Source organism: Daucus carota, chromosome 2 (assembly GCF_001625215.2).
Source record: "Daucus carota subsp. sativus chromosome 2, DH1 v3.0, whole genome shotgun sequence".
NCBI classification, from domain to species: domain Eukaryota; kingdom Viridiplantae; phylum Streptophyta; class Magnoliopsida; order Apiales; family Apiaceae; genus Daucus; species Daucus carota.
In genome coordinates, this window is record NC_030382.2 from 38,669,015 (window position 1) to 39,239,143 (window position 570,129).

Genomic DNA, 570,129 nt, shown 5'->3' on the forward strand with positions numbered 1-570,129 from the left:
TGCAATGTTGATCGTGGAATTGGATGAAAAATCAATTGTTTGTTTTTGTGTTTTCAGCTCAATTGGCAGAAAGTGATTTGTAACATCCTAACGTTGTTCATATTTTTCTTTGGTGATCCACGGTTGGCATAATATATGTGAAAATTAACATGATATTTCCTCCTTTCTTCCGGTGAGTGTTGGGCCACAATTAATCTTTATTAATTTATGGTGACCATGGGTAGGAATATGTTTGTTCCACTTTCTACGTGTTTTCTTCCCTTAGTTAAATTTATTTGGGGCTTAGAGTTAGGTTTGTGTTGAATATGTTTCTAAATTATACCATGAAAATCAGTATGCATTGCTCACTTAATATCAACTTCGTAGCTTGTAATAGGTTTATAAGCTAAAAGGTTTCTATGGATTAATATATGCTCTCTTTCATGAATCGTGCCATTTACACTCGAACGATTCTTTTCAAATAATCAGGTGAAGAAGTACCTGAAAAAGGAATGACCCAAAGATAGAAACCGTGAGTCATAGTTTTATTGGTCTATTATTCTTTTAAAATGTGTATTCTTGTCTCTGGATTTTTTGCAATGATAATTGTAGATCTTTTCTTATATAGTTGTTTGCCTTTACCATTTGCAGCCTAAGAAGTGATGGAGAGGAAAACGAATGTGTAAACTTTACTTTTTTAGAATGTGAGGTAAAAAGATTTTACAACTCGGTCTTTCAATAGAAACAAAACATTACCTTGTGTTTTTGCTAAATAATTCTTTTATTTTTGAAACATAAAAGTGAGTGCTAAATCATTTCTTTTGTTTTCCTGATTGTAAAACTGAGCTTGCTTCAAATGGGCTTGGATTCAAGGATGTCATTAGTATAGCAAAAAAATTTGTTCCTCTTATATGTGATTACGAACATGTTATAAATAAATATTATAAAATACAAATTTTAAAAATTTTATTGAGCAAATGTCATTACTCGTCCAGTAGTCGAATTATCATTTGTTTAGATATATTAATTATTTAGAAACTGCATCTGATTTGGATTTACAAATGACCCCTTGATAATTGTCATTCATGTAACTGAGCGTGTAATTTATTTAAACCATATGTCAATGTATTTATATGTTACTACCAATAAAGTGCGTGCATGAACATGTCCTAAATAAGTTATATCTTATGTGTTATCTTTTATATATATAGTAATTTTGAAACCCGTAAGTTTAAACGTTTTTCTGATTTGGTCTTAAACAAAATTTTTCCTGTCAATACACACCCTTATATTTAAAAAGCACTTGGATATACACCTTTTTGACCAAGTTAAAATTAAGGGTCGTAGGGGAAAACAATAATTTTGTATGAAAAGAATCAGTATAGAAGGAAGTCTACAAAATTACTATCTAACCCCTGCAGCCATTAGTTTTAACAGTCTAACTTGACGGAAAATGGTCAAAGAGGTGCATATCGAAGCGCTTTTTAAACATTATGGTGTGTATTGATAAGAAATTTTGTTTGAGACCAAATCGAAAAAACGTTTAAACTTATGGGGTGCAGAGTGTAAATTACTCATATATATATATATATAAGCATTTCCACCAATGAAAAATCATTATTTAAACAGCATAAGTTTTTTTTAAACTTAATTCAATATTTGGAGAATGCAATTGTAATTGTTAGGGTGTTGATATCGGGTAGGAAAAAACCTATGAGGCCGTAAATGTTGAAAAATCGTTGCCACACGTCTGAATAGGAAGCCACGGTCTCAAGATACATTCAAGCTAGATAGTTTGATGATAAAATACTTGCTGAGTAAAAACGCCAAGAAAATAAAATACTTATTTATCCAAATAAGTACCCCTCGTAACATATTTGATAAATCTGGATTCCCCTTTGTCTTTCTACTCCTTGTGTGTAGGTCTTGAACATGATAATTAAGTTTGATGGAAGGGGGTTCGGGTCGGATGAACCTATGTTTAAAATGAGATTTTGTTTGGACAAGAATGTGGTTCCTTGCCAAGATCACATAAGTTCCTGAGGTGTCAATCTCACCAATTAAGATAACGACTATTTGGTATATTCCTAGAAAGTGGAACAAGTGGGAACAATCTACAAGCTAACATTTGTGTAATGATTATTATGTACCAAATCAGTTTACAGGGATTTTGATGGCGACTATAGGGGCTAAACATTTTAGTCGGATCCTGATATCCATGCTAACACTTTGAAAAGCATGCAATAATCTCTCTTTGTCATCGTTGTTTGCCCTCAATTCATGTTATATTTGGGCTTGAAATAGCATAGTCTACCGATGTAGAGTAGATAATGTTTTGATTTCATGGCCCTTTTATACCCCTCCATTCCTTGATGCATGTAACATATTTGGTTTTTTGGATATTGATATTGTGACTATATAATAAATATTTCTACTTATAATTTTTCGTGAAATAAAATCCAAATGATATATTTTTAATTTAACACGGATTAAATAATACTTTAAATGATATGATTAGAACTATGTATAAACATACGTCGCTGAGAGGCCGTAAAAATCCTAAACTCTCTTACGCATCCGCTCTTTCGTTCACAGCCGCAGGGGCTTCCACTTGATCTCTACCGGTGGAAAGCCCCAAACAGTATTTATTTTTTTGTTTTCTCCCTTCTTTTAATAGATTTTGTTATTTTTTTAAAGATCTTTCTTGTTAGGTAAGATTGATCCAATTTTTCTTAAACTTTGGCATTAGTTTATTTTTCGGATCTAAGGATTCAAAGCCTTTTCCAATTTGACCTTCTTTTTTTTAGATCTCAATTCCACAGAACTGCGGATTTCTCGTTCTTCCAGGTGATTTTATTATATAAAGTGGTTCGAGTTATTCTGCTTTGTGGTTTTGTTTCCCCAGATGTAGGGATTGTTTTGGTTTAGTTAATATTATATTTAAGTATTTGCAGATCCAAAGTTGTTAGTTTATCACGTTTAGTTAGTGTTTGATCTTGGTTTTTTATGTTGTCTCGCCGTTTGTGTGAGTTTTATTATTTTCTCACCATTTGTGTGAGTATGATGCTTGATTAAGTAATGAAAGTTGTTAGGCGATTGCATTCTTAGTCGATAGCGCGGAAGCGAATGTGGCGAAGTATGTGCACATATCATCTTCAACAAATCATGTGATTTTATCTCCAAGAAGAATGGATTGATCCGTGATTGTTTCTGTGTTTTGTTTGTTCAACGCGATTGTTTATAGATACTGTATGGCTTTTTATTATTGAATCAACTCATTTATCAAAAAAAAGAACTATGTATAAACATATTAGAAATTTGGACGGTTTTTTTTTACTATATAATATTGATTCTATGTCAATTTTAAATTCTAATTTCGTACAAAAATTAGTAAATATCAATATATTTTTGAAACTATAATAACTACTAATATATATATATATATATATATATATATATATATATATATATATATATATATATATATATATATATATCAACTGTATGCATCAACTCTATGCGAACAAAACCTAATTATAAAATTTGATTAACGGGATTTTATTAATTTTTATTAAATTATATATAATATTATAAAACACACACACACACACACATATATATTAATATTAATTTTCATTATGTTTAATATAAAAATTAGTTTCTAAAAGATATAATCTTCAAAGATTATATTTATGATGTTAAATTATAGAATATGGTGTAATATTAATAATAATCTTCAAAATGAGATACCAAAAGTGATTCTTAAAAATATATATAAGAAAATTCCAATTTTGAAAAAAGAACAAATAAATACCATATTCCCAACAAACCCCCTAATACAAAATTTACTACTCCCCCTTCCTTTTTACAGTTGTTTAAAAAATATTAAGCATCTTAACATAAAAATTAGTTGAGTATTTGTTTTTATGTGTATATGGGTGGTGGTCAAACATTGAAACTTGTATTCAAATAGTATTCTTTGGAAAATATTTTTTTCTTTAAAAAGAGAAATGAGACAAGTATTTTCAAATAATTTTTTTTCCAAAAGCAAGGGAGTATCATATATCCTACATGCCTACAGCTGTATATCAGACAATTTTTTTTTCCAAAAGCACATTTAAAAGGGGACGAAGGAAGTATCATATATCCTACATGCCTACAGTAGAGCTGAACAAAAATACTGGGCCTAAAAAGCGGGTCTGGATAGGCCCAATAAAAAGCCCGGATAAAGCCCGGACCGGTCCAAGACTGGCCCTGCAAGTCCTTAGAAGGCCTTAATTTTACAAAAAAAACAATCCATTTAGCAGTCACCACCACTAGAGAAAATTTACCCTACAATAGTCCAGCTAGCCGTCACCACAACTCCACAACAATTTACCCTAAAATAATCCAACTAGCAGGCACCACCACTCTAGACCAATTTAATCTACACATATACTTTGTATTTGATTCCTAAATGGATTTTCCCGTGTCTGCAGATGATTCCTACTACAATTACTTAAAATCAATCGAGGATGACCAGCTCTCAGTTGACTGCCCGAAATACTTTTATGCTGACCCAGATGAAGCTGCAATGTACGGAAAAATTTGGGTGGCTGATGGGGTTCAGTTATCCAACACCGTGTTTGAACCTGAACCCATATCAAAGTTCAGCACCATCCAGGAGGAAGTTGTGGCAGGTGGCAGATTCAATTCTCTTGAGGTATCTGAATCAGACCCAGTGAAGGTGAGTTTAAAGGGGAAGCGCACAAAGCGTCCAAGAGGTAGCTGGGGTGAGAGTTGCAAGTCCAACAAATTTTATGATTCTGCTTTCAGGCAGTATCCAATTGCTAATAATTTTCAAAGGCTTCACACTGAACCTTCTGAAGTTGATAGAGGTTCCATGCATCAAGTATCAAAAAGGTGTTCGACACGAGGAGATAAAAGACCCAGTGGGTTGCCAGAGGACTGGATAATGATCTCAAAGACAAGGCAAAATGGTGCTAGTGCTGGAGTAGTGGATAAGGTAAAAAATTAATTATTGATTTAATTGATTGAGTAATTGATATATGTGTTGTTTCATATTTGCAGATGTTGTGGTGTTTTAATTGAACTCGTGTTATTAAATCCTTTCTTGTTATGATGGAGTTTGATTGTTGTTTCACTTGATTAAAGTTTTATTTATAGGAGACTAGATTGTGTTATTAAAAATATGTCACTCCTGAAAGATTAATCAGAGAAAGGATGTAAATTTAATCAAATAAATGTTTTTAATATAGTTGAAAGATGAATTGTGGATTTTGCAATATTGATAGTGGAATTGGATGAAAAATCATTGTTTGTTTTTTTGTTTTTAGTTCAAAGGGCAGAAAGTGTTTTATAACATCCTACCATTGTTCATATTTTTCTTCAGTGATCCACAGTTGGCATAATATATGTGGAAATTAACATGATATTTTCTCCTTTCTTACCCTCACTGTTGGGCCACTATTAATCCTTATTAATTTGTTATGTCCACGGGTAGGAATATGTATGTTCCACTTCCAACGTGTTTTCTTCTCTTAGTTAAATTTATTTGGGGCTTAGAGTTAATTAGGTGTGTCTAAGCTATAAAATTTATGTTGAATATTAAGTTAAAGGGTTTCTATGGATTAGTTTATGCTCTATTTCATGAATCGGGTCTTTTACAGTATTATATTGAGCCATCTACACTCAAACGATTCCGTTCAATGATTGAGGTGGAGGCGTACCTAAAAAGGGGAATGAAACCCAAAGATAGAAACGGTGAGTCAAAGTTTTTTTGAGTCTATTATTCTTTTAAAATGTGTATTAATCCCGTGTCAGGATTTTTTGCAATGATAATTGTATATCTTTTTTTATATAGTTGATTGCCTTTACCATTTGCAGCTAAGAAGATGAAGAGGAAAAAGAATGTCTGAACGGTTACTTTTTTTTAACATATACTTTAGATGAGGTAAAAAGACTTTACAACTCCGTCTTATAATAGAAACAAAATATTACCTTGTTTTTTTTTTGCTGAAATAATTTCTTTTATTTTTGAAAAAGTGAGTGCTAGATCATTCCTTTTGTTTTCTGAATTGTAAAACTAAGCTGGCTTCAAATGGGCTTGGATTGAAGGATGTCATTAGTATAGCAAAAGATTTTGTTCCTCTTAATTATATGTGAGTACGGACATGTTATAAATAAATATTATAATTCACAAATTTTAGAAATTTTATTAAGCAAATGTCATTACTCGTCCGATAGTCGAATTATCATTTGTTTAGATATATTAATTATTTAAAAATTGTGATTCGGATTTACAAATGACCCCTTGATAATTGTCATTCATGTAACAGAGCTTGTAATTTATTTAAACCATAGGTCAAGGTATTTATTTGTAACTACCAATATGTGTTATGTGGTCAGTAAGATGGTGTCGAATCACTTAATAAAGGACTTGGAGATCTATTTGTAATTCCCAATACAGTGCGTGCAAGAACATGCATGCCCTAACTATTTTATATATTATGTGTTATGTGGTCAGTAAGATGGCGTCGAATCACTCAATAGAAGACTTGGTGATCTATGTCTTGGTGATGGAATTAATACATATATTTATGTATTCCTTTTGCCGTATTAATTGTTATACTAGGTGTTATATGCAAACTCTATAAAGATAATTTTATGTTTCAGCGGGTCGAATTAGTGTTTTTTATCACAAATGTTTCATTCTTTCTTTGACATATCATGGTGGCTGCACATATCTATTTGTACTTTCATATATGTGTTGGCTATTTTTTTTAGGCAAATAAACGGGTAGCTTGTATTTGTGTAATGGTTCACTACAACAAATCAGCCTATTTACGATGGAAATTTAGCCTACATTCCGTCACATTCCGTCGTAAGTACTTCGAAATTTATAACGGAAAGAACTCATTCCGTCGTAAATTCTTACACCAAAACGGCGCCTTTTGAATTAATGGAATATTCTCGATTACTTTCAAATCAAAAAAAATTATATATGTGAATTTACGACGGAAAGTGTTGCCGTCGTAAAGTAATACGACGGACAACAACTATCCTTAGTAAGTTTAAGAGCTCAGCAAATCCGTAATAAATACCCTGTTTGTTGCCGTGGTTATGTTCCCAATCCGGCTATAAGATCCTCATTGTGATGATTCTAGAAACTTTGGGAAACGTGAATGATCTTCTCTCTTTGTCATCTTTGTTTGCGCTTAAATTGTGTCATATTTGGCCTTCAAATATCATCATGTATCAATGTAAAATTTGATAATGTTTTGATTTTATAGTGTCTTTATTACATATGCTTCTCCATTTGTTGACGTGTTTTATTGGATGATAGATGTTTTGATTATATAATAAATAATTCTACTCTCAGCTTTTTATGAAATAAAATCTTTATGATATATGTTTAATTCAACCAAAATTAAATAATAAATTAAATGACACGATTAGAACAACTTATAAAAATATCGTAAATTTGGACGACAAGTGTTGTTCCACAATTTCAAGTCAATTTTTGTTCGAACTTTTGGGATTTAAATTTTTTTCTTTGACATATAACTTTGATATTATAAGTTAATTGTAAATTCTAATTTTGGAAAAAGAATAAATAAACACCACAATATATTTCAAACTATATATTGACGGATAAAGATATCTATATCAACTTTATACAACAAAAGCCAATTATAAAAATTTCTAATTTAATTTTTTATTTTTAATACATTATATATATATTTATATATTAGTTTGCATTATTTTTAATATTAAAAAAATGTTCTAAGAGAGATAATATATAGAGCGCATATTTCTAATGTTAAATTAAAAAAAATATGATTTGATATTAATTATAATCTTCAAAATGAGATACCAAAATTGATTCTTCAAAATATATAGGAAAATTCCAATTTTGGAAAAAAAACAAATAAACACCCCATTACCAACAAAATTAGAATATTAAATTTACTCCACATAGGCTACATGCCTACGTATGTGTATATCTTGGACGCCAATAATCCAACTAGCAGTCACCACCACTCCACGACTATTTACGACCATACACATTTACATTGTATTTGATTCTTAAATGGGTTGTCTGCTATGTGCAGATGATTCCTACTACTACTTTTAATCAATGGAGGACGACCAGCTCTTAGTTGACTGCCTCAAGTACTTTTTATGATGACCCAGATGAAGCTGCAATGGACGGCGACGCGAAGTTGGGGGGGGGGGGGGGGGGGTGATGGGGTTGATTTATCTGACACCGTGCTTGAACCTGAACCAATTTGTGGCAGGTGGCAGATTCAATTCTGTTGAGGTACCTGAATCGGACTCAGTGAAGGTAAGTTTTAAGGGTCCAAGAGGTAGCTGGGGTGAGGGTTGCAGGTCCAATGCATTCAATGATTCTGCTTTCAGGCAGCATCCAATTGTTATTTTTTTTCTTCCGAGGGTTGACACTGAACCTTTTAAAGTAGATATATAGAGCTTCCGTGCATCAAATGTCAAAAAGATGTTGGACACCAGGAGATGAAAGACCCAGTTGGTTGCCAGAAGGCTAGACAGTGATCTCCAAGACTAGGCACAACAGGGATACTGCTCGAGTAGTTGATAAGGTTGAAAATAATTGTTTTTTTAACGGATTGAGTAACTGATATATGTGTTGTTTATTCTTTGAACATATGCTATTAAATTCTTTTTTTGTTATGATGGAGTTCAATTGTTGTTTCACTTTATAAGAGTTTTATTTTTCGGAGACTAGATTGTGTTATGAAAAATATGTCTCTCTTGAAAGATTAAAGATGAAAATGATGAAAATTTAATTGTATACATTCCATTATATTTGAAAGGTGAAGCGTGGATTTGGCCATGTTGATGGTGGAATTGGATGAAAATCCATTGTTTTGTTTTTGTTGTCAGCTCAATGAAGTGTTTTATAACATCCGAATATAACATGCAAAAATTGCTAAAATTATTTGTATTTGTCTTTGGTGATCCACGGTTTGCATAATGTGTGTGGAAATTAACATGGTATTTCCTTTTTTTTACCCTGAGTGTTTGGGTCACAATTAATCTTTATTAATATGTCATTACCATTGGTAGGAATATGCTCCACTTTCTACATGTTTTCTTATGTTAGTTAAATTTATTTGGGACTTAGAGTTAAGCGTGGCTAAGTTATAAATTTCATGTTGAATATGTTTCTAAATTATATAATGAAAATAAGTATGCATTGCTCACTTAATATCAACCGGGTAACTTGTAGTAGGTTATAAGTTGAAAGGTTTCTATGGATTAATTTACGCTCTATTTCATAAATCATGTCTTTTGCAATATTACCATTGAAAGATTGAGGTGAAGGTTTACCTAAAAAAGAGAATGAAACTTGAGATAGGAACGGTGAGTCAAAGTTTTTGGGTCCATTATTTTTTTAAAATTTGTATTATGTGTAAGTTTTTTTGTCGATGATAATCAAATAAAAGTTTTCAACATATTTGAAAGATGAATGATGAATTTTGCAATGTTGATTGTGAAATTTGATAAAAGAACCATTGCTTGTCTTTTGTTTTCAGCTCAATGGGCATAAAGTGTGCATAATGTGTGTCTTTCATTTAACACGGATTAAGTAATAACTTAAATGATACGATTAGAACTACTTATAAAAAAATAAAAATTTGGACGGTGATTTTTGTTCCACAATTTTCTAAGTCAATTTTTTTTTTAAACTTTTAATATTTCAATTTTTTTAATTAATATATAATATTGATACAATATGTTTGAAACTATAATATCGGTTGAAAAATATATCTATATTAACTTTATGCGAACAAAAGCCAATTATAAAAATTAATGACACGGTTTTTTAATTAATTTTATTAATATATACATATATATATATATATATATATATATATATATATATAAATGTATATATTTATAATAATTTACATTGTGTTTAATATAAAAATTATGTTCTGAAAGATATAATCTTCAAAGATTATATTTATATTGTTAAATTAAAGAATATGATGTAATGTTAATTATAATCTTCAAAATGAGATATCAAAATTGATTCTTAGAAATGTAAAGGAGGCAAATTCCAACAAATAAATACCATATTCACCACAAAACCACGATACAAAAATTTACTATCATATATCCTACATGTCCTATAGATGTATAGCAAGCACTCCACACCACCCAGAAAATAATAATATAATTAGCAGTCACCATCACCAGATAAAAATTTGTCCTAAAATAGTCCAACTAGCCGCCATTCCCACTCCAAAACAATTTACCCTACAATCCAACTAGCAAGCACCACCACTCCAGAACAATTTACCCTACACATATACTTTGTATTTGATTCTTACATGGAGTTTCCCCTGTCTGCTGACGATTGGTACTACAATTACTTAAAATCAATTAAGGAGGACCAGCTCTCACCGAAATACTTTTATGCTAACGCAGATGAAGCTGCAATGGACGGCAAAATTTGGGTGGCTGATGGGGTTCTGTTATCCGACACCGCGTTCGAACCTGAACCCATATCAAAGTCCAGCAGTGAAGGTAAGTTTAAAGGGGAAGCGCACAAAGCGTCCAAGAGGTGGCTGGGGTGAGGGTTGACGGTTGCAGGTCCAACGATTCTGAATTGCTAATTATTTTCAAATGCTTGACACTGAACCTTTTGAAGTTGATAGAGCTTCCGTGCATCAAGTATCAAAAAGGTGTTCGACACCGGGAGATAAAAGACCCAGTTGGTTGACAGACAAGGCACAATGGTGCTAGTGCTGGAGTAGTTGATATGGTAGAAAATTGATTGTTGATTTGATTGATTGAGTAATTGAAATATGTGTTGTTTCTTATTTTTAGATGTTGTGGTGTTTTAATTGAACCCGTGTTATTAAATCCTTTCTTAGTATGATGGATTTTTTATTGTTGTTTCACTTGATTTTTTTTTTTTTGGAGACTAGGTTGTGTTATTAAAAATAGGTCACTCTGAAAGATTAATATGAGAAAGGATGAAAATTAACCAAATAAATGTTTCCAATATGTTTGAAAGATGAATCGTGGATTTTGCAATGTTGATCGTGGAATTGGATGAAAAATCAATTGTTTGTTTTTGTGTTTTCAGCTCAATTGGCAGAAAGTGATTTGTAACATCCTAACGTTGTTCATATTTTTCTTTGGTGATCCACGGTTGGCATAATATATGTGAAAATTAACATGATATTTCCTCCTTTCTTCCGGTGAGTGTTGGGCCACAATTAATCTTTATTAATTTATGGTGACCATGGGTAGGAATATGTTTGTTCCACTTTCTACGTGTTTTCTTCCCTTAGTTAAATTTATTTGGGGCTTAGAGTTAGGTTTGTGTTGAATATGTTTCTAAATTATACCATGAAAATCAGTATGCATTGCTCACTTAATATCAACTTCGTAGCTTGTAATAGGTTTATAAGCTAAAAGGTTTCTATGGATTAATATATGCTCTCTTTCATGAATCGTGCCATTTACACTCGAACGATTCTTTTCAAATAATCAGGTGAAGAAGTACCTGAAAAAGGAATGACCCAAAGATAGAAACCGTGAGTCATAGTTTTATTGGTCTATTATTCTTTTAAAATGTGTATTCTTGTCTCTGGATTTTTTGCAATGATAATTGTAGATCTTTTCTTATATAGTTGTTTGCCTTTACCATTTGCAGCCTAAGAAGTGATGGAGAGGAAAACGAATGTGTAAACTTTACTTTTTTAGAATGTGAGGTAAAAAGATTTTACAACTCGGTCTTTCAATAGAAACAAAACATTACCTTGTGTTTTTGCTAAATAATTCTTTTATTTTTGAAACATAAAAGTGAGTGCTAAATCATTTCTTTTGTTTTCCTGATTGTAAAACTGAGCTTGCTTCAAATGGGCTTGGATTCAAGGATGTCATTAGTATAGCAAAAAAATTTGTTCCTCTTATATGTGATTACGAACATGTTATAAATAAATATTATAAAATACAAATTTTAAAAATTTTATTGAGCAAATGTCATTACTCGTCCAATAGTCGAATTATCATTTGTTTAGATATATTAATTATTTAGAAACTGCATCTGATTTTGATTTACAAATGACCCCTTGATAATTGTCATTCATGTAACTGAGCGTGTAATTTATTTAAACCATATGTCAATGTATTTATATGTTACTACCAATAAAGTGCGTGCATGAACATGTCCTAAATAAGTTATATCTTATGTGTTATCTTTTATATATATAGTAATTTTGAAACCCGTAAGTTTAAACGTTTTTCTGATTTGGTCTTAAACAAAATTTTTCCTCTCAATACACACCCTTATATTTAAAAAGCATTTCGATATACACCTTTTTGACCAAGTTAAAATTAAGGGTCGTAGGGGAAAACAATAATTTTGTATGAAAAGAATCAGTATAGAAGGAAGTCTACAAAATTACTATCTAACCCCTGCAGCCATTAGTTTTAACAGTCTAACTTGACGGAAAATGGTCAAAGAGGTGCATATCGAAGCGCTTTTTAAACATTATGGTGTGTATTGATAAGAAATTTTGTTTGAGACCAAATCGAAAAAACGTTTAAACTTATGGGGTGCAGAGTGTAAATTACTCATATATATATATAAGCATTTCCACCAATGAAAAATCATTATTTAAACAGCATAAGTTTATTTTAAACTTAATTCAATATTTGGAGAATGCAATTGTAATTGTTAGGGTGTTGATATCGGGTAGGAAAAAACCTATGAGGCCGTAAATGTTGAAAAATCGTTTCCACACGTCTGAATAGGAAGCCACGGTCTCAAGATACATTCAAGCTAGATAGTTTGATGATAAAATACTTGCTGAGTAAAAACGCCAAGAAAATAAAATACTTATTTATCCAAATAAGTACCCCTCGTAACATATTTGATAAATCTGGATTCCCCTTTGTCTTTCTACTCCTTGTGTGCAGGTCTTGAACATGATAATTAAGTTTGATGGAAGGGGGTTCGGGTCGGATGAACCTATGTTTAAAATGAGATTTTGTTTGGACAAGAATGTGGTTCCTTGCCAAGATCACATAAGTTCATGAGGTGTCAATCTCACCAATTAAGATAACGACTATTTGGTATATTCCTAGAAAGTGGAACAAGTGGGAACAATCTACAAGCTAACATTTGTGTAATGATTATTATGTACCAAATCAGTTTACAGGGATTTTGATGGCGACTATAGGGGCTAAACATTTTAGTCGGATCCTGATATCCATGCTAACACTTTGAAAAACATGCAATAATCTCTCTTTGTCATCGTTGTTTGCCCTCAATTCATGTTATATTTGGGCTTGAAATAGCATAGTCTACCGATGTAGAGTAGATAATGTTTTGATTTCATGGCCCTTTTATACCCCTCCATTCCTTGATGCATGTAACATATTTGGTTTTTTGGATATTGATATTGTGACTATATAATAAATATTTCTACTTATAATTTTTCGTGAAATAAAATCCAAATGATATATTTTTAATTTAACACGGATTAAATAATACTTTAAATGATATGATTAGAACTATGTATAAACATACGTCGCTGAGAGGCCGTAAAAATCCTAAACTCTCTTACGCAGCCGCTCTTTCGTTCACAGCCGCAGGGGCTTCCACTTGATCTCTACCGGTGGAAAGCCCCAAACAGTATTTATTTTTTTGTTTTCTCCCTTCTTTTAATAAATTTTGTTATTTTTTTTAAAGATCTTTCTTGTTAGGTAAGATTGATCCAATTTTTCTTAAACTTTGGCATTAGTTTATTTTTCGGATCTAAGGATTCAAAGCCTTTTCCGATTTGACCTTCTTTTTTTTAGATCTCAATTCCACAGAACTGCGGATTTCTCGTTCTTCCAGTTGATTTTATTATATAAAGTGGTTCGAGTTATTCTGCTTTGTGGTTTTGTTTCCCCAGATTTAGGGATTGTTTTGGTTTAGTTAATATTTTATTTAAGTATTTGCAGATCCAAAGTTGTTAGTTTATCACGTTTAGTTAGTGTTTGATCTTGGTTTTTTATGTTGTCTCACTGTTTGTGTGAGTTTTATTATTTTCTCACCATTTGTGTGAGTATGATGCTTGATTAAGTAATGAAAGTTGTTAGGCGATTGCATTCTTAGTCGATAGGGCGGAAGCGAATGTGGCGAAGTATGTGTACATATCATCTTCAACAAATCATGTGATTTTATCTCCAAGAAGAATGGATTGATCCGTGATTGTTTCTGTGTTTTGTTTGTTCAACGCGATTGTTTATGTAGATACCGTATGGATTTTTATTATTGAATTAACTCATTTATCAAAAAAAGAACTATGTATAAACATATTAGAAATTTGGACGGTAATTGTTGTTCCACAATTTTTGAAGTCATTCTTTATTTAAACTTTTGATATTGAATTTTTTTTTACTATTTAATATTGATTCTATGTCAATTTTAAATTCTAATTACGGACAAAAATTAGTAAATATCAATATATTTTTGAAACTATAATAACTACTAATATCTATATATATATATATATATATATATATATATATATATATATATATATATATATATCAACTGTATGCATCAACTGTATGCGAACAAAACCTAATTATAAAATTTGATTAACGTGATTTTATTAATTATTATTAAATTATATATAATATTATAAAACACACACACACACACACATATATATTAATATTAATTTTCATTATGTTTAATATAAAAATCAGTTTCTAAAAGATATAATCTTCAAAGATTATATTTATGATGTTAAATTATAGAATATGGTGTAATATTAATTATAATCTTCAAAATGAGATACCAAAAGTGATTCTTAAAAATATATATAAGAAAATTCCAATTTTGAAAAAAGAACAAATAAATACCATATTCCCAACAAACCCCCTAATACAAAATTTACTACTCCCCCGTCCTTTTTACAGTTGTTTAAAAAAAATTAAGCATCTTAACAAAAAAATTAGTTGAGTATCTGTTTTTATGTGTATATGGGTGGTGGTCAAACATTGAAACTTGTATTCAAATAGTATTCTTTGGAAAATATTTTTTTCTTTAAAAAGAGAAATGAGACAAATATTTTCAAATAATTTTTTTCCAAAAGCAGGGAGGAAGGGAGTATCATATATCCTACATGCCTACAGGTGTATATCAGATAAAAAACCGGTCTGGATAGGCCCGATAAAAAGCCCGGATAAAGCCCGGATCGGTCTAAGACTGGCCCTGCAAGGTCTTAATTTTACAAAAAAAAAAAATCCATTTAGCAGTCACCACCACTAGAGAAAATTTACCCTACAATAGTCCAACTAGCCGTCACCACAACTCCACAACAATTTACCCTAAAATAATCCAACTAGCAGGCACCACCACTCTAGACCAATTTAATCTACACATATACTTTGTATTTGATTCCTAAATGGATTTTCCCGTGTCTGCAGATGATTCCTACTACAATTACTTAAAATCAATCGAGGATGACCAGCTCTCAGTTGACTGCCCGAAATACTTTTATGCTGACCCAGATGAAGCTGCAATGTACGGAAAAATTTGGGTGGCTGATGGGGTTCAGTTATCCAACACCGTGTTTGAACCTGAACCCATATCAAAGTTCAGCACCATCCAGGAGGAAGTTGTGGCAGGTGGCAGATTCAATTCTCTTGAGGTATCTGAATCAGACCCAGTGAAGGTGAGTTTAAAGGGGAAGCGCACAAAGCGTCCAAGAGGTAGCTGGGGTGAGAGTTGCAAGTCCAACAAATTTTATGATTCTGCTTTCAGGCAGTATCCAATTGCTAATAATTTTCAAAGGCTTCACACTGAACCTTCTGAAGTTGATAGAGGTTCCATGCATCAAGTATCAAAAAGGTGTTCGACACCAGGAGATAAAAGACCCAGTGGGTTGCCAGAGGACTGGATAATGATCTCAAAGACAAGGCAAAATGGTGCTAGTGCTGGAGTAGTGGATAAGGTAAAAAATTAATTATTGATTTAATTGATTGAGTAATTGATATATGTGTTGTTTCATATTTGCAGATGTTGTGGTGTTTTAACTGAACTCGTGTTATTAAATCCTTTCCTGTTATGATGGAGTTTGATTGTTGTTTCACTTGATTAAAGTTTTATTTTTAGGAGACTAGATTGTGTTATTAAAAATATGTCACTCCTGAAAGATTAATCAGAGAAAGGATGTAAATTTAATCAAATAAATGTTTTTAATATATTTGAAAGATGAATTGTGGATTTTGCAATATTGATAGTGGAATTGGATGAAAAATCATTGTTTGTTTTTTTGTTTTTAGTTCAAAGGGCAGAAAGTGTTTTATAACATCCTACCATTGTTCATATTTTTCTTCAGTGATCCACAGTTGGCATAATATATGTGGAAATTAACATGATATTTTCTCCTTTCTTACCCTCACTGTTGGGCCACTATTAATCCTTATTAATTTGTTATGACCACGGGTAGGAATATGTATGTTCCACTTCCAACGTGTTTTCTTCTCTTAGTTAAATTTATTTGGGGCTTAGAGTTAATTAGGTGTGTCTAAGCTATAATATTAATGTTGAATATTAAGTTAAAGGGTTTCTATGGATTAGTTTATGCTCTATTTCATGAATCGGGTCTTTTACAGTATTATATTGAGCCATCTACACTCAAACGATTCCGTTCAATGATTGAGGTGGAGGCGTACCTAAAAAGGGGAATGAAACCCAAAGATAGAAACGGTGAGTCAAAGTTTTTTTTGAGTCTATTATTCTTTTAAAATGTGTATTAATCCCGTTATCTTTTTTTATATAGTTGATTGCCTTTACCATTTGCAGCTAAGAAGATGAAGAGGAAAAAGAATGTCTGAACGGTTACTTTTTTTAACATATACTTTAGATGAGGTAAAAAGACTTTACAACTCCGTCTTATAATAGAAACAAAATATTACCTTGTTTTTTTTTTTGCTGAAATAATTTCTTTTATTTTTGAAAAAGTGAGTGCTAGATCATTCCTTTTGTTTTCTGAATTGTAAAACTAAGCTTGCTTCAAATGGGCTTGGATTCAAGGATGTCATTAGTATAGCAAAAGATTTTGTTCCTCTTAATTATATGTGAGTACGGACATGTTATAAATAAATATTATAATTCACAAATTTTAGAAATTTTATTAAGCAAATGTCATTACTCTTCCGATAGTCGAATTATCATTTGTTTAGATATATTAATTATTTAAAAATTGTGATTCGGATTTACAAATGACCCCTTGATAATTGTCATTCATGTAACAGAGCTTGTAATTTATTTAAACCATAGGTCAAGGTATTTATTTCTAACTACCCATATGTGTTATGTGGTCAGTAGGATGGTGTCGAATCACTTAATAAAAAAAGACTTGGAGATCTATTTGTAATTACCAATACAGTGCGTGCAAGAACATGCATGTCCTAACTATTTTATATATTATGTGTTATGTGGTCAGTAAGATGGTGTCGAATCACTCAATAGAAGACTTGGTGATCTATGTCTTGGTGATGGAATTAATACATATTTATGTATTCCTTTTGCCGTATTAATTGTTATACTAGGTGTTATATGCAAACTCTATAAAGATAATTTTATGTTTCAGCGGGTTGAATTAGTGTTTTTTTATCACAAATGTTTCATTCTTTCTTTGACATATCATGGTGGCTACACATATCTATTTGTACTTTCATATATGTGTTGGCTATTTTTTTAGGCAAATAGACGGGTAGCTTGTATTTGTGTAATGGTTCACTACAACAAATCAGCCTATTTACGATGGAAATTTAGCCTACATTCCGTCACATTCCGTCGTAAGTACTTCGAAATTTATAATGGAAAGAACTCATTCCGTCGTAAATTCTTACACCAAAACGGCACCTTTTGAATTAATGGAATATTCTCGATTACTTTCTCAAAAAAAATTATATATGTGAATTTACGACGGAAAGTGTTGCCATCGTAAAGTAATACGACGGACAACAACTATCCTTAGTAAGTTTAAGAGCTCAGCAAATCCGTAGTAAATACCCCTGTTTGTTGCCGTGGTTATGTTCCCAATCCGGCTATAGGATCCTCATTGTGATGATTCTAGTTAAAACTTTTAGTCCGGATCCTGATCATGAAACTTTGGGAAACGTGAATGATCTTCTCTCTTTGTCATCTTTGTTTGCGCTTAAATTGTGTCATATTTGGCCTTCAAATATCATCATGTATCAATGTAAAATTTGATAATGTTTTGATTTTATAGTGTCTTTATTACATATGCTTCTCCATTTGTTGACGTGTTTTATTGGATGATAGATGTTTTGATTATATAATAAATAATTCTACTCTCAGTTTTTAAGAAATAAAATCTTTATGATATATGTTTAATTCAACCAAAATTAAATAATAAATTAAATGACACGATTAGAACAACTTATAAAAATATCGTAAATTTGGACGACAAGTGTTGTTCCACAATTTCAAGTCAATTTTTGTTTGAACTTTTGGGAATTAAATTTTTTTCTTTGACATATAACTTTGATATTATAAGTTAATTGTAAATTCTAATTTTGGAAAAAGAATAAATAATCACCACAATATATTTCAAACTATATATTCTCCAAAACTAGGCACAACAGGGATACTGCTCGAGTAGTTGATAAGGTTGAAAATAATTGTTTTTTTAACGGATTGAGTAACTGATATATGTGTTGTTTATTCTTTGAACATATGCTATTAAATTCTTTTTTTGTTATGATGGAGTTTAATTGTTGTTTCACTTTATAAGAGTTTTATTTTTCGGAGACTAGATTGTGTTATGAAAAATATGTCTCTCTTGAAAGATTAAATATGAAAATTTAATTGTATACATTCCATTATATTTGAAAGGTGAAGCGTGGATTTGGCCATGTTGATGGTGGAATTGGATGAAAATCCATTGTTTTGTTTTTGTTGTCAGCTCAATGAAGTGTTTTATAACATCCGAATATAACATGCAAAAATTGCTAAAAGTATTCGTATTTGTCTTTGGTGATCCACGGTTTGCATAATGTGTGTGGAAATTAACATGGTATTTCCTTTTTATTACCCTGAGTGTTTAGGTCACAATTAATCTTTATTAATATGTCATTACCATTGGTAGGAATATGCTCCACTTTCTACATGTTTTCTTATGTTAGTTAAATATATTTGGGACTTAGAGTTAAGTGTGGCTAAGTTATAAATTTCATGTTGAATATGTTTCTAAATTATATAATGAAAATAAGTATGCATTGCTCACTTAATATCAACCGGGTAACTTGTAGTAGGTTATAAGTTGAAAGGTTTCTATGGATTAATTTACGCTCTATTTCATAAATCATGTCTTTTGCAATATTACCATTGAAAGATTGAGGTGAAGGTTTACCTAAAAAAGAGAATGAAACTTGAGATAGGAACGGTGAGTCAAAGTTTTTGGGTCCATTATTTTTTTAAAATTTGTATTATGTGTAAGGTTTTTTTGTCGATGATAATCAAATAAATGTTTTCAACATATTTGAAAGATGAATGATGAATTTTGCAATGTTGATTGTGAAATTTGATAAAAGAACCATTGCTTGTCTCTTGTTTTCAGCTCAATGGGCATAAAGTGTGCATAATGTGTGTCTTTCATTTAACACGGATTAAGTAATAACTTAAATGATACGATTAGAACTACTTATAAAAAAATAAAAATTTGGACGGTGATTTTTGTTCCACAATTTTCTAAGTCAATTTGTATTTAAACTTTTAATATTAGAATTTTTTTTAATTAATATATAATATTGATACAATATGTTTGAAACTATAATATTGGTTGAAAAATATATCTATATTAACTTTATGCGAACAAAAGCCAATTATAAAAATTAATGACACGGTTTTTTAATTAATTTTATTAATATATACATATATATATTTATATATATATATATAAATGTATATATTTATAATAATTTACATTGTGTTTAATATAAAAATTATGTTCTGAAAGATATAATCTTCAAAGATTATATTTATATTGTTAAATTAAAGAATATGATGTAACGTTAATTATAATCTTCAAAATGAGATATCAAAATTGATTCTTAGAAATGTAAAGGAGGCAAATTCCAACAAATAAATACCATATTCACCACAAAACCACGATACAAAAATTTACTATCATATATCCTACATGTCCTATAGATGTATAGCAAGCACTCCACACCACCCAAATAATAATAATCTAATTAGCAGTCACCACCACCAGATAAAAATTTGTCCTAAAATAGTCCAACTAGCCGTCATTCCCACTCCAAAACAATTTACCCTACAATCCAACTAGCAAGCACCACCACTCCAGAACAATTTACCCTACACATATACTTTGTATTTGATTCTTACATGGAGTTTCCCCTGTCTGCTGACGATTCGTACTACAATTACTTAAAATCAATTAAGGAGGACCAGCTCTCACCGAAATACTTTTATGCTAACGCAGATGAAGCTGCAATGGACGGCAAAATTTGGGTGACTGATGGGGTTCTGTTATCCGACACCGCGTTCGAACCTGAACCCATATCAAAGTCCAGCAGTGAAGGTAAGTTTAAAGGGGAAGCGCACAAAGCGTCCAAGAGGTGGCTGGGGTGAGGGTTGAGGGTTGCAGGTCCAACGATTCTGAATTGCTAATTATTTTCAAATGCTTGACACTGAACCTTTTGAAGTTGATAGAGCTTCCGTGCATCAAGTATCAAAAAGGTGTTCGACACCGGGAGATAAAAGACCCAGTTGGTTGACAGACAAGGCACAATGGTGCTAGTGCTGGAGTAGTTGATAAGGTAGAAAATTGATTGTTGATTTAATTGATTGAGTAATTGAAATATGTGTTGTTTCTTATTTTTAGATGTTGTGGTGTTTTAATTGAACCCGTGTTATTAAATCCTTTCTTAGTATGATGGATTTTTTATTGTTGTTTCACTTGATTTTTTTTTTTTTTTTGGAGACTAGGTTGTGTTATTAAAAATAGGTCACTCTGAAAGATTAATATGAGAAAGGATGAAAATTAACCAAATAAATATTTCCAATATGTTTGAAAGATGAATCGTGGATTTTGCAATGTTGATCGTGGAATTGATGAAAAATCAATTGTTTGTTTTTGTGTTTTCAGCTCAATTGGCAGAAAGTGATTTGTAACATCCTAACGTTGTTCATATTTTTCTTTGGTGATCCACGGTTGGCATAATATATGTGAAAATTAACATGATATTTCCTCCTTTCTTGCGGTGAGTGTTGGGCCACAATTAATCTTTATTAATTTATGGTGACCATGGGTAGGAATATGTTTGTTCCACTTTCTACGTGTTTTCTTCCCTTAGTTAAATTTATTTGGGGCTTAGAGTTAGGTTTGTGTTGAATATGTTTCTAAATTATACCATGAAAATCGGTATGCATTGCTCACTTAATATCAACTTCGTAGCTTGTAATAGGTTTATAAGCTAAAAGGTTTCTATGGATTAATTTATGCTCTCTTTCATGAATCGTGCCATTTACACTCGAATGATTCTTTTCAAATAATCAGGTGAAGAAGTACCTGAAAAAGGAATGACCCAAAGATAGAAACGGTGAGTCATAGTTTTTTTGGTCTATTATTCTTTCAAAATGTGTATTCTTGTCTCTGATTTTTTGCAATGATAATTGTAGATCTTTTCTTATATAGTTGTTTGCCTTTACCATTTGCAGCCTAAGAAGTGATGGAGAGGAAAACGAATGTGTAAACTTTACTTTTTTAGAATGTGAGGTAAAAAGATTTTACAACTCGGTCTTTCAATAGAAACAAAACATTACCTTGTGTTTTTGCTAAATAATTCTTTTATTTTTGAAACATAAAAGTGAGTGCTAAATCATTCCTTTTGTTTTCCTGATTGTAAAACTGAGCTTGCTTCAAATGGGCTTGGATTCAAGGATGTCATTAGTATAGCAAAAAAATTTGTTCCTCTTATATGTGATTACGAACATGTTATAAATAAATATTATAAAATACAAATTTTAAAAATTTTATTGAGCAAATGTCATTACTCGTCCAGTAGTTGAATTATCATTTGTTTAGATATATTAATTATTTAGAAACTGCATCTGATTTGGATTTACAAATGACCCCTTGATAATTGTCATTCATGTAACTGAGCGTGTAATTTATTTAAACCATATGTCAATGTATTTATATGTAACTACCAATAAAGTGCGTGCATGAACATGTCCTAAATAAGTTATATCTTATGTGTTATCTTTTATATATATAGTAATTTTGAAACCCGTAAGTTTAAACGTTTTTCTGATTTGGTCTTAAACAAAAAATTTCCTGTCAATACACACCCTTATATTTAAAAATCACTTCGATATACACCTTTTTGACCAAGTTAAAATTAACGGTCGTAGGGGAAAACAATAATTTTGTATGAAAAGAATCAGTATAGAAGGAAGTCTACAAAATTACTATCCAACCCCTGCAGCCATTAGTTTTAACAGTCTAACTTGACGGAAAATGGTCAAAGAGGTGCATATCGAAGCGCTTTTTAAACATTAGGGTGTGTATTGATAAGAAATTTTGTTTGAGACCAAATCGAAAAAACGTTTAAACTTATGGGGTGCAGAGTTTAAATTACTCATATATATATATATATAAGCATTTCCACCAATGAAAAATCATTATTTAAACAGCATAAGTTTTTTGTAATCTTAATTCAATATTTGGAGAATGCAATTGTAATTGTTAGGGTGTTGATATCGGGTAGGAAAAAACCTATGAGGCCCTAAATGTTGAAAAATCGTTTCCACACGTCTGAATAGGAAGCCACAGTCTCAAGATACATTCAAGCTAGATAGTTTGATGAGAAAATACTTGCTGAGTAAAAACGCCTAGAAAATAAAATACTTATTTATCCAAATAAGTACCCCTCGTAACATATTTGATAAATCTGGATTCCCCTTTGTCTTTCTACTCCTTGTGTGTAGGTCTTGAACATGATAATTAAGTTTGATGGAAGGGGGTTCGGGTCGGATGAACCTATGTTTAAAATGAGATTTTGTTTGGACAAGAATGTGGTTCCTTGCCAAGATCACATAAGTTCCTGAGGTGTCAATCTCACCAATTAAGATAACGACTATTTGGTATATTCCTAGAAAGTGGAACAAGTGGGAACAATCTACAAGCTAACATTTGTGTAATGATTATTATGTACCAAATCAGTTTACAGGGATTTCGATGGCGACTATAGGGGCTAAACATTTTAGTCGGATCCTGCTATCCATGCTAACACTTTGAAAAACATGCAATAATCTCTCTTTGTCATCGTTGTTTGCCCTCAATTCATGTTATATTTGGGCTTGAAATAGCATAGTCTACCGATGTAGAGTAGATAATGTTTTGATTTCATGGCCCTTTTTATACCCCTCCATTCCATGATGCATGTAACATATTTGGTTTTTTAGATATTGATGTTTTGACTATATAGTAAATATTTCTACTTATAATTTTTCGTGAAATAAAATCCAAATGATATATTTTTAATTTAACACGGATTAAATAATACTTTAAATGATATGATTAGAACTATGTATAAACATACGTCGCTGAGAGGCCGTAAAAATCCTAAACTCTCTTACGCAGCCGCTCTTTCGCTTTTTCGGATCTAAGGATTCAAAGCCTTTTCCGATTTGACCTTCTTTTTTTTAGATCTCAATTCCACAGAACTGCGGATTTCTCGTTCTTCCAGGTGATTTTATTATATAAAGTGGTTCGAGTTATTCTGCTTTGTGGTTTTGTTTCCCCAGATTTAGGGATTGTTTTGGTTTAGTTAATTTTTATTTAAGTATTTGCAGATCCAAAGTTGTTAGTTTATCACGTTTAGTTAGTGTTTGATCTTGGTTTTTTATGTTGTCTCACCGTTTGTGTGAGTTTTATTATTCTCACCATTTGTGTGAGTATGATGCTTGATTAAGTAATAAAAGTTGTTAGGCGATTGCATTCTTAGTCGATAGGGCGGAAGCGAATGTGGCGAAGTATGTGTACATATCATCTTCAACAAATCATGTGATTTTATCTCCAAGAAGAATGGATTGATCCGTGATTGTTTCTGTATTTTGTTTGTTCAACGCGATTGTTTATGTAGATACCGTATGGCTTTTTATTATTGAATTAACTCATTTATCAAAAAAAGAACTATGTATAAACATATTAGAAATTTGGACGGTAATTGTTGTTCCACAATTTTTGAAGTCATTCTTTATTTAAACTTTTGATATTGAATTTTTTTTACTATATAATATTGATTCTATGTCAATTTTAAATTCTAATTTCGGACAAAAATTAGTAAATATCAATATATTTTTGAAACTATAATAACTACTAATAGATATATATATATATATATATATATATATATATATATATATATATATATATATATATATATATATATATATCAACTGTATGCATCAACTGTATGCGAACAAAACCTAATTATAAAATTTGATTAACGTGATTTTATTAATTTTTATTAAATTATATATAATATTATAAAACACACACACACACATATATATTAATATTAATTTTCATTATGTTTAATATAAAAATCAGTTTCTAAAAGATATAATCTTCAAAGATTATATTTATGATGTTAAATTATAGAATATGGTGTAATATTAATTATAATCTTCAAAATGAGATACCAAAAGTGATTCTTAAAAATATATATAAGAAAATTCCAATTTTGAAAAAAGAACAAATAAATACCATATTCCCAACAAACCCCCTAATACAAAATTTACTACTCCCCCGTCCTTTTTACAGTTGTTTAAAAAAAATTAAGCATCTTAACAAAAAAATTAGTTGAGTATCTGTTTTTATGTGTATATGGGTGGTGGTCAAACATTGAAACTTGTATTCAAATAGTATTCTTTGGAAAATATTTTTTTCTTTAAAAAGAGAAATGAGACAAATATTTTCAAATAATTTTTTTTCCAAAAGCAGGGAGGAAGGGAGTATCATATATCCTACATGCCTACAGGTGTATATCAGACAATTTTTTTTTCCAAAAGCACATTTAAAAGGGGACGAAGGAAGTATCATATATCCTACATGCCTACAGTAGAGCTGAACAAAAAGACTGGGCATAAAAAACCGGTCTGGATAGGCCCGATAAAAAGCCCGGATAAAGCCCGGATCGGTCCAAGACTGGCCTGCAAGTCCTTACAAGGTCTTAATTTTACAAAAAAAAAAATCCATTTAGCAGTCACCACCACTAGAGAAAATTTACCCTACAATAGTCCAACTAGCCGTCACCACAACTCCACAACAATTTACCCTAAAATAATCCAACTAGCAGGCACCACCACTCTAGACCAATTTAATCTACACATATACTTTGTATTTGATTCCTAAATGGATTTTCCCGTGTCTGCAGATGATTCCTACTACAATTACTTAAAATCAATCGAGGATGACCAGCTCTCAGTTGACTGCCCGAAATACTTTTATGCTGACCCAGATGAAGCTGCAATGTACGGAAAAATTTGGGTGGCTGATGGGGTTCAGTTATCCAACACCGTGTTTGAACCTGAACCCATATCAAAGTTCAGCACCATCCAGGAGGAAGTTGTGGCAGGTGGCAGATTCAATTCTCTTGAGGTATCTGAATCAGACCCAGTGAAGAAGGTGAGTTTAAAGGGGAAGCGCACAAAGCGTCCAAGAGGTAGCTGGGGTGAGAGTTGCAAGTCCAACAAATTTTATGATTCTGCTTTCAGGCAGTATCCAATTGCTAATAATTTTCAAAGGCTTCACACTGAACCTTCTGAAGTTGATAGAGGTTCCATGCATCAAGTATCAAAAAGGTGTTCGACACGAGGAGATAAAAGACCCAGTGGGTTGCCAGAGGACTGGATATTGATCTCAAAGACAAGGCAAAATGGTGCTAGTGCTGGAGTAGTGGATAAGGTAAAAAATTAATTATTGATTTAATTGATTGAGTAATTGATATATGTGTTGTTTCATATTTGCAGATGTTGTGGTGTTTTAACTGAACTCGTGTTATTAAATCCTTTCTTGTTATGATGGAGTTTGATTGTTGTTTCACTTGATTAAAGTTTTATTTTTAGGAGACTAGATTGTGTTATTAAAAATATGTCACTCCTGAAAGATTAATCAGAGAAAGGATGTAAATTTAATCAAATAAATGTTTTTAATATATTTGAAAGATGAATTGTGGATTTTGCAATATTGATAGTGGAATTGGATGAAAAATCATTGTTTGTTTTTTTGTTTTTAGTTCAAAGGGCAGAAAGTGTTTTATAACATCCTACCATTGTTCATATTTTTCTTCAGTGATCCACAGTTGGCATAATATATGTGGAAATTAACATGATATTTTCTCCTTTCTTACCCTCACTGTTGGGCCACTATTAATCCTTATTAATTTGTTATGACCACGGGTAGGAATATGTATGTTCCACTTCCAACGTGTTTTCTTCTCTTAGTTAAATTTATTTGGGGCTTAGAGTTAATTAGGTGGGTCTAAGCTATAAAATTTATGTTGAATATTAAGTTAAAGGGTTTCTATGGATTAGTTTATGCTCTATTTCATGAATAGGGTCTTTTACAGTATTATATTGAGCCATCTACACTCAAACGATTCCGTTCAATGATTGAGGTGGAGGCGTATCTAAAAAGGGGAATGAAACCCAAAGATAGAAACGGTGAGTCAAAGTTTTTTTGAGTCTATTATTCTTTTAAAATGTGTATTAATCCCGTGTCAGGATTTTTTGCAATGATAATTGTATATCTTTTTTTATATAGTTGATTGCCTTTACCATTTGCAGCTAAGAAGATGAAGAGGAAAAAGAATGTCTGAACGGTTACTTTTTTTAACATATACTTTAGATGAGGTAAAAAGACTTTACAACTCGGTCTTATAATAGAAACAAAATATTACCTTGTTTTTTTTTTTTGCTGAAATAATTTCTTTTATTTTTGAAAAAGTGAGTGCTAGATCATTCCTTTTGTTTTCTGAATTGTAAAACTAAGCTTGCTTCAAATGGGCTTGGATTCAAGGATGTCATTAGTATAGCAAAAGATTTTGTTCCTCTTAATTATATGTGAGTACAGACATGTTATAAATAAATATTATAATTCACAAATTTTAGAAATTTTATTAAGCAAATGTCATTACTCGTCCGATAGTCGAATTATCATTTGTTTAGATATATTAATTATTTAAAAATTGTGATTCGGATTTACAAATGACCCCTTGATAATTGTCATTCATGTAACAGAGCTTGTAATTTATTTAAACCATAGGTCAAGGTATTTATTTGTAACTACCAATATGTGTTATGTGGTCAGTAAGATGGTGTCGAATCACTTAATAAAAGACTTGGAGATCTATTTGTAATTACCAATACAGTGCGTGCAAGAACATACATGTCCTAACTATTTTATATATTATGTGTTATGTGGTTAGTAAGATGGTGTCGAATCACTCAATAGAAGACTTGGTGATCTATGTCTTGGTGATGGAATTAATACATATTTATGTATTCCTTTTGCCGTATTAATTGTTATACTAGGTGTTATATGCAAACTCTATAGAGATAATTTTATGTTTCCGCTGGTTGAATTAGTGTTTTTTTATCACAAATGTTTCATTCTTTCTTTGACATATCATGGTGGCTACACATATCTATTTGTACTTTCATATATGTGTTGGCTATTTTTTTAGGCAAATAGACGGGTAGCTTGTATAAAATAATATGTTAAATCTAGTAGGGTTGTGTATCATTCTCCTATCTAAGAATATTTTGTTATTAAAATTTTGCTAAACTAGGTCACATTCTTTGGAGTTGGGGACGGAGGAAGGGGGGTATGGGGTGGTCTCCCCCCCCCCCAACCTTCCCCAAGTTCTTATATATAATCAATTTATATGATTGAAATTCATAATTTGTAGTATTTGGTCCCTCCAAAACTCATAATTTTGTAGTATTTTGTCCTTAAAATTTTTTTAGTAAAATTTCGTGCCCCGAAAAATATTTCTAGTTCCGTCCCTGTTTGGAGCATTTATAATCAAACTTTTAGTTGACTCATTGATCACCCAAATCTTAATATTCAACTTGGACATGATTGCAACTTTTCAATCTGCAGGTGCAGAGCCAAATTTGGTGACTGATCCCACATGAGAAATCCGGGGGAGATACCATGGAGCTCATTTTGCATCAAAGAATGGTTATAATGACGGGTTGACTGCTTATCTATCACAAAAAGGATTAGTGGGACGTTTTAATTGAGGCAACATGATGCTATGACTGAATCCCTACTTTTACTTTTTTCATGCCTTTAACTTATTATCTAGGAGTGATTTGTCAAAAACTTAAACTAATTATAGGGTTAAGATCAGTTAGGTGAATGTTTTAGGTGGATGGTTAAAATTCTCATGGCCACACAATAAAATCCATTGGACCACAGCTCTCAAAAAGGTAGGCCGAGCTAGCTCTCTCATGAATTTATTTATTATGTTATTATTGACTATTTTTTGAAGTCAGTCAGAATTTTTAACACGAAATAACTATAAGTTAGATATATTATATATTGGTTTGTAATATGATGTACTGTATTGAATATATATATATATATATATATATATATATGCACTTGCTCAAATGAGAACTTTCTTAAAATGAGAACCGTGAGAACTTTTTTAATTTATCAATATCTCATTCATTTGAAGGGCCCGCCAGGGCACCTTCACAAAAAATGTATATAATTAAGGTCTCCACCTAGCTAGTCGAAAAAAAAAATCACTGATGACGTGGCAGTGGACTTTTTTTTTAATTTTTTTTTTACTAGCTAGGAAGAGACTAGTTTTATATACATTTATTATATTGGGTACCCACTAGTTTGATGTTTAGATTAGCCAAAATATGATAAATTAAGGAAGTTCTCACGGTTCTCATTTTAAGAACTTCTCACTGGAGTAACCCTATATATATATATATATATATATATATATATATATATATATATATATATAATGTAGATAAGAACATTAAAATGCGTGTTAAAAAGTAACGTAAAGAATCCGTTGGACGGGGAGTATATTCCTTGAAAGTGGGACACATGGGAATCGGACTGTCCACAAGCTTGTATTTGTGTAATAATTGTTATGTTTTGAATGGGGTTATAGGTAGGGCTGTTCACGAACAGAGCCGAGCTGAGTTTTGACCGAGCCGAGCAGAGCTTTAAATTTTTTTCTATCGAACCGAGCTGAGCCGAGCCGAGCTTTCTTATCGAACAAAAAATTGTGTTCGAGCTCGTTAACTAACAAGCTGAACACGAACTTGTTCACGAACAAATACGAGCCGAGCCAGAAAAAAATAAGGTCAAACCACTACTTGACTCTTAAAATAGCAAGCCAAATAAAATTTTTAGTGTGTTTTGGTGGTACCATATTATAGTTAATATTCTCTTGATCGATTTGATATATTATATGTTGAATTCGGCGTTCAATAACATGTATATATTGCGAAATTATCTTAAAAATATTGCATTTTTCGAGTTTTAACGAGCCGAGCTCGAGCCGAAAGAGTTCGAGCCGAGCTCAAGACGAACACACTAAAAGCTCGGCTCGAGCTCGTTCTTAACGAACACATTTATGTGTTCGAGCTCGATCTCGAGTTCTTAACGAACCGAGCCGAACCGAGTTTTTATGGAGCCGAACTCGAACTTGTTCGCGAACAGCTATGTTCGTGAAAGCCCTAGTTACAGGGATCTTGTTGTAGCTAAACATTTTAGTCCGGATCCTACCATTCCTGCTAACACTTTGAAAAACGTACAATCTCATCTTTGTTTGCCCTAAATTCATGTCATATTTGTGCTTGAAATAGCATAATCTATCAATGTAAATTAGATAATGGTTTAATTTTATAACTCTTTTATACTCCTCCATTTTGTTGTTGAATTAAAATCTTAATGATATATTTTTAATTCAACACAAATCAAATAGTAACTTAAAGGATACTATTAGAGCAACTTATAAAAATATTATAAAGTTAGACGGTAACTGTAGTTCCATAGTTTTCGAAGTCAATTTTTATTTAAACTTTTGAGATTTAAATTTATTTACTTTTTTTTAAACAATTTTTTTTTGTCAGGTTGAAACAAAATTATTTACTTAATATATAATATTGATATTATATATCAGTTTTATATTCTAGTTTTGGAAAAGATATAAATATATACAAATATAAATTAAAAACAACAATATTTGCTCAAAAAGATATCATTATCAAATTTATACCAATAAAAGTCAACATGATCTTAAAAATGTGATTTTTCATCTTTAATAATATATATATATATATATATATAATTATACATTATGTTTAATATAAAAGTTATTTTCTAAAAAATGTAATCAATAGAGAGTGTATTTTTAATGAATTAAATAATATGATGTAAAATTAATTATAATCTTCAGAATGAGATATTAAAAGTGATTCTTAAAATTATAAATGCAAATTTCAATTTTGGAAAAAGAATAAATAATTACCACATTCCCAACAAAATTTAAATAAAATTTTTTACAAACCATATATGCTATGCCTACAACTATATATAAAGGACTCCACACCACCTAAAAAATAATAATCCAACTAGTAGTCATCACCATCCAGAACAATTTATACCTACACATATACTTTTGTATATTATTCTTAAATGGATCTTTTTTTTTTTTTTTGCTAAATATCTTAAATGGATCTTCCCCCTCTGCAGATGTTCCCTACTAGGTTTACTTGAAATCAACAGAGGACGACCAGCTCTCAGCTGACCCAGATGAAGCTACAATGGAGGGCAAAATTGGGGTGGCTGATGGGGTTCAGTTATTCCACACAGTGCTCAGTGCTCGAACCTGAACCGATATCAAAGTTCAGCACCATCCAGGAGAAAGTTGTGGCAGGTGACAGATTCAATTCTGTTGAGGTACAATGGTGCTAGTGCTGGACTAGTTGATAAGGTAGATAAATAATTGTTGTTTTAATTGATTGAGTAATTGATATATGTATTGTTTGTTATTTGAAGATGTTGTGTTGTTTTAATTGAAACGGTACATGTTATTTAATCCTTTCTTGTTACGAGGGAGTTTGATTGTTGTTTCGCTTGATTAGACTTAGACTAGAGTTTTATTTTTTGGAGACTAGATTGTGTTATTAAAAATATGTCTCTCGTGAAAGATTAATGAGAGAAAAATTGAAAATTTAATCAAATAATTTTTTAAAATATATTTCAAAGATGAAGCATGGATTTGGCAGTGTTGATTGTGGAATTGGATGGAAAACAATTTTGTTTTTTTTTGTTTTTTGATCTCAATGCACAGAATTTTTTTATAGCATCCTAACATTGTTCATATTTTTTGGTGATGTGTATGAAAATTAACATGATGTTTCTTCTGTTTTGCCATGAGTACGGTTGGGCCACAATTAAATTTTTATTAATTTGTCATTACAATTGGTAGGAATATGTTTCTTCCACTTTCTACATGTTTTCTTATTTTAGTTAAATTTATTTGGGGCTTAGAGTTAGGTGTGTGTAAGTCATAAATTTATGTTGAATATGTTTCGAAGTTATATCATGAAAATTTGTATGCATTGCTCACTTAATATCAACCTGGTAATTTGGAGTATGTTTAGAAGTTTGAAAGGTTTCTATGGGTTATAAATACAAAGACAAGTAAGAATATACATTAGAGATAGATACAAGGCCGATCCATAAGATATGAAGGTCTAGGGCGAAAATAAAATTTTGGGCCCTCACAGAATATTTTTTTTATACTAATGAAATCAAGGTAAGAAACGTACCTAGTAGCCCTTCAATTTTTGAATCTTGAGAAATGGATTAGCCGAAGATGTCATGGGCCTAATTTTGTGAAATTTAATTGAAAAGCAATATAATACACAATAACACACAAACTCATGAGTAGTCGGACAAAACCTATATTAAACGTTAATGTATGGGATCGCCCTGCTCGCCCTCTCTCTCGGCCGGGCTTGGCTAGATACAGTTTGACGAGAAAATATTTGAGTAGAAACACTAAGAAAATAAAACTCTTATTTGTCCTAATAAGTGCCCTTGTATGATTTATAATAGCTCTAAATTCTGCCTTTACCCCTAACCTCCTCGGGTAGGTCTCAAACATGATAAGTTTATAGTTTGGCTCCAAGATGCATCCTACAAAATAATGGTAGAATGGGGTCCGGGTCCAGGTCCGGGTCCGACAGCACCTATGGTATGAGATTGAGACTTTACTTAGTCAAGAATGTAATTTAAGGAAGAACTCAATTATTCTATAATGGGTGTGTGATGATAGTGATGAGAACAGTAAAAAGTGTGTAACCACAAATCATCGCATGCTCAAGATTGAAGCTTTAGGATTGTACTTGAAATCCAGAACATTGGTTAGGGTTAGTCTTTGCAACTTGTGCCTAGGATTTAGGGCACATTCCTGCGAGGCTCGAGTGTACAACACCGTTAGGATAGCATATTATTCATGTGTTGGTGAGTGCCATGCATACTATTGCATGGGATTTCCTTACCATGACCGCTTGGAATTGGTGATATGTCATTATAACCTAGATAATAATTATTGGATATATTTTAGAATTGTATTTGTGTGTTGGTTGTTATGTTTCGAATTCAAATTTGGATGTACAGATAAACCCTAATCGTGAAGATCGGGCTAAACATTTTGGTTGGGATCCTAGCTCATGACCACGTGGGTGCTAACACTTTGAAAAACGTGCATTCTCCTCTCTTTTTCATCTTTGCTGGTCCTGAATTCATGTCATATTTGGACTTCAAATATCAAATCGCATAACTTTTAATTTATTACACTTTCAAACTCCTCCATATATTGATGTAACACATTTGGATATCAAGATAAAAGATGTTTTTATAACTATAAAATAAATATTTCTAATTTAAGTTTTAATGAATCAAAATCTTGATAATATATTTTTAATTGAACACAAACTAAATAATACCTTAAATGATACTATCCGAAAAACTTATAAAAATATTATAAATTTGGAATGAATGTGTCGTTCCACAAAATCAAGTTAATTTTGTTTGAACTTTTGATATTAAAGTTTTATTCTATAATATATAATGGAAAGTTGTTGCTAAAACTCCGATTGCAATTTTACTAACTTCTGAAAATAATTGCGAATATATAATGCACTTTCATGTAATTTTAGTATTTTTACAAATATATAACTTTCTCGATCTTCTCTCTCCCTTTTTCCTCTTTAGTCCTTTTAACAATTGTAGGTGATAGGTCGCCAACGGCAACGGTTGCGATTGAGACTGTAGCTGGGGCTGTGAACGATTATGGAGGGTTGTCTAAGCAGGGTCATAGATGAGCACTCATAATTGTTTGGAGACCGGAGGTTTGGGTTTAGTGGAATGGTGGAGTGGTGCAGTGGTGCTAGACGAAAGTGGGAGTATGAACGGGGGAGGAGGCTGAGTAGGGAGGAATGTTTTCATTGGTTTTGACCTTGGTCTTGGCATTTCAAATGGTGATTCAAGTGTACTAGATGAAGAGAGAACTCTCAATGTAGAAATCTAAGATAAGAAAATGCATATAAATGACTCTTGCATCACAATTGTTAAAATAAGTTGGTTTGCTTTTAACTGATTTTGTCGTTATTTTTAGTTTGATTTTCGTGTTATTTTTGTCATATTCACTACAACAAAACAGGCTTTTTACGACGGAATTTTTACACCAGTTCCGTCGTTAATACATGCAATTACGACGGATAATTTCTGTCGTTTTTATAGCCGTCTAAAGTCATTTTTTGGTCACATGTATAAAATTCGTCATAAGTTAAAATTTTCGTCATAAGTAAATGTCAGTGGGCTCCACAAACTTACGACAAAAAAACGTCGTACTTTAGTGGTGGGTCCTACATGCAGATTTCTTCTTGTTAACTTACGAGGTGTTCGTCGTAAATGGGAAACCTTACGACGGAAATGCATATAAAAGACTCTTGCACCACAATTGTTAAAATAAGTTGGTTTGCTTTTAGTTGATTTTGTGAATTAGTTGATTTTCGGGTTATTTTGTCATATTAGTACTGGCCCGCACGATCATCCATTTTTCGACTTTTGTAACCACTTGCAACTTATTATGCAATTATTTTTTAACAAATATTTTTAAAGTTGCATTTGTGGTAGCATGGAAAGGATATGGTTGCAAATGCAACCACCGTTATTTTGCAAAAACAATCAGAAAAATAGTATTTAACTTTTTTTATTTGGAAGATAGTATTTTGTGCTGATATTTTTAAAAATTTATAGTATTTTTGCAAAGAATTTCTTCGCTTGGTATTTATGAAAAAAAAGATAATCTCTTTTATATAATTTTTAAATATAAAAATTAATGTTCTAATAGATATAATATAAGACAGTATATTTATGACATTATGCTAAAAAATGATATAATATTAATTAATTTAAAAAGAGATACCAAAAGTGATTCATAAAATATAAAAACAAATCGTAATTTTGGAAAAATAAAATACCACATTATTACTAATAAAAGCATAATATAAAATTTTACTATTCTACATTAACGACTCCACACTGCCAAAAACCAATAATCCAAGGTGCAGTCACCACGTCACCACCACTCAAGAACTATTTACCCATACACCTATAGTACTAGTTTATTCTTAAATGGCTTTTCCGCTGTTTGCAGATGATCCCACTACTTTGACTTAAAATCAATCAACGACCATGAGCTCTCAGTTGACTGCTCGAAACACTTTTATGCTGACCCATATGAAGCTGCAATGGACGGCAAAAATGAGGTGGCTGATGGGGTTCATTAATTTATCCGACACCGTGCTCACCTGACCCGATTTCAGAGTTCAGAACCATCCAGGAGGAAGTTGAGGTATACCTGAATATATAGGTGCTCTAATCTGTAGACTGTAGTTTGTTATTTTCAGTTGTGTTGTTTTAATTGAATATGTGTTAATAAATACTTTCTTGGTTACTGGAATTATATATCTCATGCAACATTAATTAGAATCGGATGAAATTTTATTTGACTATTATTTTTTCAATAAATTTTAAAAGTGAAGCGTGTATTCGGCGACGTTGATCCGGAATATGATGAAAAATATTTTTTGTTGTTCGCGCAATAAAAAAAAAGTGTGTGGTTTATAACAGTCAAGCGTTGCTCATATTTTCTTTTGGTGATTCGTGATTGCAGTATGCATGAGAAAAATAATTTCTTAACACGATGTTCTCTTTCCAAGCTATAAAATTTATATGTTAAATATATTTCTTAATAATTATATCGTGAAAATCGTTATGCATTGCTCACTTAAAAAAATGTGGTGACTTGCTGTAGGTTTTTAAGTTGAAAGGATTCAACTCATTGATATATATATATATATATATATATATATATATATATATATATATATATATATGTTTTACTTTTTAAAGAGTGGCATTTGCACTGCTATGGAATTTTTGGGTTTATTGTTCTTTTAAAATGTGTAATCTGTGAAAGAAATTTTTGTGCATGATAATTATAATTTTTTATTATTATATAGTTGATTAAATTTACTATTTTCAACCTATGAAGATGGACACGAAGAAGAAGGAATCTTTTGTGAACCAACTTTTTATCATGTATTGTGGAGAGAGTACAAAGACTTTACAACTACATCTTACAAAAGACAAATCATTTCTTTCCTTTTTGGTTTTACTCCCTCCGTCCCATAATAGTTGTCACATTTCTATTTTGTTAGTCAAATTGACTAAATTTTGACCAAAGATTATAAGTCAATCATTTATTATTTTAAAAAATTGAAAAGTACATTTTAAAGTAGATTAAAAGTTATTTCCGTTGACATATTTTTTTTTTGTCAATTGATAAAATATTAATAAATTTCAATCAAATTTTAGTCAATTTGACCGGCACAAAACCAAATGTGACAACTATTTTGGGACGGAGGGAGTATTGTTTATTTTGTATTTAAATTACAGAAGTGGGTTGCTAAATCTTTTTCTTTTGGTTTCCAAATTGTGAAGCAGAGCTTTCTTTTGGTTTCCAAATTTCTTGTCAATACACACCCTAACATTTAAAAAGCATTTCGATATACATATTTTGGACCATATTTCATCAAGTTGACTGTTAAAATTAACGGTCGTAGGGGTAAAACAGTAATTTTGTACGAAAACTCGAAAAGAAATAGTAGACGGAAGTCTACAAAATTATTATTTAACCCCGGCCGCCATTAATTTCAACAGTCAACTTGACTGAAAATGATCAAAGGGGTGCATATCGAGGTGCTTTTTAAACATTAGAATGCGTATTGATAAAAAAATTTGTTTGAAACCAAATCGAAAAAGAGTTTAAACTTATGGGGTGCAGAGTGTAAATTACTCATATATATATATATATATATATATATATATATATATATATATATATATATATATATATATATATATATAAGCATTTCCACCCATGAAAAATCATTATATAAATAGCATAATTTATTTCCAGCTTAATTCAATATTTCGAGAATACAATTGTAATTGTTAGAATGTTGATATGGGGTAGGTAAAAACCTATGAGGCCGTAAATGTTAAAAAATGGTTTCCACACGTCTAAATAAGAAGCCAAGGTCTAAAGATACATTCAAGCTAGATAATTTGATGAGAAAATACTTGCTGAGTAGAAACGCCAAGAAAATAAAAAACTTATTTATCCAAATAAGTACGTGCCCTTGTATCATATTTAATAAATCTCGTTTTCTTCGGGTAGGATGACACCTATGTTAAAATGAGATTTTGTTTTGGACAACAATGTGGTCCCTTGCCAAGATCACATGAGTTCCTGAGGTGTCAATCTCACCAATTAAGATAATGACTATTTGTATATTCCTAGAAAGTGGAACAAGTGGGAACAATGTACAAGCCAATATTTGTGTTATGATTATTATGTACCAAATCAGTTTACAGGATTTTGATGGCGACTATAGGGGCTAAACATTTTAGTCGGATCCTGCTATCTATGCTAACACTTTGAAAAACATGCAATAATCTTTCTTCGTCATCTTTGTTTGCCCTCAATTCATGTTATATTTGGGCTTATAATAGCATAGTCTACCGATGGAGATTAGATAATGTTTTGATGTTATGGCCCTTTTATACCCCGCCCTTCCTTGATGTAACATATTTGGTTTTTTGGATATTGATGTTTTGACTATATAATAAATATTTCTACTTATAATTTTTCGTGAAATAAAATCCAAATGATATATTTTTAAATTAACACGAATTAAATAATGATTTAAATTATGATATGATTAGAACTATGTATAAACATATTAGAAATTTGGACGGTAATTGTTGTTCCACCATTTTTGAAGTCATTTTTTATTTAAACTTTTGATATTGATTTTTTTTAATATATAATGTTGATTCTATATGTCAATTTTAAATTCTAATTTCGGACAAAAAATAGTAAATATCAATATATTTTTGAAACTATAATAACTACTGAAAAATATATCTATATCAACTGTATGCGAACAAAACCCAATTATAAAATTTAATTAACGTGATTTTATTAATTTTTATAAATTATATATAATATTATAAAAATACACGCGCGCGCGCGCACACACACATATATATATATTAATATGAATTTCATTATGTTTAATATAAAAATTTGTTTCTAAAAGATATAATCTTCAAAGATTATATTTATGATGTTAAATTATAGAATATGATGTAATATTAATTATAATCCTCAAAATGAGATAACAAAAGTGATTCTTAAAAATATAAGCAAATTCCAATTTTTAAAAAAGAACAAATAAATACCATATTCCTAACACCCCTAATACAAAAATTTACTACTCCCTCCCTCCCCTTTTACACGCCCGTTTAAAAAAATTTAAGCATCTTAACAAATAATTTAGTTGAGTATTTGTTTTTATGTGTATATGAGTGGTAGTCAAATATTGAAACTTGTATTCAAAGGGTATTCTTTGGAAAATATTTTTTCTTTAAAAAGAGAAATGAGAGACAAGTATTTTCTAACAATTTTTTTTCCAAAAGAAGGGAGCTAGTATCATATATCCTACATGCCTACAGTTGTATATTTGGACAATTTTTTTTTTCCAAAAGCACATTTAAAAGGGGACAAAGGGAGTATCATATATCGTACATGCCTCCAGCTGTATATCAGACAATCTTTTTTTGCAAAAGCACATTTAAAAAGGGACAAAGGGAGTATCATATATCTCACATGCCTACAGCTGTATATCAAGGACTCCACGCCACCTAAAAAATAATAATCCATCTAGCAGTCACCACCACTAGAGAAAATTTACCCTACAATAGTCCAACTAGCCGTCACCACAACTCCAGAACAATTTACCTTAAAATAATCCAACTAGAAGGCACCACCACTCTAGAACAATTTAATCTACACATATACTTTGTATTTGATTCTTAAATGGATTTTCCCGTGTCTGCAGATGATTCCTACTACAATTACTTAAAATCAATCGAGGACGACGAGATCTCATCAGTTGACTGCCCGAAATACTTTTATGCTGACCGAGATGAAGCTGCAATGGACGGCAAAATTTGGGTGGCTGATGGGGTTCAGTTATCCAACACCGTGTTTGAACCTGAATCCATATCAAAGTTCAGCACCATCCAGGAGGAAGTTGTGGCTGCAGGTGGCAGATTCAATTCTGTTGAGGTATCTGAATCGGACCCAGTACTGAAGGTAAGTTTAAAGGGGAAGCGCACAAAGCGTCCAAGAGGTAGTTGGGGCGAGGGTTGCAGGTCCAACGCATTATATGATTCTGCTTTCAGGCAGTATCCAATTGCTAATAATTTTCAAAGGCTTGACACTGAACCTTCTGAAGTTGATAGAGCTTCCATGCATCAAGTATTAAAAAGGTGTTCGACACCAGGAGATAAAAGACCCAGTTGGTTGCTAGAGGGCTGGACAGTGATCTCAAAGACAAGGCAGAATGGTGCTAGTGCTGGAGCAGTTGATAAGGTAAAAAATTAATCGTTGATTTAATTGATTGAGTGATTGATATATGTTTTGTTTCTTATTTGCAGATGTTGTGGTGTTTTAATTGAACCCATGTTATTAAATCCTTTCTTGGTATGATGGAGTTTGATTGTTGTTTCACTTGATTAAAATTTTATTTTTAGGAGACTAGATTGTGTTATTAAAAATATGTCAGTCGTGAAAGATTAATCAGAGAAAATAGATGTATTCAATATATTTGAAAGATTGAATTGTGGATTTTGCAATGTTGATCGTGGAATTGGATGAAAAATCATTGTTTTTTTTTTGTTTTTAGTTCAAATGGCAGAATGTGTTTTATAACATCCTACCATTATTCATATTTTTCTTTGGTGATCCACGGTTGATGTTTCCTCCTTTTTTACCCTGACTGTTGGGCCACGATTGATCCTTAATAATTTGTCATGATCACTAGTAGGAATATGTTTGTTCCACTTTTCTTCGTATTTTCTTCTATTAGTTAATTAGGTGTGTCTAAGCTATAAAATTTATGTTGAATATTTTTATAAATTATATCATGAAGATCGGTATGCATTGTTCACCTAATATCAACCTGGTAACTTGTAGTAGGTAATTAATTAAGTTAGAGGATTTTTATGGATTAGTTTATACTCTATTTCATGAATCGTGTCTTTTGCAGTATTATATTGAGCCATTTACACTCAAACCATTCCGTTCAATGATTAAGGTGAAGAAGTACCTAAAAAAGGGAATGAAACCCAAAGATAGAAGAGGTGAGTCAAAAAATTTGTAGTCTATTATTCATTTAAAATGTGTATTAATCTTGTGTTAGGATTTTTTGCAATGATAATTGTATGTCTTTTCTTATATAGTTGATTGCCTTTACCATTTGCAGCTAAGAAGATGAAGAGGAAAAAGAATATCTGAACGTTTATTTTTTTAACATATACTTCAGATGAGGTAAAAAGACTTTACAACTCCGTCTTATAATAGAAACAAAACATTTTACCTTGTTTTTTAGCTAAATTAATTTCTTTTATTTTTGAAAACATAAAAGTGAGTGCTAAATCATTCCTTTTGTTTTCTGAATTGTAAAACTAAGCTTGCTTCAAATGGGTTTGGATTCAAGGATGTCATTAGTTTAGCGCAAAAGATTTTGTTCCTCTTATATGTGATTACAGACAAGTTATAAATAAATATTATAATTCAAAAATTTTAGAAATTTTATTAAGCAAATGTCATTACTTGTCTGGTAGTCGAATTATCATTTGTTTAGATATATTAATTATTTGAAAATTGTGATTTGGATTTGAAAATGACCCCTTGATAATTGTCATTCATGTAACTGAGCTTGTAATTTGTTTAAACCATAGGTAAAGGTATTTATTTGTAACTACCAATATAGTGCGTGCAAGAACATGTCCTAACTATTTTATATATTATGTGTTATGTGGTGAGTAAGATGGTGACCAATCATTCAATAGAAGACTTGGAGATCTATGTCTTGGTGATGGAATTAATACATATTTCTGTATTTCTTTTGTTGTATTAATTGTTATACTAGGTGTTCTATGCAAACACTATAAAAATAATTTTATGTTTCACAGCTAATTGAATTAGTTTTTTTATCACAAATGTTTCATTCTTTCTTTGACATATCAAGGAGGCTACACATATCTATTTGTACTTTCACCCTTTTATTTTAGTTTTCATATATGTGTTGGCTATTTTTTGTTTAGGCAAATAGACGGGTAGCTTGTATAATATAATATGTTAAGTGCTGTAGGGTTGTGTATCATTCTCCTGTCTAACAATATTTTGTTATTAAAATTTGGCTAAACTATGTCACATTCTTTTGGAGCATTTATAATCAAACTTTTAGTTGACTCATTGATCACCCAAATCTTAATATTCATTATTCAACTTGGACATGATTGCAACTTTTCAATCTGCAGGTGCAGAGCCAAATTTGGTGATTGATCCCACATAAGAAATCCGGGGGAGATACCTGCATATGGAGCTCATTTTGCATCAAAGAATGGTTATAATGACGGGTTGGCTGCTTATCCATCACAAAAAGGATTAGGGGGAGATTTTAATTGAGTTAACATGATGCTCCGTACTTTAACTTTTTTCATGCCTTTAACTTATTATCTAGGAGTGATTTGTCAAAAACTTAAACTAATTATGGGGTTAAGATCATTTAGATGATTGTTTTAGGTGGACCGTTAAAATTCTCATGGCCACACAATAAAATCCATTGGACCACAACTTTCAAAAAGGTAGGCCGAGCTAACTCTCATGAATTTATTTATTATGTAATTGACTATTTTTCAAGTCAGTCATAATTTTTAACTAAATATAAGTTAGATATATTTATATATTGGTTTGTAATATGATGTACTGAAAGTTAAAATACCATATATATATATATATATATATATATATATATATATATATATTGTGTGTGTGTGTATTAATGCATAAATTGTGATCCGGGTTTAATAGAAGACCCGTTTATATCTATAATTTGTGTAATGGGAAAGTTTGTGTATTTTTGCTTATAATTCATGTAACCAACTAGAAAAATTATTAATTTGTCACTTGTTTCGTAGCACTTTAACCCACAAACACCAAGAAAATAAAATACTTATTATCCTAATAACTAATAATTGTATTTATATGATATTTGATAATTAGAAAGTGTTGTTGGTTGGTGGATTTCTACTTTGCAAATTTGTTGGTTTGGTTTGTGTTGGGATGTAATATGTACAAGTCAATTTTTTATTCCATCCTTCATAAATAGACAACAGTGATTATGAGAATGTGTAGAACTGTCTTCTGAACAGGGTATTCATACATCTATCAACTTTCAGAACTTTCATCCTGATAATGGTATTTAGAAATTATAGTTTGATAATTAATCAAACAACACTACCACTATACGCTTGTCTGACTTACATAACACAAATGGCTACAACCTTTGTGTCATGATGAAATTAATTTTACATACAATGTTTATACACCCTTGTGTTAAAAGATTCTAAACAATAGCATCTGCAAGACTTGTTGTCTATGTTGATCAAAGAACGCCCCTTAGACAACACGATGAAATATAACCTATAATCATTGTCATATAAACATCGAGACAATTGTTTTGTAAGAACAACAATTGTTAATTTGGCACAACAGAATATTTTTTGACCGTTGTTTAATAACAGTTGTGTGAATTCTATTTTCTTGTAGTGCTTAGTCCTCATCCTCGTGCATGTCTCGAACATTATAAGTTTGATGGAAGGGGGTTCGGGTGCGACGACATCTATGTTGCTAAAATGAGATTTTGCTTAGTCGAGAGTGTAATTTAAGGAATAATAGTATTAAGGTTTGTCTAGTGTGTGCCAATGAGGACATGCTAAGCGTGGAAATTTTTGTATTTGGATCATTTTGATTGGTGTGGTTGATGTATATGCAGGGGATCCACTATTATTAAGAAATTTTTTGTATTTGGATCATTTTCATTGGTGTGGTTGGTATATATGCAGGGGGTCCACCATTATTAAGAAGTAGGAGCCAATCAAAATGATCTAAATACAAAAATTTTCGCCCTTAGCATGCATGTATCGATCAGCACACCATAGAAAAACTGATACTCCCTCCGTTTCAATTTACATGTCCACTTTCAAGAATTTTTTTTGTTTCAAATTACTTGTCCAATTCAACTTTCAATGCAAAATTATATTTCCAAAGTCAATTCTACTCCACATATATCTTATTTATATTTCCTCGATCAATCTCACTCCACATATTTTGATCATTTAATGCAATTAATTTGTGAACAACCACTTTTCTTAAACTGTGTAATTTTTCTAGGGTTTGTCTAGTGTGTGCCCATGGGCACATGCTAAGTCCTAAAATCTATGGATTTGGAGGTGTTTGATTGGTGTGGTTGTTGTAAAAGCAGGGGGGTCCACCATTATTAGATGGTGTAAGCCAATCAAAAGCTTCCAAATCCATATATTTTAGCACTTAATATGTGCCCATGGGCACACCATAGAAAAACCGATTTTTCTAAAGTGGACATCTAATTTGAAACGGAGGGAGTAGTATTATACTACAATGAACATGTGGAGACGGTGGCCGAGAAAAGTAAAAAGCTCACTGACCTAATTATAGGACAATGACTGTATTCTTCCGGTTGTACTTGAAATCTACAACATAGGGTTAGTCTTGCCAACCTGTGCCTAGGGTTTAGGATACATGTCTGGTAGGCCCGAGTGTATATACTCTTAGGATAGCGAATGTGGTTTCCTTGCCATGATAACATGAGTTGGTGAGCTGTCACTATCAACTATTGGGTGAAGTGGGACACGTGGGGACTGTCCACAAGCTTGTATTGGTGTAATTATTGTTGTTCTGAATGGGGTTATAGGGATCTTGTTGGTGACAACTGGGGCGCTAAACATTTTAGTCCGGATCTGACCATTCCTGCTAACACTTTGAAAAACGTACAATCTCATCTTTGTTTGCCCTCAATTCTTGTCACATTTACGCTTGAAATAGCAAAGTCTATCAATGTAAATTAGATAATGGTTTAATTTTATAACTCTTTTATACTCCTTCCTTTGTTGATGAATTTAAATCTTTATGATATATTTTTAATTCAACACAAATCAAATAATAACTTATAAAATAATATTATTAGAACAACTTATAAAAATATAATCAAATTTATATCAACAGAAGCCAATTATGAAATTAAAATTGTGATTTTTTAATCTTTAATAAATTATATATATATAGAGATAATATATATATATATATATATATATATATATATATATTACATTATGTTTAATATAAAAGTTATTCTCTAAAAAATATAATCTATAGAGTATGTATTTTTAATGTTAAATTAAAGAATATTAAATAAAATTAATTATAATCTTCAAAATGAGATATTAAAAGTGATCGTTAAAAATATAAATGCAAATTTCAATTTTGGAAAAAGAATAAATAATTACCACATTCCCAACAAAATATAAAAAAAAAAATTTACTACCATATATGCTATGCCTACAACTATATATCAAGGACTCCGCACCACCTAAAAAATAATAATCCAACTAGAGTAGTCTGAACAATTTACCCTACACATATACTTTGTATTTGATTCTTAAATGGATTTCCCCCCTCTGTAGATGTTTCCTACTAGGTTTACTTGAAATCAATATTGGGGTGGCTGATGGCCGGTTCAGTTATCCCACACCGTGCTGGAACCTGAACCCATATCAAAGTTCAGCACCATCCATACGAGGAAGTTGTGGCAGGTGACAAATTCAATTCTGTTGAGGTATCTGAATCGGACCCAGTGAAGGTAAGTGTTGGGCCTCAGCCCAGGAGGCCTCAAGCCCAGCACAAGAAGCCCACTTATAGAAGCCCATTGGTTGAAGTCCTATATATAGCTGAAAGAAATACTTGTATAGGGATTGGAAAATAGAAGAGTAAAAAGAACATATATAGAGATTGGTTGTAAGTATCAACATTTGGCGCTAGAAGGAGGGGACTCCACTATTTTCCAACGAGAAATCACCTTTCCGACCATAAGATGGCAGGAACAGAGGAGCGAAAGCGAAACACGCGGTCTATAGTCAAATCTAAGCTAACGAGGACCATCAGTTCTCCAGAAATTGATCTCGGCAGTGGCTTGCTGCCTAAAAAGCTACTGTTCGGGGATGCTTCACCTGAAGGATCGATAGCCGCTCCGGCGCGCTCCGACCTTACGGGAGGAGGACGAAAACGTGGCCCTAGGCAGACCGTACTCACTCCACAGGGGCGTCACGTCCTAACCAGTGATGCTCGTCTACATCTCGAGAGAATCAAGGCGTTGAGGCAGCACGAGGAACGAGTAAAGGCACACGAGACGGTGAACCTCGAAGATGAGCTCCAAGCCCTCGATACTAAGAGGCGTTTACTCGCCGCCAAGGTGAGACAACAGAGGGAAATCGTCCGTCTCGAGGCAGAAATAGGCAATGCTTCACAAGAATACCAAACCAGGGATGATGAGGAAGTCTCATGGAGGCCTTCGGCCAACAGTGAGTACTCCACTAGAGCGGATTCGGCAGGCTCCTATAGCTCCCGCCGCCATAAGAAGAAATCGGGTCGTGGCGACGATGAGGAAGAGGAGGAAACTGGATCTAAAGCTAAGACAAGCTCCGAAATCACAAAAATCAAGGGCGAGCTCGTGAGGTTGAGGACTCAAATCAAAACAGGCTCCGGGGGCACAGATGCTCCGTCTGAATGCCCTCTCTCCGAGGAAATCGAAAACTACCAGTTGGATAAACACCAAAAAATCCCATCAATAGGTCAGTTTGATGGATCCACGGCTCCATCGGATTTCATCAGCCAATTCGATGGGAGAATGAGCTACTACGGGCACTCAGAGATATCACGTTGCCGCTTTTTCTGCACTTGCCTCAGCGGTACAGCCTTGGAATGGTTCGAAAATCTGCCTCCCCGGTCCATAGATTCGTGGAGCGCGTTAAAAAACAAATTTCGAACTAGGTTCTCAAGCAACAAAAGAGGCGGAAAGATCACAGCCTCTCTAATGACGGTTCGTCAAAAATCTTCTAAGTCTCTCAGAGACTTCTTAGCCAGGTTCAGAAACGAGGTTGCAGTGATACCTAACTTGATCGACGAATTGGCCATCAACTACTTGGCCGCAGGAGTGGACAAAAATAGACATGGTAGAATTTTGGAGGAATTCTTCGAAAAAAACCCCAAGACGCTCCAAGCGGCCATGGAAATCTTCGAGCATAGGCTCACAATCCAGGAGGCTGTGGGCAGCATCCAGATGACTTCCCCCCAAAACAAAAGATGGGACAAGGGCTCAGGAACGGGTAACAGATGGGAACCGAGGAGGCTGGAAGGCCGCATGTCCCAAGGAACCGAAAAGCCAGATTCTACACAAAATGCCTCTGCGCCTCAACAATCCCAGAGCGCCCCCGCGCCTCAACGGTCCAGGGGTTCATGGCCTCCACGACCCCCCAGGGAAGAAAAAGACTTCACCAAGCTAAACACTGAAATCACCTCCATCTTGGCAATAATGAAAACGGACCCGAACTACCGCCCTCCAAGGCCGATGAACCCTAACAGACCCCCAAGTTCCAAGTACTGTGACTACCACGAAGACACAGGGCACACGACCGAAAGATGCTACCAGCTATGCAATCTGGTCGAAAACAAGATACAAAGCGGCGAACTATCACACTTCGCGTTACGCGAGGACCCTAACCAGCCTAACCCGGTTGGCTCAGATAGGATCATCGACGTCATATCAGGAGGCTTAGCCTCAGGAGGGCCATCAAACAACGCAAAGAAGCTATACGCCAGGGAGGGGTGCAGAATTGATTCCAAGCGCCCTAGACAAAACCCCTCGCTGGTCATCTCATTCTCGGACGAAGACTACCCGGAAGGAATAATCAGAACACATCAGGATGCGATGGTCATTACAACAAAAATTGGCACGACCACGGTTAAAAAAATCTTAGTTGATGATGGCAGCTCAGTAAATATCCTATACCACGTCGCATTCTCCAGGATGGAACTAGGCGACAGGAAGCTCGATGACGCCAGAAACGCCCCCTTGTACGGGTTTACAGGCAATGAGGTCAGGGTCCTTGGCACCATTGACCTACCAGTGCTGTTCGGCTCTCCACCCGCCCAGATATGGCATGTGGTTAAATTCCATGTAATAAATGCAACTAACACATATAACGCAATACTGGGACGGACCACGACAACAGCACTCAGGGCAATAACATCGATCCCGCATTTGAAAATGAAATTCCCCACTGAGTTTGGAGTGGGAGAGGTCCGAGGTGACCAGCAAATGTCGAGACAATGTTACATTGGCAATGTTATTCCCAAAAGGAAACCGTTAAGCTCCTCCGCACCTACGATAAATCACGTGGACGGCCTCCCTCAAGAGCAACAGGCCATGGAGGCTGAGGACCCCTTGAGACCCTCAACCATCGGGGCAGAGAGACCCCCCAACTGTCAACCCACGGAAGCCCTGGAGCAGATAAGCTTAGACCCGACAAACCCGGAATGAACCGTGAGCATTGGGACCAATTTACCTCCGCAGGTCCGCCAGTCCATAGCCTCGTTGCTCCAAGAGTTCGCAGACATATTTGCGTGGACCCCGAGCGATATGCCCGGGATTCCTGAAACAATTGCTCTCCACAGACTAAACATCAAACCAGGCTCCAAATGCGTTAAGCAAAAAATGAGAACATTCTCCCAAGAAAAGCAGGAGGCCATTGAGGCCAAGGTTGACCGCCTTCTTTCGGCAGGTTTTTTCAAAGAAGTCTAGTTCCCTAAATGGATAGCTAACACTGTCCTGGTCAAAAAGAGCAACAGTAAATGGAGGATGTGCATAGACTATTCCGACCTCAATAGGGCATGCCCTAAGGACTTCTATCCTCTACTTAACATTGACCAACTCATTGATTCCACAGCGGGACATGAATTGATATCGTTCATGGACGCCTTTTCTGGCTATAATCAAATTAAGATGGCCAAAGAGGATCAAGAGGACACTGCATTCAACACTCACAAGGGGGTGTTCGCCTACACGGTGGTTCCCTTCGGCCTTCTCAACGCCGGGGCAACGTTCCAAAGGACTATGGACATCATTTTCGCCCCACAAATCGGCAGAAACATGCAAGTATATGTGGACGACATGATTGTCAAATCAATCAAATCAGCCCAACATCATGAGGACCTACGAGAAACCTTCGCACGCATCAGGGATAATCAAGTTCGATTAAACCCGGCCAAATGCTCGTTCGGCTTAACTGGAGGCAAGTTTCTGGGCTATCTTTTGACTCAGCGAGGCATTGAGGCTGATCCTTTGCAAATGAAGGCCATCAAGGAAATGGAACCTCCTAAAACCCTAAAAGATCTGCAGGTCCTCACAGGTTGCATCGCCGCCTTACGACGTTTTATCCCACAGTCATCTAAAAGAAGCCTTCCCCTATATGAAGCCATCCGACAGGCAGCTAAAGCTAACAAGTTCGAATGGACAAAAGAATGTGAAACTTGTCTTTCTAACATAAAAGCCTTCCTATCAACTCCACCAGTACTCACAAAGGCTATACCTGGGGAGCCCCTGAAGGTTTATTTGTCCGCCTCTGATTCAACAACGGCTGCTGTACTTGTGAAGGACGTCAATGGCGAACAAGCACCGGTTTATTACGCCAGCCACCTGTTAAAAGACACAGAGACCAGATACAGCAGAATAGAAAAGTTAGTATTAGCCTTGGTCATGGCAAGCCGAAAGCTGAAGCACTATTTCCAAGGAAGGGACATCACCATCCTAACGAACCAACCACTCCGGCGGGTCCTACACCGCCCAGACATGACCGGAAGGCTCGCAGCGTGGATAGTAGAGTTAAGCCAGTTCAGCCTGGAGTTCGTGCCAAGGACCGCGGTCAAATCCCAGGTGCTATCCGACTTTATCGCAGAATGCAATTTCTCAGAACCAACGACAATCAACCCGGGCCAGTCCTTAAGCGATAAGGCATGGACCCTATTCACCGATGGGTCATCAACATCGGAAGCAGGAGGAGCAGGGGTGCTCCTCATAAGCCCAGAGGGATTCAAAGTGCAGCAAGCAATTCGCTTCAACTTCTCAGCTACAAACAACGAGGCCGAATATGAGGCGCTGATAGCGGGTCTCAACCTGGCAAAGCACCTAGAAGTAAAAATAATTGACATTTTCTGCGACTCCTAACTAGTTGTCAAGCAGGTCTCAGGTGACTTTAAAACTTCCAACGAAAGAATGGCTGCATACCAAAAAATCGTGTTAAACATACTGGGCACTTTGACCTCATGGTCCATCAAGAACATAGCTAGGTCAGCGAACCACTGGGCTGATGCTCTATCTAGGCTCGCAACCTCCACGGCAACACAGTCCCAAGACCCGATCTACATTAAAGAGTTGGCCCAGGCCTCTACCACACGGGAGGAAGTCAACCTCACTAGCACCACTCCCGACTGGAGGAGTCCCTTTATCGACTTCATCAAAGGCACCTTGGAAACCCAAGACAAAAATGAGAAAAGAAAGATCGAATTCAAGGCACGAAATTTCTGCCTTATAAATGATATGCTGTACCGTCGTGCCTTAACAGAGCCTCTCCTAAAATGCGTAGGACCCGAGGAGGCACTCACCGCCATGATAGAGATACATTCGGGCATATGTGGGGAACACGCCTCAGGGAAAAACATGGCCCTGAAATAATTGAAGCACGGAGTCTTCTAGACAACACTAAGAACCGATTGTGAAGAATTCACCAAAAAATGTAAGCCGTGCCAGCTCTACGGGGCGATGAATCACCGACCAGCAACGGGCTTCTCTGCCTCGCAGGCCCCCTGCCCATTCTTTATGTGGGGAATGGACCTCGTCGGTCCACTACCCAAATGCTCAGGACAAAAACAGTTCCTCATAGTAGCAATAGACTACTTTACCAAATGGGTGGAGGCCAAGCCGCTAGCAAGGATACGAGAAGTAGAAGTGATCCACTTCTTCATGGAGTCCATAGTCTTTCGCTTCGGGGTCCCACGCATCATAGTGACCGACAACGGCTCTCAATTCACAGGAAAAGACTTTGAAGAGGCCTTGGCCCAGTTGAAGATTAGCCACATAAAATCGTTAGTGGCGTATCCCCAGGCTAATGGTCAGGTGGAAATCACCAACAAAGCAATTATGCAGGGCATAAAAAAGAGACTCTTATAGACAGCAACCAACTGGGTAGACGAGCTCCCCAACGTTCTTTGGGGCCACAGAACCACTCCCAGAGCAACCACAGGACTATCCCCATTCAGGATGGCATACGGGACAAAGCCGTTCTCCCAGTGAAAATTAGTATGGGATCACCAAGAGTGGAGGCCTTCTCACCCGAAAAATCCGAAGAAAATTTAAGGATGGAGAACAATCTAATCGAAGAATCAAGGGACAAAGCTCAACTCAAAGTGGCCCAGTACCAAAAGAGGGTAGCCCAGTACTACAATTCCAAAGTCAAAATCAGGCATTTTGTTGAAGGTGACCTCGTGCTCCGTGAAGCGGCCGCCTCAATGCCTACAAAGCAAAGCAAGCTATCAGCCCCATGGGAAGGTCCCTATTTGGTCATCAAGGTCGTCAGGCCAGGGACATATCGCCTCGCCAACCTGAATGGCTCACCAATACCCAACACATGGAATGCCATCCATCTCAAAAAGTTCTATCAGTAAAAACCGCATCTCCGGTCAAAGAAAGAGACACTCCCAACCATAATCAAGGCGTAGGAGCCAACCACCAATCCCCCTCAGGGAGAAGATTATCTATGTCATTTTTATATATTTCGTAGTATATTTTATCATGCTGTTTAAAGACCATTTCCAGTATCATTTAGGCGTTATGCCACTAAACCTTTTGCTATGAAGTCATTTTAAATGTTGCATCTAAGATCTTTTGCTATAAAATCTGTTTTTCGATGAAAGGTCAAGTCGTTTTAGCAAAATTCCAACTTGCATATCTTATCTTTCGATTTAGTCTTAAGTCTTACCTTTCCCTTCATTTCACAATTCACACACGGGCACCACTCAACGAAACAAGAGAAAGAAAAAAAATACAGAAGGCACCAACGCCAACAAAAACAAAAGGCACCAACGCCACTACAAGGCAAATCGCCAATCAAGATCGAAAAATATTAGCGCCACTTCAAGGAAGACGCTCAAGAAAGCTCTAGGAACAACAGACATAAAATGCGGTAAGAAAAAAAAAATAAAGCAGATACGCCATAGTATAATAAAAGTCAGCAAATGACACGGGACATAACATCCAAAACCACAAACATTTAAGTTTACACCTTACTTCTGGGGCATACCCCAGGAATCCAAAACAAATCCAGAAAATCCAAATATTCAAAAGTTCAGCAGACCAAAAGAAATTCAAATTACATACTTCCCGTAAAGGGCATTCCCAAGGGTTACGACAAAAAGAAAATGCTTCTCAAAGCGTCAAGCGTCCGCACCATCCGGAGAAGAAGAATTTGCACCTTCGCCTTGAGCACGGACTACATCCTCACAATGGTGGACAAAGGTATGAGACCCCATATCATATCCAGCTTTAACAGCACGGTCCCAGCAAAGAGCATACCCATTCTCCAAAGCAGCAAAAGCATCATCCTAGCTCTTCTTCAAGGCTTCTTCAAGTTCAGCAAGTCTTTTCTCCAATTGCATTTTGTGCTTCCCAAGCTCGGCGATGACCAAGCTGCTATCAACACGCATCTGTGTCACTTCTCCAGTCAACTCCGACTGAATGTTTTGGTAGGAGGCCACCAAGGCATTCAAAGCCTCCTTGTCAGTTGTCAACGCCTCGACCCTTTTTTCCAAACCAACAACAACCCCAGCAACGTCCCGGTTCTTACGAGCAAGAGCAGCAACCCTCTTCTCAACATCAGCCTTACCTTTCTGCATTTCTAACATGTCGCCACGGAGACGACGAAGCTCCGCCTCCTGATTACCACGAATTCCCTAAGCCACAACACGATCAAATTCCACAGTAAACTACAAGAACACACGAACCCACCATTCAAAGGATATACACACATACATAACACTCAAAAGATTCAACACGTGACAAATTACCAAAAGGGAAATGATCAATAGGAAAAAGCAAGGACAAACCTGGTCAAGAAGAGCCTTAGCCGATGAGGCAGCTCGGGCGGCAGAAAAAGCCTCATCACCACTTGGCTTCCTAGCCCCAACCTCAAGAGGTTTCACAACCTTGTTACCAGGAGATTCCATCTCCTCGGCCCCAAGGCCACGAAGCTTAATCACAGACTTTGTCTTCTTCAAAGGGGGCTTCGAACTCTCTTCCTCAGCCTTCCGCATACGCTTGCGATCAAAGGCCCGAGTAGCCACGGAGTCAGGACGCACCCCAGTCGCTTCCCCCAGCACCTCCAACGATCCACTAGCTTCGGCTGCCTCGACCTGAAGCTTAGAGGTCTCCTCAAAATCTTTCTCTCCAGAAAATTCGATGCCCTTCCCAACCATGGAGGAAGCACCCCTCTTAGCAATCATTGACAGCATCGCAGCACTCAACATCTTTCGGGGAGACTTTAGCAACGCTCACAACGGCTCTCCAGTCACTGCAATAAACAAAACAAAACAAAAAAAAATTAGAATCAGGAAAAGAAAGCTCAAGACACCAGACAAATACAACGCCTTACAACAATGAGAAATCAAAAAGTCATTTTTAGTAAAATCCTCAGAAGAGAACATCTTCTCCCTCTCTAAGAAAGCAGTCAAAACGATGTCAAGTAAGCCGGGAAAATGGTTCAGTTCATAGAGCCAGTCCTTCGAAACGTCACTCCAAGGACTAACCAACTCCAACTCCCCTCCAGCATAGTAAGCCCACCGGCCGTGTGTTCGGTGAAATCTACACGCAAGCGCACGTGATCACAAGTAATATATTAAGTTCGTTCCCACAGAGACTGGTGAATTAAGAATACGCACCTATGCAACAATGTATGATCAATTATCACTGCTAAGACAATTAACAAGGATTGGTTTCTTTTTATACTAATAATTAAATTTACTAATCAAATTCAGAATAGGAAAACACATGGGATTCTACTTTCATTATCGAATTCATCTAGAATTGAAATTACTGATTAACATGCGACTGTTGATCCTAATCAGACAACACGAAAGTAATACATGCCAACTCTCGTTGCACACATATCATACCAATCAAAATCCGCAATTAAGACAGAAATCTCATGGACACCAACAAAGCTCAGACCCTATATCTCTATAGCGGTAGTGTAAGCAGAGAGGTTTAATAACAAGTCATCTATCGTGATTACACAGGGTGATAAAAATAGTTCAAGTCTATCACAAATTATGTTTCATTCACATAATCCTATGTTTACATGGCATAGTTCTAAATTCAATCATCCACTCTCGCTTCAGAAGGAATTAACAAACAACTTAGAAGTTAGCTACGCTCCTAAGAAGAATAAGCACGGCTCATGCAAAGAAATCAACGTACGTCACAAAATCACGTAATTAATATTCGTTACCAGATTACATCGATAAATCCATTAGAATCCCATGAAGGCGGTTAGTTCATAATCGAACTAATCGACATCATGGGTTCTAATGAAAGCATGATAAAGAAAAGACGAGAATTAAATAGAATAAAAATGCTTGAATTAATAATAATAAGGATCACACGTTACAGATTTGATGTTCACGATCTTGCTCGAAACTGTCACTTCCTCGCAAAGAACGATCTAATACAAACTGATAATGTGCTTGAATAATTAACTGAAAAACTACGATATTGTTCTCTCTCTAAACTACGACTATGAGGCTAGGGTTTTTACACACGAGAAATAAAAATTACATTGACTAAGTCAACCGGGCCTCGACCGCTGCGAAAATCCATCAGAAAAGCTGTAAAAATCGGCCCAGGGAGTTTCTGCGGAGCGCGGCCGCGCTAGGTATAGCGCAGGCGCGCTAGTCATCATGTAGCGCGGGCGCGCTTGGCACTAGCGCGGGCGCGCTAGTGTCTGTGACTGTGGCCTCGTTTCTTCGTTTCTCGCTCGTTCTCGCATGCATGTCCTTCCTCGCTTCTAGTACCACTTCCGTAGGTGATCACGGTTGCATTTAGCATATGCAACAAGCCCTTTAAACCCCTAGATAGCTCTAGTGGACGAGTGTGCTCTCGTGAGGGTTTGTAGAAGATATACCCACAAAATCCCAAGTCGCGGTGAATCCATAATTCTCTATTCTTGCAAATAATGCACCAAAACCAACCTAAAATGATAGAAATTCACTTCATCACCTCAACTCGTGACCTGCACAGAAAAACAATAAAAACACATCAAAAGACACTAAACACTTAAGTACAACCCACCAATTTAAGTGGAAATGAAGGCCTATAAGTGTGTATAAATACCACTTATCACACCCCCAAACTTAAACTGATGCTTGTCCTCAAGCGTCAACGACACTATACAATAATCCAATGCAATGCATGAATGCAACTACGTGATGAATGAGTGAACTATGAAGTAATTGCCTTGCCAATTTTTATACCTCAGACTGTGCTAATGTTCTCGAATTTCATCTCTCTTGCTACCAAGTCAATTACTCTTCTATTTACAAGTGTGGAGTGCCAGTGTGTGCAAGCATGCTCTTTTATTGAGACAAGACAAAAACTACTACTCCCATAGAATCCCCATCAAGAATCGTAAAAGTTTAAAACTAACACCCCGTCACTCAAGTCCAACTAAAATCCAAGGTCCCAAAGAATGTCCACACCCTTCTATTTTATTCACTATATTTTTTTATTTTTTTTTATTGGTGATTAATTGCTTGGTCTAAGGTCAGAGCGCTTCGCAGTGTAAATGCGTTACGAACACCACAAGACTTCACACACCAATTATTCACTTTATTCTAGTGGTTTATTTAACCGTGCAATGGTTGAGATCCCTAAAGATTTATGCACTAGTACCCATGTAGCGAGCGTTGGGTCAACAATCCCAAACCACGAAGGGCTTTAGGTTGTTAGGCACAAAGTCCCCTCAGACTTAATTACTCGAGTACTAATGAGCTCAACCTAGTTAATTCTACCACTTATTTTTTTTTAGTGAATTTATTACTACTATATTTTTTTATTTTTTATTTTTCTTCTTTTTTTTTTTAGAAAGGCATATCTACTCCTCAGTTCCCCCAAACTTAAGATTTACAGACCTAAGCTGAAGGGTGTTCAATTCAATCCTAGAATTCATGGAATTTCGTCTAAATCCTATCTCAAGAACATATGTGAATTACAATTTCCAACACAAGCAAGTTCCAAGTACTAACCTAGCATTGCAATTGAAACTACTAATCAAGAACTACGCACATAACTCATCATAGGCAATTAACTTGGCTTAACTTCATAATTCATGCAAATGCTCGTGATACTAACTACGACAATTACCACTAAACATGTAAAATAAAAAAAATGAGAAAAATAAAAAAATGTGAGAAATAATCAAAGCAAAATAAAATAAACGTGAACTACATGAACTAACTAACACATGCAATAATAAACTACATTATAATAATACGCTCTTCCTTAGATTACCACCCCCAAACTTAAAATTTTCAATGTCCTCATTGAAGGTGATAAAAAGGATCGAATGTACCTAGAAGTCGGGAGGATCACCCTCCTCGGGTGGAGGATCAGGTGGCGAATATACCATGCCCTCTCCAAACACTGGCCAATCAACCTCAACACAAATGGCACGAAAAGCACTCCCAAGAGCTTGAGTCAAATCCTTTGCAAAACGGCAGTGAATGTCATGCATGTCATCTATACGCCGAGTCAACCTCCTCAACTGCACATCACTTAAGTGATCAGGTGGTAGTTTGAGTTCGAAATTTGGAGCTTCTTCAATAGATGGTTTAAGATGCTCCTGAACATTTTTAAGCTCTGTTACTCCTTGAGACTCGAATGGAATATCAACCTTCCTCTTCCATGGAGATGCATTCAAGAACTGAAGTTGCTCTACTTCCTCTTCACCTCCGAATTCAGCTTCACCTGTTGGAACCCTTTCCAAGATGTCAGTTTTCAGCCTTGGGTCAATTTCTGGATGAGCTGCAGCTTCTATTGGCTCCACCTTAAAGCATTCTTCTTCGTCAGTTGGAAATTTCATTGCGTTGAACACTTTAAAAGTGACACTCTGATCTTGAACTCTCATTGTAAGCTCTCCCTTTTGCACATCGATCAAAGTTTGGCCTGTAGCTAAAAACGGCCTTCCCAAGATAATGGGAATCCTCTCATCCTCCTCAAAGTCTAGAATGACAAAATCAGCAGGGAAGATGAGCTTATCCACTTTAACCAAGACGTCTTCCACTATACCTCTCGGGTATGTGATGGACCGATCAGCCAGTTGTAAGTACATGTTTGTAGGTTTCGGCTCTGGCAGACCAAGTTTCTTGAAGACAGATAACGGCATCAGATTGATGCTAGCTCCCAAGTCACACAAGCACTTGTCGAAAGATATCTTTCCAATAGTACACGGGATTGTGAAACTTCCCGGATCCTTCAGCTTCGGAGGCAATTTCTGCTGCAACACCGCACTACACTCCTCGGTCAAAGCCACAGTCTCCAAGTCCTCAAGTTTGAGTTTCCGAGATAGAATACCTTTCATGAACTTAGCATAACTCGGCATTTGTTCTAGAGCCTCCGCGAACGGTATGTTGATTTGTAATTTCTTGAAAACCTCTAGAAATTTAGCGAATTGTTTGTCGAGCTTATACTTCTGAAGTCTTTTCGGAAAAGGGGGAGGTGGATATACTTGCTTGACCCCATTATCAGATTTAGGACTAGACTTCTCAGCTGATTCCTTGCTTCCCTCCTCGTTGATTTCTTTCTTGTCAGCGTCAACAACAGTTTTTCCACTACCAGACTTAGATGAGAGCACGGGTGTTTCAACCTGTTGATCACTCTCTTCCTTGTTTTGCTCTGTTGCTGATTCTTTTTCCTTCGTAACCTTTCCGGACCTTAAGGTGACAGCCTGTACCTGTTCCTTCATCTCTTTCTTACCCGGATTGGCCTCGGTATCACTAGGAAGCGTTCCTTGTGGTCTGTTTATCAATGCGTTAGCAATCTGCCCAATCTGATTCTCCAAAGTTTTGATTGACACCGCTTGGCTTTTAATCATTAATTTCATCTCTTCCCATTCAGATCTTTCGTTGGAAGACTGTCCAGCCACCCCATGATTTTGTTGCTGGAATCCGGGTGGATGGAATTGCTGCTTCGGTGCAAACTGTTGTTGAAAACCAGAAGGGTTGAAAGGTCTAGCTCCTTGCTGCTGAAACTGTTGTTGCTGTTGTGGCATGAAGTTCTGATTATTGCTCCAGCTGAAATTCGGATGATTCCGATTATTGGGATGATAAGTGGCCGGAGCTGGCTGTTGAGATTGCTGAAAATTGCTCACAAACTGAGCTGACTCGCTAGATATGGCACACTGATCAGTGGGATGTGTACCCGCACAAAGCTCGCAAACAATAGGCGGTGGCTGAATCCCCAAGTTAGCTAAGGAATCCACCTTCATAGTAAGAGCCTTAAGTTGAGCAATCAAGGCTGTAGACGTGTCAATATCAAGAACTCCGGCTACCTTCCCTTGAGTAAGTCTTTGAGTAGGGTTCTGATATTCATTAGCAGCCATCATTTCAATAAGATCATAAGCTTCTTCATAACTTTTAGCCCATAGCGCACCTCCAGAAGCAGCATCAAGCATAGGTCTGGATTGAGGTCCAAGACCATTATAGAAACAGTTTATTTGCATCCAATCCGGCATGCCATGATGGGGACACTTCCTTAGCATCTCCTTATATCGCTCCCAGGCTTCACAGAATGTTTCTCCTGATTGTTGAGAGAATTGAGATAGAGCATTTCGTAATGCAGCAGTCTTTGCCATGGGGAAGAATTTAGTGAGAAATTTCTGAGCTAGATCTTCCCATGTAGTAATCGAACCAGATGGTAAAGAATGTAACCATCCCTTAGCCTTATCTCTCAGTGAAAATGGAAAAAGCCTTAGCTTCACAGCATCATCAGAGACTTCATTAAATTTGAAAGTGTCACAGATCTCTATAAAATTACGTATATGCATATTAGGGTCTTCAGTAGGAGAACCCCCATACTGTACCGAGTTCTGGACCATTTGAATAGTTCCTGGTTTGATTTCAAAGGCTTTGGCTGCGATTGCAGGCCTGACAATGCTTGACTGGATATCATCGATCTTTGGCATAGAGAAATCCTTCAATGCCTTATTGTCTGGTTGTGCTTCAGGTTCCGTCATTGTTTCAGAATCAGAAGAAGAAGAAGAAGATGAATCAATTGCTTCCTTACGAGCTTTAGAACGTGTTAGCATAAACGCGACCCAAGTACCTGAAATAAAGAAAAAGAAAGAAAAGTGAGAAGAGAATAGAATCCTAGTCAGTGAATTTTAATGCACACTGATGACAAGTACATAAACTAATTAACACCGAGTCCCCGGCAGCGGCGCCAAAAACTTGTTCGGTGAAATCTACACGCAAGCGCACGTGATCACAAGTAATATATTAAGTTCGTTCCCACAGAGACTGGTGAATTAAGAATACGCACCTATGCAACAATGTATGATCAATTATCACTGCTAAGACAATTAACAAGGATTGGTTTCTTTTTATACTAATAATTAAATTTACTAATCAAATTCAGAATAGGAAAACACATGGGATTCTACTTTCATTATCGAATTCATCTAGAATTGAAATTACTGATTAACATGCGACTGTTGATCCTAATCAGACAACACGAAAGTAATACATGCCAACTCTCGTTGCACACATATCATACCAATCAAAATCCGCAATTAAGACAGAAATCTCATGGACACCAACAAAGCTCAGACCCTATATCTCTATAGCGGTAGTGTAAGCAGAGAGGTTTAATAACAAGTCATCTATCGTGATTACACAGGGTGATAAAAATAGTTCAAGTCTATCACAAATTATGTTTCATTCACATAATCCTATGTTTACATGGCATAGTTCTAAATTCAATCATCCACTCTCGCTTCAGAAGGAATTAACAAACAACTTAGAAGTTAGCTACGCTCCTAAGAAGAATAAGCACGGCTCATGCAAAGAAATCAACGTACGTCACAAAATCACGTAATTAATATTCGTTACCAGATTACATCGATAAATCCATTAGAATCCCATGAAGGCGGTTAGTTCATAATCGAACTAATCGACATCATGGGTTCTAATGAAAGCATGATAAAGAAAAGACGAGAATTAAATAGAATAAAAATGCTTGAATTAATAATAATAAGGATCACACGTTACAGATTTGATGTTCACGATCTTGCTCGAAACTGTCACTTCCTCGCAAAGAACGATCTAATACAAACTGATAATGTGCTTGAATAATTAACTGAAAAACTACGATATTGTTCTCTCTCTAAACTACGACTATGAGGCTAGGGTTTTTACACACGAGAAATAAAAATTACATTGACTAAGTCAACCGGGCCTCGACCGCTGCGAAAATCCATCAGAAAAGCTGTAAAAATCGGCCCAGGGAGTTTCTGCGGAGCGCGGCCGCGCTAGGTATAGCGCAGGCGCGCTAGTCATCATGTAGCGCGGGCGCGCTTGGCACTAGCGCGGGCGCGCTAGTGTCTGTGACTGTGGCCTCGTTTCTTCGTTTCTCGCTCGTTCTCGCATGCATGTCCTTCCTCGCTTCTAGTACCACTTCCGTAGGTGATCACGGTTGCATTTAGCATATGCAACAAGCCCTTTAAACCCCTAGATAGCTCTAGTGGACGAGTGTGCTCTCGTGAGGGTTTGTAGAAGATATACCCACAAAATCCCAAGTCGCGGTGAATCCATAATTCTCTATTCTTGCAAATAATGCACCAAAACCAACCTAAAATGATAGAAATTCACTTCATCACCTCAACTCGTGACCTGCACAGAAAAACAATAAAAACACATCAAAAGACACTAAACACTTAAGTACAACCCACCAATTTAAGTGGAAATGAAGGCCTATAAGTGTGTATAAATACCACTTATAATATATTTTTTTATTATCTATTAAACCAAAACATTTAGGTTAGTATGATGGGTCGATATTTGGTTTTAACTTAATATGTTCCCTATTATATTATTAGTTATCAATAATGAAATATTAAAAGATTAATTTGTTGATTTATATCTATTTGTATAGATCTCCTTAAATTATAACATGAAAGAAAAACGTATTTTAACATTCTCAGTAAACTTGTCTATAGCTTGACATTGACATCTTACTTAGAAGATTTTTAACTCCATAACTTTTTTTTAATTTTAGCTTTATTTTTCAATCATCTAGACATGATCAGATTTATCTTCTTTTAAAAATATTTTATTGTAAATGAATTCTTGATGTTAAGAGAAAAATAACCTATTAGTGTCCTTACATGTTTTAGTATAAATTTTACTACATAATTTTTAATTACAAGTTATGGAAACAAAAAAAATATTAAAATTTCAATCTTGTTAATACTTTATATCTTGTTTAGTAATTTTATACCTAGTTGCTCTCAATATTTACATTTACGATTAAAAATATACAAGTACAATTGTATGGATGAATATATAACATAAAATTTGTTTTGTATATGAAACAATTTTATTATAATACAAAATCTGAACCATTACATAACTATTTCACAACATATATATATATATATATATATATATATATATATATATATATATATAAATTATAATATTAAAATTATTATATTTCTAACATGTAAATATTAAGAAATTATATTTCATCCATATAATTCAATGTGCGAATTATCCTCTTGAATTTCATAATTCAAAGGTCCAAAATTATAGAAATGGTATTAGAAATTATATCAATGAATATCTCGAGTAGGTAACAGATGCACAATAATTACCTACAAAGTAGAAACTATTAAAAAAATTTAACCTATATCAATATCATGTGTTAAAAAAGTCCAAAAAGTAGTTGAACTATTAAAATGTTAAAGCGCTACCAATATTGTGTGCGAGAAAAGTTCAAAAGGTAGTTCAACTATCAAAACTTAAATCACTATCCATACTTTGTGCCAGAAAAGTACAAATAGTAGTTGAACTATATATTGAAATATTAAATTGCTACTAGTTTCCTATGCTAATAAAATTCTAAAAATGAATTAGCTATTAAAAAAATTAAAACAACATAAAGTTAAAGAACTATTTTAATGTGCGCCGAACATATGCGAAAAAAAATAATTGAATTATGAAAATTAAATTACTCCAGATGTCGTGTAGAAAAACAACAAATATCTTTGTATTATTAAAAAATTAAAGCGCTTACCAATACCTTGTGTTAGAAAAATTAAGAGAAAGTTGTGGTGTCGAAAAATTAAATTACTATTAATATTCGCAAATAAATTTAAATTTATAAAAATAAATGAAATCTGAAACCGAAATCCATAAATAAAACCCACTATATATCTCTTGCAACCCTTCTATTTGCACTGTTAAGTGTTGTACCACATATATATGCATACAAAACCATAACACATATTGAAAAACATCCTTCGTCAAGTGTATTTTCATTGTGTATAAAAAATGACTGACTCATTTCAACCTAACCTGAATCTTATCTTTAAACCCGATTTGTGACCTGCCGGCGAAGGATCCGACCCCAAACCCGTCTCCGGGTTCGACTTGAATATATCATAATAGAAACTATTAAAAAAATTTAACCGCTATCAATATCATGTGCTAGAAAAGTCCAAAAATAGTTGAAGTATTAACCTATTAAATCGCTATTAATACTGTGTGCCGTACCAATATCGTTTGCTAGAAAAGTTCAAAAGATAGTTGAATTGTCAAAAATTAAACCACTATCGACACTGTGCGCTAGAAAAGTTTTTGAGATATTAAACAGCTACCAATACCGTAGGCTAATAAAATTCAAAAAATGTTTAAACTATCAAAATTTAAAACAATATTAGTTAAAGAACTATTCTAGTGTGTTTGAAACATATCCCAAAACTAGTTGAGTTATTAAATAAACAAATTACTCCAGCTACTGTGAATTAGAAAAATAACAAAAATAATTGATTATTAAAAAAATTGAAGAGCTTACTAATACCTTATGTTAGAAAATTTAAGAGAAAGTTGTAGTGTGAAAAAATTAAATTATTATTAATATCGTGTGGTATAAAATTTAAATAAAAATTAAATTTAATAAATATTGAAAAATAATCACGTGATCATAAAAAATCGATATTAAAGAAGTGTATTCAACTGGTATTTTAATAAATTACTTTTATTCTATGGATTTTAATGGATTGTATCTGATTTTAATTTTGTGCAGAATTTTTAATAAAATGTCGTAGAGTTGATATAGATTATTTATCTGATGGATTTTAGTGGGATTTCAATAGGGTTGGCTATAATCGTTGGCTAAATTAGACAAGTAAGACATTATATAAAATTTGTTTAACCTTCAAGACATCGTACTTGTATGGGCTATATTGGTTGGTTATAATTTAAAAATAGTATGTTATTAATATTTAGATCGATAAATTGAATATATCAGTTTAATATGATAATAAATAATGTATAATCTTCCTATAGATTTCTTACAGCCATGTAGAGTTTCGACAAATTTAGCCATTCATATGAGGTGGGCTCAAATTATAGACAAGGGATCGAGATGGTTGGAGTGCAATATTTTGAAGAGGTTGACTCTATTTTTCAATTTTGGTATGCCAACTTAATTTTTAGCCAAGAGGTCCTCATGGTTGGAGATGCTGTTATGAAGTCTAAAAAAATTCATCTTTTAAGCCTAATTTAAAATTCTAATTAAATACTATCAGCAAAAGAAGTCTAAAAAAATTCATCTTTTAAGCTTAATTTAAAATTCTAATTAAATACTATCAGCTTTTGCAGCATATTTGAAATCTCAATTGAATGTCTCAAAATTCTGATACATTTTTTTGAGAAAAAGGAATCAATTCATTAATTAAAAGCCATACGGCATCTAAAAATACAATCAAAATTGGACAGACGCCGAAGAATATCTCTGTTGAATCCTTCTTTTTGGAGAGGCAACTGAGCGATTTGAAGATGATGAATATCTACACTTGTTTCATTGTTTCCATCTGATTGGTTTTCACCTGATTGTTCTGAACAATCGACCATAAATGCGATTCTATAATAACCTTCAAACCTGAATCAAACCCATAAAAATCATATCGATCTATAACCTCGGGCATGAAGAACATCAAAACACACCAGAACAAAACAAATCAACTCTCACAGTAAGGAGAGACTAACCAAACCCAAATAAATTGGGAACTTATTGAATGGATAAGATTTCAAAACAGGAAAATAGACAAAAAAAAAAATCGGGACTTTCCACCGGTGAAAACCGATGAAAGCTCCTCAAAGATCTTTAACATTTTTTAAAATTCAAATTAAATAACATCAAATTTTCATAAATATAAAAAATCATTTAAAATCTTAAATAAATACACTCCTAATAACCAGAATCCAAAACAACATTTACAAAAATTAAATGAAATCCGGAACTGAAATCCGCGAACTGAAATCCACTGTATATCTTCTCCAGCCCCTCAATTTGCATTGTTACGAGTTGCACCACCTACATATATACTTACAAAACCATAATACATACTGCAAAACATATTTCGTCAACTGAATTCTCATTGTGAATCGAAAATGGCCGACTCTTTTCAACCCGACCCGAATCTTATCTCCGAACCCGATTTCGGTGCTGCTCCTGATGCCCCGGTCGGCGAAGGATCCGACCCCAAACCCGTATCCGGGTCCGACCCGCTTTTGGGTTCCGGAGATTTCATTGCAGCTGAAGGCGGCTCTGCTGAAACTCCTGCGGGGAAAAGCTCAGAGACGAAGAGGGCGAAGCGTCCTCGAAAAGGAGCTGAAGATGGGGAAGCTTCGGACGGGGTGCCGCCGGATTGGCAAGTGATTACCAGGACCAGGAGTAATGGGCAAACTAAAGGAACTGTTGATAGGGTAAAATTTATCGATTTGATGCCTTTTACTGACTTGTTAAATCTGATGTTATTTGAATTTGATGCGTTGTTGTTTTGATTGAGGTGTGGTTAATAAAGCTATCGGTGTTGTTTAATTGTTGTTATAGGTATTAATTTGTTGTAGTTAAAGTGTGTATGCAAAGACCGGATTGTGTTTTAGAATTATGGATCATAATTCTGACGGTGGATGAGAAGTATTGAAACAAATTTGGTCAACACAATTGAATTAATAGGAGAAGTGTGTTTTTGGTAATGCTGATTAAGGAATCGGACTGAATGCTTTTCTTTCCTTTTTCTTTTGTAGTTCACGCATTGCGCGTTCAGAGTTTTCTTTTAGAAATTGTTTTGTGTTTGTCAAATAACTTTGTTGACGGGTATTTTTACAGTTCCAACATGTGTTAATTATACATAGTTACAGTTGTGTACTGATCTAATGAATTTGTTTGACAAAATCAAATTAATAAGAGATTTGCTGATTTGGTGTTGTTGGAAAATATTGTTTCTTTTTCCTTTTGTAGTGTTCACGCATTGCGTGTTGAGTGTTTTTAAAAATTGTGGGCGTTATTAAATAACTTTATTGACAGGTCTTCAACTTTCGACACGAATTAACTATATATGTATGTAGATATGGATGAATCTGGTGATTTTGGGTTAAGTAAAAGAGAAATTAACATTTAGAGGTTTGTGCTTCTAAAAGAACACACACTAGTGTGGATGTTAACTTGGGGGATCTTAGACTCGTTTAAATTGCTTGTTGTGATTCAATTGCTTGGTGTTCCTAGGATTAAAGCATTCTTATATATGCATTAGAAGTTCAAACTCAATAAACAAGCACTTTTTTTTTTCTGAAGTGAAGTCAATGCATCTATATAATCGTTTCTTTAAATGTTGTTACCGTCATTAACACATCCCGTGTGCTAGAGAGGGCCAACTTTGGAGATGTGTTAATTTTTTATTCTACATCAAATTGTGCCAAAATGGGCCAACAGCCCTTTAAGAACCACATCCAATTATAAATCCACCTCAATAGCCCTCACAACACCTATATTTTCATTTACACTCACAGCTTCAATTTGCAATTACCAAGCTTTCTTTTCATCTTTAAATGGCGAATCCAATTGATTCAAGCCAAGATGACTCCTTCCAAATTGACCCTCTTATAGGCCCCGACTCTTTTTTCTTCACCGGCACCAATCAAACCCTCCTACCAATTCAACCATCAGAGCAGGCTGACCAAAAACCAGTGGTGTTGAATCAGATTCCTTCATCTGAACTCGATCCGATTTGTGATGACGTTGAAGCACTGGTATTGAATCCGATTCCTTCATCCGAACTCGGTCCTATTTGTGATGAAGTTGAAGCACTGGTATTGAATCCGATTCCTTCATCTGAAGCTGATCTGATATCTGGCCAAGAACCGCTGGTGTTGAATCCGATTTCTTCATCTGAACCCAATCCGATTTGTGGCGAAGTTGTTCAGGCGACCGAACAGCCTCTTAAATTGTACCCCATACCCAAAACACTTTTACGATCTACAGGCTTGAACAATTGGACAATGACTAGTGAGACTCAGAATTCCGGTGCTAGTGCTACAAATATAGATAGGGTACTTTTTCTGACATATATGCCGCTTTTTAAATTATTAAATTAAAGTTAAAGATTTTGTTGATGATCTAATTTGATTGTTTCTTTTATCTGATAAAATATCAATTTGTCAAGGTTTAGGAATTGAATGGTTCCTGCAGAATTGATGTGCGATATACTGATCTTAACCTGTGTTTTTGCAGTATTACATAGATCCAAAAACAGGCCAACGGTTTCGTTCAAAGGCCGAGGTCATACGTTACCTAGAAACAGGGAGTAAGAGTAAGCCGCAGTCTGGTGCTAATGCAACGGTGAGGCAGTGATATATTTAGTGTATTGTTTTCACAAATCTGTATGCTGAGGAAGGAATTTTTGTTTAAAATAATTGTATCTTTTAAATCTTACACAGTTAATTGCTTTTACGATTTGCAGCCTTCTGAGACGAGCGGAAAACAAAAGGAGAAATCAAGGGGCAAACAAAAGGAGAAGTCCAGTAGCAAGAAGACCGGCACTGGGAAGAAGGAAAAGCAAACTGGGTGGAACTTTGACTTTGAGAATCCACCAGAAGAGACTACCTGGTCTCTTGTGGATGGCACTTGGAAACCTTCCATCGGAGGAGACCCAGTGCCAGAAGAAACTGTCCAGCAGTGGGCAGAAACTTTCGAGCTTGTATGTACGATGGAGTGAAGACTTCATTACTCCATCTAACGATACACAGAACATTTTCTTTCTTTCTTTTTTCCTTTTTTCTTTGTTGTGTAAAACTAAGAATGTTGTTGAATATTTCCGTAATTACCATCCCTTGGATGATACAGATGGGATTGGATCTTATTCTGTCATTAGCATGATACCGACGGGATTGGATCTAATTCCATCGTTAGCATAGGTAGGTGCAGAACCATTCCTGTGATTTCTATGAATGCCATAGCGGAGGGGTGGGGGTTTTAGTACTCCATTAAACTTTACACACATTTTGCTTTCTCTGTTGATTATCAGGGTACTAATTTTCAATACAAAATTGTCATGTTTTATGGCTGAAAGATCTCGCAGCCTTGCATTTTTATGCACCTAGCATTATCCAGATTAAGCAGTTCTGACCTCTGGCTTTTGTGTCCTTCGAAGGGACGAAATATATTAATATATTAATATTCCTCGTAGTAGTCTACGAGGCATGGACAAGTACATCTGTAGATGTAAATATGTTGACAAATGTAACTTAGGCTTGTTGACACGTCTCGGCCAAACTGACTCTTGTATTTTACAAGGTTATGTCAAGCTCTCTTCGTACGTGTCCCTTCTTTGTGAAATTTCTAGTAACATATTTGCTATGACATTAAGGAGTTGAAGTTGCATATTTTTTCTGTATAAGCTCAAAAGTTTACAGGCTGGTTGGGTTTTCTTGCGATGGAGATGGGCAAAGATTGCATAAGATATCCGGGGTTCAAATTTTCGCCAGACAGAGGAAGAACTGATACTATATTACCTGAGAAGGAAGCTTGACGGGTTTCAGAAGTGTGTTCAAGTTATTGCGGAGATCGATATTAATCAGCATGAACCCTGGGATCTACCAGGTTAATAGTATAACAGTCATTCTACTTCTTTTTGTACTTAGCATAAGCTTTGTTTGCATAAATATTACATGATATGATCGTTTCAAGATGCGAGTTAGCGTAACTAGCTGATACCTGGAGTCGAATCCAACGGTATGAACTACAGAATGCATGGAGTAGTACAGAATGCATGATATAATGAGGGCAGTAATGAAGATAAATGTTATAAAATAGTTTTTCACATACTGACATATATAAACATAATTACACACTTTTCGAATTGAAAACTAAAAATTACATAAAGAAACAGGATTATTATACTGTTTAATTTGCTTTAGAATTGAGACTGGTACCATGGTTTTGATTTATTAGTATGAATTATTTTTTTCCATTTTATAAAACAAACAAGGCAAGTCACCAGTTGTCGCTTGGAAGGATGGGATATTAATGCTCGCAAAATAGAGCTGCAAATGTGTTACTCTCGTTTTAAACAGATGCTATGTTCATCACTTCGATATGATGCTTAGTTTTGGTTTTCAAAGAACTAATGATGTGAAAATTATACATGAACAGAGAAATCTGTTATTTGGTCAGATAATGAGTGGTTCTTCTTTTCTACTCGTAGAAAGAAGTACCCGCAAGGGTTTCAAAGTAGAAGAACAACTGAATCTGGCTATTGGAAAGCAACTGGAAGAGAAAGGAATGTGAAATCAGGTGCTCGTGTTGTTGGCACAAAGAGAACTCTAGTTTTCTACAAAGGCCGCCCCCCCGAAAGGGGAAAGAACCGAATGGATAATGCATGAGTATTGCATGGTCGGAGTTCCTCAGGTAATTTTTTTTAACACTTCTCTGTATATGTTGTTATTTCTTGGGAATCAAACAAGACTTATTCTGCTTTTGTGTAAGAACACTGCCACTACTAGTTAACTCTTTTATCTGAAGAAGTACAGAACATTTGGTTTTCAAATCAGTTTTAATAACATTTTATTGTTACTTTATATGCTAATATCATTTATTATTAACATTAACAGAGAAGAATATCGGCTACTATAATGAATGTAAGGACCAAGACCACTTGTTATTCTGAATTCATAATGTAATTGATATCTTAAAAAATCGTAGTAGCAAAATTTTGGTTCCTTGAATTCAAGGTTCAGCTCCTTAAAGCAACTCCAATGGTTGGCATCCCTTGCCAACTTTGCCACATAATGAAAAATATCATATTTTTATAGGGTTAAATGGCTTAAACATAATTCAACTCGTAGCTAACTTGCAAGTGGATCACTGAACTGAAAAAGCTTGGAGTCAACTAACAGTTCTATTTAAATCTTGCAATCGAGTGATCGCCGTTAACTTTTTTAACGGAACTGACGGAATTCTTAATTAGTGCGTGCTGACCTGTTTAAAATCGGACACGCTAGCTACTGACTCGGCCAATCATCGACTTCATCTTTACAAACAGCTAGTAAAATAAAATAAAGATCAAATCTTTTTCACAAAACAAGAAAACAAAATCAGATCTTTTTATAATACAAACTCAAACACAACCACCCACTAACACCACCATCTACTCCCTATCGGCCACCGTCATCTTCTCTCTCCTCTTCATTCTCCATCTCTCTACATTCTCTCCCTCCCATTACCTCTCCTCTTACCCTTTTCTCTTTCCACACCACCCCACCAATTCTTCAACCCCATCAATAGCTTACCTCATTTATAGGTCAAAAGGTAATTCGGGTCGGGTCATCCGGGTCTTGCTCTCAGCTTACCACCCAAAAAACCAGTACTTGTTTCACCTTGATCTTACCGCCTCTAATGCCGAGAGGGAAAATCGGCCCTTGAAGTTGAGCAAGTTGCGATTTTTAAGGCTGCCAAGAATATTAATGTGATTGGTAAGGCTGATTTTAGTGACCCAAATGGTTGTACTTCTGTTTCAGCTACTTTACATGGTGCTTCGATGCTCCTCGTCTTTTGGAGAATTGGAATTGATTTAACCCGGTTATGGTTAGATTGGTTCAGATTGGATATATCGGTGGGTCAGGTTTTAAACAATGGATTATATCGGTGGGTCGGGTTAGAGTTATTAGTAATTTGGGTCAATTTTAACACGTGGAAGTACAGGTGGCACAAACTAACGGGGCTCCGTTAAAAGTCAACCATACTTAACAGACATGCAAATAAAATTTAGTGTAGTCACGGGAAATCAAGTTCTAGTGACTTGTCTTAGTCGAATGCAAGCTTTTTCAGTTCAGTGACCCACTTGCAAGTTAGCTACGAGTTCAATTATGTTTAAGCCATTTAACCCTATTTTTATATTTTCGCACTTCTACATCATTTTTAGCATTCATTTTACACAAAACACTCCAATGATTGGCACCCTAAATGTCAACTTTTATTCGTGATTGGGACCATAAAAAATATATATTATTCATGATTAGGACCACACATGAAGGTAGACACCCATAAAGATGTTAGCCAACTTTTGACACCCCAAGTCTGATATATCATTTTTTCTTTGGCAGGATTCCTTGATTGTTTGTCGCGTTCGCAAGATAGGCGAGTTCAAAGATGATATTATTCCTCAACAATTGGATCAGGCAGGAGAGAGTAATGATCTTCAACAAAAGGACACATTTGATGGGCCTATCTCCAACGATAGTAAATATAGGGACAAGTTTCAAGGGTTCAAAAAAGGGTATTCTAATCCTCATTCAGTTGAATGCCACTCTGAATCTGAATATGGTCAAAAACCAGAAAATCTTATATTTTATGATGAATCTTGCAGTTCGTCAAAGGTCAGTTGTAGTAATTTTGAAGAAGAATCAAAAGCTAGTGATTGCAAAGTGATCTCTACTTTGTCGAGTAGCTTTTGTGAAATGAATCATGTCTCTTTGCATTCTGTTACGTATTGTAAACTAACAATTTGTTGATTTCATTTAATATGCAGTTTCAGGGTTATGACGGTATTACATATGATTGCTTCGCTAGTATATTAGATGATGACATCATCAAACTTCATGGGTCTTCCTTATCATCATCATGTGCAGATCTTCCGGGAAAAGATATGGTAAAAGATAATTTTAGTGATTATAAGTTGGAGCAACCAACCGAGGGTGTTCCACTTGCTACACTATCTTCTAATGAAATAGAAAACCTAGAAATTAGGATAAAACAGAAACAACGACCTCCTGAAGCTATTCCACCAGCTACGCTACCTTTTCAAGGAACAGCAAACCGAAGAATTAGACTCAACTGGCAGCACAAAAAGAAACCTATAACTCCAGTGGTAGTATCTAGGTTTGGAGATAACATGTACTGTACTGTAGCAGACTCAGAGGAGTTGCCACATGACTTGACAACTGATCCGGTGTTGGATCTGGCATTGAATCATTGTCGCATCATGGTTTTTCTACTGGTGCTTCTACTGGTTTCGTGTTTCTGGATGCTCATTTGACATGATATTTGCCATGACAAAGTTGGGCCTAATACTCACGGAGTTGAAGTCTGGTAAGTGAGACTTGCTAATTCTAGAGTTCTTTTTACCGTAGAATAATTTTTTTAGATATACGATCTATGCTTTTCTATAATATTTGATTGTGATCTTCTTAGTCTCACAACCTTCAGCAAATTTTTGAAACAATATGGTTATAGTAATATGGTAATTAACTGTTTCTTCTTACAGATATCTGATGTTGTTAATTTTTCCAGATATTTGTTGTTGGAAATCCAAGTTTTAAAACAAGTCGTTCACCTGTTGGAAGAAGTCAAGCTGCTGCTAATTGTGAAGGATTACCAGTTTGGTACATGAGACATGTGTGTTTTATGTAATGTATTGTGTTAATTATTTGACCCTTTAGAATTTGGACTAATCTTGTATAATAGTAGTGACTGAATGTTTTACATGTCTAACTGGTGTTTATAAATATAAAGAACATCATACATGTAAAAACATATACATACATAATGTTTTTTTTCTAGTTTTTTTCTAGTGAAGTTCATTCTCAAATGAAGTGTTTGAAATTATGGGAATGTATGAGGAGATCAAATTGGGAGGCTAAACTTTATATATATTGTAATGGCAGTGTTTTTTTGTTTTTTTTACGGAAAAGTTACATTTATGAGTATTATTTGTAAATTATTATACACACTCCTTTCCACATATTTTTATACTTTTTTTTTCATTACTTAATATGTATTTTAAATTTTTTATAAAGTACAATTCTGTAAAAAATCTTGAAAATTTTTATTGCTGATTAAATATTTGAACACTAAATTTTAATTTAGAAATTATATTTTATAAGAAACTTAAACTAGGTAACTTGTTCACACTTCATATAACAGTCTATGGATAGGCGTAGGCTGATTTCTTGTAAACTTTGTACACAATTGACGACAAATTACCAGAATAGAAGGCCACATAACCAGCCGTTATGACACGTTTGTATGTGCTACATATAAACAAGTACCATTAAGCTTAGTTTAAAAGACATCATAGCCAAGTCTTGGTGCTAAGCTTCAGCATTCATCAGCTACTTTTATCGAAATGGCCAGTGATTCCTGCATTATCCCGGTGATCGATCTTCAAGATTTTCCGGCACAGCTGTCGAAACTCGTGCAGGTGTGTGAGGAATGGGGGTGTTTTAGGCTGGTCAACTATCAATACATCCTCCCTGATTCGCTCATGTCTGAGATGAAGTCTGTAGTGAAGTCGCTGTTTGATCTTCCTCTGGAGATTAAGCGCCGGAATTCTGATGTTATAGCGGGAAGTGGCTACTGGGCACCTTCGGAGATGAACCCTCTTTATGAGGCGTTTGGTCTTTATGTTTCTTCGCAGCAAGATGTTGATGCCTTTTGCTCTCAGTTGAATGCTACTCCTGATCAAAGGTAACATTGTTTGTATCACTTGAAAAGAACACAAAGACGCATATTAAATTGAATTGATCTTCGAGTGAGACTTTTATTTGGGTCCTGGGCGTGGATTGTGGTCGCAAACGTGTCAAATCTCTCTCTCTCTCTCTCTCTGTCCCCTTTCCCTCCCTCCCTCCCTCTCTCTCTCTCTCTCCCCCCAGTAGCTTAATAATGAGTGGGCCAATTATTATGATTTTGATGGTTAAAGTTACAGTTTTGAATTTGTATTGAATTGGATTGTTGAGGATTGATTTGAGTTGAAATTTTCTGAACAGAGAGACTCTTACTAAGTATGCCAAAGCAGTACATGAGCTGTTTGAAGAGATTAGTGGCAAATTGGCTGATGGATTGGGAATATCCAGTTTTGCAATTGATGGATGGCCTTTTCAGTTTAGGATAAATAAATACAGATTTGCGCAAGAGACTGTTGGCTCCTCTGGAGTACAAATTCACACCGATTCGGGGTTTCTTACCATACTTCAGGATGATGAAAGTGTTGGGGGGCTAGAGGTCATGGACAGGTCCGGAGCTTTCGTGCCCGTGGATCCCTGGCCTAGTACACTTCTTGTCAATCTTGGAGATGTTGCCACGGTGAGTGACTCTTTTATGAAAAATGTTACTGAATTGTAAACTTTTTTGGGAAATTACCATGCTTTGATGCTATATGATGTGAACCAATTGCTTATTTCTTACTGGTCACCGCTCTCCTTAGGAACATTCTTGTAACAACTTAGACACAAAAAAGTTTGATGATATATATGCTATGCACTCTTGTGCTGTTGTGCACTGAATAAAGATTTATCTATTTTAAGTCTGTTAAATCATTGTATTACAAATTAATAAATCTATATGTGTTATTCTACAAAATAATGACTACTTCTGATTGCTAACAGTTGGTTTACTTGAATATACATCACTTCTTTGTGGGAAGAATATGTGAAATTCATGATCAAGTTGTTCCCTAGAAATATAGGATATCTGGACTCAATTGAGATCTATCATACAGGAAATCATATTTTAACAGCATGTGAGTACAGAAAAAGGATCTTGTACTCCACTAATTTTACAATTATGTGCAAGATTTTTGTGAAGTTATTTCAGTTATATATTGTTATTTTCGTAGTTGATATGACGCAATAATGTAATTGCTGATTGTGTTAAGGCTTGGAGTAACGGAAGACTACACACTGTAAAGCATCGAGTGCAATGCAAAGAAGCAAATCTGAGGTATTCAATTGCTGCATTTCTGTTAGGACCCAAGGAGGAAGTGGAAGCTCCAGCAGAATTAGTAGATGCTGCACATCCTCGTTTGTATGCACCCTTTACTTTTGAAGATTACAGAAAACTTCGATTCTCAACAAAGCTGCATGCTGGTGAAGCCCTTGATCTTTTACTCATCAAACCATGAGAATTTGCGGAGGAAAGTAATGGTTAGACGTGGAAGTAACTTTACTTATTTCTATCATATGTATTTTACTAATAAGTGTAAGTTGCACATTTGAAATAATTACCGCAGCTCTGCAATATTTGTTCTACTCCATTGTCTCTATCAATCTTCAAGCTATAGGAAGATTTAAACAATCATACACAAATGCTGCTTAGTATACACTCGCTAATATATAATTTCTCCGTCTGGGTCCATTTCAGTTTTCAGAGTGAAATTGACCAATTTTTAACTGAACATTACAAATTATCTGTTCATTATTTTTAAAATCTGAAAGTTGCATATTCAAATAGACTATATATATTTTTTAATATTATAATTTTTTATTATTTTTCAGTTATATAGTACATGTAAATTTCAGTTAAAATATAGTCAATTTTATTGGTCAAAAATCAAAATTAACATATATTTAAAACCCTACAAAATTATTTATTATATATAATAATTTGGTGGCGTGGTCAAACAAGACGGAGTGGCAAAATATCACAAACGGGGATTGAGATTGGAGAGCCAAATAATTATTCTTGAAGACGGGAATGTGATAGACATGAATTTGAACCGGGATTGAGATTGGAGAGTCAAATAATTATCCTTGAAGACGGGAATGTGAAGGACATGAATCTGATCCCCGTCCGGAACCAGCTCCTGTTGGCGATGTCTGCCTGGCCGGGTGCAGTCTGTCGGCTGTCAATTAACAAAGGATAAAAACAAAGTTCATATGTTTTATTAACAAAAAAACACGCATCAACTTTACCTAAACTTGAACATAAAATGACGGTCCATGAATTGGTTTAGTCTGATTCTTTGTAAACCTTGTCCACAAGTGACGACAAATTACAATAAAAGAAGGCCACATAACCAGCCGTTACGACAAGTTTGTCTGTACACTACTACATGCAAACAAGTACATACAAACAATTACCATTAAGCTTTTGGGTGGATTGATTTGGGATTTATGAAATTCGTGGTTTTTCGATTGAGTTATTTTAAATTTATTAAAATTTTGAATTATTTAATTGAGATTTTAAATTATACAACAAAATCTGATAATATTCAATTAAGATTTTAAATTATGTTTTAAAATTTGATGGTATTCAATTAAAAAAATTAGAATTGTTTCAAATCCATTAAAATCATAATGGATTTTTTTAGATTTCTCAAAATGATTGATATTATGATATTATATATTTTGAAGTATTGTGCTTAAATTCTAAAAAATCTATATCAAACTCTCAAACATTTGATAAAATTCGGACAAAATCAAAATCATGCAATCCATTAAAATTTATAAATTAAAAACAATTCATACTCACTCCCGTTTAAAAAACATCATAATTCATAACCAAGTCTCCGTGCCAAGCTCCAGCATTCAACAACAAAACTGATCAGCATGGCAAGTCATTCCTGCAATATACCGGTGATCGATCTTCAAGATTTTCCGGCACAGCGGTCGAAACTCGTGCAGGTATGTGAGGAATGGGGGTGTTTTAGGCTGGTCAACTATCAACATATCCTCTCCGACACTCTCATGTCTGAGATGAAATCTGTAGTGAAGTCCCTTTTTGACCTTCCGCTGGAGATTAAGCGTCGGAATTCTGATGCTATAGCGGGAAGTGGCTACTGGGCACCTTCGGAGAAGAACCCTCTTTATGAGGCGTTTGGTCTTTATGTTTCTTCGCAACAAGATGTTGATGCCTTTTGCTCTCAGTTGAATGCTTCTTCTGATCAAAGGTAACATTGTTTGTATCACTTGAAACCAACACACAGAAGCATAATTAAATTGAATATATCTTCGAGTGAGACTTTTATTTGGGTCCTGGGTGTGGATTGTGGTCGCAAACGTGTCAACTCTCTCTCTCACTCTCACTCTCTCTCTCCCCCCTACCCCTCTCTCTCCCCCTACCCCCCCCCCCCCCCCCCTCTCTCCCTCTCTCTCTCTCTCTCCCTACCCCCTCTCTCCCCCTACCCCCCCCCCCCCCCCCCTCTCTCTCTCTCCCTCCTCTCCCTCCAGTAGCTTAATAATGAAGTGAGCCTATTATTATGATTTTGGTAATTGAAGTTACTGTTTTGAATTTGTATTGAATTGGATTGTTCACGATTGATTTGAGTTGAAATTTTCTGAACAGAGAGACACTTACCAAGTATGCCAAAGCAGTACATGAGCTGTTTGTAGAGATTAGTGGGAAATTGGCTGATGGATTGGGAATATCCAGTTTTGCAATTGATGGATGGCCTTTTCAGTTTAGGATAAATAAATACAGATTTGCACAAGAGACTGTTGGCTCTTCTGGAGTACAAATTCACACCGATTCGGGGTTTCTTACCATACTTCAGGATGATGAAAGTGTTGGGGGGCTAGAGGTCATGGACAAGTCCGGAGCTTTCGTGCCTGTGGATCCCTGGCCTAGTACACTTCTTGTCAATCTTGGAGATGTTGCTACGGTGAGTGACTCTTTTATGCAAAATGTTACTGAATCATACACATTTTTGTGAAATTATCATGCTTTGATGCTATATGATGTGAACCAATTGCTTATTGCTTACTGGTTACTACTTATTCCTTAGGAACGTTCTTGTAACAACTTACAGTAACGAAATAGTTTCATGATGTGCTATGGAGTCTTCTGCTGTTGTGCATTGTTTGAAGAATTTATCTGTTTTAAGTCTGTTGAATCATTGTATTTTCATGATGTGCTATGGAGTCTTGTGCTGTTGTGCATTGTATGGAAATTTATCTCTTTAAGTCTGTCAAATCATTGTATCACAAATTAATAAATCTATATGTGTGATTCTACAAAATAATGACTACTTCTGATTGCTAACAGTTGGTTTACTTGAATATACATCACTTCGAATTTGAGGGAAGAATATGTGAAATTCATGATCAAGTTGTTCCATAGAAATATAGGATATATGTACTTGGTTGAGATCTGTCATACAGGAAATCACATACTCTATGATATAAACAGCATGTGCATAAAGAAAAAGGATCTTGTACCTCGTTAATATTACTGATTATGTGCAAGATTTGTGGGTGAAGTTATTTCAGTTATATTGTTATTTTCAAAGTTGATATGACGAAATTATGTAATTTCTTGTTGTGTTAAGGCTTGGAGTAATGGAAGACTACGCACTGTAAAGCATCGAGTGCAATGCAAGGAAGCAAATCTGAGGTATTCGATTGCTGCGTTTCTGTTAGGACCCAAGGAGGCAGTGGAAGCTCCAGCAGAACTAGTGGATGCTGCACATCCTCGTTTGTATGCACCCTTTACTTTTGAAGATTACAGAAAGCTTCGACTCTCAACAAAGCTGCAGGCTGGTGAAGCCCTTGATCTTTTACTCATCAAACCATGAGAATTTGCGGAGGAAAGTAATGGTTAGCGTGGAAGTAATTATACTTATTTCTATCATATGTATTACTAATAAGGTGTAAGTTGCACATGTGAAATAATTACTGCAGCTCTGCAATATTTGTTCTACTCCATTGTTTCTTACTATCTTGAAGCTATTGGAAGATCCAAATCATCATACACCAATGCTGCTTAATGTGGATATATATTCCATACCAACAGTTGCATAAGAGAAATAGAAACTATTTTATTATATTTTTGCTGTTAGAAATCTTTATCATTTTTTTTAGCTAATACCAAGCCATTTTTCATATGCTTGGTATCCAGTTCATTCGTGAAGAATATTGTGTGCCAGTGTGTAATTGTTCTTACATGGAGATAGAAATTTTCCACTTAAGACCGGAGAAAGGGAACGAACTTAATTTTGGTATCCTTGTAATTAGAATATTTCAACCTAATTCTGGTATTCTTGTAAGTAGAATAGGCCAGTGGTATGGGTTTAGCCTTTGTTCCGATATGCTCGGGTTTTGCTCTCTCGATAAGTATTAGAATTTCCACTTGACTAGAGAAAGAGACCGAACCTATTTGTGCTCTCCTTGTAAGTAGAATAGGCGAACCTAACTCGGGTATTCTTGTAAGTAGAATAGGCCAATGGTGTGGTTTTATCCTTTGTTATACTCGGGTTTTGCTCTTTCGAGAAGTATTATAATAGATATTTTACATGTAGTACAGATTTATAGATTTATAAATTCAAAATAACATAAATTTATATATCACAAAACTATTATCTAGGGAAATGACCTAACATAGTACATTTTTAAAAGTATTATAAAAAAATATTGTCTCTTTGAAATTTATTTCCAAAATTACTACTTTTTAAATTTTATTTTCAAGAACACGGTTTGCAACATTTGCAACCATATTTGCAACTTTAATTTATTTTTTGAAAAAAAATGATTTATAAGTTGATTTTAGTTGATTCAAGTTGTTTTCACCTGGAGATGGGCAACAGGAAGGAGGAGAGACATAAGGAGGCGGAGGATTAAGGACTGTCGGGCTCACCACCTCCGACCAAGACCCGAACGACGGAGAAAATGCCGATTTGTCTTGCATACATATGACTATTATTCTACAGCGTCCTTTTTATTTTTCCAATTGGCACGTAGAATATGTGAATATGTGAAGATATCTGCTAATTGATCTCGAATGATGAATATATGAATTTTGGCTATTGTTCGCGGCGGGAATGATATCTCCGGCCGCCTTGTAGCTATTGTGGAGGTCAATATAACAGATGAAGAGGTTGGATATGGTGGTGCAGGGAAGTTCGAAGGCGGGTTGCTGATTAGGATGTTAGGTATGGTGGCACATGATTGGGTAGGGGTAGTGTGGGGTTGATCGGAGGAAGGGTGGAGTGCAACAAATGGGGATTTTAATATACTTGTGTTATTTTGGTATTTAAGGACGTCAACACAACTTGTTATACAACACATTATGTAACTAAGAGAGGTGTATTGGATTGGGATTTTAAAGCATTTTTTTGCATTCATGAAATCCGAGGGTATTCGATTGGAATTGTTTGAAATCCATTAAAATCTTGAGGTATTCGATTGGGATTTCAAATTATGCTACAAAATCTGATGGTATTCAATTGAGATTTTAAATTATACTTTAAAATCCGATGGTATTCAATTGGGATTGTTTAAAATCCATTAAAATCTGATGGTATTCAAATGCTGATGGATTTTTTTTCATTTCATAAAATGATGGATTTTGTGGCATTCTTCAGTGTATTTTAAGTTTTTTGAAATCCCACCAAAATCAATGGGATTTTGAAGCATTGCACCTAAATCCTATCAACTCTGCGACATTTTATCAAGAATCCGCAAAAAATCAAAATCCCATGCAATCCATTAAAATCCATAGACTAAAAACAATCCATTGAAATCCCAATCGAATACACCCCCGTAAGTATGATTTTAAATATTAAATTTTTAAAGTCGCATTTGTGATTGATTTTGATTGATCAGTTACAAATATGGTTGCAACAGTTACAAACTGTATTTGTGAAAATATTTTCTAAAGGCGAAATTTTTGAAAATAATTTTTTCCTAACAGAATTTTTGAGAATATTTTTTAAATCTTGAATATTTTTTTTTTGGAAAAAGTCCTATTATTGATTATTTTGAGAGTACAAATATCATTAGCAATATTATATTTTTGAAAACGAGTAATCCTCATTAATCGTTCACTTTTAGAACACATATATATATTTATGTGATAATATAACTTTCTAATTTACATGTTGTATTATATCAATAGTGATGCTTCGCATTTTTTCAAAAAACTACATATATAAACACCGACGTGAAATTAATGGAGGTGTATTCGATTGAGATTTTAATGGATTGTTTTTAGTCCATGGATTTTAATGAATTATATGTGATTTTAATTTTGTGCGGATTCTTGATAAAATTTTGCAGAGTTAATAGGATTTAAGTATAATACTTTAAAGGGAAATTCTCGATGGTACACTCATAGAATTGGCTTTTCTCAATGGTACCATCGCATTTTTGACTTCTACCAGTGGTATCCTCGTACTTTTAATTTACTTTCTATGGTACACTTGTGTACTTTTGATCTACTCTCTATTGATTTCAGATTGTAAAACAAATTGTATACTTGAAATCCTTGCGAAAAGTTACATAATATAGACCCTTAAATCATGTAAAACAGAGTCAAAATGAGTGAGATATTAATGACAAAGTTTGGTTATGAAGTTTGAGTATATCTCACTCATTTTGACTCTGTTTTACATGATTTAAGACTCTATTTTATGTAACTTTTCGCAAGGATTTCAAATATACAATTTGTTTTACAGTTTGAAATCAATAGAGAGTAAATTAAAAGTACACGAGGGTACCATAAAGAGTAAATTAAAAGTACGAGGGTATCATAGAGAGAAGTCAAAAATGTGATGGTACCATTGAGAAAAGCCAATTCTATGAGTGTACCATCAAGAATTTCCCTACTTTAAAATCCTATTGATTTTGGTGGGATTTCAAAAAATTTAAAATACACTAAAGAATGTCACATCCATCATTTTATGAATTCCAAAAAAATCCATGAGTATTTGAATACCATCAGATTTTAATGGATTTTAAACAATCTCAATTGAATATCATCCGATTTTAAAGTATAATTTAAAATCCCAATTAAATAACATAAGTTCTGTAACATAATTTAAAATCTCAATTGAATACCTCAAGATTTTAATTAATTTTAAACAATTCCAATCAAATATCTTCCGATTTCATGAATGAAAAAAAAATATTTAAAATTCCAATCCAATACACCCCTTATTTTTCCGACATTATAAAAAATAAAAACACTTCATACCATTTTTTAATTAGAAATCACGCTACTGTCGGTTGACTCGGTTCACGGTTGATGTATTAGGCAGATAAAAGAAAAATTGGTACGGATCAAAACCATAAAATATAGCGCCCTCTCATTTCAGACAACATTCTCATCATCATCTTTTGCACTGCTGCTTAAGTTTTCAATTTTTATGACCAACTTGTGCACTGTTGCTCTAAAATTCTTAATAGCCCACTTTGCCCTGACCAACATTGGATTCATATATATTCAGTATTTTTGATGTTGAGGTGTTTGATTGAAGTCCTATGTGAAGTTTTTTCTTGCTAATCATTTAAAAAAATTTGTGCTGGTTGTGGTTGTTTACTTTGATGGATGAACAAAACCAAGCAAATGGGTGTTTATTGGGACATGTATCATGTACTACTTTTAACATTCTGGCCCCAATTTACAAGCGTTTGAGTGACAAGGTATATCCATTTATATACTCATTTGAGTGTTTTATGATGTGGGGTACTTCGTTTTGAATGATTTTGTAACTTTTTAGCACTTGTTTGAATTTTCAGAATTGTGAAAATGAGTTTCCCGAACTTTGGGTTAGCCGGAATGAGAGCATTTTGGATAAGTTACTGGAGATTAAGTCCTCGATTATATGTCTGCAGGTATGCGTACATACATTGCTGTTTTTTTTTTTCCTTTATACTATCTGTATGATTGAATATGTTTGTTTAGTGTTTTAATATGGTATTTATAGTATAACTGTTTGTTCACTTCAGGAATTTTGGGTGGGGAACGAAGAGCTAGTTAAAATGTATGAGAAGAGACTTGGAGAAGCTGGTTATAGAACGTACAAACTAGCTCGTACAAACAACCGTGGAGATGGTAACGATTCTGTAATTTCTGCTCTGGTAATTTGAAATTGTGCATCACATTTAGTTATAGCTATTCTTATATTAATTTTTGTGATGGTGAGCTTAATTTAGTCGATCAAGTGTTCAAATTATTCTGGAAGCATATATGTCTCTCGCAACATGATAGTTAAATACCAGGAACCTGGTATCACATCATTCTGTGCATTAGAATTGTAGTTTTCTTTTTATTAAAGAAAAAATTAGTGAATGATTTGCTTTCCCCGAATCCTTTTTAGTGATAAAGACTAGAACATTAAATCTGCATTATGTGTTTCATATTACAAACCTTGTACTGAATAATGCAAGTAAATTTAAGCACATATTTATTCAAATATTGCAATAAAAGAAATATCAACCAGCACTTTCTAAAGGGTCATCAATGAACTAAATACACAAAACTACCCTATGTTGCATTGTGTTTCATGTACTTTACTAGTTTTAGGATGTTATAATATTGACCTATGATGCTCAGACTCTTTTAAAAGGATCCGACACGGACACATATCAGGGTGTCAGACCTTTCAAACTACAAAATTAAAGACTCGGGGACACGTTTTATAAGGATCCGACACTTGGATTTGGACACTGCAATTATTATTTTTAATTAATATGATTGTTCTTATAAATAAATACCTATCATTATATTATACTGCATAACAAACAATTGCACAAATTAAGGCAAGAGTTGCTTCTTTTCTCCTTTTACATCCATTTCACCTCTGTTTCTTCATATATTTTCTTATTCCTATCTTCCTCTTAGAGATAGGTCACTGAAATTAAAGATAGGTTGTCTAAGATGGAGAGTCTGGTTTCTGGATGATGTTCGGATCCGGATCCCAGTGTCAGTGTCAGTGTCGTGTCCTGTGGACACGGTTACGGCTGGGTTTTCCGGAGAGTCCGAGCATCACCTGATCTAGTATTTGACATTCTACTCTGCTAAGCCATTTTATGATTTTTATTTTTTTTTTAAATGTATTTTCTAAAAGAAATCAGCCAAAAAGTATTAAATTTTGTCTTAAGTTATTGATTCTCCTAAAACCTCAAGGTGTTGGGAGTTGGACTTAATTGGATCTTATTATCTTTGACATCTTAAACCAGAGTGTTGTTTTAGCAAACAACATACAATTTCCCGACACTAATTTTAGTTTCTTTACAGGTTTTTCTTAATAACTGAAAGTAGAAGGAACGTATAAGTTTGCTACATAAATTAAAGTAATGAACAACCCAATCTAGACAATGATTTTCTGTATTAGAGGGATACAACTAGATGAGGAATCAATGTTTTATAAGTACCGGATACACTTCATTTTGGGTATTGTTACGGACTTTAGGTTAACTTGTATGCTTCATTTAGGTTAACTTATTATGAATATCAATTTTCCTGAGCGAAAAATTTTCAGTCATTTGCTTAGCAGATGAAAACTAGAAAATAATACTAACCAATTTAAAGTCGACCACTTGTCTAAACTTCGTTCGTAATTCTTAAAACTAAATACTTTCACACCTCTTGTAAATGTGATTTGTTTCTTCTTCCCTTGTTTTCAGATAGTAGTAAGATTTTCTTTTTTATAGAACTATTAATATTATGATTTTCTTACCTCTTTGTCGTATATTGAGTGCCTTTTTTTATTCTTATTTGTAAATTGACATTAAGTTACAGGTCTATGTATATATATGTGCTGATGAAAATAATTCACTCTGATCTTAGGTCTACTGGCAGCAGTGCACCAGAACTCTTTCCATGTTTTGGGTTACAAGGAATGTGTAATTAATGGTATCGGTGATCGTGTTGCTCAACTCTTAGATCTTGAACTTGTTCATCCTGAGGACCAAATTCACAAATTGGGGATGAGAATGATTTTAGTGAATACTCACCTAATTTTCCCACATGATTATAGATATTGCTTTGTCAGGCTAAAACAGGTATTGTGTTGATTATTATCACTACCAGACTGTGCATGTCTGCCAGTGCTAACATTGATCCACATTTAAGGTATACAAGATTTTACAGTTCATAGAATCATACTGCAAAGAATACAAGCTCCCAGCTGTTCCTATAATTTTATGTGGGTAAGTAAATGTAAGTTTAAGGTAACCAATAAAATTCCATAGAAGAATTTGCTTAATTGATACTTGGAAACAGTTCATGGTTTCTTTTCCTCTTCCCCTGAATTTTATTGTTCCTGTTATAGTTTGTATTACTAAAAAATTCTGTAGGGACTGGAATGGGAGCATGAAAGGAAATGTCTGTAGGTTTTTGTTGTCGCAAGGTTTTGTCTCAGCCTATGATATTGCTCATCCATATATGGGCCATAATGTTGGTAACTGCAAGGTTAACATATTTTCTTTGTAAAAAACAAAATATGTTTTCTCTCTCTATATATACATTTGTCTATGCGTGCGTATATTTCTCCAAAATAATCATTACTAAGGGATTGTAAATTTCATTACCTATTTAGTGGGTTAGTCACCATAACCATAGAGGAAATATATGTGCTGTGGATTTTGTTTGGCTCCGCAATCCCAACATTCTGCAGAAGCCACTAAAAAGGAGTTTCATGGAAGCACTTCTTAGAAATTTTTATGTATGTCAGGTATTTCTTGTAATATTTTCTTAATGGCCCATTAATGCCTTGGAGTCATTTGGGTGTAATTTCTTTTGTGTTCTTTGTCACAGCAACTGCAAAGTAAAGTGACTGAAGGTATCTATGCACCCCCTTCTCCTCAGACTGATTTGAGTTGTCTGACCTTTACTCAGTTTTCTGATGCCCTTGCCAAGGTATTTTTGGGTCCTCTTTGGACACAAAAAGCTTGCTTCAAAATTTTATATTTTTTAAAATGTGACAAATACTTCTGTATCTATGTTTCTACAGCTACAGTTGATTGGTCCTCCTCATAATGTCTTTACTGCTGAAGAAATAAAGGATTTTTGGGATCAAATAGACTGCAATGGAGATGGGATGATCGATATGTCACACTTCTCCGTATGTCCATGCACTTTTGTCTTGCCATTATAATTTTTCAACACGATCCTATCCTTTGAAATATGTGTGTGTGTGTGTGTGTGTGTGTGTGTGTGTGTGTGTGTGTGAGTGATATACAAGCTGCTTCATGAATTTTGAAGTTTTCGTTTGTGCATATCATTAAAGAACACATTTGATCATCAAACCTTTCAGCAACAGCAAGGCAAGTACATTGATGAAGCTGAAACTCAGTCAGAAGAATCAGCTGATGCACTCACCACAGTGTCTAAGGTTGGTTTTAATGTTGATAAAGCAATGCTCTTTCCTGTGGAAGTTGAACAAGGTACTTGGCCGGAGAGCTATTCTCTGTCTGATCACGCATTGTTGACAGTAGAGGTTTCTATGGTGCACATTCCCATGCTACACTAACATGTTGCTGGTTCAGTAAATCTCATGTAGTAAAATCATATTCAAGTTAGTAATTTTTGTTATATGGTGAGATTAATCGCAAAGTTATGTCTTTTATGCAAGTTCAGTTAAATTAACATTTGTACATACATTATACATACTCAGTATATATACATACATAAAGATGATCAAGAGAAAAAGAATATATCTTCCCTATGTCATTTAGCTGTATTACTGTGCATGTAGAGATTCTCAACTCTTGTAATACATTGGAATATTTGGCTTTCTTCAAAAAACTTGAACAAGTTTCTTCTCAGGAGTTCGTGGATTTAATGTTTTATGTAACATATCAGTATCTATCTTGTTGGTGTTGGCGCATTTTATCTCACATCACGTATGTTTGGGAACACTTTTTGTTTTTTGTTCTGGATCGGGCCAGGAGATTGCCCTTCCTATTTATGGCTCAATTTATCCAAAATAAAAGGCAATCTCTAATAAGTTTCAAACATGGGAAGAGCAAGAAATAAACTGTTTCCCCGACGAAAGGGCCTACAGTATATGTATGATTTTTTGCCCTGTAAAGTAGCCAGATACACATACTAGAGATGCTTGCAAACCTGAAGGTACCCACTTGTCATGATTTCTCTTGCTATTACCAATAACATACAAAGAACAAAATCGGAAAATTTGATGACCATTCTTTTACTCCTAAACGGGCATCATTAATATTACACTACTATACATCAAACAAGATGGCTCCTTACGTTTTACAGCTTACTACTGTGACTTACTACAGAGATACATTCAGATGATTATTGAGAGTTACAATGCCTTATGGTTTAACTAGTGGCTTTCTGGATGATCACTCGATTATTCTCCCAAATGCTTAATTATGTATTAACATATACACCAGGTCACTTTTCTGTGCTCTTAACAGAGGAAGGGGCTTCTGCACTGGAGAGAGGTCTGCTAAAGTTAGCAACTGTGTAGTCATCATAAAGTTGCCCAATCTCATTCCATTCAATTCCAGCTGTCGTACTAGTCATGGAATTCACTGCAAGTGAGAAACTTATGACTAGAAGAATGGCGGGGGGAGTGAATGTTGTGAACTAAATCAACAATGGTAAAAGGATACACCCTGTACTCCACATATCTGTAATGCTAATATCGCCCTCAGATATAAGCCAGTAATCTGCATCAATCTGCATAGGCGAACAAAAACTTGTTATTAGTTAACGTGTTCCCATTTATGCTTTTGCATCTACGGACTTCAGAAACATAATTCAACTTTAGTGTAAAGTTGCTCAGAAACCTGAACAGTGGTATAGACTGGCAGTATGATAAATTATAATAACTAGCTAACACTTACGTCCACATCTGGAACTATCTTCATGATCCCATTCACAAAGTCTTGAGATGTAATAGAGTCTGAGCATTTTGCATTGTCTTCCTTCACCTGCATTTCAGTCTCAGTTCCCCTGCTTTCTTCGGCTGTTACTGGAGCAAGGCTTTGGGGTGCCTCAGCACTTTTAAATTCTTCAAGCTTTTCCTCGAATTGACTAGGACAGGGATTCTTTTTTAGATAATTAGATGGTAAACTAGAAATCATATACACAAAAAATGGGGAAAGTAAAGTAAAGCTGGCCGGATTAGATTACCCGTTATCTTTATTAACATAATTAGCACAGAACAACATTTCTCTGTACAAGAAAATCGGAAAGGTCCATGGAACTGATATGAAAGTAAACTTACCTGACAAGATAAACATCTATGGGACCCATGGTACTTCTCAAGACAATTCGATATCTCCTCTGAGGATAGTCGACAGCCTGATAAGCAACAGGAACTTGTCTTAAAAATAACTTCTACACAAGATATGTATAATTTTTTAAGTTCAAGTTACCAACTTCGTCTGGATCAGGGACTTCAAGGGTAGTGCCATGTGGAGCTTTTATTGCTATTAGTGTTTCATTCTAGAGACACAATGGGCAGTAAACAACATATTTTAGTAACAATAATAAAATCTGGCAAAAAAAAAGAAAAAAAGTAACAATAATAAAAAAAAATGTTCATGTTGAATATTTTAAAGTGAAATGTGTAGTTTTTAGAAAAGATAAAGCTAATAAAATAACTAATTACATATTACTGGGAATATTACTACCTGAAAGCAGGGCAACAACTTGATATCTTCTTCAGTGACAAAAAGCCACCTAAAAAAAGACATTTAAAGACAGAATGAGTGAGATAGACCACTTAAATGCATAACATAACAAATAACTGCTATTTTTGTGATACATGTAAATGTATTACTTGATATTTCACCTTTGATTATTTTTATCCTCGCTTAGGTCTCTCAATTTGTCTTGTGCTTCTCTGCAGTAAGATAACAATTATGCAATATATAAGGCTAGAAGCATCAGCAGAGTGTATTCTTTATCAAATTTTATGGTTCTCTCACAGTCAAATAGAAATAACCTTATTTTTTCATCCAAACTGTGTTCCTCCATGGAAAGATGTTCAACATCTGCCTGCAAAGGGAGATGTATCAATTGAAACTAATGCTGCATTCTCTAAATTAACTTTCCAATTAGTAAGTTCTAATCACATTTTATAATCTGAAATAATGGAATGCACAAACATTTCTTGTACAGAATAATAATATGCAACTCAATTCATTACAGCCTTTTTAATATTCAAACCTTAACTTTGCATTATTAGACGAACAATGTTTTGCTCACAAGTAAGTTGACATAACTGAGCAGATACAACCTTAATTTTTACTGGATTGTGTTTTAAATTGGGTGCAGGGTGAAATAGATACTCAAAAGAATTGGATAGAAAAAGTGAACAGGTTCACATCACATTACTGAACCTCATTTTAGGTCTAATGGATGAGAATGAGAGAAAAAATATTATATGAGAAGATGATAATGGGTAACAAAAGGTTCGCATCACCCATATTGCCCATCAATTGGAAGCCACTCATAAAATTCAGGCAAATTTATCACCTCGAAGTATTCAGATAACAATTTTGGGTCTGTTCTTACAATTCATGTTATTTAATCTCAGCCCACGAACATGGTTTAAATTGTTATAAAGCCTTTATTAGTTATCCCTAGAACATTTAAATATGGAAGTTCAATCTGGTTAAACAGGAAATTAAGCGAAAAGCTTAGAACATACTGACAAATATTATTTAAGTTCACAACAGTTTTAAATAACCTTATCTGCATCTATTAAAGTTAATAGTTAAAGCCTTTATTAATTACTCATAGAACATTTAAATATGGAAGTTCAATCTGATTAAACAGGAAATAAAGCGAAAACCTTACAACTTACTGAAAAATAGTTTTTTAGGTTCATAACAGTTTTTAATCTCCTTATTTGCATCTATTAAAGCATATGCTATCACTCCTCCCTCTTCTGATACAGCACTTTTCTTATTGTGCTTGTGGACTGCACAGAAGACTACCATAGGACTCAATAACTTGACAGGGAACACATTATATAATACTAACCTAGAATATAAGATATTATAACTACAAAACAATGGCAATCATCTCTCAACCATTTGGAAGGGTGTTTGAATTGTGGAGTCTCAAAATGGGATTGGGATCTGTAAAGCAGCAAGTTATGACAGTGCACGAAGAGGACTTGAACCCAAAGGTGGTGGATGGAGAGTTTGCGCAGGAGGGAGTTGAAGACTATAAATCTTTTATCTTAGTTTGTGTTCGCATGAATGTTTCTAAAATCTGTCTTCAAATATTCTGCAGCTATTTTATTATGTCAAGAGAAAGTTGTTGACGTGTGCTGGTTTTTGTTTTGTTGGACCTCCTGAGTTGCTTCTTCTCATGTAAAGGCCTCACAGAATCATTTTGTAAGCCTTTTAGGTTTTGACCCATGGCCTTCAAAAAGATAAATTTCTTGAAAGGGAGTACATGTTAGAATTATATAATACTAACCTAGAATATAAGTTATTAAAATCTAATATTACGTGTAGATTACTAATCCTTGATTTTTCTATTTTATTAAAATTTCTATTACACTTCCCAATAGAGTTTGAACAAATACATAATAAAAAAAGGTAACATATACCATGAAAAACAATATGAAAAAAATATGGTATCCCTTGTGAAAATTACCATTGCGTTCTAACAAAGTGACAGATATGTTATCTCCTAGGAAGCATGAATGCGAGTGCAAGTGCGCGGTATGGGGATAAGAGAATTTGGCAAATTCAAAAATATAGGAATTTCGGTGCAGGGGGATTCGGAAATATTAATATATTAAAAATATATATTATGCATATATTTCAAGAGTTACATTCATATTTTTACCAAATAATCAAATAAATAAGTTTATTATACTTAGCAATTTACATAATAATTTGATAACATAATTGTTGCATTTTAAAGTAGTTAACTGATAAAGTAATCAACTAGTTACAGAATTAATTATTTAACAAGAATCCCCGAGTGCAAAGGAATAGAAAAGAATCAAGTGCGTGGTGCGGTGGGTGAGTGAAGACTGAAGAATCCCTGCTTTCTAGGTTATTCATCTTCATTATGTCCTAAATTAGATTTATATTTATTATCCATCTCCTTAGAAAGTAAAATCAATAACATTAAAGCTACAAGACGAACAAATTTTCCTTAAAGTTCTTTGCATTTTACGCTGGGAAATCAGATTAAAAATTACTGTATATTGTACCTGTAAGCTACCAACAGTCTCCTCAATATCCCTGGGCATTGCAGCATCAATTCCCCTAGTTAATTGATAGAGTGATTAGCATATTTGGTGTTAACTCAGAAAGGAATGGAACACAAGTCAGTATTGATCATTTCAATTTTAAACACTTTTCCTACTTCCACTGAATTCTGTTTTTGAGCTTCTTTTCTATGAGACCAGTTCCTTCTAGAACATTTGTAATATCATATATCCGCCTCTTCTGCACCTGTAACCAGCACAAAACTTTTGATACAAGAGCTAAACAAAGCACATGACCAATTGTCAAAGAATAGTCACCTCTAATGTATCAGCAGCTTTATTTAGATCAAGAATACCATCTTCTGCATGTTTGATTAGATTTATGAACTTCTTGGTTAACAGACCTAGGTTGGGACACAGATTAGTGTCTTAACATATAACTGATACAAAGACACAAAATGCAGAAAATAAAAAATAAAATAGGCTCCAATGTTGGCTAAGGAGAACAGCTAGAGATTACCTAGAGAGCTATCATAGCGACAGGGACCAGCTGGAGTAGGGTTGTTGGCTGAAGGGGAACCTGCATATTCAAGTATTTCATACTCAGGCTTTCAGATGCTGAGGGGTATCATTTTGGTCAGTAGAGAACTTTTAAGACGACTCACCAACACCTGATACAGGAGTAGATGCAGTCTGGTTGAACTTAGCAATCCTTGGTACTTTCTGTGGCTTCCCACCTTTTTTAGGCGCAGGTCTCTGAAAAGGACTGCTGACATCTTCAGTAAATCCAGAATTTGGGTTCTGCTTGTTAAAATCTCCTTCAAACTCGGGCCCTTCAAATTTGCGCTTCATTTGCTATTATACCATTTAACAAAACATAGTAAGCAACAAAACTACTTTGGTAAATATACTTATCACGAAAAGAGAGAAGTAACAAATCATATTTTGTAGTAAAACCAAGATCACCAGAAAAGGTATTATTTATAACTTCACCCATGAATTCTCATCAACGGTCTAGATAAATCCATAAACTATATATTCTTATATCCCGATTCTTTAAGTTTGTCAAATGTCTATCTTGACGCTGCCTTAAAAAATATCTGAGACATAATAGGTCTTTTGTTTCCACAAATTACCTGAGTAATAGACTGCACAACATATAAACTTCAACATCTTCCTCAGCATCTCAGTTTCTTGCCTCTCTCGATTAAATAGTCTTATTTCGCAAGCATCTACTACCTCATGACTCCCTCACTACCTCAAAGTCAGTACGAAGTTTAATTACAAGACAGAATCCGGAAAGAAAAATAACAAGTTTTGATATACGAGCTATTTAATCATCGAAAAATAGTGTGAACAAATTTCTACATTACTTATCCGCAACTTGAAGTTCCGGTTAACATAACAATCAAAATCAGCTCTAATTAACAAAACGGCAACAGTAAAAAATTGTAAGAAACTAATAACAGCATCATTTCAGCCACTATTTCGAACTCTTTAAAACATGAAAATCAATAGCTTGCACAACTGAATTAAGCTGAAAATTACTGACAGGAGATTGAAGTACGGCGGCGTCTGATGACGTGGCGGCGGAGGAGAAGCGGCGGTGATCAGAGAGCGGCGGCCGGAGAGAATTCCGATTGGGAGCCGACATGGTGAGCTGTGATCGGATGAATCAGGGCCGGGGAATTAGTGAAGCTTGGGGATTTATGTAGAGGGAGATGAATAGTTCAGCCAATTGAAGTGGATGAATGAGTAAGATCTGATTGGTAACAAGGTGCTGCTGAATTAAACAAGTAGAGAGAGAGAGAGAGAGATGGAGGAGGATGGGAGGGAATTTGGTTCGGATATAGATGTGGAGGGAAGCAGCGAACTCCCCTTTCTACTCTTTCGCTAAATTAATTAATATGTTTTGTACGATTTTAATTATTGTTTATGATATCGGTCGAGAGATGCTACAAAATTTAATTAATTAAAAAAATTCATCAATTTAATAATTAAAATCTAATTTAATTGAAATCTAGTTATTTGTTTCAAAAATTTCCGATAAATTTGAATTAATAGATCAACCAATCAGTACTGATTTCAACCGTCATAATATTTTTTGAAAAAAATTTAAAAGTATTAAACATAATTTTTGTATTTTTTGTAAATAAAGTATCGAAGCAAAGGCGGGGATTACTATTTACACAGAAAAGATAAAAGTTGCTTAATTGGATTCTCAAGTGTAACATTAAGGATTTTCATGAGTGAACTATGCACAATGAATAAAGTTCAACATAATATGTGCCGCATGCAGATTTGAGTTTTCTAAAGCTCAAATTTGTGATCAGAGCTCACACAGTATTAAAGCTTTCAACAAGAGACCAACTGGTCTATAACTTCATTTTCATCTCCAAAAGACAACTGAAAACACTAATCTTGGTTACAAGCTATTATCTTGCTCGACTTTCTCCCCTCCAGTGTCCTCTACCAGATTTCATCGATCCCCACGTGTTATTGTTTGTCGATTGATTGGACGTCGATGTCATTGCGGCTTTTCCTTCTCCTATACCAGATTGTCTTGCTTGCCATACATTGCTATTTGCCTGTTCATTGGATGATGATGTCCAGGCAGCTTGTGTTTCCCATCTAGCTGAACCCGTTGATCGCCACACATTACTATTTGCACGTTCATTTGATGACGATGTCCAGGCAGCTTGTGCTTCCCCTCTACCAAAACTCGTTGCTCGCCATACATTGTCATTAGCATGGTGATAGGGTTCTTGTGTCTCTCCTCGACTCAGATTCCTTGCTTGTCGCGCATATCTGGTGTCTTGTTGATTAAAACTTAATTTTTCTGCAATTCGAGTTTCCCCTCTTGCTAGCTGCACCTTATTAACTTGTGGTTGATAAGGCTTATATGTCTCTGTAACTTGTGTTCCTCTTCCAAAACTCGGCCTCCATTTCTCATTATGCTGCTGCAAAGGCGAGTTGAAATTATGCGGCCTATTATGTCCTGTCAAAGAGTTCCAACAAAAGTTTGAATTTGGAGTCATTTTTTCCATCTTTCCTGGGGCACCTGATGGTCTTGCAGATTCTGCAGCTATTGCCTTGCCTCTCCCACTGCCCCAACCTAAACCAGCACCTTTCACGATCACAGCTCCAGCTGGTGTCGAGTCTGTTACATTCTTGTTAGTCTTCCACTGCCTATGGGGATTTTGATTTCTAGGAGAAGGCCGGTGCCCCTGATTTTCATGCCACAGCTGAGTCTCGTGAACATCAGCTTCAGTAATTGTCTGCATACATAGAAACCAATTGACAAAGTTTAACAATTTTTCATGTCGAAATTGATTTTACACATATTCTGTTGCTAGTAAGTTGATCAGTCAAACTGGGGTAGTACCTCTTCCGGAACTACAACACCTTCTAGTTTACGTGGATAATGCATCCTATGCGGGGGCAACTTGTAAAATACGCATCTGCAGCGTAAAAGATGACTATTTATTCATGATCTATATTACCCGACTGACAAATAAAATAACATCCAATTGACGATAAGTTAGCCAAAAGAAAAATACTGTCTTCTCCTGGGATAGCATACTTACAGAATATCGTTGTCATATAAGGAAAGCTTGTCAGCTACATTTTCCTCCTTCAGAAGCACAGATCCATTAAGCCCATGGCTGAAATTATGCAAATTACATATACATATGTAAAATATCGACTACAAATGTACTAACAATTAAAATTTGACCACAAAGAAACATTTAAAGCTGTTTACCAAAATTCGTAATATGAGAAACATGCCTTACCTCAACTTCGCATCGATATTTCTTTCATGAAAATGCTCATTGGAGTCAACATTTTGGCGATCACAAATAATTTCTGAGCTTGTTCGTCCCAGAAACAACATATCAAGGCCTTCAGAGTTCCTGATAACTTCATCAGCCTACACACACGCGCACACACATATATATAGATGAATTGTCCTACTGGAATCAATATACAGTATACTGATACAGATTTGTTTAAAAATTTAATTTTTTGATTAATTAAATATCCTAAATCAGTATATAGTGAAGAAAGGAGCACTGTAGTCATTGAACCAATTAAAATCAGCAAAGGTTGCATTCACCTGGAGCTCACACTCCAGCTTTCGTGTCTCTGCTAGAAGACGACTTTCTTCTATGAAAGGAAGTTTGCATATGCCCTACATGAGGATATGTTACGTTAAACATCAAAACCATATCACAGAAACAAAACTATGCTACATATGCCATATATATGAAAACAAAGAAATCAGCAAACCTGCCACGTGTGGCGTGTACCATCAACATCGATCTGAAAATCTGCATATTGAGAAACACTGAATCAGCCCGATTTCAGAACAACAAAACTACTTTTATAGACTATAAGATGAACCCTGGCCTGTCTGATAAAAGTCAATGATACTGGAATCTTCATCTTTCATTAATTTCTGATAAGGTATAGGTAGTGCATGAGCGCTGCAGGAGAAAAAAACAAGTACTATACAAATTAGACAACTTTAAATTCAGATAATAACAAATGATCTCTAGATAATCTTTAGGCACCACCTCCTCGGAGGGAAAACACCCATAAGCTGTTCAAACGGTTTGAATGGTAAACCCTTCTGGAAATGTAGTTTTACTTGTGAAAGCCCCTTCATGTCTGACGCAAATGGACCATAATGATATGGATAATACCTAAAAATGTTAAGTTTTAATTAACAGTAGCAGTCTAACGTCATGTACACAAGTACCTTCTGATATACAAGTCAGCATAGGAAGACACAAAAGCACACTTCTTTTACAGTCTTACCATGTCCAAGAAGGTACTCCCGCAAAGTAATATAGAGTCACCCAACAAAGGCCTTCCGTGTACTTCTCAACCTATAAGAGAATTGTGGTTTATCAGGCTATTTTCTCAAAAATATTTCCAATTACAGTAGAAGGGGAGTCCCCTTCATTACTTTGTTACGTGTCAGATATATACTAAAAGGTTATTTTATATTCTTACACATACCACAGATCTTCTTATTTGTTCAATATCCACAGTACTAGTTAGCTCAAATTTTTCCATGTAGTATCTGTCTCTGTAGCCTGGTAAATTCAATTTTACCTGTGAAAACGAAATAGCTGTTGTCTTAACAATTCCAAATTAAGAGAGTGTTCTACTGTTCCTCTAGAAATGAAGGACAAAAGTCTTAATGTTACCTTGTCACTTCCAAGCCCGCCATTCTGAAAGCTGTCAGCAGCTTTCCAAATATATTCCCTAAGTTTGTCTTTCAATTCTTTTGTATTTCTCAAAATCTATATTATCACAGCAGTAAAAGCATAAATTCCTAGTTATCGTATAAGTAAGGAAACATACATGCGCATGTTAGAGAATTATTATCCAAAATTAGGACAAGTGGAACATAATTTCATGCACTACAGACAGCAATGTAATAGTCATTTGTATAGATCCAACAGCGAAAACAATCAAGTGTTACTCTATGCAACTGCATAATACAAAGAGGCAGTTTTGGTACCAGTTCTGGATCATTGACCCCATTTGCAGATGTATGCAAATCTTCTGAGAAATTTCCTGAAATTCTCAAAGTTGATAAATGCAATTCACTTGTTCCCACGTCTTGGTTTTCATCATCAAATCTCTGCGAAAATAAGAAAGTTTCTTTAGCATCACATGTGGAGCAACAAAACAATATATATTTATTTTTCACTGACTGAATCCTCATATTCTTTAAGGATCTTTCTGAGCATCCTCCCTCTCTGGTCTGCCCTTTTCCTGAATATATTTTCTTCATAATTGCCGACCAAGAGAATGAATTTCTCAACTCTTTTAAGCTTTATATATCCCGACTTCTTGTCATTCGCCTAGATAATGCAGAGCACCAAACGGAGTAGATACATAATAAATCTCGGTGAGAAGATAAATACTGAGAATGATAATAAGAAATATAAAAAACATACACGCTGCATGTCAACTAAGTAACCTCCAAAAACTTTAAACTCTTTTTTGTAGACATGCATCAAGAGATCAATACATCCCTGCCATTTCAATCCAAGTTTATTAGTATGTGCAAATAATAATGTGGCACAGAAAATCTTAGAAACTGGCTGCGAATGCATGTGGAGACTGAATTAGTTAATAGGTTACCTCATGGATGTACAGAGTAGGCATGTGTGGTAAGAAATCATTCCCACTAAAGAAACATATAAATATGAAATCATCAACGAGCCTTTCAAAATCAGGTTGAAATTTCTCAGGTGGATCATTGATTTCCATATCAAGTTTCAGATACTCTCTTAGAATCCACAAATGAAGAAACTGTTTAGAACATATAAACACACAGTACAACATTGTCAGCAATGCATATATTTCCTTACACTTAGGGAACCAAAATTAGAACTGATAAACAAAAAAAAATATCAAACCTGGTAATGTTTTGCGGATTTTTTGGCATTATATACTTTTTCTGACATTTCTTTCTCCCCACACTGAATAACATACCAATTACTATAAGCAAAACAACTTAAAACTCTTGCAAAAGCCATATACAATTTTTGCATTAAGACATAACTATAGAATCAGCATATAACTCCAGCCCAGTGATAAAAAGTTTGTTTTTTTTTTTTGCCAGAAGATAAAAAGTTTGTTTAATTCACTTTCAAAGTCTTAGAGAAAAAAAAATCACAGTGACATACCGATTATTATATCACATGGTCCATATGAACAATAAATTGAAAAAGCAAATTTGTTAACGAACAATCACGTACCTTTTCAGACCCTTCTGTTGACTTGGTCATATTTCTGGGTTCACCACTAGCTACAACTTGAGTTGTATGACCACTGGAATCCGGAAGTTGCACCAGGATATCCTAGATAAAAACTTGTTCAATTGTCTTATTTTGCTCAGATATTCATTGGACATTAAAAATATCATCTAATTAACAACATAATGATATTATAACGCACCTCTCTCAAAATCGAAAAATGAATTTCATGGGTAGCCAGGGCCAGCATAATAAGATCGGCATCCTGCAACACAAAAACACAATTATTTAAATGAGAGTGGTGACATCTTGAAACTAACAAATTTGATGGCCAATTATTTAAATGAATATGAATTGAACTTTCAGTAATTGCTGGTATATTACAAATATCATATGTAGTATATTATCATTCATACCAAGCCATAAACACAATGTTGTGTATTTGGATCATATTCAGTGAACGTACGCTGAAGCCTGATAAAGGAAAAAATCTTGTGTTCCCCCTCACCAGGAACACTGGAATCAGACAAAAGGACCTAAAAATAAAGACGAAATTTTTTAATCACATTTAGCAACTACAGACTCATAACGTGGTGTAGTTTACAGAATGGAGGTCCGAGTCATAGATCAACCTTAACATCTTTCCAACCAGGATCATTTTTCATCCGAAGCTGAATGTATCCTTGAAGCTCCTTCGATAACTTAAACATAAATTCTGTCCCTGGTGTTATGATGTTAGAGTCCGCAAGTTCAGTTTCTTGTTTTGGAAGAAGTTGTTTACCATCCAACATAAACTGCCTTCTCAGCCTCTCTTCTTCTTTTTCCTAAATTTTAGAGAAAGGTACTTCTAGTGAACAAATATATCAAACAAACATAACGAAGTAAATCAAACATGATAAAATGAGCTAGGGTTAGGCCTGAAAAGGCAAAAAAAAAACTAACAATTTGTTCTGCATCCTTTGCATTTCTGAACCTTCTGGTTCTCTGTTGATTCATTTTTGCTCGTGGAGCAACTCCATCTACAAAGAATATTATTTTTATGCGCAAACACGAGCTCGCTATGAAATAAAGAAAAAAATAATGGCATGCAAAATTACCTATTGCAAGATATAAAAGCCTCCGGGGCCTCACAATGTTGAAAAGCCTGTCGATATAACCGAATATATTTGTAAAAACTTGATCAAAAGTCTTCGGAGCACCGATCTGCAAAAGAAAACTAGATGCTAAAACAAAAAAAATGCATTTGTAAAATTTTGTTTCTTGAGTGAACTAAAGATGGAGGATATACAAGCACATCAGCGTTATCTTCGGGGTGGAAGCATGGATGGATAATCCCGTTCATGTCGAGATAGAGATTATCAAACTCCATTCCATTGGGATTGGGAAGGCTGGAATCAACACACTCTCCTTTTTCTTCCTTGGCGTCAACTACAATCGTCTCGTACTTTCTTGTGAGCCATCTATAAAACGAAGGCACGCCCATCCTTTTTTAACTTATATTAATTTTCTCTCCTTGTTGAAAACCCTGTAATGGGTACTTGCAGGGGTATATAGTACAAGTGAGTAGGTGAAGATGAAGGGACAGATTGTGTTATTTATATGTAGAGTAGGCTATGGTCTCAAAGTATATATGGATATGCGTGCGAAGATTAAATCATTCATTATTACTAGTAGTGCTGGTGTTAAGGAGGAGTGCTAGTGTACATGTGTAGTCTACGCGTACAGAGGAGAGTGGTGATTTGGTGACACTTGGCCTGCCTACGGGACTGCTGCCATATTGCATGCACGAATATCGGCAACGTTTTGAACCAGGAATATTAATGCTGCTGTTATCTTATCGACTCCCCCGTGAGACGGAAGATACTCGTATACTCTATATCATCATGATATCGTGTATACGCAGACGGCAAAATTATAGCACTCCTCCGAGTACCATTAAATATCGCGGGCACATGTTTTAATCAACACCTAAAACAAAATCATTTTTTTTTTTAGTTTTAAACGACAATACTGCTTTGGTAATTTTATTTTTAAAAAGGATAAAAAGTAAATTTTTGCAAATTTTATTACCATGTCAATAAATTTTAGAATATATTTTCCCCGTTTTTCTCGTTTTTTTACAAATTATTTTGCATTATTCGATATACATTTTAAGCTGTATATATGATATATTTTCATAACTTATTTTTAGAATTTTTCTTTTACTGTAAATATATAAATATTAATTTTTATTCAGAAAATAATTAAAATAATTTGTGAAGCTAAATTATAGTATAAGAATTTAAAATATGTGAAACTAAATATGTCTTTTTTTAATCAAATTTTACACATAAAATATGAAGAGAATTGTAATAAATTTATACCGCTAGAAAGTATATTTTATTTGTTTTAATATATAATTTTCAAATCTAATAAATTATCAAAAAAATAAAATGGAAATGATAGTCAAAACTCGACCATTTAATAACAACAAAATTAAATAAGACAATGGGTTAATTATCAAGTTGGTCACTGAAGTGGGCTTAATGTATTAAATTGGTCACTGAACTCAAAACGGTATCAAGACGGTCACTGAAGTGGCCATAAATATCAAACAAGTACCCTGAAATATAAGTTCAAGAAGTAAAAATATTATTTATAAAGTTTTACACATTATTTTTGAATATTACCAAAACCAAGTAAAATGTTATGATTTCTAATATTTATGATAATATAATTAGATTTTATCAAGTTTAAATATTATTTATTTTTAATTAAAACAAAGAAAATAACTAAATAATAATATATAAATAATAAATAAACTTAATAAAATATAAATATATTGTTTTAAATACTAGAAGTCATAACCTTTTAGTTAGGTTGGGGTAATATTTAAAAATAATGTGTAAAATTTTATAAATAATTTTTTTACTACTTGAACTCAGATTTCAAGGTCCTTATTTGATATTTATAGTGACTTTACTGACAATCTTGATACCGTTTTAAATTCAGTTACTAACTTGATACATTAAGCTCACTCCAACTTGATAATTAACCCATAAAACAATAGACTTGGGCATTTTAGTGTATCTCGATTTTATTATGACTAGAAGATGATTGGTTTAAAGCGCGGACAGGTACTCCGTTCTCAACATTCGTTTCTGCATTTATCTGCTTTTTATACTGCAGGAGTATAGTACCCTGTCTAAAAATTCTCAATAATCATGTTCTCCTAGTCAATAAAACAAAGAAAATTTTAGAAAATCGTCGATTAGTAATATTCAAAAGTCAGCCCGTTTAAAGCCGGAACATTTTCTCATGCTCTTTCTTCGCTCTAGCTGCTCGGTAAAGTTTACCGCTAACTGCTCTACGTGCCCCAAATCGCTTTCCTCTGTATCAGAGTCCAAATCTTGCCACACATTCTTATTTGCTCCACCAGACGTTGATATCCATGCATCTTGTGCTTCAATTCTAGCCGAACTCTTGGCTCGCCGCACATTCCCTGGACCGTGCCTTTTGCTGAAACTCATGTTGTCCCTTTGCGCATTGTACAATTGCTGTTCATTAGTCTTAATGGCCTCTGTAACTCGTGTCGTTCCTCTGTCCCAACTAGAGGTTCTCCGGTTTACATTGTAATTCTGATGCAAAGGCGAGTTAAAATTATGAGCCGTGCCACAGCTTGCCAAATCTGTTAATTTCTCATCAGTCTTCCACTGCCTATGGGAATTCTGGATTCTGGTATTAGGCCGAAACCCCTGGTATTCATGCCACAGCTGTGTCTCGTAAATGTAATCTTTATAGATTGTCTGCATTACATAGATATCTTTGAAAGGTTAGCAATTATCCATGTCAATTTTTTTTACGTGGATTGAATTGTCAGTAAGTTGATCAGCAGAATTTGAGTAGTACCTTGTTAGGAATAATAACGCCTTCTAGTAGACGTGTGTTATGCTTCCTCTTAGGAGGCCACTTGTAAGATACACATCTGCAGATTGAAAGATACATTAGATCCATTTAAATGACTAACAAATAAGATTAGCTAGTCTTTCAGAATTGATGTACTTACAGAATATCATTGTCATAATGGGCTGCCCCGACAGCCTTATTTCCGTCCCTCCTAAGAAGCACAAATCCATTAAGCCCTTCACTAAAATCAGGCAAATTACATACAACTTATGAATTACTTCAATATCTATGGTGTCGAATATAATTTGACCAAGAATCAGCGAAAGAATCTAGTAAAACTATCTGTCACAATATGCAAGAGAAGAAGCTTTCCTCACCTCAAATCAGCATCGATTTTAACATCATTATCATGCTTGTTGGAATCATTACTTAAATTCTTACGGATAATTTCAGAACTTCCAAGAAACAACAGATCTAGACCCTCAGAGTTCCTAATGGCTTCATCCACCTATACAAAATTAGATTAGTAATGCAGCTGGCATAGATAAATACTGATCGACGATTATTATAGAGAAGTTCTCTAATAATGTAAAAGTGATTAAATATCCTGACTTGTGCATTAGTTAAGTGAAGAGCGTAATGGTCTCTCAACCAAACAAAAACTCAATGCAAAAATTGTGCTTACCTTGAGCTCGGTTTCTAACTTTTGTGTCTCTGCTAAAAGACGATCTTCTTCTATAAAAGGCAGTTTGCACACACCCTTCACAAAATTGTATCCGTTGAGAAACTTCACAAAAATATTAAAGGTATATATGATACACATGCCACTTATAAATTAAAAAAAAAAATTGCACAACCTGCCACGTGAACCGCATTCCATCAACATCGATAGGAAAATCTGCATATCGAGTTGATTTATGTAAGCCTGATTTGCAAACAACTGTTCTTATAAACCATCAGATAAAGCCTTGCCTGTTGGGTAAAAATCAACAATACTGGAATTCTCATCAGTCATTAATCTCCGATAAGGCACAGGCAGCGCATGCGCACTGAAGGAGAAAATCAGTTCAGTTTAAAAAATCAATCTTAATGACAAGAGCGGATTTAAATTTCTTATAATTGAATTTAACCAAAAATAAATAAGAACATCTCAAGGTAATACCTCCTGGGAGGTAAAACACCCATAAGTTGCTCAAAAGGTTTAAATGGTGATCCTGTTTGGAATTTTGGTTTCACTTGTGATAGCCCTTTCATATCTGAAGCAAATGGACCATAGTAATATGGATAATACCTGAAAAAAATCTGTTATGACCAAAACTAACAGGCAAAGGCAATGCAAAGATCTATGTCATGGTCGATTCTGTGCTTGAGCAATATTTCAAATTGAAAAAAATATACCCAAGCACCTACAGACACTTTCATAGGAACGTCTTACCACGACCAAGATGGAACTCCAGAAAAGTAACAAAGTGTCACCCAGCACAGGCCTTCGGTATACTTTGCAACCTAAAATAAAGTTGCTCATCATGTATTTTCTCCTTGGAAAGTATATCCAGTACTTAATATAAAAATTAAAAAAAGTAAACCTAAAACTCACAACTCATGGGAGTTAATCTACTAGCCTTTCTTAACCTAAGTGTCAGATATAGTATAAAAACTGATGTAACATTCATAGACATACAACTGCTCTCCTTGTGCTCTCAATATCTGAAGAATTGGTCGCCCCAAATTTTTCCTTGTAGTATCTTTCTTTATAGCCTGGTAAATTTAATTTTACCTGCAGAAATATAAAAACAATTTAATGGTCATCTTCATACACTTCCAAATAATAAAAATTGTTTCTACAGAATGAAAGAGCAGAATTCACAAGTTACTTTGTCTGTTCCAGGATCGCCATTTTGAAAGCTGTCAGCTGCTTTCCGAATATATGCTTTTAGTTTTTCTCTCATTTCTTTTGTATTTTGAAAAATCTATAACATCAAAACAATGACAGCAGACATTTCTACTTAGCATATATACATCAGAAGTTCAGTACTATTTTACACAAGAGTCAAAGACTTTTAAATCGTATTAGAATTAAAATTAAGCACCTGGAACATAATTTAATTCACCAAAGGCATAGTTGTGAAATATCAGAAAATAAATAAACTATTCATCTGCAGGGTATAAAACTGCAGTTTCTCATACCACTTCTGGCCCATTTGAAGATCTATTTTTTTCTTCGGGACAAATTCCTGAAATTTTTAAAGTCAATACATCAATTTCATCTGTGCCCGAAACTTGGTCTTCAGCACATCTCTGCAGAAAAATAAAATAAATAATAAATAAATTCTTTCGCATCACATGTTCAGCAACAAAATGAAAGTGCAAAATTATTCACTAACTGAATCCTCAAATTCATTGAAATTCTTTCTGAGTTTTCTCTCCCTGAGGTCTGCCCTCTTTTTAAATATTTGCTCTTCATACTTTCCAACCAAGAGAATAAATTTCTCAACTCCATTAAGCTTTATATATCCAGATTTCTTATCCTCCACCTAAATAATTCAGCATTAAATGGGTCAACGCGTAAGGAAATTCTATTGACAGATTACTACCACCAAGTAATAGAAGAGATCTAAAGATGAATATCAGGGATATAAAGATCATACACGTTGCATGTCAAGCAAGTGACCTCCAAAATTTGTGAACTCTGTCCTGTAGACATGAATCAAGAGATCCATCCCACCCTGCACATTCAAGTTCATGATTTCAAGGATACATATAATTGAGTCACAACGGAAATCTTTGAAACCTTGAACGGAAGTAATTAAAAAGCTGACCTCGTTGATGTATAGTGAAGGCATGTGAGGAAGAAAATCATTCCCACTAAGAAAACATATGAAGATAAAGTCATCAACAAGTCTCTCAAAATCAGGTTCAAAGTTCTCAGGGCAATCACTGATATCCATATCAATTTCAAGATATTCCCGCAGAATCCAAGCATGAAGAAACTGTTCAGTATAAACACAGCAACAGCAGATTAAGGAATCCGAAAACCCCAACATATAACAAGTTAAAATAAGTGACAAGAAAATTTTAGAACCTGGTAAGGTCCTTTGGGTGGTATGGATGTTCTAATTGATGCCTCTGAACTTGATTTTTCTGAGGACCATGTCTCCACCCACTAAATGAAAAAGTACTATCAGCAAATTAGCATCACGGCCATTGGAACTATTATCAAGTTATTGAAGTATAACATATATAGCTAAAGATTAGGTGCAGATTTCCAGCCAGCACTAATAGAATTAAGTCGCTGTTATTATTTTGCGAGAGTTGTAAAAGGATCGACTCGACAAACAGTAGCTTAGAAAACATATATGCTCATGCAAAGTAGTATACCTTTTTAAACCATCCCCTTGACTTCACCATATATCTGGGATCAGTAATGGCAAATGCTTGTGTGGAATGACAGCTGAAAACCGGACGTTGTGCACCAATATCCTAAATAAAAACTTGTTCAGTTCTTATTTTATGCTCATATTTATGAGACATAGTAAATACTTTCAATTAGATTTAGAAATAACTCACATCTCTCAAAATTGAAAAATGAATTTCGTGTGTTGCTAGTGCCAGTAATATCAAGTCTGCATCCTGCATTAAAACAATAAGTAAATACCAAGGTAATTGATTGAATCAACTTGTGAAACTCATGGCCAATAGTTCACTTATGCATTGAACTTCCTGTTGCCAGACTTCATTTTTATGCAGTATAAAATATCACACATACCAGACCATAAACACAGTGGCGTGTATGTGGATCGTATTCAGGGAATGTACGTTGAAGCCTAATAAACGAAAAAATCTTGTGTTCCCCTTCACCTGGAACACTTGAGTCTGACAGAAGGACCTGACAACAAGTACACTATCTACTTAAATTTGGCAACAACCAAAAGGTTATTGGTACAGAACTGTAAGCTCAAAAAACAATTGACCTTGACATTTTTCCAACCCGGATGTTGTTTCATCCGAAGCCGAATGTAGCTCTGAAGCTCTTTAGATAGTCTAAACATAAACTCGGTCCCAGGAGTAATGATGTTGGAATCAGATACTTCAGTTTCCTGTTTTGGAAGAACTTGTTTACCTTCTAATTGAAACTGTATTCCTAGCCTTTCTTCCTCTTTTTCCTGACATTTGTGAATTGTGTTCTTAACATTACAATAAGTATATATATGCAAGAAATAGGAAATTCTTTATGCATTTAGTTATATTACCATTTGTTCTGCTTCTTTTGCCTTTCGAAACCTTCGGGCTCTTTGCTGATTCATCTTGGCTCTTGGAGCCACACCATCTACAATGCATAATACATTCATACACACACACACACACACAAAAAAAAAAAAAACTAGTCATTTAAGCAAAATTGAAATTATCTCCTCAATTATCATCATAGTGCATGCAATTGACTGCTTTCATTCAGAAAAAAATGGCTACTTTCATTTAGCAAAATGAAAAAAAATTGGCTTCTTTCTTGCCATAGTTACCTATAGCAAGATACAACAGCCTCCGGGGCCTCACAATGTTGAAGAGCCTATCAATATAACCGAATACATTGCTGAAAACTTCATCGAAAGTCTTTATAGTGCACATCTGCAGAAACATAGAAATTTAGCCAGAACAAGTAAAGTAAATGTTAAGGACAAAAGCTATTCGTAAAATTTATACCTTCACATGATCATAATCTTCCGGATGGAAACATGCATGGATAATCCCATTCATGTCCAAATAGAAATGATCAAACTCTATTCCATTTGGATTGGGAAGGCTTGAATCTATACATTCTCCTATTTCTTCCTTTGCATTGACTACAATAGACTTGTACTTGGTTGTTAACCATCTATAAAACGAAGGCACGCCCATCTTTTCACTCTTTGGTTTGAAATCCTTCCCTGTGTGGTCACTAGCTAGCAGGCTACATAGAGAATCAAGTGTATATATAAACAGTAGAGACTGAAGATGAAGGGTTTCTGAGTACTCTGTTTTACTGCATGCGGTTTCCAAACATCTAGGGGACGTGTGTGGTCAAATCATTGATTGTTAGTAGTGTGCGTGCCACTTCAGCTGCCAGTGTAACTGCTGCATTATCTGCATAGAAGCACATGCACGAAAGTTTACAATATTCCTCGATTAAATATTAAAAATGTGTTTGAAAATGCTTTAAAAATTATTCTGCTGTCATGGAAAGTACTCACAAAAAATGTTCTAGAAAACAGATAATTATTTGGTAATTCTTTTTGATATTTGCATGTTTGAGATATAATATTAAAAATAATGTTTTTTTATGAGATTTAATAGCTAATTATGTGAGGCAAAAGTCAAAAAACTGTTTTTGTAAATGTATGGGACTGTTTTTTCTAAAAGCACCATTTGAGCTAAAAATTATTATTCAAAAAAACTATTTTTAAATTTGTCAAATAATTTTTCGGTTGCTTCTCAAAAAAACTTGATATTAGTATCAAATAATCTTTGGATAAAAAATTATTTAATTTAATGATCAAAATTCGTAATTAAATTATTGAGATGGACGGAGGCAGGAAGAGTTTTTTTTTTTGAAATAAGGCAGGAAGAGTTTTATAATATTTTGGTACTGAACCACCTAATATTTAAGATTTTTTTTCTTTTTTTCACAATATGCCCAGGAGTCTGATTTAAGAATACGTAAACTGTGACCTGAGTAGAACACTGCGAACTATATTCCCCACAAATCAAAATTCAAGGATATATATGAACTCGACTCGTAGTTGTTGGTTCTATAGTGAAACAGAAAGATCAAATCTCCAACAATGGCCATCCATCCATTGTTGTAACATACGCAGACAAGTATCGTTCAAATTCTTAAAATTCATTTAATGTAGACTCCAACGATTATCCCAAGTGCTACATGAGGCCTTATTCGAGAAAGATATAAAACTACTCTGATCAAACCCTTATTCCACCCATATTGTCATAATTTATATGCATTTTCAGATCAATACTCCACATTACAGCTTTCGACCAGCTGATAATTATCAATTACTGGTGCAACAGAACCATTGTTATCTCTGCTTCCATATGTTATATCAAGAGGGCAATTCACATTTAGTTGAATACTCTTGCCAGACGCAGATGAGCCCACCTTCCATCTAATGTTTCCCTCGACCTCAATACTGATCGTTACAATGCCAGCCATCTGGTCTTGTGTCAATGAATTTTCGATATTCGGTGCAACTGCCATATTATCACCTATCAGCGAAAGTGGCCAAACAGAATCTTCGTTGTGGTGTAGGTATGTTGGAGGAAGTGGAGTTCGCAGTGTGATTTCCTGGCCTTGGTACGTAGCGAAGACTTGGAGATTATCGTAGTATATTCCGGCAAGGCTGTTGGGGTTCTTTGAGTAGAGAGTGATTTGGAAGCTGGAGGTCAGCGAGTCAGTGGACGAGGAGAAGTTGAAAGTCTCAACGCTGGCGTCTTGGAGAATAAACTGAGGTATTGAGGGACGGAGGAGGAGCCATATTAGGAAATATGTGAAGAGGACTATGACTGCCAGCTGGGTGAGGAAGAAACCTAATACGCAACAGCACAGCTTCTTAAGTTGTTCTGTTTCCATGGTTGCTGCAATCTCTTTCGGACATGCTAGGTTATGGGGAGCTTGGTGATAGGTTGGGAGATGAGCTTGGCTTGAATTTGAAAGGAAGCTTAGAACATCTTCAACAGATTACTAAACTATAATTTTGAGGAATTTGCTACAAAAATTCACTCCAACAAAGTCTTGGTCATTTCCTAGACGTTAGGCTCTGATAATAGTAGGGAACATTAATAGAGATTATTATTGGAATTATCATTCAATACAGAGTCCTCACATTTCAGAAATTAAATTATTATTACCGCATATATTTAGAGAATTTCACTAGTACACTAGTAAGACGAATGACTAATGTTTGTCAAATTTCAGTAAATTGTTATACAACACCTATATATACATATATTGAAGCTTTTCTGGATTTGTCTTGCCAGCCGAAAGTCTTGTTCACTTTGTATACCAACTGGGAAAACATTGATGTTTTCCTCATATGAAGTTAATTTTGGTACCACACGTTTAAGAGTTTCTAAAGTCGAGCTATCTTGCAAAATAGCAAGTTAAGTTGAATATGCAGGAGTGTATCAAATTGGTGGTGAACGATAAGGACATTGGCCGGTTTCGTTTGTGACGCAACCTTCTATTCTTGACAGTATAACAAATTGGAGGAACTTCTTAGTTAACTTGTTCTTCTTCTGGTAATATGTCTCAACATACATATCAATGTGATGCGATCTATTAATGCTGTATCGCTGTAATGCACGATGGATCATCTGTTTTCACCAGACCCAAGACTCTTACTACTAGTCTCTAGCAACAACATGGGCAGATCTAGGACTCAAATTTTAAACGACATCAAGCAAATTTTTAGAAAATACATATATATTCTTTACGTTTTTGGGACATTATAATTTTTCTAAAATTTTGAATGATGAAAAATATCAAAAAAAAATTTAGAGAGGCCAAGTATATTCGTGACCAGTGCCTTTACTAAATCCGTCTCTGCAAATAAACAGTACCACCTTTTCTAGCTACTGAGTCCGCACTGCAGGCACATCCTTGCATACAAATGGTGGCCAAAGGGGCGGGCCGGGCCGGGCCGAATTTTTATCGAGCCGGGTTACAGGAAAATGATTCGTAACCGGTCCGTTTGGTAAGGCGGACCGGTTCGGTTCCGGGCCGAATTCGATCGAATCAACTCGTGAACCGATTCGCGGGTTCACGAGTTGAAACGGTTCATTTTTCTATGTTTTTTTTTTTTCATATTTCAGTTGATTTAATCAAATATTTTTTAAAATAAATTCATTATTTTGTAAATAAAAGAATTCAAAAATAAAAAAAAAAAATCGAGACAAAACATACCACTCAGCCGGCCATAAACCGCGAATCATTCGCAATTCACGAATTGATTCATGATTCGCGAATCGCGAATCAATTCGCGAATCGCGAATGATTCGCGTCTTTTCTCGAAATTTAAGTTCGTGTTCGGTTATCTTAAATTACCATATTTATTAATTAAATTAAAATAAAAGCGGACGATACCCCGTATAAATTTTATTAAATAAAAAAATTATAATTCTCATCGACTCGTTAATTCGCGGGCCAGTTCCGGTTTCTAACATTAGAATTCGTATTCGCTTCGTAAAATATAACGAGCCAGTCCGGGCCGAATCAAGCCCGTTCCGAATCGAATTTTTTGTCAGGTCGGTTTCAAACGAATGGTTCAAAACCGCTCGATTGGCCACGGGATACAATCTTGAATCAGTCTCCTTTTGTTGCTAAGCTTAACAACAAGTCAATAAGTTACTGGCTGGCTTAGTTACTTGTGCATCTGCATGCACATGCATATCCCAAAAGAAAATCAGTACTCATGCAGAAACATATATATTTTATCCGCTCTAATTCTTTTTTTTTTTAAAGGTTATCCTCTATAATTCTAATCACGATATAATATAAGTTGTTGCTCATAATCATAATTCATACATATATATAGATCCACCTTCATGTCTAAAAAACTCCAAACATGAATTAATGGTAAAAAAAATCACTTCTATTTTATTATTTTTCTTCCCGTTATAAAAATAAGTATAAATCATTGTCCACATAAAAATTCATCAAAGTCATATATATTTCATATTTGAAGGATCGCAAGTCCTAAAGATATAATAAATTTTTGATGATGAAAGCAACTTGGTTCATGGTATATATAGAGGACGAAAAGAATTTAGGGCATCTAGTTGAAATATTGTTTGCGAAACAAAATTAATCATTGAGCAGGACGCGGAAAATTTTAAAAAAATTATTAACAAACAACAACCATCACTCAGATGTCAATATTACATGTTTATTCGGATAATCCACAAATTTTAGTCATTCGGAAGATGATTATCCATTTATCCTGATTTAAGAAATGATGCTTAAGTGTTCGTTTGATGGAAGCAAGAGCACGCTTGCTGGTTGGATTTAAGGATCGAGAGCCATGTAAATGTGTATGATAAGCGATTGCATTCTTATAAGTTAGCCGCAATAAAATTGAAAAAGAAGTTGCAAGTTATTAGCATCCATGCAATCTATATATTTTGACGATGAATCTTTATAATATACACTATTAATTAATGATATAAAAACTGTAACCTTTGATTGCAATTGAATTATTCTTCTTATTAATCAGTTGTTTACACTTATCCATCTTAATAATCAAAGATATATAGAAAAGTTTATGATCAACAACTAGTAAGCGAATTTTAGTTGGAAGGCTAATCTCACACCCTAATCTCTAAATTTTCTATTGTTTTCTGACCCACAAAAACATATTTGACCCAAGTTTTCAGGGTTTACGCATTGGAGAATTTTTGGTGCGGGCTGGTTTGCGTCACATGCGCATCGAGGACTTTCGGTTTTTTAATAAGTTGACCCGGGTTTAATTAAATATTTGTTTCTAAACTTCCACTGGATCTTTTTTTTTTTTGGTGTTGAAGCTATGATAATGTTAAGTGCAATTTGAAAAGCAGCCTGCAGTATCATTTCGTATTCATTGTACTAGTATATCCTACTTTAAGTAAACGATTAATCAATTCAATCTTCACATGCAAGTATGCTTTTCTAGCTAGCTTCTCATCTCAAAACTTATACTTAACAAAGAATACATAGCTAGGTCTCCTTTTCATATAGTTTCTTTGATAGTTGGATGGTCTCACTTTGCAAATTTATGCATGTTATTACTTATCAATAATTTGTGATTAACACTAGTTTAGTGAATAGGATTAAACTAACTCTGTCATAGTCTGAGCAGAGAATACAGGGGAGGATTAGGTAATCAAATAGAGAATTTTGTCAAACCAAGTTTTGGGGAGTATAGAAGGAGCAAGTTGTGTAGAATGATTCATTTCTTAATTATCTAATTAGTTGAACAACATTCTAGATATATTGATTACTTTATCTCTAGCTTCATTCATTCTTTTATGTTTTGCAAGCAAATTAAATAAAGCCAAAGACACTACATGCTAGTTGCAAGTTAAATCATTCATTCTCTGAATCTGCATGTTATAATATACAATAATGTCTTGTGCACCTATCTCACTCTTTATATATAGCTGTAGTGGTCTGTTTCAGAACCATAAATTCAGTTTCATCTCTTCATAGTATCTTGATTAATCAAGTTTGTTCAAATATTTCTTATATTCTTAATGGCTCTGTCTCTCTATCTTTTTCTTCTTGTAATATTGCTTCCTCTTGCAAGTAATGCACAGAGGCAACCACCTTCACCTGGTTATAAACCTTCTTCGAAATTCAGTTCAGTTAGTTTTGGTAAGGGATATAGTAATTTATGGAGTCCTCATCACCAGACTATCAATGGTAGCACTGTGACAATTTGGCTTGACAATAGCACAGGTACTCCATTAATACTTCATTACAAAATTAGTTCTGTTTATCCTATGCATGAGTAATTTGTTTAAGATTGTTCAGCCTTATTGATTTTTTTTTTTCTTGGGATAAATTAGGAAGCGGATTCAAATCGCTGAATTCTTATAGTTCAGGGTACTTTGGTGCTGCTATTAAGCTTCATCCAGGTTACACTGCAGGAGTCATTACTGCTTTTTATGTGAGTATTCGGTTTGGGAATCAAAAATTGACTTTTATCCTGCCAATGATTTTGAAGGATGACTTTTTTGCCATTAATGATTTTGTATACTCATAGAACTCCAATTTTGAGCTTACTTTAGATATTAATTTATGTAGCTTTCAAACAATCAAGTGCTGGAGAAGCATGATGAAATTGACATTGAGTTCCTGGGAACAACACCAGGAAAGCCTTATACACTACAAACAAATGTTTATGTCAATGGAACCGGAGATGGAACTCCCCTTATTGGAAGAGAGGTCAAATTTAACCTTTGGTTCGATCCCACGAAGGCTTTCCATAACTATGCTATCCTCTGGAACCCAAAGGAGATCATGTAAGCATCTCCCTTCAGCCTGCAGCTCTCATTATCACACAAATTTATTTTAGTCTTCCGAATTTTGCCATGCATGCACTTAAAATGTAGCGAAAAATGCTCCTTAAGTACGAACAAACGAATGACATGTTATATATATATTGAATGGTGCACAGATTCTTTGTGGATGATATACCTATAAGGAGATACCCGAAAAAGAGTGCAGCCACATTTCCATCAAGGCCAATGTGGGCATACGGATCGATATGGGATGCTTCGTCATGGGCAACTGAGGGCGGAAAATACAAGGCAGACTATCAGTACCAACCCTTCATTGCTAGGTACAAGAATTTCAAGATAGGAGGCTGCAGAGCTGGCGCTCGAGCTACATGCAGGCCAGCTTCAGGATCTTCAGCACTCACGGGCAGGCTAAGCAGAAAGCAAAATGTGGCCATGGCCTGGGCTCAGAGATATTACAAGGTTTATGATTACTGCGGAGATGAAACGAGAGACCTCACCAAAACATCTGAGTGCCTTTCGTAGTTTCTCAGTTGCTGTGAAATCTTTAAAGGGATTGCTTGAGATGGGTATTAGTACTGATGTTTGATTGCATAGTAATTAAGTATATATATATGATTGATCGTCCAAGCTCCCGAATTTGGAATAAATTTGATTTGTTGATTTCTGTTCGATTAGCGTAAGGTTTGCAGTGTGACAATAATGTAGCAATGGTTTCTCCGTCACTAAATACAAACAAATAAATTTTTTTGGCGAGATTATTTTATAGTAAATTTCAGGGATGAACACGCCCAAATCACATCACAATGTGATTTTTAATTTTCATGATGTGGTTGCGGGTCGAATTTTTCACAAACCATGCGGTGCGGGCTGTCGTTTACCACTAGCGCGGTTTGAACCGCACCGCACCACGATATAATAATAATATATGTAAATATATATATATATATATATATATATATATATTATGTATTTATATAATTTATAATTTATGTTATGTACATACTAATCAAACCTTTTCAAATAATAATTAATTATTATTTTACAAATCTAGCATTATTAATATACCAAATATTTATAAAATGATTATTTTATTATAATACGTCACTATTAGAATTTTCGAGTACTACAACGAAATTTGGCAACGGAAATATTTCCGCCGTTAAGTACCGACAGAATAATAATGACTTGTTGGACAAGTCTTGACAACGAAACTCACAACGTTTTCCTAACGGTTTACTGACGGAATAAAGCCGGCGCAAATGTTGGCGCGAAAACACTCGCGCAGCGGTTCCAACAAAATTGTGACGGATTTGGTGATCGATTTTGCAACGGAATGCACTCGTCGCTAAATTTCGCGGTAAAATTTTCCCGCTTATATGTACCGACGGAGTTAGCAATGGATTTTTATTGCAACGAAGTAGTGACGGAAATCCGTCGAAATTTAAAAGTCAATAATTTTTTCTTCCTTTGCAAAACCGTTGTTAGGTCGCCTTCCTATTCCGTTGCTAAACCGTCGTTGTTGTAGATCGATCGTCTTCTTATCCGTTGCTAAACCGTCGTTGTTGTAGATCGGTCGTTTTTTTATCCGTCGCTAATCTGTTGGTACTTTTGCATTCTGTTGCTAAACTGTCTCTTAGTAATCATTATTATTATATATACATTTTTGTTTATATCTTTTTAGTAGTTGTATTTCTGAAATGATAAATATCATATAAATTTATTATAAAAGATGTTTTATTATAATATATTTAAATTTTATTCATAATTTCAATTAAAAATATTTATTATTAAACGTACAAACCGCACAAATCGCATCGCACCGCATTTTTGTGGCGTAATTTACACGATTTGAATATTCAACCAAACCACACATATAATTTGATTTGTGATTTTAGAAATGAACCGCACCGTCCGCAACGTGATCAAACCTGATAACTTTTAGATGGACCATGAAAGTAATAATTATGAATATACATTTGGAGAAATTGCATTAACTCTATGGTTCGAGGTAGAGGATCAAATGGGTTAGAGTGGCCCATTGGGCTTTTCTTCTTTCAGATCCCGACGGGATTGTTTAAGCCACAGAGACAAGAGAGTTTTAAAGAACTTAAGATATGGATTTGTAGTATAAATTTGCAGAGAAAATATTTATAATTTTTTCAATATTATTTATTTTATGTTATTTAATTAAAAACTTTAATCCAATTTTATCACTTCTTTATTATGTTTTCTTATCATTTTCATTATAAAAAATTTTAAACTTACTTATATATAGCCGATATTGTCTCATGATTTCTTATTTTTCCTGTAAAATTTCTTTTTTTATTGTTCTATTCCATTGAAGCGAACGCAACTTTAATTCTCACTTTCAAATCTGTCGTGAAAAACTTCTAAGTTAAGAGAGATCTGAAGAACTAAATCATCAATGAAAACTTAGCCAGAAATTTTTTTAACTTTTTATTTGTGTCAGGAACTGAGAAGTATATTTGATACGAGAAAACAAAAAAGAACTGGGAGCTTTTATGTTTTATACAAAATTCCCATTCCTGCTTGAGCTACTCGTGGGCTTGTTAATTTCATCTTCTTAATCATATTTTAAGATTTATAAGTTGTTATTTTTTTATATAGTCATTTTCGGTGGCGGATCCAGCTCCGAAAATAAGGGGTGTTATATAATATTTTGTAACGATAATTAATCGATTTACGTTAACTCATTGAATCAGTTATGTTAAACTCAACTCTAAAATCGTTTTTCATATAATAACTTTTTCAATTTTCTCACTTATATAAGTATATTTTTCAAAATTCGATCTTTATTTATTCAACTTTTTGTATACAATAGTCTAACTGATTATATTAAATTTTATATATACAGTTTATCTTTTTCGAACATCTAAATCCTTCACTAACAAACAAGTCATGTCCATATTGATTATATTGTTCAATACTAAAATGATAACACAGAAAATAATGTCCAATACTTGTAAAATGATACCACGGAAAATAAAATTTTAATATTTATACTATGTGATTCTTTACCGCTTCACAACATTATCTACAATTAATACTATTAGTTCAATTTTTTTCTCGAAATCTAATACTTTTCTTTACTTAGAAAACAAGTGCACAAGACTGGTTATTATATACACTTCTTTCACTTAGAAAACTAGTGCACAAGACTAGTTATTATCTACTCTTCCTTTCGCTTAGAAAATTAAAGCAATACAGATTATTTTTGCCCCTAGTAGATTTTTGTCGCTACTTATTATATGTTTTCCTCTAGTTAGAAATATATTACTATAAAAATATAATTTTAAGAATATCAGTTTAAATATATGCATCCGGTGAGTATATATAAAACTAAGGACAAAAAAGTTCTTGCCCTTATGATCAGGATCCACGTTTACTCAATTTTTTTGTCAGGTATCAACAACTCTTTAAACATGCACACTTATTATTATATCCAGATACAAGCAATGTAGAAGAGTTACGTAGTACCATTACACAAACTTTTCCAATTCATAGTGATTTTAGACAACAAAGATCCATATAAGACTCATGTTTTAGAAAAAGTTCATTACAATAGATCACAATAATGCTAAAGACGTGCAACGTAAACAAGTTATTGTTATGTAACTACTTACCGAAATCTCTTACTTCATCTAGCCTTTTACCTGTCCCACACATTAGTGCTGTCTCAAAGATGGAACAATAGAACAACCAAAAGTATAGTAGGTGAAACATCAAGTTGCACATATATGAAGGTAAAACTAACCTGGAGTGCATGACAAAAATTTTCCATTTCTATGTCTTTATCTTTTAAGAAACTAGTTCCAACACTGCTGAATAAGACATCTCAAGAGGATTGCCACTAAATATAGGTATAGCAACTAATCCACGCACCGCATTTTCCATAGCATGTTGTAATTGAAGGTATTCCTTTTTACTGTAGTATCCAACATTTGAGGTTTCACTCAGATATCTTGGACGCATATACACGGTTAGGAAGCCCAAGAGATGATCCTAGTTCAACCTCTGCAGGGAAAGTGAATCGTCTAGATATTTCTCTATATCTTGCTAACATATGATCAAGTAAGTAGGGATGTTCACAAGTGCTCAGCTTCAATTGATCACGGTCCTTCACTAGAATCCACAGTTGTGCCAAAATTTCAACTCCTGACGATTCCATAAACAAAGATAATGCCTTAATCATCATATCTCTCCTCAAGTGGTAGTGGAAAGGGTTGAGTGATGATGCAGTTCTTAATTTCCATAGTGTTGTTTTGCTGACAAAAATGGCTATTATTTATAGCATGTCCGTCATCCTTATCATCAAAATCAAGCGGAAAATCAAACCCAGGATCAGTTTGATCGAACATCATTGTTTCACCAGCACGAACTAAACTTCTAACATCATTATCAATCACACAAAAGCTTTCAAAACTGTATGGGTGAGGTTCAACGGATCCGAGACCATACAGTCTTTAGCTGGAGGGAGGAGTGAGTGAATAAGACTCCGGTATCTTATATGAAGTCGAAGGGCTAATGCACCGGTCAACGTATGTATCATGCTAAAGTGAAATAAAAGACATAATTACTAAGACTCGTATGTGTTAATGTATCCGAACTTAATGACTTGATATTTATAATGGCAAAAGATAATCTTTGTAGCTAGCATGACATACAGATTTTATTTCAAATTTTAAATAAACAATGCCAAAGATATAAAAATGACACTAAAAAAATGACTTATTTTAAATAGTGAAATTGATGTATTTATAAAATATTACAAATTTAAAATAAACAATGCCAAAGATATGAAAATGACACTAAAAAAAATGACTTATTTTAAATAGTGAAATTGATGTATTTATAAAATAATATTTTAAATTTGAAAAATTTTATTTATAAATTTTTGGTATATACTTCTAGAGGGTGAAAGACTTTTTTTATTCTTTTTTTAGCATCCAGTGTCCAGAATATCATTAAGCCAAAAAACTGACTTAAATAACCAGTTAAACACGCATCTCACAAATCGTGTATACGAGTTACGCAAATGTAAGATGTGAGTAGCTTATAGGATGCATGATCCACCTCCCTTGATGCCAAGACATGCACATGACATATGCGTATTTCTTCAAACACTGTACCTACACGTATTTTACCATGCGTCTATCTACTTGATGGAAGGGAATATATACATAATTCTTTCTACTTCTTATCTTCTTCCTTGCATATTATTATCTTTTGATCTTCTTGTCGTCCTTTTTTTTCAGACTATACATAAATACTACGCTTTCATCTCAACTTCTCAGCGGCTCTGTCAATATTCGAGCGCGGAATAAACGTATGTCGGACATGGGTGTATCTTTCCTATAACTTTTTCGTTGGCAGCCGCTCTATTCGAGTATACGTCCTCCGGGAAGAGTGCTATGCATAGATTATATTGCTGTAAAAGGTGTTGCCTGATGAAACTTAGTTAATTAGCGTCAAAATTCTACCATCTCGAGAAAACACTGAGCGGAGGGCCTCCATGACAAACATGCTTGGACAAATAATAAAACTGCAGTTTGGTGCTTGCACAACTCCCTCACACCTGACCTTTTTTAATATACGCATGTTGTACATATTGCGAGTCCCTTTAATTAGGTATTTTGGATCCACAATATAAAATATGATATTTTAGACACTTATATTCAAAAAATGTGATATTTAGATCATTTTCTCACTTCTAGAACTTCTTTATTTTAAATTAAATATACAAATTCATAGCTGTTATGTAATAATATATGTAGAAAGAAAGTTGAGAGAGCTAGACAAGAGAAAAGAAGTAGACATGATTGTATTATTCATCTCATCACATTGCAAGCTCAACAAGTGGCTTTTATAGGTCCTTGGTAGATAAGTTACAAGACAAGTGAAAAGTCAAAAGTCACATACATTATTGATAGGTCAATCCAAGAGCCAAAAGTCATGAGGTCAATCCAAGAGCCAAAAGTCATCCACCTTTATATTTCATAACACTCCCCCTTGGATGACTTGTATCAACGTCATGCCTCGTTAAAACCTTACTAGGAAAAACCCAGTGGGAAAAACCCTAGTGAAGGAAAAAGAGTACATGAGTTGTACAAAATAAAAACATATCGTTTATGTCTCCCCCACGTCACGATATAACTATAAAAATCAGTAAATATGTCGAAGTATGCTCATCCCGTGTACTAATTTCTCGAAATGAGTGGTAGGAAGTGCCTTTGTGAAGAAATCTGTTGGATTCCTTTAATCATCATTCCTTGCATGTGATGCTGCCTGCAACAATTAAATTCATAGCAAAAGAAAATATCCACTATAATTTATTCAACTTTTGATCCCCTATTTCTTTACGCCTGCAAAATTAGCTTAAAACTTTATAGAATATGTTAGTGGAGATCGAATAAAATCACTTTGTAAGTTCAGGATTAACACGCTCTTAAAGCGAGCGATCCCTTAACAATGAACACTAACCGAAAGCGGAGACTTACTTTAAATAATTATGTCAAACCATGTATGATAAAACATGTCATAGTTTACTTAGATACGGTACCTCAGGACTGAGAATTTCTTTCAAGTGTTCAGAAAAGTCAGTGTACCATCGTGTATTTATAATCCTTCTGGGATTCCCATATAACAACATATCATTCATCTAAGAGTAATTCTTCTTTCAATATATACACCAAAAAAACACTTTATCACATAATATAACATCAGGTGCAACTCAATTCAATGTTAACTAGAAACACATTCTAGTTTCCATCTGCTCTGGCCAGAGACTTTATGAGTTGTCACCTATAGATATACAATGATAACACGTATTTGTCCAGAATCCCTTTTCCATTTGAGAGGGTATAGTTCTCGAGAGTTTATTATACTGCTTCTGGCAGTTAAGATCCTTCTAGGATGATTATTGTCAAGTGGGTCGTATAAAACTTAAATTGAACATTCACATATTGCGGGATTATTTCGCAATCAAATAATGATTTCCACCACAAATACTATTACTCTTCATAACCAACACAAGGTTATCATACAATTATTTGAGCTTTACATATCTATAATTTCATTTTATTTTCGCACAAATAATCATACATATCCCACTGACTTAACACCTTTGGGTGTGTGAACTGCAGTTTCAAAAATTTCTCTCTACTTTTTTTAGAGATAATGATTCATAGGGCGCACCACTTTCACAACTTCTGGTGTGAGAGGACTACTGGTCCAAATAATTTTTCTTTGTAATTGCCTCAATTATATCATTTATTCTTTGGCCAATGTTATCAATATTTTCTAACAAATTCTGCCTCATGATCCTCATTGTTATCAATAACCTCAAGTTTTATAAATATCATCGACGTCGATTCGATTTATGGTTCCACTTCATTCTGGACAAGGCATAATATATCGAAATCTCAATAGTTTTCATTACTTTTATTTTCTCTAATTTGTCATGTCTATAATCTCTTCTGGAGATCCTTCAATGCCATGTCTATAATCTCTTCCGGAGATCATTCAGAAATTATTGATTTCTCAATCTAGCCATCATCAATTATTGCTCCTTTTCAACCTTTTTTTTTGTATAAGATATGGAACCAACTTGCCTATCACGCTTCAGGCGTTCTTTAGACATAGTAGTATCTTGAGGTTGTCCTTCTGCGACATTTAAATCATAGGAGCATATGTAGCCGGTGTCCATGACATATATTTTCTGGTCATCAAAATGAATTATCTTATGAACTTCTGGTTCATATTCTTTGTTTTGAGGATCAAGATGAGGCAATGATAACTCATTCTCATATTTCTACTTTCACCGGCTATTTATTTTCTCCCCCTGATTTTGGGAAAACAAACTCATTAAATCAAGTCACAACAAATACATATTGATGATTCCAAATGCACTCATATGTAATATATATCCAATTGAGGAATCGATCTTACTAATGTGGTGGAAAATCTGTGATGACCAAATAATTTATTTAAATGGGGAGAGATTATGAAAATTTTGTTTATATGATGATGCGAATCGATAAATATGTGATACAAAATAATCACTAATTTGAGATAATACTCATTATGAGATGCACCAGCATTATAAATATATATTTTAAATAATGAATCTCGCATACGTCAGGCTGCGAGTTGATAATACTTTTGTATACAACCATATATTTCACAAAATATCTCACTGTTCAACAATATGATATTTTCATCTCATGTCATATCTTCATTAATTTATTCTCAAAGATGATAAATCACAATTATATCTTTGCTGGTGATCAATTTTCCTTTATAAGCAAATAATATATGTACCACTGAGAAGAAGAATCTACAGGTTCTTCAACAAAAGTGCATATAAAATTACTATTCGCATCTTTAACAAATTAAGGTGGCTTAGCTAGTCAGGCCAAACTGTAAACTTATAAGTAAACTTCTGGTTTACTTCAAAATCAATTTCAATTATGCTTATTATAAATTAGTGGAGAATCTTTATCCAAAATACTTTTAGTGTCATGAATTAGATTCACTATTTAAAGGCCTTAATATCTCAATGCGATAAATTATATAAAATTTATTCATCAATTTTCTTGGGAGAGAATAATTGCATCAATACTTTATATGCTCTTCTGGAGTAAAATGTACTTCTGAGAGTAGATAAAAATATACATGCTCTTCGAGAGCCTTATACATGCTCTTCCGGAGCCTTATACTTTCTCTTCCCGAATCTTATATTTAGAAAAACTATAATGAGGCATCCTATATAATCCTCCCCTTTGGATGACTCATTTTAGATATGAAATATTGATACTAGTCATCTTTATATCAATCAAGAGAAATATTCCTTATACACATAATAAGAATATGACTTAGAGAATTTGTAATGTCATGACCATTGCTACTATCATGGTTGATATCCTCTGATTTTCTAATACTGTCACATAATGGTACGATATTATTTGTTGCAATTCATAATCATTTCATCAATAATTCAAATTTAGTAAACCACATTTAGTCACGATATCAACTCATGCATTTAACACCCCAAATATTTCATCAATTGCATAATATTGTATCTGCGGGACATAATATAATATTTATTTAATCAAAATCTATTATATCCAAATATTATACTATTCTTTATATAGAACCATCCTTCAGGGATATTATATCATCTAGGATAAACTCATGATTTGAATATTATTCTACTATATCACTCTTCTGGAATGTAATCAAGTGTTTAAACACACAACATTGATTTTATAGACCTCGCTCAATATTATATTTATGAAAAATATGATCAATATCCATTAGAAATTTCACAAAAATTAAACACAACGTCAATGTGTGATGATAAAAGAATTTTATTATAGAGAGACAACTTCTAGTTGTTATTACGTGCAACTTCTGGGTGCAATTATATACAATCAATCTATTAAAAACAACGTCAAATAGGTGTTGTCGATAATACCAACATCATGTAGCTCAAGTGAGATAAAAAAAATCACTTTTACAAATGTTAAGTTTTAAATCAATTTTAAATTTAAAGACATGGAGTGATATTAACATTCTATCAACATCAAGAATATCACATAGAGATCACATAATATCACTTATCTGAAGCATGAATATGTAATATATTTAATATGTGAGCAAGACATAATGTGTGCCCATAAGCCATCTCTTCCAAACCATAATATATAAAGTTTTGACTATCTCAAAATTTAGGATGTCCTCTAAGAAGAAAGATTAAATATGGACAAGTAAGGATTCGTGTATCATATATTAATCCGAGATACATAGACAAAGACTAGAGGTAAGGTCATACATAATGTACATAGATAAGAATGATATAGAATTTTTATCTCTCTCATAGAAAAATTAGCCAAGTCATTAATAAAGCTTACTATCAATTTAAACTCATATGAAATAGATAATGACTTGAGAAAAATCAATTTTAGGATAAAGTGGAGCACATATGACTCATGACCTTTTAAAGATTAGGACGACTTACTATATATTAATCATGTACAATTTATGGATTAGAGAGACATTAATAAATTATGATTTCTTTTTTATGGATTCATAATAAATTGATCACATGTACACAAATATAAATTTTTCATATATCCTATTTGTCAAATTAAAAATAATGTAGTGTACGAGAAAGAGAACGCAAGTGAGAATCATCACATGAATTCTACACATATTTTGAGAGTGACATAATATATAAATCTATAGTAATCAACCGAAGGTAATCATCAAAATTATATATAATGATCACTGAAAATATAATATGGCAGAAAAAAATAGCAACATGGTTTTCATTAGTAAAAAAAAAAACAAGTATCTCACACATATTCAGATTCCAAGAGAGCCGAGAACAGAGATCCAAAATATTTCATCCAATTCCAAAAGAGTCCAAAATAGTTTATTGAAATCCAAAGAATTATTCGAATCCAAAAGAGTCAAAATAATTTACTCAAATCCAAAAATATCCAAATAATGTGTTTAAATCCATAAGAGACTAAAGCATATCCATATCAGTCTATACTAACTCCAAAAACTATAAACATCCACATCCAAAATCTATTATTTCAAAAGCTATTCCAAAAGCAAACTTAAAAACATGTAAACATCTAAAATGATTCCATTTATGTATACTTACTTACATGTATCATATCAAGAATACTAACTAGTTGAAGTTATAGAAAATTAAGGGACTATTTCAAAAATATCCAAAACTTCTCAATTTTAATGTACAACTAATTTAGTATAATTTTAGGAGAATATCAAAACTAGCATCACTCAAAAATATAAATTTAGTATAGTACCATAAAATGAAAAGAATGGTGAAGGGAGGCTTACCTTAAAATCTTATGATTTGATGATCAATTCATTTGAGTTCAAGATTCCTTACTTCAAGAATGTCGTCTTTGAAAGACCACTAATTCGGAAGAACAACAAACTTCTCGTAGCAAGAACAATCTTCATCGATCCTCTTAAAATATCAAGTACAAGAATTTGTGAACAAAGCAGGAGAGTAGTCTTACAAACAAAATTGAAGAGGGAGCCGTACAACATATAACAAAATGAAAAAGCATATCGTGCTGATAACGTGTTATGTAATAATATATGTAGAAAGAAAGTTGAGAGAGCTAGACAAGAGAAAAGAAGTAGACATGATTGTATTATTCATCTCATCACATTGCAAGCTCAACAAGTGGCTTTTATAGGTCCTTGGTAGATAAGTTACAAGACAAGTGAAAAGTCAAAAGTCACATACATTATTGATAGGTCAATCCAAGAGCCAAAAGTCATGAGGTCAATCCAAGAGCCAAAAGTCATCCACCTTTATATTTCATAACAATAGCAAATTGGATACGAACGCCCAATACATGATTGCTCTGCACTTCACATCTAACCACCACTACTTGTTTTAACGTTCTTACTTAAGCATAGACCTTGCATATAAAGAACTTAAAATGACAATTTAAATATTTAATCCAATTTAAAAGTGTAATATTTATTGTATTCTAAATCATGCCGGCTAAATTTTTATTTTTTTCACAAACAAATAATTTTACTAAAATATAATTACTTAGCGAAACAAGTATTGAAATTCAGCTGGGACAACTCTCGAAATGTAATTACAACTTGATTGTGAAAAAAGAAATTAAATAAATAATCATTTTGTTTTTAGATCGCTTAAAACACTGAATATCCAATTTCTTTAATCTAAAGAGTATTACAATCATATTTTGAATCCCGCAACTCGAGAAAACTACTTGTCATGGAGAGTCGACATCTTCTAGACTCCCGTCCTGTCGGAGATTTGATTTTATTGTTAAGTTCGATCTTTTCTTCAAGTACTCTGTTTCAGAATATTAATGAAAAAAATTAAACTTGTGGGTGCAAAGTGTAAACGCCACCTATGTTAACTTTACGATCAATTTAACGGAAGATGGTCAAAGAAGTACATATCGAAGCACTTTTTAAACATTCGGGTGCGTATAAAAAAAATGTTTGAGATCAAATCGAAAAAGTGCATAAATTTTTGCGGTAAAAATTGTAAATTACTCTAAAATCATTTTCAAGTATAAGTCAATTTAAAATAAATATAAGTTGAAATTTATTTAACCTCGGAAATTGGTAATATATATTTTTTAACAATTAATTAAATATTTATGATTTTTAAATAAAATCACATTACTTGAAGAAATAATTCATCAATCTTATTTTTATTATTATATTTCTAATAATTTATAAATTATTATTATAATTATCATTGTCATACATAAGTTATTATTATAATTTACTTAAAACGGGTAGCATATTATATTGAAGCAAATTATTAAAGCCCAACTACTACTACTAATAATAACGGCTAATGTGATGAATCATTTAAGTATAAATAATGATTCCACCGAACATCTGTAACATTAACATGGGTACATGGGGCTGCACACTCATATAAAATTGATAAGGCTGGCGGGTTATCATTCAAACTCTCTTAAACCTCTGCATATACAATAATATGATCGATAGCAACATCACAATAAGCAAATTTCAACACTTTGCTAACCTACTCGTCTCCATCGCTTTCATATGCTTGCAAAATAATGATAACAACTGATCATGTACCCTGTGAACGTGTACAAACCTGATGCAGAAGTTTTTGACTATGTTGATGCGTACAGTGAGCGATTATATGGTCTGGCTAGTTGTTTTATCGCCAGCACTAGCTGTAGTCGGTTCCGAGCTGTCGACAGTGTTGTCCGCGTTCATTATTATAAACTAATTTTGTCGGTTTATACCAAAAATAATACATAGTACTTTTGATAATATCGATTCTTTTACCGGATTAAGTAAAATCTTATTTTTTTATATTTTAAAATTATAATTATGAAAATCGTGGACCGGAACCAAGATCTATTGATCTAAAATTTATAAAAAAATTATTTAAAATCTTTTGATAAATTAAAAAGTATTGGCCTAATCAGAGTATAATCGATAAATTGATATTAAAATCTTGCATCCAGACAAACAAGTCAACTTCCAGGAAACAGGTCATAGAACGCACGAAAACGTGATCATTCACTTATTTGTCATAAAATTTGTTTTCCCGAGTCACTCTTCCCTACCTGCCCGTATGTATTTTACCTTCTATATATTCACTCGTATATGTCCATATCCGCAGTTTTGCATTAAGTAAATTCATAGATCTAAGCATCTTTTCTTTCATCTCATCTCATCTTCTTGAGCTAGCAATTTGCTAGCTTATATCAGAAAATATTAAATATCGCACCCTTGTCGAGTTCGTTTAGTTCTCGGCTGATTTTATCCGAAAATGACGAATATTGTAAATGAACAAAATTCAGGGCCAATTGGTCGTGCATGGTCCTGGCTCAAGGCCTTACCAGTAAATCTATGGTTAAGCATAGCTGATACAGGTTGCAAAGCGAAGAAACTCGGAGAAGATGATCCCAGAAGAATCATCCATGCCTGTAAAGTGGGATTGGCCATTACATTAGTTTCTCTGTTTTTCTATTTCAACACTCTGTATGATGGTTTCGGTGTTGCTGCAATGTGGGCTGTTTTGACTGTTGTTGTAGTTTTCGAATTCTCAGTAGGTATGTTTTTCGCTTCTTTCTTCGCAGATATGATTATATGAATACCTGGTTTAATCTCGTTATGTTAAGTGACTAATTCTCCTAAAACTTTAAATGCTGAGAGTTGTCTGAGCTTTGATATCATGTGAAGTGACCAATTTGGATTAATTACTTTTTCAGGAGCGACGCTTGGAAAAGGTGTGAATAGAGCAATTGCTACACTTTTGGCTGGATCACTTGGTGTTGGCGCTCATCATCTAGCTGTTTTATCTGGGGAAAAAGTTGAGCCCTTCGCGATTGGAACCACGGTCTTCTTGATAGGTACATATACTTGGATGAGAACTAGTTCTCCGGAGAATTAGTATGTTCTGTAATATAACATGTATTTAGACATTACTCACAGCTTTGAATAGTTTTGTAGAATATTTTGTTGGTACATACTATGTTACATCAATAACAAAAAAATTGTATGTGATGCAGCTGCTCTGATGACATTCATAAGATTCTTTCCGAAAATGAAAGCCAGATATGACTACGGCCTTGTCATATTTATCTTAACGTTCTGTTTGATATCTGTATCGGGCTATCGTGATGATGAGGTCATAGCTATGGCCCATAAAAGACTCTCTGCCGTCTTCACTGGTGGCGCTACAGCTATTCTTGTATGCATTTTAATTTTTCCGGCCTGGGCTGGTGATGATCTTCACAAACAACTTGCCACTAACATGGAAAAACTGGCAACTTTTCTTGAAGGTAATTGTTATAAAACACAAAACAGCGATATATTTATTGTTCTTGTTCTGTTTATATGATTTTATAAAATTATGAATTTCTTCTAAATAATTGGCAATTTGAAATATGTTTTACAGGATTCGGTGATGAGTACTTTAACATATCAGAGAGTGAAATTACAGAAGATAAAAAAGCATCACTGCAAGCCTATAAGAGCGTTCTGAATTCAAAAGGCACTGAAGAAACCTTGGTACGAGATGCAAAATGCAACCAAATAGAAATAAATTACATTCAACTCGACTGAGCTCTTATATCATTTTAAGTTACCAATCCGCTGAATTTAATTCGATAATACAGGCAAATTTTGCAAAATGGGAACCCCGGCACGGCCGTTTTAGGTATCGACATCCCTGGGACCAGTACCTGAAAGTTGGAGCTCTCGTTCGTCAATGTGCATACTCAATTGAAGCACTAAACGGATACCTGAACTTAGAAAACCAGGTACTAAACTCGTCACTTCTAATATGTAAGCTTTGCAATTCACATTGATTTCTTATTATTAAGATATTTGATTATTTTTTACAGATACCCTATGAAATCAGGGAGAAAGTGCAACAACATTGCACCAAGATGAGCACAGAGTCTAGTTTTGCTTTGACACAATTAGCATTGTCGATTCGGACCATGACAAGATCACCAGTGGCGGATTCTCACATTCTGAAAGCCAAAATTGCTGCGACGAGCATGAAATCGTCGCTAAAAACAGAGCTATGGCCCGATACAGACTTATTTCAAATAGTCCCGGCTGTTACAGTAGCTTCGCTACTAGCCGATGTTGTTGCTTGCAATGCGAATCTGGGAGAGGCTGTTAATGAGCTAGCGACTTTAGCACATTTTAAGGTTACGACTGGATCGAATAATCGCAAACCGAAAGTGATTCATCGGGGAACATCGAATTTATCTGCTCATCATGCTATCGCAATCGATGCATAATTTTTGTTAGAACAGCCGCAATGAGCGCATAGGCATGTGTCTAGATTAGAGTACTGAACTCTGCAAGTTGATGTACCACGAGGAGTTGTATATAGTTTCGTATAAAAACTCGTGTGCAGTTAGTTAAAAACGAATTCTGCATCTGGAAGTAATTATCTTACCTTCTTCCTATATGTGCACGTTTCATATTGGTTTCCATTAGAGTTGTTCGTGAACAAGCTCGAGCTAGGCTCGATAAAAACTCGGTTCGTTAAGAACTCAAGCTCGGACACATAAATGTGTTCGTTAAGAAAACGAGCTCGAGCCGAGCTTTTAGTGTTTTCGGCTCGAGCTCGGCTCGTTAAAATTCGAAAAAATGCAATATTTTTAGGATAATTTCGTAATATATACATGTTATTGAACGCCGAATTCAACATATAATATATCAAATCGATCAGGAGAATATTAACTATAATATGGTACCATCAAAACATACTTTGGCTTGTTATTTTAAGAGTCAAGTAACGGTTTGACTTTATTTTTTCTGGCTCGTCTCGGCTCGGATTACATTTTGCATTGGGCAAAGCTGTCTCGTTCAAAAGTTAGCATCCCTTCCAGGCTTGTCTATTGTATGGTTTCTGTTAGAATATGATCCGAATAAGTCCTCCTCTTTTAGGAGAATTGGTCACTTATCATAATAACAGAGCCTAGGTTCGCAGGAGAACTATCATTTTTACGTATTGCATACTCATACTTATTTTAGGAACATCACAAACGAGGCCATAACAAGTATAATACGGGTAGTAGATAACAAAGCATTTGGGTGTAGAGAAACAAACATAAATATTCTATTCATTGTTTCTCATTTTCTTCCTCTTCGGTGGCCCAGAGCCAATGGCCGGAGATAATAAAATAAGCGTACATAGAAAAATAATTATATTGGAGGTTTATGGAGGAAGGACTTAGAAGTAGGTGCAGGAAGCGACTGAGGAGTTTATTGAAACAGTAGTTCCAAATATTAGTGTCTGGCAGACTCGGCCCTAACGTGGTCTCGCGCTTCCATGATAATGCAGCGAATCTTCATGACAGTACAATAAACAAATTCCCATGCGCATCTGCTTAATTTCAAAAGCTTAGAATTTTACATCTTCAATAATCTTACGTTGAATTGAGATTAACAAGTTACGGTTCAAATTTCCAATGCAAATCGGTTATAATGAAATGAAGTGTGTGATTAGTTTAAAGAAGCTAAATATTTTCCATAAAGTATATGCTAACATTAATTAATATATTGAATATCATTATAGTAGACTATTCTCTATATTTTATTACTCCTTTCGTCCCACTTCTTTTGTCTTGTTTGACTTTTTGTGGTTAAATTGGCCAAACTTTGATCGGTAATAAGTAATTATTCTTACATGACTTTTAAAAATCGAAAAAAACATCTTAAAGTAGAACAAATATAGATTTTAGTAATATATTTTTATAACTTTTTTAAACTATTTAATACATGTAAATTTCAGTTAAAGTTGAGTCAATTTGACAACAAAAAATCAATCAAGACAAAAGAAGTTGGACGGAGGGAGTATTATTTACGACAAATACAACACCTACATGTGCTTCTTTTCCTTTTTTTGCCAAGTGATATCATATATCTTCTTGAACAGCATATTAGAATTTAGAACAGCTAACATGCAGATGTGCCTATGAACGAAGTATACTTAAAAGCAAAATAAGAACAAATGACATTGTTCAAGACCTTATTTACTCTTACATGTGATATACTATCACTTGTTAATTGTTTTGGATTTCCATAAGTGGATATACCAAAGCTCATAATTATACACTGGTCTTGAATCTAACCGAGAAATTGTAATTCACCTCAGACAAAGTTTATATCGAAGATCTGCTGCGCGGTAGGCGCATCTGCAGAACGTTTCACAACACTTATCTTCTGATTCTCCACTTCCAGAACATATTTGTTAACCGCATCAGAAATACTGCGGTCATGATTGAACAACCAGCGTTCAGCCTTACCTCCATCGCACAAATCATGAACCACAACTACTTCACCATCCGGAGAGGCTTTCGACTTGAGACAGTTTTTCTTCGACATAATTGGCCGGACAGTGCCATCAGGATAGAGGGCCCAATATTGCTCGAAAATTCGGTCCGTGCAGCTGCTGACCTGGACAGTGTTATTGCCAGATGCTTGCAGACACATACCCTTGTAGCCTCTGATCGGTGTCACAACTGGTTCGGTGCTGTTACTTAAACTCCAAGCCTGCTTTGACCAGTATGATATCCGCTTCATTCTCAATTGACTCCGGCTAACATCCCAGTACGCGGTTAAAGCTAAGTTGTTGTCTATGCTTATGATATTCCCGTTTTCCTCGATTTTCCACTTGATACTAGAAGACGCGAGCTCAGTGGTGCAGTTATAGATCACCGCAACTCCAATACCCAATGCAGTCAAGCACTTTCCTTGGGATCGAATTGTCCCGTCTTGCATCAGAGTCCATAGTTGATTGCTGTTATCGGTGGACTTACATGGCCCCATGATAATTGGTGATGTATCGTAGTACAATTTAGAATAGACTTCGACGCAAAGTCCGTTGCGGCCAATAATACTGACTGTGGGCTCTAGGATATTGGCACAGAAGTCGCATACGTAAAGAAGGAGAGCAATGTTTCGGCCCAGAGTTGGGGTGATTGAGGTTAATGTTACATATTTGTTTGACGCAGCAGGTAACTCGAATGCAGGGGAAATTACACCGGCGACTGATTGTTGGATTCTGGTGGAGAGTTGTTTCCAGTTTTCTTCGAAGGTGAACATGGCCGCGGTTGGGAGGTAGGCCTCATTGGTCTCGGTAATGTGTTCAACCACAAGGTTCTCCACATATCTATAACATTTGACAATGCAGTAAGAAAATATGTAAAGCAACGGTGAAAAAGTAAGGAAAGTGAGGATAGTGGTGGAGCTTATTAATATCTGTTGTAAAGAAAAAAAGTATAAGAGAGAAAAGTAGTTGGATAGTTGATTTTTATATCAAAAAATCTTACTATATTTAGTAAGTTTTGAAATGTAAAGAATTAAATAATACATCCAAACGTCGGGATAGAGGGAGCAATTAAAATGAGTACCTGTAGCGAATGGCCTCGGAAACCATCTGAATGGTAACCAGCATGCACCGAGCCAAAGAGGATTTATCGTCAAGATCGTCTAAATGCGTGATGCATTCGTACAATTCAAGAATCCCCAAATAAATATTCATCCTGGACCCTGCAATTACCTCCATACCCGAGTATCCACTACTGAACGGAAGCTGGTAACGCATCATGCCAGGAAAAACGCTGGATGTATCCGGGCCATTCGTATCCGTAAAGAAGCAGGCCTTACTTCTAGTTCGATAACCGACAATACCAGCAGTCGCTTTATCTATTGCCAGAATGACGACATCCTCGCTGGGATTAGAGAGTGCCACCTGAAGAAATCGGTTCGAACCTGTCAAAGTGGCTGGATTTTGGAGCCTGGGTATGCCATGGACCTCGTCTCCGCTCACAAGCTCCTCTCGAATATACTTGATAAACCTCATGTACCTTGTTTTGATGGCATCAGTAGAACTGGATGGATACAAGGGCTGAAATGTCAACTTTTCTGCAATCCTTTCTGTTGACATGAGCAGCACATTATCTCCAGCACTGCCGATGCTGCTACTTGTAAGCCATGCCACTGCAACTGTTAAAAACAATAGCCTTGATACCATACTTGACATCGCTATTTTCCTGCACAATAACAATTAGATACTTAATTTTAATTAAGTCAAGAGTAGCTAATGGAAGTAATTAAAGAATCATTCATCAACTTAATCTAATGTATGATCTGAGCATGAGAAAAACAGTACTACTTACACACAGAAGTTATCGAGTTGTTGTGAAGATATATGGATGGAACCTCAAGGACCATTTATAGATCTTTTGCATGGAAAATTACTGCTCAACACTTTTACCCTTCTTGCAGGTCATTTATAGATCGAGTCAAGTCATGCCTCGATGAATATGGGCACCAAGTCATATCTATCTTCAGTACTGTGTAGTCTGTATTCACAACTTAGGCCTATATTTGTCCATTTGTGCACATGGCCACGTCGGCAGTAAAAGCATCTCCAACGGAAGGTGCCAAGAGGGGTGACAATGCCATGTGGCATGACATGGACCGACACTCTCGTCAGCAACCCATTGAAGATGTTAGGGTGTTATTGGGATGCCAAGTGAGTTGGCATGGGTGCCACTTTGGTGTCAACTTCATTTGTGATCTCAATAATACATAAAATATTTGTGGTCCCAACAATACATAAAATATTATTTCCTTATTAATATATTTGGCATCATGGAGTGTCAACCATTAGAGTGTATTTTGAAAGAAGAGTGCTAAAAATAATTTGGAGAGTAAATTTCAAGGATGTGGCTACATTTTACACCAATTCGCATTTTTGTGGCTGAATTTTAAAAATAGCAAAAACGTGGCTCGAGTTCTCCTCCGCCTTTTAAAAATGTGGCTGCCGTCAAGTACACACTAACGGATCTAACGGAGGGAGGGGTATTTATGAGATTAAAAGAAACTTAGAATAAAAAAGAAAAGAAAAAAAATAAACCAACAGTGAGAAAAGTGCTACCTTATAAGTTAAACCTCTATAATAAACAATCTCAGGCCCGGAAAATTTAATTCATTCATCAAGGCCTAATACACAACCACAAACCCTCTATTAATTTGCTGAGAAAAGATGCGAAACAATTTATCAAGATCATTCATTTATCGAGATTCTATAATAATTAGGCCTCAATCACAACCTAATCAAATGAAGATGATAGTTTTACCAACCTACAAACCTATATACACACAGGAAAAGCACATAGTTGTATATACAGTTAATTAAAGTGAAATTAGAGGCCGAGAAAAGAAGAGAGTACAGAAGGTGCGAGAGGCTTAAAACAACGCCGTGCTGGCTGATTATCACCGCCGCCGAAACCACATTCGTAGGCCGACAGTTTGTCTGCGCTGTTCTCTTATAAATGGAAACTAAACTCAGTGTCTGCTGAGCGAAGCTGCGAGCCTACCCTTCTCGAGCTGCCGTGGTCGTATGTATTGTGTGTGTATAAACTCACCCAGAAAAATTGGGGTTCATTGTTTGTTCAGTGACTAACGTGCTTTGGTTGTTCACTGTTTGAGTCTACAAACTGATGACTAGTATTCTCTGATGATACTGTTCTGATCGTTGCAGAAAATTAAAAAAAACCACAAATACCCCTCCCTCCGTTAGATCCGTTAGTGTGGACTTGACGGCAGCCACATTTTTAAAAGACGGAGGTGAACTCGAGCCACAGTTTTGCTATTTTTAAAGTTCAGCCACAAAAATGCGAATTGGTGTAAAATGAAGCCACACTCTTGAAATTTACTCCAATTTGGAAGAGTATAAATAAAGAAAATAATATTTTGAGTTATGTGTCAAAATTGACACCCATTGGACGGCTAGTCTAAAAGTATCAATTAAGTTATGTTCTTCCTCGTATAGTTAAAAACAAAATAAGAACAAATGACATTGTTCAAGACCTTATTTACTCTTACATGTGATATACTATCACTTGTTAATTGTTTTGGATTTCCATAAGTGGATATACCAAAGCTTATAATTGCACTGGTCTTGAATCTAACCGAGAAATTGTAATTCAGCTCAGACAAAGTTTATATCGAAGATCTGTTGCGTGGTAGGCGCATCTGCAGAACGTTTCACAACACTTATCTTCCGATTCTCCACTTCCAGAACATATTGATTAACCGCATCAGAAATACTGCGGTCATGATTGAATAACCACCGTTCAGCCTTACCTCCGTCGCACAAATCATGAACCACAACTTCACCATCCGGAGAGGCTTTCGACTTGAGACACTTTGTAGTCGACATACTTGGCCGGACAGTGCCATCAGGATAGAGGGCCCATTGCTGGACACTTTGGTCCGTGCAGCTGCTGACCTGGACAGTGTTATTGCCAGATGCTTGCAGACACATACCCTTGTAGCCTCTGATCGGTGTCACAACTGGTTCGGTGCTGTTACTTAAACTCCAAGCTTGCTTCGACGAGTATGATACCAGCCTCATTCTCAATTGACTCCTAACACCCCCCCGTCCGCGTGTAAAGCTAACTTGTAATCTTTGTTTATGATATTCCCGTTATCCTCGATTTTCCAACTGATACTACTAGAAGCCGCGAGCTTAGTGGTGCAGTTATAGATCACCGCAGCTCCAATAACCAATGCAGTCAAGCACTTTCCTTGGGATCGAATTGTCCCGTCATTCATCAGAGTCCATAGTTGATTGCTGTTATTGGTGGACTTACATGGCCACATGATAATAGGTGATGTATCGTAGTACAAATTAGAATACACATCGACGCAAAGTCCGTTGCGGCCAATAATACTGACTGTGGGCTCTGGGATGTTGGTACATGAGTCGCATACGTAAAGAAGGAGAGCAATGTTTCGGCCCAGAGTTGGGGTGATTGAGGTTAATGTTACATTTTTGTTTGACGCAGCGGGTAACACAAATGCAGGGTAAATTACACCGCCGACTGATTCTTGGATTCTGGTGGAGAGTTGTTTCCAGTTTTCTTCGAAGGTGAACATGGCGGCGGTGGGGAGGTAGGCCTCATTGGTCTCGGTAATGTGTTCAACCAGAAGGTTCTCCACATATCTATAACATTTGACAATGCAGTAAGAAAATATTTAAAATAACGGTGAAAAAGTAAGAAAAGTGAGGATATTGGTGGAACTCATTAATATTTGTTGTAAAGAAAAAAAGTATTTGAGAGAAAAGTAGTTGCATAGTTGATTTTTATATCAAAAAATCTTACTATATTTAGTAAGTTTTGAAATGTAAAGAATTAAATAAGACATCCAAACGTCGGGATAGATGGAGCAATTAAAATGAGTACATGTAGCGAATGGCCTCGGAAACCATCTGAATGGTAACCAGCATGCACCGAGCCAAAGAGGATTTATCGTCAAGATCGTGTAAATGCGTGATGCATTCATCCAATTAAAGAATCCCCAAATAAATATTCCTCCTGGACCCTGCAATTACCTCCATACCCGAGTATCCACTACTGAACGGAAGCTGGTAACGCGTAATGCCAGGAAAAACGCTGGATGTATCGGGGCCAATAGTATCCGTAAAGAAGCAGGCCTTACTTCTAGTTCGATAACCGACAATATCAGCGGTCGCTTTATCTATTGCCAGAATGACGAGATCCTCGTTGGAATTAGAGAGTGCCACCTGAAGAAATCGATCTGAATCTTGCAAAGTGGCTGGATTTTGGAGCCTGGGTATGCCATGGACCTTGTCTCCGCTCACATGCTCCTCTCGAATATAGTTGATAAACCTCATGTACCTTGCTCTGATGGCATGAGGAGAAGGTAAAAAAAAAAAAAAAAAATTGATCTCAACACGTACGAAATCAAGGTACAGCCCGTACATGTGCATGAATTGTCGTTTACTGCCATAATTAGAGACATAAATATATATAAAAAAATTGAATAGCAAAAAAAGCTGTATGATAAGTATAACTTACATTTTAATAAGTTCATTTAATCACCAGCACGATGTAGCCGTGCATAAAATCAACATCGTTGATTTAGGGACAGTTTGATAAGCTTGTAAAAGTGTTTCTTGTTTAAATTAAAATTAAAGAAGTGGATTAAAAGTGAGAAGTAAATTAAGATTTATAGGTGATTAAAATATTTTGGAAAGAAATTGCATTCTCAATTTTTTATAAATGCTTCACTTTTCACGCAAACGGGTCAAGAAAAATAGAAACTAACTTCTTGCGGAAAAAAATGTCAGAAGTGCTGATAACCAAACATGTACTCTCTCTGTCCCAATGAATTGTATACGCTACTTTTTGGCACGCTTTTTAATGCTCTTTTAAGGTATAGTTTCACAATATTTTTTTAAATTTTTCTTTTTCTGAATAAAAATTTGATGTTTAAACTTTTATTCAAAAAAGGAAAATTTTGAAAAAACATTATATAACTATATTTTATTGGAGTTTCGAAATGCGTGCAAAAAGTGAGCGTATACAACCCATCGAGACGGAGGTACCATATAATTAAAATTACTTGGTTATTCTATCAAAATTGTGTTAATTTAATATTTTTTATTTAACTAATATATAATATATATATATATATATATATATATATATATATAGGGATAGGATCAAATAAAAAAAAATTTAAGTTACAAACTTACAAACTTTTTTTTATTCTTTCATCGTGTTAATCCTTAGTTATCGAAAGTATCCATGTTGAAAATTCTTCAAAAAACATCACAATTTTTAAAAATAACGCATAAATAAATCGTGATTTCAACATATTTATAACTGGGGTTCAACATCGGGTGTAGAACACTAATTATCATTGTGTTGAATATATCTATAAAGATGCTTAAACTATATCTCTGGGGTTTGGGTGAGGTCTAGAAACATAAATATCAGTTATATAATACGTTTAACTTAGTTCATACATTGAAAAATCAGTTTATGCACTTTTTCAACACAATTTTAATCGATGTTCAACAAAATATGTTAAAAAATGTTGAACTCAAATTATATATGTGTTGAACGTATAAAGTTTGTAAGTTTGTACCAGAACCCACCCCTATATATATATATATATATATATATATATATATATATATATATATATATATATATATATATATATTTGTGTGTGTGTGTCATTGCTCAAAACAAAACACTTTTAAAAAAAGAACAACACAGAACACTTTATAATCAAATGTAGAATCAAATGTATTAAGAAAAAACTATTTTTCTTAATACATATGACGATTTATCAATATTTAATAGCTCATGTCACTTATTTTTAAAATTTTCGAAGTTTTAATACATTTTCAAATATATTAGATTTATGAATATTAAAATAACTCAAACCGCATGAACTTCAAAGTACATGAATCTGAATACAATAAGCTTCAGAAATAAAAAAAATAATAGCGGACGTTTCGAACTCATCCAATTCCAGTTAGTATCACCGTTGTTTTGTTCGTACTGGTACTCCCCATGTAATCGTGATTCACGCCCTGATACATCTATATTCGTTGCGAGTCAAGTCATGCCTCGATCAATATATATATGCACCAACTCATATCAATCTTCAGTACTGTGTAGTCTGTATTCACAATTTTAGCCTATATTTGTCCATTTCTGCACATGGCCATGTCCTCAGCAGCAAATATAGCACTAGTAAACCATTAACATTGCGACGGGTCGTCTAAGAGTATCAACTAGATTGATATTTTATTAGTATTGGAGTTATTATATATTTTAAAATAATAAAAAATAATAAGAAATTAGAAATATTCGTCAAGCAACATTATCACGAGAATGAGTGAATGACCCCGAACTCATGAAGCAAATGCTTAAGGAGGGATGAGTGACTGTCTCTCGAAAACGTAAAATAGATTCCCTGAAATACAACCATTTAAATAAAACGTAAAGAGAATGGGCTTAGAAAAATTATTAAAAAAAGAAGAAGAAATGTATAAGACACAGAATCTCGATTCTTATGCTGAAAATTGAAGGGAATGAGAATGACAAAGAGTGCATGAATGATGGAACGTTGCTTTCAATAAATACGGGTTTGATTTAATATTAATATATAAATTTAAGTAATCACCATTATTTAATATTAATATATAAATTAGTTATGATAAATCTAATGTATCTTTTATTCTTTTTACATAAATAGTAATTATAATTGAATTTTAAAATATTAAATAACATAATATTATAAATTATGACTTACTATAATAATTTTTTTTTTTGACGAAAAGCGTAGAATTTAATACTCCCTCCATCTCATATTATGTGTCATGTTTTGACTATCGAGGGATCAATTTGACCAAACTTTGACCATTAATTAAAGAAAATTTATTAATTATTTTAAAAATCTGAAAAATGGATATCGAAGGGGATTAGATATACTTTCTAATAAAATAATTTTTTTAATCTTTTTAAATTGGATAGTATATGTAATTTGTGGTCAAAATTTAGTCAACTTGTCTTTTCAATAGTTAAAATAAGACACATAATATGATACGGAAGGAGTAAATAATTGAAACTCAGCCGAGACAAACTCTCTCGAACTGCCAATTACAATCCGATTAAGAAACAAAAAACGAGCTAAACATATAACCGCTTTGTTTTAGATCGCGAATATTTAAATTTTTTAAATCAAAAGGTATTACAATCAAATCTCGAACAATCCAACTTACATTAGTGTGAGCATAGTAGCATCACAATCGAACTTCACATAAGCAGCAACATATGCGGCCATGTTCAGAATTATCAGTTACATAACTGATATTGGATCAACAAATCATCTCAAAACATAAACAATTTTATATCATAAAAGATGAGATTTTGTGATATTAACCACCGTGCCATATTTGATACAAGTCTCACAGGTCCCCCAAAATATCTTGGGGGCAGAAGTGATTGTAATGGGCTCACTTTGGCTTTCAACAGTAGGTTGAATGGGAGGTGGTGGTTCAGCTGGGGCTATGCTCATAAGCCTAAATGGTCCTCAAATACGTTAAAAATGGGGCGGGTTCGAGGTGGGTACTTTATTTCCCAGCTCTGCCCCATATATATTTTTCCTGCTCCGTCTCCGCCGCATTTTCCGCGGGATTTATTTTTAATCCCCATTCCCGCCCCACCGGGGATTTAATATAATTTCGCTCCGCCCCGCTGCTATAATATTACACTTTAATTAATTACTTTAAAATTTAGTAATTTGTTCTTCAGAATTTAATAAAAATATACGAGACATGTATATTAAAAGAAAAAAAACTAAATATAATAGAAATCAAAGAAACATGTTATACATTGTAAAATTATAGTTTTGTGTATTATATTATTTAATAATAATATTAAATATAATAAATATATTATATTAAATATAGTTATTTATTTATATTAAATATATGCGGAGCGGCGGGGAATCCCCGCGGGATTCAACAAATCCCCATATTTTGGCGGGGCAGAAAATCATTCTCCGTCACTACCCCATTCCCCCTATTAGCGGGGCCGATCTGCCCCATTCGAGACGGGTTGGGGCGGGTTCCCCATTTTCCCCGCCCCATTTTTAACCCTATCAGCATCGTGGGGTTCACACTTGGCTCAATTTTTGTTTCCGGTTGAGATGGATTCAAGGGGGCTTGCTGAGGTCTTTGAGCTGCAACCGGAGGAGGAGGTGCTGGTGCAGATGAAATCATCCAAGGTAGACGGAAACGAAACATTGGCCTTTGTTCCCCCATTTGCTCAGCTTATGTGATAACAGAAAGATTTGATGATGTTGATATAAAACCAAACTGGGCTGAACATGATGATGTTGATGTGAACCATTTTAACCCGAATGGCTAATAAATATGATCGATTTTGATACCTAGCTTGACACTTGTCTTTGTGTAATTTTCTTATATTTTGGCACGCTTCTTTGAGTGAAATCTTGTCTTTGAGAAGCACAAATTCTCCTGTTGTTTATCCCCCTGGATGTCCAGAATCTGTTTATTACCTTTTCACGTTTCAGTTTATTCTGCCTTGGTTTAATTCTGTAATCCACGTAACATTCGTACATTACCCTGCATGATGGAAAATTTTCACCAAAGAGGTAAACCACAAGGACAGTTTAAAGTATTCCTAAGAAAAGTACAGATAGGCCATGCAAACAGAGGTCATAGGCTCGTAGCAGATTAGATTCTTATCGAACACGATACAGCAGAAATGCACAATACGTATCTTGAAAGGCAAGAAGAGCTGACATTTGCTCAATGCCTTCTCATTGGCATTACCCTAATACTCACACACATGCAATCAAAATGTGTCATACCCTAAAGAGGGATATCCACTGGATTACAATGCTCGAGATAAAAAATTTTTGTTCATATCTTGAATCAGCTTCATTAATTATCAAAACAGTTTGAACCAAAAATATACATCTTTTACGTTATTTTGCAATGCACTAGTAAACTTTAATCCTGGAAAGATTACTTGCTAGTTACAGCTACAGTTCAGAACTACTAGTAACTACTATTTCATCAGCTGTTCACAAAACAGGGGAACATGCATTACATAACATCAAGATAACCGTGAACCATTGTTACTTACTTCACATACTAATATTTGAAGAGCTCAATCTACTCCATTTACCGCTTTACCTGCAACATTGGTTTAGACCAAGTTGGTCTCTTGGTGTTGTTTAAAGTCTCAATCGCCATCAGATGCACTTTAAGTTGATCTGATGCAGTAAAACCCCTGGTTTCCATTAATCCTTGTACTCTCTTAGCATCTTGGGCAAATCCACCATTTATAAGTGATCTGATAACCCTCTCAAACTCTCCATGATTCAGTTGATCCTTCTTACTCTCTATAACTCCTAAGGCTTGAAGAGCCTTCTTCTCAATCCCGGCTTTCAAGTACATGTCACAAAGGCTTATGTGAAGCTTTAAAGGAGGAGCCTCACCCAGCTCAGTGATCTTACTCAACAAATCTTCGGCTTCCTCAACCAACTGTAATTGGCCAAACCAGTCCACCAGAACACTGTAAGTAGCAACACCAGGCTCAAAGCCATCCTTCTCAAGCTGCAGCAAAAGATCCAAGGCCTTGTCCAATAGATTTTTAGTCTCATAAGCCGCAATCATGCTAGCAGTAGACCTGTCATCTGCCTTGTGACCCATACTAAGCATGTGGTCAAATTGGTGCCTTGCTTGATCTGGATCTCCGGTTTGCCCATATGCCTCAACAAGCAACCGACAGAATTACTTGGTTGGATGGAACCCTGCAAGCTGCATAGTAGTAGCAATTCTCTGTGTTCCAATAATATCACAAGTCTGAACAAATGACCGAAGTAAGGCCATATATATTTCCCCTGTGGGTTTGATATCCCTAGTCTCCATCTCAGTTACAATTGACTCGGCCAATTTTGGTTTTCCAGCATTTACACAAGCCAGGATATAGGCATTGTAGACATTTACATCAGGAACGAAACCTTGGCTCCTTAAGCTATCAAATGCCTCTTATGTTCGATCAAGGTTGCCTGCTTTGCTGTACATGTGAACCAGAACATTTAATGTCAAAATATCTGGTATGATTCCAGCTTCATTCATTTTTTTCAGAATTCTCTCTGCATCTTCTAATCTATTCTCTTTTGCATGGGTATCAATAAGCTTTGAGTAATCACGAATATTTGTTTGGAAAGATTCTTCGAGTAGAAGCTCCGCAACCTAGAAAACAAATAGCCCAAATAATATTAGAGCATGCGGAAATTGTAACTGACAGTAGCAGCCCCAAGAGTTTCGGGAAGATGTAATTAACAATCTTGTCATTATCTGCAACTGATGCCAAATTAGCAACAGGACAATCAAAAGATGCTAAATACACTGTAGAGGGATTTATAGAAGTTCATATATAGCAGCATCTTCACAAATCCACCAGCAAGTTTTGGCCTTTTAGGCACTTGTACAGGACCTTGTGCAATCTCTTCATTTGCCTAATATTTAGGTTGCTGTATCCATTATATAAAAACATTTCTTCCAAACTACTGCACAACAATAGTGAACACGTATAAAAGATGGATGAAAGATTGAGTACTCTCCTTTCCATTCTCTCCCTCCTCTGCCACTCTCGACGCCGCCGAGAGTCTCCGTCGCCGACACGAGCTCCGGCCGTCCTCCTCCATTCCCCACTCACTATCAATTTCCACAGTCTCATCAAAACTCCTTCTACATGTGAGCCCAATTGTACAGTAGTGTGCAAACTCCCCAAATCCATTTACAACCCTGGCCTTGGTTTGATTTTGTATTATTTATTTATATATTGTTTTTGGTAGAGACGAAGACTTTGCTCACAGAAAACCTTGTATTCTGATTTCTCCGTTTAACTAAAATAGCCAGATTTGAACCATTTCATCCTCACCTACGATTTGATTCACAAAATCGATTAAAAACTCGAGGATTTCTAATCCATTTTTCAGAAATCCCATGGCTGCATGTTTGCTTTGTGTGTTTTTTTGTCTTTTTTCAGGGATATATAAAAACTAAAGAAAGCTACCGACGAGACTCAGCTAATGACTCCACGATCTCGTACGGGAGAGACATGATAGCGGTGGTAGCCGAAGAGGATGGTGGTGACGGCGGCAGTTCCGGGATCAGAATGAGATCCGTGTGTGGGTTTCAGAAAAGATGCATTAATTGTGCCTTAATTACGGCGTTAATGTTTTGTTAATTGTGCCTTAATTGAAGGCTTAATTGTCTCTTTTATGAGTTATGTTTGTGGAATATTTTGACCACAATTAAGTGTCATTTATTGACGTGTTTTTATTTTTAATTAATTACTATTTAATGTTGGTGTATATGAATTGTTTCCATACTATTTTATCTTTAGTGTTCGCTAACTATTTTTATTTAATGTTTATAATATCTTGCAGGTTCAATGTTAAATATTGCACTCTACGGAATTTTAGAGGTAGCAGATGAAAAAGGACATAAGTGTACAAATCATTTTAGCATCGGAGGATACGAGTTTTATCTTGTAATTTCTTTGTAAAGAATGTATATTTGCTTTGGAGGGTACTTTTTTTCCCCTTGAGTTTTTTTCCCATAGGGTTTTTACTCTTGCGGGGTTTTAACGAGTCCCAATTGGTAGGTTTTCTTTTCGGACATTAAAGGCCATATCGTCTAAGCATCCGGGAGTACTAGCTTACTCTTCGGTTAGATTGTATACTTTTGTGGATGAAAGAAACTCTGTTCCGTCGGACATTGTATATTTGATATTTAGTATCAATGGAAATTTATTTTCCTTTTCAAAAAAAAACAAAAAAAATAGTGAACACATATAATGACATAAGCAAAAAAATATTAAAATTTAGAAATAAAATGGTCTGTTTCTAATTAATTACATAAATGATATTAAAATTTTCATTTTGAATTTAAAAGATAATTTAGTTGAACTTTTTTAATTTATTAAACGACATGATGGTTTGTATATTTATTGTTTTGGGTAAATATTTATTAGTATATTTACTAGTTTAAATTCCGTAATTAATATTTTATATCGATTATTATATTACAATAATATGTAATTAACGAAATTTAAAATCAATTTTTTACTTGTAGTTGATGGGATTTGAACCTGAAATTTTTGATATCATATATTTTAGTATATAATAAGTAAAGGTAATTATGTAAAATTATATACCAAAAAACAGGTACCGTACCAAACTTTTAATGTTTCGTCTATTATAATATAATAACTAGCTTATAACCCGTGCAATGCACGGGCGGTTATAATATTTGTTATTTTATCGTATATATTTTAATTTAAACTAATATTATTGTGAGAATAAAATTATGATAGAATAATATAATTAAATAAATTTTTTATTTAACATATGATAAATTCTTATATATAATTTCGTCCAATGTCTAATTAAAAATTAGATCGAACATATATATTTTACCGAGAATGTTAAAATATATTTTTTTTTCATGTTATAATTTAAGGAGATCTATAAAATCAGATATAAATCAACCAATCAATCTTTTAATATTTCGTTATTGATAAATTAATAATATAGTATGTAACATATTAAGTTAAAAAAGACGCGTAAAACCAAATACCGACCCATCATACTAATCTAAATGTTTTGGTTTGATAGATATTAAAATATATTATAACATGTTATAAATTAAGAAGGTTCGTGGGTCGAATACCAACCGGCTCACCAAACTCGACTGACCTACCGACTAACTGAACTTTTTATGTTTGGAATTTAACAGTATAATAGTATATTATATATTTATAATATTACTTTTAAAGTGATTCCATTAGTGTATTTAAAAATAATGTTAATGTATTTTGGTTGAAAAATATCACAGGTTATTTATTAATAATGATATATAATAATATTATATTTTTATATATGTAGAAAATCCATTTTTTAGTTGAAAAATATAATAAAGATAATGTGTTTTAGTTAAAAAAGTAATTACTATGTTTCTCGATGTTATTTTAAATGATGGAGTTTTTTTAGTTAGAAAATATAAAAAAAAGATAACATATTTTAATTTAAAAGAATAATTGGTATATAGATAGGCTCGTATTTTGGCTCAAGTACCGACTGACCAAATTTTTAATGTTTCGGCTCTAATAGTATAATAATAATATAGATATATTTTATATGAATGTTGCATGTGTTATTTTAGGAAAATCGAATTTCTAGTTAGGATTTTGAAAAAAAATGTGTTTTAGTTATAAAAAAAAAAGTAGTTGCTATGTTGTCCAATATTATTTTTAGAAAATTGAGTTTTTTTAGTTTGAACATATAAAAAAAAAAGATAATGGATTTAGTTAGAAAGATAATTGATTATATAAGTAGACCCATAATTTGGCCCAAGTACCGACCGACCAAAAGTTTAATGTTTCGGCTTTAATAGTATGGTAAACTAATATTTTTGTGAGAATAAAATTATGATATATGTAGCCTGTGTTAATTGTAGAGTATCCGTTTTTTTGTTAGAATATATAAAAAAGATAATGTGTTTTAGTTAAAAAGGTAATTATTATGTTTTTCGATGTTATTTTAAATAATAGAGTTTTTTATTTAGAAAATATAAAAAAAAGATAACATATTTCAGTTAAAAAAAATAATTGGTATATAGATAGGCCCGTATTTTGGCCCAAGTACCGACTGACCAAATTTTCAATGTTTCGACTTTAATAGTATAGTATAGATAGATGCGTATATATTTTTAAAGGTTTGACTTTAGTTTTTGGTATAGTCAAATTGGTCTTATATTTGTTCTATGTTTTGATTTTATATTTGTTTTATGTTTTGGTTTGTTTATATTTTGTTTGAAGCCCGCTAATCATAAAAGTCTTTATAAAAGCCCGCGTACCGAGATCAAATTTTTAATGTTTCGGCTTTAATAGTATAATATTTTTTAAGGTTTGACTTTAGTTTTGGTATAGTCAAATAGATTTTATATTTGTTTTATGTTTTGATCTTATATTTGTTTTATGTTTTGATTTGTTTATATATTGTTTGAAGCCCGCTAATTATATTTTATGGTTTGATTTGTCTATATTTTGTTTGAAGCCCGCTAATTATAAAAGTCCACATAAAAGCCCGCGTACCGACCGACCAAACTTTTAATGTTTCGGCTTTAATAGTATAGAAGTATAGATATAGATATAGATAGTATAGATTTGAAAAATAATCAATTAGGTGAATTAAAAATGAGTACTTTTTTCTTGTGAAAAAAAGGTATTTTTTTATAATATCAATTTTTTCCCAAAAGTAATTAGGATATTTTTAAACCGGGTCGACACCTCGAGCTTGGCTTCTCCAAAAAAACGAGACTCGGGCCAAACCAGATTGAGTTAGATCGAGCTTCAATCGGTCTTTTTTGAAGTTTAAATAATAAACTTTTTTAATATTCCATATGCTTTTTGGATCTTTTGTTTAAGAAAAAACAAAACTAATTTCAAAATATTTTGTATTTAATCCATATTTTGATTAATTCGAATTTAAGAAAAGAAAATATTTGAATTTTATATAATTTTATTGACCGTGCACAATTTTTAACTTGGTATTGTTCGCTTTCGACTAGGCAAGCACGCATTTGTTATTAGGCATATTCCAAAAATCTTGCACTAACAAAGTTAATTCGCTGCTATACAAGATATTTTTTATTATCTAACTGATGTGGTATTTGGGTTGACACTACCCGATAGATATTTACGAAACTAGAAAATTTTCTAAAATTTTATTATTATGATGAAATTATAATTATTTTAAAATTTCCTAAAATTTTATAAATTTCTCAAATTTTATATTTTATAATATTTGTACTCAAAGTGATTAAATTACTAGTTTTATAATTATGATGAAAAATCATGTCACTCAACTTACCAAAAATAGTACTTGAAATTTTAATTATTTAATAATGAAAACTAAAGAAATTTAAATATTATCATCCATAATCCAGTTTTCACCTCACCGACTAGATACGATTTTTCTGACATGCTTCCATAGTAATAATAAAATCACAATAAAAACAAAATCACAGTAAAATATAAACTTATCAATTATCCAGACCGAATATTTACCAAAAAAATAAGAGAGTATACTGACTACTGTCACGAGTCTACTGCCAATTGAAACATGTTACTTTTATGGTTCTCTACCTTATGAATAAACCGACCAACTTTTTACATGTACTTCATACTATAAGAGATGCAATACAAGACAATCAAATTATAATGTTAGTGGCTAGCATTTGGATTTCTCCTGTTTGATAATTCTATTTGTTGTCTGCATGTTCTACTTAATTCAAGAAGAGGTATGTAACTATTAATGTAGATAACCTTTATTTCTGTTCTCGTTGTCTACCTAATCTGCATTTCATCTACCATATGTTGGATGGTTCCAAGTAATCATGTACATCACATGTATCTGGTTTTAACTTGAATGAATGTGATATTTGTTTTTCATATTTATATTGTTCACAACTGCAATTCCTTATGCACAAGATGCTATTAAGTTTGTCGAAAGACAGGTGTAGAATGTTGGGACCAATATAAAAAAAAAATTATACAAAGATGATCAAGATTTGGTTTCACAAGACTCTACAGATTCTGAAGAGCTACCTGTTATGGCCAGATTTGGCCCTGGTAATCTTATAGAGGGCGCGCCCTTTTCGGAGGTAATTCCGAGGGCGCGGCCTCCTGGCAGGGGGGAGCATGTCAGTGGAGTATCTTGAATAGCCATGGGAAGAAGACCAAGGGCGCGCCCTTGGCGGGGTGATCCCGTGGGCGCGGCCTTCGGATATTAGAAGACATGTCTGACCTGTTGAGACGACTCATGGGACAAGACATCGAAGATGAAGGGCGCGCCTTTAGGGGTCGCGCCCACATGTGGACGCATTGAATGAGAGGGCGTACCCCTTGGAGGTGTAACCTCTATGAGAGGGCGTAGCCCTCGGAAGGCTTGGCCTATGTGATAGGGCGCGGCCCTCGGAGGTGTGACCTCTTTGAGAGGGCGTACCCCTTGGAGGTGTAACCTCTGTGGGAGGTGTGACCTCTATGAGAGGCTTGAACTCAATGAGAGGGCGTAGCCTTTGGAGGTGTAACCTCTATGAGAGGCTTGACCATATTTGGCCACATTTGGTCACGTGAATTGGGAGAGGGCGCGCCCTCCGCGGGTAATCCGGGAGGCGCGGCCCTTTGTCTCAAGAGCACGATGTCACGTGTCTGAAGTGTGAAGAGAATGAGGAACAAGGATCAAGGGCGCGCCCTCCGTGGTCGCGCCCACAGGTGATGAATATGTGTGAGGTTGAGTGAGTCTCGACGACGACCCTTCCGAGGGATACGAAGACCTACCCTTCCGAGGGATATGAAGACTAGTGCCAGAGCTCATCTGGTAGTTATCAGGCTCATCTGGTAGTTCCCGGGTTACGTCCGGGCATGATCTATAATCCCCAGTCCTGCTATCTGCCGGGTTGTCCTCGTGCGGGGGCCTGGGGTGATCATGGTTGTAGAAGGCCCTCAGGGGTAACACGAAGGCCGATCATATGTCCGGGTCCTGTATTCTGGTGAGTTAGTCCTCATTGGGGGACTGGGACGATCGTGTAACTTGGCTCCTCAATTGTCTTATCTCTTAGTGAGAACCTTCACTAGGGGGTAAGGACGCGTCCCTACGCCTCATGGAAGTGGTCACGACTCTGTCCGATGTCTCCTCCATGTTACGAAGAGTAGCGGTTAGTGTCACCTCTCGTAGTGGAGGTGATGCCGTATCCGTGATGTACTTGGACTAGGATTCTAAGGTAGTTGTCTCAAGGCTTACTTCTAACTGGAGTAGAACTCTAAGTGATAAGTCTCCGACCAACGGTTGGTCTTATCCCCAAGAGGCCTAGTCCTGATCAAACTAGGAGTCTTGGTTCTATAGAACTACGTACGGCTTGATCCCCTATATAAAGGGGTACGTAGGCACATCAAGGGGATATATCGAGAGTTGTGAGAACGAGAGCAGAAATATATTCCCTTGATCTCAGCCACCCTCAAACAAACAACCACCACTCTCCGGCGACCAAAACCACCGTCACGGATCTTGATTCCGGCCATGAAACTCATCTTTGTTGATTACCAAATTCCTCTATCAACAAATTGGCGCTAGAAGGAGGGGCTATTCAAGATCATCATCTTAAGAGGAAGAGATGTCACACGACGGAGATTCGCACGTAGAGGAGGATCGTTTTCCGGCAGGGCGATGGCTAGAGCACAAGAGAAGATGAGACCTTCGTCGGGAGTTTGAAGGAGGACGATCATCAACGAAATTCTAGGAGGTAACCTAACATGCGAACAAGGTATTCTGGACCGGGGAGTCGGTGAAGGATGCGATTTTCGGAGACCTAACACCTACGAAGAGGGTACACCTCCCCCGAACAGGGTACGCCTCCCCCGGACAGAGTACACCTCCCCCCGACAGGGTACGCCTCCAGGTGATGTGGTGTCCGTCGACCACCGTTAGGAATGCATCCCTTGACACCTACGAAGAGGGTACGCCTCCCCCGGACAGAAGAGCCTAGGTGGAGGGAGTATGGACTTTTCCAAGCTTATACGGTGGGTTGGAAGTCGAGAAATGAAGCGAAAAGAAAGAAAATCACGAGCGCCCTAGAGCGCCCTGGTAGCGCCCGGGGTCTGCCCATGTGGCGCGCCCGCGCCCTGGAGCGGCGCGCCCGCGCCCTGGAAGCGCCCGCGCCCAGGAGCGGCGCGCCCTGTGAGCGCCCGCGCCCTGGAGCGGCGCGCCCGCGCCCTGGGTGCGCCCTGTGAGCGCCCGCGCCCTGGAGCGGCGCGCCCGCGCCCTGGGTGCGCCCTGGGAGCGCCCTGGGAGCGCCCGCGCCCTGGAGCGGCGCGCCCGCGCCCTGGGAGCGCCCTTGGAGCGCCCGTGTCTGTCATTGTGGCGCGCCTGCGCCCTGGAGCGGCGCGCCCGCGCCCTGGGAGCGCCCGCGCCCTGGAGCGGCGCGCCCGCGCCCTGGGAGCGCCCGCGCCCTGGAGCGGCGCGCCCGCGCCCTGGGTGCGCCCTGGTAGCGCGCCCGCGCTACCCCGATTGTGGAAAGTTTCGTTTTTTAGGTCCGTTTGGATTAGCTGCTGGCCCGGTCAACTTAGGGCACTTAAATATGAATTAAAGGAAGAAAAAGCCCTAAACACCTCCCCCGGATAGAGTACACCTCCCCTGGACAGGGTACACCTCCCCGTGACAGGGTACGCCTCCAAGTGATGTGGTGCTCAATTACCACCGTGAGGAACGAATTCCCTAACACCTTCGAAGAAGGCGCACCTCCGGGTAATACGGTGTTACCTTTATGAGGAGAACACCTCTTTGCCGTGAGGAGTAGTCGCATTTTCCTCCAACAAGACAAACATACTCAGGAAGGAGCTCACTAGTCTTGAAGAGGTCACGTCCCTCCCTAGGGCGCGCCCTCTCGGAAGTACTCATCACTTGAGGAAGCGCATGAGGGCGCGCCCCCAGGATAATAAGGTTGAGAAGGGAGATGCTTCAAAGACGCGCCTCCTTCTAGTTGGACGCACCCCGAGTTCCAAAGTCATGTTTCCAGGGTTGATAATTCGGGAGGACACGCCTTCCCCCTAACAGGGCACGTCATGAGGTAACACTGACCGCCATTATTAAGTGGTATACATGATTGAGTGCAGGTCAAGTCCGACATGCTAAAGGAGCTGTCCATCTTGATGAGAGCGCGTCCTCCGTTCATCATGAACGTAGCATGATACCTACAAGGTCTTTGACCATGATACACTTAAGGCCTTTCAAAAGTTGCCTAATTATCAATGACCAGCTCTGGGTGCTATGAATTTTAACCATCCATGATATTCTCTGGGTAACGCTTTATACTATTGATTCCCCATTGAGCTATGAGCTCTGGGACCCGTGCGATGCACCGGAGTTATATAAACCACGATAAGATTCGTGATGCCCCATATGGGATGATGTATGGACTGGGGAGTGGTCCTTTTGAATTTCTTAAGCAAGTGATTCACGCGTGAAAAAGTAAGGCTGCGCCAAAGGCTGCGCCCTCTACTTAATCCTTGGAAAAGATCAAAAGAGCCCACGTTACAAGTAAGGCTGCGCCGTAGGCTGCGCCCTCTGCTTATACAGTCCTTGAAAGAAAAGAAATATTGCAAGGCAGCGCCATCAGCCGCGCCCTCTGCTTAGGCAATTCTTTAGAAAAAGATAAAAAAGGGGTCATATTATAACAAGGCGGCGCCGTTTTGTAAGTCGCGCCTTATATGTACTGTTCCTAGGTACCATGGACACACTAAGGCTGAAAAACAGCCACCAACCTTCGCACCGCGAAGGCGCGCCCTTCTTTTGTTGAAGTTCATTGGCGCGAATGTTATGGTTGAATGTGTTCTTTGGAGGGAATAAGCGAAGCTGCGCCACTGTCAAACGACAGATAGGTCGCGTCCCCTGTTTTCTTTTATAAAGATTGCTCATTACTTATGAACACATCATAAAGATGCGCCAGCCTCATGTCTAGCCACTTTGCTAAAATAATCAAAGATACCGACATTATATACTTGCAAGGTCTGTGCACAACCTGCATCTTGGAATCTCGAGGAATAATAGTGGCTTATGTCGCGCCTCTATGCGCGGACGCGCTCTCGGAAGAGGATGTGTGGTATGGGGTAAAAATTTCCCTGATATCTCCAATATCAAGAAAATTTGGGGAGTACTTGTTATGGCCAGATTTGGCCCTGGTAATCTTATAGAGGGCGCGCCCTTTTCGGAGGTAATTCCGAGGGCGCGGCCTCCTGGCAGGGGGGAGCATGTCAGTGGAGTATCTTGAATAGCCATGGGAAGAAGACCAAGGGCGCGCCCTTGGCGGGGTGATCCCGTGGGCGCGGCCTTCGGATATTAGAAGACATGTCTGACCTGTTGAGACGACTCATGGGACAAGACATCGAAGATGAAGGGCGCGCCTTTAGGGGTCGCGCCCACATGTGGACGCATTGAATGAGAGGGCGTACCCCTTGGAGGTGTAACCTCTATGAGAGGGCGTAGCCCTCGGAAGGCTTGGCCTATGTGATAGGGCGCGGCCCTCGGAGGTGTGACCTCTTTGAGAGGGCGTACCCCTTGGAGGTGTAACCTCTGTGGGAGGTGTGACCTCTATGAGAGGCTTGAACTCAATGAGAGGGCGTAGCCTTTGGAGGTGTAACCTCTATGAGAGGCTTGACCATATTTGGCCACATTTGGTCACGTGAATTGGGAGAGGGCGCGCCCTCCGCGGGTAATCCGGGAGGCGCGGCCCTTTGTCTCAAGAGCACGATGTCACGTGTCTGAAGTGTGAAGAGAATGAGGAACAAGGATCAAGGGCGCGCCCTCCGTGGTCGCGCCCACAGGTGATGAATATGTGTGAGGTTGAGTGAGTCTCGACGACGACCCTTCCGAGGGATACGAAGACCTACCCTTCCGAGGGATATGAAGACTAGTGCCAGAGCTCATCTGGTAGTTATCAGGCTCATCTGGTAGTTCCCGGGTTACGTCCGGGCATGATCTATAATCCCCAGTCCTGCTATCTGCCGGGTTGTCCTCGTGCGGGGGCCTGGGGTGATCATGGTTGTAGAAGGCCCTCAGGGGTAACACGAAGGCCGATCATATGTCCGGGTCCTGTATTCTGGTGAGTTAGTCCTCATTGGGGGACTGGGACGATCGTGTAACTTGGCTCCTCAATTGTCTTATCTCTTAGTGAGAACCTTCACTAGGGGGTAAGGACGCGTCCCTACGCCTCATGGAAGTGGTCACGACTCTGTCCGATGTCTCCTCCATGTTACGAAGAGTAGCGGTTAGTGTCACCTCTCGTAGTGGAGGTGATGCCGTATCCGTGATGTACTTGGACTAGGATTCTAAGGTAGTTGTCTCAAGGCTTACTTCTAACTGGAGTAGAACTCTAAGTGATAAGTCTCCGACCCACGGTTGGTCTTATCCCCAAGAGGCCTAGTCCTGATCAAACTAGGAGTCTTGGTTCTATAGAACTACGTACGGCTTGATCCCCTATATAAAGGGGTACGTAGGCACATCAAGGGGATATATCGAGAGTTGTGAGAACGAGAGCAGAAATATATTCCCTTGATCTCAGCCACCCTCAAACAAACAACCACCACTCTCCGGCGACCAAAACCACCGTCACGGATCTTGATTCCGGCCATGAACCTCATCTTTGTTGATTACCAAATTCCTCTATCAACACTACCTATTGGAGAATTTCCTCGGGGTTCATACGATGATACTAAAGTTGATGAGAATAAAATTTCAAGCAGCAAAGGAGATGCTGAAAAGGTTCATATCCTAGTCAGTAATGATCTTAAAGTAGTTGACAAAGAGGATGGAGATCAGGTGTCATCTTCTGTTGAACAAGTCCAACAAAGTGTAAACTCATGCTCTAGAGGTTGCAGCGGAGGATCTTTCGGGAAGCAAGACATAAAAGGAAAACAGTATAATGAGAATGCAACTCTCTGTTGTGAGGAGGTTCCTAAAAAGGAAAACTGTGATAAATACAGGAAGAAAACCGCAGAGAATCTGGTGTCAAAGAACCTGGAAAGGGAATCATTGGTCTCTGAAATAGTACATAATGCGCAACTACAGAGCATAGAGTTTTAGCGTCACCACAAGATAATTCAGTTGTAGTAGGCCGGAAATGGGACTCTGAGGAAGATGAGAAAGAAATGGGTTGTTACGAGAAAAATGATGCAGAAGTCACAGTTAAAGGTCTCATATCTACTAATGTTCTGTCATGGTAGGTGAAGGGTAGGCGCATGATTCTATAGGTATTTATTTAAGGGCTATAATTTTTATATTCGTTGGTTTTGTAGCTACACTTTCGCTTTCTGTCTAAACTTACTTATTCAAAATGTAGGAACAAAGATTTCAATCAAAGCAAATGTATTAGGTGATTCAAAAACTTAGTCAACTGACTAGTGAGCCTGTTTCCTCCTCAGGTTCAGGTATGATGACAAGTTGACAATTACTCTTCATAATCTTAAAATTACCTCAATATCAAATTCAACTATTGCTAGAGTTGAAGTTGTTCCAGACTTTGATGCTACTCTTGTTTGACCTTCTTCATGAAGTTTTCTATTCATATTTTCTTCAATCGTGGCATGAAATTTTGTGCGACCATATCTTACTTGATAACGATTTTGCACCAAGCTTGGTTTATGGAAACACATATAAAATAGTAATTCATTGAAAAGTATGATTAAGCTATTTATAAGTAAATAGTTTATTGTCAATTTCACATATTGTTCAGTAAAATGTGAACTTCTGCATGATGTTTCGTTGAATGTGATAAAGATGTTTTGTGAATGTGATAAGGATATTCAGTAAACTGATTCATTAACAGATAAAGATACAGATAAACAGAATCAGCTGAAACAAAAGTGAAAAAGATTGAACATAGAAATGGTCTCGAACATTAGTATGCGGGCGCTCATAGATGACTGTAATTTGTAATTGATGATAAACTTCTAACTCGGGACTTTAGTTCTATTTGCTTATAGATGATTGTAATATAAGATACTAAGTATTCTATAGGAAAAGTTGACGTTTACAATGTCTACAAAGCATTTACATTCATTAACAGATAAAGAAACAGATAAACAGAATCAGCTGGTGAATGATTGTATAATGAAAGCTCGAGTTCATGCTTGTTCCACTTGATCTTCTTTAATCTGCAAAAACATAGTAACAAAGTTAGATTTTAATATTTTATTCTAATTTGAGTCTTGGAATCTGACAACATCATAGTCATTTATGTAGCTAGCTAGTTTCAGAGTTCGAAATCTGTATCAATTCATTTTCAACCAAATCAGTTACTATAGAATTATCCAAACCAATAGAGGAATAGTAATGAAGCGATGAATTTTTTTAAAATAAGGCTCTTTAAGAGTGTTATTTAATTACATAGTCTGCCAACTCAAGCAATACGTTTAGTCTTGTTGAAAGCTTCTCACAGAAACTTGATCTCAGTATATATTGTAAATATTGCAAGATATTTCTAATCCCCCCATATCTCTAACTGGCATATTAGGTTTTTAGAATAAAAACCTCACTAGCCCTTCCAAAACAGATTGCACAATACTCTAAATGTTACTCCCTCCGTTTCAAATTAGATGTCCACTTTAAAAAAATCACACAGTTTAAGGAAAGTGGATGTTCACAAATTAATTGCATTTAATGATCAAAATATGTGGAGTGAGATTGATTTAGGAAATTTAAATAAGAGATATGTGGAGTATAATTGACTTTGGAAATATGGTTTTGCATTGAAAGTTGAAGTGGACAAGTAATTTGAAACAAAAAATTCCTTAAAAGTGGACATGTAAATTGAAATGGAGGGAGTACATACATTCCCCTCTTATGAAACATGTAACAAACTTATCTTTTACTCCTGTCAAAGAAATCTAGAGAGCAATCATTTAGAAGTGTATAAGATATATTAGAAACTATACGGAGCTGGCTCCATTTCATTTGTTTTAGTACAATCTCTTTTGGTTTTCAGACAAACTGGTTCCGAAATTTTATTTTATTTTATGCTAGTGCTCCTAGTCACAAATTATATCATACCTAATATATTATTCATTCAATGTCCATTATCTCTTCAAGTTCATTTGATATTTTCTAAAGTCGCATAATATATCATTTTAATTGCACAATACTCAAGGGTCTAAATGAAAAAAAATTAACAGAAAACGCTTTAACTTATCATCTCAAGACTTCATTCAGTTTCCTTCATAAGCTCGATATTCATCCTATTAGCACAATTTCTGTAATTCTTTCGTGCGGTGTGAGACTTGCTTCTTTAGTAGCCTGAATTCTAGCTTTGTTGAGAAGTTCTGTCATCTCCTCAAGATTTGTTGAATTGATTGTTCCCTGATTTTCAAATTGAATTTAAAATCAGTTAGGTGAAATCTAAAATCGATGACTTTTATAAGTAAAATAAAATCTTACCAACTCAGTAAGGTAAGTTACAGCATGGTTTAGGCAGAGGCGGATCCTGATAGGGGCAAGAGGGGTCAGTCGACCCATTAAATTTTTATGCTTAGTTTTATATAATTACATAATGTCGTGCAACAGTAAAAAATCACATAATATAATTTTTGTTTATGAATATTAATTTTTTTTTATGTTCATCCGATTAATTATCGTTACAAAATAATTAATCGGATGAATATTAATTTTTTTTATGTTCATCTGATTAATTATCGTTACAAAATATTATATACGACCTTCCTTACTTTCAGGGCTGGATCCGCCACTGGATTTAGGTGTCCAGTTTAGCGTAACTTAATACACTCCCCAATGAGGTAGACGAGAGTCTTCAGTGTTTCTTCCTCCAATTTTTGAAATGGGTGCCAGCCTCCTTCGCTTTTCCTGTTGCGAAAAACGGCTCCAGTTCTGTGTTTCTGAATTCAAGGTTCTTACAAAAATAACGTGTCAAAACAGAGTAGAACTAACAATTGCAATAAAAATAAATCTGTCGATATGAATCATAAAGAACATATCAAGTTCAATCATCCTTTCAGTGCTTGTTGTCGGCTATCATCTTTGTTAAAGATCCACAATTGTTTCATCAAGCTGTTGAACACCAACATTGGATAGACGCTATGAATTTGGAACTAGAATCTTTAGAAGCCCTGGAAGCCAACGACACTTGGGACATTATTGAATTGCCTCCTCACAAAAAGGCAATTGGATGTTTATGGTTGAATAAAACAAAATTTAAAGCAGATGGAAGCATAGAAAGATTCAAGGCACGTAGTTGTTTTGGGATGCAAACAAGTGTATGGAGTGGATTATGAAAACACATTTGCTCCGGTTGCCAAAATGACAACCATTCAAGCAATTTTTGCTGTAAGTACTATAAATGATTGGATGGTCGTGCAAATGGACGTTACAAATGCCTTCTTACATGGAGACTTGGCAGAAATTGTATACATGAAACTTCCGCTGGGATATAATCACTTGGGATGTCGAATTTCAAAGACTAAGGGGGAGTTTGCAACTCACAGAACACCCATGTTAGTATGTAGACTTAAAAAGTCATTGTATGGTTTGAAACAAGCGCCAACAAATTGGTTCTCCAAGCTGTCAACTACTCTGGTGAGTCTTGGGTTTGTACAATCAAATCTGACTACAATTTGTTTACTCTTGCGGATGCAAATTCAATTATGTTAGTCCTCGCGTATTTTGATGATTTGTTGATAGCCGGAAACTGTGGTTCTCAAATTGATGATCTTAAACGAATGTTGTCTACAAAGTTTCATATGAATGATATTGGAAAACTTAGCTATTTTTTGGGCCTTGAGGTGGACAATAGGGTTTTTTGTGTCTCAACACAAATATCTTGTTGACATCTTGAAAGAGTTTAACATGGATGCTGCTACACCTCTGAAAATACCAGTGGATATTCATCTAAGGATTGTTAAAGACCTGATATTAGCGTCTCTTGGGAAAATTGATATACTTAACGGTCACTAGACCTGATATTGTCTTCACAATGCATATATTGACTCAATTTATGCAACATCCTTGTGATGCTCATATGCAAGTTGCATTGCACCTGCTTAAATATTTGATTGGAACTTCGACTCAAGGCATTCTATTGGCATCCACCTCATGTGTTGAGTTACATGCCTATAGTGACAGTGATTGGGCCACATGTCCAATGACTAGACGTTCAACTACAAGGTTTTGTGTATTATTAGGATCAAGTCCTATCTCCTGGAAAACAAAAAAACAAGCTGTAGTTGCTCGTTCATCTGTCGAGGCAGAGAATCATGCAATGGCACCGACTTCTTGTGAAATCACATGGTTACAGGCCCTCCTGAAAGATTTAAGAATCAAAAATTTACCTCCTGCAATGTTACATTGTGACAGCAAATCTGCCATAGCGATTGCTGCAAACCCGGTCCTACACGAACGAACCAAACACATTGAAGTGGACTGCCACTATGTTCGTGATAAAATTAATTCAGGAGCCATTACAATTGTCCACACTCCTCCTCATACTCAACTTGCAGATCACTTAACCAAGGGGCTCTCCACAAAGCAGCATTTCTACCTATTATCCAAGCTTGGAGTTCAGACTCAACCTCACACCAAGCTTGAGGGTGAGTAATAAAGGAATGAAGAAAACATCCTTTAATCAACATTTCTATATTTAGTATCTGTCCATCTTGTCTGGTTTAGTGGTCCTGATGTTAACCTTTTGTATCAGGTTCTTGTTAGTTTGCTAAGTGTCTATTTTGTATAGTTTGACCTCTGTCTTTTAGATGATCACATGTCTTAGTGCAGTTAGAATATATATGGTTAAGCTGGTTGTATGCTCAACCTTTGAAGGGGGGAAATTAAATGTACACAATTGTACAGCCCACTTTTACAACCAACAAATCGTGAACGTTGATTGGTTGAGATCTACGGTGCTGGTTGCGTACATCAGTGACTTAAAGTCACTGATCAGTGACTTTATATCACTGATGTACCCTCCATAATTCCTTTTCCTATCATACCCTTACCGCATTAATAACAACAATGAGTTCAAGTCCCTGATGGTGTATACATTAATAACAACAGTGAGTTCAAGTCCCTGATGTGTACAATGTTATTTACATTTTTACTAAATGATCCATAATTACGGATGTTAAGGTCTAAATGTATCAGTGATATTATATGAATTTCAGAAGAAAAAAATAACTCTATTTGTATTGAGATTTTAGCAGTCAAGTAGTGGTTTGTTTGGCTTGTACTATTATCGTGTACTTTATCATGTATTGCTCTTTACATTTTTTAAAAAATATTGATCAATGATCTAACCGTACGGATGTGAAGATGTATATATTTTGATGCTAATTAAGAAGAAGTTTCAGGAAAAAATAATTATATTTGGATTGAGATTTCAGCCGTCAACTAGTGTTTTGAGTTGTACTAGTATCTAGTGTTTTATCATGTATTACTGCTTACATTTTTTTAAAAATATTTCTGGATGATCCAACCGTACGGATGTGGAGATTTATATATTTTGATGATATTAAAAATGTTTCATAAAAAAATAAGTTTATTTGGTTGAAGAGATTAGCAGTCAACTATTGGTTTGACTTGTACTAGCATTTAGTGTTTTATCATGTATTACTGCTTACATTTTTAAAAAAATATTTCTGGATGATCCAACCGTACGGATGTGGAGATTTATATATTTTGATGGTATAAAAAACAATTCATAAAAAAATAATTTTATTTGGATGGAGAATTTAGCAGTCAACTAGTGGTTTGACTTATACTAGCATCTAGTGTTTTATCATGTATTACATCTTATATTTTTTAAAAAATATTTTTGGATGATCCAACTGTACGGATGTGAAAATTTATATATTTTGATGATATTAAAAAAGTTTCAGAAAAAAATAATTTTATTTGGATGGTGAGTTTAGCAGTCAACTAGTGGTTTGACTTGTAGAAGCATCTAGTGTTTTATCATATATTATTGCTTACATTTTTTTAAAAATATTTTTGGATGATCCAACCGTACGGATGTCAAGATTTATATATTTTGATGATATAAAAAAAATTTCAGAAAAAAAATAATTTTATTTGGATGGAGAATTTAGCAGTCAACTAGTGGTTTGACTTGTACTAGCATCTAGTGTTTTATCATGTATTACTGCTTACATTTTTTAAAAAATATTTCTGGATGATCCAACGGTACGGATGTAAAGATTTATATATTTTTATGTTATTAAAAAAGTTTCAAAAAAATAATTTTATTTGAATTGAGAGTTTACCAGTCAACTAGTGGTTTGACTTGTACTAGCATCTAGTGTTTTATCATGTATTACAGCTTACATTTTTTTTAAAAATATATCTGGATGATTCAACTGTACGGATGTGGAGATTTATATATTTTGATGATATGAAAAAAATTTCATAAAAAAATAATTTTATTTGGATGGAGAGTTTAGCAGTCAACTAGTGGTTCGACTTGTACTAGCATCGAGTGTTTTATCATATATTACTACTTACATTTTTAAAAAAAATATATTTCTGGATGATTCAACCGTACGGATGTGAAGATTTATAGATTTTAATGATATAAAAAAGTTTCATTTAAAAATATTTTTTTTCGGTGTAGAGTTTAGCAGCCAGCTAGTGGTTTGAGTTATACTAGTATCTAGTGTTTTATCATGTATTACTGCTTACATTTTTTAAAAAATATTTCTGGATGATCCAACCGTACGGATGTAAAGATTTATATATTTTGATGATATTAAAAAAGTTTCAGAAAAAAATAATTTTATTTGGATGGAGAGTTTAGCAGTCAACTAGTGGTTTGACTTGTACTTGTATCTAGTGTTTTATCATGTATTACAGCTTACATTTTTTTAAAAATATTTTTGGATGATCCAACCGTACGGATGTGAAGATTTATATATTTTGATGGTATTAAAAAAGTTTCAGAAAAAAATAATTTTATTTGGATGAAGAGTTTAGCAGTCAACTAGTGGTTTGACTTGTAGAAGCATATAGTGTTTTATCATGTATTACTGCTTACATTTTTTAAAAAATATTTTTTGATGATCCAACCGTACGGATGTCAAGATTTATATATTTTAATGATATTAAAAAAAATTGAGAAAAAAACAATTTTATTTGGATGGAGAGTTTAGCAGTCAACTAGTGGTTTGACTTATGCTAGCATCTAGTGTTTTATCATGTATTACAGCTTATATTTTTTTAAAAATATTTCTGGATGATCCAACCGTACGGATGTGAAGATTTATATTTTGATGGTATTAAAAAAGTTTCAGTAAAAAAATAATTTTATTTGAATGGAGAGTTTAGCAGTCAACTAGTGGTTTGACTTGTACTAGTAACTTGACATTTATCATGTATTTGTGTTTCTATTTTTTTGAAAATATTTCTCGACGATCCAACCGTACGGATGTCAAAGTCTATATATTCTGATGATATTAAAAAAGTTTCAGAAAAAAATAACTATTTTTCGTTTGAAATCTTAACAGTCAACTAGTGGTTTGACTTGTATATGTAAGTAGTATTTTATCATGTATTGTCGTTTCAAATTTTTTGAAAATATATCTCGATGATCCAATCGTACGGATGTCAAAGTTTATATATTTTGATGGTGTTAAAAAAGTTTTATAAAAAAATAATTTTTTTTTTCTTTTGATATTTTAACAGACAACTAGTGGTTTGACTTGTATTTTTGTTATTTGTAAGTAAAATTATTTTTCAAAAATATGTCTGGATGATAATAAAAAATATAAATTATATTATTAGTTATAAGTGATGAGTTTTTATGTCAAGCAAAATAATCATCTAAATTGAAAAGATAATATGTGTTGTGTTGAACTTGTGCAAAATTCCATCCTTTTCATTTTATTATTGTTCTTAAAAAATCACGGACTTAGTTTTTTTCATTAATTATAGATATAACGAAGCTCCTATACCTTATGTTAATCAAATGCTAAACAAAAATCAACATTTTTTTTTTAGTTTTACTTAAAATCATGTCAGTGACTTGAAGTCACTAGTATTTATTTGGAATTTTTTTTTTCCTGTGTCGCTTTTTTGTTACTTGAGATTCTTTTCAAACCTCTAAATCAATCTCCAAAATTACAACAGTGACTTGGAGTTACTGATTTTATTTACTTAGAATTTTTTCCAAGATTACGCATTAGTGACTTCAGCTCACTAATGTTCTTTACTTCAATTTTCCAGCCCTCTAGTTTTGGGGAGCTACTTTAACGATTTCATCAGTGACTTAAGGTTACGAATATTCCCAGAATTACATTAGTGACTTCAAGTCACTGATGTTTTTGACTTAGAATTTTTTCCAGCCCTCTAGTTTTGGGGAGCTATTGAAACGTTTTCATCAGTGACTTAAGGTCACGGATATCCCCAGAACTATAACAGTGACTTGAAATCACTGATGTTTTTTACTTAAAAATTTTTCCACCGCTCTAGTCTTGGGAGCTAATATAACGATTTCATTTCATCAGTGACCTTATTTATGATTTTTTTACTAGGTAGTTGGAGTGTTGGTCGGCTGATTTAAATTAAATGCAACATCAGTGATCTCATGTCACTGAAGGTGAGAGGGATAATACCGACATTTTAGGTTTTTCGCTCAACATCAGTGCCTTCCACTCACTGATTAGTGACTTGAAGTCACTAACGTAGCTATTTAATATTTTTTTCATGCGTCCGGAAGATTATGTCACTGATGTACTTCATTTAATGCACACCATTAGTAATTTCAAGTCATTGATGGTGTACACCTACCTTTCCTGTACAATTGTGTACATGTAACCGGCCCCGCAGTTGAATTATTAAGGGAAATCTACAAAACTACCTACCTTTTCTTTTATTGTTTTCAAAAATACTACCTTCCAGAATTATTTTTAAAAATACCTTTTCATAAATTTTTTTTTTCAAAAATACTGTTTGCAACTTTTGCAACCTCATTTGCAACTACAGGCGGCGCTAGCCGTGTTGCAACCTGATTTCAAATTCTAGTTTTCAAATTAATTTCGACCTCATTTTCGGAATCGATATATATATACATACATATATATATATATATATATATATATATATATATATATATATATATATATATATATATAGAGTTAAGTTCTATGGAGTACATAAAAACATTGGAGTATCGGAGTACAAGTCTTAATTTTTTAGTTTAATCATAAATAATATATCTGATTATACAAATTTATATACAATCTATCATTTATAAGTTGTCTTGCACATAATTGTCTATCAATCATTAATATCTTTCAACTTTAACAAGTATTAACATTATTGTTCTGCTTATTAGTTATATTGCAGAACATAGAGTCCTGTAATTTGTAAAAGTCATTATTCTACCTTAAATTACAATGTTTATGTTGTGTAGAACATAATGTGCAGGTTATTAAATGTTTACGAATATTATTGAACAAAAAAATTGAAATTTAGATGAATAGATTACATTTTATCCAACTTTGTACTCCAATACTCCAATATTTTGTGTACTCCATAGAACTTTACTCTATATATATATATATATATATATATATATATATATATATATATATATATATATATATATATATATATATATATATATATATATATCGATTCCGAAAATGAGGTCGAAAATGACATTTGAAAACTGGAACTTGAAATCAGGATTTGTAATTGCATATATGGTTGCATATGGTTGTATTCAGTTGCATATGGTTACATTCAGTTGATTCTATTGTAATCTAATGGCCCCGCCAGGGGCACACCATACATCTGTTGTTACTTACAGTTTTCAGTTGCATTTAGTTGCAACTGAGGTTGCAAAAGTTGCAACTGCAGTTGCAACCTCATTTGCAACTTTTGCAACCTCATTTACAATTATATATAATTTTCAGTTGCATTTAGTTGCATTGCAACTGCAGTTGCAACTTTTGCAACCTCATTTGCAACTTACAGTTTTCAGTTGAACTAGTTGCAATTGCAGTTGCAACTTTCCATTTTTATTTGCAACTTTTGCAACCTCATTTGCAACTTTTGCAACCTCATTTGCAACTTTTACGGCCGCGCCGCCCAAGGTTGCAAATGAGGTTGCAAAAGTTGCAAATCGTATTTTTGAAGGAAAAAAATTTATGAAAAGGTATTTTTAAAAACAATGAAAAAGATGGTAGTATTTTTAAAAAACTAATTTTACAGATGGGTATTTTTAAAAAGATACCAATTATTAAAGCATTGAAAAGCATCTTTTGCTCCCTGCCTTTCTTGCTTCTTCACTATGCAATCTGTATAAAACTATCAACTTCCTTTTAAATAAATGAAATGAGAAAAAATGAGTTTAGAAACATCATTAAACAAAAAGGTAAATGTATAAGACACAGAATCTCGATTTTTAAGCTGAAAATTGAAAGGAATGATAAGAGTGGAAGGGAACGTTGCTTTCAATAAATACGGGTTTGATTTTAATATATGTGTCCCTGCATGACAAAAACAGGAATGGTTACAAGATGAGAATACAGTTTGTGAAGATGGATGGAAACCTGAAGGGCTGTTTATAGATCTTTTGCGTGGAGTTACTACTCAAGATTCTGGAGGGACATTCTCACTCCCTTGCGCTGGGAATTGAATATTTTTTTTGGATATAAGACGGTGATTAAGAAAATTTTTATTAAAAAAAATTGGGAATTGGACGGTTCGGAGATGGGGACACACTTATTTTCATATAAAGTATTATATATACTAGCCTTTAACCCGTGCAAAGCACGGGCGCGTATATAATTCTTAAATTATTAATTATTAATTATAATTTAAATCGTAACGACATTTTATTAGTATTTTAGTATTAATGAATTGAATTCTAATTAAATTATATTAACCAACTGATTATATCTTCTAACGGAAATTTAGCTTTCATAATTTATTATCTATCTATAAATATTTTTCTGATATTAATATGTGACAGTTTATTATTCAATTAATTTTAAATCAAAATTTTCATATATCATATATCTTCATATGTTATGTAATGGTTCATATTTGTAATGAAATATAACATGTTAGAGTTAAATTTCGAGTAGAATACGTTATAATTAAAAAGTAGCGTTTTCAATTATTTATATGTATTTTAGACAAAAGATATTCAAAATTGTATATTTATAATTAGTTATACATCTATTTATAAGTATTTTTTAATATTAATATATGTTATTAACAATAGTTTCACCTTTTTTCAACTAATTATAAATTATATTTAAAAGATATTAATATACATCAGGAGTGTTTTTAGTATATGAAACTGTTTAATAGATATCTACATGTTGCAGACTTTTAGTTTTAGAGGACTGTACCAAACCAAAATTTTGTACGACTACAAATTATACCCATGTTGGCTTTTTATAGTATAGTATAGATATATTAATGTTATAGAAGTTAAAAGTATCAATGATAAATATATAATATATTCTAAATTTAAGTAATCCCCATTATTTATCAATAAATTATTTCATATTGTTCTACAAATTAGTTATGATAACTTTAATTTATCTTTTATTCTTATTATAAAATAAATATTAATTATAATTGAATTTTTTCCTTCAAAAAAATTATAATTGAATTTTAAAGTATTAAATAAAAATAAAATAATTTTATAAATTATGACTTATTATAATAATTTTAGTTAAAAGTTATATTATGTACTCCGATATAACAAACTATTTAAATCGGTAAAGAATGCGATTCAGACCAACACGTGAGACTTGAGAGTACGATGAAAGGCATATTAATGCTGACATTTTTTTGAAAAATAAGTGGATAAGAAATACAGGGGTTTGAAGAATAAATGGATAAGAATTACACGGACGCTTGGGTAAATTTAAAAAAAGTGTTTCACAACTAAAGTAAAGAATTGAGCTATAAGTGAGAAGTAAATTAAGAAATATAAGTGCCAAAACTGTTTGGAAAAAAAGTAGATGTCATAAAACAAAAGCTAACATTCTCAATTTATTATAAATACTTCTTGTTTTTTCGCAAACGGGTCAAAAAAAGTGGAAACCGACTTCTTATTGAAAAAAGCCTGAATAGGCTTCGCCGAACAGGCACATAAATTCATTTGTGAAGTGAAGACCGGTTTGTGTGGGGGTGTGGAACGAAAGATCAAAGAAGTAACAAGCATTCTGCATAAATGGATGCAGAATAGTTAATTTCATCTAACGCTCACGGCTCACCCACTAATGATCCAATTAATCAAACTCCAAGAAAATGTCTTGGCTCCTTTATGTTTTAGATATAACCCTAGAATATAATTTTTTTTAATAAAAATGAATTTTAACATTAAAATATAACCTATCAAATTTATTTTTTAATTATTGTTGCAATAACTCATAAATCATTTAATATAAAATTATCTAAATTAGGAATGAGCATTTTACCCGTGGAGAGGGACCGAAATGGGTAAGTAGTACTATATAAGTACAAGTAAACAATGTTAATTGACCTGTTCAACTTTGCAAATCTCACTAGTCTAACAGTATTTACTAAATGACTTATAATTTTATTTTTTTCAATAGATAATGTTCTATAACCATCAAATCATGCAGAATGCCACCAAAAAAATTAATTACAATTGTCAAAATTACAAAAAGGTTTAGCTGTGATGGGATATAAATATGCAAAAGTAACACGTATACACCAACCATCTTTGGCATATGCTTATGGCTTATGCCACTTTATTAACAAATAGGTAAGCAGGTTAAAATATTAGCCCAACTGTTCTTTAACAATGACCAATAAGATCTAGATAATATCAACTATTATAGATCAGGTGGATACATGTTTGGATACTAGTACAGTCACCTAATTATTCAGTGACTTGAGATCTAATCTCCAATTTCAGTAATAAAATAAAGGCAACTGCTTTATCAGTACTTTGAATTTTAACATTACATGAACTGGACTGTATGTACAGATATCAAGATATAAATTGACCACATTCAAGGCCAATTCCAGCATTGTAGCTACGGCTACGACAACTAATATTGTTACACCACCAAACTTGCACCTATTAACATTTTCTTTCAACTATATGCCCTCTCGATCTTTTTCTGAAATGTAGTTAGACTCGTGAACTCACCGGGGATGGCTTCGCTCATTGGTTGCACTTTCAATGAACATCTTCCATGAACCTTGTCATTATCTTCCATGAACCTTGTCATTCAATATTTAGAATATATTCCTATCTTCACTTGTAGTTCTGTAAAGATCGTATTGAAACATTTGGTCATAAGAAGTCACACCATACCAAAGCACAAAGAGCAAGTAACATAAAGTAAAGCATCAAACCGATAGCAGCCACCCGCAGGAAAAAAGTACAACATATTTGAACTTTTATATGCAAAAGTTAAGATGAAAAGTAGTCAAGAGTGCTGAAAGAAGAGCAATTAGCATGACTTTTTGTTTATTTGCTTCTAATTGAACTATAACTAATTAATTGATAATTTACAAAATTTGCATTATCTCTCATGCAACTCATTGCAATAATGTCCAAATTCAGAGCAACCTTTTCTTCACCGACAGCCCCTCTGAGAGTCTTACTAACTTTTGAAAAGTTCTAGAAACATATGGACCTACGCAATTGATTGGATACCAAATATATAAAGGTGATTCCAACTAGATTCACACTAATAAGTTTTTGGAAACTCAGATGTCCAGAAATTAGGAAAATGAGGTTAAAACTAAGCTTCATTTTTACTGAAATCCTTTTCTACATAATATTTTGAAAAAGTAATAGTTGCATTCCTAAATAACTGAAATAATCTCTCATTGAAAAAGAGAAGAGGAAAGTCAGAGTGAAACAAAAACATACGAAACCTAAACTAAAACTAGAGTGAAATAAATGAAAGAAAACACACAAGTTGTGAGCCAACAACTCATGTTAAGTAAACCAACACAATATTGATCAGATAGCGTGTAAAACTTGTTGGTATTATCTAGCTAATGTCTCGCCAAAAGACATGCAGCTAAAAAATTCCTAATCTAGAGATTCACAGAAAGAAGCACCTTTGTTTTCTATATTTTCTAGCAACAAATGCCGAAACTTTGGAAGTGTCTGAATCAAACTCAAGATTACCAATATTAAACTAAGACAATTAGCAAAAAAATGTTTAATTAAAAAGTACAAGGGTAATTTGGTGAAGGAATTTGTATGATTTACAGAAACATCCAAACTACAACTATTATATACACAACGGTAGAAGAGATTTTGGTGGTTACTTTAGTACTACCACAACCTAGAAGCCCTTGCCCTTATTCTCTCCTGGCTACTTCTAAATTTATTTGTTCGTCTTTAATTTCATAAAAATTTCGATACCTTTTCAATGATAGACAAGAAGTGAATTTAACATTCAATAGAGATAGTAGTCATTAAAATACTTATTTCATATCCTTAAGAATCTCAACAAACCCATCAAACCATAAAAAAAATGACACCTTGACGATGACTCCTCAACTTAATTATCAGAACTTGTGAACAGACTACCTAGAACACATTGACTCCTCGACAGTATCATCAATTTCTAATATATCCAATCTATCACTGACATATGAATCGATATAAAAGAACTTTTCAAAAATGCACTTACCAGGATTAAAAATCAGTCCTTGAAGATGACTTTTTCTGATAAATCCAACAATGTGTTCAAACTATCTGGTGAGAATTTCCGGGCAAACAGGTACGAATATGAAGAATTCGACTCCCTCAAACTGTAAATCAGCTCCGCCGACACTTCTGGTGGGTAATAAGTATGTGGGTGACCATTTACACTATCAGTCCAATTCACCCTTGTCAACGTATAAAACGAGCACCCCTTCGGATCCAACATCGACAACATAGTAGAAAAATAATGCTCTTCCGGATAACAAGAATGTACATTTATACATGGAATCTTAAACTTCCTCCACAACTTCCGATCCCTCAACACCATCAACGAATGCCTCCGAGTTAGCACAAAAAATTGTGACCCTACTCGAAACTTATCAAAGGGCACTTCCGGAACCATAACCCCTTTACCTCTAGCATTATACCTATCCGGTAAAATCGACTCATTCGACAAAATTTCAATAAAGCTAAGCCTATCTAAACTAACCGAATCTACATTCTGCCTAAACAACGCATTATACACAAACATAAAAGAATGCAAAGGCACACATTGTTGCGAAACAAGGGCAAAGTAGAAGTTACTCGAATCATCGAGAATCGCGGTGGCAAGAAGCCGGCGAGCCGCGGAGATCAACGTGGCAGTGCCCCTATAAGTCCTGTGCAGATCCTTAATCACCCTCCCCTGAAAAACCCCACCCGGTGGGGTAATCTTAACAGTGGGGTCCACATGAATGTAGATATTGTACAGAGCAGAGTAATTGTCGAAGAAGATCTGCCACAAGGGTGCGAAGTAGAGGTCCGTGTTGGTCAAGAAGAGGAAGGCTATTTTGGGGTTTTGGTTGGTGGTGCCTAGGCGCGACTTGGCGGCGGCGCGTCGGGTGGCGCGTGAGAATAACGAGAGGTCGGAGAGTTCGTCGGAGAGGGGGATGGGCGGGGAGGAGCGGTGGGTGGTGGGGAGGAGAGAGGGGTTGAAGAGGAAGAAGATGATGGTGATGGAAATGAAGAGGGTTAGTGTGGGGATCAGTGGAGTTGGAGTTGATGATAACATTATTATCTTTCACTGTGTGTGTGTGTGTTTTAATAGGGTTTAGTTTAGGATCTGGGTGCTCATGGTTTGTGGGCTTATGACGAAGGAAGATGAGGGGTACTGAGACAGGAGTGAGTGGAGAGATTGAGATGGAGTCGGTAGTGTTGTTTGGTGTCTAGTGTGTTTTGACTTGGAGGAGTTAATTTATCTTAATTATCTTGGCCTTGGCTGCTTATGTTGTCTTGGTGTTATTCTTCGCTTGGTAAGTTGGTTTTGGACCTTTTGCATTAACTTTAGAAAGATACGGGATTGATGTATCGTTTTTAATATTTTTGTTTCATCGAGTGATGAAATGAATATAATATATTTAAGATATATATGTAAGTGATTAATTATGATCAATTTAAAATATTTTTTCATTGATATTATTATATATTTTTAAATCACTAATTTCATTTTGTATTAATAATTTTATATGAAATAGGAAAAAATTTTGATTTCTCCAACTCATGCTACATACCACCACCTACCTGAACATCTCATATCTTACGGATTTGACACAAATATATTTTTTCAACCTTAACATACACTTACATACTGGATATAGATATGAAATTTGAAAATTAATGAACAAAAGTACAAAACTCATACCTTTACTTTTAGTTTTGTCAATTGAAAAAAGAACAGAAAGAATGATTCATACGCTTACTGCTCCGATAATCATCATACTGGCCTTTCATGTTCTTAGGTTCTTATTTACGTAATTCAGTTGCTCTTGTCAACTCTGTAACTCACTGTCTTGTCTTCAGAAGGAATGGATTGAATTTGACAACAATTTCAACCCTGGTGGAACTTTATTCAACAAATAAATGTTAAGAGTATTGCAATGGCGCAACCGATTCCATATGTGATGAATATACAATGCCTATACACTATTATGAACAAAACAAATTCATCAGTTTAGCTCATCTGTAATTCCTAACTTCTTCTGTAGATACCAAAATATCTGGGAAATGAAAACAGTTGGCTTATCCGATGATTTTACACACAGTCTAGCCACTGCTAAAAGACCTTTAAGCTCTTTTGAATCGTAATTATTTCCGAGATCAGGGTCTATCATATTGTGTATAGTGTCCTGAAATGAAGATTCTTGGACCCATTTAATTAAGTCGACACCTCCCTCTTCTCCTGATGACTGACCAGTTATTAACTCGAGGATTAGCACTCCCAGTTGAAAGACTATACTTCCACATTGTTGGCTGGTGCAATCTAAAATTTCATAGTTGTGAGTTACGGAATTCTACAGTTCAGACTGATCAAGTAATATTAGACTTACCTTTGGGACATGAAGAGTGTGGAGTCCCAGCAGAACCAAATATGCCAACATCAGAGAGCTGAGACAAGAAAAAAAATTCATGGTATGCACGACAATGAATAACACAGCTTCAATGTGAAAATGTAATGTACTTGCATCTTATGTACAGCAGATTCACATAGGCGCACAGTGACAGATTACAAAATAACAAATGGAAAGTACTTTACCTTTGGGGTAAAGTTCTCGTCTAACATGATGGTACTAGAACTGATGGATACATGGTGCACGGGTGGATCACAAAAGTAAAACAGATACTCCTGCAAAAGGATAATGTTGTAATTAAGATATTCTGAGTGAGAATACCAGTATATTAGCGCCATGACTCACAGAAAACGATTGAATTCCGAATTTTCTGAAACTCACTAAATATACAAGCTAATCCCAAGAATTCCTCGTACGAGGAACAAGAAAGTTGTTCGTGGCCTAGAAATTAATCCTACATACGGAAGTTACGACAGGTGAATAACTTGATCTTTCAATCTCCAACCATATCTAAATTCAACCTTGGAGTATACCAACTGTCGACATTACTACATTAGGGCAAGTCAATGAGATTGTATCTCAAAACAGGTAAATGGATAATCTTATCAGTAATACATATACTCCTATACATTTTTTATTCTAAAGAAGTACAGAATAAATTGCAGCCTCCCCTAAGTTTCACCATGCCTATGACGATCTGTGACTTGACAAATGTCTGTTTATAGAATACTCCTCCCTTCAGGTTGTTAACATTTGGGTAGAGGGTTTAGCACGCATGTTAAGGCTCATATAGTATAGTTTCATAAATTATTTTAGTTTTTTTTTCTCTTTTGAATAAAGATTTTGAATATAAGTTATGGAACTATATTTTATATACGTCTTAAAATGCGTGTCAAGCAATGGTAAAAAACTGTTAATAAATGGGAGGGACGGAGGGAGTAGAAGCCAGAAGGCGATCAAGTCACCAAAGTTGTATAAAAAAAGGCAGTGACACGTTTAAACGAAAAGGCTTGTAAAGTTTACACACAATCTATGTCTGACAAACTCATAATATTTTCTTTTATTTAAGCCACGAAACATATAATGTCTGTGAAACATACAAACAAATCTATGACTGACAAACTCATAATATTTTCTTTTATTTATATACACAAAATATTTTATGAAAAATATTTTATAGCAGAGTTCCATGAATCAACGGAAATGCATTACTTACACATGCAAATAATACAGTAAGGTATGGTGATAGTTCAAATAATATTGTGTATACCAATATACTATATTGCTTTCATGTTATTCATCTTCACTTTTGATAAAAGCATTACAGGAAGTAGAGACAATATTAAGCATACAATATGTTTAAAAGACCCATACTTAATGACACCTACCAGTGCAGCTGCAACTCCAATAGCTATTTTTAGCCTTGTCCTCCAATTCAAAGGAGTCATCAAAGGATCTGTAAAGTGCTGAAATCTGTCAGAAAATTAATTCTGCCAAATACATAAAGTTTTTGTTACAATATGTTACTCTGACTTGGGTACGAAGTGTCGGACATGACACGTATCCGAGTGTCGGACTCGAAAAATCTCAAAATTGGGGACACGGGGACATTGTCCTATTTCTTGGACACGGCTACGGGGACACAACTTAATACATTAATAAACAAGCATGGTAAGTAGATACCTTGACAAAATATCTATCAAGTTATAATCAAACATAGATTTGTAAGAAATTTTGCAAATTAGGGATCTTCTTTGCTTGTTTTTTATTTTTTGCTTCTTTTTTTTTGCTTTTTTTTTTCTGGCTTACATTATATATTCAACTTAAATGTGGTCTTTTAGTTGGTCAAAGTATCCAGATTTCAGTCAAAGGATCCAACACGGAATAAGTGTCGTGTCTGAGTGTCCAAGTGTCGGACACGGGTATGACTACCTAAACAAAAGAGTCAGAATAACATACTTACAAGCCTGCTTACCATTTTATTTTATTTTTTGTCATAAAGCCTGCTTACCATTTAAATGCTCCTTTAGGCTCCCATTTTCTATATTCTCAAACACTAAGAACCTGCAAGAACCCAAAAGAAAAAATAAGAACTAATAACTTTTAAAAAGAAAAAAAAGTATTCAAAATTCAAACAAAGTAACAAACAGATATAGCTATTCAGCAATTTAATGACATAACTTTTAAAGTTAAAAACTTTGTGTCTGTGGACAGAAGATTGTTGTCATACAGAAACTTGTCTCATAAGAGTTTGAATCATGTTAGAGTCATCAGATGATACCCAAAAAGACTGTTGTTCTTATCTTACCAGGATGTTTAAGTTGGATTTGTAAAAAGTATTGATATGGAAGATGTGCCTATTGCTGTTTCTATGATATAAGTTTCTACTAACTTTATGTTAAACAAGGTCCCTGTTTCTGTATTCTTCCTATTGTCCAGCATAATGTGCAGAAAACCAAATCATGCACTGAATATATTTATCTTCCATAGATACACACAGCTTTCTCGGAATAGTATATTGTACCTCCCACCCGGTGTGCAACTTACAAACCCCTCTCCGACCATGCATAAAGAAACCAGTATGACTTATACAAGGCAACTAAATGCTTAAGCAACCACATTTAAAACTTTTTAAAGCCTTTAAAAACATTGCTTGCAGTGCTGAACACTACCACCCTCAGTTTCTCCCCCAACTCTATTAGTACTTTCAGTTTATTTGAAATGTAGTCCTAGTCAAGAATAGTTAAAATATAGGCAAGACCATGCCAAATTTCAAACCTCTTACGTCCAGTAGAAAATCCACTGAGTACGGCTATGTGACGGTGATGTATGCGCCCTAAAAGCTGAACTTCCCTACAGAAGGCATCATCATCTTCATTATAAACACTTACTTCTTTCACCAGAGCAATTTTACTACCTTTGAAATGGGCTCTGTAAACAACACCCGAAGAAGAGTTGTCAGTGATCCTGCGGAAATTATCTGTTGCCCTCTTTATGTCCTTGTATGAAAAGTGCTCTAGAAAAGAAACTGGACCTAAAAATGATATTTTAGTAATTTTAGTTCCAGAGATATAAAGAGGGTCATAAAATATCCTATAATATATATGTGGACAATTTTTTTGTAGAGTAAGTCATTTTAGAATTGTAAGTCCCAAATTCTAATCCCAGTAATATCATTCATCCAAACTGGATTCCAATTTAAGCTTAGTAAACATGAAAACTTAAGATTTTTCTTCTGTCATGAGATAAATTGTTCAAAGATAGTTCTATAAGTATCCCACCAAAGCTTATGCTATCACTTGGTAGAACAGACTGCTTGTTCATGAAAATCCACATCATACATTCGACAATTGTTCAGGAAAAAAAAATGGATGAGTTAAAGATGCTCAAATATTAATATAAGGATCAGGAAATGAAAATTATAAAAAATGAGCGTACAGGACAGTCTGTGCAAGTATTAGGATTCAGAAAAAAGCAACGACACTCTCATGTATGAATCCGGTGAGTTTCAGGGTACTTGCCATAGTTATCACCACTAAAAGACAAAAAAGTGAGAGAAATAAATACGTGAGCAGGCTAAAGCAAATATTGACTGATTGGTATATTCTTCATTTATTTTTTATGGAAAAGGCTCACACAACCATAGGTTCCTGAGAATCCCGAATTAGAGTGTGATTGAAGTAAAACAACCATAATATACCACGAACAAGAATTGAAACTTCATTGTAGGGCACAATAGGTGAAACATGCATATTAGAAAAGCAAAAGGGAAAAGATATCACTTGGTCATGAGATTAAGGTAATGACTCAAACAATAGTGTATGCCCAGACTTCTAGTAATATGAATTATACACAAGTTGTAACAATTTATTAAGTCAGTACTAGGCTAGACAAACTTTAATCCTCTATGGTGGCTTTAGATTGAACTGTCTCGAATACAATTATACAACCATACCATCTCTCAATACATATGAACGGGAAAAATCAAAAGGGAAGTGATCATGTGATCTTCCATCTTGCTCTCGGAACCTCAGATGATTCCCATTCAACAAACGTTCTTTCACAAAAACATATCACATTTAATTAAGTTGACTCTACAAGTGAAGGAGTTATCAGATTACTTAAAATTCCTTCACTTCCACGCGAAATCAAATTAAAATATCAACAGATCTCAATCAAAATCATCCAGCTTCTCATCAAAATTGTAACTAAAAAGCAATACAATAATGATAAAACTATTCGATCGCAGAGATCATCAAAAACACAATCGCAGTGATGATAATCACGAAAAGAATGAAGCCGCGAAGCAATCAGGCAATCATCATAATACAAATACACAAAAATGAACACATACATGATTTGCAAGTAGATTACTAACAGAATTGCGCGGGAACACACACATACAGAAATGAACACAATCAGAGAGAGAGAGAGATTACCAGAGTGAGATCGGAAGTGAAGGCAGTGGATGAGCTTATTTCTCTTGAGAGGCTCCATTATTAATGTTGGGATCTGAAGAGAAATAGCAGTGGCATTTGCATTAAAGGATGTATAAATTTAACTGTAATTTGGACACTTGTGGAGTTGACTCTGTTGTGTGTTTGTTGGGATTTTGGATATGGGGAAACTTGGTTTTTACAACTACCTTTAACAGCTTTCTCTCTCACTGCCACTTTGCCAGATGCGTCGTAAAAGGAACACCAGAAAGGATATATCTTCGCTTGAGGTCGGTAACGATTTAATTATTAATTTATTAACGATGTCGGTAACAAATACTCCCTCCGTCCCTTTTTACATGTCCACTTTGGAAAAAAAATTTGTCCCAAATTACTTGTCCAATTCTCTTTTCAAAGCAACTTTTTGTGTGTTTTTTCAAAAAGTAACAACTTCCAATGTTTGACTAGCATATATATATACACAATTCTATCTAATTCATTACATTTATTAGGGATATGTATGAAAACAAGATATCCAACTAACATTTTCTTAAGATGCGTTATTTTTTCAAAAGGGACAAGTAAAAGGGGACGGAGGGAGTATTATACACTCACAGTCGCGGTCACGGGCTCGGAGTACTTGGCCAAGGAAGTGGGTGCTTGGCATAATATTTGAAGTAATAATGATGTCGTTTTGCTGAGATTAAAAAAAGTAATTTATTGCTTAAGGTAAAGAATTGGATTAGAAATGTTGGTCCGAACTTATAAGTTATTAAAAAAATTTGGATAACGTGACTTATAAGTCTTTTAAGTGTTTGAATAATTTAACTTATAAGTTTGTATGGTTTCGTAATATTATACTAATATAATAGTTTGTTTTTTTAAAAAAATAAATTATTATAATATAAGACCTTTTATTATTAATAGATGAAATATTTTACAAATACAAAATTTTAAACTCAACATTAAATGAAAAAAGTAATAAATGCAGATAATACAAATAAAAATGTACATCATTTATTTAATATTTATATTTATTTAATACAAGTAAAAAAGACATCTTTTATTATTATTAATACATGAAATGGTTTAGCAAGAACAAATAATAAAAAAATTACTGGTAAAAAACGATAGCAATCTAGCATGAAACAAAATATAATGCAGTCAATTACAAGCTTCTTGTTTGCAGTAATTACTTTTAGACTAAATACTACTGCATTGTAATCAAGCGCCACAGAGAGATCTGCTGAGTTGGTTTAGAAAGAAGTTGAAGCTGAGAATCAAGAAAAGCTAGGAAATCAAGCTTTTTTTTTCTCGGCTTTTTTTGGTTTGAATAACCATTTCAAGAAGTTTGCTAAATGAACTACAAAAAAGAGAAAACGGGCTTATGAGCTTTTAAGCCCAGAAGCTGTATTCCAAAACACCCAGGATATTCCGAATATTGTATATTCAATATTTGATCTCAAATATTATTTATTAATAATATATTGTCCAATATTTTGAATTCATAGACAAAACGTAAGTTCGTTTAGCGTTAAAAATATTTTATATTTAAAATTCAAAAAAATATTACTCTTTCGATCCTTTTTTATATGTTCATTTTGAAAAAACCATACATATCAAAGAACAATCAATTCTATAATTTTTTTCCTTGAATATCTTTAACAAATGTCTTGAAAATGGGGAATACTCCTAATTAAAGTCATGAAAACGTAAATTCGATTAAATTTTAAATAAGTCAAGCATTGAAAATTCAAGGAGATTTCAATTTATGCTTAAAAATTCGACAGTATTTTAAAATATGACAGTATTCAAATATGATGATTTTTTTGTACTTCATAAAATGATGAATGTTGTAAATTTATTTAATGTAGTTTATGATATTTAAAATTTCATGCACCAACATTCATGAGATTTTGATATACAGTGCCTAAATCCTAAAAGCATTCTATTAAGAATTCGCATAAAATCAAAATCCTATACAATTCATTAAAATTCAAAAATATATAAAATTCATTAAAATCCAGATTGAATACATCACTTAATTTTAATAATATCCGTGAATTTAGATTTTTCCTGATAAAATCAAAATCTTTTCGATGTCTAAATCAAATCCCTGCATGTGGAAAATTTAAATATATACCATCAACTATGGACCATCCAGGAGAATTCTTAGAGCATCTCTAGTCATAGAAAACTCTTGGTTAAAAAAAAGAGTTGGCGTACCAAATATGAAATATATAGTCAACCGCTTGAAATAATATCACTCCAACCAAATCTATCTGTTGTCTATAATTTTAGAGAACCTTCGATGGATGACTATGTTTAGTATCAAACCTCTACATGTCTGTAAGAAATCTGTAGGAAGATTACACATCATTTATTACCATATTGAACTGATATATTCTATCTTAACAATCTAAAGTATTAATAACATATTATTTTTAAATTATAGCCAATCAATATAGCCAATACCGCTGAAGCACAATCTCTTAAAGGTTCAACAAATTTTACATAACATCTTGCAGGTCTAATTTAGCTCACGATTATAACCAAACGAATTACAGATGTTCTTACTGTGTTAGTGTACATTTTCCCCTTATCATTAAAATTGAATCTGTTTCTTTAAAATAAGTCAAAATAATCACGACCCCTATCAGTGAAGATGTAAATCAGTGACTTTTGTAAACTAATCATGATTTGTAACTTTCAGATGGGCCTCCCAAATTAGGATTCTAACATTTTTCTATTCTTTAACCTTCATCCCACTTTTACTTATTAAACTCCTTCGTTTTTCTATCCTTTCTATTATTTACAATTTTTTTAATAAAATTGAGATCTAATTCATAAAAGACGTAGAGATAGATTTTAATAAGGGATTGGCAGTTGGGAGGATGGCAGATGCCATGACAACGTTAAATTAGCAAGTTAAGTATGAATGAGGGATTCTCCTACAAATGTAGGTAGGTCTCCCTTCACACAAATATGACTAGTTCAACTATGGTGGCCGGTTGCACAAGGTAAGCAATAATCTTATCTTAAACACGAAATTCAAATGAAGCGTGAACGAGTTTGTTTGGTTGAGTTTAAAATTATGATTATTTTTTTTGATTTAAAATTAAAAACAATTTGAAACCAATGACTTTGAGCAATGCCAATTTAATGCCAAACATGTTGTATATCTTTGGATAGCTATCATAGGTTTTACTGATAAGATAATACGGTCATAATAATCTTGTTTCATGCAAAATGATTTAAGTAAGGGTGCTGATATATGCACACTCTAAATTTATTTATACATTTTTTCATTTATTTTGTAGACTTAATTACCAAAAAAACTATATAATTATATTGTTTTTTTCAATTTAACCATAATAGTATATTTGTTACAGGATAATGCAAGTAACTTTAAAAAACTTTATTTTAAAAGCCTTATCTCACTAGTTCATAACCATGGTTAAGTTAAAATTAAGATGGTGCCACATATATTATCAAGTTATTAATTAAATTATTTGGTATATGGGTTTTATTAATACTTTTACTATCTCATTAAGGGTCAAAATCCTAATTCACAAATCACAATCTACACAAACACATAACGTACTAAAACTCAAACACATAACGTACTAAAACTTATGTTCGAAGGCGACGATGTTAGCGTGATTTTTTGAAACCACCGTCTATCAGTATTGTATATCGATTATTTTTCATGCGATTTATATTGATTTATATCGAATTAATAATTTTATATGAGAAAAAATAGATTTTTTCGCCACCCAACTTATTGTGTATTTAGAAACTTAGCACCAAACTATGATTATTTTTTTGGTCACTAATGTTAGATTCGGATTTTTTTTATCACTAACATTAAGTTCAGATTTGATTATTAACACTATATTATTCTTTTTAGCATTATTAAAATATAGGGGCAGTTTGCAATATTTTGGTGATCTGATATGTATCTATATTTTATCTGTAATACTCCATGTGTGCCTAAGGTAGTTTACCTCGAAGGAGGAGAGTTTGACACGCATTTTAAAGTTTCTAAAAGATTTAGTTTCATAAATTATTTTATTATTTTTCTAAATAAAAATTTATCATTTGAATTTTTATACACAAAAAGAAATTATAAATATAGCTAACTTTTTATGCATGTATAATAAATTCTGTAAAATTTTAAAATAAAATTAAAAAATTGATGTCTTGTGCTACATGTGATATTCATGTCATCTACGAATTAACCATGGTTAGAGATTCATTAAAATTGGGTTATGGCAAATAGATTTGTATTACTTAGTTGCATTATTCTGTAACAAAAACAGTTTTATGGTTAAAATGAAAAAATCACATAAGTTTAATAGTTTTTTTGGTGATTAAGTCTATTTTGTATTAAATTACCCTTTGAATTGATAAGTTATTTGGTTGGAATGACAAAGTTCAAGGATAATTTGGCATAAAAGAGGGTGTAGGGTATGCATATATCAGCAAGGGTGTAGGGTATGCATATATCAGCACCCTGGATGCTCATTTCTTTCAAACAACTGTAATTTGTAGCAACCAAATCATTCCAACATACTCGGGGGCGTCTGGCATGACTAGCAAAAGTTAGAAATTTTAATATCTACACTGGTTGGATGGAATGACAACTTCATCCCCGAGAGCTTATAAGTGCAATTAAGTTTATGAATCACTGCATATTTGTGATGTAAAATTTAGCATCATTACTGAAAAATTTCTTTCTAATTCTTTTTTCTTCAGTTTCATAATTTATACCTGTCACACACAAAATAAATTCATTTCATCGAGTTGACTAATATCATCAAGTCGTGTTGACATGGTCCCAGCATAATACCTGCAAAAACACCTTCTACTCTTTGCTCCACAATTTCTATTAAACTTGCATTTGAACTATTCAAAAACTTTGTTTATCTTTTCTAAGCAGCATTTCCGCTGGAAACAAGATGAGAAAAACACTTTCTTGGCATAGGTAAAGCCTGGTTAGATATATTCCATATGTCACCAACCCTGCAGCATATCTGTTTTGATGTCTATCATAGTTTTTAATTGAATCTTGGATGAAATAGGATGAACCAACTTTGCCGAGTAATTTCATACAAAAATTAAAATTTTATTAGAAATGTGGTGACACTAGAATCATCCCCGCTCGGAAAGGAGGAGGTCATAAATTTCTGCTTCCACTCGTCCTTCTAATTTATTTACGGTTTTTTAAGAACATATAAGTATATTTTTATAATTTATTTTAAAATTTTTATTTTTTAAAAAATATTTATATATTAAATTATTATTTAAGAGGAAGAAATTTTAATATAATTTAATAAACTACATTTTACAAAGGTTTAAAATACGTGTCAAAATCCGGATGTCCAAGATAAACAACCTAGGATCAGCCACTCTCTATTTTATTTATTATTGGATCGTACGTCTATTAATAAGATTTCATTTATTATAAACCTAATCTTCTGTATGTATGCATTGAAGTTTTTATATAGGTAGAAACTGTTATTTATATCTTTTCTTGTTAGTACAAATTACCTTGGCACAGCTCATACTGCAATTTCCCTGTAATTGCATAGATGGAAAACGAAAATTATCCAAAGCGTAAAGGAACGTCTCAACAGTATTGTATCAATAATTTAGTAAATGATAACGATGCTTTAACTAAAATACAAACCAGGAACGTTGTTTACATTAATAATAATAAAGTTTTCTTGTCATGATTTGAGTGGAATTAGGGAGGAAGTACTGAGATGAATCAAATATGAAATCTCCGCTAAATTTAAAAATCATCACAAGTTCACAACTTTCTAAATTTTATCCCTTTTATTTTATAATATTTTTTGAACTTCAATCAAGTTCTGATTTTGTTATAGCAAAATCCTAGATAAAATCACTTTTGGGGCTTTAATCTGTATATATATGACTTATTTTATACACTTCATATAAAAAAAAATGTGATCATTATGTATTGGATACTCAAATTTTAGTCTTATCCGTTTATAAATAGACGGTTCAAATTATATTTAGGGTAATGTTAGATATTCAAAATTAGTGACATGATATATGCTTGATTTTAATTGAGTGTTATTAGGATCACACATTTATTAGTGTATCAATCACACATTATCAAATTGATTTTGATTTGGAAAAAAAACTTGTGTACAAATTTTGGGTCATTTTCCTTATATTTAACATATAACTAATTCAACTTTCTGTAAATATTACAGCATAGTTTGGCAAAAAAGAAAACAAAACAAGAATCATAGAACTTTGGTTTGGTCTATAAAAGCACTGCTTTCTGGTTCAACTACCTATATCTCTGTTTTCCAAAACATTCCATTCTCTTTTACTTCTACACAACTTTTCTGATCATCATGTATAGAGTTGCCAGAGCATCAGAGTATCTGGTAATCACCGGCATAGGAATTCAAGACATAAAAATAGCGAAAAAAGCATGGATTCTCCCCGGCCAATCCTACGCTGTCTTCGACGTCTCCCCTGTAAACTACACCTTCGAAGTCCAGGCCATGAGTGCCGAAAAACTCCCCTTTGTTCTCCCTGCAGTCTTCACCATAGGCCCGCGTCTCGACAATGACAGTCTTTTGAAGTACGCCAAGCTCATTTCGCCTCATGACAAGCTCTCCAACCACGTGAAAGAGCTTGTTCAGGGGATCATTGAGGGGGAGACACGAGTGCTTGCTGCTTCGATGACTATGGAGGAGGTTTTCAAGGGGGCTAAAGAGTTTAAGCAGGAAGTGTTTGAGAAAGTTCAACTTGAGCTGAATCAGTTTGGGCTTTTGATTTATAATGCGAATGTTAAGCAGCTGGTGGATGTTCCGGGGCACGAGTATTTTTCTTATTTGGGACAGAAGACGCAGATGGAGGCGGCGAATCAGGCGAAAGTTGATGTGGCGGAGGCGAGGATGAAGGGAGAGGTGGGATCGAAGATGAGGGAAGGGCAGACGCTGCAGAATGCTGCGAAGATTGATGCGGAGACGAAGATTATATCGACGCAGAGGCAGGGGCAGGGCAAGAAGGAGGAGATCAGAGTGAAGGCCGAGGTGAAGGTTTTTGAGAATGAGAGGGAGGCTGAGGTGGCTGAGGCGAATGCTGAGCTGGCGAAGAGGAAGGCGGGGTGGTCGAGAGAGGCGCATGTGGCGGAGGTGGAGGCGGAGAAGGCTGTGGCACTGAGGGAGGCAGAGTTGCAGAAGGAGGTGGAGATAATGAATGCATTGACTCAGACGGAGAAGCTTAAGGCCGAGTTCTTGAGCAAGGCTAGTGTTGAGTACGAAACCAAGGTAAGGAAAATCAAAATTTCGAAAACTTGGATTGGTTACACACATTTTAAACCCTTGTCCCAGCACCATAAATTTCTTATCATAAGATTATATTATCAATTTCTATCTGTGAAGAGAAAATTGATGATCGATTTTCGGTGGTCTCATCTCTTAATGATACATGATTGTTGTTATAAGTTGGCTATAGGGCTAGGCAATATATTATTGAGCCAAATGATGTACATGTTCTTGAAAATTGCAAGTGTAAACACTCACATAACCCCACCTTAAGTAATTTCGAACACTTAACCTCTTGTTATCAAGAAAAGAGGGTGATATTAAGAAAAGAGGGGTATCCGCTAAACTAGTCTGAAGACAGGTATCCGCAAAGCTAGCCTTTCATGCCAACTAGATATATAAATTGTCATCTGCTTCGCATTGGTAGAAATTGAATAATACAGTCTAGCAACTGAACGATGCATTCTAGGCTAAATCAGTTTATTTGGATATATATAAATTGACATCTGCTTTGCATTGGTAGAAATTAAATAACACAGTCTAGCAACTGAACCATATGCTAAATAGGTTTATTTAGATATTTGTCACTGTAATTTCCGCTTATAAAAACACAGGTACAAGAAGCAAACTGGGAGTTGTACAAGAAACAAAAGGAGGCAGAAGCAATTCTCTACCAAAAGGAAAAAGAAGCAGAAGCTCAAAAAGCCATAGCCGATGCAGCATTCTATGCTCGACAACAAGTAGCTGATGGAGAATTATACGCGAAACAAAAGGAAGCTGAAGGCCTAATCGCGCTAGCAGAGGCACAAGGCACCTATGTGAGCACCCTGCTGAAAGCTGTAGGAGGCAATTACAGCGAACTCAGAGATTACTTGATGATCAACGGTGGAATGTATCAAGAAATCGCGAAAATCAACAGCGAAGCAGTGAGAGGACTGCAGCCCAAGATCAGTATCTGGTCAAATGGAGAAAATAGCGGAGATGGAAACAGCATGAAAGGAATTGCAGAAGTTTATAAAATGTTGCCACCGTTGTTTAAGACAGTGAATGAACAAACTGGCATGATGCCACCAGCATGGATGGGCACTTTAAGCAACGACTCTTGATTCTTGAAACCCTTCAAGACTTGATCTCCTATTGTTATATTTTAAGATGTTTTGCTCAACGTTGTTCTCTTATGTTGTGTGATGTCTGAGTTCTTTTCTTCAGCTGTTTGTTAATAAAATTTGAAACGCTTTCATTGTCCTTGGTGAGAACAACACACATGACATGACACACCCTCCGTCATTTTTAACATGTTGAAGAGAATATGCTAGTATGTTTCATAGTATATGCGATTGTCGATTTTTTTTTTAGGACATGTTATCAGCATGTTCTTGTTTGAACTCTTGATTTCCAGAAATCAAACTATCGACGGACCTCTTCGTTAACATTATATATCACCATGAGCCATAATAGTATAATCTAATCTCTTCTTTTCAACCTTTTGGGCCATTTCTCATTCAAAAGGAAACCATTTAAATAAATAAAACCATGGAACCATGCTGCAGAAGCCTAAATTTTAAATAATTTTTAGGATCTAAATTCAAATACATGTTTTCTCCATTTTAAAAATAATTTTAAAATATAATAAGCCCTAACTAATACTACAAACAAATAAACCGATCCTATCTTTTTAAGTGTATTTTATTTATCAAATATTTATTGACCATCGCATTCGCTTCATTCATCTTTTATCTTTTTTCTATAACTTCCGCTTCCGACTCATACATAATAAATGAAACAATAATTTATTATGATATATTATTATACTCTATAAATACAAGTATTTAATTATAAATATTGCTTATTTTGGAAAATAAATCTCCTATGATAATTAACAAAATTTGAAATACCCTCCTCTAATTTTATTCAACTCATTCAAGAATCTAACAGAAGAAAAACCAAACAAAAATACAGAAAAAAAATACAAACCACATTTTATATGAATAATTTAAAGATTAGAACAAAACACAAATACACGTATTTGTTTTCCGCAACAGATTAACAGAATTGGACACACTTCAAATTTTCTATTCTCAGAGAAATGTGCACACAGACGTGTGTGTATATGTTTCTGTATGTATACATTAGTTAATTTCCCTCCCTCCTCCCCTCTCATGCCTGTCTGAATCTCCTCTCCCCTTGTTTCTCCGCCATTCTCTCCTCCTCTTTCTCTCTCTACAAATCGCCTCCAACACTTTCTCTCTCCACAAAATCTATACATCTCTCTCTCTCTCTCAAATGGAGGACGCTGCTCCCGAACATTGTTCCCACACTTCTCAATCCGATGATGTTCGAGTCTATTGCGTTCCCTACAGGTATCAATCTATCTAGATATCTTGTCATTTTGTAATTTCAACTTTATTCAATTGAATCTTTGATAATCTCAATCTGGATCTGTGATTGTCTATGAATTGGATGTGATTGTTAGTATAAGTTGGAATTTAGTTGAAGAATGTTGTCCTTTATGATTGATTTAGCGATTTCGATGCGTTATTAGCAGCTCAACGTTAGCTAATTCGAATCGGATAATGTATACTTGGCTACATGTATGTAATTACTATTAGTATGTCTTGATTATAATTGGGATTTGGTAATTTCCTCAGCTTGTTGTGGCGATACGATTTTGTAATGTGTTGGTTTTTCGCATTTTAATATGATTTTGGAGTATGTCGTTTTGTTTACTATGTTGGATTAGTCTTTTGTTTTCGTATTGATGAGGAAACCGACATGTTTGTTGATTCAGTGGGGTCTTTTTAATCACAGTGGTTTACGACTGAGTGGAATAAAATCCAGTATTTTGACATTTTGTTTTTTTCTTTTTGTTAATTCAAATTTAGTGCTGTTAACCCTTCAGAAAAATAGGTTTTTTGTAGAGTAAATTAAAAATGTAATGCCGTATTTTTCACTGAACTTCAAAAAAGTGGCCAAATTTATCAAGTTCACAAATTATTGCCCGCTCCAATTTTTGCCTTTTAAAATAATGGCGTTTGTTGAATTTTCGTTAATATTTTTCCAATGATGGCAAGATTTTATTTTCACCTTTCAAAATAATGGCCAAGTCTCACTTTACAAATCAACATACGCCATTCTTTTAAAATACGAAAGTAAAAGCTGGCCATTAATTTGTGATTTTGAAAATTTGACCACTTTTTTTAAATTTAGTGAAAAATACCGTCACCACTCTGTAATTTACTCTTTTTTGTATTACCTATGAATTGTAATCATATGATTTAAGCCACCAGTGTGAAACAGATTAAAAGTTAATCTCATTTATGTTTTGAATTCAACAGTTCTCTCACCTTATTCCTTATTATAAGTATTCCCAGCCACTTTCTTCCTAAGGATATGTTTTATAATTTTATGATGCTCATCTTTTGTTTCTTTAGGGCAAAGCCAATGTAATGCTAAAATAGGAGTTATTGTTATTTTTTGAGCACTAAAAAGTGATTTTTGCTGCTAAAATAGTCCAATGATGGTTCTAAATTTAACTAGATTGTTTCAAATTAAATTAACTTTTCCATTTATGAGTATAAAATTTCTTCACTTTTTAACTTAATCTCTTTGCCTCCCTCTTTTTCACTTTTTAGTAATATGCTATATGTAGCACCAACTATATGCTATTTTAGCACAATGTTTAGCACACCATTGGATTAATAAATTGTACTTTTGGTGTCATAATATAGATATAGCACTACATTTAGCACATCTGGACATGCTCTTATACTTTAATATTCTGGGCAAGAATATCTGCTGATCTCGTTCACCTAATTAAATAAATTAACTTAAGAAACGTTCGTATTTGTGATATAGGTGGTGGAAGGAAGCTGAAGAATCTACGCCGGGAACTGTATCAGATTGGGAGGGAGGGATATTATATACTGCATCACCGACCTCGTCAGGGCCGATGAAAATCATCAACAGCATATTCAGTTCAGATATCGTTTTTAATCTCAGGAGAGAGGATAATACTTCGCAGGATACTCAGAATGGTGAGGTCGGAATTTCAGGCCGCGACTATGCACTAATACCCGCAGAGATGTGGTTGCAGGCGCTCAAATGGTTAGTAGCAATTCTATTTCTTAAAGGGGTTAGAGTAACTTTGATTTGCCTAATCTGAGTTAGCTCTTGGCACCTAAGGAAGGGGGAGGGGATATTTGCCAATTTTGGAAATATGAACCGTTTGGAAGTTTTTTCCTTTAACAGTTTGGGATGCTAACTAATTTGAAGCTGACATATAACTGAGATTTTATTGAACTGGCTGTTTGTGCTTGTTTCCAGTCCGTATATATGCATTACCTTTGATGTTCTGCATTGTTGTGTCTTGTGTGTCTATTTTCTCAGTTCTTAATCTGCTAAATTTTTTGTAGGAACTATTCTCCCCTCTTATATGTATAATAGTTTAAAGCATATTAAGTGTTGCTAACTCACAGTTAGCTTTTCTTTATATATAAATGTCAACAATAAACTTTTTTTCTGATCTAATCGTAAAAGATTTTGTCCGAACTTGATTTCCTGATGTCTCACTTTTGCAGTCTTCTGTGCACTAAATCAATGTTACCTATTGTTGTCGAGTTGAAACTATGTACAATAGAAGTCATTTCCAGCCATTCTTGAATATTGAAATTACATGATTAGGTCATGATCTATTAGCATTTTAATATTTATGAACAGCCCGAAGCATAGAGACTCGCATTCTGTGCAAGTGTATATATAGGAGGGAGGGAGATAAGTTTGTGTTTTAAAACAGAATAAAGTAAATCCTTGTGAGCTGGTACGACCTTTTCCTGGGGGAAATATTATTGATTGCTCGCTGATGAATGCTTTTGCAAATCTTCTTCTTTTTTTTTGCCATAACTTACTTTATCTTAATACTAAAATCGTCGCAACCTTGTGTTGTTTTCCCATTCAGGCACAGCAACTCTAAAGCTGCATCAAAGAATGGCAGAACCTTTTTGGCTTGTGAAGATGATATGAGTGATATCTATCCTTTACAACTTAGGCTTTCTACTCCAAGTGAAGACAATATATTGGGCGTAAGAATAAGCAAGAAGGTGCATAATTTAGCTCATGTCCTCCTTTTAATTGTTGTGGGTAGCAGTTAAAGTATTCATGCACTTATTACGATTTGATTTTATGATACTCATTGAATATCTTATGTTTGCGTCTCTTTTATACAATAGTTTTATATTTTATTTCAATTAGTTTAATCTGCAATTTTTCATTTAAGTTATTTTTCTCTTACATGGATTGTATATCCATAGTGTTCTTTATTCTAGCGAAACAAAATGTAAATTAATTTGGTCTGCTGATGCTTATTGTAAAGTAGACAAAACATTCTGTTGATTAAGCTTTGTAATAAAATAGGAAAAGACTAAGATCTGGTGAAGGACCCCCTGTTCTAGTATTACTTTTGGAAAATTAGGGTGCCCAGGAGAAGAATATGAAGAAGCACTATGCAATATAAAGCATGAGAATTGGATGAGTTAGAGGAGACGAGACTTGTTGTCTGAAGCAGAAACTTAAAGAGAGCAAACAAGGGGTAAATAGAGTGATTACCATGCAACATAGTTCAGCAGACATATCGGGAGCTGAATCAAGATTATGTTTGAGATGATAAGTTCTCCAAGATGGATGTGTTATCATTTTGGTGCGCTGGTCAAAGTGTACACGGAGTGAAAAATGAAGAGGCATTGTGGATGGATTTAGAAGGGAACATACTAGAAGGCGTAGATTGACTGATCAGCTCAAAATATGGAAGTTCTTTAACAATGGTACCCCTGATCAAGGCTTTATCAAGTGGATGAAAGAACAAGAAATAAGGGAGATTGGCTGAGTATTGAGTAGTGGTGAATGGTGATACTTGAGTCTCATTGTAATGTTTTCATGAAAAAAACTACTAAAAATCATAAGAAATAAAAACTAATTCTAGGAGGTCCCCTATTTGTCAATTTTATAGAACCAAGAATTTGAACAAAAATGGTATTATGTAAAATCATACAAGTTACCTAACAAGGTAAAGCTCTTGTACTTCAGTTGTGGTCTACTTTGATTGTGACACCAACAATCGATTTAATACCAAACTACAGCGCTTTTATATATTAGAAAAATGTATAGCATAGTGTTTGCTATATGGTTCAATCCCTAAACCATAACATATGCTGAAATACTTGGATTATTATGATTTGATATGTGCTTAAGATGATTATGATTATAATCAGCTGCTTGCTTACTCAGTAACTAAAATAAAAAATATCATATGCTTGCTTAGACATGGATAATGATACTGAATGGAGTGTATGGTGTCAAACTTTAAGGTCTCTATTAACACACACATACACGAACACCATTTTAAGTTTCTGTATTTCACAAACCATCTACTCCATTATGCTTTAGTTCACTTTATTGGGAGTTGCAATATGCTGATTGCTTTTTATATTATTCACATGGCATGGTTGAGTAATATTTAGATCTTTATAAATTACAAAGTGACTTGTCATTTCCTTCCTTTATGCTTTAATTTAAATTATTAGGAACTGTAATATGTTATTTGTGATTTCTTAAATTTGTGACATCAAGGTTTGTCATTTTTTTAGGATAATGCAGCAGAGTGTTTTAGAAGGGCCTGCAAGATTTTCAGTATTCAGTCGGAGATTGTAAGTAATTTGTTACTGATAATCTGCATGTAGTATCTAATAGCTAGTGCAGTGTCTCAAAACAAGCTCTACAACGTATTTTATGCTTCGCTGTATATTTTCTTGTAAGTGCTTGCACCTAGAAGACACTCTGCATAATAAATAATCTACGCAATGAAAGGAATATATGTTAACCAGAAGAGCTACATAAAGGGATAATAAGATATCATAACTGGGAAACGATTGCAAGTGACATGCTTGAAACAAAGACATCGCAAGGCTGCAGCTCCTATATCTTTCGAAATTTATATCTGCTCCGATTTTTAAGCTGGTTAAAATATTGTTTGTGCCTATAACTTTGAAATTCGCGTGTTTTGCAGTTACGTATTTGGGATTTTTCTGGGCAAACAACTCAATACTTTTTGAACAAAGAAGAAAAAGGAACTCTATACTCCCAACTGCAGGTGGAGGAGGATGTAAGTTCTTAATGCTTGTCCAAAGATACAAATGTGTGTGTTTATATTATATATATATATATATTCAAGTCTTAAAAAGGATTTGATATATTGTTTCTCCACAAATATAATTGGGTTGAGTGAATCAGCCTAAATAATGCCGAGAATGAGATATTTGGCACTTTATTATATAGAAAAGTTTAAACTTAAGAATATGCTAGGAAAAATTAAAAGTGCCATTAAGTTGCCGAGTTTACAGTTGGAAATTCTTTTATGTTTTGGTTTACAAGATATGGAACAGTTAGTGCATCAGCTTTCAGAATTTGAGAAAATGCACAAAATAGGATATCACAGGTACACTGGTCCATGATCGCACCCTTTGACTGGTTAACCCTTTTTATCAATTGGGGTGGCATTAATTAGTGATTCATGTTATGGTCTAAAGCCAAACGCGTCAATTAGATGTGTTATGGCACCACCCAAACACATGTATCACTTCAATTGTTATGTTCTAAAGCCAATCTCGTCAATTAGCGGTTTCTCTATATACCCCAAGGTTTCTGTGGAGTTGATGATCCAGGATATCCAATAACTTAATTTCTGCAATTTTGATACATTTGTATGTATCTCTACAAAATTATCTCCCTCCTGATGCACATCTGCATTACACATTTTTTTTTTGTATTTTCACTCAGTGAATCAGTTGGAAAAGTGATGTCAGTATATGCCTATTTGTTTTACCCGAACAAAGGTTTCTTTTCACCAACGGCAATAATGCCTTTTTCTATATAAAAAAAAAAAAAATTCCAATGTAATAAGCCTTTACCTTTCTTTGAGTGAGCAGTCTTTCTATTTGTGCTTTTTATCTAAAGTTTTTGTTAGAGAGACTGTGGTGTTGCAAAAGACATTTATCAATAGAGTACAATGTTGCATGCAAAGTTTTGGGTTGTAGATTGCCCACCCAAGCATGAGTATAAGATGTATAAGAATCACTTTCTGCAATGTTTTCTTTTGTTACTTTCTTTGTTTCTCACAACAAAATTAGAAATTTGGGTACATGCACATTGTTTTTTATTGTTTTCTTCCCCTTTCTGTCTGCAGATTCTTTTAAAGCTGCAAGTTTATGGTTTATCAGATATTAACGGAATAAAAAAGGATGAGATGACAGCACAACATCCTAATGCAACTTCACCTATGATGAGCAGTGTTTCTGGAAAGTTCACCTCAAATTATATCCAAAGTAGATTGCCAACTTTTAGTGGAAACGCTTGTGAGGCTGGTTCTTTGGGCTTGACCGGATTACAGAATTTAGGGAACACTTGCTTTATGAATAGTGCACTTCAGTGCTTGGGACACACACCAAAGCTTGTTGACTACTTTCTTGGAGATTACAGGCGGGAAATAAATTATGTGAATCCACTGGGCATGAATGTATAGTTATTTTCTCTATATCTTCATTTCCCATGGTGAATTTTACTCCTTTTCCAGATTTTGTTAGCCACTTAACATGTTTTAAGGCACTTAAATATTGCCTTTTGTTACAATTTAAAAAATGTATATGTACAGGCACCACTTCTATATGCCTTGAACTGCGTGAAAAAATGAAAAGGAAGTGGCTTAAAATAATTTGGGGCTGCAGTAGTATAAATTTTGTAGCTAATATTTGCCACTACTGTTCTTTTTCTTCAGTTTCCTCTGTACAAACCCACACAGTAGAATAAAATGAAAAAAGGGTTGATGATCTCCGTAAGCCTATACCACTCAGGCGCCCACCCACACATATCTTCAACACAATTTCTTAATATATATACTATGTGGATTACAATGCCTAATAATCTAGGACTTGTGCAGGGTGAAATTGCTTCCGCTTTTGGAGAGTTGCTGAAGCAGTTATGGGCTCCCGGAGCAACCCCAGTGGCACCAAGAGCATTTAAGTCGAAGCTTGCTCATTTTGCTCCCCAGTTTAGTGGTTTTAATCAGCATGATTCTCAAGTTAGTAGTCTTTGCCAGCCCCTAATTAATAAATTCGATGGGTTTTCCTGTTCTTTCATCTTTAATTTAGGTTGAAATTGGGCCATGGAGGGAAAATATTATAGTTTTATATTTTGGGCTAGGCATAATGTATCTTTCCCCAAAGAATAAGGTGAAAAAAATTAAATGGCAGGAACTCCTTGCTTTTTTATTAGATGGACTTCATGAAGATGTAAATCGCGTGAAAAAAAAACCATATGCTGAACTCAAAGATTCAGATGGTCGACCAGATGAAGAAGTAGCAGACGAATACTGGAAGAATCATTTGGCTCGGAATGACTCTATTATTGTCGATTTATGCCAAGTCAGTGCTTTGTCTTTGTTTTCCTGTTTGTTACTTATGTTGAATCTGCACAAAGGAAGCACAACCTCAATATGGTTACTGCATATAGGATGACATTCTGGCCAAGTTAAAAAACCTCTTGGTGTTTGGGTTGAACTATATGCTGTTAGGGTTCTGGGTTTGTGTTTGTACTTTACGGCCCCAAAAATAAATAAATAAATGATTCTGCTATGCTAATATGAGATCAACTGATTGATTTCAATGGCGGATCATTGCTTGGTCATGTATTTTTTTTAGATACACCTGAAGGACATGCATGCATTCCATAGTAGCTCTATATGTTTTCATATCTTATTGCTGGAATCAGGCGAATGGATATCTTGCCAACATTCGTAAAATCTTATTGCATTTTAAACATGATTTCAGGGGCAGTATAGATCGACACTAGTGTGTCCTCATTGTCGGAAGTCTTCGATCACGTTTGATCCATTTATGTATGTTTCGTTGCCGTTACCTTCAACATCAATACGAACAATGACAGTGACAGTTATGACTACAGATGGAAATTCTCAGCAGTCTTCCGTAACTATCACTGTTCCTAAGAGTGGGAGATTGGAAGATCTTAATCAGGCCCTAGGAAGTTCATGTTCAATAGGAGTTAATGAAACCCTTTTGGTGGTGGAGGTATAGTTCTGCAGCTTTTATGAGGCACACAACTAGCATCTTAGCAATGTTACTCTATTTCGAGCTCTCAGGCTCTAATTTTTTTGTGCAGGTTTACAACAATAAGATTATTCGTTATTTAGAGGATCCTTCTGATTCTTTATCTTTAATTAGAGATGAGGATCGATTAGTTGCTTATCGATTACCAAAAGATTTTGGGAAATTGCCTCTCGTGGTGTTTATGCATCAGCAGATGGAAGAGTAAGTACGACATATTTCTATATTATGATAATGGACTGTCTTTTCATAGTTGAGCCTTAGATTCAGGTTCATATTTTATAATGTAACTACGAGTGCTAGTAGAAAATGTGACTGGATAGAAATGTAGCCTGCCATAACAGAGAACAAATGTTTTTTAGCAGGAACAAGTAAACATAGTACAAATGTCCTATATGGTGGCAGGTATTACAAAAATTGACATGAATGGAACATTATTTGTAAGCTGAACAGATCGTGTTGAGTGCTTAAGTTAAGATTGAGAGCATTAATCATATATAGACAAGCATTGTTGGCATAGACAGTAGGAGAGCAAGTGCTAGTATGTTCATTGAATAAACGCATTCGTGACTACGAAAAAAAGAGTTTGTGTTTGGTGTTTCTAGATTCTTTTTGCAGTGTATGGGCCAAAGGACATAGCTATCATGTCTCTTGGTTAGGAAATTATGACTCTAATATAACTTTTTAGTGAACAAAGGTCAGTTTCCCTAAACAGTTAAATTTCATTATTATACCTATATAACTTACAAACTATGCAATACCAATACTAATAATAATAAGTTATACCAGTAAAGATAATATGTGTGTTCTACCAAGTTTCTGTTTGGCATATGACTTCCACCTAAAGTTCCTTATGTAGCATATTGAGAACTTACCTATTTTCAGTGAACCCATGACCCATCACAATGCACCAGCATCTTCTAAATCTTTTTGTGCAACTTTATCCCCGCCAAGTTAGGCCTCCCTCCCTCTTAGATTTTACGCCTGATAAAATATTCCTAATTTTTGCGGTGCACTTACTGTCAGAGGCTTTATCTAAATAAATTATCGTAAACAGTCATGCCTGCACTGATCTTGTGAATATATTGCATCTGATGGCTCAACAGAACCATATATAGACAAACATTGTTGGCATCACTGCCATTTTCTAAAGCTTGTCTTAAAAGTTGCCCATGTATATGGAAGTTATATGATCTGTTATTACTCCTGTAGTGAAACTCTGGATATCCTGTTCAAATCAAATTGCTCAAGTATTTCACACTATCTCCTTTTTATGTGGAATATATCAAAGTACTAGCGTCCATCTCTTACCTAACCATCAATCGAATGCCTGACGTTAGAAGTTGCCTCTATGGTAGATCTAACTAGCACCAACCAAGATTTTCTGATAATTCAGCCCCTATCATAGGAATTTTATCAGTAAAATGTTGTAGTTAAAGCAATTTGAAGTATCCCCCCTTCTTCCATTTATGACTATAATATTTTTTTAGCAATCATTAAAAAAGATACAACTTCATGTGATATTTGACTCACTACAAGAACAATAAACTTTTTCACGAGTATAAAGAGCTGCACTCCGAATTTTATGATACTAGGTTCATGTGATCCATAAACTTAGGTCACGCTGATTACATTTATTATCAGAAGTGTTTTGAGGATAGCTGCCTTAGGATCTCTGGGAATTTTCACTGAAAAAAGTAAACAGATAAAAGATCTTACTGCATCATTTATCAGATTTTTATATAGAAAGTCCTTAGAGATATTAGGCTTAGTGTTGTCATCCTTACTCTCCTGAAAAATTACACAGACAGCTGATTCTTCCTTCCTCCTAGTCAACTAATGCTATAACCCTATTACTTTTAGATTATTAGAGAAAATATATCAATTATCAAAAAATAGATCTGATAATAACTTATTGGCAGATTCTTTTTGCAGTGCAGGGGGAGTGCATGATTTAATTAATTTTACCAGACCTTTACTTTTTATGTATGAGTTTTCTCAATAATAACTTATGCAACATTTTATAAGCTTCGAAACTCAAGTATACTATATGTGCTCAAGTATACAGTGTTTGTAACTTTTGTAAGTTGTATAATTATAAAGTTTTTGCTCTTGCATAGGAAGATATGGATAAGAATTAAGATGATGACTGAGCTATGAACTACAATTGTAGTCTGCTTCAATTATCTGATTCGTGTGGAAATTTATTCTATTTTAGTAATATGATATATTGATAATCGTTTTTAAGGCTTGTATATAGAATCAATAGATGCAAAGATTCTTTCTGCTCTTAATCTATTTTTTTACTGCTGATTTATATTCTACAAATGTTTTTAACAAAATTTAAATTTATAGGAAGAATTTTCTTGGCAAGAAGACAACAAGTTGGAAAGCATTTGGAATTCCCCTTTTAGCAAGTTGTAACATTGCAAATGGATCTGATATCCGTGCTTTGTATTTGAAGTTGGTTGATCCATATTTGGATCCTGCAGATAATATGATAGACAACTATGATAATGTTGTGAGCGCTTCAAATGAAGGAACTGCTAAATTAGAAGATTCTATCTTTTTAGAATCTGGTGAGGGTGCAGATACCGCTGACAAGAATTCCTTGGACATGCATACAGACACAGATTTCAACTTTTACAGGGCAGATGACAAAGGAACAGGCAGGGGTTCCGAGATTGAAATGAATGAGCAGATAACATGTACAAATTTCCCGTGTAGACTAAATGTTATTGTGTGCTGGACTGAGAAAATGGTTGAACGTCGCAATAGTGTCCTTCTTAGTTCATTACCAGAAACCTACAAATCTGGTTTCTTTTCAAGGAAACCACAGGAGTCTGTCTCTTTGTATACATGTCTCGAGGCATTCCTCAAGGAAGAGCCCCTTGGGCCTGAAGACATGTGGTAAGTTCTTTAATCGCTAGATTTGTAAGTCTTATATCTTACAATTTTAATCCCTAAAGCACTATTTAAATAGAAGTGTTTCAGGGTAAAGGTTTAGCTTCTGTATATTGGGTTAAGTCCTTCCCTTTCCCAAATGACTAGCTAATACCTTTAATATTCTGGAGAAATATATGCTCTTAGATTTTTTTACATGATATATACTTGTTAAAATTTCTTTGATAAACCAATTTGACTCAACACAACTAGTAGATCAGAATTTCAATACTTCAACAATTTGCTTTCACATTTAGATACACAATATTTTATTTGTAATTGTTTCTGATAAATGTTCTTATTTGCACATGATTAAACAGCATTTTATTGAAAGATTTGAACACTATCTCCCCAGAAACAGTTTGCTAAGAAGTATTCTCATATATATTTCTCTGTCTTTTACTCTCACTGCCCTGTCTACATTCCTCTGAAACGTTGTAATGTGCCTAGTCTAAAGTTTTTTAACACAATCACTGAAGTAGGCCTGTAGATCGGATTTGGATCGGATCTAGCTAAATCCATATCCTAATCTATTTAATTTTATCGGATTCGGATCGGATCGGATCATGAGTCAGATATTTTACAAGTCAATCCATATCCGGTCCATTTGTATCGTGGATAATCGGATCGGAGATCCGATCCACTAAAAATTATGAAATATATTTTTGCACCATGTATTAACCTTCCATAAACAAAAAAAAGGTGATATTTTCTAGTTATATTAGCTCATGAATTTTAACTTAACTAATAGAGCACTAAAGTAAAGTATGCAGCTTCATGTTATAAACAAAAATACAAATAAAAAACTTTGTTGATTGTTCCTATTAAACATTCAACATAGAAGGTATCAAGTGAATAGAAAAATAACAAACAAGTTGCTTGATACTTCCGGAGGAAGTAAATTATGGTCTGCTTGGTTATAAGAAAATATGATTTTGAGTTTTGTCTTGTATTTTTAGAAAATTTTATTTTGCATGTAATAATATAATATAGTATAATATATTATAATTACAATATAATATAAAATGTATAATATAGCTAAGCGTGAATCGGATCGGATCATTAACAGATCGGATTTGACCAATATCCATATCCATTCTTTATCGGACCGGATTATTATTATATCGGATTATTAGCATATCGGATCTTTTTAATAAGAATCCATATCCATTTATTTAACCACAGATTGGATATCCGATCCATTTACAGGCCTACACTGAAGTGTGACCACTTCTCTCTATCATATACAACCAAAAAAAAAAAGGAATTCTTTTCAGTAGTCACTAGACTAGGAATCACAAATGAAGTGTAGGTTTTTTTTCTTTTGATTTCGTGCACTGGTGCTATTTCTTATAAGACTTCATCATTGTCACCACTATTAGGTACTGTCCTGTGTGCAAGAAGCATTGTCAAGCCAGCAAAAAATTAGATCTGTGGAGATTGCCTGAAATCCTCATCATTCATTTAAAGAGGTTCTCATACAACAGGTTCTTAAAGAACAAATTGGAGACTTATGTTGACTTTCCAGTCCACGATCTTGATCTGTCGCCATACATTTCCTTCAAGAATGGTGATTCTTCTAACTGTTATATGCTTTATGCAATAAGTAACCATTATGGTAGCATGGGAGGTGGTCACTATACAGCATTCATTCATGTAAGTTGTGCTTTTAAAATTAAATCATCTCGTGAATTGTTACATTGTTTGCCACTTTCAGTGTCTTGTTTTCTTTGTCTAGGAAACATCCGATTGAAAATCTTATTAAATCACAGCCCATTTAAGAAAACAAAGGAAACCAGTAAACGATAAATCTGGAATTAATGGCTAGCAAACCAGCGCTGCAGAAATATAATTGTGGTTATTATTGTCTTGCTTTATAATATATAGTCAACTTATAGGTGTGGTTTTTAGAACAGGTTTGAGTACCACCAATAAGATGCATAATAACATGAACCTCCTCAACAACTGTGGCTGAATTATGACTAAAATCTTAGTACTCTTGCGTACAATTTCTGATTAATATAATTTCATTGATATTTGAGACTTCCTTAGGTAAATACGAAGAATGAACCATGGAATGACGGGCTTTCATTTTTATTTGTCATAAATATTTTTTTGGCCACTGATGTTGAATATACTGCTGAAGTCCAGGATTTATGAATTGTTAATTCTATTGTAATTTATATTAGAAGATTTTTGTCACTCATTTGCTATTTCTTAGATTGTATTTTCATAAACATATTACTGTCTGATCCTCTTTTGATATATTACATGGTCAGACTATTATATATGTACCATAAGAAGTTCATCATTTTTAGCAAAAAAAGAAGTTCATAATGCACTGAATTATAACTATATTAGATAACTATGAAACTATGTAACAAAGCATACTTGGTTTTGTCTGAGATCCTAGTCTCTGGCGATCGCCAGTTTATACTCAAAAATGGACCAATTCCCTTGTCTGCATATCTGAGACTTGGCATGGATGCTACACTGTGGTGAAGCGGCCATGTAGCATGACTTACTTCCTTCTTCCCATTTTAATAGTCCACTTTGCTAAGGAAAAATTTTCCATATTATTTGTCCTTCTTCTTTGTCCAATACAAATTTATACAAGTTTCAATGTTAACATTTATTAGCCTATACAATATTCATGATTTACAATGTAAACTATGTTGACTTTTAACAAAATGAATGAAAACTTAGTACTAGTATTTTTGTATAACTAATGCATTACAATGATAATAACATATCATATTTAATATTTCTTAATATGTGTGATTTGAGCTAAGTGGACTAATAAAATGGGAAGGAGGGAGTATTAGATAACCAATGTCAGACTCACCTGTGATTCCTAAACTGACCATATAATTTTATTTACACAAAGCCATGCCTATGCCTGAAAAGATGTAAACCTGAGCTCAAAATGTATTTAGGATTTAGCCTATTGAATGTACCACTGTGTCTTAAGATAATTTGAAGGTGTTAGTAGTTTCCCTCGCAACTCCCAGACCCTCCCCTTAAAATTTACCACTCAACTGTAAGTATGGTTAGAAACTGTGATCCTAAGGCTATTTCTTTACCTCCTTATCTTACTACTACAGTTATTGCACCTGATCATATCTTATTTATTCTTGTTATTGATTTGATGTAGCATGGTGGCGACCGGTGGTTCGACTTCGATGACAGCCACGTTTCTCCTATTAGTGTGGACAAGATTAAATCTTCGGCGGCTTATCTTCTTTTCTACAGAAGAGTTCAAGATGTCTAACATCATATTTTTGGTCGGTAATTGTGGGGAATAGATTATCTATACATAATACATTTTAGATGGTCTTTCAGATTTATTTACAGGTAGCACCCGTCAGTCAGTGACATGAGAGTTATTAGGACAATTTGGGGGATATGAAACAGAAAGCACCAGTACAAGTGCAAAATTGGTGCACATAGGATTGTAACATAGTAGTCAGAGGGATTGATAAGCATATCATAGATTAATGTTGTTCTTTTACCTTAAGTTATATACTATGTTGTTAGAGATACAGATTTTAAAATTTGCTGTCGATGTCCTTTTTTAGCTTGCAGTTAGCACAGTGGAGTTTTCACCTAGTCGTTTCGGTGGTAATAGCGGTATGGCACCAACTTTGGATTCATTGTATCTCTTAACTTTGTATGCATGTTTTATTTTTCTTAACGAGATGTGGCGGTTCGTTTTGCTGATGCACTGCAGGACCTGTAGCAAAAAGTTAAATTTCAAATAACAAAATATATATACTTAATTCAGTTACTATATTTTATTTTTGTGAGCATTCGTGAACTTGAATAAACCTTTGTTTACCTGATTTCATTGTTTACTGTAAAGAAAACTTTTTTCTTTATTATTTCTTTTATTTGTTATTAATTATACATTATATATGAGTTAATGAATTTATCTACACTAATAATAACCAAGTTAATTTTGGCTTAAACAAAATATAAGTTAAAGTTAAAATTAACGGACCCTTCAATCTGTCAACTGAGAACTGAGCAAAGGCAGATCCATGAATCAATTTCGTAGTATTATATATTTCAGTTCATATGGTTTTGCAGCATTAATTTAAAATCTAGTTATGTAAGTTGATCGATAATGTGATTTCTTTTCAGTTTACAAACTTACATTATTGTACTCAACAGAAAATGAAAATAATTCAATGTAACATCCCAAGTTGTCTAGATAAAAAATATCTTTACATGCAAGTATAAACATTAACTAATGTATACCACATGTAGTGGCATAGAGCTCGATGCGGTCAGTGCAAAGACATTGTCTGGGATTTCGTCGTAAGTTTGATATTTAGACTCTTTTTTGGAGTTACATTTTTGCAATTGATTTGGTACCATGACCGCTACAGTGTCTGCCTCCACTACAGTGCGCGGACATCTGAAAGCAAATCTCATCATTGTAAAGTACAAGGCAAACAGGATAAAAAGCATGCACAAATCCCTGAAGAACACAGGAAAAGACAGTTGTTGCACCAAAGCAGGTATGAACCCGCGCCCGCCACTGTAGCTACAGTAGCGGGCAAAAGCCTATATAAACAGCTCCCCAGCCAGAATAGAGAAAAAGGGCAATTCTCTCCTTACAAAAGCATATCACACCATGCATTTAGAGTGAAAACTCTCTGATTACCGTAACTTGTCAAGCATATTCCGATCACTGATTATCACGCCGGAACGGGACACACCCCGTGCTGCGTTGTTTTGCAGATTAGGTCTTGACCTGAGCTTTCCGGAACAGTGTAATGGAACCATCGACGAGAAAAAGAGTTAGCAGCAATAATTACATATTTTAATAAAAGATTAATTGTAAGATATTTATTCTATTGTAAAATTAGTTACGTAAAACTTTTACTTTTCCATCTAGATGAATATCTTATACTCCCTCTGTTTCAATTTACATGTCTAAAATTTTTTGTTTCAAATTACCTGTCCACTTCAACTTTCAATGCAAAATCATATTTCCAAAGTCAATTCTCCACACATCTCTTATTTATATTTGCTAGATCAATCTCACTCCACATATTTTGATCATTTAATACAATTAATTTGTGAACATCCATTTTTCTGAAACTGTGTGATTTTTTTTATATGGACATCTAATTTGAAACGGAGGGAGTATTAAATTATTTATAAGGTATTTCTTACTAGTATTTGTTTAACCTACATCTATTCATTTCAATGTTATAAAAAATTCAAACTTCAATGAGACATTCACCTCATATATTATTATACTGAATCTATGTTCGACTAACCTCTATAAGTTTATATAATCTATTATCATAGTAATATATTTATTTTAATAATTTAAAAAGTTTAATTATATATAATTTTTATGATATAACTAATTAATATAATTAATAAAAATATAAATTAAATTCAACTGATAATTTATAGCGAACACTAACAGACGTATCATTGTTTCCTGCTGAACCAAGCGCAGCAAAAACTTGTCAGTTCTTGAATGAGGCCCATTAACACGAGGACCTTGGCTAGGTTTGTATACGGGACAGCTGACATAATTTACGGTGACATGACACCACCTTCACAAATTTCATGTAACGTAAAATCACTCAATCTAGGACAAGACATCCAAAAGCTCCTGTATGATACGACATTAGAGATTCTGCTTAGCATACACTAACAGTCAGAAAGCAAAAAAGGAAAAAGGAAAATAAGAATATCAATTAAGATAATTGGTTAAAATAAATAGAAAATAAAAACATTTTAAAATAAAACATTATTATTATTATTATTATTATTATTATTATTATTATTATTATTTAATCATTATAATATATTATTTTAATATAATATTAGATAGTTTAGAATTTTCCTATAAATAGTTCGATATCTAATTATAAGCAGTTAAATGCGGATGTTCTCAATGTCTAGATGAGTCCAGCAAACCCTAGACAAATGATTGACATATACTATTGACCTGGTTTACCTAATTAACAATTATAATATCAAATAAGTTTCTAATAAGAAAAATGCTTCTTGTTGATACATTTTCTGAAAAACCAAATCTTCTTTTTCAGTTTCAAAATAAAAATCGGTCTTTCTAATGTGTGCTCAAGGGCACACAATAGTCACTAAATTCTATAAAAATGGAGTTGATGTGAATGCAGGGGGGGCCATTCTCATTTATTATTCATCCACCAATCAAAAAGAGCTATTTTTATTGGAGTTAGGGACTATTGTGTGCCCTTGGGCCACCATAGAAAATCCCAATAAAAATATACACCTCCAATTTATTCAAATTACAGGCTTATACTAGTACTAGGACAGAAGACGTGCTGGGAGAACTAAATAGGGTTTTTCTAGTGCTAAGCGCGGAATTTCATATGTTTATGAGATTTTGATTGGTGTGGTAGTTGTATATGCAAGAGGTCCGGGGTGCATCATTAAATATGAGAGCCAATAAAATTTTATTGAACTTATAAATTCCGCGTTTATGAATTCCGCGTTTATAGGATGTGCCTATTACACACTAGAAAAACCGAACTATGTATACAACCAGGAACCGAACTATGTATACAGCCAGGAGCCTAATTATTTTTGGCAGGAGTATGTGATTAGGCTAATCTGCAGAGAATGTTTGTCCGAAATTGTAGAGCACAAAACCAAAGTGCACATGATGATGAAGAAGCCAATCTATTCTATTCTTCCGACTCCCGAGGAGGTCTTGTCAATTTACTGCATACAAGTGCCGTTGCTTTCTATGCAGTGCCATGAAATTTAGGGTTACGTTTAACTTATTACATTGCACTGATGATGCTATTATTAATTATTATTATTAATATGAGGCTGAACACTTGAGGGTGACTACTGACTGCTCCGAACTGTATCTAACTATCTATCAACCAGCATGTGCTAGCTATGATTTTTACTCCTTTTATCATCAACGTACTCCATCTCCTGCCTTTTGACTCCAATAATGCCGTCAGATCAGGTAATATAATTACTTCTTCCTTTGATCAATTTTCTTTACGCTTTTCATTTACCATGTTCAAACGTTTTATGTTTTGAAGTTTCATAAATAATACTTGTTTATATAAAATAAAAATAATGTCACCCATTTATTTCATTTATCTTATTAATCTAACAATTCAATATTAATTAAATCTCATAATTTTATCCATTTTATTTTTACTTTACCAGTTAGTACTCCCTCTGTCCCCTTATTTCTTTACGTTATTTTTTGACACGCTTTTCAACACTCATTTAAAGTATAGTTCCATAATATATTTTTAAAATTTTTTTGCTCTGAATAAAAATTTGATATATAAACTTTTATTCAAAAAAGGAAAATTTTGAAAAAAGATTATGGAACTATACTTTATGAGAGCCTCAAAATGCGTGATGAACGTAAACAACCTAGAGGACGGAGGGAGTAATATAGATTAAGAAATAAATTTAAAATATAAACCACTTAGTCTCTTTAGATGAATCAATGATTCGATGCATCCAATTTCAAACATGAAATGAACTAATACCACATTTTCAGGGGAATAGTTTTGAGTTGATTTTTGTATATAATTTCTATAACTTTTATTTATAGTATGTATTCATTAGTTTTAACTAAGAATTATACAGGATTGAAGATGCGATATTAATTCAGTTCTCATGTATAGCTCGTATTTAGCTTAGTCCCCTAGCGGCCTGTACTAAAATCTACTCCTCACAAAACAAGTATTATTAATATTTGAAAAATAGGTATACCAATTTTTTCGGGTTAACGTTCTGATCATCGATCAAAATGTGAATATACAGCAAGAAACTGGATGGGAATGATATATATGATTCCCAAGTGAAAGATTTGATTTAACCGACACGATGAGAATGAAATGTTCATTTCAAACAACTAAATAATTAATTAAAATTTATACGAGACTGAGGTTTTAGAATTTTCCGCCTCGACCCTTAATGACAACATTCCTTGATATATTGCAGTATGATGACCAAGAAAATAATTTAAATACCATTAATTCAAGTATCATATATATAAAATTTTGCAAATTGATCAGGAGCGCGCTGAAAAGTAAATACATGAAATTAAAGAAAATGATGAGTGAGGTTTTATTGAGAAACAGAAAGCTGTAGAGTTTACATGTTTTATAAATCTAGTAGAAGCTGGGACGAGACCTTTGAGCTTCCCCACTTGTCATTGCATGATCTAGTTTTGCTTGCTTGTTGCTATCTCGTGTTAGTCCAAAATGAATGTGAGGAAAATGTGCCCACTGCAATGTTATTCAACAATAATATTTGCCAATTAGTAGAGCCAGTAATAATAATAGAAATATATAGTAATTAGTCTGATACTGAACTATATGCTGCATGCCATGCATCCCCAACAATATTGAACTATAACTCATGTGTTAAATGTCTTGATATATTGAGTACAATTACTAATATGAAATATTAACATTTTGAAGATTGCAAGTAAAGTTGATCACAGATTTTATAGGGTGAAAAATCGAAAGTGAGGGTTCTACTGTTATCTTAATTAGTAGTATCAGATTTGTGATGCTCAAGTCTTGCAGTACAACTCTTGTAGTTAAGAATATTAGGAATTAGGTTTGGCTAATTAATTGTGTTACAGATGTTACATGCCACTATATATTAATGACAGAAGCCGGTCAGGAGCCCCGAATGATCATTTTTAGATATCGGTTTAGTGACGAATATATATTATGAACCATAAAAGGTAAAGGTGATGCATGGGAACACACAGTCATCTATGTAAATTAGGGATGAAATATATATAGGTGTAACATATATATAATGTAATTAACAGAAAGGAAAGGGGCATACATTTTTAGCTGCTGTGCTAAATGCTTCCCGATGGCTAATATCTGGATTACTCGCCTTTATCCTCTGAATTTCCTCCCTGCAGCACACACAAACTAAATAGCTTACCACAACAAATTTTGTATTATAAAATGCCTGAACTGGGGCATTTCCGCCCCAGAGAATTTTGACTGTCTATTGTCTTTACTCTTTAGCAATGAATCAACTTACTTAATAAATCGGTTATATGCTGATAGGAACACGTTGTCTCTTCTCTGGTGCTGCAGTTCATACAAACAATTGAAAGTCCAGAAATTAGTTAACAGCCCTAGCTCTCAGAGTTTCAACATACTATAATTAATTATTTATCGTTTATTAACTTGGAATAGCTAGTTTGCAAACACAAACATAGGCCGGACCATTGTTCAAGTGGCCCGGGTCTTGAAATAAATGACATTATAATTTTTAAGATGTACTTGCACAAAATAATAGGTGATCTGCTTGTGAAAATATCGTCCAACCTGATAAGATTATTGCATACATTTATAATGTATGTGTATGGACCAGTTCACTTTGTGAATGATGAACTGGACTCAGAGGTAAGGTCACAATCCTAATGAGTCGTCAATGAAGTGCTAATTTTAGGTGGTCCTGATGTATAGATATATATGGCATCATGCATATATGCTAGCTGGTACACCTTTGGTATGAATGCTGACTAAAAAGGTCACTTGGAATATCAAATTTAAGACCTGATGCGTGAGATTTTTAGGACCAATTTAATAAAGCCTCACGTTTTATTCGTCTAAATTGAATTTCAAAAAGTTACATTCTTCTAAATTGAGTACAATTAAACTAATTACACATGGAGAGAGAGAGAGAGAGAGAGGGAGGGAGGGAGATAGGGAGAGAGAGAGAGAGAGAGAGAGTATTACGACGAATAGGAGGCATTCTTGGTTGTTGCTCAACAGACTCGGCAGCTGAATTAGCTGCAAACTTGAAATAGCATTTAGAGGAAGTCATGCAATCTTTCATACCATCTTCAGAGCTGGACTGTTGTTTCTGCACCTTTTGTCATAAGATATAAGAGTATGGAAAATCATAATAAGTTCATATATGTATTCTAGCTTTGCTAAAGCAAATATAAAATGTAAACATATATAGTTGGTTTAGATTTTTGGGAATGGAACGAAGAAATAAATGAAATTATTGAACATTCTCTCATAATATATAGAGTTTAATTTCCATTTCATTCCTTCTGTATTCAATTATCTAAACCAAACACAGCAAATTTTCAAGTACCGCAAGTGTATTAATGAAACATTATGCGTTAGCTAAGAAATATAAATTTTCACTATCTCACTATATATGAATGTCCAAATTTGTTTCGAGATGTAGTTTAGGCTACCTAGGTACGTTTATACAAACGATCAGATTATCTTCTTAATGCTTTAATTTGTATGTGTACAAATAGTACTAGAAAACAAAACACAAAAAATAATTATTTGCAACAAGCAGCTATATATACTGTCGCCTCTACTCTCTAGCTACTTCCTTTAATCAATATATATTGGCATAAATAGAGCTATTTACACAGGTATCACTGAAAGTAATGCGCAGGCTTGTCAATAGAATTAATTAATGAAGTCAATGAAATGAATGTACTGTAAAAAAGTGAGTTGAGTAGTCAATGGGATATGTACACGGAATGTTAGCTAGCTACCTGAGGATGTTGAGGAGGAAGTGTCTGAATTTGAAGCAAAGCTCCCGTGTTTACGGACAGCAACGTAGCGCAGTGTCCGCACCTCACTGTCACCATTGTAGGCATACTGCTGCATGGAACATTAACCTGCCACAGATACCCAAATTCTTAATTTATTATTTTAAATCTGGTTTAGCAAATGCTTAAATCTACGACCTAATTAATGCATACTATTTTTCAGCTTTTTCCAATCCCCAGCATTGTAACCTAGACTCTTCTCTCTTGCGAGAAGGTTGAGGGTTCGAATGCAAATTTTAATAAAATTCAAAAAGTAACTACTTAATATGTAAAGCCAGGTCATCTAATTAATTAAATCCGTTTTTCCTTTTCCAGTACTGACTTTTTGAACCAGCCCAGATCATAAAAGTCTGCAAGCTTGTCATTTAAATATTTAATCAAAGCCACCGGAGAATAAGACTTGACAGAATAGAAAGCCACGATTTTTCTGTATCCAATAATTAAGATTTTCACAGACACTAAAAGCAAACAATTACATGTATAAAGCTGGGTTTTCATTTATATGCTCCTGCAGTAAATCTTGATCCAGTACTACTACTGTTGGGCATGCCTGATCATGATCCACAAAAAACTAAAAACATCAAGTATGTATATATACATCACACTGGTAAGGCTATTTCGAATAATCACTTTCAAGTCAGAACCAGGGTCCCTAATGGTATTTAAATTATATAGATTTCTCTTAATAATAATTACTTTATCATGTATATATTCTTCCGACTAATTAACCAGTCTAACAAGAATGTACATTTCACTTCATTTGTCCTATATATATGTATGTATGAAACCCTAGCTAGCTAGACTCCTACAAAGAAAATCAAATAATTTTCAATTTTTTGCTTTGTAAATTTATGTTCTTAAAAGATGCTTTTAGAAATATGTACAATTATTACATGTCATAAAATATAAACAATGAGAAAATTTACAAAAATATATACCGCAAGAACTGTGTTGCAGAAGGTGCAGTGAAGGTAACAAACGCGTTCGGAGGAGATTGTGATTTCGGTTGACATTGTAACCAGATTGTAGATCACTGAGAGATCCGAAGAGGTGATGTTTAGGTTTTGAAATGAAGCTAGATCTTATTTTTTGTATATTAAGAGGTGTCTGCAGAGAAGGAGAGAGAATAATCAGTACAAAGAAGCGAGCAGAAGAAGAATGAAAAAGAGGGATATTAGGTACAAATTAGCTCAGAGTTGTAGATGGTACTAGTCCAGAGACTCTATGATGAACTCATAGGAATCAAGTAGTGGAGAGGGAGAAAACTTGTGGTGGTATATATGATTGTAATTCTAATGTGGGTGGAAAAGTAAAGTTGCACTTTGGGCAAGGTACTAAGGTTGGCCAGATATTGAGGTAGTGAACTTAATTTTATTTTATTATTATAAATATTATTATCATTTAATTTTTTTCAAAATGCCAAGTCCTTAAGTTATCTAAATTAGCAGTGCAATTAATGTTATGGATATAATGATTATCCTCTTGTATAAGTATTGTTTTGAATAAAATAAGCAGAGGAAAGAAGAAAAACAAAATTTTCAATTACTACAATTTGGACATGTAAACGTATTGAAATTTCATTTACTCTATACATTATATATTCTTATATTTGCCATTTGATGATTTGGAGCTTCATTAAGATAATGCACTTGTACTACTGTACAAGGCCTGGTAAATCATAAAGGCAGAAAAAGACAGAGCCAGAGAGAGGAGAATTGGGCTGACCGGCTGAGGATATGGGGGGTAGGGTTTGGGAATGGTATATAGGATTATGATTGAGTGAATGTGTGGATGCAAGTCATTCAAATCTCTAACCAAACTGGGATTTATGTAGCGGACCAGATGGGGGTGAAGATATTAACTAATAGTACCATATATGACTACAATTGATCCAAGGATATGTATACAAGATATAAAGAGTAAAGATATATATGTGTGTGTGATATTTATTCAAAGAGCATTGTTGCGGATTTCGAATAATTTTTCCAAGTGAATTAATTCGTCCTATTCATGTACATACTCCCTCTGTCTCATTTAATTATATACGTTTCTTTTCAACTGCGCGCTCGACACATAAAACATAGTTCTGTAACTTCTTTTTGAGATTTTCTTTTTCTGAATAAAAATATAACATCCAAACTTTAATACAGAAAAAGAAAATTTTAAAAATACATTACGCAACCACACTTTACAGGAGCATTAAAGTCCGTGCCGCGTCCCCGTCCCCCAATGTATACAACTCAGGTGGACGGAGGGAGTAATTAATTAGATATTTATTTTATTAAAATATATCATCCAGTCAATTTTGGTCAACTAAATAAATATAAGAGAACGAGTGATTGAGAGGTCCTGACATTTCTATTATTTAAATTATTTCTTTGCCTCAATAAATCACTGTTTCCCAAAGATCTATATTATTTGAGTTACATATCTAAATGCATATAATTATTTATGGGGAGAAAGACATGCTAACTATTAAGCTTAGGTTTAAGTGTTTAATGAATCTTTTTCTGCCAAGTGATGACTTTAATAAATATTCACGCAGCTGCAGGATGCTGTCCACATGAGAGCATGCAAAGAAGGTAGGGTATATGGTAAAGTAGTTTACTTGTCATTTTGTAGAAGAAAAAAGCCATGTATATATGTGGAATGCGAGATTGTTTATTTCATCGTGTGTGCTCCCTTAGCTGTAGGACTCTAGCAAACATAATTCCTTCCGATCCGCCTTCAACAAATTCTTTGTTTTTATGTAAAGTCCGGTTCGGTCAAATATAAATCCAGTCATAACCCACGTTCTTAAAAGCCCCGTTTTAGTACAGTTCGAGTAAAAATGAGCTAAAATCATCAAAATCAGTATAATATCCTTATTATAGTATGTTTATTTAATTATCTATGTTTTAAACTTATTATAAATAAAAAAATATTTTACACACATATTTTTACATATTCATGATTGATAGTGAATAACTTAATATATCCATTACAAATGATTAAATTTATATTAATCACATGTAAAAAATTAATAATAAAGAATCTACAAAGATACTATTCGGCTTAGCTCGATCCGGTCTGGATAAGGGTACGTGCAGATGCCGATTGAAACACTCTGATTATGTTCACGTTAATGATTCGGAGTTCTTGAGTGGAATAGACCAACTCAACTTTTTTACCTTCCTTTGGTGATCCCTTTTGTCCGAGATGCTCTCAATCTATGTAGTTTCGTGAATATCACTGCATAGGCTTCTTTCGTAGATATTATAAATTTAAAATTTGGAGAAATTTGAAGAAATGTCTTGTATAAGTCCAATATGGTCACAACATGTGTGAAAATCTATTTATTAAAACCCGCCTTACTTTGCATTTGTCCCTCTCATTTCTTTACGGTTTTTTCACACTGCTCGACACGCATTTTAACGCGCATATAAAATATAGTTCTGTAAAAAAAAATTTAAATTTTTTCTTTTTTGTATAAAAATGTAAACATCAAATTTTTATTCAAAAGAAAAAAAATTTCAAAATGATTTAACGAACTACGCTTACGAAAGCATTAGAATGCGTGCCGAGTCCCCACCCCCTAATGTAAACAAACGAGGGGGACGGAGGGAGTATAGTTAACCTAAAATGTCATTTAGTATTTGTTTGTTTGGAAATGAAATTGGGAACACATATCACCACTCATAATAAACCGGGTTAACAACGATATAAGATGCATTTAATTATGCATCGTAAATCACTGTTAAGAAATTTAGTCCTCCCTCCTTCCCAATTTATTTGTTTTGTTTGATTTTTTATTGTCAAATTGACTAAATTTTGATTGAAATTTACATATATAAAATAATTAGAAAAAATTAAGAAAAATATATTCTGGAATCCACATCTATTCTACTTTAAAATGTATTTCTTCGATTTTCAAGATCACGTAAAATTAATTACTAATTATCAATCAAAATTTGATAAATTTGACCACAAAAATTCAAATAAGACTAAATTGAGACTGGGGAGTACCAAATTTGATAGCTGTGGCATTAATGGACATTAATTTGAAACTCTTGGTTCAGGATATCAATTGTGCCGCCTAGTAATAGTATACACCGAAATAGAGGATGCTTATGTACTGTATATGTACTTAGAGCAAGTCCAATGCAAGATGCAAAATAGCTATAGTTATTGTTATAATTTAGCATTAAAAAGTGTTTTCTATTGCTAAAATAGAACTTCAACTCCAATGCTAGATGCATTTTGCATCCAAATAATTCCAAATTTAAGTAACTTTAGTCCCTCTCTCCTAAACTTTGTTTAAAGTTCACCACTATACATACCAATTATAGTTAGTTGATGATGTGGCATGGATGCATAATGCATCCTTGGTTTCAAATTTAGAACCAAGGATGCATATATGCATATTTGCATCCAAATATAGAACCCCATTGGAGTTGAGATTTTTAACATTTGATTTCAAATTATAGAAATGGCACCACTTATGACATTGCATTGGACTTGCTCTTAGACGGGATTAGTGTGCTCTGTAGTTAAAGATTTTGTCAAGCTACTGGATATGGTTTTACTTTTTAGCCCAGTGAGCTAAGCAATCAGTAACTACGTTCACGCCCACACCTCCATACATATAAAGCAAGGTATCTTATTCTGTTGCAAGTTATGTTATGTAATCTGTTGAAAATATCTAGTATCTCATCTGTAGCTGGTATCGTTCGTATACTTTTATGCAGATGCAGAGTGCTGAAGAATGAAAATATTGTATATTTTGATTTCATTATTCAGTTTTGATTTCATTATTCAGATATCAACTTATATGAAAAAGTGTATAGATGCACAATCTTTTCTGATTAAATAATAATTGAAACCTTCGAATTTCTTATTTACTTATATATCTAGGGTCATTAAGTTTGTTATATTTGTTAGAATATAATATGATTCTAGAAGCCTTCTCCTAGCACCCTAATATCTTGAAGAGTTCAGATTCGCTAGGGACTCAAGTTCTTCTCTTTGCAATCTCCAATATTCTCAATACTGATTATAAACCTGTCGAGGCTCCTTCTAACACCTTGTGTAAAGTTGTAAAGACAAGTCACTTCTCATAAGAGATGAGATGAAAAAATTCAGACTTGCTCTCGGTCTGTACTATTTTCATTGAAGGCTTTGTTTTATTTTTCATTTGTGTTCGTTTCGAGGAATAGAAACTTCTACCGGGCAACAAATTGGCATGCCTCTAACCTCTAAGTACCCACATCCCCGGTTAAATCTTGCATTTATTCTTGAAATTACATTCCTACAAGTGCTGAGCCATGTCACCTTGTTGGAGTTCTCCACTCCTTATAAGGCTAGGTGTTTCTAAATTTGGATAGCCACGTCACTTTTTTGGTCTTGCTTTTAGAGCAGCTCCAACTTTTAACAGCTAAACAGTAAATTACTACTACTAAATAATTATAATATATTATCATTTCTTTTTGACGAACAAGATATTTTATTAGATTACCGAATCAATAACTAACAATATTCTTGATTTTGGTAGGAACAAAACTCCTATAATAAAGTCAATCAGTGAATCAGAAAAAGAATAAGACGCTTCTGCTGACTCGTGAGTCACCCTACTAAGTACTAGCATATCGTCTAATGAAGAATACTAAAATTGTGTTTAATTTTTGTAACAAGACCCGACAATCCTCCATAATCTGACCAAACGGAGAAATCATTGGCACCTCACTCTGAATTGCTTGAACAACTACTAAGTAGTAGATTCAAGAAGCACATGCTGCCACTCCTTGCGCTTAATCCAGCTCAAAACCTCCTTGATGGCCATCCATTTCAGAAGAAAGCAGAGTAGCAGACCCTGCTATATTATCTAGATACACTTTAACTGGTCAGATATTTGGTTTGCTCCCATTGCGCTAGCAACGTTGGCTTACTATTATGTTAACTTATTGCAATATACACACGCACATTACTACATATCCATGGTGGGAGAATTACGAAGAGAGAAGCAAAATATAAAAATATAATAGTAATACATGTATTGAGATAACTAGCCAATAAGCCGAAAATGGGCCCGTTGGGCTTAAGAAAAAAAAGTTTTAGAAGTTATTTATAAATTGAAAACAATTTTTAATTCATATTTTTGAATAAATTTTTTAATTTACAAGTTATCACGTACAAAAATTATCGCTACTCCTTCCTTTTTGAATGTGTCATTCAACTCCATACATTTCAAAACTTTCTCAAAATACTAAATTTTTATAATATAAAAATATCACTCATCCATTACTTTCATCTATTTTTTCAAATTATTCACTTAAATACCGATGGATCCATTTTAACCACTTTTCTTTTTTGTTCCCATTATTTTATACTTCCTCCGTCCCTTTGAATTCTATACACTTTCCTTTTCTGGATGTCCCACTCAATTGTATACATTTCAAAATTTTCCTAAAATAGTAACCTTTTATAATATAAAATTCAACCACCCACTATTTTCATCCACTTTTTCATGTCTATCAATTAAATATTGATGGGTCCTACCACTTTACCCACTTCTCTTTCTCATTCCCACTACTTTATCTTACTTTATACACTTTTTTTAATCTTCGTGTCCAATCCAAACGTATATAACTCCGAGGGACGGAGGGAGTACAACTTTATACACTTTTAGTATCAAGGTATATTATAATAAAAAAGTACCGTCTCGTAAATACAAGTCGTTCGACTTATTTCGGAAGAAGTGTTTAACGCTTATAAATGAGAAATTATTTATAGTGTAAAATAACTTTTAATTATACATTTGAACAATTTTTTGATATTTATTATGATTGAGTATAAAAATTATTAATATAATTAATAATAATTTAAAAATGATTCTTTACATATTTGTAAAATCAAATTTTAAAAGTATAAATATATATAATCAACAAAAATAGAATTTTCAGCTTGTCCCAATTTTAAAATTTTAACCCGCTTGCCCATTGTCCGCCTTAGAAGCAGTGGTACTATTAAAAGCGTAAATACGGGAAATCAAAACGTCGATCCTATTCTTTAAAAGTAGGGTTTTGTACTTGCAAGTAAACTTATAAAGATCGTGTTCTTCCCCAATCACAAAATATTAACCTTGAAAAAAAGATGGAAACGCCAATGTTGGGTGTTGCTAATCTGGATGCAAGTGTAACTGATTCCGATCTGTATGATCACTTCAGCAACGTTGTTGGTTACAGGGTGATTTGGGCTGAAGTTCGTAAGGATCGTAGGACAGACCAGTGTCTCGGCGATGGTCATGTATGCTGTAATAATCATCAACAAGGTCTGTCCACATTGTCTTCGATCTCTAATATTATTCACAACTTCTATTGTTTTCTACTTTTCTATTTGCTTTTGTCTGTGCGCCTTTTCTTGATCAAAACGGATCCGTTATGTGTAAATAAGTGGAACCCGTTTGTATAAATAAGTAGAAACAGTTTTGGGAATTTTTTTCAAACACTTTATTAACTTATTGATGCACTTCTTTACTTTAAATAAGAAGTAATTTCTTTTTTAGTTTGCTCAGACGATCTCTTATGTATGACCATAAATTATTAGAGCTCGCTGTGTCAAGTAATCTTACAACTAATTTAACTTCGTTTACATATATTTATCTATATATAATATCTTACTATATATTGTTAGAGCCTCTGTAACAACTAATTTAACTTCGTTATTTAAATATTTATTTATATATGATTATATATTGTTGTTTTGTTGAGAGGAGAGCTTAACATGATCATATTGTATCAAGTAATTTTACATTTAAACTAGCTACAACATGTACTTCGCAACTTATTTAACCTTGTTGTTTAAATATTATATATTTATTTTGCTTGCAGCTGTCTACACAATTGATGCCTTGAACGGGACTACGCTCAAGGGCAAGACCATTGTGGTTACGCCTTCTACATTTACATTTAATGAAGTAACTGTGGAGCTTTGTGTTCCTCCGAGAACTTTTAACATGGAGATTCCTCTCAGGAGAAATTTTAAAGAGTTCGGAAAAATTCTTCTCATAAAAGTATATGAGGATATGTTTTCAAATACTTATGGATCTATCATCTTTGACAGTCTTCAATCTGCTGCGAGTGCTGCTAATGAACTACTAAGAAATGAATTTGCTCTTTGTAATATGTATTATGGTGGAAAGAGTCTAGTAGATCCACAATTTCCCCTTGATATTGTGGATCCCTCGACTTTATTTTGTCCTCCAAAGGAGCAAACATCTGAAGGGTTTAATGTGCGTGTTGACAACTTATATTTCTTTGTCACTGATCAATATCTGTTGGAGCAGTTTTCTCCTTATGGAAAAATATCCTTTTGCGAGGTAGAAATTGTTATTTCACTATCTGTGGGCGTTCTGTCTTTGTATTACTTTCCCTATTTTTCTTTTGAGTACATTATTACTCAAATTGGTGTTCTACTTGGCTCCAGGTCATGCGTAAACCTGATCTTAGCAATGGTTCTGGACGTGTTACATTTTCAACCCGCGAAGAAGCTATGGAAGCTGTATATAACCCCTCCCTACCTTCCTCCCTCGCTCCCTCTCTCCCCTCCCTCCCTCCCCCAAGATTTTGCAACTGAGCTGATTCGATTTATCTATTTCCTCATTCTGCAGATTGCTGCTATGGAAGGAAAAGATATTCGGGGCAGTTCAATCAAGGTTACTCTTGAAGAAGAAAATATACCTAGCTCACAGGTACAACATTAATATATGTATTTAAATCTGCTTCACGTACTTGATGTATATGGACTGTTATCTAGTTGATGGGTTGTGTAACTTGCACCTGTTATATTATTTCGCTTTTTTAGAGTTTTATGCTTTTGTCATTTATATTTTTCTGTGTATATGAATGTATCGAGTTTTACAAATCTAAAACCTGATGTCTTGTGAATCAGACTAGTAGGAAACTAATGATGTTTCGTTAGTTAAACAAGGATTGTTGGTCATAGTTGATTAATATTCTTGAATGACAATATAGCAAAACCAGAATTGCTTTGCAGGTGGATTGATTAATCGGCAGGTTTTCCCGTAAATAATGCATTTTATTAGTTTTGTTTGCCTTGGTTAAGTCAAGGATCTTTGTGGAAACATTCTATTCTGATGAGTGGGGTAAGTTACTCGGAGTCTTGGTATTGCCTACTCTTGGCGGACACTTGACATTTACACATGGGTTTGGACTCTCTTAACTTATTCTAGTCTAAAAATATGTAAGTTTTTCACAAAATTAAGATTTATGGCCCTCATATGTGAGGTCTTTTACTCTGTATGTGATATGCTATGTATTTTTCTTAAAAGCAAGTATGGCAAGTTTCTTTGAAGTTTTAAAGAAGTGTAACCCTCTACAGTATTTTATCACGTTGGTAACCTGACATTTTCGCTTAATGGCAGGTGCCTCTTGTTGATGAGCTCGAGCATGGTCATGCTGTTAAGAAGCCAAAAGTTGACAATGCCGTGGGGAGCAGCCAGTAGCTTGCCAACTAGCTAGCTGGCCTTTTTATTTACTCTAAACTATGGAATTTTAATCGGAATATGTTACTAGTTCCATATCTCGTCCAGAAATCTAACGAGTTGATTGATGCTGTTCTTTTATCTTACATTCATATCAGCCGTTGTCATTCTGGCAGAAATACTTAAGTGAACCTATGTTCTGTTTATAACGACAATATATTGTCTTTGTGATTTCACTTTCATATTGGTACTATTGTAGTCAGCCTGCCTTTTTTTTTTTCTTTTGCTAAATTGATACTGAGAAGCTCCTGAAGATTCTTGCTGAAAATATTTTTAAAAAATGGGAACTAAAAACCATGGATCTTGGTCCCCAAAATTACGAGATGGGAACGTTTTAAATGATATATTAGTCTTCGTTATAATTGTAATATTTTTTAACATGTTCAGGACAACTGAAATAATTATTTATCTTCTCAGCAATTTTCTCTTTTTATATAATCGAAATAAATATATTATCTTTTCACGCGATTAAAATACATGTTTATATTTGTATAAAGTATACTAGCACGGTGGAAAACTTACTCGAATCCATGAATTCTCTTGCGATTAAACCACCACAGTCTGTATCATATAACACAATAACATCAATTTTGCGCGAAAACACTCGTTTAAATTTCAACCAATTACAACAAATCAATACTCAACTTCACACTCTTGGCCTTCTTTCTTCAGCGGCCATTTTAACTCACTTCATTTCATCTGCATATATATCACATAATATATATTATGCTTTACATTTCTTGAAACACTTGCCATGTTCAGATTCTATACCTTCTTTATGGAATTCATTTATTGGGTTATCACTGAAATCACATAATTATGGGCATGTTATGTGTGTGTATACTGAGATGAGATTGAGTAATGTAGTGCCTAGTTTGAATACTTTTTCGTCGATTTTGAGGTGTTGTGCTGGTTTGGGGAAGACCCAGATGGGGAAATCGTTTCATTGTCAGTTGGTGAAGTGGGGTTTTGTGAATGATGTTGTTCAGCAAACTGGGTTGCTTGATTTTTATGGGAAAGTTGGGGATTTGAGGAGTGCGAGGAAGGTGTTTGATGAAATGTCTGGGAGAGATGTTGTGGCGAATAATGCGATGATTTCGGTTTTGGGGAAGTTCGGGTGTGTGGAGGAGGCTGGTGAGGTGTTTGAGAGAATGGGTGAGAGGAATTCGTGTTCTTGGAATTCGATGATCACGTGTTATTGTAAAGCGGGGGATGTTAGGTCGGGTAGGTTGTTGTTTGATGAGAGTCCGGTTAAGGATGTTGTGTCGTGGAATGCAATGATTGATGGGTATTGTAGAATGGGGTTTATTAGAGATGCTGAGGATTTGTTTTTTCAGATGGGGGGATTGAGGAATTCTATTACGTGGAATACTATGATTTCCGGATTTGTTCAGCACCGGGATTTTAATAGTGCGATTCGTATGTTTCAGCAAATGCAAGCTGATGGCGTGAGGGCTACGGAGGTAACAATGGTTAGTTTGTTATCTGCATGTGCTCATCTTGGAGCTCTAGATATGGGTGAATGGATTCATAATTACATCAAGCGGAAAAGACTTAGAATTGATGTTGTTCTGGGAAATGCCCTTTTAGATATGTACTGTAAGTGTGGGAGTATAGAAGCTGCTTTAAATGTATTCCATAACCTTGATGTGAAGAATATCTTTTGCTGGAATTCTATTGTTGTTGGATTAGGAATGCATGGCTACGGTGAGGAAGCTATATCTGTTTTCGAATCCATGGAGAAGGAGGGGATACGTGCAGACGGAGTCAGCTTTGTTGGCCTCCTGTGTGCCTGTAGCCATTCAGGCATGATTGGTGAAGGGAGAAGATACTTCTCAATAATGCGTAGTAGATACGATGTTGAGCCTGGGATTGAGCATTATGGTTGCATGGTAGATCTCCTTGGTCGAGCAGGGTTTCTTGAAGAAGCACTAAAACTAATAGGTAGCATGCCCATGAAGCCAAATGCTGTTGTGTGGGGGAGCTTACTCCGAGCATGTCAGATTCATAAGAATACCAATATCGGTGAGCAAGTCACACAGCATCTCCTGGAGTTGGACCCTGGTGATGGAGGTAATTATGTGTTTCTGTCCAATCTATTCGCATCATTAAATCGTTGGAAGGACGTAAACACATGCCGTCAATTGATGCTAGAGAGAGGTGTCCGTAAAACACCTGGATGCAGTTCAATTGAGGTGGACAATATAGTTCACGAGTTTGTGGTAGGAGACAGTTCACATCCACAATTCGAACAAATTAATTTATTTTTAGATGAAATTGCAAAAGAACTAGAAAGACATGGGCATGAGCCGGATAAGACTTCTGTGCTCCATGATATTGAGGATGAGGAGAAGGAAAGAGCAGTTAGATATCATAGTGAGAGAATTGCTGTTGCTTTTGGACTAATGAACACACCTCCAGGAAAAGCTATCCGAGTGGTGAAGAACCTTCGAACATGTAATGATTGTCATTCTGCTATAAAGCTCATTTCACGGATATTTGAACGGGATATAATTGTAAGGGATCGGAACCGCTTTCACCTCTTTAGGGATGGATTCTGTTCCTGTAAAGATTACTGGTGATTGATGGTATGTATCACCTCAAACCACATGCATAAGTTTTTTAATCGACATGTACATGCAAAGTGAAAGATTAGCTAGTTTCGTATTTTTTCTATTAGGCCGTAAGGTTTTTCGCATAAGTATATCTTTTACCTGTTATTGTTTCTTTAATTTTCCAACGTCGACACTGCAGGAACAAGAACCCTGTAAATGGTTTATACCCATATAGGGGTAGAAAGTTGTCTAAAATGGAACCGCCCAAATAATTCTCAAAGAACAAAAACTTCTCTGATTCCACCCATCACCTTTTGCACCTTACATGCTGATGAGCAATCTGACAACGGCTCTGTTTGGCGTACCTTAATTTTCAGAAACAAGTCACTTTTTTGCAGAAAAAGGTACATAAATGTGTATTTTTTCTGGAAATAAGTGTTTTATTTCTGTAAATAAAGAATGTTAAAGACCTATTACTAAATATTTAACTCTAAAAAATAATGTAAGTGTGAAATATTTTTTCTTGAAATAAGTCCTGTGGCCAAACATGCCCGTCTTTACGTTGTAGTATTATGGTACTTCATGTCATTGACATTCCAGAAGAGACAATAATTGGCATTATAAGCCGGACATGACTATGAATATGATTATAGTTTTGCTTCTATCCTTTTTTGCGATAAAATAACATCAAGTGCCTGGTTCTTCAGTTTTTCTGATGACATGCTAAATTATCTGACCCAATTCATATAATCTTATGTGTTGTATGCTGTAGTTCTTTTGCTTTTATATGGTTTCTGATTAAAATTTATTTTTTGTGTAATTTACAGCTATTGCTACAGTGGTGACTGTTGCTGAATTAAAAAGAACTAGGCCTTGAGAATGGTAAGATTTTGCTCGAAATTACATTTATACTCAGTGTGTTTTGTTAATACAAAAAGAAAAAAGCAATCAATGTGTCTAAATCTGTATACCAATTTTGATCCCCCGTTCAAAAAGCTTAATGTATCAAGTTGGTCACTGAACTGAAAACGGTATCAAGATGGTCACTATCTTGACCCGATTGTATGTCGATTGTATTAATCTAAGTTGACATCACGTAAAATTGAAAAGAACAGATGATTATTATATCAATTATAATCGATAAATGATATGTAATTGCTTAAGAATTGATATATGACAAATCACTTTATCATACACGTATATTCAAAATGAATCTCATCTTTACGTAAAAAAATTTGTAGTTCCCCGGTAATTCCTTCAATAGCGGCTATTACCTTGCTAATTAAGATGCATTCGAGTTAGAGTTTCACTATCCCCAATTTACTTGCACCCGTAAGAATAATTCACTGAAGCGACCGGAGTTCACTTAAACTTCAAGTTAACAAACCATAGTTATTCTAAGAGACGATAATCACGTGGATAAAATGTTAACCATGTCAGCAATTTCCGTTTAAGAAAATAAAATGAGTTGAAACCGACTATACAGTCGGGCAAGGATAGTGACCCTCTTGATATGGTGCCTATACTAAAAGTTTGTCATGATTTAACGTAACTACTGAACTCGATATGGTGCCTATACTAAAAGTTTGTCATGATTTATCTAGGGCTCATGGATGATGCCTTGTAACGAGGTTTGGGCCAAAGCAGACTCAAGAATTTGAGATCTTTTTAAATCTGTTTATTGTATACAGCGATCTGGACCCTGACCGTTAACATGAGAACCTGTGGTGAGGCCAATTTTTAGCAAAGACAAGGATGCAAATGCATCCATCACGAACGTTGATGTTTAAGGATCATATCATAAACTACTATTGCAATATTATGCAAGTCGGGACTTCGTTTCTACCCTAAAGTGACACCATACATTGTTTTGACATCTCCAAATATAAGGACACTATGATTTCGTGAAAGAGAAAATTTGGGTGCCAAAACAGAATGAGCAGCTCTTAATCATCTGAACACTATTAGTTTCATGACCACACAAAGCACTGAGAAAGTTGTCAACTACACTGCACTACTGATCTTGCTATGTTTATGCTGGATTTGGCATGTTACTGAAAGTGACTATTGCTTACACGAATGCTTGAGGTACCACATTGGTGCAACTTTAAATTCTGATGCACATATCATTGTTAGTTACAATTTTATATCAATTAAATCTATTTAATAAGTACGCTAAATAACACGTATAAGTTTAATTTCATTATGTAAGAAGTTGCACATCATTTAAATATTGAACTGAAGCAAATTTAGCTGACGATTATAGCCAATGCTGTTGGAACATTATAAATACAACTAGTGAAAAAAGCCGCGCTTCGCGGCGGCGTGATAAATTTTGATATGAATCAGTATTATAATAACATAAAAATTATTTTGAGTCATCTTTCCGTTAAACATATCACAAATAAAAAATATTATAATTGGTATAAATATTTGTTTAAGTGGCCATCCTTTCAAACCCAATACTAATAATAAAATTAGTTTGAACCTCCTTCCCGTCAAAGACAATATTAATCCATAATTATTGTTTTTATGATAAAATTATATACTATAATTTAGATCAAAATTAGTTTGAGCCGCTCTCTTGTCAAACACAATACCAATAACAAAACATTATAATTTAGATATTAGTTTGAGTCGCTTTACTGTCAAACACATACTAATAAAAATTATTCTAATTATGATAAAATTAAAGATTATAATTGGACAAAAACTATTTTGAACTGTGGTCCCGTTTTAACAAAAATATATATTATAACATAGATAAAAAACTATTTTAGCCACTTTCTCGTCAAACATAATACTAATAGAAAATTTATTATTATTTAGATAAAAATTAGTTTGGGCCGCCTCCCGTACCCGTCAAACACAATACTAATTAACATTATCATAAAATCAATATATGATTCCTATTTTATATGTATTATTTTATATGTTAATTATTTTTATTTTTTGACTCCTTTTATTAGTTTAAAATTATTATTCTTTTATGGTTCTAATATTTTTGGTATTAGTTTTTTAATGATTATTATCTTTACAATCCTTTATTTTCTATTCGAAATTTAAGAATATTATAAGACTAAATCGGAAATAAAAATTGTACGTATTACCTTACAAATCTGAAATATAAATTGTATTTTATCTATGATTATTAGTTTAAATATATATATAATCATATTACTTTTGGCATTCCTAAATAATAAAAAAATTGTATTACCTCTAGAATTCGAAAAAAAAAATTGTATTAACTTTTGGAATCCTTCAAGTTGATTTTTTAAATTATAACTATAATTGGATAAAAATTATTTTGAATTATGGTACCGTTTTAAAAAACAAATATTATAACATAGATAAAAAATTATATTAGCCACCTTTCCGTCAAACATAATACTAATAGAAAATTTATTATTATTTAAATAAAAATTGGTTTGGGCCGTCTCCCGCGCCCGTCAAACGCAATACTAATCAAGAATCATTTACATTATTATAAAACCAATATATATTTCCTATTTTATATATCCTATTTTACAATTTTTTTGCTATTAGTGTTTCTTAATGATTATTATCTTTACAATCCTTTATTTTCTGTACGAAATTTAAAAAAAAAATTATAAGACTAAATTAATAATAAAAATTGTACGTATTACCTTACAAATCTTAAATATAAATTGTATTTTATATGTGATTGTTAGTTTAAATAAATATAATCCTACTCTTTTTAGGATAACTAAATAAGAAAAGAATTGCATTATCTTTATAATCCAAAAGGAAAAGAATTGTATTAACTTTTGGAATCTTTGAACCTGATTTTTTAAACATAATCCTATTTCTTTTAGGATTACTAAATAAGAAAAGAATTGCGTCATCTTTAGAATTCAATAAGAAATATCAAATAAAAAAGAAAAGAATAATCCTAATTCTTTTAGGATTATTAAATAAGAAAAGAATTGTGTCATCTTTAGATTTCAATAAAAATATTAAATAAAAAAAAAAGAATGGTATCATATTTAGAATTCAATAAAAAAAGAATTGTATCACCTTTAGAATTCTTAAACATGATTTTTTGAATTATAACTATATTTTCTATCTGAAATTTAAGAAAAATTAGAAGACTAAATCGAGCAATTCTAGAGACGACCGCATTCTCCTTTATATATATATATATACGCTTCGCGGCGGCGTGATAAATTTTGATATGAATCCGTATTATAATAGCATAAAAATTATTTTGAGTCATCTTCCCGTTAAACATATCACAAATAAAAAATATTATAATTGGCATAAAATTTTTTTAAGTGGTCATTCTGTCAAACACAATACTAATAATAACATTAGTTCGAACACCCTGCCGTCAAAAACAATATTAATCCATAATTATTATTTTTATGATAAAATTAAATATTATAATTTAGATCGAAATTAGTTTGAGCCGCTACCTTGTCAAACACAATATTAATAAGAAAACATAATAATTTAGATATTAGTTTGAGTCGCCTTACTGTCAAACACAATAGTAATAAAAATTATTCTAATTATGATAAAATTAAAGATTATAATTGGATAAAAAGTATTTTAAACTGTGGTCCCGTTTTAACAAAAAATAATAATATTACAACATAGATAAAAAATTATTTTAGCTACTTTCATGCCAAACATAATACAAATAGAAAATTTATTATTATTTAGATAAAAATTAGTTTGGGCCGCCTCCCGTGCCCGTCAAACACAATACTAATCAAGAATTATTTACATTATCATAAAATCAATTACGTTAAAAAAATAAAAAAATCAATATATGATTCATATTTTATATATATTATTTTATTTGTTATTTATTTTTATTTTTTGATTCCTATTTATTAGTTAAAAATTATTATTCTTTTATGTTACTAATTTTTTTGCTATGAGTTTTTTTAATGATTATTATCTTTACAATCCTTTATTTTCTATTCGAAATTTAAGAAAATTATAAGACTAAATCGAAAATAAAAATCGTACGTATATCCCCTACAAATCCTAAATATAAATTGTATTTTATCTATGATTGTTAATTTAAATAAATATAATCCTACTCCTTTTAGGATTCTTAAGTAAGAAAAAAATTGTATTACCTTTAGAATTCAAAGAGAAAAGAATTGTATCATCTTTAGAATTCAATAAGAAGTAGTAAATAAAAAGAAAAAGAATTATATCATCTTTAGAATTCAATAAGAAAAGAGTTGTATTACTTCTAGAATTCTTGAACCTTATTTTTGAATTATAAATATATTTTCTATCCGAAATTTGAGAAAAATCAGAAGAATGAATCGAACGATTCCAGAGACGCCGCATCCTCCTTTATATATATATACTAGTGAAAAAAACCGCGCTTCGCGGCGGCGTTATAAATTTTAATACGAATCAATATTATAAGAATAAAAAAAGTATTTTTGAGTCATCTTACTAATTAAAAAATATTATAATTAGTATAAAAGTTTGTTTAAGTGGTCATCATGTCCAACACAATACTAATAATAAAATTAGTTCGAACCCCCCTCCCGTCAAAGACAATATTAATCCATAATTATTATTTTTATGATAAAATTAAATATTATAATTTAGATCAAAATTAGTTTCAGCCGCTCTCTTGTCAAACACAATACCCTTATTGTCAAACACAATACTAATAAAAATTATTCTAATTATGATAAAATTAAAGATTATAATTGGATAAAAATTATTTTGAACTGTGGTCCCAGTTTAACAAAAAAAATATACTATAACATAAATAAAAAATTATTTTAGCCACTTTCCCGTCAAACATAATACTAATGGAAATTTATTACTAATAAAGAAATTTGTTTGGGCCGCTTCCCGTGCCGTCAAACACAATACTAATAAAGAATCATTTATATTATTATAAAATCAATATATGATTCCAATTTTATCTGTTAATGATTTTTTTTTATGATTCCTAAATAAGAATTATAATTTGAATTATAGTGAATAAAGCCGCGCTTCGTGGCGGCGTTATAAATTTTGTATAAATTTTGATACGAATTAATATTATGATAACATAAAAATTTAGAATCATCTTCCATTTAAACATATCACTAATAAAAAAATATTTTAATTAGTATAATTTCTACTGATTTTCTGAGTGTAGTTTTTATGCTCTGTGACTTAGCACCTGATTCCTTTAGGTAGTTTTAACCTAAACAATTACACAAATACATTGAAGTCGACACTTGATTTTGCTCATTAATTGAGGAAAAAAAATATTCAAACTACAAAAATCTAACAAACAGGGACTCAGGCAAAACGAAACAAACTCGAGATAGAAACCAACTGCAAAAATAAACAACTACTTGACTCAATATACAGGAAGATCTAAGCAAGCAAATTTGGAGAAAAGTGAAGGCTTTATTTACCTCGCTGTAAAAATAACAAAAGAGCCAGACAGATAAGAATGATGGTGAATAGTAGTTTAGATTTGAAGCTGCGACCAGCTTGGTCTTTTTTATCCAGCTTCAGGAATATACTTCACTTCTATTGCTGTATCATTAATTAATGTCGATATCTGTACAATATTATATTCATATATAGTTAAAAATAAGAATTCTATTATCTTTATGATTTTTTTTAGATGGTAGGGTATTATCTTTAGAATAGGATAAATAAATCACTTGTATTATTCTTAAATAAAACACCTGTATTACTCTTAGAATTCTTGAACCTGATTTTTTTGAATTATAATTATATTTTCTCTCCGAAATTTAAGAAAAATCAGAAGACTGAATCAAACAATTTTATTAATGATATGTTTATCGGGAACATGACTCAAAATAACTTTGATGCAATTATAGTATTAATTCTTATCAAAATTTATAAAAAAGATTCTCGATGAGTATTGTGTTTGAGGGGAGGGCGGCCTAGATTAATTTTTATCTAAATAATAATAAATTTTTTATTAGTATTATGTGTGACGGGAAAGCGACTAAAATAATTTTTTATCTAAGTCATAATGTATTTTTTTATTAAAACGGGACCACGACTTAAAATAATTTTTATCCAATTATAATCTTTAACTTTATTATAATTATAATAAGTTTTTATTAGTATTATGTTTGACGGCATAGGGCGACTCAAACTAATATCTATATTATAATTTTTTATTATTAGTATTGTGTTTGACAAGACAACGGCTCAAACTAATTTTTATCTATATTAATATATTTAATTTTATCATAATTATAATAATTATTGATTAATATTATCTTTGATGGGAGGGCGGTTCAAATAATTATAATTAAAACATATTATAATTAATATAAAATTCTTTTTTTAAGTGGTCATCCTGTCAAACACAATACTAATAATAATATTAGTTCGAACCGCCCTCTCGTCAAAGACAATATTAATCCATAATTTTCATTTTTATGTAAAATTAAATATTACAGTATAATTTGGATCAAAATTAGTTTGAGCCGCTCTCTTGTCAAACACAATACTAATAAAAATTATACTAATTATGATAAAATTAAAGATTATAATTGGATAAATATTATTTTGAACTGTGGTCCTGTTTTAACAAATAATATATTATAACATAGATAAAAAAATTATTTTAGCCACTTTCCCGTCAAACATAATATTAATAAAAAATTATTATTATTTAGATAAAAAATAGTTTGGGCCGCCTCCCGTGCTCGTCAAACACAATACTAATCAAGAATCATTTACATTATCATAAAATCAATATATGATTCCTATTTTATATATCCTATATTATTTTATTAATTATTTTTATTTTGTGATTCCTATTTATTAGTTAAAAATAATTATTCTTTTATGGTTCTAATTTTTTTTGCTATTAGTTTTTTCTAATGATTATTATCTTCACGATCCTTTATTTTCTATTCGAAATTTAAGAATATTATAAGACTAAATCGAAAATAAAAATTGTACGTATTACCTTACAAATCTTAAATATAAATTGTATTTCATCTATGATTGTTAATTTAAATAAATATCAAAATTATTCTAATTATGGTAAAATTAAAGATTATGATTGGATAAAAATTATTTTGAACCGTGGTCCCGTTTTAATAAGAAAATATATTAAAACATAGATAAAAAATTATTTTAGCCACTTTCCCGTGAAACATAATACTAATAGAAAAATTATTATTATTTAGATAAAAATTAGTTTAGTCCGCCTCCCGTGGCCGACAAACACAATACTAATCAAGAATCATTTACATTATCATAAAATTAATATATGATTCCTATTTTATATATCCTATTTTATTTTATTAATTATTTTTATTTTATGATTCCTACTTTTTAGTTAAAAATTATAATTCTTTTATGGTTCTATTTTTTTTTGCTGTTATGTTTTAATGATTATTATCTTTACAATCCTTTATTTTCTACTCGAAATTTAAGAAAATTATAAGAGTAAATCGAAAATAAAAATTGTACGTATTGAACAAATCTTAAATATAAATTGTATTTTATCTAGAATTGTTAGTTTAAATAAATATAATCCTATTTCTTTGAGAATTCCTATATAAGAAAAGAATCGTATTACCTTTAGAATCCAAAAAGTAAAGAATTGTATTAACTTTTGGAATCCTTGAACCTGATTTTTTAAATTATAATTATATTTTCAATCCGAAATTTAAGAAAATTATAAGAAAAAAATTTTATTTTTTTAGAATCCAATAAAAAAAGGATTGTATTACCTTTAAGATCAGTGAATTTGATTTTTTGAATTATAATTTTATTTTCTATTCAAAATTTTAAAAAAAAATGATAAGATTGAATCCAACTATTATCGAGATTGGTGTAAGTCTATGCATACTATTTGAATGAGGTTGTGAAGAACTTAAAGATATTTTCATGATAGAGATGCTATCTTCTTGATCATTATGGAACGACCTGAGTTTAGCGCTACAAACCTGTTTATAGACAATTTGAGATTCTGGAATATGCTGGTTTTTATTTTTTAGATATATAATTTGAAAAAAAAATAATATAATAAGATTATAAAATTTATAACTTTTGCTAATAAGAATTGTATTTTTAAATTATATTTGTTCAATAATTGTTAATTGAATAAATAAAACACAATGTCATCCTTACTTATTTTTTTGTTGCAAGCAATACAATTAAGTTGGTGATAATCAGTATATACTGAGTATATCCTGATCGTTCAAGATGGTGATGATGAGCTAATCCAAAATAAAAATTGTATTAACTTACATTACAAATTTTAAATATAAATTGTATTTTATCAATAATTGCTAGTAATCCTATTGCTTTTAAGATTTGTAAATAAAAAAAGTATTGTATCATCTTTAGAATTCGATAAGAAAAGAGTTGTATTGCTTTTAGAATTCTTGAACCTGATTTTTTGAATTATAACTATATTTTCTCTCCGAAATTTAAGAAAAATCAGAAGACTGAACCGAACAATTCCCGCGCTTCGCAGCGGCGTTATGAATTTTTTATAAATTTAGACAAAATATTGTTTTAGCTACTTTCCCGTCAAACATAATACTAATAAAAAAATATTATTATTTAGGTAAAAATTAATTTGGGCCGTCCTCCCCTTAAACACAATACTAATAAATAATCTTTTTTTATAAATTTTGATACGAAATAATATTATAATTCCATAAAAGTTATTTTCAGTCGTGTTCCCATTAAACATATCTTCAATATATTATATATTATCGAAAATAAGAATTGTATATATTACTTTACATAACTTAAATATAAATTGTATTTTATATATTATTATTAGTTTGAATAAATATAATCCTATTTCTTTTAGAATTACTAAATAAGAAAAGAATTGTATCATCGTTAGAATTCTATAAGAAATACTATTGTATCATATTTAGAATTTAATAAGAAATACCAAATAAGAAAAGAACTGTATCATCTTTAAAATTAAATAAGAAAAGAATTGTATTACTTTTAGAATTCTTGGACCTGATTTTTTGAATTATAATTATCTTTTCTCTCCGAAATTCAAGAAAAATCAGAAGACTGAATCGAACAATACGCCCGCATCCTCCTATTGATTGATATAAATTTGTACATAAGAACCCTAAATTACAAAGTTCTTTTAATTACCACATGCACGATTCATTAACTAGCTTCTGGGGATTTCCACAGCTTATATGATTTATTAAATATATTTTTTTATGTTTGTCAAAATCAGCTATATAATTTGTAACTACAATCTTTAGGTCACGTATATAAATTGAAGGAGTTTTTTAGTTGATATCGGCAGCAATATAAAAAAATATTATAATATTTTATAATATGTTTGTATTTGAAATAAAAAATACAAATATAAAATTAATAAATTAGTAATAATATAGTTTACAAATATTATTATTATATATTTTATCTAAGAACCAAGTCATGATAACTCCTATACAGAGCAAGGTAGACGGGATATGCGTCATTCAAATCGTTGAAGAAACGGATATTCGGAGAATAAATTTTATTTTTTATATTCGATAAAAGTTTTAAGGTATCTATATTATCTTGAAATGGCCGTTTAACTTTCAAAATGTTCGGGATATTTAAAAAAATGGGTTTAAGTACAAATTATAGTAAGCTCTGATCATTTCTAAATATATGAAATTTGTTTTCACCTGGTTACCAAAAAAATATTACTTTATCTTGAATACAATCCGATTTTCATTTTATTCACGCAGAGACGAGCATTTATTAATTAACATTCGCTCTTAATAAACCTGGGACGAATAAACTAATTAGTTGTGAAGGATTATTTTCCAAAAGGGCATGTTACTCATGTTTGTTAATTCAGAATAATTAAATTAATTTACAAAGAAAGAAAAAATTTGTGTGAATTGATCGAGGTTTTGTTAAACCTACAGGCCCAAAAACGCTGTCTCCAAATGTTCTTGGTCTAATCGTTAACCGTTTCAGCAGGTAAGTACACCAGTATTCATCTACTTTATTACCGCAGTTCGTTTATGATTTCACACACATGCATACCTATATTTTGTGTTTTTTATGTTTCAATACTGCATGTAATGTTGTTCAAGATATCCAGAGAGGTTAAAGAGCTGTGATTGCGTCTCAGTATGCATATTAAGCAGGTAAGTATACTCATAATGTGTTGATTTATAATAACGGTTTTTCTATGGTGTGTGGCTGTGGCCTGTGAGCACATGTTAAGCACTAAAATTTATAAGTTTGGTTGATTTTGATTGGTTACTGCTTCTTAATAATGGTGGATCCTCTGCAAATACAACAATCACACCAATCAAAATGAGCCAAACATGTAGAATTTAGTGTTTAGCATGTGCACATAGGCACACACCAGACAAACCCTTATAATAATGGCTGAGCCGCCACGCCTCGCGGTACTACTTAGGGACTAATGCTTGTGGGATTGTGGTTGTAGGTTATTATTGAGGGGTTTAAGAGCTACAGAGAACAAGTTGCTACTGAACCATTCAGTTCTAAAGTTAATTGCGTAGGTAATCATTTTTGCGCACTGTTGTATTTTGTTTGTTATTTTTAAAAAGCGTAATTAATAATATTTGCTCGGATTATAAGCTTGCGCGACTGGTGATTTATAGAGAAGAATTGAATCTTAAAAATCATTTGCTACCTTGGTACCTTTGGTTTGTAAAGTGACAACAGTTATTATATCATCTTGCTTTTGATTACCCATTGCCAGTGGTTTTGTATATGCAGTTGGTGCTAACGGATCGGGGAAGTCTAACCTTTTCCATGGTATGATATTAATATACAACCTATATCTTGTTCATCTCCTTGCAAGTATTTTGAGCAGAACATTTGAATTTCACATGCTTTTTATGTTTGTTCCCCCTTGTACAGCAATTCGTTTTGTCATTAGCGATCTCTTCCACAACCTGCGCAGTGATGAAAGGCATGCATTTCTGCATGTATGTTCAACATAAGAAACTCTCTATCTGTGTGATCATTTTTTTGATATCATATTATGTATCACATTCTGCACCTCTGGGAATTTAGTTATAGGGAAATTCCTGATAGTTCCATTGTAATTTTGACTTTTCTAATTGGTACCATTTCCCCATAGTATTGGCTTCTCCAAATGGTACTAGTGGTATCACTGAGAATCCTTTAACTGCATATTAACATTAGGGAAAGAATAGTGATTAAAAGTCGGTAAGAGAAAAGATATTGAAGATGAAATCATTGAAGATGAATGAACTAAATTGCTTGTTGATTCACGAAAAGAATATCATACTAAATTTAACTTGAACTTTATTTTAAAATATAAGATTATAGTTAAGGCGCATCTTATTTTGACAAATTGTAAGGATATAAAACTAGCAAGTCAAAAATTTAGGTGTGCTGTAAATCGAAAATACGAGATGGTACCACCGAGAAAAGTCAATACCACGATGGTACCATTCAGAATATCCCTTAGTTATATGATACTGTTGTACATTTCATATTGTTCAGGAAGGTGCGGGTCACCAAGTGCTATCTGCTTTTGTGGAGATTGTGTTTGATAACTCTGACAACCGCATTCCGGTACTCACTTCCTGTACTTCTTTAGTGATATGATTTAATCGCTTCCTGTAAGATGTTTCTCTACAAGGTTTCTATGTTGGTAAGCTAAGGCTAGTTGGCGAGGGCCGGGCGAGTGACTAGTTGTTGACTAGCCGTTCGCTAGTCGAAATGTCAGCATTATTGTTAAATAATAAATTTATATTCACAGAATAAGGTTATTGATTTTTTTAATTTTGTACATTCAATTATGTCTATAAAAAGGGTGCATTTCTGAGGAGTTCTAGATTTGCATTTGAAATGTAAAAGTTAAAACTTAAAACTGCATCTTCTCTATCGATTTAAATGCTTTGGTGATCTGTATAGTTCGGAATAACAGTCTGTTTTTGCAGATAATTGTTAAATCTAAGGTTTTTTTGTGACGATATGTCTCTTCAGTTAGCTTCAACTGTTCTTATTCTTTTACTCTTTTCCTAAAAGAAAAACAAACCAAAATTGTACATCTTTTAATGCTTATTCTTAGGTTCTGGTTTAGGAAGTGGGCTTGGTGAACTCAAGTGTCAGCATTGCCAAAGAAGATATATATAGAGAAGATGTATATTTGTTGAAAGGAGGAAAAGTAAATACTGTAGTTAGTGTTTCTGAAGATGTTTTGCAGTCCAACACAATTGTAATTAGTGTACTACTGGTACACTATATGTCTAATGTATAATTGACATCAAATGATTAGCCTCGGATATACTGATTTGAAAGGATGAAGTGTATTTGAGAATTATGTTATGACTTGGCATCGTAAACATGGACAATTTGTAGTCATTTAACTATTGAAAATGTAGGCAGAAGACAGTTTTTATTGCTAGAGCTGTACTTAACAGCTTTATTGTAATATCTTCTCTTGATGCTGTATCTATTTAACGAACTGGACAGCCTTGTCTCGTGACATGTCTTTTACATTACTTGTTCCACATATCAGTCTGTTTTCTTTACAGATTGAAAAGGAGGAAGTACGGCTACGGAGGACGATTGGCCTAAAGAAGGATGAGTACTTCTTGGATGGGAAGCATATCACGTGAGTGACTAATAATATATTTCAAGTTATTAAAATTGACGGGTCTCTTTATGTTCTTCTATCTTGAGCAACTACATTATATGTAATTTAAATTCTGCAGGAAAACAGAAGTTATGAATTTACTCGAAAGTGCTGGTTTCTCTCGCTCGAACCCTTACTATGTTGTGCAGCAGGGGAAAGTAAGAAGCATGCTGTTGTTTTTGTACTTCATCTATATCTGATTTATGCAGTTACCCTGTTTTCATTGGATTTATAACTATAAGTTTTTCAAAAGATTGCATCACTGACACTGATGAAAGATTCAGAACGGCTGGATCTACTAAAAGAAATTGGGGGTACTCGAGTTTATGAAGAAAGGCATGAAGAGAGTCTGAAAATCATGCAAGAAACTGGCAAGTGATTTTCGTTCTGTTAGTAGGTATTTGCGTGGAGTGTATGGTTTCTTGCTGAGTTTTTTTTTTAAAAAAAATATTTATTATCAGGTAGTAAGAGGAACCAAAATGTTCAAGTTGTTCAGTACTTGGATGAGAGATTAAAAGAGCTGGATGATGAAAAGGCGGAGCTTAAGAAATATAATGAGCTTGACAAGCAAAGGAAATCCTTGGAGTACACAATATATGACATTGAGCTCCACGACGCAAAACAGAAACAAGCAGAGGTTTGCCTTTGAAGCTTATTCCAGCAACATGAGAACAATTTTCTACCTATTAATGATTTGAGATTCCTCCGGCTATTTTAATCCTTTCCCGAAAACCTTGTGGTCCTTTAATTTTGCATGTGCCATTTTCCTCTATAACTTCCCTCATAGAGATATATTTTTTGTAGAACTCGGTTCCTTTTTCATATCTTTGACTTTGTCAGATTTTACTAGGTGTAGTGCCATATTCTTTCATTTGGTAAAACTTCAAAGGTGCATGGTTGCTTTTGGCTAAACCTAAATAATCAAATCTCTTTCCACTAGGACTTTCCTTTATCATTACTTTCAAGATATACTGATTGCTGCAAGTACTATGTTCAACTATTGCAGATAGAAGATGCTCGAAAAAAGGTTTCTGAAGCTTCAGCGAAGGTGTATAACAATGTGCTTGATGCCCATGAAAAGTTCAAGGAGTTGGATAAAGCATATAAAGATTTTACTAAAGAAATTCAAAAACTAAACAAGGAGAAAGAATCTGTTGAGAAACAGCGGATTGAAGCTTTAAGAAAGCAAGCCCAACTTCATCTTGATGACAAAGATCTTCAAGAACAAATCATCACAAATATTAAAGCAAAGGTGTCCTTTTTGTTAGTTTTGAGGTATGAAGGTCCCTCATATGGAATGTGCTAATTTAGCAATTTCATGGTGTAGGAAGACGTGACAAAGCAACTTGAAATTCTACAGAAAGATATTCAAAAGTCGACAGAGGAGCTTAGTAGAATCAAGCCTTTGTACAACAATCAAGTCATGGAGGAGGAGGGTATTACAAGAGAGTATGTTTTATGGTTTTAATGGTGCAGTGATTTTTTCGCTAACTTCTTATGTGGTGATATTTGTTAAGTTGTCACTTGGGCACAAAATAATGTTATAGATTGTCAAACTTTAAAAAATAGTCATCTGCATGACACCCTTGGCAAAGTAAGTTTTTGAAGTTTATCTTATTTTGAGATTTTTTCCTGAATGATGTCAGCTGAAACTTTCCTAGTCATGGTGATGCATACTACTAGTAAGTGGAGTCAGAACCGAGTAAAAGTCGATAATAGTTTTGCCTATCCTCTTTGCTAAAAGCACTTCATAAGCTTACAAATTAGTTCGTTGGTGAAAGTTCTAAAAAATGATAGAAAAACATTTTCCTACCAACAATAGGATGTGTGTTGCAGCCAATGTCAGATGCTCCATTTTCAGCATAACATTGTTTATTTTTTCTGACCTTACATGATGTCTATTTCCACCATGGAACATGAAGTGTGATTTTGTACATCTAAAAAGCAATTTTATATTTATCTGAGAAGATATACAAATTTTAAAATTGTAGATAATTGATGCCAAATTATTTAATAAAACATCATTTTCTGGTAGAGTAATGGAGCGTGAAAAGAGGCTGAGCAATCTTTATCAGAAACAAGGACGTGCAACACAGTTTGCCAATAAAGCTGCCCGTGATAACTGGCTCCAAAAGGAAATTGATGAATATAAACGGCCACTATCTACCTACGCAGAACAGGTAAATTTATATTGACAATATATCCCATTGGATTGGGTGGGGGTGTTACAATGTGTTACAACTTACAAGATACGAAAAATTATGTCTGAGCTTTGTAAAAGTCCAAGTATATACAGATCTTGCATAATATTATTGGCGGTTTTGCTTCTATCCGAAGTACAACACAGAAAATTAGAAGAATTTGTATTCATATGCAGAGAGATCAGAGGGCTTTATATGTTGAATACATCTATACGGGTAGATGGTTAAAAAGTCAAACACTATAAATGGACTAATATCTATTTGCAGACAAGGAATTAAGTGCACTTCCCTCTGAGTGTTTAAATGGTGAAATCAGTTTTTTAACATTAATATGTATCAGGTTTCATCATGGTCTGCCCATCAGGGTCTTTAGTAAGCCAAGCTTCTTTTGTCAGTTATCTGTCAATTATACTTTCACCTTCTTCTCCCATTTTTTTGGCTGTGTACAGGATTATTCTCTCCTAAAGCACCTGTTCTGAATTTTTGCTTCTTCAGGAGAAAATACTTATAGGTGAAATTGACAAGCTTGAAACTGATCTGGAAGAGAAGGATGCCTACATTAATAGTTGCCAAAATGATGCAGCGGCCTTAGAATTAATTATAAGTCAATGCCACGAAGGAATTAATCAGTATAAGGCACAAAGAGATAAGCTGCATAATGAGAGGAAGTAGGATTCTCTTGACCAAAAATATTTTTAGCATCACATGAAATTCAATTTGAATAATGCAGTATGATGAAGTGCATAAATTCATTCAGGTCATTGTGGAAAAGAGAAAATGAGCTTTCTGCTGAAATCGAAATGCTAAAAGCAGAAGTTGTGAAGACTGAAAAGAGCCTAGATCATGCTACTCCTGGTGTGAGTAGCAACCTTTACTGCTTAAGACTGAAACTTGTGAACATAGTATTGCCTTTGGCTCGATTTTAGTGTGGAAAATTATATTTGAGCAATTTAAACCTTTCCTTCTCTGTTTTTCAATTTTTTTGGACATCAGTCCGACATTCGTTTTCCTGGTTATGTGTCCTCTGGATATTTAAATATGAATTAAATTTGTTAGAGGAATATTTTGTTTTCAGGAGATTAGAAGAGGGTTAAATTCTGCTCGACGTATATGCAGAGAATATGGAATTGAAGGAGTATTTGGTCCACTAATAGAGCTGCTGGATTGTGATGAAAAGCTTTTCACTGCTGTTGAAGTTACTGGTGGAAATAGGTAAAGCCAAAAGTTTTTTACAGGCCTAATGTTTTAAATCCCTCTCTCCTAAAAAACGTTAGTTGGTTCTTCAGCCAAATTTACTTGGTATCCTGCTTTATACTATGCTTGTGCAATGGTAAGTAACCTATTTCCTTCATTTCTGCAGCTTATTCCATGTGGTGGTTGAGAATGATGAAATATCTACCCAAATAATTAAACATCTTAATTCACTAAAAGGTGGACGAGTTACTTTTATACCACTGAACAGAGTAAAGGCACCTCAGGTTGTTTATCCACAGAGCGCGGATGTGATACCACTTCTGAAAAAACTGAATTTCTTGCCCAAGTTTAAACCTGCATTTTCTCAGGTAAGATAGGACAGTGGTTTTATTTAGTTGGCATTTTGCTAATCCTGCCAGTTCTCTATTGTAAATTAATTTTATTTTATTTTTTGTTAAATTTCTCTATTATAAAAATTTCCTTATCAGATGGAGCTACCCATTACCATTTTTTTTTGGTTGCTAAGTACCCCTTACCCATTAGCATTTGATTTTCGGTCCATTGTATTTACTACTTTTCTGCTATTGATAGCAGTGGGCAGTCATAGATTTTATAAAGAAGCTTTATTATAGATAAAGGAGCAGGATGCTTTGCTCATTTCCTCTGCTGTGTATAACAATATATCACACTACCAGTAGTAATTTTCTTAATCAGCAGCGCCAGTTGTATTTGTAAATCGTACAGTTACAAAAATAGAAGAATCCTTTGCATGAATTCTATTGTGTGCTTTTGATTCTAAATATCACTATTTTCTTGTGATTTTGACTTTTGCATCATGGCCTGTCTTCTACTGGTATTGCTATTTTTGGACTTTTCGAACTTAGTCTTTTCTGATACCATTCTCCTATTTATATCATATACTAATGGTTTTTGTGAACATTTAGGTCTTTGCTAGAACCGTGATCTGTCGAGATTTGGATGTGGCAACAAAGGTTGCACGAACTGATGGCCTGGACTGTATAACTTTAGAAGGTTTTCTGTTTTCTTAAGAAATTTCTATTTCTTGCATGAGGTGTATGGTTCCTCGCTTGTTCACCATGTTTCCGTTAATAGGGGATCAAGTGAGCAAGAAAGGTGGGATGATAGGAGGATTTTACGATTTTAGACACTCAAAAATGAAGTTCATGAATGTTATTAGACAGGGTACACAGTCTATCAGTGAGAGAGTACATGAAATGGAGGGATTTAAAATGAAGCTCCAAGATATCCTTAAACTATTTGCAAATACTCTTCATTACAAATTTTGAATGTATGTTGATGGTATATTTTTTCATTGCATAAATGACTTTTTTACTATAATGTTTGTCAAGTGCGATGTAGATCTCCTAGGCAGATGATTATAATGTTCCGAGTCTGTTCCAATTTTTTCTGGTTGTTGTACAGTTGTACATATTTCTCATGTTCATTTCCTTAATAAATTGCACGAGCTTATGGTGGAGGCCAGAGGCATTTATATTCTTGAAGCTTTCTGCCATGCCCTATATATTAGTTTTCTTAAGATTAATGTTGATAATAAGCTTTTTTGAGTAGTATGCTACATCTTTTTTCTGATTATTAGAAAAAATACTGAAACATTTTCTTCAATGTTCTAGACAAATGACTACATTGTTTTTATGCTCCTTGTCCCAAAGATTTGTTGCACACTTAAGTTTTTCTTGTTTCCTGTGTATACTTTCTGTATGTTAATGCACATATCTTACTATTAAGCCACACTGTTAGATCGTAAATAGGAAACCCATTGACCACTGAATCTTGTTGGAAATTTGTTTTGTACTTTAGAACTTAACATGCTTATGAAATCCTTTAGAACTTGTTTTCTCTTAAGAATTCACACAAATAGATCAGGAAATCAATAAACTTGTATCCGAGCAGCAAAAGAATGACGCCAAGCTAGCTCATGATAAATCTGAACTGGAAAATATTAATCAAGACATATCAAATGCTAATAAGCAGAAGTATTCCAGTTCTAAAGTGCTTGAGAAAAAGGTATTTAGAATAATCATGTTAATCTTCATATCCTGTAGTTAGCTATTCTGATTGCTAGGATGTGTTTGCAGCGTGCGGTACTTGCAGGTGCATTGAATCAAATCGATCAGCTTAGAGCAAGAATTGCTGAGAAAAAAGATGAGATGGGTACAGAACTTGTTGATCACTTGATGCTAGAGGAGAAAGACTCTTTGTCACGATTAAATTCTGAACTAACCCTTCTAAAAGAGAGGCTCATCTCATGCAGGACAAATCGTATAGAGGTTAGATAAGGAATTCTACTTATATTATTCATCAGTATATTGCTACATAAGATTCAGTATCCACAATTTAGGTTGAAACAAGAAAATCGGAGCTCGAGACCAATCTGTCAACAAATTTAGTTAGGCGGAAGCAAGAACTTGAGTCGATAAAGTTGTCTGCAGAGCCTGAATTGTTACACGGTGAAGCTGAATTTAAGAGGCAAGAACTGAGGGTTGCCAACATACTGGTCGACGACTTAACACAACAGCTTAAAAGTAATGAGCTTCTAATGCTCCCCTTATTTGCAGTTTGTGCAGCAAGTTACTAACCCTGCCCCCGAGTTTTTTTAGGAGAGAAAGTAAGTGAATGCAAGTGAAAGCAAATGAACTTTCACTTTCATCCCACTTTTGGAGTGAAACTATGTTATAATTGCATCCATTGTCACTTGCTTTCGTCCTTTTAAAAAACTTGGGAGCACAAACAGGAGTGAAAGTTATATATCTTTACTTCCTCTTCACTTGCTTTCCTCCCTGTTTATAACTCGGGAGCAGTGCGTAAAGCTCTATATTAATCCAAATTTATCTCCCAGGAGCATCTGAGTGCATAGAAGAAAGCACAAAGAAACTCAAAAAGATAAATGATGAAAAAACCAAGCTAGAGGTTACATTCTTTTAAGTTGAAACATTTTTAAATTTGGTTTAGGTGTTATGGTTGATTCTTATATATATATGACAAATGCAGATTTTGGAAAATGACTATCAGAGGACCCTTCAGGATGAAGCAAAGGAACTGGAACATCTGTTAAGTAAAAGGAATGTGTTTATTGCCAAACAACAAAAGTACTCGAAGAAAATCAGTGAACTAGGACCTCTATCTTCAGATGCATTTGACACGTACTGCTTCTCTTCCCAGTTTGATTATATAACTTTTTATAGTTGAATTATATCTATTATTTTTACCTAACTTTTTGTGAGATAACTAAATTCTCTTTTGACCCGGTAGCAATCTGACTTTATTTCATACTTTGTTCAATATTAATCTATTTGTGCAGGTTTATAAACAGTAAAATACTACCCATTCACTGACCCTGTCTTATAGTCTTTTACAATTAATTTTATCTTAAATAATTATTTTTATATATCTATTTATTTGTTATTTTCTGTATACTAACATGGGTAATATAGAATTAAACATATCACTACTATAGAATTAGTGTATTTATAATGGTGTAGTATATAGTACCATTTTAAAAAAATTATTTAGAATAATATTTTATACAAAATAATAGTCTTCAAGAACCAGAGTCCAGGATGCTTTTTTCACATTGAATAATCACCGCATACTAGCTACAGTCATTGCAAACCCAAAGATGGAAAAGGACTAAAAATTGAAGAACTGATGATAGAGGCAACTATATTATATGCTAGTTATTCAGCTTCCTCTAAACATTGCAGAGCCGTAAAAAATAAAAGTAGCATGACCAAAAGCTATTATGATATGATGTCGGTATTTCCATGTTCCAGACTGTTTACTCCTCCATAGTAATCAATAGTATAAATCAACCTAGGTGATAGATACATTTCTACAAAGAACTACCATAACATGAAGTCAAAGTATGCCGACCATCTATGTTTGGTGGTATAAGCATCTGTAATCATGTGATTAACTTATATATCTATCATCATTGCATGATTTGTTTATATCTTAAATATTATTTAGTTAATAAATTATAAACAAGTTCCTATTCCTACTGGTAGCACGTATTTTATTATGTAATTTGCAGCACTTGTGTTGCACAATTTAAGCTACTGACTAATTTTATAATTTTATTGATACTAAATTCAGGAAGGAAAGGAAAAGCATTAAAGATATATATAAAATGCTTTACAAGTGTAACGAGCAGCTCCAGCAGTTCAGTCATGTCAACAAAAAAGCACTTGATCAATATCAAAACTTTACAGATCAACGAGAAGAGCTACGGAAAAGACAGGAAGAATTGAATGCTGGTGATGAGGTGCTTACTCCCACATTATAAAGATAGTTTACTTTACACATGCATATGGTATATATTAGCATAATGGTATACCAATAAGTTCGGTTTTACAGAAAATTAAGGAACTGATATCAGTGCTGGATCAGAGGAGGGATGAATCAATTGAACGTACATTTAAAGGTGTGGCCAAGCATTTCCGTGAAGTGTTTTCTGAACTTGTCCAAAATGGCCATGGTCATTTGGTTATGATAAAGAAAAAGGTAGGTTTCCTGTATACATAAATCTATTTACCGTAAGCAATAGGCTGAGGAGTTGCAGAACATCTATTATTTTTCATTGGTAGTCTTTCTATCTGTGTATAGTTTACATTTTCTTGTACTACTTTGTACGACATAAAGCAGGTGATGCGCTTAAACTGTCAATCTGGTATGAAATCTGTATAAGAATACTAAACTCTCTATTTCACAGAAGAGTCCTATTGTCAACTTTGTGGGACTTATTTTTGTTCCACATGTACCCAGCAGCCAGGTTTTATTGTGAATAAGATTTCCCAGACATTGAGATTAAAGATCTGAGACCTAAAGGGATTAAATCTTCTCATGCTACCTTCAGCTGACAGTGGGGTTTTGTTATGTAGAAAGCATGATAAGTTGCAATAGATCAAAATGCTTCATGAGTCACGACCTTTACCTGTGGGAACCACACTGGTGAACAATATTAATTAGACAATATTTTCATGTGATACGTTCATGTGAAAGTATAAGGTTTTTCTTATCTTGGATATTTTCATTTCTGATACATGAGTCAACACAAGTGTCAATCTCTTCATTTATAAGGTATGGATCAATTGATATTTGTTTATCCAATATAACTCGACAGTCAAGATAGTCATCAATCTGTATCTAGGGTATTAGTTTATTGGTAATTGTCTCCATACTTTTGTTTATCCAATAGAAGATCAAAATATAAAGAAAGATATTATTATCTCTGAATGGTTTAATAATGTAATAAAATATTGTCGTCTGTGATGTACATTGTATTTTGTCCAATTAGATAAGTTATTCACCCCCGAACACTTTCTATTTGTGTTTCATTCATGTCTGCAACTTTTTTTTTACCCTATTTATAGGATGCTGATCAACTTGATGATGATCCTGACGAAGGAGAGCATCATCCAAGCGACGTGGAAGGGAGGGTTGAGAAATACATTGGTGTGAAAGTAAGGGTAAGTTAAACTTACAGTATCGTGACAAGAGTAGTATGCCTGGAATTGTTTTACATAGTAAAGTTTATTTTGCTCATTCCTAATACTAAATATCCTTATTTAGTGATTCATATTTTTTTGTTTTATCTTAACTTTGGATCTATTGAAGCAGGTCTCTTTCACCGGGCAAGGGGAGACACAGTCTATGAAGCAGCTCTCTGGTGGTCAGAAAACTGTGGTTGCACTAACTCTGATCTTTGCCATACAGCGATGCGATGCTGCTCCATTTTATTTATTCGATGAGATAGATTCAGCATTGGATCCCCAGTACAGAACTGCTGTTGGAAGTATCCTTTCTCTTATGTTTGAAATGCATATCACATATGACATACAAATTATTTCTACAACTATACTGCACCAAGTGTCTTAATACTTTTTTTTCCTGTCTTTGCATTTACATATGATATATGCATATGCATTACACGTGGTAGTAGTACTATGTTTTCTTATTTGTGCGGCATTTTGTGCTTGTACCTATTTCAAATGAAACAACGCCACTGTGTATTCAGATAGGCAATGCATGTAGTATAATTCACTATATACTGCTCCGTCGTTCCACCAAACAGGTCCTGATTGACATCAACTAACCTTTCTACCTTACATTTTTGTGTTTACTGTAATAGATATTCCATGAGTCATAATAAAGTTTCGAATTGAGCTGGGAACAGGGACAGTCAATTTGTACTATTTCTCAAGGTATATGAATTGTGTCTACAATGTCATACTGTCAGTGGAACTTGTTCTATGGAGTCTAGAACTTACATGTATCTGTGTGAGCATCACGTGCATCTGCATTAGATAAGAAAATGTTATTTATATGCTAGCATTGCATTAATATTGCCAAATCGTGTGCTCCTGTTACCCATCTGCTGTTATCCTAAACATTCTGTTTGGTAGATATAGTTCATCGTTTGACGGACAAGCTAAACACACAATTTATAATTACTACCTTCCGGAAAGAACTTGTGAAAGTAGCTGACAAGATATACGGGGTGACACATAAAAATATGGCCAGCTGCATAAATGTTGTATCCCGGAAAGAAGCATTAGACTTTATTGAGCATGATCAGTCTCGGAAAGTTGACTGAGGTTACGATCTTCTGAATTTTCAAGCTTTTATCAGTCTGGCCTTGACTCCTACTTATGAGCTATCTTTTAAATACCCCAGGCAGAAGAAACTGTTGGATCCTGATTGTGGAAATAGGGTTACTGATTGAAGAATCGCGCTTGATCTCAACCCAATATAACCTGAAAACCAGAATATATGGATGCACATAGCCATCTCTTACATATAAATATAAATTTACAATAAGCTTCTGGTTATATGTAACTTCATCTTTCTGTGTAGTGGGGATTAACAAAGAATATGGATGATTATTGATATACTAATGGTTATCATGAGAAGCCTGCTTTAGTTATTTTAGCTCTATGGTGTTACAATTTCTCTTTCCAGCTAGAACAAACCTGTGGTTGTATTATTGCTATTATTTTATGTTTCATCATATTATGGTAGTATTGGAAGTAACAATCCAAGAGAATCCGGTTTGGCATATTGCAGTAGTTTACTCATAAATGTTATTTCTTCTAGTGACATTGATTTGCGACATAGTGTTGGGTGCGTGTGCAGTGACGGAATCAGAAGGGGCTAACCTAGACTACAATCACGATTGAGTTTCAAAAATATATATATTTTTTAAAATATCTAAGACAGTGTATTTTTTCTAGCGATATACTGACTCGCAACGGTGCAGTGCAGTGACGGAACGAGAAGGGGCTAAATTAGGCTGCGGGCTAAATTAGGCTGCAATCACGACTAAGACCATAAACATATAAGACAACTTATTCAGTGACAAACCAGAAGGGACTAACCTAGGCTGCAATCACAACTGAGTTCTTGAAGTTAATTTTTGTTTTAAAGTCTCGTTTCCAGCTAAAAGACAGTGAAAGCCCTGTGCAGCAGGTCCGATCTCAGAACAAAGATTATGACATTAAAAGTTAAATAAAAGATGATCTGCATGTAATATTTTTTTCATTTCACAAAACTTCTGATCAAAACACAAAGAGCCAACCAACTATATTTTGATCTATGACCTGTGTTTGCTATGGTAGCAAAGAGCCAACTATATTCAGATTTATGTACTTTAAACAGTAGAAAACATATTATGATCACAATTCTATATCTGCACAGAGATATAGATTTTTTTACTCAAGAGTTGTGCAGAATGACAGGCTAGTGCAACAGTAATTTTTCAGGATCGTTTAGTTTGAAGTCCATTGATTTTACTCAATTGAATTCCAAAATGGTGGAACAGAAAATGGGGTACATCATACAAACAGCTTTCACTCTTTGAGCAACAACACTTATTATCATAAAAAGCTCAAGTAGTGAGTCCATAACCAAAGGGGAAGAGTGGATCATAATGTGAATCCCCAACATTCATTGGAAGCTGATCAACTGTCCTAAACCAAGTCCGTGAAGACTTGGCACTGAACGCGTAATCACCATACAGAACATCAGCCACCCCTTGCCCTTCAGTCCCTGGTAGCCATGCTGCAACAAGGGCATCCATCTGTGGAAGGTAAGGCTCGATTACCAGAGGCCTGCCTGAGATCAGCACAACCACACATCTGACATCGCCACACACGTTGCTAATTGCTCTTCTACCCTCTGCAGGAATGGTCAAGTTGAGATTGTCTCCAGCACTTTCTGCATATGGTGGTTCTCCAACAGCCACTATTGCATATGAATAGTTGTTCATCTTTACGTATTCTGTTTCAGGATCCTCAATGTAGTCCACCTCTGTAGTTGGATCGACTGTGGCCATTACAGCGTTTAGTATTGTCATTCCTGCACATCAAGTAGCACTCGGCGATCTTAGACAACAAAAAAAATATCTGTAAAATTAAAAGAGAATGCAGATGATTATACCATCAGTCACATTGTTGCCACTCACTCCCTGCCACTTAATAGTCCAACCGCCGCACTGGTAACCTAAATTGTTAGCATGACTGCCAGCAACCAGAACTCTCTTGGACTTTTTAGGCAGTGGAAGTAAAGGTGTATCAGCAGCTTTTCCATTCTTCAGTAGCACAAGTGATTTCCTCACTGCCTCTCTTGCCAATTCTCTGTGCTCCTGTAGTCGACGCTCACCAAATAAGTTTGTGAATGAACTAGAATAACCTTCATAGTCAGATTCCAAAAGATGTGAAGAACAAACCTTGCAGCCTAGATACTTGACAAAGCTTTGATCTGCAATTGGATTTTCGAAGAGTCCCATGGTAAACTTGACCCTCAGAATTCTTTTGACAGCATCATCAATACGATCCATAGGAATGAATTTGCCTTTCACCAAGAGGCTCATATCATTGAGGAATTCCGTATAGTTTAAGGGAACCATGATCTAAATAAGCTTTTCAAGTTAGATGCATTGATCTTTTTTATACTCGAAATGAAATAAAATGTCTAGCTCTACAAAGACCTTATATGTAGTTTTAGCAGAGCTACTGACTAACCATGTCAACTCCAGCTTGAATTGATCGGTGAAGTTCATCAGTGTAGTTTCTGTGGACAGGATAATCAATCTTATCAATGCCCTTCCAGTCCGAGATGATAAAACCCTGCACCAGTCACACTAAAATTAGCAGTAGTTATGCAATAGTCTGATATGGAACTCATGTATAGAAATACTTACTCTGAACCTGAGGGTGCCCTTGAGAAAAGTAGTGAGGAGCTCGCGATTAGCATGCATCTTAATTCCATTTATGCTGGAATAAGAGGCCATGACTGTTGACACACCTTTAATGACCGCAGAGTAGTATCCAGGCATGTGAATTGTTAAGAGGTCATGCCAATCTACCACTGTGTTGTTTTCATTGATTCCCTTCTGTGTGCCTCCATCTCCAACGTAGTGCTTTGCACACGCCATGACCTTATTGCTGTTTTAATGATTACAAAAAAACAAGTTAACAATAAAATTAGATTAACCAAGGTATAGCACTAAGCAATTCTTAGTTCTTACTACTTACTTTCCAGCAACAAAAGGTACACCAAGTTCTTGATTTGCAGGGATTTGGCCTTGTAAACCACGGATGAGTTCAGTCATTTGCTGTACAATGTCTGGATTCTCACTATAGCTCTCATAGCACCTCCCCCATCTCGGATCTCTGCATACCTTTATACACATTTGAAGATACATTAACAAACTTCTTCCAGTAAACGCGCTTATGCATCACAAATATGCATTCAACTGATATTCATAAATCATACCGCAATACATGGAGCAAAAGCATACTGAATGCCAGTGGCTCTCGTTTCAAGAGCCGTTGCAATACCAATTCTCCTCACCAAATCCGGATCCCTGCATAATCACAAAATACGCAGAACATGCCTTCATAACAAGAACAGCATTGCATTAGGCCTCATTAAAATTATATTGTTACTTGCCTGGTTGAGCCAAGGCCTACATTGTGAGGAAAAATGGTGGCCTTATAAACATTGTTGTTGCCATGAACAGCATCAATCCCATAAAACATAGGAATCCCAAGCCTGGTTCCCAGACAGGCTTTCTGATAGTCATTTACCATGTTAATCCACTCCTCTGCAGAGGCCTGCATCCGTGGCACACTTCCTCCACCGCTGAGTATGCTGCCAAGGGAGAAATTGGAGTACTTTTTCATCAGCTCAACTGTTAAATTTCTGCGGTCTATCTGAGCCATCTGACCAATCTTCTCTTCTACTGTCATTCTACTGACAAGATCCTTAACTCGAACATGAACAGGCTTTTTCGGATCCTTGTAGGCCATGTAAACTTGAGATTCTCCCATACATCTTGACACACATAATAATAGTAAGATCAGCAGGAGTCCCCCTGTGGGGATTAATTTACTTGACTTCATGGCCTTTATAATTTCTCCTTATCTGCATTTTCAAATACATGACATCATTTACAAATTTATAAATCAGTAAATCCAGGAAAAAAAAAAAACAGGGCATAATCGACCAAGAAAACAGGGTAAAAGACCCATAATCTTTAGCATCTAAGAGTCGTAACATCTATGAAACCAAGAACTTATCTCTCTCGCTTTCTTTACGTGATAAATTGACATTCATGCATGCATGCACATAAACATAATTAAACAGAAAACATAGTATTACCAAGCTGTAGGATGAACTTTACAAACTACAGAGAGATGAAGAGGAATTAAAAAAGTGGTATGTATAAATTTTTACAGCAGTGAAAAAGAAGGTAGAGTGAAGTGGTGAAGAGGGGGATAAGTACAGATGATTTATGTAGGGGTAAATATTCCTAAGGAGGAAATTGTGGGCATCAGTTAGGTTAGGATAAGTAGTGCTGATCTTTCTTGTTATAAATTTAGTATTACCGAGTAAACCGATATTATCGCTGGGCTTCGTGAGTTTAAACAGAACCTAGTCTTCTTTAGTTATTATTTTTGACTAAAGCCAACGGTACTGATAATTGACACATTTATTTTATCGGTTATATATGAGTATAGCTTGTTTTTAGTATTTATTTATAAATTAATATCGTGTATCCATAATTTTAATAATTCGGTGATCGTTACTATTAATTATTGATTATTTTTTTATTTTGTAATTGATCGAATTAATTAATTTTTTGATTATTTAATTTATTATCTACTTAATTTCTGATTAATCTAATTAAACTCCAATTAACTGATGTTCATTGCCTATTTGATATCACGAGCTAAGGTATCGCAAATATGCATTCAGCAGATGTTCATACTTCATACCGCAAACTTTAATTGTATTTGATTTTTATTAAAAAATTCTCAATTATGGAATTAGTAATTTTAACAAAATTCTTTAGAAAATATTTAAATATCATGAATTATATACTAGAAAATCCAGCATGTTTGATGAATTATAATATTATATTTTTATCAGGTCTTTAAGAATTTTTCTAATATTATTATGTTATGTATTAAATGATATTATTATTTTTTGCCAGTCATTAAATGATATTATTGATTTATTACATTGACAATCGAGCCAAGTATTACAATTCTTTCTACCCGTATCATGTATATTGTTCTTTTTATCATGTGTTGGATCAGAAATTTATTACTTCTTTATTAGTTAGTTATTAGACTAGATTTTTAAAAAAATTCATATATTATAAAGTGCTAATTGGATTTTCACTCAAAATACTTAATACTAACACTCCTCGTTAGGTTATTCAATAATCCTATTGAGGATCGGGAGAAGGTACTATTTAATTAAAGTTATATTCATCGGGCCTTTGGTGTAGATGAAATGATACCAGATTTGCTATTTTTATAAATAATTAAAATAGCATACATGGCATTAAGAAGTTCTGTTGGAAACCATATTGGCATTCTCATTATTTGTGGTGCACTGAGAAGAACAAAAAGGCAAGCATACCTGAAGAATTAGTAAAGAAATTGTTCTTGAAAGAATGAGTAGGATGAAAACAAAGAACAATTTACTTTGCCTCTTAAGAAAGTATGACTTTGTTATAAAAATTCCGATTATTTCTTAATTAATCTTTTAAAAATATTTTATTGATATGTAGATTACACTCTGATTTGACTGAAAAATTTCCCATTAATCCAAACATCTCAAATAGATTACTGATTAATCCTCAATTAATGGGTCAACCAATTAGATTCAATTTCCGATTTCGTTTTCATCGACTAATTACAATATATTATTATGAAGAAAAGACAGGCAATATTGGTGTTAGATCAGAGCAAAGAAAACAACATAAAATGGAACATGTAACAACAAAGAAAGCATATTTGAGAAGAACATGACTTTGCAGGTATCCAAATGAATCATACCCCATATGCCAAGCAATTTTACCATTGTATGCCTTATATAAAGACCATTACCATCAAAGTAGAAATCCACTCTTCTTCCATTTGTTCAAGTCCTTGATCCTTGATCCAACAGCTTTTCGGAGATTTTTTAACTACTAATCCAAATGGAAGCAATGCAGAGACCAGCAGCAACTAAGGTTTACCAGGATTTTGTTCCGGCTTCAGAGATTGTAGAGGAGCCACAATGCAACACCCTCGTTCTCTATCTGCCCGGTGAGCCACGTTTTCGGATTGTCCAACTTAACATACGTCATTTTGTCAAAGATTTTGTACCCAATTTTGTGCATGAAGCATTTTCTGTCATATATATTATTTTTGCGTTTTATGGAATTACACAGCTTAGAACTTGTTTTATTCATTCTTCTTGCAATACAGGGTTTATGTTTGTAGTGTAAGACATTTGGTTATATCTGTATAGGTTTCAAGAAGGAGCAACTTAGAGTCCAGCTGACTGCATCCAGAAACCTGGTGATCACCGGAGAACACCCTGTTGGACAAAATACTTGGCGGCGCTTTCAGAAGACAGTCCCAATTCCTGTCAATTGTGACAGTAGCAAAATTACTGCCAAGTTTGAAGATCAAATACTCTACATCACACAGCCAAAACTGATAGCTTCTGCAGAGAAACAAGATCAAAAGGCAACCACAAGCAAGCAGGATGGCCTCACCGCAGAGAAACAAGATCAAGAAACTCCATCCAGTAAAACTCCTGAAAGTTTTAAGCAGGCAGATGAAAATGAGGTTCCAGGCAAGGGCAAACAAGTACCCGATCCCAAACAAGAGGACAACATAGATGCGGATAGAAAAGAAACAGCAGAAGAAAATGTTGAGAAGAATGGAGCAAAGGGGGATGATTTTAAGAATGCTGTGGAGGGTAGTAATGATGGTAAGACCGTCTCGGATGACATTCCTGAGGTGGAGAAAACTAAAAAAACAGCAGACACTGGAAAGGCGAAAGAAGATGGTGACCAAAAACACAGCACTTATTCCGGGATCATCTCAACAGATATGAATATTCAGAAGAAAGTGATAAGCATTGTTATTGCTATTGCAGTGGCTATTGCATTTGGTCTGCATGTTTATTATTTAGTTGGAAGGGGGGGGAAAGCTGTAAAAGAAGATCTGTAATCTGTATATTCTGGAACAAAAATTTCATTAATCGCATGTAATAATATAATGAGACTAATAAATTCAATGAGCTTTATTCAATTCATAGGTACCCTGATAGCACCACATATATCAGATGTATTAGCAGACAATTGAAGGTAAAATCAGGATTGCACTTCTTACTGGTAACACTACATATGTGAAGCAAACTCAAGCGTTTAATCTATCTTTACGGATGAAAAGAGGCGATGCACAAACAGGAATGAAGTTAGGAATCCAATGGCGCCAGTTGCAAGCATAATGGCGATGACCATGAAGAGTGAATAGCCTAAGTAGAGAGTAGCCGAGACAGGTCCACTAAGGCTCTTGAGATCGAAAACAAGGTAGTTAATGGAGTAGAGGAATATGTAGAGGGCAACAGAACCAGAAGCAAAGAAAGATTTCCACCACCATCTCCAATCTTCGACGCAGAGGTTCATGTAAGTAAGGACTAGAGACACTTCAGCACAGACCACCACCAAAAGAATTACAACCACAAAGAGAAACCCGAAAACATAGTAGACACGGCCAAGCCAAATGCTAGACATGATAAAGAAGAGCTCGATGAAGAGAGTTCCAAAAGGGAGTGTCCCGGCTCCAACAACCAAAGCCCATGAAGGGAATCTTTGAGCTGGGATTTCACGTGGAATTTGATTCGTGCGGACTGGGTATTCGAGACGTGAGGCCTTAGTCCCAAGCAGTCCCCCTAAAAGGGTAAGGGGCACTGAAATGCAAAACCAGAGTAAAAGAAGAACTAAAAACGTCGTAAATGGAATAGCCCCGGTGCTGTGACTTCCCCACAAAAGCGAATTCAGTGTGGTGAGTATTAGAAAAGCAACCCCCGGAAAGAAGCAAGCTACTTTCCACGAAACAGAAAACCATCCACAAGCATCACAGGTGATTGTTCTTGACAGCCAAACAGCAACATAACCAGCAATAATGCCTAAAAACATGTAGAACATGAGCATTCCTGTAACCAGGGCGCCACGCGAAGCTGGAGACATGAAACCAAGAGCAGCAAAGAAGATTGTGGCCACTGCCATTCCCAGAATTCGGAACCCATCTGCAACCATTACACAAAGAAACTCTGCACTATCTGGAGCCCGGAAAACATCTCCAACCACAAGCTTCCACCCTGACAATTCCTCATTCATCTGTGCTTGCGCCTCCTTGTCAAGCTCCTCGTACCTAGCCAAATCTCTACGAATAGTCCTTAAAAATATCACAAGCACTATCCCAGCAAGAAAAGTAATCACCATCAGTGAATTGAGTATTGAAAACCAATGCACCTTAGCCCCTTCCATCTTCAGATAAGCATCCCATCTCGAAGGCCACTTAATATCACTCTCCTCAAATTCAACTTCATAACTAAAAGCAACAGGCTGCCCTTCTTTCAAAGGCATTGAAACTGTATTCGGGTCACACTGAATAGGAGCACCATACTTATCATACATACTTGACTTATAAATCAACTTAAAATCATGCTGAAAGCTGCACGGAATCACTTCAAACCCCACAACCATATAACCACGAGGCCTCCCCTCACCGCCTTTTTCATTAGTAGTAATCAGCTCTGCCCCATCCCCTGTCCCTATAACACCAGCCACCTTCGTCTCCTCGTACTTATGAACTAAGATCTTGAACTTCAAATGATTAAACACATAATAGGTATCCTGAATCTTGATACCCACAGGGTAACCAGTCCATCTTAAAATAAAATTATCCTTCTTCATGTACCTAATAGCCGGAAGATTATCAAGATTCATATTAACCTGATACATTTCATCAATCCTTTCTTTCAACATCTTAAACTGATCCCCTGACAAGGGACCAGTCTTGCACAAGAAGATCTCGGTTGCATTCGTGTACATCTGAAATCTATACGGAGAACTCTCAATTCGATCTCCCATGAGAAGCTCCCCAAGATTCTCAGCACTGTCCTTAACACCTTCTAAAGGCTTACAAAACGGCAAGCTATAATACTGATAAGGAATCTCCGTATCGATCGACGTTAAAGAATTCACTTTCACAGCTAACTGATCACCCACATTGTAATTATGAGGAAAACTACCAGGCAGATAGAAGGCATCAACAAATGGGACAATCAGACAACAAATCACTGCACATTTCATGAACCGATCAAATAAATCCATAAGTCCTGAAAATCTAATCGACAGCTTAAAATCTTGAAGACCCGAATGTAGAAAAATCAAAAAATGATCAGGGTATGAGTACTGAATGGATTAACAAGATTCATTCATCTAAAATAGTGGCAGTTTTTGATGAAATTAAAAAAAAAAAAAAGAGAAGTGTTTTAGGTAGAAGATTGAAACATGATTAATCAGTAGTAGAGTATGAGGAGTAACAGAAAGAAGCACCGAGTTACGGGAGTTAGTTTTGAATGGTGGTCAGGTAGTCCTCAAAGTATGGAGATCTGAGTGGGAGACTGAATTGGAATGAAAAGTTATTACATGCATCAGCTTTGATACTCTGTTAGTTTACGGTTACAAAAACGTCCCTTAATTTTTGAGATAATAAAAATGAAGAGTTATTACATGCATCAGTTTTGATACTCTTTTTTACTTTATACTTTATAGTTACAAAAACGTCGCTTAATTTTTCGACAATAAACTTGAACAATTTTTTAAATATATTATACTAATATTTAAAAGATATAATTTCAATTTCGATAAAAAAGATAAAATAATATTTTTCAATTTTGAAAATATTGAATGTTTATAAGTAGAAAATATATGATTTTTTAAATTTTACATCTTCAGCTACTTACAACTATAATTTTCTAAAATGTTTCAAATATATTATACTACGATGTTGTACCTAGTCCCCCGTTGAACACAAATAGATTATTTTTAGTTAGTACAGTCCCAGACGAGACTTAGGAGCAATATAAATAATTAGGTCGGTGGGGAGAAAATTAAAATCCTCTTGGACAAAGGATTTGCATAAATATTTTTCTTTACTTAATATTTCCTTCTCCAAATTGGATTTTGTTTTCTGGACTTGAGAAAAAAGCTATAAATAAGGCCATGAGGCTCATGCAAACCACAGAAGCAACTCGGCAATAAGAAACACATATCATATATTCATATCGAGACAGAGAAGTTGAAAATCAATGGAGAAGTGTGTTGATGTAATGAAGAAGAGAGTAGAGGATCTTGAGAAGAAGAACAGAGAGTTGGAGAAGAGTAAAAAAATGGCGGAGTTGCAGCTTGCGGCGAATGAGAGTTTGATGAGGCTGATAAAGAAACAGATGGAAGAGAAGACGACTTTTTACAACAATGCGCTTCAGTCCTTCATGAATAAAGATCGAGATGAAGCCAACTTGTTGCTTGAGACCAATGAGAAGATTGTTGTTTCCATTAGAAGCAAAAGGAGCAGGACTTCGGTTGAGGCTGCTTAGTTATTTTGGTTTACCTATAGTTTTTGATATTTGAAATTAGAATTAAATCTCTCGGAGGAAGAACCGAGTAGTATCTTGATTCGATAATAGTTTGAGCCAAATTGTTTGGCAAAGATTTATGTATGAATTGAAAAAAGAAAAATATTTTTACAAATCTACTGTATTGCAACCAAATGTAACTCAAAAGATAGTAAAATTACAAAACATTTAAGGAAACGTAATATTTTTGGTAAATTACCTTTATTATAGAGGTTTTCCTATTACCGGTGAATTTTTCTTTTTAGACTTCAGAAGAAATCCTATAAAAAAGGCACCGCATGCAAAACACTGAAAACACTCGGCAATAAGAGATACCTACATAATACATATATTGTTTCAGAAAGAGAGAGAGAGCAGTTGAAAACGAATGGAGAAGCCTATTGATGTATTGAAGAAAAGAGTAGAGGAGCTTGAGAAGAAGAACAGAGAGTTAGAGAAAAGTAAAAAGATGGTAGAGTTGCAGCTTGCATTGGAATAATCTGAATAGAAATATAGCCCGTTTCATTCTTAACAGGAGATTAACATTGAATGTACAGAAATGGCTTTAACAGAGTTTCTCTTATTCGTATTAACAGGAAGAATGTTTTTATGCGGGGCTAACAATTTAATAACTATCTTTATAGCTCCAGATCACACCTACCAAGAAAAAGTATTTTGTCTTGGTTCGACACATAGTTAAAAATATTGGGCGTATTTTATTATCAAAGGAGAATTTGATGAAGCTGATGGATATTTGATTATCAAATGAGAATTTGATGAAGCTGATGAAGAAACAGATGGAAGAGAAGACAGCTTTCTACAACAATGCGCTTCAGTCCTTCGTGACAAAAGATCAAGATGAAGCCAACTCATTGCTACAGACCAACCAGAAGATTATTATTTCCATTGGAAGCAAAAGAAGCAGGACTTGGGCTGCGGCTACTTGAGCGTTGGAAATTTTACATGAAAGCTATTGACTATTGAAAATCTACATATTGAAATTTATCTTTTGAACCACTTGCTCTCTGCAAGCTTAATTGCTGTTTATTAGACTGGGTACTTAATCTCGCAGCTTGTGGTTAGACCTTAATTCCTTGCATGGTAAAAACTTTGCCACAGGTTTTGCAGTTACAAAACTGCAGAATGGATGTTCAGATGTAGTCAGAGGTTTTCTTTATCTAAATTGATATCACATTTAAACGATATCTGTTTACAAAGTGATAGGTACACTCACTCAATTTGTAATATCATGGTAATAGTTTAAAGCCGGTTAAAAAAGTTTCATCAACATGCACTGAGAAATAGAGCGACCTTGATATCTAGAATAAATTCGAACTTGAAGCCCAAGTTAAATAAATTTATTATTATATAATTTCTGGCGTACATAAAATGAACACAACTAGATTATTTTTAGTTAGTCCCGTCCCTGACTAGGCTTAGGTGCAATATAAATAATTAGGTCGGTGGGAGAAAATTAAAATCCTCTTGGACAAAGAATTTGCATAAATATTTTTCTTTACTTAATATTTCCTTCTCCAAATTGAAATTTGTTTTCTCGACTTGAGAAAAAAGCTATAAATAAGGCCATCCGGCTCATGCATCCCACAGAAGCAACTCGGCAATAAGAAACACTAACACATATCGTAGCGAGAGAGAGTAGTTGAAAATCAATGGAGAAGTCTGTCGATGTATTGAAGAAGAGAGTGGAGGAGCTTGAGAAGAAGAACAGAGAGCTGGAGAAGAGTAAAAAGATGGCGGAGTTGCAGCTTGCGGCGAATGAGAGTTTGATGAGGCTGATGAAGAAACAGATGGAAGAGAAGACGGCTTTCTACAACAATGCGCTTCAGTCCTTCATGACCAAAGATCAAGATGAAGCCAACTCATTGCTCCAGACTAATGAGAAGATTGTGGTTTCGATTGGAAGCAAAAGAAGCAGGACTTCGGTTGAGGCTGCTTAGTTATTTTCGTTTAGGTATAGCTTTTGATATTTGAAATTAGAATTAAATCTCTCGGACGAAGAATCGAGTAGTATCTTGATTCTATAATTGTTTGAGTTTATCTAAAGATTCACTTCCTGATTCCAGTTTTAGCCAAATTGTTTGGCAAAGATTTATGTATCAAGTGAAATTGTTATATCTTGGAGTGAACTAAAAGTTACTCCCCTTGAATTAGAATAAAATTTTGAGAATGTATGATAGTGTTATTTATCTTTTTTTTAATGTTGTTCCTTTACATGATTATGAATTTCTTCATAGAAACCTTGCAAATTGAGTCTCGAATCTGCGACTCATCTTTCCCGTTTTCTCATTGCAATGAAGTGACAGTGGCACCAACAGGCAACAGATACAAGTCATACAGCTCGAAGGACATAAGCAGCCTTCAGCAGCAACATGAGCAGGTCGACTGGACCAAAATCAAATTCATCTTCGAGATAGGACTTGCATATGCAGATTCCATTCTTTTTAATAGTCATTTATTATTATAAAGACTTTTTGCAAAATAAACTTATTTTTAAATTTTTTACATAAATATTTTATTCTTTTTAAATATTTACAAAAATATTATTTATTTTTTTATTATTTTTGTACAAATCTACTGTATTGCAACCAAATGCAACAAAAAAGACAGGAAACGTATTTTTGTAATTCTTTACAAAACAGTTAAGGACAGAGACGTAACTAGGGAAGGGCTTACCTGGGCTTAAGCCCAGGTTAGTTTTTGAAAAAATAAATAGTAGTTATATACAGAGAATATAATAGAGAATTTGTTCGTTATTGACTTGTCAAGCCCACCCCAATCCAAATTCCTAGTTCCGTCCCTAAGGAAACATATTTTTGTAGGTTTTTTACAATATTACAACCAAATATAACTAAAAAGATAGTAAAATTACAAAACTGTTAAGGAAACGTAATATTTTGGCAAATTCCTTTTATTATATAGGTTTTCCTATTACCAGTGAAATTTTGTTTCTAGACTTCAGAAGAACCTGTAAATCAGGCCATCGGCCTAATGCAAAACATCGGAAACACTCGGCAACAGAGATACCTACATAATACATATTTTATTTCTTAGAGAGAGAGAGAGAGAGAGAGAGTAGTTGAAAACGAATGGAGAAGCCTATTGATGTATTGAAGAAGAGAGTAGGGGAGCTTGAGAAGAACAAAGAGTTAGAGAAAAAGTAAAAAGATGGTGAAGTTGCAGCTTGCAGCAAGTGTGAATTTGATGAAGCTGATGAAGAAGCAGATGCAAGAGAAGATGGGTTTTTACAACAATGCGCTTCAATCCTTCATGACGAAAGATCAAGATGAAGCCAACTTATTGCTCCAGACCAACAAGAAGACTGTAGTTGCCATAGAAGGCAAAAGAAGCAGGACCTCGGCTGCATCTACTTGAGTGTTGGAAGTTTTACATGAAAGCTATTCACTACTGAAAATCTACATATCAATATGGATGTTCAGATGTAGTCAGAGGTTTCATCTAAATTGAGATTACATTTAAACGTCATCTGTTTATAAAACGATATGTTTAGAAAGTTTCATCACCATGCACCGAGAACTAGAGCGACCTTTGATATGGCATAAATCCAACTTTGAGGAAGCTTTTGCAAATTATAAAACTGCAGCATGCATGTGCTTGGATATTCATAATCATATTACTAAATAATATCAATTTGCTTTCAATAAGAAATTATGAATGATACAAACCGGATCCATCTGTGATTATATAGTGTATAATTTCAAAGCTATGTAATAGTTTTAAGTGACTGCCTCGGATCAAAACCTTGGAAGTTATCTCAATAAACATGATATATAGTTCACTTGTAAAGATCCTCCAATGGAACTAAATAATCTCAAACCTCATGTTATTAGTTCTCAAAAAAATACAAGTATGTGCTAAAATTTGGGTTCTTAAGCAAATTTTACTGAATACCTATCCGACATATAGGGTTACTTTTGATAAGACCTAGATCCACCTGCACAAAAGCAAAAACCAGGAGACAAAATGAATCGCAATGATCATCTATTTCATTGTCCAATTCATACTGGTCAGAGAGTCATACCTTGTGCCCAAAGAGATCCCTAATGTTATCAATTCCATAGAGTATCATAGTTGGCCTGTTGTCCAGAGAAACAGCAACCAGAAGGTAATTGAGATTTGCAAACTCAAGACATAAGACAGATATATGGTCACTCTGTTCGATACAAAATTACAAGTTTTCTCATATAAATTAATAATTGATCCGCCTTTAAGTCCATTTTTGTGTAAAAAACACTGATACAGAAATACCCGTTCCTTTTGCAGCTTATTTACAACATATTGATTACCATTTTACTCGGTTAGGAACTAACATGATGCATTCCTTCCGGGAATTTCATCCAACCAACAGAAGTTTGTGTTTCAATTATTTATTTCTCACAGGAACTTAACTTGCACCCTATAAGAATGTAACTTCATGACGAATTGATAACTCAGTACTTCCGTGTGTATAATATGAGAATGGCTTGTATATGCAGTGAGTGCAAATCTTTTATATCATTAGGGTTAGCTATCACTGTATTTGAACAGATACAGGCAACAGGAGTCAATGCCTGCTCCTTACCCTGTAAGACAAATCCTGAGATGAGATCAACCCAAACCAGAAGTTCAAAATCCATTTAAATCTAGGAAAGTTATAATTAGAATAAAGCTTCCGGGATTCCTTCCTTGTTGAAGTTGCTAGACTGTACGATAGAAAATGCCAGAAGGCATTTGATATACACCACTGCATCTTAATTAAACTGTATGGTAGGAAATGCCAGGAAGAGAAGGCCCTTCCAAGGCACTTGTTAATTGATATAAACAGAACACACATATATTTTACTTTCATCTAGGTTGCCACAATGTGTATATATAAAAGGTAAACAGGCTAGTGTTTAAATAGTAACGAACTATTTGCCTAGAAACTACAAATCAAGTGAATAGTATCTGTATTTCTAGCAAATTGTATATTAGTGAAGACTGTTTTCCATAATTCAGATTCAAACTTTTCGGTGAATCTTGAATATTCATATGTTAATTTTTATGAGTTTGCAGAATTTGTACTTTAACAAAATTTAAAAACATTCTTCTTACCTTTCAAGGGAGAGGCCCCAGGCAATCACACGAACATCTTCCGGGAGTCCCATAGGAAGCAGCATTTCAGGTCTAAACATACCGGAATTTCCAATTTCAACCCATTTCTTAAATCCTTCATGGTAACTAGCAAGAAAACAATATCAGAATTTCCTTAATGCAGGAAATTTACAGCCTATTTGATGTGATATATTCATTTATAAGGTATGGTAATTATCTATTACCCAAAAATTTCCATGCTTGGTTCAGTATAAGGATTGTAAGCAGGCTTGAAACGCAGCTTGGACATTCCTGGAAAATAGAATGCACACAAGCAAACATATTGACTAAGCACTTGTCGAGGATACTATCAAGAATACCAATTTTACAAAACATAGTGGTTTTCTAATCAGTATTTCTGAAAAGCAAAAGATGAGTTTAAAATTAACTGAAGCTAGAACGGCATAAAGAATCAAAATTATGACATACCTAGACGCGAGAAGAAGTCTTGCAGAACGCCTTGTAGGTCACCAAGGGTAAGGCCCCGGTCGCATATTAGGCCTGGGGAGAATATATATAATATATTACAAATACACATACATTAGCCTGGAAAAAAATATTTTCTGATGATAACAAAAGACCAGGAACATACATGATCATTAGGTCTGAAATAAGATATATACTGATGGAAATAAATAATAGTTACACATAGGAAACTATGTAATTCGTGTAAAAAGTGCATAACTGGCACAAACAACTATCTTAGTTTCTTCCATAAAAAAATCCCTTCATTGATATCTTCCGTACAATTGAAAGAGATGTAGGGGTGGGAGGAGGACAGATCTCAAAAAGGAATGAAAAATCATGATATATATATATATATATATATATATATATATATATATATATATATATATATATATATATATATATATATCAAATTGATCAGATTTTCTCATTATTCAAGTTCTAGATAAGTAGTTCAGTTAGAAGAAAAATTAATAAGAATTGGGTTGCGCCAATTGTCTCTGCAGCAGAACTCTCAATATTAGCGAACAGGTCAGGTGATATCACTTATCACAGTTTGAATGTCCTATTTTATCTCATCCTTGTACATGGGTTACTAATAACGATACTTGAGAATGATAAGGTATCAAAGATGTGCATGGGAATAAAAAATTTGAGATCCGAAAGAACAAGAAATAAGAAAGCTTTAACGCTCTGTTAAACATATAGATTCTTTCTTATACTGATCTACAGTCCATGGCGGAGCCACCCACAGCTCAGGGTGTGCGATCGCCAATACTCAACTCACCAGGATAATTTATTTATTATTAGTAATATCACCAACTGCCAAGAAGTGGTGCTGGGGTCATAGATCTAGTGGTTTATGCATTTGGGTGTGACCAAAAGATTTTACAATATTATAGTAATTTAGAACTTTTTATCATCAGTGTAATGCAGTTGTATTTTTATTTCTTTGACAAATGCTGTTGTTCTTGTTATATATCTCAAATTTTTAGTTTTTTTTTTTTTTTGCTGTTTTTAGGTTTTTCCATTCATCCCTATTCTGAAGATTATATATATAGAAGGATTCAATTTAATATAATGTCAGACTGCAGTTATATATGGGAGTTTTCTTTTCTCAATAGGATTTTACTTTAATTTATGTTTACTTTTATATATCTAGAAATTGATTCTTGGGGCGAAAAAGATTGTGCAATACCCTCATTTTTTAAGCTAGCTCGGCCACTGCCTACAGTTTTGCAGAATACACAAAGCATTCCCAGGAATGTAATGCTTAAACTATCCGAAGAATTTAACAGTATTTGTCAGCAAAAATTTTCCCCTGCCATATAATACATATTCATCGGAAATTGTTCCGAAAAATTAAATATAAATATATAATACATATATATCATAAATTGTTCAAAAAAATTCACAGCATTGCTCGTTAACAATTTCTGAAATATCAATACTCTGGAGTTTATGTCAAAGAATAAATAATCTTCTACCTCGAGCTTCTTCAACTTTTACGTTTAGATTTAGCATAATGCAACTATGAAATGGTGAACTTGCGAATGAGTGAATCAGCAAAGGTCAACTTTCAAAACATAATATTAGCATTGTAAAGTAAGTATAGAAAGAGGGAATGAAGTGAAGAGAAAACCTTCAATCTGATGGAACTCTGCAAGATGTGTACGATCAACAGCTTCATTTCGGAAAACACGATCAATTGAATAGTATCTTTGGCCTGCAAATGGTTTCTAACCACAGCAATATTTGGAAATTAATTATGAATGTAGTAGCAATTATCACATTATACCAAAAATTAAAAAAACAGAACTGAAGGTAAAGTTTTCAACTAGGGCTGCGTGATACAGCCCTGCTTCCTCGCTAACATAATCAACTTGGGAATGAAATGGAAAACCAAAATGTGATTAATCCATTTGACGTCATTTGTCAACATTAAAATGTAGCCCTAACTCCCTTTCAAGACAATAACAGATTGACAGTTTTAATTTAAGAAATTAAACACCAATGGCTCAGAATATTATAGGAAAGAAATCCAAATTAGCCATACACATCAAGAATAATATAATTGCATCAAGAAGTATGAACAAGGGATTATCAAAATATAATAGGTTCCAACCAAAAATAATATAATTGCGGTGTATAGATAGACTTAGAAAGTATATAATTATGGTTGATCCGATAAAGGCTTTAAAATCTTATGTTGCCGTCTACTAAAACTAGAAAGCAAAGATCATTCAAACCAAACCTGTGCAAGTGCATACAGCATCCTCGAGGAAACAGCAGTTGTATGAGTTCGCAAAAGGTTCTTATCTGCCTCCTCTCTTTTCCAATCGTATCCATATCTAACAACAGGAGATAATGATCTTTAGGATTAAAAAAATCGTCTGAAGACAAAGACGACAGATATAATACAATACTGCTTCTGTGCACTTTGAAGTCATAACCATATCTCAAAATGTAGACTTAGGTATCGCTTGTGAGTGGATGCTTGAGTATTGTAGGCTTGAGCATCCTAGTTTGTTGATTGTATTACTGACGACGGTTTTGATTAATAATACAAGTTGGGACATGGATTTTACATACATATTTTGTTTGTACACTTTGCATGAGGTTGAATCTCGTATTTTTTATCACTAACATTTCCATGATCCATAAATCTCAAAGAATAGAATTTGTTTTGTGGTTGAAATTTCCAAAGCAATCAAATCACAAAGAACTATGTATTTGTATTTACATAAACCAATATAACCAGAGCTTAAGTGGATAAACAACATGTGGTGCTTCAAAAGAATATATGTAACTCCTAAAATTCACATTTCTGAACAGGGTATCTGCTTGGAAACAGAGGCAACATATCGCTGGTGCAATTCATATCCTGAGTAATAAAATGGAATAATGCCTACAAAACGTACAGGACTATATATACCATATATATATATATATATATATATATATATATATATATATATATATATATATATAAAAGCTTACCCTCTGGAACCGTAGCCACCAGATTCATGAACTTGCTTTACCCGCGCAACGTAATCCTCCGGGAGTGTCTTTGTGGTTGAAGGCTCTATTTGCATAATAAACATCATACGATCAGATATTAAGATGGACACCAAACTCAGGACAAAGATGAAAAACCAAGTGAGACAGACCTTTCAGGAAAAATGTGTCATGTGAATCCCGGGCGGGATGTTGTTGTGGTTGAAAAAGGGCATCAAAATTCCAGAAGCTGCAAGCCAACAAAATTGTATTAAGATATCATTTTGTACTGCACTGTTAACAAGAAATTATGTATATCTTCATATCTTGATGACTTGATATGAATTAAAAACCAAATGATTCAAATATACTGTCAAAGAGAAGATTGTAATTTTCTTATGGCTGTTTTTAGGCTTTCGTCCTGGCATATCTGATTGTGTTGCAATATTTGTAGAAAAATAATCATAAGAGCACAATATGCTACAGCTGGAAAAGGTTAATGTATTGGAGAACAACAATACTTTATTCGTTAAAAAAGCTTCACTACAAAACGGTCAGTGAGAATGTTTATGAAGTTTAGGTATGTTTGTGATTTAAGCAACCAACATGCTGATATGTACGTGATTTAACTAACCAACATGCTGAAACCACATCATCTAAATGACAATTCTCTTATTATTTCTAAGACTGAAATAATAAAGAAGCAAACGCTGAGTGTTAATTCTGTTCAATAATGACAGTTGCAATAGTCCATTGCCTAGCAGATCCAGAGCTTTTCCTTTGAGTTGTAAACATATAGAAGGTTCCCAAGTATTTCAATCAATTTTCAAACGGCACCCAATGAGCAAGGAGAACTACCTGCTTTCAACATAATTGTTTGTTGGCATTTCTTCGAACCTGCAGCGAAGGGCAAACAGGTTACAAGAACATATAACCTGGATTTTGGACTTATTACTTCTACATAACTAAGTTTTCGACAATTATATACATAACGATGAACAGAACATACCCCATTTGGAGGAAAATCATCTGCATTTGTCTTCGCACCTATGAGAAGAAGTCAAGAAGGTTACTTAAAGTAACACTGGACACAAATTTAACAGCATGCTAATAAGCAATATCCTTTTCCGACACATAAAATGCATCAAGAATTACACTCTTCACGCGTTGATTGATCATACAACTCTGTACTACGATTTTAATATCAGGTGTGTAGTTTAAAATAATTATTATAACATTAATGAAAGGAAATTGTATAAAAAAAGAACAGAGAACACTTATGATTCTTGCCTTCAGCAGCGGATGAAGATGACCACCCTCAACGGGGAAACCCTTCGCTTCAAAATTATATTCTTTAAACTCTAGATTCTTCCAGTCATCCCTTGAAAGAAAAAAAATTAAGAACTATCAACTTTGAGAAATGCATTCAGTGAAAATTAAGCCTACTTGTATCGTAGTACTACAGAATGAAGTTTTTCATAATTTAAGTATATACAAAGGCAACAGAAATCACAAATATAATTAAAACTGCAAAGGAAAAGGTTGCAAAATTAAATATATGATATATCACAACTTCACCTAGGTCAGAGGAGAGTAGAGCATTACTTGCTGTCTCTGTTACATCTAGAGCCTCACCAGGTCAGACTCCCATAGTTTCTTATCAGCGGTGTGTGGATCTTGCGAGGGAGTGAATATGTTCAGTGGCAGAACTCAGAGCTTCGCCATCTGGTTGATTCGAGGTCTCAGGGCACATCCTGGGTAACAGTGCCAGTTAGTGAGGAGGTTGCTAGTGTGGAGGTCAGACTCATCCAAGCCGTAGAAAAGATTGTTCGCCTACGAATAGAGGGTTCATCATCTACCAGTGGAGGTATTAGGAAGCCCAGGAGGTTTTTGGTTGTTCACTGAGCTTAGGGCGGTAGGTGACATTGTGGGTAGCTAGTGTTGGTGGTTGCTATTCATAGAACAGGATTCTGTAGATGTACAGCGATCTGCAGTTCTAATTCAGTGGATGATCTATATAGCTTAGTATCTGCTCTGCTTACTCTCCTGTAGTATAGTTGATGTAGTAGTAGTACGAGATGTTGTATTGTTGTTGTACATTACTAATACTACATCAACTATACTACAAAGAAAGTAACCAGTGCAGACACTAGCTATATAGATCATCCACATGAACGAGAACTGCAGATCTCTATACATCATCTACAGAGTCTTGTACAATAAATAGCAACCACCAACACTAAGCTAGCCACGATGTCCATCGGTCGCCCTAAGCTGACCTATGACCCAACAACCAAGACAAAATGCGGGAAACCCTCATGGGCTTCCTAATGCCTCCACTGGTAGATGGTAAACCCTACAATTGAAGGCGAGCAATCTCCCCTACATCTCGGACACGAGTCCTGGCCTCCACACAAGCACCCTCCTCACTAACCGGGACTGCTACCCCAGGGACGTGCCCCGAGACCTCGAATCAACCAGACAACGAAGCTTTGAGTTCTGGCCCAGAACATACTCACACTCCCTCACAAGATCCACATATTGGATAGCAAAACCATGAGAGTCTGACCTCGTGACGCTCTAGATGTAACAGAGAGCAGGTGATGCTCTACGGTGAATGGGGGAATGAATCTGCTGACCTAGGTGAAACTCATGCTGGCTGGCGGCTGCTCAGACGAGTCAACTCATTCTTGAATAATAGACAGCTAATAGAGGTCCACTCTGCCTCCCCTGAGATCCGGACTCATTAGAGCTAGTATGTGTGTGTGAGTATGTGTGTTTATATACAAACACTTATTATTAATCATCTAACTTGATTGTATTCTACTGACAAAGACTATCCTTAAATAGTCTTAGACTACCACTATGTGGACTAGAAGAGATCGTGAATCCTAGTTGTTAAAATGAATCAAAGCCTTAGCGTAAAGTGAAATGTGCACTTCATGGAAGTGCACTACATAAAGAAACTAACAAATCTAATATGTGTGCAATAATAAAACAAAAAACAATACCAAGACAATTCCATTGTTTTCATTCTTTGATGATAATCTTCACCAAAATTCCATAATCTTCCTCAGAAGTGATATGTTCGAATTTTGCCAGATAAAGTTGACGGCCACGAATTAAAAAAACTAAATATGATCTGGTCAGGATCAACTCAAAAGCACAAGCACGCTTAAAAAAGCTAAAGCAAGAGTACAATGACGGTTTCAACTATGTTAAGGATTATCCAATTTTTCGCTTGGTGGACTGAAGAGAATGTAGAGTTAATTTTCTTGTACTTAGAAGTGTGGAATACGTTCACCTACACTGCAAACAATTCATTTCATTTCCAATTTATATATCGAGATCAAGATCGATCTCGAGAGATCGACATATATATATATATATATATATATATATATATATATAGAGAGAGAGAGAGAGAGAGAGAGAGCAAATAAAATGGAAATGGGAAAAAAACCTGGTAATTTACGGATTAATAAATCCAAAACTTTAAAGAATATTCAACATTTCTTCTTGAAAACTTTAATTATAGAGTTTTATTGTAATTGTTTTTACTTTTTTCCACCAATAAAACTCCTTTCGGACATTCAACCACCATCGTCAAATATAACTTATTCATATTATGTTTATCCACAGGTTGTTTCTCAAATTGAAACATGCATGTTCAAGTAATATACCTTTGGAGATTTTCTCGAGTTAAATCAGTAGCTGGCTTTCTCCTTTCACGGGCATATTTGGGACCCTTCTTCACTGAGTAACCTTTCCATATCCTGTAAAGCATAAAGTATGAGAAACATTACCAATCATATGAAATTAACATATACTTCAAGTCAAGTTTTATAAGATGATACAATACACTCTACAAAATATCTCATAACACTCAATCAAAAGAAAAAATTGGTACACGTGTACACAGAGACAGATCACTGTCGCTGAGAAAGTGTCGGAGTAAGGAGATACTATTAAATAATTCGAGAAGGAATTTGTTGTCTGCAAATAAAACTAAAAGATATACTTACTGTGAAGCAATCAGTTTTCTACTTTTGAGCATTTTGATGGCAGCAGCATCCTCGGTAGAATTCATGACCTGGGATAAATTGCTATGCATTGTTACAGCAAAATAAAAGCATCCCCAGAATGCAGGTGTTCAATTAAGCAATTACAGTAAAGCTCTATAAATTAAGATCCTTGGGCCTGAAATAAACTATTATTTCAGCGAGGTTATTAGTTTATCGTTTAATGAATATTTTATTATTGTATTGATGAATAAAAATTTAATTTATACAATATTTTATACCCAACACATATATTTATTCAAATTTCAATATGCATACAGCCGTAATAAATCAAATATATATTCGTATAAGTGTCAAAATTATAAATTCATGTGCCAAAACAATAGTTAATTAATTGGTTCATGCATAAGAAACAAAGTTAACGATAGCATATTCCAACATGTATACATTCACTAGATGTATTAACATACACACACACACACACACTCATTGGTGATGGAAATTCGATTCTTCTTAAATAAAGAAGCTCAACTCTTAAAGTTGTCCCCAAATTATTTAATTATTATGTGTAATATATATATATATATATATATATATATATATATATATATAAACACACACATATGTATATTTATATTTTTATCCTATTAGTACAAGTAGGAACCGGGAAAATTTATTCTTTGATCCAGGTTATCAATATATTGGATATTCATCAATCGAGATTTTAGGTAATATACTATGGTGAATATAGGTACTAGAATGCTGAGTTGGACAGAAACGTCACCTACTGCCTTACGCCTTTTTTTTTTTTTTAATTTCTATTGAAGTACATTATTCTAAGTGAAAATTAACAATTTAAAAAATTAGCTACTTTCTTTTAATGTATTAAATATAATATGAATCTATTAAATGCTTTTGTTTTGAGTAAAATTAATCTTACACATGAACCTGGTAAAAATTTCAAATACTTCACCTCTTTTCTTTCAATTGAAAATTAAGATATTCAATCTTAGTAATTTTTCCAATGAACTTCTAATCCTGCACTTGACAATAATCTCTTAGAAAAAAACTATATATAAAGAGGGAGCACAAAATAAACACTCGCATGATTAAAAATAACACAAAGTTCACAATATTTTTATATTAAAGAAATTAAAAACATGTACATGCTCAATAGTATGTATTCACGCACCTCCCCCTTTTGTATTCGCATTAGCAATTTTTGAACTTCATCATCAACAGTGTCAATCTACAAAGTTGTTCAAAAATAAGAACAAAACAAAAAAGATTTTACATATATATCGTGCAAACAACTGATGTATCAAGTCAACAACAGGTAACAAACCACATATGTGAAATGTTTTTCAAGAAAATTGATCTTAATAGGAAAAAAAATCCATTTTACTTTTAAACTTCTAAAAATTTCACTAGACAGCAAATTAAAATAATCCAAGCATGTATTTTTTTAATTACCTCTTACAATTTTACCATGGTGATTTAGCAGAGAAGGAAAAACACTAAATTCTGTTTCACCCATGAGTTACAGTTATTGATAAACCAAGTTGTACATGATGCATGAGCTAGCAATGTATTGCAGTTGACAATGGGCATTATTATTCATATAACTAACTCGAGATAATACATTTTTTGATTGTATCATTCACGTGAAGAGTTGTGACTCGCAAGACTTCTATACAGTGGATATTATGTTCTGTTGAGCTATAAACTATGTAGCTTAAAGAAGAACTACAACAGAAGACAAAGGGTGGGATATCTTTGTGTAGACTGCCAAACAAATGAAATGCCCACAGAACAATCAACTCAGTATTTTTATATTACCAAAGGTCACCAGCTATAAGCAAAATCAGGGTGGCATATTTAATGTTTGCGGTGTTGTTTTCTTCATTATTTAGCATTTGAGCTAATAATTTTCAGCAGAGAAACAAGTCAGGATTCACTATATCATATTAACAACTTACCTTTTTAGTCACTTCTGATTTCCCCATCTCCACCCATTTATTTTTTATGGCATATTGCCGCCCTAATTTGAATATCTGAGAGCCCAATTTGTTCTGCATAAAGAAAGAAAAATCACAATCAGAACCCCATGATCGGCTAACAAACTAAAGTTATTGCTAAATAGATAACAGAAAGACAGAAGACATGGTATTTTGAGAAAACTTACACTGAATTTGTTAGCTTTTTCTAGTGTATAAGAAAAAATTCTAGACATGCAGAAATAAGTATATGTACAGTGAAAACAAGTAGTTTCACCAAAACATAATCAGTAGAAGCAGTGTTTGCACCTGATTAATTATACGGTTATACCTGGCAGCTAAATGATTAAAGATTAAATCACACGCCACTAAACACTAATGTTGTGTTTGGTTGGGATGAATGAAAATGGAGGGAATGGAATGAAATTTGAACTATAATTTAGTTGAATATTTAATAATTTCATTCCATTCCTATCACCCTTAACTAGAATTCAAACCCTCCATTTTATAAAGAATGCTCCATTCCTTCTCATACCTAATTTCTACTCAATTCTCATCATACAAAATTTACATTCACTCTTTTTTTTTCTTCAAGTCCTTCCATTTACCCTCTATTATTGCCATTTATTTTCACTCATTCCATTCCATTCCATTTCATTCACCCCAACCAAACACGACATAATTTATACCACTCTAATGTCCTTTGATAAGATCATAAGTATGATTATCTATTTAAGAAGTTTCAGATGCTTGTCAAGTTGTGCCGTGCATATCAAATATATAAAAATGCTAATATTGACCATACATATAATTTTACACTTCATAACATACATCAAGCGAGATATTTTGGGGTTTAAAATTAAACAAAATCAAATTCCTCGGCATTAACTTATTTGAATGTAATCATACAAGACTCGCTTTAAAAGAATTATATATACGCAGGTGTGTGTGCGTGAGGGAGAGAAATCCAATTCCTCTGCACTAACTTATTTGAATGCAATCATACAAGACTCGCTTTAAGAGAATTATATATACGCAGGTGTGTGAAGGAGGGAGGGAGGGTGAGGGAGGGAGAGGGAGAGGGAGAGAGAGAGAGAGAGAGGGGGGGAGAGAGAGAGAGAGAGAGAGAGAGAGAGAGAGAGAGAGAGAGAGAGAGAGAGAGAGAGAGAATCAAACAAAATTAAATTTCTCTGCATTAACTTATTTGAATGTACAGTAATCCTACAAGACTCGCTTTAAAAGAAGAAGGTGTGTGTGTGAGAGTGAGAGAGAGATGCTCAAGAATATTTTAAACTGATAAATCAAAGTAGTACCTCCAATTCTTTTGGTGTTATGCCCTCTGGAGGGATAGCTTTGACCAATTGGACTTCAGGAGATCCTGCGGTAGCATATGTCCTTCCCTCATCAGTAAGTATCAAACTATCTCGTTTAATGTCCTGCAATTTGTTATGTTATGTAACTTCAGCAATCTTGGGACTTTACAGATTCTGCAAATTGTCCAACCTCTTAATTCGAGATTCACAACACATTTGCCACATAAAAAATAATACTCAAAAAGCTACACAAGAGAGATATCACAACTATACAATACATGGAAAAGATATCACAACTGTTGTAAATCAAAAATAGGTCATACATAGAACTATACAATCAAGCTAATTGCTTTGGCACTTGCACAGTGAGTAGCAGTTAAGCTTAATAGATATCCTACTTACTAAAAAACTTAAACACAGACACTTAAATACATAGTAATCTTTGAAAGCCGAAAAACAATGATTTCTCACAGGCATTTCGTCAGACAGGTTGAGACATTTGTAAGCCCTCCGTTTACACTTTAACTTCAACTTAGACCAAACAAGACACAAGAAAAACAAATCAGAGAGAGAGACCTTAGCATCGACGAAGTGGAAAGCGCTGAGACTCTTGATGACGTTGACGATTTCGTCGTGAGAGATGCCCGATTGAGTAGCAAACTGACCGGAATCTGAAATCTCGTCGTTCTGATGAAGGAACCCTAGTACTGCTTCTTCCGCCATTACTGTGTAAGCAGCTGCTCAGAGGGAGGCGCCGCCGATGGATAGATTGACGTAAGCCCAAAATGTAGTAACACAGGACTTTAATACAAAATGATACAAATAGTTTTTTTTTTTTTGTTTCGAACAAAAATTATTGGGAAAACAAGAGTTTGTCTGGGTGCTCATGAGCAGGGCGGAATTTATCTTTGGAAGATTTTAATTGGTGTGGTAGTGTATTTACGAGAGGTGAGTAAATAAAATTTCGCCTTTAGCAGCTCATGGCCACACACTAGAAAAACCGTAATAACAATGCGTCACAAAATTGTTCCGCGCGATTTTATTTTGATGTTTTTTTAGAAATATTAAATTAAATATTTTTAAGGGATTAGAGATATATATTTTTTATGCCTAATTATAGGCATCAGCTATAGATTTTTAAATTATAAAACTGTTAATTATTAAATGGCACTTCAAGAAGATGTTGTAACGTTTTTGTTAAAGTTCTGGATTATCTACGAATAAAATTATTATTTAAATAACAATTAACAAATATTTAATTAAAATAATTAAAATAATAGTTTTTAATTGAGGGTAAAATGATATTTGATAATTTTATAACAATAGCATAAATATTTACTTATTTTATCTAACAAGTATTAGAAGTTGCTGTTATATCCTAACATCAGGGGTATTAAATGTTATTATTTATAAAATGTATAGATATAATAGGACATACTAAAATAATAATTGTATAGAAATAAACGAGACAGATGCAATATAATTTTCGATCAATATAATTCTTTTTACTAGTTAAAATTCAAAACACACATATACATGAGATGAGTAGAGTATATTATTATCGATTTAGGTCCATCTCTCAGCTTTTGAAAAAATTAATTTACATCCATTCTTCTAAAAATGACTACCAGACAATATTAATTATTAGTGAAAATAAAAAATTCAATGATTGAAGTTAAATAATGAGAAGTTAGTTTAGAAGTGATTATAAGAACACGAATAATGAAAGTGTATGCTTTTGAGTTTAATAACATATATGCATGGGAAAATTATTTTCATTTCATGTTCTTGATTAAAATACAGATTTATAATTTTAATGATTCGATCACTGTATTTTCTTGCAATCACCCCTAGAATAATATATGAAAATCGACTTTAATCGGTTGATAAAAAAAATTGACCTCATTTGATAAATTTTTTAACATAATTACCATGTGAGTATTAATTAGTATTCGCAAGTCAAATTTTGACGAATAAATATAAATATAATATCATAAAGGTTTTGGGATTGAAATATTTCATTGTATTATACATGATCCAAACAACAAGGAAATACTAACATATTCATCCCTCAATATTTACCATCTTACCAGCGAGTTCTTTGTCTAGGTTCGAAGGATCACTATAATGCAATGCATATGTTTTAAATGTATGTTAGGTAACACATTTCAATCAAAAACGAGATACCATTACTGAGGATGGTACTGGGTCGGGATTGCGAAAACTAGAGTCTTGTTAATCTTCAAGAAAAACCGTTGCAATTTCACTCACCTGTGAGAATATACAAATTAAAATAAGCTATTCAATAATAATAAAACCACCAACTTGACTCAGATTAGTATGCTAATCGTATGATACATATTACATATTTTCTTACTAAAGTCAAAAACTGCTAACTTAAATCATTGGCAAACAAGCATATAATAAAATTATATGGCCAACAGGCCAAGCTTCTAAATTGCGGCTCAAAGAATGCGCAAGATTTTGTATCTAATTTTGTGAATTGAACATGGTTTTTGTGTATAGGTGGGGAATATATAATTATGCAGCAATTTTCGGAATCACCTTCCTTCTGGCCTCAGAGTGTTACTCCGAGAAAGGTATATGCACTCTTGCTCCACTTGCATGCACAGAGTTAGAGTTATAGTCTGTAACTTTTTAACAATGTCACATTTTTATCTAGAAATAATTCGTAAATTTGGTACTTATAAATTATCATTGTAGACTGAGGGCTTAACAGGATCATACAATATGTAGTTAGGAATATCCGACTCTGAAAAAAAATTAACAGTTCATGTTTGCGTTGCTCAGCTCCATACTCGACGTTCGCCAGAGATGCAACAGCTGCTCCGGAGGTGGAATACTATGATTACATTGTCATTGGGGGTGGCACTGCAGGTTGTGCATTAGCAGCAACTCTTTCACAAGGCTCCACAGTTTTAGTACTCGAAAGAGGTGGTTTGCCTTATGATCACCCTACAATCACCAACATGCGTGGCTTTGGTCTAACACTTGCTGACACCTCACCTTCATCGCCATCACAATTATTCATTTCAACTGACGGTGTGATTAACCATCGTGCCCGTGTCCTGGGCGGTGGGACAGCCTTGAACGCGGGATTCTACTCCCGAGCCAGCTCTGAGTTTGTGACTGGAGCTGGATGGGATCCTACACTAGTGAAAGAGTCATATGAATGGGTTGAGAAAAAAATTGTGTTTGAACCGCAAGTAAAACAGTGGCAATCTGCAGTTAGGGATGGGCTGCTTGAAGCTGGAGTTTTGCCGAATAATGGTTTTACTTATGATCATCTTATAGGGACCAAAATTGGGGGGTCTATTTTCGATACAGAGGGAAACAGACACACTGCAGCTGATTTGTTAGAGTATGCTCATCCTTCTAACATTTCTATCCATCTTCGTGCAACTGTACAACGAATTTTGTTCATTTCTGGAGGTACGGTTCAATGATTTTGAATACATAATTGTATAGTGGAAAATTAGATAGGGCCAACTTTGAATGCATAATTGTTTTTGTCAGAAAAAGAAAAAACTAGAGGATTATATGTAAAGGTCCAAATATAGGTGCTGCTTTCTGCAGTGGATACCATTCGTGAATTTTCATCCGTTGATCACGCAAAAATGTTGATCCTACATAGCTAAAGTTTGATTAAAGTATTAGCTGATATAAACATTACTTACAAGTTTATTTAAATGCAGCAAAACCAAAATCTAAAGGAGTAGTATTTAAGGACTCGGAAGGCATCAATCACTGGGCATACCTTAACGACGGTTCTAATAACGAGATCATAGTGTCCGCGGGTGCTTTAGGGAGCCCTCAGCTATTGATGTTGAGTGGTATTGGGCCTGGTGACCATCTCAAGGCCAACGGGATCGAAGTGATTCTAGATCAGCCCATGGTGGGGCAAGGAATGGCTGATAATCCAATGAATGCACTTATTGTTCCTTCAAAAGAGCCTCTGGAATTCTCATCAGCTGAAGCTGTTGGTATCACTGCATTTGGTTGTTACATTGAAGCATTAAGTGCCATCGTTGAGTTCGGTTGGGCAAATACTTTGCCTCCAGAACTATTAAATCAGGTCTGCTTACATAAAACAAATTTTTTTATTTTTTTGCTAATTCTAAATACCGTGTTTTTTGTTTTTATTTATCAGTTTGATTATCTACTGTCTTGTCTGTCATTAACATATTTTTCTGGCCATGCCTCTGGTCACAGACTAAACAAGTCTATACAACGAGTCGACAAGAACAAAGTACCGAAGTGAAAGCTGCAGTTGATTCATACCTAGCATCAAGTGTTCAAGCAGGACTTGTCCTTGAGAAGGTAAGGGGTCCAGCTTCCTCAGGCCACCTCGAACTCAAAACTTTAGATGCAAAAGACAATCCTAAAGTCACTTTTAACTACTTCAAAGATCCACAAGACTTGCAGAAGTGTGTGCAGGGGATGGAAACAGTGATAAAGGTAATAGAATCCAAAGCTGTGTCCAGGTTCCGTTATGATACTGGTTCCATAAAACTTTATATGGACACGATGCTCGCCCTTCCACTCAACTTGAGGCCTAAACATTTAACCACAACTTTTTCATTGGAACAATTCTGCCTGGACACAGTTATCACTATATGGCACTATCATGGCGGATGCCATGTCGATAAGGTTGTTGATCATGATTACAGAGTTGTCGGTGTTGATGCATTACGTGTTATTGATGGATCGACGTTTGATTCTGATTCACCAGGGACGAATCCTCAGGCAACTGTCATGATGCTTGGAAGGTATATAAATACATGTATTCTCTAATCATCAACTAAGACTCATTGTTTTGCAAACACGAGAAGTAAATTAGCTATTCATTTACTGTTTTGTGTTGATGTTCAGGTATATGGGGCAGAAAATACTTCAAGAGCGATCATCTTATACGAGGAAATAGAAATCTGCTTTCTCCAGAAAACCAAATATACATGTGCTCCTCTAAGATGTAATGTTTGTTTACATATAAATTGGTGTCTAAGATAATCGAAATGATTCCTGTCACACATAAAAGTTGTTCATTTCGCCTGTAACAACTAACAACCCTGAAGCTCGCTTGGGGTGCTATTTTACAGTAATTTTTAAGAAAAATATTATTTCCAGAACAAAATTCAATACTTTCTCCCCTTTCCATCCACACAAATCATACATTTTAAATACAAATTCCTGCAAATTGCTCTGAAAATTTAAAAATAGATCATGATATATCATTTCCCATTTTCAAGGGCACTCCAATGATAATTTATGATGAGCTCATAAAATCTACAAACAATGCCTAGGATAATAAAATTGTGAAAAATGACCACAAATATTTGTTATTAACACTGAATGCTCTATTATTTTTAATTAATGAATAAAACATTAAATTATATAATATTTTATTATTTTAATCTTAACAAAACACTGCACTTAGCAAATATTTAATTAAAAATGAATTAAAAGACAAGAAGAAGATGCGGCAAAAATCAATAAGACAACAAAATGAAATAAAAAAAACTGTAAAATACAGCAAAACTAGTCAATTAGCCATCTTCTTCAACAACTCTCTCTCTCTCTCTCTCTCAATCTCTCTCCACAGCTACAGCTTACAAACGACGACTTTTTCAACTTCTCTCACCAAAACCACAATGCTGTAGTGAGACAACCAATCAAACATCTTCCAAAAATGGGGTGTGGCAACACATTCTTCACCCTGGTAATAACATTCTCAGTAGCACTAATCACCTACAACATCATCATCTCTGCAAACGCTCCACTCAAACAGGACTTCCCAGGCCCATTACACAAGAATTCAAGACATGGGCTTCTGCTCCCGCAAGACCCCATCATCAAGATGCCAGTGGACAGGAAATCAGGCCCAGAAATCAAGAAAAAGAGGCTGTTTCACACTGCTGTAACAGCTTCTGATGGGATTTATAATACATGGCAAACAAGGGTTATGTACTATTGGTTTAAGAAGTTTAAAGATGAGGAGGGCTCTGATATGGGTGGGTTTACGAGGATTTTGCATTCTGGGAAAGCTGATAGTTTGATGGATGAGATCCCTACTTTTGTTGCTCAGCCACTTAAAGATGGCATGGATCAGGTATGTTTCTGTGTGTATTTTCCATTTGGGTATCTGTTTCTGTGAGCTGAATTTTAGTGTCGTAGTTTCTAAATGAAGGGTTTTAGTAATAATTGCTGAAAAAATACAAACTTGGAAATAATATGAACTTGGAAAGAGGGGTTGATTTTGTTAAGTGACTAGTTCTCCTAAACCATCAAGGTGTTGGGAGGAGAACTTACCAAAATCATATTATATTCAAACATTCCTCTAGCTCGAAAGCACATTTTTGGGTCGACAATTAATTATGAGAATATTGGTAATTATGAGAACATTGGGGTCGCACGGAGTCAACCCACTGAGCTCTGATACAATGTCAAGTGACCAGTTCTCCCAATCTCAAAGGGAGGAGGGCTTATGATGATCATATTATATTCTAACAGATTTGGTTTGTTAGGGGGAGGAATATCTGTCTTTATTTTGGGAAATTTGGATATTCTTCGATGTCTTAGATTTTGAGTACACTGAAGCAGTTTTACCACGACTGACACTAGGATAGGAGTAGTTATTGGCGAAAACTTCACTAGTTCACTGAATTGGAAACCAGAATACTGAATGTATGACATATCTGCTAATCATGGCGACACATATTAACACATGGCCACAAAACATCTTTTGCAGATGCTAATATGTAGTTCATTGACTGCTTCTTGATGAACAAAAGGCTTTTTGGAACATTGGCTACATTGATCAATGTGTAATGGTTATTCTTCTTTCATGTTTATAAAAAACTTTGATGCCTTTAGTAAAGAATACCATATATTTATTACTTAACAATCCAAAGCTTTCTTTGTACAATCTTGTTTTTATATGTGCAACAAAGCGACAGTTTCAATAAGCGTCTGGGAACACCATTATAAGATGGTATTTGGCCATATTTTGGTATGAAAATGTTTGCTTGTTGATTAAGGACAGAACTTTGGGAACAGGGGAACACCGACTTGTTTCTTCTTTTTTCTTGTCTACCATTATATAAACTTATAATTGTCTATACCCACAGATTTACACTTGGCAATGGTTGAGCCTTGTTTGTTCTATCACATTACATATGCAAGAACTGTTTTGTTGCCTATATTCCTGAAATATGTCTTTATATACACTACTAGCTCATGACCCGTGCCAAGCACGGGTTTAAATAAATTTGTTGTATTTATTATTTATTAGAAGTATTTGATTACATTGTCATCTTTTTAATATACTTATTATATATAAGTGAAACCCCCGGGTTAGCATCTATACTTAGTATGATAGTAATCATTATTAAATTAAAAATATATATATGATGATAACCAAATTTTGGTACTTTGGTATTTGGTACTTCAGATGTTCCACTGAAAGGGGGTTTCGCTTATTAATAATAAGTATAGATGCTAACCACGGGGTTTCGCTTATTTATAAAGAGTTAGATGCTAACCCAATGGCCAAACTTCCAGCTTAACACTGAAATTAGGGAATTTTGAACAAGAAAAATGATATAAACATAATCCAATACTGATTTGTGTATAAAGAAGCTGCGCTTGGTTGTTTTTAGGCTTTGTTGTGAAAACCTTTGGTTTGATGAATGAAATATCATCCCGGCTAACTCAAAAGTTTGATTACTAGTGTCAAAATGACAAGGTGTTCATTCATTTATATGTATGTGTATTTATGTTTAGGACATGAATATATAGATGCAGTGATGTACCAAGGTCAAAAATTGTGTATATTTTATATTTGTGCTTCTTAGTCACCATATGGTATACTCAAACTCTCTAATCGGTATCCTGATTTGTGAAGAATATTTCCTTTGTCTTCATTGATATCTTTACTAAGCTTATGATGCAATTCTGTGATCATGATTTATGGAGAGGATTGTGCCTGGTATTTTTTTTTTAAAATTAGGTGCAAGTTTTTTTTTGATAATTAAGTGGGAGCTGTTTCCAAAGCTAATGTGAATTTCTTCTTCATTATAGGGTTATATAGTTCTTAACAGGCCTTGGGCCTTCGTACAGTGGCTACAACAGGCAAATATTGAAGAAGAGTAAGCACTTGAAAGAAAAGTTTCACCTCTAGGCTCTAGCTATTTGCTTGGCTTTTTCTCCTCTTTAATAAACTTGTATCACTACAACCATTTTCAATCGCATGCAGCTACATATTGATGTCAGAGCCGGATCACATTATAGTAAAGCCCATACCAAATTTATCTTCAGATGGCCTTGGAGCTGCTTTCCCTTTCTTTTATATTGAACCCACAAAGCAAGAGACCATTCTCCGAAAGTTCTTCCCTGAAGAAAAGGGACCAATTACCAATATCGATCCTATAGGGAACTCTCCTGTCATCGTTGGGAAGGTAAATATAAACCATAATATCTTAATGTGATCTCCGTTGTTAGTTTAATTCATTATAGTTTTATTATTTGTATATGATGTATATTGTGTATCATGTAGGAAGCTCTTAAAAAGATTGCCCCAACTTGGATGAATGTTTCCTTGGCGATGAAGAAAGATCCTGATGCAGATAAAGCTTTTGGCTGGGTTCTCGAGATGTAATTGTACCTAAACTTTGGCTGCCATACATGTTGATTTTCCTACTCTCCCAATTTTAACTGTATCACGCAGGTATGCATATGCCGTATCATCAGCTCTTCATGGCGTGGGTAACATCTTATACAAGGACTTCATGCTCCAGGTTGGTTACGTTATCATTTTTAATATTATTTGCTGTTTTCGGGTCTCATGTTAATTTAGCTTAAATTGAGAACTCTCAATAGAGTTGTTGTAACATTAATCTTTTTTAATCAAGGACTTTGGCGGTTCGCATCCAATTACTAAGATGCTTATCATGTCTGAATCACCTTGTTTTTTTCGTGTGTTTGCATCTGTTGTTTTTAAAGGTGTAACAAGTATATTACCTCTTCATAGTGAGATAAGTTATCCTAGCATCTTACATTGTATGACAAACTACACTTCTCCTACATGTTATTATGACCATTTCATATGTTTTACTAAAGCTTGTTAAACGTCTTGAATTTTGCTTCTGTTTTTTGCAACATTTTCCACGTTAATAACTAATTTCTTATTATATTTGTTCACTAGGGATTAGTAGTCTGATATTTTATGATTATATAAAATTAATTGATCAGGATGGAGATTGAAAGGTGGGGGGCTTATATTATGTACTTACATTAGTCTAATTAGTAGCAAGAACTGATGTTCAATCAGCATGTTACAGATCATGTTTTAGGAAAAGAATCAGCATTGAAAGATTGAAAAATAAATGCACAGCAATTGTATGCTCATATAGTCATATGAAGACATTTTCTGAATTATTCATTATAGGTACTTATAAATTTATGTTCTATTATTATGACTAAGATCATGTATGCTTATTGTGTGTTACATTCATGTTTCAAACTTTAACAGCCTCCCTGGGATACCGAAATAGGAAACAAGTATATCATTCATTACACCTACGGATGCGATTATGATTTAAAGGTATTCTCCTTTTAGAATACTGTCTAGCTGTCCACTGTAGATATTAGCATTTTTTTTTTCAAAATTCTGCACAGATTTTACTTCAAAAAAAATCGTGTTTGAGAACTTATGTGATTTTTGCCTAGCTGTGATAACACCATAATTCCATATATCCAGGGTAAATTGACATACGGAAAGATCGGTGAGTGGAGATTTGACAAAAGATCTTATACTACTAGCTGGCCTCCGAGGAATCTCCCAATGCCTCCGCCTGGTGTGCCAGAAAGTGTTGTAAGTTATCATTCTCGTGTTTTCAAGGCTTCTATATACATTATACAATGCTAGACTGACTACATTTTAGTTTGTTATTAGCTATTTAGCTGCTTTTGTTTCTGTCTGGTTCAAATTAAAAGCGTAGAACATTATTCTCTTTATTTCCTGATAGCTGTCTATTGTTAGAATGGGCTTGTACATTGCCACTTCCCGACTAGTTGAATAAATTCCTTGTGGTATAGACTGTAGAATAAGTTACAGTCCCTCAATACTTTTGTAGTGTCTGATCCTTGGTCAACAGGTACAATAAGATTTGAGTATTAGCCACTTGGTTGTGTTTGATGTTCACAGCATCTTTCTCTATTTGTATAAAGAACTATACAGGACCTGAATCTCTTAATGATCTGACTTCTACCCTCCCAAGGCTAAATCGTAAATAGTAGATTTATATATATATCTTCTTTTGTTTGATTTAATGAGCTCATCTGAGTTTTTGACGTGGAAAATTCAATCCTGTATTTGAAATTAAAATTTGCAACAGTAATTTACCCAGCACACTTGATAATTTTTTTCTTTTTGTCAATCAGTATACAAGATCTTGTAATCATTAACAAATCCCTTGTTAAGAGGAATCTTAGCCTACAATTGTCAATATATGGACTGCACGTCTGCACCAAATGTAACAAACATCCAGCATTGATGTTTCCATTTGTAAACACATGTGTGTGCTATGGAGCTTTTAGATGGAATTAAATAAAATGCTACCGGCTTTATATCCTCGTTTTTTGCTGCATTTAATATCAAGATGGTTTACTGTGCTGGCCGTACTCATCTTGTTTCTTTCTTGGCAGGTTACTCTGGTGAAAATGGTTAATGAAGCCACGGCCAACATTCCCAACTGGGGTGAGTCATAACATGAAAAGGGGCTAAATATATTTTGATGGACTCTGCAGTTCGAGCTTATAGTGGTTGTGCAAGAGTATCCTTGTCTACTAGGTTATGTACACATGAAAGTATCAACGGTCGTGTTCTCAGTTCTCACGACTATGACCCGGAATATGTAAACCTTGTAAGAACAGTAGAGACCTATTTACAAATTATCTATCTGTTATTAACTATTTTGTATCATCCAGTTAAAATTATATTAGCATGTTTATATGTTGTGCATGAACAAACTATATTATAAATTCTCTGATTGAAACTTAGCATGTTCATATGTTTTGCACGAACAAACTATATTATCAAGGGTTGGGGTATATATCATGAAGGGTTGGGGCACTATCGGCCGTTTTTTCGTTGGATAATATTAATTCTAGATTTTCGATGAAAATGCAAAGAACTATTGTATTTTTTAGTAAAAAAATAACTCATTTTAGGATTTTTATCACTCAACGTTTTTTCCGATTAACGTATGCGGCTTTATAAATGATTATCCTATTGTGAAAGCCATGTCATAATTTCTCAAATCTCTAATTTGCTATTTAATCACCCATGTTGGTGATCCACACATTGACACAATTAGATGGATTTTTTTATTATTTTTTTAACGTAGAAATCCACATTTAAGGTTTTTTTTAACGTTAAAAAAAAATACATTGACATAATTTTAAAAGATCAAATATATTTTTCAAAACTAATTCATCAAAATTATTGTATCCAAGATTATGTTAAATTCTGAAATAGTTGGTTATATATATTGAAAATATAATTAATTAACTGATATATGTCTTAATATAATTGTTTATAATTATAATATATAAGATTATATTTAAATTTGTTTAGTTAGACAAATATAATTAATCAAACATCACCTTGTACAATTTTAATGAGATACACAAGTGGAATGGTAAAAATATTACATAAGATTTAACAATTACATATGTTGACTGTTGACCTAGGAATTCTCTAATTTATTTATCGCATAATAAATATAATAAATAACAAAAACCCCTGATTTCATTTAATAATTTAATATTCCTGTCAAAAAAAAGTTATAATTGAATATAGGTATACAGTATACCGTGTATAGATCCTCTTAGTTTCCGAGGAGCCTTTTCTCCGGCGAGAGTGAACAGAAATTCCGCTCAGTCCACAACGGAGGTAAATTTTCACCTCCGATTCGATAAGCTTTCAGGTTAATCAATTTGCAATAATGTTTAATCTGACAATAATTTTTAATCAGTACTAGTGTGAAACTAGGGCTTTTTTGTTTGATTACTGATGATTACTTTTATGTTCTTAACCGCATTGTGTTATGTTATCTGTATCTGTTTATGTACAATTTGTGTAGCTATATATTATATTCTGTCGAGACTTGATAGTTGCATATACTTACTTGCACAGTTACATGCATGGGATGGGCTCAAGGGAGAATTGTTCTAGGACAGTCTCAACTAATTTCGTAAAATTAATCTTAAATATAGGATGAGAGGATATTGGGAGAGGAGGGGGGGGGGTTGGGGCTGTTGTCGTTAAATGAATTTTTTGAAGCGGTTGTCGGGTTTTTTAAGAGGGTTCTCTTTTGAATCTTGTGTTTGTTTCGGTGAGAATTAAGAATTGGTGATAGGTTAAGGTGGTTATTTGAATGCCAATTATGAATGATTTTGTGTTTTGAGTTGTGATTGAATTTAATATCGGGATTATATCTTTATACAGATGACTAGTTTGTTTATGCAACTTAGATTTCTCTGTTCTCTCTTGAGCACCAGCCTGTAAATGTGCTACTCTAACTATTGTTGAATGTAGTATTTGAACCAATTAAGGTAGGAAGAAATGTGAACAAGGTTTGCGGAGAGATCTCTGTTCGGTTTGAATAGGGCAGCACAAAATTCACTTGGGCTGCTTTTTCCGTCCTTAAAAGGCCTGGGCTTTTTTGTCAGAAGACTCAAAACTGGGGCAGAGCATTGACTTTATATATTATAAATTAAATAAAAGAACTTATATTTTAACTGATCCATATTCCACCAAAATTAACATAATTATTGTCTCTTGTCCATTCATTCCATGTTTTGGTAAATTAATCGATTGTCTTTAAACTTGATATATATAAATATGTAAATATCGTGTATGTCTGTTTGTCTGTGTGAAGTATCTTTAATTTGTAGCATGTGTAAGTACAAGCATATAAACATTTATTAGTTGAGTTTTTATTTTACCTAAATATATATGGCATGTCGAAGGCCTAGGCCTGCCTGGGCTGGGCTGGGGTTTTGGGTCCAGGTTTTATGTGCATCTCCAGGCGCAAACTCTCCCACCCAAGTTCAAATTAATTGTTTGTTTGATATTTTGCCTGTTCTTTTTGCCCTTGTACATGAGTGAGGAAACTCAAGGTTGTGGGGGAGTTGGTTACTAAAAAGATGAACAACTGCAAATTAATTTTAGGGAATATAAGATGAGAGTTTTTAAGTATCATCCTCCTTGTAGATACCTACCAAAATTGGTAGATGTGTGTGGAGCGGGCTGGTGTTTACGTACTTATATATAAAACTAGGAGGAGCCGAAAATCTGAATGTAATGCTTGTGCAAGTGTCAAGTTTATCTGATTCAAGTTCTAAGTATAACATAAACTACATACGCTCATATCCGAATCTTCCACGGGTACCATTTATTAATACATCAACCAGTACCAACACCTAAAATCCGGAATATCTCCCATGAGGCAGAAAAAAGTAATGGTTTTAGTTAGTAGGAATGGTGTGATTCCAACCTGTTTCCGCAAGTTAAACTTCTTATGATTTAGTTTCTATTGCCTGTGTCCTCGACCAAAAATGTATCTTTCACTGTAAGTATTCTTTGATTCAGTCCAATCTTTTTACTGTGTAATGTAATAAAAATTACATTCTAACATATTCTTCTGCCTAGTTCCCATCCATGTCCTTAGCTATCCTCTTCCACACCTTCAGAAAATATTCTGGATTACTTGACTCGACTTGAAGTTGTCAACATAAGTGGACAACTTTCAACACAAATAAAAAGGAAAAATTAGATATCCAACTGTCATCAACATAAAAAAGGCTGATTGAGGAGGAACAACATTTTAAAGCAACAACTGAAATTAATTAAATTTTTGGCAGGTACCACAATTTCTATATTTTATCGGGGTAGTTGGAAAAGGATTACTAAAAAATGGTGCTTACATTGGAAGTGCATAGTGTAGAAATCATTATTGTGGGTTTGAAATGTTTTTGTATTCTGTGCCAGAAGGGCTGACAAATATGGCTCTCGGGTCATAGCCCAGTTCCGTGACAGCCCACTTTATACTCTCGAGGGTCGGGATCTTTTGATAAGAACCGGCCCACCGGGTCACCAGCAGTTCTTCGTTTTAATGAGCTGTACGGTTTTGGGCTGCAAGCTCCTGAATCTTCCCCGTTTTGAACTGGGGCACCTTGGGCTCCCTATTCTTCTCCGCACCCTTTCGTTTGGGTTTTTTGGGAAATGATATTATTTTGTGTTTTGAAGAGAGAATATATGTATTTACATTTTATGTATGTTGACCAGCGTTTCCCCTTCTGAGCTGTTAGGGTTTTCTTCTGATAATCGTTTTTTAAGAGATTTGCTTGCTACTTTGTTTTTTGTGATTCTTTTTTGAATTAAAATTTTCTGTTATTATTTTTTCCAGCTAAAATATTCTCTTGGTCCAGTTTCACGCTTGATATACAAGTTTCTGGGTTCAGTTTACTAAATACCTGTACTGTTTCCTGGCTTTACTACATGAAAGATGGCATTGAAGAAAGTCATAGCTATATGTCAGTCAGGGGGTAATTTTGAGACTGGGAAGGATGATTCTATGTCTTATATAGGGGGTGAAGCTTATGCAATTGATCTTGATGCACAATCCCAGTTAAGCCATTTTAAGGAAGAATTAGCTGAAATGTTTCAGTATAATGTTGATAGCTTGTCAGTCAAGTACTTTCTCCCTGGAAACAGAAAGACACTCATCACAATATCTAGAGACAAGGATCTGCAGCGGATGGTAAATTTCTTTGAGGAATCTGGCCAAGTGGAGTTGTTTATTTTGTCTAAGGAAGGTACTTCTCAAGATGTGGTAAACGCACCTCTGATTAGGTACCTACAGTCTGATGCTTTAGATGTGTTAAATATTTTCTTGTTACTTTACTGGGAAATCAGTGTGTGGAACTACATAGTAACACTGTTACTCCATATCCTTTGAGTTATTATAATTAAAGGGATATACATTTAATACAACAAAAAGGGATAAATTTTTGTGCCATTAGATATTGCTTAATTTTTATGGTTATATTTATGCGATCTAGTTGAGTCCATGCATTTCTACAACTGAGCAAGAACGTTTGATGCATATCTTTATATTCTGTTTTGCTTTAATTAATTGGTCACGAGTATTACATTCTTATGTATTTAATTGCTTCTGTTGTTAAAACAATTTAAACATTAAAACAGTTTGTAATTGAATATATGTGTTTTCCATATTTTTTATAGTTAAATAAATCTATGATTATAATTTATAAATATTATAATATAATTATTTTTCTCACAACACAAAATCTGAACAGAATTGTATATTGTACTTGGCATTTAATCGTTTATATGTATTGTCAAATATAATAAATCCAAAAATGCATATTTTACATTGTATATTGTACTTCATTTAATCGTTTATTTGTATTGTCAAATATTATAAATCAAAAAATGCATATTTTACATTAATACAAATACATATTATGTGTATGAATAAAGATTCAGTATGTAATGTTAATTAATTTATAGATATATTATGTAAATTTATAAAAGAAAAATTATCAATTAGTATTCCAGATAGGATAAACATATAATATAATTTTTCTGAGAATGCATAGCTGGGTGTGCAGTGATCCGTGTAACTTATGGAACCATTTAATTATGCAGTTCAAGTAGAGCAAACACAGAAGGCATGAATATTTCACATGAAATATTAAATATCGCTGAAGCTGATGGTACAACTGATATAGAAATGGACACCGCAAATGGGTTAACGCGAAGCCTAGTTGTTAGTGGTACCACAGACGATAATTGTCGCAACATTGTAATGCAGTGGGAAAATATTATCACTGGTGTTGACCAAAGATTTTCTGATTTCACTGAGTTTCGTGATGCTCTGCATAAATACTCAATTGCACATGGATTCACTTACAAATTCATCAAGAATGAAAGTCAGCGTGTAGCTGTTAAATGCAAAGCAGAAGGCTGCCCATGGCGTATATGGGCATCAATGGTATCTGGCACACAGCTATTCTGTATAAAGAAAATGAATTCTACACATACATGTGAAGGAGCAGCCGTAAAAGCCAAGCATCGGGTAGCAAGGGACTGGGTAGGAAATATAATAAAGGAGAAGTTGAAAGTTTCTCCAAATTACAAGACAAGAGATATTGTCGGTGATATCAAACGAGAATATGGAATTGAATTAAACTATTCTCAGGCATATCGTGCGAAAGGACGTGCAAGGGAGAAACTGCATGGTTCTTATAGAAAGGCGTACAGTCAATTACCACTTTTCTGTGAGAAGATAGTGGAAACAAATCCAGGTAGTGTTGCTACATTCACTACAAAGGAGGATTCAAGCTTCCAGCGTCTATTTGTTTCGTTTTATGCCTCAATATCTGGTTTCCGACAAGGATGCCGGCCTCTGATTTTCCTTGACTATACACCTTTGAACTCAAAGTACAAGGGTATGTTGCTATCTGCTACAGCAGCAGATGGGAATGATGCTTTCTTTCCTTTGGCTTTCGCTGTAGTTGATGAGGAGAGTGATGAAAACTGGCATTGGTTTCTATCCCACCTGAAAGATGTAGCCTCCACATCCCAACGGATCACATTCGTAGCAGATTTTCAGAAGGGTTTAGTAGAGGCATTGCGTGAAATCTTCGGTGGAGGGGCCTTCCATGGATATTGTTTACATCACATTGCTGAGAAACTTAATAAAGATTTGAAAGAGCCATTTTCTTATGAAGCCAGACGTCTCATGGTCCAGGATTTGTATGCTGCTGCTAGGGCATCAAAACTTGATGCTTTTGAGCGGTGCACTGAAAGCATGAAAGCTATATCTCCTGAAGCCTACAATTGGGTTATACGTAGCGAGCCAGATCACTGGGCAACCGCCTTTTTTGGAGGAGCAAGGTATGGTCATATTTCATCTGATTTTGGACGACCGTTCTACAGTTGGGTATCCGATGCAAAGGAATTGCCAATAACTCAGATGGTTGATTCATTACGAGGTAAGCTGATGGAGTTGTTTTATAAACGGAGGATTGATTCTAGTCAGTGGGAAACAAAGCTAACGCTATCTATGGAAGAAAAATTAAAGAATGAGATTTCAAAAGCACACTCACTTCAAGTAACTCATTTACATGATAGCACATTCGAAGTTAGAAGTGAATCTGTTGACATAGTTAACATCGAGCATTGGGACTGTAGCTGCAAAAGTTGGCAAATAACTGGGTTGCCATGTTGCCACGCCGTTGCTCTTATTAAACTTCTTGATAGGAGTCCCTATGATTATTGCTTCAGATACTTTACTGCTGAGAGTTATCGTGCTACATATTCAGAGTCGATTAATCCTATACCTAATGTAGAGGGAACAGTGATGAGTGAACCAACGGAGACAGCTTTTATTGTAACTCCTCCACCAACTAAAAGTCCAAGTCCAAAGGTGGGGAAGAGAAGGAAGCAGGACGGTACATTTGATATAATTAGACGCACACTCCAGTGTAGCAAGTGCAAAGGCCTTGGTCACAACAAGAGAGCATGCAGGTTGGTTATTTTGAAACAGCTTCATTTTAAAATATATATTAAAGTTTTCATTCCAGCAAAGATGCCTAATCCACGGACATGTTATAAACTCATCAGATATATGCATTAACATGTTTATCTTTGTATATCAATCATTTACCCTTTTTAATACAAAAATTGGTGATACATTACCAATTTATTGAGTTGTACTGGTGGTGTAAGTTTAGCTCGTAACATCTTAGAGGTGTGACTATATATATGTCTGCAGTGTCCTTTAAAAATTAAAAGTGAAAGAATACGTATGGAGACTAGAGATGCATCTCTAACTGAGGAATCAAACACAAAAAGAATTTGAATTTACCTACAAAACAGGGAATTGTATTGTATACTATAGGAATTTTTTTTTCTATAAGATGAAATAGGGTTATTATTATTTTTATAAGTATTTCATGTTGATGCAAATAATTTAACAATTAGATTGATATTTTTTAGTTTGTCTTGATTTGTGCCAAGGCTTCTGGCACCCCTGACCTATATATGATATGTAATTAGAGTATCACTGAACAAACTCTGAATAGACTAATCTTGCATGGATTGTATATTTACAATGAGTACTCCCTTAAGTGTTGATCAGGTTTCTTGAACCATTTAAACAATAAAGTTGTAATATTTAGTTAACGTGGAGAAAGTATCAAAACTTTAAGGGTGTCAGTAAGGGTGCACAGTGAAATACTCCCTCCGTCCCTCTCATTTCCTTACAGTTTTTCTTCGCTGCTTGGAACTCATTTTAAGGTTCCTATAAAATATAGTTTCATAACTTATTTTTAAAATTTTCGTTTTTCTATAAAAATTTAAACATTAAATTTTTGTTCAGAAGAAAAAAGTTCAAAAATGAAACTTTACTTTATAGGAGCTTTAGATTGCGCGTCAAACCCTCTGTCCCCAATGTTAAGAATCAAGGGAGGACAGAGGGAGTTCCAGATTTAGGAAAACATACTTGAGAAGTGGATTGTTGAACAGAAAACCAAATATCTGATTTTTTTTGCCGGACAAACAGATAGACACCTGCTATGCATACCTAAGCGGTAAAATTTATATGATGCATAATGCATAAATAAGAATTAGAAGTGATATGCTGCATCCCACTCTGTCCGCATATGTCATAAAATTGTAAACCTGAAGAGGTTAGCATGACATTTGTTATGTTTCACATCATTGTTCTCAAGGCCTGCTGTATGAGGGGATCAGGGATTAGTGATCACAGTTCCTTGTTCATGAAGGACATTGTTTCTGTTTTTAGTTTGAGACAACAATTCTATGTATACCCTTGATACATTACTATATACGATAATGTGGCATAACTTGCTAGAACATACTACACTGATGAGTTAATTTTAGCTGTTTTTCTACATGGAATCTTCATTTTGCCTAGAGTACCCATGGCGGACACTCAACCCTGGCACTTGGGGTTGGACTCTCCTACACTTACTTTAGGCCAAAAATATTTAAAATTATAAAATTTTCCCAAGTTTGACACTTGGAATGTCGGACACTTTCAGCCAAGTCCGTGTTAACAGAGATTGGCTGTAAAAAATGTGACATTCTTACATGTTTTGTGTAATTTATGAACATTGAATAAAAAAATTTACTAATTTTAAGGGAGTATTTATATATAATGATATCTGATCTGATGGATTAGTGATCTTAAATTAAATTTAAATCTGATAACATCTCCTGGTTCTCACTAATAGCAAAGCTTTCCTAATAATGGGTTTGCTAGAAATTAATATGAACACCATATACTTATTTATGTATCCAAAATATTGACACTGACCCAAATGATTCACTTATAGACATCAGTATAACGTAAGTTTCACTTTTTTAAGATAACTCTATAATTAACCTTAGTTATTTCCCTAAATTCATCATCAGGTCTATTGTTCTCTCTAAGTTCCATGTCCTACTTTCTAGTCATTAGCTTCAACCCTACTTTCTAGTCATATGCAAATGTGGCATATGATTAAGTATACGAAGTATCAGCTTTGGAGCATGGACATGGTTTTTTCCCTTAAAAGCAGCTGACTCGGAGGATGCTCATATGGTAGTTATAAAGAATTTGGCCCCCGACTTTAGTTGTCAAATAGAGAAATCAAGCCTCATATCAAGTGTCCTTATTAATTACTTTCAAGATTCGCACTGCGTCTCTATACCACAGCTTGAGAATACTTACTGCCTCGTAGAGTCATACTTACGTAGTTGGGAGCATATCTATCAAAACAGTTAGTAAGGGAGAGATGGTAAAAGACTATAATTACTTTCATAAGATTGCAATTTTGGTCTTGCACTTGTGTTATTGGGGGTCTAGTAGGATGTATGGTGCTAGAAAATTCATATTAGTATATTGTAACTTTGGCCTTCTAGTGTACTCCACTGGCTTCTAGTAAAATGACATTTCCGATGTATTAGTTGATGTCATTCTAGTAACTGAAATTAACTGAAGTAACAGTCTCAACTTTGAGGATCTTCTAGTCCATATATAGGTGCTTTAAGATCAAAGTATCTAGTTGGTGAATCTACCCTATAATTTGATGATGAAATGAGAGCTCTTTTTGTGTGCCTTGTCTTCTTTTCTTCATGTCTTCTTTCAGTCTATCTCCCCCCCTCCCCAAACATTTATCATCTTGGAAATACTTTTTTCTTAAAGCTGCATAACGTGATGAAATTTTATAAACTGTTTTCTGGTTATATATTTTCTGAAAACTGTTTTTAAAAACAGGGCCAAACACCACAACTCTTTTTTGAATACTGTTTTTTGTTTTTAAAAACAGAAAAACACTGTTTTAGTAATGAAGCCAAACAGTCACTAACTTTCTCTGCTTATTGAACATGTGTTCTTGAATATAGATTTTTAATCTTTTTATGTTCACCAGAGGTGACCTCTGTTTAGAACTCTGGTGTTGGTTCTGACTGTATTTGTTTCTCCCTTTTTTTTTTTGCTTCTGCATACAGCAAGGTCAGCGAAGACGGTGAAGAATCATCAGGTCCTTCCCCCTCAATAGATGTTACAACAGAGGAAAGTTGAGAGGACTATATAGGTGATGTCTAGTATCTTTTCATTGTATGTAGTCCGTCTGAAGTAGGGTAATTCTGTGACCTCCTGTATCTAATTATGCTCAGTGATATTCATCCTCAAGTCTTGATGTTGTTTATGCAATTTTTTTGCGAACTATCCCTAAGAATCTTAGAGATGAGAATGGAACTAATGATTAAAATAGGAGCTTCTCCAATTTATTTATTTTTATCATAAAATGGAAACCTTATTTACAGTTGTTTTGTTGACTACTAATTATTGCTTTGATATAAGAAATAACTATTCTTTTATATTACAAAGATCTCCATTTTGAGAGTTTATATTGTCTGTAAACATATCATAATAATAAATAAATTAAACTGCAGATGACCTGTAAACATATCATAATAATAAATAAATTAAACTGCAGATGACCGGCCTTTTTTGTGTCGTGTATATATTGCGAATTTTTTTTACAGGTATCCAATGATTTTGGATTATTTTTACAGGTGAATTCTTACATTTTTTCGTTAACTTCGTATACATATTCTCACATATTTTTTGTTATATATATGATGTTGAAGTGAAATTCAATTTTTGTAACTCTTAACTAAAGTTAAAATTTACATTGTAAGTTTACATTATAATGTTTATAGTTTTCTACTATATCTCTTTACTTTTGTGTTTTCAATTATAAAAATATTGAAATATAATGTGTCATATATGAGAAGATAAAGTTCATATGAAAGTATAAATCATGTCAAAATAGCAGTTTACTTTCAAAGGATATATAGGATGTCAAATACATGACAAAAGAAAGTAATGAATTTTTATAAAAAGAAAAGGTTTGTGAGACATGCATATCAGATATATAATTCTATGATGTAAGTATATTTTATACTTTAAAATTTTTCTTCAAAAATTGAATGTGTACCATAACTTTAAAAAATGTAAATTACCTCCTATAGTTTTGATGCGTGCAATCATTTATATCTTTTTCATTATTTTTGAGATATTATTAATGATTTAATGGTATCATTGAGGTATTGGTTTTTCTGAATGGTACCATTTCGTGTATTTGACTTGCAGGTCGTACCATTCAGTTCATGATCCGATAATGATACTACCATTCCGTCTATCAAAACGTTAAAAACGTTAGTTAACCGTTTTTATTTCATATTTTGTTTTAGAAAACACAAAAAATACAACTGATATCCGTATTTTTTCTGTGTTCTTGTGTTCTTGAGTTTTTGAAGATTAAACAATTTTTTGGTCATCTTACCCGTGTCCGTTTTAAGAGTATGAGTAACAAAATCGAAACTTTAGACAAGCTCTATCTAGTTTGATCATCAATTTCATGATACAACCAAGTTCTGCTGTTATTTCCTCGCTTGCTACTAATGGCGGCTATTCTGCCCGGAAGCCACCCATCAACCACCTTCTCCACCTAACCTTTCACGATTACAATTAACAACACAACTGATCTATAAACACAAGCACCCACAGTAGCCTCATTCAGTTTGGTTTCTTCTGTCTTTTGGTGCAGAAATTGGACAAGGAAAACATAATGGCAGTCACTTCCACACTTTAAGAGCATAAGCATTTCAAATTTGAAGGGTCGCTGATATTGTTCTAGATTAAATTTCAAGATTTCTGTGTTTCGTTTCCATTTTCCATGTGTTTTGAACATGACTAGCATGAATGGCAACTGCAATGTAGCCTGCAAAAAACTACAGAACCAGGCTGAAAAGAAGCGACAAGACACAGATAGAAACCGCAGACTAGTTTAACTGAATCTCATGTTGATTGTCAATCTCCTCGTCAGTGTGCCTAGCAGAGGAACAATTGGACATGGAGGAATATCCTTCTATTGTAGTTTCTTCTCGCTTTCGTAATGTTTTGATTATCAGGGTCTTGAGCAAGTTCATGACTTGAACAGCATGCATCAGAGCTGTCAATGGATCAGACATCTGAACCAACAAGTAGATAGCTGAGCTTTTTGATATAAGGATTTATCAACTAAAGAGCTGCTGCACATTTCAGAGCCCATGTTTAAGTTAAAGAATATACCTGTGTCATGTTTGGGCCTTGGGGCAAAAACCATGGCAATGTTCAAAAAAATACAATGGAAAAAAATGTTCGAACACAGAGAAAAAATACGGATGTCGGTTGAATTTTTTTAAAGAAAAATACGAAATAAATACGGTCAACTAACATATTTAACATTTTAATAGACGGAATGGTAGTATCGTTAACGGATCATAAACTAAGGGTCTGTTTGGGAGTGCTGTTAAAAATTGTTGTGCTGTCAGAAAAAGTACTGGTAAAATAAGTGCTGTTGTAGAAATCAAATAACTGTTTGGTAATTTTTTGAAATTTACTTATTTTGAGTTATAATATAAAAAATAATAATTATTTTGGTGAGGTTTTATAATGAAACCAATAACAGCATTCTGCAAAAACTGAAAAGCAGCTTTTTCTAAAAGCATGGGAGGACCTGCTTTTTCTAACAGCAGCTTTTCAGCTAAAAGCTGCTGTTCGGAAAAGCTGCTTTTAGATTTACCAAGCAATTTTTTACCGGCTTTTCAGCAAAAAACTGTTGTTGCTGTCTGCAACAGCAACCCCAAACAGTACCTAAGTGGTACCGCCTGTAAGTGAAAAACACGAAATGCTACCATTCAGAAAAGCCAATACCACAATGGTACCATTAATAATTTCCCTTAATTTTTTGTCATTCATCTCTTATAATTTTGATCCACAAAATCATTTCGCACCTCTTGCATTAATTTTTTGTTAGTATTAACTATTAAAATTAAACCCCTCATATTTTCCTTGATTTTTTCAATTTTTCTCTGAAAACAATTAAAAATTAAAACGCGGGGGGAGTATAAAAAAATGAGATGCTTCCAATTTTCAATTTAGAAAAATTTAATTAAAACTCATGATTCAAATTTCAAGAATATGAGTTCTTAATATCTAAAACATGAAGGAGAAACAAAACTTGAAACACAATTTTTTTTGGTTATAAAATTATAATTTATATATAAATGGTTAAAAAATCCTCCTTCCGCCCCCTTATAGAGTATATAGTTCTAGGAGGGAGTATAAAAATATCATTTTAATAATTAAACTTAATAAGTCGATAATATTTTAATTGAAATCTATCTCCATTGATATCATTGTAACCTGATTCAAATTGTACCATTTACTTTCAAATTTTGAGATGGATAATGCTCTTCCTCATATGTCCCTCACACTCATTGTCTTCGGAACAAGTTCTGCGTTCAAAAAATATATAAAATTGTTGCTCAATAAAATATTCACTCTATTACTTACTTGTCTCTTTCTCCCTCCACAACCGCCATATCATATGCATGCAGCAATTACAGAAGCATTGTCATCATACCAACTCAAGTACTCAGCTTTCTAATCTTTTTGTTAGGGGTGGCAATTTCGGGTAATGGGTCGGGTTCGTGTCGGGTTGTCTTACCTGGTCCAGTTTTTGGGTCAACCCGAACCCGACCCGAACCCGAAATGGGTCGAAAATCTCAACCCGAACCCGACCTGTTCAGTACCCGATTGACCCGAAAATGACCCATTTTGACCCGAAATTTATTAAAAATTATTTATTTTAATTATATTTAATTATAATATATTAAAAATATATTAATAATAATTTAATAAGATTATATGTGACAAAAATATTCTTAATATTATATAAATATATCATAAATATATGTAATTTTAAAATATAAATATATATAATTAATATAATATATTTATATATAAATATTTCGGGTCGGGTTCGGGTACACTGGGTCAACCCGAACCCGACCCGAGTTTTTCGGGTAAAAAATTACCCGACCCGAACCCGACCCGAAATGTAAAACCCCCGACCCTAATTCGTATTTTTTCGAGTCGGGTTCGTGTCGGGTTTCGGGTCGTGTCTGATTTTGCCATCCCTACTTTTTGTGTGCGGCGTTTATTACATTCCACGGTCGGCCGCTCAATCTCATAGACATGGTCTATGTAAGTTGATTTCGATCTAAAGGAGAAAAAAGTTTGATTCCTCAATTTCTTGACGATTGGAGTGGGTGGCCAGAAAATGGGTGGAAAAAATCGGATCAGTCGACGTTATATCAAATTGATCGGAGATGCGACGAGGCAATATCCCTACAACATATTAACAGGTGTGATCTTTCCAAAATATAAAATTACATGATTATAATAAAATTTGATTTATAATAATATATATTATTGTGGTGCTGTTTATATTCCATTTTTTTCATGATTAGGGTTCATTTTTTTCATGATTAGGTATAATTGTGTGTTTTTTTGATAGAGGTATAATTGTGTGTTTGAATTTATGATGTTATGGGTTGTTTTGTATCCTACTTTGTCCATTTTTTAAAATATATTTTTTTATCATAATTAGAGGAAATTGAATTTGTGGTATCAATCTTATAGTGCATGATTAATTAGATCTTATTTGTTATTTATCCTTATTTTGATTCTTAGTTTCTCGTTAGTGTTCTTGACAAATGTTTGCGGTTCTTGGGCGATGGCGGTGGAGATAATGTAGCGGTGACTCAATTAGTGCGCGTAGATTATTCTGATCATTTAATTTTATTGCATGATTTCGTTTTAATTTTGTAATTTTGAATATTGTTTGTTTTAAATAGAAGTAAGTGTAGGCCTTAATTTTAGTTACTTTTTAAATGATAAGTTGACTATTTTTAAATTTGTTTATCTTTGGTATTTGACTTTCCTCTACGTGCTTAAATTTGAATTCTTGTGTTTTAATTAGGTGATTAATTGATAAACTCTTTATTGCTGATTATTGTGCCTGAATTGCATAATTCATGGGGGCCATATATGGTGGCTTTATTGTGCCTTAATGAGGTATTATTGCAACATTAATGGTTGATTTGTTGATTGGTGTATACCAAATTTGTATAGTTCAAGTTTGTTTTGTATTTGAGTGGATATATCTTAGTTATGGTTTCAATTTTCAGGTATATTTTTCTATTTATATTTAAAATATTTATTAATAACAATAGTCAGTTGTATTCTGTTGGATTTAAATTTTATAAGGTATCTAACCAAAGAGATTTCACTATCTCTTTGGTGTAGATTTTTTTATGATTTGTTTCACATTAGTTTTATTTTACTTTCCTTATTCTTTATATTCATATTTTTTGAATGAGTTTGTTGGCTTTCCTCTTTCGTTTTTCGATAGTTTTTATTATTATTCTATTGTGTGTGTGAACTTATTATGTTCTGTTTTTTTGTATTTTATTTTTTCAGGATACGCGAGTAGAAGAAAGAATGATAGTGGGACCTCCTATGGGTGTTTTCTTATCGAACTTTAAAGCTTTATTGTCTAAGTGCTCCCGGTAATCTCTGCATGTCCGAGGATTAGATGGTAAACTTTCTTGAACGAAAGGAACTCCTGGCAGCTGCTATTGTATTCTGTTACAATTCATTATACGTGAAAGTATCTTGTGACAAAAAAAAAAAAAAAAATATTCACTCTATTTCATAATATATGTCCACTTTAGAGAAAAAGATTTATTTATCTCATAATACTTGTTCACTTTAACTTTTAATGTAGATTTATTTTTCTGAAATTAACTCTCCTTCACATATTTCTAATTTATATTTCTAAAATCAACCTATATTCCACATTTTATGTTCAATTAATGACTTAGTACAACTCGTTTTTAACAAAATTCACTATGTGATTTTTTGAAAATGGACATATAAGATTTTTTGAAAATGGACATATAATTTGAACCAGATGGAATATTGACTATAATACAAGACTAGGATATAATTTGAAACAGATGGAATATTGACTATAATACAAGACTAGGAAACTATCAAAGTCCTGCCTTAAATAAAATAAGCAGAACCCTGTCACCTATTCATCAGAAGCATCATCATACTATGGTTTAAAGCACTCAGCAACATGTAGGACTTTCTCAAACTTAAAACTAGAACAAAGAAGTATTACAGATGTTTCAGAAATGATGTTTTTTAATATTTATTTGCAGAGGGTCCGGCAGGCAAGCTGAAATGGTCATCTGTCCTTTGATTCTAATGGAAGGAAGAATCACACTAATAAATTTGGGGAAAAAAAAAGAGAAAAAAGATGAACATTAAAAAAGGCAGAACTGTAAATGAGAAGCTGAAGCAGTATTTAAAACACTAAATTGATCAATGTAAACAATCTGGCATACATTGATGAATAAACAAGAAAATCCATCTAGTTAAAAGTAACAAATAATATAACACCACATTATCTCCAACACCACAAGCCACAATATAGGACTAACCAAAAAAGCATGATTAAAAACTTAAATCCCGGTAAAAGCTTTTTTCCCACCGCCTGAAGATCCAGCTGGAATCACTTTCAGCACATTAAATCTCACAGTCTTTGACAATGGCCTGTGAAACAGAACAGTAATTTGTAAATTGAATCGATGGCAAGAGCACACCTAATATACAAGATAATCAAAATTCGTTTCACTAACCTGCACTGGCCAATAATAACATGGTCACCCTCCTTCACACGAAAGCATGGAGAGATGTGAGCTGGAATGTTTGAGTGTCTCTTCTCATACCTAATATAATACAATAAAATCAGTTCCCAGATGAAGAAAGAGAAACAAGCAAACTTTCAGATAGTATAGCCACTTCTCACCTCTGGTATTTCTTAACATAATGCAGGTAGTTGCGTCGAACAATGATGGTCCTCATCATTTTAGCACTGTGACAGGTACCGGCAAGAATACGGCCTCTAATTGATACATCTCCGGTGAAAGGGCATTTCTTGTCAATGTATGTCCCTGGGAATAGAAAATGTTTATTTGCAGAAATTCTAATGAAGCTCGATGAGTGATCTTTAAAGAATCCAACTTTAAGGAACCGATGCACAAAGATGAAAAGGCAGAGTTGGCACACATGATTTTCAGATTGAATAAATGTGGTTGTAAAACTTTTTCTAATTCATAGCCAGTAGTTAATCACTCAAATCCATATGAAATAGAACATTTCTATATCCAATTCAATTATCACAACACAGGGACATCTTCTAATTACTCTGTTTTGTTTACACATACATTCAACAACATGAATAATCAAATACAATAATACATATTTAACTGTCAGAACATACTCTGCTCTTCGCTTTATTTGGTTTGAGCTTTTAAAACAGGTAGTACAAAATCAACTAGTTTCACCCCAATATTATACACATCAGCAAGATATCATTGCCACATCACCGCAACTAATTAAAACATCAATTCATGAACGAACAGCCCCAAATATCGGCTTCTAAAAGACTGACAACAGGAAATCTCACATTTTTCACCCTTATGTGCGCAAAATAATTCATCCAATAAACCAAACAGATAACACATACGTACTTATAACACTTGTATTACAAAAACAACAAGAAAAACAAAATCAATTGAAACAAAAAATAAATAAATTAAACCTTCGATAGCCTCTCGGGGAGTCTTGAAGCCGAGACCGACACTCTTGTAGAATCGATTCCCTCCCTTCCCTGGCCTCTTTCCCTTGCCAGACTTCTTCGAGCTGCTCAAATTACATACCAATCACACAATGCACATATATCTACATAATTATACATATTCTATACAAACACATAAAGATTAAATCTTTATATACATACAAATATATAGATTATGAATGCAATCTTACCAGAGGAAGACTTTGGGCTGCTTAAGAAACGCCTTTTCAGTCTACAACAAACAAACACAATTAAATTAGAGTATTAAACACAATTGAAGATTAGATATGTGTATGTTATTCAACTGAATGAAGAATTAAGAAGATGTGTGTGTGTGTGTGCGTGTGTGTGAACATACTTGTTCTGCCATGGCTGATCTGAATTGAAGGAATTGAGAGAGAGGAGGCGGAAGCTTAATGTGTTTATAAATCCAGCGAAGGGTAAGAAACCCTAATTTCACCTGTTTATATACTAGAACCCTAAGTTTGTCTTTTACTTTTCTGCCCCTCACCTCTATTTAATTCTGTTTTCTTATTTTCTTAATTCTTCTTTTATGATCATGAAAAAGATAACAATGAAATCATTGCATGATACATATTATATTGGAATCAAATTTGACGCTAGAACATTCTACACTAGAATCAAATTTTATATACAAGTATGATTGTTTTTAATAATTATTAATCATATTTTAAAATAAAAATAAATGATTTTCTGCGAGACTTTGACTCTATATAAGATGGTTGTGTATGGAATAATAGCATATACATGTGACTTTTAAATATGCTATATGTTACAAGACACAATAATAAAATATTTTGTTGTAGTTGATATATTAAGATGATGTCTAATATTATTAGGATACTAATTTTTTTATTATAATTGTAAGACACTTGCTAGGACATTGTTGTACTTTCTAAGCAACTTTAAAATTAAAAATTACATGAATTTGCCCAATCAAATAAATTTTCATGCAGAAACTGGTCAATTCTTATTTTTCTTGACTCTTGAGCCTCTGAATTTTTGGTTAAAGATAACAGCATAGTCAACTTGTTTTAACATAATCTGAATTAAAGATAACAGCATGGTCAGCTTGTTTTCACGTAGTCTGAATTTCTCTCATCTACGTTACATTGTGAGGATTTTATAGATTGCAACACAAAATTAGAAACGATTGTTGTTATAACAATTTTATGAGTTTCTTTTGTTGGAACTAGTTTTATGTCTGAACGAACGATCAAAATGACCTATAAAGATATTTCAAAAATTTCCTCGCATTTTGACCAATTAAAACATGCTTCTCCTTTACTCTTTACACCTATCAGAGAGAGTATCCTTCACGTTCTACTCTTCTAGGGCTAATCAGTAAGCATGCGGTGGTTTAGCCTCTCTGTTTATGTTGTTCGAAGATTCTATCAGTTTGTTCTGCCGCATGATTCTGATTTTTTTCGGATTTGATCTCGATCTGCTTTCTTGCCCTTCAATTAGCTCCGGTTCTGTGGAGGGTTGCCTTTCAATTAGATCCGATCGTGCATCACGATAATGGAAGTATGGAACGGGAAGAGGAGTGCTGGTGATTCTTTCCCAACAAATATGATACACATGTATTATAATCGTCGCGTTAGGGCTCATCTACGGATCTACATGTCAAGATTTCGACATTCAAAAGCAAAGGTGTACTTTTTCCGATTCTCAATTTACATGTTTATGTGACTATTTGTTTTCTTAGTATATTCAATACTTTATGTTTTTGAAAGTTTTGATGTGATATTCGGATTTTCTCTTTAAGTTTGTATTTGTGCGCAATTATCAATTGTTGTACGTGTTGTTTTATGTCATAATTTTGTCTTTTTTGATTTATCTGGTAGATGAGAATGTCGGTGAATTGTAGTCAAACTTATGATGTATATTAGGTGCTTAATATGTTGTTTTCTTATCAATTTTTTGAGTCACAAGTTTTATTTGCAATTGTGTTTTATGATCTTCTAAGTTAGAATTTGTTCATCTTTGTTGTTAGTGACTTGATGAGATATGGGGATGGTTGGTGATGATAAGATGGCAGTATCAATCAGCGTGATTTTGAAAATATTTTCATTAATTTTATTGCATGATTAAAAGCTTTGCTTTGTAAAATTAGTAAGGTTTTTGGCCTCTTTTATTAGATTAAATTGGCTTTAATAGTAGTTATTGCAGTTTAAATTTTAGTTTTTAAATGGTAAGTTGACTCACTTGATTGGTGTTAATCTTTGAATTTTATTTTTTCTTGAATAATTGCTTGTATATATATGCTCTAAATGCTTTAATTCTCATTGATTGGAGTTTAATGCATTATGTTAACTGGTGTATATTGACTTGCAGTCTTGATTTGGTTTTATTTGTACCATTTATAGGTGGCCATGATTGATGGCGTATATTCTTGGCCTAATAAACGGCAATTCAGTGCCATTTTGTTGGCTTGTTTATTACATTTTATTTAATTTGTTACTTAAAATTTTAGATATTTTTTGAAGATTGCAATTTTATATATTAATACTTTTATCATTAATTATTCTTATTAATTATTTATCTTGTGATATATCTAGCCAAAGGGTCCCTCTTTGGTTAGATATATTTTTTTCTGTTTTCGTTTTATATTATCTTCTTTTTTTGTCGAATTATTTTTATATTTATCATTTCATTTACTTTTACCATCTTTTGATTTGATAAACTATATTAATTTTATTTATTAAATTTATTATATTTTCTTGTTATTAATGAATTGTATTTGTTTTAGGTAGCGTGGTCTTACAAGTTGGGACATTTCTTTTCGGACATTAAGATCTTATTGTCTAAACTTCTGGAGACATTTTCATGTCTTTCGGTTAGATAATAAGTTTTTTTGAATGAAAGAAACGTTTTATCGATACGAGCAAGTGTATTTTCTGTCAAAAAAAAAATGACCTATAAAGAGAAAAATTGGAAAGATGCTTTTACTGATTCACCTCCGACGTGAGAATATGTCAAATAATTTTTAGTGAAAGTAAAAAGGACGGAAAGTGCTCTTTAGTATGTAAATAATGAAATGCTTCTCAAAAGGTTTTCAACTGAGCCTGCCTTCGATAATGTTACACGATTGTTACAGCATACTTCTCAACAGGTTCTCTCTGCTGATTGGCCGTAATCCTAAATTTTCGAAATTGTTTTGCTTCTTGCTAACTAGATTCTTTTTAACCATCTAATGTTCAATTCGCTAATCAATTATAATTGTCTAAGTAATCAAATCCAATAACAGCATTTTAACAAAATCTCCCTGCCCAAACATTTGCTTACAAAATGCAATTTTTTTTTAAAAAAACTACAGCATTCAGCAAGAACTTTATAGCTGCTCAGACCAATTGCTCTTGCCATCCAAGTACGTTTAATTTGTCGGACATTATTGAGCATTATAAAAGCTCTCAACTTTTGGTGGTTCAAACCATTCACCAGCAATAGAAAGCTCAAAATACCAATATACTTTATATGTGCAGCTTAGCATGCCTAGGTTGCATCTAGAGAAGAAAGACTACTTATGTGCACTGATGCAGATTCCTTGTATAACAGCAGCTATGCAGACGAAACTCAAAAATATTAAACCATGAAAATCCAAAACCACTTCTCGGAACTCCTCATAGCATCTGCTGAACTTCAGCTTCATTGTATTAGAGTTCTTAATCACTCTTTCTGCAACAAGAGGAAAGGGTAAATTATTAACACTGAACCTGTCATTCAAATCAATAAATTCAAACATCAAAGAAAAAAAGAAAGAAAAAAAGAAAGAAAAGGGACAGTTGACCATCTCATATTATTAAGGTTTTAGATCTTGTAAACAGAAATGGAGCTGTTTAAAAAAAGTTACACTCTGAAGCCAAAACAGATGATCAACGGAAATATGTGATAAGATTAATACGCTGTTTGGTTTGAAAATATAGAATAAAGAATTGTGAATTAACTAAAAGGTTGAAGAATGATGTCAAACAGTAAAAGGGATGTGTTGAAGAATAATGAAACGGTGCAAATCACAAGAATTGTAAAGAAACTTTGATAAAGGGGGACTGAGAGAAAATCCATATTTGTGGGAATGACTCTACCTAAATGGTATTGAATGGAATGGAGTACGAATTGACTTAAAAATATACACCCGACAAATAGTAAAAAAAAATTATTTTGCCACTTCCACCTAATTTCATTCCTTTTAACCAAAACGGTACAAGAGTCTTTAAACTATCATATATGTTCATTCACCATATGTATATACGAAAAATTTGGTATAAAAATAGAACAAGCCTTAGACACTAGTAAAATCTGCTCTGCATAAGGCCTAAAACACAGCTTCAAATATTGGAATATGAACCATGTCTTATTATATACATTATATTCAATTCTAGCATCAGTTCTTCAAAAAACTAGTTATAGCTTTCACAATTCAACATTACTTAACACTTTTATCCACTTTTAACTGCCATTCAGGAACCCCACTGGACAAATCATTATTAATATAAGAGGAACCCTTAAAAACTAGTGTATATGCATTTAGCACACATGGAGGTTTAAATCCTTGGTGATTGCAGATGTACTTAAAATTGCAGTATTCTGTGTGGATCGAAATTTGACAAGATTAATCTTTAACTTTCTATATATACAACTTTGGTGCAGAGAAGAAATGTGTAATGCTTTTGAAGACCCCACCTAGTAGCCTACTGTGAACACAGTCTCTTGTAGAAATAGCAGCTTGCTTTTTTATAATTATTGATTGATGGTACACTTTAGTATTGCAAAGAAAAGCAGTGACCATAAGTAAAATTCTACAACGAGAAAATCATACCTTTTGTCTCTTTGAGCTTTTCCAAACTGAGTCTTCACTATGTTCACGTTGACGTGAGGATCCCCTGCCAGAATTATCCTCATCAGCCTGCACACATGAACACCAATTCTATTATGTTCGCCCAATCTCATATGCATAAATCACTACGCTTGATCAGTTAAGTTTGTTACGTCTCAAAACAAGATTCTCAGCTTTATATACAATTTCCTTGGATAATGTGCAAACATTAAACTTGCAGAATTCAAATAATATCGAGAGAAATGCTTACACTAGTTGACGAAACTCGTGGGTTCCCATCTTCTATGTCTCCCTCAACAGATGAATTGTTCGTCTCACTTGTATTTTGAGATACAATAGGCATGATCTGACGTAGCAAATTAGACAAGAAAGTCCCTTCGTCACCCACTTCTGATGATGCTTGAGTATTAGAAGCATTAGTTGCTTCCACATTCCCATTAACAGGTGCTGTGCTCATTCCTTGAAAATTAATGTCATGAATCTGCTCATTAGCTAACATAGTCCTGAAAAACTGATCAAGGCTGCCACGAATTTCTGCAGTAGATATTGTAAGAAATGGTTAGGCTCGTGCCAATTAGTTCTATACCTTCATTACTACTAATTTCATTTTACTGATCCGGATTTGTGAAAAATGGTGTCTCACATGCTAGTGCTAGATGATCAGTTGAGTAACCTACAGATAATCTGTCATGCATAAGGATTTTTATAGAACTGATTAACTTGCCCCCATGCAAAAAACAAATTTCTACAATTCATTGCATCTGCTATAACTAGGAAACACCAGGCACATGTAAGGGAACTAGGTGACAAGATATTACCATCTGCTCCAGGGACATCAGATTGCTGATGTGTGGCAACATTAGAATTTGTCTGCTGGTATGTCTCAGCACCATGAGGAAGTTCATCAGATGATTGACCTCTATTACTATTTGAATTTCCAGAATGTCCATGGTGAACTCTGGCAAGCACAGGATAGATTAACCCCATAGAGCCAAGAGAAGTAGGTGCACGCCCACCAGTAGCAGGAACTGCAGATACAACAGTCCTGAGGGGAACTACCCTTACACCAGAGTGTCTGATAGTAGATGAACTCCCATTGGTGCCTGAAGGGGCTTGATTTACAGCATTTTCAGTGCCAAGACTTGTTTGATTGGTTTGCCCTACAGACTGTCCAGGTGTCTGTTCCCCGGGTCCTGAACCAGATGAGGGCATTGATGAACCTAATATCGGCAAACATCAAATATAACAAGAAAACAAACATTACAAAACATCGTGCATCATCTAGGGGATTAAGCATCAAAAGGATCAATGCATTTAATTTTATCAGGAAAAAAACAACTACAGAAGATGTTGAAGATCAAATCAAACCAGTGAAATAAGCTGCAGGAAATATCGCACATATAAGTTATACTGATTGGCCCTATGGTGTTCAAACTCCGCCCATGATGTGCAACATGTTCTTTACATTGACTGATTACGGATAAGTCAACAAGGGAAACAACTGACAGACATGAAAACATATACAACAGCAAACTGGACATCCTTATTTAAGTTGAAGGATCACAAAAAAAACTAAAGAAAATGGGCAGAAGGTTCCTAATTGTTTAGTACATCTAGTAGTAAACTATCTTTAAATTCATGAAGTGATCCTTTAGATTAAAATATAACGACCAACTTAAACATGGGCGCCTATAAAGATGGTAATGGTATCAAGACCTATTAAAGAAAATAAACATTACATTACGATAGAGAAGATCCGCATTTGATCGGTCTGTACAGAGATATAACAATATACTATGCTCAAACATGCCTATTCTATATGGCAATGGGTGTAGAGCCCTGTCATGAACATATACTGCTTATTTAGATCATGTTAATTGGATATTTATACTTGTTAGGCCACGAGGAAGAAAACTGGCTTAGTGTAAGAACCTGAAGTCAGTGCTACTGTAGAAAACAGAACTCTGAACTAGTATCATGTCATACCTGTACGTATCCTGATATCAATGTTCCTTGGAAGAAAACCAGAACCACTTGATCCACCAGATAGTCCAGACCCAGCATGTGCAGCAGTTCCCATAGGAACAGCCCCAAAACTTGCTCCAGGTTGAAACGGAAGTGGCTTTCATATTTCCATAAAGAGTCAGACAAGAAGGACAATAAGGGTTTCAACGTTTTAGGAAATATAAAAAAGTAATATAAGGACTATACCTGAACCATTATAGGATTTGGACCAGATGTAGATATAAAAACAGCAGGTCCCGCATTTACAACAGCTTCAACCTGGAAAGGAAGCAATTCAAAATGTAAACTGCGGCTACACCTGCCAAACTCATTAAATTCTACCTACAGAGAGGTAACAAAACACACCGGTGTTTGGCCTATCCTAAGTGTCATAGTTGTACGACCAAGCTCGAGCAGCAAAGCACCCAAGTTTTGCATAAGAGCTCCCACTCTCAAAGCATTGGATTGAATTCCCATCCGCTCAACAGGATTAGTTACAGTTGTATGATCCTCAATCTGCCTTGTAAGTTGCTGCAGAAGTGAAATGAAATATATCACTAAGGTGTTTACAAATTGTAAATAAAAATAAAAAGGAGATATGCCATCAGATATCGTATATGTAACCAGAAGATATTATGCCTCAATAAATTTGCAGTTCAACTTCAAAAATATGGCCACCTGCACTTAAGATCCTATTCCTCAAGAATGGTAGCATGTATATTCATAAAAATTGAGGGGAGAACTAAATTTCAGAACTCTTTTCTGACACAACTTTAGAATGACCTTTATTATGTCATACTAGATTTTATTGTTTATTAGTCTGCAGGTCAAAATTGCAATCATACGAAGTGCATTGTTAAACAAGGGATGCTAATCATATATGAGGGATAATCTGAATCTCCTCTTTATTCTTCGGAGTTCTTGCTTTGTACACACATGTGAAGCAAAGTATGGACAATTTTCCATTCAAAATAATAGACATTTCAGTACATTTTTATGATCCAAGTTATTTTCTTTGGGTCATAACAAGATCCATAATGCTGTTCTCCTGTTCGAGACAAAAAAAAGACATGTATCATCGGAATCAATGGAGTAGATAATGATGAAAGATGTGTCACGGAAAGTCAAGACCATTTTATTTACAACTCCAAGTCATTTTCATTTGAGGAAGCACTTGTGCATACTGCATCATTTAGCAGATTAAGTGAATATGAATAAAAAACACTTAAAAGTAAAGGACATACCAATAAGGATTCCCCAGCTTGTTCACTGAGGAATTGTCTAGTAGAAAGTATTAATTCTGCGAGGGATGCTGGTGTTGGAAGCCCTCCAGCTCCATGCATAGGTGCAGAACCTGATGTACCACTTGCACTTCGCACATCACTAGCATGATTATTTGCAGCTTGAGATGGATTGTTCTGCTCACCCACTGTAATGTCCAAAAAAGTACCCCTAAATCAATTTTTGAGATCCCAACAATATCAGAAATATAAAAATATCTTAAAAGAGAATTTTCATACCATTGGCGCTCAATTCTTGCCTCAAACGGTTCAAATACTGGGACAAAGTTGTTAAGGAATCAGGAATCACCTGCAAGTTAAGGATGTATGAATCAGTGTTTTTGGAGTCCATGAACCTATTTCTAGTGTTCAAGTACAGAAGCATGTGATGGATACAGATACTAAGACTTTACAGAAGAATATGACACGGCTGTTTGTTTGACTTTTTGAATATGCTTTGGTAACATAGTTTTCGAAGTGTTAGCAGAATCACAATCTGAATTCAATCCACATTTTCAGCAAGCTTGATTCATGTATATCAATTAACAAATATATTTAAGAAACAAAACAAATAGCAGAGAACTTACTGGTGGCTGCATAGGGTTTGCAGAAAATACAAGTGGAGTTGGAAATTCACCCGCTGCTGGAGCAGTATGATTATATTGTTGTCTGCTAGAACTTCTGAAGCCTTGTGAGAGCCTTTCTAGCCCAGGTACCTTCAGATAAACAATACAGACTAATATAGATGGTCTACATATACAGGTACTACAATAAAAATATCTTAACATTATGAAGTGTCACTACCGGAACTGTTCAAGAAAAAATCCTAGATTAGACAGAATCATGCAAGGCAAGCAAAATAAAGTCGTCCCAATGGTTTCTTACTATCAACTAGATCTTGAATGGAGAAGTAAAATGTGAATATTACTATATCAGATTCCAGCAGAATAGGTGGTCCAAGTGGCAGTTGGTTAAATTGGCCAAACTTCATATCAAAATATAGAACAGACGGCTATTCAATATGTGTGTGTGTGCGCGCGCGCGTGTTTCATCATTTACATTACCAAACCTTACAAAACAAAATTTAATCCTCTCGGCTTAAGTCATCTTTGCACTAAAAATGAGAATAACGCTCTATTATTACCCCCCCCCCCCCCCCCCGGTCCTTGATTTCTTGCCCTGTTTGACTTTTTGCGCTTATTCTTGACCAATATTGTCGTACGCATTATCTATCTATATTGTAAAACACAACTTTTTAAGACATATATAAGATACTATATTCAATCTCATTGCAAGATGCCATATTCAGAAATAATATATAAAAGAATAACTTTTAAATTCAAGTCAAGTTAGTCACTTTGACCAAAAAACTCGGACAGCAGGGATATTTTTTTTTAACTTCTATACAGCATTAAATTTTCTCATAAATTGACTCTGGAATTGCAAAATCTATAATATGGTTAATGAGGTAAAGACAATAGAAACTTACTTGCATGTTCGCCCCTTCACCGCCACTTCCAACATCTGTAACTCCAAAAGAACTTAGAACTGCAGAGACAATCTACCAGTGGAAGGTTATGATTAGAATCAGTGTAGTCGTTAAGAATGATAGAACAAATCATGAAATTCCAATTAAATCTTTCTCTTACCCGACCAAGATCCGGAAGAGCTCCATCGCCTTGATCAGATATATTAAAAGTTCCAACTAGCACACTGGCACCATGACTATGCTCAGCACTTGGCATTGAATCAGTTGCTGGAGAACCATCACACTTAGTATAAGATTAATGCACCCAGACTAATCTCTATATATTTGAAAAGCAAGAATTGGGCACAGATAGATCAAAAGAAACTGAAGGTTCGAGCGTCAGTGGAAGCGTGTGTTTAGGGACGAGTATATTCGTAACTGGAAATTGACCATACTAAAAGATTATTTATATCAATAGCAAAATTAGAATATTCTATGCATCTTGATTACGATGCCACATGTCAAGCAAGCCTTGAACTTACTATGGGGCCAACAATGGAAACAAAATAGAGAGACATCAATTGTACATAATATTATGCCTTGAAAGCAAATCAGGTCTTAAGAAGAATTAATAAGAGGCCGAGAAGGCATACAAACCTGGATGATCAGGTAAGCTTTCAGATGATGGAGGAATAGGTTGTCTCACAACCAGGTGCAATGTGTGCCCATCTTCAACATCTAATAGTCATATTTATTAAGGAATTCCATAGTGTAGTTACAAAGAAAATGATACACATACTAAAGTCTCCTTGTCCAGTACAACATTTCATGACAGGCCCAAGTTTTTTTTTCTGAACTTGAACAGAATTAAAGGAGCAAGAAAAGGGGAGCAGACACAAAACATAATTGTAGAGGTGAACAGCTACCAACAGCTTCTTAATGAGGTTAGTGATAGACTGATAGTCCACGAACTTGAGAAAGGAAAAGCAAAGAGAAGTAGAGGTGAACAGCTACAAACAGCCTCTTATGAAATTAGTGATGGTCCACCAAAACTTAAGAAATACTATAAGCAAATCAATAGGATTCACAAAGACGGGCTCTCACGAATAGACATGTCACAAAGATTAAACTATATGAACATTATTACAATTAAAAAGCAAGCCCAAACACAGTTCTATACAAAAGGATACGATAAGCTGACAAGAGTGTATCATCCTTCAGTACCTTTCCTCGGCATATTAGGCGTTGTTGTTCAGACACTATACCAGTAACGGAAGCAATCTGTTCCTTTAAAGCAGGTACCGGTACCTGCGGAGAAGTTGAAACATTAGAAGATAGACATGACAAAAAAGAAATGTATGCAGATGGGGTAAACTTTATAGACAACTCAAGAGGATAGAAACATGGTATACAAACTGCAATGTAAAAACATTATGTCCTTAATATAGGTGATAGTTCGGTAGTATAGAGCAAGTATATTTACAGATTTGTCCACTCGCATTGTGTATGTTTGAGAATCCAGTGTCTTTATCTTTATCTCTACAGTTGCCTCGGAACATGGAGCTGCACTGCTCCCAGATGGCATGCTCTCTTCACCACCGGTACTTCCCATATTCAGAGTTCCTCGACAACTGCAACAAATTTTCATCACTGAAATTATAAGACAGACTAAACAAAGGATTGGAACAGTAAGCAAACACATTAGGAAGATAAATAAAGAAAACTCATTTTTGTTCATATACCATGTATGCTAGTTAAGATAATATACTCATTATTGAGCCAAAAAATGCATTTTCAACTACTAAACCTAATATTTTCGGTCCAATGACCAATTTATTCACCTAGGAGTAAAATCACAAGCGCAAGAATCTCCGATTCTTTACTATACATAAATTTTCATAAAGAACAAAACCGCATAGCGTCAAGATTCTGCGGGATTGTACAGAAAGTGGCATATATCTTCAGATAAAAACAACATTCTCTTTATTCTCCGCATAAAATGAGGCATTAACTGATCTTTCACTTGTCGCTTACTAAACATAAGGCGCGCCAACGAAATAAAAACTACCAATTCAAACCCTAACTACTGTCTTCTTCCAATAAGCTCAAGAAATCGACAAATCTTACATAAAATCTCAAATCATAAAAACTTCAGTTGCCGAAAAATTTCACATAATCTTACAAGCTACAATCCAACAAAACAACACTTTGAAACATCACGAAACTCCACTAAAACATATTAAACCATCACAAAAAACTCACTCAAACATCCATACATTCAAAATCCAATCTTTATGCACAAATCACACACAAAATCACAAACCAAAACAAACCCATATCACCAAAAGTCAAATAGATCAGAAACAAAGCATCGAGGATCATAAAATTAGGTAAAAATAAATAAAAAAACGTGATAAAACACCATTTCAAAACCTTTAAAGGGGCGAAGAAATGAACGGCGAGCTGAATAGATGTACCTGAGAGCTAAAAACAAGAGACGTGAAGAAAGGGAGGAGATTGTACGAGGCTTTTGGTTGGTTTTATGAGCTTCCCCTCTGGGTACAATATATATCTGTCTCTGTGTATTTACAGAGGGACTCTGTTTTAAAATTACTACGGAACAGACTAGATACAATTTTTACAAAAACTATTTGAGAAATTAATTACGCATTTGTGGCGGGCCAAAAACACTGTTCGCTTAAAAATTAAAGCCCAGCCCGCTATAGCTAAACTGCGTCCAAATTCCAATCTGCGCCTTATGCCCAGGCCTGGTGATTTTATTATCCGATAAAACCCGATTTTTGGTCATAGTTCTTTTTTTTTTTTGACAAAGCAAGAAAATTTCATTAACTTGAATATAATACAGTCGGGACAAACCCCCAACTGTCGATACAACCAGGTGGTAAAACAAATAACATGCTAAAAACAATTAGATGATTTGTTTCCTGATCGTTTAACCGATAGAAACGAAATCAAAGACATCCTAAGCGATCCAAATTGCACCAAAATCTCTGGAAACAGTAACATCGCAATTGACCATATCACATAAAAACTATTGTTAGCCCAATGTTCAGAAACACCAATCGCATAAATCGAGATTGGAGAAGTGGCACCACAGCTATCTACATGCCGGATACCAGCTATAGACTTGCCGAAGGCACCCCAGCTATCTACATGCCGGATACCAGCTATAGACATGCCGAAAGTGTAAACCCGTCCATGATGAACAATCTTTGATTGTGAAAGGTGAGCTCTTGCAATAATTACCACCGTCCCAGATTCGATACAATTTTTGTAGATCACCAAAAATATCAAGAAACTCGTTTTCAACAGATCCAACACGAAATAAACCCAATCATGACTAAAGAAAAACATAACAAACACTCCAAAAGGAGAGACAAACCACACACTCCAAGAGGAGAGACACACAAACACCCAAAAGATTGGGTTTTATTGAAAAGAAATTACCGAGAATAAAAGATAGATAATGAAAGGGTTGGGGCTTTCCACCGGAGAAAACCAGTGGAAGCCCCTCGATTTACTTGAAAAAGAGCAAACCCTAATGGAGGAGGAGGAAGAGAGATTTTTTTTTTTTTTTTTGGTCATAGTTGTTTCAACGGAATGAGTAAGATGTGAAATTAAAATACATTTTTTCATAGTAAAAATGTGATATTAAAATTTAAAATACAATTTTTTAAAGTAAAGATGTGATATTAAAATTTATAATGTCATATTGATTAATGATTCGAGATGATCATTTTACTTTAATAAAGGGCAGAAATCTATAGAATCACTTTGTAGTTCATACGGGATCATTTTGTTTTGATAAAGACGAGCATTTAAAAAAATCATAAATATAGTCAAGTTTGTAGTTATTATGAAATTATAATATCGACAACAGGCTATAAGCCCTAGCTATAAAAAAAATATATATATCGAGTTCACGTCAAAAATTTGACGCTTAAATGTCATTTTCCTGCTTGTCCAATTTTTTCGATCTTACTTTTACAACTAGTCTCGTGTCAAAAATCTTGGGAACACATTTTTTAAAGATATATTGTGACAATCAAGATCAAAATTCGAATATTTTTTAAAGATCAGGTCAAATACCGAATTTCAAATCAGAAATACATCTGGTAGAAGGTCGAGTGATCCACATAAATATACCAGAAGTCCTTTAAAGGAGCGTGATTTGTTGGACCATTTGGTAGTCATACTTACAGTTACAAACTCTCGCAAATCTTTTTATCAGATATTATAATATTATAATGATCTCAGCACGAAACATTATTGTGTATATACCAGAAATACCTCTAACTTTCGACTGTTATCATGTTCGAAAATATGATGAGAGTTAAATATATGATTTCAAGGTATGTTCAAATCGATTACTTTAAGGTTATAGAGTTATAACTAAAGTTTTATTTTGAGAGAAAAAATATTATAATCTAGATTCTACTTTTTTCAAAAAATATTGTCACATATATTCCAAATTTTGTTTCAAACCACATGATAAACATTATCAATCTTCACGCGCATATAATAATCTCATTATTATTATCAGTGTGAGTCTCCTCCATCCCAAAATAAGAACGTGTTTGATTTTTTACACCTACTTTGAGGTTAAAAAAATAGATTTCTATACATTATTTGTAATTTTCTTTCATGAATAAAAATTTATGAAAACGAAAATTTGAATAGTATATAAAATATTTATTTAACATCTCAAATTACGTGTAGAATGTTAAAGAAACTCTTAGTATTTTAAGACCGAAGGAGTATTAACAATCGGAAAGAATTTGAAAAGGCTTTTGGATTACACAACATTTTCAATTTTTTAATTAATTTACAACTACTAACAAAAAGGTAAAAAAGCTCAAAAAAAAAAAAAGGTAAAAAAGCTAAGATTGACTGATGGAGAAATTGAAGTTTGACGCACGTGTGTGAATTGAAAGATACTGTCACTTTGTCTATTTCCTCGAACTGACCAATACGAGCACTGAATCCAAAACTCTACAAACTATGCTTGCAAAGTTGAAGCAGCTCTCAACAAACATCAATCAAACACATCCTCTTCGATGTATGCCTCTTCTAAATCATCTTTTCTCAACACCCATCATTTGTTTTTACAATTTCAACCCGACCCGATTCACATTCTTGCCCATGCTCCGCACTCAAAAGCTCCATCAATTCGATGTGGTCTCAGAGAAATCAAGAAACGTATAGACACAGTGAAAAATACCCAGAAAATTACAGAGGCAATGAAGCTTGTTGCTGCAGCTAAAGTTAGAAGGGCCCAAGAAGCTGTTATTAATGGTAGGCCTTTTTCTGAAACCCTAGCTCAAGTTTTATATGATATCAATGAACAAGCACAGTTAGAAGATGTTGATGTTCCTTTAACTAATGTTAGGCCTGTTAAGAAAGTTGCCCTTGTTGTTGTTTCGGGTGATCGGGGTTTATGTGGAGGGTTTAATAATGGCGTTTTTAGGAAAGCTGAGACGAGGATCGCGGAACTTAAGAATTTTGGTTTGGAGTGTAGTTTGATTAGTGTTGGGAAAAAGGGTAATTTGTATTTTGGTAGGAGGGATTGTGAGGTTTTGGATAGGTGCATTGTGGGTAGTGGTGGTTTCCCGAATGTGAAAGATGCTCAAGTTATTGCTGATGAGGTTTTTTCGTTGTTTGTTAGTGAAGAAGTTGATAAAGTTGAGATTTTGTACACCAAGTTCGTGTCTTTGATTAAGTCAAGTCCAGTGATTCAGACATTGCTTCCGATATCAGCGAAAGGAGATGTTTGTGATGCTAATGGGATTTGTGTTGATGCGAGTGAAGATGAGTTTTTCAGGTTGACGACGAAAGAAGGGAAATTGACCGTAGAGCGGGATAGGTTGGGAGTTAGTGGCACGGGGTTATTGCCTAATATGCAATTCGAGCAAGATCCGGTTCAGATTCTTGACGCTATGATGCCTCTTTATCTAAATAGTCAGATTTTGAAGGCATTGCAGGAGTCATTGGCCAGTGAGCTTGCTGCAAGGATGAATGCAATGAGTAACGCAACCGAAAATGCAATTGAGTTGAAAAAAGAGCTTTCAAATAAATATAATAGGGAACGGCAGGCTAAGATTACCAATGAAATATTGGAAATTGTTGCTGGAGCAGAGGCAATGTTGTAGTTTCATATATTCAGTTCTTCCATATATCCTTCTTTTCAGTTTGCTATAAGCTGGCTGCTATTCTTAGCTCATCTAGAGCATTTTGCAAATGGATTATTTAGCAGAAGGAATTATGTTGTTTATCTATATGAAATTATTAGAAGAAAGGGATCAGATGATAGGTATACAAGATTCCATACTTTGTTTTCCCAATGTTTGTGGCTTATTAAGCATTCTTCCAATATTTGGACTTTGGGTTTTATCTTTAATTGAAAATAATTTTATTGGGAACTCGTTCTGCTCAACGTTCACCATCATTTTAGTGAAATTAAACAAAATGTTTTGGAGGATTTGTGACTTATGTTATAACTGTTCCTGTTGCAATAAACCGTATATTTGCATCGAATTTCACATTTGTGGTTTTTGTCTGTTGCAACATAGTTTCATTCCACTTGAAAAATAAGGGTTTGTAATGTTGCTCTATAAGCATGTGGCTCAAATGTAAAATATTCTTTGGTAATTTGATATCTAACTCACATTAATGATTCCATGCCTGTTTCTTGTAAAATTATTAACTCACATTAATTAACAGATTTGTTATTAAATTGTTGTATTATATTATTAATGTTAAACGTGCCATAAGCTGTAGTGTGAAACAGGTTGCTTCATCAATCTAGGTTATTTTAATGTGCTGATTCTTGATGGGAACTTGGAAGAAGTGGAAATGCACCTCTTGTATTTTTCAACAAATAAGTGGCAATGACCTTTCCAAGCAGATCTATAGGCCATAATCGAATCTATTTGCACAAGTCCTGAGAAGCAATGGAGTAAGTTTAAAATGGGTTGATCTTTCAGACTGTAACTTCATGTATTTATATATCATTTGTAAATGTCTGCTGATTTAACTAACACCCCACAGTATGCTACCGAGAACTCAAGGAGGCTTGAATCCTCATTACCTGCAAGTAAGATGATGTCTTAACCACTAGGCTAAATACCTTTGTTTTTAGACTTCAGCTATAATTAGCCTGTCCTTCTATTTCTTCTGTTACAATTGTTTGATAAATAACTTAGTGATTTGAAGGAAGGACTTTATAAAGGAGCACAATATCCTTGTAGAGAAACTTCACCAATTGACCTCAGATGATGCTTTGTTTTTTAGACTTCAGCTATAATTAGTCTGTCCCTCTACTTCTTCTGTTACATTTTTTGATAAATAACTTGGTGACTTGAAGGAAGGACTTTATAAATGAGCACAATATCCTTGTAGAGAAACTTCACCAATTGACCTCAGATGATGCTTGGTTGTGTAAAAGACTGATTTCTAGTTTAACCAGAGAATTTTTGAGGTACCAATATTACATGCATAGAGTTGATGACTTTTAAGTAAAAATAATTTGTTGGTGGATATATCGCACATTGAAGGAACATAGCAAAGTTCAAGCTGCACCAGTGAAAATGGTGAATTACATGAAAGATTTTCAACTACTTACCCAACAAAAGGTATATAGCATAAATCCCATATTAGAATGTTACAGTGTTAAAGTTAAACATGGCGTATATATTTATGATTCTCGTTTAATGCTATGATAGTGAGCTGCATCGATTCTGAATTGCATCTCTTATGTTCAAAAGTGATCTTTTAATGAACAAAAGACATACAAGTAACAAAAGGAGTATTTTTATTGAAATTCTTAAATCTCTGCAATATGCTTACTGTTATGGCAGTTGTTCCTTTGCACCGGTATATGTATTTGTACTGTCCAGCTAGCTTTTACCTTATGGTCGTGGACTGACGTCTAAACTTCTCGAAGCTTACTGGACAACAGTGATAAATTTATTGATATTAAGTTGCTGCAGTGCACTTTATATGAGCCTACATAATTTAATATTGGTGTACTTAATTTCTGATAGATTAAATCTTTTATACTACTCCCTCAGCCCCCTCCAATTGTTTACAATGGGGAAAAGGGTTTGGCACACATTCTAAGGTTCCTACTATCATAAATTATTTAAAACTTTTTTTTTTCTTCTGAATAAATGTTTAATGTTTAAATTTTTATACAAAAAAAGAAAATTTTAAAAATAAGTTATAAAACTCTATTCTGTATACACCTTGAAATGTGTGCCAAATAGTGAAAAGAAACTGTAAAGAAATGGGTGGGACGGAGGAAGTATACCATTTTGAAGATAAAGATTATAGCTTTATCTGACAAAAAAAATCTAGCTATACATACTTTATGGTCTTCAGAAATAGGATATTAAATTATATTTGGATCCATGCTTTTCTTAAATAGGGTTCCAAGATTGGGACAATATATGTTTGTTTATGCACACATAAAACACAAATTTTCATCTGCTGTGATTTACACTTTCAGTTTCTGTTGTCACTTTCGTGGAAGGTATAGCTCACTTTCGTGGAAGGTATAGCTTTGTGAAAAGTGGATTGGGGTTAGAATATTCAACGAATCAACAACCTTTTTGGGTTGGATTCACTTTGAACAGGATTATTGGCCTGTTAGTTCTTAATTTAAGTTGCAGTGCAAGTACATATTACTTTATGTTATACAAGACTGAAAATTCTGTGTTATGTAGTCAATACTGGATATATATATTTTATGTTATACATATGAGTTTGTTGCATAAGATGGAACCCGCGGGGGGGGGGGGGGGGGGGGGGGGGGGGGGTGAGGACTTTATTTGGAGATCTCAACATCTTTTCTTCCTTTAGTCTAGTATGGATATATATATTTTGAATCCTTGAGTTGTTTAATTGCTAATCCTGTTTGTCTTTTTGTGTATAATAATTTAAGCACATATGGCTGCTCTTTTTCTGTACTGGTAGTGATAAATTTGTGCGGCATTAAGATGTCACAAGAAACTCTACTGATTCAATTTGTAAAATTTTGACGAGTTTACCTTCTCTCAAAACTATAACTCTTATGTTTTTCTGCTTGTTTACACTCAGAAGACTTGCATTTTTATATTGAAGTAGCAAAGTTTTGATAATCAAGAATACCTCATATGTACTGTTGAAGGTATTTAGACACGAAAATGAGAAAGTACTTGATGCATTTTCCTCAACACCAATATGCGTTAGATAGGAAAATTGTTAGATCTTTTAAATTCCTTAAATGAGTTTTCTAGAACTTGATAGGCGAATCTAGGCTTTTATTTACCTTGTAATATTATATATAATTGGATATATATTAATTCTATTATATATGAAAAACATTATTTTTACATTAGATACTCACATATTTGACAATCCCTAGAGACGGCCCTCATATCTATACTAGTCTCACTTCTCTCATTCCGTTTACAAACAATCCTAAAATCAGCTGACTACGGTGAACTGACCCAAGCACGCCTTTTCAGAGACGCCAGACCATCTAAGGCTTCATTTTGGTTCCATCGACACAATTCACGGTATCTCCTATATCCCTTTTCTTTACACACAAATTCATACAATCATGGATACACTAAATTAATCTCTTGATTTTCACCCAGTTTGTGTTTATTTGATATGGTAGCGAAGGCGCATAGCAACCTGTGTTTCACATAACTTGATTGTAAACCTACCATATAGGTGCCAATTAATTACTCAATTGGATAATTCTATACACCGAGGTAATTGGTAACCGAACTTATCTTCATTAAGGGAGGGGGGGTTCGGAGTAGAGGATCCTTAGATACACTAAATTAAACTCTTGATTTTCACCCGATTTGTCTTTATTTGCTAAGGTAATGAAGGCACATAGCAACCTATGTTTCACATAAATTGATTGTACACCTACCGCATCGGTGCCGATTAATTACTCGACGGCATTGGCCAATTTTATAGACACAGAGTTAATTGGTAACCGAACTTATTGACGATGAAGTGAAAAGAGGGGGAGGGGGGGTTAGGTAGAAAAGCTTCAGATACACTGAATTAATTTCTAGATTGTCATCCGGTTTGTCTTTAATTGCTATGGTAATGAACGCGCATAGCAACCTCTGTTTCATATAATTTGCCTAATAATTAGTAATTACTCAACCGCATTGGCCAATTTTTAGAATAATGGTTCTATATAAGTTGCCTATGCAATTTAATGATTAGTAAATTTGTGACTGTATTGTATAGAAACTGAAAATGCTCCATTATGTTGGATTTCTCTTTGCTTCTTTTAAAAAGATGTAAATCATTCTTTTGACGCTCTTTTTGTTCATTCTAGCCTTTAATTTAACAAAATTGCGTACTTTGTTTGACTTGATAATTTGTGCATATACAAATTTTTATATTTATGTTGCATCTAATATTAGCTTTGTTTATCAATTATATACATTGGTCGATTTCCATGGTACTTATACTAAATTTTACTTATCCACGTAAAAATTCTCCACTCGCTTTAGATCAGGCAATGGATTCGTCTTGGAAGGACTTCCAAACCCTGCAATTTATAAAGGAGAGACAATTCAAAGGGTCTGCTCACAAGTAAATCCTCATCTGTCATGTTATTTCTCTAGTTTACGACTTTGCTTGGCATTTGTAATTTTTTTGTCACGTTATAAATTTATATAATAAACTATCTACTTCTATATATTATTGTTATATGTGCAGCAGGTCGGAGTGTGAATCGAGTTGCTACTTCGACCTAGATTATTTTTCAGGGCTCATTCTTGACGGGAACTGGGAAAAAGTGGAAATGTATCTTTTGCGTTTCCTAGAAAATGGTGACAGTGAGCTCTCCAGGCCGATCCTTAATCTAATACGTATGCTTAAGCACTGCCAAGATTTGAAGGAGTAAGTTAAGCTCTAACTATTAACTAATTTCTTTTTGTCTAGTTTTGTTAACACGCTACAGTTTGTTACTACAGAGCTATATGTCAACCACTTGCAAGGTGATGCAGTGACCACTCTCTGGATTTTAGAATTTAGCATTAATTTGTCTGTCCCTCTTCTTTATTTCCTGAGCCAATTGTTTGATAACTTAGTTAAGGCACAAATTCCTTGTAGCGTAACTTAACCAATAGACTCGGTGCTTGTTTGGTTGACATCTAGATACTTAGGAAGTAGAAATTCCCAGGAAGTAGTATTTGATGAAATTGTTTGGTTGACATTAGTTGGGGAAGTGTAAGTTCCTTGGAACTTTAAATACCTACAAATCATGGGAAGTTACTCACCTAGACCCTCTTTGGTAACTTGCACTTCCTGTAGGAAGTTAAAACCTATCTATCAACCAAACACAAATTTTAATCTCCCATTTATTATAATTTCCATGGTGATTTCAAATTACAAAGGAATCAACTTCCTATTAGTAACCAAACAAGCACTCAGATAATAATTGTTGTGCGGTGATAAGTGTTGTGCAAAAGACTGGCTTCTAAATTGAACAGAGATAAGTTTAAGTACCAGTAATTTGTGAGTTGAATTGATAACTTTTGGATCAAATCATTTGGTTGGGCACAGGACATCAAAAGAGGAACTTGACGAGATTCAAGCTGCGCGACTGAAACTGGTCAATTACATGAAAGATGCTTTGCCTCGAATCCTTATATCGCAAAGGTATATCACATAAAACTCATTTTACAAATGTTGAAGTAAACATGACATGTATATATATATATATATGCTTCCAGTTCAATACTATGACTACAGGTAAGCTTCATTAATTTTATCGTAAATTTAAGTTAAAACTGACCCTTTTTTTTTTTGTTAAATAAAGTGTTCATATATTTTATAAATTAAACATAAATATAGAAGTACAAAATTTTTTTAAAAAGGAAATTGCTGCTATTAACTTCATGCAATATGCTTATTGATATGGTAATTGCTCCTATCACTGGGTAAATGCTGTATTTTCCGACTAGCTTATACCTTTTTATCCTGGACTTCTTGAAGCTTATTCAAGAATTAGATAATAAAGTTCCCCTAATATTAAGCTGCTAGTGCATACTGCATATAAAGCTAACATGATTATAATATTGCTGCATTTTAAGGTCCTGATATTGTTGATGTATATACTTTATGGTCTTGAGATCTGACAGAACTTTACTACACCGCATGCAGCTCGAGCTGGCAGCATTCAGGGTGTCCTGATCCAGCACCTCAGCCTCCTGAACATAGATGCATTGGTGGCCAGGTTTCACAGATAACTCCGAATATGGTTAGACCAGTGCCAAAATTAGCATTCTCTCTCTCTCAACACACACACACACACACACACACATTACGTGCCAGGTATAAAAAGTTACTTTCCTACATATTCAGCAAGATTCTGGATCTGAATCAGCTCCACCCCAACGACGGACTACTCGTACAGCACAGATAAGCTTAGGTAAATTTATCAGCTTGTTGTGATTATGATTACTTAAATGCATTCTTTCATATTTTCTTTATTAAGCGATATCTCAGTTTACTGATGACATGGCCTTTCAGGCGCTTATAAACTCAAGTCCCTCACTCCTAATGTTCCAGCAAAATAAATTCTTCGAATAATGGCCAAAGTGTTGGGCCTATTTGAAGAAGTTACTTATGAGTTGAAGTTCGACTGACAAGTCAATTTAGCTTTGATCTGTTTGAGAAGTTGAGTTTGAAGAATGTATGAAGGAACACTTACTTTAATGACTTATTTAAATTTGTAATTTGATTAGATTATCCTCCAGTAAAATAAATTCTTCGAACAATGGCTAAAGTGCCAGGGCCTGCTCGAAGAAGTTACTTATGAGTCAGCGTTTGACTTGCATGTCCAGTTTTGATTTGGTCTGATGTGTCATGCATCAGTATATGAATAAGAATTGTTGGAGAAGTTGAGGTTTATGGATGTACGAAGGAACACTTATTTTAGAGACTTACTTTATGTTTGTAATTAGACTTGACTTGGCAGCCATTACTACGTGTAAGTTTCACTTCTTATTTTTGACCTTTTCTTTTCTTTTTTTGGTGGGGTGGGTGTTAAGGATGACCTTTGTCATGGGGAGGTTGCCTTACCTAGGCCACCCCTTTTATTGATTAAACTGGATGTTTCTTCATTAGCACAAATAAACTTCAGTCGAGATCAGTTGCACTACTGGCTATTCAAATGCACTCTTCTATTAATTTTTTTAAAATTGAATTCTCAGTTTACTGATGATATGCCTTGTAGGTGCTGTTACCAGGACGATTCCCTCTAATGATCCAGTTGCAATAAATTATTCTAATACTGGACAAAGTGCTACTGAAGTGCAAAGGGCTAGGAGAGGATTTCCTACATCAGTTGCACAAACACTTGATCAGAGTTCATCTATAACAACCATGGATTTTAATCCTGTTCATTCAACAATACTTTTAGGTAAGCATTATAAACTTCAGCACCTAGTACTCTCCTAGAATAAATAATTTCATTTCTATCCACAGAGCCTAGGGAGTTCTTCTTCTTTGAAGATTATATAATTTGAGTTGACAAATTGGTAGTAAAATTTGCAGTAATCTTGCGGCTCCATAGTTCTTGAAATGAATTTTTAATATTAGGACGATATATATGTGCTTTCAGTTGGAACTCTTGTGGGAGATATAGCTTTGTGGGAAGTGGATTCTGGGAAGGTGGCCCTACGACCTCCTCAGCCGTGGGACACTGAATCACTTTCACCAGAATTATTGGTGTGTTTGTTCTTCAGTTAAGTTTAACTATTAATTGATAGTTAATTATTATACGAGACTGAATAATTTGTGATATGCAGTTAGCATTTGAAGAAGCTTCAATCTCAGTATGTCGTGTAAGATGGAACCAGGATGGAACTTTATTTGGTGATCTCAACACCTTCTTCCTTTAATTTGAAGTAGATAGAATATGAATTGCTGATCTGTAAAATTGCTAATCTCTTACAAATTTTGTTTATTATGACATAATAATTTGCAGGAGTTGCATACTCAAAGCACATTATTCAGCTCTATTCCTGTCCTGGTACTGGGAAAATTGTGCGACATAAAGAGGTCACTAGAATTCTACTGATTCTCTAAAACATGGATGAGCGTACCTTAAATAAATATTTCCTTTTATTCTTGATTGTCAACACTCAGAGATTTGCATGTTAAATAGTAGCATCAGGGAAAATAAATACTCCATATACAACAAGAAGAGTCCCAAAATTTTAATGTTCTTAATCCCCACAAAAAAGGTGTACTGAACTTCGGATGTAAATTACCACCATCTATACTACCAGTCTGTCATGCCACCTTTATGAAGCAAACAAACAACTTTGCAGGGTCATCCAAAATGATTTTCCCCAGTAAGAGCCCCACGAGCATATGAAAAACTAGAATGAGATAAAAACAAAAGCCCATAAAAAGCCCAGGAATATTGCAGAATGATAATTGAGGCTCTTTACCTGGGGAAGAAACAATTAAAGTTTTAAGTGGAGATATAATCGATATGTTCAAATTTAAAGTATTTATATCTAAGTCAACCCCTCTCAGCTGTTACTAATATCTAATTCAGTTTTCTGACACTGTCTTTCCTCTAGATTAATGCTCATATTGGCAGTGTATATGATCTCGTCTTTGCTGGTAAACTATTATTCACTTGTGGCAGTGACATATTAATCAAGGTTAGTTCAAAATAATTATAAATGTATATATAATTGACATATTCTAGTTCTAGAAAGCAGCAACGTATGTAAGAACTTCCTGCAAAAACAGGTTTGGGATCTGGCTGCTAATTGTCAGCTAGTATGGGTTATTCAAGGCTGTCCTGCGTACTCTCTGTGTCCTGTTGTTCGTGGTGACACTCGTGTAAGTATCAGTACAGTGGTATATTTATTTCTACCTAGTGCATATGTTTATTATATATGGTGTATGTATTCAACTAAATCCACTTTGTAATGTTTTTGTTTTCTCTAGTTTCTCATATCACATTCATTTGACGGGCAACTGAAGGTATGGAGCCAGCACAGAGCAAGTCCAGCATGTTTATTTCGTAGTTGGAAGTGCACTACAAAGTCTTATATTCCAGATAGTAAACGGTATTGCAGTTCTGTTAATTTGGCAATTTCAGTTTTCCTACCTTTATCGAGGCAACTGATACCCTGATATTTATACTTCCAAGGCTTTTCACTTCTGGCACTGATGAACATGGCAAGGCATACATTGTTGAATGGCAAGTTAGGAATGGTGAAAGAAAAGTCAAGAGGTCTTTTCGGGGACTTAATGAATACAGCGGACATTTGCATTTTGATTTGAACAAGAACAGTATCTTGGCTGCTGGATATAATCACCAAATAAAATTTTGGGATATCGATAATGGGAATCCTTTAGGTGTATCTATTGCTGATGGGAACCTACCTGTAAGTCCTTTTTCTGCACAGTTTAAGTTTTTAGCCTATCAGCAATTAGTTTATAACAGGGTTTTTGTGTATCTGTGTATATCTTTTTCCTTTGCACAAGGATGTACCTTTAATCAAGTTCAACAAGGATGGAAGTCTATTGGCTGTGACGGCAAAGAATAATAGAATTAACATCTTAGCATCCAGAGATGGTATGCAACTGTTGGAAACTCGTAAAGTTCCTCACCGTGCTGCCTCTGAAATTACAGCTAATACTTCATCCAAGGTCAGTTCGATAAATAATCTAGTGGGTTAAATGCTTCTATTGTCATAAATTTAAGGGCAGAGCTACATTTTATGCTTAAGGAACAACTATAACTCATGCGTGTACAAAAATAAAAAGGTCGTCCAACTTGCTGTCAAATGATTATTACTGAATTTGACTCTGCTTTGCGTGAACAAATCATAGCAGAATATAAAAGGGGTTAAAGGTACATTTTAATGTGGTGTTTTGTATTGTTTTCATAGTTGTGTTCACAAAAATTAAACAAAACCTGATTTTTATAGTTTATGAATTTAAAAACAAAACAAAAACTCGAGTTTTAATTTTCCATATTAAAGGTATTCCGCAACTGTTTGTCAGAAGACATTTTTTAAAAACAAGAAATACCATTTTGATTGACACTTCACGACGTTATATGTTTGAATGCAGTGTAGTTAACTTATCATAATAGTGTGGAGGAAGGTGGTAGTTTTTTATCGAGAGTTGGTGATCTAGAAAACCACTTTATAATCCCTGAAAACACCTTTCCATGTCTTCAGTTTCTGTTTTCTTAAATTGTTTTCTGTTTCTAGAATGAGGGGCCAAACACCACCATTGTTTTTGAAAACTATGTTTTAAAAACAGAAAACAGGTATAAGTGAAAACGGTATTTAATTGTGGTGCCAAACATGTACTTTTTTTCTCTTTCTCTTTTGCCTTTTAGCTCTGTTGTCAAAGTTTCAATTTTACTTCATATATGTTCTTAGTCATGCAATCTATATTACATTTACTAATTTCTTACAAATGTCTGATCAAATTATAAATTTTACTAAAACCCATTTAATCTTTATTATGCAGAGACCAGTTCACGAAATTTGTGATGAGATTTCTCCCTATCCGTTTGCACTCATTCCAGCAAATGACGATATAATGAACAACAATGGAGTAGAAACGGGATGGCAGTACAGTGGAGGAGATTAATCACTGATACTGTTCTTTAAGTGGTGCTTAGTGTTAGACCCTTCCAAAAAAAATGTTGTGCTTTTTTGTTTTGGGAGCTAGCTTGACAATTGTGATTTTGTGATGTTGTCCATGGATTATTCCATCAGGCTTAAACAGTGCTCAGGTAATAGGTAATATAAATACAATTTAGGTTTAGTAAAATGTTCTTTAATTTTCATTATATTAAATATTTATTGTTAGGATATTCCAGATTAAATTGAAATGTCTACAACTATGTTAGAAAAGGTAGTTTACACCCTTAAACTTTAAAAAAGCAACGTGTTTTTCCGATTGAAGCCCTCCAAGTAATGAGGATCAATTCGGTTGATTTCCTAATTAATCGCCGATTAATCCTTGTTCCGTGACTTCACCGATTAATTCCTATTTCTGTTTTTTTACAACACTAAATCTGGCATTTTACATCATTGCAAATATTCAAACAAGGACATTTACCTGCGAATTATTATATGAATTGAATGCACATTTTATATTTGCACATTAGGTGGGTAGAAAGGAAAGCTTCCGCTTCTGGATATTGTGGGTTATGGAATTTGAAAAAAAATAAATAAACCATTTTGATCAATTTTCTAAATGATTTGCTACAAATCATTAAACTTTTGGTAAGATATTTTCATATTGCAATTTTGGAAAATTAAATCATATCAGTTTTGAATGGAGGAATTTAGCGATTTTCTTCAAAATCCAATCTCGCGAGTTAAAATCGGAAAAACTTAATATATAATAAAAAGAGAGCTATACTTTAAGGAAATAAATAGGAATAACTATAATGTCTTATTAAAATAGAACATCCTCAAGTAGCGTATGCTAAAATGATATAAATATATAACACTATAAAAATTATATGTTATTATTTCAAATCGTTATAATTAAGCTATATTATCTTAATAAGTCAATATGATAAGAGATGACATGAAATAAGAGATGAATGAAATATTACCACATGTATCTGGTGGTTCGATAAATATAACTAAGACGTAATGAGAAAATCTTAGAATTGATAATTTTTATCTATTTTCTGTGATTAATGTTTGAATAAATTTTAGTCAACATTTTTGTATGATTGGAGACTCTTGATATCGTTTAAGGAAATAAATAAACATGTATCCGCTTTATCAATTTCTTTTCACATCTTAATTTAAAACAAAATCAACATAATTAAAGCTAGACCATAATACTAAATCTGGATTGTTATTACTTGCAGACTCATAACGTGTAATACACAATCTCAGCAGATCATCCACTGTTAGTTCTAACATTGAACTATTGAGAACTGTGGGATAAGGAAAAAAGGAGGGTACCAAGCATACGAAAATTTGATGGAATTAAAGGGTGGGAGAGCTCGGCCTTGATTCAAAAGACAATGATCAGCCACTTTCTTGAAAAGTCTAGGATCTACCGGTGAAACTGACTGAAATCCATCGCATTTTAGCGTGATTGATTTCTGGAAACAAGTGCAATTATTTGTAATCTCCACATTCCATTCATCTTTGCCTCCTATCAGTCTTCCTGATCTTTCCGTTCCCACAATTATACTGTTCTTGTCACACACACATAATCCTGACAACACAAACACAATAATTCTTAATATCGAAATTAATCAAGAAACGTATGTCAAGTATCACGGTAAATGTAAAATGTTATTTCCTGAACAATATTTTTTTTGGAGTATATTTCAATAAAAATGCTATAAAAATTTAAAAAAGTTTGTGCCCGTTAAAAAAACAATTAATTCTGTTTTTCAACCAATGTTGATGTCGGTGATGTCTATTTTAGACATGAACCAAAAACTGATATCTGAATGTATATTTTTCTTTCAGCGGCATGTACAGCGTGTTCTTACCTTTGCTGACAAAACTAAAAAACAGAATCAAGAGAAGATAGTTTGTCATGGCTTCATGTAGAGCGTGTTCTTACCTTTGCTGACAAAACTAAAAAACAGAATCAAGAGAAGATAGTTTGTCATGGCTTCAGGAGAGCTTCTTGATGCTTTCTCTATACAGATATATTAGGGTTAATTTTTAATTATAACACCATGTGTGCAGGTGCTATTTATATACGTAGGTAATTACTAATTACCAATTTTATATCTTAAAGAGAAAATTTGCCGATATATATTGTGCTTGTGCTTCAATCATATTGACTATATTCGTTGCGTATAAATTAAAAATGGTATGTTATTAATATTTTATCAGTTCAATATGTTAATAAATCATGTGCAATTTTCGTGCAGATTTATTACAGACATGCAGAGGTTCAACAAATTTAAATATTCATAGGAGGTTGACTACATTTTAGCTAAGAGTTTTTTTTAATGGTCGGAGATGCTCTAAACATCATTTGTAACGCACAAGATTGACATCTATATGTAAGAATATTTAACCGAAATATCATTAATGCATGTATTAACGTAAAATCAATTGGTTTACGAGATTATGTTCCATGTTAAAATCTTCATTAGTTCTGTATCGCACATTCATCTATGATTGTCCAGATTTTATATGTAGTATATTGACTTAATATCTAATTAAATCAATACAATTAAAGAAAGTGAATCTTTGAAAAGAAAAAGAAATTTTTTCCAGAACATCATCATATATCATATACATATAGGCAGTTGGAGAATTTTGAAATTTATGTCTGGCAACTTTTTTCCATTTCTTTTAGAAACTTCCCATTTCAATATAAATATACCGACCGCCGATCCAAGTACGGCCTACTCCTACAATTTATATTATTTCATCTTCAATTATATAATATAAATGTATAAAAGCTCTCAACCTATAATTTAACATGTAATTTGATTTTTAAGGAAAATATTTATTAAAATGTATCATTAATTTATTAAGTATGATATTCATAGTATTTCCATCTTTACATGTATCATATCTCATGTTTGATTGTAAAATTAAAATTTGAAACCCATAACTCAAACCTTTTTTATACCTAAATACGTAGGTATCAATGCGTGAGAATCAATTTCATTTTTATTTTATTAATTTTTAAATAAATAATTAAATATAAATGTTTAATACAAAATTAAATCAATAATGTAAAATAGTATCATGAGGAAGGTTCTATGGAGACCGCTATTTTATCGGAGACCTCGGAGACCACGTATGTTTTGCAATCAAAACACTGTAAAATACATTATTTTGTAAAATATTTTCTACAAATATCACGTATTCATTAAAATTGTTGAAAATCATCTATCTTTAATAAGTTGATAATGTATGTTCTGCAAGTTGAACAAATGTTCTGCAAATTAAACATATTTCGTAGAACAAAATATTTTATAATGTTCCACATGTAAAACTTATATGATATTCAAGATTTTAAATGTGATAATGATTTCGGAGAACATGATTTGTAAAATTATACGTTTTGCAATGTTTTTATGAAATATTTTACTTGCAGAACATATGTGGTCTCCAGGTCTCCAGAAAAAATGTGGTCTCCATTGAACTTAACTCTAGTATCATAACAATAATTTTATTGATATTTTACATTAGTGAGAACTAGTAATTTATATATTTTAAAATTAAACATATTTTTTCCAACAATCAACCAAGATATTATATATCATAATATGAACCAAATGTCTTTCTCTGTCAAATAACATTCCACCAACCAAACTCTATTCAGTTCTATATCAATTTGCAAACACCAAATGACTTTTTCTACTAATCAAATTCTTTTCAATTCTATACTAATTTGCAAATCAAACGATCCAAAATTGTTGAACCTAACACTTTCCAGCTCCGCATCAGTTTGCAAACCATCCAAACACTCCGCATCACTTTGCAAACCATCCAAACAATGACGGATGCAAAAAAAACCATTCTGCAAAATAAAACGACCCAAAATTTATTAGATACAAAACCCTTATACCAACCAAATAGAGCCGGGCCTGAGGGTGTGCGGGGTGTTCGACAGAACATGGCCCTCAAATGTTAGGGGCACATTTTTTATGTAGGTGTATATATATATGTATAGTCAAAATGTAAAAAATAGGAAAAAATATTAAATTTTATTTTTAAGATTAAAAAATTGTAAATGTTAAAAAAATTGAAAAATGTTATACACTTCAATAATTTTTAAATATTATCTTGAATAAGTTATATAAATTCTTAAAAAAATACTAATATATAATCATGTTAATAGAAGTAAATACTTGCATTGAAAATTAATTGCATTAAAAATTAATTGCATTGAAAATTGTCACAGTTACATACATACATACATACATACATACATACATACATACACACACACACACACACACACATATATATATATATATATATATATATATATATATATATATATATATATATATATATATATCACATATGAAAGAAGTAATTTAAATATAAAATGAATTAAATAACGGGTTTATATAATTTTTAAACAAGTATACATATAATATAAATTAATATTGTATATGTGTACTTTATTTATTTTAGAAAAATTTTATCCATATAATTTTATGTTATTTATGTACTTGTTTTATTTCTTTACAGTTTTCAGCTAATTTTTATAATATGGAAAAAATTATTTTATGCACTTTTATTGTAACATGGTTCTTATAGTTTTGTACCAGTTTTTATTATCTCATATATTTGTATATTTTTAGATTATTAGGCATTATTAGGGCACATTTTTTATATTTTGCACAGGGCACTTCAAATTTCAGGCACGGCCCTGCAACCAAACAACCCAAAAATTATGAAATGACTCCGAGATTGTTAAATTATGAAATGACCCCGAGATTGTTGGATTAATGGGTTCAACATTCATGAAGTTCGTGTAACATAAAGAAATGTCACTGATTCTGGTTGCACATTATTACAAATTTATAATGATTTTAATTCTTGAAATGCCCTTATAATAGTCTGGTTCATGTGATCTTAATCAAACTTTAAATCAGATATCTATGATCACCTTCATTGGAATAGAGATGCAAAGCTTAACTTCAACATGTCAATTTTCATTTCAAAATAAATTATGGCACAAGTTCTAGACTTCTAGTTCTGATTCCTATCAAGACTATCAAAGGGGTCTTTACTACTTACAACCAGTACAGCTTCACAATTCACAAACTGGATCTCTGATTTCCAAATTCAGAAGGATGTTGTACCAATATATCCCACTGGATCCGCGGCAGCCATCCAGTTGTTACAACAAAAAATACAATACAACAGAAAACAAAACAAAACTGTGAACTTTCCATTCTTATACTAACACTATTTGTAGCTCTTAGAAAACACATTGGGCTGAGATCTCATTTGCACAAACTTTTTTGTAAGAGTACCATATGCTGTCTATTCTCCTCTGACAAAGCCGACAAGAAACTTTCTTTGTAGTGAACATCACCATCTCTTGTTCGACTTGGAATGTGAGAAACAATTAGTTGAGAAAGCAAGAAGTAACCAAATGCTAAAATCCCAACTTTTTTGATAACCTATCCGGGAGATTAGCAATCACAAATCCAGCAAATACCTGCAACACGACAAGGAACTTTAAAAGGAACACTTTGGAGGAACTATGAGCGTATGGAACTTTGTTTTCATGTAATGTTTCAGAGGAAATGAAATCAAAGTGGAGGTTTAGGAAATTAAGGTTTTGAAGTTATGCAATAATGTCTAAGATTTAATTATTTATATGTATTCACTCAGCAAAACATTGGAAAGCTGGCTAGAGGATGGTCCAGTTTCATCTAAAATTTTATAACCTCATCTTGTCAATGCAGTTGAGCTTATAATTAAATCATCACTGCTTATGAAAAACTATTATTAATGACAATGCTTGAGGCCCATCACCAAAGTTTGCCTTCTCACCTGAACAGAACCAAGAATGTAAATGGCTGAATAGTGACGACCATGAATCATCATATCAGCCACCATAGCAAGTGGGATGGTAAGAGACATGCCCAAAGTAGCCACAAGTGGAGTTGTCCAGACAACACATAATGCCCTGATAAGATCGGACAACATTATATAGGAAAAACTAGGAGCATGTAAAGAAATAATGGCAAAAAGCTTGATAGAACCATACCATATATAGTCAGAAAGAACACTTCCAATAAAACCATTTGCGATAACCACTTCATCCAATCTAGCTGAATGTGGAATCGTGAATTTCGGTTCAATTCCTAATGCTGTCAAAGGCCATACTGGAGGAGCAACGAAAATAATTAGGATATTGCAGACTGCTGAAAGCATGAGAAGATAGAACAACTGGAAAGAACTACTAGAATAAAAGAAGGCAAGTACAGGAATCTATAAAACCTTATTGCTATTCCGTCAACAGTCGACATTAATTACAGAGGGAAGAACAATAATAACACATCAATGCACAACAAATCATGTAAACACGGACAATAACACTATGCAACTATGGCATGGACTTCCACCTTGAATGTAAAACTTCTGACAGTGGAAATGTAAGTGACATGTAAAACATTTAATTTGCACTGGTTTCAATTCACAAGCATGACACAGAGCACCAAAATGGCCTCAAGGATGATTCAGGTTACAATATTCATTAGCTACCAAGACTGACTTGAAGATTTTTTTCCAGGTAAATGACTTTCTCAGAAATTCTAGAACGGAGACGCATCTATTGCTTGATTATAGTAATTAGTAAAGAAGCTTGATGACTTCTATGGATATCTATTGCTTGTTTAGTTGTTATACTTATTTTAGCATGTGTACATACTGTTCAGAGTATATTTCAAACATGTTCCAAACATACTAAGATACTGCTCCCAGTCTCCAAAAGCTATCACTGGAGATTATGTACCTATTTGTTACTACGTCAGGCTTTCACTGAACTGTAGTGAAAACCACAACCTAAAATACAATATGAGTTTGCATAAAATATAGTCAGTGATTGACCCTTAGAATGAATTTTCTGAGTTGAACCTCTGCAACCTGTAGAAATTTTACTTGTAAAATATTCAAATGACACTGGTCTTTGCGAAAAATTGGCTTTTTCACATAATTATGATATACATTTGAAGAATGCGATAAAATCAATCACTGTAGCACCATTTATTGTGCTCCACATGTTTGTGCTAACTGCTAGCTTAGTGGGACTGCAAGTCAATATTATATAGCGGCCACTAAACAAGTAAGAGTAAAGAAACTTTGCATATACATTGTTTGGGGACCCAGAAATAGAGAGGATATTAGTTTTTATGTTACCCTTTTATTTGCTGCATTTACGTATTAAAATACCTACTTGCTTATTTGTTTTAACATCTCCTGGATAGCAATTCTACCCAAATAAGCCTAATCAATTCTCTCATACGCTAAAGTTTCAATTGTACGCATATACTCATCTTCTAATTTCTTATCAAATACAATGTCAAAGCCAATATATGCATTGCTATGCAAAAACATTAGCATTTACTCAATCCATTATAAGCTCGTGGTCTAAGTTACATGAAAACAAACATGAGCATATTTTAAATAATTTAACAAGAAATGGTGAACCAATTAGCAGATGTTAACAGATTAAACGTATCGCAGAAATAGAAAGAATACATAGTCAAGTGAAAGAGCCAATATCATTAAGAACAATATGCATCATGCAGATAATCAGTAGCGTAAATTTGTTCTGAATAGAACTGGAAATATACACTTACCAAGCCACCATAGGGCCACAAGAGTAAACAAGCCAATATATCCAAACAACTTTGATACATCAACTCTTTCACCTTCCTCCCCAGAAAACTTCTTAAGAAGTACTGCAGCATTAAGCAATTTTGTTAGCTTTGTTAGAACTGAATCTGGAAAAGCTAGCAAGTAGTCAAGGAAGAGGGTCACAAACCAGTAAATAGCCCATAGCACAAAGCTGAGAGAAGGCCAAAGAGATCACCAACAAGAGAGCGCTTGCCATTACTTTAAGATAAACAAAAACAGGTTTAACTGTCAGTCATTACCCTGAAACATGCAATGGAAGCTTCTAAATGACAGGACTTGAAGAAAGGAAGAACAAAAAAATTATTTCATTGCATGAGAAGTATATAAAAAAATTATATTCTCATCCTGCAAATGGTGAAACTATTTCAGCTTTTCGCCATGTTTTTATATTTTTCTGCTTGCTGCTATTTAGTGCTACCTTACAGCTACTAATCCAACTACTCGTGATGACATCACACAAATGTGCTGGTAATCAAAAGTGGCATCCTAGAATATCAACTAACAAACAGAAGCTTAAGAAAACTTACGAAGACGAATTTGATTGTGCGTCATCTGCTGCCCATGTTTTTCCAAGCGTGGTCATGGCAACACCAGCCATGCTAACAAAGACAGCAACTACCTTTGTTACATTTAAGGAATCTTGACCCAAAAATGCACCTATAAAAAGAGTGAAAAGGCCCGACGTCGAGGACAATACTGTGGTGCTTGCCACACTAGTACGTGCGAGTGCAGCATTGGATAAATACTGCAGGCAGCAGGAAGCAGTGAAATTTCTATTTAGAGAACTTCACGCACTTTAGTGAATCTTTTGTTTAAATCAAGGAATATACTTGTAGTCATAGGGACATGATTGGTGGAAAAAATAATGCACATTGCAAACTAAGTAGTCATACTCTCACTCACTTACTAAAAGGTCATGTTTGTAAATAATTTTAGACATAGTCTACTTGTTATTGTCGATAGTTCAAAATAATAATAAAAAAAATCATATATTTAAGCTCGTATTTAAGGATTAACTTGCAACAAGGAATAATTCAACAATATGTGAAAAACTGGAAATGGGACCTCTGGGAAAGAATATCATGATACTTATTAGCTTTTATGTGTAACATGAACATAGGCTAAATTTCATGAAAATGTGGAACAAGTTAATTATCCTTTTGAAGCAGTAACTTATGTTGATGGAATAGGACAATAATTTCCTGATGTATATAGTGTGAGCTTCTATTTAAATTACAATCTTTTGGCAGAACGTTTTTAACTAACTAATCAGATTTATCAAATGTATTCTCTAAAAGAATGTAGTGCTAGGATTATGATTACATGTTCACAAACTTTATATGATACATTTTTGAAAGTCATCATTAGGATGTTAAGAGAATATAAAAGAAGGCATTCACATCAGGATCTGAAGGACACTAAACCTAGAAGTATAATGTAGGTGGAACCCATTAAAGAAGCAAGATCAAAGTTTCACACACATACAGAAAATAGAGAAAATTCCAATCTGGACCCTGAGGGACACTGATTACCTCTGTAACAAACCAAATAGGGGCAATGTAGAACCCATAAGTAGCAATTTCCCTGGTGCTAAGCTCTTTATTTTGCTTCACTGTGTCAGCAGGAACCAATAGCATTTCCTCTTCCTGAGCAGAAATGTCCCCTTCACTGTCTTTTCTATTTATTGATCCTGGAATCTCGATTTCAAACATTTTTATGGCCCCATTTTCTGTTAATATACTCTTGCTACTTTTACTGCTGCGTTTTTTAAGATAACTATAGATAAGGTCCTTAATGAATGCTATTGGGAGATACACCACCATTAAAGAAGCACCAAGATATGTCACCGCAAATGGCTGCTTATAGTCTGTGAAAATGTCCTGTAAAAAATGCATTTTGTAAGCGACAATATAATAAAAATTACAGCTTTACAGGAATCGGTGTTTCAATAAAACCATTCAACTGGATGATTATGCATCTCAGCATGTGATGAAAATCAAATTATTGCCAGCACATGCATTCAAATATGCCTGGGGGGTTAAGGTGACAGAGGGTTTTGTACAAGGACTGATATACTTAAAAGCTAAGGCATTAAAACTCATGTACGAACAACTGCAAGCACAAATACGACCCCACCTACTATGGATCCATATGCAATAACTATCAACCAATATGAGATCAGATGAACTAGTCCTCAGTCACTACAACCTTCATGTGGAAAATTATTACACAAGCTACCATTTCCAGAACAAAATCCTAAGATTACCACCCACCAAGGACAAAATAAAACGCAAAGCTTTAGGGAGAAGTACACAGAGACAAGTACATAGCAAAAAAAAAAAGACAGAAAAACTGAAGTACAGAACTTTAGCAAGCTTAAAGTAAGACCCTTTCCTAAAATTCCCCATGCAAAATTGCAAGTATTTCAGATCATTTATCATCTTTCTTTACTAGCTACTTTCTTAACCAAACAAAGATAAAATCAAATGCCTGATATCATTGCGACCTTTTGTCCTTTTCAAGCCTTCTAACACCCCATAAATTCTAATAATGGCATATGTTCGTTTGTTTCAGATTCTATGTGACCGTCTAAGATCACCTTACAAAAATGGAAATGTTTTCAAAAAGTATCTAGATCATTAAAACACCACAAAAAAGAAATTTCAATAACCACACACAAACAATAGAGGATAAACTAGTGAAAACAAACCGACGTTAGATTACACAGCTTCCATAAATGCCACATATACTAAGATAGGTATATGTCAAAAGAAGCAATTGAATTGAATTGCAATACTTCAGCAAGCTTAACACATAATTTCCTAAAACGCCACATGTACAAATTTGCAACTATTTCAGTTCACCACCCATCTTTCTTTACCAAGCTACTTCCTTAACCAAACAAAGCTAGAATCAAATACCTAATATAGCTAAAACCTTTTTAATGCTCCTAATTTCTAATAATCGCAAACGTTTATCTTCGATTCTAAGTGTCCAATGCAAGTTCACCCTACAGAAAATAGAAAAAAATTCAAACACCTATCTCAATCATTCAAATACCCAACAACAAAATCCAACACACACACACACACACACACAATAGGGTAATAAATAAATTAATGAAATAAAACCAAGATTAAAAATTTACATCAACCCTAAACAAGAAAATGATACCTGTGTGACCTCTGCAGAAGAAACCCAAATAATAACAACAGCAGCAATCAGAAACAAGCCAGCTCTGTATCTCCAACCCATCAAAAACCAATATCAAAAACACCCAGAAAGATCTAATAAAAATCTACCCAGATCAAGAAACTTGAAGAAAATGAAAACCCAAGATCAATATTCTGGTTCTTGATCTGACTTTGCTTGCAGTTATAGAAAATAAAGAGTTAAAAAGAAGAAACCAATAGAGTCAGAATGAAGTATCTAAAGTTGAATCTCGGAGTATTGTATTACTTGTAAGTTGTATGTGTGTGTTATAGATACAGTTGAATGAATGTAATAATGTCAGCTGTGTTTGTTTGTTGAAATCCTTGTGGATTTCACAGCAAGACATGGTTGTTTCTGAAATCGGTTAATTAGCTTCATTGTTCTGAATCTCCAATAATTTTGAAGTCAACTTTGGACGAATAGTGAGATAAATGAGTAGTTTCTTTGTTTTTTACAAAAATAATCGGTATTCACGTGGGAATTTATTAGAACTAGCTTATAGCGCACGGGAACTTTTTAATTATTTATAAATTTTTTAAATATATTTTAAATGGCGTGAAGAAATTTAATTTATAAATAATAAATTAAAATTTTCAATAAAATAAAATTCGAAATTATAATTTGTTTGTAAGTTAGAACTGTGGTAAATACATCATCACAACCATTTATGACTTCTAATAAACTATTGTAATGAAGCCATTCCTTTTCTTGTATGTACCCTGCCAAAATATTAAATTCTTTCTATCAAATTTTAATATATTTTGAGTGGAATACGTTATTGCCAACTCTTATTAGATTATATTTATAAATGTATTTTATATTAAAATTATTATAGTGTGATTTAAATAGCCCGCAAGGGTTGGTTTAGCTGGTTAAAGAGAGGACATGTATACTCTTGCGCACCCGAAGGGTAACGGCTGCGGGTTCCTAGGTTAAAAAAAAAATAAGAAAATATAATGTGATTTAAATATTTTTCAAAAAATTTATATGGTTCTAAATTAAAATTGATAAACATAATTTGTTTTTGAATTAAGAAAAGGAATCATAAACATGAAATAAGAAGGTAGAATCTATTTTGGATTAAGAAAAAATTTTTGTATTTGCTAATCACATAAATACGGCTTATTAATTTTAGAATATATTATAAAAAAATTGTGACGGTGCGATTTTATGATTCTACGAATAAAACTGGTAGGAAATATTTATTTGGTATTAAAAAAAGCATATACACGTGAAACACAGAATTTGTTTTGAATTCAGAAAAGAAATTATAAACATGTAAGGTGATATAGTTGCCTTGTAGAACAGAAGTTAATTTTCCAATCTAACGGTGCTTATTTGTTCAATATAAGATCCAACGGATGATAAGCTTTTGTACCAGAGGACCATGCGACCAAATTATCTCCCTTACGCTTATTATATATAAGGAGTGTTTTTAATATATGAAACTGTTTAATGATGGAAGAGACTGTTTAATGATGGAAGAGAGTCCTAGATATCTGCATCAAAATTTTGTACGACTACAAATTATACCTGTGTTGGCTTTTTATAGTATAGTATAGATGAATTACAGATTTATTAAATTGGATTTCAAACGAATTATGAAAAACTTTAAAATATTAAATTAGAATTTCAAAAAATTTAGTGATATTTATTAATTATTAAATAAAAATTAATTAATCAATATTAAACATAATAATCGGTTTTTTATGACTGAATTTTTCTTTACCAACTGAAATTATCTTGGGAAAAACTTTGTTTCTGAGATGCGCAGAAGCATTTGGCAAGGAGTTGGATGACTTTTACAAACACAAGAAAAAGTGTGAATGAGATAGATAATCTTATACAGCGTCCCTTGGCTTCATTTATTAAAAGAAATAGATATATAAAATCTACAATCTCATATGAAATTGTAAATATAATTATAGATATGTGAATTGTATTTAAAATTATAAAGTATATATTATATATATACATTATAGATACATATCACTTATTATGAGTAATAAACTCACATTTAGGTAATGTATAAAAAAATGATACTCCAATTTTGTTTCGTTTCAGTATTATTCTAAACACTAACTCATCCTCAAATTTCTTAGTCATTATCTATTTTCAAGTAACCTCTAGTCATACGTTTGTTTTTTACTGCTCGACACGTATTTTAAGTCTCTTATAAAATATAGTTCTATAATCTATTTTTAAAACCTTTTTTTTTTTGTATAAAAAGATGAATGTTATATTTTTATACTAGAAAAATAAAATCTTAAAAATAAGTTGTAGAACTATACTTTATTGAAGTATTAAAATCTGTGTCGCGTCCCCGTCCTCTTACCTCTTATCCGAATGTATATTATTGGCCGGGGGACGAAGGGAGTATTAAAATAATGACAGAGAACAAAAATTTGGGATTGCCATAGGTAATCTATTGTACTTATGCAAAACAAATAGGGGGCAATAAAACTCTATGCTCTTGATTACAGATGCTTTGCAATTAGGTTGTGTTCATTTGGGGTATAGATGCTTTGCAATTAGGTTGTGTTCATTTGGGGTGAATGGAATGGAGGGAGAATGGAATGAATTTTGTATTTTAAAATGATGTTGATCAAAGAAAATGTATATAATTTTCATTTCTTCAATCATTCCAACCTTACTATTTTAACTATAATTCTAACCCACATGTTTTGGAAGGAATGCTCATTCCATTTCAACATCATGTTTCCTCACAATCTTTCTCACAAAAAAATTAACTACATTCATATTTTGTCACCATTATCTCATACTTTCTTCATTCTCCTTAAAATTTTTATACAATTTTTCATTCCATTCTCCCCTCATTTTATTCCATGAAGTGAACACAGGCTTAGAGAATAACCTGCATCTATTTTGGTTGGGGTATATAATATTTGCATATCGATCTTAATGCATTTTGGATACTATATCTTATAATTAGATATAAGCAGAAAATTCAATAAGAAACATAAAACACACAAATGAAACATTGATGTGCTGAGATAACATCATATTAGTGTGTAAAAAGTTTATAGCTGACAGAAAACAATTGCCAAGAGAGCCTAGAAATATCTCAGGAGTCAGAACTGCATTCACTTGTTAATTCACAATCCATCATCTCCCCGCCACATTCAACGCAGATAAGATATCCACAGCCACCACATTCGAAGAAGCGACCATGAGTGAATCCATCACCGCAATAGCCACACATGTACAAGGGAGAGTTTGTTCTTACATTCCTTTTGAATACTAATGCAAGTGTGTGCATTTCATCGTTATTATCATGAATTCTGATGGTCCCTCCTAGCTTGAGCTTTTGCCCCAAAATGAGGCAATTAGCGTGAAAAGAATGATCAGACTTATCACAATGGTAGAGCCACCACTGGTTGTTTACTCGTTCTTCGCATAACTCACAGTAGAATGCACCTTCGTAGAAGAAAGGAGGATATCTCAAGGTTATGGGATGATCGTCGTATTTGTGTTTCATTGTACTTGGGTAAAATACACAAGGTACACTGATCCGGAAGCTGTTACAGATTTCACATCCGTATTCCATGCCACCACTAATTAGGTACCTACTAACATTGCAAATGTCATCCGATGAAGAACGCAGAATAAAGGAGTGGTGCTTGTGAGACTTGTATTTTATCCGGGACGGCAAAAATGCACAACAAATGTCGATTCTAATATCACAAGCCTCACATTTATAGTAGAATCCATTTGTCAAGCAGCCACAAACTCCGCACTGTGCTGCTACGTAGAATCTAATTTTCGTGGAAAGGACAAGCGGATGCTGAGGGTGAAACGTGGAAACTCCTATAGGCAACTCGTCTGGCAAATTAGTGGCACATACGGAGTGGAGAAAGAAATTACAACGGGTACAACTGTAGTACGAGGGATGGGTAGCGGTGATGGGTTGAATGCACCCATCACATATCAATCCTGGTGTGGTGTTGTCATCATCTTCGTCGTCGTTGTCATGCTCATTAATGATTAACTGAAACAGTTGTAATGGATGATCGGGGTGACTCCAATGCTTTTCAATTATATGCGGGTCATTAGGTCTGGTTGATGTCATGGCAGTATCTTTATGCTCACCTTCAAAGTCAACTTGGGATATTGAAAATCGGGTTGTCATGAAATCGCTTATAGCTTCCAAGCTATGCAGAGGAAATTCTATCAAACCTGGGTCGTTGTCACTGCCAGCGACTTCAGTCTCATTTCTGTAAACAATAAATTGTAATTAGTCAAGACCTATGTTACTTTGACTCGGGTACGGAGTGTCGGACACGACACATATCCGAGTGTCGGACTCAGGAACTTTGAAAATTGGGGACACCGTCCTATTTTTGGACACGGGTACGGGGACACATCGTAGTATACTAATAAAGTACAGTAAGTTAGTCATCTTAACAAAAAGTAACAATAAAATTCAAATTAAACATGATTTTGTAAGGGATTTTGCAAATTAGGCATCTTCTGTACTTTAATCCCTTTCTTGCTTCTTTCTTTTTCCTCACATATATTTTTGGAATTGTAAGTTTGACTCATATTTGATTTTAAATTGGTCAAAGTGTCCACTTTTTAGTCAAAGGATCCGACACGAAATAAGTGTCGTGTCCGAGTGTCCAAGTATCCGACACGGGTACGACAACCTAAATAGAAGAGTCGGAGTAACATAGGTCAGAACATGATGATATTGAACACAAATGAGCTGAATAGCAAACAAATCAACATGTGAGTAGGGGTACTTACAATGCAGGGGCTGTAGCACATTTCATATGCACGAAATATGTGCATTTGTGACAGTAATATATCCAGGAGATGACAGGAACATAGTCACCACAGATGTTGCACCATCGGGAGAAATAGCGATGTTCATCTGGAATAGAGAAGATAAGATGAAGAGGGTGATGGTGATTAGCAGGCTCTGCAATAATGGGCGGAGAGAGAGCACACTTCTTGTGGATCCAAAAATCACAGGTTTTGCATACATAAGAAAAGTCTTTAGCCTCCACCCAACACGCATCACATTTAAACAAAGCTTGCCTCTGCAATAGTACTAGTGTGTGCTCCTGGTGACCTTCATGATGAAGCTCTCTCTGTTCATCATCATCAGGAGGACAAGGAAAAGCACAAGCAACACATAAACCAAAGCCACAAGGATCACACCCATAAGCGAACTTTATTTGAAGATGACAACCGTCACAATAGTATCTACCAGAGCGTCGTTTGAGAGTAAGGCGGTGTCGGCTGTGCATATTGTGAGGGAAAATGCGTGGGGGTAATTTTGCACAAGTCTGGTGCAGGTAAAAATGTTTACATCGAACATCATCATCATCATGGGCAGCATGACTAGTACAGGTATACGTAGGAAAGCCGATGACTGTTCTGCTGCAGACATAGCAAGTAGCAGTGTCTTCAATAACATCATTCTCCTTCAAGATAAGTTCGTGCTCCGGATGGCTAAAATGCTTAATTGCTGAACTCATTTTTGGTGATGAGGGATAGATCTAGCAATGGGTTTGGTGTTTTTTGGTCTAACTTTGTTTCCCAGTACCAGGTTTAAGTAGATTAGTCTCCCCTTCAAATACACCTGCAAATAAAGTAAAACTAAACAAAAGGTTATATGACCAACCAAAACAAGAATAAAGAAATAAAGTCAATCGTAAGTACCTAAAGCCAAGTATGTCGGATTTTCATCCTTTAGTTTATTTTTTATTGTGGCTTCCTTGATACATTAAGTTAAAGATAAAGCACAGTCGAATATATAAAGAAAAAGAACTCACATTTCCTTTCCTTTAAACAAAATGAAAGATAAAGCAGATGTGGCTTGGTTCTAGAGCTTCTGGTAAGCTTTTGAGATATTTCATGTTAATCCATAGACAATGATTCTGTTTAAGAGGTTTATTGACCGGATCACATCGTAAATAAGGTCCAGTGTCGCGGGTTGTAGACTTGCAGTGTTATATCCACTCTCATGTCATGGTGAACTCTTTTCGGACACTTCTTCCAGTTTTCTTCTTCTTTTTTCATTTATTTAATTTACATGATGGACAACATGTTTGAAGAGCAGTAATTCAAACTTCTGCTCTAAACCCACACTTGAATAAAGCATAATGCAGGATATATATGATCTGAAAACATAACAAAAAATTGTGCTACAAATTATAGCTATATAGCCAAGTATAATATGAATGATCGGATGATATAGTTTTTCAAATTTATTATCCATTAGAAATATATTGTTCTTTAAATATAAAATGTTTTATATATTAACATTTGATCTCGTTTTAAATCTAAATTATTTCTAAAAAAATTATTTTCAAAGACATGTTACGATATAAATTTATTTCCCAAGCCTGGACAGCATGACATCAAATCAAGCCAACAATCTAAGAAGTCTATTTCTCTACTGAAGCAAATGACCATGCAATGCTTAAAGCTGACGAGACAACATCAGTTGTCTTCACAAGATACTCGATCCCTCATCCAAAAGTAAATAACTTACAGAAAGAAAGGGCTCAAAGAATAAACTTACATCACATGTGGGGCAGTAAAACAGGTTGGTACAAGCAAAGTGTCCAAGAAGGCAAAAACCTGAACTCAGAACACATGGTTATATTAAGGGATTGACATGATCTTGAAGGATCTTCATTTTTAGCAGTTGGTTTGCCGCTTCTTGATTCTAAGCAAGGCACTGGTATTTTTTTGTTGCTAGAAAGGTTCCCAACCTTCACATGTTCGAATTACACAATTGGTGCCACAGACGATCCAAGACCTGACAATATATTCAAACCAATTAGGTGGTAACTGGCTGACTGCAACATTAAAACCAATAAAAACATCTTAGTAGCCATTGTAACAAAGTATTATATAAAATCAGCTATGCTAATTTGTCAAATGTTGCATCTAACTTAACAACTGATCCATTATGCCATTTGATTCAAAAGGATCATAATCAAATCTGTTATCTGAAAGCAAATAATTAAACTAATATAATGATATTTAAAAGAAAATTTTATCAATGCATAAATAACAAAGATTACTATAGAAAAGTCTATGAAGGAATCACTATTACTAACTTAAATATATTACATAACTCTTACCCTTTTAAGAAGCAGAAATATATTTAACAATTGGCAAATGATCAGGAGACAGGAAACCATAATATTCAAGAACTGAAGTGAAAGTAATTATATACCTCTGCTGTTCACAATTTGAAGAATGTGGTTGTTGAATAAGCAGAAATGTACTAGTCAAGTCATCAATTTTTTCTTGAGTAATCCAGAAGGTTGGGTTGATCTGCTAGGGGAGATTCTTATCCTTCCTGAGGCTCATCTTCTTCAATAATCCCTGGTTCTGGTTTCACTTCTTACTTACCAATTTGAATCTCCAGCACTTTCACTATATTACGTCCTCTTTTGTGATTTTGTATTATGAAATCGTTTAGGTCTGTAACATCTTCCCTTCCATTCCCCTCAGTATAAACAGATACTGATCCTGTGCTTGTTACCGAGGAAGTGAAATTCCCCAGCTGGGGACACCCAAGCAGATGAATCTTTTTTAAACTAGGCATACGGAAAGCATAGCTTACACTGCGACTGAAACTTGTGAGGTTTGGCAAATCTTTAAGAGTAACTGATGAGAGTCGAGAGAGTCTGATAACCTTGTCATTTGTGTCAGATGTTTCATCCCCGCTTCCATCCTCAACAATGGCTTCCAACAATCTGCAGTTCGATACTAGCAATAATTCAAGTTGTTGCAGACTATTAAAGCCTGAGATTGTGAAAAGAGCAGAGCATCCACAATTATTAACATCCAGCTTCTTCAATTTGGGAAAATTTAGAGATTTCAACTCATGCCACCAACAGTGTGTGAATGTCAATCTCTCCAGATTATATAAATGTGGTTGCCATTTACATGGAAGTTGCATCTGCTTATCACTGTGTATAGACAAGTACTTTAGTTTGCAAGTGGAATCATCTTTGACCAACTCTATCTCTTCCAAGTTTATGTCCCCGCAATTGCTCATAGAGAAATCTTCCAAGCATGGTAATTTAACCTACAAAAATAAGTTTACATTATAAACCTAAAAACTGTATAATTCAGATAAAGGTTATTCAGAATTTTAAATGGGGGTGCAAGAAATTTTAAATGTGGCTGCTGGTAGTCTAATGAAATTGTTTAACCTGGGCATACTGAAAGCATAGCTTACACTGTGACCGAAACTTCGGAGGTTTGGCAAGTCTCTTAGAGTTAGTGATGAGAGTTGAAAAATCTGGTCATTTGCATGAGAAGTTTCATCTACCCTCGGAACCACAACAATGTCTTCCAATAACCTGCATTTCAGTACTTTTAATGCATGGAGTTGTTGGAGATTTTTAAAGACGGACCATGTGAAAAGAGAGGAGAGTCCACAATTAACAATTTCAACCTTCTTTAAAGCCGGCATATAGCACTCATAGTTTGCACCATAGGTAAAACTTTTGAGTTTTGGCAAATCTTTAAATACAACTGTATTCAACTTGGAGAGTTTGATGGACTCCATATCCATTCCAGCATGTTCATGGCCTCTTACATTCTCCACGATATCTTCCAATAAACCACATTCCGATACATCTAGAGTTTTGAGGTCTTGTAGACTATTAAATCCTGAGATGGTGAATAGAGCAGAGCGTCTATAATTATTGACAGTCAACCTCTTTAATTTTGGAAAATTCAGAGATTTCAGCTCATTCCACCAACAGCCATACAATGCCAATGTTTCCAGATTATATAAATGAAGTTTCCATTGACGTGGAAGTTGCATCTGCTGATCAGTGTGTATATATAGTTCCTTCATTTGGCAAGTAGAATCATCTCCTGCCAGCTCTATCCCTTCCAAGTTAATATCCCCACGACTGTTCACTTGTAAACATCCCAAGCTTGGGAACTGAACCTGCGAAAAGAAGGTCATTCGTTATATCTAGAGCATCCAAAAAAATTCCCCAAAAGATAAGTTGTCATTTTGTAATTGGTTTGATTTTGTAAATATAATATTTCAAATTATTTAACAACAAAAACGTGCTTATATTGTTTTCCAATTTTTTTTGATATATAACTCTGAATTGAAATTCTGGTAAGATATATACGACTACCTTGTAGGTATTAGAAACCCCTCTCCGATGGCAGCAAAAACTGGTCAAATTAGACAAACCTTCAAGAGTCATCAGGCTCAACTTAGGAAACACTATGATTCCATGATCCTCATTTGTGATTTCTTCTTCTTGTTGTGCTCGTTCTTCACTCCCTCCGATCACCTCACTCATCATCCCGCATCCTGAGATACTCAATTGTTGAAGGTTGATAAGATCTCTGGCGATACAAGTTGGAAACGCGTTTCTCAAGTTATTGCATTTGCTTATGTATAGATATTCCAGATTCCTTAGCCTATGCAACATGCCAACTGGAATCACCATCTCCAGTTTGCTACATCTGCTTACCTCGAGCATCTTTAGTTTGCAGAAGGAGGATAATATAACATTACTTTTATCATTATCACCGGAGTTATAGTTTCCCCAAATATCACTAACTGTATCTCCCAAAGTTTTGATATACAACTTTTCCAAGAAAGGGAACGCAACCTGTAGCATATCTTATATAAACATCCTTGGGAAATTTGATTACTATATATATATAGAACATAAAAGACAGTTAGGTGTAAAACTTACCATCCCATCAAATAGTGGTTGAAATTGAGCAGAAGAGGTGACAGAGTTGTCCGTTGAACCTGAATGCATTTCTTTCTTTCCCCTGCAGAAGCTTTTGAGACTCCACAACTTTCGCAGATCCAATGTTTTTAGTTTGTGGAAGTCTATGATTTCTCCGTCACTTGGGTCTTCATTCATTATGATTACTTCCATTGCAGGACATTCATCTACCTCAAGAATTTGCAATTGCCCAAGGCATTTTGCAACGGACTTGCAAAAGAGGTATTTCATTGTAAGGCAACTTCGAATTGTTAAATTGGTTAGTTTAGAGAAGGATGTCCGCAGTTGACGATTTTGCTGAATCTCGTCTTGTGAAATCCTTGCTATATACTCCACATTGTGACATAAACGAATTTCCAGGTCTCTCAAATCTGCAAATGCTTTTTTGTTACTATTGCAAATGCTACCTAAATCGACATCCGTAGACACCACTTCCACTTTTTCAGCCCTCTCCACCAGACTTTGGATGGCTTTATCACTAGTCTTCACTTTAACATCATGCAACTTGATCATTTTTGTCATATCAGATAAAGCTTCATGATACCCTTCGCAGTTTACAGATATATCATATTTAAGTAATGTGAAAAATATAGATATACCTTGACAAGCCTCAAAATTACTGAAAAAAATCTTCAAACTTGTCAGACGAGTTAATTTACTAATCTCGTCCATTATCAGCGTTATATCATTTGCATCATCCAAAAAACTGAATCCATTAGGTATGTGGAATTCTTCGAGACTGGATAGACTAGATATGGCACCTGGCACCATAATCACAGGTAACTTTTGTTGGACATCTAGCTCTCGCAGATTTTTCAGGTTTGGTAAATCCAGTGGACTTGGGAGATCACAAGCCCAAATGCAAAGAGTTTTTAGATATTTGGGAAAAAGACTATTATTAGTCTCTCTTATGTCACAACTATCAAAGATAAGCATCTTGAGTTTATCCAAGGGTTGAAGAGAGAATTGCTCGGAAAGAAAATGCACATTTTGGAGCATTAAAAATTCAAGATTCACAAACATACCAAAGAAGTCACCTGAGAATCTTTGTACATGATTGTTGCAATGTAACCACAAGCTTTTCAAGTTTGTACACACAAGATCCTCTGGGAAACGAATATCATCTCTCTCGACATCCAACCATAATAGTTTAGTAGTACGGTAACCAGCATTATCAGGAAACTGTGAGCCACATCTTACATGTAAAATTGCATATGTTGGATCTTTGAAAGCTGCTGATCTTGCTACATCTCTAATGATGTCATGCAATTTAGTTATATGATTTTGTCTACACTCGAGCAACAAAGAAGCTTTTGTGAGTACATCAACCATAGCAGGTATTGTAGACTGTCCATCCGGTATGAGTTGGGACTGAGAGCCTATTGCAAACTGGATCAACTTCCTGATATCAATGTCAGCATCTTCAGGAAATAAGGAACACAAAAACAGACACAACTTTGCATCATCTTGTAATCTATCAATACTCAATTTTACACAAGCATATACTTGGGAATCTATTCCATCAATCTTGCCTTTCTCAAGTTTTTGAAGGGCATCTTTCCATACATGGTAAGACATAAACTGCAGTGCTTTACCAACAGCACAAATAAGGAGTGGTAAACCAGCACATCTAGCACACACTTCCTTCGCCAAGGTTTCATCTGGCAAAGAATCAATATGAGAAGTTCCAACAGAGTCCTGAAAAAGATCCCATGCTTCTTCATCTCTCAGGGTTGTAATCTGGACAGGATGCGTGCACTTGTTACGTAAGCATAAATCTTGCCTTCTAGATGTCAAGAGGATCTTACTACCCTTGGAAGTACTACTTTCACCAAATGAAGTCCCAATGATATAGTCTAAGGGAATCTCACTCCATACGTCGTCAAATATGAGGAGGATCTTTCCACCGTTTATTAAACAATTTTTCAACTGAGCTGCTCTACTTTCCATATTATCTTGAGATTTAAAATGGCAATTTAGATGGCCCGCAATCTGGTTTTGTAACTTCAAGACGTCCAGCTTTTCATTGCCCACATTTGCTCGCGCGACCTTTTGAAAGATCTTCTTTTCCATGGCTTCTTGCCAGATTTGTTCCATCATCCGAGTCTTGCCAACTCCTGGCATTCCATATATCCCAAGTATGAGACTATCTTCAGCTACCAGCATTTCCCAGAGCTTGTGATAAACACCTTTCCTTGATCTGAAATCCTGGAAAGCAGCGTCAGCCTTTGGTAAATTATCAGTCGGTGGGAGATGTGCAATCTCATTAGCCAGGAGGTCCCTTCCAGATATGATGAGTTCAGTTGCTTTCTTAGCCTTCAATACAGCCTCCCTACCTAGTCGAAAACGGGAGACAGGTTTAGGAATGGGCAGACACTTGAAGCACGTCCATGAAGCTCTACTTTGGTATTTCTTCGAAAACTCTCTAGCACTGTCTTGCATTTCTTTCACCTCCGTCTGCCACCTCAGCACATGATCTTCAATAACTTTACCATCACTTCTTTCTTCATCAGATTTTCTGGACACCCTTCCCTGCTGAATGTTAACTTTGTCAATTTCGGAATTGAGAACATTGACAAGTTCCTTGTAGCAAAACAAATAGCGCAGCCCGCGAAACAACGCCTCGACAGTAGCATCAGAGATTCTGTCCACAAAATTTCCCAGAACCGGAATGTCAGACAGACCAACCATGATTATTCCTAGTTCTGAGCTGCAAGCAGTAGTGCAAGTTGTGAAGTTGTGATTAGTGTTTGGTCAACAGCCTTTACAATTTAACAAGTCAACGTTATCGATTCAGAAAGCAATTGTAGGTGTCATTGTTAATTGCTCAACTACCTGCAAGATCCACCGCAACATTATTCATCTCTTGATCCTTTATTTATTAAGCATGTGTAGATCATGGCAGACCATGATGAGTGATATGGGCCAAAATAATTATTTAATTATATTTATTTATCCACATCAATTAGACCTTGCTATCTAATTTTACATTAATTTATAATTTTCAAACTTGAGAAGTAAAACAACAATGCAGATGACATGTTTGTTAAAATTATAACCAAAAAATGAGCAAGATAAGTGGAATTGTAGAATATAGAGCAGGTGTCTAACATGTAGTAATGTTTTAAAGCTTAACACTGAAACCTGACATGGGAACTCTTTACCACTTTCCTGGATTTCTTCACCCTTCTGCTGCATGCCACCTCAATAGATGTTCTTGAATAATTTTTAGCATGAGCTCTCTCGTCAACAAATTTCGAATGTTAAGTGGAGTATGTCAATTTCGGAATTGAAAACGTTGACAAGTTCCTTGTAGCAACACATATAGCATCAGAGGTTCTGTGCACAACTTTTCCCACGCACGGAATATCAGATAGAGCAACCATCATTATTCCTAGGTTTTAAACTTCACATTAAGTAAAGTTTATAATCTATACTATACTATAATAAGCCAACATGAGTATAATTTGTAGTCGTACAAAATTTTGGTATGGTCATGTTATGTTTTTTTATTTGGTACTCTCCCTCTGAAACTAGAATTCTATAACATGCGCATACACTGTTAAACAGTTTCATATACTAAAAACACTCATCATAATACATCATCATATAATATTTCAGAAAAAAATTATAATGATGTTATAATAAAGTTATAAATATCCAATTTTCAATACTTTTTTTAAAAACAAGATCCTTCGTATAACTCTTTTTAACTCTAATCCGTTACACGACAAATATAGTATCCACATATTAATAACAACAAAATATTTATAAATAGATAATAAATTATAAAAGTTGAATTTTTTCGAGAAAATATAATTAGTTAGTTAATATAATTTAATTAAAATTCAATTCATTGATACTAAAATACTACTAAAATAATATTAAAATTTAAATTATAAATAATAAATTACGAGTTGTATACCCGCCCGTGCTTCGCACGGGTTAAAGGCTAGTAATAATAAAATGTTTTTGTGATGTCTATTGTTTATTAACGTGATTGTTAGCCTAGATTAGGACGAAAGCACATGTTGAGGTTGTTCCGCAGTTGTACTAAGATTTTTGTATTGTGTCGATATACATTATGTGACCTTGGTGAGTGGAGTGAGGTTGACTCCCTACCTGAACCCTACTTTTTTGATAGGATGTGCTTTGGGGTTCCCTCGGACCGAGAATTACCAAGAGGTTATAGTAGATAAGTAGGCTCATTGTATTGGCAGAACATCTGATAAATTGGTATTTCTCTTCAAGCCTGATCTTTTTAAACAAAAGATAATTTTATATTTTACAGCAGAATGAGGACTTATAACAAAAATAACATATTTAAACACGAGTAACACACCATCCCCGATGAAGTTTCAACTTCTCGACATGATGTGATCTTTTTAAGCTGACTTTTAATATTACACCAGACTCAGGACTAAATCAAAACCAACAAATTCAAACAATAGTAATAAACTTTCCCCTCTAGAGTGCTAACTTCTACACATGATCGGTTTTATGCATGTTTCTCAAATGACAAAATAATTTCTTAATTTAACCTACTGCAATAGAGTGACATTAAAAAAAAACCAACTGCATTATAGTACCTCCGATAAGTTAATTTAAACAAAAGAAATTCTCAACTTTATACCAGAGATGAGAACTTATAAGACAAATTATGAGCAATTCCAATGCTAATTAGATAGTGACTTATGGTGCTACAATAAAATTCATACTATAATCTTAATTCTAGAACAGGCCTGTTGCTATGTGTTGGATGTGCTTTAAGAAGCTGTAGACAGGCATAACCTACAACTTGATTAAGATGCTAGTAATACACTATACTAAATTACAATAGTATATAATTCCAAATTATGCACACTACATTCTGTAATTCATCATCACTAATCTCTTCACAGGTATTTATTCGAGCATCTTGTAAGTGTCTCTAAAACAGCGATTAAAACTCAAAAAATCATAAACCAAATAAATAGTTATCATAGGTAATTACTCGAGCATCTTATAAGTTTTTCTAAAACAACAATTAGAACTCAAAAAGCTATTAGGTTTACCTCTTTAAGCTATTTGGTATGTTTGCCTCTGTGTAGAGTCTTTTATCTGTGTATTTCTCTTGATGCTTAGGTACTAAGCACCGAGGTGGAGAGACAGACAGAGCGAAAATTCGGAGTGTACTGGTGATTGAGAGGGAGACTGATGCTTGGATATCTATCGAGAGTGTATTTTTTAAGAGGGGTAAAATGGGTAATTCAATAAAACATGACTGAACCAAAAAAATCTAACCAAAATTTTGTACGACTACAAATTAAACCTATGTTGGCTTTTTATAGTATATACTAGCCTTTAACCCGTGCGAAGCACGGACGACTATATAATTCTTAATTTATTATTTATAATATAACTTTTAATATTATTTTAGTATTATAGATTAATTAATTGGATTTAATTAAATTATATTAATCAACTAATTTTGTTTTATTATAAATTATATTTAAAAGGATAGTAGTCGTACAATATTTTGATTTGGTCATGTGTTTGATGATTCAGTTTATAACTAAAAGTCCGCTTTACCTAGAGTTCTCATAGTCTTACATCTCTAAACAGTGTACACGCAGATTTCTCATAGTCTTACATTTCTAAACAGTTTGATATAGTATAAGATAAAAACTCCACCATCATTTTTTTAAATATAATTTATAATTAGTTAAAAAATGTAACCCATTTGTTAATATAATTTAATAAGATTTCAATTTATTAATACTAAAACACTAATAAAATGTTGTTAGAATTTAAATTATATATAATAAATTTAAAATTATAATATATAGTATATAAATAATATATAAATTATATTTAAAAGAATAATGGTGGAGTTTTTTATCTTGTATTACATCACAAGTGTTTGTAATTTGAACGGTATAAAACTCTTTAATATTGTAAGAGCAAGAGAAGTCTACATGTGACCGACTTGCAGTTATAAAGGAGATGACCAAACCAAAATTTTGTACGACTACAAATTAAACCTATGTTGGCTTATTATATTATAGTATAGATTAGTGTGACAGAATGAGAGCAAGAGAGAGCAGAACACAGAAATTCTATGGTCTACACTTGTTGAAAGTGAATTGAAATTGGAATGATTTGCTTAAATACATGTACATATGTCTTTGAGTTTCATGTAGTGCTTGGTGAAAAGGGGTGCTGAAATAAAGAAAAACGCAATGGAGAGAAAAATAGGTCACGGGTGGTTCTCTCTCTGGGCCATCTTAGAGAGAGACACATTCACAGGCAGCAAATGTAGGCCGCATAGACTAATTACAGCCAGCCAGCCAAAAGAATGCACTTTTTGTTATAAGAGAATGTGTACTCCAAAACTTCATTTGATTAATAGTATTGCTTCTCAGTTTCGGAAATATCATGTTAGATGACCAACTCTCCTGAAATCTTGAGGAAACCGACGGAATTTGATTAATGTAAATGCATGTTTGTTAGTTAGTTGGTTATAGATGCAGAACATATTATCACATATGTTGTTGTTGAAGTCCGTGAGTGCTTCTCAGTTTGCGTAAAAAGTATAGAGATAATATAGTATTGCTCATAGACAATGATGGATAACACTTTTGTTGTTTCATAACATTAAGAGCTTTAACTTTCAGTTCCTTCGGGAATATTTCACTCTCACAAGAGAATCAGCGTGGCATGATTTTAGTGAATAGTGACCACAGGCACAGGTCCCAGATTAATATTTTCTAGGGAAATTCCAAATGGTACCATTATAGAATTGGCTTTTCCAAATGGTACCAATGACTATTTTGGGCTTCCAAGTGGTAACACCCAACTTTTGACTTCATCCATCACATACCACTCCGTTTAGTTAACGTTAATAAAACGTTAATCCATTATGATTTAATTAAAAAAAGTAATTAAAATAAAATGAATTAAAAGTAAAAAAACATGAATTTGGGTCATTAGTCGGGTACGAGAGTTTAATGTCACAGAACCAAACACACACGCAGAATTAGGGTTCCATTGAAAGAGCGGATCGATCGAGATAGTGAACAATACAGCCACTCGCCATTTAATTCAACACTGATCAAAGTATAAGGTATGCATTTCACCTTTAATTACTCTATATAATCGATACATATATATCTTTCGCGGCTTAATTCATTGTTTTAGGGTTTATCTGTGTATATGTGCGAGTTTATCTGTGTATATGTGTTTATGTATGATAGTGAACAATTTTTGACTCCTGTGTAAATGAGGTTTTTTGGGTTTGCATAATATACATTGATGATCTACCTATTGTCATGCCACCTGCAATGAAGAGAGGGGTTGGGAGACCAAGCAGAAACAGGAGAAGGGAAGAAGGAGAAAACCAGAAAGGGAAGAGAGCAAAAACAGTGAAATGCACTAAGTGTGACTGCCTTGGCCACAATTCACGAACTTGCAAGGGAGGCTTGACTGCAAAAGAAAAGAATGCAGCAGGGAGTGGACCAATAGTGGTTAGACATCCAAGAATTAGGGATCAATCCAAGGCAGGGAAAGCAGCTGCAGCTCTGCAAAAGAAAGCTTCAAATCAGACTACGAAGGGCAACACATCACAGTCCACTGAAATCAACATGTCTCAATGTCCACCATCTCAATCCCAGCCTTAAATCAGACCTGTTTTATTATGCTTATTATGCTTTAAATGGTTAGAACATATTTTGGGAAATTTGTGAAACCCTTGTAGTTCATTATTGATTCAGACTGTTGGTTGTTTTGGATATTGTATTAACTTGCTGGAAACAGTATTTTGGAGGGAAATATGGTTTTAATTACTACTTAACAGCTTGATTAACGTTTGATTAACAGAGTGGTATGTGATGAATGAAGTCAAAAGTTGGGTGTTACCACTTGGAAGCTCAAAATAGTCATTGGTATCATTTGGAAAAGCCAATTCTACAATGGTACCAATAGGAATTTCCCTATTTTCTATTTAGGCATGTACCAAAAACCATATTATTACAACCAAGAAAATGGTGCAGCGTCATTACTTCACTTCTAAAAACCTTTAATATAAAACCACAAAACTAATTTACCTTTTTAATATAGAATAGATCTATACAATACTTTACTATAATAAATTAACATTGATAATTGATATAGTTTGTAGTTCAACTTTTTAGTTATATTTTTTGGTTTGGTACTTTCCTTCTAAAATTACAAGTTGTGGAGATCTATTACTCTTACATTATTAAATAGTTTTAAATACTAAAAACATACATTATCATATAATATCTCATCTATACAATACTATAATAAGTCAACATAGGTATAATTTGTTGTCCAAAATTTTATTTATAATTTTTAGTTCGGTACTCTCCCTCTGCAACTACAAATCTACAACATGTGGAACTCTAATCCGTTACATGATAAATATCTTTTGTTCATACATATGAAGATATACGAAATATGAAAAATCTGATTTAAAATTAAATGAATAATAAATTATCATATATTGATAATAGAAAAATATGTATAAATAAATAATAAATTGTTAAAACTAAATTTTCGTGAGAAAATATAATCCGTTAATTAATATAATTTAATTAAAATTCAATTCATTAATATTAAAACACTAATAAATAATGTTAAAATTTAAGTTATAAATAATAAATTATGAAATATATAACCGCTCGTGCTTCGCACGGGTTAAATGCTAGTATATATAATTATCTAACGTGTTATAATGCGTAAGATACAACTCAGTGGTAAAGGTTTTTACTCGAGGATGCAAGGAGATTATCTAGATTGGGTGTCTTGTATTAAGAGGCCGTTCGGTGAAAAAAGATTCCGAATTTTATAAATTAGAGTTTAATATATATTAAATTTATTTTTCAAAAATATAGTTCATGAATATCACAGTTAACACGTTGCATCATGTAACGCTAAGTTATAAGGATAATACACTACACGATCTAGCCTCATATTCTAAAAATATGATCCTGAACATCAAGCTAACACGTTATAACATTTAACGTTAGATTATAAACACTACATGCTACAGCGTTCTGGAGAGTAATTTTACATTGACTTGGACTTCAAATGTTAAATAATATAACGTTTACCTAATATTACATTATATAGCATTAGTTTTTTAAGACCCTTTCTTTACCTTGACAAGGGATATAACTCAGCGGTAGAGTGTCATTATAAACATTACAAAATATAATAGTGTTATACGATGTAATATTAAGTGAGAATTGGGATAATATTTTCCGCATATGACATTCGAAGCATTATTATTTGGAAATTATGATACTGTCAACGCCGCATAAGGGATAACTAAAAAACAAAAGGAGTAATTAGCTTCATACTTCGTCGTGTTTGATTTAAGTTTTATTCATTTTTCTTTTTTTCGATTTCATATTTACCTCATATTCTTTATAATCAATCCCCCCACCCCTTATAAAGGGTCTACTTAAAAGTGTTGTTAAAAAGTGTGCGTCGTCGTAAAAAAATTGGTGTCGTAGAAATCATTGGTAATTTTTTTTAATATTTGCTTATTTTGAGTTATAATAATATAAAAAATAATATTTTTGATGAGTTTTGATACTTAAATCTATAACAACTTCGGCAAAAGATGAAAATCAGGTTTTTTAAAAGTGTAGAAGTATTCACTTTTTTTAAAAATAGTTTTTGAGCTGAAAACTGCTGTTTAAAAAATTATTGAAAATAAAATTAATAGGTAAAATATTTTTGAGATCAAAAATAAATTTTAATTTAGTTTTTACAAATTAAAAATAATTTTGATATAATTTATAAGTCATGTTATTTTAAGAAATTAATGATATTATTAAAAAATAAATTATATTCATTTATAAAAATATGAATAAACTATATTATTATAAAAAAAAAATATATTCGAGTCCTTTAATTATACAATATCTGAAAATTAGATAAAAATAATTATATAATTTTTCATTTCGTTGCCGAGATTAAAATCAATCCGAACATCAGAATGAACGCTTAATTATATTTAACTAATTTTTTTTTACGAATATCATATTTTACATCTATATTATAAAATGTGCAGTTTTATAGCACATTACATAACGAAGATAACTAGAAAAAATTAAACCAGTAAATTAAATTAAACAATGTTTCACAACATTATTAACATAATTAAAAACAAACCAGGTCAAACAAAGATAATTATAACTCCTGACAAAACAAAAGATAATTATAACTAAAACTCAATATCCACCTGCGCACCCAGCGTGGTCGCCCGATGACTATTGTTTAGTTAGCTCTAACATCAATAATGTATAAATTAAAATTTGTACCTCTAATTTTTTCATCAATTCAGCCTTATTTAGAAAAAATAAAAAATGGAAACAAGTCTACTGAGAATTGAGACTACCCAACCTATCTAGTGAAATGATTGCGATACAAGTGATTAATATTTTACACACAAAACTCACACTTTAAGCCTTATTTATTTCACAAAAATAATATGTACTCCATTATGCAACAAACTCATGTAATAATGATAGTTATCACTTATCTCTCACTATCTTAAGCTGAACCCAATTGCCAATTCGATCCGATCTCAAGATATTCACGGACCTATCATTTGGTTTTCAGCCGATTCGTTGTCAACCGAGTCAAGCTCAAGCTCAAAAAACCAACTCAAGTTAAAGTTGATCTTTAGTCATGGATCGACAAATTGTTCTTTTATCGAGGTCAAACAAAATTTATACAGTAGTAAATATATTAATTCCTAACGCAGCAGATCTGCAGGTACTCCTAAAGGCCACAAGATTTCAGGTTCACTTAAAAACTCTTCATGAACCGGGTTCTTACAATTACCGAAAGACACCATGATTTTTTATGTGAACAGGAGACCATGTTGTCTATCAGCGCTTAAACACACATTCCAGATTTTCATATTTCCGCTATAAAAAAGCGCATAAAGTTTTTTTTTTCAGAAAACGATTGTCACACACCATCTCCCATTTAATTTTGCTCTTGGAAATTTATTAATGGAATCCTCTATAGGTACTAAGACGATACACATCTTGGCATCCTTATAGGCTATGGCCAAGAACAGCACTCTAATGTGAAACTAACATGGATAGATTTATGTTAAACAAACTGAAACTCAGATATGTGAATTTAGCTTTTAACTTTACACCAGGAAATGGACAAGTGACATATACTGGTCCTATTATTAAAAGTTAAACCCCTTGTGAAATGTGACTTTGAAATGAAAGCAACTCTCAACAAACAAAACTTAATTTCATTGCCCCCACTCCTTTTGGCATTTGGCTTCTTCATACCAGAAAAAATATTCAAGAATGTGGCTTTTATCAGCTTTAACTATTCTAAATACTAGCCTTTAACCCGTGCAAAGCACAGGCGGGTATATAATTCGTAAATTATTAATTATAATTTAAATCATAACAGGAGTGTTTTTAGTATATGAAACTGTTTAATAGATATCTACATGTTGCAGACTTTTAGTTTTATAGGAGTGTACCAAACCAAAATTTTGTACGACTACAAATTATACCCATGTTGGCTTTTTCGTAATTTATTAATTATAATTTAAATTTTAACATCATCTTATTAGTATTTTAGAATTGATGAATTGGATTTTAACCTGATTATATTTACCAATTGGTTATATTTTTTGGACAACTACAAATTATACCAATGTTGATTTATTATGATATAGTATATAAATTATATTTAAAAGAATAATGATGGAGTTTTTATCTTGTACTATATCTCAAGTGTTTGTAATTTAAACAGTATAAAACTCTTCAATATTGTAAGAGTAAGAGAAGTTTATATGTGACAGACTTGTAGTTACAAAAGAGATGACCAAACCAAAATTTTGTACGACTACAAATTATACATATGTTGGCTTATTATTGACATATTTCCCTGTCCGAGGGCCACTTTTGACGAACAAATAAGGACATCCACATCTTCATCTAGAAATAAAGAACTCCAGATAACTCCTACTGCGATAACAAGGACTCCAGCTTCACATTTTCTTCAATTCTCCCGATCCATATCATGAAAAACTAAAGTTTCTACAAAAGGACGAATGACAAAAGGTGATTTACAGCCGTCCTTGTAATAGGAAGGAGTCAAATGAGCACATGATTTAACAAAATCATATGGCTCATAAGTATCAAGATTGTATGAAATCAATTTGTTTGATTTTGCTTGTATTGGCTCACCGTTGTCCCTTGTACCCAAGACTTCAGCCCAAACATTTTCACCTAAAGTAACACTCATCTTTTTCTCCCAAGACAACCCATCCATCATATCGTCTTTCAATATCCAAATGTCCAAATGAGGAAGTCCATTTTCGTCACCCTCTTCGTCTAGATCCATCTGATCAATCTCAACAAAATAAGCAATAGACTGGCCAAATGGAAGTATAAGAGGACTGTCAAGCTGACGTCCAAAAAGTTCAATGTAGGGAGACAACATGATTTTTCGCAGTATATTTGTCTTGGTATCAAAGCACATGACTAACTGATTTAACTCGTCGGAACCAAACCCTACCCAAACAGTACCATTGACAAACACCGCCGTATCACTTGACACTCGACCAACAAAAACCTTATCTTGGCTCATTTCCTTCCAAGAATTAGTGTTTAGACTATAAACACCAATCATGACTGTATGCGGGAACTGCTCATAGGCCACAGGAGGGTCAAAACCCAAGAAATCGAATGCCAAAGGTTCACAGGTCGAACTAGGTTTGACAATATGTACCACAACATAATCATCAAATTCCGGTAAAAACCGGAAAGCTAAAGCATTCCACCTAGTTTCCCTAAATGTGAATGTCGAAAGAGGAGACTTGGGGACAGTCCTCCATTTCTGAGCAAGAGGATTCCAGAGAAAAATGATAGGATCATAACCCACATTTTTATCAAATATATTAGACAATCAATTTAAACCATTTGATTGCACATACCACGCACATTCGGGCATGTCAAGCGGATAATCAAATGTGCAATATTCTGGACATTGTGCATCATCATAACGTAGTGTCAATGTGTCATTTGTTGGTTACTAGTGTCATGGAAAAGCAAGTACTTAGGCCAAACCAACAGTGATTCAAAAATCCAAATTTAAGGCATATTACCCCAAATTCTCCTCCAGCAGTGATCCAAAAAGTGATCCAAATTTGAATCAGTTAATAGTACTGATCCAAATTTGGATCAGCCTGTTCACTGATCCAAATTTGAATCACCTACTTTATTATAAAATAATAATTTTATTATTTTAAAATCTTTCGTTTATCGGGCTTAAAATATTTGCAATTATTAATATTTAATTATTAATAGTTTATAATTAATAATTAATAAAACTAATGTTTTAGTAAAAAATTTAAAATAATAGGAAAGCAAATTTCATTGAAATTAAAAAAAAGGGTACAATCCATGCATAAAATAAAAAATACATAAAATGCATTAAATATAATATAAGTAGTTAATAAAGATTAAATATTAAATTTATGATTATATAGTTTAATATGAAATTTATGTAATATAATATAAAAAAGGTAAATCGGATTAAAATTTGGATCACGCTGCTAGAGTTGGTCAGAATTTTGGATCAGAATTTAGATCTGATCCAAATTTGGATTTTTGAATCACAACTGCTGGAGATGGCCTTACGATTAACATGGGCTGTCATTTTTTGATGATTGCAGTGTTGAGAGATAAACAAAGGAGATTTTATGATATGATACCATGATTTTTGGACAGCAGAACAACGTAAGACGTACTTGACTGGGAGCCTTTTGAAAACTTCGGACAAGATCTCTTCTGGGAAGTAGTAGGAGGGCTTCTTCTTGGGCTTTGACAAGCTCATTGTTACTTGATTCATCAGAGCAAGACCTGTGGGGTGGGAACTAGGGTTTCTTTTTTCAAGGCTTCAATTGTGCATTGGGGAGTAACCTTGCATCAAGAATGGGGAATCAGAACTCTATTCATTATTCAAAATTTATCGGAGATATTTTATATATTTTCTTCAAGGATTAATTACAAACATTTTAAATACTGCTCAAAATTGTATTAAGTAATATATTTATAAAAAAAAACAAGCTTATGAGGAAAATGACTTTTTTCGATTTCTATATACATGATGATATGCTATAATTTTCAAGACCGTGTATCCAACTATTTGACAATAAATTATAATTTTCAGACAGATAACTTGATATGTATTTTTAAATTATTTTATTGGACAAAAAACATGTTCTTCTAGAAAAATAAGAGAATAAAGTTTGCTGTGATGGTAAATAAAATCAGATATCCATCTAGCAGAAATGATCAAAACTTCAAAACGGATATTCTTATCACTTATTTAACAAAAGTGGTGAGCACGATAAGGCATGTAAGCCTGCATTGTCAAAAAAAAAAAACGATGGTATTTTTGACAATTTACGGTGGTATTTTTGACAATTTTCGGATATCTCCGATATAAATATGTTTTTAGTATATGATGGAAAAGATCTTTTAATTATCAGATATGCTTCACCAGCGGAAACTGTTAGTTAACCTAGCGCTAAATATGGGTTATCTTCAATTTATTTTTCATGTAGAAGAACCTAAACCAGAATTCCATGGCTAATTTTTGTGACCTTGTTACTTTACAAGGTGTTTGTGCGAGCTGTTGATGAAGCAAAGTGATGAATAAAATGGAACTTAACAGAGTATCTATTTGTGTCTTCATTGCCTGGACTTGCTCCTCATGAGTGGAGCCTGATACATGCCATAAGAGAAACTGCTACGGAAAAGGTCTGAGAAAGGAGTGCAAGCATCGATGATCTGCAGGGTTTCACCAAGAACATAAAAGCTGGCTTTGATCTATCTGAAACTGGAAATCAGGGTGTAATTTGTAGATAAGCTACCATTGCACGTAGATCACTCTTGCCTCTAGATATAAGAGATCGCGAGTACACTCAGGTCTCAACTGCAAGCCTAACATTGATTTTGACAAGGATACTGAAGCAAAATGACACTATCGTTGCTTTCCCTTTTAAAGCAATAGCAACTTTTGGCTCGCTTATTTTGTCTGTCTTTAGACAATTAGCTCCCCAGTGTGTTGCTTTACGACTGCAGCAGAGTTACAGAGGTAGTATCGTTGTCATCTGTTTCTTACCTCCCCCTTGACATCAATCTGCTATGTTTCCGTCCTGCTGCTGCTGATACTGTAGGAACTGGAATCGCAAGGAAACTTGTTTCCCAACATTATCATCTTTACTAATGACAGAACTCACCTGCCCTATTGTCTTTCAATACCCAAACGTCAGAATGAGGAGTTACATACTCATCTTCTTCGTCTGAATCGGATCATATGATATCTTCAATAATATACATTTCAATTGACAACTAAACACAAAGCTTAGCTACAGTAGAACGAGGTTTATTAAGCAACAACAACTACGACTCTCTTTCTTTAACAGGATGAACTACTATGACAAAAGATATAGGGTACACTTACATTAGCTATTGATCATAAACACACTTCCATTAGAACTTTATCAAAAACATAAGAAATTAAGACAATTAGCTTCCCTTTGTGTTGCTTACAACTTCAACAGAGGTAGTATAGCTACTATCTGTTTTTAACCTTCCCCATAACATCTATCTGCTATACTCGAGTTCTGCTAATACCATAGGAACCGGAATTGCCATGAAGTTGTCAAATGGGAAGCACTTGCCTGATTCAACACTGGATTCCTTAAATTCAGACGAGCCATGTCACTAGCAATCATTTGTTGAAATCTTAGTTCGAGGTCCACTTTTGATGCACAAATAATGACGTCTACATCATCATCTCTAATTCTCTATCTAGAAAAATGAAGAGTTAAAGAACTCTAGCAAGTTCGTATTGCGATAACAAGGGTCCGACAAACATTTCGTTCAAATTTCTCAATCCATATCAAGAAAAAGTAGAGTTTCCAAGAAAGGACGAATGACAAAAGGTGATTTAGAGCCCTCCTTGTAATAGGGAGTTGGAGTCAAATGTTCACATGATTCAACAAAAACATATGGTTCATGAGTATCAAGATCATATGAAATCAGTTTGTCCAATTTTGCTTGTATTGGCTCACCATTGTTCCTTATACCCAAGACTTCAGGCCAAACATTTTCACTTAAAGTAACACTCATCTTTTCCTCCCAAGAAAACTCACCCATCGTATCTTTGTTCAATACCCATATGTCCATATGAGGAGATCCATAGTCCTCATCATCCTCGCTTGCATCATCCTCACCGACCTCAACAAAGTAAGCAATCGATTGACCAAATGGAAGAATAAGTGGATTCTCAAGCTGACATGCACGAAATATAATGTCATCAGGTAAAATGACTTGTCCCAGTACATTTGTCTTCGTATCAAAGTACATAACTAACTGGCACAAATCCTCATTATTATAGCCTACCCAAAATGCAGTACCATCAACAAATACCGATACATCCGTACTCATGTAATCAACAAATACCTTATCCTGACATACTTCCTTCCAAGAATTACTGTTGAGACTATAAACACCAATCTTGACTGAGTGTGGGTATTCTTCATAACCTATGTCAGGATTAGAAATTAAGTAGCAAGGGGGTGCAGCCGTCGAAATAGGTTTGATAACATGTACCACAACATAATCATTAACTTCCGGCAAAAACCCAAAAGCTAAAGCATTCCACTTAGTCTCCCTAAATGTAAACATCGAAAAGGGAGAGTCCGGCACATTCCTAAATTTCTGAACAAGAGGATTCCAGAGATAAATGTCGGGATTATAACCCACATTTTCATTAAACATATTAGACAAACAGATTAAACCATTTGATTGCAAATTCCACAAACAAGTGGGCAAGTCAAGCGGATACTCAAATTTGCAATATTCATTACATTGTGCATCATCTAAACGCACTTTAACTTGAGTGATACTAGTATCATGGAAAAGTAGATACTTAGGATTAACATGGGCTGTCAGTTTCTGATAATTAGAGTGAATAGAGATAAACAAGGGAGTTCTAATGAGATGATACCATGATTTTTGGACAGCTCCACAACGTAAGACATACTTGACAGGGAGCCTTTTGAATATTTCGGACAAGAGCTCTTCGGGGAAGTCGTACGAGGGCGTGTGCTTGTGTTTTGACAAGCTCATTTTACTCAATTTCAGTGTAAGAAGACCAGTGCGGCAACAAGGGTTTGTTTCAGTATATGCTTCATAACAGGGATTGGAGGTTAAACGGGTCGGGTATTAGATTACTTTTTCTTTTTCATATTTTGGGACATCAGTATCATATTCTCAAATATGAACTTTTTTATAAAATTATCAATCCATAATCTCTTGCAAATGAAATAAGCTTAGCAAAATCTTATTATCATTATTTTATACTATTTCCGTCTATCTCATTTTTCTACAGTTTCTTTTTATCGTTTTACACATATCTTAAAATATATATAAGAGTAAAGAGATCAAGTAGTTGCAGTGAGGTCTGTGTTGTTTTGAAGTTCTCATGGTTAGACTTACATAATTGACAAGCCTACATTCAGAGAATAGAATCTGTTTCTTCAACCTGTTTGGTTAAAATGATGTTGAAAGGGTAGTTCTAGAGTTCAAGAGTTTGCTGAGTCTCTGTTTACTTTGGTCCTCAAATTAATTTAGTTCAAAAAACATTTACAGCATATATTTTTTTTTGATCAATTGCTCAGTCAGAAGGTTTAGTTTTTATAATTTTTGGGTCTGGAACCTATGGCAATTTTTTTACATGATATTAAACATCATTATTCTTCCAGTCTTGATATAGAATGGATTGCAGCAGACTTTTTTCCCGAGTCCTTTGTTAATTAATGAAGTGCATAATGTACATTTGTTTCTGCTGTGAGTTGAATGTTATTAAGTCTTTATTGTCGTAATCTGTGCCAGAGCAAGACTGATGAAGACTCAAGCGCTCACCGATCATCAGTATCAGAGTTTGGGGAAGACAATTTTGCTATCGGTAGATGGGAACAGAAGGAAGTAACTAGTCGAGATGGGCACATGAAGCTCCAAACACAGGCATTCTTTGCTTCAATTGATCAGAGAAGTGAGCGTGCAGCAGGTGAAAGTGCATGCACAGCTCTCGTTGCCGTCATAGCTGATTGGTTCCAGAACAACCAGAAATTGATGCCTATCAAGTCACAGTTTGATGCTTTGATCAGAGAAGGCTCGCTAGAGTGGAGAAACCTCTGTGAAGATGAATCACACAGGGACAGGTTTCCTGACAAACACTTTGACTTGGAAACTGTCCTTCAAGCCAAAATAAGATCTCTGTTTGTTGTTCCTGAAAAGTCCTTCATTGGGTTTTTTCATCCTGATGAAATGGAGGAAGGGAGATTTGACTTTTTACATGGTGCCATGTCCTTTGACAACATGTGGGATGAGATTAGCCGTGCAGGATCAGAATGTTCAACTCGTGGTGAATCACTAATTTATATTGTTAGTTGGAATGACCATTTTTTTGTCCTCAAGGTTGACCCGGAAGCTTATTACATCATCGATACATTAGGGGAGAGGCTCTATGAGGGATGCGATCAGGCTTACATTTTGAAATTTGACAGGAACACAACTATATGCAAGCTGCCCACTGATGCTACAAAGCCGGTAGAAGAAAAGCCTACCGACAAGCAGATAGTTGTTGCGGAAGCGGAACTTAGAAATCAGCAGGCTAACCAGGTGGATTGTAAAGAGCATTCTGTAGATGGTGCAGTATATGAGCCTGATGTATTAGTGAAGAGTGACAATGAAGAGGTGGTGGTTTGTCAAGGAAAGGATTCTTGCAAGGAGTACATAAAGAGCTTTTTAGCTGCAATCCCTATACGGGAATTACAAGCAGACATTAAGAAAGGTTTAATGGCATCAACACCCCTTCATCAGCGCCTACAGATCGAAATTCACTATACGCAATTACAAGTACCTGCGCCCAAAAGCTCAGATGAACTAGCCATGGTTACAACCACAACAAACGGTAGTAGTTCCCCAGTATCTGAACTTACTAGCAGCAGTTCCCCCGTATCTGAACTTGCAATGACTACCACCAGAACCACCGCTGATAGTTCTCCAGTATCCGAGTTTACTAGCAGTTCACCCGTACCTGAAGTTGCAATAGAAGAGGCTGCTGCTTATTGAACTGCTGTATAGGGGTATATGTGATTAGTCTAACATGTTTTTTCCCATGTAAATGGGTTCTTGAATTTGAATTGATTGTTCTGACATATTAGTCCCGTTTACTATATCTGATGGGGAATAGCAACATAATTTTTTTTTCTTGAAAAACAAATAAAATAAATCTAAAAACAGTTTTTGGCTAAAAAATACTTTTGGAGAAAATATATCCCATGGCCCATACTAAAAAAGAAAAACTGTTTTTCATCTTTCCTGATAAAATTTTTAATCCTAAACTTCATCAAAATCATAATTCTTATATTATAGGTTAAAATATTTATATATTAAAATTATTACCAAAGAACTATCTTTGAAAACCACTATTAAAACCCTCCTATTATTTTATAGTAACTTCAACTTATTCACACTTCGACTTCCTAATAATTATCAAGTTATATTTTTCATTTGAAAAAAAATAAATTAAATATCAATAACATTAGCTGGCTATATTAATCTATACTATACTATAATAAGCCAACATGAGTATAATTTGTAGTCGTACAAAATTTTGGTATGGTCATGTTATGTTTTTTTATTTGGTACTCTCCCTCTGAAACTAGAATTCTATAACATGCGCATACACTGTTAAACAGTTTCATATACTAAAAACACTCATCATAATACATCATCATATAATATTTCAGAAAAAAATTATAATGATGTTATAATAAAGTTATAAATATCCAATTTTCAATACTTTTTTTAAAAACAAGATCCTTCGTATAACTCTTTTTAACTCTAATCCGTTACACGACAAATATAGTATCCACATATTAATAACAACAAAATATTTATAAATAGATAATAAATTATAAAAGTTGAATTTTTTCGAGAAAATATAATTAGTTAGTTAATATAATTTAATTAAAATTCAATTCATTGATACTAAAATACTACTAAAATAATATTAAAATTTAAATTATAAATAATAAATTACGAGTTGTATACCCGCCCGTGCTTCGCACGGGTTAAAGGCTAGTAATAATAAAATGTTTTTGTGATGTCCCCGCGCGGTTAAAATCGTTTTACATGTTAAAATTTTATTATAACCCTAATCGCGGATATTCATCTAACGGTTGAGAACCAGACGATTATATGTCACACTTCTCTAAAATACAGGTAACTGTTAATTTTGTTGTGGGCAAATAGGTTAGTCGGAACAGTTTGAAAAACCCCTAATTGTTTAATCGTACACAGAATTAAAGTGAGACTGCATTCCATGCTGTGAAATGGCTGAGTTGAAGATCGGACAGCGAGTCCACTCGGTTGGGGATTGCCGGAGAATCGGTACTGTAAAGTATGTGGGAGAAGTAGAAGGCTACTCCGGTGAGTGGGTAGGTATCGAATGGGACAATGATGCTCAAGGCAAGCACGATGGGTCCGTTAATGGGGTTCGCTATTTCCAAGCTAAATCTGCAACATCAGCCTCTTTTGTCCGGCCCCACAAGTTGAGTTCTGGGATTTCTTTTTTACAAGCTCTTGATCTTAGATATCGATCAACCTCAACTAAAGAAGAAGAGGGTATGTTTAATTTTTGTGTAATGTATCTTAAAGTATCAAACTTTGATTTTTGGTCCCCTCAAAAATGAATCTTTGACAGTAAATTTGGGCTTTTGGAAATTACAGATGAAATGTATGTTCTTTCTGCTACAAACAGAAGAGTCTCTGTTCAGCTCTTGGGCAAAGATAAAATTCAAAACAAGCTCAACTGCTTTGAGGATTTGACTAGTGCATCATTGTTTTATTTAGGGGTTAGCTCTTGTGGGCCTCCTTCTGAACTCAGTGTTAGTGTACCAAGTAAGCTTAACATTTTTATTGTGATATGCATCGCTAAACCTTTTTGGAGATCTCGGTGTTGTTAACTTCGTATAGTTTGTACTTTTGATGGAGATTTTATCATTTGGTTTGAATTAGTGATGTCAAACCATGAAGAAGATACTATCTGTCGAAACTCCTTCACCTGATGGAAACAGTCTTAACAATTATATAATCTTACTGGACAAACATGTTTGAAGCCGGATTTGCCCATGTCTTCCGCTTCCTTTTATTTTCCTGGTCTCTTATATGTGTGTTAAATTTAGCCTTCTAGCGAAAAATCATTCAAAATTGGAATTGTTGTTTGTTTTTAAGTTTTAAGTTTGTGCCTAAACTACCATCGTCCATCCCTTGTCTTGATTTTCTATTGGATTTTAATGTTGCTTGTGGTTGATCTTTCTGTCACTTGCAGATCTAAAGGAGCTTGACTTGACAGGAAATTTGCTTTCAGAATGGGAAGTATGTGTTCCAGAAAATCTATGTTTCATTATGCTGCATTGGTCGATTGTTCAGTCAATTTTAGCTGAAGTATTTAGTATCTGAATTTATATGAAAGTGCATATAAATATATAATTCTGTGAAGAGCAAATGTATCAACTAGTTGGTTCAGCAAGTAATATTGATATTTCCTATCCAAGCATCTAAATCTAGATTTTTAATAATTTGGTACCAGCTACTTCCTTACCTCAGGTGACTGAATTTTCTGTTTTTAAAGTAACATATAATTTATTAAATTATGATTAATTGGACGTATTTTGCAAATTTTTCTTTGTTTAACTAAGTTTGCCGATTACTGAAAATAACTGTAGATATTACACTTATATAAGGATCAGGAGAAATTACTATTATGTGTATGGATGTTTTAACACAGGTTGTCTAGCTTGTGAAATATGCCCTCTGTAAGTGGGTTTCTCTCATCCTTTACTATTCATGCCTCATATGATTCTTTGAACCAATTTTGGTGAATATTGACCTGCTACTTCGCTAGAAGCTGGGATCACTTTCTTATTTTAGGTCTTGGTGTTATTGCAGGATGTTGGCATCATCTGTAATGAATTACCAGCTCTCGTGGCTTTAAATCTATCTTATAATAGAATGTCACATCATGTAGTGGGTTTGCAATTGAAGAACATTAAAATTCTTGTTTTGAATAATACTGGACTCAACTGGACCCAAGTAAGCAGTCACTTATTTATATTTTCTTTAGTTCATAAAGTATTAGACTAAGGGTGTGGTCTATTTACTTTTGCAGGTTGAACTACTTAAAGATTCACTTCCATTAATTGAAGAATTGCATCTTATGGGAAACAAAGTGAAGAATATACAGGTTTGTTATATATATATCCACATGGAAAGTTTGATTATGCACTTGCCAATATGTGGAATATAAGAAGCGTCATACACCTGCTACTCCTTAGAACCACTGCAAATAGGCTCACTATTAGACGTAATTAAGCTGATTTCAAACATCTCATCTTTTTAAAAAATTTATTATCAGTCATACCATAAACTTTGAGTGTATGCACACTGGGAGTGATACAAGTACGTCCTTGTAGGTTAGCTCAAACAACCACATAATACAAAAACACAAGAGGTCACGACTTATGGAAACATTTATAGGATCTTGTGCTCATGTTGAAATGGTCAAATCTGTTTTCAGACTTTAGTCAAATTTGTGCCCATGTACTGATTTCAGGTGTCTGCTCGTGTATGGCCTTATGGTGATTAGAAATTCTGTTTTATTATTTAATTTTCTAATATATGAATTTTTTTTTTGATGAATTATTTGTAGCCAACATCTTCCACGACTGTACAAGGATTTATTCATTTGCGCCTTCTCAATTTAGAGGATAACTGCCTAGCTGATTGGAATGAAATCTTGAAACTTTCTCACCTACAAAGGTATCTTCAAAAAAAGTTTTGGTATTTTTTTTGTTTATCACAATTCACAACTTTTCTTCTGTGACAAAATATGTAGTCTTTAAATTCAGCTTGGAGCAGCTACATCTGAACAAGAATGATCTGAACTGCATACGGTACCCAGATAATGTTGCAATACAAAAGTTGGCCAGTGGTTGTGAATCATTTGAGAAAGATATTGTGCCTTTCCAAAATTTGTGTTGCCTTCTTCTTGGTGATTCTGGAACTCCTTTTTGGTTTGGAATTAAGTTTTTGTTGTATTAATTGATTGTGGTTACCAGTTAATTATTTGTCTTACATATCCAGGAGGTAATAACATTGGCGATCTAGCTTCTGTTGACTCGCTTAATAGTTTTCCAAGATTAACGGTAAGATTTAGTGCATGTACTGCTTAATTTTGGTGTTCTTTCTATTAGTATGTGTGTATGAATTCTAGCGTAAACTGCATGTGCCGTCGAAGTATCCCTTTCTAGCAAAAGTTTGATTAGTCAATGATTTGTATTTTTGTGTGGATAGATGACTTTTAGTTTTTGTCACCAGCCCAATCTGGCTGTACTTTTTTCGCTTTTGCGTTTAAACTTATTCATATTGTTGTTCAGTTAGAGACAGGGTTCACTTGTTCTTTTTCTTTCGCAAACTGATGTCTTCTAATCTGGTTTTTGTTGTGTCGACAAGGATATAAGGCTTTCCGGAAATCCGGTTAGTGATCCAGGAAAAGGTGGCATTGCAAGATATGTTCTGATTGCCAGATTAGCAAAAGTTCATATTTTGAATGGGAGTGAGGTATCTTGATAAGTATGTTTAGGCGACTCATTGCTTTCAGTGGAAAATATGAATTTGATGCATCTTTGTTTTGCTTTTCCAGATAAGTCCTCGGGAAAGGAAAGACTCTGAGATTCGGTACTTACTTCTTCGTGACATCATATGTTACTTTCTATGCATCAATATTAATATAAATGTCCTTGACTTTGCATTAATTTCTTGAACCGTCTAGAGTATTTTAATATATTCTTAAAGATGACATGCTTTATCTATTAATAAGTTTTGAAAAACTAGGCAGCGCTGATTTTGCACTTGCAGTAGGTGGTTAAGTGTCTGTAGAGGTGATTTATTAAAATTTAGGAGATTCTTTCTCTGTCCCAAAATAATAGTTGCTTCGACCTTTATCATATAATTTGAGGTGCAAAAGGAAAAAAAAAGGCACATTATTTTTCAAATTTTCTTTTTATGAACAAAAATATTCAGAAAAAGAAAATTTGAAAAATAATATGTAGAAATATTTTTTTTCTGCACCTCAAATTATGTGCAAAAAGTCCAAGTGACTATTATTTTGGGACAGAGAGAATAATCTCTCAGTGGCGCATAAGTCTGATTCTAAAATTGTCTGGATTTTATTCTAAAACTGTCTGGATTTTATAGAAAGACCTTGAAGGTGGTTTGTTTAGCGGGGGTCAACCTTCTTCACAGTAGGTCCTGCTACTGTGCTACTAGTTTAGTGGACTATAACTTCAATTCTCTACGGGATGGGAGTCTTGGATCTATTCTTTTTTGTATAACCGTTTCTTTAGCTTCTGCTGATACGTTTTAGACGACTTTCATTCTGAATACTAATCCCAAAATGGCAAACGATAAAAGTATCTGGTTCTTGTCTGACTTGGATTTTCCTTGCAGTTATGTACGCTCTGTGATATCAGAGCTCCAAGGCAACCAGGAAGTAATAAAGCAGCGTCATCCAAGGTATTTTAGGTTCTTAATATCCAACATAAATGAGATTATAATGATTGATGCCCATATATGCCGCCTAGTAATTGATATGCATTTTAAGCCCATGATCTCAGTAAAACTCTTGGCTTAGGCTTTGATCCATCATAGTCAAGTATTTTTCACCTTACCAGGCAAGGAGCAAATAAAAAAGAACTTCTGAAAGGCTATTATGGCACTACTATGAAACCTGAAAACCATTTCACATGGACAACAAGCAATTTCCGGTCTAAGAAAGTTTATATGCTATGCTATTTGTTTACTAATGGCTTAAATATTGACTGAAGGTTCTTTGAGCTTAAAACATATCATGGAATTGAGGATGAAAGGCCATCAAGTCAAGCAACAGTCCCTCAGAAAATGGCTTCTGGCCTTCTTTGTAAGTAGTTTAATCCATGCCTAGAATTTTTCGAGGACTACTCTGATAAAAACTTTATAAGTTTGACATGTTTTTTTTGTAGCCATCACTTTAAAGTGCGTAGGAGCATCAATCGGTGAAAAACCCCCAATGACAAAGAAGCTTCCAGCAAGCACAACAGTAAACATTTTTATTTCTCAAAACCTAGTCCATGTTGTTAAGAGCTAGTTTAAATTGCTTTCCCTTAATATAGGTTGGCAAGCTAAAGAATCTCAGTGGGAGCTTTTTTAGGTTCAAGGCGATAAAACCAAGATTGTTTCTCCAAGAAGAGGTACATACCAACATCTACCTCTGCATCTTTGATCCTACTCCATTTATTTGGTTATAAAACAGGGTGTCCCATTTCCTTAGCTTCCATCAAGTGTCCAGACTGTCAAAACTGTGCACAGTTATTATTAATGCAAAAGGCGTTTAAATACTGTTAATTTTATTTTGTAGGGGTCTCCATTGCCATTGGTGCTTGATGATGATATGGCTTCCTTGACTGAGGCTGGAGTTTGCAACGACTCTACCATTCTGATAGATGAAGAGAACTAGCATGAAGGCACATTTGTTTCAGGCCGCAAAACAGATGTCAAACTTTGCTATGTGTCATGAGTTCTAATTGCAGAAGTTTAATGTTGTACTGGCAAGCATGGCCGAAAACGTATTGCACATTGGTCTTATGACTGTAAGTTGCAAGTTGCAAGTTGTAAGCCTTTGCAATTAAACGAGTCAGCTATTAATACTAACATTATAAATCTCTTAATCCATTTTCTAATAAGCATTGAAGTGTAATTTGATCCGTAAATTGAGCAGACACGCATAGATAATGGCCTGAGAGTCCTGTAGACTAGATAAGTAGACAATTCATTACTCTATTTCTCAGACCTGCCATGTTCTTTTCCCAGGCCATCAGCACGGGATCAAAAAAGTGTGAGCATCCCTCGAGAGATAGGCAAAAAGGGCAAAAACACCAATCATGCAGTCATACTTTTAACTGCTTTATACGTAGAAAGCAGTGTTTTAAAAATCCCCGATTTAACCGATTAATCCCCGATTAATCCCCTGCAAGGTCGGTCACCGATCCGATTTTTGAAATCCGATTAATCCTTGTATATATTTCATAATCAAAGTATATATGATAAATTATTAAAATTAAAATACTATATTACTTTAAATATGAATAATTATAGAGTTTATGAATACAGTAAATATATTAGTTACTAAATAGCTAATATAATAATAACTAACTATTAGACAATATTTTAATATTAAAATAAACCCGATTTTAACTCCGATTAATCCTTCCGATTAATCCTTGAATCGGTAGCTCAACCGATTAGGTCCGATTTCCGATTTTTGTAACACTAGTAGAAAGAGTTAATCAGATCATATGGTTCTCAGCTAGGGCTGAGCAAAACCGAACCGAAACCGAAAAACCGGACCGAACCGAATAATTTCGGTCCGGTTCGGTCCTAATTTTCTAGAATTTCGGTCTGTTCGGGTATTTCGGTCCGGACCGAAATAAAATACGGTCCGGTCCGGTCCTCATTGAAAATTTTCGGTCCTGGACCGAATGGACCGAACTTTATATATATAATTAATATTTTTATTTAATATATTAAATAACATATTCTATACTACTAATCGATTATACTGTATCTATACCTAATCTGATGCTCTGTCCTATACCTAATCTGCTAATATTCCCCTCCCTCACGGCGTCGCGCGCACACAGCACATCCTCACTGCTCGTCAGATCAAAGAGTCCAAGATTAGATTCAAGCTTAAAGAATCACAGCATCAGGCCCTCAGCCTAAGGTGCATCAATTAGGTGCATCAATTGATTTCTTTAATTCGTAAGTCGCTAGATTTGAAAGGGTAATCTATAGATTCTCTGGCTGACACTTTGTTCCCGATTAGTTCTGAGGGATTGCTTCTCATGCTTTGTTAACACTGATTAATTTGAATTTTTTTTAAAAAAAAATCGGTTCTGGTGGACCGGACCGGACCGACCGAATTATTTCGGTTCAGTTCCGGTTCGGTCCATATGCAAACTTCGGTCCGGTCCGGTCCAGAAAATTTCAGAAATTCGGTCTTCGGTCCTTTCGGTTCGGTCCGGTTCTGGACCGAACCGACCGAATGCTCAGCCCTATTCTCAGCTATAAAAACATTTACTATTGAAAACCGGGGCAAAACATTTTAGAGGGGCAGTTTACAAATGATAAAGTTGGCCGAAAGGAATCAATCTATGCTACTCAGCTCAGGGCAATTAGTCGGCTAAATCAAACCTCAAGAGGAACTTTTTTTCATTACAGTCCAGCATTTCACTCAGGCTACAACTTATACTCCTCTGTGCCAAAAGCTTTTGCCTCGATTCCAGTCTCTTCTTCATACCATATCGGAAGAACTCTGGATAATTAGCAGCTTCTTCAATTCGTCTGCCCATCACATCTACCAAAAACTTGATTCTTGGTTTTAGGGAATTTTTAATGCTCTTGATCAGAATTGGGGGATAACCAGTCACCAGAGCTGCTATATGTTGGTCTTCAAACCCGCAATTCTTCAAGTATGTGACATGTGAGTTCAACACCTTCTTCGCATCTCTACACAAAACCTCAGGGTAGTTAACTGCTAGTGTCTGAAGCTCTTTCTCTTCCAGGCCCAATGATAAAAGAAACTCAGAAGTTGGACGCAACCTATTATCAACTCCATAACCCATTATTGATGGATTCTTCACCAAAACTTTGCCAATTACTTCATTGCTTAGACCAAGACTAGAAAGAAATTCGACAATATGCGCAAGCTTGGATTCTATGCTATAGCTGATGATTCTTGGATTAAACATAAGCATTTTACCAAGTTGTTTCTCATGGACCCCAAGAGATTCAAAGAATGCGAGAAGTGGACAAAGCTTTTCTTCCACGCTGTGGGCGAGTAATTGGGGAAACTTCGTGATTGCAGAAGCAATGTCATTGGGTTTAGTTCCTAATAATGTACCAAGGAACTGAACCATAGGAATAAGTTTCTCATTTAGACCGAGGGAAAGAATCTTAGGGCACCTGGCAACAACATTAGGCAGTTTCCTCTCCTGGATTCCGATGCTTGTCAAATAAGCCCAGTTTTCATCAGCCTTTTCACTCTGTACATCTTCGAGGCGCTTGCACTTTTTGAGCATGACATTAATACTTTTGTCATCGAAACCTTTATCTTTAAAGAACCACCTGATGCTGCTATTGTTACCAGTTGGCTGAGCACTCACAACTTGCATGTTTTCTGGAAAGAATTGTCCATTAATTTACTTAATGGTAATAATAGCCTTAGACTGCAACAACACACGCTCACAGACACAAGTGCATACATAAAAAGACATCAATATATCCTTTCTTTAGTAGTGACCGGCCAACCACCAACATTAAGTATTATTTCCTGATCTAATGGATATTCTTCATTCGGTGACTTAAATTAAATTTTAATACCAACAAAAAAATCACCAATCTGCCAACATAGGTAGATAACAGAGTTACAAGTTGCAACTTGAAATTAAATAAAAATGAAAACACATATATGTTTTGCCATGATCTTTACATCTGGACAAAAGATCATCAAGTAAACACAATACATACTTTTCCGTGGGGGGGGGGGGGGGGGGGGGGGGGGGTTCAGGAAAAATTTAGTTTCAGAAATCCATAGGTATGAGTGCACTAAAAAAGTAGTACAAATCAATAATCCCCATACAAAAGTGCCGCTTAACGAAATGCACTTGATATCCATGATGTCAAATAATATTAAAAAGAGGGAAAAATATCAAATTGATCACTCGTTTCATCCAAATATATCAAGTAGATCACTACTTCCCAATTTGAATCAAATTAATCATTCTTTCTGTTATTTTGGACATGCCGTTACAGTCAACTCTCTTTTTTAGTCATTTATAACATTAAACGTTAATATTTTTGTTAGATATCGACATGGTACTATGTGGAAGTGAATAGGATAGCCTGACATGTAAATGAAGACTTTAAAAAATTTATATGCTCCCGCAGTAAGGTAAAGACATATGTTGTGTTTGGTTGGGTGAATGAAAATGGAGGAAATGGAATGAAATTTGAACTATAATTTAGTTGAATATTTAATAATTTCATTCCTTCCACCATTCCATTCATGCCGCCCTTAACTAGAGCTCAAATCATCCACTTTGTGAAGGAATGCTCCATTGCTTATCATATCTATTTTCTACCCAAATATTATCATACAAAATTTGCACTCACTAATTTTTTTTAAAATCCTCCATCCTACCCTCTATTATTTCATTTTATTTTCGCTCATTCCATTCCATTTCATTCACCCCAACCAAACACAACAATAGATTCATATAGTCTACATGGTAATGACACAGACTCTTGTAGTCCTCATTTACATGTCAGGTTATCCTAGTCACTTCCACGCTGCACTAGTTATTAACTAATCAAAATATTAAAATTTAATGTTGTAATTGACTAAAAAAGATATAAGATTCATAGTGCTTATACAAAATAATGGAATGAATGATTAACTTGAGTCAAATTGGAAAGTAATGATCTACTTGATATATTTAGATGAAAGAGTGACCAACTTGATATTTTTCCCATTAAAAAAATCCACACACCTTTATAACTCACTTATATAGTAGAACAAATGGTGCTTTCTAAAAAACAGTATATGTACATAAAATTTGAAGTCACGGTCGATTGTGAACAAGTTTTAGCACAAGAAGACGTGAAAACAATTGGTGTATAGTTTTCAAAAACAAATGTTGTGCATTGTTATCACATCCGAAGAATGTAGCAAGCGCCTATAATTGGGCCATAGTTGTTGTAAAACTTTGTCCTCCAAATCTCAACAATCTATTTATTATAACAAAAATCAAAGGGCGGTGATGGAGTTCTTTCAAGTTTTTTATATAAGCAGGATGGAGTAAAATATTACATACATTACTCGTAGGGTTCAAATGTATCAAGTGATTCATTCGTTACAAATGTGACTCAACATAGTCACTAAAGTGAAAATTTCTATCGGGTTTTATATCAAACTCGCCACTCGTTGCGTCAAAATATCTCACTTGACCCACACATCTCAACGGCGACTCATTTAAACCACTATAAACCAAATACATATCATTTTACCCACATCACTGTTCATACCTCTTTACTTAATCATTTATCAAAAATTAACTATTTGTTTTTTTACAACGAAACCACTTCGAGTACTTTCATAATTGTCTCTAGTATTTATCAAAATAATTTGAAAATTTTTAAAGCAACATAACTATGTAATTAAAAATATATGTAGCTATAAATATATATTTATTTGATCACCCTTGTTATGTTGCTTTATAATTTCTCAAATTATTTTAATAAATACTAGAGATAATTATGAAAGTACTCGAAGTGATTTCGTAGTAAAAAAACAAACGGCTAATTTTTTATAAATGATTAAGTAAAAAGGTATGAATAGTGATGTGGGTAAAATGATATTATTTGGTTTATAGTGGCTTAAATGAGTTCCCGTTGAGACGTGTGTGTCAAGTGAGATATTTTGACCCAACGAGTGGCCCGTTTGATATAAACCCCGATTTCTATCAACTTAGTCATTACAAAGTCGAAATTTTGTCAATTTGGTTAGTAACAGATGGCGTCCTTGATTCAAATTCTCAAATTAGTGACTAAATCGAGTCACTTTTGCAAAGAACGACTCATTTGATATATTTGGATACAATGAGTGATGTATTTGATATTTAATCCGGTAAGGATGTTCTCTCTACCACGAGACACGTTAAACAATTGTTCTACACTTCTTTCGAACAAGCAAGCCTACATGGCTATATAGCATTCTACATTTCTACTGCAAACATCTAAAACTAGTCTAAAAACCTCCAAAATTGACTAGAAAAATAAACAAAACACACAAATAAGGCTAAAAATACAATGCCAAAGACAAATTCTAGGTAACAGACATGAATTCTCTATTCAGCAACAAATATCATTCGCACTTGGTAGCCTAAATTAGCTTGTATTGAGAGCGCACACACAGAGACATTAAACTAACAGGAAAATAAGTAAGTGTGTGTGTGTGGGAGAGAGAGAGAGAGAGAGAGAGAGAGAGAGAGAGAGAGAGTAGAGTGAAATAGAGTACCTGAGGGAATGAAATTGAAAATGAGAGCGGATTAAGTGGAGTGTGATGCAGAGAGAGTAATGGATTTAGGGATAGCTGGCATTGATTATAGCTTCAAGTAGCAGCACCCCTCACCTTATCTTCCTTCCCTGTACACTCTCCTTTATCTATCCCAATATTTTCATCGATTTTTAAAAAGAAATTGTTTTTCTTTTTCTCTTTTCTCTCTAGCCTCTCTATTTTCATCTCCGACGGGGCTTCCATCGGTTTTCTGGTGGAAAGCCCCAAATCTTTCCGTTTGATTGCTAGTTTTTTATTGTTCTTGCTTTTTCATTGATTTCCTCAATAAATCTCCTTTTTCGGGGAAGGTTTTTTAGATCTACATCACCGAAACTTTCGATTTTCGTTCTTATTCGTTTCCAGAGGCCTTTTTGGATTTGTGAGTGGATCGATTATCTCTTAAGCGTCGTGTGCAGATCTAATTGTTTTAGTTTGTTTTTGGTTATAGTTTGATTTCTCTCCTTAATGAGAGTGTGCGCTTTTCTCTCCTTCTTTTGTGAGAGTGGTTTGGATTCATCGATAAAAACCTTTTGGGAATTGCATTTGTGGTCGATAGCTCAAACGGAGTTTTTGAAAAATATGGTGAACACAGAGCAAGGATCTATACATGTACCATCGTCAATTTCAACATCGCTTATTTGTCTCATCTTGGGTATGAAGACAGTCATGTTAATTTTTTCTATGTTTGTTCGACTCGATCATTCTTGTAGATGCCGTATGGCTATTATTTATTGAATTCTCTCATTTTCTTCAAAAAAAAAAAAAGAAATTGTGAGAATTCATAGATGAGGTTAAGACGATTATTAGATTTAAAGCTAAACAAGGTTCGATTTTTAGCACATATTTAAAATATTTTTATATTTATATATTATATTTAAATTATATTTATATATTATAATTTTTTTTAAATCATACAAAATTAATATTCTAACCGTTCGTAAAAAAAATAGTAAAAAATAAAATAATTTCCGGTGCTGTTTGTTAAAATATTCTATTATAATCATATTAAAATGATAACTATCTAAAATTTGTTGTATTATTAAAATATTAGTTTATAATATAGTTGGGTATAATGATTTGTTATCTTTACAAAAATTTATTGAATTTTATGTAAGAACAACAGAATTGTAAATTTTTACATATTATGAATAAAAAAAAATTATTATGTATTATGTGATTTTAGTTATAATAAAAAAGTAGATGGTGTAAAATACTCAAAGACGATTGAAATTAGGCCTGTAATTCGAGTCAAGCCGAGCCTGAACTCAATTTTTTTTAAATGAGTCGAGCCGAGCGAGTATTATAAACGAGCAGAAAAATCGTCCGAACCCGACTTGTTTATTTAACGAGTCGGACCAAGTATACTCGCGAGTTTAATGAGCCGAGTATATACGAGCCGGGTCAGATAGCTCGGATTACTCGATTAACTAAATCTACTTCTATATATTAAATGGCAACCAAGGGCAAAAAGAGCAAAGAAATTGGCGGTGAAATGTCCACTATACCCTTTTATTACATGTAATTACAAAATTATCAGATGGTTCATTTATTGCATTTAAAATATTAAATATCAATAATTAATGTATTAACATAATAATTATCCTCTAATCACACTTATCACTTATTTATGACTACTCATTACAAAAAAATTAAAATATTAAATGCCAACGGAGTTAGTTAATTAGTTAATTTACACAAAATAAATTTGTGTGACTTGAACTTGTGACATTTAATTAAATCTCATGTAAATTCAACAATCATAATACTAAATAAGATCTCCTTATTTCCATTTTATTTAAAAAAATATAATTTTTTTTACATGTGTGGATATTTTAAATTATTTTCAATTATATTTTTTTTTGCATATGCGGATACCACGAATTAAATATCTCCATTTTTTTAACATGATTTCCAACTTTCGATTTTTTGATGTATAATCCAAGTTGTCCTGATTTTGCCTCGAGTTATGCCGAGTTTTACTGGAGTTAGGCTCATGTTATATCCAACTGATATATTTAACTCGAAGTGTGGGTAATCGACCGAGTTACAGGTCAAGTCGGTCAAATTTAAGAATTTATTCTAAAAATTGACTATTAAACAAATAATCACATATAATTTGTTAAAAAAAATAAATCAATCTGTTAATATAGATAAACTTCTATCATAATTTAAAAAGCAATAGATAATCTATTTATCGACTGATAATCAATGTATTATTAACCAATAATTTATAAAGTACACTAACGAGTAACATGTTGGGATTTCGGGGCAACAAACGCAGCGGATAATCGACGTAAAATCAAAAATTCCGAAACCCTAACCCGAGGATCCATCTATAAAGTATGGCTGATCATGGAGATACGAAGTAATACCTTGTTAAAGCTTTACGTTAGCGAAAGATGGAGGTTCGAAACAAGCAATCACCACGCAGCCCTCAGTCTAAGGATCGCGTCTCTAAGCAGTCCACACGAACGTCTGATCGCTAAAGATCACCGGAGCCGGTACTAGCCGAATGCAGCCTCTCTCTCTCTCTCTCTAGCCTCTCTCTGATGTAGAGCTGTTAGGGTTTTAGTAAAACGAATTTTATATCACTTAACCCTAAAACAATACATCATTATGTATTTATAGGGAAGAGAGAGATAGATGGACCAAACCCTAATCGGATTTGGGCTTCTCCAAACATAATCCGATTTTGGTTTTAATATTAAATTCGAAATTCTAATTACTTAATTAAGACCGGCTCAATTAAATAATTTATTTCGAACTTAATCATTTAATTTAAATTCAGAATTTAAATTAAAACTCCTTTAAACGTTCAAAGTGTGTGACCCTTTAGGTTATTATTACGTTGGCAATAATTTTAATATCCAATAATAAAATTATAATCTAGTAATACATCATTGCTACCCAAGTAATAATAATAATTGGTGATTCAATTAAACCTTTTGTGAATAATGTACAATGTAATATAATCCCTTTAACCTTATATTATAGATCAGACTCAAGGCATGTATTGTGTCATCCTCTTCATCGTCTAATCCGAATTTCCTTGATCAATGAGTAGACTATTAAACAAATCAATATTTGAGCACGGCCATGCATTTTATAGTCTCACTCAATCAAGAGGCCAATAATATCACTCCTAAAATAGGAGGGTTAAATCCTTTCTAGATCATTCATATTTCTCATACGATTCATAATATACCCAATGTACATTTCATCATCACCTGGTCAAAGGTAACTTTTAGTGCAACCAAAGTATATTAATTCTCATATAGAAATATAATGATATCAAGTCAGAGGATCATTACATCATTATCACAGTGAGAATTTCCAATGACACTTATTAACATGTAAAATCTCACGGTGGGTCATTCCAGTGCCATGTGTCGATACATGCACTTATGTTCTTGACTTTAGCATCACTATACCTATGATCAATGAGATGTGATCATCAGTCAACAAACATATTAGTCTTAATGCATCATTATTGTCCCTTAACAATAATACTCGACTAGGGACATTTAGGAATATTGATATTATTCTCATAATCTCATTTCTAAGTCACGTACTTAGAGATATAGAATTACATATAGTATTCCAAGGACATTTATTATGCTTTCAATTTATTACGCAGTAAATAAAGATATAATAAATATTTATTCAATAATCAATATAACATAATCCATAAATGTCTACAATAGAACACAATAGTATTGTCTCTAGGACACCAATACTAACATAACATACATATATAAATACGCAGATATTTATCAAAGAGAGAACGAGAGTGGGGAGGGAGAGCCAGACAGAGAGATAACAGGTACTATGTGCATCTTTACTATATGACTGACTCACACAAATATTCTTCTATACGTGCATGTCTCTCGGTGTTCGATCATATCTTTTCTTTATGATGGTAGCACATGAACATATTAATTCAATTTTAACTATCTTACCATTTCATGGTTAATCATATAATTCACGCGAATCATTCTTATAATATTTTATCATTTATAGACACATTCGACTATGTTTTGATTGAATAACACGATATTCTATGAACATCTTTCACATGCGAAATCTATTGTGCCAATTCCATTTATATGAAAATTTGTTTGTTTTGCTGAAGCAGTTATCATAGATATTATTAGTTTATTTTAAAAGAAAAATTATATTTAAAAATTTAATAAAATTAATATACTGTAAAAAATTCATATTAAACTATTATTAAAAATAAATAATATAAAATATAATTTATAATTAATAGGCCCGTGCTTCGCACGGGCTTTTACGCTAGTTATATTACATAAAGCCCAAATTTTGGAAGTGATCCTGACATAGTTCATATATTTGCACTACTTCTTGATCAGTTAATATTTTGTAATTTGTAGTGACTATTTATATTTTAAGTCAGAAGTTCCAGTATTAGTATTATTCAGAAGTCCACGCAAGTGATGTAACCTATTGAAATCTAGATCAAAAATTCAGGATGTTATTGATATATAATTTTTGATTTCTGAACTATATTTGTAAACGAGACCGAATCGAGTTCGAGTCGGGTTCGAGTCGAGCCGAGTTTCTGTTATCGAGTCGGGTTTTATTCGAGTTCGGCATATATTCGGTCCGGCTTAATTATCTTAACGGGTATAATATCTTGTCCGAGCTCGGCTCGTATACGAGCTCGAGCCAAGTCGGGTGTTAATAAACGAGTTTGAGCTCGAGCTGCTCGCGAGCAACCCAGCTCGAATTACAGGCCTAATCGAAATAATTATTTCACGACACGTGTAATTTTTTTTAAAATTATCTCATTTCAGGTAATTTATTTTGAAAATACATTTTCTTATATATTTTCAATTACTTTTTACAAATACATTTTTTTTAAAATTATCTCATTTCAGGTAATTTATTTTGAAAATACATTTTCTTATATATACTCATTCTAGATTCAAAATTATAAAATTTATATTTAACAATATTTTCATTTGATGTTCATGCGAATATGTCACAAGTGTTACTTATTTATAATCTAAATTGTCAAATTTAAAAAAGATCGATTTCGTTACTTTTAGTATTTACATAACATATAATTATGAAATTATATGAAAAGAAAGAGAAGGAATAACCAATTTAAAAAGTTTATAAATACTCCATTAGTTAATCATATAATTTTTCAAAATTAGTGACTCATTTGAAAGTTACTAGTGACTTAAGTAATGAATTAGCAATTTTACTAGGCGATGATTACAATACACAACTTGATATATATATATATATATATATATATATATATATATATATATATATATATATATATATATATATATATATATATATATATATATATGGCAAGACAATTTCTTTCATGAATCAAAATCTTTATATGCAAGTATATAATTCGTCTGCCACACATTTTTCTTCTAACACACATAATACAGATATTTATAATATACATATTATTTATATATGATAATCTTTGCATATTAATACTTGAGATTACGAACTGCAAGCACATACGAAAATATTTATGTGAAGATCTACAATGATGAAAAAGCTTTCGATTCATGTAAGTATTCACTGTTAAAGGTTAGATCTAATAATATAGATTATGATGGTAATCATCGTTTTATGTGCAGATTTTACTTAAAAAGATAAAGATCTGTGTAATTCCGACAGTATTATTAGATCTTTTCTCAAGCAATGAAGATAATACTCCAAAATCAACATCATCTCATTTAATTGCTTCTGAGGTAAGTGAGGATTTGATATTCATATATTTTGTTATGAAATTTATTTATCTTAATAGAATTGTGATTAGGCGAAATTTAAGCAAAACTGAACCAGATCTAGATATGGCAATCGGGTCGGATCCAGCAGGTCTTTGTATATTAAATATACAAAGAGTGTGTTTGTGTAATCTTATATGTTTGGACCAAGAGATATTTGTTTACATGTTATTTCAGAATATTCACCAAAATTTTAAACTAACATTTTTCTTCTAAAATTCTGTATATAAATTAAAGTCGTTTTATATATCATTTTATATGATTTATTATTTTTGGTGTCTTACAGATAATAAGGCAACTCCAAAGGGAGGAACTCTTCGAGCAAAATGACACTCATGGCATGAACAATGGAATCGTGAGAGAGTATGTCAATCTTTTATTAATCTAGTTAAAAATAATTCACATTATTAATTTCTTGATGTGCAACTTCTTACAACTTGATTATTTTGTAAAGATAACTCTGCCGGCGGTCTTCTCTCCTCCTTCCTCACCTCCATTCCGCTCCCTTGTTAGTTCTGCTGGTCAAGTTTCATTTGTTTCCCAAAGAGCTGCCTGGTACTTACAAACCCATCTCATTCATCTTCAAGATTGGCAAATCAGCAGAATGTTTCAAAAAGAAGAGTCAATACTGTCAGCACAAAGACGGGTCATATCTCCGATACGTTTAAGTTCTTCGTAAATGTGTTGATTTACAGGATTTCGTTACTTTTGGTTAATTGTCCTCCATAGGAGTATTAATTTATTAATCTTTGCAACTTATTATGTAATTAAATGTAATTTTCAATAGATTCTTTAAAAGTTGTATTTGTGATTGCATATATGGTTGCTAGCAGTTGTAGATATAGTTGTAAATGTCAATTCTGTATTTTTGCAATTTTTTTCCATAAAATAGTACTTTTACAGTTATTATTTGAAAGATATTTTTTTTGCAAAAATTTCTTAAAAATTTTTTGTAAAAAAGCTATCTAGACTTGAATATTTATTAAGAAACCCCTTATTTTTTTTTTAATTCAATTGTTTCATAGACGAAAGCTGGTGTTGCTTTAAGAGCATCAACTGAATAATATAGGTTTTCGGAAAATCACGAGAATTATGATGAACATATATGTCGGTAAGTTTTCTACAATTAGATTTTATGTTTTGTTTTCTATTTTGACTATCATGATCTTGATAATATTTTCTTGATGATATCATGAACTTGAAAATTACAGAACAATTTAATAAAATTTTATATTTAGATAAATATGAAAAATTTGCAGTTGAAAAGAAATGATAATAAATGCAATTTAAACAACATCAAGATTATAAGAAAATCTTAATTCAAAGTTTAGCTAAGTTGTGTATAATACTGGGGAACTCCCATCTCAGTTCTGATCCTTCCTCCACAGTGAGTCAATCCTTCGTGGTACATAGCAGCCGGTGAGAATAAGTGGAGAATTTGAAAGGATATGATAATAGATAAAAGACATCTTCATAAGTGTATATATATGGCTACTGTATATATCTGTGTAATAATAAGAGAATATAGAGAGTAACTCTTAAACCCTTCCTTGACTATTAATAGCCCAAGGATTAGGGTTTATGAATGGGTACCTTGAATTCCAACCATACACCCGTAGGACTTGATTATTTACACGTGTCTTGGTGACAGTGATCGGACGATGTTTGGAACATTCTGGAATATGCTTTTATTATCCCAATAATTGACCGTTACAAAGTGTCTTTGGCACTTTGAGGTTTTGATTTATTTCTTAGATAGCAAGTATCGATTTTTGGGTTTATATTGATATTGGGCCGTTGGACCGAGTTGATTGTTCCTGGACTAAACTTATTTATAGGACCATGTTTCTTAGCGGGACTGAGGCATCCCAAACCAGATTGGTCCCCTTTCTAGGATCATGCGTCTTGAAAAAATTAAACTATTCTCAAGCCCACTCCTAGGATCATGCTTCCTAGTGGGACTTGGTTCCCTGAACCAGGACTGTATTTGATCTTGGCACCATGAAGCTATAGCTAGGTTGAATTATATCCCATCAACACCTTTATATTTATTGATAGGATAATTTTTAGTGTGTATTCATTGATAGACATTAATAACCACTTCTTGTTTATTTAGCTCAAAAATTTTGATTGACGAAATATTCTGTGTATGTAGAGATCATCATTATTAAGAGAATTAGAGCCAATAAATATCCATCATTTAGATAAAAAGAAAAGTAAAAATTGATTAGCTCCAAGCTTAGCAGTTAAGAATGAGCCGTTAGGATAGCATGCTCTTCTTTCTTGCTCTTTTGCAAACAACTGTCACCAGCTCCTCACGACATCTATGATTCAAGGTCATTTTAATACTTTTGCAGAATGGCTACAACATCTGTTTGAAATTTGAACAGCGGCAGGAAAAGGAGATTCATATTCATGTTATTTTATGTTGGCTACTGTGGAAAAATCGGAATGAAGTCATATGGAAGCAGTGAAGTACCAGCCCTTCAGAACTAGTGAACTCGGCAACCTCTACTCTTAACCAATGGAAATCTGTTCAAGATAAGAACTATGATTGTTATCTGAGTTTTATGACTCCAGAAAATGGTCGGGAACAGTGGCGCCAACCTCTGCAAAATAATTTTTTTTATATCGTTCAAAATATAATACATAATTTTTTAGGGATCACAGGAGGTAAAGTAGCTGTTAAAAACTAATATACACATTGTTATCTCTCAAACTGTTAAAGTTAACGGCAGCTTTAGACGGAATAGTGACTAGAGGTTACAACTTGCACAAGAATGTTAAGTGTAGGGTGCATATTGCCACGTTTTAAATTTCAGGTACTAAACTGCGTTTGAAGCAAAACTAGGGTTACAAAGTGTAATTAACTCGCAATAATATTAATATATACACAAATGTGTTTGTAGTGTTCAATTAGGTAGTTGAATTAAAGCGAATACTGAAGGTGGAAGATAATCATTAAAGAAAGCAAAGGTATGCAAATAATTGGTGATAAATATGCAGAATGATTAAGATACTATACCTTGGATTGGGAAGGAACATCCACTAGGTAAAATGTAAAATAAAAGTAAATTGAAATGTTAAGAACATAACTTCTTTCTCCCTGTCGAATATCACTTATAAAATACTGACAACACCCCTTACATATTAAGAATTTCAATACTCTAGTAAATCTTCCCATCAAAACAATAGCCCAAGATATATTGCTAGACGAAACTAAACAGGTCAGAGAAGCATCGAATCATAAATAATACTAATACTGTATCCCCTTTGGAGTTATCCCCATTTCTCGACAAACATATATAAACAATAATTGTCAGTTTCCAACAGCCAACACTGACAAAATTCCATCTCCACAAAATAAATAATCACATCGACGGTAACAACAAAAGTAAGTTTCCAATCACCACACTGACAAAATTCCAGAGTCTAGACAAAATAAATAATCAAATCCATGGTAAATATGGAGAAAACAAAAAAAAACAATTAAAGAGAAGTAACAATTTAATTCTTACTTGATCAATCTTTATTAAAAACAAGAAGGAAGCAAAAGCCCATGACAAACAAATGCCATCACAATATAAACAATCACCAGCAGCAGAACTATCAGCATAACTCTGCATGAAAATAATTAATATGTTAACTGCCGATCTTTTAAACCCATCATTGAAGACATCATATTGGTGTATCCTATAACAGAGGTCAATTTAATGTGCTATTCTGAAAGAGATTGGAGCTTGTGTAGTGTATTCACTAAAGAACTTAAACAAACCCAAATAGAAAGGAAGATGAAAAACTTATCAACATGGCATAATATAGCACTTGACCACCATATTATAGTCCTAAAAGCTAGCATCTCATTTAGCCGATTCTCTAACAGAAATTTCAGAATCGACAAGAAAGAATAATTAGTAAGAGTAAGTCAAAGGTAAGGGCAACAAAACTGCCAACCTTAATTACATCACGACTGATACAGACATTAAGGATATTTTAATAACATGGAACGGTCAACCAAAATGTCATCAAAAGACTTTCAAGATTGGGAACTCACTCCTGACCTTAAAGTTTTAAGGTTTGGCATTTACTCATTTACAATCCTAAAGTTTTGATGTTTTGCTTTTCAGCAACTGCATTTCTAAATATGTTCTTTGTCCTCAATTTTATGCACCTGATATTGTTACTTGGATATCAAATTCAGACTTTACATTATCCAATAATTAGTACTCTTAACTAGTAAGACCATTATTCCTACTTTACACTATTCCAATGATAAGTATAGCTTGCGCCAGAAAAAGAAACGATACAGGGGATATCATTCATATATTAGTCGTCCATCTTTAGAAAGTTAATAGTGAAACATATGTATATAGGTTAGGATACTAACATACTTGTATAATTCATGCAAAAAAGTGCTTTGAAGTGTATCTTGAACATATCATGAAGAAAAGTGTTAAACATTATTATTTCAAGGTCAGGACATACGTGAGCTTGACGTTTTTCCACCACACAGTACTTCTGAAACGACGTGTCTGCTTTCTGAAGCGAAAAGTATTTCCTTGCAAATTTTCTGTTTTATCAACTAGCAACTCCAAGCGATCACCTCTCTCTAAGACTTTATCAATATTCTCAATCATGACATTCCTTACCTGTTAATGGGAATGTTAATCAGCCAACTTCCATCTAATTTTAACTCCAACTAAACATTGAACACTAGAGTGAAAAAGGAAATATTGGCTAGAATTCATAACTTAGAGACAATAAATAAATAAATTGGTCTGGCAAATAAATAAATAAATAAATTAGTGACAATAAGAGGTTCATTTTAGCTCAAGAGAAAAAACAGAAACAGATCATTCAATGAGAAAATTTTGGCAACATAAATATAAAAGGATAGACAAACTACTGGCCTGGGTATTGCAAGCTAATTATTATTACATTACTCGTATTTTTTTAATTACAAATAAACCTTATTATAATATAGATTCCTCCAGGTATACATTCTTGAAGGCATTTCTTTCGTAGCTCTGTTCAATTATTATTTTTTCTGTGAACGCTGTATCAAAATTATAATTAATAATATTCAAAATATTACTCCCTCCGTCCCACCCAATTCTTTACATTGGGATTGGGCACACATGTTAGGAAAAAGTATAACGTAGTGTGAAAGAGTAAGAAAAGTGGGTATAGTGTTTAATTGATAGATTGGGAAAGATGGATGGAAGTAGTGGGTGGGATAACATTTTATATTATAATAGTTTACTATTTTAGAAAGTTTTGAAATGCAAAGAATTTAGAGGGGCATCGTAAAAAGGAAAGTGTAAAGAAATGGATGAGACAGAAGGAGTACTGATTATGTAAAGCCAGCTAATTCACTCATTCCAAAACCATAATCTGAAGCAATTTTGTTTGTCTTAGTTAGAAAGAATGTGATTTTTCTACCAAGTTATAATGGTGTCACGTTCTTAACAAGAGGCTGTCAAGGAAGATAGGCATTCCATAAAAAAGCACATTTGAAATTATATTCTGCTGTTTAATGCTACTTGTTAATTGTTATTAATATATTGGCTCACACTCTCACAGGTAATTGTGTTCTCCGCATGATAACAAAAATCAGGTGGGAGCCAGAAATTTGATTAAAAGTCCGATGCCTAATAGCCTAAAGGATAGGGAGCTTAAACTTGAGGGAATTGAACACTTTTGAATTTGAATCAATTGACAAGATTATTCAGACGAATAAAATTCCCCACAATTAGTGAAGCAGACACCTAAAAGGAGGGGGAACATGTTCACTGTGTCGTGTCCACCTGATTCATTTCAGATCCAAAACGTGTGATGTTCTCAGAGACAAATGATGATATTGGAAGATGATATTTAAATATCTAATTCAGGACACTCTTTGTCTATGCTTTCTTACTCTCCGAGAACAACTCAGGCAATTACTATCGATTAGAAGAACACTGCAGCTAAATGAGCAATCAAGGAATAAAGATATTAATTTAAAACTACTTAACAGGACTATATAAGATGTTACAATTCCTGATTACTATGGAGCTCAGACAGTAGTAACTTGTAGATCTTACTAGCTAAGAACATGCAGATTTATATTCTGATTTTTTAATCTTAATTATTATTCGGAGTTTTATCATATTAAAACTTCATCCACTTTGTGTGCTTCGCCTCACTAAAAATGATACTCCCTTATTTCTCATCACTTATCCATATTCTAATTTGTGTTTTGCAGTAACCAACTTCACACTAACCTGGCTCATTTCTCCTTTAAGTCGGTTTATCCTGTCGGCATTGGGATCACTTGAGTAATATTCCATTTGTTGGCTCATCACCCTTGAAAATTCATCATTCATAGCATAAGCTTGGGCTGAGAGAACTGCTCGACCATAAGTCCTAACAAATCTTTGGTGAATGTCTTCCATAAAAGCAAAAGGAATTCGTCCTGTAGAGAAAATAGAAATCAGAACACAGAGATTGTATGAGCACACGAAGCAACAATCAGGTGAAGATCCAACAGAAGACATAGCTTGCCTAATCAATGGCATACATTCTACCAAGATCCAACAGAAGAAATGCAGAGCCTGCAGAAAAGCTGAAATCAAATAGTTGTGACTTGTGAACCAGTAGATGGCCGTATGTCCACATCATCTAATTTTGATTTGCTCCAATATATCCGGATATGAGTTTATTTATAATATTCTCACACCTTTTTATACATATATCTGTTTCATTATCCTGTTTGTTGTTCCATACATCAACAGTACAGTGTACTTCTCACAAACACAATATTTCTAACAATTTAAGTTGATGGGTATGCTCAACAACTAACTAGTGAAAACATAGTATCACATAATATGGGGAATCAAAGCTTTATAGTACATTATTGTATTTTGAGTTAAGGTGGTTCATATAATAGTAATACATCTTCTGATTGATGATGATCAGATACATTCTGGGAAGATGAGAAGAATTACGATGAAACAGTAGGCATTACCACTAATAAAGTAGGGAGAAACAATATGAAACAAAGATCTTATCATAATCAACTTATTGTCGATTACAATAGAGTGGAGGCTTATTTAGCCAACAACTGGGTAACTATCTTCACACGGAAACTGATATAATAAAGCCATTATCTAGTAATACTATTAAATATCATCCAGTAATACTATATAGAAGTTGTGGGCCCAAACAAGTAGTTTTACACCTTAACTAGGCATTGTCACTGTCTACCCAATTGTCAATTTAAAAAGGTAGTCTAAAGTCCCTTACTGGGCATTGCTAGTCTGCTATATTACCTAAGACTTCTTTATACAAACATGTAACTTTAGACCCTGAATTGTCCCCTACTAACTAGTGAATCAACTGATTTTCCGAAATAAGTATGCCACCTAACATAAATTGGTTTTTTCGTTTGAACTGCACAAAAAGTAATGTATTGTCATGTGCCTTACTAACGGATGTTAAACAATTTAGCAACCAAAATTCAATAAATCTAAAGCATATACTTCTAAATATACTACACACTGATCGCAATGCTAATGCTCTCTACTTTGCAAAGTCATCGCTTATCACATCCGACAACAAAATCAATCCTCAACTAACAATCATCTACTAACTCTAACTCCACACTCAGATCCTAACAATTATCAAAATTAACATCACAATTACCGAAAATAACAAACAGAATTACGCAACAATACATCGAAAAAAAACAGAAAAATAAAACAGAAATCATACTTCCAGCGTTCTCATCAGCCATACAAAGCACAGTGAGTCCATCCGTCCTCTTAACATGAAACACGTAGCGATCTTGTGAATACGACACATTCATATCATCATTCCCGGGAGCTTTTTCGAGTATTTGTCGCGCAATCGCGCTTGCATTGGTCGTCGTGCCGCTAAACTCCGCCAGAACCACCGATCCTCTCGCCACCAGTACATACAGAATCGCCATATCTATCACAACTGGATCGAATCAACAAATTGAATTATAATATATACATTAAAGAGCTAGGGTTTTGAGGAGTGATGGATTGGGAATTGAAATTAAAGTTTATTAGTAGTAGTGGATGATTGATGAGCTAGCTGTAGATGTTGGTGTGTTGACCCATTCATGGCTGTTTTGTGCTTTTTGCGTATGTGGTTGTATCTTACGCTTTGTGTTATTTCAATTCAATATAATTTGTGATGTGATTGATACTTGGTGATTTCACATTACATTTGCTGGATTTATGTGTTTTTTGAATTTGAATTTCATGGAGGTCGGCATCTTTAAAAAAAACAAAAATTTTGAAATAAAAACTTTTTAATATTATTAGCTCAAAAATATTTAGTAAAGTATGTAAACTGGAACATACAAACAACAAAATCATTTCCTAGGCTTAGCATGTTTGTCTGGGTTTAGAATCAAGATTTGAAGTTATTTTTAAATGTAGTTATAAGGCAAATATTAACTTAAAATCATAAATTCGTAGAATGTGATTTTTTGATCATTTTATTTATTTTTGTGTGTAGAAAAATCAAGTTTAATTCTAAAATAAATAATCTATCAAATTTATTTATTTGAATTATTTTTTTAATAACTCATAAGTCAACTAAAAAATAAAATTGTCATGTATATATGGTCATAATTTTAAGTCCACACGCTTGTTATACTTAAACAAACAATATAAGTAAAAAAAGTTAAAAATGACAATTTAATATATTTTTTTTTCTAAGCAAAATATATTAAGAGAAAAAGGACACATACCCCGCGAAAGGAGGACAAAAATCCCACCAAAACAACAGAAGGCAGAAAGCCTAGCAAGTGCAAGCAAACTAGCTAGCTAACATGACTATAAACACAGGACCTGCTAATCAATGGATTACAATTAATACAATAGATCAGTAAGCTGATTGTCCTCCCTTATCCATTTCTTGAATTTAACACAAGTGAAAAGCTTTTCACGAACAATCCTTTTAAGCTGAGAAATCACATGAAAAGAAGCATGTCCAGGATCATGATTATGGAGACGAAAGTTTCGTTCCTTCCACACCAAGTACACAGCAACAGAGAGATAAAGACTGCCAATTAATCTTTGTCGTTTGCTAATAGCTGGATGAAAAATTGCACCAGTTTGACATTGAGTCCAATTATGAGAGAAATCAACAGGACATGCTCTTCGAATAAGGTCGAAATAAGGACAATCAGAAAATAGGTGTATGATAGATTCTCGGCCATTACACAGGAGGAGACAACCTTTTGAATTTTTTAATAGGGAGATAAAGGCCATTATCATTCATTTTTGAATTTGTTCTTCCATGTAGTATGGTCTCACATGCAGTATGGCTGGACAAGTTGCTTTCAGACAACTATATCCTCCTGGTGAGGATTTTGAGATTGTTTATAATGATGTAAATACCGCATTAAGAACTCGGGTTAGTCCTTTAATTGATCCTGCAAATATAAAACTCAGACATATAGGATTGGAAGAGGTTTTTTTTGTGATGTTTGGTTAGCGACTCTTCATCAGACAGCTGAAGATTACGAAGAATATCATGAAGTGGCGGTAAAGATGTTGCATCAGATTTAGCTTGTGTTTGGCTAAACTTCTTATAAGTGCTTCTGGGTTTCTTTTAGCACTTTAAGCAGTTTCTACTTTTTACGTAGTGTTTGGCAAAAATAAGCAGAAGTGCTTTTTTTGGGTTTTTAAGTCAGAAGCTGGAAGCTAGAAGTGTAGTTTTTTTGAGCTTTTTCAGTGATTTGCATTTGTTATGAAGTTTTAAAAATTTTAATATATAATAAACTTTATTTATTAATAATTTTTTTTATTTTAATAATTTGAATTTTTTTAAAATTTATAAATTTAAATTACCAAACACTCAATTGACTTATAAGAAAAAGTTATCCAAACACTTTTAATAACTTACTCACTTATCAATTATAATTTATTTCTTTATTTTAAACAATAAGTCACTTCCTTTAAATTAAGTCAAACGGCCTTATTTTGTTGTTATTGTTTGTATGTTTGATGTGTAACAGGGGTTGGCAACCTATAATTGGTCGATATATAGCTGAAGTGAATGTTTAGTAATTAGAGTTGCCCGTGGTTCGGGTTGGACGGGTTATACGTTAAACTCTAACTCAACCCATTTAGTTTGATCTTTTAAATTTTTAGCCCAACTAAAGCTCGATTTAAATTTCATCGGATTGGGTCGGTTAGAATTTATTTCGGTTTGGGTCGGTTTGGGTCGGTTAGAATACGTTATTAGAAAATGAGCGTGAGGTAAGATCAATTAGTTTTGTAATTTCACAATTTTTTCGAAACATGTTGAGCTCATTGTCGAGTTTGTTTGCCAATAGCTTAGTTCTTATTAAGCGGAACTCATGATTCATTCAAACTAGAAATTGTTTCAGAATTTAAGTAATATGTGATATAATATTAGTTTAGATAGAACGACACATAAAATTATTTCAGTAAAAATAAATAAATTAAATGAAAATTAAATAAAATATGCGGGTCGAGTTAGAATGGGCGGGTTATAGGCAAAATCCTAACCCAACACAACTCATTTAAATCGGTTTTAATAATCTTCAACCTAATCAAAATTCGGTTTAGATATTTTCGGACTAGTTTAGTGTCAGCTTGAGTCGGTTAGATCGGTTTGGCCGGGTTTTGTGAACCCATGGGCACCCCTATTTGTAATCATGTATTTTATGAACTTGAGGCTGCATTTTGTTAAAATAAGATTATTCATTTAGATTTATGAACACAACTTTAGGGACTTGTATTGTATCATGATTTTTAATGACAAATTTTGGGAGGATGATTTTAATGGATTTTATGAACTTTTAATGAGTCTTGTTGACTTCTTAAGATTTCAAAAAAAAAATTATGACTCCTAAGACAATGACTTTTAAAAACTTTAACAGACTTTTATTTACAAATTCATGACTTTGAAATATTTTAATAGACTTTTATTTAAATCATAAATAGCCTCTCTGAAGCCCTTTACCCTCTGGACCTTTTGCTATACCCTGTCGATCTTCTCTTATAAGTTATAACCCAAGTTGGGCGTATGTTCTCAAATCTGGCGACTACAAAATCGAGTACAAAGTATTATTGCTGTATTATATATCTACTATAATACTGTTTATTGAATCATATTTATAAACATAATGTTAATTGTGACCTTGTATCGGATTTTTGTATTGACTTTTTTTTCTTTTTTTTTGACAGAGGATTTTTGTATTGACTTTTGATACCATAATTTTACGAATTTTAGGGTTCGAGAATTATGTGTTTTTCACTCATCATATTTAATAATGATGCAGAGCTATAAGAGCTATATCAGTAACCACCAATATTGTTATCATACTATGTTTACATAATCTATCTCTGTTTTGCAGCCCTTCGACTACTATAATATCTTATGTATTTTTTATTTCACTTTGTGTTTTTTTATCTAACTTTATTAATTTATATAAAGTTACTCGAAAAATTAATATATTATATAAATATATATCGGGTTACCCAAAATTGACCCGAAATTACCTAAAAATTAATATATAATATAAATATAAATTTATATAAAATACATATATTTATATTATTTTTTTAATATTTATTACTTAAATTTAATAAAAAATTATTTAATTTAATATAAATTAATTTATTTGAATCAAAATAATATTTATTTATTATTTAAAAATATATTTATTAATAAATATTATATTTCGGGTCGGGTATTCTGACCCATTAAAATTTCGGGTCGGGTAAATTTTTGACCTACGACTATCGACCCGAACCAAAACCCGAAATTGTCAGCCCTAGGTGTAACGAATCAAGTGTACTGCCCTAGGTGTAACGAATCAAGTGTACTGGGTGTTATGTTATGAAGCAGCTACTTATGTTCAATGCCTGGTTTCACCAGATATCCAAACATGAGTTCAAGATTTTTGTTTTCTTATATGCAACGGTCCGAAGAATGTTATCAAAGCAACTCAATTACACTATTGTTTTCACCAAGGATGAACCCTAGCTTGGAGTGACTGGTTAATTGAGGGAAGATAAAATCATGTCAAATCTTGACAATAATGACCTGACAGTTTTCTGAGAAAATATATACAATTTTCCATAGAAAGTCATTAAAAGTCTATCAATTATATATTTCCACCCAAGTCATTGATACATTGAATAACAACTGACTTTTAATAACTCTTTAAAAGTTGTAATTCAATACCTCAAACTTTGAAAGACTTTTTAAAAATCCTCATACAATACCTCTTTACTTTTAAAGAGTATTTAAAAATCTTAATTGAATACACCCAAATTTTAAAAGTCAAAAAAAGTTATTAAAAATCATAATACAATACGACCCCCTTAGAGTTGTGGTTGATTAAGTGCTGTTGTTAAACCATCATGCAAATCGCAAATGCGATTGTTTTTGTTATCAATTTAAAAGTCAATTGCAACAGTACCAGAAAACTGATGATAAGAAATTGACTTCAGCTCGAAACATGCAAACACATCTATTGCAATTGTTCGTTAAAACAGCACAAGCGTTGATTATCTTTATGCTACCATTCATACCGTTACAGTGTTAAAACAAATTCTTTTTAACAAAGATTATTAGACCTCGGACATTTCTCGGGGATTGATGGATTTACGCTTATTATTCTTTCGCAATGTGATTTTGGGTCCGGTGGAACGGATTCTGTAGGATAACAGCAATGCAAGGGGTCCATAACAGCGGTAAAGTTTGCGAGACCACGTCTTATGGTAGCACTGGATTAAGTGTCCCTCGCTTGGTCAGCAAACACAAGGTGAGGCAGATCTTAGGCTCTCGGGAAAGAGAGGATGAGACCTCAATTAACTTCGCTCATGGCTGTTCGGACCCAAGGTTCATATCAGAAAATTTGTACACAGGCTCATTCTCGATTCTGCATCAGGTCAAGCTTGCCTGGACAGCTGTACTCAAACAGTCGAACTCATCCAGGAGGTAACATGTTCAAGAGAAGTTGTTCTAAAGTATTACGTACATGTATACATAAGATGCTAAAAAATCCTATGGCCAATAGGGCCTATATGTTGACAAATTCCTAGTTGGATACAAAGTGAACCCCCAACAATGATGCAGAGGGTTGTAAAGCATTCTAAAAATTCTATCTCACTAGTATACAAATGCTCATTCTATGTTCACATCTCTATAGACTTCTATTGTACAGTATGTTCTGAGGGTTGTTCATCATCATTCGTATCTGATGATGTGTTTATTTTCAGTGCATAACGCAAAACTGAGTTTACCTGTTTTCTCAAATTGGTATTGTCAAGAAAGATATTTGTAAGCAGCTCCCGCAGTTCCTGATTTATCGCCTTTGTGGCATCATCAGAAGAGTTATTGTCGGTAGTGGAGACAGCATCATCATCTTTAGCTAATAGCTGCACCTGGTTTCGATTAACAAAGATCAATATTACTGTATACACACAACAAACAAGCCAAATCAAGAATATGCTTACTGATTTCAAGTTGCTTGCTATATTAATTGTTCGGATAAGAGTTAATAAGACAACCAAAAATGATTAAAATTTATTATCAGGGATTTGTGCTAATAGACTCTAAAATAAAAATAAAACTTTAATTTAATAATGATTCAGTCTTTAATTCTTCTAAAGGTTTGCTTTCCCAATAAAATTTATTGACTTCTAAAAAAGGAGTTTTCCATATCCAAAAAGGAACAAGGGTTTGTCAATGGAGAAGCCAGAATTGCTAGTACATGGTTATGATAATTATATTGATATTCACCAATAAACCTCTGGTGCATTATTACATAAATATTGAACTATTAGCGGTATCTCCGGACCCAGGAAAAGTATCACTATAGAGTATAGACTATAGAGAGGAAGATGCTAACACGTGAAAGGGATTTACATTTTTTTCTCTAAAAAATTTACAATGTGTTTTTAGCCACCAAGTACATAGAATACACATAGTTCTTGGATTTTCAAAAGAGTAAGAGTAATAATAAATGCTACTACAATTTTTACAAACCCAAACAATTATACTTACGGTTATACTAATGTAAATATTATTCTACTTTTTCTGTAAAACATTTATTTACTGTAATTTACCACCACTTTACAGCAGATACTGTATAATCTCTTTGAGGAGTGAAATTAATCACATTGTGAGGACTTTTACTATAATTAGTGTTTCTAGTTTCTAGCATTCTCTATGAAAATAGTTGCTATCTATTTGTTGGCCAATTATTCCTAGCTGAATATATACCCTTGTCATACATTGTTTCTTGTAAAGCACACCAGTAGGCCTTTCTTGAGGAAAAGCGGAGAGAAGGGGATATTGAGGGTAAAATTTGAAATTTGCAAATAAGAATGTAAAAAAGGGTATCTGTGAAGAAATTACGTACAACTAAACTTAACGTGCCAAACATTTAAAAGTTTATGCTATTACTATAAACTTATGTTTGTCAGGTATCAGTATTCAAGTGATGGCTTGATTTGATTATAAATTCGTTCTATATTAAAATTTTACTAAAATGTATTTGTTAATTCTTGATTAAAAAAAAAAAAATGCATCCCAACCACATAGACGTAGCTAACACTTTTAAGAACCTTGACTGCAGCTAAATATTCAAATAGTAAAAGCAGATATGGATCATCGATAAACTGATAGAGATGCCCCTAAGGCCTAAACCAGAGTTATATACAGAAGTAGCAGGACAGAAAATTACCTTGGAAAGGAGGAGACTGATGGAACTGTCAGATTTTTGGAGGTCAGAGGCAGCTGTCTGTGAAGAAGGATCTATGACTAACTTATCATCATCCAACAAGTTGATGTTGCACTCCTGAAGCCTATTATGAAGAAATTCACATTGATGTAGTAAATTCCGCAAAGCAGTATTTGAATACTCATTGTTTTGTTTTTCCTGCTCAAGGAGTTTCTGGAAAACAAACAAACAGATCTGACAATTAGACAAAACAAGATCTCAATAAATCTTACACAAATCAGTTTTGGACCTTTTGGTTATGGAATACTGACAGTGATTATGAGCGCAATTGACCAGAGTAATTTAAACAGGCAGATATTAAAGTACTGAGTACTCTTTAAAAGAAGAATATATAGAATGATCATCGTCCATCGAGAGTCTAGACTGTTGAATACGATTCGACTTGTGACATTTATAATTTGCAAATGCAAGTTAAGAAAAGATGTGCGTGGCTTGTGAATACCTAGTCTTTACAAGTGAAAAAAAAACATATTCATACATCAAGAGTAACAGTATATAGAAATGATTTTGTTATTGTATTTCACATGATAAAGTAATAAACTACCTCAGTCTCAGATTTTTCCTTGATCGACTCACTGAGCTGCTGCTTGTATTCTGCTTGGGAACTTCGGAGAGATTTAATCTCTTTTACAAGAACTTTGATATCAGCTTTTGATTTCACTTCTAACTCCCGATGTTGTTTTTGTAATTCAACAAGCTGTTGTTTAGTAGCATCCAACTCTTGCATCATATCTTTCCCTTCAGTGTGATACTTCTCTGATTCCGAAACTGCCTGTTCAGCCTGGATATTTTTTACATCAAAATCTTGAGAATGAGTGCTGATCAAACCAAGAACATATATACAAGGAAGGAGAGCTGCATAGAAGGTAACCTGTTGGGAATTTAACTTCAGTTCCATTTCGAATGACTTTTGCCTGAGTTCCTCCATATCCCATTGCATTTGGGTGAGTCTTTCCTTTTCAACTATAATAGCTTGTTGAAGATTTTCTTTGCTTTTTTGCTTAGTAGTTTCAAGTTCCGCTTCCAAATCCTTGACCTATTCAATTAGTAAAGCTAAGTCACATACTCTTTTAATTTGTCTAAATTTGTAGTCTACACGCCGTAGTTTGACATAATAAGCTGTTACAGATTCAAAACAATATTCAAATACTAATTAGTCCACTTATTGTATAATAGATGCTCTCTAGTAAGCCTGCCTGTAAATATATATAGCCATGCCAACTAATCTATAACAAAAACCAACAAGTATATATCAGCCTACTATGACATTAAAATGAAAGTAAAGCCTGAAAACTTAATCATTGACAGGAAATATGTTAACAAACTTAAAGTGCACTTAAGTATATAATATAGGTCAGGTACTAAGCACTGTAATTTTCAGAACACACTTTACCAATGACTCGGAATGGGACCTCATTCCAAGTAGACATTCCAACTTTCGTGTATGTAGAAAATCCCCACGAAAAACAGATAAGTTCTAATCATTGGGGTATCCTTCCAGTTCTATGGATAAAAGGCAGAAGGCTTTGCTAAGTTCTTGGAGTTGTCGTTGGCTAAACCTTTGTAAATTTAACTACCACAGAAATGACATTTCACATTATAGTTTCAGCCCACCGGTACTTTTCACTCCACAAAATTATAACTATTTTTATCTATTGAAAAGAGAATTACAATCCCCCCCCCCCCCCCCCCCCCCCCCAACCCCCAAAAAAAAATTAATAAAAATAATAATTTAAATAAAATACATACATACATATGGGGTTAAGTATCAAGTTGGTCACTGAAGTGAAAGCCATATATCACTTCTTTCATTGATCTTTTAGAGGTATCATTTTGATCACTAAAGTCGTATAAAATATCAGATGTATACCTCCAAATATGTGTCCAGAAAGTAAATATTTTTTTTGTTAAGTTATATACATTTTTCTTCAATGCTACTATAACCAAATGAAAAGTGGTGAATTCTAGTATTATAGATAATATATCTAGATTTTTAAAAACATATTTATTATATATTTTTGTTTAAATAAGATTAAATAATTGGAAAAAATAACCCATCGATCAGACCAAATGCCATTTAAAATAAGTGAGAGTGCCCAATTCCTCCTACCAGGATTTCATAAATTGACTATCATCTCTTGATCGAAGCCGAAAAGAAAGTAGTAGTCTTCTTCATATCTAGACTGCTCTTAGGCCTTGCCAAGTACTCGTACAGTCGTACTTACATAGCCATTGGTGAAGAAGAACCAAGTGAATGAGCATGAAGTTCTTAATCTGAGAGAATAAGATTCCTACCGTGAGAGATAAAATAAACAAACTTCAGTCAGTAAGATGACTCAAACTTTCAAGCCCATCGGCGTGGCACAGACCATAAATTTGCGACTTTTGAATCCTTCTCTTTCTAGCTATATGTCCTTCCTCCTACAGTCTACTTGTATAATGGTGCCCTTGACCAAGAGAAGCAAAGTGGAGTCTTAAAAGAGCTTGTGCTGGGTATAACATTGATAGATAAAATATCATGATTTTCCAGTAACATTTAATACAGTCCCACCAGTTAGTCACTACCAAAAGCTAATAACCTATTTGCTTAACATATATTGTCCTAATATCGCTAAAGAACCTTCGAAATAACCAATGATGCATGCAATTTTACGGTGCTGATCATGCATTCTCACCAGAATACAAGTATTCATTTCTTAAATTCAACATCCAACTAAATTATAAAGCTTAAAAGCACAACTTGAAGCAATATTTACAAATATATCATTGATATTCACTCACATTTGTGATCGAAAAAGATACTAGTATATTAAAATAAAAAGTAATGAGCTAATCTTAAATAGCTATTTCGGGAGGGAGGCAAAATAGAGAGTTAAAGATACCTTTTCTCCGTCCTCTCAAAGGTTATAATATATAGCTTGTTGACATAAGATACTGTTAAGAAACTAACTAAAATTTTCATGTTTCATAAAATATTCATTAGGTTTTTGAATATAGAGAAAAACACACACAAGAGAAATGACGATCAAGTCTAACACACCTTTCTCGTTAGGTAGTCTTTCACTGCTACTTCTTGGTTTAACCTTGATATCAGATCCTCGAAGTCTGTTTTCGCAGTTACTAGTCTCCTCTGCATAGTAATGAGGGCCCTGTTCATAATCTGCCGATGATCCAGTGGAAGCATTAATTTTATATCACTGGGAAACTGTAACTCGGAGTCAGTTCCCATGTTGTTCGAGACTCCAGAACCCCTAAGGAGGTCAAGGGATCCATCTTCCAAGGTATTAGGCCCTGAGTTTGATGATATGCTACCTTTTAAGGAGCTCACATCACTTCCGATACTCCCACTCGAGAAATTTCTAGCATGGTGAATTGCCTTACTATGGTCTGGGTGAGCCATATGTTCCATGGTATCTGCTCCAGTATAAGCACTTCCAGAAGTATTTCCATTGCTCACATTAGTATTTGCAACTGTGACCTTGACTGCATTTCCTTTATTTCGAGGAAAACTTTCCAGCTGATCTAGGATAGCTTGTCCCATAAACAATCCATCATCTATATTAGACATACCATACTTCATGAGCCTTTCTATCGGGTCAGTCAAATCTTCATCGAAAGACAGCTCTTCTATACCAACTTCAGAACTATAATCTTTTCCCAGGCTTGATGCGCCAATCTCAGATGCCTCGTAAGCAGTATCACTACCATAATCAGATGTGAAAGATGCGCTAGCAACAGACTGAATGGAGCTGGACTCTGGCTTAAGTGACAATGTTTGGTTGTTTACAGACGAGTCTGAATTCCCACCGTTCTGTTTTTCATCTTGGAATGCTGACCAAAAACAAGACTGATTAAGTAAATCTCATTCTTCAAATTAATAATGCATTTATTTAATTATAACCTTTAAACAACATTGCAGCAAGGAAACATACAAGACCTAGCTGCAGCTTCTAGTTCAAGGAAGGATGCCACAACTACACTCCTCGATATATCAATGTCTGACAGCAGCTTTTCCATCCATACCTCCAAGGAGCTACGTCGCTGCAACATATACAAATTTTTGAGAATTAGATAATTAATAATGTTTATGTAAAATTTCTAATTCCCATTACGCCCCACTTCATGTAGTCCAAAATTGACAGTTTTCTAGAGTGATTGACAAACTACCTCTTCCAACAGTGCTTTACTTCTTATTCGCAGTAGCCCCTTTGGTGGAGCTGGTGGTAGATTTTTCCTAGGAAATGCCTTTTTAAGCTGTAAAAATAAAAAGTGACCACGATATAAGTAGTTGTGCTATGTCAGTCAGTGTCTGAAAATGGCCAGTGCCCACTAATTTTCAACAGCAAACGTATTCCATTTCTAATATATAACAGGATAATGCTCTTACTGCAGCTAACAACTTCATGAAATCATTAAATCTTCTTAATACTCCTCGCATAGTTGTAATTCCTTGGGGTGATTGTATGCCCACCTGAACTCTGTAGAACTGTCCACTGCAAATGTTAATTAAACATACAGAAAGTTGAAACAGTGATAGTATAAATTTATAACATTAAAGTTCCAGATAACAGGCTAGCTGACATGAGAGGACAATCAGTTGTAAAGCACATTTTGGTGGACCAATAACTCACTGATCTTATAATGACACCAGATCCCAACCCACCCCCGCACCTACCATAAAATTCTGAATCAGGGGAAAGGAGATGCAATATTACGTTGAAATAAATAAAGGTGACTTGTCATCTCGAAAATATTTCCATGGCACGTGAAAACACGATGTTAAATTTGGTTCCATGCATATTTGTGTTATGAAATGTTTGCAGAAAGTTATAAATGCTGCAAGCCTACAATACTATATATTGCACCAAGAATGTCAAGTGTACCTCTCCACCAATATGCAACATATGTTTTTTTGTATTGATCTGCTCAATAATAGACTCAAAAGATATTAAGTAAATATTTAAAATTAGAGACTAAAGTAGAATAATACTCCCTCCGTTTCAATTTACATGTCCACTTTTAAGGAAAAAATATGTTTCAAATTAGTTGCCCACTTCAACTTTCAATGCAAAATCATATTTCCAAAGTCAATTCTACTTCACATATCTCTTATTTATATTTCCTAGATAAACCCCATTCCACATATTATGGTCATTTAAAGCAATTAATTTGTGAACATTCACTTTTCTTAAAGTGGACATATAATTAGAAACAGAGGGAGTAACTTTTACTGATATTTTAGTGTAAGTAATAGATGTTGTAACCAATTGTTAGAAACTACACAAGTTGCACTACATATTCAGTTAAGGAAGCTGAATTCACAATAATAGCAAGCTGCCAATACATTACTACACATACAGTTAAGGAAACTGAATCAGTCATCTATATTAATCTAATTTAAACAAATTAAAGCATCGGGTTATCTGAAATTCAAAAAAGCAAAGCATTTGCCAAGTAATCAACCACTATAAGAGACACGGAGCAAAATAACCATCTATAGCTTTAAAGAAATTAAATAAGTAACTGTGCCAAGTCCCAAAAGTTAGCATAAGAACATCTGATTTTTTGCATAGATAAGCACGAGAGCTCCAATCAATTGTATACCACTATGGGATCTGAATCTCTAGATTTTGGGAGGACAGCCCATGAAGGTATTGTGACACAGAAACTCCATCCAGAACGAGGATCATGTGGCCATACAGTGTCACGCCCACTCTGCAGAATCAAAGTTAAGAACTTTATTAGTAACAAATATATTTATAAGCGGGTACTGTACTATATAGTTTATAAACGAAATAGAGGATCACATATTCTTCAAGTCAAGCAGACACATTAAGAAGATTAGTTAACAAAAAAAAAAGGCGGAATACATCTGTGTGTTAAAAGAAATCTTTGAAGATGGGACATCTTAACTGCCAAGTGCCATACCCAAACTTTCAAGCCTAGCATGACAATTATGTAACTTTTATGGACTAGCATAGATTTTAATCATGCAGTAATGTCATAACCTTGTGCCAATTTTTATGCTCTCAATTAATTCAGTTTTGTACGACATGAAAATATTTTGAGTTAGGAAAATCTGCAGACATGATACATGGTCGCTTTTCAAATCTACATGTGATAACAAGATATTTGTAACAGAGTGACAAATCCAGAATTAGTTTCACCGCCTTATATTGCACTAGCAAATAGAGGGTTCCAGGAAGGAATAGCCTCCCTCTGGGCACTTGCAAAGGAGACAAAAAGGTACCTGACACCTTCTTGAGCATAAGCTTTCCCCCCTAAACTTATACTCCCTCCATACATTTTTTGGTATTGCTTGGCACGCATTTTAAAACTTCTATAAAATTTAGTTCTATAACTTATATTTAAATTTTTTAATTTCTTTGATCCTGAATAAAAATTTAAACACTAGATTTTTATTCAGAAGAAAAAAAAAGTAATTTATTGAACTATATTTTATAAGAGCCTTAAAATGTGTGTCAAGCCCTCTGTCCCGAACTTATACAACTCAACGGGACAGAGAGAGTATGTTCCATCAACAAAATAACAAGATAGCTTCCGTCCATTTGAAAACAATATAATTTGAACTTATTAAATTGTCGTAAACATGACATAGTATGCTTAATCCTACAACGTGATAATACCATTATGCCTCTGGTAATAGCTAATCATTTATTATCATTAAACATTCACAATGAAATTAATATCGGGTAACAAATATTTGCAAGAAGAAATGAAGTGGTGGGTCCCCTTTGCTGAACTGACCTGGTACTAGGTAACTTACAAATAAAACTTTTAACCACTTAAGATCAAACAAGTTTCTAATAACTTGTAATCCTATATTTTCTTAAGGAATGTATAAAACGAAACCAAAGCAAATCTAACCAACACAAACACCACATAAAATACCTAAATATTAATGGGGAGAAGAAATAAACCCATCATGTTTACATGTGGAAACGCATATAATGCTCCTGGACTCTTAATAGGCCCCCTCTAGGAAGCAACGGAGTCTTGGGTATCCCAACGAATCCCCGTATCAGATATGCTTACTATTAGGAATACTATGCTACTGATAAATTCTCGACTAAATTTCCCTTTCGCAAAATTTGTAAAATAAAAAAAGTGATTTGACATGAATTCTTGTGTTTTAAATGCTTATATTATGTACATGATTCAATGCACATAAAGTTATTAGTTTTGTTACTGGATGTCATCATTCATACATCAAATATATATTTATAATATGGATATATATGTGGTATCTCCCCGCACACGAATCCCAATAGTTCTAATTTACCAAATTCTAAGGTGCACCCCCGTACTCACACTTGCAGTCGTGCTTCTTAGGGTCCATGCCATTGATGTAAACTCATCTAGAAAAATGTTGCATATCCGTGCACCTCACATTCGAGTCCTAGCTTACAAAAAATCAAATTAACTCAGTTGCTTTTATATGAGTATGGAAGGCACATGTAATGCTCACTGAAAAAAATGCAAAATATTTCACTGACTTGTTGAAACAATTTACACCTCGCAATTAATTTATGAGCTAATAATCTTACAATTAAAACAATTTACACCTTGCAATTGATTATGGGCTAATTAACTCATAGATTTTCTTATATCTTAATCGTATACAAATGATAGCAAGTTACCATGATGGTAAAAAAAAATTACATCCCTATTAGTGCTTTGAGTGGAAAGGGTTGTAAGAATATTAAACAATCCTACATTCACCTGCCTTTAACTTTAGTGGATAATTATATTGGAAAGTCTTCGTTGTGTCTATTTTTTATTGACAGCAAGCTTTGTCCTTCGGCTTTCCCTTTTCGAACGATTTTTCTTGTCATCTCCTCCTTTCATATTCTCATAAAAGTTATTTCAAATACAGGAGATTAATTAAGGTCCTTGTAATGTTATTAATTGAGAATTTATGTAATAAAGTTTTGACGCAAAATTGTGGTGATCTCTGGCAGGTTCTGAACTGATGCCGTACATATATGACAATGCATACTTGGTGCTATATAATTGCAAGACTTGTAAAAATATCATATTTATATTGGGCAATATAATGACAAAGAAAGTTGATAAAGACTAGATAAAGTGATGAACGCAGCGCTGCTCAATCCAAAACCTGCTATTTTACCAAAAAAGTTCTGTTATTTCAGTATAAGAAAACTGGACTAACATAACTTTATATTGTCTTCGAGAACTAGGCTGCCACGGTCCGCCGTAAAACTAGTACCACCATTCACCAAAAGTGGAGTTCAATCCTTTATATCTTTAATCTTAATACGCAATATAAATCAGCTCAACTCTATAGCAGATATGCACAAATTCAAATAAGAACTTTTATTGGATATATAAATGAGGAAAAAATCAGAGGGGACCTCAGGATCTAGTGTATAAAAAGGGGTATACTTGTAAATGCGTGTTTATTACTTACAAGTAAACTCATGCATGTATTCTCAAGTACACCCCTATTTCTTTAAACTAGAAACCTTTCTGGTCAAAGAATAAAGTAAAATGGCATCTTCAAAATCATCCCGATATAGCCTCTCGAATCAATATTGACGACTCATTAATTGCTCCAAGATACTCACACTACCTCCACAAATTTCAGAGGCTCCCTTCCCTTTCATTTTAAAGTCCCTCCGCCCACTCCCTATTCATTTCACAAAACAATTTCCCTCGCTCCCTCGCTCCCTCCCTTTACTTCTTACCACAATTTTATAAATAGAAAGTACTCTTGGTAATAAAAAGAAACAAGTAATGAGTTCTATAGCTATTGTTCAAGAGTTAAGCATATTCATGTACAACCTTCCCAAATTTCAACACAAACTATCCAACAAAAAAACAAAACCACGTCGAATTATCGATAATTTCTTTGAAATTACTAGCAATAAACCCACACAAGTTCAAGAACCAACAAACACACTTAAAGCAAAATTGGAGTAAATGAGCTTAAAATCAAAGATCAAAGCACAATTGCAGTCAAAAATGAAACTTTAACACTAAAGAAAGATACCCATTTGCGAGGGGGAGGACTCCAATCCATTCCCATAGGTAAAGGTGAAGTTCCATCGTGCCTGTGTTTTGGAGGGCTCCTCCGCTGCATTTTTCCGATCAGATTCTACAGAATCTCTCTCCCTCTATCTCTCTCTATCTCTCTGAATTGATGGGAATGAAAGAGGGTTTAGGAGATTGGATCGAGGCGACCGAAGAAAGCAAAGTAGAAGAAGAAGTTGAGGTGGACAGGTGGAGTCTTTACATGTCAGGATGTTAATTTCTCAAAATTCCCAATTCATGCTTTGGTATTTCTGGTTTCTTTAAATTGTTTTTATATCTAATTTTGTGATGGTAAAACCTCCAGAAAATAAAATGAATATTTTGGGGAAAAAATTATCTTAGTTGATAGTTACCGAATTATGAGTGAAAAAGATGATAATAAAATAACATTCTATTTAATCGATATTATTTTATTTTAGTTTTAATCTATCATATTAGATTGTGGGTAATGGTGATTGTTCTATGTTAACATAAAATTTCATTAGTATAGTTTGAAATCCCATTCTTACATAAAAATTACGATAAATCATAAATATTAAAGTTAAATATTATTTAAGAATAAACTGGTTTATTTACATCATCGACCATGCTTTTTATAATTTATAAAAAAATTATGAGAATTGTTCATTTGGAATTTGTCAAAATTCATAACCCTATTCTTCATCTTCAATATATAGAACTCATATTATTATTTTATTTTTTTTCATTTAATTATTCTGTTATTTGTTATTTGTTCCTGAAAATTCTCAAAATAGCAGTCACACATCTTACTATAAAGAATTTGTGATACTTCAAAGATTTTTTTTTATCACGATTCTCCATGAGTTTGGAATGTGGATGAGTACAGGTTAATTTGGGGTTGAACCTTGATTCAGGCCTCTTCTGAAGCCACATCAGTCAGACGCATAAGTCTAGTTCTACTTCTAATTCTAAATGCCCTAGCCCCTTCCCTTGGCTGTACTGACCTTCAGCAGTACCAGTATACCACACTCCAACATCACTGTTACTAATATGACAATATTGGCCACAATTAAGATAATCCCCAAAGACATTATTTAACCAAAGAAAGAACCATGATGTATTATAGGTTTCTTCACACTACAGGGCCAGACAAGAATCCATTCTCACAACTAATTCTAATTGTAAAAAGTGACAGTCCCTAATGTACTAAAGAATATATAGAGTTTTGGATCATCACAGGCTTCAAATCTACTCTTGAACGGTGAACAAGGGTGAATCAGATCGCAGTAGTGCAACCTTACTGGATTTGTTCTGCTTTCCAAATCTTCGTCTGAGGGTTTTGCTTATTGTTATGGACCAATATTACATTTTTGAAATTGCCCAGTAAACCACTTCAGGATCTGAAGAAACTCTATGCTTCAGTTTGATTCGGGACTCAAAGAAACTCTGCGATACGAGAACCATCCCTTTAACATGGCCGCCAGCTTGTGCTCATTTGTAGTAACAGAAAACCTATCCTCCTCGTCGTACTGCCTAGGATTTTTATCATCACAACTCTCATGGTTTCCAGGATCAATTTCTTCATCTAGTTCTCCTGTATTTGAACTGCACAATGACCACAAGAATAGCATACAAATACTCTTCAGTAATCTTGGGCAACAGAGTCTTGGCTCCATTATATTTTTTACCAGTTTTAACAAGTTGCTGGTGTTTTGTACCATATAAACAAAGGGTATTGTATTAAAGTGCCCACCATTCTCATCAAAAACTATCAAGTGACTATCGATCTCCACAGGGACTCATTTAAGCTACTATAATCATTATATATATCACTCACTTAAATCTTGAACAATATTAATGAAAAAATTAACAAACATATGATATGTTTGCTACAATCTTCTTATATTTCTTTGTAATTATCGGTTCTGTTTCTTTTTTGTAATCCATGTGGTATCATCTGCTGATTAGAATTTCAGTATCTCATTAAGTTTCCCGTTATTTATTTTTCAAGATTTAACATAGAGATATATATAGTTCTAGTGGCTATAATGAGTCCCCGCGGAGATCGGGTAGTCACATGATAGTTTTTGGCGAGAACGGTGGACACTTTGATATAAAACCCTATATACAAACTTACAGATTCTATTAATTATCACCCTGAACTGTATTCTCGAGTATCAAGGAAGGAGAACCCCAGAAAACATGGCTTGGGGAGAAGTAGAAGTGAGAGAGGGCTCAACTTCCTTTTAAGAAAATCAACCAAACCAAGTAATACTATCTATGAAATTTATCAGTAATAGAAATTTACATGTTGGATTGCTCAAAGTCACCAATCTGCTCCGGTGATCTCTTTCTTTTCATATCGTAGTTGATGGACAGATGGCGTGCAAAAAGCAGCTTCAAAAATAAATAAAACAAATGTCAGTAGATAGGAAGGACAATTCTGAGGTGATCCAGCACTGAAATTAAAAACAAGATAACACTCATACAACTATGGTTTCACAAGGTAAAGAGAGAAACGGCATCAACAACTGGCTATATTGACCTCTAAAGTCTAAACCTAAGATTATTATAACAAGAGAAGGAATTTAATCAGTTCTTAAACAAAGATTCCACTTGGTACTTACTGGATGCACAGACCCCACTCTAAATGAAATAAACTTGACAATTTAGAGGATGATTTAGAAGTAGGAATGTCAGACTTCATAAATAAGTAATTAACGTGACCAGAACTTAAGACTCTAATGCAACATATTTCTTCGTCCCGGGATTAACTACCTGATCACCATCCCTGATCTCATAATCAGCAATATATTTATTATCATCAAGAAGCTTCTCACCATCAAAGCACAAGCAGAAATGCCCCCACACATGGGACCTACATGGACAATTCCCATTAGTTTGAAATATACATATTAATACAAGTGCTAGATTTCCATTTTAAAACAGAGAAGCTAACATCAAAAATTTATAATAGTAGATACATAACCTGGACACTCTATTATGACTGGCTAACATTACAACAATCTACTTGCACTGTTGCACATGAACAAACAAGAATGAATAACCAGCAGATACCCCCATAAATTATTAGATAAACAATCCTAATTACATGATCACGTATGAAAACACACACACACAAAAAAAAAAAAAAAAAGGAAGAAGAAGAAGAAACTGAAATAATATTTCAGAGTTTGATTAAAGTTCATTTCACTTAATTTGAGCTAGACGAAATGACATTTGTGCCGAGCTCAACAATGAATGATCTACAACTTAAAGAAATTATTTTGGTATGTCATATTGTCATCACTCATCAGACAAAAACAGGTATTAATCGACTTATAGGCAATTACACGTAAATTTCAAATTCATGGATACACGATACATCAATTCATGGGTTACTAATCTATCGCGCATAACACTACTAAATAATGGTTGGTTATCCAATGTTCCTTCCGAGAATTCGCTACTATGAAAAGCTTAAAGCATTAGAAATCAATCAAACAAGCTACAAAAACATCAAAAAATTAATACTATTACCACGAAACCGTGCCAGATCCTTGTCTTGGTAAATGGCTAAACGCATCCTCCACCGCATTCCTCAGCTCCGCTATCGTCGCAGTCTTCGCAACTTCAATTTCTATAATCAAACACACATAATTAAACACACAGTACACGAGACGAAACGCGAGCATTTAGAAAAAAAAAATGGAGAGTACCGAATGAAGAGTCGTCTAATTTGAGAACAGTGATCTTGAGAGGCTTCTGCGGTAGCTTATTGTACAACAAGCTCCGGCGAGAGAGGCTGGAGATGATCACGAACGGCACGGCGCACGAGAACGACGATCTCCGATGAGCTATATCGTCCTTGGTATCGAACATCTTCGCATAACCGAAATGCAAAATATGTGCGTTTGAGAGAGAGAGAGAGAGAGGGGGGGAGAGAGTGAGAGAGAGAGATATTAGGGTTTGGTTTGGGGAGAGAGAGAGGATGGAACGAAATGCTTTACTTGAGGCTCATTTTTCCGGGAGAGAGGGAAAGCATAGATTAGTTTCTGTTTTGAAAAAGCCGAACATCCTGTCCGTTCAATGTGCCAACTACTGTCACTATCTTCTCTTAATTTATTAGAATCCGTTAGTGCTGTGTCCTTATTAGTAGTCACTGTACTCCTAAAGTTTGATCCGCACTATTATTAGCCATCTACACCTTGTGTACCATTATACCTATCTTTTTTAAAAAAATATGAATATTTAAAAAAAGATCGTTGACATATAATTTTATCTTATATATCATTAATTAATGCGCTGAAAAATGAGAATATTATGATTTTCAGAAAAATTCTTACAAATATAGAAAAAAATTCGTGTTGAAAAAAGATAGGGATATAATTTGAGAAAAATTAAGCTCGAATTTACAATTCGTTAGGACTTAGAAGTATTATAATATTGCATCTGATATTATAAAAAAAATCTAGTGATATTGATGCATAATTTTTATAAAAAAATAATGAAGTATAAGCTGAATATGACGTAATAATAAAATATAGAGAATTTACGAAGTATGCACCCTTTGAATCTTAGTTGCAAATATATTATCTTTTTTAAAATTTTCAAATATATTATCTTTTTAATCTTATTTGCAAAATACTATCTTCCCTAATTCAGCTTTCAATTTCTTTATTACTTTTCTCTCCTCCTTTGACACTTCCCTCACTCTCTCGCTCTTCAACACCTTCAACACGCTGTCCACCACCGGATCAGCGCTCCGGCAAGAGGTCTTTGCCGGAAACCGCAACAAATCCTCCAATACTACTCCCACACTTTCAAAACAGTGCCCACAACCAGATCGGAACTTTGGCCTCAACTCTGTTTGTGTCTTCTTCCTTCACCTCCCCTATTCTACGACACATTCCTTATTCCACCGACGATCCAGTCTTCGGCCTTACCTCCAGCCATGAGATCAAATGCAGCCTCCAACCACCCAACAGTTTATTCACACCATCAATCAAGCATGTCGCTTTTTAGGTTGTAATGTTTCGTCCTGCAGGGGTATGTTTTTTTTGCTTCTGCAACCAGTTATAACTTGTTATGCAAATAAGTATAATTTTCAAATTTTTTTCAAAGTTGCATTTCTGGTTGCATAAGGTTGCCCATAGCTGTAAATATGACTACATATGCGACCATCGTATTTTTGCAAACACTTTCAGAAATATAGTGTTTTTGCAATTTGTTTTAAAAAGTGACAGAATTTTTTTTAAAAAAAAAATCAACTTGGTTATATAAAAAAATCCTAAAATATACTTATAAAAATAAATCAACTAAAGATGAAAGAGAATATATATATAAAAAAATCCAACTCATAAATTTATTTCATCAAAATAAAATGTGGTGTTCAATATTTAACAAAAGTTAATTTTATTTTCAAAAAGTACACATCGACATATTTTGTTACATAATTCATTTTTAATAAATAAGACAAAAAATTCTTTGTGGGAAAAAAAAAACAAGACAAAAAATTCATAAAAAGGCATACATTCACATATTTTCAATTTTTTTTAAACATTGGATATCCTTTTGCTGGTCAAATTTCCATCAAGAAGGTGCTCTTACCATTCAAGAAACCAAAATATTTGGAATTGCTTTGCAATCTTGCCACGAATCAAGCAGGTGAAGAAAGTTACCGCACATACAAACGCAGACAAAACAAAAGCCGTCCCAGGTAGAAAGTCTCAATCACAGCTGCACTACAGCGCCAACCATTAAAGAAACAGCTCAGATTACCTTCAAACTTTTACTTTCTTACATTACTCAACGGCCAAGATTTAATCTCACCCCATTCTTCTTTTACTCATCTTTCCATTTTAGAAGACTCTACACAAAAATCTAGCCTCACTTTTCAACAATGACCAAATAAAATCACAGCCCTCTTTGTCTCAGCTGCATAGATCTGTCAACACGCTGTTGACCCTTTTGGAGGTACCTTGTTTCAATCACAATACTATGTGTTTTATGTGTTTATATGTGTGTGTTTGTGTTTTAGTTGTGTTGTGAGAAGCTTTGGATCTTTGTGATTGTTCTTGATTCTGTTTGTTGTATCTTATATAACCCCTTTTGGGGGCTTGTTAAATTATTGATATTTATATGATTTGATCTATGTTTTTTTGTTGGAATTGATGAAATCTAGGCATTGGGTTGTTAAAGATAGTTGCTTTTGTAAGTTCTTGATTCTAATTGTTATAGATCTTATTGTTCATCTTAGAAGTAAAGTCAACATAAATTCACCCACAATTTATGAACTTTTATGTATAATTTTATTTGTGTTTTTCTAGTATTGATTTCATCTAGGTTTTGGGTTTGGCATAGTAGAGGCATTTGTGAGTTCTTGATTTTTGTTTTTGTTGAATGAATTTCATAGATCTTGTTAAAAGCGTAATAGTTTTTTGTGAGAAGTGAAGTCAAAATGAGTTCGAGTACAATTCGAAAAGCTATTGGAGCGGTAAAGGATCAAACCAGTATTGGCATAGCTAAAGTTGCTAGTAATGATGCCCCGGAGCTAGAAGTAGCTATTGTTAAAGCTACAAGTCACGATGATGACCCACCGGACGAGAAGTATATCCGTCGGATCTTACAGCTGACCACATATTCAAGAGGTTATGTCAGTGTTTGTGTGTCTAAATTGTCGAAGCGATTAGGGAAAACTCGGGACTGGATTGTGGCTCTTAAAAGTTTGATTGTGGTTCATAGATTGTTGAGTGAAGGGGATCTGGTGTTTCAACAGGAAATCATGTTTACGACTAGGAAGGGAACGAGGTTGTTGAACATGTCTGATTTTAGAGATGAGGTACATTCGAATTCTTGGGATCATTCTGCTTTTGTCAGGACTTTTGCTTTGTATTTGGATCAGAAGCTTGAGATGATTGTATACGAGAGGAAACTTACAGGGAATAGTGGTGGTGGAGAAATTCAAAAATGGAGGTCACCTCAAAATAATGGGGCTTATGAATACGGCAACTATGAATCTAGGGGAGAAAATGGGTATGGGGGTCAGGGGATGAGGAGATCAAGGTCTTTTGGGGATGTTAGGGAAAGTGAAGCAGAGAAGAAAGACCAAACCCCGTTGAGAGAAATGAAGCCAGAGAGAATTTATGGTAAGATGGGTCATCTGCAGAGGCTTTTGGACCGTTTTTTGTCATGTAGGCCAACAGGGTTGGCGAAAAATAATAGGATGGTGTTAGTTGCACTGTATGCTCTTGTGAAAGAGAGTTTTAAGCTCTATGCTGATATATGTGAGGTTTTGGCTGTACTACTTGATCGGTTTTTTGAGATGGAATACCATGATTGCGTAAAGGCTTTTGATGCTTATACAAGTGCAGCAAAGCAGATTGACGAGCTGGTTTCATTTTATAATTGGTCCAAGGATATGGGGCTGGCTAGATCATCAGAGTATCCTGAAGTGCAATTGATTACTGGGAAGTTGTTGGAGACGTTGGAGGAATTTGTGAGGGACAGAGCAAAGGCAATGAAATCACCAGAGAGGAAAGTGGAACCTACCCCCGTGGTTCAAGAGGAAGAGCCAGTGCCAGATATGAATGAAATTAAAGCATTGCCTGCTCCAGAAACTTATACTGCTCCACCCCCACCTCCAGAGGCCCCTCAGCCTCCTAAGCAACAAGAAACCGGGGACTTGGTGGATCTGAGAGAGGAAGCAACAACTGCAGATGATCAAGGGAATAAGTTTGCACTGGCATTATTTGCTGGCCCTGCAGCAAACACTAAGAATACGAATGGGAACTGGGAAGCATTTCCTTCGAATGGTGCACCAGAGGTAACTTCTGCTTGGCAAAATCCAGCTGCGGAGAGTGGCAAGGCAGACTGGGAATTGGCCCTGGTGGAAACAGCAAGCCATCTATCTAACCAAAAGGCAGCAATGGGTGGTGGACTTGATCCATTGCTTTTGAATGGCATGTATGATCAGGGATTAGTTAGGCAACATGTGAGCAGTGCGCAATTCAGTGGAGGCAGCGCTAGCAGCGTGGCTTTGCCTGGCAAGAGTGCAACTCCTGTGTTGGCTCTGCCTGCACCGGATGGAACCGTTCAGACAGTTGGAGGAGATCCGTTTGCTGCCTCGTTGAGCATTCCACCTCCTTCATATGTTCAGATGGCTGAGATAGAGAAAAAACAGCAGATGCTTGTGCAAGAACAGATGGTATGGCAGCAGTATGCTAGAGAGGGGATGCAAGGACAAACGAGTTTAAGCAGGATTAATGGTGGTGGATATTATACACCAGCAATGCCTTACGGAATGCCGCCTGCAAATGGAATGGGGTATCCACCTCCAGGGTATTACTACAATCAATAGTGAGTTTTCCATTGTATCATGACTTTGGCTTGTTACTTTTCTTTTCCATTGTACTTTACTGTGAATTACCATTGAAATTTGTGCATGTCACCTGAGAAAGGTTTAGAGAACTAATGGCTGAACTCATCAAATCTTGTTGTGGGAGGGATCATATGTTATATATATATTTCCTTCTAGTTTTAATGTTTTGATATCCTTGGCATCTTTATGTGGTCTGATTTCCATAACAGGTATAACGGATTATATCCATAATGTTTAGCTCATTAGCAGAGTCACCCGTTACAGAACCATTGTTTACATCACATTATTATCATTCCTCCAATTTGTAAAATAGAGATCTTGATTTTGATACAAAATTGACTTCCCAAAGAGTTCAAATTTTGGTAAGGCTGCATGTTAATTTTTATAATTGCTAGTGATTCACTTGTTAAAATTGATACTCCATATCTTGTTAGTTGGATGAAGTGTGGGCTATAAATTCTTGCAATGATTTGAAATAGAGTAATGATACATATGTTGACTAATTAGTCTGATTTCTAGTTGAATATATGTTTCTACTTGCTAGTAATAGGCGAACCTGATCTTAGCCGGATCATTCTATCGATTTAGATCAATTCCTATAGGAGTATTATACATTAATTTGTATTATAGCAGTATTATTTATATTGTAACTTCACTGATTTGTCAATATCTGGAAGCGTTAACGGGTGCTAGCCTAATGAATTCTACTTGCCAGCAACCCCGTGGTAACACTAGTTAACACTTTCACACATCTTGTATACTTGTCTAAATGGAAGTTTGGTATATAACAAAAACATTCTTACAGTATATTGTGCTATGACTGTTGCTAGTCAACTTGATCATGCGAAGCCTCGGAAGTCATTTCGTTTATAAATTTCCAATCATCACTTGTCACTTTTAAAGTGTGATTCTCCTTCTGTAGCAAGAATATGACGAAAACGTGATGATATATTGGTTGGTACATTTGGATCAAGTAGACAGCAGTAACAGTTAAAGGCACTTGTTAGGAATATTTGGAAACTGCGCTTATTGTTTAACTTGTAGTGCATATGTTATATGGCAGAGGTATCAAGAGCAATCTTTCCTGTTAGTTTATAATCGTACGAGACATTCACGTTTTTGTATGTGTGTTGCACTTGTCTTTTGATGACCAATGTTTTTCCTGTTTACAGCTTCGTCATTTCCTCCAAAAGTCTGCATAAAGTTAAAAATTAAAATTTCACAAACCTTGCTTCAAAGTAGTACAGTTTGTGTAGAATCTATTACTCCGGAAATAAAACCCGTGAACCGGAACGAACATAGATAGAATCGGACCGATTCTAAAAAACAGTAGTGTTGTGTTTGGTTGGAGTGAATGATTCCGGAAGGAATGGAATGAAAAATGAACTATCTTATGGACAATTTTTAAGAAATTTCATTCCTTCCTCCATTCCATTTCTTATCTCATGTGATATATATCACACCTTCAATTTGAGATGGAATGCTTCTCTCCCATCTTCAATTTCTTCTCAAATCTCATCGTAACAATTTTGCACTCCTTCAAATTTTTTTCAAAATTTTCTTCCTATCTCTATTAGTTTCAAGTATTTTTACTCATTTCATTCCATTCCATTCTCTCCAACCAAACACAACATAGAAGTCGACATACATACTATGTGCCTGTTTGTAAAAGAAGCATAAGCTGCTTCCAAGCTTCTACTTCTTTTCTGAATACTTTACAAAGTGGGTGTTTGGGGAACACTTATAAGTCCAGCTTCCGGGATTATAAGTTATGAGCACTTATTCGTACCGTTTGTGTAATAAGTCAAGAAGCACTTATAAAAAGGTAGGAATGCTAGCTTTTGTCTCAGGACTTCTGCTTATTTCCCAAACACTTTAATCACTTATAAGTCTTATCTTGCTTCTAACTTCTACTCCACTTATTTATTTTAAGCAATAAGCACTTATTTTAAGTTCATCCAAAAGGCCCCTTAATTCATACTGTTTGTGTAAAAAGTCAAGAAGCACTTATAAAAAGCTAGGAATGCTTGCTTTTGTTTCAGGACTTCTACTTATTTCCCAAACACTTTAATCACTTATAAGTCTTAACTTGCTTTTAACTTCTACTCCACTTTTTTATTTTAAGCAATAAGCACTTATTTTAAGCTCACCCAAACGGCCCCTAAATTTATTTACTTCTCAGTAGAATACGACCTTCTGAAGTGCTATGGAAGTTTGGTTTATTTGGTTTTCGGTGGCCAAAAACACTGAGTGGAGAATCGATCTCATCATCCCATTGAGGATTTTCCACTTACTATCAACTTGCTACAAAAATTGTCAATGATAGTATGTTTCTATTAACCCTCCCATTGCGGAAACATTGAATTATTTTTTCCTCTTTTGCTTTTGTCTTTTCTTTTGCAGTTTTTTGTTAGTTTTAACATCACTTTGGTACAACCACAATACGGCGTTGAATAAATCATACGTTCGATGTTTTTTTCTAAAATCTCCGAATTTCAACAGAATCACATCTTATATAGAAGGAAATTATTTTTTCTGTCACACGCCATAATTTAGCAGACAGAATAACAAAATTTCTTTTAAAATATAAAGGACATTTGGATCGTCGGTGAAAATGAAAATCGGGATGGAAATGAAGAGTATGAGAATCGGAGATGAGAATGAGCATTTCAAAAGATTATTATATTTTCTTTAATTGAGATTGAGATTTCTGTTTAGTGATGAAAATTGTTAAATTCGAACATCGTAGTTTAAGTTATTATTCTCATTAACTGTACCCATCGGTGATGATGAACCAAGAGCGGTGTATTGGATTGAGATTTTAAAACATTTTTCTTCATTCATAAAATCCGAGGGTATTCGATTGGGATTTTTTGAAATTCATTAAAATCTTGAGGTATTGAATTGGGATTTTAAATTATACTACAAAATCTGGTATTCAATTGGGATTTTAAATTATACTTTAAAATCCGATGGTATTCAATTGGGATTATTTAAAATCCATTAAAATTTCATGGTATTCAAATGCTGATGGATTTTTTTAAATTTCATAAAATGATGGATTTTGTGGTATTTTTCGGTGTATTTTAAGTTTTTAGAAATCCCACCAAAATCAATGGGATTTTGAAGTATTGTGTTAAATCCTATCAACTCTGCGGCATTTTATGAAAAATCCACACAAAATCAAAATCATATACAATTCATTAAAATCCATAAACTAAAAATAATCCATTAATATCCCAATCGAATACACTCGCAAGTGGTGACAGTGTTTTTCATGAGATTTCATTATCAAGCACCAGTAAATTTCACGAAGTCGTCTTTACTAATTTTTACAAAAGTAAAATTATCCGTTCCTCGCTTTCCTTCCTAAATTTCTCCCTAATTTAGCGTTTGCGTTATCCGCGACATTTCAACTCATAACATCCGCTTTCAAGTATATTTAAACGTGACCGGACCCAAAAAAGATGACATCTAAATGCTTCACTCGTGCGTCTCTCTCCCCCCGTCCCAATAATTTACGTGTAAACTTGCATGTAAGCCATGTGTTCATGAAACCAACCAAATGCTAACGTAACCTCCCCTCTGTTTTTTCTTGATGATCTTTGTAATACTTATCCTAGAATTCATAAATATCAATTCATATATCAAAAAATATTCTTTTAAATTACAATTCAGTAACAAATTTTTTTGTTTCATAGTCCATAAATGGCCAACTTGACACTTATTCAAATAAAAACCGAACTTACAAAACTAATTAATACTGTTATTATTATACCTTGACAAAAGATTAAAGATGCAATGAATGGGAGTATATTCACAATATATTATACCATATTATACACACATATACTAAAATCTAATAAAATCTTGATTAGAAAGAATCAAAGCTGAGATTTTTCCGACAAAAAAGATAATTCATATATTCAGACTTTACAAAATAGTGGGGATTCAAGTTTTTATTCTAATTCCACACTACCAAATTGTCACTAATTTGTGTATAAATCATCCGTTTTTGCATCCAACTCTGGTCGTCATTTTAGTCCAAATTAAAGCTATGGTATATAAGTTATCCAAATTGATTCCCTTCTCGTTCCCATGTCAAATGCTCCTCATTTCTACTCACAAGAGAACCAAAAGAGTATACAAAGCCATGTTGGCTCCGAATCCGATCTCTCTTCTTTGTGCTCTCCTCCTCTGTTTGCCCCTCGCCGTCATCTTCACCACCACCACCGTCCCCGTCGCCGATAATCCACCGCCGCCGCAGCCTTTTCGATTTCCACCGTCACCTAGAATAAACAAAACTCACATATACAAAAACACCCTCAACAAAACACGCATAAACTTTCACAACACAACAAAAACAAGTCATGTCCACAAGTTGAATAAAACAGAGAGGTATGTGAAACGTGAAGAGAATATTACTGTGTGGGATGAGGAGGATGAATCACTGAGTCAACTCGCGGCGCGAGTTAACCCGGGGACTCCACTAGGTAGGCCGAAAAAGATTGCGTTTATGTTCCTTACTAATGCGCCACTCCCACTTGCGCCACTCTGGGAACTTTATTTTAGCGGAGTACCGAAAAATTTGTACAATATTTATGTACATGCGGACCCGAGTTCGCGATATGACTCGCCTTTTAAAGGCGTGTTTGCGAACCGAGTCATCCGGTCTAAGCCCACGCGCCGGTTAACTCCGACGCTCTCCGCGGCGGCGCGAAGGCTGATATCTCACGCGCTGCTCAATGACACGGGGAATTACATGTTTGCGCTGCTATCCCCTTCGTGTATTCCTCTTCACTCGTTTAACTTCACGTACAGGACGCTGACGAGGTCGCGCCGCAGCTTCATCGAGATTCTGGACCACGAGCGCGGCGCGTTCGTGAGATGGGCGGCGCGTGGGAACACCACGATGCTCCCCGAGGTGCCGTACTCGCGCTTCCGAATTGGGTCCCAGTTCTTTATACTGACACGTCAGCATGCGAGGATAATAGCAAATGACACTAGGATATGGTCAAAGTTCAAGTTACCATGCAACAGCAAGGTTCCTTACAAGTACACGTGTTACCCGGAGGAGCATTACTTTCCTACACTCATGTCCATGGTGGACCCGCGAGGGTGCGTGCCCGCCACGCTCACGCACGTCGACTGGAGGGGCAGTCTCGGCGGTCACCCACGCACGTACACACTGTCTGATGTGGGGCCGGAACTGATCTGGACCTTTAGAAATGCGACGCCTAGATACGGGGATGACGGGATGAACGGCTCAGATGCGTCTGTGAGGAGACGGGGTCACCCGTTCTTGTTCGCTAGAAAATTTGCACCGGAAACTTTGACGGGGCTTTTAGAAATAGCAAACGACGTCGTTTTGAAGGACTGAGAGATGAATATGGAGTGGCAGCTTGTATATTTGTTACTGGTTTAAGGTAAGTTGTATGTTGCCTTTGAAAGGCGGGACAAAACCCGTGTTTTTTTTTTTTTGTTTTTTTTGATAGTTGAAATCTAAATATATTGTACCAGATTAATTATTGATACTCAGACGTTTCGAAGTTTTAACTGCCGATCCAAGTTATTATGGTTTTTTATTTTATTATTTAGATACTGACGTGCAGGGCGGAAGATAATTTGGTTTTCCGTTCAATTACTGATATGTACCGGGGGTTTCGGACTATAAATTGGATCATGGTACAGGGGGCAAAAGTTTGAGCGTGATTGAAGAATAATAATCTGAGAGTATTAATGTATTATAATTGATTTTGATTTTATATAAAAGCGTAAAGGAGGTGTTGTTTAGTACATTTTGAGTTAATATATCATGGGAGGTGATCAGTCCAAATATGCGAAGTCTGGATTTCCCCTCGTCCTTTTGATCTATGTTTGACGCTGTTGCTAGGTGGATGAGCATGCAAAAATATGCTGACGGGTTAGTGGCCGTCAAGCACCTCCGTGCAAGAATGAGAATACAAATCGTATGTGAGTGAAAGAGGGTTAGAGAGAGGAATGATATCATCCTTTTATAAGGAGTCTTTTCTTCGTTCTTCCTATCTACTGCTACTTTTTCCGTCCCGATGAATTGTATATCATTTATTATCATATTAAACTAATATATTCTATTTTAACAATTTAAAATATTAATAACATATTATATTTAAATTATAGCCAACCAATATATCCAGTACCATTGAAACAAAATATCTTACAGCTTCAGCAAATTTTACCTAATGTCTTACATGTCCGATTTAGCCAACGATTATAGCCAATACCGTTGGTGATGCTCTTATAATATAAAATATCACTACACCAACTACTTTCTTCTGCATTCTATAATAATATAAACACTATTACACCCACTACTTTTCTTAACTATCTCAAATCTATTATTAAATATGAATGGGTCCCCCCATCATACCCACTTTTCATCTAATTTTACTCATTTTTTACCCAATTTTTTGGTCTCCGTGTCCTTTCTATACAAATGATTGGGACGGAGGGGGTAGTAAAATGTATATATTTTAACTAGGGGTGGCAATATTGGACTCGACCCGACAACCCGACACGAATTCGACCCGCAAAATACGAATTCGGGTTGGAGTTTTTCGGGTTCGGGTCGAATTCGGGTTGATCCAAAATCAACCCATAAAAAAGGGTCATTTTCGGTTGAATTCGGGTTACCCGAAATTGACACGAAATTACACGAAAATTAATATATAATATAAATATTATATATATTTATATTACTTATATTATTTTTATAATATTTATTAGTTAAATTTAATATAAAGTTATTTAATTTAATAAAAATTAATCTATTTGTATTATAATAATATTTATTTATCATTTAAAAAATATTTTTATTAATAAATATTAATTTTCGGGTCGGGTTCGGGTTACCCACGGGTAGTGCGGGTCGGGTTCGGGTTGGATATTCTGACCCATTAAAATTTCGGGTCGGATTCGGATTGGGTAAATTTTTTAACCCGCGCCTGTCAACCCGAACCCAACCCGAAACCCGAAATTGTCAGCCTTAATTTTAACAGTTAAATATATTACATAATTAGGTAAAAGATCTTACGGAAGCAGAATATCATATCACAGTCGGATAATGGGCCTGCGGGATACGGGGTACTAACTACTATCAGGAGACAGGAGGTGTTTTAATAACTTTGATCAGGCAAGCATTTGATATTCCCTCGATTATGATGGGGCTGTTTGGGAACTGGAATCAGTTCTGCTTTTCTTGACCTGTTTTTGTAAAGAAGTAGAAGCATTTTTAAGAAGTTGGGAATGCTAGTTCTCCCTCACAGCTTCTGCTTCTTTTCCAAACACTCTATTAATTTATTTATTTCTCAATTCTACTCCACTTCTTTACTTTAAGCATGAAATCACCTTTTTTAAATTTAACCAAACGGCCCCGGTATTATGATAGTCGTGTGATTTTTTTCCACGTATTTTTAAGAATTTTGAACGAATACCTCCTCCGCGGTTAAAACATCTCACTAATGTCGAGGTAAAAGAATGAAAAAAGTCAAACCAACAAATAAATTTGTTTAGATGCCAAGAGCAATATGATGACGACTTTACTAACACTTAAATTATTTCCTTTCCTTTCATTGAAATTTATTTTTATTAATTTAATCAATATTATAATGTGACCAATTGCTTTCATGATGATATTAATATATCAGCAATTTAGAATGCTAGAAACACGAGGGAATGTTATAAAATGTGACCTTAAAATGTCAAACATTCAGTTTGCTTGTCACTTTTGATATTACTCTGTGATTAAGACTTGAGGGCACGCTTCACCGGCATGTCAACTTTTTTCTGGCAGCTTGCAACTTGTTGGTGAGCTTACATCTTAAAATGTTATTTCGATTAAACTAATTGCATACAAACGATTAAAGCTAAGTATGCAGATGCTTGTTAGTATTATCTGTTCCAGAAATATTGATGTGAAAAAATTGAATCCTGACCGTCGGAGGTAATAAATGGATTGTTCTGTCACAAAGCATGATATATGATATATTTTTTTAAATTAGATCAAATTTATTTAATATAACCAAAAACAACTTTTATTCTAAAAACAATTTACTAACATGATAATGATAAAGAGAGAAAGAAATTATATGCTTAGATAAATGCATGATTCATTAGTTGAACAAACTTATTGCAAAAGAAACTACACTTGCGGTTTTGATATTTACTCATTTTTAGCGTGAGCAAGAGTAAAATGAAATTGAAAAATCGAACCGAGTCATAAAATTTCATTAAGATATAGTAGAAATTTTAGCTTTCTATATTAATAATATAGAATATAGAAAGAAATTTGAATCCGAATTGAAATGATAATCCGTTATTGTTTGTCTCTCAATTCAATTTAGCTTGTTTTAAAATTTATTAATAATTTGGATAGTATTTCATATATTAATTAATATTTTGCTTGCTTAAAAAAGATAGTTAACTGGACTTAAATCCTTCCGAGCCGTGGAGAAGCAAGAGATAAGCCTGTTTGAGTTAGCAGGAAAACGAAAGTGTGAGCCTGTTTGGACTTAAATCATTTATAGCAGTAGTATTTTGCAAAGCCTAGTCCAGTTGATTACAACAAAGATAGTTGATTTGGGCTACTTACAAAGCCTTTGCCTTTATCTTTTGATTAGTACATAACCTTTTTTTCTAAGTCGCTACATTACCTTATTTATCTTTTGCTTCTCGAGCCCAATGGACTGCATACAGAAATCAGCACAACCACATCTCGTCTTTCACATCTTCTCACTTCTCAATGCGTCTACATATTTGTAATGACGTGGCAGTGACGTTCATGTCCACGTGGCCGCATGTCACCGCTGACATCACCTTATATAATTGTGGTGGACAAAATTACCCTAATCCAAACTAACACAAGGGGTTTTTCGAAAAAAGAAGACTTACGTTCACATACTCCCTTTATTTCACGCGTGGCATTTTATAAACATTCTATTTCGGAATGTTTTTGTTGGTCATTTAAAATTCATTTTTGAACTAGAATACATATTTAGATTTTCATAGCGAGAAAGGTTTAAATTTATTTTTTGAAATGTATGATAAAATTACCTCGAAATATGCGGAAGCATTTGACGTCATCAGTGTTTGTGAAAAGCTTTATCGGTTCTAAGCGGAAGAAGAACTTTCTGGCGCTTAAGCGGCGGAATTTTAAGCGGGTCAATAAGCGGATTAATTATATACAATTAAATATTTAGTTATTATATTAATATATTTAAAAATAATATTATGTTGTGTTAAGAATATGAATTTTTAATATTTTTGATAAAATATATTGTTTGAATTTTGTAATATAATTATAGTTATATTACTAAAAAATTAATATTTGGAGATTATTTTTTTTAAAAAATTAGCAAGTCAACATCATTTTGACCGCTTAATCTGCTTAACAACCGCTTAATTGTCCGTTTAATTTTCAAAAACGCTTAATTTCCCGCTTAATCGGCCGCTTAATGCGCTTTTTACAATATTGGATGTCATATATTAATATATTAAAAACAGCACTAGTATACTAAACATCCAATATTCATAGCAGTGTCCTGCCTAATTTTTATTGAGAGAAAATTGCATGAAAAATACACATAACATTTATCGGAGATTTAAGTCACATGAGATACAGTACCGCTGTGGGTTTATTCTCTCACGTAAGAATTTATATATAGGATCAAGACAATTGTGAACAAACGAAGGGAATGAGATGTACAATAAAAAGGTGTGAAATTGCAAAAGATGAGATACATTCCCAAAAAGATACCTTTGTATTGAAAGAACTAAGGAAGTTGTTGCTCTATAATTTTGATAAATCCCGATGAATGTGTAGTTGGTCACATGGTATTAGTTGTACATGTCTCCAATAGTGAGGTTGTCATCTAAAATCAAAATTACGGGGCCGTTTGGGTTAGCTTAAAAGAATTGACTTCTTGCTTATAGTAAAGAAGTGGAGTAGAAGTGAGAAGTAAAGAAGTTAATAAAGTGTTTGGAAAAGAAGCAGAAACTGTGAGAGAGAAGTTAGCATTCTCAGCTTTTTAAAAGTGCTTCTATTTCTTTACACAAACGGGTCAAGAGAAGCAGAAGCCAGAAGCAACTTCTGCTTCTATGAACCAAACAGGCCCTACATCTCCACGTTCTCCCATATCTTCCTGTGTGCCGACCCTTTTCTCGAATCAGATGTTTTTGCTTTAATTTATGTTAGTACTGTAGGACTACAATCTTGTGTTTATTGTATGCTGGATATGGGTGCTCTGGTGCTTACATTTTTCTGTTATATGTGTTGTTATCTCTCATCTACCAAATTATCGAGGGTCCCTTCAACGTTAATGAGTTCGATTGATGGGAGCTGAAAGACCGAAACCTTAAATTCATTGGTGTTTGGATTACTCATCATTTTATAGTATCAATTTATGGATGAATCATTTCTTTTTTATCCCTTGAGATACTCGTTCTCATGCTCTTCATTTTCATATTTCGCATTCATATTCTCGATTCTCATTCTCATATATCATGCAAACGCCTCCTAATTATATATTAATGGAATAAATCGTTACGTTACTTTTACAATAATATTTCAGACAAAGATATGCAGATCAAAGTAGAAATTAAAATTACTTTATCTTTTATGATTTAAATTAAAGTTATAAATTATTCTTATTTTATTATATTATAAAACTAAAAAAAGTATATTTTCAAGAAAAGGTAAATTTTGCTACCTAAACTCCAAGGTCTCTAGTCACAGTTCTGCGGAGCCTCCCACATCAAACAATACAATCCGTAATTTCACAATTAACTTCTTAACCATTGACTTTGTTATCACGTGTTAGAATCAAACACAATAATAGCACGAAAATAAAAACAACAAACAATTAACACGAAAATACCTCAATGAAAAATAAAACCACAAATCCACTAAATAGGAATACATTACAAGATTGAAATCACTTTCTCGCACATATTCTTGAACTCGAACTTCAATTTCATCACATAAGCATTCACTTGGTGTATCTTTCACACAACTTTAATTTTTGCAATACATAAAACTCCTACAAATGATCATATTTATATTTATTTATCTTATAAACTCATAAATATTTTAATACTAATTAACTTCAAATCCTAGGATAATTATCACTATTCCTTATCTTGGGTAGAATTTTTCTGATGATTAATATTTCTATCAAAACAAAATTATCTTAATTTTTATATAAAAAATATCTTCTCAAATTTTGATTTTAGACTTATTAGGAACGAGGGCAAACTCTACACTATATTCTTGGTGAACATGGTACTAGTATAAATATTTTATGTTATCAAAAGTTACTTTATGAAAATTCATTTTCTTTTTTGATAGTAATTGTTTGGATGCACGTGAACAAATGTAAGTTCAATAAGGGCCACCAGCATCATAAGTGGGAACTTGGCATTTTTCGCAGATGTAGAAAAGGAAAAAGTGGGGACTTGGGGTGCATGAAGAAGGGGGGTTATGAGCTTATGTGTTCAGTAGTTGAGAACTTTGACTCATCCATCACAGTTGTCCAAATTAAACTCTCCATACTATTTCTTTATACAAAGCCAAGCCTACATTTATTTTCTCCTTTACTTCCCATCCATACCCATCTACCATGCCATTAACTCCACCCACTACCTGTGTTTTCTCCGCTATTTATTTTACTTGTATGTCGCACAGATCATATGATATCAAGCCTGTTTGTTGAGCAGAAGCAATTCTGCTGGCTTCTTTTTTCCCGGACTCCTTTATCCTTTATGTAAATAAACAGAAACAATTTCAAAAAGTTGAGAATGATAATTTTTTCTTTAAAAATTCTGTTTTTTTTCTAAACGCTTTATTAATTTATTTATTTTTCACTTCTAATTCACGTCTTTACTTTAAGGAAAGAATCATTTTAAAATTGCCCTAACAGTCCCTAAATTGTTGTAGCATAATTCAGAATAATGATCTCATTATCTTCTACTCCTTATCATAATATTTCATTTTTAAAATTGTTGTATTTTTGCAACGAAGAAAGTAGCAACTTAGTATAAATGATATTTCATTTTTATCTTATTGCACGTATTTCTTCGTGACAGTGACAGTGTCACAGTGGTGTAATTTGATCGAGCCGAGCCGGTTAATCGAGTTTGAATTCATATTTAAAGGAGTAGAGTTGAGCATCATAAGTAACTCACATTGAGTATACTTCCGAACTCAATAATTATAATTAATTATATTTGTAAATAATAAAATTTAATAAGTATTTATAATTATGAACTAATTCGAATTTGAGCTCGAGCCGAGTTCTAATCGAGCTGGTTGATACAAGGCTAGATTAGTTTAAATAACAATTTTTTTTTAACTCGACTCGAATTACAGGCGTGCTCGCTAGAAGTACCAATAATAATCAGGCAACTTGAGCCATGCCTGTTTATTTTCATTGCGTCTGTACTATTGTTTTCTTAAGGGAAACAAATAGGTTGATTTTAAGGTTAACTTTCGTAGAAAGTGATGTTTACTGGTACTATTTTCCTTTTGACAATCTTATTTTGATGTCACAAGATTCAATCCTTTTTATCCTAGTAGCACTAAACAAAGTTACCACTGGATCTATATCTTGGAATCAGTTTTTTAATATTATCTTTTAAAATATGAAACATTTGTACACTGGGCATGTATTGCAAGACATGACACAATTAAATAGATCCAAACCTACCTCAGATCTTTCTAATTCTTTCGACACAACAACAGAAACTGATTCAATCTTATTCTGTTTGGATTTTTCATCTTAATAAAAACAGGGAAAATCCATTTAAATTTTCTCCTAAATTTATTTTGTTTGCTGAATTGACAGCCACTCTTACCTGCTAGGCTGCTATATATGTGACTCCAGAGAGCTTGCCTCCTTTTTCATGCTCAAACAAGATTTCCCAGTTGCCAGTGCTGATTTGTCTTTGCCAGGTCTTTGTTTCTTTTCTTTTTTTCCCATCTTTTTATTAGTCAATTTTAGTTAGATAAACTTCTGCATGTATGAAATCCCAGCCATATGTTATTGCAGTATGTTTCTCTTTTAGGCAGAACATCAGTACTTTACAAACCTATCTTAGTTGTTAGGTCATGACAAAGTTGATGGTATATTGAATTCTTGAGTCTTGATCACAGATTTTGATACCAAAAGTTGCTCCTTTTATTAGACCCTCTCTTCCTTTCTTTCAAATATACAAATTTTGGCTAGAATTTTCCTTGTATCAGCAAAATTTAGTTGTTCTTGGTGATGATGGGAACTTGGGCTTTCTTGAATTGTATAGGAATGTGTTTGTTTGTTCTCTTTCAGCCTGAAATGTGTTTGGCTAGTGTTCAATTTCATGGTAGTATAAAGCCAGGTTTTCAAGGGGATCAGATGCATTGGATTGATAATGATGGTCTGTTTCTATTATCCAACAATTCAGATTTCGGATTCGGGTTCATCACTACTCCTGATGTTACTTTGTTTGTCCTGGCAATTGTTCATGTAAGCAGTTCAAAGACCGTGTGGTCTGCGAATAGAGGCACCCCAGTTAAAAATTCTGATTTGTTCAGGTTTAATGAAAGTGGCAATGTTGTTTTGCAAAGTGGTGAATCTGTAATTTGGTCTACAAACACTGGGAAAAAAGTAGTTTCTGTTATGGAACTGCAGAACTCAGGAAATCTTGTTTTGGTTGGCGATGATGGTAGCGTAGTTTGGCAGAGTTTTAGCCATCCGACTAATACTTTGTTGTCAACCCAGGAGTTTAGTGAGGGAATGAAGCTTGTTAGTGATCCGGGCTCGAATAATCTGAGCTATTTTCTTGAAATGAAATCTGGAGACATGCTCCTGTATGCAAATTTTGAAAAACCACAACCATATTGGTCTATGGGTAAGGATAATCGAAGAACCATCAATAAAATTGGTGCTGGTGTCACTTCTGCATCCATTGACGGCAATTCTTGGAGGTTTTATGATAAGGACAAAGTTTTTCTATGGCAATTCATATTCTCAAACAGTGTTACAAATGCCACCTGGGCTGCAACTTTAGGAAGTGATGGATTTATCACATTCTACACTCTTGAAAGTGGAACGTCAAGCAATAGTTCACCGACAAAGATTCCGGCTGATTCTTGCAGCAGACCTCAAGCTTGTGATCCATATCAAATTTGTGGTAGCAACAATTGTCAATGTCCTAGTGTCCTTGCCTCTAAACCAAACTGCAAACCTGATGTTGTGTCTCCGTGTAAGAGCTCTAAGGGTTCTGTAGAGCTTGCAGATGCTGGAGATGGCCTTGGCTATTTTGCCCTTGGGTTTGTTCCACCCTCTTCTAAGACAGACTTAAATGGTTGCAAATCATCTTGCCTTGATAATTGTTCATGTCTTCTCATGTTCTTTGAAAACAAATCTGGAAATTGCTTTCATTTTGACCATGTTGGAAGCTTACAAAGTTCAAAAGAAAGTGGTTTCGTCTCATTCATAAAGATTTCAAGTACTAATGGTGATGGTGGAGGTTCTAGCAGCGGTGGAAGCAGCAAGAAACATGTTATGATTGTTGCCATTATAGTTGTTATCACAACACTTGTTATTCTTGTTCTACTTTTTGCAGGAGTTCGGTACTATAAAAAGAGTAATGATTTGCCTGAGTCTCCTAAAGTAGATTCGGAAGAGGATAATTTCTTGGAAAGTATATCTGGGATGCCCGTTCGTTTTACTTACAAAGATCTCCAAGTTGCAACAAAGGACTTCTCTGCAATCCTTGGGCGAGGAGGCTTTGGTTCTGTTTATGAAGGAATTCTCAAGGACGGTACTCGTTTGGCTGTGAAACAGTTGGAAGGCCTTGGTCAAGGTAAAAAGGAATTCCAAGCTGAAGTTAGTATCATTGGCAGCATTCATCATCTACACTTGGTGAGACTTAAAGGATTTTGTGCAGAAGGTGCACACAAGCTTCTTGTTTATGAGTTCATGGCGAATAATTCACTGGATAAATGGCTCTTTAAGAGAAATAAAGCAGAAAAGTTGGACTGGGATACGAGGTACAATATAGCTATAGGCACAGCAAAAGGATTAGCTTATCTCCATGAGGACTGCGATGTTAAAATTGTGCATTGTGATATTAAGCCTGAAAATGTGCTTCTAGATGACAATTTCCTTGCAAAGGTATCAGATTTTGGTCTTGCCAAACTAATGAGCAGAGAGCAGAGTCATGTCTTTACAACACTAAGGGGAACTAGAGGATACCTTGCACCAGAATGGATCACTAACTATGCCATATCTGAAAAGAGTGATGTTTATAGCTATGGAATGGTGCTGCTTGAGATCATTGGAGGCAGAAAAAACTACGACGCATCAGAAACCTCAGAGAAATCACATTTCCCATCTTATGCCTTTAAGATGATGGAAGAAGGTAAATTAACAGACATTCTTGACGAAAATCTGGAAATAGCAAAAACAGACGAGCGGGTTATGGTAGCAATCCAGGTTGCTTTGTGGTGTATCCAGGATGATATGTCTCATAGACCATCAATGACAAAAGTAGTACAAATGCTTGAAGGGTTATCTCCTGTTCCTCCTCCACCAATGTCATCACAGCTGAACTCTCGCTTGTATTCCAATTTCTGCAAATCAATTAGTGAAGAGGGCACCTCCTCCGGTCCATCGGATTGTAATAGTGATGCATATCTTTCAGCAGTAAGGCTTTCAGGTCCCAGATAACAGCTGAAGAAGTTCGACAAGATTCTTCATTCTTGATCAAGTTTAGGCCTTTCAATTTTCAGTTTGTGTTTTGTCTGTGTGTATATTTTGATAGGTTACTCAAATTTTGTACTACTAGCCATCATATGTATAAACTTTCTTGAGTATGCTAACCATGTTCTTCATCAAAATCATTGACAGTAATAATCAATATGAGTTGCATTCACCAAATAAATCCAAGAATGAATACATAGTGTGCAAAGATTAGATAATTTGTCTGAAACCATTGTCTTATGCAGAGTTTTAAGCCTTAATTTGGTTTAAGATCATGAATTTAATCTGCCTGTTAACAGTAGCAAAGTTGATAATCTTGAATCAAGAGGCAGAAGAAAAACAGTTTCATATTGTGCAAAATTTCTTGTGGTTGCTTCTAATTTTTAATAAACTTTACCCATTACTTAACTGCTCAAACAATTAAATAACAAAAGAAATCTATGATGTGTCTCTTTAACCACCTTCAATCTTAAATTTTTGGGCCAGATGCTTGTGGTGCATTAGTGCTCACCTTGTAATACACTCTTCTCACTCTTTTTAAATAAAAAGCTGTTTGACTTCATAAATTTTCTATTCAAAGTGTGTAAATATCTGACTATGTTGAGGGGGGTTAGTGGCTCTTTGGCTAATTTAGTCATCTAAACAAACATTAGTGTGTAGTTGTTGAATGAGTATTTGACAAGAGAAAAAGAAAAGTTTCTTCCAGCCCGGACCCCGGGTTGCTGCATGGGAAATTAAATTCGTTTATGAGGAAATTTAGAGGGGTGTATTGGATTGGGATTTTAAAGCATTTTTTTGTATTCATGAAATCCGAGGGTATTCGATTGGGATTGTTTGAAATCTATTAAAATCTTGAGGTATTCAATTGGGATTTTAAACTATGCTACAAAATCTAAGTGGTATTCAATTGGGATTTTAAATTATGCTTTAAAATCCGATGGTATATTCAATTGAGATTGTTTAAAATCCATTAAAATCTGATGGTATTCAAATGCTGATGGATTTTTTTTCATTTCATAAAATGATGGATTTTGTGGCATTCTTCAGTGTATTTTAAGTTTTTTGAAATCCCACCAAATTCAATGAGATTTTGAAGCATTGTACCTAAATCCTATCAACTCTGCGACATTTCATCAAAAAATCCGCAAAAAATCAAAATCCCATACAATCCATTAAAATCCATAGACTAAAAACAATGCATTAAAATCCCAATCGAATACACCCCCGTTAGTCAACTTTCAGATTCTTTGATTTATTATATAATCAAGTTGGAGGTCATGTTTAGCCTGATATTGAAGTATTGAAGTGTATGCTTATAAACTAGTAGCTATAATATAATAAATAATAAAATAACATTTTGTACTTTTTTTCTTTAAAAGACATTAGTTATGGATTTTTGATCTGAATATTACTAAATTACAGTGTTTTCTGATATAAATCATTACTATGAATGTTACTTTTCGACCTTTTTTTTAGGCGTTCAGTCTATCTCTAAGAAGATAAGTGAGGGACGTTTACGTTGGTATGAACATGTTCGGTGCAAATGTAACTCAGCGCCAGTTAAGAGAGTCGAGCACATATCGGTTCGGGGCAAGAGAAAGAGGGGTAGACCTTGTCGGATTTGGGTTGATCAATTAAATTTGAACATAGGAGTCTTGAATCTCACGGGTAATATGACATTAGATAAGAATGACTGTAGACGACGTATTATAGTAGTTGACGGCGTATTATAGTAATTGAGACTAGGTCTTGTGGCTTACAGAGATTTTGAGGGTTACGACATTAAGTTTTAAGGGAAGGGTTCAACTCAATCATTAACGGATGCATTTGCAAGCGGAACTGTTTAGGTAAGTTTTATGTAAAATGCTAAAGTATTATATATATTGTGCACTAAGCTGAGGGTTTTCACGGAAACAGCCTCTCTATTTTAGGATAGAGGGCATGGTCTGCGAACATCTTATCAACGTAGATACTGCTCCAACGGAAATACCTTCGCTACAACTTCACTTGGTCATTGGGATTATCAAACGTTTAAGAGTACGTACATCTTTGGAAAACAAAGTCATTTACGATTTTCAGTAAGCCCGCATCGCCAAAAAAAACAGAATTCTAACTTGGTTTACATTGGACATTTAGACTAGGTACATGGGCCTTGTTGTTTAGTAGAGTTAGAAAAAGGAATGTATTACTGGATATGAGGCCCAATTCTACCTGCCACTACCACAACTGTTAAGGCCCAGTAGAAGTTGAGTATTTTTCTTTTCCGAAAACAAGTTGAACTAGCTTATAACCCGTGCAATGCACGGGCGATTATAATATTTGCTATTTTATCGTATATATTATAACTTAAAGTAATATTATTGTGAGAATAAAATTATGATAGAATAATATGATTAAATAAATTTTTCGTTTAGCAGATGATTAATTCTTAATAGTTAATTTCGTCAAAATGGTTAATTAAAAATTAGGTCGAAGATATATATTTTACTGAGAATGTTAAAATACGTTTTTTATTTCATGTTATAATTTAAGGAGATCAATAAAATCAGATATAAATCAACCAATCCATCTTTTAATATTTCATTATTGATAATTAATAATATAGTATGGAACATATTAAGTTAAAAAAGACGCGTAAAACCAAAAACTGACCCATCATACTAACCTAAAAGTTTTTGTTTAATAGATAATAAAAAGTATATTACAACATGTTATAAATAAAGAGGTTCGTGGGTCGAATACCAACCGGCTCACCAAACTCGACTGACCCACAGACTAACTGAACTTTTCATGTTTCGAATTTAACACTATAATAGTATTTTATAGATTTATAATATTACTTTTAAAGTGAGTCCATTAGTGTATTTGTTAATGTATTTTGGTTGAAAAATATCACAGGTTATTTATCAATAATTATATATAATAATATTATATTTTTATATATGTAGCTAGTGTTAATTGTAAAAGATCTGTTTTTTAGTTAGAAAATATAAAAAAGATAATGTGTTTTAGTTAAAAAAGTAATTACTATGTTTCTCGATATTATTATAAATGATGGAGTTTTTTAGTTAGAAAATATAAAATAAGATAACATATTTTAATTAAAAAGAATAATTGGTAATTACTATGTTGTCCAATATTATTCTTAGAAAATTGAGTTTTTTTAGCTGGAACTATAAAAAAAAGATATAATATATTTAGTTGAAAAGATAATGATTATATAAATAGGCCCATAATTTGGCCCAAGTACCGACCGATGCAATTTTTAATATTTCGGCTTTAATAGTATAGTAAACCAATATTATTGTGAGAATAAAATTATAATATATGTGGCCCGTGTTAATTGTAGAAGATCCGTATTTTAGTCAGTATATATAAAAAAATAATGTGTTTTAGTTAAAAAGGTAATTACTATATTTTTCGATGTTATTTTAAATAATGGAGTTTTTTTAATTAGAAAATATAAAAAATAAAATATTTTAGTTAAAAAGAATAATTTGTATAGAGATAGGCCCGTATTTTGGCCCAAGTACCGACTGATCAAATTTTCAATATTTCAGCTTTAATATTATAGTATAGATGTGTATATATTTTTTAAGATTTGACTTTAGTTTTTGGTATAGTCAAATAGGTCTTATATTTGTTTTATGTTTTGATCTTATATTTGTTTTATGTTTTGATTTGTTTATATTTTGCTTGAAGTCCGCTAATTTTGTTTGAAGCCGTTAATTATAAAAGTCCGTATAAAAGCCTGTGTCCCGACCAATCAAAATTTTAATGTTTCGACTTTAATAAGATAGTATTTTTTAAGGTTTGACTTTAGTTTTTGTATACTCAAATAGATTTTATATTTGTTTTATGTTTGAAGCCGCTAATTATAAAAGTATGTATAAAAGCCCGTGTACCGACCGATGCAATTTTTAATGTTTCGGCTTTAATAGTATAGTAAACTAATATTATTGTGAGAATAAAATTATAATATATGTGGCCCGTGTTAATTGTAGAAGATCCGTATTTTAGTCAGAATATATAAAAAAATTAATGTGTTTTAGTTAAAAAGGTAATTACTATGTTTTTCGATGTTATTTTAAATAATGGAGTTTTTTTAATTAGAAAATATAAAAAATAAAATATTTTAGTTAAAAAGAATAATTTGTATAGAGATAGGCCCGTATTTTGGCCCAAGTACCGACTGATCAAATTTTCAATGTTTCAGCTTTAATATTATAGTATAGATGTGTATATATTTTTTAAGGTTTGACTTTAGTTTTTGGTATAGTCAAATAGGTCTTATATTTGTTTTATGTTTTGATATTATATTTGTTTTATGTTTTGATTTGTTTATATTTTGCTTGAAGTCCACTAATTTTGTTTGAAGCCGTTAATTATAAAAGTCCGTATAAAAGCCTGTGTCCCGACCAATCAAATTTTTAATGTTTCGACTTTAATAAGATAGTATTTTTTTTAAGGTTTGACTTTAGTTTTTGTATACTCAAATAGATTTTATATTTGTTTTATGTTTGAAGCCGCTAATTATAAAAGTATGTATAAAAGCCCGTGTACCGATCGATCAAATTTTTAATATTTCGACTTTAATAATATAGTATTTTTTAAGGTTTGACTTTAGTTTTTGTATAGTCAAATAGGTTTTATATTTGTTTTATGTTTTGATTGTATATTTGTTTTATTTTTTGATTTGTTTGAAGCCCACTAATTTTTTTGAAGCCCGTTAATTATAAAAGTCTATATAAAAGCCCGTGTACCGACCGACCAAACTTTTAATGTTTCGGCTTTAATAGTATAGTATAGATGTCTTTTTCTTCAAAAAAAAAAAAGTTGAATGTTTTTTCTGTTTTTTATTTTTTCTAAAGGTTAAATATTGAATATTATCAAAAAAATATATTGGAATATTTTCCATAACATCACCGTATAATTATATTTCATCAAGGATACGATCATATTTGTACTTCATATCATGTGTTTGATTTAAGATTGGAATTAATATATTCAAAAAATTAAGTTTTGTATTAAATATTTAAATTTAATTATTTCAACAAAGATAAAAATATGAGAAATGAAATTTATCCCATACCTACCTATCCCTTTAAATATCTAAAATTTATACTTCCAAATCTTACAATATAAATTTTTAAATATTATTTATTTTTAAATTGAAATTCTAGTTAAGTTTGAAATACCCATACATGATTTCAAAATATCCCAAACACAAATGATCCCTGCAGATTCATCATTCTTGCGATGTAATGAATAAATAGGTGATTAGAAAAAATTTATTTCATAACACAAATAAATTGGAGATAAATCTTAATCTTAACGGATCAAATGTTAGATGAGCCAGATCTTATAAACGGCGAAGTCTATTATATCACCGTGTGGCTATTGTTTAATCACCTGTTATTCCGTTAATAAAATAGTTGCAACGAGTTTTTTTTTTTCCAACGAGTTTAGTACCTTGAATAAAATTATTCAACAATGAATTGCTTCCGGCTTGACTATTAAAATTATATACACGTTATACAGTTATATTATATATGTGCTGTAAAATATTAAAGAATTCATATTTAAATTATCGTGCCCAAATTAAACAAGAAAGATAACAAAAATTACCCCTTAATTTAACTGATGTGATTATTATTTGATATTCCCTCCATCGCATTAAATTTTTGACATTATATATTATAGAATTAACTAGTGAAAAAAGCCGCGCTTCGCTGCGGCGTGATAAATTTTGATATGAATCAGTATTATAATAACATAGAAATTATTTTGAGTCATCTTTCCGTTAAACATATCACAAATAAAAAATATTGTAATTGGTATAAAAATTTGTTTAAGTGACCATCCTGTCAAACACAATACTAATAATAAAATTAGTTTGAACCTCCTTCCCGTCAAAGACAATATTAATCCATAATTATTATTTTTATGATAAAATTAAATACTATAATTTAGATCAGAATTAGTTTGAGCCGCTCTATTATCAAACACAATACCAATAACAAAACATTATAATTTAGATATTAGTTTGAGTCGCCTTACTACCAAACACATACTAATAAAATTATTCTAATTATGATAAAATTAAAGATTATAATTGGACAAAAAGTATTTTGAACTGTGGTCCCGTTTTAACAAAAATATATATTATAACATAGATAAAAAATTATTTTAGCCACTTTCTTGTCAAACATAATACTAATAGAAAATTTATTATTATTTAGATAAAAATTAGTTTGGGCCGCCTACCGTGCCCGTCAAACACAATACTAATCAACATTATCATAAAATCAATATATGATTCTTATTTTATATGTATTATTTTATATGTTAATTATTTTTATTTTTTGACTCTTATTTATTAGTTTAAAATTATTATTCTTTTATGGTTCTAATATTTTTGGTATTAGTTTTTTAATGATTATTATCTTTACAATTCTTTATTTTCTATTCCAAATTTAAGAAAATTATAAGACTAAATCAGAAATAAAATTGTACGTATTACCTTATAAATCTTAAATATAAATTGTATTTTATCTATGATTATTAGTTTAAATAAATATAATCATATTCCTTTTGGCATTCCTAAATAATAAAAAGATTGTATTACCTCTAGAATCCGAAAAAAAAAAAAAGAATTGTATTAACTTTTGGAATCCTTCAAGTTGATTTTTTAAATTATAACTATAATTAGATAAAAATTATTTTGAACTGTGGTACCGTTTTAAAAAACAAATATTATAACATAGATAAAAAAAATTATATTAGCCACTTTGCCGTCAAACATAATACTAATAAAAAATTTACTATTATTTAAATGAAAATTGGTTTGGGCCGCCTCCCGTGCCCGTCAAACGCAATACTAATCAAGAATCATTTACGTTATTATAAAATCAATATATATTTCCTATTTTATATACTATCCTATTTTTTTTGTTAATTATTTTTATTTTATGATTCCTATTTATTAATTTAAAATTATTACTCTTTTATGGTTCTAATTTTTTTTGCTATTAGTGTTTTTTAATGATTATTATCTTTGCCATCCTTTATTTTCTATACGAAATTTAAAAAAAAAAATATAAGACTAAATTGAAAATAAAAATTGTACGTATTACCTTACAAATCTTAAATATAAATTGTATTTTATATTTGATTGTTAGTTTAAATAAATATAATCCTACTCTTTTTAGGATTCCTAAATACATCTTTAGAATTCAATAAGAAAAGAATTGTATCACTTTTAGAATTCTTAAACATGATTTTTTGAATTATAACTATATTTTCTATCCGAAATTTAAGAAAAATTAGAAGACTGAATCGAGCATTTCTAGAGACGCCCGCATTCAGAAAATTTAAAAAAAAAAATATAAGACTAAATTGAAAATAAAAATTGTACGTATCACCTTACAAATCTTAAATATAAATTGTATTTTATATATGATTGTTAGTTTAAATAAATATAATCCTACTCTTTTTAGGATTCATAAATACATCTTTAGAATTCAATAATAAAAGAATTGTATCACTTTTAGAATTCTTAAACATGATTTTTTGAATTATAACCATATTTTTTATCCGAAATTTAAGAAAAATTAGAAGACTGAATCGAACAATTCTAAAGGCGCCCGCATTCACCTTTATATATATATATATTAATAACTAGTCACCAGTTCCGTATGTGAAATTGATTGATACTTAAATCTTTTTGAAAAAAGATAAACACGCGTTTATTTATTTTAAAAACGGGTATTTACAACAGCACCTTTTTATACTGAGGTTGACATCACTCCTACAGCATAAAAAACGCACCCTTACAAACAAAATCTTTTGTCTGAAAACACTGCTGTGTCTATAAATTATACTTACTGATCTGCAGTGTAATCTTTAAGACCCTTTTGCATTTCAAGAATATATATTTATTAAAACAAACAAACACAAAACCCATGAATCAATAATGAGCCCTGCAATTTTTTTCACATTTTGTGATGTAACTTGTAAGTAGTGTGTTTTATCACTTCAGATTTACTATATTCTCAAGATCAACAATCCCTTTTGCTTTCAGATTCATTACTGGGTCAGTCTCTACTCTACTCTAATTTTCTGTTTATGATTTGTGTGCTAATGTATATGTACTTGAGATCTCAATGCAATCTCATTGATTTGTGCTTGGCTGTGTATGTTTTGTATTTCTTGCAATCCTAATGAACTTTTGTGTTTAGCTGAATCTTATGTTGTAAAGATTGGATTTTTAAGTATAATAGGAGATCTAATTTGGGTTGTGCTTGATAAGTGCTGATGTATGTATGTAATGTTGCAATGGGTAAAGATTGGATTTTTAATAGAAGTTGTGTGATCTTTAGATTTTTGATTTATGATTTGTTCTACATATGTAATGACTTGTCATTCTTGGTTATTCTGATGGTTGTAATTATGTTATAGTAATGTTCAAGATTTGGCAATTATTCACTTTGAATGTAATGTGTTGTATTCTTTACTGATGGATTTGCTTGTGTTCGCAGGTGGGAGTGTCATCCAATTTGCAGAGTATGACGGATACTGATATCTACATACCTGCTGCAGAAAATGGACCGACAGGTGAAAATGGAGTACACGAACAAGTTCCAAATAAGTGGAAAGAAGAAATGTCTCAGGAGGAAGTAAGTGGGACTACTAAAAGTAGTTCCGACATTGAAGAATCGATTGGAAATTTTAAAGAAATGCTTCAGCTGAATGGAAACTCCTTAGGTCAGGAAGTGGACCCATCAATGTTGTCTGATCAGAGTAATAGCCTTGCAGTATCTAAGGTAGCAAATGCAGCTTGCAATGTACTTTTATGTATTCTATTTCCGCATTATACTATATTTACAAATCTATGATATTTTACCAATAGGAGCCTGAAGTGAAAGAAATGAATGAGTCGAAGGGTCCTACATTTCGAAAAGATATTGTCACTTCTAAGAATGGGAAGCATTTGGGCCCCAAAAAAGCTTCAGGTACGCAAGTGAAGAGTAACAAGGAGGGAAATATGTTACGATCAACTCCTTCTCAAGTTAAGGTGTGTGTATATAGTTATAATCTACACTATGTCTAATGGCTTCCAACAAGTTTAAATAGTTGTTCATATTCTTTTTTTTTTTTTTTTTTGTGGTTTATTTCCAAGCACTAATTACTAGCCTTGTTTTTATGGTCATTTTAATGGTGATACTATTGGTTTTATTCAGCAATCAAAAATTTGCAATGGACGGTCAGCTTCGGAGAATGTGACAGAATCACAAGTCCTATTGTATGATCCTTGTGCTCTTGTGGAATTACTTATCTTTCTGCTCGGCAGAGCTTTACATTGCTCTTGAATTGCTTGCTTTGTTTATTTTTAAGTGAGAATGCATATCTTCTTGTAGCTTTTTAGAATTTTATTTATTGTAATTTCTGGACTGCAGAGAGAAGATGAAACCAGACAAAGGGATAAAACTCGAGCCAAATAAAGCTGAAGGCAACACTGGTTAGTCTTCCCTCAGGTCTTCTGCTCCCATTTACCCTAATCATGAACACCCTTAATATCAAAACTTATCTATTGTTATCTGGATCACTTGTACTACTGTACTGCATCTCTCTACGACTACTAGTTCAGGAAGGGGCGGCCTTTTATAGGCAAGTCAGACTTGTGCCTAGGGCCCTTCGAACTTAAGGGCCTGTTAACTTGAATTTGACTATGGCCTCGTCAAATTCTGGGTCAGCCCTCAGTTTAGGTCATCACATTATTTCTCTTTACCCTTTTAGATTAATTTTCTGCTTGATATGAAAGATTGAACAAACAATTACTCCGTACTAGCTATTTGTATGGAAATAACATGTGATGATGGAACTGAAGTTGTGGGAATAGGAGAAGTGGGAATTGAGGGAGTACAATATACTAATTAGCACAATTAGACTTGTTAGAGGATAAACTGTAATCATTACAAAATACGGGCATTGTTGATTGCCTAATTATTTCCAGTAAAATCCAAGTTCTAATTTAATTAACTTGGTTTATTGATCCAATTACCAGTATGTTATTAAGTATCTGTTGGAAGCCAGGTACAGGAGATGGTAAACCCCAAAGAGCAGGTATGCTGCCTTCATATGGTTTCAGTTTTAAGTGCAATGAAAGAGCTGAGAAGAGAAGAGAGGTTAGTTTTTTTATGCATGATTACATCATCCACAAGAACTATGGTGATTTGTTCAACTTAGATTGAGAAGTTTCTGGACTTTCTCTTGTTTAGTACTTCTCGAAACTTGAGGAAAAGATCCAGGCCAAGGAAATGGAGAAGAGTGACCTACAAGCTAAAACCAAGGTACTATATGATTGCTGGGATTCAATTAAAGATATAGACTAGACTCTGCATTTGTATTTATGCTATTCTGCACATATTTAAACAGGAGCAACAAGAAGCTGAGATTAAGATGTTGAGGAAGAGTTTGAAATTTAAAGCTACACCCATGCCAAGCTTCTATCAGGAACCTCCTCCCAAACCAGAGTTGAAGAAGGTAGTCTAGTCCAAACTATAACTTATAATGATGAATATCCAATAATTTGTTGGTATTTTTCTTTGTTATATGTTTAAGGAAATAGTGGAGATAGAAAACTTGGAGGCTACCAACTAATTTACTTGTTAACCTTTTAAAGAAATTTCAATGTCACCTTTAATAGTTATATAAACTAATTGAAGAAAACCAAATAAGACATGCCCAATATGTCCCATTTGCAAGTCAGGTCTGCTTAAGATGTGATGTATGCTGACTTTACCTCTACTCCTAAAAACAGAGTAGAAGACTGTTTCTTTGAAGACCCCCGTCTTTTGAGAGGAGAGTTTATAAGATTCTGATAAGTATGAATTTTTTAGTGGTTGCAAAAAGGGCATCAGATGACAGCAATATAACATAAATAGTCGTATAAATTCACATAGTTTTATTTGTTCTGTCTTTATATGTGTATTTTCCCCATCTATCTAGATGGTATTTGTAATAAGTTGTTAGCCATAATACAAGAGTCAATATCGGCAGTCTCGTGGGAGAGCGTTAAGGGATCAGGAGTTTGATCTCTTACATTTAGAACTCGGCTTATAGAACCTAGGATATAACATTTTAAAAAATAAAAATTGTATCATATCTAGGAGTAATATACATTTAAAACTGTTAATTAGGTGGAAATCATGCTAAAACACTTATAAAGAAAAATATAGCCAAACTTTAGATGTCTAGTCGGTATAGCTGGACATAATTTTTTTTGTTAAAATGTGATCCTACTTTTGAAAGAATTTGTCATTAGGGAATAGGAAATTGAAAGAAAGATTGAGAAAACCCCAGTACATCACTGTGGTGAATAAGAAACACTTTATAAGCTGAGCTAACATCAAAATGCCCTATGCACTAAGTGAAGAACTTAGGATCATGATAATCTCCTTTGCCATCTAATTTGCTCACTTAATGTTAAATGTCCATTAAATTTAGGATTGTTGTTGATTTTTGACTTTAAAGTATACCAAACCTATGTTGTTCTGACTTACATATCAACTTTCATGCACCTTGTAATTGTTTTTTTTCGTATACGAAATGTCATCCTTGTTCTTTCTCCTTTCCCCTCTGTGTAATTGTGCTGGTCTCTGTAGCTGTACATCTAAGATTTCTTGTAAGCATCTGACATTCTAAAGTACTAGGGTCATTGTCTTGGAGAAATTTTGGTCAGAAAAGGCTTTAATATGTCGAGTGACATTGCTAGAGGATACAACTCAACCTGCTACAGTTATGTACCTTAACAGGCCTTTATAGAAACAATAAAGTTTTAGATGTCTATTTGTTTCAAGGATGCAGAACACACATTAGAGTGCTGATGTCTTTGCTTGTGTCCTTTGACCAGTAGATTGACAGGAGGACTTTTCCTCAGTCTATGGAAGGTAAATATCTTTCACAGATAGAAAACAGTAGTTTTAAAAATTTCTATACAATTTATTCAAAAATAAATAAATTTCTATACAGTCAGCAGCATCTAAAACACACAATGATTCCATGAAGGAGCCAACAATTTACATCATCAGGACCATCATATTTGTTTTCAGTGGCGAAGTCCCCTGGCTGGTCTACCTCAAATTTTTACTATTTGTTTGGAAATGGCCAACCGAAAAAAATCTACAATTCGACACACTTGTGCCTTCACAAAGTTTAAACCCTTAATCTTTGCTACCAAATGTAAACTATATATGATATATAAACATTGGGTCTTTCTAGTGTGTGCCCATGGGCACACACTAACAACTACTTTTTGTTGAGGTTGGGGGTTTTTATTGGTCATGCTTTTTGTGCATGCCTGGGGCCATGATTATTAATGAGATTTTAGCCAATAGAAATCCTTAATCTAGTCAAAAAGTGGTTGTTAGTGTGTGCCCAGGGGCCCACACTAGAAAATCTGATAAACAATATACTCATTAAGTGGAAATTATGTTCAGGTGTGTTGGGGCTTATTTGTCTTTACTGGTATGAGGTGGTGACTAGATCTCCTCCACTTACTTGCAATAACTAAGATTTAAAGATTCCTTTACACAATTGTTTATTGATGGTGAAGAAACTAACCATGAGTGCTTGATGCGTAAGCATCGTTCTTTTGGTGCTTTCTTGTTGACCAGTTCCCATAACTGCACCCTAATATTCTTAAAATATAAGTGCACGGAGAGGTTAGATTGGGCTCAGAGCTTTAGTTTTCCTGTAGGCTAGGGTCCTGGACAACTGTAAAGCAATGAACAGTAAAGGATGATGATTTATTTAGAAGATTAGAATAGGTCCCAATTGGTAATCGACTTATCGTAGATGATCGTTAAAGGGTTGCATGCAAATTTACATGATTCTCTTCTTTATAAAGACTTGCTGGAAAGCAATCACAACGCCTGAACAATTGTCTTGCGACTTGCGAGGTAGCATGAATTGGAGTCTTTTGGTTCAGTATATTGATGGCATTATGTTTTCTGTGATTGTGATACAGAAACCAACAACAAGAGCAAAGTCCCCCAAGTTTGCTCGCAAAGAATTGCTCAGTGGAGATTCTGAAGAAAACAGTGGACGTCATATCCGTTCCAGCAGGTTAAGTGTCGATGACAAATTGATTCAGAAAAATTCTGCTAAAGGACCTTCTACCATTCAATTAAAGAAGCCTATGCGGAAGTCCCTTCCTAAGCTGCCTTCACAGAAAACCAACATGGCAAGTGAAAAAAATGCAGCTGCATCTCAGAAGATTATCCTAGTGGAAGAAACAAATAAATTGGTGTCTCAAGAAACTTCAGAATCTGATACTAGTAATGCAAGTTCAGTTCAAAACAATGTGGAACCACATGTTGACCCAAGCTTGATTCAGTCCGACATCAGTTATGCACCTGAAGTCAAAGACGGTATACTGATGCAGGAAACTATCACATCAGAGTACTAAAGTGAGCAGAGGAACAAGCGTGCTCATAGAGATGAGAGTACATCATTATCATCAAAGAATTGAAGAAAAATTGATATGGACATGAATGATAGTCGTCAGAGGGGATTGAAGGTATGATATTTAACAGTGATATACTGCGTCTTGTTCATAATCAGCAACAAGATTTGATTGTGTTGTGCATTTAATTTGATTATTTCTGGTTTGATGACCCAGTATTCTAGAGTCCTGAATAACATTTCATCACCACTCGTCTCGCTATAATTCACATTTAATATGCCATGGCTGTTCGACATTAGGGAAGTGGACAAGTTTTGTTTCAATGATTCACCTGTTTCGGGAACAAAAATGTGGATAAGTTTGCACTGGAACATGTGTGCTTAAATATCCTGTAGTCTATAAAACTGCATGTTTGTTTCTTTGAAAACATATTGATTTAGTTTATAAGTTTTGCTCAAAATGACTGAAAGGTGAAGTTCACCTTTGATTAAATCTTTCTACTGGTCACACAGAATCTCATTACTATTTCAATTAAAATGTCAATTAGACCTTTATAACTTAGGTTTAGAGATGGCATTCCTTCATGTCTTTTAGGCACACGGACCCAAATTCAACCCGTCATCTGAGATGAAATTTTACGCTCCGTATCTTTCTTCATGGCCATGTAGCTTAGTCGTAAGAATTGTTAGGCACTGTTTGGGGTTGCTGTTGCAAACAGCAATAGCAGCTTTTCGCTGAAAAGCAGGTAAAAAACTGTTTGGTAAATCTAAAAGCAGCTTTTTTGAACAGAAGCTTTTAGCTGAAAATCTGCGTTTAGAAAAAGCAGGTCCTCACATGCTTTTGGAAAAAGCTGTTTTCAGCTTTCTGCGAAAGCAGTTATAAATTTCACTGTGAAACCTCACCAAAAAATTATTTTTTTTTATATTTTTAACTCAAAATAAGCAAATATAAAAAAAATTACCAAACAGTTATCCGATTTCTAAAACAGCACTTTTTTTATCTGCACTTTTTCTAACCGCACAGTAATTTTTAACAGCACTCTCAAACAGACCCTTAGTTACAGATGTAGTAATAAATATAACATACTTATAAATTTGAACGATATCCATAGTTTTATTTAACTAAATTTTTTATATTATATCAAATTAGTGTTAGTAAATCTAGTTTTATCTTTTGTTTTAAATATAAAAAAGGATTAATATGATTATTTTTAAATAATAATTATAGGAATTTTCTATGGTGTGCCCCAGGGCACACAATATTCCCCAACTCCAATAAAAATAGCTCCTTTTGATTAGTGGATGAATAATAAATGAGAATGGCCTCTCTGCATTCACATCAACTCCACCAATTAGAATAGGCACATTGAAGCAAATGCAAACTTAAATTATACAAACAGGAGGTTTATATTCGGCACATTCGAGCAAATGCAAAGAGTGCGATTTAAAAAGTATTAAAACCTTCCAAGTCCAAGGAAAGAGTTATAGACAACTTTATTTTCAAAAAATAAGGGCAATTTACATTCTTAATTCAACTTATTAACTTGTTGAAATACGCGAAAAAGATCAATTAATCTGTAGTCTCTCTTCTTTTTCTAGTGTTCAAACCACGAGTTTTATTTATTACGAATGAGTATTTATTTTGACATGTTTAAAATTAATAATTTTAATATTCTCTTTTCTTGAACACAAATTATATAATATATTTATCGAGAAAAATATTAAATTCTACTACCTAGTGTAAATATCTAAAATTAGGTACAGATCCTCAAAACCTTTGTTAGACCTCCATTTAGGTATATGATACCAAGAATATACGTTATCATATAGCAGTACGGAGGATATTTTTTCATATTATTTTCAACCATCTTTTTGAAATACATAAATTGTCAACTAGAAAGAAAAAAAAAAGCAATGAATTCATAAAAGTTGTTAATTTTCTTGTGAATAGAAATCATATCTCAAATCAGTTGAGCAGAAACTAAAAGATAGTCGAACCAAAAGCTGTTGCATTCTAAAGTGGACCGACAAAACTAACCACTAACCAACTCAGATCTCCACCTGAACCAAACTGCCCGATACACAATTCAGGTCGATTCAGGTGTGTTTCCAAGCACTGACACATCAACTCATTACTCATCAAATATAATGCCAGACAGAAAACAAATACTACAAAGTACATAGTTGAGTGTGGCAAGGCTTGGAAACAAACCTAAATCGGCACTTGACAAACGCTTACGCGGATGCATGTACGCTTTTGTTTGCCCGATTCAGGTGTGTTTCCAGGCTTTGACACATCAACTCATTATTGTATTATCATGCCAGAGGCGCAGAGGATTATGATGATGTGTTCAGAGAAACTAAAATGGTTAAAAAGGGCAGGCTAGACTGAATGGCTTGATGAGGCCGTACCTGTGTTTATCATTATATAGCCGGTTTTGGCAGATCTTGGCCGTTGGTTTGGACGGTGGATGTTGCATGCAGCCTAGCTAGGGTTAAAAACCCTAAATTTATCTAAATGACGTTTATATCCTCTAAAGATTTTTACTAGCTTTTCGTCCGAGAATGTCACGTAGGCTGGAAAAATGTTCAGAAATAAATATACTCCCCGTCTCAATTTATAAGTCCTTTTTGTTTTTTTAAAAGTCAAATTGATTAATTTTTGACCAATTATATTTATTCGTTGTCTTAGAAAATACTAGGTTACATATTAAAATATATTTGATTTACTTTTTGATGATTTTTTTTAATTATATAATATCTATAAATTTCAGTCAGAATATCATCAATTTGACTAGTCAAAAGTCAAAAGGGATATATTGAGACAGAGGGAGTATTTCAAACCCATTCTTCAAGAAGGTATACTTAAATTATAATTTTGCCATTTTAAGTTTTTAACCAAAAAATTCATATATTTTCTCGGTATTTTACTTCATAAATTTACTGAATTTACCGTTCATTTCGAAAGAGAATACATAGTCGGGCCGACTTCTGGATTATAGCCCATCATACTTGAACGAAATAGTGGGCCGATTTGAAAGCCCGGAGCCCCGCTTCTATTTAACTCCAAAAATATCGTTAAAATATAAATAAGAAAAAAGAAGATTCTTTTTTGATCGAAAGAAATGGAGAACTAATTTCTTACACAAATGTTTGGTATCTCATAACTTGCATGTAATCTTCAAGTCACCCAGCTAACAATTAAGCTTGCATTCCTGGCTATGTCTTAGTATCTTCCCCATACATAAATATATATAGTCTTATACACATGTATCACACAATTACACATTTTCATTTACATTTGCTTTCTTCATTGGCCTTTGTGTTTTGTGCAACTAAGTCTCTTGTTCATGGCACCACATCTGCTCCACGGAGTGCTTCATGCTACTATCTATGAAGTTGATTCACTCAGCACAGGTTGCGGATTCAATCTTTTTTCTCAGGTACGCGTCTTTGCCTTTCTTCTTCTCTTCATTTTTCTCCATCAGAACTCGTATTCTAAAAATCCCTGATTAATACTTCAAAAATATTTAACCGGTGATTTTTATCAATTACACTCTAATTTGACTAAAAGTATTCGTTTTATCACAAAAAAAAACTCTGATTAATTCTGAATTGGTAGGTCAATTGATTAGTTCTGATTCCTGGTTTTATCCTTGCTGAAAACTCGAAAATATTTGAGTTAACTAATTCTCATGCATAAAAGTGAAAAAAAGAAGAAAAATCATATATTTACCTTTAAAATTTCGTTCTTTGATGTTTCATGAATTTGTGCATGTCTTAATTTTCGAATTGCTGCAATAATGAAGGCTTCAAATCCACAAAGACAAAAGAGAAACCTTTTGTCCCAAGTTAAGAGGATATTGCTCTGCAGACCTGAGGTATCTCTTCAGCAGAAATTAACTGCTTTATGTAATTGCCAGGATAATCACTGCTTATCTGAATGAGAATCTTATTAGCTTCTATATATTGTAGATTGTTGGTTCCAAACTCTATGCAACAGTAGATTTGGAGAAGGCCAGAGTTGGGCGTACAAGAATGATAGAGAAAGAACCATCCAATCCGCGGTGGTACGAGTATTTCCACATTTACTGTGCTCATATGGTGTCCAGCATTATTTTCACAGTCAAAGATGATAACCCCATTGGTGCCATACTCATCGGAAGGGCTTATCTACCTGTTGAGGCAATTTTAAGTGGTTATGAAGTTGACAGATGGCTTGAGATATTAGACGTTGATCGCAATCCAATAAACTCTAAAATCCATGTCAAGTTGCAGTTCACAAGTGTTACTCAAGATAGTAATTGGTCACAAGGGCTCAAAATTCCTTCAGGGGTGCCTAATACATTCTTCAAGCAAAGGCAAGGTTGTCAAGTTACACTTTATCCTGATGCTCATGTTTTGGATGATAGTCATTCTATATATCTTAAATCACATGGGTATTATGAGCCTCAAAGATGTTGGGAAAATGTATTTGATGCTCTCAATGGTGCCAAGCATTTGATTTATATCACGGGGTGGTCTGTTTATACTGATTTTAGTTTGATAAGGGATCCGCGGAGGCCTAAGCCAGGTGGGGATATAACGCTCGGTGAGCTTCTCAAGAAGAAGGCCAATGAAGGGGTCAATGTACTTTTGCTTGTTTGGGATGATATAACTTCTTGTGAGCCATTGAAGAGAGATGGCCTAATGGCAACACATGATCAAGAGACTGGTAAGTTTTTCCAGAATACTAAGGTGCATTGTTATCTGTGCCCACGAAATCCGGATGATGGGAGGAGTGTTGTTCAGGGGTTTGCTATTTCTACAATGTTTACTCATCATCAGAAATCAATAATTGTTGATAGTGAAGGCTTAGGTGGAGATTTGCAAAAGAGGAGAATAGTGAGTTTTATTGGTGGAATCGATCTTTGTGATGGAAGGTATGACACTGGTGAGCATTCCCTTTTTTCGACTCTGGGAACCGAGCACAACAAGGATTTTCATCAACCAAATTTTCCAGGTTCTTCAATCCAGAAAGGCGGTCCAAGGGAACCTTGGCACGACATACACTGTCGCTTGGAAGGTCCCGTGGCATGGGATGTTCTATACAATTTCGAACAGAGGTGGAAAAAACAAGTAGGAAACAAATTTCTGTTTCCACTTCCTGAGCTGGATAAGTTCATTATTCGCCCCTCTCCAGTCACAACATCACAAGATCCCGATACATGGAACGTTCAACTATTTAGGTCCATTGATGGTGGTGCTGCATTTGGTTTCCCTCAAAAGCCTGAAGAAGCATCAGCATTAGGACTCGTCAGTGGCAAAGAAAATGTGATTGACAGGAGTATTCAGGACGCGTATATCAACGCCATTCGTAGAGCAAAGAACTTTATTTATATTGAAAACCAGTACTTTGTTGGAAGCTCATTTGGTTGGGAATCAAATGACATTAAGGACGAGGACATTGCAGCTCTAAATCTGATCCCAAAAGAGCTCTCACTGAAGATAGTTAGCAAAATTGCAGCAGGGGAAAGATTCACCGTCTATATTGTGATTCCAATGTGGCCAGAAGGTATACCTGAGAGTGCATCAGTGCAGGCCATATTGGATTGGCAAAGGAGGACAATGCAGATGATGTACAAGGACATTGCTGTCGCGCTTAAAGCCAAGGGCCTTACTGCCAACCCGAGGGAATACCTGACATTCTTTTGCCTTGGAAATCGCCAAAATCCAGTGCCAGGGGAGTACGTGCCTCCACAGAAACCAGAGCCTGGTAGTGACTACAGTCGAGCTCAGGAGGCGAGGCGTTTCATGATCTATGTTCATTCAAAAATGATGATAGGTAACTCATTATTCATTGATCACACTATATTAACAGCAATTACCACATAAATCTTAACAATCTAATAGCCTGTTTGGGACCCTGGATTTCATTTGAAATCTTGGATTTGATCAAATAATCTGTTTGGGGATTTGGATTTCATTTGAAATCCACACATTCAATTATTAGTATAAATATGAGAATTTGAAATGACAACTCAAATCCTGTCATTTGAAATCCATCGTTATAAAATAAAATGCATGTTTCCAAATGACCTCTAATTTTATTTAACTGCAGTTGACGACGAATACATAATTGTTGGTTCCGCAAATATAAATGAAAGATCAATGCATGGAGCCAGAGACACAGAGATTGCAATGGGAGCATACCAGCCTAATCATCTAGCCACCACTCAAGCAGTATGGGGAAAAATATTCGGGTTCCGAATGGCCTTATGGTGTGAGCATCTTAACCACATAAACGCGGCATTTTATCATCCGGAATCACTTGACTGTGTTCGAAAAGTGAATGCATTGGCTGATGAATACTGGAAAATATATGCTGATGATGATTTTGTGCAAGATCTTCCAGGGCATCTTCTAAGCTATCCCATATCCGTGTCTCAGAGTGGACAAATCACAACACTTCCAGGTGTAGAATGCTTTCCAGATACTAAAGCTCGTGTTCTTGGCAAGAAAGATGAGTATCTTCCTCCATTTCTAACTAGTTAGTTAGGTTGCTTCTTTCAGACAAGATACTATTGTTGTAGTTGTTTCCTTCCGAGTGTACGTTGGTGTATATAACTGTGTTAAAATACTTGATGTTCGTCTATTGTCTACTGTTTTAAAACTCGGTGATTAATTAATTTTTGTTCCGTGACTTATACAAAAATAAGAACAAGCATCCGTGTAGATGCCATATAAACGTAGATCACATGACAAGAACAAGTATCCGTGTAGATGTCATATAAACATAGATCACATGACGGGTTACGTGATATTTATTATTGAGTAAGGACCTCTAATTGACAAACTTTTTAAAAAAAAATCATCTAATTTCTGAATTAAATTTCTCGTCTTCTACATGAATCCTGGTCTGGGTTTCAATTATTATTAATTTTTTGATATTTCTTCGCTTGTTTGATGCTCGAAACTTATCAATGAATTTTATAAAATCAAATTCTTTGTTGATTTTGTCCGAATTTATGGCCAACCCATGTTTACAATCTTTGTTAGGTCAGAAATCATTAAAACGAGAATTGCATATTCAGACAAATAGTCTGCGAAACATATTCAGACGGATAACAATTACCGCTTGTTCAGACAAACAGTCTTTCGATATATATTCAGACAGCTAACAATCAACATTACCCAAACAGACAACGATCAGTACATATTAGATGAGTACATATTAAGTGAGGATGCATTGTTATCGAGAATGTTATTGTTTCATGTGTGCCGAATAAAAAATTCGACCTGTCTGATTTCACGTATTAGTTCCGGCAAGTTCTGGCTGACATATCAATAATCAAGTCTTTAATCTCTACCACCAAAAAGCTAGTTCTCAATGATTAAAGTATCCCAAATATTTCTTTCAAATCCGGTATTAACCTATCAAAATCAAAACCGAACCATATATTAATAAACAACCCTATACGGGGTAACCTAATTTCAGACAGCTAATAATCAACACTTACTCAGAAAGACAACGTTCAATACATATTAAGTAAAAATGTATTCAGACAGACAACGATCAGTACATATTAGATGAGTACATATTAAGTGAGAATGCATTGTTATCGAGAATGTTATTTTTCATGTGTGCCGAATAAAAAGTTCGATCTGTCTGATTTCACGTATAAGTTCCAGCAAGTTCTGGCTGACATATTAATAATCAAGTCTTTAATCTCTACCACCAAAAAGCTAGTTTTCGAATGATTAAAGTATCCCAAATATTTCTTTCAAATCCGATCTTAACCTATCAAAATCAAAACCGAACCATATATTAATAAACAACCCTATACGGGGTAACCTAATTTCAGACAGCTCAATCAACACTTACTCAAAAAGACAACGATCAATACATATCAAGTAAAAATGTATTGTTGTCGAGAATGTTCTTGTTTCATGTGTGCCGCATGAAATGAAAAGTCATGCATGTCTAATTTCACCTATATATTCCGGCTGACATGTCAATAATCAAGTTTTCAATCTCTATCACTAAAAAGATAGATCTCGAATGATAAAATATTCCAAATATTTTTTTCAAATTCGATATTTATCTATTAAAATCAAAATCAAAACCGAACCATAGATTAATAAACAGGGGTAACCTAATTTCGAATTTAGAACAGTTGATTTGTTCTGTTTCTATCTCTCAAATAATTTCAATAAGGGATGAATGGCACTTGCTTTAAGATGCAACTTGTCCAAAACTAACATATAAAAATTTAACACACATGTTTCCCCTCAATTCTTTATTGCAAAATTTGGTGGAAAACAACGTAAAATGGGAATCATTCATTGAACACAAACCAAGACCAGAATTATTAAGACCGGATACATTGCATGTACTGCAACATTAACATATGTGTACATACACTTCACATCTCACTTTCTCTTTCCTCACCAATTGACATTAGAAAACAACGTTACCCCACAACAAAGAAATATATCTAACACCAAATATACATACAGGATACTTACATTTCATATACAGCCCACCTCTTCTTTTCTCTTCAACCTTTCATTTTTCTCTTTTTTTCACTACCCTTTTTTCCCCTTATCAGTTTTGGGGGTTTTTTTGTGATGATTTGCTAGCCCTTTTCATATATGCATCTGTTCTTGCTTGGTTTTTATAGTTTCTTGATCATCTTGGTAATTAAAGATCTCATCTTTTTGCTCTCTTCAGAGGGTTCCAGAGCTTCAATCTTCAATCTTGAATCGGATTCATGTCGAAAGTCTTTGAATTTAGTGGTAAGGACTCTTCAACTTTTGTGGATTTTGCTTTATATGTGTTGTGTTTAGGAGTTTTTATGCTATGCTTGTGTATTTGACTTTGTATTATAGTTAAAGATTCATGCTTTATTAGTATCTGTTTTGGTTTGATTTAATATTTCTCTAGAACCTATTCAGCAGTCTTGATTTTGTATTATAGTTAAGGATTTATACTTTGCTTGTGTGTGTGTGTGTTTTGATCAAAGTAGAATGAAGGGGATTTGTATATATCTTGTTTTGATAACTTGATCTTTAAAACCTGATGAAACATAATTATTGTTGCAATTTATATGTGATTGATGACTAGGTAAAAGCTAAAAGCGTTGTCTGATGATGTCCTTAATTTGATGTTTTCTCTGAGTGTTTCGATTAAAATTATAAGTTCTAACATAACAAATAGATTGCTATTTATATGATTTCTGTCGTTTGCCATTTATTATGTCTTCAATTATGAATGAGGCATGAATCTGTCGGAACTGGTCTAGATCTGTTGATGACGATTGCTATTTTAGCGTCTTTCGGTTATATGTATTGATATTGTTTTGATCTGCAGAGTGAATTAGCATGTTTGGATGATAAATTATAGCTCATGCCCCTTATCAAATTAATAGTCAGATGTACTAATATAGTTTCACATATTTGTTCAGGAGATGTTGCCTTCTGTCCTAGGGATTCAGTATACCCTAATCCGAAAGAACCAAGCCTTCTTTTCCCGTTGGGTCATCATGTTGACTTATATATGCCTCTCCTTAAGAGGTCCCGCATCAGTGCCTCTTTTCAATTTAGTGGAGAAACACTCAAGGAGAAGAGAACCTCGATCGATGTTCTTCCCGACGAGTGCATCTTTGAGGTCTTTAGACATCTTTCTGGAGGACAAGAAAGAAGTTCATGTGCTTGTGTATCCAAACGTTGGCTTTCTCTCTTAAGTAGCATCCGCAAGGATGAATTCTATCCTGCTGAAATCTCTCGTCCTGAAGAGCCGAAGGAAGAAGTTGTTTCCACCAAGGTAGACAAGCCATCTGAGACAGTTAAGGATGTGATTGTTGACTCGGATACTGATGAAATTGAATCATTGATTGAAGATTCAGAAGTGAGAACTGATGGATACCTTTCTAGGCATTTGGAAGGAAAGAAAGCTACTGATATCAGACTTGCTGCCATTGCTATTGGAACAAGTACTCGTGGAGGACTCGGCAAGCTTTCTATTGTAGGAAACAATTCAGTTCGTGGGGTCACAAACTTTGGCCTCAAGGCTATTGCTCGTGGTTGTCCTTCTCTAAGGGTCTTGACTTTGTGGAATGTATCTTCTATTAGTGATGAAGGCCTTGCTGAAATTGCTAGTGGATGTAACATGCTAGAGGAGCTTGACCTTCGTTGCTGTCCCAGTATTTCTGACAAGGCATTGCTGGCTGTTGCAAATAACTGCCCGAATTTGACTTCTCTGACAATTGAATCTTGTTCAAACATTGGTAACGATGGTTTTCAGTCTGTTGGTCGTCTCTGTCAAAAACTGAGGTCCATTTCAATCAAAAAGTGTCCGCTTGTTGGTGATCAAGGAATTACAAGTCTGGTCTCGTCAGCCAGCTTTCTGACCAAGTTAAGCCTCCAGGCCTTGAATGTCAGTGATATGTCTCTTGCTGTTATTGGTCATTACGGGTTGGCTATTAGAGACCTGGCTCTTGTGGGCCTCCAGAATGTAACAGAGAAGGGCTTTTGGGTTATGGGTAATGGTCGTGGGCTGCAACTATTGATGTCCTTAACTATTAACTGTTGCCAAGGAGTTACTGATTTGGGAGTGGTAGCAATTGGAAAAGGTTGTCCAAGCTTGAAGCACCTTTGCCTTCGTAAATGCGCAATCCTATCAGACAATGGTTTGGTTTCTTTCGCGAAGCTTTGTATGTCACTTAAGAGCCTAGAGTTGGAAGAATGCCACAGGATCACCCAATTTGGGTTGTTTGCTACCCTTTCGAACTGTGGTGAAAATATTAAGGCTATGTCTTTGGCAAACTGTTTTGGTATCAAGGACTCAAACATGGGATTCGCGGTTGGTGCTATGTCTCCCTGCAAGTCGTTGCGTTCTCTATCAATTCGTGACTGCCCTGGATTTGGTAATGTGAGCTTGGCCATATTGGGTAGAATCTGCCCTCAATTGCATCGTCTGAACCTTACAGGGCTTCGTGGAATAACAGATGAGAGTTTCCTCCCTTTCATTCAGGGCTGTGAGGCCGGCGGCTTGACACATGTTAATTTAATCGGCTGTGAAAATTTGACTGATAAAGCAGTTTCAGCCATTGCCAAGGTGCACGGTAGCACTCTTGAGGTCTTGAATCTTGATGGTTGCAGGCATGTAACTGATGCTGGGTTGGTAGCTATTGCTGAGAATTGTTGGTTTCTACACGAACTTGATGTTTCCAAATGTGTGGTTACCGATTATGGCATTGCAGAGTTGGCACGCGCTCCCTGGACTAGTTTGCAGATTCTTTCCATGTCGAATTGCCCTTTAGTTTCTGACAACTGTGCGCCCTTTCTGCTGAAGCTGGGTGAAACCCTTGTTGGACTTGATATCAGGCAGTGTTCTGCAATGAGCTATGGCATGGTTGATCTACTTGTGGAGAAACTGTGGAGGTGTGATATCCTCTCGTAAGCTGCAAAAGGAAATGAAAAACCCTGGTCATGAATGTCCTGCAGATGGTAAAGACAGGGTCAAACATAATAAGTTCTACCCTCCAATTTTATTTAGTACCATGCTTTCTTTAGTCTCGGGTCTAGTCATTGGTTTGTCTTAGTCCAAAGTCCAGATGCTCAGCTTCCTTTTTACAGGTGACGTGGGTGCAGTCTTTATTTGCAGTTTTCCTTCGTGAAATCTGTTTCAAGAGTTTTTGACTCCCTACAGAAATGGGATGTCACATTCTTTTGACCACGTTTTCCTGTTAACAACAGATGCTGAGTTCTGGTTTTTGGATAAATATCATATATTTTGTAGCAAATTGCCAGTGGCAAGGTGCTGAACTTTGTCATAAAAAAATTCGGAGTCCTGGGTCTTTCTTTCTTTTGGGTCTGTCCAGTTCTGTTTTTACCTAGTCTTTAAAGCCGATTCGTCGGTCGTCATGTGTCATGATTAGGTTTGTGTCTGTCTTTACTTTTAGGATAGATTTGGTTCCGCAAGACTTATGTTTTTGGTTGCAACCGCAATAAATTTAGGTGACTAGTGTTCCTGGGTTTTGGCCATGGCAGCAGGCCCTCGTAGTCTCTGCTATGCACAACCTTATTCATATAAGGTTGTTTTTTATTTACCAAAACCTGGTTTTCTGCAGTCACCTTTTGTTTAAGAACTTTTGCAGCCGCGTGTGTTTCGTAGTGGATTCCAAATTTATCTTTTGTAATGGATATTTTATGAATAAATGTTGATTGTGTTTGTGAATATTTTTCTCTGTATCTTTGCATTGTTGTTCTTGCCTATACTAAATGCGTCTATTTATCTAGAATGAACAAGTAATACTACAAAAACCTTTCTACAATGGTCTAGTTTGACGGTGATAGCAAGTAGGAAGAACCTTAGAGCAACTTCACTGTATTGCCTCCCTTACCTGTATATACCAGAGTCCAGACCCAGCTGGGCATTTTAGAGGTTTTTCGACAAAACCATTCTCCAATGGTCTAGTTCGGTGATAGAAAGTAGGAAGAACCTTAGAGCAACTTCAGTGTATTGCCTCTCTTATCTATATCAAACTGCAGAACATATTTAGGAGTTCTCCCTTAAAAACCATTCTCCAGACATTTCCCAACCAGAACTTTTTAGCTGAGAGGAAGTCGGAACCTATTATACCCCTATTCTTGCCCTCTCTGCATCTTCTTCTTCGCTTTTGTGCATCAAGTATTTCAAGGCTTTTCTGTATCGGTTCATTCGCTTTTTCAAATACCCGATAGTGTATAATAACGAGTGTTGATTAAGCTTTTCATTCTAAGTACCAGAAGGAATCCAGGAGTGTCTACATTACTATCAACTGAATTTGAGGGGAAACTATACTTAAGTTATTGCATCTTTAAATACAAACTTACAGTTGCTATATCATTGGACAGAATTGAGAAACTGTCGAGATTCAGTGCTACAACTGCAACAAAATTTTTTTAAAGCAAATCCAGGACTCCCCATAATAATAGTCCAATATCTTCTCGAAGTGTTCAAATTCCATTTGTTAGTAATCTACCCCAGAAAGTGAAGAAAGAATAGAACGATCAATGGTAAGAAGACTGTGAAGCATTTAAAGAGAAGACGGATGATTTTATTGCAGCTTTAAGTCAAATGAAAAATACAAAGAGGTAAAGGAAGGAACAAGAGAGAGCTTAGGGAGTCGCAGATAACTGATGTCCGAAATATTGGGTTTTATATCAAAAGGCGGACATTATATTAAAGGGCCACTCTGAAATATTAGGTTTTATATCAAAAGGCGGACATTGTGTTTTACTCCCTCCGTCTCAATTTAGTCCATTTTGGAATAAACACACATATTAAGAAAAAAGTTGGTTACATGGAATCTTATCTCATGTATCATTAATTAGTGCATTGATAAGTGAGAATATTGTTGAGTTTCAAAAAAATCACAATAAATATAGGGATTTTAGTGCATTGAGAAATGAGAATAATGTTAAGTTTCAAAAAAATCACAATTAATATGTAGATAAATTTGTATTAAAAGAAGAGAGAGACAAGTATTTTGGGACAAATTTTTTTCCAAACTGGACCTATAAATTGAGACGGAGGGAGTATATCAAAAGGGTCACTCGTTTTGTTCAAAAATCTCACCTGGACCCCCATTTAAAAATCATATCATTTAAACCACTAAATTGAGTATATATATCATTCCGTTTGATGACGTCATGATAATTGACGGAGAACGTTAAGTTTTTAAACTTTGCGTCCCCAATTGGAGATATGGCACAAGCACCTTTTATGTTTCACAAATATGAACGGCATCAAACAATATTTGCTTCCCAAATATCGAATTTTAAGTAAAAACTATTATGTTTCAATCTTTCCACACTACCCACATAAACTTCACAAAGCAATCGATACAAGTTATTTTATCCAAGACCGTAAACAAATCAAGTACGGTACTCATTTGGTGATACCCAGCGATCTTTAATCTTAAGCTACATTCCTTCCAAATGCTAATAAAACCCAATACATACATAATTTGCATTGTTTTTAACTTTTAGGCAATAGAAGACTGGAACAATGTTCAGATGAAAATTACTTAAATTTATACTCCACCAGAAAACATATATCAATCAATCACATGCAAGTACATGAAAGCAAATAAAGTTAAGCTGCTTAAATGACATTTAAGAATTTTAATGATAAATGCAAAACTTCTCAAGACAAATTACTTCTAAAAGCTAAATGAATCTATTGTTTTTAAGTCAACTAAAGAACCTCTCAAGCATCACTGCATCCTGATTGCAATGTATTTAGAAGTATCTAAATAAAAGTATTGAATTCATGAAAACATAGTACTTCACTACGAGAAAATAAGTTAATACAGTACAAAGCAGTTGTAATTCAAAGATACTCAGATTGTGATCTGAGAGCTTGAATGTTGCTGACCATACATCATTCCATACCAAAAGCTTGCATGCCACCAACATTATGAAGGCACTACATGAAACAACAGTCAAGAAAAATGGTTATAATCGAGATGGCGAGATATCATCTTAATTATATTTTTAAAGATGTTTTAACACACAGATGTGTGCACCATGCACTTGCACACAAAAGCAAGTGATCACCATCACTTCAACACATATTAAGACTTGAACTGCACATTTCTTCACAATAAGATCCATTATCTGGTAGTTATTTTAGCAATATAAGAAGTTAAGTTCTTGCATATAAACAAATCAGCTAAGTTCGTAAAGTCGGATTTAGGAAAATAAATTATTATTTTTGCAGAGAGAAGTCCATATTACTGGATAATTTTAAAAGAAACAATTCTGAATAAGCATTCTTCGGTCAAGATAAAATTTAAGTATATAATTCTCAAAGATGTTGGACATACTATATGTAGAAGTATCAATCTGCTCAGGAAGCCCCTTTATATCCACCTCAAACCTCTCCTGAACCTGCAAATGCTCAATCACCACATAATTAGAGGACTAGCAATTTCACACGGGTAATATTAGAGTATAAAATGACAGTTTTTAACCTGATTAAGCACATCAGAGTCGGAGGCAGAAGCTACAAAAGTGATTGCAAGCCCTTTAGTTCCAAATCTACCCGCACGACCAACCTTTGCAATGACAAAAATAAAAGGCTCATAAATAATAAAACCTAAATAGCATAACCATTGACATTTTAAAAAGAGTCTTACCCTGTGAAGATATGTATCTGCAGAATCTGGCATGTCATAGTTAATGACAATGTTGACCCGTTCTATGTCAATGCCCCTACCCACCAAATCAGTTGCCACGAGAATCCTTTTATGCCCCTCTTTAAAATTCTTGTATCTTGTTAACCTATAAAATTCAATGCAAACACCAAAAAACAAATTAATATCAAAAGTGCATAACTACTGGCACAAAGTTGACAACAAAACAAATGCTATCAACCTAAATGTAATTCTGTGCAAGGTAAAAAAAAAAGCACTAGAAGAAAGTAGAACACCATATGAATCACAAAGATAGTACAAAATCAAGCCGATATTACAACTTGCAAAAGTAACTAAAAGTATGAGGAAATCTGTGCAATATTAAGCCGATAGCACAGTGGAGAAGAAGGCATGCAGAAATACATATTAATCACACAATTCAGCAGAACACTTCAAATAAAGAATGCAAAAAAGCATAAAAAGTAGGAAAATGAAGAGAAGAAAAGATGCAGCATCCTGCCACTTCCAAACACAACTAACTATTGTCAAGCATCTTTCAACAACTGCGATTTCTTGACAAAGATAAACTATTAGGATATTAACGCAACCACAGTAACTCAAAGTCTACATAATATGGAATTCCATAATACATCAGATCCGGCATGGTTATTGATAGAGTAAATAAATCTGCTATTTTTTAAATCTCTTTTTTGCGAATATCAATGTACTTTAGGAAGCTAATCAAAGAATAAACCAATCATAAATATCATTTTCTGATTTTTACATATAACTTTATACATACATAAGCATTGAGGTGAAGTACATAACAAAAAGTATGTATACACATGTGAATAGATTGTAATAGTGTCCCCAGTGCACACACACAAGACAATTTCAAGGTACCATTACATACCTTTCTTCTTGTGACATGCCAGAGTGGATACAGATCGATGGAAAATTGCATTCAACAAGTAATTTGTTCAGCTCAGCTGCCCTGCTAACACTTTTGACAAATATAACAACTTGGTTGAAGTCCAGGGCATCTAGAAGATCATTCAGCTTCCGATTTTTCTCCAGCTCACTCAGTTTGATGTAATGCTGCAATGATAAACTGTAAGGTAATGCCTCTTTACGAATTAGAACTCGGAAATTAAAAACAAGGATAAAATACCTGTACAAGACCATGTAGGGTCAGTTTGGCTTCATCATCCACATAAATTTCCATTGGCTGTAAGGAAGAATGGTACAGTAAGCATGTTAGGAGCCTTGCCGAAGCTAATGGAAGCCATTACAAAATGAGAGGATGTAAATTCCACCACTCTAAACTGCAATCCATCCGATGTGTCTCCTTGCAGGTATGTTTTATTTCGCAGAGACCCTTATGTCCCTCAAATACCACTCTATACCTATCATATCCTACCTCACTCCCCCCAACCTCCCCCATCCTCTCTCACTACACCATGATATCACCATTAAAAGCCCACAATCATCCCCAAAGTCCCAGCATCGAGAATAATAAAAACCTAAGATACAATCTATAACTATACTCTGTGTTTTTTTCATAAAAAATGTGAAAATATTCCGCTTATAATAATATAGTATAGATTATCTTTCTGGCTAATACTCCGCTGCTGCAACACCCTTGCAAGATTAAAAATGTAAGCACAAACCACATTATAAAAGACATGTACAAGATGCTGCAAAATTTGCTTCTCTAATCTCTGGCAAAAGCCTGCGGAGAGTTGGCATTATGGAGATGGTTGTGACTTGAAAAATTAGTAAAGTTGGCCATGGAAATTACATCTTGCATAAATTTCTTGCAGACAGGCCGGATTTCCTTGCTCAATGTTGCAGAAAACATCATAACTTGTTTGTCATGGGGAGTCATTTTGAAAATTTCCTGAACGTCTCTTCTCATGTCTGTAACACAGAAAGACAGACAAAATATAAATATGAGATTTCAAAAACACAGGACATTAGTACTATTAAGTTCTGTAAGAAGTAAAGGTGACATAAGAAAATGAGTGTACCAAGCGACTCAAGCATCTTATCACATTCATCAAGAATGAAGTGCCTCACATTCCTCAGTGCTAGTTCCTTGTCTCTTGCAAGTGCAAGCACCCGACCAGGTGTACCAACAACGATATGAGGGCACTCATTCTTCAGAAGGTCCTTGTGGATTTTAATGTTGACGCCGCCATAAAAGACTGCAACTTTAATGTCAGGTAAGTATGTGCTAAACCTCTCAAACTCGTGGCAGATCTGCAGAAGGGACAGAGATCCAACCCAAAGAGAAAGGATATAAGAAACAAGTCACAAGGGCCACAAATAAAATGCGATATTGTCATGCTTCTGTAATTCAGAAGGAACAAATTCAGATCTGTACCTGATAAGCCAGTTCTCTTGTGTGACACAGAACAAGTGCAGCAACTTGACCGGCAACCGGCTCAATTTGCTGCAGTGTAGACAGAACAAAAACAGCAGTTTTTCCCATTCCAGATTTTGCTTGGCAGATAACATCCATGCCCAAGATAGCTTGAGGGATACACTCGTGTTGCACTGATGAACGAAATAAATTGAAGCCAAGTTTCAGTGAAAAGGTTTTACCAAATTCCAATCCATTTTACTTCTCCAAGTCATGGGGGGAGAAAATAATTATTTACCTGCAAAAAAAATATAATCAGTAAAATTTTAGAGTACAGGGCTTATCAGACGAGTCGAACTGACAAAAAGAGGGCAGGTAATTTAACAGTAAATATCCTTCTGAAGTGTCAACTGATAGCGATACCAAGAAGCTTGACATTCAAAACAAAGAAAACCATAAAATCATTACTACACGTTATAGTTAACTTCATTAAAGGTTCAATTGATATAGCAGGACAAGTGTAAAAGCCATAAAAAATACAGATAAAAAACGTAAAAGTTAAGTATCACTTCCTAGCTCCTAACATTCAATTCATGAGTTAATTTTTAAAGTCCTAAGAATTGTTACTACACAACATAAAACAACTACATAAAAAATCTTAAAAGAAAACAACTGGACAATTTGTATCACTCTGAAAATTATAATTTTATCTATAAATTAGTCAATATCGCTTACTGTTGTTGCCCAACACTATTCACTTAAATAAAATATGATTGCCACCATCTGCTTTAAATAGAAAACAAATATAACTTGCCTTCGGACGGATGCTCAAACCCAGAATCCACAATAGCTCGCAGGAGTTCTGGTTTCAAAAGAAAGTCTCTAAATCCTGAACTGTGAATGCCTACGTATCCCCTACATTCAAAAATGGAAAAGGGACATCAATTTCCATGATCAGTATTTACCCAATAATAAGATATTGTTACTGAACAAGATATGAATGGTAAGAACAGGAAAAACAATGATGTCACATTAAAGCAGGCAACCAACCAACTAAACCATGGCATTGGCCGGTGAAAATTATTCACTCATCTGATGGTAGCATGGTAATTATAGCTAATTAGTGTAATACAAAAACAAAAAAGCCTAAATGAAGATATAAGATGCAGATGGCATATAAGAATGGAACAACACAGAAATTCATAAACATGGTAAGATGCTTTCAATAAAATATAAACTATTAACTTATGATACAAGTGCACAGTCCATAATCATGTTCTTTACTAATAATCCAATTTTTTAAATATGGGATTCCCCTGTACCGTGAATTTAAGATGGGGCAATTTTAATATACTTAACCCAAACAAAACTGCTATATATATTTTCCGGCCAAGTATAGTGCCATATATACTTTTTACCGGTATACATAAACTACAAATCATCAATTCAAAACAAGCAATTCTTCACAACTAAATCTTATAAAGACGATAACATTTACTATATCCCATAAACAGTTCAGCCAGTTCTCATATTAAAAGTCAACGACCATTTACTTCACAAAATTCACCGAAATCATTATCGACTAGACTCCATCTAAAACAACAATTAATCTACCAATACTCCTAACCTCCCGCGCACACAAGTTTCCACCAAATCGCAATAAAACGAACTCATATATCCAATATCAAAATTTCTCTAATCTCAACTCTAGATCTACAACAACTAATTCATTTTCACCAATCAAACACACAAAAAACACAAATTGAATCACACACAAACACCTCAATTCAATTAATATCCAAACAAAAACGAGAAAAATTACTTTTTAACGGACTCGCCGTTCGTCTTGGCGGCGACGGAGTCAGGCGCTTTCTCATCTTCCTCCTCGTAATCGATGAGCTCCTCTTCGTACGCGTCGTTGTCCTTGTTCTCGCCCATCCTATACGTACACATACACACACATATAAGCGCACCAAATCAAAATCTGATTGCTCTAGGATGAAATTGAAGAGAAGATATAGATACAGAATAGTTGTGTGCATAGAAATATCGAACCTTGAGTGTAGATCTGAGAGAATTGAAGAGAGTTAGGGTTCGGCCTCGTCGTCTGCAGAGAAAATGTTAGAGATAGAGATAGAATAGCAGAATAGATAGATACAAGTTTTTTATAAGTGGGGAGAGTGGTAAATAGGGTTTTGACGTTCCCGATGTGGTTAGGAATGTGTGGGCTTTGATATTTTATTTGACTTTTTTAGCCCTCGAAAATTCATTAACAAAATATTTATATGACATTGAAATTCCAAATATTAAATTAAAAAAATATTTGCTCAACTCTTTTACATTTAGTTAATTTATTAGCAAAGGCATAAATTATTTGTAAAATAATTAAAATTAAACAAACACATAAGAAGATGAGATACTTTTCATGTACCGTCAGAGAGATTTTTTTATCGTAATATATATGTTTCCCGTACCCACTACGTTGAAGGCCTCAAAAATTCATATAATAAATTTGTTTATAAATCATGATAACAACAATAGTTAATGATGGAAAAATATTTTAGAGATTGATATATTATTATCTACTAGTTGAGAAGCCGCGCGTTGCGGCGGCCTGTAAAAATTATATTAATTAAGTAAATTATGAATATGAACATCAAGTAATTTGTCCCGATCCGCCTCGTATTCATACATATATACATGTATATAATATATTGCTTACTAAGTTTGCATATAAAATTATTTATTAATTTTAAATATACAAAAATGGTAACTTTAATACAAATATCATAATATTTATACATGTCCTATATAAAAATTATAATTTTTCTGTTTCAAAAAATAATTATAATTTTTATGTAAGTACAAAAATAATGAATAATTTAAAATTTGAAAATACAAAACACCCGCTTTTATCCACTTTTGCAGGGAGTGCCACGTGCAGGGGAGAAAAAAATATGTTTAAGTCATTCCGGCTGATATAATGAATAGATGATCAGATCATGGATACTATATGGTGCGGTGGGGATGGTAAATATCATGAAGTCCATCCTAACTCTGTAACCCAATATTCCATTGTCATCCTGAAGATATCAAGTTCAAATCATGCCTTGAGCCTTTAAATCAATGCCGCAGTTGATGAACCTTTCAGGTACAACCTCCTCAGAATTTTCCCAAGATTCAGGATCTCTTCCGGTCACTTAGCACACATTTATTAATGGTTTCTCGAGGCAGAAGAAGTGGAACAGTTAGCTGTAATCTCATTGACTCCTTAATTGATCACTAATGCTTTAAGATAAACAAGCTTCTGGACGTCGTTTTCATCTAGAAATCCCTTCTTTCCTGTTAAATCTCTAGTGTTGTGTTTGGTTGGGGTGAATGATTCTGGAAGGAATGGAATGAAAAATCAACTACCTTATGGATGATTTCTAAGAAATTTTATTCCTTCCTCCATTCCATTCCCTACATCATATGTTAGATATCACCCCTTCCATTTGAGATGGAATGCTCCATTCTCTCTCATCCTCAATTTATTCTCAAATCTCATCATAGCAATTTTGCACTACTTCAAATTTTTTCAAAACTTTCTTCCTATATCTATTAGTTTCAAGTATTTTTTACTCATTTCATTCCATTCCATTCCATTCTCCCCAACCAAACACAACATAGGTTCCTTGTACTTCTGTCATCGTTGTGGGGTTCTTCATCAATAAATTCATGGCTCAAACTACAGCGTGCACTGGTGTCAGATGCTGCAATCAACATATCCTCTGCATAATGTAGAGAAAGTCAGAAAACAATGTATTAGCACAAATTGTTGTTTTTTCATGGATGCGATGAAGAAATATCCTGAAAAACAACGTGTATGCTGTTGTAAGTAAGATCTGTGCGCCAGCTAAAATTGATTTGCCTCGAATAACAAAGATCATGGTATTGAAAAGTTCTTATGCTGCACATTAAGTCAAAAGCAAAAGCACAGGAAGAGAGATCTCGGATACGGAGTTTCATTTCAAAAGCTATTTATTTATAGTTTTAACGAACATAGAACTCAAACAAATCATTTCAAGTACTGGCTGGCATTTTCTTTGACACCACAGGTTTTTAAGGTTAAAATATATTCTGCTTTTTTGAAATTGTTTTTTGCTATCTAGACAATAAGAATGATGTCTTTTGATTCTCGAATGTCTGTATTACTAATCAGGGCCGTTCCATATCTTTTGAGGGCCAAGGGCGAAACGAAAAAATGGGCCTTATTTTTAAAAGAAATTAGGAGTATATTGAGAATATATAGGCCCTGTTTGGAAGTCAGAGGTTTGGGCAAAATTAGAGGTTTGGGGTGAGTTAGAGGTTTGACCAGTAGAATCCGCCAATACAAGTGTTTGGTAGTTAGCGGATTGAAACAGAGGTTTGGACCCAAAAAGCTAATTTTGAAAAAGTTACTTTGAGGAGCTTTTTGGGTTAGAGGTTTTGGTTTGTGTCAGAAAAATCTAATCAATCAGCTATTAACCAAACAGTTTTACGAGAAACAGCTAATTCAATCCGCTAGTCAAAACATCAATTTCAATCCGCTAGTCAAAACATCTAATTCAATCCGCTAACAGTTAACCGCTGACCGCTAATCCCCAAACAGGGCCATATATTATATTAGTGTGAATATATATTTAATTAACATGTGTTTTACGTGTAAGTGTGTGTTTTGTATGTAAAAAACAAAAGATTTGACAGAAACTTGATCATATATACCTATGAGTGCATGTGCATCAGTTAGAAGATCAATAGTATTATTAGTTTAGTTAGGGATGTAGTCATGTACGTTAGGAGAGGCACAACGCATATACGGAGGTTAAACAATAAAAAAGTTTAATATTAGTTTAGTTATGAACGTAGTTATGTAGATTAGAATAGGCACAACGCATACAAATTTGTGTCGTATACTAGTAACAAATGCATGCATTGTATAATTTTTGGGCCCCTAAAATTTTAATACTTTTCGGGCTGTTACTAATAATTAATATCTGTTTTAATACTTTTCGGGTGAGCCAGAATCGAAGTAGTGGGTTTATCCAATCGTGCTCAATATTTATGTGTTCATTTCATCCCGTCTGTCCTCGCCTGGCTCAGTTGTAATTATGTTAATGGTGTATATATGTCTGATCAAGTGTATACTTGAACCGGCCAAGTCGTATTTAGGTGTCTTTGTTACATGTAACATCAAGTGCTCAAATTTTACAGGATTATCATCAGCACCGTGAATCAATAAAGCGGCCAAGCGGGAGTTATAAGCTGAGTACAACATGGTTAAAGGCTTAAAGCATATGTACAGAAGCCTGGTAAATGATCCATTACAGTACACTGGAATATTATAAAAACAACCCAATCCTCCTATCACCAAATTATCAGTACGTCTGCCTTTAAGTCTGCTTATCCTTAGCTCTGTAAATCTCTATGTATATCATTCATCTCAGTCTCATTCTCTGTAAATCTTCCCTATATTCATTCTCTTCCCAACCCTCTTTCCCCGCCCCCAACTTCCAAACACACCTTGTTTTTTATATTCTTTGCAATGACGAAAACTATACAGAGACGTCTATATTGCCAGCCAGCATAGGATAAAATTTGGAAGTAGAATAAGCATATAATTATAGAGTAGTGCTACATGAACTAAATTGGGTACAAAGTTTGTTACAAAATGACATGGTACCGCTAACATGACAGTTTGAAATGATTTGATTGGGTGCATTATTATTATTTAAGTTATAAATGATAAACATATGATATGTGTCATTTTGTACCTGTTTTTGTACCCAATTTGGTACCTCAATCATTTTCCATAATTATATTACAAATCATTAACGAACAGACCATCAAATCATTTTGTTATTAGCAGCACAACGACTAGCAATTATCACACTACTCATACAAAACCAATCCAGGCATCTATCGGACTTCGTTTCCAAGTAAAACTTCAACGACTACAATGATGATACAATTCAAGTAAACAAAATGATTTAAAAGAATACGCCATTATCATTGTCATGATTTTGCTAAAATAGACGCTTAATTGTGGATATCCTGCAACCCTGTAAACTCAGAATTTACTGTTATACCAGTATATCCCTTTGTTTTGTTCATCTTCCTCGACATAGACACAATCACTCACAGTACTCCAGAGTGCCTTATAGAAAGGGGTGTAATCATATTGATAATACTCCCCCAATACAGGCTTAAATGCTTTGGTAGCTTCCACTGCATGATAATGTGGCATTTTCGGAAAGAGATGGTGTGCTACATGAGTATTAGGATGTTGCAGGAACACCGTGTTGAGAATTCCAAAATCGCGATCAATGGTAGCCAAAGAACCCTTTAACCATTCCCACTCGGAGGAATTGTAGTAAGGTACAAGAGGGTTTCTATGTTGAAGTAATGCTACTATGATAAGCATAGCATTTTGAAATAGGTATGGTCCGATGTAAATGAAAACGACCCATGTGAACCCTCTCGAAAGAGCAAGAGTGTATAGTACATAGATCACGGTAATGCATCCAGCATCAGAAAGCAGGACATGAACGCGTTGTTTATGTGAAAATATGGGACTATAAGGATCAAAATGGGAGGCCAATTGATCATAAGCTCGACCACGGAAGTTGACAAGCAAGTACAGAGGCACAGCCACCATTAGAACTGCAGCAATAACCAAGAGTCTTGCTAGTGGATTTTTGAGGTATTTGAAAACCAGAGGAACTTGAGACTTGAGTAAAGGGATATCAAATTCCTCTTCTTCAAGAGATCCGGTTCTCAAGTGATGGCGATGGTGACTGTACTTAAACGAAAAATAAGGAAACAGGACGACAGAGTGGACGATAAATCCAACTGTGTCATCCAGCCATTTGTAGTCACTGAAGCCATTGTGTCCGCATTCATGACCTATGGCCCAAAATCGAGCCATAATGCATCCTTGAAGTGCAGAGTAAATAATACAAGACGTAACAAAATATAATCTAGAAGACAGTACTAATTCTGACGTTAAGATATACGTCGCCACAATATAGTAAAGCGAGAAGAAAATAATGACATCTACCAGGAGGCGTGACAAAGAGCGAATGACAGAACGCTCAAAGCAATGCGGAGGGACTGCTTTCTTAATATCACCCAAAGTGAAGGGAGGTTTCATGTGGGGAGATCTTGATGATCTTTTCACCGGAGAATCCAGTTCTTGTTTCATCATGTATCTGCAAAAGAATCAACTAGTAATTGTATACTTGTTTAAAATTTGGTTGTGGTGATTGTATTGGGAAGCAGCAGGTATTTATAGACAGATTAAGTTGACCAGCACTGTGAGTCCTCTCTGGCAAGAAATCTTCTCTGGAATATGAATATGGGTGTATACTAATAGAAAGCGTATTTTCAAGAAAGATATGCTCCCATATAATGACCTATTCTTTTTGTTCACATGCACATGCATTACTGGCAATCTTCTTGTTCAGATATTACTATTGATGTACAGATTCTTCATTGTGATTCGATTCTCGCAAGATATAAGATTGCGATTATGTATTGGACCTGTGTCTCTGACAGGGGATGCATAAAGATTCTTATCATTGAGTTCAAGCCTGTGCTAGTAACTTGAATCCAAGTTCTTGCAGAGCTGTTACTAGTTTGTAACTTGAAACATGTCCTACGGATAAACTTACAATTCACTTAATTGGGATGGTATCAGCCGCATAAAGAAGTCCAGTTTTTTTTATTTGACAGATGCGTCATGTATTCACTTTCTGTATGACTGTAGTTGGCCGGAGAACCAATTAAACTCACTTGTTTAGTTATATTACAGGCTAAATGCCCTTTTCAACTTCAATGTTTGGAGGTGTGTACACAAACGGCCTCAATGTTTTAACTCGCCTGATTCAACCCGACGAGTATCTAATATGCTCCGATTAACCCTCATACCAGTATAAAGCCAAAAACCGGTATATAATGAATGGACAATCATGACATTTTACACTCGTGAAGTTTAAAAGGATGGTAAACATTAAGAATTAAAAAGAACATCTAATATATTTTGATGTATTTTTTAGGGGTTAAAATGAATATCATTTATTTTTTACGGGTTAAAATGAACAAGCAAACTTTATCAATAGTAATTGTCAATTTACCATGCATTATATACCTTTTTTTGTTTTATATCGGTATAAGAACTAATCAAAACATGCCGAATGCTTGGAGGGTTGAATCGACCGAGTTAAATCATCGAGACAGTGTCGGGAAACATCTCCAAATATATATTGAGGGTTAATATAACATTAAGCCTGTATTATATTGCGGAGCTGTGCCATCACTGGCACCTACCAGTTGATGATCTCTTTGAATATAATCACATTAATTAAGAATTTTATACATGGAAGTTTCTTTTGGCATTTTCATGTCATTTTAATAAAATATCATAATCTGACATACTTTGATACTTGTCTTTAGTTTTTAAAAATCTGCTTAGCTTTTACGTGGCATTGATCTTATTACAAGTCGGTGAAGAGGGTTGTGTAGGGAGTCACAGTGAAAATCACAGCAACAATGTATAGAGCAGTTATATTATATAAACAAGAGTAGGCCAACGAAACCACAACAATATAGCATGCACGAAGATCGTATATACAATAATCAGTGACTGATAAATTACAAGAAAAGAAGAGAAAGGCGCACCTTACACCGTCGCTAGAATTTAGTATACAGAACAGCTGAGTCGCCTAGCCCTTCGATGAAGACTAGACTGTTCTTGAAGTGATTATTGCCCCACTACGCTGTGATGGGTAGTCGCAATATCGCTCCCAGGATAAAACAGCACAGACCGAACCGCTCACAGACACGAGTACGATCAACAGCGATCAACACCTCAGTTCGCCCGAGAACAGTATGTATATGTGTATATATCGGAGTAGATGGTGAGAGTGTAAGAGAGAAGAATGAGAATGGTGTTTGTGTTTTTCCCGTGCTACAACTCAAGTGTCGAGGCTCACTATTTATAGTGAGGCCAAGGCACCAACACACCGTCCAGATTCATCTGTCCAGGTTCAATGAATCTGTATCTGTCAGACATTCTGACCAGATTCATTTGTCCAGGTTCAATGAATCTGTATCTGTCAAACATTCTGACCAGATTCATTTGTCCAGGTTCAATGAATCTGTATCTGTCAGACATTCGGACCAGATTCATTTGTCCAGGTTCAATGAATCTGTATCTGTCAGATATACCGACCAGATTCATTTGTCCAGATTCAATGAATCTGTATCTGTCAGATATACTGACCAGATTCATTTGTCCAGATTAAATGAATCACATTCTCATTTCAAGCTCTTTCAAGCCACTGTATTCAACTCTATTTCTCAATGGATTTCACTAAGAAAATGTCCCGGAAATTACATCAAGAACATATTAAAAAATATGCTTTAAACTTTCCATTTTCTAACAATCCCCCACAAATCCATATAGATATGCATATTAGTCCTCATCATGACTTGTTTTTCAGAGTAGGTACCCTTCCGGGTTTGAACCCTCCTAAGTCCCCTACTTCGATGGCTACCGGATATAGATGGATTGTTTCACCTTGAATCTCTATCCGTTGGGTGTAACCACACTCCATAGACGACGACAAGTCAAAGGCTATGGTGCCGATCTACGGCTTTGAGACATTAATGGTCGTGTCTCGATCCTGTTCGTCGAATGTTTCAAGGAATAACCCTTTCCTCTAATTGCGACCTCACAATTACATTCGCTTAGCTGGGCATCTCCAGAGATGTACTGCAACCATCTCGTCAAATGACTTGACCCCATTCAGAGTTCTAAAACTCTTGCTATACTTGCAGTGTCAGTACCTTTTAGGTTTGCAGGGGATAGACTCAGATGCATGAGTATCTACATTGTAGTTAAAGGTACTACCGATCCACCCTTACAGCTTGTTTACCACATTGAATACACTTTGAGGGATCTCCTCTCAGATGTATTGGGTTCCCGCTGTAGATGAATCATGATGGGTTATCAGTCCCATCCCCAACCTTGACTTAAGGACAACAGCATGCTCAAGCCCTTTAGTCAGTGGATCAGCTATGTTATCTTGAGTTCCAATGAACTCAATAGCAATAGTCCGATCAGACACCAAACCCCTTATAGACTTAAGTCTAACTTGGATGTGTCTCTTTGTTTTAGCATTATACTTGACACTTCTGATCTTGTCGATAGTTGTACGGCTATCACAATGAACAGAAATTGCCGGTAGCGGACGACTTACTACAGGTAACACAGACATGAGTCCATGCAACCATTCAGCCTCCGTACCCGTGGCATCCAATGCACACAACTCGGCCTCAAACGTAGACCGAGTTACTATAGTCTGTCTAGTCGACTTCCAGGATACTGCTCCACCCGCAAGGGTAAACAGATATCCAGTCACTCCATTGGAACCAGACTTCTTAGCTATCCAACTTGCATCACTATATCCCTCAAGCACACTCGGATATCTCCTGTAGTGCAACCCAAGATATATGGTGCCTTTCAGATATCTAAGTACTCTATCTAGAGCATCCCAATGAGTTCTGTTTGGACAGCTTGTATATCTTGCTAACTTAGACACAGAATATGTTATATCTGGTCTAGTACCATTAGCAAGATATTGCAAACTACCAATAATCTGAGAATATCTTAATTGAGACACAGGTACACCTGAAGCATTCTTGATAAGAGCAACTTTAGGATCATATGGTGTACTAGCAATTCTACAATTTGAATAACCATACTTCTCAAGTATAGATTTCTCTATATAATGAGATTGTGACAAGGTTATTCCCTCAGTTGACTGAGTCAACTTGAGTCCAAGAATCACATTCGCCTCACCCATGTCCTTCATTTCAAAGTGTCTTTTCAAGAAATTCTTTGTCTCGTTAATAATCTCAATATTGGTTCCAAACAGTAGTATATCATCCACATACAAGCACAACACAATATGTTCATTTCCTTTAACCTTATAGTAGACACACTTGTCATTATCATTAACAATAAAATCAAAAGTCAAAACAGTGTCATCAAACTTTTTGTGCCAGTCTCTAGGTGCTTGTTTCAAGCCGTAGATGGATTTGACTAACTTACATACTTTGCTCTCATTGCCAGATGCGACAAATCCCTCAGGCTGATCCATATAAATCTCTTCTTCAAGATCACCATGAAGAAAAGCCGTCTTTACATCCATTTGATGGATGATAAGACCATGTACGGAAGCCAATGCTACAAGCATTCGGATCGTTGTCAATCTTGCAACAGGAGAGTATGTATCGAAGTAGTCAATACCTTCTCTTTGCCTAAAACCCTTAGCAACCAATCTGGCTTTATACTTATCTATTGAGCCATCTGGTTTCATCTTCCTTTTGAAGATCCACCTACATCCTATAGTAGAACACCCAGGAGGGAGGTCAACCAACTCCCATGTTCCGTTAGAAACAATAGAGTCAATTTCACTCTTCACAGCGCCTTTCCAGTGCCTAGATTCCGAAGAATCCATGGCTTGTCGGAAAGTCAAAGGTTCGTCTTCGACATTGTAAGTGATAAAATCACTTCCAAAGTCCTTAACTACCTTTGCACGCTTGCTCCTTCTAGGTTCCTCAACTTCATTAGGAGTAGAGCTACTAGTAGGATCTGCCCCCACATTTGTCATCTTTTCCACATGATCGGGAATAGAACTAGATGTGTGAGTAGGATCAACACTAGAAGAACTTTGAGGTATACCAGTCTTCATAGGGAAGACATCCTCAAAGAATGTTGCATCACGAAACTCAACTATCGTGTTTGCCACTATACCATCTATGTCAGATTTTAATACTAAAAATCTCATAGCTGTAGTGGTTTCGAGATAGCCCAGAAAGATACAATCAACAGTTTTCGGCCCTAGTTTCTTTCTCTTCTGTTCAGGGACAAGTACCTTAGCAAGGCACCCCCACACACGAAGATACTTTAGACTAGTTTTCCTGCCTTTCCATAATTCGTAAGGTGTCTTGTCCATATGTTTTAGAGGGACTCTATTCAGAATATGGCAAGCCGTATTCAGAGCCTCCCCCCACATGTACTTAGGCAACCCCGAATTAATCAACATACTGTTAATCATATCTTTAAAAGTTCTGTTCTTTCGTTCTGCCACCCCATTAGACTCAGGTGTATATGGTGGAGTCACCTCATGAATTATACCATTGCTCTTGCAAAATTCATTAAAGGTGTTTCCCGTATATTCACCACCTCTATCAGATCTCAAACGTTTAAGTACTTTACCAGTTTGTGTTTCAACTTCAGTTTTAAATCTAATGAATTTTTCAAGTGCTTCATCTTTATGTTTAAGCAAATAAACATAACAATATCTACTACAATCATCTATAAAGGTAATGAAATATCTACAGTGTTCCTTAGTCAACACACCACCAAATTCACATATGTCTGAGTGTACTAAATCTAACAAGTCAGAATCCCTAACAACACTATGAAAAGGTTTCCTTGTTAGTTTAGCTGTCACACATACTTGACATTTAGTTTTCTTATCAATGGCATGCTTTGGAATCAACTCTAAGTTCATCATATTCTTTAGAGCACCAAAATTTAAATGACCAAGCCTAGAGTGCCACAGATCGGATGATTCAATATTATTAACAGAAGGAGAAGCAATATCATTAATAAAACCGCCTAAAACAGGCTCCACATTTATTAAAAACAAGCCGTCTGACAAGTAGCCCTTGCCAAAAAACACACCAGTCTGAGTAATAACTACTTTATTACACTTTAAAGAAAGTTCAAAGCCATTTTTAACTAAACAACTTCCACTAATAATATTTCTACGAATCTCGGGAACATGATGAACTCTAGTAAGGGATAGAACACGCCCTGAAGCAAACTTCAGGTCCACGTTTCCTATTCCACAAACTTGAGCCGCACTAGCATTCCCCATCGTCACTGTCATCCCATGAGCCTGTTGATAAGATACAAACAGAGTAATATCAGCACAAATGTGCACATTAGCTCCCGTATCAATCAACCACTCATTAGACAGATAAGTGGAAAATAGTTCAGGGTTGTACTTAACATACCCGTCATTGGTTTCAGAAGCAACAGCCTCACCAACAACCATGTTAAGCACAGGCCCATCAGTGGTTCCAAGCACAGTATTTGCTTGTGCTACCACCTCAGCTTTCTTTGCTTTCTTTACAGGACAGTCCTTACTCCAATGACCAACCTGTCCACAAGACCAACATGGTTTGTTGGCCTTTGATTTCTTAGCCTTGCCCTTGTCAGTTTTGGGCTTAGTGTTCACCTTCTTAGCGACAGACTTTCTTTTCTGTCCCACAGTCACTACATTGACCTTCGAGCTACCAGATTCAGTTGGCATCACATGTCCCTGTTTGGACTTGTGCTGCTCCTGCACAGAGATGTCCAGCATCAGGTTAGTCCAAGTGATCTCTCCCTTCTGTCTTTTCAGGGAGAGTGCAAACTCTTCCCAAGACTTAGGGAGCTTTTCAATCACAGACATAACCAAAAACTTTTCAGGAAGGTCCATTCCGGACTCCTTCAAAGCATGCACCAACGTCTCAAACTCATGCACCTGCTCAGTCATGGATTTTGTATCCACCAGTTTGAAGTCCAGGAACTTAGCCACAGAATACTTTTCCAACCCTTGCGAGTCAGTATTGTGTGTCTGATCAAGTTTCTCCCACAAGGTTTTAGCAGTGTAGGAGTCAGATGAATAAACATCGAACAGAGTGTTCGTTAAGGCTGCTAGTATAGCAGCCCTAGCCACCCCATCCTTTTCCTCCCACATAGCATAGGCCTTAAGGGTTTCAGCCTTTTCCTGTACCACAACTGGTTTCTCATACTGCAACACCGGCCATAGACCCTTAACCGTAAGCCACAGTTTCATCTTTTTCTGCCAGCGAGAAAAAGAAACTCCCCCACCGAATTTATCAGGAATACCTGATAAATCAATGGGCTGTGGAAAACGATACGTAGTCCAATCGATGTTACTAGTAACACCAGACCCAGAACCAGCACCACCACCAACAACAGAATCCGCAATCTCATTAACCATCTTGCTTACTACACAATATAACAGCTAATCACTTCAAGATTGTAGGGAGTCACAGTGAAAATCACAGCAACAATGTATAGAGCAGTTATATTATATAAACAAGAGTAGGCCAACGAAACCACAACAATATAGCATGCACGAAGATCGTATATACAATAATCAGTGACTGATAAATTACAAGAAAAGAAGAGAAAGGCGCACCTTACACCGTCGCTAGAATTTAGTATACAGAACAGCTGAGTCGCCTAGCCCTTCGATGAAGACTAGACTGTTCTTGAAGTGATTATTGCCCCACTACGCTGTGATGGGTAGTCGCAATATCGCTCCCAGGATAAAACAGCACAGACCGAACCGCTCACAGACACGAGTACGATCAACAGCGATCAACACCTCAGTTCGCCCGAGAACAGTATGTATATGTGTATATATCGGAGTAGATGGTGAGAGTGTAAGAGAGAAGAATGAGAATGGTGTTTGTGTTTTTCCCGTGCTACAACTCAAGTGTCGAGGCTCACTATTTATAGTGAGGCCAAGGCACCAACACACCGTCCAGATTCATCTGTCCAGGTTCAATGAATCTGTATCTGTCAGACATTCTGACCAGATTCATTTGTCCAGGTTCAATGAATCTGTATCTGTCAAACATTCTGACCAGATTCATTTGTCCAGGTTCAATGAATCTGTATCTGTCAGACATTCGGACCAGATTCATTTGTCCAGGTTCAATGAATCTGTATCTGTCAGATATACCGACCAGATTCATTTGTCCAGATTCAATGAATCTGTATCTGTCAGATATACTGACCAGATTCATTTGTCCAGATTAAATGAATCACATTCTCATTTCAAGCTCTTTCAAGCCACTGTATTCAACTCTATTTCTCAATGGATTTCACTAAGAAAATGTCCCGGAAATTACATCAAGAACATATTAAAAAATATGCTTTAAACTTTCCATTTTCTAACAGGTTGTAGTTTGGATGTCACAAGTAGTGTCTTAATTAACCCGTTTATGTAAAAAGTCAAGACTACTTATAGGAATTGAGAATACTAATTTTTGTTTCAGATGTTTTACTTATTTCCTGTTTAATCAATTATAAGAGCAACTCCAAGGTGCTCTCTAAACAAGCTCCCAAGTCTAAAATTTAGGAGCAAATCAAAATTTAGTGCTCCAATGGGCTCCTAGATGCTCTTTAAAAATTTAGGAACCTACTCTCTCTCCTTTCTTTTAAAGAGCATCTAGTAGCTCCTAATTCAATATTATATTATTTTTCCTTTAATCTTCTCTCTCTTTTAGTTAACTTTTTCCTCTAATTTATATAAAATAAATATAAAATGTGAATAAGGAGCCAAATATAAAGAGTAGCATTGGAGTTCTCACGTTTTCCGGTGTATTAACTTACTAGGAGCCACATTTTATATTATTGTTTAGGGAATGATTTAGGAGTACCGTTGGAGATGCTCTAAGTCTTAATTTGCGTTCAAGAGTTGGCAGAATAGTAGATGAGTGCAGGGAGATGATTTCCAGACGTTAAGTTGTATTTCATTAAGCTGCGAATATGTCTGCCTGCTCACGAGCTTGCACGTGTGTCACATATGTATCCTGATCGATTGTTTGATTGGAGGTCAGTTCCCGTCAGTATTAGGGCTTGTATTCTGAATGATTTAAATGAGTAATATAATTTGCATTCCGTCAAAAAAAAAGTCTTAATTTATTTATTACTTGTACTTCACTTCTTTTTTTTTTCTTTTTTTTTTTTAAATTTACCCAAACGGTCTCATGGTAAATTTTAGAAGTGGAGCTAAAAATTTATACCAATTTTCAAAAGTATGATTGGAATTTAATTGCTAAACATTGCTAGAATTCAACTTATATACTTTTAAAATTTTAGCTCCTATTAAATCTCATTAACGGATGTAACGAAACAGATGATATATATGAATTTTTAGAAATTACAAATCAAAATATGTTGTATATATAATATAGAGACAAAGGGATTTTAAAAGTGTGTCTTTTTTTTTAATCTTCATTATACAATGTCTTCTTATACGTAAATACTTAACAGGAGCCAACATTTTGAAAGCCGGAGAGTAATTCAACCATCATTCTGTTAATTTTAAAAGACAACCACACCCACATAGGACGATTTTGTTAGGTTTAATTTAAAAAAATGTTTGTTTTTTGTAAGTTAAAAGTTATTTATAAGTGAAATGTAACTTTAATTATGTGTTTGTATAATTTTTTGATATTTAATAACTTATCGAGTATAATATTGATATATAATAATTAAATATTATAATTATTTTTTATATTTTTGTTAAATCAATTTCCAAAAATAAAAAGAAATTAGTCAAAAAATAGAATATAAAACTTTCCCAAACCTACTTATACTTGTTGCACATACAAATAACATCCGACTTATAAACGCCCAAGCTTGGGTTTTTACACCTATGGATCTTTAGATTTTTCCTTGTTTTGTCTTTGTCATGGTTATCTTTCTTCTTTGCTTGTGGACTAACCAAGATGGACTGAGGGTGGTTGTTATATCCTATCAAGATATCTAGGGGCTGTTTGTTTGTCAAAAGTAGCTTCTGTTTCTGGTTATCAAGATATCTAGGAGGCTGTTTGTTTGTCAAAAGCAGCTTCTATTTCTGCTTTTTGCTTTTCTTGACCCGTTTGTGTAAAGAAGTGAAATCATTTTAAGAAGCTGAGAATCCTAACTTCTCTCTCACAGCTTCCGCTTCTTTTCCAAACACTTTATTCACTTATTTACTTCTGCTCCACTTCTCTAGTTTAAGCAAGAAGTCACTTCTTTTAAGCTTGCCCAAACGGCCCCACAATTTCAAGATCTTCTTTAGTATTCTTCTTCTTTTTGGAGTCTGAGACCTGATTTCAAGTTGAAAAGAGTTTTGCAGTTTGACCTAATGCAGTGATCATGTATCTTGAAGAGAGAAAATTGGCCCTTATTGCTCCCGTAAACAATTCATTGAGGGCTCCGTTAAACTTCAGGTAAGGCAGTATCGAAAATTAGCTCATTCTCTTGATTAGTGAAATAGATAATAATATTGTCCATCTCACAAAATCTTCTAGATATGTGTGTATGAGATTGTAACCGTCATTTTTTATCTCCTTGGAAGTCCACTTCACTCTATTTCTTTCTTGAGTTATTGAAAATGAACTCACATAACTGAGAGTAGTTTTCTTTAGAAGCATACTAGTAACTAAAATAATTTTCACTGACAAAGAGTTTTAGGCATTTCAGATATTCATTCACAATCTTTAACGGCTGTCAGCAACCATCTCGTGTCTTTGTCATTTTGTAAATTGAGCTTCCACTTTTTTTTAATAAGTTACACATTGCGGCTTACTCGTTTACTTTTTTTCTAATGAGTTTCACATTTTTGGCTTACTCGTTTACTTCTTTTCTGATAAGTTTCACATTGCGGCTTACTCGTTTACTTCGTTTCTAATAAGTTTCACGTTGTGGCCTACTTGTTTACTTCTTTTCTAATAAGTTTCACATTGATCCTATCCATAAATCATGCTGACGCTGATGTAGATTTTAGGCACCATTTGATATTACTGTTACAAATAGCAAAAACAGTTTTTAGCTGAAAAGTAGGTGAAAAATTATTTGATAAATCTAAAAGCAGCTTTTTCAAATATCGGTTTTTATTTTAAAAACCGCTCCTCCCAAACTTTTGAAAAAAGATGCTTTTCAATTTTTATGGAAAGCTATCAATTTATCTGATTTCTACAATAATATATTTTTAAGTACAGAGCATCTGAACATATAGCACCACATTATCTCTCACCAATACACAAGCTAATATCTCAATAATCTATATAGCTGTTCCTGTATAATGATTTGTATAACTGCAATTTCCCATAAGAATCGAAATCAACACCATCGAGAGGTTTATACCTCGAGATGCACTCAGAAACACATGCTTAACCCTGCAGCAGTGCAGCAAATAATATGAACTGAATATCACGAAACGCTGGCCTTTAAATGGACATGAGCAACCCGAATATAAAGATAGGGTCTTTCTATTATGTGCTCATGGGCACACAATAACAACTACTTTTTATTGAGGTGGAGGGTTTTTATTGGTCATGAATTTTGTGCATACAGAGGGCATGATTATTAATGAGATTTTAGCCAATAAAAATCTTCTATCTAGTCAAAAAGTGGTTGTTAGTGTGTGCCTATTAGAAAATCCGATAGAGATATTAGCAGAACTCTACACTCCCTCACTAGACTGTTTTAGATGAAGGGACGGGCATATGATTAAGTTTATTTCACTGCAAGGAAGTGCAAGAGGTCTGTAATTAATTTCTAGGGGCTTGGTCGCGCGACACACTGCAAATGGATAAAAAACTTGCAAATAACGTGCTTGGCTTCGTGTTTAAACTTTCAGTTTCTATTGCTTCTATGTTTATTCAAGTTCTCAAGTTTCACAGTTTTATCTTATATGCACCGCTAGCTGAAATGTTGTCACGGGAGTGTTTTGCACTGAGTAAGGCATGTTTAAAGCATTAACAAACACATCTTCAGTTCACTTCACTATTATTATTATTACCACAATGACTAGCAATTAATCACACTGCAGTACAAACCCGATCCAGGCATCTATCAGACATATTTAATTCTAGATACAACTTGAACAACTACAATGATAATACAATTTAAGAAAATAAAATGATTTAGAAGAAGACACCATTTTCATTGCCATTATTTTGCTAGTCAAAGACCTCACACACCAGATCGACGCTGCAGCCCTCTAGATTCAAAAATTACTGTTATACCAGTATACCCCTTTGTTCTGTTCATCTTCCTCGACGTAGACACAATCACTCACAGTATTCCACAGTGACTTATAGAAAGGGGTGTAATCATACTGATAATACTCCCCCAACACAGGCCTAAATGCTTTGGTAGCTTCCACAGCATGATAATAAGGCATTCTCGGAAAGAGATGGTGCGCTACATGAGTATTAGGCTGGTGAAGGAACACCGCGTTGAGAAATCCAAAATCGCGATCAATGGTAGCCATAGACCCCTTCAACCACTCCCACTCAGAGGAATCATAGTAAGGCACAAGAGGGTTCGTGTGTTGAAGTACCGCCACTATAATTAGCATAGAATTATGAAATAGGTACGGTCCGATGTAAATAAAGGCCACCCAAGCGAACCCTCTCGAAAGAGCCAGATTGTATAGTGTATAAATCACGGCAATGCATCCAGCGTCAGAAAGCAGGACCTGAAGACGTTGCTTATGTGAGAACATGGGACTGTAGGGATCGAAATGGGAGGCGAATTGATCATAAGCCCGACCACGGAAGTTGACAAGCAAGTACAGAGGCACAGCTGCAATCAGAACTGCACCAACAACCAAGACCCTTGCTACAGGGTTTTTGAGGTACTTGAAAACCAGAGGAACTTGGGACTTGAGTAAAGGGATGTCGAATTCCTCTTCTTCAAGTGATCCGGTTCTCAAGTGGTGCCTGTGGTGACTGTACTTAAATGAAAAATAAGGAAACAGAACGACAGAATGGAGTATGAATCCGACTGTGTCATCGAGCCATTTGTAGTCACTGAACGCGTTGTGCCCGCATTCATGGCCTAATACCCAAAATCGCGACAAGAGGAATCCTTGAAGCACCGAATAAATAATGAAAGAGGCGACAAAATATAACTTGGAAGATTGTACTAATTCTGATTTTAAGATATAATTTGTCGCGATATAATAAAGCGAGACGAAGAGGATCACATCTCCTAAGAGGTAGGACAGAGAGCGAAAAGCAGAACGCTCGAAGCAATGCGGAGGGACTGCTTTCTTGACATCACTTAAAGTGAAGGGAGGTTTTGTGGTGGGAGATCTTGATGATCTTTTCACTGCTGTAGAATCTTGTTGTTGTTGTTCCACCATGTCTGGACAAAATATTTAATCGACAAAAGGCTGTATAGTAATATCGTAGAGAGAAATGCTACGTTCACAGAAAATAGTATTCTGCAGGGCTGTGATTTTGATGAAGTTGAAGAATTTTGGTGTGGCAATTGTATGGGAAAGTGGCAGGTATGTATAGGCAAGTTGAGTTGACCAACAGCGTTTATGTAATAAGCTGGGCACTTCATGTGGCAAGATATACACGTTACGCAAAATCTTGTACCGGATATTATGCATCAACTTCAAGTGAGATTCCGCCCATATATTTGGACCTGTTCTTTGTTTAAACTTAGCGAATGGTCTAATTTATTATGATAATGGACTCGATTGTTTTAAAATTAATCATGCTTAACAAAATATATGATTTTTCGAACTCTTGGGGCCCAATCCTCATTTTAACCTCGTATTAGCGTGAATCAAACTCAGTTTTCTCTATTTTTTTAGTTGCATATACATTTTCATAATTATATTTTTACTTGAATTATATATCAATCTTTAATGAACAATGTCATAGTTTTAAGAAAATTTTAATGTTCTTATGCGTGTTTTATAAATGTTTTCTTATAATTTTTTTGCAATATGTATTACTTTTTATACTGACTGTGTTTTAATTTACACAAATAAAAAAAATAATTGAGTTAGATTATTAAAGACATGATTTTAGATAAGAGATATTATAATTTTTTTATAAATTATTCCAGAGTTAAATTCTGCATAAAACTGTTTTTTCATTTACTAAAAATGATTTTTAAAAAGATTATGGTAAAATTATTTTAAGAAAAAGTAAAAAATGAAATCAAATGACATTTCAGTATTCTAAAACTCTTTTTCGTCAAGTTAATATTCTTCAACTCGTATTCAAAAATATCCAATTAATTAAATTCATCCTCATTTATAATTTGGTTAATTCCTAACATGTTTTATTGTTCAAGAAGATGGTAGATTTGTTGTTTAGTTTGTTTAGATATATAAAATTTTATACATTTATTTTTAATTGTGAAAATATATAAGTCTAAACGTAAAGTAATTTTTTTTTTTTTTTTGACAAAATCCGTACTTGCATTAAATCAAATCAAAAGTGATTACATCCGATAAGAAGTTGGGAACAACCTCCTCCCACTCCTGTAAGCCTGACACAGAACGAGACACTCTTGCTAGCAAATGAGCGACTTCATTCGCAGACCTATGCACAAAACGCACTAGCACACTCTCAAAGTGCTTAACTAAATCAACACAATCATTGACGATAGAATGGAAATAAGACCTTCCTGGAGTACCATTATATGCATCTGCCAATAGCTTGGAGTCCGTCTCAATAACACAACGTGCAAAACCGAAACTTTTTGCCCATGATAATACTTCCTTGAGACTTAAAGCCTCTGCCTCCCTGGGAGTCCATGTTCCTGACATTTGTTTACACATTGCTCTTAGAAAACTCCCGTGTTCATCCCGAATTACGCCTCCAACTCCGATAGTTTTTGTATCTCCAAAAATTGCCGCATCAACATTTATTTTCACCCAGCTCTGCATTGGAACCTGCCATCTTCTTGTACTTCCGTTTATTGTTGCTGAGGCTCTGGTGCATGCCATTTGAGCTGCCTTCCAGTCCGTCAATAAGTTCAGTGCTGCACTTGTCGTACCAAAAACAGATGTCTCAACTCGGTTCCACACCCACTGGTTACGTCGGTTCCATATGCTCCAGCAGAACAGCGCCAGTGAAGCACATTGTTCTTTCGTGCCAGTTGCAAACAATCTTTTAAAGTGCTCCATAATTGACTCTCCTTGTAATGTTTGAACCCAGTTTGCCAGGCCTGCTGCTGTCCATACATTGCGTGCAAAAGAACAATCAAAGAGGGCGTGCTTCGCATCTTCCTGCTCCACCCGACACCAAGAACATCTCCTATCAATATCCACTCGTTTTTCAAACAACGCCATAGCCGTAGGTAAGCACTTTTTGCAAGTCCTCCATACGAAGAATCGAACCTTTCCAGGTAACTCCAAATGCCATAGTTTTTTCCAAAATGTTGCATCAGGAGTACTACATTCTCCAACCAGCTGCCTATAACAACTCTTAACAGTGAACTCACCTTTTGTATCAAATAGCCACATCCATGTATCCCGTCTATCTGTTGATGCTAGAGGTATTTGTTTGATCAAGCGAATATCTCTTTCATTGAACAAATTATTCAGAATATTTTCATCCCAGCTGTTGTCTCGAGCCTTCACTAAGTCGCACACCTTTATATTTGGAAAATCATTGGGGATGCTTGTTGAAATAAACCCATCTTCAACACAAGGTAACCAAGGTATTTGCCAAACAAACGTGTCCATTCCTGTGCCAATACAACGTCTACAGCCTTGTTTCACCACCTCTTGCGCTGCAATAATACTTCGCCACATGTAACTGGGATTCTCGCCCAACTTAGCACCTAAAAAGTCAGTATTTGGGAAATATCTGGCCTTCATAATGCTTGTAACCAGGGGGTTTTCTTCATTTACCAGCCTCCAACCTTGCTTGGCCAACATTGCGACGTTGAATTGTTGTAAACTTTTGAAACCCAATCCTCCTGCTTCTTTGATAGTGCAAAGCTTATCCCAAGCCATCCATCGAACTCCTTTACCATCAGCTCCACTACCCCACCAGAAGCCATTCATTTGGCGTTGAATTGTATTACAGATTTCATTAGGAATAATCATCAGATTCATCCAAAAATTTGGGATTAGGAATAATCATCAGATTCATCCAAAAATTTGGGACTACCTGTGCTGCAGTTTTCAGAAGTGTACATTTGCCCGCCTTAGAAATTGTCTTAGTTTGCCATCCCTTCAATTTCTGTCTCACTCTATCAGTTATAAAATTGAACACCTCATTTCTCTTTCTCCCTATTGTCATTGGTATTCCTAAGTATTTACCTGGAGTCACACTTTCTCGAACCTCAAGAACTCTACAAATCAGCTCTCGATTTTCTGCAGATGTGTTCGGACTGAAAGTGATCAAAGACTTGTTAAAATTTACTGCTTGTCCAGATAATTCTTCATAGCGCTGTATAATCCCCTTCATCACTCTCGCTTCAGTTTCAGCTGCTTTGAAGAAAAAATAGCAGTCATCGGCAAATAATAAATGTGAAACTGATGGTGCCCTTCTAGCAATTCTGCATCCATGGAGCAAACCAATGTCTTCTTGCCTTTTAATTATTGAGCTCAGACCCTCCGCACAAAGAATGTATAGGTATGGGGATATAGGGTCCCCTTGCCTAATCCCTTTTTGCGGTTTAACTTCACCAAAAACCAGTCCCTGTTGCACAAAACTATATGTAACCGTCTTAATGCATGTCATGATTCGCTCAATCCATACGTCATGAAATCTGAATTTTCTGAACATACCTTCGATAAAGCTCCACTCTAGCTTGTCGTAGGCCTTCGACACATCTATCTTCAATCCAGCCACACCATTCCCCCCTTGAGTTTTCCGTTTAATGTAATGATTTATTTCAAATGCTATCAAAGCATTATCAGTTAATAGCCGCCCTTCTATAAAAGCACTTTGGTTAACAGATATTAACATTGGTAAACACTTCTTTAGTCGGTTTGCAAGCACCTTTGACAGAATTCTGAATAAGACATTACACAAAGATATAGGGCGTAGCTCACTCATTTGTTGTGGTTGTTTTACTTTTGGAATTAAACAGACAACAGTACGATTGAGCTCCATTTGCAACTCTCCTGTAAGTAAAAATGTTTGACAGAAACCCACCACATCCTTCTCGACCACACTCCAATAGGTCTGATAAAAACACGGATTAAGTCCGTCAGATCCGGGTGCCTTTTCAGGGTGCATTGAAAAAACAGCTTCTTTTACTTCATCAGTCTCAATAGGCGCCATAAGTTGTTCATTCTGCTCTTCTGTAACACACTTCACTTTCTCATTTTCTGAAAGCATTCCTCCTGGAGATGAAGATTTAAATTCCTCTGAGAAATAGTCGGTAATTATTTCCTGTATACCCTGCACACTATCCACCCATTCCCCCTGTTTATTTTTCAATCTAGAGATCTGATTATTTTTCTTCCTTCCCGAAGCAAAGTTATGAAAAAATCTGGTGTTTTGATCACCTTCTCGTAGCCAAAACTGCTTTGCCCTCTGTTTCCAGTACACTTCTTGGCGTTCCAGTAATTTTAGAAACTCCTCCTTTGCTTCATTATATTTTTTCACACCAAATCCATCTCGCCTAGACCTGAATTTTCGCATAGTCCATCTACAACTCTTTATTTTACTCATCATCTCCTTCACCATTCCTCCTCCCCATTCATCTAACTTTAAGCAAACATATTCTATTTTTTCCATGATGTTCTCAGTCTCCCTCGAGTTCCAGCTGTTGTTTACCAAATTTAGACAGTCAGATTCTCGAATCCAGATGTTTTCGAATCGAAACCGTTTGTATTTTGGCACATAAATCTGTGTGTTCAGCTGCAATAACAAAGGTAAGTGATCCGAAGTAGACACCTCGAGCACTTGGATTGCACCATTAGGAAACAAGTGTCTCCACCTCTGGTTTGCAAAGCCTCTGTCTAGTCGCTCCTGTATCCATTCGGGCGTTCCTCGAAACTTCTCCCAAGTAAATTCACAACCAATAAAGCCAAGATCTTCGAGCTCACATTCTAGCACTACGTTACTGAAACCTTCTAATAAATTCCTTGGTTGAGGCCTACCTCCCATCTTCTCAAATGCATACATCATATCATTAAAATCCCCTAGTACACACCAGGGTAACGTCGATCTCATAGCCAGGTCACGCAGTAAGTTCCATGACTCCTGTCGCCTCCCTCTTTCTGGACACCCATAAAATCCCGTATACCGCCATCGACCAATTTGCTTACATACGACCTCAAAATCAATGTAGTGGTTACAACTACCCTTTATTTCTACAGCTCCCTGATTCTTCCACAAAAGTGCTAAGCCTCCCCCATGTCCTTGAGGCTCAACAGTGAAAAACCCTGCGAAATGAATTATTTTACAAATAGCTTCAATTTTATTTTGCTTGACTAAAGTTTCTGAAAGGAAAACTACACTGGGCCTATGTTTTGAGATAATTTCTCTCAAAAATTGAACTGCTCGTGACTTGCCCATTCCACGACAGTTCCAGGCTATAGCACTCATAATCCTGGGCGGGCCTGGTCTCCAGAGCCCGCCACATTCAAGTTTTTTGACACGAGTAAAATTCTATTCTTTTCTGTTTGAGGAAGCCCATCTGTTTGCATGTTTATTGGCCCATTTTCCTCCAATGTTACTTCCCTTTCTGTACGGCGTCTTTTTGGATCAGTAACATATTTTCCTCCCGCATTTTTCTCTCCATGCAGATTTATCTCACTTGCAGGAGTCCTGTCAGTATCATTTTCCTCCTGATTTCTTGCTGTAATTGTGATCATATCATTATCCGCCATATTCTCCGCAACAGGATTTCCATCCTCCTTGAATCTCGCATCATCATCTCCACTGTCATTTCCGGTTACCGGATTTTTTGAGCTGCCACCGTGTTCTTCCCATTTACTTCCCCCATCCGCATTCCTTAGCCATCTCGCTCCAGTACTAGATTTAGTATTTCTATTTGGTGCCCGTAGCCATGTACCATATGCTCGCTCAATCTCCTTACCCGGATTTGCATACACCACGTAACAATCCCTCTCTGAATGTCCTAGCTTTCCACAAACAAAGCAAAAAGTGCTAAGTCGTTCATATTTAAAATTAATTCAGCTCCAAGCTCCACCTTCCCGTTTAATTTTCATTCTCCGTTTAAGAGGCTTGCTCACATCCATTCGAGCCCTGACGCGATAATATGTTTTCCAAACTCCATTAAGGTTTGCTGGATCAGACTTCACAAAACCTCCAATATGATTTGCAATGCTTTGCAATATAGTATCCGAGACAAAACCTTTGGGAAGGTCATATATTTGTACCCATATGTCTACTTCATTTAACGTCACCTCCTTTGGGTCTTCATCTCCGGCTATCTGTTTGTAAACAAGCATGCCTTGCTCAAAAGACCATGGACCACCTTCAACAACTTTCTGTACGTCCATGGGATGATAGAACACAAAAGAGTATAACCTCATGTCGCCTATATCATGAATCTCCATACCCTCCTTTGGTCGCCATATTGATGCTAGTACATTCTGCATAGCATTGAAGTTTATGTTCTTTTCCGTGAGAAATCGCCCGATCAGAATGAAGGATTCTTTGTGCTGTTGAATTTCAGACGATCCTACAATCACACCTCCTTCCTCCTCATCTTCAATCGTTAGCTTTGCATATAATGCATTTAGGTCAGATTTGTTGTATTCCATTCCGTAATGATTGAAAGATCTTGACAGGGTATCAAGAGTGAAAATAAAACAAAGAGACTGACGCCTTGTTACTTGAACAAAGAACAAAGAGAAGACTCTCAAATAGAGAGAAAAAGACCTCCCATTCTAGAGAGAATGTAAATCTCAGATATCATTTATTAACAACGTAAAGTAATTAGTTGTATTAAGTTGAAACTAGTATTTAATTTGAGGAGAGATGTTAATTGATTTAGGCAGTTTTTGTTAGTTAATTTGTACTGAATCAAAGTAAAAAAAGCAGACATTGCTCTTCACGGGTGACAGTAAAGAATCAAGGCCACTAGAAGCAAACTAAAATGAATAAACATTAATCCATCAGAATATCTTATATATTTTCTTCGCCAACTCTTCGAGAAATGCATGTGCATCATTTAAAATAAATCATGTTATCCGTCGAAAGTATTTTATTCAGGTACTAAATTAATAAAGAATATGTCTTACAAACGTGGTAATTTATTTTAAGGTTTTATAAATTATAACTTGTGTATTATTTTGGTCAACTATGTTAATTAAGCTATTTTTAATATAATATTAATACTCTTGTAGTATTAAATCGAAACCTGAAGATTTTGGTAAAGATTCCTAGTCGTCGGGTTGAAGCAAAGTACGAATGGAAGTAATATGAATCCTCGGATTTCTGAATCAAATATTTTATATAAAAAAATATGATTTAGCAATAGATACTATGTAATAATAACAATTTTATTGCAATAATGACCAGACCTTTTAAATGAATCATTTAAGTATATACTAGCGTAGAAGCCCGTGCAAGGCACGGGCTAGCATTTATAAAGAATATATATTGTTTATTTTAATTAATAATTTTGTTTGTTTTTATAATATAAATATGTTTTTATTAAATTTTTAAGTATAATTTTATTTTGAAACCAACTAATAATATCAATAATATCTAATTCGGGATAGTAAATATATTTTTAATTACTCAGACTAACACGAAATAATTTGTATATGAGAGGTTTTTACAATCAGTGAAGTCTAGTGGGCTATTTAATCCAATTATAATGACATAGGTAGAACTTTTAGACACAAATAATATATTTCAATTTATAATATAGGTAGATAGTTGAAATTGATTTAATATGTTCACAATTTACGATCACCCTTTGTAATACGATCGAATTCAAGCACGTGAACATATAAAAATTTTAACTATACGAGTCGATCAAAGTTCTGATACACATAATAGTTGTGATCTCCCTTTGTCTCTCTTTCTCCTCCTCTATCTCAATCTTCTTATAACCGCTCTACACATATTTATATGTTGAACAATACTATGATCATCAGTCGGTGATCATTAATCGGTCGAACGAACGATCATTTGCTACCTTGTTACTATCTTATCATGAAAGTTTATCAATATTTAATAAGTTGATCTATTTATTATAAAATCATATGTGATTATTTAATTTAACAGTAAACTGTCTAAAAATCGACCGATTTGAGTTGTAATTCGGTTAAGTACCAGCACTCGAACTCTTCTAAATTTATATAGTTTGGATGATAACTCAATTTTGAGTGCCACTCGAGTAAAACTCGATTTTTGTTTGTTTTTTATAATATAATTGTGTTTGTATTAAACTTTTAAGTATATTTTTATTTTGAAACCAACTAATAACATTAATAATATCCAACTCAAGATAGTAAATATATTTTTATTTACTCAGACTAACACGATATAATTTTTATACGATAGATTTTTACAATCAGTGAAGTCTAGTGGGCTATTCAATCCGATTAGAATGACACATGTAGAATTTTTAGACGCAAATTATATATTTTAATCTATAAAACATATAAATAGTTGAAATTGATTTAATATGTTTACAAGTTACGATCACCCGTAGGGATATGATCGAATTCAAGCACATGCACATATAAAAGTTTAACTATACGGGTCAATCAAAGTTCAGATTCAGATACATGTAATAGCTGTTATCTCCCTTTGTCTCTCTTTCTCTCCTCCTCTCTCTCAGTTTTTTTATTACCAGTCTACAAATATTTATATGTTGAACAATACTATGATCATCAGTTGGTCAAACAATCATTTGCTACCCTATTACTATCTTATCATGAAAGTTTATCAATATTTAACAAGCTGATTTATTTTTTATTAAATTATATGTGATTATTTTATTTAATAGCCAGTTGTCTAAAACTCGACTGACTTGAGTTATAATTCGGTTGATTACCTGCACTCGAACTCTTTTCCAAACTAATTTTATATTGTTTGGATGATAACTCAATTTTAAGTGTCACTCGAATAAAACTCGATACAAGCTTGAGCCAACTTGAATTAGACGTTAAGAAATTTAATAAATGGAAAAAGGTTTAAAACTGAAAAGATTGAATATAGTGACATAATTATCCAAGACTAATTAAATTGGATAATCCAATTTTTTTCCCGGTACTTCTATATTTGCCCGATTACTCATTACTCGATATAATCACCGAGTCAAATTATAATTCGATTTTTAAAACAGTGGTTACAGAATTTAATCAAGTTGTCACTTGAGTCCATTACATGTAAATAATTTTTATTTTTTAACAAAATGAGAATTACAAGATCTTGATTTAAATTTATAATTAAAATGATAGTTTGATTAAATATTCCAAAATCAATTGGGATAAATATATTTTTTGTAAATTAACCAACTATTAGCATTTAATATTTTTTGCATGAATATATTAGTTAAAAAACTTTTGTAAATGAGGGGTAATAAATAAGTGAAAATTGTAATTAACATAAATATTAATGTGCAAATACCTTAATCAATGATATTTAATATGTTGAATATAATAAATGAACCATATTGGTATTCTTGTAATTATAGGTTAAGTAGGGGTATAATGGACATTTCACGCCTAATTCTTTTGCTCTTTTTGCCCTTGGTTGCAATTTAATATATAGAAGTAGATGTATTGCTTTAAACTTTTTGCTCATGAGCTAATTAGTTAAATTAAAAATAAATTTTCACTTAAATGGATACAGAAGAAAGCTATACAGGAGTTAGAGGTAGTAAATTAATAATAACCTCTTATGTTTATTATATTATAAATTATACATTTATTGATATTATAATATGTTTTGAAAAAAAACTGCCCCTTTAGGGGAATTTTTATCTATCAGGTTTATATCGTCATTATTAGATCAAGTCAAAATTAGAAATAACTAGCATACCCCACCAAATTAGAAAAATGAAGCTTATCATAATTCTCAACACATTTGTATCAAAATATCATTTGTCAAATTGACAGTCAAACATAAAGATGCCATCCTAGTACCCATTTTCAGATTGGTCGATTTATTAATATATTTTTTTTATCATAAATTTTCATGTTAATGAATTGTATGAAAATATTATATCGAAAAGATCGGGAAAAATTTCTTCCATACATGAAAATGTTTCATCTAATCAAAGACATGCTGAAGTGTTCCTCGAAAAAATTAAATAAAAATTTTGATTTCCGAATAAAACTCGAAAGAAAAGCAAATTTCATGGAATTAAGAAGAAAATGATAACGTTCATTCCACCGACTAATCAAGGGTCATGCAATGATGTCCCGAAAATTTAGTCAATAAAACTTTAATGACTAAAAAATAATCACATGAACGACAAAAGATCCGTAGAAAGGGGAAAGAGAGAGAGAAAAGGGGGGAGGAAATAAAGAATCAGCACAAAAGCTTATACCATGCACCGAAATAAAGTCATCAACATGACACAATCATTAATTAACGACAAACAAAATCGTAATATACGATCAAAAAGCCGTCAAACATGACACTCCCTCAAAGAATACATTAATTAAAACCAAAGATACAATAAGTCTAAAACACAATTTGCAAAATATATTCTTATATATCTAGCTATAAATGAATCACAAAATCCAATTATGAAATATATAACCAATAACAAAGGATATATATGACAAATACATCTGAAAACACTAAGATAAAAGATTTCGAACTCATATCATTATCGCGGGTCAATTCACGATATCACACGATACTTAACTCACCGAATATAAACAGATGTAATAATAGAATATGGCTAAAACTGAATTGCAGTCGTCTAGCTCGTCATTAACTCATCCCAATTGATTTATCACCAAATCTAAATCTTGAAAATCGAGCAAATCTAACATCGAGGAACAGATCCGATGAGAAATATTATTGAAAAAATAAGAATAAATTAAAAGAAATTAACTAATTTGGATCTTTTCACCCGTGAAAATTAATGAAAACTCCGGCGACAGCTAGAAAATGAAAAAAGAACTAGAGAGGTTTTTTTAGGAGGTCAGTTTTTTCTTTTTCTGTAAACTACTAATATATTAATAATTTATGTCTATATAATTAAGATTTACTATTTGCTCATTCCATCCCTCTAGATTTTTTATATTGTGAAGGGAGATAATTTTATAAATTATTTTAAAATTTTCTCCTTCTAAATAAAAAATATAGTCTTTAAATTAAAAAAATAAAAAATTTAAAATGTAAAACCATATTTTATAATAGCCGTGTCTTAATAAACGGTAAAGAAATGAGAGGAATTTATAGTGCTATGTACAAAATAAAATGACATGAATTGAGATGAGATACTTTAATTTGTGTCACCTTGCTAAAATGCTAGAATGAAGAATTTGAAGGCATGCCTAAATAGTCTTTCCACAGAAGCCTGGTGAATCAACATTTACATTGGGATCTCAGATGAGAAAAAACACTCAGGCCAATCTTGCATGTCACCAAATTTGTCCAACACTGAACTTGTGATAAAGTCTGATACAAAAGTTGACAGTTGGGTAAACAATCACACTGATGGCAAGTAACCTCAAGTGTATTCAAAAGATCTAATCCAGACAATATATATTTAGAACTTGCAATGAAACATGGAGACTAGTAAATTTCCTCGATACGTATCTCTGAATAGCTTGAAATGATGGAATTGCAAGTATCCTTCAGTTCCTTCATCTTCAACTTGTACTCATCAGCTTCAGCACTAGTGTTTGCATTAATCCACTCAATAGCCAACTTGATAATTTCCTCCAGCTTCTTCTTGTCAGCTTCCTTCAGGTTACGTTTAGCTCTAATGGTACTCCTCAGGTTATATGCATAATCTTCAAATGCATTCATTGCCTTGATCTTCCTTTTGAACTCCTCGTCTTCAGCCCTGTACATCTCTGCATCTCCTATCATCCTCTCAATCTCATTTTCTGTAAGTCTTCCCTTGTCGTTAATTATTGTTGTACTCTGTTTTACCCCAGCAATCTTACACTCAGCAGTAACTTGTAACACTCCATTTGCATCAATACTAAATGTAACTATAACTTTAACTACACCCCTTGGGCACGGAGGGAGGCCATTAAGTGTGAACTCACCCAGTAAGTTGTTATGTGTCGAACTTGATCTCTCCCCCTCGAAAACTGATATTTCCATGGCCACCTGATCATCAAAAGGGGTAGTGTATACCTCTTCTCTGCTGGTGGGAATTGTTGTGTTCCTTGGAATAATAATACTCATTACTTCACCCTTTATCCGAATTCCAAGTGACAGAGGAGTAACATCAAGCAGTACTAAATCCCTAATATTATAATCGCTCACACCAGTCAGTACAGCAGCTTGGACAGCTGCACCATAAGCAACAGCCTCATCAGGATTAATGTTCTTGCAGAGCTCCTTACCATTGAAAAGTTCTTGCAATAGCTGCTGCACTTTAGGAATTCTGGTAGATCCACCCACAAGAACAACATCATGAACCCTACTCTTCTCCATCCCTGCATCTCTCAAACAATTTCCCACAGTCTCCACACAACTTCTAAAAAGATCCATGTTCAAATCCTCGAATCTGGCACGAGTAATTTTTGCACAGAAATCTATTCCCTCATACAAAGAATCTACATTAATGGTTGTCATAGCTAGGGCTGAGCATTCGGTCGGTTCGGTTCAAAACCGAACCGAACCGAAAAAACCGAAAACCGAATAATACTTTTTTTTGAAACCGAACCGAACCGAATTATTAGTTTAAACCGAACCGAACCAACCGAATTATTTCGGTTCGGTTTCGGTTCGGTTCTAAAAAAACCGAATACTACTTGCTGCAAGTTTTCTGACTTTTTTTGGGCGTGGCGAATGAGACGCAAACAAGAGTGTGCCATTTATCTGGCCATTTGGCTTACAACTGGGAATAACAATGATCAAAACTCAAGCGGAGGGTAAAGTTTCTACGGCCAGAAACATCAAACTACAAGTGAAAATTAGTCATGCTAAAATAAACGGGCAGAGTAGTGTTAGTGATTCACTGTGGTCGCCTGGTCGGAGATTCATGATACTGGTTAGCCGTTAGGAGAGCTCAGAGTGCCGCTTCATATTTAGGATTAGAACTGGGGAAGTTAGGGTTAGTGATTTACAGGACATAAAGTATATAAAATATTTTTTTTTATATTTAATAAAAGTTCGGTTATTTCGGTTTAAACCGAAATATTATATCAAAAACCGAACCGAACCGATATTATTTTCGGTTCAAACCGAAAAACCGAATTAACCGAAATTTTGAAAAAAATGAAACCGAACCGAACCGAAATTGTACGGTTCGGTTCGGTTTTTCGGTTTCGGTTCGGTTTTGCTCACCCCTAGTCATAGCATTATGAGAGAGAACTCTCTTTGCCTTTTCACAAGCACTTCTTAATCTTCTTAGAGATTTAGAGTTTCGGCTGATGTCTTCTCTGTGCTTCCTTTTGAATTCTTCAACAAAATGGTGTAGCAAACGATTGTCAAAGTCTTCACCTCCAAGGTGAGTATTACCTGCTGTAGCCAGAACTTTAATATTATTCTTTTTGACTTTGAGAAGAGACGCATCAAAAGTACCACCGCCAAGATCGAAAATAAGAACAATTTTCTCTTCAGCTAAACTACTTGTAAGCTTTTGGCCAAGACCATAAGCGACTGCAGCTGCTGTTGGTTCAACAAGGATACGCAACACATTGAGACCAGCTATTGTTGCTGCATCTTTAGTAGCCTGGCGCTGTGAGTCATTGAAGTGTGCAGGGACAGTGACAACAGCATTCTTTACTTTCTGACCCAGGTATTCTTCACCAATTTCCTTCATCTTAATGAGAACCATTGAAGACAACTCCTCAGGTGAAAATTGTTTGTCCTCACCTCTGTAATTGACAACTATTTTAGGTTTGTTAGCAGGATCACAGATAACCTTAAATGGCCAGAGGTTTATGTCACTTTGTACAGTTGAATCAGCAAATCTCCTTCCAATCAACCTTTTAGCATCTGTGTACAAGTAACATTGTCAATTTTATAAATTTGGGATATATATTTGTTCAATTTCATGAATTTCTTTGGCAAAGTTTTTGTTTCAATTAAATACAATTATGAAGTAAATATTGGCACTAGGGTACATTAGAATTAATTACCCACCAAATGCCTCGTGGTCCAACGGTATCTGATGAAACAGAAAGTATGTGGATCAAAACCTTGCCAAAGACTAGGTAGGCGCGTGAGTGTGTTTGATTATCTAAAGTATTGGGTAATTAGATTGCTATATGACCTTAAGCGGGAAATAGGTGAATATAACAATAGCAGACTAATTATAATATTCTTCATTTAAGATTTAAGTGGGGAGCCTTGTCCTTATTTTTTATGCAGATAATCCGTATAAAGATGAACAATCGCATTAAGCAAGGCTTGATATACAACTATTAACAATCTAATATAAGTACCTATAGCATTGAACTCGGTAAGAGTTTATTGTTTAGCCTTATATTTGTGCAGATGATTGGTATAAAAATGAACCATCACATCAAGAAAGAATTCATATATAACTATGAAAATTTTAAAATAAACAATTAACATACCACAGACAAAACTCCAAACAATGATTTATATATTTTATGTAAGTACCAAAAATAGTGTTGACAGGATTGAGAGCAGCCTGATTCTTGGCAGCATCGCCAATAAAACGCTCCGTATCAGTGAAAGCAATACATGATGGTGTAGTTCTGTTGCCCTGATCATTTGCAATGATTTCAACTTGGCCATGTTGCCAAACTCCGATGCAAGAGTATGTTGTGCCTAGATCGATTCCAACTGCTATTCCATCATTTTTGGCCATCTTAACGTGCAACTGTAAGAACTAAAACAAATGGAGATATCTGTAAGTTATTAACGAGTATGCAGAAAGCAGCTCGCGCTACAGGAAGGCTTTACGCAAACGAATAGTTTTTTCGTGCCCTTGCATACATTTTCAATATACTCTTTTCCATGAATAAGGTTGATGACATCTTGCAGATGGTTGTGGGTACCAATCCCACGTTTAAAGCCAGATGGGCCCACCATGATGGCCATTTTATATTGGTCTATTCCACAGAACAGATAAGTAGTTATTGTTATACATTAACAATAATGTGTAAGATATATATTAACAATTAGTATATTAATAATATAAGTAAAAATAACAATAAAAACAGAGTGATCGATAACAAAAAGAGTAAAACATCATATTATATAGATGCATATATGTATATAATCTTAAGGGAAAATCAATTTTTTTGTCACTCAACTATTTTTTCCTTTAAAAACATGACACCCAACAACGAAACCTCGTATAACTAGAACTATACTAATTATTCTATTAGTAACTAAGTATTCCGTTAAAAATAATTAACGGACATTAATTGGTATTCCAGCATGGCAGTATTTTGACATGTGGCTGCTTACATGCAATTTGTATATATATAATTTTAGTAATTAAATAAAAAGAAAAGACCAACACATAACAAAAACACACAGCCTCTATACACGATCAAACAAAACCCTCCTTCCCTAATCGAACAAAACCCCTCTTTCAAAGATGTCTTTCTAAGGGTTTTTTATCTAAACAATCACGATAGTGCATTCAAGGTATGATTAAGTCAAAAACTTACAAATAATTATGAAGCTTAATTACGGCACTGAAGAGTATATATACTCCTAGCTTTTCTTCATAACACAATTAATGTTATGCCGAACTATAGCAAGGTTGTCAGTCCAACTGGTCTTTAAAAATGAATGAAAAACTCGGAAGCAAATCTAGTCCGGTAGTATGCATTTCTATCAGCTGGTGTTATTCAAATTAGTGACATAATCGTTCTGCTCTGGTCTCTCCAATCACTGTTCGGTCACCGTACATGAACGATAACAACTCTCCACTCCAAGTCACTTCTGCAGGCCTGATTATGTAATTTCCCTAATTTAGAGATATAAGAACCCTAGTTAAAATCTTCCCCGAATTTGAAATGAAGAGAACAGTTGTATATTCAGGATCAAGTTATATTTATAAATACTGGATATGACACATCAGCATAACACATCAGCGAGACAGTCCACGTAAGCGCTTTATTTAACGGTCAGAGGTCAAACTTAATGGAATATGGTACAATCCAATACAAAAGTAACGTTAGTGATTAAAAAAAATTAAAATATTAATTCGGTGGTAGGTTTCTAAAGGAAAAAAATAGTTGAGTGACAAAAAAATTGATTTTTCCTAATCTTAAATTACATTAAATTAATTTGTAAACAAATTAAAAGTAAAATAAAAGTATTAGATAAATAAACACAGATTATATATATCATCAAATTATGTAATGTACAGCAAAGAGGAAGAACTTGTTTTTTTTATAGATAGAGAGAATCTGATCCCACTTTTGCAAAGTGTGTCCTTATAAGCAACTATACCTCCCCGCCGGTGTGCTTCAGCAGTGGCTTCCCAGGATTAAGAGAATTATAAGCATTAAGAATTATAAGCACCGCAAATTCTTAGATAGTAGCGAACTAAAAATTGAGAGAATTTTATAAACTGTGACAATTATTTTTAGTATTTTTTGTATATGTTTTCAATGTGTCTCATATTTGTGTCCATCAAATACAGATAGACAATGTAAAGAAACTTGACACCCTTCACACACCCTTCACAGTTCACACTCCAATATAGACACTTTTTAAATAGTCAAGACCATTCAAAGTTTATATTCAATTAAATTATAAAATAACGCTATTATTCTAACAGTCATAAGTACTCGCAATTACTAAGGAAAGATGTCGCTTCAAAGGAGAAACAACCCCCTCCCCTCCCCCCAGCAAATTCAACCCTAGATCAGTCCCAGCATGCTCTTGAGTTCAACTAAACGAAAACATGCTATTTAAGTACAGTTCTATCCTCGAAATAAAAATCAAGAAGTCGAAGTTAGAACTAGTAATACTGTAAAAGACACAACAAAACATGTGGGTATATACCAAAAGCAAAGCCCAAAGAAGTGCATTTGCTTTTAACTTAAAATCTGAAGAAACCTTTGAGGCAAATAAGCTTAAGGATTCAACCGTGACTCAAGGCCAAGTGGGTGAGTGTGATTTCAAATAGAAAATAACATTACAGCAACAAATTAACATATAAGCTGTGAATAAAGCATGATATATAAACAGCAAATGCAATTGTAGCATTATGTAGTGTTTACCTGTTTCAAGAAGTAGCAAAACTTGCAGATGATCAAACAGATTTTGCTAAGGAGAAACGGCGAACAGCTTGAAAAACCCTTCTAAAGTCTAGTAGTCTACTCCCTTTCTCATCTTCCCGTACATGCTCACTTTTCTCTTTATTCTTCAAACAAACTGACCCTACTTTATTTTTTTCTTCTTGATTAAGAGATTGTTTTGCTCCGCTCTCCCCTTTAACAAATTATGTTTGTGCAGTAAATAAGAAACTAGCATAAAAGCCCGTGCGACGGGCCTCTAGTTTATGCCCTTTTTTTAAATAATATTCATGTGTCATCATATTATTTCGAGCCTAATTATTATGTTCTTTTTCCACAAAATATATAAATATGAAATGTAATATTTGCAACCTAATAGCGTTAATAGTAATAAAAGTACTATATTTTTAAAAATTTATGGATCAAAACTACATTTGGCCTGATTTTTCTATATTCAAATTCGTTAGGATATAGAGGCCAATACCATATTATCTACATGTTCAAAATTATATTCGAAATTAATACGGAAACTTTTAGATTTTAAATATAATATGCCTCGTTGAAAAGTATGCGTAATTTATTGTTGAAAATTATTAAATTATTTCATCTAATATAACTATAATTTTGATGAAAACTTGTTCTTAATATGTGAATCAGGATATCCTAAATCATGATTAGATGAAGATGTCATATGTGGTCCGCGTTGTTTTATATGTATTTCTTCTTTTTTGAACGTACATTTTGTTATATTTAAGTGATACATGATGGGCAGATCATGAACACATTTTTTTTTAGCATATGTTGCACACACTTTGTATAAATAGAAATTGAAACCTTTGTTGTATATAAAAAGACTCATACCTTATTTTATTAAAAAAGCATCAATTGAACTACCAACCTTATAATTGTAGCCAAAAAATTCCGACACATTTGATGTGACTTACCTTTTTAATTTTCATATCAATTATATAGTACTTCAATGTATTAGAGTTTTATTGTTAATTTAAAATATTATATGATTATTACTTTGATACTCCCTCCGTTTCAAATTAGATGTCCACTTTCAAAAAATCACACAGTTTAAGAAAAGTGGTTGTTCACACATTAATTGCATTAAATAAGAATAATATGTGGTGTGAGATTGATCTAGGAAATATAAATAAGAGATATGTGGAGGAGAATTGACTTAGAAAATATGATTTTGCATTGAAAGTTGGAGTGGACAAGTAATTTGAAACAAAAAATTTTCTTCAAAGTGGACATGTAAATTGAAACGGAGGGAGTACAATATTTTATAATATTATCTCGTTATAAAATTTTAATTTTTTAACATAGGTTTGTCTAGTGTGTGCCCATGGGCACATGCTAAGCACAAACATTTATAAAATTGGAGGGTTTTGATTGGTGTGGTTGTTGTAACTGCAGGAGGCTCCATCATTATTAAAGAAGGTAAGCCAATAAAAACCATCCAAATTCATAAATTTTGGTGTTTAGTGTTTGCTCATGGGCACATCATAGAAAAACTGTTTTATCATTAGTTTTCTGAGCTTGTTGATTAAAATTTTTAATGATTTGTCATGTAATTGTTATAAACCAAATCTCAAAATGATCATCTGGAATTTCAAATAGCAAAAAGAGAGTCCCCATGAAGTTTATAAAAACATGAAATATTTTGTTTAATTAGTCGTGTAGTTACCTTTTTAGCTCCGTGCAAACTCACATTTTTAAATATCTTGATACTCGTATTTCTTAGGGGTGAGCAATGTAGCATATCATGTTCAACTGTTAAAAATCAAATCATGTCTTCGATATTCTGTATTATGGAAAAACATTCTTATCCAGTCCCGTTTAATCAGATATAAGTTTTCATCGTATCGCGTCGGATTATCCGGTTCAGAATTAATTATACTTTATTAATTTAATATGTAATTAATTAATTAATTTAATTTGAATCATTTTATTTAACTGGTATGTTATATATTGTTGGATGACATATTAAAATTATAGTTTTAAAACTTTAATATATATAACTTACTTCTCTGTGCTATTTTATATTAACCAAGTAATAATTATCACTCAATTCTTTTTAGTAGGTCTCGTAAACACGTTGTATTATTATATGGTTGACTTTTGATTGACATTATAGAATTTCCCTAAGTTCACCTTCATATCACAAGTTATAATATTTCAAATTCATGTATCATCAAAATTACATCATTTAGATATATTTTCTAACATCAAATTTGATGTCTTTCTCACTATTCTTATATCTATAATTTTCTTTTAAAAAAATTTAGTTACACGTTGAATTCTGAATTCTTAAGTTTAATATTAAAAGTAATCTAAATAAGAATATTTTTTAGTTATCTTATTTCATGTTCTCCAAAACATTGTAATCTCTTTATAAATCACTTTTTATAATTAAAATAAATCAATACGACATAGTCCATATTGAAAGTCTATCAAATTTCCTTTCAAAGATGCTCACTGAAACCTCAGTTTTTGTTACTTATCACATCTATGACTTAGAATTTCTATAATATTGTATTGTACTCACTTAAACTATTAAGTTAGATTAGAATATAAAAAATTTTAATATGACATAGTCAATGTTGAAAGCCCATCAATTTTTGTTTCAGATATGCTCACTGAAATCTTAGTTTTTGAGCTTATTTCTCACATTCATTTGTTAAAATTTTATAATATCGTATTAGTACTCGTTTAAATTATTAAATTAGATTTGAATTTGTTCATTTTTATTCGGATATGAATTATATATATTTTTAGAAAGTGGAATCATGATTCGAGCCCTATTTTTCAGATTCTTTTTCAATATATGAGACTTAACTGAAATAATAACGTATCTTAAATAAATAAGATATTGAAAAAATATAAATACAACAATTTTAATGTATGTGATTAATGATTTTGAATAACATGTCAATCGCTTGTGTAGCTCAAGTGGTGTAAACGGTGCACATGAATTAGAGAGTTCACGAGTTCAATTCTTGTTAAAAACAATTTTTTTATATAAATGAGGAGAAGTTAGGTTCGGAGTTAGGCTCGGATTCGGAGCTAGGTAATTTATTTGCTCAGGAGGGAGGCTTGACACGAACCTGTTGGGCTATTATATATATAAGTAGATAAGTAGATAGATTGAATTTAAATTAGAAATAAATTAAAAATTGATTTATAATTGTTTAAATATTTTTTAATAACTTAAATTTTTAAGTATATTCTAATAAAAATCATCAATCATCGATATACTTATATAAAGAAGAAGCGAGGGACGTGTAGGTGGCGCCTCTCACATCGCTCCGTTCTATTTTTCTCATTTTTTGGAATTTTTGGATAAAAAAAATAAAAAATTAGAACTAACTTTTTTAGTTTCGGATATATTAGAAGCAAGTTTCAGAATCTGATTTTGTTTCAAATTATTTATGGAATATAGTAGCTTGAAAGTTTTAATCTGATTTTGTTTCAGATTATTTAATTATGGGAAAGAGTAGCACACAAGTCTTTGTACACCTATAAGTATAGATTGTAGGGTTTTAGATCATCTAAACACAACCTCCTATACCACAACCCCTACCTCTCTCTGGTGATAATTTTCTTACTCAATTATACAGTATTAAAAATCAAAGGTTGTTGCAAGCAAAGGTAGTTATAGACCGTTATATTGGATTATTTATGGAATATAGTAGCTTGCAAGTTTTTTAATCTAATTATGTTTCAGATTATTTAATTATGGAAAAATATAAATACCCCGCTCTCTCTCAATAACACAACCTTACTCGTTGTTGGTGACCGAATACGCTTTATAAATAATTTTTTTTTGCCTATTTATCTTCTTCATTTGATACAACAATGAGTTACACTATGATAGATGTTTTGAATGGCGATGGAGATAATTGATTGACAAGAGTAAGAGTTTGTCGGATGTGAGAGTAGACTGCTATCTTGTGAATTTAAATTGATGTTTTTGCGGACAACCAATCGAAAGAAATTGGAGAAAGGAGTCACTAATATACACCTGTATGGATTGGAATTTATACGTCCCGACATGATTAATGTTCGTATAACTAGAACATAATGGTTATCCCTGTTAAAACGGGGATGATTTCAGAGTTGCATTTCAATATCTTTTTGACTTTTACACACTTATGTTCATGCAAGCTTACTGTCTATTTTATTGGTCAATCAATGTATATGGCTAGATGTCATCACAGTCCTGTCAAAGAGTTGTATGCTTTTTACATGTAGGGTGTGGTATATATGTGTTTGGAAATTAATGACAATGTCGGTGAAAAACATGATTACTTTTAAAAAAAATTAAAATTAAGATTCGTCATGCTTTAAATCGTTAATTATATGTAAAAATTTATTTTCATTTTTTCACTCATTAATTATAGTCCAATTATGTAATTTTATATATTAATACTTATATTACATCGAGATGTTTATAATATAAAATTTATTTTATTCTACAAATATTAATTTTGAAATATTAATATAATTTTTATAGACTGTACACACATTTATTTTATTCTACAAATACTAATATTGAATCATTAATATAATTTTTATAGACCGCCGCAACGCGCGGCTCCTCGACTAGTTAGATATAAGTCATAAACTAGAGTAATGAGTATTAGATCCTATCTTTTATATTTTTTTCTTATTTTTCTCAATGCTTCATATAATTTTTTCTAAATTTTGGCGCCCAATCAAAATACAGAGAATTGGACAAAATAGTAGTATATTCCATATTTCTATTTTTTTCTATATTATATTTTATATTTATAATAATTCTGTTGAATAATATAAATATAGCTTTATTTATAAAACATAAATATTTTATATAAATATAATTTTCTTCCTATTATGGTAAATACTCTACAATCTACCGATGCCCTGACGATAGTAGGTTTCATATTCAATAAAATACAATATGCCCAGATGATAGCACGTTTCATAGCCAATAAAATACAACGTTGACAGCGACAGATCTAAACATGAGATTTGTGAAGAGGCTCCAAACACATTTTTAGATAATATTTCATATAGAATTTTTTGATTTATTTTTTTAATTTTATAAATTTTGAAAATAATAGAAAAAGATAAAGAAATAATTTTAAGAACACATGTCTTTTCTAGAAGTCTAGAATCGCCCCCGCATATCAAGCAGAAAGTATTTACCGAGTAAAAATATCTAATATTCTAATGCCATTGCATGCTTATAACAACTAGACCACACGTATCTCTCTTCCCATTCATATTCACTTTAATCATATACTCCCTCCGTCCCATTTAATTATATACACTTTTTTTTTTTGGATATCCCACTCAATTCTATACCTTTCAAAACTTTCCCAAAATAGTCAAGTTTTATAATATAAAAACCTCACCCACCAACTACTTTCAACTACTTTTTCAAATCTATCAATTATATATAGATGGGTCCCACTACTTTACTCACTTTTTTTTCTCTTTCTTTCTACTTTACATTACTTTATACACTTTTCTTAATTTTCGTGTCCAATCCATATGTATACAATTCCGAGGGACGGAGGGAGTACTCCCTCCGTCCCAGTCAATAGTATACATTGGGGGACGGGGGCGCGGCACAGACTTTAATGCTTCAATATAGTATAGTTCTGTAAATTATTTTTAAGATTTTCTTTTTTTGTATAAAAGTATAACATTTATATTTTTATACAAAAAAAGAAAATATTAAAAATAAGTTGTGGAACTATGTTTTATAAGAGCCTTAAAAAGCGTGTCGAGCAGTGAAAAAGCGTGTCGAGCAGTTATATGCAGAATGCAGTCCCTGTCAAGTGTCAAGTGTCATCATGCACTAGTTAGATTCAAATCCATGTAACCTAAACTGCAGTAATGTTGACAAACACCTGAAAGCCCGTATCCTCACAATGCACTACACTCTACACTCTGTCGATGCCCAGATAATAGGCTACTGAAATACTAATTCGTGAAGCTTAAGAACTCAAGAATTGTGGGTTAATCCTAAACACTCTGGTAACGAGGTATGAAAGTTAATTAATTGATGAACGATAAATGTCAGAGCAATTGTAAATAAGATATTGGAGGAAACCAAACAATCGACAGCTAATTTGAACTAATAGCCTCATCAGCAAACTCTGTTTGGTTCGGTCCATTTCTCACTCACAACTAGAACAAATTTTAATTTGAAAGCATATATAAATGTGACAAGATCAGTTCATGAATTGGAAATAAGATATTGGAGGAAACTATACAAAATAGATCAAAACTAAATTAACAAGTCGATCAAACTTCGTATAGTTCCATCCAATTCTCACTTACAAATAGAACAATGCACTCTGTTAATGTTGAGCTTCTTTCACTTCTCACTTGTGTTGAAAATCTTTCTTCTGTTCTCTTTATATAAAGAACATCGAGTTGAACAACCCACACATTTTGTATGAACACAATAGACTTCGTGTTCTGTTTTTCAGGACAAGTAGTTTCACGGTACAGTAGAGGACAGCACAGTACTAATTGCTAAATGTCTACTAATGTATGGACTCAATCTCCTTGCTTAACAAATGCATGCTTTATGTACCCTGCTAAATGCCAGTATAAGTTTCTGAAACAAGAATTCTCGGTATCTTGTAATATTCTAGTTCAATTTAATTTCTGAAACAGAGGATCTTGGAGAATTGGCATGTAGAAGTGCAGGGAAAATTTTGGATCCCCGTTATTAAAACTATATAATTTCAAAAACAGTAATATAAAGTACTTTTTAGGTCGAGTAGTGTTATAGGTTATCCGACATGATTTATGCACAAATAACTACAGACGTTATCCTGTAAAGTCTGTTAATACTTGCACAGTTGCAGAATGAAGAAGATAAGGAGAACATTCTGCTCTAGTTGAATTGTATTGAATATGAGTCACAGTGAAAGAAGATCTGTAAATGTAGAAGGGAACAGTTGTACAAGTTAATGGCAAAACTAACTAATACATTGGAATTAAGTCTGGAACAATCTTGATCAACCCAAATCCCTGATTCTCATTTCCATGAATGATTCAAACGTGTCTTATACCAGTCTACCGGAGGATGAATGTTTTTTTCGGATCAGAACCAAACATATGTAACATGTTTCTCTAAATTGTGATGCAAACTATTTAAAATGAACAATATTATTTGGCTAAGATAGACACAAAACAACAAGTAATTTTATACACATTTTTAGTTTTGAAAATATAATGTATGATTATATAATCTAGGGCTGAGCAAACGGTCGGTTCGGTTCGACCGAACCGAACCGAAATAACCGAAAACCGAAGTTCCATATTTTTCCTGACCGAACCGAACCGAACTTATCTTTCAAACCGAACCGAAACCGAACCGAAATACTTCGGTTTTTTCGGTTCGGTTAAAGAAAAACCGAAGTTTTCAAAATTAGACAAACCCACCGAAGTACTATCAAAGATTCAAATCAAACACCATCTTCTCCCCCTCACCAAACAGCTCCACTCCATTATTATCCCCTCTGGCTGCTCATCAGACAAGTTTGGGCGAGTGGGTATTTCTGGGGACATGTTTGATGTATTATTTTGTTGGGTGGGAATGTGCAGATTGGGGATTTGGGTGGTGCGCGGAAGTGAAGCTTGCTTGAATCAGTATTGAATCTGATTTGATTAGGGTGGAGATTGCTGCAGACGGGAGAATGGAGGGTGGAGGAGCAAGGCACCAGTGACTACTGATTAGGTCACAGCACGTTAACAACTTAACATATATGTATTTTTAAGTATTATTATTATTATATATAAATAATTTAATATATATAAAAAACTTCGGTTATTTCGGTTAAACCGAAATTATGTTTTGGAGAACCGGACCGAACCGAAATTTTTGTTCGGTTATAACCGAAAACCGAACTAACCGTAATTTTAAAAATGTCCAAACCAAACCGGACCGAATTTCTACGGTTCGGTTCGGTTAGTTCGGTTTGGTTCGGTTTTGCTCAGCCCTAATATAATCATATGAATAAATCAAATCAAAAAGACATCGTTGGAAACCAAATAAATGAAAGTAATTTGAACTAGTAAAATATGATTAACATTTAGTGAACTCTTTAACCTTGTTAGATCACATATATATATATATGCATGTGAAAACTCTGAAAACTTTAAATTAATCCGGAATCACTGATATTTTAACATTATAAGCCATAGAAAATTAACAATCATTAGTTCTATCCAATATCTACACGCTAGAAGTGACTAACTATGAACAGAGTAAGTTACAAATACGAACTATGAAGCAGTTATTAATTATTATAAAGATTCTTTCTTTTGTTCTCCACATCAAATATAACAACCCACACACATTTTGTATGAAAACACAAAATGCATGTTAGCACAGCCTAAATGTCTACCACTCATATTCCTATGTAATAACAGAGGATCTCAAATCTTGGATCCATATATTTTCGACATTTTTGAAATTAAGAACTAATGATTATAGCATTACCCTGCTGCATCGTGTTTTGAGATGAGTATACACTTGCGCTATGAATTATAATCATCTGGTTATGTGAGCTATAAACGAATCTAACTCAATGCAACGAACTCCGCCTTCAGTCACAGATTTCTTGATCCCTTCACTGAACTCTGCAGCTCTCTTCCTCATTTCATCCCCTTCGCTGGATGCCATCAACTTTTTTACAGCAGTTTCAATTACCAAAGATTCCACTAATTCATTCCCTTGAGCCCAGTCCTTGACCATGGTACCTACTTGAAGTACCTTGGTGATTAGCACTGCATTTCTTGGCTGGTCGGAATGCATTGGCCACGTAGCCATGGGCACTCCCATTGTAATGCTTTCCAAGCATGAGTTCCATCCGCAGTGGCTCATAAATCCTCCAGTGGAAGCATGGGCCAAAATCTCCAACTGAGGTGCCCAGTCTCTCACTATAACCCCCTGATCAGCTTTGGTTATTCGGTCTTCATATCCCTCTGGCAATTCAGCTTTCCTGACTTCTCCTGTGAAAATGTCTCCCCTGTCTGCCTCTCTCAATACCCATATAAACTTGTGGGAGCTGTTTTCCAGGCCAACTGCGAGGGCGTGGACTTGTTCATCACTCAGGGAGGTTGTTGTGCCGAAAGACACAAATAGTACTGAATTTGAAGCTTGATTGTCTAGCCACTCTAAGCATTTGTGTCTTTTTTCATCTGAATTTTTGCAAATTTCAACAGGGTTAAATGGCCCAATAGCCCATTGTTTCTTGTCATTCTGCAATTTCTGGAGCAAATCGAGGTAATGACCTTCGACTAATCTAGAAGTGTTGTGGAGGTGACCAGAGCACTTCTTGAGGTGCACTTGTTGTTTTTCTGCTAAAGCAAACAACTCTGAACTAATACAACTTTCCATACAAGGTAACTGTCGGAGAATGTGGTCATCAGTTACATTAGACCTTCCGCTGAGATCCCAGAAATAAGAATAATAAAAAAAAGCTGAAGTACTATAAAAAGTGTAGGTCTCAGCATTGGCCAAGGAAATAAAATCTTGAACAGAATAAGCCATTAGTTCATCATGAATGATGATTAGTCTTCGAGCACTTGCAGAGAGAGACGTAATGAGTCTGCAAACAGGCTCGCGAAGATGAACAGAGGCGTCAAATGCTGGTTGAAGATGGAAGGGAAATTTATTGGACGCTTTGGGATCAGGAGGTGGAGAGTGAAAAGGCTGGATGGGGAATTCATGAATGTGAATGTTTTCAGAAGTCTGGAGGTCCCAGCCCTGGTGGCGGCTTCTGGCTTGACGGATGTGAGTGGTGGTACTTACATAGTGCACTGGTATGTTATGAGAGGAAATGAGACGGGAGAGGTGAAGGAGTTGACCTAAATGACCTTGCGCCAGAAAAGGAACTACCAGCACGCATACCTCAGAGTCTTTCTCCATTGAAGAGTACTCTAAGTTCTCACTTATCAAGTAACATCAAGAACTATAACACCTAATCTACTAGTTCACGGCTACTTAAATAACTGAGACGGGCCTGTTCAAGATACACCATTTTGACCTTTGCTAATAGAGTCTGCATGATAGCTCGTGTTTCCAATAAGGTGGACTCGTCTAACTGTATAGAAAGAGGCCACGAAACACCATCTATGACCTCAGAAGCAAGAGTACAAGATCAAGATTCCATGCATTTCCCTTCATTAATGTCACTGTTTCATATTGATACAGAATTTTGGTCCCTTGGGATGCCAAAATAGAATTTTAGTCACACCTCATAATTCAAAAGCATTTTCATGAACTTTTCAAGCCCTTGGTAATCCATCACCTTATTCACATTTAACCTGATATAGTTTTCTGATATAGTTGTTTTAAAATAGCAATGCTGCCTATGATGTTCAATGGTAAGAAGCCAAACTGAATCATCCGCTGACTTCGTGCCATGTCAGACATGTTAGATGCAGCAGTTGAGTAGAGACCATAAGTCGAAAACAGACTAAGCCAAGAATTTGCTGCAAAATAAACGTTTTGAGTTGGTAAAAGCTGTTATACAGAGCAGATATTTCCAAACGCACAAGTTTCACAGTTGATACTCCGTTGAGTTTTAGTAATGTAAAAGAAATATAAGCTGAATTGTTTGATTTTATCGATTGAAATGATCCATGTTATAGTGTACATAAGTATGGTGGTTTTTTTACAACTAAGTTCGTAAGGAGAGTATTGCAACTAACCTAGTAACTTGTATTATTCATCCAACTAATACATATGTATGTTGATATATCTTGGATAATCTGAGCTACTAACTTGATTATGAATAATTTATGTAATATCTATTTCATAACACAATTATTGCATCATATAAAACAGTTACTCCCTCATATCCAAAATAATAGTTGCTTTGACTTTTTGCACGTATTTTGAGGTGCATAAAAAACATATTTCTAAATATTATTTTTCAAATTTTCTTTTTTTGAATAAAAATAGGAATGTTAAACTTTTATTCAGAAAAATAAAAATTCAAAAATAATATATAAAAGCATGTTTTTTTTACACCTTAAACTACGTGCACAAAGTCAAAGCGACTATTATTTTGGAATGGAGGGAGTAAGTGATAAAATAATCAATTGACAACTTAATTAATTATTAAAAAAGATTTCCAAAAATCGAGTGCATGATGTGGCGGGTAAGCGAAGAATCTCTGCGTTGAGCAAGGAGACAGCAGTGTCTTGAACAACATAGGCCATTAGGTTTGCAAACAGGTTTCCGGAGACTTTAAATGCTGGTTAAGATGGAAGGTAAGAGTGGATGCTTTGGCGTCAGGAGGTAGAGAGCGAAAAGGCTGGATAAAAAATATTAGCATCCGGGATAGGATTCCCTAAATGTAATTAGTCTAGGCAAGGCAGGAACATGTTTTAGTTGCAGGGGAATCATCAACTTGGGACAATCTTCTATATGAATACCTATGAGAGATGGCAGAGCTCCATCGACCATCCTCCACTTTGAATTCTTCAAGCAGGGTGTTTGGATCATACATGGGAATGAGAAAGAGTGGAGGGTATGGGAATAGGGAAATGAAATTGGGAATGAGATTAGTGATGCTATTTGAACCAGGCTGGAATGGAAATGAGATTACCAACATAAAACTGTTTGGTTTATCCTTTATAGTGGAATGGGAATGCGATTACCAACATAAGCTCTTGGGAGTTGAGAGCAGTTTCTCTTGGTAAATGAACCTGCTTGCATATAGTTATAGAGCGTACAGCACACTTTAGGAAAACTCCAATCAAACCGGAAGCAAAAGTAAACCTTGTTTCATCCATACTTTCACGAGTGAACAGTGGTCACTGAATCACAGTAATTTCATGTCAACTATATTTTCAAAAAATGTTCAATCACATCCAATTGTAATACTTACTCTGTTGGGATATATTAGTTCCTTTACCTTTTTTTCACGCATTTTTAAGAATTTTGACCACACACCTAAAATTATTATTTAATTTTTCTTTTTCAGTGAATAAAAATATTAGAGATATACTTTTATTCACAAAAGAAAAAATTTAAAAAATAATTTTATATGTACGGTCAAAACTCCTAAAAGTACGTGCAAAAAAGTCAAGCGACTATTATATAAACAGAGGGAATACTTGGAGGCCGGAGTAAGTGCAGGAGTGTCCTCGTTCAAGCACTAAATATAATATAAAATATCTTGTCCTAGTAATTTAGGACACATTTTACTAACCTCAACTCCAACAATGTGTCTTTTCGAGAGTGTTTGTAAGAATTTATAATAAATAATAAAGAGTGTTTGTAAGAATTTATAATAAATAATAAAATATAAGATAGGACAAGAGAGACGTAAGAATTTATAATAAATAATAAAATATAGGATAGGACAAGAGAGATGTGCCTCAAAGGGCTTAAGGAGGTTGTCCTTAATGATATAAGGCATCACTAGGACATTGTTGGATCAACCTTTTTCATCAAATACGCTGTCCTAAATTATGACTTAGGATATGATATAGGACATCCGCCGCCCTCAATAATAACTTGGGATATGATATAGGACATCGGCCGGACTTGCTCTACTTGCTCTTAACAACTTTGGCAGCTGGCACATACATAAAACATAATGCACAAACTACTATAATATCAATTACCCATTCTTATTTCTCTATAGTGAAGAAACAATGGAAATTGGAAAGACACAAGAGAACAATAAAGAAATGCTAATTTGCTTGCCCACAAAGTTGATTTACTAATAATTAGTTTATTATATCAAGTTTGTGGTAAGAGATCCTACAGCATCAGCACATAAGTACAAAATTCTAAAACAACAGAACTGATATGAAACGAATACTCAATACATAACCATTTTTCCCCTAACAGAAGAACACTCATGCAACAAAGTAGTTGGGCTGATAATTTTTCACTCTTTTTTTAGTACGGTAGATCGAAGACTGATGCTCATTATCGATGACAGGCCACGAATACAGCCTCTAGCTCAATTCTGCTCCTCACCATCTGCAGCAAATTCTTTTTCTTCTGCCTCGGCGGCCATCAACTCTTCAAACTTATCTGTCTTGACCAGCAATATTTCAATCTGCAAATAGACAATAAGTTTAACTTCCACTCACATGATTATAGAAAGTCTGTTATGTACTACAGTTTGAACTCTGAATTGAGAAAATCCAGATAAGATACCACAGGTACGAGATGAAACAGATGGAATATAGACATGACACTTGTCTTGGAAACTAAAAATTATCATATAAGCTTAAATAAGAGGAAAACTGGGAATAGTATACAAACCAAGATGCTGCCTGTTTAAACTCAAAGCTTATAGTACATAAATTCCTTGTGTTTCTTTTCCTGAATATTTATAATCACTAATGAATTAATGACAAAGCAGAATTTCGTTAGTCGAACAAAATTCAGATTTGCAAGGAGTAGTGCCTCCAGCATTCATCCAAAAGATGATCACTTCCAGTGACATGTCAACTCAACCATAAACCACCACCACTAAACTGCAGTACTTTATAACATATTCAGTAGTTAAATGCACTAAGGATCATCTCGTTTTGAGCTACTACTATGTCACGAATAGTAAATAGGAATTCAGGCAGTATTGACTGCATAACATAATTTGTCTCTGACTACATTGCAAGTAATTGAATTCAGCACCCAGCATCAGACTATAGATGACAACTTCCTCGGTGGTTTGTGTATTTGTGCAAGAAATAGACTACAGATGATTAGGGGATTTACAACATGTTCTTGCACCAAAATTAGTTCTTTGAGCATATCGTGCAAGCATAGTGTCCTTAACATTGTACTCTCAGTCTCACACAGATGTAACAGTATATTATTATTACTAAGGATGTCACTTTTGATTAGAAATGCGGGGTTCCCACATAATATTGCAATAGTAGTTGTATATGATATGATTTTTTAATCATCATTCATTATGGATGCATATGGATGTTACCTTTGCTTTAGGAATAGGCCTTGCTCCTGGTTCATCCCTCATGTCAACTGTCAGTGTTCTGATCTCTGTATACAGAAAAACAAATATAGATCTTAAATTCACAAGTCTGCTTTGTCCCAATCTCCACCACCAAGATCTCATGATAAATCATGACAGGTTTATTGATATAGACACCGCATCAAGTTCAGTTGCTACTGTTAATAAAATAACACGAACATGGACAAGGACAATAGGGGTTTGACAGTAATATACAGATTCCCGCACATACATTTATATATAAATGACAAACTTATGTATTCACAAAAATCATGAAGAACTGAATGTAATTTCGTGCATGAATCTTACTCTTCTCAACAGCAAATCCATTGTTCTTCAATATTTCAGCAACAGTGACCACTGTGGCAATAGCTGTAAATGAAACAAGACATGATACAATCAGGAACTGTGCAAAAGCAAGCACTCACAAAATTTGGCATGTCACAGAACTGAATAACCAGGCACTCGTGTAAATTTATCACAAAGACAACAAAACAAAAAAAGAAGTTAAATTTATTAATCATACTATTGTTTAGCTTATAATGCAATTTTATAGTCTTAGTTTCTCTCATTACATCCGGCTCATTTGCACTGGTAGGATTCAACCTGTGGAAATCACCATTGCAGGAATAATTCCATGTCAAAAAACAAAAAGGTCATGTATGCTGAACCCTACATGTTAACTTCATAGCATCCCTTGTTGCATGCATACATATGACGAAAACTATGGGTGATTTCTAACAAGCCTATTAACATAGTTCTAAAAACTCAATAAAGAGTCATGTTATTGTAAACGGAAAACGACAAAGATGAATGTCCCAGAAGAGTAGAAGATAAGAAAGAATACCCATTCCAAGTGCAGAAAGTTCAACTTCATTGTACTGCTGCAAGAACCTCTGCATAAACAATTCACCACAGAAATTAAATTGGTACAAAAGCAAAAATGTTTACAGTATTATGTACTCAAAAGTGAGCATGAATAGTATCCAGATTTCAAATCATTCATTGTTGTCATCATTTGGACTCAGATATATGCAGCTAGACTTGCAATATGTTTATTCAAACAGATGATACAGTAGGCCGGTCAGAATTCATACATAGATACACTCAATTTTAATTCATACCAGAACTAGAAATGGCTATACACAAAATAACTAAATACCTAAATTTGGACTATGGTTTTGGGGGCCTAACCTTATTAACCTTATCAAAACTACCTCTAAAGCAACCTAAGCTTAATAAGAACGTTGTCAAAATTTTGAAAAGGCCTCAAGAGTGTTTTTATATTTTGTCAGTCAAGCAGCTCTAAGAGAAATACTTTTATAAACTACTGCGAAGCAAAATGGACGCAAAGTTGGTGGCATCAGTCATTCACCATGGCTTTTGTATACTTGTTTGTGAATTTCACCAGCCATAACAATTGTACTTGGACTGTGTGTGCCTATCTCCAAATATCGGCAATAGACTTCATTTTTCTGATTACGCTTATATGTGTTTTCACTCTTTATATATTTGACCAGAAACAATACATATACTTACATGCATATGATAAATTTTCTTTAATTTTAAATCTGTTAGTTACACAGTTCCACGTCCACCATTGTTTCTTAAGAAACTCTATCATGTGATAGTCATAAAGATTAATCTGTGGTTACACGATTCCAACATTGTTTGTTAAGAAACTCAGTCATGTCAATGATAATGCTTAAATGTTGAACTGAGTGTCTTGAAACTATTATATAGCAGGCTACTATCTGTCAACAACACTGCCTGAGTTATTTCCTTCTAGAAAAAAAATTATGGAAAAATTATGATATAACACAACTTTTTTGTAAAGTAAAGAAATTCTCATTCAGTTCATCGACTTCTCTTTAACAAAAACACACTTTCCGGAAGTAACACAACTTAAATAAGAAAAAAACTTAAATTGAATGAATATATCTATAAAAGTTATCTCCGACATCTCCTAACACAAATCCTCCACAATCCACAGTCCAAATTAAATAGAGCAAAACCTTTAACAATTAACACTTCCAAGCCAGAGAATTCTATCAAACAATATACTCATTAATTAATCAAGCTAAACAGGCATCGTATACATGGATATATTATTATTAAAACCGTCAAAACACATTTATAGTAATACAGGCTACTATTCAATTGAACATCAATTCATAACTGACAACACAATGCACATACACACATCCACTTGTACATCCACATTCCACATTCACAGTCAGAACACTAATCAATTACGTAATAGTACACCACGCATACAGAACACAAAAACACGTGTAGAGAGAGAGAGGGAGAGAGAGAGAGAGTACCTTGGCGAGATTGACATAGAAAAAGAGAGACTTTTTAGTATTGGAGACTTGAATACGATTGCTTTTCTTCTGAGAATCGGCGCCAGCGATGTTGATGTTGTTAACTCCTTCGGTGATGCCCTCCATTTTTTGAGTTAATTTCTCAAGACTCAAAACCCTAATTTATCTGAAAACCCTAATCTCCTCTTTTGTTCCTGTGTCTTTACCGGTTCGGACCTATATAAAGGGGATGTCAAGTGTGTTTGTTAGAAATTTTTTATATTTTATATTCGTCCATTTCGCTATAAGTTAATTTTTGTTTTCGTAACTGGAAAAAAAAAAAGGGTACTCCCTTGCTTCCGCCTCTTTATTATTTATTTATTTATTTATATTTATATTTATTTGAAGATTTTATAAATATATAAATATAACTGTATAATGTTTTTTTAAAATTTTTCTTGAATAAAAATTTAAATATTAAATTTTTATTTTGAAAAAGATATTATGACATAATATATTAAAATAATCTTAAAAAGTGTGTCAAAAAATAACATATATAATTGAATGAGATAGATGACATAAATAAAATTTATGAAATTGTCGTTGATTAGATAAATATTATTCCTGTCAAAACATAAAATTGGATAATTATTAAGACGACATATAGTATAGTCCTATCATCAGAATCGATTCATAAATTAACACGAATTAAATTTATAGAATACGAATTCTAGTTAGATTTTTCTCATTTGTCTCCAATGTTAAATTGGTTTAAAATTGATCCAGAAAACTGACGTTGATTTCCAGTTACTCGAAAGCCGAAATAACTTGAATTATATATATAGAGAGAGTATTACTCCACTACAAATCCCTCTTATTCTAAAAACTAAAAATCAAGTTGAAATATTACTAAATCCTAAATCAAACACCACTAATTTCTTTAACAACCTCGTCTCCATCTCTGTCACTGCCCCACCATCACCTCTGTCGTCGCTTCTGTCATCACCACCTCCATCTCTATGCCGTCCCGCCCTCTCCATAACCACCACCTCCATGTCCACGCCCATTATTTCTCTAACAACACAATCTCCACCTCCATCTTCATCATGTCAATCTTGGTCCCTAATTCCACCTCCTTCATCCCCTGTTCATACATTTTTCCACAACTCAGTTCTACTTCAAAATGTGGCGGAGCCGCCACTCCTGTTTCAAGCTCGCTCTCCACCCACACAACGGTTATGCCCGCCCCGATCTCCGCTAAACTCGTCCTTCGTCCATCTCCACCTTCACCTTCACTATCTCCACCACTGCTACCACCACTTGAATCGGCAACTAGAACAGATCTAGAGATTTTGAGCAGTTTCTTCTGCAAGTTTTCACTAATTCCTGCAATACAAATCACTAAATTCTAAAGAGAATATCATTAACTGTACTGAGAATATCACTAAACGGAATAGTGGCGGCTCCGCCGCGTTTTCAAGTTGAGCTGAAGTGGAGAAAGAAGTATGAACAGAGCTGAAGGAAGTTGAAGCAGCGACCAAGATTGGGGTGGTGAAGATGGAGGTGGAGATTGTGTTGTTAGAGAAATAATGGAGGTGGAGATGGAGGTGGTGGTTATGGAGGGGGCGGGCGGCATAAAGATGATTGTGATTATGGAGGAGGCGACGACGGAGGTGGTGGCAGTGGTGGTGAAGATGGAGGTGGAGATAGAGTTGTTTAAGAATTTATTGTATTTGCTTTAGAATTTAGTCATATTCAAGTTTGGTTTTTAATTTGTTGAATAAAGAGGGTTCGACCTGAGGAAGACTATATATATATGTATATTAAATTTTTTTATTAAATTAACAATAAATATTATTATTTATTTACATCATTAGATATCCTATTTTAATTTTGTCAAAAAAAGATATCCTAGTTTAATTTAATTTATAAGATTTAAAATATTTTTATTGATCTTAATGTTTCATTTAAAAATATATATATTTGTTAAATGCTTTTATATCGAATTAGTTTCATGTCAATTAAAAACTAATTATAGTTTATCGACTTGAACTTATCATCTAAAAGTAGTAGTCTTATTCTCGTATGGAGATCAATATTAATTATATTTAATATAAAATAAAATTTAATATTGATACTTATATCGACAGGATATTATCCATCATTTTTAATTATTATATTATTTTAAATATTTATTTTAAATGTACCAGTCATAAAGACCCAACGTCGAAGAAAACTAACTATGAATTAAAGTACAGATAAAATATTATTTTCTAAAATAAACAATGATTTCTTTAGTTAGGAACTCGGGAAAAATTTGGAAAATAATGGCATAAATTCCGAAAAGAGGTGAATCGGGTCGGGTTATAAAACTAAGAATCGGGAGGGATAAGGCTCCTGCTGTCTGCTGTTGCTGACTACTCAAGCTTGCTTCCATCTGCACCTATTTATTCATCTCTATCAAACATACACACACTACTCACATCATTTCATTCACAAGGTACCTTCTCCTTTACTCGTATATGTTGTTAACATTATTATTATTATTATTAACAACTCGTGTTTATATGTAATATTGTTTGCATCTAATCATCAATCATTCAATTTTGAATTTTATTAAAACGAATCCAATGTTATCTAGTGAGAATTTAACAGTTATTTGTTTTGATTAGAAAGAATGATAGGTTAATCTATTTTTTTGTGATTTTTATCGCATATGGTTTCTAATTGTTTTTGTTTTTGGTAATGCAGTCTGTGTGTGTGGAAATTTGTTCGCGGAATAAATTGATAGACTAATAATTTTCAGAATACATGCAAGTCGGAAGTATTCAAATGCCTACTCTATTAGATAGGATACCGTGGATGAGGTTTAGGGGTGGAATTGCTGAGGTGGCGCCACCCTATTTTCGCCCGTCAGTCTCACGGTCGTTTGTGCATTGTCGCAAAAACGCCAGTAATTTATGTGGTTTTCGTGTGAGTAGTAATAGATGTCTGTCAATAGTCTCTGCTTCGGGATCTTCTGTTGATCAAGAGGATAACGTTGTTCGTGTGCGATTTGCTCCTTCTCCTACCGGCAATCTCCATGTCGGAGGTGCCAGAACTGCTCTCTTTAATTACTTATTCGCCAGGTTGCTCATTTTCTTCATTATTTCTCTTGAAATTTGTTTTCTTCATTGTTTGCACCTTTTATCATTTCTAAAAATGGTATCCATATTTAGGTCCAAAGGTGGGAAGTTTGTTCTTCGAATAGAAGACACCGACCTGGAGAGGTCTACCAAGGAATCTGAAGAAGCTGTGTTACAAGATCTTTCCTGGCTTGGACTTCAGTGGGACGAAGGTTCATTTCTTACCTCCTTGCTCTTTAACACTTTTATATGTTATTTCGGTATGCATCTTTACTTGTGCAATAGTATATTCAAATAGTGGTAATCAGTTGGCGGATCAATTCAGGTGACTTAAACTGGGTTTGTATGGTTATTTTTGAAGATAAAAAAGGATTTATTCTGATCTTAAAAAATTAGTTTAAGGAATGTTTGATTTTAAATCAGAATTCTCTTAATTAATAAGCATTGAACAAGGGACTAGAGAGATCTTATGTGGTTTTATTTTCTTGTTTGCTACTAAATCGTAGGCAAACTATAGGAAAATTTCTGCACCTATATGGTGCAAAAGCTTTGTTTTGTTGTTTAGCTAAGCACACATATTGTGCAAACTAAGGCTGTCCAATTCTTAATCACCAGGTGTTAAGTTTTGAAATACAACACTCCTTGTTAGGAATAAAAATACGAGATTCAACTTTTAATGCAAAGCACACACACAAAAATATATGACGTGAAACACCCCCGTCCCAACTTGTATTACTAATCAAAACCGTTATCAATAATACAATCCAACAAACTAGGATACTTAAGCCTAACAATACTCAAGCATCCGCTCGCAAGCAATACCTAAGAGGGGTGTATTGGATTGAGATTTTAAAGCATTTTTTTTGCATTCATGAAATCCGAGGATATTCGATTGGGATTGTTTAAAATCCATTAAAATCTTGAGGTATTCAATTGGGATTTTAAATTATGCTACAAAATCTGGTGGTATTTAATTGGGATTTTAAATTATGCTTTAAAATCCGATGGTATTCAATTGGGATTGTTTAAAATCCATTAAAATCTGATGGTATTCAAATGCTGATGGATTTTTTTGGATTTCATAAAATGAAGATTTTGTGGCATTCTTTAGTGTATTTCAAGTTTTTTGAAATCCCATCAAAATCAATGGGATTTTGAAGCATTGTGCTTAAATCATATCAACTCTGCGACATTTGTTCAAGAATCCGCACAAAATCAAAATCACATACAATCCATTAAAATCCATAGACTAAAAACATTCCATTAAAATCCCAATCGAACACCCCCCCCCCCCGTAAGTCTACATATTGAGCACACATAACAAACACAATATGACTATGTATATATAGCCATCTCATCAAAATCTAATTCTGAAATACCTAACTGCAATTAGAATCTAATTCTGAAATCTTCAACTCAAATCAGAATCCAATTCCAAATGGGTTAATACCCAACAATCTTCTTCTAAAGTTCTAACTTTGTGACCAAGACATACCTTTTATAATAATTGTCTAAACATACAATTATTATCCTTATATATTTTGGGTCACCAAAGTCCATGTTACCATTGTAATGGGCTAATACCTAACACTCCTTTCCCCTCCCTTTCCAAAATAGTCCCTTCCTCTGACTTTAAAGGGGGTAAAGTATCTGTTTTTAAAAAAAAATTGCCAAATAAAAAGTTTAGGTGGAGTCATTTGTTTATGGGCTAGCAAGGCAGGGGACATGCAGTTTGTGGACAATTGTTAATATTCCTGACATGCTTTTGCTACATTCCTATCAATATACATTAATACTGCTTCAGTTATCTGTTTGTTTATAAAATATATTCTTTCAAATTGCAATCAGGTATAATCTGGGACATTATATTGATAATCTTCATGCTGTTTTGTTAAGGCCCGGATGTCGGTGGAGATTATGGTCCATATCGGCAATCTGAAAGAAATACACTCTATAAGCAATATGCTGAGGAGCTTTTAAATTCTGGTCATGCTTATCGCTGCTTCTGTTCTAGTGAGGTACTTTATTATAGCAAAAGATATCACCCAAAAAAATTATTTTGAATAGAGTCTAGAGGAAACTGTTTATCAGTGGTTTGCACTATATTTTGTGAAAACTGCTGTAAAAGGACGTGTCATCATATATGGTAATATTTCTTTATTAAATTGAAAGATGCTGTGCTGCTTTAGAAATTCGCTTAGGTTACTCGCTATGAACTTGGAAGATAAGATATGATTTTCTAATTTTGAAATGCACCAAGGTATTGTATAAAATGTATCTAAATGTTGAATGCTTAAGGTAAATTATATTAATAATTAGCTTGAGTTTGATTCAGATTTGGGAGTGAGTGCTGTGAGGAGCCTTTACTGTCAATAGTCAATACTCCTGGTTCGTCATGCAAGTTGCATCTAGGTCCAAGGCCCTGTAAATGCACTATTGTGTTCTGTGAATTGGGGGAACATATTCAGATAGGCACACACCTTCTGCCAAGGCTTTCGAGTGCTTCTCAATAAAACTTACCTATAGCCTGCTGTACTTTGCTTCTCCTGTCCACTCTATTTCTCTCCGTTCCATTGAATATTATTTATGCTCTTATAGTTAGTTCTCATTCCGTCACAGGTTAATATTTTTCTCTCATATTATATCGGTAGCTTCTTCCTCTTTGTATAGGTTCTAAGATCTGCTCTGTGACCCCTATAGCTTTAAAGTTCCGCAATAAACTTTTGCACCTTCTGCCCCTTTTCCTTTTAATAATAATTTTTAACTTTATATCTATTGAACTTGGAAGTAAAATTTGCGTCTTGGGGGTGTTGGTGAATATAATTTGAGCAAATTAGGCAGATTAGTAACAACGAACAATTTGGTAATAAGTTACAATAATTTTGATGAGTTTGTTTATGGAAGAAAAAACACAGTGCTATAATCTGTCGGTTGGATCCCGGGAAAATGTTGTCGGGCTATATTCTTTATCATTTTATCTATTTCTTTTTATCGTAGGCATCCATCTTATTAGGTGTATATATATGTTTTATAAAGGGATGTTCTCCATGTATTCACCTTTTAATTTCCGAACCTAGCAAAACATTTGATTGCAGAATGTTGAGCAACACACTTCTGTAAATGTCCAAAAACATCTAAACTTTCCCTATAAAGGTTGATGGAAATATATATTTATGTTGGCACATGAGTACATAGTTTACACTTTACAGTTCTTGGAAGGTTGGATATGTTTGCGTTATTGTGTGTACTATTTGTCATTCACCTATGCTATTCTGCCTTCCTGTCTTTACTCAGATAGTTTTTTTTTTCCTGACTGCAATTGTAATCATCTTGGTCATATGTTAATATAGCATTAGCACCCTTAAAAGGGCTCTTATGCAATATGCTTAGCTACTGCTAGATGTATCTTGTTGTATCTATAGGTGACCATGTTGAATTCTGTAGGAGCTAGAGAAAATGAAGGAGATTGCAAAGTTAAAGCAGCTGCCTCCAGTATACAGCGGAAAGTGGGCTAGTGCCTCTGATGAAGAAGTACAAGAAGAACTGGAAAAAGGAACACCATTTACATATAGATTCCGTGTACCTAAGGAAGGGAGTCTGAAAATTAATGATCTTATTAGGGGGGAAGTGCGTACTATTCTTTTAATTAAATTTCACAGTCAATCGAGTTTGATCCTACTATAGACTTTGTCATTTGCCTTGATAGTTCAACAAATCTTCAAAAATTCCAAGATATCAATGATTTTGACATTCCCAATTTGTTTCTAATATTTTCTCCAAAAGATAGGGTATTTACGGTGATCTCTCTACTCTGAGGAGTATGGGTAGGTCTGAGTACATCTTTATTTTGATATAGTGGGTATTTTTGGTTTGGTAAAGTTTGAAAGTGCCTTACAAGTTAAATTAGCCATAAACTCTACTATTATCTTAGTATGTCTAATGAGAAAAGTTTAGCAAGAAATTTTGAATGTACCGAGGGCTGGCGCTCCAGCTGAAGCTTGTAATTATCGATTTTTAGGCCTCATTGTATCTATGTGCTAAATGATTACTACCTAAACTGTATCTACTTTAAACGTAAAGTTCATCATTTCTGCTTCGGCATAAAGGAAACTGGAGCTTCGAGGAAAGAGTTTTGTTGTTCCAAACATCACGTTATGTGCCTTGCTATCATTGAGTCCGTCATGTCACATTGTCATCTGTAGCTGGAAGCTTGTGTCTATCTGTTTTCTATGGCACATATAGGTTGTTTTATCATACTCCTTTTCTTGCTGGTTAAAACCTCATCACTATTCCATAATTCTCAAAGGAGTTTTAAGTTTTATAGTTTAAACTGTTTGTTATAATATCTTATTTAAAAAGAGAAAGATAGAGGGAGTCAATGTCTGGTGTTAAAGTTGCTTTTAATGGCTAAAGACAAGTCATGTGAGATGACCATTGTGGATATATTTTATTTAGTTCTAGGCAAAGGGACGGGATGTTTTCAAAAAAATATTGACTTGCTATTATAATGGCAAATGGCAATTTCGTGTTTTATTGGTGATATGGTTTGATAATTGTATACAGGTTAGCTGGAACTTTGATACACTAGGAGATTTTGTGATAATGAGAAGCAATGGTCAACCTGTTTACAATTTTTGTGTTACCGTGGATGATGCTACCATGGCAATCTCACATGTTATAAGGTAAGCCTGAAACTATACTCAATCTGGTCTCTCAATCTCTTTTCTACCATAAATTTTACTTGATGTGTTCTATAACTGGGTGTTTTTGTAATTATCTAAAACCATTAGAGTAATCCCTCTCTCCCTTGTTGAGCTGTTTATATCTGTTGATGTGTATATCACATGTATCAAGACACACAAAATACGTTTCATATAGAAATTAATGCTTAGAATATTGTTTGGTTTATATGACTCTTGAGCACCACAAACTAAAATTCGGTTTACAACTAAATCCTGTCCCTTGTGAAGCTGCTTATATCCTTTGATGTGTACTCATGTTTCTTGTATCATTGCCGTATCCTATATGACTATTCCCTTCAAATGTGAAATTCAGAGCAGAAGAGCATCTACCAAATACTCTAAGGCAAGCGTTAATATATAAGGTTCTTAACCTCCTTTACGTTTTGTTTAATTTTTGGTGTATGGTTTCCTTGTATTGGTTAGAAGTTGACGAGGAATAATATATATACATTACAGGCCCTTGGATTTCAAATGCCTTACTTTGCACACGTTTCTTTAATTCTAGCTCCTGATAGGAGTAAATTATCAAAACGACATGGTGCAACTTCAGTTGGTCAGGTATTTGTCTCTTTTGCCGGAAAATTCTGTTTTTATATTCTTGTTCCAGTCTAACATATTTATCAATGGCTTCCTCCTTGTGTTACAATACAACAGTTTCAGGAGTTTGGATATCTACCTCAGGCCATGGTAAACTATCTAGCACTGTTAGGTTGGGGAGATGGTACTGAAAATGAGTTTTTTACCCTTGAGCAACTAGGTTAGTTAGCCTTCACAGACATCCCTTTCAGAATATGTATCTGCTTGTACAATAGAAAAACTTTTGTGAATCTGTATTTTCAGAAGATAATGCATGTGTCATGTTATTTCGTTTTTCTGTGCGGTTTACAGTTGAGAAGTTTAGTATCGAGCGCGTGAACAAAAGTGGAGCTATTTTCGATGCAACCAAATTCAGGTGATAATGATTTATTCTAAAGAAGTTGGAGTCTTTTAGATTTTCCTTTCGGGAATTGACTTTTTCTAATCTGGTCAAGTTTTTTTTTTTTGCTCAGTCTTCTTTTTTTATTTGTTGTGCCTGATCATCTTACTTATGCATGGCCTTCACTGGCTTTTTGAAGATTCCCACTTATATATAATTTACATACTTAAGGTGGATGAATGGTCAGCACTTAAGGTTACTTCCACAAGAAGAGTTGACCAAGCTTCTTGGTCATCACTGGAAGAGTACTGGGATCCTCAAAGAATCTGAGGGGCTATTTGTCGAGGTAATGATATCTCTACTGCTAAAAAAAGTTTCATGATAATACACACACACACATCATATAAAGAAAGCCAACTTTGGCAGTCTGTTTTACTGTTGAAATGTATATATATCACACTCCATAGAGAACCACCTTATATAGAGTCTAATAGAGAAAACTATACACACACACAAAATATATGTATCAATCTCATTATTCATCAAATATATAATTAGTAAATTAAAATATAAAGTTTTGTCATTTTTCCTCCAAAAAAACGTTGAAAATCAATCATAATATATAAACTGGTTCTATAGGAGAACTATATTCATCCAAATTGGTTCTACAGTGGAACCAAATTTATAAATCAAATCTTTTGCTTATATTGTATGTGATAAATTGTTTGTGCATGTTATGTATGATTAGTATTCTACATTAGAATCAAAATTTATGCATAAGTATAACTAATATAAAATTGTTCATGAGATTTTGAAGTAGAACCAAATGGTTCTCCATGGGACTATATAAGATGGTTCTCTGTGGAACAATGGCCTATACTACACACACACACACACACACACATAGGGTCTTACTTCATTACAAACTAAACACAAATCAATGCAATTAAGGAGAATGAGAAAGGTTATGGGGCCTGGGGATGGATCCCGAGATGGGCCTAGGTGGGGCCCAGTGGGATCGGGTCGGGGCCAAGTTTTGGCTCTTGGTCTATCTAGAGCCTTGGTGAGACTCTAGTGGGCCTATGTGGATTGAGTGGGGCTGGGTGTGGGCCCCATGTGGTTGATGTCTTGTAGGGGTGGGTGGGTGGATGATGTCATATAGGGTTTATTTTCCTTAGTTTGTATTTTAGTGGTTTCTATATGAGTAATTTCCATGACAATTGCTCAAATACAAACCATAAAAATGCAAACCAGAAGAAATCACCCCTATATGACATAATCCACCCCCAACATCACCCACCTAGGGCTCACCACCGAGCCCACTAGAACCTCGACAAGGTTCCGGACAGGCTCCAGACATCCAAATATGGCCCCACCCCGGCCCTACTAGACCCCAGCCCGACCCTACTAGGCCCCATCTAGGCTACCTCGGGGTCTATCCCCGGACCTCACAACCCTTCCCATTTTTCTTAATTGTATATAGTTTTTATTTAGTGGTTTGTATTGGAGCAGGACCATATATATACATATGATATAACTTAGGCCAACAGAGACCGATATACTTCAGATTAAGCCATACATGTTTTTGATTGTACCAATTTTTGTTTAAACCCTTTGTCAAGTTGTTTTAATTACATCTCTGCCTTAAAAGTATCCCTACCTTGTAGTTTCTACATTATTGTCTTTCAGCTTGTAAGGACTATTCTCATAGGTATACATACATTTTTGTTCTAAAGTATTAACGTTTTTAGCAAGAAAACTTACAGTAATCACATATTAACAGGAGGCTGTTCAGCTCTTGAAAGATGCAGTTGATTTGATAACAGATTCAGAGAAAGCACTTTCGGACTTTCTTTCATACCCTTTAAACGAGACTTTGTCAAGGTAAATTTTGCCTTATCAACGTTCATTGAATTTGCTTTGGAAGTTCTAAGAAGTGCCTCAGATGCTTTATGTACTTGATGGTAATACAAATATTGTGGTATTTGTAATTTATAATGGGAATCTAAAATTAAAATGTAGTATTGGACAAAAGGGATCTTTTATTTCTTATCAGCAACTGAATTTTTTTTCTTTATTTACGGGAATTGTTAAATAAGCTCCAATTTATTCAGATTATAATGGAGAACCAACTGTTCAAACAGGAACTATTAAACCTACATGCTATGTCCATACATATAAGAATATATCGTATCCAATGAGATAAATAAATTTATCATATATCGAAGTCAACATTTATTTCAGATAAAAGTGCTAGATTTTCATTTGCAAGTGCCATTAATTGATTGAAAAGCGGCTTATACGTAGACATCGATTTTTGGTAGGCAAATAATACTAGATACCTCATAATCCCCCACTCTTCAGGGGCTAGTGATGACTTTGGTGTTTTAACAATCTCGGGGGAACCGAACTCAGCCTTTGGTATTATGGTTAGCATCGTGGGTTACAGACCTACAAAACCCTTCTCTTGCCAAATAATGTCAGAAGTCTTATTGTGTAGCTGGTAGTGGTTAGATAACTTAAAAAGGGTTAAGTTAGATATCTATATATTAGATACATAATATAGTTGTTGTAAATAAACTTTTGGAAGTTAAATTTATTATGTTACATATCTATATTTAGTACACATTATATCTCGATGATTTATTATTGTTCATAGTTGGTTTTAAAAGCTTTGCGTTATATAGTATGTAAAATTGTATACAGTTAATATAGTAAATTTTTTGAACCTAAAATTCGATTATGTGTTGTAGATTATTTCTTAGTTTATTCTCGTGTAGAATATTCCTCGACTGCAATTTCTTGTTCAAAGTAAATATGTATTAAATACTCTTGTAGTCCTCGCTTTTATAAACCTGGACGAATATTTATTTAATATGCTGATCAATTTCTTTGTTGCAATTGAGATTTTCCTCTCACTTGTTTGTTAATACTTTATCTAGACAGCATCTCATTAACAATTGTTTATTAGTACTTTGATACTTTGTAGTATGTACATATACTCCGAGTCCCAGCACTCTCTCTCTTCCCCCACCCCCGCGCTCCCCGCTCCGTCCCTCCCTCCGCCCCCCATACCTAGCTTGACTGTTATAAAGCATTTCGTGCCCTCCCTCCCTCTCTCACACACACACAAACACACGCACTCTCTCACATGCGGAGAGAGAGAGAGAGAGAGGGAGAGGGGGAGACAGAGAGTTCAGTAAACAGAATAAAAATTTGTAGGAGCTTTAATTTTCGTGCTTATCTTAATTGCTGGTTTAGTTTATGCATGGCGAAAAGGGGCATTGGAATGGTCTTAGCTCTTTTTTCAAAAGCTTGTTATAATTTACTAATCCCTACTAAACCAAAGAATTCTTATTATACATATCCTAACGGCAATGCTATGAATGACCCAGTAGAGAATACTGGTAGTAATATCAGCAAACGTTTCTTAAATTCAATTAGATGCTAACGCAAAAGAAAGGGCTAAGATAATTGACTGGCGAAAGATGATAAGAGATAATCTAGTCGTCCTCCCCCCCCCCTCCCTCTCCCTCTCTCCCCCTCTCGCTCCCTCGCCCTCTCGCTCCCCCTCCCCCTCTCCCCCTCCCTCCCGTTATAAAGCATTATGTATCAATTTGATGCACGAACCCTAATCACAAGGGTTTTCTTGATCACTAGCCTGACTCAATTATGTGTACTTCTGCAGTTCCGAAGCCAAACCTATACTAGAAGATAGCATTTCTGAATTTGCAGATAGCTTATTAGCTGCCTATGACAGTGGTGAGCTCTTTGATGCACTAGACCAAGGAAAATCCGGATGGCAGAAATGGGTGAAAAGCTTTGGGAAATTGGTTAAGCGGAAGGTTGGTTTTAGTTTTAAATTGATTAACCAAGATTATTTGACAACCACTCTACTATGATAATTACATGAAATTTTATTTGCATGGCAGGGCAAATCTCTCTTTATGCCTCTCCGAGTTCTGCTAACAGGGAAGCTTCACGGCCCAGATATTGGAGGTTCTGTGGTTTTGCTGCGTACTTTTGGAACAGGTGATATTGTAGGATCTCAAGTAGGGTTTTTGACACTAGAAGAAAGGTTCAAATTGCTCAGGGAAGTTGACTGGGATTCCTTCAATAACAAGCAGACAGTTTTGGAGTCGATGACAGTATCTCATTAGTTGTTAATAAATTATAAGTTTCTTTTTCCGGATGATTGTCATTTCTGTTTGATGAAGCTTATGTCACAAGTAGATTTCGGTCGTAGTTCAAAGGCTTCTAACAGAATGAGTTGTTTTCACCTCTTGTACAGCGTGCCTGTGATGCCAAATTTTGTCAGTCTAGTATATGAGTGAGCTCAACCATTCAATATCTCTCTATCCTTTCCAGTCTTAATTTTTTCCAACATCGCAAGGATCTTGTAAATGGGCAATGTGAAATTATGGGATCCTTGAGGATGGTACTCTAAACTATAAAGTATAAACTTTGTTTCAAATGTTAATTGTCATCGCTTTTTTGCTAGTTGTGTTAAGTTCTTAGAACACGGCCTTTGTTCTTCTAAATGATTTAAATATGCAGACAAGCTTGAAATTAGCAAATCATCCAAGACTCCCTATGTGTAGTTAATAAATAAACTGAACCCTGCCTGTCGGATAGAAGAAACTGTGTTACTGTAGCTATTTCCATGAGCTAGAAGGAGCCAGGTCGAGAGATTCTTATTCTTTGCCGATCAAAAACCAGAAGGACCTAAGTTTAACCACTTCCACGCCTTGACCCTCAGCTCTCAATTCAAAATGTCGAGCCTGAAACAGAGTCAGAAACCATAGATGGCCTGAACGGTGAACAAAACCATACAAGGACGGAGAAAACATTATCACACGAACGGAAGTTAGAACGGAACTGCAAACAGAGCACTTTGCTGTTTGCTGCTCCAAGCTACAGCGGCCAGCAATAATACCACCCGACCATCTATGCTTAGAAACCAGTGAGAGTTCTTATTCTGGAAAATGTGTTCAATAATTCACTTTGACTATGTATCAGCAACAGATCACAGTTCCACTTGATTTCAGGATATGTAGTTTTCGCAGTCAGCAGCAACCAGCCACACATGGGGAAAATATACAACCAATGCATATCTAGGTACAACACAAACAATAGATCTCACTTGGGAAAATTGCTGAAATTGGAATCCATACATGATAATAGATCACAAAACAAAAGCATTAAAACATGCATAACAACAAAACTATCTAGCACCTGTGATATATAAAGATAAAAGTGAGCACATATTATAACAAACTGTCGATTTGCGTCTGCAGTCCACATTTCTTTGAAAAAAAGCAGCAGCAAAAGCACAATCTGACTTGTAACCATATGTAATATATTAGATCCTATTTACACTGGTGGAAGTTTAACTTGACAAAGTGACTTAGCAATCAATGCCACATTGTTGACCACTTGTCGAAGCTTTTGTGGGATCAGACGTGAATGGGTCAATCCGAACCCATAGCAGGGAGAAAATGGAAGCAAGGAGAATAGACCAGACAATGACAATGGTAGGCGTACGGTTTTGCCGACCCAACAAACCCTTCAGGAAGGGGTATAAATGGACAATGACCCAAAAGGCAAAGAACAGTTTGCCGAAAAGGGGCCCCCAAGATTGATATCCGCTGTTAACTGCATATGAAACACCGGCAACTATACCAACTAGGTTGAATATAAGTACTGTGGTTGGAGGTATCAGCAGAGCTGTCCATTTGAATATATAAAGCTCAGCAAAATCCCCATCTTCATCAGATGCTTTTGAAGTAACGGTAAAGTTGGTATCAATTCCTGCAAGCACTTTCAAAAGCCCTTGGAAGACGGCAAAAAGATGAGCAGAGGTACCACCGATGACCCAAAATTGTTCGTTTCTCCACCAGTCCTCAATAGTTACACCGCTCCACCTAAGTTCAAGTACTCCAGTTGCAGCAATGGACAAGAAAAGAAGAATAAACCACATACTAGCAAAGTTGCTTATCTGCAAGGAAGTTGCTTTAAGCATTAGATATAAGTATTTGGTTAAATGTATTAAATTCTAAAGTATATACTTTCTTTTTTTGACAATCTAAAGTATATACTTAGTCGAGTTTGAAGATGTAATTTAGGTGCTACCCAAAACCTTCTTACGACATGACATTTAGACATTTCACCAGACATAAGATGCACCATTGTAAAATAAGAAACTAAAAATTTATTCATTACCAGAAAGAAAATGCATGTTTTTTCTGTGCCCAGCTATTCATATTAGTTTTATATCAGAGATGACCTATACTCAAAAGAATTCAACTAGTCGCATACCTCAGGAATGATGAATTTATCAGTGAGAAGGCAGATAGCTGGAAGTATACAGTAAGCAATAAGTGGGATAGAAGTAATCGGATAGATGATGGTATTAATGTATGCTAGTCGCTCCAAAGGCCTCAACTTTCCATTATACCCGTACCATATGGGGCAATGCCTGCTCAGTAGAATTTCAATGGAACCTAGTGCCCACCTAAGAACCTGGTTAAGACGATCAGAAAGATTAATGGGAGCAGAACCCTTGAAAGCTGGTCGAGGAGGCACACAGTATACTGAGATCCACCCTCGAGCATGCATCTTGAACCCGGTCAAAATATCTTCCGTCACAGAACCATATATCCATCCAATCTGTACTTGAAAAGAAAAAGTAACCCATCATTAACATTAAACTGTGCATATTGCCTTTACCATCACATATATCAGAATTTCACAACTATGAAAGATTACCTCTTTGCCCCACTCAGATTTGTCCTCATATCCACAGCTAATAACATGAATTGCTTCTTTCAATAAATTTGCTGGATTTGTTGTCGGTGGAATACCCCCTTGCTCCATAAAGGTAGCTGCAATGAAAACTGGAGATTGACCAAATCTTTTTTCCAAATTCTTTTGAGACATAAGAAGTGATTTCTCCTCATCATATCCTGCAAGTTCAAAAATGTAACATATCACCATCATCAGAGGTCAAAAACTAATATAAAGTACAATTTTTTTTTTTTTTTTGTTCAAACCACCGTTCTTTAAACTTCCCAGCATAAAACATATATAATAAATTTTAAAAAGAAAAACATAATTGAAGACGAACCTTCAACACCCTCATCAATATCCTCCATATTAAAGATCGGGATATTGGATTCAGTTCTTTTTGCTGCCCTCTTCTTGTCAACATACTTCTTGTTTGCTTGCCTTTCTTTTTTTCTCGAGCCACAACAACTCTTAATGATAATATTTGGTTCTAAATCAGCCTCTGTTAAGACCGGATCATACCCATACAGAGCTTGCCTATTAAAACAACATCCGGTTCCCACATAAACTGGACCTTGGATACCGTCCAGCCCTTTCAAGTTAATCTAAACACATCACATTATTATCAAGAAATCAGTACATATTATAGTAAAAGAATGGGCATACTAGGTATGTAAATGTTATAAGAAAGCCTACATCAAAGAACACAATATTGCGATTAGCATATCGATCGTGCAAGTCAATCCCATCAAACCTCTGGGGAAATTGTACATAGCAGGTTTTCTTTCCATAAGCTGGATCCATCATGAAACACATGGCCTCTTTAAGAGCTTTACTGTTATTGAAGTAATGATCACAATCAACGTTTAAAAGATATGCTCCATTTGTAAGGACAGCTGAAACTCGAATCTGCAGTGGGCAATTAATAAAGGAATTAATAAGAGAAGAAAATCATCTTCTATACATGTCCACACTTCACATCTCTATTTATTTCAGAATGTGCAAACATATTACCCAAGGAACCTTTATTTCTAAGAGATGATACAAGGCAATGCTGCTGATCACAACATTTAGAGGCGCTCATGCCAAAAGAAGCTCATATATATAATGTTAAAATAGTGGGAGCACTATTAGTTATTTTGATGCACTAAATACTATCAAATTCAACGGTCCCAGTGTCTCAGTCACGAAGATATTTGCTTATTACGCTAGATTGATAAACATGCATGGAAATCAGTACACTATGAAACAATTGGATTTTTATGAAAGAAAACATGATGAACTAAATAGAAGACAAACCAAGGCATTCATTGCTCCAGCTTTCTTATGATGTTGGAATCCTGGACGCTTCTCACGAGAAACATATACCAGTCGCGGAAGTTCATTGCCATCTGTATCCAGGCCACCACTATGCCCCAAAAAAACCTACCCATCAAATAAAAAATGTTGTGCGGCAGTCTTCACAAAGGAAAGAAAATATATTGTATTACATTAAGGACCATGAAGATACCTGGATCATCCCAGGATGATCCCTAGGATTGTTTCCAGGCCATGGAGTTCCATCTTGCATTGTCCAGCCTTCTTCAGGCATTTTTTGTGCTTTAGCAACAAGTGCATTGATTCGCACTTTGAACTCTTCATATTCTCTCTGCAGATAATATTTCTGTTATAGGTTGACAATTTAAGAAAACAAAAATCCATGTTTTTATAATAACAAAAGGCCGAGGTATTAAAGGTTGTGCAAAATAAAGACTCGCCAGTCCCCGCCAATATACCAGACATATTGTACTCTGCGCATAAATAGCTTCAAGAGATTCAAATAAGAGCACAACATTTTAGTACTTGGATTGGTAAAATCCTCGAGGCCAGACCAATTCACTCAACCAGATAGGACAAACCTGAACAATTTTTAAAATGATGCCCCAGATGAACCAGATAAGGACATACTGCTACTCCACTATAGTATTAGGTTCAGTTTGCTATCATGTTGTGTATTGCAATAGATGTTATGTCATATAGCTGTTTGAACATCAGTAAAAGAAAAAGCAGCTCATTATTCACCAAGAATCTTTTAACACAATACCAAGGATGGCATGATGTTAAACTATTCACTAGATACAGTGTGGCACTAGATATCCAGTTAGTCATTTGGGAGGTTTAGGAGAGTAATATCCTTATATTAACATGGAATTAACTCTTGGAACACACACAAAACAAAAGCCACTATGTAAAAGCAACACAATTAGCCTACCTTCATCGCCCTGCGCTCTTTCACAAATGAAGGTTGTATTTTGTCCTTCAAGTAGTCTATCTTCTGAGCAAAATAGAATTCGGGAGCTCTGGGCTCAATTAGGTGCTTCTTGCAGAATGGCACCCACTTTCTTGCAAATTCAGCTGTCTCAGATAAAGATTCGAAGGTTAACATTGCTGAACCATCATCAGACACATAACATGAGACTTTGTCTACTGGGTAATCAACGGAAAGAATGGACAACACTGTGTTAGCAGTAACTAGAGGAGGCTCTTTCAGGGGATCCACTGTACTGACAAATACATCTATAGGCGCCAGCTGGGAAGGCTCTCCATCCCTGTCATATCTGTAAAGAACAAGCAAAATATTAATAGTGACACTGATACCAATTCAAGGAGATCACAAGGCACCAGAAAATCTGAGTGACTAATTGTGATGAAAAGTCAACGCGTGAGGGGCATTTCACAGTAGGAAAAGCCAACTAACCTTATTGCAAGTCTGTCAAGGTACGTCTCACGATTAATGGGATACCATTTTGGAAACTGATCCAGGAGCCAGGATACCGCAAACCAAATCTCACAAATAACAGACACAAGCCACAAGGGATATGCATCACTCACGGGATGAGTAACACGATATTGCAAGAAGAAACCCAAAATAATTAACCGCAGTATGATTACAACACGGTAAGGAGTGAGGTGTGAAGAAGAGATGGGCACTATACGGCTCATGGGTTGGCGAGCATCATCAACCCTGCGATTCAAACAGTTTATCAATTTTTTGGTGAAAAATCTCTAGACCAAGTCCATATTAAAAAAGTAATTTTCTTTAATTTATTTATTAAACAGAGTTTGCGGAACATTTAGAAATATAAATACTCACATTTGCAACTCTTCTCCATTTGATCCTGTGCCTTCGATATCCCCTCCTTTGCCTTCAGTGTATCTGTTTGTCACCTGAGTTATATTTTTCTCATGTTTCAATTTCCAACCTTCTACTCTCTCCTTCCAGTCAACATTACCGAGACCATATGAATTCAAGTCCTTGGAGGGGTCCACAATTCTAACAGGAACTACACATACATGACTCTATTAACACAAATATACATACATATACTGGAAAGCATAATTAATAAGTGGAAACATGTATTTCATTTTAAATTATGGATTTTAAATGACATGATTCGAGTTATCAATTCAAATTCGAATATTTATACTAATATTTGAATGCCTCGGATTTCAACTCAAATCCAAGTCCAAACTTCTTTAGTTATCCAAACATGTAAGTTTAACAAATCGGCAAATCCAGATTTTGAAATGAAATCTAAGTTCCCAGACAGGACATAAGTTCAACCTCAGGAAACTGGCTTAAACAATTGTGTATGACTTGACCAACCAGTGAAGAAACAAAATTAAGATGAAATGAAAGCAATTGATATGATTTTTCGTAATCAAACTATTTAGTACCGGGAAGCCTTGGATCAATGTATGGAAGTGAATGGACATGTTTGTCACTGGGTCCCAGAGGACCAGATGTACTCCGTATAGATTGGGTGTCAGGTGTAGCACTACGAATATCACCAGATACCTGAAACTTCGATGTGTAAGAATGACAACTATATAAAATAGTAAACTGCGGGAGAGAGTTTTCCTAATGCATTACAGCATGTAACGGTATGAATGTTCCAATTTTGGGAAGAAGAATGATAACGAAATGAAATAATCAGTCAACAAGCACATGTAGACGAGGGGGGGGGGGGGGGGAGGATGTACATCCAGTATTGGTCTCGTAAATTGCTAGATAACCAAATATTCAAATACTGATAAGAAAAACATCAGGGGATAACAAGCAATCTTACTTGAGTTGGTTTGCAAAGTGACTACATTAAGTACTATGCATTGTTTGTGTGTTCAGGTTGGAGAGGGGGGCGGGGGGTTAACTCATAACTTGTCGAATAACAAAGCAATTATAAGAAAAACACTGGGGAACCACAGACAATCTTGGTTGAGTTAGTTTGCAAAGTGACTATATCAACTTACGTGCAATGTATAGAAGCAGTTAGGGACACTTTAGGAATCACAAATAAAGAGATGTCAACTTAGGAACCTGAAAAGACGCAACTAGAAATATGTACATGGTGAGGTACACAGCCATATCACCAGAAAGTAATATGCTGGTATGTGAAGAAGACATCAAAACCATCACATTGTTTCTTAATAATCAAATAAAAAACCCATATGGTTCAGAGAACTGACAGATAATGAATAGTGTGACGACTTGAGTGCATTAGATTAGTGTTACACTTACTGATTGTCCGTTGGTTAGAAGGGGAATGGGTGGATGAGATTCATGCCTAGATGATGAAGAAAGGTCAATATCATCTCCTTGCCATTTTCCCCTCGCTTGGGTATTTCCTTCTGTATAATTAAACTCATTATCCAAGTCATCAACATCATCCTCGTCTTCGTCACCATCAACTCTTGGACAACCTGATTATATAAGCTTGTATAATTGTTACTTAAAATCAACAATGCATACATGAGGTAATGAACCATCTGAAAACACATGTACTGAGAAGAAGTTAACCTTTCAGTCTCTTATACCTAGTCTTGCACTGAGGGCAAGACTGATTTCCTTCTCGCCTCTCATACTCATAGCAAGGCCTGCAAACTGGAAAGGCACACTCATTACAGGCAACAAACGGATCACCTGCAGCTGAAAGCCCGACATCATCGCCGCAGATCTGACAGAGCTTGCCATTCAAATCCTTTAGGGGCTTGGGCTGCAATTCAGACAGAGAACTGATTGAAAACACCGTAACCAAAAGTGCTACTCTCAACTTTGCTACTACGTGAATATATCTAAAACTTTAACATATTTAAGATGTAACATGATTCTATGTTGGACATTAACAATAAAGATTCCAACTTTATTTTAGTAACGGGTAAAATAAGGAAATATATCATTATTAGTATAAGCTTTAAGCTCAAAAGAATTCATCTTTAAATCCAGCTTTATCTAACATACATAGCATTTCAACTAACTTTAGATATTTAGAACTTGGCACCAGATTTCCATATAAGAAGAAGATCTGCTGGAAATTCAAATCAATTCAATTCTAATCTTATCAAACACGCAGTATTCATCAAAGGAAAAAAAAATCCAACAATTTTCGAAGATCAATTCAATGGCCGTATCCCACTTAAACAAGAACCAGTTCTTTGAGCTAGACAGATTCTGTTTTTCCTAATTCAATTATTGAGATAGAGAGATCCACTCTAATACCCAAATACTATCTAGAGAAGCTTTAAAATTTCAAGTACCCATCTTACAAATTTGCCAAAACAACAAAAGTCCTGAATTATACTTCAGACCTATCAAGTACTTTAAATAACTATACAAACAGATTCACATGCAAATCCAATCATACATAAATAAGCACCAATCTATAATTTACACACGCACACACACACGGAGAGAGAGAGATAGAGGGAGAAAGGGGGAGAGAGGGGGGGGGGGGGGAGAGAGAGAGTCACCCCAGAATCAGAATCATGGCGAATTCGAACCAACTGATTTCTATTGTGTGATCCAGCCACTAATCCACCTCTTGCTTCCATTAAAACCACTGATGATGATGATAAAGATCTTGATAATCAAACACCAATTTCAAGAACTGCTCAAAATGGGTTCATCATTAGAGCATATCAAAATTGCCAAGCAATCTCTTCACAACATACACACAATCAAGACATGTACATATGTGAAGCTCACAATAACATTGTTCTTGCCGTAATATTGTGTGGATTTCTTAAAAATAAAAAATTATCTTTATGACCGGTTCAGCCGGTAGCGAGTAGACTCTAGCCTTACTTGATGCATGATCCGAGTTCAGAGCGCGGTGAATCTAGACTGTCTAGTTAACAAGTCAAAAGTACAGTACTTTTTTAAGTTTTAACTGCGGATGACTAGCCACTAAGACTTGGCTGTCAGTCACCGAGCTGTGAGTAGAGTTGATTGTGAGGGTAGGACAAGAATTAAGGTTACCCGCTATAACCGGTTCATTCTCCGACATCTATACCCACGCCTGGGTGGAGCTAAAATTTCTATACACTCGGTGAAGGGTTTTGGATAAGGACGAGCATTTTAAGAATTTAATGTTATTATTTTCAAAAAAGAAAAGAATTTAATATTATTATCAATATCAATATATTCTAAATTCCTGCTAATGCCCATTTAGCATATGGATATAAACCGACCCGACAGTTACTTTTCTACCTACATTCCTGTGAAATGGGTCATGCCCGTTTTTTAATCAAATCTTTGGCAATTTTAACCACGTTAACCCATATACAAGCATCACTTTGTAACAACTTCCTCCCATCACTCCCACCAATTTAGCTTCCATTATCTCACCAACATCAATTCAAATTCTTCGCTTCAAATTCTTCACCGTGGACTTCTGCTTGAACCATCTTCTGTTTTCGTCCCAGAATAACCAATTTTCATGGATGCATCTGATGCTCATTGATCTTCTCTCCAATAACAATCCGTCATCTACTTTCTTCTTCCCAAGAACAACCTATAATATACTTCTCAAAAATCATTACTGATATTTTTGAGACGTGATCTCAGGCGTACCATCTGTGGCGTAGTTGCAGCACGTTTTTCTTCCTTCTCTGATCAGTCACAGAGCACATCGAGGCTGCACACGACATGTCCGGTATGTTTTCAGACATTCATTGTCGATGAATCCGCTTTCCGATTTGTTGTTTGTCTTCCGTCTTTAGCCATTTTTGGGATTTGCAAGTAATGCATCCATTCCCCGAAGACCGTCATCTCCTTCTTCCGGCGATACCGGTAAGCCTGCTTTGTCCTTCCTTCGTTGGAACTGTTGCTGTGTGTGCTTTGCATCTTATTCTTGCTCTGCCTCAGGTCGTAATTAGCGGGTTCCTTATCCACGGATCACTACACCTTGGAATGTTGTTGAATCTGTTTTCCAGTACTATTACATCAAGTGTTTGATAAAATGCACCAATGAAGAAGATGACTTCCGCATTCAAAGTAAGGATGATAGTTATTTTAGGGAATATTCCAATTTCAGATAATGATTTTATTATAAGTGATTTTACGGGTCAGAGCAAAGGCCTGCTATTATACACGATTGTTAAAGGCTATACTATCATTTTAAAGGCAATTTAAATTCAGGTGCTGTGAATATAGACTCAAAAATGAGTCTGATGTTTATAAATTAATCCTCTTGGTGTGAATGCCAATTTCAAGCAGCTGATTCCAATGGTAATACCAAGCAAATATTTGACACCGCTCCTCGAGATTGAATGGTAACTATGCTTTATGTTATGTTTTCGTAAAATATTGGATGTTTGTTCTTGGGCTTTACATCATGTAAATTATCCGTTTACTTTGAAGGTTTGACAGGAGAAAACTGTTTGGCAATCCAAGCACCAACTTAGAGTCGCCCAACGCATGGTCACGGTGAATTTTTCTTTGTTCTATCCCCTAAATTACTTATGTGTTTAGATTTTCTGTTCTCCTTTGTTGTATTGTAATTATATCCCATCTGTTATTTGTCACATTCAAATCCAATTTAAATACTTAGCAAGTCGAAAGATATTTGTTGTGTGGTTTTCGATGTACTCCTGTGTATCTTATTGCAGATACGGTTTTGAAAGACACAACAAACAAATATGTTTTGCCACCTCCGAAGAGGCAGGCCATGGAGGTCCTTCCAGGTTTTGATTTGTTCATCCTTTGTTTTTCTTGAAATTTTCTAAACGAAATATATGGATTTTTGCAAGAATGGTTAAAATTCACATTTATCTCGGATTGCAGCATTATACCTCTGCAGAATATTTTATTCTGTGGCATGTTGATATCATTGAAATCTACCTCGCATTTGCTTACAGCTCTATTTCAACAAAGAGCAACAACTAAGATCAAAGAAAATCCTACCAGTGTCTTTGCGAATCAAGGTTTCTAATATACCCCATTTATATCATAGAACCCCACTGCATATAACCCCATTTAGTAAATAACCCCATTGCATATGTGTAAAATTACATGCATTGGTGGTAGAATTGTATCTTTCTTGCATAGTCAAGTTATTAAATTATGGATTGCATACTTGGTTCCATTTGCATTACTGATCAAGTTATTCATTTTCGTTGTCTATTACAAAAAACTTTGATCCCGTTTTTTAATGTTTTTTTGAAAAAGGAGTAATTTTTATTTTCAATTAAAATATGGATGTCTTTTAAAAGAGGTCAGATAACCTGATAGTTTAATTTCAGCAGATGTTTTTTATTTTTGATGATACATGTGTAATAATCTCTCCTTTTGTTGTATACAAATGCAGTTAAAAGATTAGTTACTTTGGTATAAGAATGTAGTCAAAGAATTAGCAAGAAAATGCTGTCAAAATTATAAAATTTTAATTACATACATGAGCAAATAGATTAGATAAATATATATATATATTAGATTATTATATTTATTTAATATTATTAATGTATATTGTGACAAAAAAATAATATTAATAAATTATTTTATATTGATCGACCGTAAATGGTAGAAGTCTAAATTTATTAGAAATGAATACTTTGTAAATATAGCTCTTAGAAAGTATGAAAATTAAATAGTAATCTCTGTATCAAGGATAGTTTGCACAAATATATAAGAATGCTATAGATAGTGTTGGTTATAAATATTTAAAAAAATGTGGAAACGTCTCTTTATGTGCTTTAGGCTTTCATTTATTATCATTTTTGCACATTGTATATAAGTAGCAAATTCCAATCATTTGCGGATTTTAGTTTTGTTAAGTTTTTGTTTAACTCAATTATAAGAATTCTCATGAAATTTTGCCTTTTACCCCACCTCACTTCTCCTCAAAACCACAGGTCAATTGTGCAAGCTCCAAAGGTCACCCTTCTTTCTTTATCAATTTCTCTTTAAGCATTAATTTGAATGCACCCCAGGTTCCTACCCTCCCTTCAGTAGCTTCTTCGCTGTCAAAGGCAAATGCAAGCTTTATTCGAACAATGCTTTTAACAATGACACGATATCTCGAATAACAGGTTTTATACCCGTGCTTTCTTGCTCATTAGTATCTCATGCAAGTTATGTTGTTGATCATTTTGGTTGTGGAGTTTTCTGTATAGACATGAAATGTACTTGCCATCAGTATTGTTGTGACATTCGCTGTAGGCATGTAATGTACCTACCATGTAATTGCTTATTGGACATCTGCATTGTGTGTTTCACAGGTTCCTCGGGCATTAGAACACCATCAGCAAGTAATTTTCCTTTCACGTATGCATATACTAATGTTTCGTCGTCATCGCCAAGTTATGACAGCAACTCACCTTCAAGTGTTTTATATTCTGATCAACCTATTTATCGGTATTTTACATATTTAAAATGTTAATTACCTAGCACTCATCCATTATCGTGTTTAGGAATTTAGAGTGCAATTACAGATTAGGCTTCATTGCTCGAGAAAGGAGATTCAGGGCGCTGAATTTTCAGGTTATTCCACGCTACCTCTGTTAACATAAGTCATGATTCTTTTATGCACAGTCAAGAAATGCGGTTTAATGTTGTTTAATGGCATAATGTGATTTTGTAAATATGTGGAAGATTTAGACTCAAGTAAGATTCTTAGACGCTACAAAGATTTAGACCTCATGCCCCCAACAAGACAGCATAAATCATTACTGCACAAATGCACTGACGAAGTCTTCATTCATCTTGAAGTAAGAGGCTTTTGCTGCTCAGAATGATCAGAATCGCGGATGACCGAACTCATGAACTCATAAAGTTATGCAACATTTTATTGTCATTCTTTGACACTTCACACCAAACAAATAATTATGCTATACAAGACACAAACATAAACCAAGTCACCGCATATAGTTTATTCTGCAGATTGAATATAAAAGACATGATCATTTTCTGTATATAGGTCTCTCAGGTGATAACATTTGCTGTCAAATGAAAAGCAGGAGGCGAAACATTTGAGAAAGTTTCTACTGGTGGTTCACTACGTCTACGCTTCCTGATGCTCTGTCGGGGTTGAGCTTTCGGGCAAGATATGAGCCTCCAGCAGGTAGTGGTGGGAGCTGTAGACAATGTCTTCATAGACATTGATTAAATGGAAGTTGTATGTTCTGCAAGACGCAACCCCCTCACCTTCTGCAGTTTATTCAGTTTTAGTTTAAAGTTGTTATATATCTTTTGTTTTATGTTTAAGTATTTAAATTCAGGATTCTGAAAGCTTGATTAGCTTAATCTGGTGTATACTGGTAGGGCTCAGCCCTTCAATACAGGGTTACCACCTTAACAATTTTATCAATAAAATCTACTGCTTATCTTTTTTTTAAAAAAAAGGCAAGAATATTTTTGATTATTAATTCAATTTCAAAAATAAATTTGTTCACTCTTATATTAGAAGGGTATTACTATATCAAGTATTAATTAATTTAATTATTACAATTCATTGTCACTAATTTACTCGATATTAACATTAATATATGAAAAAAATACTACATTAACATTTTATGATTTCAAAATATATTTGTTCACTCTTATATTTGAAGAGCATCACTAAATCAATTATTATTAATTTAAAATTCGATGAAATTGTGAATGAAATTGTCACCTTAAAAATTTCATTAATAAAAATTTTGAAATATAAATCGTTTGACTTTTTGGCACATATTTTGAAAACCTTTGAATGTATAGTTAAACTTATTATTTTTAAAATTTTATTTTTCCGAATAAAAATATATGATTAATATTATAATTCAGAAAAAATAATTAAAAATAATAATTTTAATTAAGCGGTCAATTGACTTAGAAGTGTGTGCCAAAAAGTGAAGCGTCTTATATTTCAAAACGGAGGAATATATTTTCACTATTTACTACACATTATTCTATCCTATGATCTGTGTAGATAATAATGCCTCGAGTAATATGCTTTTCATATTTGGAAATTAATTATTTACAGGTTAATTATAAGAAGTAATTTCTAATTATGAGATATGTTTAAAAATTAATTATCTTATAGCTATTACAAAAAGTAATTTGTAAATGTGATATCTGTTACTGATATATTTTTTATCTCAATCATCGATAGCCAGTTAAAATTATAAAAAATTAATGGAACCTTAACAATTTCCGTGTGCGAAGCACGGGCAAAAAGCTAGTAATCTAAATTCCTGCTAATACCCGTTAAGTATATGGATCCTTTTTTCCCGACCCGGCGGTTACATCCTACAACTATGCACGGTTTCTTTTTTCCTGTCTCTTTTCCACATTTCAAATCTCCCACGTTTCAAAAGCCTCTCAACGGATTAAACTGCTTTCAAGCTTATACGCACACTGTTTTCTTTCTTTCAAACACTGCAATACGTTTATGTCTACGCCTCTGTTGATTTCATCCAAAGCTTGCAGCTATTTGGAGGGGAGATGGTGAGTTTTTGCAGGATCATGATAATGGGAAAAAGAGAAAATACAGAATTGTGCAGGAGTCATTAGAAAACAAAATCACGGGTGTGTATGATTCATCTCCTGTCTTTTAATATATTATTGTACACTTTCTTCTTGCACTTCATTTTTTGGGGATGGTGGTTAATTCAGTCCTAAATTATAGCCTTAGTGTCACACGGTTATGTACACTTTCTTCTTGCACTTTAATAAAGCTTGGTTTGTATTGATTTTTTCTAAAATTTATCTAGACAATTCTGATGTTCGTCCCAACAATTCAAGTTGATTTAAATCTGAATGTTTTTTAAATACCGTGTGCCGTGTGGCTATCTTCTGAGAACGAGGCTATCTTCTCATTCCGATCCACATTCAGAACTGATTCAAACTGCTGTCTGTCTTCCACCCCCTGCTGATTTTGAGTCTATCATTGTTTTGTGTTTGTTGTCTTCAATGGAGCAGAAACGTTTGTATTGTGCCGGTTTGTGCGTTCTCACCACTTATGTGCTGTTGTAACTTCTGGTTTTATCACAAACAGGTCGTGAGCGTGTTTCTTTGGGTACTCTGTCTCCTTCTTCAGTACGTAATGGTGAGTTCACCTTCTTCTTCTATGATGTTTGTGTCATCATAATATTACTCTTGCAATCGATTTATAACTCATTGATTTAGGACGAAGGACACACGTCACATGCAGGATATGTCTTGCTCTTCTAACAGTCCTGAGTATGGGATTGACGTTACTCAATTGACTGAGAACAATGATCCATATACTGCACATTTTACCAGCGGTATGTTATCTACAAAACTGTTTCTCTGACTGTTGTACATACAATTCTGCTTAAATAAACATGAAATCATGTTCATCGGATGATATCCATTTATATAATAGAGCAAGCTCTGTAACTGGTAGTGGTGTTGCACTTGATTCGAAGACACCAGGTACTAGCCGTAATATGTAGTGTTGTAATGGTGTTTTGCTATATTATAAGTTTTCACTTGATTGCTATTGGGACCAGATGCTTTCCATGCCATCTAATTATGATTTATGCCTAACATTAAGTTAAAATATGTTCAAACTATTTAACCACAGTGTATCATCTGACAAATCTATCTGTAATAACTGATTTTGCGGTTCAGGTACTTTGATTATTCAGTGGCTGGTCACTATTCAGGAGAGTGTGGTGAAAAGAAGTCTCTGGCGTGTGGCAAAAACATTACTAAATTTTGTTGTCAGGCTGTTCGGATTTTCCTGGAGTTTGCACTTTGAATCTGGAAGAAGGGCCAATGTACATCCATAACGAGTTATTGTAGAAAAGCCTGACGAGTGACGAGCAATCACCTATCGACGGAGAAGCTGTCACTGGAGAAGATTACATCCATCCCTGCGTGGAGCGTCTCCAGAATGTAGAGCAGATACTTGACAAACTGAAGAACAGACCTGCTGAAATTCCTAGAGAGAAGGATCAAATGCTTCTGCATTCATTGGAGAGAATCAAGTCTGTGGAGTTTGACCTCGATAAAACCAAGAGAGTAAGTCATGCGGATATGTTGAGATGTTAATAAATAAGCTTTGGTGTGTTGACCTGGTATTATTTTTCATATTGGTGTGTTGAACTGGATTCAGTGCATTTTGACATTCCTTTTTTTTTTTTACAGTTCTCTTTGAAAATGAAGTACGCATCCTATATTATCACGTCCTCTTTGAACGTGAGGTGTAGACGGACACCAATATGCACCACATACACAGCATTTTGACTAAACTTTCCTCGCTATGACATTCTTCGTATTTGATTGAAATTTTAGGTTCTGGAATTGCACATGGCACATGTTCCAAATCCGTTAATCATAGTGATGCATTCAAGCGAGCAGCACAAACCCAGGGTATTGGTCTCCTTCCGGATTCAGTGCATTTTTACATTCCTTTATTATTATTATTATTCTCCTAATAGTCTTAGTATTAAGGTGAATATGACCTGTTGTCCATAAATTCATTATGTGTTTATATACCAGAGATTTGCAGAAAGTTGAGATAGTGACTGGTGTAAACTTCACACACACAAGTAAAAACTACCTTTGTATCTCTTACCGGTAAATTTTTAATGTTGTTGTTTTGTCTAATTATTGATAATTGGTATCAATAGAATATTCCTAATCCCCGCTAGCAAAACCTTTTTCTATTTACAATAGATTAGGTGTACCTAATGGCTATTGTTGCAAATAAAAATGATGATTTTACGACTCATTGTGTTTAAATTCCTTCATACAGCTTATGTGATTTTCTCTGCAGGACGAGATTTTAAACAAGAGAGAGCCAAGATTACATGCATGTCTAGCATGTAAGTTTTGACAAAAAATCTGGTTCCAATAATTTAGTATTTTTATCTCACCTTTTAAAATTGACACCACCACTTTTGGATCATCCGCAAACATTATAGTGTTGGCTAATATAACTATAATTTGTTATTTGTTAATAATTTGTGTGATCTTTTTATAATATGTATATTGAAGGAAACGACTATGATGGAAAAGACTAGATTTATTAACTCGTGGAAGGTCTACCGTCTCAAGCAGAGTATAAAGCTAAAGATAAAATGTTTGCAGGTACCTCTCTTAGTCAAAGAGTATAGCGTATCTGAGTCTAAAGTATTGTTATTCATGCATAAAGTTTATATCAGATGAGGAGATATATAACCTTATAACTTATATTTGAATTTTGTAACGATATATTGACCGGAAGTATATATATTAGTTTTTTCCCCAATATTTGGAATCCCTCAGCTTGAACAATGTCAATAGATTGATATTGGACCTATCAGTTTTGTATATTCATTAGCATTGCTGCATTTTATTTATGCATTACCGTGCCACTAGATCGATGGACTGTTGAGGTTTATTGTTAAAATCGTTGTATATGTATAACATTATTATTATTTTCAGGAGTGCTACATTATATAATGAGCAAGACCTGCTAATAAGAGTTAATGCAACCGAGGCTTCAGAAAGTAAATTGATGGATATCGGAGAAGTCTTAATGCGAAGTGTATTGTTTGAGGAAAACCAGAAATAACAAGCAATAGAAGCTGTATAGAATTTCAGATAATGGCATCGGAGTATAAGGTAGAGATTTACCATATTCTTGAAAACTCTTCCCTTTATCTTTCCTGAACTCATTAATTATCAATTTTTTTTAAAGAAATAATTATAAATTGTGATTCATCGAGACAGGTCCTGATGTTCGTGTTCAAAACCTCATTTAGGAAGCTCCTTATTTTAAAAAAGCAGATGGAAGTTGTAAATAAATGAAATTGAATCTTTGAGAATGTAAGGTTCTGATGAAATTTTTGAGCCAGAGGTTCAGGAGCATCTATCTTTTGTTTCTGTTGTGCTATGTTTTGTCATATTGAAGAATGGTAAGTTTATTGATACTTAATCTATCTGGTTTTAGGCTAATAAAGTTGCCAAAATTGGTGGTTTTGTCGATTCTTAGAATCTTGCAGCTGGCATGGGATATTGCAAATGTGTACTGAAAGGTTTAGGTATAAGATATAGAGATTGTGCTAATGGAAAACCATGCCCACATTTTAGAATTATTAGTTTAGTTGACAGATTTTTGATTTAGTTTTCTGTAGAGAATTTGTTCTCCAGGTGTAGTGAATTTTTTTTTAATGTGAATCAATTTATGTACTTTTAACAATTTACTACTTACTGGACAGATCTATCTGACAACACCAATATTGTTTTTTAACAGGATATAGAATAAAGCCTGCTACTACTGTTAGTCTGTTAAACCGTCACACATATCATGGAAGTCATGCTTCTCCCAATAATATGAGTATTTCTCAGGATGTTTCTGCAAAAGGGAATCGTCCGGATTCAGACATTACTATTCTGGTGTCCAGTGGCGGTGCCACATTAGGGCACCTGGGGGCTCGTGCCCCTCCAACTTTCAAAAAAACAACTATATTTTTGTGGATCCCACATGTATTATTAACAGGTGCCCCCAGCTGAACTATGTGATCAGGGTTATGGTGTCCCTTTATACATTTCATCCTGGCTCCGCCAATGCTGGTGTCTGGTTTGGAACAAATGGATGTTCGACGTCCAGGTAACTTTTATTCCTTTTAAAATTATTTTTTATGGAGAAAATAGCCGTTTAAACATGATTTGATAGAATCTCCTGCCAAACAGCCTGGTATACAGAGAAGTCAGTTCCTGCCGTGAAAAACTTGATGATGTCATTCAATTATGAAACTGTGTGTACCTGCCTAGATCATTGTATGTGTAGGTTTGTACATAGGATTGTCAACGGAGTACCAGTTCTTCGGCATCATGTGTTACTAAAACATGTAAACAGAAGGATAAACCAACAAATGTTCCTAACATTTTTGATACTCGCTGTTCTGAAACATTTGACACACTTGAGTTTCACTTTCACCTTCCATAGTAGCATATAGTACTCTAACTTTCTCGCTTAATGGTGAATCTGACAATACATTTTCATCAGATTGTGTAGTAGATGATGTTGCTGATACAGTCCAGGAAGGTGTGTAGCTTTTTTCAAGGTTTATTGTATATCACAGTAACATTGATGACAACACATCAATGTAACACCTTTTATTTTTATTGCAGCAGGTCGCGGTCAGTATAGAGAACATTGAGCAGGAGATTCTGCCTCTAGAGCAGATGAAAATTGAACCTACTACAAATACAAATAGTTAAATGGAATCCGAGTTGCAAGCTATATCAGGTCACATGCAATCTGGAGCATTTATCTGATACTATAGGAGCATCTTTAAAATGAATAATATGTTTAACATTTTTTATCACAAGGGTTTTGCTGATTAGATACCGAGCAAGAATTATCAATTAGAGAAAATGCAAACAAAATAAATTTGATTGATGTCCCAGCAGTCTCTATGCAATTTATACTGTGTGATAGAAAAGATATTTTATAAATAGTTACATCAATTATTCATCTATCCATTCTTTTATTTCATAATGTAGGAAAAATATTAATTTAAAATTTGATATATAGATATGTTTATATTTAAACAATAAATTTTTTAATATTAAATCTACTATAAATTTTTGATTTGTTTTTTAAGTTACAAGCGGCGACGCGGAGGAATTTTAATTATTTTATAATTAATAATTAATAATTTTAATGAAGATAACAAAAATTTATATGTTTTATATTGTTAGAATAGAAAAATCTAACAAAATTTATACGTTTTACATGTCTAATGCAAATTTCTTAAAGTAGAGCACTTATAAAATTAATTCATAATTTATTTTGTTAATTATTGCTAACAAATCCGATATACAATATTCGTAAATGTATCAGTTATTTTTTCAAGATTCATTTATTATTCATGTTGATTTTATTTCACCTATTTCATTATAAATATATTTTTTTTGGAAATGGTTAATATTAATACTTGATCTTTTTATAATTTAAATTTAACTAATATTAAATTTGAAATTTAATAAAAAATATATTTTATTTAAATAATTTAACTCCGCAAATTCTTAAGTATAATTTATTATAAGTTTTTATTATATAATTCAAGATACGGGTGTCGCCCGTGGAGAAAGAATCCAAAAATAGAAAGACACCGAGAAACTCTATTTATATAATGATATTATTTTTAATCTTTCTTTTTCATCATTTTAAAATTTTGTAAAGTAATGACATTATAAATATTTAAAAATAAATTAAGTTAATATTTATTATTATCTTAAATGTACAAAATAATGATTTAATAAATAGATTCATAAAATTATAAATTTTTATTCCACACATGAGATGTCATTATTATATTAAATTATTTTATATTTGCCAATTTAATTTTGAGCGGAAAATCAATTATTATAATACATGCACATATCAATTTATAAAAAAATTAAATAAAATAATAAACAGTTGTTCTTATTTGAAACTTTAAAAAATTACAATAAAAATATTATAGCTCCAAAATTTCCGTCGAAATGTAACTATTGATTTAGTAAAGATATGTGAAAAAAACGGGTTTGCGATTTTATCTTTTTTTTTAATTATTTATGGAAAAGTGTGATTGTTTGTTAATCACCCTTCATGTTCGGCTAATTCAAGCTAAAGAAATCAATATGTATTGATCTACAGTTAATTCTGTCCATTTTAATCAATTTCTCATATAAATCAAAAATAAATTTATAGGAGAATTTTTTTTTTAATAAAGGAAGGATTATGACACGATTCGTAGTGTAACTTTCTTTCACCTACTTGATTTGACTATTTATTTTTGTTTGCAATTCTAAGTTTTTGAAGTGAGTTATATTCCGAGAAATTTATTGATTAAGAGTGGCAATCAAAAAATTATTATAAAAATAGTAAAAAAGAATAACTATTATTTTAAACATAAATCTTCATTAGATTTATTTTTATGAAAAATAATATAATATTTCAATACGTAACTATAATAATTTATATGAAAAAAAACAAGTTTTAATGTAAAAAAAAAATAACAAAAAAATTAAAATTTTAACAAATAAATAAAATTTAATTATATAAAATAACATCACCCGTGTGCGAAGCACGGGCATAAAGCTAGTTTTTTGGTTAATAACTAGTTACATAGTTTTAAAAAATATACATTTATAAATTAAATTATATTCCCCTGTTCCAACAATTTCTCTGATTTTCTTTTCGATTTCGATTTCGATTGTCTCATCCAATTCTTTACATCTCAAAATTTATTAAATATATGTAATGAATCCAACCACTTCCCTATTTTTTCTTTCATTTTCACATTAATTTTGCTCTACTACATTTCTTTTACATATTAAAAATTAATGAATCCAATTACTTAATCCATTTTTTCTTTTTATATATTCACTATTTTAAACATATTTCTTAATATCAGTGCTCAAATCATATGTAAACAATAGGGTGAGATGGAGAGAGTAGGTGGCGATACTCAATTTTAAATTATTTTTCACAGATTTTTTAACCGGGAGAAGATATTTTTAATTTGAACTTGAAAAAATCATTATTCAATAATTTTCTTGAATATGAAGTTAATAATTCAATTGATTTGATGGAAATAGCCAAATAGGCCAACTCAGTAAGAACCTCGAAAACTTGTTTAGCTTGAAAATTCATAAAAAAAAAATCCTTAAACTTAAAACTTGTCGATGTTAGAAATCGTCTCGTTTAATTTATGAGCAAACTGAATACACTTTACAAGCTTAATTGTTTTTAGATTTGACTCCAGTTACAAAAAGAAAGTGGTCTTGAAAAAAATTCGAACTTGAAAAAGAAAAATCGGCTCAAATATCATTCTAATATATTATTTTTAATTCATATGAAAAATGTAATACCGAAAGGCACTAACGATTTTTAATACAAACTATGTATTTAAACATCCAAAAAAAAAAAAGGATTTGAGACCAATTTTATTAAACATTAGTTTTATTTACCCGGCAATTACAAATGAAAGGTGATTACTTTCGAAAATTCGAAACGGATGCCAACACAAAACCACATTCTTACTAAATTATTATGCTGTACCTTAATGCTATTACTAATGAATTAAAGTAGGTATTTAGTTTTAAGTATTCTTTTTATTTTTATTTTTTGTCATAAAACGGTTGTATTATACCAAAATTGGAAGATACAATATCGGATGAACAGAGTTTCCTTAATCCAAGAAGGTATATCATCTAACCGAAAGCATGTAAATACTCCGGAAGCTTAGACAATATAGCATTTCAAGTCAGAAGAGATAACTCACAAAAAATGGCCTCGTTAAAACCCCTCAAGAGTAAAAATCCTATGGGGAAAAAACTCAAGGGGGAAAAAGAGTGCCCTACAAAATTACATCGATTACAAGACAGACTAAAAACTGATATCTTCTTTATTCCTTTCTATCAATATTTGTAGCTCAACTGTATAGGACACCATGGTTGACGTCTTGTCGGAGGCAGCTTTAATACGTAAATTCTTTAAATCTCTTTCAAACATCCTGAAAATAAGACAAAATCGAATGAAAAGAAAATGAACGAGTTTGAAAAAATTAAAATAAAGACATAAATGAGCCAAAATTATGGCACTTAAATGCCTCTATGGGCCAAAAATGCCCCAATCATGGTCGCCATAAATGGTACAAAAACCATTAATTAAGAATAATTAATATCCTTAATTAAGGTACAATTATCGCCCAATTAGCTTCCAATGACGTGTACACTAATATTTCTTTCAATCGGCTATCTTCAAAATTTCGTAAACTACAATATTTTTATGTTGAACCTGCAAAATAATTGTAGGTGTTAAATGAACGAAAAGATAAAAATAATATAGAAATTTAAAACAAAACATATGATAAAAGACAATTAATTAAAAATATACAACAAGTCAAAATATACTCACAATCTTGATAAATCATTAATGAGACAATAAAATCCTCAAATAGAGAACAATTATCAAAAAAGTCAAACTCTCAATAAAGAGAGAAAAAACGCCTCAATTAAGGCATGATAAACGCCTGGTCAAAAAAAAGTTCATGAACAACGTGTTTTGTTTTTCCAAATTTAGAGCTGATTTCATTAATACTGTGAAAAGAAACTCAACCGGGACAAACCCCAATTGATCATGCAACAGGTTGAAAATCATATAAATGAGGTAAATAATTAGTTGCTTTATTTCCGGATTGCTTAACCACTTGAATATAAATATCCTGAAAATTAAAAATGAAGATAATGTTTTTTCAAGTAATCCAACATCTTCATTAAAAATAGTAGCTTCATATTTGACCCTCACAAAAATTCAATGAATAGTGCAAAGTTCAGAATACTCAGTTGCAAAAACTGAGTTTAGAGAGCTCATGTCATGAACAAATATTTATTGTGAAAGGTGAGCACATGTGATATTTACTACCGTTCGAAACACACCCCAGCTATCTACCCGACGGACACCAGTTATAAACCTGCCGAAAGTGTTGTTGATGCGAGATTTTTAGATCTCCTGACATGCCATAAAATTCATTTTTAACACAACTAGCACATTATACACAAAAACAAAAACAATAACTCAAACAGAAGGAAATGAAAAAATCCAAATGGGTTTTTCGAGTTTTGTGCAAAACTCGATTTATTGATGAAAAACAAACCAAAAGATGATGCTTATTGATTGGAAATTAAAAATGAGAAAAACTATGTCTTGTGGATGAAAAAGCGGAGGTTAGGAATTGATATTAATATCAAAGAGAAGGTTGATATGGGAAGAAAAAGGATAGAGATAAAGGTGGAGATAGAGATGGCAGAAGAGATGGAGGTGGAGATGAAAGCGATTAGGGTCAGAGGAAGATGAGACAGCCGACTCTTATAAGATTAGGTGACATTGAGGCGTAGCTTTGTGATTCTGATTCGGAAAAATGTTGGTTTTATATATTTTAAAAACGTGTTGTTTTTTAATCAAGAGAAAGTAAGATAAAGGGGCCGTTTGAGTGAGTTTAAAATAAGTTTTTTTTGTTAAAGTAAAAAATATGAATTAGAAGTTAGAAGTAAGTTAAGACTTATAAGTGATTAAAGTGTTTAGAAAATAAGTAGAAATTCTGAAACAAAAGTTAGCATTCTCAACTTCTTTTAAGTGTTTCTGAACTTTTTACACAAACGGGTCAAGAAAAACAGAAGCTGATTTCTCGTAAAAAGAAGCACTTATATTGCGCATCCAAACAGGCACTAAATATTCAAATAGTAAAAGACGCCTAGCTAGCAGCTAGCGGACCACCCAACACCTCATGGCTAATATCAAAACATTCTGACGTTGTAATTAGTACTTAATTTCTGCCCAGCACCTAGGGGCCGCCAATGACAGCATATAAACATGTGACCAAGCTGCTTTACATGCTAGAGAACAGTCATTTCAACCATAAATACAAAGTAAAAACATTGTATTAAGATATCTTCTTGTATTTTCACTCATACACACACATTAAGTAACAGAATAATCAGAGCATTCCATTGGAAAAGATGGAACCTGTAGTTCTCAGTTCGATAAATTTGCCTCAAGTCCCTGTGATTGATATGAACGTCTTACTTCATGGAGATTTGATGGACATTGAGCTAAGCAAATTACACCAAGCGTGTAAAGAATGGGGTTTCTTTCAGGTAATTATCACTATTTTTTTAATTATAAAATTGTTTGTTAGAATCTTGCTCGATAACAGATCATATTTTTAGAATATAGTATGATTTTGATAAAAAATTCTATCCTGAAGCTGATAAATAACGGGATTAGCATAAAATTGTTTGTTAGAATCTTGTTCGATAACAGATCATATTGTTAGAATATAATACGATCCTGATAAAAGTCCTTTCCTAAAGCTGATAAATCACGGGGTTAGCCATTCTTTACTGGACAAACTGAAAGCAGAGGTGGAGGAGTTCTTTAAGATGCCGCTTCAAGACAAGAGAAAGTTTGGTAAACTGGAGGGAGACATGGAGGGATTTGATCAAGTCTTCGTAGGCTCGAACAAGCAGAAGCCTGATGCTGACATGTTTTACATGATCACACTTCCTGAAGATCTCAGAAAACCGCACTTGTTGCCACAGCTGCCTCAGCCATTCAAGTAACAAATTTTTTGCGTTATTTTAGGACTTGTTTATGCCCCGAAGCACATCAAGACATGATCAAACTAACATGAGAATGTACTAAATATGCAGAAATGCTTTGGAAGCTTATTCTTTGGAGCTGAAAAGCACAGGAATGAAAATCCTCAACTTGATGGCAAAGGCTCTTGAAATGAATCCTGAGGAAATGGAAGCATTGTTTGAACAAGGCTTGCAATCAATGCGGATGAACTACTATCCTCCACGCCCTCAATCAGACCAGGTCACCGGGCTCTGCCCTCACAGCGATGCTACTGGCTTCACTATCCTTTTCCAGCTGAATGAAGTTGATGGACTCCAGATCAGAAAGGACGGTATCTGGATTCCAATCAAACCGTTGCCTTACGCCTTTGTAATAAACATTGGAGACATTCTTGAGGTAAAATTGATCATGCCATATTGGACTTGTTGGCAGGGCGGATCTAGGAAGAGTATGGGGACACGTGTCTCCCCTAAATTTTATTTTTACATTTTTTGACCATTCTAAATTTTATAAAATTATAGAACAGTCCCCACAAAATGTAAAAATATATAAGTGTTTTTAGAAAATTTGTTTGGTGTCCCCGAAGTTTGAATCCTAGATCTGCTCTCGCCTTGCTTGTTGACATAAATGTAATGCATTAACATGATTTAATTTGCAGGTTATAACTAATGGAGCTTATCATAGCATTGAGCATAGAGGCGTTTTTAACGCGGTGAAGGAGAGAATGTCCATTGCTACATTCTTAAGCCCGAAGCTAGACGGAGAATTTGGTCCTGCACCCAGCCTTCTCTCTTCGGAAGCTACTCCCAAGTTTAGAAGGATTGGTCATGCAGATTACTTTAAAGAATATTTTGCTCATAAGTTTTCTGGCAGATGTTATCTAGACAGTCTGCGAATATGAAGCTAATGTACCAGGTTCTATGCAGCTGATGTTCTTCCATTAATAAACCAGTGCTACAAGAAACAGGGACAGATCACAAATGCAACAGATTTTTACCAGAGAAGCTGCTGCAACTTTCCGCAATCTATGATGAATTTTTGTTAACTTTCGGTCACAATTCCTCCTGTTTCTTGTATACTCAGGCTTCCCACAACAATAAGTAACAACGAGAAAGATACTGTAGTTGAAAGTTGAGATATATTAGAATGCTTTTTTAGTTGATTCCTATATAATTCCAAGATCATTATTGTCAAATTAATATACTTCTAGTACTCTATATACAAGTTAAGTTGAGTGGATTACCATCGCATGGAGCAGTGCGAGGCCAATTTGAGTAGTACTCCCTTTCAAGGCTTCTTTCAAGAAACGGTTGGTTCTACTTGTTTTGACATATTTGTGTCAAAAAAGAATAAATATTTTTAAGAAGTTCCAAGGGAAGTTGAAATTTGTATTAGTATTTTTTACGGTTTTTATTTCTTATCTAATAACATTTTATTTAAAAATTATCTAAATACTTAGATAATTTATTATTTATTCATGCTCACCACATCCACACGCTCTGGTAACTTAAAAATCATCTTTTGACTTATAATTTATAACTTATATATCTGCTTTAAACAATAAATAACTTTCTTTAAAATTAGTCGAACCTAATAATACTTTACTTAAAAGTTATCTATACACTTGGATAATTTACTATTCACACTATCCAAATCCAAACTGTATGGTTACTATAAAATCATCTTTAACTTATAATCTGTAATCCATCTTCATGCTTTAAATAATAAATAATTTTTTTAAATTTAATCAAATAACTTCAATATGTTAACGCAAGTTGTGTCCGAGTCTAATTAGATGACACAACTAATTACAAATGATGTATAAAAATACCAGGAAAGTTTTTTTTTATCCATAATGATCATTAAGAACACAAACTGATCTCTTTAATAACGATTTTAGCTAGGGATTCATCACAAATTTTTTTGTAGTGTATAAACAGAACAGACATCGATAGTGAATTTTAGTTCGATTCCCAACCAAAATTTTAATTTTGTCTTGACAGATTCGGATTTTGAAAGATCCAAACCAAAGTCGAATTACGTGTTTGATTCGACTCTTGATTTCGATCCAAAAAATATTTAGCCCTGCAAGTGAATAATATTATGAAGCTTTTTTTTTTTTCTCTTTATAGGAAATGTTCAAGTTACAATAAAGATTTTCTGGAAAAAATCAATTGACATGTCTTGGAGTTGAAGAATAAAATTAGAATTCAATTAAACTCATTATCCAAGTCATCAACATCATCCTCGTCTTCGTCACCATCAACTCTTGGACAACCTGATTATATAAGCTTGTATAATTGTTACTTAAAATCAACAATGCATACATGAAGTAATGAACCATCTGAAAACACATGTACTGAGAAGAAGTTAACCTTTCAGTCTCTTATACCTAGTCTTGCACTGAGGGCAAGACTGATTTCCTTCTCGCCTCTCATACTCATAGCAAGGCCTGCAAACTGGAAAGGCACACTCATTACAGGCAACAAACGGATCACCTGCAGCTGAAAGCCCGACATCATCGCCGCAGATCTGACAGAGCTTGCCATTCAAATCCTTTAGGGGCTTGGGCTGCAATACAGACAGAGAACTGATTGAAAACACCGTAACCAAAAGTGCTACTCTTGACTTTGCTACTACGTGAATATATCTAAAACTTTAACATATTTAAGATGTAACATGATTCTATGTTGGACATTAACAATAAAGATTCCAACTTTATTTTAGTAACGGGTAAAATAAGGAAATATATCATTATTAGTATAAGCTTTAAGCTCATAAGAATTCATCTTTAAATCCAGCTTTATCTAACATACATAGCATTTCAACTAACTTTCGATATTTAGAACTTGGCACCAGATTTCCATATAAGAAGAAGATCTGCTGGAAATTCAAATCAATTCAATTCTAATCTTATCAAACACGCAGTATTCATCAAAGGAAAAAAAAATCCAACAATTTTCGAAGATCAATTCAATGGCCGTATCCCACTTAAACAAGAACCAGTTCTTTGAGCTAGACAGATTCTGTTTTTCCTAATTCAATTATTGAGATAGAGAGATCCACTCTAATACCCAAATACTATCTAGAGAAGCTTTAAAATTTCAAGTACCCATCTTACAAATTTGCAAAAACAACAAAAGTCCTGAATTATACTTCAGACTTATCAAGTACTACCTTCATCCCAAATTAGATGAGCTAGTTGACTTTGGACAAATAATTTTAGATGCATTGACCGTCTACTTCCGAAATTTATTTTTTTATTTTTTCTTTTGTAAATAAAAATTTCATATTTTAATTTTAGCAAAAATAAAATTTTAAAAATAAGTCATGTAGCTATGCGGTCAATGAACCTTAAATTGTAGAGAGAGAGAGAGTCACCCCAGAATCAGAATCATGGCGAATCCGAACCAACTGATTTCTATTGTGTGATCCAGCACCTCTTGCTTCCATTAAAACCACTGATGATAAAGATCTTAAGAATCAAACACCAATTTTAAGAACTGCTCAAAATGGGTTAATCATTTAGAGCATATCAAAATTGCCAAGCAATCTCTTCACAGCATATACACACTCAGACCTGTACATATGTGAAGCTCACAATAACATTGTTCTTGCCGTAGTAATGTGTGGATTTCTTAAAAATTAAAAAGTTATTTTTATGACTGATTCAGCCGGTAGCAAATTGACTCTAGCCTTACTTGATGCATGATCCGAGTTGAGAGCGCGGTGAATCTAGTTAACAAGTCAAAAGTAGGGTACTTTTTTAAGTTTTAACTGTGGATGACTAACCACTAAGACTTGGCTGTCAGTCACCGAGCTGTGAGTGGAGCTGATTGTGAGGGTAGCACAAGAGGTTACCCGCTATAACCGGTTCATTCTCCGACATCTATACCCAGTACCCTAGAAGCTGTGAGTGGAGCTGTGAGTGGGGCTGATTGTGAGTGATATAATGAGAACAGGGACAAGCAATGCTCTCATTTTAGCCATATATACAAAGTAAAAACATTGTATTAAGATATCTTCTTTTATATTCACTCGTACACACACATTCAGTAACAGAACAATCAGAGCATTTCATAGGAAAAAATGGAACCTGTAGTTCTCAGTTCGATGAATTTGCCTCAAGTCCCTGTGATTGATATGGAGGTCTTACTTGATGGAGATTTGATGGACAGTGAGCTAAGCAAATTACACCAAGCGTGTAAAGAATGGGGTTTCTTTCAGGTAATTATCACTATTTTTTGAGTTATAAAATTGTATGCGAGAATCTTGCTCGATAACAGATCATATTGTTAGAATATAATATGATCCTGATAAAAAGTTTTATCCTGAAGCTAATAAATCACGGGTTTAGCATAAAATTGTTTGTTAGAATCGTGCTCGATAACAGATCATATTGTTATAATATAATACGATCCTGATAAAAGTCTTATCCTGAAGCTGATAAATCATGGGGTTAGCCATTCATTACTGGACAAACTGAAAGCAGGGGTCGAGGAGTTCTTTAAGATGCCGCTTGAAGACAAGAGAAAGTTTGGTAAACTGGAGGGAGATATGGAGGGATTTGATCAAGTTTTCATAGGCTCGGAGGAGAAGCCTAATTGTGCTGATATGTTTTACATGATCACCCTTCCTGAATATCTCAGAAAACCGCACTTGTTGCCACAGCTGCCTCAGCCATTCAAGTAACAAATTTTTCACGTTATGCAAGGACTTGTTATGCACCGAAGCACATCAAGACATGATCAAACTAACATGAGAATGTACTAAATATGCAGGAATGCTTTAGAAGCTTATTCAGTGGAATTGAAAAGCACCAAGATGAAAATCCTCAGCTTCATGGCAAAAGCTCTTGAAATGAATCCTGAGGAAATGGAAGCATTGTTTGAACAAGGCCTGCAATCAATGAGAATGAACTACTATTCTCCATGCCATCAATCAGACCAGGTCACCGGGCTCCATCCTCACAGCGATGCTACTGGCTTCACTATCCTTTTCCAGCTGAATGAAATCGATGGCCTCCAGATCAGAAAGGACGGTATTTGGATTCCAATCAAACCTTTGCCTTACGCCTTTGTAATAAACATTGGAGACATTCTTGAGGTAAAATTGATCATGCCATATTGGACTTGTTGGCAGGGCGGATTTAGGAAGAGCATGGGGACACGTGTCTCCCATAAATTTTTTTTAACACTTTTTCACCATTCTAAATTTTACAAAATTATATAAGTGTCCCCACAAAATTAGAAAAAATATAGGTGTTTTCCGAAAATTTGCTTATTGCCCCTGAAATTTGAATCCTAGATCCGTCCAAGCTTGTTGGCATACATGTAATGCACTAACATGATTTTTTTTTTTGACAAATGCACTAACATGATTTAATTTGCAGGTTATAACTAATGGAACCTATCATAGCATTAAACATAGAGGCGTTTTCAACTCGGTGAAGGAGAGAATGTCCATTGCTACATTTTTAAGCCCGAGGCTAGACGGAGAATTTGGTCCTGCACCCAGCCTTCTCTCTTCGGAAGCTACTCCCAAGTTTAGAAGGATTGGTCATGCAGATTACTTTAAAGAATATTTTGCTCATAAGTTTTCTGGAAGATCTTATCTGGACAGTCTGCGAATATGAAGCTAATATTCCATTAATAAACCAGTGCTACAAGAAACAGGGACAGATCACAAATGCAACAGATTTTCACTAGAGAAGCTGCTGCAACTTTCCACAATCTTGATGAATTTTAGTTAACTTTCTGTCACAATTCCTCCTGTTTCTTGTATACTCAGGCTTCCCACAACAATAAGTAACAACGAGAAAGATACTGTCGTTGAAAGTTAAGAACTATTAGAATGATTTTTTAGTTGATTCCTATATAAATCCAAGATCATTATTGTAAAATTAATATGAGCTCTTAATTCTAGTACTGTATATACAAGTTAAGTTGAGTGGATTACCCTCGCATGGAGCAGTAAGAGGCCAATTTGAGTAGTACTCCCGCTTCTTTTAAGAAACGTGTCCCTCTCATTTTTTTACGGTTACTATTTTTTGGTTAATAACTACTCCCTCATTCCTCTCATTTCTTTACGGTTACTATTTTGGGATGTCCCTCTCATTTCTTTACATTAGTATAAATAGTAAGTTTTTATCATCATTACACCCACTAACTTCCCCCACTATCTCATACTCCCTCTGTTTTCAAATATTTGACGTTTGACTTTTGTGCACACGCTTTTAAATGCATTGACTGCATAGTTAGAATTAATATTTTTAAATTTTTCTTTTTGTGAATTAAAGTATAAAATTAATATTTTTATTCAAAAAAAGAAAATTTTAAAAATAATAATTCTAAGTATGTAGTCAAATCTCTTAGAATTGTGTGCCAAAAAGTCAAACGTCAAATATTTGAAAACAGAAGGAGTATTTAACAATAAAACTACTATTACACCCACTACTTCCCCCCACTATCTCAAATCTATTATTAAATATTGATAGGTCCCACCACTTTACCCACTTTTCATTTAACTTTACTCATTTTTTATACATTGTCTTGGTCTCCGTGTCCCCCTCCAATGTAAACAATTGAGGGAGACGGAGGGAGTAGTTATATAGTTTAAAAAAATATATATTTATAAATTAAATTTATATTCCCCTTTTCCAACAATTTCTCTATGATTTTCTTTTCGATTTCGATTGTCTCATCCAATTATTTACATATCAAAACTTATTAAATATAGGCAATGAATCCAACCACTTCCCTACTTTTCTTCCATTTTCACATTACTTTTGCTCTACTATATTTCCTTTATATATTAAAAACTAGGTGCGAAGCCCGCGCTTCGCGCGGTCACTAAAAACATTCATTTTAAAATATCTCGAAATATTGAGAGCACATTATGAAGATAAATAATCAATTTTTTTTGGCAATTTAAGCTTATATATATTTTATATGAGTATCTATTCTAATAATTCTCGGATGAGTCAGTGTCGAACCTAAGTTGCCGTACAATGGAGGATAAACCACCTGTTGGACTATCTATCTTATCGTGCTCATCTTAAATAATAATATTAGTTGCTAACTTGCTATATTATTATTGAAAGTCAACTAATGTATTAGTTTTATTTGTTTATAGATTGTTATATCTTATTTAAATAAGGAAATATGGAGCTTGATTTTTTTTTCTTTTAAATTTTCAATATTCATCTAATTTAAGAAAAAAATAAATGTTATTAAATTTCCCTCACTTGGACTCTATTTTTGCTTGAATAAGATTTTTAAGAAGAATTTCGGGAGTTAAAAAATGTGCAGATAAAACAGGCATAGTTAATTATTGGGTATTTTTAAAAGACAAACATACTTTTTTAATTTAATGCCAAAAATTAATCTTTATTTTCAAAAAAAATTGTGAAATTAGGTTATCTTCATGATCTTAAATTAAGTCTTCCACATAATATCAATGACATAGAATACAGGCTAAAAATCAAATTGCACCACACAAAAATTATATGCTAAGAAACAAATAACAAATATATTACTTTTTCCAATAAAAAAATTACTTTTGTAATCATATTCATGTGTGAAATGAAATATAAATTAACATTATCATTTTTTTCAATGCATAGTTCCTTAACTGGTTTCTTTGTGTGTGTGAATTGAAATAGTTTACAGTTATCTAGAGTACTCCCAATCACAATTTTTCCATACCGAGAAGCCATCATCATACCTCCAGAGCTGCAAAATATAACTAAGCACAGAAAAAGGCATGTATCACAGAAGTTCTGGAACTTGCAAATGCACGAAAGTATAGAGCTGCATATTCTAACATCAATAGTAAACTGTGGCATACAAAAAAACATAGATTAGTACTATTGGATCCTCTTATTCTAATTCAAACCTTGACCTAGCAAAAAATATAATAACATGCAACACAATAGCTGGGTAAGTTAGGAGGGACCATGAGTATGGTGTACACATAGGTCTTTAGCTCGAAAGCCTGCCTGGCATCATAAACCTTTTGCCAAAGTTTAACATAGTATCTCATTGCCAATACCTCTAGATGCTCCCGTTATGACAACAACAGGAGCTTCCACAGTCTTTGTACCTTGAACACTTTCTTCCTTAATTGTTGCAAGCTGGGCTCGTACACCTGCATGAGTGTTAATTTAATATAGCACAGCATTCCAAAAGTGTCATATATACTTGATTTTCGATAACTATATATGCAGCTAAAGTTAACAGGTTGCAGATGAAAGTAAATTTATTGTACAGCTTTCTTGCCATAACAACATAAGTTGGTATACTATCATTTCTATCACAAGTTCACAAACTACATGCAAGTTGGCAAAGTTTCCAAGAAAAAAAATATGTGATGTACTTTTCCTCTCATGCTTTTATTTTCATGGCAGCAATTAAGAATGGGAAAAATGGTTTGGCAATAGTGATACCATTCAAGTAGAGGTGTACCAAAGAAGACGGATTCAATAGGCAAGCAAATATGGCACCTTATAGAACACCAGTGTAGCCTAGATTAAGCTGCTGCAATTTGGAAAGATCACCAAACTGATGTGTAATCAACCCTGAAAGGATCAGGTAGACGGAGGTATGCTAAGCTGGTGAAAGAAGAAGATGAACTCTGTAATGGTGCTTGTATCAGCAGAAATAAATGCGAGGTCCAGATGATTTAATTTGGAGAGATTTCTAAGCTTATCTGGAATTGCTATCATTTCCATGCACAGGATAAAGATGACCAAAGTGACTAATACAGGAGGGAAGTGAAACAGTGTTCACCTTGGAATTTCTCAGCCTAATATCCTCCCAGGCTTGATTAATGCTAAAATTTAGTTGGTTTTGTTCTTTTGAAATTGACATAACCTGATCAGGACCCTCGGAGAACCGAGGGTCAATGCCCTGCAATTGAGGAATTTTGAGCGACGGAGTTTGAGGCCATTTTAATCTACCATCTTCTCAAAAAATCACAGGCCAAATAAAATTTCAATTTCGAGTTCAGGAGGTCAGAAGTTCGGAAATAACTACATTATAGACTTGTCTCTATGACACTTGCAGAAATGGACCAGAACATATGACCCTTTTCACAATAACCGGGAAATATACAAGAAGGAAGTGGTAGGCCAAAAAAATAATCTTTAGGGATAAAACCCAACCAATGCAATTCATATCAAACCCTATCATTTAAAGCTTCCAAGTAAGCATCACCGCTGCTTTATGTATGTAATCAGGATTATCCCATGTCCCTGGCTTGTTGCGATTGTCCATAATTTCTAAAGAGCATATGTTAAAAAACTGCAAACACAAGAACTACTTATCCAGCCATAAATTCTGTGAACATTAAAACATCATCTCTACTAAAAATCAAATGAAATCCAAACAAAAAAAATAGATCAATAACAATTATATCATTAATAAACGCAGCTAAAGTTTATGAAAAGTGCATAATGAAGATTATGCTCTGAATCATGTATATAAATGCAAGAACAGGTATTAAATAATGTAGCTGTGATAATAAACTCAGAAGGATTGCCAATTTCCAATGTAATTATATTTAATATGTTACTTGCAATTCTTAGAGCTTTAGGTGAGGTAGGGGTAATTCCAGGATAGAGGATCAAAATGACTTTAAAATTTGGAAGAGATTATAGCATTGCAGTTAACACGCACAATACATGAGTTTTTAGGGAGAAAGCGTGCCTGGCAAAGATACTGGTGCTAACTTATTTTTCAGTTTCATGGACTACAAGAATAGATGATAAACATTCTAAAATTTTAAAATCTAATCAATTCTTGAAACAAATAGAGGTTTGAACCTTCAGTACAGGTCTGAAATCAAAGAAATATTAACTGCCGGCCCAGAGCAAAATAGGCTAAAGACATAATGCAGCAAAGGCAGGAAGAAATTCAATTAATAGTTGCAGCCAGAATAAGCATCAAATGGTATACTATGTTTACTATAATCGATAAGAGGCTTAGTCGCTTCACAGAAATCCACATGCCTCATATGCCCTATAAACTTAATCTAATCATGAAATTTAAAAGCAGAGAGCATTTAGCTTCCATGTCGTAGACCCCTGCAGGTTCCTATTTTCATATCGACGCCAACAACATCAGGTTGCATGGGGGAAATTATCTGCGCTCTTTGATTAATAATGTACTCTATGCAAATGCTGCAGAATAACTCATATATAACCAACCAAATGAAGGATACCATAAATCTGAAGCTAAATACCAGACTTTCTTTGTATATGCTGAAATAATTTGAAACTTATTCTATAAAATTGCAGGCCTGTAGCTAAATGTCGGTCTGCAAAGCCGAGGGCTCTGGATCATTATATTGTTTTTTTTGAGGGATTATCATCAGTCAATCAATCAGGGACACTTGCGTCAAGTTATAAAAGTCTCACAAATCACTGGGCTTACTGAATTGGTAAATTTACTAATCCGTGCATGTTATAGGATCGATAAGATGGCTTTGTCTATTAAGCAAAAACATTAAATTAGCTTAACTAAAAATAAAGAGAGGGTCTGTGTATAAAGAGAGCAACCTTAAAGAAGCAGGGCTCGAATTTTTTATGATAATCTAGTGCTGTAATTCACAGTCTTCATGTTTTAAGGTTGGGATTGCCTAATGTGTAAGTTTTGAAGACACAACTGGTGAAAATAGGGGCAATTCCAGGCAACATTTATTTTTCAGCTTCATGAACTACCACCTAGATGATATACATTCTAAAATTTTAAAATATAATTAAATGTGCAAACAAACAGAGGGTTCAAACTGCATTGTAGGTCGGTAATCAGAGACAGAATAAAAGGCTCAAGCCATAATGCAGCAAAGGCAGGACGAAATTCAAATAACGGATCTTGATTTTCCCCCATATATATAACGTAATTTAAATTTTTGGAAAAATCGAAATACACCTGAGAGTGAGAGTGTGCTCATGTCATCGACCTTTGTTTAACTGGACAGCAAGCATTACAAAACTTATAGATGTTTAGATTAGCATAAGAAGCAAATAAGACTAAACAACATTAACTAAGACCCCCCAATGGAACTGAGGTATCACAAGACCAAGTGCTCAATTTCTAAAATCAGTAAATAGGTATCAAAGGACACAGGCTCCAATTTCTAAAATCACTTTTGCCGAATTTGTAGAAAAGCAGAGATACAGAATGAGAGTGAAGTATACATGGCAGACAATAGATACGAGCAAAAACTCAAAGATGTTTAGATTAGCATAAGAAGCAAATAAGAATGAAACAACATCTAATAAGACTCCCAAATGGAACAGAGCCATCAAAAGACCAAGGGTACAGTTTCTAAAATCAATAAGCAAACAGCAAAAGACCAAGGCCTCAACTTTTAAAATGACCAAAAGCGGGTAGCAAAAGACGAAAATGACTAAACACCGAAATCGCAGAAAAGCAGAGATAAAGAATGAGAGACTGAGGAGGCGTAGCCATCACCTTTTCATCGATCAACACCATTCACGCGTGTCAGTGGACTCCCACACCCTGCAAACCCGCACCCTAAGCAACCAATCCTCCGTGCCACCATTAATATCAAAAAGATACTCCATAGTTGGTTCGGAAATAGGCAACTGATGTGGAAGGATTGGCCACAGAAGGCCATTTATAAGAAACTCTCTGAGCAGGCATAGAGACTTCAGTTACGATTTGGGAAAAACCGCGGAGCCTGTCCAAGTCCCGGACAGAAAATAACTGCAAGGCAAGCGAAGGGCCATCAGGTTTGATCATCAATTCACAGCACTGCATACATCAATCAATTAAAGGAGAGCTGATTTTGCCGAGCGAAGTGCAGAGAGCAGAGATTTCAGTCTAAGAGCCTGGGGAGTGCCACGACAGCCGCCCTGGATTTTACTTTATATAGATATATAGATTAATGAATGCAATTACTTAATCCACTTTTTCTTTTTATATATTCACTATTTTAAATATATTTCTTAACATCAGTGCTCAAATCATACGTAAACAATAGGGTGAGATGGAGGGAGTAGGTGGCAATACTCAATTTTAAATTATTTTTCACAGATTTTTTAACTGGGAGAAAATATTTTTAATTTGAACTTGAAAAAATCATTATTCAATAATTTTCTTGAAGATGAAGTTAATAACTCAATTGATTTGATGGAAATAGCCAAATAGGCCAACTCAGTAAGAACCTCGAAACTTGTTTAGCTTGAAAATTCATCAAAAGAAAATCCTTAAACTTAAAACTTGTCGATGTTAGAAATCGTCTCGTTTAATTTATGAGCAAACTGAATACACTTTACAAGCTTAATTGTTTTTAGATTTGACTCCAGTTACAAAGAAAAAGTGGTCTTGAAAAAATTTCGAACTTCAAAAAAAAAATTCGGCTCAAATACCATTCTAATATATTATTTTTAATTCATATGAAAAATGTAATATCGAAAGGCACTAACGATTTTTAATACAAACTATGTATTTAAACATCCAAAAAAAAAAAAAAGGATTTGAGACCAATTTTATTAAACATTAGTTTTATTTACCCGGCAATTACAAATGAAGGGTGATTACTTTCGGAAATTCGAAACGGATGCCAACACAAAACCACATTCTTACTAAATTATTATGCTGTACCTTAATGCTATTACTAATGAATTAAAGTAGTTATTTAGTTGTAAGTATTATTATATTTAAGTTTTCACGAAAAACGCCTGGTCAAAAAAAAGTTCATGAACAACGTGTTTTGTTTTGCTAGAGCTGATTCCATTAATACTGTGAAAAAGACTCAATGGGGACAAACCCTCAATTGATCATGCAACCAGGTTGAAAACCAAATAAACGAGCTAAATAATTAGTTGTTTTGTTTCCGGATTGCTTAACCACTTGAATACAATTATTCTGAAAATTAAAAATGAAGATAATGTTTTTTCAAGTAATCCAACATCTTCATTAAAACTAGTAGCTTCATATTTGACCCTCACAAAAATTTAATGAATAGTGCAAAATTCAGAGGACTCAGTTGCAAAAACAGAGTTTAGAAAGCTCATGTCATGAACAAATATTTATTGTGAAAGGTGAGCACATGTAATATATACTACCGTTCTAAACACACCTAGCTATCTACCCGACGGACACCAGTTATAGACCTGCCGAAAGTGTTGTTGATGCGAGATTTCCAAATCTCCTAATATGCCATAAAATTCATTTTTAATACAACTAGCACATGATACACAAAGACAAAAACAAAAACTCAAACAGAAGGAAATAAAAATCCAAATGGGTTTTTTGAGTTTTGTGCAAAACTCGAAAATTAAAAATGAAAAAAATTATGTCTTGTGGATGGAAAAGCGGAAGCTAAGAATTAATATTAATATCAAAGAGAGAATTGATATGGGAAGAAAAGGGATAGAGATAGAGGCGGAGATAGAGATGGCAGAAGAGATGGAGGTGGAGATGAAAGCGATTAGGGTCAGAGGAAGATGGGAAAGTCGACTCTTATAAGATTAGGTGACATTGAGACGTAGCTTTGTGATTCTGATTCGGAAAAATGTTGGTTTTATATATTTTAAAAACGTGTTATTTTTTAATCAAGGGTAAGTAAGATTAAGGGGCCGTTTGAGTGAGTTTAAAATAAGTCTTTTTTTTGTTAAAGTAAAAAATGTGAAATAGAAGTTAGAAGTAAGTTAAGAATTATAAGTGATTAAAGTGTTTGGAAAATAAGTAGAAATCCTGAAACAAAAGTTAGCATTCTCAACTTTTTTTTAAGTGCTTCTGAACTTTTTACACAAACGGGTCAAGAAAAACAGAAGCTGACTTTTCGTAAAAAGAAGCACTTATATTGCGCATCCAAACAGGCACTAAATATTCAAATAGTAAAAGACGCCTAGCTAGCGGACCACCCAACACCTCATGGCTAATATCAAAACATTCTGACGTTAATTAGTACTTGATTTCTGCTCAACACCTAGGGGCCGCCAATGACAGCATATAAACATGTGACCAAGCTGCTTTACATGCTAGAGAACAGTCATTTCACCCATAAATACAAAGTAAAAACATTGTATTAAGATATCTTCTTGTATTTTCACTCATACACACACGTTAAGTAACAGAATAATCAGAGCATTCCATAGGAAAAAATGGAACCTGTAGTTCTCAGTTCGATAAATTTGCCTCAGGTCCCTGTGATTGATATGGAGGTCTTACTTAATGGAGATTTGATGGACATTGAGCTAAGCAAATTACACCAAGCGTGTAAAGAATGGGGTTTCTTTCAGGTAATTATCACTATTTTTTGAGTTATAAAATTGTTTGTTAGAATCTTGCTCGATAACAGATCATATTGTTAGAATATAATATGATACTGATAAAAAGTTCTATCCTGAAGCTGATAAATCACAGGATTAGCATAAAATTGTTTGTTAGAATCTTGTTCGATAACAGATCATATTGTTAGAATATAATACGATCATGATAAAAGTCCTTTCCTGAAGCTGATAAATCACGGGGTTAGCCATTCATTACTGGACAAACTGAAAGCAGGGGTCGAGGACTTCTTTAAGATGCCGCTTCAAGACAAGAGAAAGTTTGGTAAACTGGAGGGAGACATGGAGGGATTTGATCAAGTCTTCGTAGGCTCGAACAAGCAGAAGCCTGATGCTGACATGTTTTACATGATCACCCTTCCTGAATATCTCAGAAAACCGCACTTGTTGCCACAGCTGCCTCAGCCATTCAAGTAACAAATTTTTCGCGTTATTTTAGGACTTGTTTATGCACTGAAGCACATCAAGACATGATCAAACTAACATGAGAATGTACTAAATATGCAGAAATGCTTTGGAAGCTTATTCTTTGGAGCTGAAAAGCACAGGAATGAAAATCCTCAACTTGATGGCAAAGGCTCTTGAAATGAATCCTGCGGAAATGGAAGCATTGTTTGAACAAGGCTTGCAATCAATGCGGATGAACTACTATCCTCCACGCCCTCAATCAGACCAGGTCACCGGGCTCTGCCATCACAGCGATGCTACTGGCTTCACTATCCTTTTCCAGCTGAATGAAGTTGATGGACTCCAGATCAGAAAGGACGGTATCTGGATTCCAATCAAACCGTTGCCTTACGCCTTTGTAATAAACATTGGAGACATTCTTGAGGTAAAATTGATCATGCCATATTGGACTTGTTGGCAGGGCGGATCTAGGAAGAGCATGGGGACACGTGTCTCCCCTAAATTTTATTTTTACATTTTTTGACCATTCTAAATTTTATAAAATTACAGAACAGTCCCCACAAAATGTAAAAATATATAAGTGTTTTTAGAAAATTTGTTTGGTGTCCCCGAAGTTTGAATCCTAGATCTGCTCTCGCCTTGCTTGTTGACATAAATGTAATGCATTAACATGATTTAATTTGCAGGTTATAACTAATGGAGCTTATCATAGCATTGAGCATAGAGGCGTTTTTAACGCGGTGAAGGAGAGAATGTCCATTGCTACATTCTTAAGCCCGAAGCTAGACGGAGAATTTGGTCCTGCACCCAGCCTTCTCTCTTCGGAAGCTACTCCCAAGTTCAGAAGGATTGGTCATGCAGATTACTTTAAAGAATATTTTGCTCATAAGTTTTCTGGCAGATGTTATCTAGACAGTCTGCGAATATGAAGCTAATGTACCAGGTTTTATGCAGCTGATCTTCTTCCATTAATAAACCAGTGCTACAAGAAACAGGGACAGATCACAAATGCAACAGACTTTTACCAGAGAAGCTCCTGCAACTTTCCGCAATCTTGATGAATTTTTGTTAACTTTTTGTCACAATTCCTCCTGTTTCTTGTGTACTCAGGCTTCCCGCAACAATAATTAACAACAAGAAAGATACTGTAGTTTTTTTTTGGAAGCAAGAAAGATACTGTAGCTGAAATTGAGATCTAGTAGAATGCTTTTTAAGTTGATTTCCATATAATTCCAATGTCATCACTAATCTTACTTCTAGTATATGCAAGTTAAATTGAGAGGATTACTCTCGCATGGAGCAGTACGAAGCCAATTTGAGTAGCACTCCTTTTCGAGGCTTCTTTCAAGAAAATGTTGGTTATATTTTTTCTTTTTATTCTTTTTGTCACAAAATACTTTATTGTATAACGAATTGTATCACAATACAAAAGTCGCGGTCCGAAATTTTTTTCGTTCAAGAAAGTTTACCTTCAAACCCTTAGACATGCTGACATGACCGGAACACTTAGACAATAAAATTTTAATGTTGGATAAGAAAACAGCTCTAACAGTCCTCCTAATCTTAACTATTATAACTATCATCATGAACACAAGGTGATCTTTTAAATCTTAACTATAGATTCTATATCTCCTCCTAACTTTGATAACGATTTTGGCTAGGAATCGAGCACAACTTTTCATTTAGTGTATAAACAGTTCCGACATCGGTGGTAAATTTCAGTTCGATTCCCAATCAAACTTTTAATTTTATCTTAAATTTATTTATTTTGTTAAATATTTTTTCTTTACTCTGAATTCATTTATTTGACAAATATATTTTTGGATACAGTATTATATATTTAATGTAAATGATTTTATATAAAACTACATTATAGTAACTATTAAATTAATATACTAACGAAAATATAATATAAGACTATAAATAGGAAAAATAAAATAAAACTAATATATGAGAAAAAGTATATAATATACATATTATAAATATATGAGAAGAACTATATAATATAATATATGAGAAGAAATAAATAAAATTATGAATATTTTATATATTCGGTTTTGATTCTTGATTCTCCAGCGTAAGAATCAATTCGATAATTGAAATTTTAGAAAAATGAGAATCGAACCAGATTCGGATTTTGAAGACGGTTCGACTCTTGGTTTCGATCCAACATATATTTACCCCTACAAGTGAATACTATTATGAAGTATTTTTTTTTTCTTTATAAGAAATGTTCAAGTTACAATAAAAATTCACGGGGAAAAAATCAATTGAGATCATATCTTGGAGTTGAAGAATAAAATTGAAATTCAATAAATTCGTGAAGTTAGAAACATTTTAAGTAAAAAGTCAACAAATCAAAGAAGCACGGTCGATAAGTCTAGGTAACTTTCGCAAACTCAAATGTTATATCATGAAGAGTTATCGATGAATATTTATTAACGTCATATTGAAGACTCGTAAATATTTAAAAGTCTAAAGTGCAAACTCTTAAACCTCTTATAATCTCAAAATTCGATGATGTAGTAACTCACTTCTTGTAAGATCGAATATGCTATTATGGCCTAGTTTGTTTCGACGTAACTCAACTACATAACTGGAAGTTCCCTAGATATAAATTGGGTGTGAGTATTTGGTTAGATGATATCTAAATATGATAAAGAAACTTTAAATTCCATAATATTTATAATTAGCTTAAAACATGGGAACTTAATTACGTAGGTTTAGCATGATCACTACAAGTTACATTGCTTTTTATGAAAATATTAATTATTTATCAAAATTAACTATAAAACTCCTAATTACATAGTGATGAACCAAACACGAACATCTTATGTAACTTGGAACTTTGATGCGAATTAGTTAGTTACAAGGAAGTTCAATTTCTTATGCAACTTGTTGACGAAACAAACCAGGCCTATATATTAAACTCAGATTGGCGTATAAGAAAGGCTTATTACGAAAATAGATGTTTACAAGATATTATTTTTATGTAAAGTGAATATGATACGTTAAGCCTATCATTTATATGGAAAGTGAGTTGTTAACAAGATACAATTTTGGAACGCCGAGTTTACAATCATGTACTTTTAGAAATATATTGAAATAAATTGTAAAAAAATGCAAATTACGAAGAAGCAAATTAGAAGCATAATTTGCAAAAGCATGCTTTTATATTGTTTTCACTTGAATTTGTATTTACAGTCTATTAAATTTATAATTATTTATATAAATATCCCTATATAGAAGATCATATTGACGAAATATTTATGATTTTTGGGTATATTTTTGAACTGACGACGGAAATTAATACATATTAAATGATAATTTTGTTGTATACTTTTTTTAAACAACTCGGACATGGATATTTAAAAGTATACGACTTTATTCAATTTCAACAACGTATCTTAAATTTATAAAATTTAACATTAAAAGCTAATATAATAATTACAACTTATCTTATTATATAATCATAATTCATATTACTATATTTTATAATATAGTATAACGATTATGTTAGTTGTATATAATATTATACTAGAACAAATATATTTGGTACATTTATAACGATTATGTTTTTTTAAGAACAAGTATAACGATTATGTTTATATATAAAAAAAAAAGTATAACGATTATGTTGCATAATAGTATAATTCTAGAACGATCTATTTGGTAGTACATTTTTATAAACTACTTAAAAAGATTTCGGATTACTACGCGATACACTTCTTTATACAGCCCACAATAATTGAAACCTCACTCATCTGCGATACAACAACTCAGCAAACTGACGGAGAAAGCGAGAGTTGAAGAATGAATCAATCTCCGGTGGCAATCCCATCAGCCCCAAGAAGAAGATGGTTAACTAAACTCCCAGATTACGCTTCACGCGTCTTTTTCTTACTCATCTTCCTCCAGATTCCTCTTTTCAGGTTCTTTTTTCAACTCCTCACTCATCAACTTCGATTTCTATGTAAATCTTGATCTGGGTTTTTTGTTAACTTGTCAATCTTGGTTTTTAGTCAACTGGGCAGTTTTGTTTTCCTTAATTACTTGGTCTTTTTGTGTTTTCTTGGTCTAATCACTTGAATTTGTGTTTTGAACTTTGTTTATGGAGTTATGGTGTTATAGTTTCTGATGATTGTTGATGTGGTGGCATTATATCTATGTTTAAATTGGCTGATCTTGTATGTGCTAAGTAGATATACTGATATAAGTGAAGTATATGAACTGAATGTATTACATGTATTGATAACTATTAGTCTTATATTCAAATAATTACTTGGTCTTTTTGTGTTTTTTTAGTCTAATCACTTGAATCTGTGTTTTCAACTTTGTTTATGATTCTTATGATTATTTATGTGGTGGCATTATTTCTATGTTCGAATTGGCTGATCTTGTACGTGCTAAGTAGATATACTGATGTAAGTGAAGTATATGAACTGAGTATATTACATGTATTGATAAGTATTAGTCTTATATTCATTATAATTACTTGGTCTTTTTGTGTTTTCTTAGTCTAATCACTTGAATCTGTGTTTTCAACTTTGTTTATGGTTCTCATGATTATTTATGTGGTGGCATTATATCTATGTTCGAATTGGCTGATCTTGTACGTGGTAAGTAGATCAAATTGCATTACACTTTTAGGGTATTTCCGCGTTAGGGTTACTTGCAAGGAGTTTTAGTGCATAAACACACATTTATCTCTATCAAAACTCTAAAGCATCAATTCACCGGAGATATTATGGATCCATGCATTTTTAAGAAATTCAAGATGCAATATCGAATGTATGAGGGGATATGAGATCCTAGAAATGAGATTCGTACATCCTCTATATTGGATGTTTATTAAGTGTAGGGTTTTTGTTTAAAATTTTGGGAGGTAGTGGGTCAACCGCTCAATGCGGGTATAATTGTTTTCCTTTTTTTAAAGAGCCTGTTTTAGCGTTCATTTGGATAAATCTGTAAGTGGGATATTCCACCAGAAGAGTTCTCTATCATTAATGAATCTCCAACAAGGGAGGTCTGATAATGCAAGAAGTCACATAGGTCACCTTACAAAAGAAGCATCCAAAGCTCTGTGTGAAGGTGACCATATTAAGGTGCAACAGTCGAGTTGCAAAATAGGTCACTAGCTGAGAACCTTGGAGACCATGAATGATTGCCAATATAGGGCATGCATGTACATCAAGGACGAAGGGATCAACACTTCTGGATATGCTGAAATCAGATCCTTGTGTATGTTAAAAAAAAAGGAGATATGTTCAAGATGGAGTTTGATGAACTAAAGTTTAAAATATGCATAACCTTGGGTACCCTATCATTGAAGCTTTTTGATCATCAAACTTGTTCATTGCATTTAAGAAATAGTATAATAAAAATTGTAGAAAGTGTAAATCAAGTACATAGTCTACCCTTTGGAACGGAGATCAATAAAATTCATGAAACACCAGCAGGGGAATGAAAAATAAGGAAAGATAGTAGACAAATATGGAACTTAATTATATGAAAGTCAATGTTGTATTGATTGTCCCAATCTTTATGTCTTCAATCAACTGCTTTCTATGGCACCAAAAACCCTAACATAGGAATGAAATTTGAGAGCTGAAATGACCTTATAAACCCCTTCTATGTGAGCTGATTTGTGATTGATGCGTATATAGGAGTTATTATAAAGATTTTTTTCCTTCCACAAATTAGTCACGTCACAGTATTCCGGTCAGTTCAAGGGAAACAAGGGTTGAAGGTGTTTCTTCTTTTTTTTTTTTTTTTGCTTCCATGTTTCTATGCGTAGAAACCCTATAACATGAACGGCCAAATTGTAAAACAGCCTATAATAACGTACCCAGAAGCTTTGGTATTGTAGTTTGCCGGTACAAGATGACCCTCAGTAAGGCACCCTTTGTTCAATATAAAATTATAAAGTTATCTGACACGGGGTTATGGCCATTCACATTTCTTGATTGAAACATATCGTAGTTGAATCTTTTAACTAACAAAGAAATAGTTGTAAGATTAGATTCAGTGCACATAAATTTGGTTGAATTAACCAGAAGATAGAGTGCTGGAATATAAATTGACTAGTCTATGAGTTCATGAAACTTATAACTATTCCTAATTAATGCATTCTCCACCGAGCCCACTCTATACTTGTGCTATGATAAAAGCAAAGTTAAATGCTAAGAAGCTCCTTTGTAGAAATTCCCATCTCCGTTAATATGTGCATTTGTAATCCTCAAACACCCTAAACTAGCAAAGCAACCCGACTTCTGTTCTTATGCCAAGAGCCTTGACAAACTCCTAGATCCTTGGCCTTGAAAGATTCATTTGATTGAAATAAAGGGAAATAATGTACTGGATGTGCTCTTCATTTAGCGACTTCCATCAACAATAGGCGATGCATGACAACTCAATGAAATGGAATTATATTCAAGAAACCTAAAATTACAACTTCAACTAGGGGCGAGTGAGAGTTGAATACCTTCGAGTATTAGCTTAATTAAAGTTGACTTATTTTATGTAACACATTGATTTGTGTATGTCAGTTCCACCTACCCATGAACATCAGCTATCAAATAATGAGTCAACAATATTATTGTAATTCCATGTCACTGAATTCACCTTTATTCTTCAGTTCATTGATTTGATGTGCTTTTGTTATTCTGCTTTGTTCTGTAATCTTTTCTGATTAAAGCGTTCAGTTTGCCAAACCCTTGTATGAAGATATCTGACTGTTTCTCTTGGATGCTTACTAATGTATTGGTAGATTCGTAAGCAGGGGCTGTGCTAGACAGACACAACTAGCATTCCAAACTAAACCAGGATGCTCACACACTGGTGGTGTTTTTAATTGATAAAAATTACTTAGTTGACAATGACATGTATACTTGTGATCATTGAATTCTTTCGCTCTATATGTCCTATCTGGATATCAATTTTTTATGGAATTTGGTAGTTGTCATCATGTCATAATTCTGGCAGGGGTGAATAGTTTATACCTTAAATAAGTGATATACTTTTTAGCTAATATTACGAGTTTCTGATGGACATGTCTTTTTCCCACTGATTATATTGTCAGGATACCATGTAAATCTGGAATGTGTAAAACACCAATGGAAATCACGGCTTCTCAGTTGATAGCAAGTGATATCTTTCCTGTTCCTGTAGTGAAGTTCCTTCTCTACCCTGGTGCCGTTGTAAATGGACTTGTGAGCAACATGACAATGCCAATGTGGGGCGATGTTTTAAAAGTTTACAACTTGACTGATGCAAAGGGGACTTCTTCAGTACCTGATCTGCAGCGCTTGGAGGTTTGTCCACTCATCTCTGTATGATCTTCATGCATTGCACCAAAGCAGTTCAACCTAATAC

At 34.1% G+C, this 570,129-nt stretch overlaps 64 protein-coding genes, 2 long non-coding RNA genes, 1 other non-coding gene and 1 pseudogene across 123 annotated transcripts in view; 35 read left to right on the forward strand and 33 right to left on the reverse strand.

Annotated features, from left to right (window-relative positions):
• Positions 1 to 57,567: 57,567 nt before the first annotated feature.
• LOC135150962 (small nucleolar RNA R71) lies at positions 57,568 to 57,674 on the forward strand. The gene has a single exon (XR_010289422.1). It is a non-coding gene; the product is annotated as a small nucleolar RNA R71 (small nucleolar RNA).
• Positions 57,675 to 63,320: 5,646 nt separating this feature from the next.
• LOC108206461 (methyl-CpG-binding domain-containing protein 5) lies at positions 63,321 to 66,398 on the forward strand. Of its 2 annotated transcripts, none has more exons than XM_017376767.2 (3): positions 63,321 to 63,825; positions 65,633 to 65,740; positions 65,862 to 66,398. In XM_017376767.2, exons 1-3 carry the CDS (start codon positions 63,511 to 63,513, stop codon positions 66,114 to 66,116), a joined length of 678 nt encoding a protein of 225 aa, XP_017232256.1. In that variant the 5' UTR covers positions 63,321 to 63,510; the 3' UTR covers positions 66,117 to 66,398. The 2 variants fall into 2 exon arrangements, with proteins under 2 accessions (XP_017232256.1, XP_017232255.1); XM_017376766.2 differs by lacking the exon at positions 63,321 to 63,825 and adding an exon at positions 63,833 to 65,451.
• Positions 66,399 to 66,533: 135 nt separating this feature from the next.
• LOC108207511 (NAC domain-containing protein 40) lies at positions 66,534 to 71,055 on the forward strand. Its single transcript, XM_064087423.1, is given in 7 exon segments — positions 66,534 to 66,884; positions 66,886 to 67,000; positions 67,553 to 67,743; positions 67,745 to 67,807; positions 69,502 to 69,774; positions 69,927 to 70,486; positions 70,688 to 71,055. Coding segments are annotated over 6 exon segments (1,200 nt in total). The 5' UTR covers positions 66,534 to 66,833; the 3' UTR covers positions 70,434 to 70,486; positions 70,688 to 71,055.
• A 320-nt stretch (positions 71,056 to 71,375) lies between these two features.
• On the forward strand, positions 71,376 to 73,422 carry LOC108205652 (2-oxoglutarate-dependent dioxygenase DAO-like). The gene is made up of 3 exons (XM_017375649.2): positions 71,376 to 71,863; positions 72,163 to 72,478; positions 73,050 to 73,422. The coding sequence occupies exons 1-3, from the start codon at positions 71,523 to 71,525 to the stop codon at positions 73,293 to 73,295; spliced, it is 903 nt and encodes a 300-aa protein (XP_017231138.1). The 5' UTR covers positions 71,376 to 71,522; the 3' UTR covers positions 73,296 to 73,422.
• A 1,235-nt stretch (positions 73,423 to 74,657) lies between these two features.
• LOC108205653 (2-oxoglutarate-dependent dioxygenase DAO) lies at positions 74,658 to 76,810 on the forward strand. The gene is made up of 3 exons (XM_017375650.2): positions 74,658 to 75,062; positions 75,458 to 75,773; positions 76,440 to 76,810. The coding sequence occupies exons 1-3, from the start codon at positions 74,722 to 74,724 to the stop codon at positions 76,683 to 76,685; spliced, it is 903 nt and encodes a 300-aa protein (XP_017231139.1). The 5' UTR covers positions 74,658 to 74,721; the 3' UTR covers positions 76,686 to 76,810.
• Positions 76,811 to 80,124: 3,314 nt separating this feature from the next.
• On the forward strand, positions 80,125 to 84,478 carry LOC108206239 (uncharacterized calcium-binding protein At1g02270). 4 transcript variants are annotated; one of them, XM_017376471.2, is made up of 10 exons: positions 80,125 to 80,529; positions 80,626 to 80,721; positions 80,836 to 80,941; positions 82,679 to 82,893; positions 82,964 to 83,040; positions 83,188 to 83,302; positions 83,430 to 83,555; positions 83,648 to 83,749; positions 83,844 to 83,954; positions 84,147 to 84,478. In XM_017376471.2, exons 1-10 carry the CDS (start codon positions 80,431 to 80,433, stop codon positions 84,360 to 84,362), a joined length of 1,263 nt encoding a protein of 420 aa, XP_017231960.1. In that variant the 5' UTR covers positions 80,125 to 80,430; the 3' UTR covers positions 84,363 to 84,478. The 4 variants fall into 4 exon arrangements, with proteins under 4 accessions (XP_017231960.1, XP_017231959.1, XP_063943495.1 ...); XM_017376470.2 differs by having other exon boundaries at positions 80,283 to 80,529; positions 83,430 to 83,564; XM_064087425.1 differs by having other exon boundaries at positions 80,283 to 80,529; positions 83,188 to 83,287; positions 83,430 to 83,564.
• A 469-nt stretch (positions 84,479 to 84,947) lies between these two features.
• Positions 84,948 to 90,929, reverse strand: LOC108206188 (transcription factor E2FB). 6 transcript variants are annotated; one of them, XM_017376406.2, is made up of 14 exons: positions 90,601 to 90,929; positions 89,714 to 89,903; positions 89,569 to 89,628; positions 89,367 to 89,452; positions 89,207 to 89,295; positions 89,052 to 89,106; positions 86,817 to 86,869; positions 86,664 to 86,714; positions 86,503 to 86,551; positions 86,249 to 86,314; positions 86,094 to 86,170; positions 85,711 to 85,900; positions 85,477 to 85,543; positions 84,948 to 85,371 (listed from the first exon to the last, which is right to left on the reverse strand). In XM_017376406.2, the coding sequence occupies exons 1-14, from the start codon at positions 90,700 to 90,702 to the stop codon at positions 85,256 to 85,258; spliced, it is 1,251 nt and encodes a 416-aa protein (XP_017231895.1). In that variant the 5' UTR covers positions 90,703 to 90,929; the 3' UTR covers positions 84,948 to 85,255. The 6 variants fall into 6 exon arrangements, 5 of the variants coding, with proteins under 5 accessions (XP_017231895.1, XP_063943498.1, XP_063943497.1 ...); XM_064087428.1 differs by having other exon boundaries at positions 85,012 to 85,371; positions 85,711 to 85,914; positions 86,245 to 86,314; positions 89,720 to 89,903; positions 90,601 to 90,918; XM_064087427.1 differs by having other exon boundaries at positions 85,012 to 85,371; positions 85,711 to 85,914; positions 86,245 to 86,314; positions 90,601 to 90,918.
• A 554-nt stretch (positions 90,930 to 91,483) lies between these two features.
• LOC108207512 (5'-3' exoribonuclease 3) lies at positions 91,484 to 97,310 on the reverse strand. Its single transcript, XM_017377951.1, has 23 exons — positions 97,122 to 97,310; positions 96,925 to 97,030; positions 96,770 to 96,846; positions 96,460 to 96,651; positions 96,244 to 96,363; positions 96,030 to 96,092; positions 95,831 to 95,932; positions 95,489 to 95,551; positions 95,211 to 95,381; positions 95,024 to 95,101; positions 94,778 to 94,927; positions 94,582 to 94,704; positions 94,265 to 94,360; positions 94,074 to 94,169; positions 93,870 to 93,940; positions 93,626 to 93,754; positions 93,459 to 93,535; positions 93,339 to 93,379; positions 93,166 to 93,240; positions 92,843 to 92,979; positions 92,636 to 92,713; positions 92,434 to 92,509; positions 91,484 to 92,326 (listed from the first exon to the last, which is right to left on the reverse strand). Exons 1-23 carry the CDS (start codon positions 97,308 to 97,310, stop codon positions 91,484 to 91,486), a joined length of 3,153 nt encoding a protein of 1,050 aa, XP_017233440.1.
• Positions 97,311 to 99,087: 1,777 nt separating this feature from the next.
• Positions 99,088 to 104,608, reverse strand: LOC108207513 (5'-3' exoribonuclease 3). The gene is made up of 23 exons (XM_064086879.1): positions 104,420 to 104,608; positions 104,233 to 104,338; positions 103,963 to 104,039; positions 103,684 to 103,875; positions 103,479 to 103,598; positions 103,280 to 103,342; positions 103,091 to 103,192; positions 102,795 to 102,875; positions 102,532 to 102,702; positions 102,361 to 102,438; positions 102,097 to 102,246; positions 101,900 to 102,010; positions 101,587 to 101,682; positions 101,394 to 101,489; positions 101,148 to 101,218; positions 100,875 to 101,003; positions 100,685 to 100,761; positions 100,570 to 100,610; positions 100,398 to 100,472; positions 100,090 to 100,220; positions 99,873 to 99,953; positions 99,716 to 99,791; positions 99,088 to 99,612 (listed from the first exon to the last, which is right to left on the reverse strand). The coding sequence occupies exons 1-23, from the start codon at positions 104,606 to 104,608 to the stop codon at positions 99,088 to 99,090; spliced, it is 2,838 nt and encodes a 945-aa protein (XP_063942949.1).
• Positions 104,609 to 105,716: 1,108 nt separating this feature from the next.
• LOC108208102 (NDR1/HIN1-like protein 12) lies at positions 105,717 to 106,334 on the reverse strand. Its single transcript, XM_017378587.2, has one exon. It carries the CDS (start codon positions 106,332 to 106,334, stop codon positions 105,717 to 105,719), a length of 618 nt encoding a protein of 205 aa, XP_017234076.1.
• A 3,574-nt stretch (positions 106,335 to 109,908) lies between these two features.
• Positions 109,909 to 111,388, forward strand: LOC108208101 (probable xyloglucan endotransglucosylase/hydrolase protein 32). The gene is made up of 4 exons (XM_017378586.2): positions 109,909 to 110,195; positions 110,306 to 110,406; positions 110,544 to 110,761; positions 110,917 to 111,388. Exons 1-4 carry the CDS (start codon positions 109,991 to 109,993, stop codon positions 111,281 to 111,283), a joined length of 891 nt encoding a protein of 296 aa, XP_017234075.1. The 5' UTR covers positions 109,909 to 109,990; the 3' UTR covers positions 111,284 to 111,388.
• Positions 111,389 to 123,976: 12,588 nt separating this feature from the next.
• LOC108208261 (aluminum-activated malate transporter 2) lies at positions 123,977 to 126,253 on the forward strand. The gene is made up of 6 exons (XM_017378779.2): positions 123,977 to 124,419; positions 124,579 to 124,719; positions 124,879 to 125,151; positions 125,268 to 125,380; positions 125,488 to 125,631; positions 125,716 to 126,253. Exons 1-6 carry the CDS (start codon positions 124,137 to 124,139, stop codon positions 126,121 to 126,123), a joined length of 1,362 nt encoding a protein of 453 aa, XP_017234268.1. The 5' UTR covers positions 123,977 to 124,136; the 3' UTR covers positions 126,124 to 126,253.
• Positions 126,254 to 127,823: 1,570 nt separating this feature from the next.
• On the reverse strand, positions 127,824 to 130,154 carry LOC108206892 (abrin-b-like). The gene is made up of 3 exons (XM_017377322.2): positions 130,015 to 130,154; positions 129,247 to 129,888; positions 127,824 to 129,005 (listed from the first exon to the last, which is right to left on the reverse strand). The coding sequence occupies exons 2-3, from the start codon at positions 129,876 to 129,878 to the stop codon at positions 127,985 to 127,987; spliced, it is 1,653 nt and encodes a 550-aa protein (XP_017232811.1). The 5' UTR covers positions 129,879 to 129,888; positions 130,015 to 130,154; the 3' UTR covers positions 127,824 to 127,984.
• A 1,680-nt stretch (positions 130,155 to 131,834) lies between these two features.
• LOC108207514 (abrin-d-like) lies at positions 131,835 to 132,260 on the reverse strand. The gene has a single exon (XM_017377953.1). It carries the CDS (start codon positions 132,258 to 132,260, stop codon positions 131,835 to 131,837), a length of 426 nt encoding a protein of 141 aa, XP_017233442.1.
• A 2-nt stretch (positions 132,261 to 132,262) lies between these two features.
• Positions 132,263 to 133,544, reverse strand: LOC108207515 (abrin-b-like). The gene is made up of 3 exons (XM_017377954.1): positions 133,242 to 133,544; positions 133,093 to 133,118; positions 132,263 to 132,851 (listed from the first exon to the last, which is right to left on the reverse strand). The coding sequence occupies exons 1-3, from the start codon at positions 133,542 to 133,544 to the stop codon at positions 132,263 to 132,265; spliced, it is 918 nt and encodes a 305-aa protein (XP_017233443.1).
• A 4,839-nt stretch (positions 133,545 to 138,383) lies between these two features.
• On the reverse strand, positions 138,384 to 138,914 carry LOC108208316 (pentatricopeptide repeat-containing protein At1g19525). The gene has a single exon (XM_064086881.1). It carries the CDS (start codon positions 138,912 to 138,914, stop codon positions 138,384 to 138,386), a length of 531 nt encoding a protein of 176 aa, XP_063942951.1.
• Positions 138,915 to 163,631: 24,717 nt separating this feature from the next.
• Positions 163,632 to 166,695, reverse strand: LOC108206050 (glycosyltransferase BC10). The gene is made up of 2 exons (XM_017376220.2): positions 165,475 to 166,695; positions 163,632 to 164,087 (listed from the first exon to the last, which is right to left on the reverse strand). Exon 1 carries the CDS (start codon positions 166,537 to 166,539, stop codon positions 165,487 to 165,489), a length of 1,053 nt encoding a protein of 350 aa, XP_017231709.1. The 5' UTR covers positions 166,540 to 166,695; the 3' UTR covers positions 163,632 to 164,087; positions 165,475 to 165,486.
• A 647-nt stretch (positions 166,696 to 167,342) lies between these two features.
• On the reverse strand, positions 167,343 to 172,614 carry LOC108205962 (probable receptor-like protein kinase At1g49730). Of its 2 annotated transcripts, XM_017376098.2 has the most exons (8): positions 172,521 to 172,614; positions 172,315 to 172,387; positions 170,654 to 170,909; positions 169,887 to 169,939; positions 169,264 to 169,331; positions 168,061 to 168,150; positions 167,855 to 167,912; positions 167,343 to 167,787 (listed from the first exon to the last, which is right to left on the reverse strand). In XM_017376098.2, the coding sequence occupies exons 2-8, from the start codon at positions 172,370 to 172,372 to the stop codon at positions 167,474 to 167,476; spliced, it is 897 nt and encodes a 298-aa protein (XP_017231587.1). In that variant the 5' UTR covers positions 172,373 to 172,387; positions 172,521 to 172,614; the 3' UTR covers positions 167,343 to 167,473. The 2 variants fall into 2 exon arrangements, with proteins under 2 accessions (XP_017231587.1, XP_017231586.1); XM_017376097.2 differs by lacking the exon at positions 172,521 to 172,614 and having other exon boundaries at positions 172,315 to 172,514.
• A 5,970-nt stretch (positions 172,615 to 178,584) lies between these two features.
• Positions 178,585 to 180,869, forward strand: LOC108209626 (flotillin-like protein 4). Its single transcript, XM_017380627.2, has 2 exons — positions 178,585 to 179,627; positions 180,239 to 180,869. Exons 1-2 carry the CDS (start codon positions 178,704 to 178,706, stop codon positions 180,728 to 180,730), a joined length of 1,416 nt encoding a protein of 471 aa, XP_017236116.1. The 5' UTR covers positions 178,585 to 178,703; the 3' UTR covers positions 180,731 to 180,869.
• Positions 180,870 to 181,693: 824 nt separating this feature from the next.
• LOC108209627 (ubiquitin carboxyl-terminal hydrolase 8) lies at positions 181,694 to 196,427 on the forward strand. Of its 2 annotated transcripts, XM_017380628.2 has the most exons (13): positions 181,695 to 181,984; positions 183,480 to 183,728; positions 184,579 to 184,720; positions 186,263 to 186,322; positions 186,682 to 186,777; positions 187,858 to 188,187; positions 188,608 to 188,748; positions 188,921 to 189,091; positions 189,497 to 189,754; positions 189,846 to 189,994; positions 192,146 to 192,700; positions 194,116 to 194,389; positions 195,888 to 196,427. In XM_017380628.2, exons 1-13 carry the CDS (start codon positions 181,908 to 181,910, stop codon positions 196,002 to 196,004), a joined length of 2,619 nt encoding a protein of 872 aa, XP_017236117.1. In that variant the 5' UTR covers positions 181,695 to 181,907; the 3' UTR covers positions 196,005 to 196,427. The 2 variants fall into 2 exon arrangements, with proteins under 2 accessions (XP_017236118.1, XP_017236117.1); XM_017380629.2 differs by lacking the exon at positions 188,921 to 189,091 and having other exon boundaries at positions 181,694 to 181,984.
• Positions 196,428 to 200,730: 4,303 nt separating this feature from the next.
• LOC108206887 (putative axial regulator YABBY 2) lies at positions 200,731 to 204,669 on the reverse strand (annotated as a pseudogene).
• A 5,672-nt stretch (positions 204,670 to 210,341) lies between these two features.
• On the forward strand, positions 210,342 to 213,060 carry LOC108208363 (polyadenylate-binding protein 4). Its single transcript, XM_017378893.2, has 5 exons — positions 210,342 to 210,648; positions 211,208 to 211,695; positions 211,803 to 211,877; positions 211,987 to 212,067; positions 212,761 to 213,060. The coding sequence occupies exons 1-5, from the start codon at positions 210,471 to 210,473 to the stop codon at positions 212,839 to 212,841; spliced, it is 903 nt and encodes a 300-aa protein (XP_017234382.1). The 5' UTR covers positions 210,342 to 210,470; the 3' UTR covers positions 212,842 to 213,060.
• A 290-nt stretch (positions 213,061 to 213,350) lies between these two features.
• LOC108203811 (pentatricopeptide repeat-containing protein At3g62890-like) lies at positions 213,351 to 217,311 on the forward strand. Of its 2 annotated transcripts, XM_017372994.2 has the most exons (4): positions 213,351 to 215,468; positions 215,635 to 215,839; positions 216,263 to 216,317; positions 217,040 to 217,311. In XM_017372994.2, the coding sequence occupies exon 1, from the start codon at positions 213,411 to 213,413 to the stop codon at positions 215,460 to 215,462; it is 2,052 nt and encodes a 683-aa protein (XP_017228483.1). In that variant the 5' UTR covers positions 213,351 to 213,410; the 3' UTR covers positions 215,463 to 215,468; positions 215,635 to 215,839; positions 216,263 to 216,317; positions 217,040 to 217,311. The 2 variants fall into 2 exon arrangements, with proteins under 2 accessions (XP_017228483.1, XP_017228482.1); XM_017372993.2 differs by lacking the exon at positions 215,635 to 215,839 and having other exon boundaries at positions 213,352 to 215,468.
• An 8,913-nt stretch (positions 217,312 to 226,224) lies between these two features.
• LOC108207516 (structural maintenance of chromosomes protein 3-like) lies at positions 226,225 to 239,478 on the forward strand. Its single transcript, XM_064087431.1, has 28 exons — positions 226,225 to 226,561; positions 226,870 to 226,945; positions 227,166 to 227,204; positions 227,310 to 227,377; positions 227,922 to 227,993; positions 228,959 to 229,038; positions 229,139 to 229,217; positions 229,313 to 229,434; positions 229,525 to 229,696; positions 230,066 to 230,311; positions 230,387 to 230,508; positions 231,095 to 231,239; positions 231,756 to 231,928; positions 232,018 to 232,117; positions 232,336 to 232,472; positions 232,621 to 232,822; positions 233,399 to 233,486; positions 233,568 to 233,717; positions 234,349 to 234,500; positions 234,572 to 234,763; positions 234,835 to 235,018; positions 235,333 to 235,403; positions 235,485 to 235,636; positions 236,589 to 236,757; positions 236,850 to 236,996; positions 237,866 to 237,961; positions 238,113 to 238,287; positions 238,898 to 239,478. The coding sequence occupies exons 1-28, from the start codon at positions 226,547 to 226,549 to the stop codon at positions 239,086 to 239,088; spliced, it is 3,615 nt and encodes a 1,204-aa protein (XP_063943501.1). The 5' UTR covers positions 226,225 to 226,546; the 3' UTR covers positions 239,089 to 239,478.
• Positions 239,479 to 240,311: 833 nt separating this feature from the next.
• LOC108208103 (uncharacterized) lies at positions 240,312 to 243,246 on the reverse strand. Its single transcript, XM_017378588.2, has 9 exons — positions 243,156 to 243,246; positions 242,445 to 242,918; positions 242,268 to 242,358; positions 242,027 to 242,172; positions 241,693 to 241,936; positions 241,514 to 241,618; positions 241,219 to 241,401; positions 240,930 to 241,134; positions 240,312 to 240,848 (listed from the first exon to the last, which is right to left on the reverse strand). Exons 2-9 carry the CDS (start codon positions 242,894 to 242,896, stop codon positions 240,379 to 240,381), a joined length of 1,896 nt encoding a protein of 631 aa, XP_017234077.1. The 5' UTR covers positions 242,897 to 242,918; positions 243,156 to 243,246; the 3' UTR covers positions 240,312 to 240,378.
• Positions 243,247 to 244,901: 1,655 nt separating this feature from the next.
• On the forward strand, positions 244,902 to 246,091 carry LOC108208131 (protein RESTRICTED TEV MOVEMENT 2). The gene is made up of 2 exons (XM_017378621.2): positions 244,902 to 245,095; positions 245,301 to 246,091. Exons 1-2 carry the CDS (start codon positions 244,987 to 244,989, stop codon positions 246,008 to 246,010), a joined length of 819 nt encoding a protein of 272 aa, XP_017234110.1. The 5' UTR covers positions 244,902 to 244,986; the 3' UTR covers positions 246,011 to 246,091.
• LOC108207517 (transmembrane 9 superfamily member 11-like) lies at positions 246,062 to 248,357 on the reverse strand. The gene has a single exon (XM_017377956.2). The coding sequence runs from the start codon at positions 248,179 to 248,181 to the stop codon at positions 246,208 to 246,210; it is 1,974 nt and encodes a 657-aa protein (XP_017233445.1). The 5' UTR covers positions 248,182 to 248,357; the 3' UTR covers positions 246,062 to 246,207.
• Positions 248,358 to 253,238: 4,881 nt separating this feature from the next.
• On the reverse strand, positions 253,239 to 266,265 carry LOC108209736 (phenylalanine--tRNA ligase alpha subunit, cytoplasmic). Its single transcript, XM_017380810.2, has 18 exons — positions 265,992 to 266,265; positions 265,416 to 265,538; positions 264,085 to 264,177; positions 263,298 to 263,354; positions 262,109 to 262,176; positions 261,767 to 261,859; positions 259,374 to 259,464; positions 259,093 to 259,130; positions 258,942 to 258,980; positions 258,257 to 258,333; positions 258,087 to 258,171; positions 257,341 to 257,437; positions 256,729 to 256,825; positions 255,048 to 255,119; positions 254,804 to 254,870; positions 254,580 to 254,705; positions 253,528 to 253,582; positions 253,239 to 253,440 (listed from the first exon to the last, which is right to left on the reverse strand). Exons 1-18 carry the CDS (start codon positions 266,136 to 266,138, stop codon positions 253,387 to 253,389), a joined length of 1,479 nt encoding a protein of 492 aa, XP_017236299.1. The 5' UTR covers positions 266,139 to 266,265; the 3' UTR covers positions 253,239 to 253,386.
• A 1,564-nt stretch (positions 266,266 to 267,829) lies between these two features.
• LOC108207519 (protein HOTHEAD) lies at positions 267,830 to 270,579 on the forward strand. Its single transcript, XM_017377957.2, has 5 exons — positions 267,830 to 268,015; positions 268,227 to 268,868; positions 269,132 to 269,511; positions 269,649 to 270,205; positions 270,309 to 270,579. The coding sequence occupies exons 1-5, from the start codon at positions 267,925 to 267,927 to the stop codon at positions 270,358 to 270,360; spliced, it is 1,722 nt and encodes a 573-aa protein (XP_017233446.1). The 5' UTR covers positions 267,830 to 267,924; the 3' UTR covers positions 270,361 to 270,579.
• Positions 270,580 to 270,959: 380 nt separating this feature from the next.
• On the forward strand, positions 270,960 to 276,464 carry LOC108205699 (hydroxyproline O-arabinosyltransferase 1). Its single transcript, XM_017375723.2, has 8 exons — positions 270,960 to 271,545; positions 273,516 to 273,583; positions 273,691 to 273,892; positions 273,991 to 274,088; positions 274,162 to 274,231; positions 274,966 to 275,037; positions 275,194 to 275,307; positions 276,141 to 276,464. Exons 1-8 carry the CDS (start codon positions 271,126 to 271,128, stop codon positions 276,201 to 276,203), a joined length of 1,107 nt encoding a protein of 368 aa, XP_017231212.1. The 5' UTR covers positions 270,960 to 271,125; the 3' UTR covers positions 276,204 to 276,464.
• Positions 276,465 to 277,270: 806 nt separating this feature from the next.
• On the forward strand, positions 277,271 to 286,364 carry LOC108205860 (uncharacterized). 4 transcript variants are annotated; one of them, XM_017375961.2, is made up of 4 exons: positions 277,271 to 277,389; positions 279,908 to 280,353; positions 281,173 to 283,056; positions 286,045 to 286,364. In XM_017375961.2, exons 2-4 carry the CDS (start codon positions 280,007 to 280,009, stop codon positions 286,115 to 286,117), a joined length of 2,304 nt encoding a protein of 767 aa, XP_017231450.1. In that variant the 5' UTR covers positions 277,271 to 277,389; positions 279,908 to 280,006; the 3' UTR covers positions 286,118 to 286,364. The 4 variants fall into 4 exon arrangements, with proteins under 4 accessions (XP_017231450.1, XP_017231453.1, XP_017231454.1 ...); XM_017375964.2 differs by having other exon boundaries at positions 277,273 to 277,389; positions 279,930 to 280,353; XM_017375965.2 differs by having other exon boundaries at positions 277,273 to 277,389; positions 280,007 to 280,353.
• A 5,918-nt stretch (positions 286,365 to 292,282) lies between these two features.
• LOC108206099 (small ribosomal subunit protein uS17) lies at positions 292,283 to 294,147 on the reverse strand. The gene is made up of 6 exons (XM_064087432.1): positions 294,001 to 294,147; positions 293,834 to 293,874; positions 293,607 to 293,707; positions 292,812 to 292,956; positions 292,642 to 292,731; positions 292,283 to 292,555 (listed from the first exon to the last, which is right to left on the reverse strand). Exons 1-6 carry the CDS (start codon positions 294,010 to 294,012, stop codon positions 292,465 to 292,467), a joined length of 480 nt encoding a protein of 159 aa, XP_063943502.1. The 5' UTR covers positions 294,013 to 294,147; the 3' UTR covers positions 292,283 to 292,464.
• Positions 294,148 to 296,894: 2,747 nt separating this feature from the next.
• Positions 296,895 to 305,866, reverse strand: LOC108209703 (ubiquitin-like domain-containing protein CIP73). Of its 3 annotated transcripts, none has more exons than XM_017380757.2 (16): positions 305,730 to 305,866; positions 304,736 to 304,883; positions 304,443 to 304,560; positions 303,910 to 303,990; positions 303,434 to 303,540; positions 303,274 to 303,345; positions 302,372 to 302,500; positions 302,025 to 302,094; positions 301,749 to 301,933; positions 300,871 to 301,035; positions 300,712 to 300,783; positions 300,487 to 300,622; positions 299,319 to 299,693; positions 298,751 to 299,034; positions 298,483 to 298,569; positions 296,895 to 297,341 (listed from the first exon to the last, which is right to left on the reverse strand). In XM_017380757.2, the coding sequence occupies exons 2-16, from the start codon at positions 304,862 to 304,864 to the stop codon at positions 297,333 to 297,335; spliced, it is 2,019 nt and encodes a 672-aa protein (XP_017236246.1). In that variant the 5' UTR covers positions 304,865 to 304,883; positions 305,730 to 305,866; the 3' UTR covers positions 296,895 to 297,332. The 3 variants fall into 3 exon arrangements, with proteins under 3 accessions (XP_017236246.1, XP_017236244.1, XP_017236245.1); XM_017380755.2 differs by having other exon boundaries at positions 299,319 to 299,720; positions 305,730 to 305,865; XM_017380756.2 differs by having other exon boundaries at positions 299,319 to 299,720; positions 305,686 to 305,853.
• A 2,370-nt stretch (positions 305,867 to 308,236) lies between these two features.
• Positions 308,237 to 309,692, forward strand: LOC108209775 (ATP synthase gamma chain 2, chloroplastic-like). Its single transcript, XM_017380871.2, has one exon. The coding sequence runs from the start codon at positions 308,331 to 308,333 to the stop codon at positions 309,420 to 309,422; it is 1,092 nt and encodes a 363-aa protein (XP_017236360.1). The 5' UTR covers positions 308,237 to 308,330; the 3' UTR covers positions 309,423 to 309,692.
• Positions 309,451 to 321,367, forward strand: LOC108209773 (topless-related protein 1). The gene is made up of 19 exons (XM_017380867.2): positions 309,451 to 309,583; positions 310,061 to 310,366; positions 312,780 to 312,830; positions 313,797 to 313,878; positions 314,005 to 314,187; positions 314,854 to 314,949; positions 315,454 to 315,550; positions 315,655 to 315,721; positions 316,529 to 316,714; positions 316,916 to 317,022; positions 317,103 to 317,169; positions 317,282 to 317,355; positions 317,886 to 317,969; positions 318,061 to 318,153; positions 318,262 to 318,383; positions 318,467 to 318,704; positions 318,805 to 318,969; positions 319,804 to 320,071; positions 321,170 to 321,367. The coding sequence occupies exons 2-18, from the start codon at positions 310,291 to 310,293 to the stop codon at positions 319,924 to 319,926; spliced, it is 1,911 nt and encodes a 636-aa protein (XP_017236356.1). The 5' UTR covers positions 309,451 to 309,583; positions 310,061 to 310,290; the 3' UTR covers positions 319,927 to 320,071; positions 321,170 to 321,367.
• Positions 321,169 to 321,857, reverse strand: LOC108209776 (protein TAPETUM DETERMINANT 1-like). Its single transcript, XM_064086882.1, has 2 exons — positions 321,809 to 321,857; positions 321,169 to 321,525 (listed from the first exon to the last, which is right to left on the reverse strand). The coding sequence occupies exons 1-2, from the start codon at positions 321,855 to 321,857 to the stop codon at positions 321,218 to 321,220; spliced, it is 357 nt and encodes a 118-aa protein (XP_063942952.1). The 3' UTR covers positions 321,169 to 321,217.
• A 3,077-nt stretch (positions 321,858 to 324,934) lies between these two features.
• LOC108210080 (uncharacterized transporter C405.03c) lies at positions 324,935 to 331,308 on the reverse strand. Its single transcript, XM_017381337.2, has 8 exons — positions 330,849 to 331,308; positions 329,207 to 329,554; positions 328,202 to 328,419; positions 327,802 to 327,872; positions 327,617 to 327,718; positions 326,023 to 326,140; positions 325,806 to 325,941; positions 324,935 to 325,467 (listed from the first exon to the last, which is right to left on the reverse strand). Exons 1-8 carry the CDS (start codon positions 330,927 to 330,929, stop codon positions 325,405 to 325,407), a joined length of 1,137 nt encoding a protein of 378 aa, XP_017236826.1. The 5' UTR covers positions 330,930 to 331,308; the 3' UTR covers positions 324,935 to 325,404.
• A 2,664-nt stretch (positions 331,309 to 333,972) lies between these two features.
• LOC108207520 (uncharacterized) lies at positions 333,973 to 336,391 on the reverse strand. The gene is made up of 2 exons (XM_017377958.1): positions 335,655 to 336,391; positions 333,973 to 335,122 (listed from the first exon to the last, which is right to left on the reverse strand). The coding sequence occupies exons 1-2, from the start codon at positions 336,389 to 336,391 to the stop codon at positions 333,973 to 333,975; spliced, it is 1,887 nt and encodes a 628-aa protein (XP_017233447.1).
• A 1,049-nt stretch (positions 336,392 to 337,440) lies between these two features.
• On the reverse strand, positions 337,441 to 345,813 carry LOC108209511 (disease resistance protein At4g27190). The gene is made up of 6 exons (XM_017380454.2): positions 345,706 to 345,813; positions 340,613 to 343,361; positions 340,040 to 340,525; positions 339,118 to 339,840; positions 338,104 to 338,964; positions 337,441 to 337,680 (listed from the first exon to the last, which is right to left on the reverse strand). The coding sequence occupies exons 2-5, from the start codon at positions 343,340 to 343,342 to the stop codon at positions 338,275 to 338,277; spliced, it is 4,629 nt and encodes a 1,542-aa protein (XP_017235943.1). The 5' UTR covers positions 343,343 to 343,361; positions 345,706 to 345,813; the 3' UTR covers positions 337,441 to 337,680; positions 338,104 to 338,274.
• Positions 345,814 to 356,033: 10,220 nt separating this feature from the next.
• On the reverse strand, positions 356,034 to 357,974 carry LOC108207521 (uncharacterized). The gene is made up of 2 exons (XM_064087433.1): positions 357,728 to 357,974; positions 356,034 to 357,438 (listed from the first exon to the last, which is right to left on the reverse strand). Exons 1-2 carry the CDS (start codon positions 357,728 to 357,730, stop codon positions 356,608 to 356,610), a joined length of 834 nt encoding a protein of 277 aa, XP_063943503.1. The 5' UTR covers positions 357,731 to 357,974; the 3' UTR covers positions 356,034 to 356,607.
• Positions 357,975 to 358,563: 589 nt separating this feature from the next.
• Positions 358,564 to 359,910, forward strand: LOC108206513 (uncharacterized). The gene has a single exon (XM_017376838.2). The coding sequence runs from the start codon at positions 358,579 to 358,581 to the stop codon at positions 359,854 to 359,856; it is 1,278 nt and encodes a 425-aa protein (XP_017232327.1). The 5' UTR covers positions 358,564 to 358,578; the 3' UTR covers positions 359,857 to 359,910.
• Positions 359,911 to 360,990: 1,080 nt separating this feature from the next.
• Positions 360,991 to 366,590, forward strand: LOC108206262 (tubulin-folding cofactor E). Of its 2 annotated transcripts, XM_017376507.2 has the most exons (15): positions 360,992 to 361,413; positions 361,519 to 361,689; positions 362,120 to 362,166; positions 362,740 to 362,883; positions 362,960 to 363,034; positions 363,500 to 363,609; positions 363,699 to 363,841; positions 363,934 to 363,995; positions 364,303 to 364,410; positions 364,493 to 364,527; positions 365,299 to 365,364; positions 365,676 to 365,767; positions 365,850 to 365,926; positions 366,000 to 366,077; positions 366,245 to 366,590. In XM_017376507.2, the coding sequence occupies exons 1-15, from the start codon at positions 361,122 to 361,124 to the stop codon at positions 366,341 to 366,343; spliced, it is 1,599 nt and encodes a 532-aa protein (XP_017231996.1). In that variant the 5' UTR covers positions 360,992 to 361,121; the 3' UTR covers positions 366,344 to 366,590. The 2 variants fall into 2 exon arrangements, with proteins under 2 accessions (XP_063943504.1, XP_017231996.1); XM_064087434.1 differs by lacking the exon at positions 362,740 to 362,883 and having other exon boundaries at positions 360,991 to 361,413.
• Positions 366,591 to 367,943: 1,353 nt separating this feature from the next.
• On the reverse strand, positions 367,944 to 372,126 carry LOC108206072 (transcription termination factor MTERF6, chloroplastic/mitochondrial). Its single transcript, XM_017376253.2, has 2 exons — positions 371,963 to 372,126; positions 367,944 to 369,064 (listed from the first exon to the last, which is right to left on the reverse strand). Exon 2 carries the CDS (start codon positions 369,057 to 369,059, stop codon positions 368,061 to 368,063), a length of 999 nt encoding a protein of 332 aa, XP_017231742.1. The 5' UTR covers positions 369,060 to 369,064; positions 371,963 to 372,126; the 3' UTR covers positions 367,944 to 368,060.
• A 5,817-nt stretch (positions 372,127 to 377,943) lies between these two features.
• LOC135150659 (uncharacterized) lies at positions 377,944 to 378,603 on the forward strand. Its single transcript, XR_010288885.1, has 2 exons — positions 377,944 to 378,150; positions 378,242 to 378,603. It is a non-coding gene; the product is annotated as an uncharacterized LOC135150659 (long non-coding RNA).
• Positions 378,604 to 379,003: 400 nt separating this feature from the next.
• Positions 379,004 to 385,962, reverse strand: LOC108210155 (vesicle-associated membrane protein 711). Of its 3 annotated transcripts, none has more exons than XM_017381433.2 (5): positions 385,540 to 385,962; positions 384,051 to 384,241; positions 382,273 to 382,436; positions 381,306 to 381,407; positions 379,004 to 380,319 (listed from the first exon to the last, which is right to left on the reverse strand). In XM_017381433.2, the coding sequence occupies exons 1-4, from the start codon at positions 385,754 to 385,756 to the stop codon at positions 381,320 to 381,322; spliced, it is 660 nt and encodes a 219-aa protein (XP_017236922.1). In that variant the 5' UTR covers positions 385,757 to 385,962; the 3' UTR covers positions 379,004 to 380,319; positions 381,306 to 381,319. The 3 variants fall into 3 exon arrangements, with proteins under 3 accessions (XP_017236922.1, XP_017236920.1, XP_017236921.1); XM_017381431.2 differs by having other exon boundaries at positions 379,004 to 380,396; XM_017381432.2 differs by lacking the exon at positions 379,004 to 380,319 and adding an exon at positions 381,175 to 381,219.
• A 4,326-nt stretch (positions 385,963 to 390,288) lies between these two features.
• On the reverse strand, positions 390,289 to 401,909 carry LOC108210069 (PX domain-containing protein EREL2). Of its 2 annotated transcripts, XM_017381321.2 has the most exons (10): positions 401,625 to 401,909; positions 398,195 to 398,305; positions 396,978 to 397,076; positions 396,758 to 396,844; positions 396,523 to 396,631; positions 395,631 to 396,421; positions 393,462 to 393,626; positions 393,135 to 393,371; positions 392,534 to 392,743; positions 390,289 to 391,229 (listed from the first exon to the last, which is right to left on the reverse strand). In XM_017381321.2, the coding sequence occupies exons 1-10, from the start codon at positions 401,712 to 401,714 to the stop codon at positions 390,999 to 391,001; spliced, it is 2,130 nt and encodes a 709-aa protein (XP_017236810.1). In that variant the 5' UTR covers positions 401,715 to 401,909; the 3' UTR covers positions 390,289 to 390,998. The 2 variants fall into 2 exon arrangements, with proteins under 2 accessions (XP_017236810.1, XP_017236811.1); XM_017381322.2 differs by lacking the exon at positions 401,625 to 401,909 and having other exon boundaries at positions 390,754 to 391,229; positions 396,978 to 397,083.
• A 786-nt stretch (positions 401,910 to 402,695) lies between these two features.
• LOC108206515 (uncharacterized) lies at positions 402,696 to 405,656 on the reverse strand. The gene is made up of 5 exons (XM_017376839.2): positions 405,346 to 405,656; positions 405,167 to 405,266; positions 404,405 to 404,504; positions 403,935 to 404,023; positions 402,696 to 403,231 (listed from the first exon to the last, which is right to left on the reverse strand). The coding sequence occupies exons 1-5, from the start codon at positions 405,506 to 405,508 to the stop codon at positions 403,045 to 403,047; spliced, it is 639 nt and encodes a 212-aa protein (XP_017232328.1). The 5' UTR covers positions 405,509 to 405,656; the 3' UTR covers positions 402,696 to 403,044.
• Positions 405,657 to 407,357: 1,701 nt separating this feature from the next.
• Positions 407,358 to 410,168, forward strand: LOC108209402 (putative clathrin assembly protein At2g25430). The gene is made up of 2 exons (XM_017380278.2): positions 407,358 to 407,602; positions 408,042 to 410,168. The coding sequence occupies exon 2, from the start codon at positions 408,087 to 408,089 to the stop codon at positions 409,983 to 409,985; it is 1,899 nt and encodes a 632-aa protein (XP_017235767.2). The 5' UTR covers positions 407,358 to 407,602; positions 408,042 to 408,086; the 3' UTR covers positions 409,986 to 410,168.
• A 3,837-nt stretch (positions 410,169 to 414,005) lies between these two features.
• On the forward strand, positions 414,006 to 415,569 carry LOC108208111 (glycosyltransferase BC10). The gene has a single exon (XM_017378597.2). It carries the CDS (start codon positions 414,064 to 414,066, stop codon positions 415,384 to 415,386), a length of 1,323 nt encoding a protein of 440 aa, XP_017234086.1. The 5' UTR covers positions 414,006 to 414,063; the 3' UTR covers positions 415,387 to 415,569.
• Positions 415,570 to 422,714: 7,145 nt separating this feature from the next.
• Positions 422,715 to 425,937, forward strand: LOC108205629 (G-type lectin S-receptor-like serine/threonine-protein kinase SD2-5). Its single transcript, XM_017375617.2, has one exon. It carries the CDS (start codon positions 423,305 to 423,307, stop codon positions 425,747 to 425,749), a length of 2,445 nt encoding a protein of 814 aa, XP_017231106.1. The 5' UTR covers positions 422,715 to 423,304; the 3' UTR covers positions 425,750 to 425,937.
• A 7,664-nt stretch (positions 425,938 to 433,601) lies between these two features.
• LOC108205724 (protein WVD2-like 6) lies at positions 433,602 to 439,576 on the forward strand. Its single transcript, XM_017375763.2, has 9 exons — positions 433,602 to 433,877; positions 434,323 to 434,607; positions 434,694 to 434,858; positions 435,025 to 435,086; positions 435,241 to 435,302; positions 435,878 to 435,969; positions 436,063 to 436,134; positions 436,220 to 436,327; positions 438,813 to 439,576. Exons 2-9 carry the CDS (start codon positions 434,350 to 434,352, stop codon positions 439,251 to 439,253), a joined length of 1,260 nt encoding a protein of 419 aa, XP_017231252.1. The 5' UTR covers positions 433,602 to 433,877; positions 434,323 to 434,349; the 3' UTR covers positions 439,254 to 439,576.
• A 2,954-nt stretch (positions 439,577 to 442,530) lies between these two features.
• On the forward strand, positions 442,531 to 445,884 carry LOC108206757 (phospholipase D alpha 1). The gene is made up of 4 exons (XM_017377156.2): positions 442,531 to 442,692; positions 443,059 to 443,130; positions 443,225 to 445,073; positions 445,350 to 445,884. Exons 1-4 carry the CDS (start codon positions 442,600 to 442,602, stop codon positions 445,781 to 445,783), a joined length of 2,448 nt encoding a protein of 815 aa, XP_017232645.1. The 5' UTR covers positions 442,531 to 442,599; the 3' UTR covers positions 445,784 to 445,884.
• Positions 445,885 to 447,722: 1,838 nt separating this feature from the next.
• LOC108209227 (EIN3-binding F-box protein 1) lies at positions 447,723 to 451,471 on the forward strand. Its single transcript, XM_017380029.2, has 2 exons — positions 447,723 to 448,027; positions 448,696 to 451,471. Exons 1-2 carry the CDS (start codon positions 448,003 to 448,005, stop codon positions 450,690 to 450,692), a joined length of 2,022 nt encoding a protein of 673 aa, XP_017235518.1. The 5' UTR covers positions 447,723 to 448,002; the 3' UTR covers positions 450,693 to 451,471.
• Positions 451,472 to 453,432: 1,961 nt separating this feature from the next.
• Positions 453,433 to 458,989, reverse strand: LOC108209485 (DEAD-box ATP-dependent RNA helicase 15). The gene is made up of 12 exons (XM_017380413.2): positions 458,834 to 458,989; positions 458,601 to 458,717; positions 457,593 to 457,693; positions 456,800 to 456,972; positions 456,444 to 456,675; positions 456,215 to 456,333; positions 455,585 to 455,641; positions 455,327 to 455,511; positions 454,417 to 454,561; positions 454,252 to 454,335; positions 454,105 to 454,168; positions 453,433 to 453,704 (listed from the first exon to the last, which is right to left on the reverse strand). Exons 2-12 carry the CDS (start codon positions 458,714 to 458,716, stop codon positions 453,694 to 453,696), a joined length of 1,287 nt encoding a protein of 428 aa, XP_017235902.1. The 5' UTR covers position 458,717; positions 458,834 to 458,989; the 3' UTR covers positions 453,433 to 453,693.
• A 3,717-nt stretch (positions 458,990 to 462,706) lies between these two features.
• LOC135150188 (delta(12)-fatty-acid desaturase FAD2-like) lies at positions 462,707 to 464,046 on the reverse strand. The gene has a single exon (XM_064086334.1). The coding sequence runs from the start codon at positions 464,001 to 464,003 to the stop codon at positions 462,867 to 462,869; it is 1,137 nt and encodes a 378-aa protein (XP_063942404.1). The 5' UTR covers positions 464,004 to 464,046; the 3' UTR covers positions 462,707 to 462,866.
• Positions 464,047 to 475,674: 11,628 nt separating this feature from the next.
• LOC108207522 (delta(12)-acyl-lipid-desaturase-like) lies at positions 475,675 to 476,817 on the reverse strand. Its single transcript, XM_017377961.1, has one exon. It carries the CDS (start codon positions 476,815 to 476,817, stop codon positions 475,675 to 475,677), a length of 1,143 nt encoding a protein of 380 aa, XP_017233450.1.
• An 11,123-nt stretch (positions 476,818 to 487,940) lies between these two features.
• Positions 487,941 to 493,915, reverse strand: LOC108205782 (heat shock 70 kDa protein 18). Its single transcript, XM_064087435.1, has 6 exons — positions 493,729 to 493,915; positions 492,163 to 492,464; positions 491,480 to 491,595; positions 491,141 to 491,372; positions 489,857 to 490,510; positions 487,941 to 489,144 (listed from the first exon to the last, which is right to left on the reverse strand). The coding sequence occupies exons 3-6, from the start codon at positions 491,582 to 491,584 to the stop codon at positions 488,126 to 488,128; spliced, it is 2,010 nt and encodes a 669-aa protein (XP_063943505.1). The 5' UTR covers positions 491,585 to 491,595; positions 492,163 to 492,464; positions 493,729 to 493,915; the 3' UTR covers positions 487,941 to 488,125.
• An 8,043-nt stretch (positions 493,916 to 501,958) lies between these two features.
• Positions 501,959 to 503,954, reverse strand: LOC108208195 (zeatin O-glucosyltransferase). The gene has a single exon (XM_017378697.2). It carries the CDS (start codon positions 503,690 to 503,692, stop codon positions 502,313 to 502,315), a length of 1,380 nt encoding a protein of 459 aa, XP_017234186.1. The 5' UTR covers positions 503,693 to 503,954; the 3' UTR covers positions 501,959 to 502,312.
• Positions 503,955 to 506,462: 2,508 nt separating this feature from the next.
• On the reverse strand, positions 506,463 to 510,323 carry LOC108206344 (uncharacterized protein At2g34160). The gene is made up of 5 exons (XM_017376608.2): positions 510,095 to 510,323; positions 508,615 to 508,663; positions 508,077 to 508,139; positions 507,732 to 507,796; positions 506,463 to 506,846 (listed from the first exon to the last, which is right to left on the reverse strand). The coding sequence occupies exons 1-5, from the start codon at positions 510,218 to 510,220 to the stop codon at positions 506,748 to 506,750; spliced, it is 402 nt and encodes a 133-aa protein (XP_017232097.1). The 5' UTR covers positions 510,221 to 510,323; the 3' UTR covers positions 506,463 to 506,747.
• A 2,091-nt stretch (positions 510,324 to 512,414) lies between these two features.
• LOC108209786 (glutamate--tRNA ligase, chloroplastic/mitochondrial) lies at positions 512,415 to 523,208 on the forward strand. Its single transcript, XM_017380889.2, has 14 exons — positions 512,415 to 512,573; positions 512,825 to 513,201; positions 513,292 to 513,410; positions 515,095 to 515,216; positions 516,643 to 516,825; positions 517,762 to 517,880; positions 518,254 to 518,302; positions 518,397 to 518,498; positions 518,595 to 518,697; positions 518,829 to 518,892; positions 519,088 to 519,202; positions 520,640 to 520,740; positions 522,545 to 522,701; positions 522,789 to 523,208. Exons 2-14 carry the CDS (start codon positions 512,885 to 512,887, stop codon positions 523,014 to 523,016), a joined length of 1,779 nt encoding a protein of 592 aa, XP_017236378.1. The 5' UTR covers positions 512,415 to 512,573; positions 512,825 to 512,884; the 3' UTR covers positions 523,017 to 523,208.
• Positions 523,209 to 524,069: 861 nt separating this feature from the next.
• On the reverse strand, positions 524,070 to 531,772 carry LOC108208784 (cellulose synthase A catalytic subunit 1 [UDP-forming]). Its single transcript, XM_017379309.2, has 14 exons — positions 531,430 to 531,772; positions 530,480 to 530,675; positions 530,201 to 530,382; positions 529,360 to 529,480; positions 528,776 to 528,965; positions 528,380 to 528,646; positions 527,894 to 528,239; positions 527,153 to 527,290; positions 526,942 to 527,067; positions 526,339 to 526,551; positions 525,983 to 526,247; positions 525,625 to 525,821; positions 525,175 to 525,525; positions 524,070 to 524,854 (listed from the first exon to the last, which is right to left on the reverse strand). Exons 1-14 carry the CDS (start codon positions 531,508 to 531,510, stop codon positions 524,264 to 524,266), a joined length of 3,264 nt encoding a protein of 1,087 aa, XP_017234798.1. The 5' UTR covers positions 531,511 to 531,772; the 3' UTR covers positions 524,070 to 524,263.
• Positions 531,773 to 532,212: 440 nt separating this feature from the next.
• On the forward strand, positions 532,213 to 536,200 carry LOC108208788 (uncharacterized). 28 transcript variants are annotated; one of them, XM_064087448.1, is made up of 10 exons: positions 532,213 to 532,750; positions 532,826 to 532,954; positions 533,177 to 533,232; positions 533,321 to 533,386; positions 533,569 to 533,643; positions 533,744 to 533,883; positions 535,177 to 535,257; positions 535,369 to 535,438; positions 535,667 to 535,729; positions 535,875 to 536,200. In XM_064087448.1, the coding sequence occupies exons 2-8, from the start codon at positions 532,928 to 532,930 to the stop codon at positions 535,374 to 535,376; spliced, it is 453 nt and encodes a 150-aa protein (XP_063943518.1). In that variant the 5' UTR covers positions 532,213 to 532,750; positions 532,826 to 532,927; the 3' UTR covers positions 535,377 to 535,438; positions 535,667 to 535,729; positions 535,875 to 536,200. The 28 variants fall into 28 exon arrangements, with proteins under 28 accessions (XP_063943518.1, XP_063943510.1, XP_063943515.1 ...); XM_064087456.1 differs by adding an exon at positions 534,811 to 534,987 and having other exon boundaries at positions 532,215 to 532,750; positions 535,177 to 535,206; positions 535,556 to 536,200; XM_064087458.1 differs by adding an exon at positions 534,811 to 534,987 and having other exon boundaries at positions 532,215 to 532,750; positions 535,177 to 535,206; positions 535,667 to 536,200.
• Positions 536,201 to 537,125: 925 nt separating this feature from the next.
• On the forward strand, positions 537,126 to 542,294 carry LOC135150660 (uncharacterized). Of its 9 annotated transcripts, none has more exons than XR_010288887.1 (12): positions 537,126 to 537,463; positions 537,933 to 537,983; positions 538,064 to 538,182; positions 538,284 to 538,333; positions 538,532 to 538,924; positions 539,051 to 539,275; positions 539,682 to 539,730; positions 539,903 to 539,995; positions 540,332 to 540,511; positions 541,143 to 541,499; positions 541,899 to 541,937; positions 542,024 to 542,294. It is a non-coding gene; the product is annotated as an uncharacterized LOC135150660 (long non-coding RNA). The 9 variants fall into 9 exon arrangements; XR_010288894.1 differs by lacking the exon at positions 538,284 to 538,333 and adding an exon at positions 539,405 to 539,482; XR_010288889.1 differs by lacking the exon at positions 538,284 to 538,333 and adding an exon at positions 540,620 to 540,804.
• A 4,975-nt stretch (positions 542,295 to 547,269) lies between these two features.
• On the forward strand, positions 547,270 to 549,548 carry LOC108208786 (oxoglutarate-dependent flavonoid 7-O-demethylase 1). The gene is made up of 4 exons (XM_017379312.2): positions 547,270 to 547,540; positions 547,757 to 548,001; positions 548,096 to 548,420; positions 548,683 to 549,548. The coding sequence occupies exons 1-4, from the start codon at positions 547,403 to 547,405 to the stop codon at positions 548,923 to 548,925; spliced, it is 951 nt and encodes a 316-aa protein (XP_017234801.1). The 5' UTR covers positions 547,270 to 547,402; the 3' UTR covers positions 548,926 to 549,548.
• Positions 549,549 to 550,186: 638 nt separating this feature from the next.
• On the reverse strand, positions 550,187 to 551,624 carry LOC108207524 (cellulose synthase A catalytic subunit 1 [UDP-forming]). The gene is made up of 3 exons (XM_017377963.2): positions 551,406 to 551,624; positions 550,400 to 550,595; positions 550,187 to 550,302 (listed from the first exon to the last, which is right to left on the reverse strand). Exons 1-3 carry the CDS (start codon positions 551,475 to 551,477, stop codon positions 550,235 to 550,237), a joined length of 336 nt encoding a protein of 111 aa, XP_017233452.1. The 5' UTR covers positions 551,478 to 551,624; the 3' UTR covers positions 550,187 to 550,234.
• Positions 551,625 to 551,908: 284 nt separating this feature from the next.
• On the forward strand, positions 551,909 to 553,978 carry LOC108208785 (oxoglutarate-dependent flavonoid 7-O-demethylase 1). The gene is made up of 4 exons (XM_017379310.2): positions 551,909 to 552,251; positions 552,468 to 552,712; positions 552,806 to 553,130; positions 553,417 to 553,978. The coding sequence occupies exons 1-4, from the start codon at positions 552,114 to 552,116 to the stop codon at positions 553,657 to 553,659; spliced, it is 951 nt and encodes a 316-aa protein (XP_017234799.1). The 5' UTR covers positions 551,909 to 552,113; the 3' UTR covers positions 553,660 to 553,978.
• An 8,021-nt stretch (positions 553,979 to 561,999) lies between these two features.
• Positions 562,000 to 563,909, forward strand: LOC108208787 (oxoglutarate-dependent flavonoid 7-O-demethylase 1). The gene is made up of 4 exons (XM_017379313.2): positions 562,000 to 562,299; positions 562,516 to 562,760; positions 562,855 to 563,179; positions 563,442 to 563,909. Exons 1-4 carry the CDS (start codon positions 562,162 to 562,164, stop codon positions 563,682 to 563,684), a joined length of 951 nt encoding a protein of 316 aa, XP_017234802.1. The 5' UTR covers positions 562,000 to 562,161; the 3' UTR covers positions 563,685 to 563,909.
• Positions 563,910 to 566,471: 2,562 nt separating this feature from the next.
• LOC108206014 (uncharacterized) overlaps positions 566,472 to 570,129 on the forward strand; it is a 4,461-nt gene continuing 803 nt past the window's right edge. Inside the window, exons 1-2 of the mRNA XM_017376173.2 lie at positions 566,472 to 566,687; positions 569,837 to 570,068. Of these exons, the coding sequence (XP_017231662.1) occupies positions 566,569 to 566,687; positions 569,837 to 570,068 (351 nt within the window). The 5' untranslated portion in view covers positions 566,472 to 566,568. The remainder of the gene's footprint in view (positions 566,688 to 569,836; positions 570,069 to 570,129) is intronic.

Excerpts from the sequence above, each read along its gene's own strand:
- LOC108208788 (XM_064087436.1), top strand. The coding sequence starts at position 532,928 with ATGAAGAAGATGACTTCCGCATTCAAA. Across the intron at positions 533,233-533,320 it reads CCGCTCCTCGAGATTGAATG|GTTTGACAGGAGAAAACTGT; the intron begins GTAACTATGCTT and ends TTTACTTTGAAG. Across the intron at positions 533,387-533,568 it reads TCGCCCAACGCATGGTCACG|ATACGGTTTTGAAAGACACA; the intron begins GTGAATTTTTCT and ends ATCTTATTGCAG.
- LOC108207515 (XM_017377954.1), bottom strand. The coding sequence starts at position 133,544 with ATGAGGTTTATCAACTATATTCGAGAGGAGCATGTGAGCGGAGACAAG. Across the intron at positions 133,119-133,241 it reads GTGGATACTCGGGTATGGAG|ATGGTTTCCGAGGCCATTCG; the intron begins GTAATTGCAGGG and ends GTTACCATTCAG. Across the intron at positions 132,852-133,092 it reads TCCGAGGCCATTCGCTACAT|ATATGTGGAGAACCTTCTGG; the intron begins GTACTCATTTTA and ends CAAATGTTATAG.
- LOC108208131 (XM_017378621.2), top strand. The coding sequence starts at position 244,987 with ATGGAAGCAATGCAGAGACCAGCAGCAACTAAGGTTTACCAGGATTTT. Across the intron at positions 245,096-245,300 it reads CCTCGTTCTCTATCTGCCCG|GTTTCAAGAAGGAGCAACTT; the intron begins GTGAGCCACGTT and ends ATATCTGTATAG.
- LOC108208195 (XM_017378697.2), bottom strand. The coding sequence starts at position 503,692 with ATGGAGAAAGACTCTGAGGTATGCGTGCTGGTAGTTCCTTTTCTGGCG.
- LOC108205724 (XM_017375763.2), top strand. The coding sequence starts at position 434,350 with ATGACGGATACTGATATCTACATACCTGCTGCAGAAAATGGACCGACA. Across the intron at positions 435,303-435,877 it reads TAAAGCTGAAGGCAACACTG|GTACAGGAGATGGTAAACCC; the intron begins GTTAGTCTTCCC and ends GTTGGAAGCCAG. Across the intron at positions 435,970-436,062 it reads GAGCTGAGAAGAGAAGAGAG|TACTTCTCGAAACTTGAGGA; the intron begins GTTAGTTTTTTT and ends TCTCTTGTTTAG.
- LOC108208787 (XM_017379313.2), top strand. The coding sequence starts at position 562,162 with ATGGAACCTGTAGTTCTCAGTTCGATAAATTTGCCTCAGGTCCCTGTG. Across the intron at positions 562,761-562,854 it reads CAGCTGCCTCAGCCATTCAA|AAATGCTTTGGAAGCTTATT; the intron begins GTAACAAATTTT and ends CTAAATATGCAG. Across the intron at positions 563,180-563,441 it reads ACATTGGAGACATTCTTGAG|GTTATAACTAATGGAGCTTA; the intron begins GTAAAATTGATC and ends TTTAATTTGCAG.
- LOC108206072 (XM_017376253.2), bottom strand. The coding sequence starts at position 369,059 with ATGCAAGTTGTGAGTGCTCAGCCAACTGGTAACAATAGCAGCATCAGG.
- LOC108208316 (XM_064086881.1), bottom strand. The coding sequence starts at position 138,914 with ATGGGTCACAAGGCAGATGACAGGTCTACTGCTAGCATGATTGCGGCT.
- LOC108209227 (XM_017380029.2), top strand. The coding sequence starts at position 448,003 with ATGTCGAAAGTCTTTGAATTTAGTG. Across the intron at positions 448,028-448,695 it reads GAAAGTCTTTGAATTTAGTG|GAGATGTTGCCTTCTGTCCT; the intron begins GTAAGGACTCTT and ends ATATTTGTTCAG.
- LOC108209402 (XM_017380278.2), top strand. The coding sequence starts at position 408,087 with ATGAGTTCGAGTACAATTCGAAAAGCTATTGGAGCGGTAAAGGATCAA.
- LOC108207517 (XM_017377956.2), bottom strand. The coding sequence starts at position 248,181 with ATGGATTTATTTGATCGGTTCATGAAATGTGCAGTGATTTGTTGTCTG.
- LOC108205629 (XM_017375617.2), top strand. The coding sequence starts at position 423,305 with ATGATGGGAACTTGGGCTTTCTTGAATTGTATAGGAATGTGTTTGTTT.
- LOC108206515 (XM_017376839.2), bottom strand. The coding sequence starts at position 405,508 with ATGTTCGATACCAAGGACGATATAGCTCATCGGAGATCGTCGTTCTCG. Across the intron at positions 404,024-404,404 it reads AGATCAGGGATGGTGATCAG|CTGCTTTTTGCACGCCATCT; the intron begins GTAGTTAATCCC and ends TTATTTTTGAAG. Across the intron at positions 403,232-403,934 it reads GACTTTGAGCAATCCAACAT|TTCAAATACAGGAGAACTAG; the intron begins GTAAATTTCTAT and ends GTCATTGTGCAG.
- LOC108206892 (XM_017377322.2), bottom strand. The coding sequence starts at position 129,878 with ATGTCAAGTATGGTATCAAGGCTATTGTTTTTAACAGTTGCAGTGGCA. Across the intron at positions 129,006-129,246 it reads TCCGAGGCCATTCGCTACAG|ATATGTGGAGAACCTTGTGG; the intron begins GTACTCATTTTA and ends CAAATGTTATAG.
- LOC108209703 (XM_017380755.2), bottom strand. The coding sequence starts at position 304,864 with ATGGGAAGTACCGGTGGTGAAGAGAGCATGCCATCTGGGAGCAGTGCA. Across the intron at positions 303,991-304,442 it reads TACACTCTTGTCAGCTTATC|ATGTTGAAGATGGGCACACA; the intron begins GTATCCTTTTGT and ends TATGACTATTAG. Across the intron at positions 303,541-303,909 it reads AAGCTTACCTGATCATCCAG|CAACTGATTCAATGCCAAGT; the intron begins GTTTGTATGCCT and ends ATGGTTCTCCAG.
- LOC108208102 (XM_017378587.2), bottom strand. The coding sequence starts at position 106,334 with ATGGAAACAGAACAACTTAAGAAGCTGTGCTGTTGCGTATTAGGTTTC.
- LOC108207520 (XM_017377958.1), bottom strand. The coding sequence starts at position 336,391 with ATGAGTTCAGCAATTAAGCATTTTAGCCATCCGGAGCACGAACTTATC. Across the intron at positions 335,123-335,654 it reads TGTGCTACAGCCCCTGCATT|AAATGAGACTGAAGTCGCTG; the intron begins GTAAGTACCCCT and ends TATTGTTTACAG.
- LOC108206050 (XM_017376220.2), bottom strand. The coding sequence starts at position 166,539 with ATGTTATCATCAACTCCAACTCCACTGATCCCCACACTAACCCTCTTC.
- LOC108205782 (XM_064087435.1), bottom strand. The coding sequence starts at position 491,584 with ATGGCCATCATGGTGGGCCCATCTGGCTTTAAACGTGGGATTGGTACC. Across the intron at positions 490,511-491,140 it reads TCCTGTCAACACTATTTTTG|ATGCTAAAAGGTTGATTGGA; the intron begins GTACTTACATAA and ends ACTTGTACACAG. Across the intron at positions 489,145-489,856 it reads TCATAATGCTATGACTAGGG|CTATGACAACCATTAATGTA; the intron begins GTGAGCAAAACC and ends GCTCAGCCCTAG.
- LOC108208261 (XM_017378779.2), top strand. The coding sequence starts at position 124,137 with ATGACGAATATTGTAAATGAACAAAATTCAGGGCCAATTGGTCGTGCA. Across the intron at positions 124,420-124,578 it reads AGTTTTCGAATTCTCAGTAG|GAGCGACGCTTGGAAAAGGT; the intron begins GTATGTTTTTCG and ends TTACTTTTTCAG. Across the intron at positions 125,632-125,715 it reads ACCTGAACTTAGAAAACCAG|ATACCCTATGAAATCAGGGA; the intron begins GTACTAAACTCG and ends TATTTTTTACAG.
- LOC108205653 (XM_017375650.2), top strand. The coding sequence starts at position 74,722 with ATGGCAAGTCATTCCTGCAATATACCGGTGATCGATCTTCAAGATTTT. Across the intron at positions 75,063-75,457 it reads AATGCTTCTTCTGATCAAAG|AGAGACACTTACCAAGTATG; the intron begins GTAACATTGTTT and ends TTTTCTGAACAG. Across the intron at positions 75,774-76,439 it reads ATCTTGGAGATGTTGCTACG|GCTTGGAGTAATGGAAGACT; the intron begins GTGAGTGACTCT and ends TGTTGTGTTAAG.
- LOC108206513 (XM_017376838.2), top strand. The coding sequence starts at position 358,579 with ATGTTATTAAGTCTTTATTGTCGTAATCTGTGCCAGAGCAAGACTGAT.
- LOC108207516 (XM_064087431.1), top strand. Across the intron at positions 229,039-229,138 it reads TTGGATGGGAAGCATATCAC|GAAAACAGAAGTTATGAATT; the intron begins GTGAGTGACTAA and ends TAAATTCTGCAG. Across the intron at positions 236,758-236,849 it reads AATTGAATGCTGGTGATGAG|AAAATTAAGGAACTGATATC; the intron begins GTGCTTACTCCC and ends TCGGTTTTACAG.
- LOC108207522 (XM_017377961.1), bottom strand. The coding sequence starts at position 476,817 with ATGGTGGAACAACAACAACAAGATTCTACAGCAGTGAAAAGATCATCA.
- LOC108206188 (XM_064087427.1), bottom strand. The coding sequence starts at position 90,702 with ATGTCGGCTCCCAATCGGAATTCTCTCCGGCCGCCGCTCTCTGATCAC. Across the intron at positions 86,715-86,816 it reads AGTTTGGATGAAAAAATAAG|AGAAGCACAAGACAAATTGA; the intron begins GTTATTTCTATT and ends ATCTTACTGCAG. Across the intron at positions 86,171-86,244 it reads CCCTGATCCAGACGAAGTTG|GCTGTCGACTATCCTCAGAG; the intron begins GTAACTTGAACT and ends GTTGCTTATCAG.
- LOC108208101 (XM_017378586.2), top strand. The coding sequence starts at position 109,991 with ATGGCTCTGTCTCTCTATCTTTTTCTTCTTGTAATATTGCTTCCTCTT. Across the intron at positions 110,196-110,305 it reads TTGGCTTGACAATAGCACAG|GAAGCGGATTCAAATCGCTG; the intron begins GTACTCCATTAA and ends GGGATAAATTAG. Across the intron at positions 110,407-110,543 it reads GAGTCATTACTGCTTTTTAT|CTTTCAAACAATCAAGTGCT; the intron begins GTGAGTATTCGG and ends TAATTTATGTAG.
- LOC108205860 (XM_017375961.2), top strand. The coding sequence starts at position 280,007 with ATGGCATTGAAGAAAGTCATAGCTATATGTCAGTCAGGGGGTAATTTT. Across the intron at positions 280,354-281,172 it reads GTAAACGCACCTCTGATTAG|TTCAAGTAGAGCAAACACAG; the intron begins GTACCTACAGTC and ends TTAATTATGCAG. Across the intron at positions 283,057-286,044 it reads CACAACAAGAGAGCATGCAG|CAAGGTCAGCGAAGACGGTG; the intron begins GTTGGTTATTTT and ends TTCTGCATACAG.
- LOC108207514 (XM_017377953.1), bottom strand. The coding sequence starts at position 132,260 with ATGAGGCTGGTATCATACTCGTCGAAGCAAGCTTGGAGTTTAAGTAAC.
- LOC108208784 (XM_017379309.2), bottom strand. The coding sequence starts at position 531,510 with ATGGAAGCAAGAGGTGGATTAGTGGCTGGATCACACAATAGAAATCAG. Across the intron at positions 528,647-528,775 it reads AATGGAGAAGAGTTGCAAAT|GGTTGATGATGCTCGCCAAC; the intron begins GTGAGTATTTAT and ends TTTGAATCGCAG. Across the intron at positions 528,240-528,379 it reads CTTGACAGACTTGCAATAAG|ATATGACAGGGATGGAGAGC; the intron begins GTTAGTTGGCTT and ends TGTTCTTTACAG.
- LOC108208103 (XM_017378588.2), bottom strand. The coding sequence starts at position 242,896 with ATGAAGTCAAGTAAATTAATCCCCACAGGGGGACTCCTGCTGATCTTA. Across the intron at positions 242,359-242,444 it reads GTAGGCCTTGGCTCAACCAG|GGATCCGGATTTGGTGAGGA; the intron begins GCAAGTAACAAT and ends GTGATTATGCAG. Across the intron at positions 242,173-242,267 it reads CTTTTGCTCCATGTATTGCG|GTATGCAGAGATCCGAGATG; the intron begins GTATGATTTATG and ends ATGTGTATAAAG.
- LOC108206099 (XM_064087432.1), bottom strand. Across the intron at positions 293,708-293,833 it reads CAGCCCAAAGTCTTCCTCTG|CTCGAAGAAGTCTGGCAAGG; the intron begins GTAAGATTGCAT and ends TAATTTGAGCAG. Across the intron at positions 292,556-292,641 it reads GTTATTATTGGCCAGTGCAG|GCCATTGTCAAAGACTGTGA; the intron begins GTTAGTGAAACG and ends TCTGTTTCACAG.
- LOC108203811 (XM_017372994.2), top strand. The coding sequence starts at position 213,411 with ATGAATTCTCTTGCGATTAAACCACCACAGTCTGTATCATATAACACA.
- LOC108209776 (XM_064086882.1), bottom strand. The coding sequence starts at position 321,857 with ATGACAAACTATCTTCTCTTGATTCTGTTTTTTAGTTTTGTCAGCAAA. Across the intron at positions 321,526-321,808 it reads TTTTAGTTTTGTCAGCAAAG|GATTATGTGTGTGTGACAAG; the intron begins GTAAGAACACGC and ends TTGTGTTGTCAG.
- LOC108210080 (XM_017381337.2), bottom strand. The coding sequence starts at position 330,929 with ATGGGTTGGAGATACAGAGCTGGCTTGTTTCTGATTGCTGCTGTTGTT. Across the intron at positions 327,873-328,201 it reads GCACAATCAAATTCGTCTTC|TAATGGCAAGCGCTCTCTTG; the intron begins GTAAGTTTTCTT and ends TTTATCTTAAAG. Across the intron at positions 326,141-327,616 it reads TGTGGCCCTATGGTGGCTTG|TATGGCCTTTGACAGCATTA; the intron begins GTAAGTGTATAT and ends TTGCTCCTCCAG.
- LOC108209511 (XM_017380454.2), bottom strand. The coding sequence starts at position 343,342 with ATGGTTGGTCTGTCTGACATTCCGGTTCTGGGAAATTTTGTGGACAGA. Across the intron at positions 339,841-340,039 it reads GGGTTTCTAATACCTACAAG|GTTCAGTTCCCAAGCTTGGG; the intron begins GTAGTCGTATAT and ends TTCTTTTCGCAG. Across the intron at positions 338,965-339,117 it reads TCCGAAGTTTCGGTCACAGT|GTTAAATTACCATGCTTGGA; the intron begins GTAAGCTATGCT and ends TTATTTTTGTAG.
- LOC108205699 (XM_017375723.2), top strand. The coding sequence starts at position 271,126 with ATGGGGTGTGGCAACACATTCTTCACCCTGGTAATAACATTCTCAGTA. Across the intron at positions 273,893-273,990 it reads CTCCTGTCATCGTTGGGAAG|GAAGCTCTTAAAAAGATTGC; the intron begins GTAAATATAAAC and ends TGTATCATGTAG. Across the intron at positions 275,038-275,193 it reads GATGCGATTATGATTTAAAG|GGTAAATTGACATACGGAAA; the intron begins GTATTCTCCTTT and ends CCATATATCCAG.
- LOC108206461 (XM_017376766.2), top strand. The coding sequence starts at position 64,951 with ATGGCGAATCCAATTGATTCAAGCCAAGATGACTCCTTCCAAATTGAC. Across the intron at positions 65,452-65,632 it reads GTGCTACAAATATAGATAGG|TATTACATAGATCCAAAAAC; the intron begins GTACTTTTTCTG and ends GTGTTTTTGCAG. Across the intron at positions 65,741-65,861 it reads AGTCTGGTGCTAATGCAACG|CCTTCTGAGACGAGCGGAAA; the intron begins GTGAGGCAGTGA and ends TACGATTTGCAG.
- LOC108205962 (XM_017376098.2), bottom strand. The coding sequence starts at position 172,372 with ATGGAGCCTCTCAAGAGAAATAAGCTCATCCACTGCCTTCACTTCCGA. Across the intron at positions 168,151-169,263 it reads TTGGAGTTGCAGCTGCACTG|GAGTATCTGTTTTACTTTTG; the intron begins GTAGGTGTCATT and ends ATCCTTTTGCAG. Across the intron at positions 167,788-167,854 it reads ACACTCTTCATGTCCCAAAG|ATTGCACCAGCCAACAATGT; the intron begins GTAAGTCTAATA and ends ATGAAATTTTAG.
- LOC108208785 (XM_017379310.2), top strand. The coding sequence starts at position 552,114 with ATGGAACCTGTAGTTCTCAGTTCGATGAATTTGCCTCAAGTCCCTGTG. Across the intron at positions 552,252-552,467 it reads AAGAATGGGGTTTCTTTCAG|CTGATAAATCATGGGGTTAG; the intron begins GTAATTATCACT and ends CTTATCCTGAAG. Across the intron at positions 553,131-553,416 it reads ACATTGGAGACATTCTTGAG|GTTATAACTAATGGAACCTA; the intron begins GTAAAATTGATC and ends TTTAATTTGCAG.
- LOC108210155 (XM_017381433.2), bottom strand. The coding sequence starts at position 385,756 with ATGGCGATTCTGTATGTACTGGTGGCGAGAGGATCGGTGGTTCTGGCG. Across the intron at positions 384,242-385,539 it reads GGCTGATGAGAACGCTGGAA|GACGAATTCCTTTTGCTTTT; the intron begins GTATGATTTCTG and ends TTTTCTCTACAG. Across the intron at positions 381,408-382,272 it reads TGGAAAAACGTCAAGCTCAC|AGTTATGCTGATAGTTCTGC; the intron begins GTATGTCCTGAC and ends ATTTTCATGCAG.
- LOC108206344 (XM_017376608.2), bottom strand. The coding sequence starts at position 510,220 with ATGGAGGGCATCACCGAAGGAGTTAACAACATCAACATCGCTGGCGCC. Across the intron at positions 508,664-510,094 it reads TCTATGTCAATCTCGCCAAG|AGGTTCTTGCAGCAGTACAA; the intron begins GTACTCTCTCTC and ends TTGTTTATGCAG. Across the intron at positions 506,847-507,731 it reads GGCCTATTCCTAAAGCAAAG|ATTGAAATATTGCTGGTCAA; the intron begins GTAACATCCATA and ends GTCTATTTGCAG.
- LOC108210069 (XM_017381321.2), bottom strand. The coding sequence starts at position 401,714 with ATGCAGCGGAGGAGCCCTCCAAAACACAGGCACGATGGAACTTCACCT. Across the intron at positions 397,077-398,194 it reads GAGATTCAGATCCCATAGTG|TTCTACAGAGTTCAGGTGGG; the intron begins GTATACAATTGA and ends TGCAGTGGACAG. Across the intron at positions 396,422-396,522 it reads AGAAGCTGCAGCTAGGTCTT|CATTCCAAGATGAAAAACAG; the intron begins GTATGTTTCCTT and ends GTTTTTGGTCAG.
- LOC108206757 (XM_017377156.2), top strand. The coding sequence starts at position 442,600 with ATGGCACCACATCTGCTCCACGGAGTGCTTCATGCTACTATCTATGAA. Across the intron at positions 443,131-443,224 it reads TATTGCTCTGCAGACCTGAG|ATTGTTGGTTCCAAACTCTA; the intron begins GTATCTCTTCAG and ends TATATATTGTAG. Across the intron at positions 445,074-445,349 it reads TCATTCAAAAATGATGATAG|TTGACGACGAATACATAATT; the intron begins GTAACTCATTAT and ends ATTTAACTGCAG.
- LOC108205652 (XM_017375649.2), top strand. The coding sequence starts at position 71,523 with ATGGCCAGTGATTCCTGCATTATCCCGGTGATCGATCTTCAAGATTTT. Across the intron at positions 71,864-72,162 it reads AATGCTACTCCTGATCAAAG|AGAGACTCTTACTAAGTATG; the intron begins GTAACATTGTTT and ends TTTTCTGAACAG. Across the intron at positions 72,479-73,049 it reads ATCTTGGAGATGTTGCCACG|GCTTGGAGTAACGGAAGACT; the intron begins GTGAGTGACTCT and ends GATTGTGTTAAG.
- LOC108209775 (XM_017380871.2), top strand. The coding sequence starts at position 308,331 with ATGTATGCCTCTTCTAAATCATCTTTTCTCAACACCCATCATTTGTTT.
- LOC108209786 (XM_017380889.2), top strand. The coding sequence starts at position 512,885 with ATGCAAGTCGGAAGTATTCAAATGCCTACTCTATTAGATAGGATACCG. Across the intron at positions 519,203-520,639 it reads CTGAGGGGCTATTTGTCGAG|GAGGCTGTTCAGCTCTTGAA; the intron begins GTAATGATATCT and ends ACATATTAACAG. Across the intron at positions 522,702-522,788 it reads GGAAATTGGTTAAGCGGAAG|GGCAAATCTCTCTTTATGCC; the intron begins GTTGGTTTTAGT and ends TTTGCATGGCAG.
- LOC108208786 (XM_017379312.2), top strand. The coding sequence starts at position 547,403 with ATGGAACCTGTAGTTCTCAGTTCGATAAATTTGCCTCAAGTCCCTGTG. Across the intron at positions 547,541-547,756 it reads AAGAATGGGGTTTCTTTCAG|CTGATAAATCACGGGGTTAG; the intron begins GTAATTATCACT and ends CCTTTCCTAAAG. Across the intron at positions 548,002-548,095 it reads CAGCTGCCTCAGCCATTCAA|AAATGCTTTGGAAGCTTATT; the intron begins GTAACAAATTTT and ends CTAAATATGCAG.
- LOC108206239 (XM_017376470.2), top strand. The coding sequence starts at position 80,431 with ATGGATGAACAAAACCAAGCAAATGGGTGTTTATTGGGACATGTATCA. Across the intron at positions 80,942-82,678 it reads TACAAACAACCGTGGAGATG|GTCTACTGGCAGCAGTGCAC; the intron begins GTAACGATTCTG and ends CTCTGATCTTAG. Across the intron at positions 83,565-83,647 it reads GAAATTTTTATGTATGTCAG|CAACTGCAAAGTAAAGTGAC; the intron begins GTATTTCTTGTA and ends TCTTTGTCACAG.
- LOC108208111 (XM_017378597.2), top strand. The coding sequence starts at position 414,064 with ATGGTATATAAGTTATCCAAATTGATTCCCTTCTCGTTCCCATGTCAA.
- LOC108207513 (XM_064086879.1), bottom strand. The coding sequence starts at position 104,608 with ATGGGCGTGCCTTCGTTTTATAGATGGTTAACAACCAAGTACAAGTCT. Across the intron at positions 104,040-104,232 it reads GCTGTTGTATCTTGCTATAG|ATGGTGTGGCTCCAAGAGCC; the intron begins GTAACTATGGCA and ends TATGCATTGTAG. Across the intron at positions 101,683-101,899 it reads CTTCAAATGGGCCAGAAGTG|ATTTTTCAAAATACAAAAGA; the intron begins GTATGAGAAACT and ends TTGATGTTATAG.
- LOC108209485 (XM_017380413.2), bottom strand. The coding sequence starts at position 458,716 with ATGGGCGAGAACAAGGACAACGACGCGTACGAAGAGGAGCTCATCGAT. Across the intron at positions 456,676-456,799 it reads CAAGAGAACTGGCTTATCAG|ATCTGCCACGAGTTTGAGAG; the intron begins GTACAGATCTGA and ends TCCCTTCTGCAG. Across the intron at positions 456,334-456,443 it reads TAAGATGCTTGAGTCGCTTG|ACATGAGAAGAGACGTTCAG; the intron begins GTACACTCATTT and ends TCTGTGTTACAG.
- LOC108209773 (XM_017380867.2), top strand. The coding sequence starts at position 310,291 with ATGTCTGCTGATTTAACTAACACCCCACAGTATGCTACCGAGAACTCA. Across the intron at positions 318,384-318,466 it reads TATATTCCAGATAGTAAACG|GCTTTTCACTTCTGGCACTG; the intron begins GTATTGCAGTTC and ends TATACTTCCAAG. Across the intron at positions 318,705-318,804 it reads TTGCTGATGGGAACCTACCT|GATGTACCTTTAATCAAGTT; the intron begins GTAAGTCCTTTT and ends CCTTTGCACAAG.
- LOC135150188 (XM_064086334.1), bottom strand. The coding sequence starts at position 464,003 with ATGATGAAACAAGAACTGGATTCTCCGGTGAAAAGATCATCAAGATCT.
- LOC108209736 (XM_017380810.2), bottom strand. The coding sequence starts at position 266,138 with ATGGCGGAAGAAGCAGTACTAGGGTTCCTTCATCAGAACGACGAGATT. Across the intron at positions 261,860-262,108 it reads AGAAAACTGATTGCTTCACA|GATATGGAAAGGTTACTCAG; the intron begins GTAAGTATATCT and ends TATGCTTTACAG. Across the intron at positions 259,465-261,766 it reads ACTCGAGAAAATCTCCAAAG|GGATGACTGGAAGAATCTAG; the intron begins GTATATTACTTG and ends TTTTCTTTCAAG.
- LOC108209627 (XM_017380628.2), top strand. The coding sequence starts at position 181,908 with ATGGAGGACGCTGCTCCCGAACATTGTTCCCACACTTCTCAATCCGAT. Across the intron at positions 189,092-189,496 it reads TTATTGTCGATTTATGCCAA|GGGCAGTATAGATCGACACT; the intron begins GTCAGTGCTTTG and ends ACATGATTTCAG. Across the intron at positions 194,390-195,887 it reads ACTATACAGCATTCATTCAT|CATGGTGGCGACCGGTGGTT; the intron begins GTAAGTTGTGCT and ends GATTTGATGTAG.
- LOC108207519 (XM_017377957.2), top strand. The coding sequence starts at position 267,925 with ATGGTTTTTGTGTATAGGTGGGGAATATATAATTATGCAGCAATTTTC. Across the intron at positions 268,016-268,226 it reads AGAGTGTTACTCCGAGAAAG|CTCCATACTCGACGTTCGCC; the intron begins GTATATGCACTC and ends TGCGTTGCTCAG. Across the intron at positions 270,206-270,308 it reads ACTGTCATGATGCTTGGAAG|GTATATGGGGCAGAAAATAC; the intron begins GTATATAAATAC and ends GTTGATGTTCAG.
- LOC108209626 (XM_017380627.2), top strand. The coding sequence starts at position 178,704 with ATGTATAGAGTTGCCAGAGCATCAGAGTATCTGGTAATCACCGGCATA. Across the intron at positions 179,628-180,238 it reads GTGTTGAGTACGAAACCAAG|GTACAAGAAGCAAACTGGGA; the intron begins GTAAGGAAAATC and ends ATAAAAACACAG.
- LOC108207524 (XM_017377963.2), bottom strand. The coding sequence starts at position 551,477 with ATGGAAGCAAGAGGTGCTGGATCACACAATAGAAATCAGTTGGTTCGG. Across the intron at positions 550,596-551,405 it reads GCCATGATTCTGATTCTGGG|CCCAAGCCCCTAAAGGATTT; the intron begins GTGACTCTCTCT and ends TCTGTATTGCAG. Across the intron at positions 550,303-550,399 it reads TAGGTATAAGAGACTGAAAG|GTTGTCCAAGAGTTGATGGT; the intron begins GTTAACTTCTTC and ends TTATATAATCAG.
- LOC108208363 (XM_017378893.2), top strand. The coding sequence starts at position 210,471 with ATGGAAACGCCAATGTTGGGTGTTGCTAATCTGGATGCAAGTGTAACT. Across the intron at positions 210,649-211,207 it reads CTGTAATAATCATCAACAAG|CTGTCTACACAATTGATGCC; the intron begins GTCTGTCCACAT and ends TTTTGCTTGCAG. Across the intron at positions 211,878-211,986 it reads GCGAAGAAGCTATGGAAGCT|ATTGCTGCTATGGAAGGAAA; the intron begins GTATATAACCCC and ends CTCATTCTGCAG.
- LOC108207512 (XM_017377951.1), bottom strand. The coding sequence starts at position 97,310 with ATGGGCGTGCCTTCGTTTTATAGATGGCTCACAAGAAAGTACGAGACG. Across the intron at positions 95,102-95,210 it reads CTACTCTGTACATCCATGAG|GGATGTATTGATCTCTTGAT; the intron begins GTAACCTATTAA and ends TTGAAATGGCAG. Across the intron at positions 92,327-92,433 it reads GTGTTGTAGTTCCGGAAGAG|ACAATTACTGAAGCTGATGT; the intron begins GTACTACCCCAG and ends CTATGTATGCAG.
- LOC108206262 (XM_017376507.2), top strand. The coding sequence starts at position 361,122 with ATGGCTGAGTTGAAGATCGGACAGCGAGTCCACTCGGTTGGGGATTGC. Across the intron at positions 364,528-365,298 it reads AGGAAAGACTCTGAGATTCG|TTATGTACGCTCTGTGATAT; the intron begins GTACTTACTTCT and ends TTTTCCTTGCAG. Across the intron at positions 365,768-365,849 it reads AATGGCTTCTGGCCTTCTTT|CCATCACTTTAAAGTGCGTA; the intron begins GTAAGTAGTTTA and ends TTTTTTTTGTAG.